This window comes from Marmota flaviventris, chromosome 4, assembly GCF_047511675.1.
Source record: "Marmota flaviventris isolate mMarFla1 chromosome 4, mMarFla1.hap1, whole genome shotgun sequence".
NCBI lineage: Eukaryota > Metazoa > Chordata > Mammalia > Rodentia > Sciuridae > Marmota > Marmota flaviventris.
In genome coordinates, this window is record NC_092501.1 from 102377844 (window position 1) to 102954559 (window position 576716).

At 36.0% G+C, this 576716-nt stretch overlaps 4 protein-coding genes and 5 pseudogenes across 8 annotated transcripts; 5 read left to right on the top strand and 4 right to left on the bottom strand.

Annotated features, from left to right (window-relative positions):
- Nucleotides 1–9672: 9672 nt before the first annotated feature.
- Pibf1 (progesterone immunomodulatory binding factor 1) lies at nucleotides 9673–245096 on the bottom strand. Of its 3 annotated transcripts, none has more exons than XM_071611456.1 (18): nucleotides 244897–245096; nucleotides 243522–243812; nucleotides 236753–236853; nucleotides 233690–233888; nucleotides 232000–232119; nucleotides 203717–203850; nucleotides 199588–199696; nucleotides 199120–199301; nucleotides 197577–197702; nucleotides 178240–178338; nucleotides 120469–120634; nucleotides 111854–112004; nucleotides 109706–109796; nucleotides 91852–91954; nucleotides 62363–62493; nucleotides 54133–54217; nucleotides 29834–30007; nucleotides 9673–9730 (listed from the first exon to the last, which is right to left on the bottom strand). In XM_071611456.1, exons 2-18 carry the CDS (start codon nucleotides 243771–243773, stop codon nucleotides 9728–9730), a joined length of 2226 nt encoding a protein of 741 aa, XP_071467557.1. In that variant the 5' UTR covers nucleotides 243774–243812; nucleotides 244897–245096; the 3' UTR covers nucleotides 9673–9727. The 3 variants fall into 3 exon arrangements, with proteins under 3 accessions (XP_071467557.1, XP_027793869.1, XP_071467556.1); XM_027938068.3 differs by lacking the exon at nucleotides 9673–9730 and adding an exon at nucleotides 14451–14828; XM_071611455.1 differs by lacking the exon at nucleotides 9673–9730 and adding an exon at nucleotides 28331–28964.
- LOC114094885 (26S proteasome regulatory subunit 4-like) lies at nucleotides 44245–46238 on the bottom strand (annotated as a pseudogene).
- Nucleotides 159770–160296, top strand: LOC114094886 (small ribosomal subunit protein uS13-like; annotated as a pseudogene).
- On the top strand, nucleotides 163358–168867 carry LOC114090595 (DENN domain-containing protein 1C-like; annotated as a pseudogene).
- LOC114094888 (protein crumbs homolog 3-like) lies at nucleotides 169175–169878 on the bottom strand (annotated as a pseudogene).
- Nucleotides 196121–196570, top strand: LOC114094887 (vesicle transport protein SFT2A pseudogene; annotated as a pseudogene).
- Nucleotides 245097–245307: 211 nt separating the features above from the next.
- Nucleotides 245308–269587, top strand: Dis3 (DIS3 homolog, exosome endoribonuclease and 3'-5' exoribonuclease). Its single transcript, XM_027938053.2, has 21 exons — nucleotides 245308–245667; nucleotides 246273–246430; nucleotides 248820–249013; nucleotides 249406–249479; nucleotides 251208–251375; nucleotides 252067–252231; nucleotides 253337–253450; nucleotides 253677–253814; nucleotides 254512–254658; nucleotides 255022–255138; nucleotides 255365–255466; nucleotides 256157–256221; nucleotides 256306–256390; nucleotides 257915–258042; nucleotides 260733–260819; nucleotides 262815–262971; nucleotides 264449–264663; nucleotides 265048–265216; nucleotides 265343–265501; nucleotides 266533–266655; nucleotides 267317–269587. The coding sequence occupies exons 1-21, from the start codon at nucleotides 245440–245442 to the stop codon at nucleotides 267398–267400; spliced, it is 2877 nt and encodes a 958-aa protein (XP_027793854.1). The 5' UTR covers nucleotides 245308–245439; the 3' UTR covers nucleotides 267401–269587.
- An 888-nt stretch (nucleotides 269588–270475) lies between these two features.
- On the bottom strand, nucleotides 270476–305291 carry Bora (BORA aurora kinase A activator). 3 transcript variants are annotated; one of them, XM_027938054.2, is made up of 12 exons: nucleotides 305207–305291; nucleotides 304225–304392; nucleotides 301393–301499; nucleotides 298385–298430; nucleotides 295301–295382; nucleotides 290009–290074; nucleotides 289352–289408; nucleotides 288773–288999; nucleotides 288024–288156; nucleotides 285553–286163; nucleotides 271823–271954; nucleotides 270476–270817 (listed from the first exon to the last, which is right to left on the bottom strand). In XM_027938054.2, exons 2-12 carry the CDS (start codon nucleotides 304375–304377, stop codon nucleotides 270791–270793), a joined length of 1641 nt encoding a protein of 546 aa, XP_027793855.1. In that variant the 5' UTR covers nucleotides 304378–304392; nucleotides 305207–305291; the 3' UTR covers nucleotides 270476–270790. The 3 variants fall into 3 exon arrangements, with proteins under 3 accessions (XP_027793855.1, XP_027793856.1, XP_071467558.1); XM_027938055.2 differs by lacking the exon at nucleotides 289352–289408; XM_071611457.1 differs by lacking the exons at nucleotides 301393–301499; nucleotides 305207–305291 and having other exon boundaries at nucleotides 304225–304371.
- Nucleotides 305292–305546: 255 nt separating this feature from the next.
- Mzt1 (mitotic spindle organizing protein 1) lies at nucleotides 305547–324418 on the top strand. Its single transcript, XM_027938071.2, has 3 exons — nucleotides 305547–305692; nucleotides 313359–313504; nucleotides 320200–324418. Exons 1-3 carry the CDS (start codon nucleotides 305617–305619, stop codon nucleotides 320221–320223), a joined length of 246 nt encoding a protein of 81 aa, XP_027793872.1. The 5' UTR covers nucleotides 305547–305616; the 3' UTR covers nucleotides 320224–324418.
- The last annotated feature ends 252298 nt before the right edge of the window (nucleotides 324419–576716 follow it).

The following is a 576716-nucleotide window of genomic DNA, read 5'->3' on the forward strand; positions in this document are numbered from 1 at the left end:
AGATATTTAGGTGTCTAGTAACAAGGAGATGGAAAGTGATCTTGCTTTTGGGGGCTAATGTAGGAGAAAATATTTTCTAGTTAGATATTGAAATTCATTTTCAATAAACATTTAATATGAAAAATACCAGAAAGCAAATGTCACGTTCCGTTATTTTGTTATTTTCTTTTTCTTCCTACAATTGAACAATTTTCCCCCCCAGGGAGAGGTAACTGGGCTGTGCCAGGTGCTGGTGTTATAGTAACATCATAGATAAAATTGTCTGCAGTTGTGAAACAAATATTCTATTTAGGAGGGACAGGTAATGGGCAAATCAAAAGTTTAAAATAGGATTTTCTATGTTGCTGTAAAGAAAATAAAACAAATAAAATATAGAGTGATGGGGCTGAGGCATAAGTTTCATAAATCTAACCAATTATGCATCTACAAATTGAAAAAATTACCAGGGTAAGCAGGAGTGCATGCTTGTAATACCACCTACTCAGGAAGCTGAGAAGGGGGTGGGATGGGGAGGGGGGAGGGGTATTGCAAGTTCAAGTAGCCTGGGCTACTTAGTTAGACACTGTGTCTCTAAATAAATAAATAAAAATTAAAAGGAGGGGCTGGGGTTGTAGCTCAGTGGCAGAGCGCTTGTCTAGCACGTGTGAGGCACTGGGTTCGATTCTCAGCAAAAAAAGTAAAAAATAAAATAAAGGTCCATTGACAATGAAAAAAAATTTTTTTTAAATCCCAACGGCTCTGATGTGAGACAGGAGGATCACGAGTTCAAAGCCAGCCTCAGCAACGTGAGGCGCTAAGAAACTCAGACCCTGTCTCTAAATAAAATACAAAATAGGACTGGGGATGTGGCTTAGTGGTCAGTGCCCCTGAGTTCAATCCCCGGAACCAAAAAAGGGGGAAAAAAATCAGGTATCTAAAAAATTAATTTAAGATTGTTTATCATGCCAGCTGATGCAGTGTAATCCAGCAATTTGAGAGTCTGAGGCTGGAAGATTGCAAATTCAAGGTCAGCCTCACCGATTTAGTGCAGCCCTAAGCAACATAGTGAGAACCTGTCTCAAAATAAAAAAAATAAATGAATAAAAATTGATTCAAATGTATGAATTGCCAAGATCATTGTAATGTCATATGTAGCTAATAAAAAAATAATAAAAAATAAATAAATTAAAAAAAAAAAAAGAGCTGGGGATGTAGCTCAGTGGCAAAGGGTCCCTGGGTTCAATCCATAGTACAAAAAAAGAAAAAAGAAAAAAAAATCAAAGTAACAACAAAAGATTTTTTATACCAAAAAAAATTCATACCAACATTTTCTATATACTTCTGCCAAAACCATTTACCTCAATCTTCTAAGACCAAAACAAAACCCATTAAAAAAAAAAAAAAAAAAAAAAAGTTCAGTCTACCTGTTTGCATGAATATTTGCCAAAATAATCACATACTAAATTTTATTTCACTTTTTTTTTTTTTTTGAAACAACAGGTATAAAAGAACCTGTGACTAAAGATCCCATATGAAAAATATTTTCTAGTCTATTTTGTAACTGGGTGGACACACCAATTCACTCCTCCATTTTTTTTTTTTAATTCTTTTTTTTTTTTTTTTGGCACACTGGGGATGCAACTTAGGACCTTGTGGCATGCTGAGCCATGATTACATCTGACTGCAGTTCCTGCTTATACTGATTCAATGATTCAGCCATCCTGCCTTGCATATTTGTTGTTCTAAGTGCCAAGGATACCAGCAGTGACTACTACAGACTACTAAAAATTCTCTTAGAATTTTATTTAATGGAAGCAGCCTTTTGTCGTTCTGACACCAAAGGTAATAGGAATTAAATAAATGTTTTCATCATTTGTTCTAGGTCCCTAGGATCAGAGCTTTGGTCTAACTTCTGATGAAAGCAGTTTGAATATATCTGTATATATAAACATTTTTTTTGGTGCCAGGGATTGAGAGCTCAGTGATACTCAACCTCTGAGCGCATCCCCAGCCTTTTTTTTTTTTTTTTTTTTTTTAAAGGCAGGGCCTGGCTAAATTGCTGGGGTTGGCTTTGAACTTGCCATCATCCTGCCTCCTTCCTGAGCCACTGGGATTACAGGCAGGCACCACTGCGCCCAACCAGTATACATATATATTTTTAAATATATACATCTAGCTGGTCATAGTTGTGCATACCCTTAATCCTAGTGACTCAGGAGGCTGAGGCAAGAGGATCCCAAATTCAAGGCCAGCCTGGGCAACTTGGAGAGATTCTTTATGAAAATTGAAAATATTTTTTTTAAAAAGCTGGAAATATGGTTCAATGGTGGAACACCTTGAGTGCAGTCCCTATTCCACCCCCCATACAAAAGAATAATAATATCTGTGTAGATATACATAGAGATATTATTATTATTACTATTTATCTGCTTTTGCAATTCTGAGGGTGAAAAACCAGCCTCTACCTCAGAGCAAAGCCTGTCCAAGGAAAGGACATCACCTTTGTCCTTGGAAAGACCCACAGAGCACTCCTAGGCACATTCCCACCCTGCTAAGTTGTTTATCTACAAATAACAGGAGAGATCTGCTGCGCCAGGTGTCCCTGACTCAGTCAGGCTAGGTAGGGATCCATAGCAGCCCCCTAGCAGCCACCAATCAACATGAGACAGGAAATACCTGGGATGCCAGATGACCCTCCCAGTAGTTTATGGTGGTTGATAACGTGTTGGGAACCATGTAGTTGTGCATGAACACCCCTCTTGGCTTAAACCAATCAGTTCAAACGAATCCCCCTCTTGTACCAACCAATCACCCTTACCCAACTTGTTCCCACCAGTGAATGTGCTAATCATGTTTTAGAGTTGTTGTTTGATTTTCCTGCGGTGTGTGATGATTTGCTAAGAGATGCTATGATGTATGTGGGGGTCCCTGCCTTCTCCAAAGAATTTATAAAACTGCTGCAAACCCTGGGCTCGGGGCCTCTCAGCGTCACCAGTTGCTGTGTGTGTGCACGCGGAGGACCGAGCTAGCTTGCAATAAATACCTCTTTGCTGTTTACGTAGATCTTGGTCTCTGGCGGTCTTTTGGAGGTCCCGAATTCGAGCATAACAAGGGTTGAACCCCAGGCCTTGGACATGCTAGGTAATCACTCTACCACTGAGATACATCTCCAGCCCTACAAAGATGTATTTTTAGAAAATGCTAGTCATAAGAAAAGAACTGGTAAGGCAACATTTTATAGAGTAATAGTACATTCCTGGAATTGTTTTAGTAATTGGCAATGATAATGATCCAATTCGACTAGTAATAGTGAATCAAGATGATCATACCAGAAATAAATGGAAGGAACTGAAAGTCAAAGAGAAGATTCATGATTGCAGATTTTTTTTTTTTCTCTTCGGACCGGGGATTAAACCCAGAGACACTTTACCACTGAGTCACATCCCCAGCCCCCCTCCCCTTTTAAATATATATATTTTTTAGTTGTAGTTGACACAATACCTTTATTTTATTTATTTATTTTTATGTGGTGCTGAGGATTGAACCTAACACCTTGCATGTGCTAGGTGAGCACTCTACTGCTGAGCCACAACCCCAGCCCTCCCCAGCCCTTTTTGATATTTTACTTAGAGACAGGGTCTTTCTGAGTTGCTTAAGTCCTTGCTAAGTTGCTGAGACTGGCTTTGAACTCCTAGTCCTCCTGCCTCAGTGGCCCAAGCTGCTGGGATTACAGGCCTGCATCACCAAGCCTGGCTTTTTCTTTTTGGTACCAGAAATGGAACCCAGTATGCTCTAACATTGAGCTACATCGCCAACTCTTTTTATTTTTTATTTTGAGACATTGTCTTACTAAATTGCCCAAGTGTCCTCAAATTTTCAATCCTCTTGGGGTTGTGGTTATGGCTCAGTGGTAGAGCACTTCCCTTGCACATGTGAGGCACTGGGTTTGATCCTCAGCACCACATAAAAATAAATAAAAGTATTGTGTCCATCTACAACTTAAAAAAAATTTTTTTAAACAATTTTTTTTTTCAATCCTCTTGCCTTAGCCTCCTGAGTAGCTGGGAACATAGACTATGCCCAGCTCTGATTAAAGTTTTAAATGGCAATATAAGAGAAGTCTTCAATAATTCAGAATGCCTACATATGGGATTTTAGAGTGCATGTTTTTGGTGTGTGTGTGTTTTAGATCAAACTCATAGCTTCTGCACCTGAAGTATGTGCTCTATCTACACCCCAACCCCAGTCCTAGTATAATTTTAAATGTTTAGTGACGTGTTTACTACATAACATTAACAACTTGCTTAATAAAGCACCAACATATGGCATTCAGAAAATTACATATACTTTGACTTTCAAAAGTTTAGGTGATAGGAGTTAATTTCAGATTCTCAGTAAATCTCAATTATTAAAGAGAGGATAAAGTGCTGAGCACTGTGTTGCATGCCTTTAATCCCAGTAACTCCAGAGTCAGAGGCAGGATGATCACAAGTTTGAGGCCAGCCTCAGCAATTTAATGAGATCCTGTCTCAAAAATAAAAAATAAAAAGGTCTGGGGATGTGGCTCAGTGGTTAAGCATGCCTGGGTTCAATCCCTAGTATCCTCCCCACTTAAAAAAGAATGAAGAATGATTAAAAATAGATAATATATATCCAATAGATAACCTGATACAAAATATCAAACATTAACCCACTGAGAAAAATAACAGACCCATTATTCATTCTTATTAAGGAATCTATTAAAGGAAATAGAAAAGTTTTGAAAATAAGAAAGGCAAAGATAGGGACAGGGACAGACACAGAGATGATAGAGGGAGAGAGGAGAGAGGGAAGAAAAGAAGACGGTAAGTTTTGGTCTTGGAGAATTTCATAGTGCTTTCCTGAAAATTATGTAAATGAAAATTAATATCAGTGGTATCAATAAATCCTGTTATTTAAAGACAATGCCAATAAGGTGATCAAAATGACTTTTGCACTGAAAATGTTTTCATTCCATTTATTTATTTATTTATTTTTGGTACTGGGGATTGAACCCAGGGGCACTTAACACTGAGCCACATCCCAGCCCTTTTTAATATTTAATAGAGACAGGATCTCTCTGAGTTGCTTAGATTCTCACTAAATTCCTGAGGCTGCCTTTGAACCCATTATCTTCCTGCTTCAGCCTTCCAAATTGCTGAGATTACAAGCATGCACCGCTGTGCTCAACCAAGTTCTTTCTTTTTAAAGAGATGTTAAAACATTAGAAATCTGACCAATGACTTCAAAATCACATTACACCCCGATGTGGTGGCATAGGCCTATACTCTCAGGGGTTTGAGGGCAGAGGCAGGAGGATCATGAGTTCAAAGCCAGCCTCAGTAATTTAGTGAGTCCCTAAGTAACTTAGTGAGATCCTGTCTTTAAATAAAAAATGAAAAGGGCTAGGATGTGGCTGTGTGGTTAAGTGCCCCTGGGTTTAATGCCTGGTGCCAAAAAATCAGTCAATCAATCAATCAATCACATCACAGTAGCAGCTATGGAAATAATAATAATAATAATATTAATAATAATAATAAGTATATAATTTGCGTAGCTGCTGTGAGGCTTGAAGCTACTGTTTGTGTGGAGGGGAAAGTAGTCCTCTGTGAGTGAAACTGTAAATTCATCATTTCCTGGATTAGAACAGAGATATGCCAAGTCACTTAGAAAGAAGGTTCCCAGACTCCCAGCCTAGGACGACCAAGTCACCTGATAAAAGAAAGAAACACAGGCAAGACAATGTGGTGATGGCAGGGTGGGTGGGGACTGTCAGCCTTAGCCCTATAAAATGAAAGTCGGCCTGCCGGCGCACATCCTAGTATTGTCTAAGGTAGTAGTTGTAAAAGCTTGTTTTTGACCATGAACTAAAATAAGAATACATCTTGAATCACTGTCCGTGTTCTTGCATTGTGTGTAGACTGGCAGCCTGAGACCTGGAGCAGCTGGAGGGAAGTGGGGAGGGAGGATGTGTCAGTCAGTCCTCCAGGCAGAGAAGGCAACCTGTGGAAGGATCCTGAAAGAACTGGGAGGGTAGAAAGAAGTTGAAAAGAGGCTGCTGAATAATGTCTTCTTCCCTTTTGCAGGGCTGAGGATCAAATCTAGGGCTTCCTGCAATGACTCCACCACTGAGCCACATTGGCAGCCCCTGAGAAAAGTCCAGTAGGTCAAGAGGAGTTTGGGTTTGAAAAGCGGGCAGGGTTGGGGGCCTGGGGGCTGCATAGAAACAGTAAAGTTGAGTGCGCTTTTGCTCCCAGCTCCATTTGGTAGCCCGATGCTGGCAGGAGTATTTCAGTAGGAGTATTTCTTGTGACTCATGATGAAAATCTGGGTCTCACTATGAAAATCAGGATTTTTTTGGGAGCTGGTTGTTAAACATTTAGGAGCACGGTGCTGGGTTTACTCTACTGCTTTTTATGTTGAATGCATTTTTTCTCTAAGGTTCAGCAGATAGGAAATGTCAACACAAACTAAATATCACTCAAAGAATGAATACTATGTTCCTTCTTTCCTTCTAAAAGTGTTCCAGTTCTCTCTCTTTTTCTATCCCTGGAAGCCAGGACCTCTTGCACAGTCACTAAGTGCTCAGTCACTAAGCTACATCCCCCTTATTTAAAAAATATTTTTAGAGATAGGGTTAAGATTGATCTCAAATTTGTGATCCTCCTGCCTCAGCCTCCCAGAGTAGTGGGGATTATAGATTTGTGCCCCTACTCCTAGCTCTAATATAGCTTCTGTAAAATGAAGATTGTACAATGATGTACCACCTTTTATTGGGAAGGATTAGAAAAGTTAGTTTTCCTTCCAATTCTGAATTCACAGTAGAATAATTTTTTGGTATTTAAGCATTTTTGATTGATTGATTGATTGTGTGTGTGTGTGTTTTACTGGGGAGTGAACTTGGGGCACTCTACCCCAGAGCTACATCCCCAGGCCATTTTTTATTTTGAGCCATGGTCTCATTAAGTTGGCCCGGCTGGCTTCAAACTTACAGGCCTCATGCCTTGGTGCCCTAAGTTGCTGGGATAACAGGTTTGTGCCACTATGCCATGCAAACATTTTATAATTTTAAAATATTTAGGCTGGGTATAGTGGCACACATCTATCATTCTAGCACTTAGGAGGCTGAGGCAGAAGGATCCTTGAATCCAGGAGTTGGAGACCAACCTGAGTAACACAGTGAGATCTGCCTCAAAATTAAAAAAAAGGGGGGGGGGGACTGGGGTTGTGGCTCAGTGGTAGAGTGCTCGCTTAGCACGTACGAGGCCCTGGGTTCAATCCTTACAACCACATAAAAGTAAATAAATAAAACAAAGGTATTGTGTCCAACTACAGTTAAAAAATAAATATTAAAAAAATTAAATAAGTAAAAATAAAAAAGTATTGAGATTTTTGTTCCTTTAGACCTTAAGAAATAGTATGGAGGGGGTAAGGAGGAGATGTATTTCATTTTAATATTTGTTTATATATGTTATAAAAGGGTTTCTATATGCCAAAGAAGGGTTGGAGTAGCTTAGTGGTAGAGTGCTTGCTTAGCATGAGTGAGGCCTTGGGTTTAATTCAAAAAGCCAAAACCTGGCCGGGGATGTGGCTCAAGCGGTAGCATGCTCACCTGGCATGCGTGCGGCCCGGGTTCGATCCTCAGCACCACATACAAACAAAGATGTTGTGTCTGCCGAAAACTAAAGAAAATAAAATATTTTAAAAAGCCTACCTTTATTAAAAAAAAAAAAAAGCCAAAACCAAAAATAGTGCCAAAGAGGAGCTGGGTAAGGTGGCACATGCCTGATCCCAGCTACTTGGGAGGCTGAGGCAGGAGGTTCTAAGTTAGAAGCCAGCCTGAGCAACTTAATAAGACCCTGTCTCAAAAAAAAAAAGGATGGTGGGGAGATGGAGATGTAGCTCAGGAATGGGGTACCCCTGGTTTCAATCCCCAGCACCACAAAGATAAATAAATAAGTAAATTTATTTTTGTATTATCTTTTTATCTAATTACTTTAGCATTCATTGGAGATTGCTGCCCAAATTATTTATTTTGTCAGGACTTGCCCTTTCCTAACTCCATTTCTTTCTTCCTCTTTTCAAAACATCATTGAAGTACAACTGATCTACAATTAACTGCTCATTTCAAAAAGTCACAGTGGGGCTGGGACTGTAGTTTGTTGTAGAGCACTTGCCTAGCACACACGAGGACCTGTGTTTGAGCCCTAGCAACACACACACACACATACACACACACACACACAGAGTTTTGTCAGCTTTTTTGCCCCTGTGATTAAAGGACTCAACCAGAACAATTGTAGAGGAGGAAAAGTTTATTTAAGGGCTCATGGTTTCAGAGTTCTCGATCCATGTACAGCCAGCTCCATTCCTTGGGGCTCCAGGTAAGGTTGAACATCATGGTGGAAGAGTGGCAGAGGGAAGCAGCTCACCTGATGATCAGAAAGCAGAGAGAGACTCCACTCACCAGATACAAATATATACCCCAAAACCAGGCTCCCAATGTCCCACCTCCTCCAGCCACACTCCACCTGCCTCCAGTTACCACTCAGTTAATCTCATCAGGAATTAATTCACTGATTAGTTTAAGGCTCTCACAACCTAATCATTTCTACTCCAAACACTCTTGCATTGTCTCACACATAAGTTTTTAGGGGGACACCTCACATTCAAACCATAACACACACACACACACACACACACACAAAAGGTACACTTTAATTAACATTGACATAATACACCTATGAAGCCATCACCACAATCAAAGTGCATGTATCTGTCATTCTAAGGTGTTTCCTCTACTCTTTTGTATATTTGGAGGTATTATCAAAAGCAAAATAATAAATAAGTAAATAAATGGGAATATTTGAAGCAGATCAAGAAGGCTTGGTGTTTAAATGTTGGGGGTTAATGAGAGAAGGGTCTGGAATGACCTAGGAGGTAATACCATTTGTTGAAAATGGGAACATGAGAGGAGAAACTTGGCAAGTTGCACTTTGTAAATGTTAAGTAGGTGATCACAATGGGACATGCATGTAGAAATGGCAAGTAGTAGCTGAAACCAGAGAGTAGAAATTATCTACAGAATAAGTGCAGAATGGAAAGAGAAGAGGGTTAAAGGGGGAAAAGTGCTGGCAAATTATAATTTTGTTAATATTTATTTTTTAGGTGTAGATGGACACAACACAATGCCTTTATTTATTTTTTTTCTGTGGTGCTGAGGATAAAATCCGGGTCCCGCCCGTGCTAGGTGAGTGCTCTACCGCTGAGCCACAATCCCACCTCCTCGAATTATAATTTTTATGGTCAGGTAGAAGAGGAAGGAGGGGTCTGAGTGTCGAGGGAAACAGAGAGAGAAGGGGCCAGGCGGGAACTCATTTTCTGTTAGTAGCTTAGGCTGGGGGTATGGCTCAGAGGAGAGCAGGAGCCTAGCATGTTCAAGACCCTGGGTTCAATCCCCAACATAAAATATATATATGTATATGGTAAATATATATATATATAGTAATATGTTAACATTATGATTTATACACTATATACCAGTAAATGTGGGCATAATCTTGACAGATGTCACATTTATTGCATTAATAAAATTGAACCTCTGAACCTGTGAAAGCTGAGGACTGGGTAAACAATATAAATGATATCACATGACCTTTCTAGTAGCTCGTCAGCTGGTGTTGCCTGATGACTTCTCTGCTTGAGGAAGTCTTTCTTCAAAGTGCTTACATTACTTAATAAAAAAATGAATAATATTAAAATAAACAACTTTTTTTTTTGTATATCATCAGCCTATTCAATATCAGTTAAAAGTGAGACCAACCCATTTTTTTTACCCTTTATTAGGCAAGGCAAAAGAAATTCAATTTCATGTGAAGGCATTATTAGATAGAAGCAACATTTTTTTCCCCTTTTTAAATTAATTTATTTTTTTTCTTGACAAGGTCTTGCTGTGTGGCCTGGGCTGGCTCTGCACTCCTGGGTTCAAGGGGTCTCCCTGCCTCACTCACTGCCTCACTCACTACCTCACTCAGCCACTTCCGGTGGCTGGAGTGTAACGCTACCCATTGAGCAGCACTTATTATTATTTTTTAAACATTTTTTTTTTTTTACAATAAATTTAACAAAAAAGTTTTACTAAGTTTAGTTTTTAAACAAAGGTGAAGTCAGGAATAGTGATTTGCACCTGTTAATCTCAGTGGCTTGAAAGGCTGAGGCAGGAGGATCACAAGTTTGAGGCCAGCCTGGGCAAGTTAGTGAGACATTCATTCAGCAACTTAGCAAGACACTGTCTCAAAATAAAACTTAAAAGGGGCTAGGGATGTCATTCAGTGGTAAAGTGCCCTGGGTTCAATCTTTAGTACCAAAAAAAAAAAAAAAAAAAAGGAAATATATTTTCCTAGACTTTGGTTACATCTAAGATACCCACAGGAGCCCTCGCCCATAAAGCTGTAAGCAAGGGCTAAATAGTAGCTTTTCTGTCCATCATAGGATGTTGGCATAAAAGGAAACCTGGTTCATTGAACATTTCAGGTCCAATGGACTGGGGATGTAGCTCAGTGGATAGTGTATGCTAAGGAGGCCTTGGGTTCCACCCTCAGCCTTGAAAAATAAATAAAAAGTTCATGTGGAAATACTGCTGTAAAATTCCTGATGGGTGACTATTCAACAACTGCTTGTTCAGTATAAAAAGTGAATTTGGAGTACCCTGGGTCACTAGATGATAGCTCTTTTTGAAATTTCTTTATTGAGAATAAACTACTTCCCTTGGGTTTTGAGATTTTAGAGTTCTTTTTTAGAGAGCTTTGAGGAAGGGATGAAGACAATTAAGTTTCAGTGTCATACAAATTTTATTTTTTTCATGTTAAAAGAATGGATGAATCAATAAAATTATTATCTGCTATTTAATTGATTTTGAAGGGTTGCCATATCCTATTAATCTATAAAAACTCTCTGTCTGTAACATTAAATCTTTAGGAATAGACTTGATATCCATGAATGTTTCTAATAAAACTGCAACTATGGGGCTGCGGGTATAGCTCAGTTGGTATAGAGCTTGTCTAGTATGCACAAGGCCCTGGTTCAGTCCCCAGCACCACAACTCACACACACAAAGTGCAACTATGCTGAGCCCCATTAGGTCACCCCCCAAACCCCCAAGAAGAGCTGATAGATTAAGATACCCCTACTCCATTCTTTCCATCTCACTGCAGGTAGGTAGGAGGCAGGGATAGGTAACCAAGCATGAGAGAGACACTGCATTATTGGGAAGAGCATGGGCATTGGAATTCGGCACACTCAGTTCAAATCCCCTTCTACTTATTATGTGTCTGATCTTGAGCCATTAAACTACTCTTGAGCCTCAGTTTTGTTTTTATTTAAAAAATGAAGATGAGGGGCTGGGGTTGTGGCTCAGCGGCAAAGTGCTTGCCTAGCATGTATGAGGCACTGGGTTCGATTCTCAGCACCGCATATAAATAAATGAACAAAATATAGGTTTAAAAGCATCTTAAAAAACATTTGAAAAAAAAAATGAAGATGAGGCTTACTTGGCAGAAGTACTATGAAAATTAAATAGAGTAAGTAGTAGAAAACATGAAACACAGCAACTGGATGTGGAATGAACTTTATAATAATGGTAGTTATTATTCTTATATTTAGGTGATATTTCATAAAACATTTACCTAGAAGAAAACCCCGTTAAGCTTAATTTTTTGAATTCTTTTATTTTTTGGTATTGGGGATTGAATCCACAGGCACTTTATGAATGAGTTACATTTCTAGCCTTTTTATTTTTTGTGACAGGGTCTTTTTGAATTATTGAGGTTGGTCTTGAACTTGTGATCCTCCTGCCTCAGTCTTCCAAATCACCGGGATTACAGGTTTTTGTCACTGCATTCAACGTTAATTTTATTTTTACATTTTTTTCTTTTTGTGTTAGAGGGGATTGAACCCAAGGACATTCTATCTTTGAGTTAGTTACTCCTCAGTTCCCCATCCCTTTTTAAACATTTTGATACAGGGTCTTGCTAAGACTCCGAGGTGGCCTCAAATTTGTATCAGCCTCCTGAGTAGTTTTTTTAATATTTATTTTTTAGTTTTAGGTGGACACAATATCTTTATTTTGTTTTTATGTGGTGCTGAGAATCGAACCCAGTGCCTCACGCATGTTAGGTGAGCACACTACCACTTGAGCCACATCCCCAGAGCCCTGAGTAGTTTTTATTTATTTTTAAATAAGAAAAAATGACACAGGCTGGGCATGGTGGTGCAGGCCTGTAATCCCAGCTGCTTGGGAGGCTGAGGCAGGAGGCTCATGAGTTCAAAGCCAGCTTCAGCAAACTTAGTGAGGCCTTAAGTAACTTAGCAAGACCCTGTTTCTAAATAAAAAAACCAAAAAAGTATTTGGCTCAGTGGTTGAGTGCTTCTGAATTCAATTCCCAGTCTCCCCCCAAAAAGATATGGCCAGGAGAGGATGAGGTAAGGACTAAGGAGAGGATGAGGTAAGGACTAAGAAGTAAGGAGATGCATAACTTCTGAGGTAGAAGCAATAAACATCAGTCAAGGACATTTATTAATTTATTTTTTTGTACCATGGATTGAAGCCAGGGGAGCTTAACCACTGAGCCACATTCCCCAGCCCCCCCCTTTTTAAATATATATATTTTTAGTTATAGTTGGACATTTTTAAAATTTTTATGTGGTTCTGAGGGTCGAACCCAAGGCTTCACATGTGCTAGGCAAATGCTCTACTGCTGAGCCATACACCCCCAGCCCTTTTTTATATTTTATTTAGAGACAGGATCTTGCTAAATTGCTTATGGCCTTGCTAGGTTGCTGAGGCTAGCTTTGAACTCAGGATCCTCTAGCCTTAGCCTCCTTAGTCTCTGGGATTACAGGTGTGCACCACTGTGCTCAACTCAAGGACATTTTTGATCTGTCAAAACTGGGGTTGTAGATTGGAGTGCTACTGGCTTCTATGGAGAAGGCCAGGGATGATGCTAAACATCCCACAGTTTGTAGGACTGCCTTCCACTCCCATCAGAGAAATAATAATCCAGTCCAAAATGTTAATAGTGTTTGAGAAAACCTGGTATGCATGTTAATATAAAGTACAGGAGGTCATGATTTTGGACTAAGCTAAGGCCCCAACAGAGGAGACTAAAGATCAAAATAGAGTCACACAAACTAAAGTTTCAGGTGATCAATCGAAACCAAGTTGTTATCTGCCCTTCCAAGAAATCAGATAAAAACAAAATTTCCCTAAGGGGTCAGTTTCAATGTCCATGATAATAAACTTCCCTCTGTGTTAATCCTTACAGGAAAAATAGTAACCTGATGTTAACCAACCAGTGATTGTTGTTATTATTATTAGGCACTTTGGATTAAACCCAGGGCCTTGTACGTGCTCAACAGGTTCTCCACCCTTGAGCTACACTCCTAGGCCAAAAAGTAATTTAAACGAAAGACCAATCCATTTTTTTTGTTCTTTGTTTCTGCTTTCTTCAGTCCTTTTCTAGCTATAAAACCAACGTTTTCTACTCTGCTTTTTGAAATACTAATTATATGGAATGGAGTGTTCTACAATAACAAAGGCAATTAAGGTCTTTAAATGAGGGCTGGAGATGGAGCTCAATGATAGAGTGATTACCTAATATGCACAGGCCCTGGGTCTAATACACAGCACCAAAAAAAAAAAAAAAAAAAAAAAAAAAAAACAAACCCAAAAAACAACATAAGATGTTTAAATTTGTTATCATTTTGTCTTTTAACAGATCTTTTTATCCATCTAAAATTACATTTTTTAGGTTGGGCATGTAGCTAAGTGATAAAACACTTGCCTAGTGTGCTTAAAGCCCTGGTTCAATCTCTAGCACTACAAAGAAAAAAAAATAATAACATTTTTGTTTTCTTTCTTTTGCCTCCCCCCTTTTATTTATTGGTTTATTTATTTTTTGTTGGTGCTCCCCTTCTTTTAAATTATAAGACATCAATGAGAAATGGAACATATTTTATGCAAGACAAAAAAATTGTATTGATTTCTTTTCTCAATGAACATTTAATTGGTCAATACTGCATCTGGAGCAGCAGTGTTATGATTGATGTTACAAAAGAGACTTTCTACTAGACTTTTACTTCACCAGTAGCAGAGTTTCTGCCACATTTTATTGGTTGATAATAAGAAATATGAAAAAAAAAACAAAAACAATACTAAGCCCAAAGGAGAATCAGCAATTCATATCCACCTACGTGGTATTTGGCCACCATTAAAAAAATCTGAAGTGCTTGTGAAGTAGACTTCTCAAATGATTCTTAGCTGTTAAAAATGTAAGGTGTCTCTATATTTGTGTTATGATATTTAAATGAGGAATTTATTTAGTCTGGAAAATTTATTCACCAAAATATTTATAAGCCACACACTTAAAATGAACATTTATGAAAGCTCCAAAATCTGAATCATAAGATGTTTATTTTGTAACAAAATAGATAAAATCAAATATAAAGCATATTATTGTTTGTACTTTATACATTTTGATTATGCTAAAATTTGTTAATTTAGCATTAGTTACAGTCAACATTAAATCACTTATTTAAAAAAATTCCAAGTACATTATTAAGATGAACTTCTTTCTCATCAGAAAAAGAACTTCAGGAGTAAATAATGATATATCCACATAGTCAATCCAAAACATCCTCAGGTTTTGGCTGTGGGTTTGGCTCAGTGGTAGAGCGCTTGCCTAGCAGGAAGCCTTGGGTTTGGTCCCCAGCAGCAGCAAACACTAGGTCTTCATCTTTTGTTTCTTAGACCATTCAGGTGCTTCCTTTTTAGTCTGAAAAGAAGAAAAAGAAAATGAAACAAAATGCTTACAAGTAGGACAAGGAAGGCAATTTAGAGAACTAGGTACCTATACCCATTGGGGCCCTTTTTATGTAAACCATAGAACTACTTTTCTTGGTGCAGAAGGACATTTAAGAGCAAAGGTTTTGCCCTTTGGCAGAAATAATCCTACCTGGTAGATAAGTAAGAAAACTAAACATTGGAGGCTGAGGTAGGCGGAATCTCAAGTTCAAAGCCAGCTTCAGCTACTTAGTGATTACCAAGATCCTGTCTCTAATTAAAAAAACAAAAAGGACTGGGGCTATAGCCCCAGTAGGAAGAACGTACACATTGAATTGAATTTGTTTTCATATATATATATATATTTGGTAGAGGGATTGAGATCAGGGCATTGAACCACTGAGTCACATTCCCAGCTCTATTTTGTATTTTATTTAGGGACAGGGTCTCACTGAGTTGCTTAACACCTCGCTTTTGCTGAGGCTGGCTTTGTACTTGCGATCCTCTGCCTCCTGAGCCTCTGGGATTATAGGCAAGGACCAGCACACTCGGATCACACTGAAGTGTTTTGGTTCAAACAATATTTTCTACAGGGCTGGGGACAAGGCTCAGTGGTAGAGTGCTTGCCCAGCATGCATGAGGCCTTGGGTTCAATCCCCAGCACTGCAAAAACCTAACATAAAACTTTCCATATCCTGCTGAGGTGGCTATTTATGAACTGATTCTACATTCAGAGTGACTTATAAAAAGAACAAAACCCAGGCTGGGGATGTAGGTCAGTGGTAGAGCACCTAGCACGAGGCCCAGGGTTCAATCCCCAACACTGAAAACAAAACAAAACAAAAAAACAACAACAAACAAACCTATTAAGGACACAACTCTCTGGCTCTCTCCTTTATACAGACATGACTATTCATTCAGTCAATATATATTTACTGAAGAATTGCTATATTCCAATTATCATATTTTAAATCTTTTCAGTTACTAAGCACTTACTAAAGTACTTCTCGGGTTTATTGCTTAATCATTTTAGTATAAAAACAACCAGGCTGTAAAGAAAGAAAAAAACAGTCCAGGTGCAGTGGCACATGCTAGTAATTGTAATGGCTCAGGGGGCAGAGGCAGAGGCAGGAGGATTGCAAGTTTAAAGCCAATTTCAAAAACTTATCCAGGCCCTAAGCAACTTACTGAGACCCTGTCTCAAAATAAAAAACAAAAAGTGGGCAGGGGATGTAGCTAAGGCATTAAGGGTACCTAGGTTCCATCCCTGGAAACAAACAGGAAACAAAGGAGAGGCTGTGGGTACAGCTCAGTTAGCAGAGTGCTTGCCTCACAGGCACAAGGCCCTGGGTTCCTCTGTGCTCCTCTCCCCTCATACCTTCAATTTAAGCCACAAATACATTGATGTGAATTAGAAATATCAGATCCCTCTGGTATCCTCTCTCTGTTTCTGTGCTGCCATAAGCTGAGGAGTTTTTGTCTACCAGGCCCTTCCACGAGGATGTTCTGTTTCACCTCAGGCCCAGAGTAATGGAGCTGGCTGATCGTGGACTGAACCTCTGAAACTGTGAGCCTGAAGTAAACTTTTCCTCTGCTCTTATCAGGTATTTTGGTCACAACTAACATAGACATATATACTTTATGGTATCACACAAAAAAATTTCACTAATTTTAAAAATCTCTCAGATTCTTAGATCTATGTTCATGAGAGGTATTGGTCTGTAGTTTTCTAGGCAAATTTCTTTTCTTTCTTTCTGTCTTTCTTTATGGTTTTGAGGATCAAACTCAGGCCCTCACCTATAGACCCTGGTCTGTAGTTTGTATAGTTTGCTTTTGTTTTTTCCTTTTGTGGCACTGGGAATTGAATGCAGGGCTTCAATACTAGGTAAGGGCTTTACCACTGAGCAACATCCCAGCCCTGGTCTATAGTTTTCCTTTTGCAGTAATATCTTTACCTGCTTTCTGTTATTAAGTTAAGGCTGGCCTTATAAAATAAGTTGTGAAGTATTCCCTTTGTTTTTATCACTTGAAAGAGACTGTAGAGAATTGGTATAATTTCTTCCATAAATTAATTCAATAGTGAACCCATTTGGGTTTGGGGTTGACTCAACTTCTTTAATAAAAATGAGATCATTTAGTTTGTCTGTTTCTTCCTGTGTGAGTTGTGGCAGATTGTGTCTTTGTAGGAATTGGTCCATTTCTTCTGGCTGTCAAATTTGTGGTCACAAACTTGGTGTGGTAGTACATGCCTATAATCCTAGTGACTCAGGAGGCTGAGGCAGGAGGATTCCAAGTTGGAGGCCAGTCTGAGCAACTTAGACCTGTTTCAAAATTAAAAAAATAAAAAGGGCGGGGCATGTAGTTCAGTGATAGAACACCCAGTTTAATCCCTAGTATTGAAAAACAATTGTGGGCAAAGAGTTGTGCATAATTATTCCTTTACTGTCTTTGAAAATGTCTATGTGATTGTATAGTAATACTCCCTTTTCATTTCTGATTGTAATTTGTGTCCCCTTTTTCTTAGTTAGCTTGTAGTATAGTTTGAATCTGGAATGTCCCTCAGATCCATGTATTAATAGCTTAGTCCCCAACTTGGCACTATTGGGAGTTGGAGTTTTTTTTTACAGTGTTAGGGAATGAATCTGGGGTCTTGCATGTGCTAGGCAAGTGCTCCACCACAGGGTTACATCCCAAACCTTAACTGTTTTAATTCTATTTTTTGTTGTGCTGGGGATCAAACTCAGGGCCTCATCTCTGAACTACTTCCTAGTCCTAGTTCCCTCTTCTTTATTTTTAGGTGGGGTTGAGTACCAGGGATTGAACCCAGGAACACTTAACCACTCAGCCACATACCCAGACAGGGTCTTGCTAAGTTGCTTAGTGCCACACTAAGTTGCTGAGCCTGGCTTTGAACTTGTGATCCTCCTGCCTCAGCCTCCTGAGTTGCTGGGATTATAGTCATGCACCACCACATTTAAAAACAGATGTTTTTTAGGAGAGCAATGGGCCCATCTAAAAATGACATATATTATTCTCCTTGCTGCTAGGAGGGGTCATGTGACTAAGTTCTGACCAATGGAATACAAACTGAGATGTTAGGCAGAATTTATGGGATGTTCAGTCTCTTTTCTTGCTTCCAGCTTAGACTGCAGATGTGATGCTTGAGGCTACAGCAAGTATACTGTGATTTAAAAAGTGGAAGCCACAAACCAAGGACTGCTGAAAAGAAAAGCAGAGACCTAGGTCTCTGATGACTTATAGGGCCAGAAACTAGTTTTGAAATGCTTATCCCAGGCCTTTGTTCAAGAGACTGAACACTTTGATAAAGCTGTTGAATATTCTATCTCTGAGTTATATCTCCAGCCCTTTTTATTTTGAGATGGGGTCATGACAAATTGCCCAGGCTGGCCACAAATTTATGATCCTCCTGTTTCAGCCTCCACAACACCTGGGATTATAGGTGTCTGCCACTGGCTCCAGCTAATTTTTTTTAATAGCAAAACAGGTTTTCAGTAGAATCTGTTTTTACTTATTACAATCTGCTATTTAAAGCTTCCTCAATATTATAAGATGATGATTGGATCTAGAAAAATGTAGCTGCTCAAAAACTTTGAGCTGTGCTCTTATTTCCTTTAGGTCTAGACTTAAGAATCACCTTCTCGGGCTGGGGATGTGGCTCAAGCGGTAGCGCGCTCGCCTGGCATGCGTTCGGCCCAGGTTTGATCCTCAGCACCACATACAAACAAAGATGTTGTGTCTGCCGAAAACTAAAGAATAAATATTAAAATTCTCTCTCTTTAAAAAAACAACAACAACAAAAAAAGAATCACCTTCTCAGGGAGGCCATACTCTACCTCTCTACTCCTTCCCCACTTCCTGTTTTATTTTTCTTCCTAGAATTTGTCATGTTTTTCTGTATAATTTATTATTATTATTTTTTTATTTTTAGCTACTGAGATTGACCTAGCATGCTTAACAGCACTGAGCCACATCCCCAGCCTTTTTATTTTTTATATTGAAACAGGGTCACGCTAAATTGTTTAGGGCCTCACTAAGTTGCTGAGTACTGGGGACTGAACTCAGGGGCACTTTACCCTCCTGTCTCAGCCTCCTAATAGCTGGGATTACAGATGTGAACCACCATGCCTGGCATCTGATTTGCTTTTTAAAGAAAGACTGCCAACTCTCAATAGATCACTGATAAAATGGGCATGATAAAATAATTCAGATATACAATTAATTTTTTCTTTTTGATAATTCCATTTTTTTCCCACTTTGGTACTAGTTGAACCCATGGATCCTTTATAACTGAGCTACATCCCAAGACCTTTTTATTTTTTAATTTTGATACAAGGTCTCACTAAGTTGCTTAAGACCTAACTAAATTGCTGAGGCTGGCCTCAAATTTGCAATTCTCCTATGTCAGTTTCCCAAATCTTTGGGAATACAGATGTGTATCACCATACCTGGTTAATTCCATTCTTTTAACACTTTGAACAGTAGTATTTCTTTTATTCCTCCACTTTAATATTAAAGTTACTTACCCTTCATAACCATAAATGGTGCCTTACAAGTAAAAAATCTGATATGCCATCTCAGTTATTAATAAGCTAATATTTTAAGTGAGGAGGGTCCTTATTTTAAATATAAGACTCTCATAGACTCTTTTAGATGAAGCTGTTTTCATATACATATTTTATTTTTTTCGAGAGAATTTTTTTTTATTATTTATTTTTTAGTTATTGGCAGACACAACATCTTTGTTGGCATGTGGTGCTGAGGATCGAACCCGGGCCGCACGCATGCCAGGCCAGCGCGCTACTGCTTGAGCCACATCCCCAGCCCTCATATACATATTTTAATATTTTATATTAGACATATAAATTACTTAAAGGTGATCTTATACTGAGAATGTTGCCTTTATTTTGATGTACTGGTTTAAGTTAATTATATTTTTATATTTAACTATATTTAAGTTAATTATATTTTATAGAGAAACCGAACAAATTAATAAAAACCTTGAATTGTTATGGTGTGTTAACAGGTCCCAAAGTTAACTATATTCCAGATTTAGCAAAGTGCTCAGAAAGCTGTTGTAGAAAACAAATGACAAGATTAACCAGATATCTATGAGAAGTAATTAACTATGTTACAAAGTGATTTTGGAGACAATAACTAATAAGATAGATACCTTGGTGTCATGCAGAGGTAGTCAACCAAAACATTAATATATAACTTGGGGTTATAACATATTGAGTAAGTTTGTTAAAATTAGAAAGAATGATCATTGATAAAAGGAGACAAAATAAGCCTGGTGGGCCAGGCATGATGGTGGACACCTTGTAATCCCAGAGGTTCTAGAGGATGAGGCAGGAGGATCATGAGTTCAAAGATAGCCTCAGCAACCTAGCGAGGGCCTAAGCAACTCAGTGAGACCCTGTCTCTAAATAAAATATAAGAAGGGTTGGGGATGTGGTTCAGTAGTTAAGTGCCCCTGGGTTCAATCCCTGGTATCAAAAAAGAAAGGAAAAAAAAAAAAAAAAAAGATGGGTGGACTACTCCTGGAATTAACATTTAACTGGTACACTTAGGAAAAGAAAGACTATGTTTGGTAAATATAATTACTTTGTCTTCCAAAAAAGTTATAGAGTAGTATTCAAATATATAAATATTTTCAAGTCCCCACATAGGGCTCAACTTCAATGAGTATAGGATGGCTGATCCAGCTTTACACCAACTACATGGAGACTATCAGATCATCTGACACTCATTGCCCTAATTTCATGCTCACTTAGAAATTCCTTATTGCCACACCTGTCATTCCAGTGGCTCAGGAGGCTGAGCCAGGAGGGTCACAAGTTCAAGACCAGCCTCAGAAACATAGCAAGGCCCTAAGCAACTTAGCAAGACCCTGTCTCAAAAACAAAAAACAAACAACAAGAACAACAACAAAAAACTGAGGATGTGGCTTAGTGGTTGAGTGCCCCTCGATTGAATTCCTGGTGCCAAAAAGAAATACAAATAAAAATAAAAAAATCCCTTATTCTAACAGTTTGCAAGCTAAATTACCTTAGGAAGGAGGTTAAAATTAGTATTCCTGATACTAAAAACTGAAAACAATATTTTAAAAATGTCAATGTACACAGAGGTATCTTGAGGTCTGGTTATAATTTTGGTGAGATAATTCTAGATTCCAAACAAATAGTCTAGATTCCATAGCTTCCAAACATGAATGTGACAAGAAAGTGTTATAGGTATGTTGAGCTATTGGTTCCCTCAGTCCCCAATGCCTGGGGTGGCTAGAGTACCTTTAATCTACTAGCAAAGGTAATTTATTCTGGTGTAAGAAACAATACTACCTCCATGCAGCACCCATGTCACTAATCTTAATACATCCAGTTGTACTCATTTATATTAGTATATTACAAATAATTAATAAATTCTTTTTTTTTTTTTTTTGGTACCAGGGATTGAACTCAGGAAAACTCGACCTCTGAGCTACATCCTCAGCCCTATTTTATATTTTATTGTAGAGACGGGGTCTCACTGAGTTGCTTAGCACCTCGCTGTTGCTGAGGTTGGCTTTGAACTTGGGATCCTCCCGAGCTGCTGGAATTACAGGTGTGTACCACTGTACCTGGCAAAAATCCTATTTTTGATGAAATTATAAACTTTTTATTTTTGGAGTACTGGGGATTGAACTCAGGGGCACTTTACCACTTTACCAGTCCTTTATATTTTTTATTTTGAGGCAGGGTCTCAGGTAAGTTGCCCAGGCTGGCTTTGAACTTGTGATCCTCTTGCCTCAGCCTCCTCAGTTGCTGGAATTACAGGTATGCACCACCACAGGCAGCATAAACTTTTCTTTACTAACAAATAATAAGCTGGGCATGGTGACACACTCCTGTAATCCCAGTAGCTTGAGAAGCTGAGGCAGGAGGATTGAAAGTTCAAAGCCAGCTTCAGCAACTTAGTGAAACCCTGTCTTAAGATAAAAAATAAAAAGGGCTGGGGATGTGGCTCAGTGGTTAGGCGCCCCTGGGTTCAATCCTCAATACCAAAAAAAAAAAAGAAAAAACAAAAAAACAAAACCTAAAACCAAACAAACAACCCGCCCCCCCCCCCCGCAAAAAAAAAAAAAAACCAAATAAAACTTTGTATAACCATTCAAAACTTTTTATAATCAAAAAACTCAAAAAACTTTTTATAATCATTCTACAGTACCTATCTTTTTTTTTTTTAGAGAGAGAATTTTAATATTTATTTTTTATTTTTTGGTGGACACAACATCTTTGTTTATATGTGGTGCTGAGGATTGAACCCGGGCCGCATGCATGCCAGGCGAGCGTGCTACCGCTTGAGCCACATCCCCAGCCCCAGTACCTAAAATTTTTCAAAAATTAAAATAAACATCCCATAAAATGCACAATCTCAACTGTATCCCTTCTACCTCCCAATCTAGGGATTGAATCCAGGACTTTCCCTTGCCAGGAAAACACTTTACTACTGAGCCACAGCCCCATCTTAATCATTTTTAAACGTATAAATTAGAGGCATTAAGTACATTTACACTATTACCCATCCACAGAACTCTTTCATCTTGCATACTGAAGCTCTTTCCCTTAAACAATATGTCCCCATTGCCCCCCAGTCCCTGGCAACCATCATTCCATCTTCAGTCTCTATTAATTTGACTATTTATAACCTATCTACTTTTATTTTCCTTTTGTCTTAAGGGAAAGTATTAATGAGTGGTGAAATGATTAAAGGCAGACATAAGAATGTAGTAAGAAACAAGAAAACTCTAGATATAGAAAACACACACTAGACATCCTGTTACTAAATAACAGGATCACAAGTTACAAAATATTTTGTAAAAGTTGTATTATCTTTGCCCTTGGAATTTCTAATTCTTATCTTAATCTGACAAAATACTATACATTCTTTAAAGCCTAGCTCAAATTCTTTCTTTCTGATAAGATAGCCTGAGTCTGCCAACACCATAGTATCTATTGTTTCTTTGAATTTTCATAAACAATTTATATTTCCTATAAAATAGGCCATCCAATTTAATTTAATACTATTGTATTTGTTTCCTGTTCTTGAATATAGAGGAATAGCATCCATTTTGTTGTTGTTGCTGTAGTAGGGATTGAACCCAGGTGCATTCTACCCCTGAGCTACATCTCTAGCCTTTTTATTTTTTGGTACTGGGATTGAACCCAGGGGTATTTAACCACTGAGCCACATCCCCAGACCTTTTTATATTTCATTTAGAAACAGGATCTTGTTGAGTTGCTTAGGGCCTCACTAAATTGCTGAGGCTACCTTTGAATTTGCGATCTTCCTGCCTCAGCCTCCAGAGCCCCTGGGATTATAGGCATGTACCACTGTGTCCAGCTCCCTACCCTTTTTATTTTATTTTGAGATGGAGTCTCACTTAGTTACTGAGGCTGGTCTCCAACTTGTGAATCCTGCTTTAGCCTCCTGAATCACTGGAGTTACAATCATGTGCCACCCTGTCCAGCAAGAAGCAGCATCATTAAAACAGACCCATCTAATGATCAAATATTCTGTCATACCTAGTGTAGATTCTTATATCAGTTAGTACACACCTGTTGAACTGAATTATACTTATCTGAATATTTTCTTTCTTCCAGATGACTACATACATCCTTCTAAAGCACCTCTAGAGAAACGTGTGGTTCATGTACTAGTTATGTATTAATTACATAAACTTAATTTACTCCAACAAGTAAACCAATCCAAGTCAAGATCTGCACTCCGTCACCAACTCACTGTAATTCACCTTTATACACTGGTGCTGCACTGTCATTCGTTCCCTATCTTACTTGTAGCCTAAGGCTCTTTTTTGTTTTCAACGCTTACAGTCTACTTGGAGAAAAGGCTAAGAATGATTGAGGAATTAATAAAACAGTGACAATGATGAGAATCCTAGGTATGATGACATTTTGGAATAAGAGGCAGCAGAAAACCAGTGAAAAATGCTTAGAAAGATGTTTACATGGTGTTTAGGAAGGAAAAGGGAAAGTTGCTCTACAGGGATTAGAACAGTTCCAGGTTTTTCTAGAAAAGAGAGGCTAGACAAAAAGCCTACTTCAGCTAAAAGCTATCTTGAGAGGAAAAAGCAGATGATTAGTGGGAATGAGAGCAACTGAAGTGGTTGTGCTGGTGGCAGAAGTAATCCTCACTATATCTTGGAGTTGCCGCTTTCACTTCCCTATGACCCAGTTTAACATCACACTCAGGATAGAGTTTGAGGAGCTAAGAAGATAGCCAAATGAGAGAGACAAGTAACTGCTTTTCTTCCTTCTCAGCAAATATTTATTGAGTATCTGCTTTGTTTATGTGCTGAACTTCTGTCCTGAAGGCACTTATATTCCGTGGTTTGATCTAGTCTTTGTTGGTGTCACCTATGATTTCACTGACCACAGGTTTTCTATAAAAGGCACCTTTTAGACTTGTCTTCATATATAAGTAAATATCACATGCACTCTACAAAGTATTCATAAGCATGTAAAAATGTCAAGCTCTTATTTCTCTCTCCTTTATGATAGGTCTGTTCCAATTCCACTGCCTGGTTAATAGTAGTTTTGTGTGTGCTTCCCTTATATTTTCTTTCTTTTTTTTTTTAAAAAAACTTATCTATCTATCTATCTATAATAGCTAAATGTATTACAATTCTTATTACATATATAGAGCTCAATTTTTCATATCTCTGGTTGTATACATAGTATATTCACACCAATTCATGTCTTCATACATGTACTTTGGATAATAATGATCATCACATTCAACCATCATTAATTACCCCATGCCCCCTCCCTTCCCCTCCCACCCCTCTACCCTATTTAGAGTTCGTATATTCCTCCTATGCTCCCTCTCCCTACCCCACTATAATCAGCTTCCTTATATCAAAGAAAACATTCAGCATTTGTTTTTTTGGGATTGGCTAACTTCAACACCCATAAATCAAAGGCATTTCTGAATATCAGTGACAAATCCTCAGAAAGGGAAATGAGGAAAACTACTCCATTCTCAATAGCCTCAAAACAAACAAACAAAAAACTTGGGAGTCCAACTTAAAGAAAGAGGTGAAAAATCTATATAATGAAAATTACAGAACCCTAAAGAAAGAAATCAAAGAAGACCTTGGAAGATGGAAAGATCTACTTTGCTTTTGGATAGGCAGAATTAATATTATCAAAATGACCAAACTTCCAAAAGCACTATACAGATTTAATGCAATTCTGATCAAAATTCCAATGAAATTCCTCATAGAAATAGAAAAAGCAATCATGAAATTCATCTGGAAAAATAAGAGACCCAGAATAGCTAAAGTAATCCTTAGCAAGAAGAGTGAAGCAGATGGCATCACTATACCAGACCTTAAACTATACTACAGAGTAACAAAACCAGCATGGTATTGGCACCAAAACAGACTGATAGACCAATGGTACAGAATAGAGGACACAGAGACTAACCCACAAAACTACAATCATCTTATATTAGACAAAGGTGCCAAGAACATGCACTGGAGAAAAGATAGCCTCTTCAACAATTGGTGCTGGGAAAACTGGAAATCCATATGCAACAAAGTGAAATTAAACCCCTATCTCTCACCATGCACAAAACTCAACTCAAAATGGATCAAGGACTTAGAAATACAACCAGAGACCCTCTGTCTAATAGAAAAAAAAGTAAGCCCTAATCTCCATCATGTGGGATTAGGCCCCAATTTCCTTTTTCTTTTTTTTTAAAGTAATGATTTTTTTTTGAAGAGAGAGAGAGAGAGAGAGAGAGAGAGAGAGAGAGAGAGAGAGAGAGAGAGAGAGAGAGAATTTTTTAATATTTATTTTTCAGTTTTCGGCGGACACAACATCTTTGTTTGTATGTGGTGCTGAGGATCGAACCTGGGCCGCACACATGCCAGGTGAGCGCGCTACCGCTTGAGCCACATCCCCAGCCCCCCCAATTTCCTTAATAAGACTCCTGTGGCACAAGAATTAAAATCAAGAATCAATAAATGGGATGAACTCAAACTAAAAAGTTTTTTTTTTTCCTCAGCAAAAGAAACAATCTGTGAGGTGAATAGAAAGCTTACATCTTGGGAGCAAATCTTTTCCCTCATATTTTCAATGGATAAATATGCATGCATTTGCTGGGCGCAGTGGTGCATGTCTATAATTCCAGTGACTTGGGAGGTTGAGGCAGGAGGATTGCAAGTTCAAAGACAGCCTCAGAAATTTAGCAATGCCTTTAGGAGCTTAGAAAGACCCTGTTTCAAAAATAAAGCATAAAAATGACTGGGGATGTAGCTTAGAGGTTAAGTGCCCCTGGATTCAATCCCTGGCACTCCCCACCCCCCAAACAAAATGCGTCCATTATTCCATCTTTTTTTTTTGTTTTTGGTACTGCCCAGGGGCACTTAACCACTGAGCCACATCCACATCCCTTTTTAATATTTTAATTAGAAACAGGATCTTACTGAGTTACTCAGGGCCTTGCTAACTTGCTGAGGCTGGCTTTGAACGCACCATCTTCCAACCTCAGCCTCCATGCCCAGATCATTCATCTATCTTTGAATTTAATATCAATTAAAATGCCAACAACACAGTGGAAAGAATCTGACATAATTCTCCTATGTACCAAATGAATACTTCACAGTGAATCTCAACATCATGAACATCCACAAGACTGGGATCCTAATTAGTATAAGATATATTCCATGTTTGTATAAATATGTCAAAATAGACTCTACTGTCATATATAACTAAAAAGAACAAATTAAAAAAAATACCAACAACAAATGTTAGCCAAAGGATCCGGAAGTAAATTAGAAATGTTTCCATTTTAGTCACAAAACCATAAGATTATGAAATGATTGTATCTTTTTTCAAGTACTTGCATCATAAATTCCTTGTTATTAACAATTTAGAAAATACAAGTATTGTCAGGGAAACTAGAGAATATTGAAAAGATAGTCAGGTGTGGTGGGGCATGCCAATAATCACAGCTACTCAGGAAACTGAGGCAGGAGGATTGCCAGTTCAAGGCCAGCCTGGGCAACTTAATTCTGTCTCAAAAAAAAAAAAAAAAATAGAGCTGGTGGTATAGTTAAGCAGTAGAGTATAAAAACTGATATATATATATATTCTAGTATATATGAGGTCTTGGGTTAAATCTCCAACACTGCAAATAAATAAATAAACAAACAAATAAATAAAATTGATGTCCAGGGCTGGGGATGTGGCTCAAGTGGTAGCGCGCTCGCCTGGCATGCGTGCGGCCTGGGTTCGATCCTCAGCACCACATACAAACAAAGATGTTGTGTCTGCCGAAAACTAAAAAATAAACATTAAAAAATTCTCTCTCTCTCCCCTCCCTCTCCTCTCTCTTTAAAAAAAAAAAAAAAAAATTGATGTCCAAAGTGAATCACAGAATGTTAGAACAGAAAGTCCAGAATGAATTTCATATAATTTCCTCCTAATTTATAGATTAAAAACAGGCTGAGAGTGTATTAATTACATAAACCTCATTACTAATTCTTTTGGGTCCTAGAGATAGAATCCAGAGTCTCTTTACCACTGATTCACATCCTTAGCCCCCCCACCCCCTTTAAAAAAATATTTTGGGACAGGGTCTCATTAAGTTGCTTAGGGTCTCACTAATTGCTGAGGCTGGCCTCAAACTCATGATCTTTCTGCCTCAGCCTCCTGAGGTGCTGGGATTATAGGTGTGTGCTACCACCTGGTCCACTTAATAACTTTGCATTAGTATATAATCTTGATTTGAAAGGTCTATAGTATCACCTCTCAGTTTTTTTGTTTGTTTGTTTGTTTTTTGGTGCTGGGGATTGAACCTAGGGCCTTGTGTATGTGAGGCAAACACTACGAACTGAGCTATATCCCCAGCCCACCTCTCAGTTTTAATAAGAGCAGATAAACTCATAAACCTCTTTGAAAATGTTCCCTTATTATAAAATAATAAACTTTATCAGAAAACAAAATAGAAAATACAGAGAAGCAAAAAGAAAACATGAAAACAACCTAATTAACACTTTATATAGTGACTCTTCTTAAGTTTTATCCTCACTGCTTAACCTGATCTTGAGATACTGGGAAATCTTACTCTTATTCATGTACTGGCTGCACGCGGGATTTCAGGAAATCACAATCAGGTTACCAAGTTAAAGTCAGAAATGTGGAAAAGCAGGTTCAAAAGGAGTAGGTTATTACTGCTTGGAAAGAGAAGGTTCAGAAAAGCAGATCAGGGAATTTTTTCCCTCTGGTACTAGGGACTGAACCCAGGGGTGCTTTAGCACTAAATTACCTCCCCAGCCTTCTAACTTTTTATTTTTATATTGTGTCTCCTTAAGTTGCCCAGACTGGCCTCAAAGTTGGAATCTTCCTGTCTCAGCCTCCAGAGTTGTTGGGATGGCAGGTGTGGACCACCACACTTGGCTGCGAGAGTTGTGATAAGTTTTAAATATTCGACTCTATCTTGTGGTTTTCATTGGAGCTTATTTTCTCATTGTTTATGCATTTGGTCTGCCTTCTTCCTGTAGATTACAATATAACAGTCACCATAATTCCAGCCCACTTTCTGAGGAAAACCTAGCCATAGTCCCCCTAAAAAAATAGCACTAAGTAGCTAAATTTGGTACCATGTGAACCTGTTCACCAGTAAGGGCAGTCATTCTGCTGGCTGACTAATGATTTTAGGAGGTCTTGCCCAAAAGAGAGTACCACCCAGTGAGGGGGAGCTGCGCCAGTGTGATTCTTCGTCCTGAAAAATGCAGCAAAAGCTAGGTTCCAAGATAGCAGATATGGAAAGGATGCACAGAAAGATGTCTCAAGACAAGGGCCATGAACAAGGCAATGAGGAAGTGGAAACTGTGAGTAAGCAGAAACCAGGAGAGAAACAAAGAGAAGCTGATGTACTGCAGAGGAAAAGATCCGGGACAGGGCTGCTGAATCCCTGGAGCTGCCTTGTGTCCAGGCTGGTCAGCAGAAGTTTCTTGCTTTCTCTTTCCTGTCAGCTTAGTCTCCATTACTGCCGAGTGGATCCGTACAGCTGTTCTTTATTTGATTGAGATCGCAACTTTCTCTCATTTATTAAAAAATGAGATTAAAAAAATAAAAAGGAGGTTGAATTACACAATCATGATCTTGAGTAGCATTACCTGCATGTATAATGAATGCGTTAGATCAGAAGTTCCTATACTTATTGTTATGCTCATCTAGGAAATTTTTTAAAAATTAAAATTCTGGAGACTCACTGAATCAGAATATCAGAGAAAATCTTTCTGCCTTTGATTCTCTATGTTTAGAAGGTAAAAATCACTGAGAAATGAAGGCATAACTGGGAAGCCATATAGAAGTAAAATATTTAATAATGTTACTATTTTGATTCTGTTGCTTTTTTATCTCCATTTATTATTTAAGTATATAATTTTTCTTAATTTCTCTTTTAATACAAAATTTACTTATTTCTTTTTCTTTGACTAATTTCTGTGCATATACATGTCTACCTAACAATGCATTTCAGTTTATGTTAATATGATTGGTTTTTATACTTCATGAGGGACTCAGAACAAAATATATTATTTTACAAATAAGAGGGAACAGGTGCTATTTTTCAGCCTTTTTACTCTTACATAAATGACTACATTATACACAATGCATTTCTGATTCCCCTATAATTAGTCCCTGGAGGCGGGGGAAAGAAAGTGTCACATTTAGGATAATTTCTGGGCGAGTCCAATATGTTAACTAGAAACATAAAATCCAAGTATCATCTGTAAGAGAGATAAGATACACACTGAAAAAAAGGATGAATTCAGATCTTTCAAGGCCCTTGCATAAAACTATTAAAATTAGTTTAAAGCCAACATGAATGAAAAGAAAAAATTTAACTACAATATATTTAGTGAAAATCAGAAATGAAATTATACATATTTTTAATTGTACTTACAAAGAGTGTTGGCTTGGGTATAAATATATTGTCTTCATGTTCTTTAGGCATTTTCAAAGTCTTTGATGTCTCATTTTCTGTCAGATTTTTTGATTCTGTTTTAGTAAGAAGTAAGTTGTTTTCAGATTGTTTACTACGCATACTAATGAGAATCTGTTTCATTGCTGCCAATTCCTGTTGATATACAAAAACAAGAAAATGACAAGTATGATTTTGGCAAAGAGACAAATGATGATTGATGTTAAAATATTTACTTACTTTTCTTTAAGTAGAAGAAATATTTGATGTAATTATACTACATAAATGAGGAAAGTTGTAAAGACAACAAAATATTAATGTACAATCATCACACACACGGATCTTACAATCACAAATTTGACATTACTTTTAGTATGACAACTATACTCTAATGGTTCTGCACATTGGAATCACCTGTGGAGCATCCGCCTGTGTGATACCTGTATCTCACACCCAGAGACTGTGAGGTAATTGGTGTGGTGTGTTTTCTACACATTTGTTGTTTAGATTATTTAGATGTTTAATATTTGTTTCTCTCTTTTAAACTATACCAAGTCCTTTATGAAATCTTATATGAAGATGGTAGAAAAAAAAAAGAACCCCAAATAATTTTTTCTTGGCTACTAATCACCAGTTCAAACAGTAAGTTTAATAACATACTTCAGGATTTGTTTACTTGTTTTATTCCTTTATCCTTTTACAAATGATAAATGGCTTCAGTTACTTTCTTTCTTGTGGTGCTGGGAAATGAACACAGATCTTTCCATATGCTAGGCAAGGACTATACTTCTGAGCCATCTCCTCAGCCCTTCAGTTGCCCATTGTTGCTAAACTTGTTGACGAATTCAGATCAGAATTTTCACCCATTCCTTCTTGCAAGTCTATTCTGTGCATTATTTCCCCTCTGAGACAAACATTAGCACAATACTTAATTACTAAACTGATTCATTAAACACAAATATATGGAGAGATGACAGACTAAACTCTCCTTTACCTTATTTATCTGCAGAGTAGTGATGGGCTATATACTAGGTAATTTTTTCCTATTATTTTATTTCATCTTCATGCCAAGACACAAACCTTATGGCAATAGAAAGATACTCTGTTCTCTGCTACTAATCTGTTTATAGACATTAGCTCTGTGTCAGAGCAAGTTCCTACAGGCCTTTCTTTTCTGGCTGTCATTAGTTCTATTTAGAACCATCTAGCTTGAGTGGGTATTTTAAAACAGAGCTGCTGAGTTTAAGCCACATAACCTTAATAGATTTTAGGGCCAGGAGAGGAGCTGGAAGAAGCAGTGCTGGGCTGGCTTGGTCCAAGCACATGAGAATATGCATAGTTTCAGAAATTACCAAACTCATATACTATTGTTTAGGCCTTTTGGGGACCCCCTTTTTTCCCTTCCAAGATTATATTAGTTATGTTTTCCTCTACAGTGAAGTTATATACTGAGTCACTGTTAATCATGTCTGGTGTTATGGTAGATTTTATTTTAGCTCCTGTTCTATTCACCAAAATAAGCAGAAAGGAAGGGTAGATGAGGTCCCAGCCTATCAAATGAAGAACTTTCTTTCCCCCCCTCTTTATCTCATCTTCTTCCTCCCCTTGGTTCCCCCCTTCTCTATTCCATTGGTTTCCCTTTTATTTTCATGAGACTCCCCTCCCCACTACCATCTTGCAAATGAACTTTCTATCGGAAATAACATCTTTTTACTAGCCATAACTTTTCTGTCTTGACATGAAATAATTGGAAAAAAATTACCTTGAACACAATGTACTGGCATTTTACAGATAAATACAGTAAAGGAGAGGTTAGTTAGAGGTTATATTTGTTAGGGGAGAGGGGATGGTGATGAGAAAAGAAAAAGGGAAGGAGTTGAGAGTGTGGGAGGCAGAGGGCTTTGGCCCCCAAGTGTCCTAGAGGAGGCTTTCTTCTGTGGCTGGCGTCAGAGCAGGTATAGGATGCAGATCACCCATTGTTTGGTACTAGGAATTTAACCCAGAAGCGCTTAACCACTGAGCCACATCCCCAGTCCTTTTTTTGAGACATTTTAATCTTTATTTTTATTACTAAGTTGCTGAGGCTGGTCTCGAATTTGTGATCCTCTTGCCTCAGCCTCCCAAGTCAATGAGATTATAGGTGTGTGCTACCATGTCCAGCCTGCAGATCACCCCTGATGCTAGTCAGGAGATTAGAAGGGAAATTCATGTTTTTGCCTTATTGAGAGTAGGATAACCCCAATTTGGGGTTTTAGGATCACAGCAGTATTTTTGTTCATCTGACAGTATTAGTACTATTAGCATGGTTTCTGAAATCCAGGTAAGGAACACTTTAAAAACAAGAAGATTCTGTAAAATCCCTATTAGGATCATATAGCTAGAGTGGATACCAAAATAACATTTAGAACACATTTTTAAGTTTTATTATGTTTGGATCCCTTTTATATCAATGGTAAATTTGAACAAAGAAAATGCCACTTTAACTAATACCTATAATGCCATCATATACTGAACACACAGAGTCAAGCACATGTAGTAGAATATTTCAGTATTAGGCTAGAAGTCAAAGACATCTATTATTATTTAAAAAAATTTTTTTAATTGTAAATGGACACAATACCTTTTATTTATTTATTTATTTATTTTTATGTGGTGCCGAGGATTGAACCCAGTGCCTCACATGTGTGAGGCAAGTGCTCTACCACTGAGCTACAGCCCCAGCCCTGACACATTTATTTTTTATGCTATTATTAACTGGGTAAACTTAGGCAGCCTCCTCTGGTTCAATAAGCTTCAGTTTGCTAATTGATAAAATGTATGCTTGTGTTACCTTTTTGGATTTCTGCCAGTATGACAAGTATTTAGGTATGTTTATTTTGCAGCTTTACATATATTTAAGGATATTTCCTTTTCTGTTGATCTCCTTGGCCTATTTTTCTACTGGGTGAATGGTCATTTTCTTATACATTTCAAGGAGCTGTTGCTGAGGCTGGCTTTGAACCTATGATTCTGCTCATTCAAGGGAAATTAGCCCTATATCATTGAGTGGCAATTTTTTTAGTTTATGTCTTTTTTTCGCTATGCAAAACTTCTGATTATAATGTAGCTTAACATGCCGATTTTCTTTTATGACATTCTGCATGTTTTCCTTAATTTTTATGTTTTCTTTTTTTTCTTCACTTTTATAAACATTTAGATCTTCAGTCTGTTTGAAATTTATCCTGGCTCATGGTGAAAGGTATGGATTCAACACATTTCCTCCCAAGATGACTATCCTGTAACAACATCGTGTACTGAGAGACTTTTTTTCTCTACTGATGCTATCTTTATCATGTGCTAAACTTCCATAAGTATATGATTTATTTCTGGACACTTTAAACTCTGTTCCAATGGTCTATTCATGCACCACGTCACACTGTTTTAGTGCTTAATGACTGAGGTATTTTTCTAGATTATTTCTGGAGATAGGTATTAGATTATGCCAAATTAAAAAAAAAAAAAAAAAACGAGGAAGAACTGGCTTCTTTGCAATGTTGGGTCATCTTAGCCATGGAAGTATTTAAATATGTTTTATCTATGTTTTGGGCATAAATTGTCTTTCCCTACTTAATGTTACTATTACAATGAAATCATCATTATTCACAAGATGCCAATCATAAACTGAGAAAACAAACAATAGTAAACAACACAATACGCCAGAATTAGAAAATGTATTTGTCCTATAAAACAGAATCTTTTGGTAAGATGAAGTCATCTTGACAGTTTTCTGGATTGTTCCTAACCTGCTTTGTTTTTATCCTTTGGTCTGTCTACTTGTTGCTGGCTCCCTCTTCTATTTATGATTCTGGTCTTACTGTTTAAACTTGAGTTTTGTATTGCATTTCCCTACCTTTTCTTGTCTTCTGTCTTACACACTCTCTCTTTTTTGGTACTGGGGATTGAATCCTGGGGAACTTAACCACTGAGCCACATCCCCTGACCTTTTTTATTTGAGACAGGGTCTTGCTAAGTTGCTTAGGGCCTTGCTGAGTTGCTGAGGCTGGCTTTGAACCTGTGATTCAAGCTGCTAGGATTACAGGAGTGAGCCACTGCACCTGGCCTCATTTCCCTTTGATTCTGCTTTTTCCCTTCTATGTCTGTTGTTTGCTGATTGGTCTGTATATGTATTTGTAGAAGTGTCTAATGATTTGTAAATACCATTTATTGCAGAGCAGTATGTGATTAGATGCAGAACCTATGATGTTCAAAGAAGAATGTCAAGTTCAACTGGATTCTTTTTCTTATATTCATCAATTGCTTAAAATCATGGCATTTATTTAGGTTCCTATTTACACCTTGACTTTATTATAGACATTTTCTTCTGCTTGGAGTTTCTGCCTTGTTCTTTTTTCATTGATAAAAACAATCATTTTTTTTTTTTTTTTTTTATTACCTAAGATCATTTAGCTGCTGCTGCTGCTGCTTCTTCTATTTTTTTTTTTGGTACCTGCCTAGCTTCTTAATCACACTGTTTAATGGGATCAATTTTCTACTGACTGTTTTAAAGATTAATGTGCAGTCATTATTCTGAAAAAAATAATTTTGTACATCTTGGAAAGTTCTATTATTTCTTACAAACTGTGTTATTGAATAACATACACTTTATGAATTTCTGAAAGTATTATGGAAAATATTGTGCTTTGACAGTATTACCTGTTTGTCTTCTAAAATAAATTTCTGAGAACTATGATGCATCTGAATCTTACTTCCTTGTACTTTCTTTTGTTTTGCTATCTTCTATTTAATTTACTTTTTCATATTTATTTCCATCTTTTTACACTTTTCTAAGTTTAGGAGGGTTCCCTGACTACTAGTCTTTCTTTCTTTTTTTGTAATGAGGATTGAACCTAGTGGTGATTTACCACTGTGCTCTATCACCATTCACTCCACTCCATCCCCCTTTAAAAAAAATTTTTTTTGAGACATGCTCTTGCTGAAGGCCTTGCTAATTTGCAGAGGTTGGCCTCAAACTTGAGATCCTTCTGTCTCAGTCTCCTAAGTCACTGGGATTTCAGGTATGCACAACTGAATTGGTGTGGATTCCTTGACTTTTATGATATCATTCTAATGGAGATACACACACACACACACACATGCTACTGAGGAGTAAACCCAGGGGAACCACTGAGTTACATCCCTAGCCCTCTTAATTTATTTATTTCTATTTTAAGACAGGGTCTTTCTAATTTGCTTAGGGCTCCCTGAGATACTAAGGTTGACTTTGAACTTGTGATTCTTCTGCCTCAGCCTCCCTAGTTGCTGGGGTTGTAGGTGTGCACCACCAAGCCGGCTCTAATGGAATTTTTACTTATAAAAACTTTGTGTCTTTGATTTTAGCTATTTAAAAAAATCATAAATGTTGTTCACCGATTCTTATAGAAATATTACTTTCTCAAATCTTTTTGAAGAAATTACAATAGTTTGTAAGATATTTTTTGCTCCAGACATTTTCGCCCTGTGGGTAAGGGGGGTCAGTTTCTATGTATTTTGATTTTCTTTTTCTTTTGTACTATCAATTTTCTTCTAGTATTTAGTTGTGTTCACTTTATGAATGAAGAATCTGATAACATGTTTTTTTTTTTTCTTCTGCCATAGGCCATTCATCTGAATGACACAGTTAAGTACAGTCTCTCTAAATATAGTGTACAAGACAATCTGTCTAGGGGCTTCACTCTAGGAACTTTAGGAAGAAAGCAGATTCTCTCCCTCAAATGACAAATGTGGAGGGTTCTAATCCACATGAGATTGGAACACCCCTATCTGGAGTCCCTTAATTCTGGCCCATCCTAGCCTATTCTGACAGATGCCTCACCATTTTAGAAAGTCATTTCCAAAAACATTTTTAAGAACTCAAATATTTTAAAATTGTAGAAGCACTACTTGTTCAGTGTAAAAATTCAAATATTGCAAATGTGCCTTGCTTCAGTCTTCTTTTCCTTTACCACTTGCTTGAGATCTTTAGATATTATTCTATAACACAGCCTGATTTATAATATCATTATAATAATCATTAGTTAACTCAGATATGCTTTTATACTATTTTTTTTTGTAGTTCTGAGGATTGAACCCAATTCCTTGCACATGCTAGGCAAATAAATACTCTACCAACCTATATACTAATTTTAAAAGATAATAGGGCTGGGCATTTAGCTCAGTAGTTCAGCATTTGCTTTGTATGTGCAAAGTTTTGGGTTTAATCCCCAGTTTTTTTTAAAAAAAGTTAATAATATATGTTGTAATTCTAGTATATCACACACACAAAATGATCATAACTATAAGAATGAATAAATCATGCATTAATATTAACAAATGAAGAAGTGTGTCTGATTGTACAATGGAAACCCAGAATAAAAGTAAAACAAAAGTACAGAAGTTATATTGCAGACATAATTCATTTTCAAAATGGAAGAGTTAAAGGAAAGGACATTCTTATGATGATGATGATGATGGTTACTGTACAGTCTCTGTGAGAGAGATAAACTGCTTTCTTGAATTCCAAAGCACATATCTTGGTCATTTAATATTAACTATTTGAAGAGAGTGGTGGCATATTAAAACAGCTCAACTGCAGAGCAGCTGTTTAACACTATTGCATAGTTGATGCCAATAAATTGCTCAAAGTTGTAAACTCTGCAAAGATGTTGGCAAGGGGACACATAGATAGCATTTCTTGATGAAAATAGCTCTGACAAGTATAATGCGAACTATGTGCTCCACTGGAGGTTAAATGGAAGTGCTTTTATATAGGGATAACAACGCATCATAACAAATAAGTCAGAAAATTCTAATATCTCTTGCTTACAGAAACACAAGGTAAAAACGAATCTTGTTTTAAGCCAAGTACACACATATTTTGGATAAACTTCATCTAAAAGGTTATCTTAAAAAAGTATTTCATTATGCAAATTTTCTTGTTTTTTTCCTTTTGGTATTGGGAATTAAACCCAAGGTGCCCTTCCACTGAATCACATCTCCAGTAATTTCTTTTTATTTTTTATTTTTAGTCAGAACCTTGCTAAATTGTCAAGACTTTGAACTTGTGATCCTCCTTTTTTTTTTTTTTTTTTGAGAGGCAAGCAATGTACCAACAGAGTATATCACCAGCCCATGATCCTCCTATTTCAGCCTTCTGAGACTGGGATTATAGGTGTGTGCCACCACGTCTGGTTTATTATGGAAATTTCAAAGACACGGAATGTGGAGAGCATAGCAATATTTTTTTTCCTTTCTTTTATTTATTTCTTACATACATGACAATAAGAGAGCATAACAATATTAAATGCCCAGTTTCTATCACTCACTCACTTCAACAATTATTATAATTTTATCAATTAAAATTTCAAAAATGCTTTATTGAGCTGGGAACCGTGGTGCATGCCTATGATCCCAGTCACTCAGGAGGCTGAGACAGGAAGATTGCAAGTACTAGGCCAGCCTCAATAACTCAGTGAAGCCCTTAGCAACTTAGTGAGACCCTGTTTGAAAATAAAAAATAAAAAGTGTTGGGGATGTAGCTCACTGGTAAAGTGACCCTGGGTTCAATCCTCAATAAAAAAAACAAAAACAAAAACCAAAAAACATTATTGAGACAGAATTCACATACCAGATAGTCCATCCATTTAAACTATCCAGTGGTCTTTCATTTACAGACAGCCCCGAATTTACAACAGGATTTTCTGACTTAATGGTAATGGAAGAGGTATGCATTCAGTAGAAACTGGACTTTGTATTTTTGAATTCTGAATTTTGATCTTTTCTTAGGCTAGTGATATATGGTCCAATACTCTTTTGTGATACTGGGCTATGGCAGTCAGCCCCAGGTGCCATTCAACCAGGAACTGCCATGACAATACATTCTTCAGGCCCAATGTATTAAAAAATGTGTCAGTGGTGAGTCCCCATACAACCATTCTGTTATTTTACTTTCAGTATGACATGCGATATTTGACACATTAATATATAACAGGCTTCCTGTTACATAATTTTACTCAAAGAGTATGCTGATATAAGCGTTCTAAACACATTTAAGGTAGATTAAGTTAAGCTATGATTTTTGGTAGGTTAAGTATATTAAATGGATTTTTCTTTTTAAAACCAGGGTTTGAACCCATGGGAGTTTAACCAGTGAGCCACACCCCTAGCCCTTTTTATTTTTTATTTTGAGACAGGGTCTTGCTACATTGCTGAGGGCTTTGCTAAATTTATGCAGAAGCTGGCTTTAAGGTTTTGAATCTCCTGCCTCATCCTCCTGAGTTGAGAGGACTATAGGCATGCACCACTGAGCAGGGCTCAGGAGGGATTCTGAACAGGTTAACATTACAAAAATGGGGTACATGCCTGTAATCTTAGCAACTGGGGAGGCTGAGACAGAAGGATCCCAAGTTCAAGGCCAGCCTTGGAAATTTAGCAAGGCCCTCAGTAAATTAGCTATCTCAAAATAAAAAGGACTGGGGATGTAGTTCTGTTATAAAGTGCCCCTGGGTTTAGTCCCAAGATCTAAAACCAAAACAACAGGGAAAAAAAAATCCCCCCAATTTTAAAAATAGGTAAGGGTTGGGAATGTAGCTCAGTGGTAGAGCTCTTACCTATCATGGGTGAGACACTGGGTTCAATCCCCAGCACAACAACAACAAAAAAGCTTATCTATTTATTTTTTTATTTTTATTTTTGTAGTACTGGGATTGAACCTCAGGGTGCCATATTCCCTGCCCATTTTTGAGAAAGGGTCTGGATAAATTGTCCAGGTTGGCCTTTAACTTGGTATCCTACTGCTTCAGCCTCTAGAGTAGCTGAAATTACAGGTGTGCTCCATGGTAAAACGTGTATTTTATTCAAAGCCATCCATCTCATAGTCTTAAATATATATATTTATCAAAGCAAACAACATTTTTTAAGGCAACACTCAGAGAATGGTATCAATATGTGCAAATGCAAACTGCTTTTTTCCACAGCTCCTCATCTAAATGCTGGATCTCATTTATGGGCTAATCTCACTTACTATTGTCTCTTCACTTCAGGGGAAGTGTATAATGATTTAGGTCTGGAGGGAGGAAGACAGGAGACAGGAATTAACACTCACTGAGTATTTACAATGTCTTCGTGTTAAGTATTTTATGAAATAACTTAATTTTAACTCAAATGCCAAGAGATGGATATTATTTCAATTTTGTAGATGAGGAAACAGTCTTAGAGGGCTCAGAAATTTAGCCAAGTTCATTTAGCTACTAAGAAGTGAAACTAGCATTCAAATGCAGGTCTTTCTGGGTTCAAAGCTATCATTTATACAATAATGCAGTTGCCTTCTATCAAAGCCTTCGATACACATAATTCAAGTCTGGAAGGGATCTTCAAGTCATTTAACCTAACTTCTATACACACCTTAAAAATCTTCTCTGTGCATATTGTATACATGTATTGAATTATACATACTATACCTCATAAATGTGTACACTATATGTCAATTTAAAAAAATAACACATCTCTTCAGACCATATAGCCACAGACCTCAGGTTTGAAAAATCAGCCAAATTAGCCATCAATGTAGCATTTCCTTACTAAATTACAAAAAAACGAATCAAGACCCAAACTGAAAACAAAGCAAAACAAAACAACACGAAAGGTGTCTCCTTCAGTTTTAATCCCAGTCTTTGGAGACATGTGTAACAAGTGCTGTTATTGCTTCTTTTGAATTTCTTATCTTTCTTTAAGCCTTATCTTCTCTAAACATCTCCAGTTCATTCATCTCTCTTATGACTGAAAAGAATTCTTTCATCATCCTGATTCTTCTCCTTAGATTGTTTCCTAGCATTAAAAGTTTGGGTCCAGAACAGAATAAAGAAAGAAGTCCTGGCGAAGGCAGAACAGGACAAGGTCTAGCTACTCGGTGTTCTAATGCATCTGAGATGAGATGACAACCACTTTGGGAACTATACCTTTCTGACTGAAGGCTTAGTGAGAGCTTCAGTGTTTACAAGTGATAGCAAACAGAGACAACAGTGCAGTCATAGCCTCGGGGACATAACTAACCACGTGAAACATTCTTTCCTGAGTCTGGATATGATCTTAAGGTCCACCTCAACAGTGATGCAGGTAGAGGAAACCAGTGTTAATAAACTGAAGTAGACTCCTGAACTGAAATCTACTCCCACTGTTGACTTAGAACAGAGTGTGGGAACTGGATTCTGTTCTGCTCTTTTGCCTAGACCCTTGACCTCATCTCATTACCAAATACCTTGGATTTCTGACTAGATGCCCATCTTTGCCTTCTGGCAATCATGTCCCCATAATGCCTGGCTTTTTGACCAAGTGTACTGTTTTTCATTCTAAAACAGTATTCATCTATAACAGTATTCATGCTATATAGTTTTAATATAATCTGATAGATTTTGATGCATATTTTGTTAATTTTTAGCATCAACTTCAGTCTCTAACCTCTGCCCTCCACTTTGAGTACTAGTCGGCAGAGTGTGGCTGGCCTATGCCGTATCCATGTTATATTCCTAGCATTTTCCTCTTAGTCATAGCTTCTTGATACAGGATCAATGACTGGTAAGTTTATACCAAAATACTGCCAATATGATCCCTGACAATTATGACCATGATTATCTCAGGTTGCTGGTGTTTTTTTCCTGACCACTACACATTTCCAGACACTTATCTCAGAGTTTTGAAGGTCTGTGTGCATGTGCATATGTTTGTGTGTCCTTATGCCCTAGAATTGTTTGGTTAGTTATAAGCTGCTACTATTCTAAGAGTCATAAAACAGGGTTAGCAAGAGGTCATTTACTTGTTCTTTACTGATAAAAAGCAGAAGTAATATCGCCCTCCCCCCGTTTTTTTTTTTTTTTAAATCGGGGATTAAACCCAGGGGTGCTTTACTACTGATCTACAACCCCAGTCCTTTTTTCAAAATTTTTATTTTGAGATAGGGCCTCATTAAGTTACTTAGGGCTTTGTTAAGCTGTTGAGGCTGGCCTCAAACTTGTGCTCCTCCTGCGTTAGCCTCCCAAATTGCTGGGATTAAAGGTGTGTGCCACTGTGCCTGGCTCTAGAGAAGTATACTTCAAGTTACAAGAAAATGTACTGCAAACTTCTAAAATGAAGTTGGAAAAATATACATTTCATTTTTTAAAAAACAACAACTAAAAATGACAGGTCTCTATGATCCATTATAGATGTGAAAATGTGATATAAAAATTAAAAGGGTATATATATGCAGAGAAAATATTTTTATGATGAGATATTATATTGCTTCATATAAGACAGACTTTTACTTACAAGATACAACAAAGGTATTTGTAATTTTATAAATGATGAAACAATTAAAGAAGAAGCCAAAATACTTATAGAAACCAAAACAATTTTGACCTAGTTCTACTAAGTTCTGTACAAGTTCCATGGTCTATGGAATACAATCTGAAAGTGTCTTCGGTGCAATTAAAATCTGAGGAGAGTTAACATATGACACAATGGACAATTGAGAGTGAGTTGCCACTTCTGTGAAATGCATACAAGACCATCACAGGATTTTTTTATTGCCCATGTTGGGAAAAAGGGGCCACCAGTCTTTGAGTGACAGCAATACAAGATGGCGGCCATCATGGGCTTGGACAGTGTATGAAAACCAAATATTAGGGCCTTAAATAGAATGTGGATCTAAATACCTAAAAGCGTCCCCTTTATAAGATTTGTAACAAAAATTAATATGAATGGAGTTAAGAGTTTTAATGAAGTAGGGACCCAAGAGCCACATCAGTGCTAGCAAAATGGTAGAATTCATATAGCAAGAGCTAGCTGTAGTGCTTAATGACATCTAAAGAAAGTATGAAACTCCTTCAGCTACCAGCAAGACAGTATTATAGCAATTAATCAAAAAGAAAAATCACCCCTGCCACCGCCATTTGATTTAAACAGTCTTCATTTTCCACAGTAGTAAATTTTTTTTTTTTTTTTTAAATCCAGAGATGTTTAACCACTGAGCCACATTTCTAGTTCTCTTTATTTTTTGAAAGGGTCTCACTAACTTGCTCAGGGCCTTGCTAAGTTGCTTAGACTGGCTTCAAACTTGCAATCCCCCTGTTCCCTAAGTAGGGTGCTATAACATAATTGATTTGAAAGCATTTTAAACCATTTGGGAGAAAGAAGTTATACAAATTTAAAATATTTTAATTCCCTAAATTTTCTCAGATGTGAATTCACATATTCTTATATGTAAAAACTAAGCATTCTAAAACTTCATAGGGAAAATATAACTTACACTATGTATGTGTGCTTTAGGTTTTCACAACTTTCTTTAAAATACTCATTTATAATGGGTGTGGTGACATATCCTGTAATCCCAGCAACTTGGGAGCCTGAGGCAGGAGGATCACTAGTTCAAGGACAGCCTTGGCAATTTAGCAAGACGCTGTCTCAAAATAAAAAATAAAAAGGAGTGGGGGATGTGTAGCTCAGTGGTGGAGTGAGTTCAATTGAACCCTGGGTTCGATCTTCAGTACTATAAGTAAATAAAAATAAAATATGAACTTATATCCATCAAGTTGAAAAAAATATTATTTATTTAAAATTTTTTTGGTACTTGGGATTAAACCCAGAGTCTCACATATACTAGGAATGTGCTCTACCACTGAGTTACACCCTCCAGCTTAAAAAAAAAAGAAAAAAAAAGGTTTAACTTAAAGAGCACCACTATTGATGAGAAATGTATGAACCTGAAAAGTAATTTTATTTTAAGGAAAAAAATAACAGACTTTCTGTTTCTTTTTCTTTCTTTTTTTTTTTTAAGTCTTGCTGACTATAAAATTTAACTACATAGGTGTATAAGAAAAACACGTAAAAAGGTATTCTTAAGAAAATTTCAAAACAGTTAAGTATGAACCAAAAAGAGTGACACACATATAAAAATATGCAATTTGTTGGAACTCTTTAAGAAGTAGATTGCCTAAGGGGCACTTGAGATGCTGAAATGTCCCTGAAATCTTCCGAGAAATCACAAAGAACATATGAGTTAGTATCCGGGAACATAAACATACCATAAAAGAATGATAATTATACTGTGACTTCACTTTTAAGAAACCTGGCTGACTGCAGGGTTTGTTTTCTTTTGTTGAGCCACATACACTGCCATAGAAGCAAGTTATCTAGGATAATGGGAGTCAGTCCAACATTCAGGCAAGTATGGGGCCTTGTACATTCTAGGAACTTAGTAAAGAGTGGTTGACTAATTCTGGTTAAATACTAACTGAAATGACTATGATCCCTGAGAGATGTTATTGGTAGAAACACTGAATAAGGGGACAGCAGATATAGATGTCTTTTCTTTCTCTTTCTCTCTCTCTCTCTCTTTCTTTCTTTCTTTGTGTGTAGTCCTGGGATTGAACTCAGGGCCTCATGCATGGAAGGCAAACTCTCTACCACTGAGCTACACCTTCAGCCTGAAACAAATGTCTTCTATTCTACAAATATATATTATTCCTTAGAGGCTTAATAAGCTAGAGGTTGCTGTGGCTATGACTACTATGTCCTGAGGTTTAGGAGCAGTTCTATTCTAGACAAACATTCCAGACATGACTTCCTATTGGCTACTTTCAGACAGTTCTTTGGAATTGTTCTTGGGTGTAGGAGAGCTATGTGCTTTGTCCAGCAAAAATGGTATTAGTTGGGGCTGGGGTTGTAGTTCAGTGGTAGAGTGCTTGCCTAGCCTGTGTGAGCCCTGGGTTTGATCCCTAGCACAATGTAAAACTAAATAAACAAAATAAAAGTATCGTGTCCATTTACAACTACCCCCCCCCCAAAAAAAAGTATTAGTTATCAGAGTGCAATATTTTTTTAAAGGGGAGGGAATGAAGATATATTAAATGTCAATTTTTAAAGCTTTCAATTTGACAGTTTGCAATTATTACTGATGACTAAAAAGGGCCATAATTTGTTTAATAAACATTTAAATGAGTATTTGGATGCTAAATGTTGCACTAAAGGCTAATATACAACGAGAAATTTGGCACTCTATTGGGCAAAACGGATGCATAATTGTGATGTACACTGTTATGCACACTAATAAAAATATTAATAGGCATTAGGTATGAGGTAGAAAATGATGATTTTCTCTCGCCCTCTTTTTTTTTGATACTGGGGATTGAACTCAGGGATGCTTTACTACTGAACCACATCTCTAGCCCTTTGTATTTTTTATTTTGAGACAGGGTCTTGCTAATTTTAGGCCCTACTAAATTGCTGAGACTGGCCTTGAACTTGTAATCCTTCTGCCTCAACCTCCCAAGTTGCTGGGATTATAGGCATGTGCCACCATGCCAGGCTTTCTTAATTTTGAAGAATTGATAACATTTTATTTATTTATTTTGTCTGTGAAAGAGCACGCTTTATTCGGAAGCAAGAGCAGCACAGTGACCAAGAGAAGGTGCCCAATGGGCATCCTATACGTCGTACTCCAGAAGATACACAGGATGTTTTGCTAATAAAAGTCAACAAGAACATGGATTCTTCTGGGCAACTTCCCCAAACTCAACCCTCTCAGGGGTCAAGAAAACTCCTGAAGGCAACTATGGTTCACTAGAGATAGAGGCCCTCAGGGGTGCCTTCTTATTTTTTATAAAGAACATTTTCTTTAGATTTTTTGAGTCTTCATTTGTTACTTTCATTCTACGTTCTCTCAAGGCCATCAGATCTGTACAGATTGCCTTGATGTCAGCACCAGAGAGGTCGTCCTTTGCCATAATTCAATTGTCCAGGGTTACGTCATCGGCCAGTGTCACGTCATCGGCCAGTGTCATCTGGCTTGTGTGAATCTGAAAGATGGGCTTCTTAGTCTTTTCATCAGGCAGGGGGAACTCAATCTTTCTGTCAATGCGACCTGGTCTGATAAGTGCTGGATCCAGAGTTTCTGTTTGGTTTGTGGCCATGATAACTTTCACGTCTCCTCTTGAATCAAATCCATCCAACTGGTTCAACAATTCCAACATTGTCCGCTGAATCTCTCTTTCACCTCCAGAATTTGAATCCTATCTTTTGGTCCCAATGGCATCGATTTCATCAATGAACACAATGGATGGTGCGTGTTCTTCAGCAACTCGAAACAATTCCCGCACGAGTTTGGGACTGTCACCTAGTTACTTCTGAATAAGTTCAGAGCTAACCACTCTTAAGAAAGTGGCCGAGATTTGGTTTGCTACGGCTTTGGCTAACAAGGTTTTACCTGTGCCAGGTGGACCATAGAGAATGACCCCCTTCGGGGGCTTTATACCCATCTCTTCATAATATTCAGGGTGGGTGAGAGGAAGCTCCACAGTGCTGGGAGCCATTAGCCAAGTAGGTATGACAATTTCCTTGCCAGCGTACCCCATGTTGCTTAGTGGAAGGACTCGTGGAAATAGGACATTTTGCAGTGACATTGAATCTAAGGTGACCTTGCTCAAGGACCAGGGCGGATCCGGGTTTAGGGTGTTCCCGGTTTAGGATAATCCGGGTTTAGGGTGTTCCAGGTTTAAGGTTATTCCTGCTGGGAATAGGGCGTATCCTGCTGCCTGAGTTCCCCTTGAGTTCTCACGGGATTCAGACAGTATTTTTTGGGAGACAGAAGCCCAGTGGGGGTGGATTTGGGCAGAGAACGTGGATTTCCCCAGAACATGATTGTAGACGGCTGGTGTGAGTTCGGGAATAAAGAGTTGCTGTTTGAATCTACAAGCTGTGTGGTGGCTCGTGATTTTGTGCCCAGCCAGACTGCGGCACCACAGATTCCTTAATTTCCTGGATTCGGTTGTCCAAACCCCTAATATCTTCATAGGTCTCCAGGAGGGCCTTTTCCACCTTCATCACTGTGACCAAGGGATCTGTGTCATCCATCAGCACTCCTATCATGGCATGCACTTTGTGGTTGAGCAGAACTGAGCAGCCTGGTTCCAACAGATCCTTGTCCACAAATGAAAGGATGCTGACATAGTGTTCTGAGCCCACAGATGTGGACACGATGGCGTGATTGTCATCAATGATCTCTTCCAAAGTTCCTACTGACATTGGGGTCCCCCTCAGATCATCCACCTTTGATCTTTCCTCCTCTTGCTTTTCTTCTAATGGTTTCATTTGTTCTTGATTTCTAATGAATTCTTCTTCCATGAGAAGATAATGTTTAATTCTTTCTAACTTCAGTAATTTCAAGCGACACTGAGTGTGAGGTGTCACCAGTGGGAGTTTGCTGGCAGCATCTGGTCCCTTTGTTTTCTTCTTCTTTTTCCGCACTCTGGTTGGTACAGGAGGTTCATATTTTTTTTTTCTTATCCTTGTCATCGTTCTTGCCACCTCCAGGACCATGACCACCACTCTGACTTTGACCCATCTTGCCGAAGAATTGATAACACTTAAAGTGACCTTTGAAATGGGTGTAAAAGAGGAAAGGGAATCTATTTTTTGAGTTACTGTTACATGCCAGGAGCTTAATTACATTATTTGATCCTTATACAACTCTTCAAAGTAGATATTACATTTATTTACAAATGTGGAAACAGTTTTTATTTTTATTTTATTTTATTTATTTATTTTAAAGAATATGTTTTTTTTTTTAAGAGAGAGAGAGAGAGAGAGAGAGAGAGAGAGAATTTCAATATTTATTTATTTTTTTCATTTTTTGGCGGACACAACATCTTTGTTTGTATGTGGTGCTGAGGATCGAACCCGGGCCACACGCATGCCAGGCAAGCTACCACATCCCCAGCCCTGAAAACAATTTTAAAGGGATAAAATTATTACCTCAAGAATCCAGAGCTATTAAGCAGCAGAGATGGGATATGAACCCAAGTCTTGTCTGTCTGATTGTTAGCTTTTCCTACAGTATTTAAAAATGCAGGTGACACAAGGAATATAAAGGTAATCCCAGCCTTACAATTTAAGAACAGAGCTGAACATGTACACAGAGTAGAAGGCAGAATGGGATCAATCCAGCTGTCCATCTTCTCCATGTTTATACACCCAGGGTGCCAAGTGGTGCTAAAGAGAAATTACACAGAATGGTACCACTATAAATATATGACTTCTGAATGTGGGAATTCTTTCACTCATTCATTTGAGAACTATTTCAAAATTCTTCCTTCCTCAAAACTCTGGCCCTGCTGGGGAGACAGCTCAGTGGTAGAACACTGGCCTAGCATGCATGAGGCCCCAAGTTTAATCCCTAGTGCCATAAGAAAAAAAACCCTGTGAAATAAAAAAGCACTACCACCACTACTACTACATAGCAAATAATAGTAATAAATAATCTTGTTCTGCTCTACATTAAAACAAAACAAAACAAAACTCTGACCCATTCATGCCTCTTTCCATTAGAAAACATCCATTAAATAGAAACTCCTTAAATTGTTACCACCAGTTAGAGTTTGGATGAGTGTCCTCCAAAAGTCCATGTGTTAAAGGCTTGGTCTCTAGCTTGGCACTATTGAGAGACGGTGAAGACAATTCAGATAGGGCTTAGTCCAGGTCTTTAGGTCACAGGGGGCATATCCTTTAAGAGAATAGTGGGATCCCAGCCTATTTCTCTTCCTCTTTTTCTTTCCAGCTATGAGGTGTGAAGTTTTGTTTTGCCATGTGTTCTCACCATGATATGATGTCTTGTGATGTAACCAGAAGCAAGAGGGCCAATCATGTACTGAAATTTCTAAACCATAGGTCAAAATAAACCTTTTCTCTTTATAACTTGATTATTTCAGATATTTGTTATAGTGTTGGAAAGCTGACTAACATTCCAACAAATCTCCAAACTTACTTTTATCCTCACACAATCTTTCTACTCTTCTAATTGAAGAAAGGTGATACTTTGGTCTAAAGCTAAATCCCATCCATTTGCTGTAGCTCTCCTCCTTTCCTTTCCCCTGGCTTTTGGAGCTCCATTAGGAGCCAGGTGTGGTGGCGCATGCCTGTAATCCCAGCAACTCAGAGAGCTGAAGCAGGACGATTGCAAGTTCGGCGCCAGCCTCAGCAGTTTAGTAAGACACTAAGCAACTTAGTGAGATCTTATCTCAAAATATAAAAAATGAAAAGGGGTATAGGTGTGGCTCAGTGGTTAAATGCCCCTGGGTTCAATCCCTGGTAACAAACAAACAAACAAGATACTTTTCCTAGTCTCAAAAATTTATTTCTGAGAAAATATGACCAAATACATATAAAGAAAAGCAGTATTAGGGACTAGGGAGTATAGCTCGGTACTGCTCGTGGTAGTACACCTGCCAAGCATGGGAGCACTGGTGAGGCCTGGGTTCCATCCCCAGCACCACAAACAACAAACCACCCCCGCCCCACCCAGAAAAAAGCAGAGTTAGAAGTTCACCGGTGATCAGGAACTCTTATATAATTTAAGGCAAATATGAGTGTATGAAAACTAAAGGTAATTAATTAAGATTCCTGAGAGATAATCTCAAGAAAAATTCCACTCCAAGAGAGTACATTTCTTATACTCAAAATCTTTTAAACTAAATGTCTTTAATTTTTACTGTTTACTAAGAGTGAGATCATGAGTTGATCGTTTTCCTTTTACCTCTTTTTTTTTTTTTAACCTGATTATTTAAGGCTAATATTTTATTTACACTAGGTCTTACTCTTAGTACCCTTGAAGACATTTAAGTTTAAAACAGATATGACCTACCTGAAGGAAACAGAAAAAAGTTATTCTAAGGAATCAAAAGTAAAACATGGGAAAAACAGATGATAACACCTGGATAAGGCATTCAGCTTTGAGTTTTCTGGCAACTAAGACAAAAAGGAAACATATTAAATTATAAAGTTTTCATTTTTTTTGACAAAAATAAAGATATAACTTCTTCTACAGAGGCAAAAACTTTCCTGGAACTCGTGCAAGCAATAACTCTTCTTGAAATCTGATGTTTAAACAGAACTAAGGAGAAAGACTTTTTTCTCCCCTGGGGAAAAAAATGGATTTACTTCTAATTTTGACAGTGTGTAATCATGGTTGAATCATTTAACTCTTATCAGCATCAGTTTCATCTGTAACCAGGGGGTGGAGGGGACAGTGGTATTTACCAGTGGACTGTAGTAAAGATTAAATTAGATAATATATGTGGAAGTATTTAGTAGACTGCCTTAAGTACTTTTACAAAACAAAGAGAAATCACACCAGACTTTGTTTTGATCTTCTTTCTGTAAAAGCTGAAGGCATGATAATAAATTGTGCATTAATGGAAGGAATTTTATGAAGAGAGCGATCTTGTCTTTTCTCCCCAGGCGGAATATCTGAGACAAAGAGAATTTCTTTTTTTATTGGTGGTGCTCACTCAGGACAGAACTTCTTGCATGCTAGGCAGGTGCTCTACCACAGAGTCACACCCCCAGCTTTCTCCACTCTGATTTATGGTTTCACTGAATAAGGGGACAAAATCTGGAGAATTTAAGCCAGACACAGTGGCTTAATACCTGTAGTCCCAACAACTCTGAGGCTGAGGTGGGAGGATCACCTGAATTTATGAATTTAAGACCAGTCTGGGCAATATAGACCTCAAAACAAAACAAAACCAAGGCAAACAACAAAAACCCAACCCTCTCTCCAAAAACCCTTGAATTTAGAAGAGAACTCAAATTCAATTTACGATAGAAAAATTTTTTAAAAAAATATTTTTTAGTTTTCAATAGACCTTTATTTTATTTATTTACATGTGGTGCTAAGAATTGAACCCACTGCCTCACACATGCTAGACAAGTGCTCTCCCACTGAGTCACAACCCCAGACCCTCAATTTATGATAGAAATTTTAAGTTAGCATTTTATAGTGCAAATCCTTTTTTTTTTTTGGTCCAGGGATTAAACCCAGAAACTCTTAATTATTGAGCCACATTCCCAGCCCTTTTAAATATTTTATTTATATTTTACTTTATGGCTTAGTTGCTGAGGGTCTTGCTAAATTGCTGAGGCTGGCTTTGAACTCATGATTCTTCAACCTCCCAAACTGCTGATATTATAGGCGTGCTCCATTGTCCGGTTTAAGCAAATTCTTTAACTTAACATGTTGAAGGCAGCTGAACTTTGTACTCCGAAAAGACAACCTAAAATGCTATTTTTTCATACCTACTTTCTCTTTGTATTTTTATATCATTTAAAAACTATTAAAAAACATAATATTAGACTATTATTTTTGTAAGAAAAGTTAAGGCTAAAAATCACCTAACACTTAACTCATAATTACAAATATATGGAACTATTTCCTGAATATATAAATACTAAAAACTTATAGCATTGGAAGCCAATATGCAGTTTTGAAAATCTTTAGAATACAACTTAACTCTCAGTATGGGAATAGATACTTTTAAGTCAATATTTTTGAGCTAATACTAATATAGAAAGTATAAACTCTTTGTGGGCAGGTTTCAAATGTTTTAGAATTTTTTGTTTAGAATTGTCCTACTTGGCCGGGCACAGTGGTACATGCCTGTAATCCTGACAGCTCGAGGCAGGAGGACAGCAAGTTCAAAGCCAGCCTTAGCAATTTAGTGAGGCCATAAGCAACTTAGCAAGACTCTGTCTCTAAAAAAATATTAAAAAGGGCTGGGATGTGGTTTAGTGGTTAATGCCCCTGGGTTCAATCCCCAGTACCCACCCCCCCCCCCCCCAAAAAAAAAAAAAGAAAAAAAAATTGTTCTACCTGTTTTCTTTTTTTCATTTAATTTCATTTTCACCAAGTGAGTTGGTGATCTCATTCACATTACAGGAACATGTACGGCCTCATCATAACTAAGTAACTGCTGAAAAGTCAAGCTAGAGCTCTTTAATAAAATGAGAAACTTTAAAATGTTTACTTGTTCTCTTTTTAAATTGCTCATTTGAATTGTTGAAATTTTATTGATTAAAACTATGACTTAAATTAGGTAATTTTTCCAGGCCCTTGATTAGTGTGATGTAAACTAGTAGCCTTGGGTACAAACTGTCAAGAGGCAGTGGCTCTTGGGTGTTGACCCTGAACCTGGCACTGCCCTGAGAATGGCGCCTCCTTAACATTTTGTGCTCCAGGTGCCTTACTTGCCTCACTCTAGTAATGGTTCTGATTTTCACTTTCAAAAATATTTATCAAACGTTAGAGGGAAGAGGGGTTAGGGCTTAGTTCAGTAATAGAGTATTTTCCCAGCATGCTCTAGACTCTGGGTTTGATCCCTAGCATAGAAAAAAAAAATCGGTTATTTATTTACTTATTTACTTGTGGTGCTGGGGAGCACCACACTGATCCATATTCCTAGTCCTTTTAAATTTTATTCTGAGTCAGGGCCTCAGTAATTGCTGAGGCTGGCCTTGAATTAGCAATCCTCTTTCTTCAGCCTCCAGAGTTACTAGAATTGCAAGTGTATGCCCTGCGCCCTCAATTATTTTTATCTGACCCTTATCTATTGGTTATTCTGAGCATGTGAACTTCAAAACCATAAATATTCATAAGTGAATAAATCAATATTCATGAAATGAATAAACCAATCCTATGTAGACCCTTTGTTTTGTTGGGCAAATGATCAAGTGAATGGCCGAGCGTTTCCTGGGGTCAACAGTGGTGATCTTTCTATATAACCAGCCTGCATAGACCTTTGCATCTTAACACACTATGCATGTTGGTATTTAATGGTTCTTAGAAAAAGATAACAAACTTGGGTCTGATTTTCTTTACTAAGCTTTAATTTTTACTTTGCTTCAAAAAAAAAAAAAAAAAAAAAAAACAAAAAAAAACACTGCTTTTCTTTAGATGGCTGGTATTATGAAGAGCCCAACATTAGATTATTAACTATAATTTCCAAGTGAAGATATACTGTCAAATACATAAAAACTACCTGATAATTATTTAATTAGATATGCACCCATACAAATTTCACTGATGCCTTGCAGTAGCAGGAAATGCATATAAGTAAAACTTTTCAGTTATTATTTGGACTCATTTCAAGTGATTGCAAATATGACATAAAATATATGAATTAAAATTGCTTATATGTAGTGTGTAGCATATTTCTTTAAAATAAAATGAGAACCTCCACTCTAAAGAAAGAAAGAAAGAGGAAGAAAGAAAGAAACTGTTATGCAGCTTTATGGAAAAAAATGTTGTTGATATGACTGACTAGACATCAGTAATTATTATACTCTGTTAAATATTCAACTTCAAAAGCATGTGAAAATTCCACATAATGAATGAATCAGGCTTTCACAGCAGAAAAACAATGATTTGAAGGCAGAATTCTAGGAATAATTGGGGGAAAAGAAAAGAAAAAGACTGGGGATGGGATGTAGTTCAGTGGCAAAGCACCCCAGGTTCAATCCCCAGTACGAAACAAACAAACAAATGAAGTCATTTCTAAGATTAAGACAATCCTTCAATTCCTCTGACACCATTTCTAAGATATGTACCTTAAAACTGCTTCCAGTAATAGTCCTTAATATATCTTTCTCAAAATATATTTATAGTAACTTCTTCCTAAATGGCTGGTATACCTTTTCCAGACTAGGAAACAATGTTTTTAGGATACTCTTGAGTCAGTGATCTGCTTTGAATGTATCTTTCTCTTTTAGGATACCAAAATGATAAAGATGGCTAAAATGAGGCATTAGATAGGCCAGTGGTAAAAAATGGTTGGATTATAAACTAGGCTTAACAATACCAAGTGTTGTCTAGGATGCATAGTTACTAGAACTCTCATTCATTGCCGGTAGAAATGCAAAAGTATACTCATTTTGCAGGGTGTGGTGGCACATTCCTGTAATCCCAGCAACCCAGGAGGCTGAGGCAGGAGGAAGATCACAAGCTCAAGGCCAGTCTTAGCCACTTAGCAAGGTCCTAAGCAACTCTGTGAGACCCTGTCTCTATATAAAAAATTAAAAGGGCGGGGGATGTGGTTCAGTGGTTAAGCATCTTTGGTTTCAATCCCCTATACCAAAAAAACAAAAAACCCCACTAATTTTGGAAAAGTCTAGCAGTTTCTTATAAACATTCACTTTAATTACCATTTACTCAGTTTGTGTCCCAGGGTATGTACCCAGAGAAATGAAAACTTAGGTTTACACAAAAATCTATATACAGCTATTTTATTCATAGATTAAATTAAAGCTGCTTTATTTATAATTTCATAATATATTACATCAAAATATTAATATAATAAATCAATAATTATAATATTAATATACCATATTATTTTATTTGTATACATCTGAAAATGGAAATGACTTAAATATCTATCAACTAGTGAACAGACCAACAAACTGTGGTAGGCCTATAAAACGAACTATCCCATTCAGTAACTGAAAAAAGCCAGACTCAAAAGGCTACATATTGGGGCTGGAGTTGTGGCTCAGTGGTAGAGCACTTGCCTAGCATGCGTGAGGTGCTGGGTTCAATCCCTGGCACCATATAAAAATAAAACAAATAAAATAAAGGTATTGTGTCCATCTACAAATAAAAAAATATTTTAAAAAAGCTACATATTGACAATTTTAATTTTTTATGACATCATGTGAAAGGTAAAACTGTAGAAAATAGATTAGTGGTTGTTAAGGCAGGGGATGATTAGGGAAAAGGGGCAACTACCAAGGGTGCATGGGAGACTTATTGGGGTGGTGAAATTATTCAGTATATTGACTGTGGTAGTAGTTACAGATTGTATGTTTGTCAGAAAAAACCAGAAATGTATGCCAAAATGAGTGACTCTTACTGTTTGTATATTGTACCTTAATAAATAAGACTGAAAAAACAAAACAAAACTGGGCATGTATCTTGGGTACTAACTAGCATTTGGTAAGCCACTTAAAACTCATTTTTCTTCCTACAAAATGGGGATAATTATTTTAAAAGATTTCTGTTAAGGAACAAATGAAATAAAATAAAAGAACTGCATGAACTTTAAAGCTCAATACAAGTATTGTATATTAGGAACTGGGAGTCCACTCATACATAGACAGAGGCACACTAAAGAAATTTATTGTCTCATGGCAGAAAGAGATAAAATAGATAATGAATAAATAATGTGGAAATTCAGTGATAGAAATGTGAACAAATCAATACTGGTCAACAAGAGAAAGGGCATTCCAGAAATAAGAATTGACTCCAAGAATAAAATATATCACAAGTTGAATGAAAAGGGCCGGATCACAGTGAGATGCAAACACGAGAAGTTGTTAATGAACAGAGTCAAATGGGATCCAATAATCCTAACCCAACATGGATTCTGAAAATGCTTAAAATGGTAAAAATTATTATAAGATGGAAAAAGTACCTCACGATGATTTAGAAGTTGTTCTAAATCTAGTGCCATTTGATTCTTCATCTGTAGTAAAGCTGACTTTTCTTTATTTAAGTTGCTAGAAAAAAGAAACAACCCAAAGTTTTAATAAGTGATCATGCTGGTGTAAATTTAGTTAACAAATATTAAATAGCAAAATAGTAAACATAAATCTTAAAGATAAATTAAATTTGATTTCAAGTTGGTTTGACTTAAAAGATAAATTCAATTTGTAGTTAATAAAGATATCAGACCTGTCATTTTAATGCTTAATTTAATGATTAGCCTAGTCATTTTGTCAAAAGACCTTTTTTTTTTTTTTGGTATCCAGATTGCATAGCCCTTTTTATTTTGAGACAGGGTCTTGCTAAGTTGCTTAGGGTCTTGCTAAGTTGCTGAAACTGGTTTTGAACATGTGATCCTCCTGCCTTGGCCTCCAAGTCTCTAGGATTACAGGTGTGCACCATGATACCAAGCAGAAGACTCTTTCAACAGTCATTTGACAATGAAAATGAGAGGCTTTCTACGAACACTTTCTTGCCTATCATAAGCATAAAATCAGTGTTTTAAATTTGACTATTTATTCATAAAATGTAAAAAGAAAGTAAGACTAAAGATAAAAAGAAATTACGTAAGTGTAAAACATTAAAACACAAAATATAGGAGGTCATATTAAAATATTTATACTTAAAAACTAAAAGTAGTATTTTTAAATTTACTGCACACTAAATTACCAGGTATAACTGAGTTAGGTAAATGAATTAGTTTGTGATACACTTGGGAAAATAATTTTTGTCTCTGAATTCTTAGTTCAATGTTAAGTTTCTAAGTCTGCACTGTGAATTTTCCCTTGATGTGACCAATTTTCTGACAGAAGAAGGGAGAAGGTATCTATGGGCCTAATTATAAGGACATATTAATATTTTAAAAGAGAAATATCTGGGACCTGCTTTCTATTGTCTGTAGTTTTACTATTCAACATACAGAAATTAGAACAATTAAGTGAAATATTCTTCTAATGCCATCAGAATAAATTTATTCAATCAGTACTCACAAGAATTAAGAAAAGCAATAATAAACCATAATTCCTCAAATGTTCAGACAAAATTTACAAGGGTAAAATTAATGAGAATTGTTTTGCTAAATATATAAAACATCTTTATGCTATACTTTAAGAAAATGGAAAGTTTTTTTTTTTTTTTTTTTTTGGTACTAGGGATTAAACTCAGGGGCACTAGACCACTGAACCACATCCCCAGCCCTATTTTGTATTTTATTTAGAGACAGGGTCTCCCTGAATTGCTTAGTTTCTTGCAGTTGCTGAGACTGGCTTTGAATTCACAATTTTCCTGTCTCAGCCTCCCAAGCCGCTGGGATTACAGGTGAGTGCCACTGCACCTGGCTATGCTGACAATTTTTAAAGTATTAGGCAGAAGTTTTTTTTTTTTTTTTAAATGTGGTACCAGGGATTGAACCCAGGGCCTCATGCATGCTAGGCAAGCACTCTACCACTGAGCTACATTCTCAACCTCCAAAGCTTTTTTAATACAAGGAGTACATATTCTAGAAGAACTGGTAATTCCAAGGATTTAAGAAGGAAAAGTACACATACTCCTCCTTCCTAGTAATTGAGAACTTTCCCCCAGGAAGCATCTTGGAGTATCCTCTAAAAGAAAGACTAGATGCAATTCTGACTTGTGTTTCCAACTAAGTCGCTGACTCAACTATGTAGTACAAAGCACAATATACACTGCTCCATTGAACCTCAGCTTTCACATCTGTAGTAATGGAAAATATTCAGATATGCCAGAGGGATATGTGAATTATCTAATGTATGATTATATAAAGTGTTGAACTCATAAAACTCAACATAAATGCTATACAGTATTACTAACTTAGATGAAAAACAGGCATCACAGGAAAACAGTAATTAAACGCCAATAAAGGTAAGCAGCTGAGCAGAAAAACAAACTGACTTTCGGAGTTAGGCGCCAGAGATCCTACTGGGCTGAGGAGTTGAAAGAACAAAATGGTATAAAGGAAACTGAGTGTCATGCTCTGCCACAGTCCCCCAAACAGGGTAAGGATCAGGTATTTCTTAAACTAAAATTCTCTCTCTCTAGCTGGAATCATTTTGAAAATAAAATATTCTTCAAAATTAAAGTAAACTCCAGTAAACAGGACTAGGAATTTTCAAGAAACAGATAAGTTTGTATGTTCATATGTAAGTATGCACAAATACACAATATATAAACATAGCCTATGTGCAGTGCGTACGAAACAGTCTCAAATGCCAACAGGCCCATTAAATAAAAAGTAGTGTAAAGGGAATGAACAGTTGCAGTAATTAAAGGATTTTGACTGGATAATTCTTTAGAAATATTTTATATATAGTGTTTAACTTTTTAAGAATAAAGTAAATATTCTATGATTAAATAGCAAACCAAGCACACAACATGAAATAAAAGGCAGGCAGATAAATGGTTTTACAGAGCAACGGTGTTGTATCTGAAAGACACTGGCTTATCACAAATAGTATGAACTCCATGGACAACATTTTTGTGATTAGAAGACCTGGATATACATTTTCAAAGTCTTTTCTTCATTATAATACACTCAAGTCATAAGAAACTACCTTCAACATGGGAGTCTCTAAAACTTTGACATGATCATATTCACTATTCTGCTAGTATATATGTAATTACTCAACAGAAGTTTAGTCTCTGTAAGACATATTTCATAACCGTGGAAACTTACCTTTAAGAATACAAAGCTTCTATGCGTGACTCATAAAGCAACTACAAATCTCCTTATAAGCACATCTATCTCGAATGGTATATTACAGCCATAATTGTTAAATTCACTGTTAATTATTACTTAGAAATTCATGTTTATGGCTGTTTTACCTGCTATATGAAAACATATTCCTGATATATTGTTCCTTAACTTCCTGGATCATTATACTCTGGCTTAGCCATGTAAGAGAAGTTGACAATGTAGTCTTTTCTTCTTTAGTTACTAGTTAAGAATAAACTGAGATCTGACACCAGGGAAAGAAAATTATGCTAATTATTCTCTTTGAATGCTTTCTTTGGTTCTTTAGTAGAGAAAAAACTATATTGCCCAGGCTGTCTCTTGCAGTTTGGTAGAGGAGAGTTAACAGTTCTACTTTTAGGTTGGTAAATACTTTAGTGATAGGGAACTTGAAGCAGTTAGCAGTGACATCTCAAATATAAGTTTTCAACACATTTTTAGTGATTTTGTTACACTGTATATTTGCTTTAACCTTTTTAGAAATTGAATATATATTGTATGAATAGCTAGATGTGCAAGGGGTGAGTGTGATATGGAGGTATCATTTAATTTTCTAAGGAAAGCACAAAATTATTTTGTTCTTTAAAACAATTCTTATTTATGCTGGCACATGCCTGTAATCCCAGTGGCTGGGGAGGCCGAGACAGGAGAATTATGAGTTCAAAGCCAGCCTCAGCAATTTAGCAAGGTCTTAAGCAACTCAGTGAGACCTGTCTCTAAATAAAATACAAAAAAGGGCTGGGGATGTGGCTCAGTGGTTGAGTTCGATCCCCGGTATCAAAAAAAAAAAAAAAAAAAAAAAAGAAAAGAAAATAAATCTTATTTATAAGCTAGAAAAGCATTTTTAATAATCATTTGATGTAAATACTCTTTACAACTAAAATCAACACCCACCAAAAAAGAACAGGCATTTTCAAAAACAACAATTTACTAATCTTTCTGGATGAACCATCTACTGCTTAAATTTTTGAATTAGTAAAGGAAAAAGGGAGTGGAAGTTACATTTACCGAATTTCTCACATGTGCCAGAAGGTTTTTTTTTTTTTTTTTTTTGATACTGGGAATTGAACCCAGGGTGCGATATCACTGAGCTATATCCTTAGTCCTTTTTATGTTGAGATAGGGCCTTGATAAATTGCTGAGACTGGCCTAAACCTTGCAATCCTCCTGCCTCAGCCTCCTAAATTGCTGAAATTACAAGTGTGCCACCTGGCAGGCCCTGGCTAGAAGCTTTACATGTGTTAGTGTGTTTAATTTTCTCAACCATGCCTTGATGTTCACATTATAATCTATCTATCTATATATTTATTATTATTTTTTTTAATTAGCTACACATGACATTACAATGATCTTGGCAATTTGAATCATTGGGGAATAATTTTATAGATACATTCACCATAAGAGAAGAAGCCAGGCTGATGTGTATTCAAAACCCAGGATAAATCTACTGTAGGACTTAAAATGCCATTGGCTCAAAGTAGGGTGAAAAATTGAGGGTTTACAGAATTGTAAGTACAGTGATCCAGCTTACTAGATTCAACTTGTTGACTGAGCTGTCACTTTTATGCCATCATCATATCACATCACTTCATTTATGTAACCAGGGTACAACTAGAGTTGCATCTCAAATGCTACAATTATATGACTGGAAGCACTTTGCTTTTTCAAATAAGAAGTTAGTTCTTCAATTGAGAGCAAGCTTTCATATCCTGTGAAATATCTATTCAGGATCTAAGAAATTATGATATGATAAATTTATAAAACAGTGTTAAAACACTTAGATGTTTAGCTAAAATTTTTTGCTATTTAATTCTATAATTGGCATAACTTTAATGATTACAGTTGCTATTAAAAGGAAGTCTTGATTTTTTTTTTAACCAATTTCAATATATTTTGAGAAATATAATTTCTCTTTTATGGTGCTGGGGATTAGATCCAGTGCCTTGCACATGCTAAAGAAGTGCTCTACCACTGACCTCTACATACCCAGTCTTTTTTTATTTTGAGACAGGGTCTATCTAAGTTGCCCAAGCTGACATTTGGGACCCTCTTGTCTCAGCCTCTGGAGAAGCTGGGATCACAGATGTGTACCACTGCATTTGGCTTAACATATACATATTTAAAAGGTAAGATAAATACTAATAAAAGCAAATGTTTACTGAATATTTATAATATTTAGGCATTAAACTACATCTATTATAAAAATAATAAACTATAAATCTCAGAACAACCATATGAATTAGGTGCTTTTATATCTTTTATTTTTATTTATTTTTTATGTGGTGCTGAGGATTGAACCCAGTGCCTCACGCATGCCAGGCAAGCGCTCAACCACTGAGCTACAACCCCAGCCCCAGAATTAGGTTCTTTTAACAATGGGTTCATTCACAGATGTGGAAACTGGATGGCTATGCTGTTCAATACCACAGCCATTAGCCACAGAAACAACTAAAATGAAAATTAATTTAATTAAAATAAAAAATTTAGTCCCTCAGTAATACTACCTTCATTTCAAATGAACATTGAATACATGTGACAAGTGCCTAACGTACTAGAGAGTGCAGATATGGAATATTTTTATTATTGCAGAAAGTTCTATATGACAATGGAGGTTTAGAGAGTTTCACTTACTTGCTTCAATTCAACGCTAAGTACTGGGCTAGATTTGAGTTCATGTAACCAGTCTATAAGGCCTGCCTTCCCTTTTGAAATTTTTTCTTTTGGATTTAACCCAAGGGCTACCAATTAGCTACATTGGTAGAGGGTCCCTTTTTATATTTTATTTTTGACAGGATCTCACTGAGTTGCTAGGGCCTCACTAAACTGCTGAGGCTGGACTCAGACTTGCAGAAATCTTTTCTTTTTTAAACAAAAACAAATTTTTTATAGAGTATTTTAAGAGAGAAAATAAAACAAACCCCCACATGTCTGTCAGTCATCTAACTTCAACAATTACCAGCACGAAGCCCTACTATTTTTTCAAAACCCAGTTTTATGCTATTTTTTTTTTTGCTTTTCTTCCTTAATTATATTAATTAATGAAAATTATCTATTATTCAGAATAGATCATAGGGAGGCAGTGTGACATAATGGTTCAGAATATAGAATTAGAAATCAGACAGACATGGATTTAAATTTTGGCTCTACCACAAAGCTATAGTTAGAGGGCAAATTGTCTAATTTCTCTAGGGTTGAATATGTTCCTCTTTCTAATTTTCTCTTTTAGTTATTTTTTTCCATATTAAACATTTTTAGCCATTTCATTCTTAATAAGTATTCAAGTACATTTATTTGAAAGTATCTGTAAAAGGGGTAATTTTCCAGCTCTTTATATATATCCTCTTAATGATTATAAAGGTAAAATAAAAATATTACAAATAATTTCAAATATAATAAATATACAACATAGGAAGAGGAAATTGTATTGGAGGAGCTGGGGTTGTGGCTCAGTGGTAAAGCACTCGCCTAACATGCAGCATACTTGAGGCACTGAGTTCGATCCTCAGCCATCACATAAATGTAAAAAGATATTGTGTTCATTTAAAACTAAAAAAAAAAGAACAATTAAAAAAAATTGTATTGGAGACTTCTTCCTCAGTTTCCCTAAGAAAACCAAGTGCTGAGTAGATGATGAAAAACAATTTCTGTAGTCCCCAATAGCTGCTAATAGCATAATTAATTAATTACTGTCATTTATTATTATCATCATTATTATTATACTGGGGATTGAACCCAGGGTCACTGTTCTACTAAGCTACATCCCTATGGCTTTATTTTTTTAAATTTTTTTTTTATTTTGAAAGAGGGTCTCTAAGTTGCTCAGTTTGGTCTCAGATTTGCAGCCCTCCTGCCTCAATCTCTTTGAGTAGCTGGGATTAGAGGTGTGAGTATTTTGATGTTTAAAGCATAAATGTGATTTTAAATTTTTTTATCACATTATCAAAAATTAAGAACAGGAGTATAGTTCTGGACTAATTAACTTGGTGGGGTAAAAAATCAGACAATAATCATTCTGATTCATCAAAAAGAACACATACTTTGGAGTTAATTATGAATTGTTTAATATTTTTGGTTGTATGCCTTAGGAAACATGGATTTAATAACTATTTTCTCCTTAATGTTTTCCAATTTTTAATTCAACAATTTCAATTCCTATTTAATGCTCTGTTTTCACACTTAGGATGGGTTAATAATTTATCCAGAAAAATTTAAATTATTGCACTAATCTTAAAATTTAATAACCAAGCCAACTAACTAACCATTCATGAGTTAAAACCTTTTTCTTTCTTTTTGGTACTGGAAATTGAACCCAAATTGAACCACTGAGCCACATTTCCAGCCCTTGGAATTTATTTAGAAATAGGGTCTCACCGAGTTGCTTAGGGCCTCACTAATTTCCTAAAGCTGGCTTTGAACTTGTGATCCTTCTGCCTCAGCTTCCTGAGCTGCAGGTGTGTGCAACTGTGCCAGGCTCTTAAAACCTCTTACTTAATACGCAGTATTATTCTTTTATTTCTGTTTTTGAAATTATCATATAGATGAAGGCAAAGAATTTGAATGGAGCAAATAGTTTGGATAAGGTCTCAATAGGCAAACAAATTTCAAACTAAGGTAGTGAAAGGAATTCATTTATGTACATGTAGCTAATTCATAGGTTATTCCATGTAAAGAGCCAGGGGAAGAAAAGCCTAAAAATTCCTTGGCAAAGTCAATATGAATTTAAGTAAATGTGTACACATTATTTATTTAAAAAGTCATTTTAACTCCATAAATGGCATCTGGTTATAGTCTTTTTGGCCAATCCACATCCCATTAGACAACTCTAAGAAAACAAGTACAGGGCAGCTTCTGTGTCCCTAGAAAGAATGGAATGTTTTTTTAAGTTTATTTTTATTTTTTGTAGATGGACACAATCTATCTATCCATCTATCCCTTTTTTAAAAAAAATATTTATTTTTTAGGTGTAGATGGACACAACACAATGCCTTTATTTTTATGAGGTGCTGAGGATCGAGTCTGGGTCCTGCCCGTGCTAGGTGAGCACTCTACTGTTGAGCCACAATCCGAGCCCCATCCATCATGAGCACCCCATGTGGTGCTCAGGATCCAACTTAGTGCCTCACATGTTCTAGGCAAGTGCTCTACCACTGAGCTACAATCCCAGCACAGGTGGAGTGTTTTGTTAGTAAGTGTAGCACTATTATTTCCTTGCTAAAATTTCTTATCATCAGGTAGAATATAAATACCTGATGTGATGTGACCAAGTTTTCTTAAGAGAAGAATTGAATTCTCATTTAAGACTACTTTCATCATATAAATTTATTTTCACAATTTACAATCCAAAATCATCTACAACAGTATTATGTTTATAATGTCATTATTCAAACAAAAAAAATTGTAGATGGTTTACCTGACATCTTTCTCAAGTTGTGCTATACACTTCATCAATGAATCAATCTTGGAATCTCTCTGACGTACTGATTCAATGAGGTATCTGTAAGGTTGTTGCGTCTGGTTTAACATCGAATTGGCTCTGTCAAGCTAAAGAAACACAAGTTTAATTAGACTTTAGAAAATCAGATAAACTAAATTCATTCAAAGTGTCCTTGTATAAATGTAGCATACTAAACCTTTTTTTTTTTTTTTTTTTTTTAACCACTCAGCCATATCCCCAGGATGTTTTATTTTGAGATAGGTTCTTGCCAAGTTGCTTAGGACCTCATCAAGCTGCTGAGATTGGCTTTGAACTTTCGATCTTCTTGCCTCAGCCTCCCGAGCTGCTGTGATTATGGGCATGTGCCACCATTCCTAGGAGTTTTTTATATATTCCAAATAATAAACTTATGAGATATGTAATTTTCAAATATTTTCTCCCATTTGTGCATTGTCTTTACACTTTCCTGATTATGCCTTTTGAAGCATAAGATTTAATGCAAGTCTAATTTGTTTCTATTTCTTTGGTCTGTCTTTTTGATGAAATGATCACTGAACACAAGCTCATATTTTCTCTGATGTTTTCTTCTATGAAAGTTTTATATCTTTGCTTTGAAATTTAGGTCTTTGATTTACTTTTAGTTTTTGTATATGGTATAAGGTCAGGGTCCAACTTCATTCTTTTTAATGTAGACACTCAGCTTTATCTGCTCCATTTGTTGAAAAAACTGTCTTTTCCATACTAAAGGGTCTTGGGAACTTTGTAAAAAACTACTGACCACATCACATGTATATGTCTTTATTTCTGGCTCTCATTTCTATTCCATTGGTTTATGTGTCTATCTTTATGCCAGCAGCACCCAATTTTGATTACTATAACTTTGCAGTAAGTTTTAATATCTGGAAATGAGCTCTCCATCTTTATTTTTCCTAATCAAGAGTGTTTTGGCTATTAGAGGTCCCTCCCTTAACGCTTCATAGGAATTTTAGGATGGGATAGGATCTCACTAAGTTGCTGTCTTGACTTTAAACTTGTGTTCCTCTTGCCTCAGCTTCCCAACTTGCTGGGATCATAGGTATATTTAATCTGTAGATTACTTTGGGTGGTATTTTTCTCTTAACAACAGGAAATCTTCTAGTCCATGAACATGAGATATCTTTTGCCTATTTGGTTAAATTTATTCCTAAGTATTTTATTCTCATTGATGTTATCTGTAAATGGAATTGTTTTCTTAGTTTATTTTTCCAAGTGTTCATTTCTAGTGTACTATGTACAATCTTATATTTTTTCATATTTTTTAGTTGTGTGACTTTTTTTTTAAAGAGAGAGAGAGAGAGACAGAATTTTTAATATTTATTTATTTTTTTAGTTTTCGGCGGACACAACATCTTTGTTTGTATGTGGTGCTGAGGATCGAACCCAGGCCGCAAGTATGCCAGGCAAGCGTGCTACCGCTTGAGCCACATCCCCAGTCCAAGTTGTGTGACTTTTTTAAAGTAATTTTTTTTGTGTGTGGGGGGATTCTGGGAATTGAGTCTGGGTGTACTTTACTATTGAGCAACATACCCCACCTTTAAAAAAAAATTTAAATTTTTTGGTACTGGGGATTGAACTCAAGGGTGCTTAACTACTAAGCTACATCCACAATTCTTTTTATTTTTTGGGGGGGTACCAGGGATTGTACTCAGAGGCATATAACCACTGAGCCACATTCCCTATTTTGTATTTTGAGTCAGGGGTCTCACTGAGTTGCTTAGGGCCTCACTAAATTATTGAAGCGGACCTCAAACTTGTGATCTTCCTATCTCACATCTCCTGAGCTGCTGACCTTTTTTATTATTTTTAATTTTTTGGTACTAAGGATTGACCCAAGGGTGCTTAACCACTGAGCCACATCCCGAACCCTTTTTATTTTGAGACAGGGTCTCCCTAAATTGCTTAGGGCCTCACTAGGTTGCTGAGGCTGGTTTCTAACTTTCGATTCTCCGGCTTCAGCCTTCTGAGCTGTTAGGATTACAGTTGTGTACCACCCTATGTGACTAAATTAATTTAATTGGTGCTTTATAACTGTATATAATAGTAGGATATACTGTGATGCATTCATACATACATATAACATAATTTCATTTCTTAAAATCATATAACCTTTATCAGAATAATTTTTCCAGGTTGGTGAAGAACTTGAATTTTTATTTTTAATGGTTACAAAACTGTCTAACAAGCCCATGTATCATAGTTTAATTATGCTGCTTACAGCAATGCATATATAACATATTATCAATGTCTGACTGGTTAAATAATGTTATAACAACTCTTTTTTTGTTTTGCTCATTTTTTGTTTTTCTTTTTTCCTCAAGCAAATGTAAAATGTATATCACTAAAGAGCTGAACAACACCAGGCTGGGGTTGTTGTTCCTCAGTGGTAGAGCACTTGCTTAGCATGCTTGAGGCTTGGGTTTGATCCCCAGCACCATGAAACAAACGAGACAAAATCACCCAAAACCCCACAACATGGTAAGCGTCTCAATGTGACTAGGCCCTTATTTTGGTACACAATGAGCCTCCCCCACAACCCTGAGACAGGATCTTCCTATGTTGCCCAGGTTGATTTCAGACTTCCAGGCTCAAGTGATCTTTCTGCCTCAGCCTCCCAAGTAGCTGGGATTATAGGCATGTACCACCATGCATAGCACCATTATAAGTCTTTGGAAAAAGTATTCTAAAGTTGAATATGAAAAACTGAACAATCATGACAAAACTGGTGGAAATTTATTATGAGAGTAAGGGGATAGAGTGGGGTGAATTTTATTATACACAGAATAATATTATAACATTCCTAACTATTCTGACTTTGACAATAAATTTTTAGTCTTTTATATGTTTTAAATCCCCCCTTTCCTTTCTAATCACCAACGAATTAACTAAGGTTGAAGATTTGCTGTTCTTCTGGGACAAGAAATGATCTTTATTTTCCCCTCAAATCAATTTATGAAATCTATATACTTCTAAAAAATTGAGTCCTAAACATTTATTTTAGCATTTCAACGTTCTTTACTCATTTTAATAAGACAATAAGTGATTAGCCCAGGAGATAATAAAGCAGGAAACAGGGAGATGGGTTGTGGAAGACACAGTGGGAGGTGGGAAGAATCACTAGCAGAAGTGAGAACATCCTTAAACTGAAAACCGTGAGGCCCAGGTGGGAAAGAAGGAAAGTGAGGCCAAGAAGGGACTGACTAAAGAATGTCTGCTTATAGTTAGTGGGCTATTTTATTAAAGAATTTAAATTATTTATCTAAATTATATTAAAAAATATTAGGAAATTTTCTTGTGGTTATGTTAACTATAGTCCAGGAAAGAATTCTTCAAAGAAAAGGAGATGAATAACATACAGAAGGATTTCTACTTTTGGACACTATTCATTATAGTTAAAGCAGACCCATAAAGAAAAAAAAAAAAAAAAAACACAAAGTATTTTCTATAACTTGGATTTTAGTGTACTTTTCCTTTGCTTTGGTAATCATTCTTTAAAATCTACTACAATGTCCCCTGGAATCTTATTATTCTACTAAGTTACTTTATGAACTTCAAATATGCAGTTGGACTAAGTTCTATTAACCTGTGTAACCAGTTTCTCTAGTCAATTAAATCAAACAATTGCCTTGACTTTGTTTTCACAGAACTGACCCTAACTGAATAAACTGAACTGACAAGTAGCTTTGTGTTTCAAAGTGCAGAATAGTCCATGTGTGCATGTGGGATGGAGTGGGGGTACGGGTGGCAGGGAAGGACTAAGAGCATTTACTAACTGTGGTTAACTGTGGCCTAGAAGGAGCTATTTAAAACATCCAATCTAACTTCAGATACACAAACAATATCTCATAAAAGCAGTCAGTCTTATATATCTTAATTCATTTTTTCATGACAGCAATTACATATATTTGGCTTTAATGTTACAAACAAACTTAAGGGCTTAAAGCCTTACTTCCAAGGTGTCTAATATACAAGCTAGGACTTCCTTGATCTTTGGATAACAAAAACTACAATGGTATTGTCACTCTTAAGGGTGTATTTCTTTATAAACCTGTTTGTAGGCTTTTAAAATCCCCTGGTATCTCTCTTTCTCCCTCCTTTCTCCATGGTTTTTATTACTCGGGAAAAAAGAACATGTCTCTCAATTAAAAGTGATAATTTTTATTTTTGAAATAAAAATAACACAATTTCATTAAGTTCCTCCAACATAATCTTACAAAGTCTTTTCTATAACAAGCCAGGTATGTGGCACATGCCTAGAATCCCAGCAACTCAGCAGACTGACATAGGAGGATTACAAGTTCAAAGCCAACTTTAGCAACTTAGTACAACTCTGTCTCAAAGTAAAAAATAAAATAAACTGGGGATATGGCTTGGCGGTAAAGCACCCCTGGATTTAATTTCTAGTACCAAAAAACAAAAACCAAATCAAAACCCCCAAAACTTCTAAAAATAAACAAAAAACAAGTTTTTCTGTAACTACAATAATTAGTATTCAAAAAGTTTCACAATCGCTCACTTTACCTGTTGTTAGTAATCTGTTCCTTATAGGAAAGCTTTTGTAATTAATGACTCAGGAATTATGTACGTAATAAATGACTCAGGATTAACCCATGACATAATATTTTAATATTTTATAGAATTGTTATTCCTCCTTTGTTTCAATAACTTATATGTATGATTCAGAGGAAAGTAGCACCTGATTAAAACATAACTATATATTTTTTGATACAAATACTAATTTAAATTATTCTTAGATAACAATCTGAAATTATTTTTCTCTTATAATTTAAAAATATCTAAAGTTGACAACTTTTTTTTTTTTTTACATTTTTCCTAAATGTGGAGTTTAGTTTCACAGAAACCCTTGGGAATGTGGTTCTTTCTTGCTGGGGATAAAGTGCATTCCTGTTGAAGGAACTTAACACTGAGTTGATTTCTGTGTATAAAACTTTATACAAATGATATGTTCTAGTAGTAGAGATAGATTATACAAAACCACCCACACACCCTTGCTTAATCTTGGTGATCATGCTATGAATGTAAAATACCTGCTTGGCATTCAATATGAGGAAACATGTTGGTACTACTTCTCTGTGTTCTCCATCACTTGGAAAAATGTTGAAGAATAATGATTTATGAGTCTCTACCTTAGTCCTACCTAAGTCAGAATTTCTCAGGATTGGATCTCTATTCTGATAATCAGCCCAATTTGGAGAATATAGCTCTACTGATCTTGTACTTGCTGTAGGCCATTCCACGCAACTATTTTTTGTAGATAAACCATTTTACATCCTGAAATTATCATCTTAACCATTAAAAACAGTTCCTTTTCCCATGTACCAATATGGCTAATGACACTATCACCTTTTATTTTGGTACCAAGGGATTGAACCCAGGGGTCTTTAACCACTAAGTCACATACCCAGCCTTTTTATATATTTTTTATTTCAACACAAGATCGAAAGTTGTTTAGGGCCTTGTTAAGTTGCTGAGGCTGGCTTTGAACTTGCAATCTTCCTGCCTCAGCCTCTGGAGCTGCTGGGATTACAGGTGTGCATCATTGTGCCCAGTCCGACACCATCATCTTTAATGAAAGTAAGATGTAGCTGATACAGTTCAAACTAATAAAGATCTAGGAGAGCCAGGCACACTGGCGCATCCCTGTAATCCCAGAAACTCAGGAGGCTGAGGCAGGAGGATTATAAATTTGACCCGCCAGCCTGAACAACTTAATGAGACTATGTTTCAAAATTAAAAAATAATAAGGGTTGAGGATCTGGCTCATTGTACACTGCCTCCTGGTTCAATCCTCAGTACCACACACACACATACACACAAACACAATCCTGGAGAAACTCCATTCTGCTAGGTATATCCTCCTGGTGGTTATACCTGTGATCTCAGGAAATAGGAAAGGGGCCAGTATAGACAGGATTGTGGTGATACAATGATACTCTGGCACTTAGGGCAGCAGCTGTTTATTGTTTTGCAAGTCTTTTATTATTTTAAAAACAAAAAGAAAGTGCATGCTAGTTGATTATCAGCCCTGCTTCTGGTCCTGGGATTCTCAAAGTATGAATAGGTTAGAAGGGGAAACTCACAGGAGGAGAATGCTAACATATTTGAGAGTAACCAGCATGGAAGAGATGATTGAAGTCATGGAAGTAGATGGTAATACAGAGTATAATTATTTCAAAGTGTACCCTTGCATCACTTTTACTTAGAGTTAATGGATGCAGATTCCTGGGCCAGCGATGTAGCTCAGTGGTAGAATGCTTGCCTAGCATGTGTGAGGCCCCCTGAGTTCGATCCTGCCTCCCTGCCCCGCCCCCAAACAGATTCCTGGGCTTCTTTCTATACCTATTAATTACAAATAGGTGCATCTAGAAACCTACTTTAATTTTTTTTCTTTTTTAAGTTTTTGCAGTAGTAGGGATTGACCCAGCATGCTCTACCACCAAGTTACATCCCCAGACCTTTTTATTTTTGAGACAGGGTCTCACTAAGTTGCTTTGAGCCTGTGATCTTCTTGCCACAGTTGGCCTTGAGCTTGTGATCTTCCTGCCACAGCCTCTGAAGTAACTGGGATTATACCACTGTGTCTGGCTAGAAACCTACATTTTAGATAAGAACCTTGGTAGATTTTTATGCTCATTAACATTTTAGAATCACTGCTGAGGTGCATGAATAGAGCACAGTGCAGGTGTGTGAGGACACCTATATTTAAGGTTTAGATGAACGTGAAGACAGCTAAAGCTAAGTAGACTAAAGAACCATCTGGGCTATAGGATGAAAGCCAGGGGAATAGGGTTGTAAAGCAAAAAGGATAACATTCCTAGAATGTATACAATGTTTATGTTATATGTAGATCAAACTGGATGAACATCAAGAACATTGGCAATTAGGAAGTTATTAGTGACCACAAGGAAGGGCACGGATGATTGCAGAAGAAATATTTAAAACACATACAAACACACAAGATACTTGATAAAGGGGATAAAAAGGGAAAAATAATAAGTGAAGATAACTAAAAAATCATTTGTAAAAGGGATTCAAACAAATCAGTTTAGATAACCCAAATGTGGTAAGGAAAGTAGGGAGATGACAAAATTGATGGTTTTGGGGAATAGATGAGATCTACAATGAAAATAATGGGAAATAGCATAGAAACAGAAAACTAAAAACACTGGGCAACAGTAGTGAGGGCCTGGTTGATGTTCAGCACCATGAGTTTGTAATGCTTCCAAGCAGCAAAAATAACAGATTTCCACAAGATTTTTTTTCAGGATATTATAGTAAAAACAAAAGACTTTTTCTTTCCCTCCTTCTATGAAATATTTATAGGGTACCTACTAGATTGTGAGATACTATGCTAAAGGTAAGGATTGTCAAAAATGCGTTGCCAGGTTTCTGTTCTGACGACTAAAAGGCTCAGGGGTCACTCCAGTTAAACTGGGCTAACTGGGCTGCATGAAATAACCACACAAGAGACACAAATACCTTTTTCTTTGGGGTAGCTGTGACGGCTCCTCTGACCTTAAGGGTCCGCAGAAAGAGAGAGAGAGAGAGCATGCGCTGACCCCTTTTATTGAGGAGAAGCTATTCAAATGAGGCAAGGGGTCAGGTTTCAGGGGGCTGAGTCTATCTTCATGATGTCCACTGACAGCAGGTTGACTGACACCGGGGTAGGCCACACCCAAGGGTAAGAGAAGGGGACACACACAGGCACTTCCACGGAAGATTCTATCCTAAACAGGGCAAGGGGTTATATTACAAAGGAACAGGTGAGCATAGCTTCACCCATGGGGCTGTAGCAAGACACAACCATGCACGAGACACTGAGTGCCTCAGCACCCAGCTGGGGAGTGTGACTCAGTCAGGTGTAAGGTTGGTCTCCCACAATGCCTGATGGATGAATTGGCAACAAGGCCATCTAGAGTGCTTGCAAATTGTAGTATTCAGATGGCTGATAAGGTCCAAGGGTGATAGGAAGAAGAGCGGAACAAGGACAGGCATGATAGACTAAAAAACACAAAGAGTTTATGAGACTGTGACTCACAATGAGTCCAAATGAAATACAGATTAATGAGAATGAAAGGCCTGGGAGGGCTGGAAAGACAGGAGATTGAGAACAGAATTTTTGAGTTCAAGTGTTAGAATTTCTATTTTTCTCTTACAAGGCTACTACTGAGAAATTAATTTTATTTTATTTTATGGTACTGGGGATTGAACCCAGGGGCACTTTACTATTGAGCCGCATCCCCAACCCTTTTTATTTTTTATTTTGAGACGGGGTCTTGCTAAGTTGCTTGCGGCCTTGCTAAGTTGCTGAGGTTGGCTTTGAATTTAGGATCCTTCTGCTCAGCCTCCCAAGTCACTGGAATTACAGGCAAGTGCCAGTGTGCTGGGTAAAAAATTCACTTTGAAGTTGTTCAACAGTATAAAAGCTGATTTTGGGGTATGAGTGTGAAGAATTTGAATAACTGCAAACAGCTCTTAATGAAAAAATTTATAATCACTTAGGAGTTATCAAGGCACAACCAGTTAAGTAAAAAGATTCAACAATTGCCTTATTTGATATGTAAACAGAAAATAATTTTAAATAAGTCACTGTTTTCTCCAATTCAGTGATGGTTGACATTTGATATCCCCCTCCCACCTGCCACAGAACCTAATATTTTAACCTTTTTATAAAAGCAAGGCTTAAAGAACAAATTCTAACCTATAATCCTAGATTCATGATAACTGAATTTTTCCCAGAATGAATCACAGCAAAGAATTCTTGGTTTTAGCATTGGTAAGGTTATACACAGACCTGTTACTATAAGGACAGTGAATATTCTGTAACAAGTTAGCCACTCATGTCGTAGATAAATACATGTTCATTATTATTAAAATAAAAGTTACTTTTTATATAATCCATATCAGCACAGCCTCAAAAAATAAGAGACAGTGACAACAGTTAATAATAATTTGAACTTAAATTCTTAAATATTGAAACAGGGCCTCCCTAGGTTGCCCAGGCTGACCTTGAACTTGTGATCCTGTCTCAGCTTCCCAAGTCACTGGGATTACAGGCATGAACCATCACACCCACCAATAATTTGTACTTGTTAAAAATACAAATAAATGGTACTATGTTCTGATTATGTTACACAATCCCCATGAATCTTGTTTGTTCCAACAACCTCTTCACTTTAAGTCTTCTTCATGAAACCTTGCCATATATCACCAATTTAATCAGCCACTTATATCTAGTTATATCTTGTACATCTACAGCATGAGAATGCTAAGCTTATGGGGAATGAAGTACCACATTAAACTTGCATTCAGACATACAGGTAAAACTATCTCCAAAATTCCTTAAAAGTACAAATTAGTAATTTATGTAAACTAAGTTAAAACATGAAGTTACGGGGCTGGGGTTGTGGCTCAGTGGCGGAGTACTTGCCTAGCATGTGTGAAGCACTGGGTTTGATCTCAGCACCGCATATAAATAAATAAAACGAAGGTCCATCAACAACTAAAAAAAAATTAGGTTACAATTTTTCTCTAGAAAAGGTACTTTCTAGAGGGTATTGGAGGAAACTAGCTGCAAGGATCGTCAAACTGCACAAGTGACAAAAGGTAGCCATGACTGCCTAAACTGAAAATGAATCACTGATATCCCCTTCCACCTTTCCTTTTCTTTCAGTTGTTTTCAATCCTTGGCCCTCAGATTCCATGTGCCATCTCATCCTTCTTTGTCTCTTTTTAAAAATGGATTTTACTTTATATATTTTCTTGCTAGATTGCCCTCAAGCTGGCCTTGAACTCCTGGGCTCAAGTGATCCTCTTACTTTAGCCTCTTGAGTAGCTGAAACTACAGGCACACATCACTGTGCCCAGATAGATTTTACTTTACAGGAGTGATTCTTAGCAAGACTGAGCAGAAAGTAAGCCTTTCTAAATTGACACATCATTATCAACTAAATTGCACTTTGAATTAGGGGTCACTCTTAGTTTTGTATATTCTTTGGGCTTAACATGAAAATATAATGACATGTATCACTATTATTACAACATACAGAATAGTTTTAGTGCCCTAAAAATCCCCTGTGCTCTACCTATTCACCATTCCTTTCCCCCTAACTTCTGGCAAGTTTTCACCATCTCCATAGTTTCACCTTTTCCATAACATCACAGAGTTGAGATCGTATAGTAAATGGCCTTTTCAGATTATCTTTGCCTGTTTTAAAAACTGCTTTTTCTCATCTGTCTTGCTTTTTCTATTTTTTCCCTTATTTAGAAGTAACAAATCAATCTGTATTAAAAAATAAAAGTACTTTATTCACTTGATCAGGAAATATCTTGGTAAAACTTGTCTTATTTGGAATTTAATAAATATTTTACAAAGAAGAACACTGAGGCATAAAGAAGCTAAGCAACTTATTCAAGTATTACTAGCTATCTGGTAATTGTTAGAACCAAGATATAAAACTAGTGAGTCTAGCTGTAGAATCATGTCAATATTTGTTACTGCCTCTCAATAACAGAAAAGAAAGCAGTATTAAGTAAGTACAAAATGTGAAGAGAAGGAATCCCTCTGCCCTACTGCCCCAAATTAAGAATATGGATTAAGGGCACATCCTTGTGTGTATATGTGAATATAATGAAGAAATGTGACAAATTATGCTTCGTAACCATAATTCCATGTTATAAGTATCTTGCTCTTTTTTTTTTAAAGAGAGAGAGTGAGAATTTTTTTTTTAATATTTATGTTTTAGCTTTCGGCGGACACAACATCTTTGTTTGTATGTGGTGCTGAGGATCGAACCCGGGCCACACGCATGGCAGGCGAGCGCGCTACCGCTTGAGCCACATCCCCAGCCCAGTATCTTGTTCTTTTTAGAGCTCCTTAAGTATTGTCTGGGCTGGGGTGTGGCTCTGTAGTAGAGGGCTTATCTAGCAATGCGTAAGGTGCTGGGTTCAATCCCCTGCAACACACACATACACAGACACAAACATAAAGAAAATAATATGTCTATATATAACTCAGTAATAAAAATATTAACAAATGGATATAAGACCTTCAAAAAACATCAAGCTTAATAAAATAAGATTTATTTTTAAAAAGGAATCAGTATGAAATTAGAGGGGTACCTTTTTGTGAAGATGAGAGTTAAACACTTCTCCAGATAAAGAATGAAATAGTGAGGTTCTCTGAGTCTTAAGTCTCTCTCTCTCTCTCTCTCTCTCTCTCTCTCTCTCACACACACACACACACACACACACAAATTTAGAGGATCTGAGTACAAAGATGATTCAAATTTGTAAATGGTACTAACTAATAAGCATTATTTTTTCCAGTTGTGAAACTATTTTCTTAATAAACTTCCAGGTTTATGAAGAAAATATTACACTTATTTTATCAATACTATGTCCAGCAACTGAAAAATAATAAAATATTGGACAAAGGTAAGTTAACAGTTTAGCTTAGTGGTAAAGGGCCCCTTAGTGGTAAAGGTTCAATCTCCGATACCACAAAAAAAAAAAAAAAAAAAAAAAAAAAAGGAATAGAGAGTAATGCCCACCAAGGAATTACGAAATTATCCAGGTGAAAGACAATGAGAGATTGTACCAAATCAGTACAAATAAAGGAGATGAATTACAAGCATGTTCGGAAGACCATATGGAAGACTTGATCTTTGCGGAATACTTCTTTCAGACTCTTTGATTACATATGTACTTACTACATACATATCTTACTATAAAAAAAGAAAAGCTATAACAAGGTATTTTTGTAGATGATAGCTGAATCCATGGAAGAAGGTGAAATATCATGCAGTTAAGAACACTACTAAGACTGAATTCTGGGGCAAGTCAAAATGTACAGAACAATTAAAGAACAAGAAGTGAAGCTGGATATGGTGGTGTATGTCTAAAATTCCAGCAATTTGGTAGGCTGAGGCAGGAGGACTACAAGTTTGAGACTAGTCTCAGCATCTTAGTGAGATGCTGTCTCAAAATAAAAAAAACTAAAAAGGCTGGGGATGTAGCTCAGTGGTAACACATCCCTGAGTTTAATTCCCAGTACCTTGGGGATGGGTATGAGGAAGAAATAAAGAAAAATAGTTAACACAGGAGATTGATAAGAACCAGGATAACTAAGTGGTACAGCAGGAGCAAAGGACACATTACTTGGGGTATAGGGGAATACAAGTGAAAACTTGGGGAAAGGGAAGGTGACAGAAGACAAGAATGAGAAGTAAGTAAGCATCAATCTGGCTTTCTACACCATGCAAATAATGTGGATAGGATCTGGTAGGTAATGGACCTTTAAAAATAATAAGTCATGACAGTACATTGGAGAGATGAGTAGGAGAAAGACTTTCTGGATTGATGAAGTAAACTTCACTTGCTAAATTAAAAAAAAAAATTCAGACAATGTAGTTCATCATCTAAATGTTCTTTTAAAACTCTTATATTCTACTGGTAAAATAAAAGCCAATGTTATTTATTTTAAATTATTTTTATTATAAACATTTTGGGAAGTAAAGGACACCATAAATGATACTATTTTCCTCTCTTCTATGAGGACAGGATGTGCTTTATAGTTGCTTTTGGTCAAGTCTACACATGAACAATTTTGGTCTCTATTTTTCATACAGTTACTTCAATTGAGTTTTTTTTTTTTTTTTAATTATTTATTTTTTAGTTGTAGATGGATACAACACAATGCCCTTTTACTTTTACGTGGTGCTGAGGATCGAACCTGGGTCCCGCCCGTGCTAGGCAAGTGCTCTACCGCTGAGCCACCATCTCAGCCCTCAATTGAGTTTTGAATAAGGCAAGTCCTTCATAGCTAGTCTACTTGTCCTTTAAAATGTATAAAAAAATTACAATGTGATTTGGAAACAGAAAGTTTGTGTTAGAAAAAAGTATAGAAAACAGTTGTTCAATATATGATAAAAATCACCACCTAAAGTCCAAGAAAAAAAGCTGTACAATTTTTTTTTTTTTTTAAAAGTGACAATAAAGCATTGTATCACAGTTCAGTTGTAGCATCCTGCAATTTTCCACTTGGTATATAAAATATTGCCCCTCCTCCACATCAACAGAATCTTGAAAACATTGTGGGAAGGCTGACTCTGATGTTTAATGAGATTAGTTCTTTTAGGGCTATGTGGTAGATAGGTCAACCTCCCCCTTTAAAGTGCCAAGGGGAGCCAGGCATAATGGTGAATGTAATTCCAGCAACTCACGAGAGTATGACAGGAGGATCACAAGTTTGAGGCCAGCTACAGCAACTTAGGAAGACCCTGTCTCAAAAGTAAAGAGTGAGGATGTGGTTCAGTGATGAAACACCCCTGCATTTAATCCCCAGTAAACTGCCTATATCCTGTGTCCCAAAATTTTGAAGTGAGGTGGGCATGCTGGTCCATTCCTACAATCCCAGCAACTTAGAAGGTCAAGGTGGCCCAGCTTACATAACATAGCAAAGCCTAGTCTAAACAAACAAACAAACAAATAAAAAAGCTGAGGTGGGGTTGTATAATGCTAGCAGAATACTCTTAGAGGTTGTTAGAGGCAGAAGAGTGGGTCAGGTAACTCAAAGGACAGAGAGGCAAATGTTTTATTTCTCCAGGTACTTACTTTGTAGAAATATATCCCAGTGTCACTGGTATTTACTAAAACCCAGTGGCAAATATTACAAAGACTCTACCAAGCAGAAATGCTCCTCTGTCACCAAGCATACATTAGATACCCTTCTGTTTATTTCTTAGTTATACATCTTAAGTGCATATTTTGTTTTTAGATGCTTCTGAATTTTTCCTATAGGAAATTCCTTTTCTGACAATCTGGAACACTTCTACATTCCTTTAATATGCTTTCTCTGGATAATGAAATGCACAAAAGGAGATGGGTCAGAAAGGGAGGGAAGGAGAGAAAGCTTCTTGTACACACTACACAGAGAGAATGTGAAGAGAAATTCATCTCATAAACATCCTTGAACTTAAGTGCCTTCTCCACAGTGATAATCAATATCTATGATATTTTTGGTCGTATATTATTTTAAATACTCCATACATGTATCATGAGCATATTTATGGATGTATATGTGGGTATCCATGTATACGCATACATATATTCCTTGGCATTGAAATTCTGGGCAATAAAGAATATTGCCAGAATGTTATTTTTGTTTTTAGGTATACTTTAAAATAGATTTTTGTTAATTATTTTCATAATCAGTTTTTTTTTTTTTGGTACTGGGGATTAAACTCAGGGCACTCAACCACTGAGTCACATCCCCAGCTCTACTTTGTATTTTATTCAGAGACAGAGTCTCAACGAGTTGCTTAGTGCCTCACTGTTGCTGAGGCTGGCTATGAACTCGCAATTGTCCTGTCTCAGCCTCCTGAGCTACTGGGATGACAGGCGAGCACCACTGTGCCAGGCTTATTTTCATAATTTTTATATCACTACCTAAGTTTGATGGATGGGATAGATCCACACCTGAAGAATCAATATTTAGTTTATACCTATTATGACTTAGTGTGTTGATCAGCAAATCTGTGCCTTTAAAAAGTCTTTATAGATTTTTATATTACTAAGTAATACATGAGAGCTGGAATAAATTAAAGACAATTAAAAAATGCCTAAGGTAAAAATCAGTTGGTTCCTTGCTACCCCACTCATGATCCTAGTAGTAACCACTGTTTGCTGTTAAGACAAATAAAGAGGTCTTGGGAACTGTTTCCTATTCCTTTAGACAGGCTGATCTGAGGTAGTCTCTTTTATTGTTACATAGTTACCCTGTATGTAACTATGTAACAATGGAATAGTTACATATTTAACTATATAATGCTCCCTGTCCTATTCCTGTTTAAATAAATAGGTAGAATGTTATGGGGTAGAGCCCCTCTATCAGAGCCCTTGTGGTGGTGCATATAAACCATTTATACCAGACTTAAGTTTACTTTTGTATGTGAAGAGAATTTGGGAGAATTTGGCATATACTCTTCTTTGCCTGTAAGTTTATTCTAATAAAACTTGTTTTGTATTTACAGTACATAACTAGTGATATTTGTGTCCCTTTGCCATGACATATTTTCAAGATTTTTCCTCCACTTGCTCTTAACTAAAAGTCTGACAAGCAATTAAAATTTTTTCTCTATGCTTAAAGAGACACGATCCCTTCCCTGTGCATAGACATGTGTACACACACATACATACACACACACAAATATATTAAACTGAAATAGAAAAACAATACATATTATTATTATTTTTTCTTGATAATAACATTGTATTTTTCCAAGATATTCTGTTCCACCAAGATAGTTTGGTCCGCCAACTGTGTTCTTTGTGTGTGAGGTATGTTTTATAGCCATTTCACTTTTTGCAAACAGATGATAGCAGGATAAATGTTTATGAAGACTGGCATAATAACAAGGATAAGCAGAAAATTATATGTTCATAATAAAACATGACTTAAAACTATAAATAAATGTTCAGAACTTTTTCCTTAGCTAGATTTATATCCAAGTCTTATTCTATAACTCATGTGTCAAATCCAACTTTTCATTATTTTTTGTCTATTAATTAACATCAGTTTATGTTAATCATTTATTTATTGACTCAGCAAATGTTTATGAGCACTTTTCATAGACCGATCTCTGTGTTAGTGCTAAAGCTATAACAATGTGAACACTTTTCCTGCAATCCACAATATACAGTAGAAGACTCTCAACTCTGTGATTGATATATACCATTAATAATGGAGCAACTTCCATTAACTGCCTTGACATTATCTGATACATTTTTTGCTAAAAATGGAATCCAACCAAGACTTTTAGATCAAGTATCACTTTACAAGAAATGCGAGGGATAGAACATATTAAATAATACCATAAGAATTTACTCCAACTATAGAACAAAAGGCCTAATGTCTTAAAAAAAATTTAATGTGAAGATTTTTAAAAATGAGGATATTCTAAATTAAGAGGAAAAAAATAACAAAATTAAAAATTTAAGTTTTGATTAGGTTGTGAGAAAAGAAGTTATGATTGATTATTGGGAATTTTTAAATACAGGTTGTATTTTAAGATGATGTTAAGGGCTTTTTGTTATTTGTGTTCTAAGATGTGTAATAATGTAATTTTGTAGGAATTTAAGTAGATTCATGTATGGAATATAATGAAGTTGACAACTTGCTTTCCAATGTTTCAGCAAAATAAGAAATATAAACACATGTAAGTGGATAAAGCAAATTTGACAAGATTTTAATTTCTGAGTTTGGGTAACAGTTATACAAGTAGTTGCTCTTTTAACTTTTATTCTTTGAAATTTTTCATAATATGATGTTGAAGAAGAAAAAGAACCTGTTATGAGGAGACTGTATTGGTTCTCTAATTATGCCCCAGAGGCATTTGGAAATGAGGATAGGGGTATTATTGGTTATCAAAATGATTGTGGACAGCTACTGTGAATTAGTAGGGAGGAGGGTGGCAAATAGCCAATAACCTGTGATGTGTGGGAATTCTCCAACTAACCATGAATTATATTTCTCAAAATGTCAAAAGCTCCCCCTTCAGAGATATAAACCAATAATTACCACATACCAAAAGTATGCCCTTGGTCCCTCATCCAAGTCTAGGGTCTGTTCTTTAAACCACACACACACACACACACACAAAAAGATCCTGATACAATACAGAAACAATACATATATGCAATGTTTTTTCCTTTGAAAATTTATCAATATAGTATGACTGTGTTTTAAGGTCAGTGTGTGGTTTGGATCTGTAATGTCCTCTAAAGTGTCATGTGTTGAAGGTTTGGTTCGTAATGCGTCAATGATCAGAGGTGGGGCTTTGGGGGAAGTGACTGGATCATTAAGGCTCTGACCTCATCAATAGACTGACCCACTGATGAGTTACAACTGAATGGGCTATTAGGTGGTAGGGCCCATATGGAGGAGGTTGGTCACTGGGGACATGCCTCAAAGGATATTTCTTGCCTCCAGCTATGTTCTCTCTGCTTTCTGGCTGCCATGAGATGAGCAGTTTTCTCTTGCCATAGAGCAGGCCTAAAGCAATGGAGCTAGGTGACCAAGGATCGAAACCATGAGCCAAAAATAAATCTTTCCTCCTTTAAGTAGTTCTCAGGTTTTTCATCACAGTGATGAAAAGACGACTAACAGTAAAAACATATACAACAACATATTCTATATATCTCCAAAACTCTTTAAAATAATTTCAAATCTAGCAATGTAAAGATTTTTTAGCAAATTATTACCTGGATCCTGCTAAATGCCTTCTAAATAATATTCCAGGCAATCAGATATTGCCATTTGGTCACTGAGGATTGTACATATCCCATTTTCTAGATATCTTTCCAAAAATAAATTACCTGAAACAGATAAATAACTAAGCATATACAGTAGGAGATAAGGCCTTTTGAACAAGGCTGTAACCAAGTCTATTTTGTCATTAGTGGTTGAATATACTGTGAGTTTGACATTTACTGTATAACTAGAAAGAGAAAGAACAAGCATCAAGGGCCAAGGAAGCTAAGGAAGGCCGATTCTTGTTGGTGGTAACATGGCACATTGTAGGATTTTGGGTTTTCTTCTGTTTAGCACATCACACACCAACACTCCATTCTTTACTAATGTAGTGGTTTCCTAATGTCAGTGGGCACACACACACTTTCATGAGACAATGGTGTAAAATTACTGGACATCAAGTAATGAAGGATATTGATTCCTGGGACACAAGAAATAAACCAGGTGAACTCTATGATTACCCCAGTTTATTTCCTGGAAAATTTCCAGGCTGTGGTGCAGGGAAGAGGAATTTAAGACAGGCTATGTCAAATTCCCTGAGTTAAGGAGCTACTACTAGAAGTAGAAACCAAGGTGGCTACAGTTCATGTGGCAGAGTATTTAAAACAAGAAAGCTGTATAGAAAAAGAGCTCTGAGAATCTACAGATAGTTCCTCTTAAGTATTTACCTGGCAGTGAACAGTGCATGGATATGAAGAAACTACCAGAGACTAGAGACTGAACCACGGACAAGATTAGGAAGAGCGGTCTCTGCATCAGCCAGGAATAATGTCTAGTCTCACCAACCAAAGAATTTACAGGACATGGGATTCTCACAAAAGTTTTGTCATATTAGTAGGAGAAAATTAGCCTGAGGACAACCCCTATCTATAAAAGTTTAAACTCGAGACCTGAGAGAACCAAATTATTTCCAAAAAACAACCATCTTCCATAAAAGTCAATAAAATCTTATAGAAATATTAAAATATTTAGCACCAAGATAAAATTTTCAATTTCTGGCATCCAGTAAAAATATTACTAGGCATGCAAAGAAGCTGGGCATTATGATCATAATGAGATAAAAAAAAAAAAAACTTAGTTGAAACCAACCAAGAGGTGACACAATAAAAAAATTAGTAAACAAGGATATCAAAAGTTATTAAATTGTATTTTTTATGTTCAAGAAAATAATGTTTGAGAATGTTAATTAGAGACCTAGAAAATACAAAAAAGATTCATATTGAACTTCCAGAAATGGAAACTACAATATCTGAGATTTAGAACATAGCAGATAGGATAAACTGAAGATTATTTAATGGAAAAGATCAGTGAACATGACATAATAAGAGAAATTATACAAAAGGAAGGGCAGGAAAAAGACTGAAAAAAACGAAAATCATTTAACTATGTTGTGGGACAGAAAAAGAGCCTATTATATGTCTAATTGGAGTCCCCAAAGGAAAGAAAAAATATAAAAATAATGAAGGAATAAATTTGATGAACTCACACACATTTAGCAAAACCCAAGCACATGAAACATGAGAAAACTTATAGAAAGCCACATTACAATTCCTTAAAGCTAATGACAAAAGGAAAATCCCTTGTTTCTGTACTGGGGATTGAACACAAGGCATTTTACCATTGAGTTACATTCCCAGTCCCTTTAAAATTTTGATATAGAGTCTCATTAGGTTTCTGAGGCTGTCCTTGAACTTGTGATCTTCCTGCCTCAACCTCTCAATCTTGTTGGGATTATAGGAATGTGCCACTGCACTTGGCTTAAAAGGAAAGTCTTAAGAATAGCTAAAGACATAATACATATTACCCAGAGAGGAACAAAGATGAGACTGATAGCAGTGTACAGATATTAGGAGAAATAATACAAATTGCAAGAAAATAAGAAACATCTTTCAAATAGAGAAATCAACCTCAGATTCCTTTATTTTGGGGGTGGGGGTGGTGGTGGTGGTGGTAAGTGTCAAACCCAGAGTCTCTCACATGCTAGGTTAGTGATCTACCATTGACTATATCCCCACCCCCAACCTTAAATTGTTTATAAAAGCATAGGTGAACCCAGCAATTCCATTCCTAACAATACATATAAAATAACTGAAAATAGGTACTCAAGCTCAAAAAATAAATGTTTGCATTAACATGTTCATAGCAGCACTACTCATAATAGTGAAAAGGTTGAAACAACCCAAATGTCTATCAATGAATGAATAAACAACTTTATAATAAATATATGCAATAAAATATTATTTATAGCCATAAAAAGGAATGAAGTAGCTGGACATGGTGGTACATGCCTGTAATCCCAGCGGCTAGGGAGGCTGAGACAGGAGGATAGCAAGTTCAAAGCCAGCCTCAACAACAGCTGAGACCCTGTAACTCAGTGAGACCCTGTCTCTAAATAAAATACAAAATAGGACTTGGTATGTGGCTCAGTGGCTGAGTGCCCCTGAGTTCCATTCCCGGTACTGGATACACATTACAATGTGGATGAATCTTGAAAACAGTATGCCTAGTGAAAGAGACGAGACTCAATTGGTCATATATTGTATGATTCCATTTAAACGAAAGATTCAGAATTGGTAAATCCATAGAAATTTGGATTTGGTGGTTGTCGGAGCCTGGGGGCATATGTGAGTGGGGATTAACTGCTATTCATGGCTAGAAGCTTTTATTCTGAGGTGATGAAAGTGTTTTTGAACTAGATGGAGGTGGTGGTTGTACAACATGGTGAATACTAAAATGGTTAGTTTTATGCTATGTGAACATCATCTCAGAAAATAATTTTATTTTTTTTGTAATACTGGGGATTGAATCCAAGGGTGTTCTACCTCAGCCCCTTTTATTTTTTATTATGAGAAAGGGTCTTGCTACGCTGTTGAGGCTAGCCTTGAACTTGCAATCTTCCTGCCTCAGCCTCCTGAGTAATTGGGATTATGAGCATGCAGTATTACAGAAAATAAATTTAAAAACCAAAGATAAAGCATAAGACATATAGAAAAAAAACCCAGATAAATTGGACTTTATTAAAATTAAAATAATTGTGCATTAAAGAAAATAATAAGCTGGGCACAGTTGTGCACACCTGTAATCCCAGTGGTTTGGGAGGCTGAGGTAGGAAGATTGTGAGTTCAAAGCCAGCCTCAGCAAAGGCAAGGTGCTAAGCAACTCAGTTAAACTCTGTCTTGAAATAAAATACAAAATAGGGTTGGGGATTTTGCTCAGTGGTCGGGTCCCCTTGAGTCCAATCCCTGATAACCGCCCCCATCCACCCCAAAAAAAGATAATAAGAAAGTGAAAGATAACCAATGGGGTGACAGAAGTATTTGTAAAACACACACATGATAAAGGTCTAGAACCAGAATACATACAACTAACAACAACAAAAACAAAACAATGCAATTAAGTAATGGTCAAAGACCTGAAGAGACACTGTTATGGATTACATGTCTCCTCCAAAACCCATGTTGAAATTTAACTGTCATTGATACCTCATTAACAGGCAAAGCCTTTAAGAGGTGATTAGGTCATGAAGGTACGTACCACCCTTCATAATCCCTTTTATATCTATCTAGTTTGGCCCCTTATCCTCTCTGCTTCTCTTGAAAGTTCTCTCACCAGGTGATGCCTTCTGCCACATCATGGTGCAGCAAGAAGACTGTCAACAGATGCCGCAACTTGCTCTTGAATTTCTTAGCCTCTAGAACGATTAGCAAAACAAACTTCTATAGTTTATAATTTATCCATTCTGTGGTACTCTGTTATAGTAGCAGAAAACAGACTAAGATATTTTTCTAAAGAAGATACACAAATGGCCAAGAAGTACTCAAGTGATGCTGAATATAATTAGCTATTAGAGAATGCATATCAAAATCACAATGAGTTACCATTTTACACTCAATAGGTTGGCTACAATTAAAAAAAAGAAAGAAAACTAATAAGCATTGGCAAGACTGAAGAAATGTGAAAACCTCAACATGACTGGTGGGAAAATAAAACAATGTACAACATAAATGAATACTGAAAACATTGTTAAGTGAAAGAAGCTACACATGAAAGGCTATATACTACACAATTTCTTTTATATATGAAAGATTCAGAATAATCCATAGAGAAAGATAGCCTATTAGATGCATGCCAGGGATTGGGGGAGGGGACAATAGAAATGAGGGGAGAAAAATGGGGAATGACAGCTTAATAGGTACAAATAAGGTTTCCTTCTGGGGTGATGAAAATGTTCTTTAACTAGATGATGGTGATAGATACACAAATTGTAAACATACTATAAAGCCACTGAATTGTACACTTCAGAATGATTGAAATGGTGAATTTTACATTATCTAAATTATCTCACTATAAGTAAGAATGAACTCTTAAATGCCTACTTCCAGTTAATTTGGCTTTAGTAACATAGATATGAGAATTGTATTTTTTTTTTTTAGAGAGAGAGAGAGAGAGAGAGAGAGAGAGAGAGAGAGAATTTTAATATTTATTTTTTAGTTTTCGGCAGACACAACATCTTTGTTTGTATGTGGTGCTGAGGATCGAACCTGGGCTGCACGCATGCCAGGGGAGTGCGCTACCACTTGAGCCACATCCCCAGCCCCAAGAATTGTATTTTAATCTTGACTTTTGTCAAGAAATGTAAAACCAAACCCTCCAACCCCAGAAAAAAACCAACTTTTTGCAATGTACAGAAGCAGAAAGAATTCATCAACAGCACACCTGCTTTTGTGAGAACTGTTGGAGGAAGTGCATCTAACAGAAGGAATATGATCTCAGACTGAAATAAGAATTTATATAAAGGAATAAAATGCCAGATATGGTAATTATTTTATTAAATATAAAACCTTTCTCATATTAATATTTTGATTACATTATATTTAGATTATTAATTATTTAGAATAATTGCCATGTACTATGGATTTTATAATATGCCTAAGTAAAATACATGACAATAAAAGCACAAAGGTCATGAGGCTGGCTACGTATATGTTGTTATCTAAAACAACCACTGTAATGACAAAACAGTCATAGCCAATAAGAAAAAAAAAAAAAAAAAATGAAGGCCAGGAGCAGTGTGGCACACGCCTCTAATCCTAGCAGCTTGGGAGGCTGAGGTACAAGGATTGTGAGTTCAAAGCCAGCTTCAGCAACAGCAAGGTGCTTAGCAACTCAGTCAGATCCTGTCTCTAAATCAAATACAAAATAGGACTGAGAATGTGGCTGAGTGGTTGAGTGCCCCTGAGTTCAATCCCTGGTATCAAAAGGAAAAAAAAAAAACATAAAATGAAATGATAAACAATATTCAATTAATACAAAAGAAGGCAGGAGAGAAAAAGAAAAAGGTAAAGAATAGATGGAATATATGAAAATAAGATGACAGTATATATAACTATATCAATAAACATATTAAGTATAAATGTTCTATAGAAATTCCTATTAAAAGTCATGTTGTTAGACTAGTCACAAGTAGGATAGAAAAGCATACACCCTACTACCATTAATCTAAAGATATGAATCATTTACACTGAAAACTGAAAACTTATAGTATTAACAGAAATAAAAGAAGACCTAAGTAAGTATAAAGAGACACTGAGTTCATACTTCAGAATGTTCAATATTAAGATGTCAATTTTTCTCATTTGATCTATAAATTCAATGCAATCACAAAATCACAATCAGGTATTTTTTTGGGGGGTTAGAAATCAACAATTATATAACTGATGCAAAAATACAAAGAACATAGAACAGCCAAAAATCTTTGAAAATGAACAGAGTTGTAAAACCAATACTATTTGGATTCAAGATATTATAAAGTTAGTAATCAAGATGGTGTGGTTTTGACATAAAGATAGATGACTAAATAACTGGAAGAAAAACAGAATGTAGAAATAGACTCACACATAAATGACTGAGGTTCAACAAATGCTAGAACAGTTTGGTTTCAATATACAAATATGTGAATTTCAATTTTACTCTACACAAAAATTAACTGAAAATGAATCACAGATCTGAAACTACAAAAAACATCTAGAAGAAAACACAGACAAAAACCCTTGTGACCCTGGGTTAGGAAAAGATTATATATATATATATATACACACACACACACACACACACACACACACACACACACACACACACATATATCATATATATAGGCACCAGGGATTGAATTAGGGACACTCGACTACTGAGCCATATTCCCAGCCTTATTTTATATTTTATTTAGAGACTATGTCTCACTGAGTTGCTTGGCACCTCACTTCTGCTGAGGCTGGCTTTGAACTCGAGATCTTCCTGCCTCAGCCTCCCGAGTCGCTGGGATTATAGGTGTGCACCACTGCGCCCAGCAGAAAAGATATTTTATATACAATACCAAAAACAAAATTCATAAAGTAATGAAGTGATAGACTGAACTTGATAAAAACATCTCTTCAAAAAGAATGTAATCCCAGCGGCTCTGGAGACTATGAGGCAGGAGGATTGAGAGTTCAAAGCCAGGCTCAGCAATTTAGCAAGGCCCTAAGCAACTCAGTGATACCCTGTCTCTAAATAAAATACAAAAAAGGGCTGGTGATGTGGCTCAGTGCTTAAGTGCCCCTGAGTTCAATCCCCAGTATCAAAAAACATTTTGGTGACATGACTTTTTTTTTTGTGTGTGTGTGTATCCCTGGCCTCATGCATGCCAGGCAAGCACTTTACCACTGAGCTTTAGCCCAGAATTTTTTTTTTTTTTTGGTTTGCTATCCTCTTGCTTCAGCTTCCTAAATCACTGAAATTACAGACATACACCACCATGCCTAGCCAAAAGAGATACACACACACACACACCACCATGCCTAACCAAAAGAGATACACATACACACACACATATACACCACCATGCCTAGCCAAAAAAGATACACACACACACACACACATATTTTTTTGGTACCAGGGATTGAACCTGGGGGTGCTTAACCACTAAGCCATATGCTGAGCCATTTTTTATTTTGAGACAGGGTCTCACTAAGTTGCTTAGGGCCTTGCTAAGTTGCTGAGGCTGGCTTTGAACTTGTGTTCCATCTGCCTCAGCTTCTCAAGTCACAGGGACTACAGGTGTGTGCCACTGCACAGGGACAGCCAAAAGACATTCTGAAGTGATTCAAAGACAAAGCTATAGAAGGCAAATTGTATATCTGATAAAGGACTAATATCTAAAATATGGTCAAAACTCAATTATAAGAGAGCAACAGAAAAAAGTGGACAAAAAATGTTAACAGATACTTCTCCTGAGAGGTAAATAAAGTGGAAAGAACCTCAAATGAAAAGATGTTCAATATATGGGGCTGGGGTTGTGGCTCAGTGATACAGTGCTCGCCCGGCATGTGTGAGGGACTAGGTTGATCCTCAGTACCATATAAAAATGAATAATAAAATAAAAATATTGTGTCCATTTATATCTAAAAAACTATTTTAAAAAATTAAAAAAAAAGATGCTCAATACATTAGTCACTGGTCAATGCAATTAAAAAGTACAATGAGGGGGCTGGGGGAATAAGTTAGTGGAAGAGCACTTGCCAAGCATGCGCCTAAGCCCTGGATTTGATCCTCAGCCCCAAACCAAGCAAATGCCATCAAAACAAACAAACAAATCAACCAACCTTGAAAAATGAAAAACTCACAACACAACAACATACCACTGTACACCATACTACTAGTGGAAATGTAAAATGGTACTAACATTTTAGAAAAAAACAAACGAAACAAAACAAAAGAAAAAGTCTGGCACTTTCTTCCTTCCTTTCTTCTTTTTTTGGTACTAGGATTGCCTAGCCCTTTTTATTTTTGAGACAGAGTTTTGCTAAGTTACCTAGGGCTTTGCTAAGGTCCTGAGGCTGGCTTTGAATTTCCAATCCTCCTGCCTCAGCCTCTTGAATTTCTGGGATTGCAGGTGTGCATCATTATGCCTAGCTTGGCAGCTCTTTAAGACCATAAATAGACATCAATCATATAATCTAGCTATTCCACTTGTAGTTATTTACCCAAGAAAATGCAAGTATACCTTCATTCAAAGACTTGACCATGAATGCTTATATCAGGTTTATTGGCTATAAATGACCCAAATGTCCAGGAATAAATACAAAATAAATAAACTGGTATATCCACACAATAGAAGGTTGTTCAGCAATGGAAAGCAATGACCTATGGATGAATCTTATTACCTACAGTGAAAGAAGACAGGTTAAAAAAAAGTCCATGCATACTATATGATTCCTTTTATATAATACTCTAGGAAATAACAAATTAATCTATAAGAAAACTAATCAGCAGTTGCTTGGGAACTAGGATGAAGAAAGTTGCGGGAGAAGGATTCTGAGGGACACTTGGTAGTGGAAATCTACGTATTTCTTATATTCACTTTAATGATAAGTTATATTGTATACTTCAAATATGTGCTGTTTAGTGTATGTCAAATTATACTTCAATCAAGGTGCTAAAAAAGAATGTTTTCTTTTTATTCCCCATTTGAGTATTACTTAGTGTTTTCATTTCTCAGAGAATCCTAATAGCAAATAAATCAGTGGTAATTCTAGCATTAGTTATGGGTTTTATCTTTGTATTAGTCTCAAAAACTCTAAGATGGCTTAAATATTTAACTTTAAATATTTAACCAAAGCATATAGATCCTGAGAATTTTCCTTCTCTATTTTTTTTATTATCTACCATGAAAAATCTATGATAATAAATTACCCAATACCATCATCTTTCGGCTAGTTTATGTAATTACTTTTAATTTAAGCAATATAATATATATATTTTTTTTTGGTGAGCCAGGAAAAAGAGTAAAATTCATGGAATATTCCAAATTAAACATTTTTGTTTTCAATATTAAGGGAAACATACATACTTCAGTCAGTACAGTTACCAATTCTCCAAATGTATAATAAAAAAATTTCAAAATTACACAAAAACACAGAAATAAATAATGAACCTATATGTGAAAGTCAGCCAGCTTCAAACATTAGCAACATTTTGTGATTTTTAAAAAAGTTTTAGTCTCTTTTTCTCATGGAATATTTTACGGTATCATACCATTCTACATCATTAATATTTAAATATTTAATCCTTTCTTTCAAAAAGTCACAGATTATTTTGAAATTGCTCATACAAACTGGGCATAGTGGTACATGCCTGTAATTCCAGCTACTCTGAGGGTGAGCTGGAGGATGACAAGTTTGAGGTCAGTCTGGACAATTTAGCAAGACCCTGTCTCAAAATTAAAAAAAGGAGAGGGGAGGGGAGGGGGGATAGTAGGGGATAGGAAAGGCAGCAGAATACAACAGTCACTAATATGGCATTATGTAAAAATTGTGAATGTGTAACTGATGTGATTCTGCAGTTTGTATTTGGGGTAAAAATGGGAGTTCATAACTCACTTGAATCAAATGTATGAAAGATGATATGTCATGAGCTTTGTAATGTTTTGAACAACCAATAAAAAAAAAAGAATTTGACCATTCTAACCTTAATAAAATATGTAATAAATCTGAAAAAAAAAATAAAAATAAAAAAAAAAATTAAAAAAAGGGCTGGTGACTTGGCTCAGTGGTACATTGCCCCTGGGTTCAATCCCTATTCTGGAAAAAAAAAAAAAAAAAAAAAAAAGAGTTGCTTCATAAAACGTTAATTGTACTTCATTACAAGAACACTTAATTTCTTGCATTTTTCTCCAGCAATTTATACACAAGTATATGCATGTTTAGAAATTCTCATTTTAATTTACTGTAGTATTTTAATATTTTATTTTGTAAAAGTAGGTTATATATGTAATATATAATACTTTTTCTAAAATTATTTTTTAAAAATATTTATTTTTTAGTTTTAGGTGGACACAGTGTCTTTATTTTATTTTTATGTGGTGCTGAGAATTGAACCCAGTGCCTCACACATGCTAGGCAAGCATGCTACCACTTAAGCCACATCCCCAGCCCTCTAAAATTATTTTGATAAGTTATCTATATTAACAAAGCAAGGTTCATTCCTCTGTGTCTTTTTCATTTCTTTTTTTAAGTACTGGGGATTGAACCTCAGGGCACTCTGTATTCATAGTCCTTTTATTTTTAGAGACAAGGTCTCACTAAATTGCCCAGGCTGGCCTTAAAACTTGTGATCTTCTTGCCTCAGCCTCTGAGTAGCCAGGATTACATCTATTTCTTTGTTTATTCATTTATTTATCCTTTCCTGCTTCTACCCACTGATGTGCTGGAGTTGGGCTGTAGCATCATATAAAAGATAACTAGTAAATTTTTAGGACTTTTGTGAGCTGGTTGTTAAATTCAACCATAATTAAAAATTAAGCAGTTTAAATTTATAATAGAATCAATTTTATTAAAAACAAAGGAAACAAGTACTTAAAACTCATCAATTTTTAAATTTTTTTCCCCTCATACTGGGGATTGACCACAGGGGTGCTTTACCACTGAGCTATATCAATTCTTTTTACTTTGAGATAGGGTCTTGCTAAGTTGCTGGGGCCAGCCTTGAATTTGTGATTTCCTACCTCAGCCTCCATGTTGCTGGGATTACAGTTGTATGCCACCACTCTAGACTACATTTTAATTATTTTAATATCATCTATGCTTGAGTTTACATATATTTGTTTTCGCTACATGGTGCAAACATTATCAAAGGGGTGCTGCTGAGAATTTTTGCTCTTATCTGTCTGTGTTCAGAAACATTATGTTGGCATTTTATAGCTAGTTATATGCCACAGAGATGAACATATGCTACAAATGACAGTCCTCCCTCACACCCCTCTTGGGGAAGCTGGTTGTTAGCATTTATCAGCACACTACTGCATCCACTCTGATCATTAATTCTTTGCCAGGCACTGGAGCAATATGAAATATTTCTATTTTGTTTTTGAAATTTTAGGACAGAGATTCTCTTAATGTTATAGTATTAAATGTACTTTAATAGAAGATACTATAAAGATAAATATGAACATGTCCTTAAGAAAACAAAGAATATGCCTGTAATCCCAGCAACTTGTGAGGTGGAGGCAGGAGGATCCCAAGTTCAAAGCCAGCCTCAGTAACTCAGTGAAGTCCTAAGCAACACAGTGAGACCTTGTCTCAAAATTAAAAATTAAAAAAAAAAGGTAAAAAAAAAAAAGAGCTGGGGCTAGGCGTAGTGGTGCACGCCTGTAATCATAGCAGCTTGGGAGGCTGAGGCAGGAGGATTGGGAGTTCAAAGTCAGCCTCAGCAACTGAAAGAGGCTGGAAGCTGGAGCAACTCAGCAAAACCCTGTCTCTAAACAAAATATAAAAAAGGGCTAGGGATGTGGCTCAGTGTACAACGTTCCTAGGTTCAATCCCTAGTACAAAAAAAAAAAAAAAAAGAAACAAAGACTACATAGTATATATTAGTAGTATTTAATGTTTTTTAAAAATCCCTTATAATATAAATAAATAAAGCTCTTAAAAGAGTTTTAAAATATTACCCTAAAAAAACTGGTTTAGTTGAGATCAGAAAATAAAAGGAACACTTGAGGGTGGCAACTTTGGTTTTGTTTTGACTTGAATTTCAAAAGCACAGAAAAAAAATAATTTGATGTTAACTAAAAATAATAATACATATATTAAAATGATATATAAATTGTATAAATATTCTTTAACAGAATGCTAAAGCAAATGGCAAACATGAATCTGACTTTAAGTGGAAACAAAGTTAAGTGTGTTCAATAATAGATAAATGATTTTTTTTTGAACACAGAAATAAAGAGTAAATCTTAAAAATAGTGGAAAACTTAAAATGTCATCAAAATTTGCTAAACTTGTTTTGCCAGTTGAAATTCTCAGAAATCAAAGCTTTTGTCTGTCTAGTCTGCATTTATACTTAGTCTGGGCACTTTAATCCCCTTTTTGTTCTTAGTTTTGCCATACACCATAAGTTATTTTATAGAGCCTTAACGTTCAGTTAGTTTCATAAATTGTGAAATAATTTTGTACTACCAGTTTATTTTCAAATTGCTCAGAAGATTAAACAAAGGAGTTATAAAGAATTAAAATGAACACTGGGTTTCTTTATACATACTTCTTTTGTTTAAGTTATTTACCTCTTGTGAAAGCTGTGTTACTTGGTCCTTTTGATGTCCAAGATCTTTTAAAATCAATGAGTTTTGTTTTTCTAACTGAAGAACTCTTCTTGCCAAGTGGACACTAGGTGAATGAAGTGAGAAAATTAATGCTTGCAACAATGCAAAAAAAAAAATGCTATCTAAAATATTCAAAATGGGCTTGTGAGCTAGAAAACTGATTATTTTTTATAATATTTAATTATTAACAGAAAAAATATGGGATCAAATAATAAATCATAGCAAGACCAAGACCCCAACAACTCAGAATTCTGAAAGTAAATAAAAATCCCCATAACTGTGATATATTGATTACGGCAGTAATGGTTTCTAGCTCTTGCTACAAAAGTGAATTACTTTAAGATACTTGCTTGAAAAGACCACAAGATAGCAATTTACAGCTTTTCCCCATTTTTATAAAAATTTCTCTGTTACAAACGGATCAGAAAATTAGTTGAAATATTATGAACAATAATATGCTGGCACTTTGAAAAGCATCAGTGTTTACCTCAGATAACATAATGCATTTTACAATTGAATAGGTTTTCTATTCAAAGTACGGATGGAAATGATGTATAAAGCTTGGAAAATGTCTATGGTAAAGGTAAGAAATCATCCCTCTGATACCTGCAATATCACAACTTATCATTCCGACTTTCAGTATTTAAAATTACATTAAATATAAAATGTTCTAAATCCACTATTAAGAAACAATCTTAAGGGAAAAAAAAAAGCTTCATTCCTTGTAACTACAGGGGGAAACACACATAATTCTTTAAAGAACTAGTACTAATATTAAGACATGTTAATACTAATTAATTAGTACTAATTAGTACAAATTAATATTACTAATATTAGTAATATTAGTACTAATATTAAGACATTGTTCCCACAGACCTCTCTGTATTTCCATATTTACCACATTTTCATGTTCTATGTTAGTGAATTTATTAATCTATGAATTGTAGAATCCATGGAATACAAGACGTTTTACAATGACAAGATATCATTTCTCTAAGTAAAATTATAGGATAAAAACAATTCTATCATATACTTGACATTTCCTCACATCAGACAAAGGAAAGCAGACAAACCTCTTCAAACCACACTAAATATCACTCTGCGTATCTATTTCTAAAAATGTGTTCCAAATAATAATGATGAATTCTGATAGAAGTTCATACTTTGTTTAGACCTAAGAAGATACTATCTATCTGTTCAACTGGCATATTTTGCCTTAACCATCAGCTGAAGTTAGAGATGGAAGAGACATATAGTTCCCATTTTTGGCTACCATTCTTTTTTAAAAACTGCTTTATTGATGCATAATTTTATTGCTATGCAACTAATATACAATAAAGCTTACCCATTTAAAATGTATAAATCAATAGTTTTAGTATATGTAGAGTTGTGCAACTATCACTATAATCTAATTTTAGAACATTTTCATTACCCTCCAAAGAAACTTTGTACCTATTAACAGTTAATCCCCCTTCTTCCTCACTAAATGCTTCCTGCTCTCAACCCCACCAGCCTTGGGGAGCCACTAAATTGATGTTTCCTTCTTTCTTTCTTTTTTTTTTTTTGAATATATTTTTAAAGACATTTATAGTTTATGGGTATCCTGTTTTTCATTCCCCAAGTAAATGTACCAAACAAGTTCTAATTTGACTATAAACTAAGAAGACCTCTACAAATAAGTCTTACTGCTAATTTTTTATTATATTTACATTTTAAATCTGTTGATTCTAATACATGTTTGCAAGCATCAGTATTTGATATCACTAACTATTTTTTTGTTGGGTTAATTTAAAAACCTTAGAGTTATCTAAATTCAAATTTTCATTGTCTCTATCTTTCTCATCCTTCAAATATGTTAGGTATAAATTCTGTCTTCCATAGAAAATAGCATCCAGGTCTTTTGTATAGTAATTTTTAACAAACATGTTGAAGGCACAGGCCAAATCTATGCAACATTCAGTATAGAGTAATGAACCCAATCAAATGCAATTACACAGAAATAGAGTTATGGATAAGATGGAGTTTTATGCAAATAAAAATTTGTCTGTAAAGAAATAAAGGAAATAATGAAATGCAAATGTCACTTGTTATAAGACATCAAATTTATTAATACAAAATTGTTCATTTGATTTAGGTGCTTTTAATCTTGCAATTGCATAATGTTTTTATGAAGATATGGTGATAACACTTACAAATGAAAAATATATAAAATACTGACTTAGGAAATTCTTTGTATGGTAGGTGTAAGCCATATCACCAGGAACACCTCCTTCTAATAAAAATTTCCCTTATTTTGGTTAGGGGACTCTTAAATGAGGAAAATCAATTTAAAGGAAGAAAGGTATCTTGTGATATCTTGAAGTTAGTTATAAACATGCTCTACTTGTTTTTTTTTTTTTTTTTTTTTTTTAGTATTCTATAGTACAATTCTAATGAGAAAAAATTTCTAGGAACTGATGCTAACAGAAAAGACTGTGACTATTATTTTAACATTGATGTCATTTACGAACATGGTTATCATGTGGAATGCACTGTGGCACCACTGGTCTCCAACATAAATGGACTATGTTTTAAAATTTACTTCTAAGTCACTTGTAAGAATAATAGGATATATTTCCTTGTGGATATATCAGAAATGGTATTAAGACCCATTCAGCCTATTAATGTGGCATGTCCCCTGAAGGAATAAAAAGAGAAAAAGGAATAAAAATAGCAAAATCTTTCATTAAAATATATGTAAGCACAACCAATTTAAATATAACTAATGTTATTTTTTTCCCTGCTAATTTCTTTAAATTTTCTGAGTATGTAAATAAAAAATGATAACATTGTTTTATGGGTTTCTAACAGTGTTGCAATACATTTGGAAACCATAAAAAAAAAAAAAAAAGCAGGGAGATGGTAAAAGCAGCTGTATGGTCACAAGGTTTCTATATTTTACACAAAGTAGTACAATATTAACTCTGGACTATGAAAAGCTAAAGATACATAGCGTATGTATGTATGTACCTACATATTTTTGCAGTACCGGGGATCAAGCCTGGGAGGTGCTCTACCACTGAATTTTATCTCAAGTCCCTGTTTCTTTTTTCTTTTAAGAGAAGATATTGCTTAAGTTTCCCAGGCTGGCCTTGAACTTGTGATTCTCCTGCCTCTGCCTCCTGAATTGCTGGGATTATAGGTGTGCGACACTGTGTCTGGCAGTAACTAATTACTGAGTAAATTAACTTTATAAGACTTTCTTTTTCTTCATACTCTAACCAATACTGGGTATTCATCATCTTAAAAGTTTTGCCAATCTTATGAATAAATAGGATAACCCCATTTAAAATTAATTTTCCTTATATACATTGGAATATTTCTTGATATTCTTTTATGTGTGTTAATATTTTCACCTTCTCATGTTTATTGGTCATTTATATTTTTTACTCAATGAATTGATATTTACATTCTTTTCCCATTCTAAATTTTACTTACATGGTTGATTCTAAACTATATCTAAATTAAAACATAAAAGTTCTCTATCACATCATCAGAACCAGTTTTATTTTCCATTAATGTCCACTCTATTTAAAAACATGAAAGTTCTCTATCACATCACCAGAACCAGTTTTATTTTCCATTAATGTCCACTCTATTTAATCTCCCATAAATGTTTTATATATTCCTTCTGCTGTAGGTCCTCCAATCTGAAGATAAGTTCTTCCACTATTTGTGAGCCCAACTTTTCCTGAAAGGCTCCCTTCAAGTTCCATTTCTAACCATGTTAGTCCTCATTCATCTCTATTCCCCTGGCACACAGAATAGACTTTAGCATAGAGTCCGACACAGACTCTAGCATGTGGAATCGCCAACTTACATACATTGGAATATTTCTTGATATTCTTTTATGTGTGTTAATATTTTCTCCATTAACAGAACTCATATAATGACAGGGGTCTTATTCATTGAAGTGCCTAACAACAGAGCTGAACAGAGTGGACACTCAATACTCCCTGATGGACTCTCCTGTAGGTGAATTTTGTCCCAATGAATATAGTGCTAGAAACCATATTCCAAGGTTGCAGAACCTTAATATTAAAGTATAACTAATGCTTAGCCTCTATGCATTGAATTAGCAATAAACAAAGTACATAAAGTTAATAAGGGAGAATACAAATGACAGACACCAATTGTCCTCTTGTATTCAACCTGTTAAATCTTTAAATGTGTCATACTGCTTTGGTGAGTGAATTGGCATAGGTGGATCCTGTAGAGAAATCTGGGATACTAAAAGTGAGAAATGGAAGATGGCGGCGAGGGGAGTGCATTGCCCCCGTGTGCTGCTTCACTGTGTGGGAGTATGACAAGTCAGGACGGCTAAAGGATATCTTGTTAGGAATTTCCAGCAATAGTGGGGTGCTCCGGAACCTGGAGGAAGGATTTCCATCGCACGAGGATCGGCTACGGGGACTCAAACGCGAGAGGTTTGTCGCACGGAGGGTAACACTGCTTATTCAGCAAATCGCCCCGCGGCTAGAGTCTGCAGCGCGCGCTGGGAAACCAGGAGATAGCGACGCAGGGATACAGCGCTGCAGTTTCTGCCAGCCGTGCAAGCACCGTACTCAGGGCTGAATTCTGAGTTCGAGACGGGGGAAGGAAGCGGTCCATCTCGGTTCTCCACACCGGTCAGACCACAGAGGAGGCCAGCAGCCACCATGTTGGAAAGCTGACGTCACCATCCCTGTTTTCGACTGACCGCAGCTCATTCAGCCATAGAACAGGTAATTTGAGGCTGCAATTCGCCTGCGGCTTGCAGACAGATTGCTAGGGTTCAGTGCCTGGGTGCTTCTTAGAACCTGATCTTATCGGAGCGAACACCGAGCGCGGGGCGGCCGAGTTCCGGCTCCCGGAACCGTCCCGGAACCGCCCTGGCCCAGGGCTGCGGAGCCTGCGGAGGCTGCTTCTTGGACCCTGCTCCTATCAGAGCATACACCAAGCACTAAGCAGCCGAATTCCGGCTCCCGGAACTGAGCCTGCGGGGACTGCTTCTTGGAGCCTACACTTATAGGAGCTTACACCGAGCACGGAGGGGCCGAGTTCCGGCTCCCGGAACTTCCCTGGCCCGGGGCTAGGAGCCCGCGGAAACTGCTTCTCGGTCCGGGTCCTGCTGAGGGCCGGTCAGGATTCACTCGTTGCTTTGGTTGCGCCATTCGCATAGGATACCAACATGGCAGAGATCTGATGTCATCAGAAAGCGGCGGAGGAGAGAACTTCATCAATACTATCGGCGACATAAACAGTTGGTCTCCTGGTAGGGGGGGTGAGGCACAGACACCCGAGTCTCCTCAATTTGTCGTCGAGCCAGAGGGGAGGAGCCAGGCCGCCGCCAGCGCCCGGAGCAGGCCCAGCGGCTCGCCAGCGTGGTGACCGCGTGACCACAATTGGAGAGGGGGCGGAGCGGAGCCGCCACCCGCACCTGCAAGGTGGGCAGACCCGCGACCCAGTGGTACATGGGCGTGGTAGGGGGGGCAGGGCAGAGCCGCCGTTCGCGCTTGCAAGGTAAACAGACCTGTGACAGCCTGGCGGGTCAGGCCCAGTGGCCTGCCAGTGTGGTACACACGTCACCCCAACTGGAGTAGGGGCAGAGCAGATCCTTCTCCCACGCCCGGATCAGGCCCTGCCCGTGTGGTGGTCACGTGACCCTAATTGGAGTGGGGGCGGAGCGGAACCGCCACCCGTGCCCGCAGGGTGAGCAGACCTGTGACCAACATGCAGATCAGGCCCAGGGGTCCGCAGGCGTGGTAGGAGGGGCAGGGCAGATCCGCCACCTGCGCCTCCAAGGTAGGCAGACCTGCAACAGACCGGCGGATCAGGCCCAGGAGCCTGCCGGCGTGGTACACACACCACCCTAATTGGAGTAGGGGCAGAGCAGAGTCGCCGCCCATGCCAGGAACAGGCCCAGCGTCCTGCAGGCGGGGTCGTCACGACACCCCAATTGGAGTAGGGGCAGAGCAGAGCCTCCACCCGTGCCCGAAAGGTGGGCAGATCTGCGACCGAGCAGTGGGACAGGCCCAGTGGCCTGCTGGTACGACAGACACGTCACCCCATTTGGAGTAGGGGCAGAGTAGAGCCGCCGCCTGCGCCTGCAGGGTAGGCAAACCTGCAACCGACCGGCGGATCAGGCCCGGTGGCCTGCCGGCGTGGTACACTCGTCACCCCAATTGGAGTAGGGGCAGAACAGAGCCGCCGCCAGCGCCCAGAACAGGCCCAGTGACCTGCTGGCGTGGTAGCCACGACACCCCAATTGAAATAAGGAGAGAGCAGAGCCGCCGCCCGCGCCTGCAGGAAAGATACGCAAGCAGTATGAAAAGACAAGGAAAGAAAGGACCACAAGCAATGCAGGTCAACGCAACTTTAGAAGAGGTAACAGCTGCAGCAGATGGAATATCAGATAAAGAATTCAGGATATACATGCTTCAGATGACCTGGAGTATCAAGGAAGACATTAGACAGCAAAATCAGACAATGAAAGATCACTTCGACAATGAATTACGCAAACAAATCCAGGAAGCAAAGGATCAACTATACAGGGAGATAGAGGTTATAAAAAACAAACAAACAGAAATCCTAGAAATGCAGGAAGCAATAAACCAACTTAAAAACTCAATGGAGAATACTACCAGCAGAGTAGAACACTTAGAAGATAGAACATCAGACAATGAAGACAAAGCATTTCAACTTGAAAAGAACATAGACAGCTCAGCAAGACTGTTAAGAAACCATGAGCAGAACATCCAAGAAATATGGGATAACATTAAGAGACCAAACTTAAGAGTCACTGGGATACAGGAAGGTACAGAGCTCCAAACCAAAGGAATGAGCAGTCTATTCAATGAAATAATACGAGAAAACTTCCCAGACTTGAAGAATGAGACAGAATCCCAAATCCTAGAAGCCTACAGGACGCCGAATGTGCAAAATCATAAGAGATCCACACCTAGACACATTATAATGAAGATGCCCAACATACAGAATAAGGAGAGAATTTTAAAAGCTACAAGAGAAAGGAAGCAGATTACATTTAGGGGTAAGCCAATCAGGATAACAGCTGATCTTTCAACACAGACTCTGAAAGCTAGAAGATCCTGGAATAACATATTTCAAACACTGAAAGAAAATGGGTTCCAACCAAGAATTGTGTATCCAGCGAAATTAAGCTTCAGGATGGAAGATGAAATTAAAACCTTCCACGATAAACAAAAGTTTAAAGAATTCGCAGCTAGAAAACCATCTCTTCAAAACATCCTCGCCAAAGCATTACAGGAAGAGGAAATGGAAAATAACAATGAAAACCAACAGTGGGAGGTAGGACAGTAAAGGGGAGGAAAATAATCAAAGAGGAAAACAAACCATGTTTAGTAACAGAAATAAACAAATATGGCTGGAAGAACAACCCATATCTCAATAATAACCCTAAATGTTAATGGCTTAAACTCACCAATTAAGAGACACAGGCTAGTAGAATGGATCACAAAACAAGACCCAACAATATGCTGCCTACAGGAGACACATTTGATAGGAAAAGACATACATAGGCTGAAGGTGAAAGGTTGGGAAAAATCATATCACTCATATGGACTTCGGAAACAAGCAGGAGTGTCCATACTCATATCAAATAAAATAGATTTCAAGCCAAAGTTAATCAAAAGGGATAAAGAGGGACACTACATACTGCTTAAGGGAACCACACACCAACAAGACATAACAATCATAAATATATATGCCCCAAACAATGGTGCAGCTATGTTCATCAAACAAACTCTTCTCAAGTTCAAGAGTCTAATAGACCACCATACCATAATCATGGGAGACTTCAACACACCTCTCTCGCGACTGGACAGATCTTCCAAACAAAAGTTGAATAAGGAAACTATAGAACTCAATAACACTATTAATAACCTAGACCTAATTGACATATATAGAGTATACCACCCAACATCAAGCAGTTACACTTTTTTCTCAGCAGCACATGGATCCTTCTCAAAAATAGATCATATATTATGTCACAGGGCAACTCTTAGACAATATAAAGGAGTAGAGATAATACCATGCATCTTATCTGATCATAATGGAATGAAACTGAAAATCAACGATAAAAGAAGGAAGGAAAAAGCATACATCACTTGGAGAATGAACAATAGGTTACTGAATGATCAATGGGTTATAGAAGACATCAAGGAGGAAATTAAAAAATTCTTAGAGATAAATGAAAACACAGACACAACATATCGGAATCTATGGGACACATTGAAAGCAGTTCTAAGAGGAAAATTCATTGCGTGGAGTTCATTCCTTAAAAAAAGAAAAAACCAACAAATAAATGATCTAATACTTCATCTCAAAATCCTAGAAAAAGAAGAGCAAAACAACAGCAAAAGAAGTAGAAGGCAAGAAATAATGAAAATCAGAGCTGAAATTAATGAAATCGAAACAAAAGAAACAATTGAAAAAATTGACAAAACTAAAAGTTGGTTCTTTGAAAAAATAAACAAAATCGACAGACCCTTAGCGATGCTAGCGAAGAGAAGAAGAGAGAGAACTCAAATTACTAGCATACGGGATGAAAAAGGCAATATCACAACAGACACTTCAGAAATACAGAAGATAATCAGAAATTATTTTGAATCCTTATACTCCAATAAATTAGAAGATAGTGAAGGCATAGATAAATTTCTTAAGTCATATGATCCGCCCAGATTGAGTCAGGAGGATATAGAAAACCTAAACAGACCAATATCAATTGAGGAAATAGAAGAAACCATAAAAAGACTACCAACTAAGAAAAGCCCAGGACCGGATAGGTATACAGCAGAATTTTACAAAACCTTTAAAGAAGAACTAATACCAATACTTTTCAAGCTACTTCAGGAAATAGAAAAGGAGGGAGAACTTCCAAATTCATTCTATGAGGCCAACATCACCCTGATACCTAAACCAGACAAAGACACTTCAAAGAAAGAAAACTACAGACCAATATCTCTAATGAACCTAGATGCAAAAATCCTCAATAAAATTCTGGCGAATCGGATACAAAAACATATCAAAAAAATTGTGCACCATGATCAAGTAGGATTCATCCCTGGGATGCAAGGCTGGTTCAATATACGGAAATCAATAAATGTTATTCACCACATCAATAGACTTAAAAATAAGAACCATATGATCATCTCGATAGATGCGGAAAAAGCATTCGACAAAGTACAGCATCCCTTTATGTTCAAAACTCTAGAAAAACTAGGGATAACAGGAACATACCTCAATATTGTAAAAGCAATCTATGCTAAGCCTCAGGCTAGCATCATTCTGAATGGAGAAAAACTGAAGGCATTCCCTCTAAAATCTGGAACAAGACAGGGATGCCCTCTCTCTCCACTTCTGTTCAACATAGTTCTCGAAACACTGGCCAGAGCAATTAGATAGACGAAAGAAATTAAAGGCATAAAAATAGGAAAAGAAGAACTTAAATTATCACTATTTGCAGATGATATGATTCTATACCTAGCAGACCCAAAAGGCTCTACAAAGAAACTTTTAGAGCTAATAAATGAATTCATCAAAGTGGCAGGATATAAAATCAACACGCATAAATCAAAGGCATTCCTGTATATCAGCGACAAATCCTCTGAAATGGAAATGAGGACAACCACTCCATTCAAAATATCTTCAAAAAAAATAAAATACTTGGGAATCAACCTAACAAAAGAGGTGAAAGACTTATACAATGAAAACTACAGAACCCTAAAGAGAGAAATAGAAGAAGATCTTAGAAGATGGAAAAATATACCCTGTTCATGGATAGGCAGAACTAACATCATCAAAATGGCGATATTACCAAAAGTTCTCTATAGGTTTAATGCAATGCCAATCAAAATCCCAACGGCATTTCTTGTAGAAATAGAGAAAGCAATCATGAAATTCATATGGGAAAATAAAAGACCCAGAATAGCAAAAACAATGCTAAGCAGGAAGTGTGAATCAGGCGGTATAGCGATACCAGACTTCAAACTATACTACAGAGCAATAGTAATAAAAACAGCATGGTACTGGTACCAAAACAGGCGGGTGGACCAATGGTACAGAATAGAGGACACAGAAACCAATCCACAAAACTACAACTATCTTATATTTGATAAAGGGGCTAAAAGCATGCAATGGAGGAAGGATAGCATCTTCAACAAATGGTGCTGGGAAAACTGGAAATCCATATGCAACAAAATGAAACTGAATCCCTTTCTCTCGCCATGCACAAAAGTTAATTCCAAATGGATCAAGGAGCTTGATATCAAATCAGAGACGCGCCGTCTGATAGAAGAAAAAGTTGGCTACGATCTACAATCGGTGGGGTCGGGCTCCAAATTCCTCAATAGGACACCCATAGCACAAAAGTTAATAACTAGAATCAACAAATGGGACTTACTCAAACTAAAAAGTTTTTTCTCAGCAAAAGAAACAATAAGAGAGGTAAATAGGGAGCCTACACCCTGGGAACAAATCTTTACTCCTCACACTTCAGATAGAGCCCTAATATCCAGAGTATACAAAGAACTCAAAAAATTAGACAATAAGAGAACAAACAACCCAATCAACAAATGGGCCAAGGACCTGAACAGACACTTCTCAGAGGAGGACATACAGTCAATCAACAAGTACATGAAAAAATGCTCAACATCTCTAGCTGTCAGAGAAATGCAAATCAAAACCACCCTAAGATACCATCTCACTCCAGTAAGATTGGCAGCCATTATGAAGTCAAACAACAAGTGCTGGCGAGGATGTGGGGAAAAGGGTACACTTGTACATTGCTGGTGGGACTGCAGATTAGTGCAGCCAATTTGGAAAGCAGTATGGAGATTTCTTGGAAAGCTGGGAATGGAGCCACCATTTGACCCAGCTATTCCCCTTCTTGGTCTATTCCCTAAAGACCTAAAAAGAGCATGCTACAGGGACACTGCTACATCGATGTTCATAGCAGCACAGTTCACAATAGCAAGACTGTGGAACCAACCTAGATGCCCTTCAATAGACGAATGGATAAAAAAAATGTGGCATTTATACACAATGGAGTATTACTCTGCATTAAAAAATGACAAAATCATAGAATTTACAGGGAAATGGATGGCATTAGAGCAGATTATGCTAAGTGAAGCTAGCCAATCCCTAAAAAACAAATGCCAAATGTCTTCTTTGATATAAGGAGAGTAACTAAGATCAGAGTAGGGACGAAGAACAGAAGAAGATTAACATTTAGCAGGGATGAGAGGTGGGAGGGAAAGGGAGAGAGAAGGGAAATTGCATGGTAATGGAAGGAGACCCTCAGGGTTATACAGTGGAGGGGGTAGAGAGAGAGGAGGGGAGGGGAGGGGAGAGGTGGGGAGGAGGGAGGGTGGAGGATGGGAAAGGCAGCGGAGCACAACAGACACTAGTATGGCAATATGTAAATCAATGGATGTGTAACTGATGTGATTCTGCAATCTGTGTATGGGGTGAAGGTGGGAGTTCATAACCCACTTGAATCAAAGTGTGGAATATGATACGTCAAGAAATTTGTAATGTTTTGAACAACCCACAATAAAAAAATTAAAAAAAAAATTAAAAAAAAATAAAAGTGAGAAATGAAATTCAAAGTGAGACAAATGAAGAACGTTCAACCACAATTAAGTTTATGTCTCCAAAACATAATATACACACAATGAAAACAAGAATAAGTCCTTTTCAAGTTCTATATAAAGAGTAACTAAAATAGCGTCAAGAAAATGACTCTTGCTACAGGTTATTTTTTGATATAGAATGCAATGAACTTCTTAAGAAAGCAATACTTTCAAAAGATTATTTACTGGGACACTAAAGTAGGTATAACAATACTTCTTTGTAATTATATTAAATGCTATTTTTACTTATTCCAAGATTAAGTTGGACATCAACTAGAAATTAACATCACAGGTATATAGTTTCATGTCTAAATATTAAACCAAAATTTTATTGGTTATTGGTAAAATTATTAAGGTAAGGGTTATCTCTAAGTTTCTTCAGCATTTCTTGACTTCCAAATAAATTATTTCTCTGTCAATGTCAGTCAGTACTTCCCATTACTGTATGAAGGTTTGTAAACAGTATCATCCAGCAATGCATATACATGAGAACTAAGAAGAGGAAAACACACTTCCAGTATGCATAAAAACTTGTCAGTTTCTCTGGCTTTCTTTTCCCCCCTTCATTATGAAGATCAGTATACTTGTTTCAACATAAAGCTCTTTATAAAACTAGGTAGAAACTAAAATGCAAGATCTATAGAATGCAGTATATCTGATAATGTGAATGGCTTAAAAACTTTGAGAAAAGTCTCTAAACATTTAATCAGCCACAACAAACAGAGAGAGGCACACACTAAGGCCACATTAGTGCCTAAAATAAAGGTATTGTGTCCAACTACAACCAAAAAAAAAAAATTAAAAAAAGAGAAGATATTGAGGGGGGGATAGTAGAGGATAGGAAAGGTAGTAGAATACAACAGTTACTAATATGGCATTATGTAAAAATGTGGATGTGTAACCGATGTGATTCTGCAATCTGTATTTGGGGTAAAAATGGGAGTTCATAACCCACTTGAATCTAATGTATGAAATATGATATGTCAAGAGTTTTGTAATGTTTTGAACAACCAATAAAAAAAAGAGAAGATATTACTTGATATAACCCATTAACAGGAAATTTAGTGTGACAACACAATCAAAACATACAACCAGAAAATCTTGTTTGCTATTTTCAAAACAGTCATTAATGAAACAAAAACATTATTTCAGATTTTCAAGTTCAATCAAGAAGAGTCCATTTTATTTTAATCTACTATAATTATATAAGACCTTTTAATTTTTCACAACTGTGTTGCAGAAAGAGTTTAACACAATATATACCTATTATTTGTATCCCTATGAAACTTCAAAACGTGAGTTATATTATGTAATCATTAAAATATGTTTAAGAAGAATTTTGGGGAGTTTGTTTTTTACTTATTTATTCTTTGTGTGTGTGTGTGTGTATTTTTTTTTTTTTTTTGAGACAAGGTCTCCGTAAATTGCCCAGACTGGTTTTGAATTTGTGATTCCACCTTAGTCTCCTGAGTAGCAGGGATTACAGGTGCATACCACAATCCCTGTGAGTTACTTTTTCAAATTAAAAAAAACCAATTATACTACTACTATATAGAAAATCCGCACTGTATCTTAAAAACTGATATTAAAGAATGTGAATATCAAAATAGTTTTGTGTCCATGTTTCATATTTAAAAGCCTCATTAAAATTTTTTAAAAATAGGAAGGAGATAGGAAAGGCAGCAGAATACAATAGACACTAGTATGGCAGTATGTATAAACATGGCTGTATAACCTATGTGATCCTGCAATCTGTTCACGTGGGAAAAATAAGAACTCATACCCCATTTGAATCAAATGTATGATAGATGATATGTCAAGATCATTGTAATGTTTTGAGCAACCAATAAAATTCAGCAGCTGTCATCACAACAATAAAAAAAATTTAAAAATCATTTTAAATAAATGCTTAAATTGTGTAACCATGTAAGGTACTTTAAGAAGATATTACTTAGGCTGAGGTTGTGGCTTAGCAGTAGAGCGCTCGTCTAGCACGTGCGAGGCCCTGGGTTTGATCCTCAGCACCACATAAAAATAAGTAAATAAAATAAAGGTATTGTGTCTAATTACAACCAAAAAAATATTTAAAAAAGAGAAGATATTACTTGATATAACCTATTAACATTTACTGAACTCTACTGTCAGGCACTGTGTGGCGAACTTCGTATCTATTTTCTCATTTTAATCTCATATTATTGTTGGGGTAGCAACAGGGAACTTATGAAAATGTTCACTGGCTGTCCAATTTTATGGCCTCAACCAGAAGTCTATTCAAAAACAGAAGTCCTAAAATTTAAAGTTTTGTATAAATATTGAAAATAATCTTTTTTTGAAGAATATTCATTGACAAGGGTGTGATGGCATAGACCTGTAATCTCAGTGACTTGGGAGGATGAGGCAGAAGGATCACCAGACTCTAAGCAATTTAGCAAGACCCTATCTCAAAAAAACAATAAACAAACAAACAAATAAACAAAAATATCTGGGAAAGCACCCCTAAGTTTAATCCCTGGTGCCCCCTACCCCCCCAAAAAAGGATATTTATTGACAAAAATATGTTCAGGATAAAATGCTAGAATTAGCTGGGCATGGTTGAGCATATCTGTAATCCTGGTTTCTCAAGAAGGTAAAGAGAAGGATTACAAATTGGAGGCCAGCCTAGGCAATTTAGCAAAGCCCTGTTTCATAAAAGTAAAAAAAAAAAAATAAGAAAAGAAAAAAAAATGGGCTATGGACATCAATAAGTGGTAGTTTGCCCCTGGTTTCAATCCCTAATACCCAAAAGAAAAAGGTTAAACTACTAAATAATACACACTATCCTACACATGTAAGAAAGTGTGTATGTGTGTGTGTGTGTGTGTGTGTGTGTGTGTATATATATATATATATATATTTTTTTTTTTTAATTTCTAAATGGTTATTTTGGATGGTGGAATCACCAACAATTCTCCTAATTTTAAAAACAAACATATTTAGAACCAGAAACCTCCCTCCTATTAAGTGTTACTCTAAACTACCTAATTCTGTCTAATGAAATAAAATTTTAAAATCAAATTTAGTATGGATGAAAAATATTATATAGTAGTTAGGATGTGGGTTCCATTGAAATTTTGATATATTTTGGTGTAGGCTGATATCTGATGAAAACTTTATTATGTAAGGATTTCAATTACTGATCTGAGTCATCCTAAATATAATTCACCTTCAATGTTTATTGCTTTAAATGTGAAGTATGGATCCATTCAAAGGCTATCTTGTTTTAGTCTTTAATAACTTAAAGAGAGCACAAAGCCTTCTTTACAGATATCCCTTAAGAAATCAAATATGTGCCTTGCAAACTTTGGAAATGCATCAGACTCTAAAGTGGGATCTTTTGTGCCTCTGGTCAACTTTGCGCATACAGTAGGCACTTAATAATGAACACAGGAATGTATAAATTCCCTCTTTAGATATCTTGACTTACTTTCCCTTCCCTCAGTTTAGATGACCTGAGAAACACTTCCTCAAAATAACCCTCTGGCTCACCATGAGAAGAATGCCTGGCACCAGCTGGCAGGACATATTAATAGCACACCCATTAGGCACTTGTTCAAGGCACATAGATAGCTCGGTGATAAAATCTTTAGAAATATTTGGACAGTTAAGATGATTTGGAATATGAATCAGTTGTGGTTCTTTAATTCTTTTAATATTAAGAAATCAACTACTGTTTTTGGAAATTCTTAAAAAAAATAGTAAGCTGTTGCAGCAATAATTGCTTTCAGTTTCAGAAAACTCAGTATTTGGGGCTAAGGAAAGCAAGCTTACAAAAGCAAAATCCTATTTTTCTTGTAACAAAGATTCTTTTGAAGAATTCAGATGTTAAAATAGAGAAGAAAATGTAAGTTTTCTATTAAACTTCAGTTTTCAGTATTTTACCTGTGATTTCCTGATGTTAGAGAAGTCTCTTACCCATGAAACTATGCTTCTATTCTTCTCTAGGCAACAGTGGACTTTAAAACAGAGTCATATTTATTTATTTATTTTTTATTTTTTTTTTTAATTTTTATTGTTGGTTGTTCAAAACATTACATAGTTCTTGATATATATTTCACACTTTGATTCAAGTGGGTTATGAACTCCCATTTTTACCCCGTATACGGATTGCAGAATCACATCAGTTACACATCCATTGATTTACATATTGCCATACTAGTGTCTGTTGTATTCTGCTGCCTTTCCTATCCTCTACTATCCCCCCTCCCTTCCCCTCCCCTCATATTTAAAATTAAAATATCCTAGTTCATTCATAGTGGCCACTGGAGGGATCAGAAAGCGATAGGACTACTACCAATTTCAAATTATACATAATTTAGAAATACCTGAATCTTCACCAGGAAGAATTAATCATTCTTTTGGTTTGTGTAGAGGGGAGTGAGGGGAGGAAAGGAATGGGGCTGTGGGGATGGGAAGACAGTAGAATGAGACAGACATAATTACCCTATATACATGATTACACTACTGGAGTGACTGTGTACCGAGTACAGCCAGAGGAATGAGAAGTTATGCTCCATTTGTGTATAATATGTCAAAAAGGAAGGAAGGAAGGGAGGGGGAGAGGGAGGGAGGGAGGGAGGGAGGGAGGGAGGAAGGAAGGGAGGGAGGGAGGGAGGGAGGGAGGAAGGAAGGAAGGAAGGAAGGAAGGAAGGAAGGAAGGAAGGAAGGAAGGACGGACCACCCTAGTTACAAATTATTCACCTAACCCTGAAGTAAATTTTTTAAATATTCAGTTTAACCAGTAAAAAACACAAGTTCTAAGTATCCTTTTGTTATTTCCTCTAAAGTGGTCTATATCCTATACAACTTTAGATAACCATAAAGATATTTCATTCTTTGGGTTATCATTCAAAGTTCCTACAGAAGTATCAGAAGTAAAATGGATTGTTTTTCTTAGTTATTTTGTAATGTCTCTAAATGTTTGAATTAATTTACATAAAAATAATAGATAACAAAAAGCTTTGAATCCTCAAAGATGAAAAAGATGAAGAAACAAGTACCTTACTAGGTACTCTGCATTGAACTAGGCAGCGACAGAGAATAAGAAAAAGATGTAGTTGCTGACCTTGAAGAACTTTTCATCTAGCTGGGGAAATTACATGGGAAATGATAGGTAATGAGATAAATGAAATGCTTTCCTAAGGTACAGAGAGAATAGATGTTTACAGGCAGAGATAGAGATCTACTCTCATTTTGGGTAGAGAGGCAAATAAGAATGATGAGGTGGGGCCACATTATGGAGGGGCTTTAGAAGTCTCACTGAAACATTCAGATTTGATGTGGCAGCAAAGTGAGCTATGAGATATTTTTGGAAAACAGGATGAATTTAGGGAAAGAGGAGTTAGGAAAAAATCAGACAGGCCAACTAGAAAATGATTATTAAAGGTATAATTTTCTGTTAGTGGACTTTTAAAAAAATTATATTTTTAAAATTGTAGATGGACACAATACCTTTATTTCATTTATTTATTTTTATGTTGTGCCAACGATCAAACCCAGTGTCTCACATGTTTGAGGCAAAGGCTCTACCACTGAGCCACAATCCCAATCCCTGTTAGGGTACTTTAAAGCAATATCTCACCACATAACTAGTAGATATTCTAAAAATTTTCTTGGTCTTCAAGAAGCCTTTTATTGTTTTATCACAATATATATGCTACCACTATATCACTCACTCTTTCTAAAGTATATGTCAAGGAATGTAGACATGTGAATAAAAAAGGAAACAAAAACCAAACAAAGCAAAAAGAGAAAAAAAAGGGAAGTATAACTAATTAGTTCTAATCTGAAAATTATTGCATTTGTATTATCTGAAATTAATGTGAAAATAAAATAAAAATGGTATTCTTATCACTGAATTTAATTCTATGAAAATTCTAATGTACACCTCTAGTCTACCAAACATTAAATTCACTTAAATATACATGAAATGCATGACAATTACTGTATTTTGTGAGCAATTTAATATTTATACATACTAAGAACAAAGTAACTTTACTTTGTCATTCAAGTGAGCACATTATCAAAATGTACAATGTAATTACATTTAGCTTGAGTAGATAAGTAAGATAAATATATATTGATTTTACCTTTGCTTTAGTCGTCTTTTGGCTGTTGTGGGAACATTAGCACCATAGCCATAGGAAAAAAGAATCCTCTCAGCCTCATCTTCATTTTCAACTGGAAAATATTGAAGTGTGTGATGTGAAAGAATTTCCCCCCCCCATAAAAAGCATGACAGAAGTGAAGATAAAAGAGTTAATAATGAATTAGGAAGCACAACAACATTAAAAAGGACTAATGTGCAATCTCAAAACAGCCCATTTGCAAGTAGAAGGATATTTCTAAAAGTATACCCTTGTTTGGATTTGTTTGATTTACTTTTTAGAAAGTATTAAGGGATTACCTCATATGACATGTTAAGTTTTCTTGTTATAATGCACAATGCAGATGCAGTATTCTGAAGGATTTAAAGGCTTTTTATGTGAAATATATGCTATAAAATGACAAATAATGATAATATCAATTCATTAATTCTCTTCTTGGTAAAAAATGATTAATTAGGAAATATATTCATTATTTTCTCAAAATAACAACTTAATTTCAACTTACAATAGCAAAGTTATACACTCAAGTAGGCTACTTGGAATAAAATGTGTAGTTCTAAGCATATACTGATAGACTAAAATTAGTAACTCAAAAAGTTCAGAGAAAATAATTTATTTCTAAATTCTGCCACTGTCACACCACATCCTAATTTTTTTTCAACTAACAGGTTAATATCTTGTGGGAAAAAATTTCAATTCAATAAATTTTACTACAAGTTAGGATTAAAAAAATTTCACTGATGATTACAAAAACTAAAGTTTTACTAGCTTGAATTAAGGCAAAGATTATAAAAACATTTATAACTATCTATCAACAGCAATCATTTTACTGTTTAAAAGGAGAACTCTAAATTCAGGAGTATTTCCAATTTAAAATAAAGCCAAGTACCATATCATAAATGAAGCTTGACTATTTGCACCATCACAATATGTTGTGCACATAATTGCTGACTGGTCTTTCTGTAGTACTGTAAAGATTTTAGAAATATTAATAACTGTTTTCCCTTAATTTTGTTCTTTCATGGTAAATCAGGATCAGCTTTCAGAGATAGAATTATTAAGTTAATTATTAGTTGAGAAGGATACATAGAAGAGATGATAAATGTCATTGCTAATATTGTTACCAGTTATCAGATATCTTCTAGATCCAAGATGATCTCCAGTTCAACTCTACAAGAACTAGACTAGAATTGAGATACATATCTGACTCTTATCTCTCTAAAATGGCTGCAAATTCATCTATTGAAGGGCACCTAGCTTGGTTCCATAGCTTAGCTATTGTGAATTGAGCTTCTATGAACATTTATATGGCTGTGTCACTACAGTATGCTGATTTTAAGTTCTTCGGATATATGCCGAAGAGTGGGATGACTGGGTCAAATGGTGGTTCCATTCCAAGTTTTCTGAGGAATCCCCATACTGCTTTTTAGAGTTGTTACACCAATTTGCAGTCCCATCAGCAATATATGAGTGTACCCTTTTCCCCACATCTTTGCCAATATTTGTTGTTATTTATATTCTTAATGATTGCCATTCCGACTGCATTAAGGTAAAATCTCAGTGTAGTTTTAATTTGCATTTTTCTAATTGCTGATGTTTCACATTTTTAAGTATATTTGCTGACCATTTGTATTTCTTCTTCTATGAAGTGTCAGTTTAGTTCCTTTGCCCATTTTTTGATCAGGTTATTTTTTGGTGTTAATTTTTTTAAGTACTTTATATATCTTAGAGATTAATCCTCTATCTGAGGTGCATGTGGGCAAAGATTTTCTCCTATTCAGTAGGTTCTCTCTTCATGTTCTTGATTTTTTCCTTTGCAGTGAAGAATCTTTTTCGTTTGATATAATCCTATTTATTGATTCCTGTATATCCTTATTTCTTGATAAATGAAAATACTTAATTGTTGACTAAAATGTATCACATTTAACCTATTTTTAATTTCATCTGTTCAAAGTTAACATGAAATAATACTTGAAATATGGAGTATTCTTTAAAATATGGTCACCAATTATATTTTAAAGAAATATATACCAAAGTAGTTCTAGAAATGATGTCAGGTTCCTCCTGTTGCCAGAAAAAAAGACTATATGTGTGTTGGGAGGGGGGGATGGGAGATGCAGGGAGACTTACTTTCTGCTGTTTGCATTATTATTTCATCTAGCTCTTTTTCCAATTTCTCATAAATGTCTAGCCTTGCCTGGTGCTCAGAATTCTGTGCTTGAAGTTCAGTAATGCGTTTTTCAGAAGAGGCTTGGAGACTATAAAATTCTTTAGTTAAAACCTAATAGTGGAAGAAAAGAATTACAAAGGTTCACAGAATTAAGAAATAGGTTCACAGTTAAGACAAAAACATGACACAAAGATATATTTTCTCTCTGTAATTATTTAAATATTAACAGAAAGTAGCTCAATTGAGATGCCTTATGAGGAAATAAAATACATTTGTTTCTAAAGTAAATCAGTTGTTTTAAACTGAAAATTATTAAATATTTTTTCTTATATAAGCTGAATAAAAATAAATTTAAAACTCACAAATAGTTATAGGCGCAATATTAGTATTTGCTTTTTTAGAATTAAAAACTATAACAACATCAAACTTACCTGCAGGTCATTTATCAGCAATCACAGGCATTTGAATAAGGCTTACAAAACTGTGTGTAAAAATAATATACTCATAATGAGTCCTACAGTTTTCCATCAGAGCTTATTTAATCTACTCTTTCCATGGTTTTAATAACATCTTGGGTTTCCTGAACAGTCATAAATTCAAAGCAACAAATCAAAAGGTAAATGTGAAGTACTGCTTGGAGCAGTATCAGAAAATGCCTTTGTAAAGAAAGAAAGAATTTAAAAAAGTTTAAAAAAAGATGCGAGGGAAAGGGAGAGAGAAGGGTAATTGCATGGAAATGGAAGGAGACCCTCAGGGTTATACAGTGGAGGGGGTAGAGAGAGAGGAGGGGAGGGGAGGGGAGAAGTGGGGAGGGGGGATGGTGGAGGATGGGAAAGGCAGCGGAGCACAACAGACACTAGTATGGCAATATGTAAATCAATGGATGTATAACTGATGTGATTCTGCAATCTGTGTATGGGGTGAAGGTGGGAGTTCATAACCCACTTGAATCAAAGTGTAGAATATGATATGTCAAGAAATTTGTAATGTTTTGAACAACCAACAATAAAAAATTAAAAAAAATAAAAATAAAAATAAAAAGATAAAAAAAAAAGATAAAAAAAATAATTAAACTATAAAAAAAAAAAGAGATGCAAAAGAATTGGAATTTTGTATAAGGTCAAAAGAATCCTACATTCTTCAATGGTTACTCACTGAAGAAATCGCTATGATCATAACAATGAATTAGCTAAAAAAAATAGATGCTTCCAGTGACGAAGCACTGTTTTAATGCTTAAAGTAAATTTCCATTATCTAGAAAATTTATATACTAGGAACTGACTAAATCATGGAGTGTTACTATCCCTAATACAGCATGAGTAATATACTGTTTCATGAGAGGTAAAAGAAGATTATGCTTAAGAGTATGGTTTGGAGCCAGAAAGACATGGATTTCAGTATCACTTTAACACCTAGTAGCTGTGATCGTAGGCAATTAGTTACTCTTTCTTTATACCACATAACATTGTTGGAAGATTAAATGAGATGCTAAATTTATAGTGCTTAGCAAAAATACTGCTATTACCATAAGAAATAGAATTATGAGAACTTTGTATTAAATAGCTCATGGAAATAGAACTCCAATGATTTAATTATCCTGAATTCTCTATAATTAATCCTTCTGAAGACAACTTACTTTCTTTAATGACATGAAGTTCACCTTAACGACTGTATATGATTATATGCTTTCTGTGATGTAGAAAAAGATGACACAGAAGATAAAGAAGATTTACAATTCTTAATGAGCAGAAACTACAATTTAATGTTCCTTTAACTCACTCCATGTCATCTCCTTCAATTTTCAACAAAATTTCTTCCAAAAGCAAATAAAACTTTGTCCTCCACCTTTCAAATACACTCCTTTGGAGGGTGGAGAAGGAATAACATGGGAATAATATTTTTAGGATAATTTTTAGTGTCTTTGGGTCAGAAAAACAAAAATTCACTGTTTTAGCATTATTTTTTCTTTCTTCTTGCTGGCTAGGAATGTGCTTTCTAGAAATTTTGTAATTTATTATAAAAAAAAGCATTGCTTAGTAGAACAATTTGGGACCTTCATGGATTTCATTACATTGGGGTGTAATTTATAAATAATCTAGTGGCTGATAATACTGATAAATTCTACTGTTAAAGACAGGGTGAATAAAGATAGTGTTAAATAACTATTCTCCTAATGTATATCTGATACTTTTTCATCTGTATCCCCCCCGCCCCCAAAGAAATCACACAAAGAGAAATTACACAAATAGACTATCTAAAGAGATAAAGAATCAAAATGTCAAAGATGGGCTATTTCATAAAGTATTATTTTAAGAAAACATTTAAAAAGTAATAAATTGAGAAATATAACCTATAATCTTCTTTTCCTAGCATGGAGGAGTGACTCCTAGGAATAAATTTATTATTGCTTCTGAAAAGCCAAAACAAAACAAAACAAAACAAAACAAAAAACCCCAAAAACTTGATTATTTGACCTATGGAGGGGTATTATATTAAAGATGCTTTAGAAGAAAAAACAACATATGAATTTAAACATGGAGATATAAAATAGGTAAATTACTTTGAGGAAATGATTAAATATCAAGCTCACACAGTGGGAGATTCCTTCCCTTACATAATAGATGTATTAACCGAATGATAATATATAATTATGTGTCAAAAACTGCTTCAAAAAGAGACTAGTATTTGGGAGCCTTTGCCAATAAATTAATGATTAAAGCAAAAATAAAATAAATCATTCCCAAGTTAAAAATCAATAAAAATATTGAGTAAAATTTCTATAAATCCATAATTTTTACCTTTCATGAAATTATTTCACTTCATTATAAATAAGATTGTCTCAGAAACAAATACTTTTCAGAGTTAAAAAGATTTAAAAAATGGAACTATATTAGCCTTAATCAAACCATTCTTTCATTCGTTAAATACTTAACAAGCATCTGCCATGGGGGAAGTACTGTGTTGGGCACTGGTGACACAATGGTAAATGAATAGTCCCTGACACTTCAAGACCTCAGGGTAACAAATGGAGAAAATGTAAAGAAATTGCCCCCAAACTGTGCTTCTCCATATAAGACCTTTAAATAAATGAATATAAAAATTACTAGTTACCTATATCCACAGACTAAGTGGACGGTGTTTTTCAAATTCTAGGTTGCAACCTTTAGGAGGTTTGGTTTAGAGAATTGTTTGGAAAACATCAGTTCTGTATGTCCTGAGCATTATTTGTGTGATAAAGTATTGGTTTGTGAGGCTTTTTTGTTTTCAGGAGTACCAAAAGAGCAGTGCTTCTGTGTTTTTAAATATAAATAGTTACCATCTATCACCTAACTCCAGCTCCAAGAAACATTCTTAAACACAGTGATTCAATGTGAAAAGGAAAAGAAAAGATGTTTTGCTAGGAACCATTAAAATTAAACTATGGAAAATGCAACTTGCAAAAGACAAATACCCAATAATAGCTAAATTGTGAGATTATCTGAAATTGTGTGGGAGAATCAGATTATGACTGCAGGAGTTTCCTGAAGAAGGTATATGAAAAAAGTTCTAAGTGCCGAACATTGATTTGCTTTAGAAGAAGATACCATCTATAACTTTTTCTTGTTATTTTCAATCATACATATATTCAATAACCATTTTTGTATTTTTCACTAAGGTTTTATTTTCTGAGACCCTTTATCCACCACCCCATCCCCACCCTACAGTACTGGGATTGAACCCAGGGCACTCTACCACTGAGCTACATCCCTAGCCCTTTATGTTTTTTATTTTGAGACAGGGTCTTGCTAAATTATTGAGCTGACCTCCAACTTTCAATCTTCCTGCCTCAGCCTCTCCAGTAGCTGGGATTATAGGCATGTACCTTCATGCCTAGCTGTGCCCAGCCACTCCCAGTCCTGAGATCCCTTATCTTGTTAAACTTAGTTTTACTAATCAGCGAACTTTCCAAAAGTGTAATCGTTCAGGGATTATTGCAATAAACACTTTTAATTATTTCTTGAATAATGTAGTGGTCAAAACTACGAGGTATGAGGTCAGTCTGATCAGATGTGAGCTCCCAATTACAATGACTCAGTTACTTGTCAATTTTGCAGTCCTTAAGTAATTCAACTTTTCATTTATTTATTTATTTATTTTTTGTGTCTTCGTATTTACACTTTGGATAATAATGATCATTACATTCCACCATCGTTTAGAACCCCATAACCCCTCTCTTCCCCTCCCACCCCTCTGCCCTATTCTAGAGTTCATCTATTCCTCCCATGCTCCCTTTCCCTATCCCACTATGAATCAGCCCCCTTATATCAAAGAAAACAATTGGCATTTGTTTTTTTTGGGATTGGCTAACTTCACTTAGCATCATCTTCTCTAACTCCACCCATTTACCTGCAAATGCCATAATTTTAATCCCCAACCCCCTAAGTAATTCAACTTTTCTATGAACAAAAAAGTAGAAATAAAGCATAAACCTACCCATGGTCTACTCATTTTATTTATTATTATTATTTGGCATGGAGAATTGAACCCAGGAGTGCTTAGATACTAAGCCATATCCCCAACCCTTTTCATTTTTTATTTTGAGATAGGGTCTCCCTAAGTTGCTCAAGCCAGCTTTGAACTTGAGATCCTCCTGCCTCAGCCTCCTGAGCTGCTGGGATTATAGACATGCCCCAACTCACCTGGTATGGGCTATTTATTAATCAATTACAGCTACTATTAAGTTTATGGTACATTTCTTCAAGATACCCTACAGACATTTTAAAAAATCTAATGTATACACTTGTGTAAAGGGCTGTTTTCACCTTATATTATTATAAAAGTGTATTTTACATGTTACTGTGTGGTCTTAAAATATCAATTGATCTTAAAATGTTAATTACACAAAAACATTTTTTAATGTTACCATTCTTCAATAATAGGATTTTATAGTTTTTTGTTCTCTGCTATTATAAATAATACCACAATGAATATCTGTGCATGAAGCTTTTTACATATTTAAGACATATCATTATAAATGCACAATGCCAAATTGTTTTACAAAAACAATAAAATCATTTCAGATCTTTAAAAGTAGTTTTGTGAGGACAGGTAAATAAAAATAGTTAAAAAGAATTATTTTGGGGGGCTGGGGTTGTGGCTCAGAGGTAGAGTGCTCGCTTAGCATGCACGAGCCACTGGGTTCGATCCTCAGCACCACGTAAATGTAAAATAAAGATATTATGTCCACCTAAAACTTAAGAATAAATACTTAAAAAAAGAATTATTTTGATATTTGAATATGTACGTATGCATGTGTGTAACACACACACACCACATATATTTGCAGATTTACAAATGGTTGTATATTGTGACATTTATCCTATTATGTGATACCTTATATATATATATTTAGGGATAATGCTTTAATATCTGATAAATTTTTAATTGAGAAAGGTTTTAAATTAATTTTCAGTTTCTTTGCCTCCAACTTCTGTTTGATCATCTAAAATTATATATTTTCATAACTAAAACAAGTTTTCATATGTAGAAAGGAAAATTGGAAGTGTAAATGCTTGGGTTTAGATAGCACATGATTGAGAAATCTGAAAAGTAAAAAAAAAATCCAATTATCCTTTTACAAATATTTATCTTTTGAGAAGGGATGCTTTCATTTACTTAACATTTCCTAACATTACCAAAGCCAAAATTTTATAGCATCAAAGGAGAATATTTTGAGAACTTCTAATACTTGTTAAGAATACACTAATGATTTATTTGTGCCCAAAATACTATTAGACCTATTTGCCTAATGAAAAAACTGAGGCTCAAACAAAATGAGTAATTTATTCAAAAAGGAGTCACTAATTTGGATTCAAATCTTAGTTCTGTTGACTTGAAAGCTCACAGGTCTAACTACTACCCAATGTTGCTATAAGAAATTCTATCAGGGCGGAAAAGAGTTTCCATTTTTCTTAAGTATAAAATTCAAGAGAAAAGTAGTCAAAACCTCACTGCTGTCCAATAGTAAGGGCATAAGTGATTATGTTAATTTTCTAGAGCATGTACTCTACTGTTAACGAGTCATTTGTGGATAAGCAAATTTAGATTTGATTTAATTAAGCTAAAAATCAATTTAGGTTGTCAGTAGCACTAGCCATATTTTAATTGCTGAATGCCCTCAGGTGACCAGTAGCTACTGAACTGGATAGCACAGATAGAGAACATTTCCAATATAAAGATTAAGTTCTATTCAAAGTCCTGTTCAAGGCTAGGTGTGGGTGGCTGTAATCCTAGCTATTCTGGAGGTTGAAGCAGGAGGATCACAAATTTGAGGCCAGCCTGGGTAGCTAAGTGAGATCCTGGCTTAAAATAAAAAATAAAAAGGGTTGGGGATATAGCTCAGTGATAGAATGTCTCTGGGTTCAACCCCAACTAAGAAAAAACAAACAACCCCCACAAACAACAACAAAAAAGCCCCATTTGAAACTATTCATTTTATGCAGAGAAATTAATTTCTCATTAAAAGTTGTGTGTATATCAATGCCTAGTACAGTGCCTATTGCCCAACAGACAACCAATTAGAAAGTACTGAACACTATCAATCCAATTAACTGTGTGCCAAGATTCTGGCTAGGACCTGGGAATATATTGATCACTTAAAAAAGATTCAGCCTCTCATCATGGAACTTACTAACTAGTGAGGAAAATGAAGAAAATATAACCATACCACTTTAATATTTTGGTATATTTTCCTTCAAATCTTTTTTTGTATGTTCATTAATGGTTGTTACTAAATATGCAACCTGCAGTCAAGATCAAGCTGATGACATAATTGCATCTCTCATTCAATGTTTTAATTTTTCCTCAAATCTAAAACAGTCAAGAACATGATTGTATACAATCATATAGTGAATAGACACAACAAAATATATAATTCAAAATGTGGTAACTAAAACTGTTTCATTATCTACTGTTGAATATTTATTTTTATTAAGTTATTTACAATTTTTATATGATAATATTGTGATGTACATCATTAATACAAATCTTTATAAGCATCTCATTATTTCCTTAGGTAAAATTCCCTTAATTGAAATTACTGTTCAATATTCTAAGATCATATACACAGATTACCATATTGTCCCCTAGAAGGGCTATTCCATTTTGTTATTATGTGAGACTTCCCACTTAAGGGCACTCTTGCCAGCACATTAAAAAATAACACATATATCTACATAAACGTAAAAAAAAATTAAATTTATATTTCTTGAATTTTCAATGAGAATGCATATATTTTCATCTATTTATTAACAATATGAGTTCAGGTTGAAAAAGGTGCATTTCTTTTTTTTTTACCTATATACCTAGAATAGGAAAACATATTCTCTTGATAAGAAATCTTTTAAAATGAAATAGGTCCTTTATCATAATACTACAAATAGTATTTTCCAGTTTCCATTTTGCCTATAATGCTATTCAGTTTCTTTAACCTACGAGTTCTATTTTTCTAATATTCATTTCTTTGCTTTAATCAACAGAATATCAGATTAATTCCCAAACTGATATAAAGCAAAATTTTATCTATAATTACTTAAACAGTTTAAAATTCCATATATATATTCAGCTCAGTAATTTATTTGGCTTTTATTTTGGTAATGGTATGAAGGACAGATACAATTGTTTTCCCTATATACTCAAATGATTACCACAGCACCATTTATTATTCAATCTATACTTCCCTCACTGATTCGATTCTTACTATAAAAATTATTAAACTTATGTAAATATATTTTGGGGGTTTTTATTTCATATCATTTATAGGTCTTTTATGTTTTAATTATTCTTTCTTCTGAATGTATTTTTAAATGTAAAGTGTATTTCCTTTGAAAAAAATCTTTTTTTTTTAATATTTATTTTTTAATAGTCGGACACAATACCTTTCTTTTTATTTATTTATTTATATGTGCCTGGCATGGTGGTGCACACTTGTAATCCCAGTGGCCTGGGAGGCTGAAACAGGAGTATTGCAAGCTCAAAGCCAGCCTCAGCACTGGTGAGGCACTAAGCAACTCAGTGAGACCTTATTTCTAAATAAAATACAAAATAGGGCTGGGGATGTAGCTCAGTAGTTGAGTACCACTGAGTTCAATCCCCAGTACCAAAAAAATAAAAAGTAATAAATATATAATATTATTTGATGAAAACTGAAAAATATATTAATACTGAATATTCCCTTATAGAAAATATTTCTTTTTACAAATGTCAGTGAAGCTCTATAGTTTTCTAGATATAGATTTCATTTTTCTTATTAAAAGTAGTTGTGTTTTGGGTTGCTATTGTGTATAAGATCTTTCCCCAACCTGTTTTCTAATACTTCCAGTACTTTCTGATGTATATTGTTCTGAAATATATGTGTGTGTGTGTGTGTGTGCACGCACATGCGCAAGTGCACACACATGAATACACATACACATACACACTTTTTGTTTTTTTTAAGGACAATGAGGTCCTCCAGGAAACATAAAACTCTATATAAACTTTGTACCTAGGGAGCTTGCATGCAATCTAATGTTGAAAGAAAACTGTATATAAATACCTCCAATTTTTTCTGATATTTTTCACATTCCAGCTGACACTGTGTAAGATTTCTTAGAGTTTCTTCTTGTAGAAGTTGAACACGCTCACTTTCAAAAGACTTTAATTTAGCTTGATGGAGAAATTCTGTTACTTTGCTTTCAGTACTAAGTTGTAGTTCTCTGTACCTGAAAGAAGTAGAATGGCTGTAAGTCTCTAAAATGAGCATTCCTGATGACTTATACAAACATAAACCTTACATCTACTTTTTCTATACCCTCATATTATGCAGTTCATAATTTATATTTATTCAGCAAAGCTTTATAAATAATTTAGATAGGTATATGTAAGTCCAGAGAACATAAGGATAAACTTCCTCATTTTACTCTTTTCATTTCTTTCATACAAAAAATTATTATCTATTATTAATATTATTTTATAAGGCATTAAGGACAAAAATAGAGCAAGTATCAGTTATGTTGCTTAAAATGATTTATTTCCTATGCTTTTCATAGGCTTTCTTAAGTCTAGAGCATTGTTTTTAAGCTTTCTATTTCACTCTAAGTCTAAATAGTGTCAGATGAAGAAAAATGGTATAAACATGCATATTAAAGTACAAATTTTTGAGACACTTGTTAAAACAAAATTTTAAATATACCCATTTGGATGTTACAAGACAGTAAATGTACAAACTGTGAAGATAAATATAGAACTACAAATTGTATACTGCAATACAGAAAACGAACATTCTCTTCATTCCATAGGTATAATTCGTAATAAAAACATTTCTACTTAACATATAAACCACCACATATTGTAAATTTGTATTGTAAACACTTCAGGTTGACTGTGTTCTAACAAAAAACAAAACAAAGATACATTATATCTTTTTTAGGGAGCTATTATGAACCCGGTATAATGGTGTATGTTATTGAAATTCATTTATTCAAATATTTATTGAGCTAGTCCTATATGAGGTAATGGGAATACATCAACTAACAGTTTCTCGAGGAAGACAAGCAAATAAACATTCAATAGAGTACATCAAGTGTTTCATTAGGGCAATCTCCAGGTTCAATGGGAATATACAAAAAAGAGACCAAATTTTGTGTTTGTATGTTTGTGTGTGTGTGTGTGTGTGTGTATGGCATAGGAGGTAAAGTCTGGGAGAGATAGAGTATGTGCAGGACAGGGAATCAAAGAACATAATCCATTTTATTCATGGTATCTCATTTAATCCACACTATAGCTCCATAAGGTATTTTGTATATGAGGAACCTGAGGCTCATAGACATCAAGTAATTTCTTTAAAAGGAATAAGCTGCTAGTAAGTCTCAGTCAAACATAAAACTAGCCAGTTTTATGTTTGACTCCATAATAATCTTTCCACTATTAAAAGGTTTTTGTAACTGATATTTCTAAGATAAACCTTAAAATACTTTTCACACGGGTCATTTCACTACTGTGACAGCAACAAAGTGTAACTGTAGAATATAAGTGCCAGATATCTGCTATCAGCCACTTCATTCTTGGCACTCTTACCATTGGTAAAGGTAACTCACGTTCAGATTGAGTAAGTCTCATACAATGCATATTACACTTTAATTAATATATAGCAAGGTTTTAAGGATAATGTCAGTGTTGGTATTTAATTTCTCTGGAAAGTCCTGGCATTAACTATAAAAAATAACTTCTTACAATTTCATTAAAAGAATACCTTTTAATTTGGGAAAGCAAACACTGATAAAAATTTTTTATTGACATAATTCATATACCATAAAATTCACCCTTCAATATGTACTATTCAGTAGTTTTTACTATATTCATAAAGTTATGAATTGTACCTGTCTAAATAAAAACATTTTTATCACCCCAAAACCACCTCATATCTATTAGCAGTCACTCCTTTTTCTCCTGTGCCCCTAGGCCTGGCAGCTAATTTACTACCTGTTTATACAGATTTGCTTACTGTGAATACTTCATAAAAATGAAATCACATGTGTCCTTATGATATTTTCAAGGTCTATTCATGCTGCAACATGAATCATTCCTTTTTGTGACTAAATAATATACCATTGCATAGATATACTCATTTTGTTTGTCCACTCAACTATGTGATGGACATCTGATTTGTTTCTACTGTTTAAGCTGTTATGAATAATGCTACTATGAACATTTTTGTTTAGATTTTGTGTAAATGTGCTTTCATTTCTCTTGGCTATATACCTAGGAAAAGAATTGCCATATCATATGAATCTTAAATTAGAACTGCTGTGTATATGAACCTTAAAATATTTTTTCATTGACTCACTATAAAGATACACAATTGTAGAATTCACTGTGATATATTTGTACATGTAGATTACATAATTTGCTCAGTCTAATTCTTGAGTATCTCCTCTCTCTTCCCTCATCCATCCCCATGATTCCATGCTTTAACTCCCTTCTATTTTCATGAGACTTGCCTTTTTTTCTCTCTAGCTTTCACATATGAGAGAAAACATATGACCCTTGGATTTCTGAGTCTGGCTCATATCATTTAACATGATGTCTCCAGTTCCATCCATTTTCCTTCAAATGACATAATTTCATTCTTCATGGCAAAGTAAAACTACATTGTGTGTATATACTATTTTCTTTTGATTTTTGCATCTATTAAGATGATCATGTGATTTCTGTCCCTAGTTCTACTTACATGGTGAATTACATTTATTGGTTTGCATATGTTGAATCATTCTTGCAACACTGGAATGAAAACAACTTGTTCATGATGTACAACTTTCTTAGTATGTTTTTAAATGTGATTTGCTAACATTTTATTAAGGACTTTTACACCTATGTTCATCAGGATTATTAGTGTACAGTTTTATTTACTTTATATATCCTTATCTGTTTTTGCTATCAGTGTGATACTGTCTTCATCAAATAAATTTTAAAGTGCTTCCCCCTTTCTATTTCAAGAAATAATTTGAGAAGTAATAGTATTAGCTCTCCTTTAAATGTTTGGCAGAATTTAGCAGAGAATAATTTTGTCCTGAGCTTTCTTTGCTGGAAGAATTTATTATGACTGCTTCAATCTCATTGCTTGCTATTGGTCTGTTTTTCTATGTTCTTTGGTTCAATTTTGGTAGGTTATACATGTCTAGAAATTTATCCGTTTCTAGACATGTATAACTTGGAAATGTAAATTTTCAAAAGTTCCCTGTAGTTCACCGATACCTGTGGTGATATCTCCTCTTTCATCTGTGATTTTATTACTTTGGGTCTTTCTTTTAGTCAGTTTGGCTAAGGATTAATCCATCTTTTTTATCTTTTCAAAGAATCCTCTTTGTTACATTGTTTCTTTGTAGTGTTTTTAACTCTATTAATTTCAGCTCTCAATTATTCCCTTCCTCTGATTCATTTTGTTGTTGGTTTGTTCTTGTTTTTCTTGTTATGTGATTTCATAACAAGAGATGAATCATTAAGTTTATTTGGAATCTTTCTTTCTTTTTTTTTTTTTTTTAATGTAGGTACTCGAAGCTATCGATTTTCTTCCTTAGAACCATCTTCATAGTGTCTCAGTTTCTGGTGCGTTATATCTCTATTCTCATTTGACGCTTAAGAATTTTAAAATTTCTCTCCTGATTTATTCTATGATTCATCATTCAAAAGTGTATGTTCAATCTACATGTGTTTCTGTAGTTTTGTTGATTTCTAGTTTAATTCCATTATAATCTGATATGCAAGTACATATATAAATTTTAGCAAATATATGTATTTGCTAACACTTATTTGGTGACTTAAATATGTTCTATTTTGGAGAAAGTCCCATGAGTAGCTTAGAAGCAACTGAATTCAGATGTTTTGGATGAAATATTCTATAGAGGTCTGTTAGGTCCATTTGATTTAGAGTACTTTTTAGATCTGAAGTGTCTTTAATTTTATGTCTGGGTCACCTCTCTATTGGTGAGAGAACTGAGTGTTGCAATCACCCAGTATTACTGTTTTGAGGGTCTACTTGAACCTTTGTATTGAGTAGTGTTTCTTTTGAGTAATTAGGTGCACTAAAGTTTGGGGCAAAAATATTTACTATCATTATATCTTCTCATTGAATTGCTCTCTTTACCAGTATGAAATGACCTTGCCTTTTCTGATTAATTTTGGCATGAAGTGTGCTTTGTCAGATATAAGGGTAGCTACTCCTGCTTCTTTCAGGCTCCATCTGCATGAAATATCGTTTTTCATCTTTTTGCTTTCAGACTGTGGAGGTCTATGAGTGGCATGTCTCTTGAGAACAGTTAGTTGGGTCTTATTTTTAATCCAATCTGTCAGTCCATGTCTTTTTTTTTTTTGTACCAGGGATTGAACTCAGGGGCATGCAATCACTGAGCCATATCCCCAGCCCCATTTTATATTTTATTTAGAGACAGGGTCTCACTGAGTTGCTTAGTTCCTCGATAAGCAGCTGAGGCTGCCTCTGAACTGACAATCCTCCTGTTTCAACCTCCCCAGCTGCTGGGTGTGCGCTACCACACCTGGCAGTCCATGTCTTAATTGAAGAGCTGAGACCATTTACATTGTGTTATTATAGAGATATGTTTATTATTCCCTGCCATTTTATTTCTAATATTTAATTCAGTCCTGTCATTTGCAGAACTACTCTTCTAATCAGATCATCATTTCCTGAGCCCTGGTGTTTTTTGTTTTTTAATTTCTTTGTTCTTTATCTTATGCTTATCTTGGAAAGGTTTTATTTCCTCTATGTTTCTGAGTGATAGCTGTGCTGTACATAGCAATCTTGGCTAGCAGTTTTTTTTTTTTCCCTTCTTCTAGGGCTTGAAATATGTTGTTCCAAGCCTTCCTGGACTTTAGACTTTTTCTTAAGAAATCAGATGCTATTCTGATTGATGTACATCTACTTGTGTCCTGATATTCTCCTGAAGGCTTTCCAAATTCTGTTCTTAATACTGAATAATTGAAATTTTAATTATAATGTGTCATGAAGAGGTTCTTTTTTGATTTTTATGTATTTGGGGTTCTAAACGCCCCGATTCTAGATGTTGATCTTGTTTCCAAGGTTTGGAAATATTTTCTGTTATTTCTATTCCTCCCACAATGCCAACTATTCTTAAGTTTGGTCTCTTTTTGTCTTATAGTTGTTATGTATTCTGATCATTGTTTCTTACTTTTTCTTTATTGCTGACTGAATGTTTAGGTTCATAACCTGTCTTCAAGGCCCAAAATTCGTCTATGTGATGTTATCTATTGGAGAGGTTTTTAATTGAAATTTTATTTGATTCACTGAGTTTTCCATTTCCAAGATTTCTGTTTGGTTCTTCTTTAAAATCTTTCTTTATTGAATGCTCTTTTACATCCTGTATTTTCTCTTAGTTCATTGATCATTTTAACAATCAGTTTTTAAAACTCTTTGTCCTAAATTTCATCCACTTTAAAATTTGTGGATTCAGTTATCTTTTTGGAGGGGTGGGCAGTTATAAATTAGAGATTATCTTCTTGGCCTATTTCTTGTTTTTCTGAAGTCCCAGAAAAATATTTTTTTTCCATATTTTTTAAATTTATGTATTATAGTTGTACATAATGGTGAAATTTGTTGTTACATATTCATACATGTACAACATAACAATACGGCCAGTATCATTCCCCAGTATTTCCCTTTTCCCTCCTATCCTCCTTCTCCCTAGTCCCTTTCCTTTACTCTACTAATCTTCCTTCAATTTTCACAAGATCTACCCCCCACCCCTCCTAAAACCTTCCTTTTCCTTTTTCCTCTCTAGCTTCCACATGAGAGAAAACATATGAACACTGACTCTCTTGAGTTTGGTTTATTTCGCTTAACATATGGTTTTAAGTTCCACCCATTTTCCTGCAAATGACATACTTTCTCTCTTCTTATGGCTGAATAAAACTGTATTGTGTATGTAAACCACATTTTCTTTATCCGTTCATCCATTGATGGTTCTACAGTTTGGCTATTGTGCATTGTTCTGCTATAAATCTGGGTATACATGTCCCTACAGTATGCTGAGTTTAATTCTTTAGGATAAAGAGCAAGGAGTGGTAAAGCTGGAACAGATGGTAGTTCCTAGTCTTTTGAGGAACCTTCATAAGGATTTCTACAGTGGTTGTACTAATTTACAATCCCACCAACTTTGCAAAAGAGTTCCATTTTCTCCGCATCCTCTTCAGCATTTATTATTATTTGTTACTGATGGTTGCTATTCTAACCGGAGTAAGATGAAATCTCAGGGTAGTTTTGATTTGCAATTTCCTAACTGCTAATGATTTTTGGCATTTTTTTCATATATTTGTTGGCCATTTGTTAAAGCATTATCTGTTTTTTGGTGTTAAGTTTTTTGAATTCTTTATATATCATGGCTATTAATTCTCTGACAGAAGAGTAGCTAGCAAAGATTTTTATCTCATTCTATAGGTTTTCTCTTCATATTCTTAATTGTCTTTGCTATGCAGAAGCTTTTCAATTTGATGTCATCCTATTTATCAACTCTTAGAATTATTTCCTGAGCTTTAGGATTCCTATTGAGAAAGCTATGGCCTGTACCTATATGTTGGAGTACTGACCCTACAGTTTCTTCTAGGAGTTGCATAGTTTCTGGTCTAATTCCTAGATCTTTGATCAATTTTGCAATTATTATTGGGCAGGGTGAGAGATAAGGGTCTAGTTTCATTCTTCTACATATGGTTAATCGGTTGTCCAAGGCCCTTTTTCATGAGATGGGTTCTTCTTCCTGTCCAATGTGGGGATCCTTTAGTGAGTAGTTTTCTTTCCATAATAAACACCTGGGTTAGAGGTATACCTTAGCTTCAAAATATACGATGAACACAATCAAAGTGTTAAGTTCAATCATCAATACCACTCTGAGAATAGATTAATCCCATCAAAATCATATGGTTTTACAGAAGCTTGACTATATTAAACAATATACTCAAATTTCCAGGAGATAATTATTGTCATCTCCTGGAAAAGTTAACTATTTAACTTTTGTTAAATTGTCTGTATTCTAAATATATAAATATTGTCTGCTGTTTATGTAATGAATGAGAAGAGAAAGCACTATAAGCTATCTTTACTTCTTTGGAGTTTGGGGTGGATATCAGAATTGCCTGCTGTGTTCTAAATCCACAAAAGGGCCAAATTTGTTGTTAATCTTTTCAAAACAAATTATCTTAAAGGTCAGCATCACATTCTAAATGACTGATCCAGAATGTTTTAAGGTGGTGTTTTTGTGTCCCATAGTTTAGCATGTAGAAAAGGTATTGATTTTACATGATTTTTGCATTTATCTTTATAAAAACCGTTTTCCCTGAGGAATAAAGGGACATTTTCATGTAAGTAAAATTTCAAATTAGTAATTTTTTAAATGAAACATTTTTTAACCACTTCATACCCTTTAGGTTGGCTATAATTTAAAAGGCAGGTGATGATAAGTATTGATATGGATGTAGATAAATTAGCACCCTTATTATTTCTGGTGACAGTGTGAAATAATGCAACAAAGGAATGTATAATAGTACAACAACATAGGAAAACAGTTTGGCAATTCCTCAAAAAGTTAACAGATTAGAGAAAAATGGCAGATTAAAGATACCCACAATATGATAGCAGCTTCCTAAGACTGTTAAAACAAGGCTGAGAGAAAAATGCCATTAGGCAATTCAGAAAGCTAGCAGCGAGGTGAAAACCAAAAATATTGGTTTCTAGAATAGAAAGATAATGAATAAAAGGAATAAATAGATAGTGTCAGTACTTGGCATGCAATGACTCAGTGAGTCAGGGGAAGCTCCCCTCCAACAAACCAGAAGAAAGTCTCCCATCAAGTTTAAGATAAATGAACACTGCTGTCCAATAAATTCACAATCTGAGTGCAAAATGAGTTCAGATACCAGAGAGTCTCAGAACTCTCCATCAGAGATTAAAAAAAAAAAAAAAAAAAAAAAAGCATGGAAGCAGTCTCCCGAGTGGGAGACTAGAAAACCCTGCAATTTACCTTTGTTTTTTTCATTCATTCTCATGTTCCGTCCCCGCCCCATCCCTCCTCCCAACTGTCTTGCTTTTTGAATACCCAAGGCCAAACAGCTACTTAGGCTTTATTTTCTTGTATTGGTGGGTGTCCATGCCATGAGTCAGTCCAGGCACAGAAGTGAGAAGCTCAGGACAGTGATAAAAACCATAGTTGCTGTTCTATCAGTCTGCAAAGTAAGAGAAGAGCAAGGGGCACTTTCATTTGAACTTGGTGGTCTGAACTGTGCCAGAGGTAAGGCTGAAGGGGAAGAACTGGGATAGATCCAGGGTCAGGAGGAAAGTGATGCAGATCTCTGTGAAGGGTTGGAGGATAGACTGATGCATGTCACCCACCTCCTCAGCACACAGACTGAGGCTCCCAGAAGGAGAGGTGCAGTATAGTCCCTATCATTCTACAGACAGCATGGGTGAGAGGGCTAGCCAACATCCCTGCCAGACTTACATTTCTATCCTGTCACAATAAGAAAGTAATTTTGAACTTTAACTTTCTGAATCAGAAAATGCCCCCAACCCCCGTAGTCTGCCAGTTAGGGAGGGGCCGACTTAGGCATATAGACTCCCTCAGTAAGTTTGGCCAGTTTGGATCAGAGCTGAAATCTAATTTTTATTGTTGGTTGTTCAAAACATTACATAGTTCTTGACAAATCATATTTCACACTTTGATTCAAGTGGGTTATGAACTCCCATTTTTACCCCATATACAGATTGCAGCATCACATTGGTTACACATCCACTGTTTTACATATTGCTATACTAGTGTCTGTTGTATCCTGCTGCCTTTCCTATCCTCTACTATCCCCCATCCCCTCCCCTCCCATCTTCTCTCTCTACCCCATCTACTGTAATTCATTTCTCCCCCTTGTTTTTTTTTCCCCTTTCCCCTCACTTCCTCTTGTATGTAATTTTGTATAACCATGAGGGTCTCCTTCCATTTCCATGCAATTTCCCTTCTCTTTCCTTTTCCCCCCCACCTCAAAAGAAGCAATCAAGGCTGGTGCACGAAACAGATGGGCTGAAATTTCCAGGCAGGAAGACTTTGGTGGATTTAGCTTCAATAAACTGGAGTTGACAAGAGCAGAAACTGACCTCTCTAAACTCAGAATTCAATCTTGCTCATAAAAATAATACGTTTATATTTTCACTTGTTTCCTTCTCTTTTTCTTTCAAGTTGTTTATTCAGTAAAGGAATCTGCCTCAAATTATTATGCCTTTGAAATAATTTCAATTACATTAATTTTATAAATTGAGCTGTGAAAATGTCTAATACTGCAGCTACAAACGTAGCTCTAGCAGTGAGGAACTGGTTGATGCGAATAGCTCTGCCCAACAGTTTCAGGAAACTCCCACCTAACCTGTTTTGCTAAGTTAACTTGTCACATTTTACTTTGTTGACTCAGACTTCTCAACTCATCCTCTCAATTTGAACCTTATTTGAACTAAGTCAATATTATTCACACATTAACAACTTTATGTCTGACATTCTAATTCAGCATAGTAACCTTAAGAGGTCAAATTTCCCATAAAGTTAAAATACAGTCAGAATCAGAATCTCCACTTATCCTCACAACCATTTCATCCAGATCCTGAAATGTGGCTACAGTTGTCTTTATTTTGTATTTGCAAATGGGTTTTTAGTTTATGTAAGATGCACCTGTATATCATACACTACATGTTAGATAGCAGAACTTCCTAGAATAAATTGTTTGCTGTAAATAAATATTCACTGCAAATGAAATTTGAGAGCTGAAAGTACAAGGAGGAAAAAGGGGAAAATCAACCATTACATAGGACCTATAAAGAAGTTAACCCATAAGAAATGCTCTTAGGTTATAAGAATTGAACTCCAAATAGTATGGCATGTCCTGTGATGCAGAGAAACAAACACAGGAGAGACATCAACATGACATTGGATCCTCAGTATTGGGAGTTTTTATTTGAATAAAGCATTGGACAAAAAATCAAATAACAGGTTTTCATAAGAATATTTATATGGGTAGTCTTTCCATATAGACCACAAGGAACTTTTACTCATTACACTCAGATGTATTAAACCATGTACATACATGGTTCATTCCTCATTCTACCAATCAGGTTAACATTGAGTACTAAGGTGAATGATCCATATTTTGTGCACTATTAACCTTTTATTTAATCTCAGTTTTTTTCCAATGAGAAACAACTGATCTTTGAATTTGTTCATGAAATATTCATGGCTTTCACTATGTTAAAACTGGAAATTTATTTTGAACCCAGTTATCTAATATCATTTGGTAGACAAGCAGTATAAGACAAAATACCCAAAAGAGTACTGTGTTCAGTGATGAGGTTCTTGTTATCCCCAGAACCAGGACTAGTAGTCCTTCTATTAAGAAGTTTAAGATCTGCTTCGGTTTGGAAGTAAGATCATGAAGCAGTTGAGGCAAGGACAACTGTGTGTAGATAAAGAATATGGGAATAAGATCTTGCCCCAAGATAGATTGGCAAAAGAAGCTAAACTAAGTGACTGGATCTCTTGCACTGGTAAAGGTTCAATGAAGGGTTTTAAGTAATCAGATATTAGGTAGATTAACTGGACAGAAAGTTTTGAAAGATACACTCAATACTTCATTGAATTACAGAGAAATGGATCAATAAAATATTGTGGCTTAGAATAATACATGGGAGCAGGTAGCCTTGGCTGGACCAATAAATCGTTTGTGTGAGCAGGATAATTTAATTCTAATTTCTAAGCAAGGGGATGCTGATAAACTTTATACACTTGAAAGGAGTGCACAAAACAGATGGGCTGAAATTTCCAGGCAGGAAGACTTTGGTGGATTTAGCTTCAATAAACTGGAGTTGACAAGAGCAGAAACTGACCTCTCTAAACTCAGAATTCAATCTTGCTCATAAAAATAATATGTTTATATTTTCACTTGTTTTTCCTTCTCTTTTTTCTTTGCACAAGTAAATATTTCCAAATTTATTTTCAATTCTCTAAGTAAATTGTTGAATCCATTCTTATGCAAAACCTTTGAACAATTACAAAGAATATAGACCTCTTTATCATTACTTTAAACTCCATTTCTTCTTTCAGAGATTACCACTGTTATCAGTTTTCTGTGTATCTTTCTAGTTCCCCCACCAAAATAACATGCATTTGTTCAGACATGAATGGATATCTCAATCTCCTTTTTCTTTTTTAAGCAGATAGTATCATATCACATATACTATTTTTCTGTAACTTCCTTTTTCCACTTAATGTTTTAGAATAATTTCATGTCTATACCTCATTCTTTTCATTTTAATTCTTATGACTACAATGTGGACATAGTGACATGATTAATTCCAATTCATTTAATTCTAAAATGATAAACATTTAGAGAGTCTCAAAATGCTTCAATGATTATATACAATGCTTTAAATATCATCCTGATAAATGCCTCCTGTGCACAAGCAAATGTTTTTCACTATGAAGCAGAACTATTGGGTCAAAAAGAATTTAAATTTTCATGCTGCCCAGTATTCCTACTGAATGGCTAAATCAATTTAAAATGTTACTAGAAGTGTATGAAATATTGTTTCTCTATATCCTCACCAATATTTTCATTGCAATCTACAAAAAATGTTTACTCTATGCACATTATATATATGAATAATACCATTATACAGAATTTGCTACCCTCTTTTCCCTCTGATATAATAACTTAAAATTTCTCTCTGGTTATTAAAATCTCTTCATAAATACCATTTTTTGGCTTCATAAATTTCTATTCTTAATAATTCCTCTATATTAGACATTTAGCCTTTCCCCAATTTCTTATCTTCATTTCCCTTCCAAATAGTACCACCCAGTTTATTTACTCACTCAATACAGTGGGGTTTACTGTGAACAAAGTTTGAATTTCTAAAAACAAAGTACATCTGTGAAGGAAGAAGGGTGTTACAATGAAAAGCTGCTCCAAGGACTGGGCTGTAAAGTAACTGTATTGAGCAATACCAACTATGCTGGAAAAAGTTTATGGGCCCCTAATGTGCTGTTGTGGGTGGAGAATATTCTCACTTGTTTCCATATATTTGTTTTTTTAATTTTTTAAGACAAGATCTCACTATGTTGTCCAGTCTGGCCTCAATCATGTGGGTTCAAGCTTCTACTTCAATGGTTGTGACTACAGGAGGATGCCATTGTGCCCAGCTTTTTTTCCATAAATCCTGATGTGTTTCTTTTCAAAACAGAAAACGGACTCATTATTTACATATATATGTAGATATGAATCATGGATACAGCTATAACCGCTTGAAGATATTAATGGTAATGTAAAATAAAAAGAAGTATACATGCTGAAGAAATGATATACTACTTCATAGGTAAAGCTATTTACAGAAGGGACGTGACAGGAAAAATCAGTTGTTTTTACATCACTTGATTTGACTTAAATTAATTCCACTAAAGGCAACTCAAAATGTTTTGATATAGATTTAAAAAATGAAAATTAAGTATTTTCCACTTAAATGACTTTGGTTGACATATAACTTACTTCTCAAGTCAAGTGTTATTAGCCAAATACAGCACAAATTACTTATCATTATTTCATCAGTATCAAGTATAAGTCTTTCACTGGTTAATTTTTAAAATAACCTATAAACATTTCAAAAGTTTCACATTCCAGAAGTAAGAACCCCTGCTCTGCAATATCTCATCTATAGTTTCTAATCTTTTAAAAAAGAAAAATATACACAATTTTATTTAGTTCTCTGTACTCTAAAGTTATATACATACTGCAATTTACAACAATTTTGAAAGGCAGATTTGTGATAATCTAGATATTTGAAAATAAGAGTTCATATCACCATGTCTTTACTATTTAAAATATGACAGTCTTTTCTTTAATTATATCAATTAATATACCAATTGGCAAGAACAGATCAGAATCTCCTGTTATTCATAGTACATACCAACTTGTTTTTTTTTTTCCTTTCTTTTTTTAGTGCTGGGAATCAAACCCAGGGCCTTGCTCATACAGGAAAAACACTCTAGGGCTGGGGCTGGGGCTGGGGCTCAGTGGTAGAGTGTGTGCCTAGCACGTGTGAGGCCCTGGGTTCAATCCTTAGCACCACATAAAAATAAATAAATAAAATAAAGGTATTGTGACCAACTACAACTAAAAAAAAAATATTAAAAAAAAGAAAGAAAAAAGAAAAGAAAATAGCTCACTCTCTAGCGCTGTCTCTCTTCTCCCTGCCCCCACCTATACATATATTTAATCCCCCCCCCACATATGTTTATTTTTATTTTTTTGGTACTGGGGATTGAAGTCAGGGCCTCCTGAATACTAAGCACACACTCTTACTATGGAACTATACCCCCTATGTCAAAGGGAAATTTCTTCCCCCAGTGCTAGGGATGGAACCCAGGACTTCATTAGGTGCTAGGTAAGCTCTACCACAGTGCTATAATTCTAGCCTTCTATGTGTATTAAATGCCCTGCTAGTGGGATATTTTTGTTCTCTAAGCAAAAACGACTCTGTGCAATGAGAAAAGTTACTCATAGAAGTATATCGCAAAATTTTCAAGACAAGTATATCTGAAATTTTCAAGACAGAAAATATGTTAAGCTCAATTATCATTTATTAGAGAATATATCTAAAATTGCTTCCTTTTCATATTGATATTAAAATAGAATGTTATCTAATAGTTTATTTTTGTGCATTAATGCTATCTATTATGGCACCAAGTTTCTGTTCACTGTTTAGTTATATCTATTAAACATTTTAAAATACATAACAAGATATTGAATAAAAATAATTTTCAATAAAAATTAGGGGAGTAATTACAGAAGTTTAAAAATATGCATATAAAATGAAAGAGAAACAGAATTCTAGTAACTCTAATCTTTCCTTTTTAGTTATAAAATTTTCCAAATTGAAAAGCAAGCACCGGAAAACTTATAAAACCACCATCAATGTTGCAACAATGATTACTGTAGGACATGAGGAAGGAATTTAAAAGGCATTTGGGTATTTGTCCAAATGTTTCTGCCATTTAGATGATTTCTTCAACCAGTTCACTTTTCAGCTGTAATACTACATCTGTCATTTTTGGCTTACAAACTAATTCTTAAATGAATGTGAGAGATCTTTTTTTTGCTGAGTTAAATACGCTGAGTATGTTTAACAACTGTACCATGGATTTATAAGAATTTCAAGCATGCATTTAAAGTAATTCAATGCATCTATCCTATTATGATCAAAATAAAACAAGTAAGAACATTAATAAAATAAACAATATGTAGTAATATTTGGCCATCTTATGAAGGGCAAAAGTAGGTTCTACAGGTATGTGGAGATAAAAGTACTTAAGTGAAACAAACATCATGAAAAGAATGTTGCCTTAAAATAAATCAAAGCATGCATGAGATAAAATTAGAGTAAAACATTTTGTAACAGTGTTTGAATGGTTTGCTGTTTTTCCTTTTGTGGCAACATGACAACAAACACTTAAAATTCAGCTTGAATCATCCTTTGAATCAAGAGTATTTATTACATCAGTGCTTCAGAACACTCAAAGCTATTTCATGCTGCTTTCAATATATATATGAGTGTTGAGCTATATTTAAGGAAAAAACTCAGAATATGTGCACAATCTAAAAAGTCATTAGAAAAAGCACTTTTTTGGAAGATGCTTTTATAAAAATTAGTAAAACGTATTAACAGTATCAAGATTAGGGAAAATCATTGGTTTTCGTATTTTTCCATAATATATAGCTCAAAGAAAGGATACCAATTATTATAGTTAACATAAAAAGCTCTGTAAAAGGAAAAAGGAATATAAAAATCATTGATTTATGTAACTTTCTGATAACAGGCAAGCCCTATTGATCTTAATTTATGCAAATCAGCGTTCTGAAAATGGGCTAAAGAATTCCATAAGACCTCTAGGAAACTTCTGAACAAGGATTTAGAAATCATTACTGGGTCTTCAAACCTAGGTGCTTTGGTAGTAGAGATGCCTCATTAACAAGACTTTTTTCTTTTGAAGGACAAAAATGACTCCAGAGCTTGATTTTATTCAGTCCAGCCAGGGAGAACCAGCAGAACCAGTTGTGGACTTCTAAGAACCCAAGATGCTATGGCTCTATATTAGAATTAATAAATCAATATCTCTGGGTAAAAAAAAATCATATTGAGTTTTGGGGGACTAACTGAGCTAATGCAAGTCAAATGCTTAAAACAGTGCATTGAACAATTACAATATAAGTTACTTGACTATGGAAATCTTGTCTAATCCATCTTTGAATCCATCTAGAATATTAGCTAGTACATTAGACATTTTTTTTTTTGGTACTGGGATTGAACTCAGGGGCACTCAACCACTAAACCACAACCCTAGCCCTATTTTGTATTTTCTTTAGAGACAGGGTCTCACTGAGTTGCTTAGCACCTTGCTGTTGCTGAGGCTGGCTTTGAACTCACAATCCTCCTGCTTCAGCTTCTGGAGCCACTGGTATTATAGGCATGTGCCACTGCGTGCAGCTACATGAGACATTCTTAATGGATCTTTATTAAATGAATGGAGTCCATATTAACCATGAGATTGTCAGGCATTATAAAATTTAAATGGCTAAAAAAATGTTCAAATCAAGACAGAAAACATTAAACTATCAAGAATTAATCTGATGAGGGGCAATCTCTTCTAAAGTATGACAAAGATTATTATTTCCAGGTTTAGGTGCCAGTATAAGATGAAAACAAATTATAGGTAAAAAAGAAAGGAGAAACCAAAATGATTATAGGTTAGGTATGACTGAGCTACAAGAAAGATTAAAGTTTCTAAAAATGTACAGTTTGGATAATGATTAAGGTGGTAGAAGGAGACATGACAACATTCTAAAAACATTTTAAAAACAAATGCAAAAGACAGAGCAAAGTTAGTAAGACAGGACCTATCTAAATTCTATAATGAGTTAAAATTATTGCAAAATGTACACACAATTTAGGAATCTAAGTGTGACTCACTAGCCTATCTGCAAGAATATAATAAAGTCTACCATGAGGACACACAAAAAACAAGTGAAGAAGAAAAGTACAACATGATGACATTATGTAATGAGAAGAACAAAATCACTTTGTTAGGTCTACTTTCCCATTTCTCTCATTAGACTTATTGGTAGATTTACTGGGCTAAATAATAATTACTTAGTAGTTTTTCTGTAAACTACCACCTTGATTTTCAAACATGTAGATTTAAATATGTTCAGTAAATTTATATTTTACTGAAATAAAATATAAATTTACTGAACATATTTAAATTATATTCAGTAAACACATTATATCATGACCATATTTTTATTTTCTACAGCTATTCAAAAAATGAGAAAGCTTATAAGGATCCAGAAAATTTCTATATCCCTAGGTGTCTATTTTAACCATCTCCTCAAGGCTATAAACACTTCAAAATAAAAAGGAAATAATAAAACACCTGATATAATCAGGGAAGCTAAAAAACAAATTGAATGAAAAAAATCCATATTTTAAAGTCTCTTTCATTATTTTGAAGAAATGACTTTTCTTAAATATCTTCCTGGGCCTGACTTTTTCTCCTATACTTTTCCCAACAGAAAGGGTTGCTCCTCCTCTTTAGGATAGTAAAAATTTGGCATATTAACTATTTCTCTGCCTTCTATTCTTGTTCTCACTTGCTATTACAATCATGGCCCAAGTGGGTTGTGAAAGACTTGGAAAAAAACCATTTATGAACTCTAAAGGCATTTACTATGGGGAAACTTGAATTGGCATGTCACCTGTCAGCATGCATAGAGAACTAATATAAAGGAAAAAGAGTTAACATCTGAGCGCCTATGTTTTAATTTTACACACACACACACACACACACACACATACACCCTCTCTCTCTCTCTCTCTCTCTCCCCTCTCCCTCCCTCTCTCTCTCCACTCAACTCCTAACACAAAAAATTTAAGGTTATTCTCTTTTTTTTAGAGATAAAGATACTGAAACTCAGAAAAATCAATAACGTGTTAAAATAAGTAGAAAAGTTGAAATTTGCACCCAAGTTTGCCTCAAATTTTTCTTATTGTATAATATCTTGTATCAAGAAAGAAAAAAGTTTTAAATAAAAATAAAATGTACCCCAAACACCCAATTTCCAGCAACACTGAGTGTGGACAGAGACAACAAAAGTGGGAAGATAGTAGTGACCTGTATTTGACTGAAAGGTGAACAAAGAAGAAAACAGGCCCAGGCACTCCACAAAACCAAAATACACAAAGGCTATCCAAGGGATGAGGAAAACCTTTGATTTGGGTTAAGGGGTCGGGGGTTCAGGACACTACAGAGTGGTACTGAAGTCTAGACTAGAGAACAGTTATTTTTCTTGCTTTGGACAAAGATGGCTTCATGCTTTACCAATATTTACCGTATATGCATGAATATACAGGTACACACACCAAAAAAAGGCCTTTCCCCCAATCATCTTTAGACAATAAACAATGCAAAATTTGCTTATGTTATTCATTTAAAGGAATCAGTAAAAATAGAAGCAAAGACAGTTAACAAAAATAAAATAATTATTTGGGGAGAAAGCCTCAAACTACACCGAAATTAGTTTTTAAAGATTATTTTATAAGGAAATGTAAGTAGTCATATTTTGGAGACCACAAACACACGAATGGAAAACAATTTTTTGGAATGGTTATGGTGGCTAAAGATGAAAATTCAGTGACATCATCATCAATGGATTAAAAAATAGTAAAAATAACAAAAAATCAGTGAGGATGAGTATTTTTAGAAAACAAGAGATGATTCAAAAAGTGCCTTAAACAAGTTTTAAAGTTCATGAGGTTGAAGTATTCTTTTATGTCTGATGGTTTTGAATATCTACATGTAACTATATTAAGGATTCTGAAACCATGTTGTGTTGGGTTCAAATTCAATATATGCCCCTTTTCTACCCGTATATCTCTGATTCTATCTTTGTAACATATGGTGATATTAGTGACAAGCTTATAAGGTTATTGGAGAAATTAAATGAGTTAATACTGGAAAATCTTAATAGCATGCTGGCATAGTAAGTACTATATAGAGGTTTATTAAATCAAATCAAATATCCAAGTTTGCCAAAGTCTTTTATTGGGAAAAAAAAAAAAAAGCCTGTCATGGGAAAAATTACAGGTGACTTTGTATGTTTCCCTGACCATACAATTCCAATGTTTAGTATGGCCATGATGTCTCATCACATTCCATCTTTACCTTCCTATGAGCCATGAGATGCTTTAATTATTTAAAATACAGACATCTGGAAGCACAGACCTTGATTTTTCTTTTAGTTAGTGGAGTATAACATGTTATCCTTACTAAGAAACAGAACTATAAGTTCAAAGTCATAACTTTCTATTCACTTAGCTAAAAAGATGCATTGGAAAGAAGCGTTGATGTCCAGGAAGTATTACAAACAGTAATCCACCTATTCAGACTTGTAAATGGTCTTAGAGGAGGAGATGAACAATGACCACTGCCACTTGACTGATGCTGCTGGAAAGCTGGCATAGATGCTTCAGATAAAAGATTGGCAAACTTCTCTTTAGGTTTTATGGGCTACAAAGCCTCAGCTGTGACATAATTAAACTGAGCAGTTGTAGCAGGAAAGCAGCCATGGACAATACATAAGCAAATGAGTGTAACTGTTTCAATAAAACTTTATGTACATTAACATTTGCATTTCACATAATTTTCATGTGTCATGAAATACTTTTTCTTTTCTTTTTTTTTCCCCCCAGTAATAAAAAATACAGAAGCCATTTTTAGCTTTCAGGCTATCCATAAAAAGATGGTGGACTGGATTTTGGTCAGGCCATAGTTTGTCAACCTGATTTGAATTAAGAAAAGCTCTGGGAAATCAGTAACAACATGCAGACCAAATCTATGACCTGGTTTGGAATAATTTTATTCAAATCTATTACACTATTTTATTCTCTATATGGTCATTCTAAAAACTGTCTTCTTTTATTAAGCTTTTCAAGTCATTCAGATCCCTTTTCATCTAATGAACCCATGCCATTTGATGGCTTCTTTTTTTACTAAGGTCAGGATCTAGCCAACAAGATTTCTTCCAATTCCTGCCTTTCCACCTCAAAACTTCTTGATACCCTAATTTTCTCTATTCTTACACTCCTCAGAGTTAAAAAGAGTTTGAAGTTCTCTGCTTTATTTCTTCATACCCAAATGCTTCTACTCCCTCAATTATCACCACTTGAATACATTCCCAAACTTTCCCCTTCAAAGCATCCCTTCTCTGCTCACCTATATGTTTAGCTTTCCTGGGTCCTTTACAAAAAAGAGAAAGAAAACAAGAAAAAAGAAGCTCAACCTAAAGTTAATGCTTTCTTCCTTTCTCATTTGTTTAGTTGCTGCCTCTGTATCTTCATAAATTTCAATCTTAGAAGCTTGTTTCTACTCCCACAAATCATCTTTAAATAGAGGCCTTATATTTTCAATTTCTTGGCTGATTCTTCTCCTTGCCATAAAAGCACAGAAACATATTTGAATATTGGCATGATTATTCATCAACTGGTCATATATATATTTTTTCCTCTTAATAAAAGCCCAATAGTGACTTCTAGTGTCTGATAAACCTTGTAAGAAGCTTGGAATTTACCACTTCAACCTAACAACGAGTACAAAACCAAACAAACTGAAAAATCCACAATTCTTTCTTAGATTCATAAGAGAAGTGAGCCCATAGGGCAAACTGCTCCCAAATTTAGAAAGACAGACATACACAGAGAATCTCAAATATGCCAGGGAAGAAACCAACATGGAGAAACCTCCATGGGAATCAGGGCTGAGATAAAGAAATCTGACTATAACTGATGAATGGCTGGAAGCTCAAGGTAGACAAGTGTTATGGTTTAGATTAGGTATTCCCCCAAAACTCATGTGTGAGATAATTCAAGAAAGTTTAGAGATGAAATGATTGTGTTATAAGAGGTTTAACCTAATCAGTACATTAATCCTCTAATAGGCATTAACTTGGTGGTAACTGTAGGCAGATAGGGTGTGGCTAAAGGAGATGTGTCCCTGGGGGACATGCCTTTGGGGTATATATTTTGTGAGCAGAGCTTTCTCCTTCCTGGTGATGTCTTGAGCCACTTTTCCTCCATAACACTCCTCTACCATGATGTTCTGCTTGCCTCAGTTCCCATGGAATGAAGTTGGCCATCTATGGACAGAGACCTCTGAAACCATGAGCCCCCAAACAAACTTTTTATCCTTAAAATTGTTCTTGTCAGTTCTTTTGGTTATAGCAAAAAAAGCTGACTAAAACAACAGGTATGAAAGATGAAAAATCCAGAGATACCCAGTCATTCCCTGTCCCCTTTTGTGAATGTTATTTCACGGAGCTTAACCAGGAGCTCTACCAGGTTCTCAGAGTACACAGCGGGATAGGGGGGATCCCCTCTGCTTTTAGCAAGTGGTGGAGGAAAGAGGGGAGGCACTTTGAAATACACTAGTGCCACTCTGTTTTTCTTAATGGGGTGTGTTAACTTGAGTCTAACCTTATTTAGGACTTTCTCAAAGCCCAACTGACCGGAGGGAAGGGAAATACCAAAGCCCACTCTAGCTATCCTGTCAAACCTAAGGAGGAAAAGACTGAGATGAATGGGTGAAATTCAAAGTCCAGCTCACTGAAGACTGAGACCTAATCATGGGACTACAGAATGATTTCCCTCCCCACTCACCTTACTATCATATTACTAATGGCCCATTTACCACAGTTGCTTTTTACCCACTGCATCATCTGGGTTATCATGGAAAACTTACAAGATATACTGAATGCCAAAAAACACAATTTAAAGAGAAAGAACGAGTATCAGAACCAGATTCAGATACAGCACGAAGGCAAAAACTGTCAGATCAAAATTTAAAAATAAGTATGGTTAATATTCTCAAAGCTCTAATATAAAGAATATACAGCATACAAGATAAAGTATACTGCATACAAGAATAGATAGGCAATATAAGTAGAAAGATAGAAATTCTAAGAACTGAAAAAAATGCTAGAGATCGGAAATAGTGTTTTAGATATAATATCTTCAATGGTGTTATTAGTACACTGGACATAAATGAGGAAAGAACCTCTGACTTTGGGGCTATTTTAATATAAATACCCATAGCTAAAAAAGCAAAGAGAAAAGACTGGAAAAACAAACAAGTAAACAAACAGAAGAGAATATCCAATAACTATGGGATAACTACAAAAAAATCATGTAATGGGACTAACAGAAGGAGAAAAAAGAGTAAAGAAGACAAGAAATACCAAACACACACACACACACACACACACACACACACAGACATCCCTAAACCTAGGCACAATAAACTATAGAAATTCAACGATACAATAGAAAAAAAATCAAAATAAGCCAAAAGGGGGAAAATATTACCATACAGTGGGGTAAAAATAAGAATTATAGCTGACTTCCCAGAAGCCATCCAAAGAAGACAACTCTGGAATAAAATACTTAAAGTGTTGAGAGAATCTGTGAAATCATCCTCCAAAAGTAAAACATTCAGAGGCAAATAAAAATTGAGAGAATTTGTTGTCTGTAGATTTGCCTTAAAGAAACGTTAAAATAAGTTCTATATAGGGAAAAAAATGATAGAGGTAGAAAACTCAAACCAACAGAATGAATAAAAAAGTTGTGCAAAGAAATGAACAAAGGAAAAGGAAAACTCTGTGTGTCTTATTCTTATCAGATGTAACAGATAAGAGTTTGTTCAAAATAATAATTGCAACAATGTACTTGATTATTGTTATGGTTTAGATGTGAGATGTCCCCCAAAAGCTCATGTTTGAGACAATACAAGAAGCTTTAGAGGTAAAATGATTGGGTTATGAGAGCCTTAACCCAAACAGTGAATCAGTCTCCTGACAGGGATTAACTGAGTGGTAACTGAAGGACAGTAGGGTGGGGATAGTGGAGGTTGGTCATTGAGGGCATGTCTTCAGGTTTTTTATTTTGTTGTGGTAAGGAAAGCCCCCCCCCCCCTCTTCTTAGCAGCCATGTCTAGACCTGCTTTTCCTCTGCCACATTTTTCCGCCATGATGTTCTGCCTCACCTGGAGCCCTGAGGATAGAGCTGACTATCTATGGACTTAGACCTCTGAACTCCATGAGCTCCAAAATAAATGTTTCCTCATAAACATTTTTTTTTGACAGGTCTTCTATCATAGCAGTGAAAAAGCTGACTAAAACAATTATGTATGCTTATGTATAAGTAAAATGAATGACAGCAATGATATAAGGAACTGGAGGGAAAAAGTAAGTTTATTCTGTTTTTGTAAGGTATTTGCACTACCAGTGAAGTGACAGAGCATTATCTGAAAGTGGACTGGGATTAGTTGTAAATGTCTACTACAAACTCTAAGGCAATCACTAAAAAAATTAAGTAAAATTAAAAAAAATTAAAGAAATATGACTGGTATACCTAGAAAGAAAAGAAAATGATACTACATAAAGTGCCAATTAAAACCACAAAAGAGGGGCTGGGATTGTGGCTCAGCGGTAGAGCGCTCGCCTAGCATGGTCGGGACCCAGGTTTGATCCTCAGCACCACATAAAAAAAAGGCATTGTGTTGTGTCCATCTACACCAAAAAATAAATATTAAAAACAAAAACAACCCCACAAAAGAGGGGCTAGGGATGTAACTCAGTGGTAGAGCTCATCTTAACTCTCAAGAGGCTCTGGGTTTAATGCCCAGCAAAAACAACAACAACAACAACAAAACAAAAAAGAAAAAAGCCCCTACAAAGAGCAGAAAAATAATGAAAGACAAAAATAGTAACTAAAAAAAAAAAGACAACATGAAAAACTAACAAATATGGTAGGTATTAATAACTATACCAAAAATCACTTTGAATATTAATGTTCTAAATAATGCAATTAAAAGACAGATTGTCAGAAAGGCCTGAAAAATAAGACCCAAGTATATGTTGTCCACAAGAAAATCACTTTAAACATAAAAGCATATATAGATTAATTAAAAAATATTTTTTTTTGGTCTTTTTGTGGTGCTGGAATGAAGCCAGGGCCCTATAAATGCTAAGCAAAGAGTACCACTGAGCTACCATCAGCCCAAGACACATGTAGATTAACAGTAAATGGATGGAGGAAAATATAGCATAACACCAATTTATGTGAGAATAGCTATATTAATTTCAAACAGAACATACTTCAAATCATAAAAAGTTATCAGATAAAGGACATTATATAATGATAAAGTAATCAATTCTCCAAGAAGACACAACAGTGTCTTAACATTCATATTCCCACCAACAGATCATCAAAATTTATGAGGCAACACTAATAAAACTGCAAGGAAGAGATGAATCCAATGCATATATAGAGAATTCAGTGCCAAAAATGGACATACTCAACAGGCAGAAGAATATCATTAAGGACATAGTTGAATTCAACACCACCATCGACAATCAGTTAGATAGAAATGTCATCTATCCAACACAAGTAAAATACACATTCTCCTAAAGCTCACATGAAACCTTTACAAAGACAGTCTGCATTTGGGGCCATAAAGCAAATGAATCAGAGGCACTTCTTTAAAGAAGAAATACAAATGACCAACAAATGTGAAAAAAAATGTTCAATATCACTAGCAATCAGGGAAATGCAAAACAAAACTACACTGGGATTTCACCTCATACCAGTCAGAATGGCAGTCATCAAGAATACAAATAATAATAAATGCTGGAGAGGATATGGAGAAAAAGGAACACTTTTACAATGTTGGTGGGATTGTAAATTAGTACAACCACTATGGAAATCAGTATGGAGTTTCTTCAAAAGACTAGGCATGGAACCATATGACTCGGCTATACCACTTCTTGGTATTTATCCTGAAGAATTAAAAGTATCATACTACAGTTATACATGCACGCATATCCATAATTATAGCAGCATGATTCAAAACAGCTAAACTATGGAACCTGTCTAGGTTTCTGTCAATGGATTAATGGATAAAGAAAATATGGAATATACACAAAGGAATTTTATTCAGCCTTAAAGAAAAATGAAATTATATCATTTACAAGAAAATGGATAGAACTAGAGACCATTATATTAAGAAAAATAAACCAAACTTAGAAGGTCAAAAGTCATATGTTTTCTCATAGATAGAAGCTAGAGAGGAAAAAGAAAGGAAAGGTGGGAGTGGATCTCATAAAAATCAAAGGGAGATCAGTAGAGGAAAGGGAACAAGGGGTTGGAGGCAGAGATGGAAAGGAAAAGTATTGGGAAGTGTTACTGGTCAGATTATATTGTAATTCATGTATGTATAAATATGTAACAACAAATTCCATCATTATGTACAATTATAATGCACCAATAAAAAAAGTGGGAAACATTTTAAAAAAAGAAAAAAGAAAAAGACAGCTGTGGGCACGGTGTTGCATGTCAGCAACTGGGAGGCTGAGGCAGAAGGATCACAGGTTCACAGCCAGCCTGAGCTCAAACAAACAAAAAGGGCTAGAAATGTAGCTCAGTGGTAAACCACCCATGGGGTCAGTCCCTACTACCTAAAAATGAATAAATAAATAAATGAAAGGGATAAAGAAAATCAATGAACCTTAAAGTAGAAGTGGTTCTTTGAAAAAAAAAAAATCAATAAAATCAGTAAGTCTTTAGTTGGGACAAAAAAAAAAAAAAAAAAAGGATAATAAAAGAAACTGCTAAACTGGGTGTAGTGGTGCATGCCTGTAATCCCAGAGACTTGGGAGGTTCAGGCAGGAGGATTACAAGTCTGAGGCCAGACTCAGCAATTTGGCAAGGCCCCGAGCAATTTAGTGAGACCATTAATCAAAATAAAAAATTAAAAGGACTTGGGGATGTAGCTCAGGGGTAAAGCACTCAGGTTTCAATTTCCAGTACTAACAACAACAATAACAAAAACCCTAAACACTCTTACAAAAGATCCAGCAATCATGCTTTTTGGTATTTACCCCAAAGAGATGAAAACTTAATACACACAAAAATATGCACACTGATGTCTAAGAGCAGCTTTATTCGTAACTGCTATAACTTGAAAGTAACCAAGGTTTCTTCAATAGGTGGATGGATAAATAAACCAAGGTACATTTGTACAATGGAATATTATTCAGCAGTAAAAAGATATATGCTATCAAGGCATAAAAATATGAAAGTGCCTATTGCTAAGCGAAAGAAGATAGTCTGAAAAGGCTATGTATTACACAATTCCAAATACATGATGTTCTAGAAAAGGTAAAAATATAAAGACTGTAAACAATATTCTGTATGAAACTATAATGGTGGATACATGTCCTTACGGACTTGCCTAGAGAATGTGCAATCCCAAGAGCAATAGTTGACCAAGGATGTAGTGAGGAAATTAAAAAGAGATTGGACCAACAGTGAACCCTAATGTAAACTATGAACTTTGGGTGATAATGCTATGTCAACCACGTTCATTGACTATAACAAACATACCATTTTGGTGAGGGATGCTGACAATGCTATATGTGTGGAGGCAGAGATTATGTAAAATGTCTGTACCTTCTTTTCAGTTTTGCTATAAACCTAAAACTGTTCTAAAAAATAAAGACTATAAAAAATTTAGCTTTACTGAGATATAATTTATACAAAAATTTATGATTTTTTAAGCATGTAAGTATATATTAGAGTTTTTTTTTTCCCCTTCCCACACTGGGGATTTAACCCAGGACATCATACATGCTAGGTAAATGTTCTACCACTGAGTTATATTCCCAGCTCTTTTTCATTTTATTTTGAGAGCAGTTCTCGCTAAATTTCCCAGGCTTGTCTTGAATTTGTGATCCTCCTGCCTTATCCTCCCCTGTAGCCAGTGATTACAGCTGTGCACAACCACACCTTCTATATGAGTTTTGACAGATGTTCATAGTCATATAATCATGACTACATCACAACATACAATATTTCCACCACCCCTAAAACTCTGTTGCTGCTTTGCAGTCAATTGCCTCCTTCTACTAAACTGTTTTCCAAAAAACTATTATAAGTCTGCACTTACTTTATCACGTTCCATTTAACCAACAATCTTACCACAGTTAGTAATATCACTTAAAATCTAGCCACTCTAGTGGTTGTAGTGGCATTTAATTGTAGCTATAATTTTCATGTTCAGAATCTTTTCTAATGCTTATTGATCTTTTGTATTTCTTTATTCGTGAGGTTCTATTCAAGTCTTTTGGTCATTTATAAACATTTTATTTTTGCATTATTGGTAATTGAACTCAGGGGGGCTTCACCACTGAACTACCTTCCCAGCTCTTTTTTATTTTTTTTACTTTGAGTCAGGGTCTTGCTAAGTTGCTGAGGCTGTCCTTTAACTTGAGATCCTTCTGCCTCAGTCTCCTGAGTCAATGGGATTGCAGGCATATGCCACCATATCCAGCTTGAACATATGAAGAAGCCTGTCTTTTTCTTAAGTTGCAAGAGTTCTAGACAGGTGTTTTTGCAAATATTTTCTCCAAGTCTGTGGCTTATCTTTTTTCTTTCTTATCAGAAGAGCAAAATTTTCTTATTTTGATGAAGTCCAGTTTAACAAGTTTTTCTTAGTAGTGCATACTCTTTATGTTCTAATTATGCAATCTTTGATTTATCCAAGGTTAATCTTACACCTTTTTTTTAAAACCTAGTTTTAGTCCTCATATTCAGATATATGAGTGGTTATAAATTAATTCTTGCATGTGTAAATTAAGGGCTGAATTAAATTTCTTACACATGGATATCAAAATCTTACATGTGGTTTGTTGAAAAGATTATCATTTCTTCATTGAATTATCCTGGCACCTCCATCCCTTTTCAAGATTGTTTTGGATATTCTGGTCCTGTGAATTTCTATGTAAATTTTAAGTTGGCCTGTCAATTTCTACAGAAAAAACATTGACTGTTTTTTCAAGTCAGGATTGCCTTGAATGTATAAATTAAGTGCCTCCAAGGAACATTTTTAGCAATATTAAGTGTTCAAATATATGAACATGATATATCTTTCTAATAAATCTTACATTTTCTTACAAATATTTATTAGCTTTCAGTATACAGGTCTTATACTTCATATTTTAAGTTTTACATCTGAATATTAAATGTTTTTTACTACTAGAAATAGTATTTTAAAAAATTTAATTTCCTTTTTTGTGTGTGTAGTGCTGGAGATTAAACCCAGGGCCTTATTCACGTTAGGTAAGTTCTCTACCAGAGGTACATCTACAGCCTAATTTCCAATTTGAAACACCTTAACGCTAATATACAAAAATACAATTACTTTTTTCATAATTACTTTGTATCTGCAATCTTGCTAAAGTCACTTATTAGTTTCAATAGCTTATTTGTAGACTACCACCACAGCATTTTAGGGAAACAACCTCCCTGAGAATCTTAATTTCCTCACATAAAAAAGGAAGAATATAAAAAACAAAAACTAAGACTAAAATTAAAAAATTAAACAAGCAAAAACCAAACCAAACCAAAACAAAACAAAACGCCTCTCCTAAAAAATTTAGCACAGCTGGGTCTGGTGGCACACACCTGTAATCCCAGCAGTTTGGGAAGCTGAGGATGGAGGATCACAAGTTCAAAGCTAGCCTCAGCAACTTAGTGAGGCCCTAAGCAACTTAGCAAGACCTTGTCTCAAAATGAAACACCAAAAGGGCTGGGGATGTGGCTCAGTGGTTAAGTGCCCCTGGGTTCAATCCCTGGTACCAAAATCATCATCATCATCATCATCATCATCACCATCATCATCATCATCATCATAATCATAATCATAACAGCACAGTACTGAACCATTACAAATTTTCAGTACTTATTAAATCTCTTCCCAAATTTCAGAGTTCTTACTACAGATTTCAGCACTGATACGTCCCAAATCTTTATCTCTAGGCCTGAGCCTTTTCCAAGGCATGAAAGCCCTATTCCCATGTGTCTACTGTATTTCCACACAAGAATAGTGATTCAGCATTCAAGAATAAGTCCTAAATTGAAACTATAGCTTTCATTTACCTATGAATCACTTCCATTTTTCTCAAAGTTCTATTTCTAATAATTAAATCATTGTCATCTCAACTACCTAGACAATCTTGTGCGAATAATCACTGATAACTCTATAAGCTAGTTTTACATCTAGTCACTTATTACTTCCTATAATAACCATAGAGCTAACAGTTAACAGTTATGTGACAAAAACTATAACATCAATCTAACCCTCACAAGAGTTAAGTTACTATTATCACACTTTATAAACAAAGAAACTAAGCCATAGAGGTTAAATGGGAGTCACGTACCCAGGAACAACAGAGCTAGTTATAATCCAGGCAGTACTTTTAACCACAAAATTAAATTGCCTCTAATGTTTGCAGGCTATAGAATTCACCTGTTAATCATGATAGTGGGACTGGGTGCTGATGATATTTGCAGGAATCCAATAAATGGTCCATCGAAATAAGTATTTCTCACCAGAGTTTTTTTGTTTTGTTTTGTTTTTGTTTTTCTTAAAAGAAAGAAAGAAAGAAAATAGCAGCAAAAATAAAATTACAACTGTTATCCCTTAGTCTTGTAGGAAATCCCAATTCAGAGTTTTCTGATAGGATGGGGCTGAAGAATGTGATATTCTTAATGTTTAAGAAAGGCTATTGTAAGGCCCTACACCCTGTCTTAAACAGTGTATATATTGAAAAAAAAAAAAAAAAAACAAAAAACTGAAAAGATATGTTAGTGAGCTCTAATTCTGTTTTTACCAGTCCTAGGAAAAGATGAAGAAGAAGGGGAAAGTGTACTCATGATTTGGTCTTTTAACTAGAAATGTGGCCCAAACATGACTGCAGAATATGGTCAAATATATTATAAATTTCTTTTCTTTTGGGAAGACAGGTATTGATAAATAGAAGATTGGAAAAATCTCTACCATTCACCAGCACCTCACCCCCAGTTGTATTTCTAAAATCAGTCTTTTCATTTCTATTCTCTATGACATCATCCCAATTCAGTCCATTGTTACCAATCACCTGGACTCTCAGTACTTTTATTTAGGTCATCTTGAAGTATCCATGTGCAAGAAATTTAACTCAGCCCTTAATTTACACATGCAACTACTGCCCAGCTAGTCCTGTAAAATGTGATTTTCTTCAGGTCATTCCTCACTGCTCACTGAAAGAATATAAATCATTTATTCACATATTCAGGACTATCACAAAATTAAACAGTCTATCCTTATCTGATATCTAGGACATACTATGAATCAGTTCTATGACTTACCTGCTGTTTTGGGATGATCCTTTAATTTTGTTCTCTTTCTATTTAGGCTTATGAAGTTTATCAAATGTCCTTCTCTCATATTTATAGATCAAAATTCACACTTCAAATGCTTGTTTCACATACCAACTTCCCTAAAAGACTGTCCTTAAATAATTCCTTAAAATAGATAGGGACACTCATAGATCACTATTGATTCTTTCAGGTTCATATCTTTAAAATATAAATATGTATATGCATTAGATTTCAGCTCTACAAAAGACAGAAACTATGACTTAATTTAAAAATTCTCTATAGTGTAAAATGCACAAAGATTCAATAAATATTGAGTTGAAAATTTCTCTCAACATAGGAAAAGTTCAGAGTGGTTTTAACTCTCTATTACTCTTTCCATAGCCCATACTACAACAAAGAGAAATCTGAGCATAACAAACATATTTTTCTCCAAATTCTCCCCTGAAACCATGGGGAGAAATCTGTTTCTCTTTTGCCTTTTGATGTACTCAGGAAAGTGCAGAGTTTATAATAATGTTGGCTCTCATTTAAAATAAAAGAAAACAATGTTAAACATTTAGAATTGAGAGGAAAGAAATCTTAGGATCATTACACATTAGTGCATTAAGGGAAGTAGAGAACTGCTAGGGGAGTTGGGCTATGATATGAACATTCAGTTTTCACAAGGAAAAGGCAATCATGGTGATTAATTTCCATTAGGTTCTGTTATAAAATGGTAACAGAAAATGAATTCAGTTATATGTAATTCTACTATGTCGAAAATTTAAGACACTAGATTAGATTTTAATATCATTAAAGATTTTAGACATGATAGTAGTATCTGCAATTAAAAATTCGTTAAAGTTTGTAAGCCAGGTGTGGTGGCACATAACTGTAATCCCAGCAACTTGGGAGGTTGAGGCAAGAGGATCACAAGTTCAAGGTCAGCTTCAGCAACGTAGTGAGGCCCCAACCAACTTAGTGAGACTCTCAACAACCTAATGAGACCCCATCTCATTTTATGAAAATAAAAAGGATTGGGGGTGTGGCTCAATGATAAAGCATCCTTAGTTTTAATACCCAGTACAAAAAAATTAATAAATTATAATTTTTATAAATAATATTCATAAAAGATAAATTTTTCATAATTCATAGTTTTCATAATACTGTGCAAGAATTACTATAGCTATTCTTTTCATTCAACACTACTCTAATGCTCTCTGTCACCAAAGATGTATGTATTGCTAAATGCACAATCTTCAGCTACACTTTAGTGTAAATTATATTTTGTAACAGTATGGTTTCAGATTTGTGGAAGGAAAACTAGTAGATAAGAATGTAGAAAGGCAATCAAAACTAATGAATTTCTTGTAAGTGGAATGCTTAAAATTTAAGTGGGTTATAGTGATGATAGAGAAATAGTTTCTATTACAAGAAGAAGAATTATTGGACAAACTTGAAGTACACAGTAGCTAGCAAATTGATTTCCTTTAAAAGCATTCAGTTCACAGTTTTACAAAATTAGAGATTAGTGCTTCTGTTAAACAATCCAATTGATGTTTGGTAAATGCTCTTTGGGATCAAAAATCCTGTTTACAATGTAAAAATGAATTTCACAACATACATTTTTCATTTCTAACAAAATCTGTTTACTTACTTCCAGTATCAAGTGCATACTTTAACAAATGACAAAAGATGATGAATAAGAATAAACAGGTTTTGTATCACCAATGTACAAAACATTCCATTCTGATAAAAAACAAGCTATTTACCATACCTTCACTTCCCTGCAAATTGCTTCTATAAACTATTTCAAAGCTAACATTTCATTGTAATTTACAAGTAGATGAGTTCTTTTACAGGTTTACATATGAACAGTCTACCTGATTAAAATGATCTGGGTGCACTCTTGCCTGGAGTCAACTAGATGACTTCATGATTTTTGAAAAAAAAAAAAATTGGACAAGATAGACATCATTATATTCAGAAAACTCTTACGAATAATCTAGCTAATAGAAACTCACATTTGAGTGAGTTAAGTGAATTAAAAGAAAAACATTTGAATTCTAATAAAAGACATGTCAATGTCATGAAAACTTTGATGTCTGAGGACATATGAACTCATTTTTTACTTTTTGTAAATAATACAGACACAGTTTCCATTTGTAAAATGAAAACACATTGCCTTGAAGTTTTGAAAAAACATATCAACTTAAAAAAGCATGGATGTGTTTTTTAAAACAAAGATGCAAGGAAAAGTCCAATTGTATGAATTGCTAATAGTTACAGCAAATTGAGGAAAGATGCCTCTTTCTTTAAATTTTATAACAGTGAAGGTTATATCCTTCCGCATGAAATAGTATGGCCAGTCAGAGACTATTGTATCTTTATGGTATTGAAAAGAGAACACAGACATATTTTACTTGAAAACTCACCTAATAGGATGATGACAGTAAATAGTAAAAGCTGCCGTTTACTGAGACTTTAAAATTGTATAATAAATCTCATTTAACTTAAAAATTTTACCAAATGCAAAATTACATAAATATTGGTTATGCTTCTTCTTTTATTTAGAGTAATATACTTTAAAAATTTTATTAGTGGCTGGGTGCAGTGGTGCACGCCTGTAATCCCAGCGGTTTGGGAGGCTGAGGCAGGAGGATTGCAAGTTCAAAGCCAGCCTCAGCAACAGTGAAACACTAAGCAACTCAGTGAGACCCTATCTCTAAATAAAATACAAAATAGGGCTAGGGATGTGGCTCAGTGGTCGAGTACCCCTGAGTTCAATCCCCAGTACCCCCACTAAAATTTTATTAATGTATTATAATTATACATAATATTTGGGTTCATTTTGACATAGTTATACAAGCATGGAATTTAATTTGCTACAAGTCAGTCTCTAGTACTTCCCCTTTCTCTCCTTTCCTCCCTCCCTCTGTTCCCTTTCTCTATTCTATGAGTCTTTCTTCTATTTATTTATAGTTTTTTAAAAATTAGTGTATTATAAATATATATAAAGGTGAAATTTACTGTGGTATATTCATAAAGTACATAGAATACTTTGGTCTATTCCATTCTATCATTCCTCCCTTGAATAATATACTTTTAATGGCTAAAAAGAATTAAGAATATCTTCACATGTAGTAATGATACGTAAGATTCCTTCATATGTAATATTAATGATTTCTACACAGGGAAAACTAAATGATTACATGTTTGGCCCATACCATAAAAATACTATTATACATAAACAGTAAAACCAGGGAGAATGAAATGTTTGTTGAATAAGATAAATAAGTGTAACAAAAATAAAACATGAAATAGCCATTAACTTATTAAAGCATTCAAAATGTTATCTAATGGATCTCAAACATAGTACAGCAAAATTTAATTGCTATATAGAAAACCACAATTAAATGGTCTAAATGAAGTTAATATAGCTTGCCTCAAAGCTAGATTTTTATACTGTATCTGTTAAAAAAAAAAAAAGTGCAATTCTGTTTCTTTAACCCAATGTCACTGTCACAATGCTCTTAAAGAATACTATTGTCATGCAGGATGATTTGTAATTCATAATAAATATATGCCATAAATTACATGGTACAGTCTAGAATTTCTAAGGTACTATATTATGCTCAAGAGCTAATAATTTTGCTAAATGACATTATATAATCATTTGCTAAATGGCTAAAAAGAAAATCTGTATTTTAATACAGAATTTTAATAATTCCTGAAGTTGATGACATCTTATAAAATTCTGGTTGAACAATTTAAAGATAAAATGTTACTCCTATTGAAGGACACAAATAAATATAACTCATGTGACTTAAATCGTATATGCAGTGAGGTGAATAGTGGACCCCCAAGGATCTGTCCATGTCCTAATTCCCAGAACATATGAACTGCCTTATTAGGAAAAAAAGTTTTTACAGATATGATTAAGTATCTCGTGACAAGGGTTTGTCCTAGATTATTTGGGTGGGTATAAATGTAACATATATATATTCTGAGGGACACAGAGAAGTCAATGTGAAGACAAAGGCAGAGACTAGAATGAAAAATGTAGCTACAAACCAAGGAACCCGAAGAAGATTTAGAGCCCCCAGAAGCTTGAGGAGTTAAGAAAAAGATTGCCCCTCCAGTCTCTGAAGGGATAGATAGGTCCATGCCAACACCTTGGTTTTGGACATCTGGCCTGCAGAACTATGATAGAACACATTTTTTTGCTGTTTTAAACCACAAAGCTCATGGTAATTTATTATGGCAACCATAGGGGATTAATACAACATAGTTTTGAATTTTCTTATTTTTAATATGTATGTTTCAGAGCAAAAATGTACCAATTATATTGTTCAACATGCATATTATGCTTCATATACTGTTTACACAAGTATGACATAATTATGTGGCAGAATCAGCAACTAGGATGGAAACAAAGACAACAGATGTCTAATTCCAGTTCTGCTTCTAATAACAGTATAACTGAAGACAAGTCATGTAATCTTTAGACTTGTTTCCTCATTTGCAAAATGAGTGGAATGCTTTCAGCGATCTTTAAGCTTTTGTCCAACTGTAAACTTGTGTGAACTTTTGAAGTGTTAAAAATAATAAGGCAACTCTACTCCATGTACTGCCAGAGCATCAAAAAATTCTGCTCCATTTGTGTAACTGATTAGAATTAATAAAAAAATAATAATAAGGCATAATGCAAAAGTCACAGTAACAAAAATAAAGAACAGTTAAAAAGTAGGATTAGATAGGCTGGCAAATGAAGCATGTCAGAAGATTCACAGGATTGCACAATTTATGAATGGTAATTATTAAATATGTGTTTAGTGTTGGAAATATATAAAATTCTCTATACATCCATTAGATTTTACAAATACTCAAGTGGCTCTATGTTCAGAATTGTCAGGCTCTATGATTTGTAACCAAAATGAAGACTGAATGGTTTATAGAAAATAAACTACTACCTACTATGCAGTGTTACTAAAATTAATACACATATAACACTCAAATGGTGTTAGGAATAGTTAAGAGATTAATAAATATTAACTTTATTATCCAAGATACAGTCTACCTTTTCTTCTTTCATTAAAAAGGACCTCACAACTACAACTTTTTTTCTTTTTTCTTAATGTTTTGCTCTTTTTAATGTTTTATTTTATTTATTTATTTATTTTTTTTGCAGGGCTAAGAATGAAGCCCAAGGCCTCAGGTATGCCAGGCAAGTGTTACATCCCCAGGACAAGTATGACTTTTTAGACAATATTAACAGGATTTATGTAGTAACAGAAATTTAAAATGGTAACTTTTTTTTCCTTCTCTAAAACATACACTTCCAATCAATCCTGTTTCCTTTTTACTGAAAGAACTTTTCATGATGACTACAAGACTGAAGTATAATTTAGAAGCAGCCTCTAAAACTGGAAGTAATGTTCATCTAAATATGCCTGCCAAGTTTAAAAATGTATTAGGAGTTAAATTGAAACATGTTGAAAATGACTCATTGTGGACCAGAATATACACTGTAGGAAATAAGAGCTCATTTACAAGTGGGAGAAATACACTCACACTTCATCTGTGGTAATTCTCTGGACTTTCCTTCCAGTAAATATCATATTTTAAAATAATCGTGGAAAATATCTTACTTTTAACTTTATTTTTTATGAGTTGATTTAGTTAGCTGGCATTCCAATTTTTTGTATACATCTTTTTTTGGACATGAGTATATTTACCAAATGTAAATCTATGAAAATTTCCCCCTAAAGCAACAGAACAGCAGCCTATAAAGAAAGCTATATAAACACACACACACACACACACACACACACACACACACACACACACACACTCCTCACACGTTTTCTCTCTCCCTCTCTGTCTGGTTCAGTTCACATGCATAATACACAGCTATGGCTCTATATTTCTAAGAAATATCCATAAAAATGTGTACATATAATCACATGTTTCCCTTTATTTTACAAACATGATGTTACTGATAAGTGATCAGAAAAGCATGTACTTGAGATTTTTTTTGTAGTACTTTCATATTTATATTGTTCAACCTACCCTTCTTGACTTGTGACTTAAGGCAGCTGGTTATACTTAGAAAAGTTTGGGGAATACCCCTTGCCCCTACAAAATGACTATCACATGAACAACCCGGAAACCATGGTCTTACTACCAACACATTTTTCTCATGCTAATTAGTAAGCCACACACTTAAATATATATGTATAATCACAATTTTAATGTGGCTTTAACCTGAATTTAATTAGTAAGTACTTATGAATTAACAGCATTAGCCCAGGTAGTTCAAATTTCCTGAGTTTTGTTTCCTTGCTTCATGAATTGTATACTGATAGTAAACAGTTCATGGAAGGCTCTGTTCAATACTCCCTTTGTCTAGGATGTTATCTAAATACTATCTCTACCCCCAAACCATGTTTTTATGCAACCATCAAAAGCACCTCTGGCACCAACAGAATTGTCTGGCTCTGTAACCCAAAGTGTGACAATAAGTACTTTTCTTCTTGGAATTTGACATAATACCATCTTTATTTTTGCGGGGGGAGGGGGGTTTCAGTCCTAGGATCAAACCCAAGGACTTATACTCATTGCAAGTACTCTCCTACTGGTAGCTACAGCTCACACATAATGCCTCTTAAGTATATCTTTATTTTGTATACATTGTCATTAGAGAAGGATTCTTGCTGGATGTGGTGTTATACACCTTGTAATACCAGAAGGAACTCAAGAGGTTGAAACAGATGATCACAAGTTCAAGGCCAGCCTCAGCAACTTATCAAGACCCTAAGCAACTAAGTGAGGCCCTGTTTAATAAAATAAAAAGGGCTGGGGATGTAGCTCAGTGGTAAAGCCCTTCTGGGTTCAATTTCTATTATTAAAAAAAAAAAAAAAAGGATTCTCAAGATTTGAATTCTTATTACTTGAGACAGGGTCTTCTTAATGCTGCCTCCCTAGCCTGGCCTTTAAGTCACTGTCTTCCTGCTGTGCCTCCAGAGTAGCTGGAATAACAGGTGTGTACTACTGTACCGGGTTCTGAATTATTATTACTTTTTGGTTTTGGGGATTGAACTCAGGGGTACTTGACCACTGAGCTACATCCCCAGCCCTATTTTATATTTTGTTTAGAAATGGGGTTTCACTGAGTTGTTTAGCGCCTTGATATTGCTGAGGCTGGCTCTGAACTCGTGATCCTCCTGCCTTAGCCTCCCAAGCCACTGGATTACAGGCGTGTGCCACCCCATCTGGCCTGAATTATTACTTTAAAATAATCCTTAACAAACAATTTTAGAATAATTTTATGTTATACTATTTTTGCCTTTTCAACTTTCTCATTTTTAAATATCATGAGTTGCACACTGATGTGGAAAGAATATAGTTTCATTTATTACTCAAATTTTATACGTAGTGAGTGTATCACATTTTCAGCATTAGAAAAGATGTTCAGTCCTCTTCTATCTTTGTTATTGCTTCTTTGCTGTTGCTTTGTAATACATCTTTTGTTATAAAGTTGGTGCTTCCTTTTTTCCTTCTGTTATAAGTGGTATGCTTAAACATGTATTTCTAGACAAAACTATTGATTCTCACAGGAAATCTAAAGTTATTATATACTGTAATTATAAGCACTATTTCCTTTTACTATTAATTCCCTAATTTTAGTTACAAATTGCTGCTATTTCACCTCTACTTCTGTTAAATTATTATTTTATGTTGCAATTTCCCTTTGAGAATTAGGATTATAATGATTATAATGTTTTGTGACCAAAATGAAACAATTAAGATTTACTTTCACACTAAATGTTCACTGCTATTTGTTTGATACCTTGATGTTTCAATTTATGAGTTCTTTGATTTTTTTCTTTGGTTAGTGATGTTAGAATTTCAAGTAAGTTTTTCAGGAAGGCCATGTGGGTTAAAAGCTTCATGAGTTCTCATATGATTGGTCTCTTCTTAGTATTTAGATGGCAAACTTTCTGAATCATGCTGTTTTATATCTTCAAATACTTATAATTAAAATATCTGTAAACTAAAAATAGCTCAATTTTTATTTGTATATTTTAAAATTTATATCATAAGAACCTAAGTTCTATTAAGACAGAGATCCTTTCATCTTGCTAAACCCTAAATTCTAGTATCTAGAAACAGTGCTTGGCAAGAAGCAGATGGTGAATAAAAATTGCTGAATGAATAAATAAAGTATAATTATGAAGGAAAAACTTGAGTTCAACTAGATTAATTATTCAGTAAGTGACTTACTTATACAGCTCAGATGCTTCTAATGCTCATATGACTTAACATTCCTATTGAATTTAAATTGGATTTACAATATTTCTGTTTCCCACCCTCTCCCTACCATCCAGAATGTGGGACTTCTAAATTGTAAGCTTCCTATTTCAGAAAAAGTTTTCTTCTACCATATCTGTAAATATACTTTTGTTCTTTCATTTTATTATTTTCTTCCCTTAGCACAGTAATTTTCTGAATATGAATGTTATCTAGTTTCCATGTTTGTGACCTGTAATATTTTCACTTTATTTTTTAAAATCTTTTTGTTTGTTTGTTTTTCTGCTTTATAAATTGCTACTCCTCCCCCACAGGTTATCTTTTTTTTCTTTTCTTTTTTTTTTTAACACTCCTACCCCAGTCCCACTATTACTCTTTCATTCCTTTAAGTCATACTATCATTTTTAAAGGTAATTTTTCTGAACATTATCAGTTTTCCACCATCTTATTTTATTGCCATATCATTGGTTTCACAGATGGTGTGCTTTAATTTTCTTTGGCACGAATAGGTTAAGACCTAAAAATCTTTTTAGACTCCTAGAATAAATCTTTCAAAATCCCTTATCTTTTCCATCTTGTATATTTTTTTGCTGTCTCCTTTCATTAAAAAAGTTTATTTAGCTCTCATACTTTTCTGATACCCCTCCTCCCCCACCAATTATTTACTAACTTTATTATTATTATTAACATGTTAGGCAGATGCTCTATCACTGAGCTATACCCTGTACCACTTACTAATCTTTGAAGGTGGCAGTTCTAGTCAGGCTTTCATTTTGCACCCAAATACCTGAGGGATAAGATGTGGCTCCATATGGGATAGGCCACCATACAACTGCAGAAAGATTCTATTAGAGAGCACTATCTTAGAGTACACAGGTAGAGCTCTTAAGAATTTCTTCTATACAGTATTTACCCCACTGTACTACTCACTTGAAATGCAGAACTCATATTCTCCATTCTCTTCATTTTGATCCTGGCTACATTGTATCATGACCAATATTCCTTGAAATTTATGATCTTATATTGGATATTTCCTGAATGTGTAATGGAGATAAAAGTTCCTTCCACATTTTATTACTTTTGTCCATATTATGTAGGCATGGAGAATGTCATAAAAATGATCTTACAGAATCTTCATTTCTATAAATCTTCCATTAGCTGAACTTGGCATTTTAGTATTTGTGTAAAAAAAGAAAAAAAAAATCTTTCACAAACCATAGATCAGAGTTTCCTAGCTTATGATATTATGCAAAAACCAGCTAACTTACAATTATTACTCTGTTAACTACTGAGAATGAGAAAAGGGAATCTCAAAATGAGGTATGTAACAGGCTTAAGGTGCTTAGTTTTTTTAATGAAAGTTTATTTAAAGTGCAAAAATTTGAAAAGAACTACCCTCATTATATGCTGGGATCACTGTGAAATTGAGATTTAACAAATCTGATTTAATTAATGAGTGATTAAAAAAAAAATCAAGTAAAAATCCTGAAAACATTTAACTAGTATTATCTTTAAAAGTTCATCTACTGTTTAATATTCTTTGGAAACTGATATTTAATTTGATTTAAATGTCATTTAATTATATTGTTACTTCACATTCTCCCATGTGTCAATAAAGATATTTTTAATCTTTAAAAAATCTTATTGAGCTCTTCCACAGGAGGCCTACACGCCGCCGCTCTGCTGCCGCCATGTCTCTAGTGATTCCTGAAAAGTTCCAGCACATTTTGTGAGTACTCAACACAAACATCGATGGGCGGCGGAAAATAGCCTTTGCCATCACTGCCATTAAGGGTGTGGGGCGAAGGTATGCTCATGTGGTGTTGAGGAAAGCAGACATTGACCTCACCAAGAGGGCTGGAGAACTCACTGAAGATGAGGTTGAACGTGTGATCACCATTATGCAGAATCCACGACAGTACAAGATCCCAGACTGGTTCTTGAACAGACAGAAGGATGTAAAGGATGGAAAATACAGCCAGGTTCTGGCCAATGGTCTAGACAATAAACTCCGGGAGGACCTAGAGCGACTGAAGAAGATTAGGGCCCATAGGGGTCTGCGCCACTTCTGGGGCCTTCGTGGAGGCCAGCACACTAAGACCACTGGGCGCCACGGCCGCACCGTGGGTGTATCTAAGAAGAAATGAGTCTGTAGGCCTTTTCTGTTAATAAATAGTTTATATACCAAAAAAAAAAAAAATCTTATTGATACATTATAATTATACATTATAGTGGGATTCATTATGCATATCCATACATGCATAAAACATAATCTAATCAATCTTATTCCCCAATATCTTCCCTTTCTTATTCTTCTTCTCTCCCCTTGATCCACTTGTTCAGCTTTCTAATGATATTATTTTTAAATTTTTAATCAGTGCATATATATAATATATAGAATATGTATACATATAGTACACACACACACACACACACACACACACACACACATATATATTAAGAATTTATTGTGGTTTACTCATACATGGGCATAGCATAATTTGGTAGATTTGGTTCCCCAGTATTTCCCCATGCCCTCTCTCCTCCCTCCCTCTCTATCCTGTTCTTCTACTCTATTAGTATCTCTTCTATTTTTGTGAGATTCCCTCTATCTCTTTTTAAAAATTTCTTTCGCTGTCTCTCTTCTGCAGATGAGAGAAAAATTTCAATCCTTGACTTTCTCAGTCTGGCTTATTTTACTTAGCAGGATGTTCTACAGTTCCATCCATTTGATAGCAAATGACATAATTTTATTCTTCTTTATGGCTAAGTAAAACTCCACTGTGGATATACAGTACATTTTCTTTCATTATAGTTCTTTAAACTCTAGACAGAGAAATCAGGTAAAAGAAAGAAATTAAAAGGATACAAATAGTAAAACAAGTCAAATTATCTATTTGTTGATAACATGGGTCTACATTCAAAAAAACTCAAGATATATAAGACTCAAAAAACCCCAACAGAAGACTGGGAGAGTTGATAACAAATTCAGCAAATTAGAAGGATTCAAGATTAACATGCAAAAATCAATTGCTTTCCTATACGCCAATAATGAATCTGCTGAGAAAAAAAAAATCAGGAAAACAATAGCCTCAAAAATCATAAATCTAAGAAGGGAAAAGACCTTTACAATGAAAATTATAAAACACTGAAGAAACAAATTTCAGAAGACCTCAGAAGATGGAAAGACCTCCTATGTTCTTGGATAAGCAGAATTAATATTGTTAAAATGGCCATAACTAAAAGTAATCTAGAGATTCAATATGATCCCCATCAAACTACCAATGACATTTCTCATACAACTTGAAAAAAACAGTACTAAAATTCATTTGGAAGAATAAAAGACCCAGTATAGCCAAAGAAATACTGAGCAATAAGAGCAATATTAGAGTTATCACAATATCTGATATCAAATTATACTACAGAGCCACAGTAACAAAAACAGCATGGTACTGGCATAAAAACAGACATGAAGACCAATGGAAAAGACTAGAAGACAAAGCGGCAAATTCATGTAGACACAGTCATTTGATATTGGTTACAAAGGTGCCAAAAGCATATGCTGGAGAAAAGATAGTCTTTTAACAATTGGTGCTAGGAAAGCTGGATATCCATATGTAGAACAATGAAACTAGATCCCTCTCACCCTGACAAAAATCAACTCTAAGTAGCTGAAAGACCTGGGAATTGACTAGAAACACTGCAACAGTCAGAAGAAAACATGAAATTAATACTCCAACATATTGACACAGGCACCAGCTTCTTTAATAAGACTCTTAAAATTCAAGAAATAAAATCAAGAATCAGTAAGTGAGATGGCATCAAACTAAAAAGATTCTGCATGGCAAAGGAAACAATTAAGAATAGGAACAGAGACTCTGCAGAATGGGAGAAAATTTTTGCCAGTTACTTTTCCAACAGGAGATTAATAGTCAGAATACACAAAGTACTCAGAAAACTTAATATCAAACAAACAAACTATTCAATAAATGGGCAAATAAACTAAACTTAAGACATTTCTCAAAAGAACAAATGCAAATGGCCAAAAAACATATGAAAAAATAATCAACATCCTTAGCAACTGGGGAAATGCAAATCAATACTATACTGAGATTTTTTTTTTGTGGGGGTGGGGGTATAACCAGGAATTAAACTCAGGGGCCCTTTACTACTGACCCACATCCCCAGTCTTATTTTGTATTTTATTTAGAGAAAGGGTCTCACTGAGTTGCTCAGTGCCTTGCCTCTGCTGATGCTGGCTTTGAACTTGAGATCCTCATGCCTCAGCCTCCTGAGTGGCTGGGATTACAGGTATGCGCCACTGTGCCCTGCTACACTGAGATTTCATCTCACTCTATTTAGAATGGCAATCATCAAGAATACAAATAAATGCTGGCAAGGATGTGAGGATAAAGGTACCTTATTGGTAGGACTGAAAATTGGCACAACCGCTTTGGATAGCAGCACAGAGGTTCCTCAAAAGAATAGGAATAGAAACACCATATGACCCAGCTATCCCACTTTTTGGTGGTATTTATACAAAAGAACTAAAATCAGCATACTGAAGAACTAAAAGCATGTATATCAATGTTTATAGCAGCACAATTCACAGTAGCCAAATATGGAAAAAATGTTTTTTTTTTCAATCTTAATAAAATGTTTTTCTTAAATTGGGATTTCTTCCATAATTTATACTTTCCTCTAGAGGTTCTAGTAAACACCTCAAAAAAGAGAAGTAAAATGTAGTTGGTTAAGATTTATAGTTAACTAATATGGATTTTTTCACCATTTCTTTTTATAAATGCTTATCTGTTTAACAGACAGAAGGTTGCATTCTTGGTAGGTTGCATTCAAGCTTTCTGATATTTAGTTTCTGGAATCATTCCTCTTCAACATTTCAGAGAATAAGGACATAATGTATGTTTCCAGATTTCTGGCCCTTTTTCTGATAAAAATGTTTGAACAAGATAACTGACATTTTTCCTGCTGTTACTTCCTAACGTTCTTTCAAACCTTAGGGTACCCAAGGCATTAGCCTTAGAGAAACAGTTTACTTCTTTGAGATTGCTGGTAGGGCATCAAGGAGACAAAGTGATAGATAAAAATAACCAGCATTACTTACAATTTACAAAGTGTTTTCAAAACTGTTGTTATACACTAATTCTGAAATGCATAATTGAGAAAAGGACACACAAGGAAAATTTGGACAGCAGCTTTGTAAAAAGTATAAATTCTGCTAGGCATGGCAGTAAGCTGCCCAGCAGCTCAGTAGGCTGAGGCAGGAGGATCTTGAGTTCACTTTCCTCGGAAAAGGTGAGGTACTATGCAATTCAGTGAAACCCTATCTCTAAATAAAATACAAGATAGGGCTGTGGTTGTGGCTCAGTGATTGAGTGCCCCTGGGTTCAATCCCCAGTACAAAAAAAAAAAAAAAAGTACAAATTTCAGTGGGCCTCTGCAGGTATCCTTATTTATTAGGAGTGGTAAGGTGTGGTAAGGGGATGTAACATGTCTTCTAAAACAAAACATCTCCAGGTGTCTAAAAATTCATCTAGATTTGGGAACTACTGGTGTAAAAAAATGAGGAAGAGTCTAACATTCTTGAGTACTCTTTTCAGCAAAGTGTCTTCACAATGGAAAAATTTTAAGTCAATATCAAAGCAAAAATTCCAGGGAAATAAAATTGATAAATATTTATTGAGAATTACCTATACCACAAAACACTGACTAGAAGGCTTACCAGATAAGCAAAGATAGGGAAGCAAAAGTTTCTGACTTCAAAGAGCTAACACATGAGAGGGGGAGACTTGTAAATAAGCACACGATTATAATATAATGTTAGAAAACAGAGAAGACCTTGAAGTATTTCTGAAGGGATGCTAAGGTCTCAGAAGTTGTATGTGATTACTGAGTTCAATCTTAAAATAAGAATGGGCATCTATAGAGTAGACCAATGGTCAGATATGTGGGCAAGGGAAACTGACATTCTTAGCAAAAAACAGAATTAAGGGTGTGAACACAAAGTACCAGACAATTATAGAATGGCAAGAGATAACTTGCATGGACTACATGGGAGACAGACAAAATAAAAATGAGACTGGAAAGATGCAAATGACTTTAAAAGCTAAGCTGGTTCTCACTCTGTTGAATGACATGATCAGAATTCTCAGTTACTTTTACAGAATGATGATGAAAATAGATGAAATTCTAATCGGGGAGTTTAGAGACTTTATAGTAGTTCAAGCAACTCAGTGAGACCCTGTCTCCAAATAAAATATGAAATAGGGCTGGGGATGTGGATCGATGTTTGAGTGCCCTGAGTTCAATCCCTGGTACTCTCCCATGCCTACCCCACAGAAAAGAATTAGGAATTTCTGTATTCAAAACAAATATGATGTAAATTACTTTACATAATCATGAAAACTAGCAATTTACGGATAAATTATCAGAATTTTTTTATTAAGTAAAACAAAGTTTGGATATGATGCTCTTATATCAAATCTTAATATCCTTCATTCCATTAAATTTATCTTGCAAATCACACAAACATTTCCTTGCTTGCTGAAGAAGGCAACAGATAAAAAGACAGATAAGCAAAGATGAACATATATAGAAATATGAAAAAAGGCAGAAAAATAGCACATTGAAATTGTTCTCTTGTAGGTAAAGCATTAAATGGAAATTTAGGACAGCTGGTTTCTATGCCAACTTTTACACTAGCTCATTGTGATATAAAAGTCACTTTACTCACCTACTCTCCTATGGTCTTTCACTTCTGTCTTCTACTAGCAAAAAATTAGGACAAAAATTCTACCACTGCCAGAGAAATTGGGGGTACTGAACACATAACTTTAATCAATATTCATTTTAAATCATTATGGACTAAAAATTATTTCAAAATACATGCCAAAATACAGGATACATATTTTAAAAAAATGTGTAACTAAAAAAATGACTATTAAAATTAATTGAGTTGCAAACTTATACTGTAGGTTCAAATATAAGCCTCTCATGTAGGTTCCCACAGATTTAACAGTGTATTCAACTTACTCTACTACTCACACTGACTGAATTTTAAAACTTCCTCTTTTTGGTAAAAAAGAATTCTCACAGCATTCAATTCAATAGAATTCAATAGGATTCGATTCAATAGAACAAAAGCTAGTAATGTTCAGTTCATGTTCAGGAAAGCTGGGTATTTGTTCTTAACAATAAAAAAAATTTTGAGTTAAGAATTGGAACATACATATGCCATTTATATGCCTAATGAAAGGCCTTTACTTTGTGGAAAATTAAAAATCCTTGAGTAAAAAGCCATTTCATTCATGTTTGAAAATGGCACACTGCTTCCTTACACTTCTCTTTATACTTATACAGCTAATTCTCACCCAAAAGAATTTCAATGAATTAAATATATACATACATATGTATATATAGCCACATACCATGTATAAACCCATTTATTATTTATTTTGCCATGCTGGGGGTTGAAACTAGGGCCTTGAACATGCTAAGCTGACTCTACCACTGAGCTACACTCTCTGCCCATATATATTTACATATAATGTCCTTTTCAAAAATCCCTTCTAGGTGTTTTTTTTTTTAAAAAAAAAAACAGGAAAAGTGAGATCTTTTTGAATACCTCAAAATTAGCTTAGGTTCATCATTCGTGTTATATGGTAATTTAACCAGTGTATCAGCTCTTCTAAGCTGTTGTCACAGATAGTATCCAGATCAAAAGGGTCTTCAAACTCGTCCAGCTCCCATTTGATGCTTCATTCCAAGCATGTTCCCACTGAATGCCTGGCCATCTTATACCTGAATACTTGTACTGATAGAGAATGTATTAGATGCTAGACAGTTTGAAAAATCCTACTGAAAAGTTTTTCTTTACTCTTTCTTGTACTGTGGTCCCAATTCTACTACTTTAGGTGTTGCCAAGTAAGAAATTATATTTAGCTCTTCTAAATATAATTTTTTTAGCGTTATAATCTAATTATAATCTAGCACTAACAGGACATCTTTAAATCTTCCCACAGTTTTGGTCAGTTTCCTCTCAAGATTTTCTAGTTTAAAGCTTGAGTGCCCAGATTTCAGCATAATATTGTAGATAAAGGTAGAACTTTTTTTTTTCTTTTCCCTTTTTTTACATGTTAATTGGATTAGATTAATTTAACCCCACAATAGTCCTCAATAGGGTCCGTGATTATGCTCATTTATAGAGGTGGGGGAATTGGCCAGCAGCACAGCTGGGGTGGGAGTGGGGCCTGGGGCCCAGCCCTAGTACAGAGGCCCCAAGATCCCAAGTCTCTCCTTTGACAAACGTCTTCCACAGAAAGGTGGTGGTGCTGTCCTGCATTTGGTCAAAGCCAAAACCCAACCAGCTGTTAGGATCATGTACCACTCGGTGAGCTGCGCAGGATTGGCCAGACTGCTGGGGTGACGAGGGGGAGGGGACAGAGGATGTTTTGAGGCTCCAAGGGCAATGGGTCACTTAACCCTGACAGGCATGTCCTGCAAAGGCCTTCATCAGAGCTGATGCAGCAGCCAAGCTAGGAACAGTCCTCCCGCTCTCATGTCCCCTCCAGCAGGCTCGGCTGGGTCAGAATCACTTCTTGCCCATTTAAAATTGACAGCCAAGGTGACTCTTGTCCTCAGAGGAAACATCCCAGCTTCTGCCCTTCTTTTTTTGTCCAAAGCCTGAAAGTTTCCTGGGGCTTAAAATTGTCCATCTAAGTTTATTCTTTGTTTGATGGAGACGGTGACACATTTTTACAAGGCAGTATGGCCACTCCGTTTTATGTGGGTTTAGGCCTCCAGAAATGCTTTTGTATTAGTCAAGGGGGCAAAAGTTTATGTTGACTTCAGAGGTGGTGCCCAGGGAGTAGTGAACGTATTTGGAAGACACAGAGACAGATCCTGTGGCAAGGCACAGCTTTCCTAGGGGTCAGAGGGCTGACTTCAGATGCCCAGTGTCCAGTCATCCATAGGTCTAATTCCCCTTGGCTTTTCCATAGGCCAAGAGTGGTCCGAAAGGAATGCAAAGCCTACTGTTGTACAAGGTAAGGCCATCAATGATGCACGGCCAATGCCCTGGGAGGGAAGAGGGAAGGAGCCTCCAGTTCTGCATTCTCTTCCTAGGATGGGGACTCTGGCCTACACAGGGGAGGCTCCCTAAGGATCATACCCTCACCAGCTGCTCAGATTGCCTGCAGCAGTGCCTGCCTATCACCCAGCACTTTGGACAGGTAAGGATGTGCTTCCCAGGTAAACACCTGGAATTATCATCATCAAATCCTCCACCCCCGTCCCCAGTCTCTGCCTGAACATCTTGCCTCACTCCTCACATACACCAAAATTTGGTGCTCACTTCAAACACACCCTCCTCCAGAAAGCCCCAGCACCCTGATTCTGCAGCTCCACATCACTGCCCTCTCCACATCTGTCCTTTGTAGAACAGACCCCTTCGCCCCAGCAGGAGACTTAAGCTGGAAGAGGGACTTTCTGAGCCCCTGGGGGAAAGGTAAGACTCAAAGGGGACCAAGGTTGGAAGTGGAAGACCAGGATAGATCAGAAGGCTCTCCAAACATTAGAGCAGACCAACCAGGGCTGAGGTCTCAGGAAACTTGGGGTGCCCTTTCTCAGCCAGGACACCTCCCCTGAGCCCTGAGGATGCCCAAGGTCCATGGGCAGAAGTAGTTCTGGACAGCAACTTTTTGGGGTCTGGAGAAGAACTGGATTTTCTGAGCAAGATTCTAGACAGTTTGAGTGTACAAACTAGGAGCATGGGCAGCCTGAGGCCAAGCCAGAGCTTAGACTGTCACGGAGGGGACCTGGCCAGCTGTTTCAGCCTGTTGAGAGAGCCCCCACCCCCCCACCTAATCTTTCCTCAACTGCCCATACAACCTGCCAGCTCTTTCTCATCAGAAGGTCAGCAACCTGCTCTCTCCTCCCATGCCCCACTCAGCCTGACCTACCAGGAAGAATAAGATGGCAACCAGATGAAGAGAAACTGCCAGAGCCCCAGCCCCTGTACCTGCCTGCAGACCTGTCATCCCTTCAAAACACACCATCTTTGGAAATCACATGCTCCTCAAAGAACCCCAATTCCCAGCTGCTCTCAGGCTCCAGCCAAGAAATCATCTCTCTATCCCAGCTTTCAACAGCTTCTACAGACACAAGCAGCCCAGGGGACCCTGAGTCCTCTCCTCTTACTGAGCCCTCAACCCTTCATCTCTCCCCTCTTCAAAAGGCAACTGAGCATCCTAGAGCCTGGGAGATCCCTTGCACCAGGCTCTCCCAGGCAAACACCTAGCCCAGCCCTCCAAAAAGTCCTCAACTTCTAGCCCCCATAGAGCCTAACTTTGATATTGTCAGGACATCCCAGTCCCTTGAGTCTTTCCCAGACCCCAGTTTTCCAAGAATCCCAGAACCCAGCCTCCCAAGGTCCTGCTAGAACATGCTCACTTCCAGTCCCCCGAGGACGCAGGAATCCCCAACACCCTTACCTCACCCACCAACGATTGGCAAGAGCCCCAGGCCAGGAAGAGGCTGCGAGTTGCTGATCTTAAGAAGTGTTTTGAGGGTAAAGGATCAGGGGTGTGGAGGAGACCCTGGATCCTCAATAAAGCCACGAAAGCCCAAAGCTGGTCTGTCCTGGTGAGTTTAGGGTGGGCCTACTCTCAGATCCAAAACCCACCTACCCCCACCCACCCTCCAAGGCTAGCCCTTCTGGCTCCTAGGTGCACCTAAAAGCCACTCTCTTCCAGGAAGCCCCCTCACACCCCTAGGATCCCCATAACCTTATAACTCACCACTACCTTCATCTCTCCATCTAGGCTAATGTTCCCACCAACCCAAAAAAGCTTTATTACATGTCACTACCAACTTTACATAAACGTATAAAACGTGAGCAGCCCTCCCCCTGCCCCAGGAACCAAGTCTCTGAAGCACCTTCTTCCCTTCTATTCTCAAGCACTGGGTGAGTCTGATTGCCTAGAGAAGACACCCCTTCCCCAAGGTCACACAGCAGGAAAGGGAGATGGAGGAAGGGAGGGACCTAGATGGGCAGGCAGCCCGGCACCTTCTCCTTGGAGTCCTGGGGGGGCTTGAGCATCCGCTGCGTGAGAGAACTGAAAGAAAGGATTGGGGGTTGTTGGGCCTGCTGCAGGGGACAGTACACAGTACAGTGAAACGAAGACGGTGCAGCAAGCGGGAGTGGCCCTGTCCCGGCCTCCCAGCTGCATGCAGAGTCCAGCAGAGGCAGCATGCTGCACAGCCATCAGGCCAGTGCACCCCAGTGCCCCTGAGTCATCAGAGCTGGTGTCTCAGTGGCGGCTGCTCTGTGCGCGGGGGTGTTGGGCAGTCCTGGGCAGAACGGGCAGCTGCAGCTGTCCACAGCCTTCAGATGAGCCACTCCTCCGGAGGCAACTTGAGATTGGGGGGCGGTGTGGCGCGGGCACCCACCTGCTCCTCGCTGCTGGGCCGGTAGGTGCCCTCTGTCTGCCGCTTCTCGCGAAGTTTCTGTACCAGTAGCGCCAGCCCCACGGCCAGGAGCAAGGCGGCCAGGACGGAGAAAACCACGATGATACAAGTAATGGCCTCCTGAGCCAGACCCTCACTGGGGCTGGGGACAGAGGGCATGATAGTGCCATTCTCCGAAGGGTTCAGTGCTGTGGTAGTGTGCCCCCAGGCTCAGCCCAAGAGGGCCGGCAGCAACGGCAGGCCGAGTGCCAAGAGCAGCTCCAGGGCTGGGGTCGCCATGGGCTGGGTGACGGATTGGCGGCACTGGGCCCCTGGCTTCACGCGCTCAACGCTTCTACCGCATCTTGGGCACAGGGTACCTGAGATCCAGCACCTGGCCAGAAGTCTCTGACCTCACACAGGTTCCCTGTCCCGGTCCCTCACCCGAACCCTGGGTCAGTCCGCTGTTCGCTTGCTCCGATCTCACCAGCCTAAAGGTAGAATTCTATTACTCCATGATAATACTTCCATACTGAAACCTTCCAAGTCATTTCCGCATTTCACTGCTGACTCTATAAAACTACTGTAGGTTTCTAGACCCAAGTGCATATTCTTACATTTTTTTGCATTAAAAGTCATTCAGCTCATTAATTCTGCCAGGAAAGATCCTTATTCTGTTATTCAATTTATTTGTTATTCTTCTCTGTTTTATATCAAATTTGTTAAATGTGTTTTTTTTTTTTTTTTGTTTTTTTGGGTTATTCTTTTTGTAGTCTGGGAATTGAACTCCGGGCCTCATGAATGCTAGGCAAGTTCTCTATCACTGAGCTACACCTGAGCACAAATTTTAGTTTTATGTGTTATTTAAATCACAAATTAGAAGCCAGATACAGTGGTATATGCCTTTAGTCCCAACTACTTGAGAAAATGAGGAAGGATTGCTTGAACCCAGGAGTTTGAGGCCAGCCTGGGCAACAGAGCAAGATTCTGTCTCAAAAAAGAAAAGGTCTTTTACTTATAAATTAAAAGAAACATTGAGCTTAAATTCAGAAGTTTATTAGTATGTGAAAGACATATAGAAACACCTGTATTATTTTAGCAACATTTATGTTTGAAATTATTTCAAAATAAAAAGGTTAGAAAAAGCACACACCTATAATCCCAGTGGCTTGGTAGGCTGAGATAGGACAATTGCAAGATTAAGGCCAGCCTCAACAACTTAGTGAGGCTCTAGGCAACTTAGTGAGACCCTGTCTCAAAATAAAAAATAAAAAGAACTGACTCAATGGTAAACTGACTCTGGGTTATAATCCCAGGACTCATCCCCTTTCCCCCCAAAAAAGTTAGAAAAACAAGCAGTCAAACCATGTGAGATAATGATATTTAGCTTAATGCTAATCAGTGATCTTCCTTTTTTTTTTGGTACTAGGGATTAAACCCAGGAGTGTTATAATACTGAGTTACATCCCATACCCAGTCATTTTGTTTGCTTGTTTTTGTCTTTTTGAGACAGGGTTTTGCTAAGCTGGTGAGGCTGGCCTCCACCTTGAGATCATTGTGTTTCAGTCTCCAGAGGTGATGGGATTATAAGCATGTGCTATGGCATCCAGCTTGCGATTTTCCTTTTAATAAAGCTATTAAAAATAAACATGCGGGTTCTGGGAAGACGGCAGCGAAGGGAGAGCATTACCCCCGTGTACCACGTCACTGTGCGGGAGAATGACGAGTTAGAACGACGGCTAAAAGCTATCTTGTTAGGAATTGCCAGCAAAATTGGGGTGCTCCAAAACCTAGAGGAAGGATTTCCATCGCACGAGGATCAGCTACGGCGTCTCAAACGCAAGAGATTTGTCCGCACAGAGGGTCACTCTGCTTATTCAGCAAATCGCCCTGCGGCTAGAATCTGCGGCGCGCGCTGGGAAACGAGGAGATAGCAACGCAAAGATACAGCGCTGCAGTTTCTGCGGGCTTCTGCCAGCTGTGCAATCACCGTACTCAGTGCTGAATTCTGGGTTTGAGACGGGGGAAGGAAGCGGTCCAATTCGGTTCTCCACACCGGTCAGACCACAGAGGAAGCCAGCGGCCACCATCTTGGAGAGCTGACGTCACCATCCCTGTTTTCGACTGATCGCAGCTCATTCAGCCATAGAACAGGTAATTTCAGGCTGCCATTCGCCTGTGGCTCGCAGACAAATTACTCAGGCTCAGTGCTAAATAACCCGTGGAAACTGCTTCTTGGAGCCTGCTCCTATCAGAACATACACCGAGCACGGAGCGGCCGAATTCCGGCTCCCGGAACTGCTCTGGCCCAGGGATAAAGAACCCGCGGAAACCGCTTCTCGGTTTGGGTCCTGCTGAATACTGTGGAGGTAAATACCAACCGAGCCTTCATAGGTAGTGGCAACAGGACTGAGACGGGGCTTGTGAGGGCCGGTCAGGACTCACCCGTTGCTTTGGTCACCCGGCAAAGGGAACGAAATGCTGCCATTCACATGGGATACCAACATGGCAGAGATCTGATGTCATCAGAAAGCGGCGGAGGAGAGAACTTCATCGATACCAGCGGCGACAGAAACAGTTGGTCTCCTGGTAAAGAAAGTGAGTCACAAACACCCGAGTCTCTCTCACTTTGTCATCAAGCCAGAGGGGCAGAGCAGAGCCGCCGCCCGCGCTCGGAACAGGCCCAGCGGCCCACCGGCGTGGTAGCCACGTAACCCCAATTGGAGTAGGGGCAGAGCAGAGCCGCCACCCGCGCCTGCAAGGTAGGCAGACCTGCGACAGACGGGCGGATCAGGCCCAGCGGCCTGCCGGCGTGGTACACACGTCACCCCAAAGGAAGTAAGGGCAGAGCAGAGCCGCCGCCCGTGCCCGGAACAGGCCCAGCGACCTGCCGGCGTGGTAGTCAGGACACCCCAATTGGAGTAGGGGCAGAGCAGAGCCGCCACCCGCGCCCGAAAGGTAGGCAGACCTGTGACCGACCAGCAGAACAGGCCCAGTGGCCTGCCGGCGCGACAGACACGCCACCCCATTTGGAGTAGGGGCAGAGCAGAGCCGCCGCACGTGCCCGCAAGGTAGGCAGACCTGAGACCGACCTGTGGAACAGGCCCAGCGGCCGGCCGGGGTGGTAGGCACGCCACCCCAATTGGAGTAGGAGCAGAGCAGAGCCTTCGCCCGCACCCGGAACAGGCCCAGCGGACCGCGGGTGTGGTAGACAAGTCACACCAATTGGAGGAGGGGCAGAGCAGAGACCCCGCCCGTGCCTGCAAGGTAGGCAGACCTGCAACCGACCGGCGGATGAGGCCCGGTGGCCTCTCGGCGTGGTACACACGTCACCCCAATTGGAGTAGGGGCAGAGCAAAGCTTTCGCCCGCACCCGGGACAGGCCCAGCGGCCCGCCGGCGTGGTAGACACGTCACCCCAATTGGAGTAAGGGCAGAGCAGAGTCGCCGCCTGCGCCTGCAAGGTAGGCAGACCTGCGACGGACTGGCAGAACAGGCCCAGGGGTCTGCGGGTGTGGTAGACACGTCACACCAATTGGAGGAGGGGCAGAGCAGAGCCGCCGCCCGCGCCTGCAAGGTAGGCAGACCGCCGCCCGACCCTGCAAGAGAGACTTTTCAACTATACAAGTGCAATATAAATATATAGGGGGAAAAAATTTTCAAAAACACAACAGTTTCACCAAGCAGAAAGAAACGCAAGCAGTATGAAAAGACAAGGAAAGAAAGGACCACAAGCAATGCAGGTCAACTCAACTTTAGAAGAGGTAACAGCTGCAGCAGATGGAATGTCAGATAAAGAATTCGGGATATACATGCTTCAGATAATCCGGAGTCTCAAGGAAGACATTAGACAGCAAAATCAAACAATGAAAGATCACTTTGACAATGAATTACACAAACAAATCCAGGAAGCAAACGATCAACTATACAGGGAGATAGAGGTTATAAAAAACAAACAAACAGAAATCCTAGAAATGCAGGAAGCAATAAACCAACTTAAAAACTCAATGGAGAATACTACCAACAGAGTAGAACACTTAGAAGATAGAACATCAGACAATGAAGACAAAGTATTTCAACTTGAAAAGAACATAGACAGCTCAGCAAGCCTGTTAAGAAACCATGAGCAGAACATCCAAGAAATATGGGATAACATAAAGAGACCAAACTTAAGAGTCATTGGGATACAGGAAGGTATAGAGGTCCAAACCAAAGGAATGAGCAATCTATTCAATGAAATAATACGAGAAAACTTCCCAGACTTGAAGAATGAGACAGAATCCCAAATCCTAGAAGCCTACAGGACGCCGAATGTGCAAAATCATAAGAGATCCACATCTAGACACATTATAATGAAGATGCCCAACATACAGAATAAGGAGAGAATTTTAAAAGCTACAAGAGAAAGGAAGCAGATTACATTTAGGGGTAAGCCAATCAGGATAACAGCTGATCTTTCAACACAAACTCTGAAAGCTAGAAGATCCTGGAATAAAATATTTCAAACACTGAAAGAAAATGGGTTCCAACCAAGAATTGTGTATCCAGCGAAATTAAGCTTCAGGATGGAAGATGAAATCAAAACCTTCCACGATAAACAAAAGTTTAAAGAATTCGCAGCTAGAAAACCATCTCTTCAAAACATCCTCGGCAAAACATTACAGGAAGAGGAAATGGAAAATAACAATGAAAACCAACAGTAGGAGGTAGGACAGTAAAGGGGGGAAAATAATCAAAGAGGAAAACAAACCATGTTTAGTAACAGAAATAAACAAATATGGCTGGAAGAACAACCCATATCTCAATAATAACCCTAAATGTTAATGGCTTAAACTCACCAATTAAGAGACACAGGCTAGTAGAATGGATCACAAAACAAGACCCAACAATATGCTGCCTACAGGAGACACATTTGATAGGAAAAGACATACATAGGCTGAAGGTGAAAGGTTGGGAAAAATCGTATCACTCATATGGACTTTGGAAACAAGCAGGAGTGTCCATACTCATATCAAATAAAATAGATTTCAAGCCAAAGTTAATCAAAAGGGATAAAGAGGGACACTACATACTGCTCAAGGGAACCATACACCAACAAGACATAACAATCATAAATATATATGCCCCAAACAATGGTGCAGCTATGTTCATCAAACAAACTCTTCTCAAGTTCAAGAGTCTAATAGACCACCATACAATAATCATGGGAGACTTCAACACACCTCTCTCACCACTGGACAGATCTTCCAAACAAAAGTTGAATAAGGAAACTATAGAACTCAATAACACAATTAATAACCTAGACTTAATTGACATATATAGAATATATCACCCAACATCAAGCAGTTACACTTTTTTTCTCAGCAGCACATGGATCCTTCTCAAAAATAGATCATATATTATGTCACAGGGCAACTCTTAGACAATATAAAGCAGTAGAGATAATACCATCCATCTTATCTGATCATAATGGAATGAAACTGAAAATCAACGATAAAAGAAGGAAGGAAAAATCATGCATCACCTGGAGAATGAACAATAGGTTACTGAATGATCAATGGGTTATAGAAGACATCAAGGAGGAAATTAAACAATTCTTAGAGATAAATGAAAACACAGACACAACATATTGGAATCTATGGGACACATTGAAAGCAGTTCTAAGAGGAAAATTAATTGCTTGGAGTTCATTCCTTAAAAAAAGAAAAAACCAACAAATAAATCATCTCATACTTCATCTCAAAATCCTAGAAAAAGAAGAGCAAAACAACAGCAAAAGAAGTAGAAGGCAAGAAATAATTAAAATCAGAGCTGAAATTAATGAAATCGAAACAAAAGAAACAATTGAAAAAATTGACAAAACTAAAAGTTGGTTCTTTGAAAAAATAAATAAGATCGACAGACCCTTAGCCGTGCTAACGAAGAGAAGAAGAGAGAGAACTCAAATTACTAGCATACGGGATGAAAAAGGCAATATCACAACAGACACTTCAGAAATACAGAAGATAATCAGAAATAATTTTGAATCCTTATACTCCAATAAATTAGAAGATAGTGAAGGCATAGATAAATTTCTTAAGTCATATGATCTGCCCAGATTGAGTCAGGAGGATATAGACAACCTAAACAGACCAATATCAATTGAGGAAATAGACGAAACCATCAAAAGACTACCAACTAAGAAAAGCCCAGGACCGGATGGGTATACAGCAGAGTTTTACAAAACCTTTAAAGAGGAACTAATACCAATACTTTTCAAGCTACTTCAGGAAATAGAAAAAGAGGGAGAACTTCCAAATTCATTCTACGAGGCCAACATCACCCTGATTCCTAAACCAGACAAAGACACTTCAAAGAAAGAAAACTACAGACCAATATCTCTAATGAACCTAGATGCAAAAATCCTCAATAAAATTCTGGCGAATCGGATACAAAAACATTTCAAAAAAATTGTGCACCATGATCAAGTAGGATTCATCCCTGGGATGCAAGGATGGTTCAATATACGGAAATCAATAAATGTTATTCACCACATCAAGAGACTTAAAAATAAGAACCATATGATCATCTCGATAGACGCAGAAAAAGCATTCGACAAAGTACAGCATCCCTTTATGTTCAAAACATTAGAAAAACTAGGGATAACAGGAACTTACCTCGACATAGTAAAAGCTATCTATGCTAAGCCTCAGGCTAGCATCATTCTGAAAGGAGAAAAATTGAAGGCATTCCCTCTAAAATCTGGAACAAGACAGGGATGCCCTCTATCACCACTTCTATTCAATATAGTTCTCGAAACACTGGCCAGAGCAATTAGACAGACGAAAGAAATTAACGGCATGAAAATAGGAAAAGAAGAACTTAAATTATCACTATTTGCTAGCCAATCCCTAAAAAACAAATGCCAAATGTCTTCTTTGATATAAGGAGAGCAACGAAATACAGAGCAGGGAGGAAGAGCATGAGAAAAAGAATAACATTAAACAGGGACGAGAGGTGGGAGGGAAAGGGAGAGAGAAGGGAAATTGCATGGAAATGGAAGGAGACCCTCAGGGTTATACAAAAGTACATATAAGAGGATGTGAGGGGAAAGGGAAAAAAAATCAAGGGAGAGAAATGAATTACAGTAGATGGGGTAGAGAGAGAAGATCGGAGGGGAGGGGAGGGGAGGGGGGATAGTAGAGGATAGGAAAGATAGCAGAATACAACAGTCACTAGTATGGCAATATGTAAAAACGTGGTTGTGTAACCGATATGATTCTGCAATCTGTATACGGGGTAAAAATGGGAGTTCATAACCCACTTGAATCAAAGTGTGAAATATGATATATCAAGAACTATGTAATGTTTTGAACAACCAACAATAAAAAATAAAAAAATAAAAATAAACATGCTTTGGGAGGGAGGGGGAAACGCTGGTGAATGATACTGGCCAAATTATTGTTAGACTGTGTTCATTTACAAATATGTAACAACAAATCCCATCATCATATATAACTATAATGCACCAATAAAAAAATGTGGAAAGAGAAAAACAAAACCCAAGAACAGTAAGTAAGTATTCTCTAGGATCCAAAATTCTACTATCCTAATAGAAAAAAGTAACCTACATTTTCACAAATACATTCATTTCTGAAAAAAATTCTTTTGTATTGCTAAAACAATATAATTCGCTGTTGCCCTCTTTATGACACACATATATTTTACATATGAATTTTGAAAAATGAACTGGAAGTGTATAATGATCCCACCACTTCAGAGTTAAAGTTTTATAGGTTCTTTTAAACTAAAACACTTACCTCACCTGTGAGTGGCAATTCCAATTCTAGGTATTTATACAAGAGAAATAAAAATATGCTCTCAAAAATGTTGTATGAGAATGCTCATAGCAGCTTTTCAATGGTAGCTACAAACAAGAAACAATTGTAGTGTTCGATGACAGGTAAAAACAATAAAACTGGTATGTTCACAATTAGCAATAATAACTACTGATACAGTAACAAAAAAAAAGAAAAACATAACGTTAAATCAAAGAAGCCAGACACAAAAGAGTATAATTTGCAAGGTTCTATTTACTTTTTGTCCAAGAACAAAACTGAGTTATAGTGATAGAAATTATAAAGTGGTTGCCTCTTGAGGGGTAGTGGATAAGTGCCGCAGTCTGGCTGGGCACAAATCACGAGTCACTGAAGCAGGAACAAACTTTATTTCTGAACTCTACCAGAACACTCCACACACGCTCCCAGGAAATCTCCCGAACACTACGCAGCTCGTCCAGGAACCAGCAACCAGAAATATCCCTCCTCCGGCACTTCTCCAACTAATGGGAACTCTCTGGGAATCCCAGTGAGAGCGCAACTGGAACTCAACGGGAACTCCGTGAGAACTCGCTGGCATCACCTCTCAACCACTACTTCTGGCAAAAATGCCATGCATCATCCCGACTCGGCTGTGGCCCTCAACAGATAAGGTGGGCTGAAAGGAATATAAGGAAACTCTCTGGAGTGACTAAACTGTTCTATTATCAAGTTTTCAATAAATGTAACAATTACATATTGTAGAAATAAAAATTATACTTCTATTAAAAAGATATTTTCAAAAAGAAAAAGTAACAGGAACAAAAATTGAAGAGCTTTAACATTTCTATTTTTAGGATGCTCACCTGTCTAAGAGCTGGTCATGTTTTTCTAAAGCATCCTTTTCGGCCATCACTGCTCGGTCCTTTTCAGCCATAGCATTATCCCTTGCTTCTCGAAGATTTCTAAAATTTAAAAATACATTTTGGTTATTTAAAATGAAAATATATCCTTCTTTTAAAGAGTCATAAATTTTTCTGCTCATAGTTGGACTAGCTCTCAATTTTAAGGACCATTACAGGTTAGTGACCCCAAGTGTATATTACATTAGTCTGCCTGGCTTGCTGAGTTTCTAGCAGCATTAAACCATGTAGTGTAAATATGGTCTGTGTCTAAATATTAGAACTAGATAATTAAAATTCAGTTTTTCATTATTCATAGAGAATATCAGTGGGGAATCCTGAAAGTCCACACAGTTTGAAAAGTTTCTTCACTACTGTTCTTTATATGGGTCGAGTATAGGTTGAACAGTTTATATAATACTGTACCTCACTTAATCCTTACCATAATCTAACGATGGGTGTAATTACTAATAAATTATCTACAAGAAAACTGAGGTTTTGTGAGGTTAATTAATTTTCTATTAATCATTTTTAATGAAAATATATTCATGAAGGACACAAGAATTAAAATGAGAATGAAGTTTTGTTGCATTGGCAAGAGAACAGATGAAACAATGGACCTTGGAATCTCAGGGAAGAAGGAAGGAGAAGGGAACACAGAAAAGCTGACGAGAAAAAAGTAGAAGGAACAAAGGACTGGAGGTCCTGTAAGATGACAAACAGATTAAGTGGAAGTAGTTGTACACGCAAGTTGAAAGATTAGAGATTGTTGTTGGAGAAAGGTGATTTAGAAACAGAATGGTACTTTCTATGGCAGAATTTCAGTTGATGACAAGAAAGGGTGTGACCACTGAAGTGGCTAAATGAAGTAGAGCTGGGATTCCTATTCACGTAGGAATCAAGAAATAGGAGTCCAGGTATTAGGTAAGTCATCTTATAGTGGTGATGACAGTAGGAACTGAAATTGTCAATAAGATTACATTTAGTGATAGTTAAGGAGTGTCCACAAGGTAGAACTTAACAACAGTGAGTAATTAGGAGATTATACAGTCAGGTATGAGCCTTCAAAGATGAAATTCTACTTGTGTTTTAATACAGATAAAATTTTGGATCAAGAAAAAACGCTAACAGTAAGCTTCTTCAAAGTCATGTACTAAAAAAACAAGTAAACAAAACCAAAAAACCTACTTTCATAACAGTTAAAATATGTAAAGTAACACAAATGATTTTGTTTACTTAATCCCTACAAATCTCCTATGTTGTCTTTTCTAACCTATTTTATAGTTTAGTAAACTGAAATTTAGAGAACTTACATGTTTAGCACCAAGTCACGCAGCGAAAATGTTAGAGGGCCTAGTCTACCCTGGTTGTTACTTACTCCAGAGCCATGATTTTTACACCCATCACCCTATCTATCTCCCATAAAGAACTGGATTACACAACTAGATCTTATTTTTTATTTTTCACAGAGAAGTTCAGTAGGGAGTAATAAGAACCCATATCTGAATAAATCTATCTGATAAATATTGGACAGAAATGCTTAGTGGTCATACTGGCTAAGCCAGTAGTCTTTTGCTTTGTGATGTTTTAACAACGAATTTAAAACATGTGAATCATTACAAATTCATCAGCAAAACAGTTTATGAGTGAGAAACAAAATAGTTTAAAAAAAAAACTAGAGTACAGGCAACTCTTATTAAAAAGAAAATAAACTTACTTTCATATGCTATTATGTAACTGGAAATATAAAGTAGCTTTTATAGTCAGACATGATGTTGCATGCCTATAATCCCAGTGACTTAGGAGGCTGAGGCAAGGAGGAATAAAAATTTGAGGCCACCGTCACCAAATCAAGGTGACCTTCAGCAATTTAGCAAGACTCTGTCTCAAAATAAAATATAAAAAGGACTGGAGATGTAGATCAGTGGTAAAGTACCCCTGGGCCCAATCCCCAGTACCAAAAGAGGAAAAAGAAAAAAAAAAAAAAAGATAATAAAAATTAAAAATGTAGCTGTTGGAAAATGGCACATTATTATTTTCTGATATTCTGATTACAGCAAACTTCAAAAATATTCTATTATCAAACCAAATGAAACATGAAAAATTAATTTTAGAGACTAAAATTCTCTAAGTATATTAAACATTTATGTCTTTTTTCATTCCTAGATGATCTAAATATTTTAGTAAGTCACCACAAATTGGTTATAATTTTCATTTTTCAAACAAGCCTCATTATTCTACGTTGTTTCAGCAATAGAATTCCAAGTAGGTCACATTTAGAGTACTAATTAAACAAGAATGCTTAGTTGGAAACTGGAGATGCTTCAGTTCCTAACTATATATATTTCCTTTCTTGTAACCATTGTCATTAGTAATAACACTAAGACACAGGGAAAGAAATAAAATATAGGAAAAGCTACCATTAAGGCTTATAGGAAGAGATATTAGAGGGTACTAATACGTTCACCATGCCACAATCTTTATTATTCAGCTAACTATAAATGCTGATGTTAAGGCATAAACAAAATTCTAAGGTCACAAAGAGGAGTTTTTTTTTTTTTTTTTTAAACTGGAGTAGGAAAGATAAGGGAATAAAGGGAAACATTTAAAAAAAAGTGGCATGTACAATTAAACCTTAGAGAATAAATAGGTAAGGCAATTAAGCAAGAGAAAACCAAAATAAATAGAGGAAAGTTTTAGAAGCAGAGGCTTCTATCAAGAGGTCCTCTAATAGGTGTATGTGGGTGATATTTCTGTGTAAATCCGTATATACTCCACAACCTGAATACTTTATTTTTCCTTTAATATCAACTGACATATTTCAAATTAAATCTGAGAGAGGTAAACTGAATGCATTCTTATACTGTCAATAATAGTAATAGTAAACACTAAAATAATAGTAATTGTTTACCATATGTCAGGAACTGTTTTAGGCATTTCACATTTTCATTTTCTGTTTTTGTTTAATTGTCATGACACTCCCACAAACTATATGTTATACCATTACTTCTATTATACAAATGAGAAGACTGAAACACCAAGGTTAAGCACTGGCTTAAGGTCACACAGTGAGGTATGCTATGGAGCCCAAATGTGAACCTAAAGAGTCTGGCTCAAGAGTCTGTGTGCCTCTCTTAAGAATTCCTTTGTATCAGAGATATTTTCTCCTTGGGAAATTCTGACATTATGAGATTTATTATTATAGGACCACCTCATAGCATAAATTGATGTCAAATAAAAATTGGCCTTAGAAGAATTTTGAATATATCATATACATTTGTTTTCATAGCCCATGGTACGTAACATGCTTTTTCAAAATTACATTGGTTTGATAAAACACCAGATGGATTATATGCTTGCCATAGATAAAACACTAAATAACTAATAAATAATCCATTTCTAAATGTTAAATGCATTATAAAATGTAACAGAAATATAATTACAGATGAAATAGCAGGAATCCAAATGTTCCTCAAAAGAGACACTTGAAAAATTGACAGAATCTATCTGTAGTATGCATAAACTAATGAAAGCTCAATTTTTAAAAGTCCAATCTGAGTGTATAACCAAATGTAATTATAATAACACAGAAAAAGATGTTGGTATTTGACCAACTGGCCAATATTATAACAAATGTCTAAAAATACAAAAATGCCAAGTCTCTCAGTACCTGCAGAAGATTGGCTCCTGGCCCTGTGGATACTAAAATCCAAGGATGCTCAAGTCCCTTGCATAATATGATATAGTATTTACATATAACCTATGCATATTATTCTATATACTTTAAGTTATCTCTAGGTTACTTAGAATACCTAATACAATGTAAATGCTATATAAATAAATGCTATACTATACTGATCAGGAATTAATGATAACAAGAAAAAGTCTGCACATGTTCAGTAAAGACACAATTTTGTTTCAAAATACTTCTGGATTTGGCTGAACCATTCATTAGATGTGGAACCTGCAAATACAGAGGTTTGGATATATGTAATCCCTAAAAATACTTTTATAAGTCTAATACCTGACTCCTCAAACTATATTTGTCACAATTCTTTCATATTGTTTCTTACTAACTCCATCTCCCATAACACATACGTATCTTTCCTATCTGCTATATGTTTCTGTGTAGAAAAAAAAAGAAGAAAAGGGAAACAAAATCTTAATTGTATGTAAAATGCAAAGGAAAAGTGAGCATCTTAGTACAATAACCATTGTCCAAATAATGTACTTTTTAACATGGGATAGTTTTTAAAGCAAAAGAGGGTGTTGTTAATTATGACAAAGAAACAAGCATAAACTACAACTTTCCTGGACAAACTAGGAGATACGACTAAATAATAACATTGAATGAGAAACTTAGATCTTAATCATTTCTCTGAATAAAGTTTTTAATATTATGATAAATAGACATATTTCATATGTAATATATGCCTAAGGTCATACAGTGAAGTAAGCTATGGCTCCAGAGTCTGTGCTGAATCATACTGTGTGCCTCTTTGAAGACCATTTACTATTTATTATGTAATATATTACTTAATATTTACTACTTAATATTATAATAAATAGACATATTTCATACGCAATATTTGCAATTTGTGCAGGTGATTTAATACACATAAGTTTACACAAAAACATCTCACATCTTAAACTAAAAACTCTGGTAGAAAACATAAATAGCAAACTAATGTATGGGATGGAATCTATTCTCATTTATACAAGATAAATTTCACAGTAACAATAAGCCAAATCTAAATTTTTATCTGAAAAATAGTAAGAAAAAAGTTAGAAGAAAAACTTTAGTAACTTCTGAAATTCCAATAAGAACAAATCAGAGTTTGGCAATGCCATGTGCAGGCTTTAGCCTAAATAAAATCACTAGTGTACACCTCAGAACTTGAAATTTTCAAAGAATAAATAGTGAAGAAAACATGGCTGTCAGAAGAGCGTGGCAGATAACAACAACTAAGAAATCCATTCAAAAAAAAAAAAAAAAAAAAGAAATCCATTCTACTTCTGCTTTCATGTAAGAATATTTTCAGTTAATAAAAGTGAATTTTTTTTCTAGTTGGAACATGAAGTGATTGAAACAGATTGTTTTCTATGACAAGTTTATTTATAGGGAAAGTGTTGAATTAATCTCTTCTATCTCCATATTCTTCTTCCTGGACAAAACATAAAATTTCTTTATTTTCACAGCTCGTGCCTTTGCTTCTAAGACAGTAGAAGTAGAAAACAGTTAGGTATAGAGGCATATGCCTGTAATCCCAGTAACTCAGGAGGCTGAGGCAGGAGGATCGTAAGTTCACAATCCAGCCTAAGGAACCCAGCAAGATCTCCAGCAACTTAGCAAGACACTGTCTCAAATTAAAAAATAATAAAGGTTGGGGATATAGCTCAGTGGAAGAGAGCACTACCTCCCCCTTGCCCCCACCACACCTAGGTTCAATCCCCAGTACAAAAAACAAAACAAAAAAGATAGCATAGTACAAAACTGCAAACGGACAATTTTAACACTGACAAATAATTTTACCTTTACCTTTAATTAACATAGGTGGTTGAAGAGTCAGTGAATATGACATAAAAACAACTTGAACAAAGTACAAACTTCATTTAATAAAATTTGGAGGAAGCTGTGCATTTCTCAACCTCCAGTACAGTGCCAATAAAGTCTTGTTCATTATCAATGATCCCATCTCAGATTTTCTGTTGTAGCAGCCCAAATGCACTGAGACAGTTGATATTCAAGCAAATCCTTTTCATTTTATACAGATAAGAATTTGGTTTAACGTAGATCATTCCATAATCCACATTAGGTTAAAGGGATGTGTCAGTATGTGTGAGAAAAATTTACATAACAAAATGTAAACCACTTATCTGAAAATCCATTAATGGGCTGAGGTTTCAAAAGTAGCTGATAGAATAATATATCAAAATGAAACAGTAAATTTGGTGGATGATTAATTGAGTAACTTCTATATGTTAGTCACTGCTCAGTCCTGATCAAAGCCATTACAAACCTTTTTTTTTCCGGGGATCAAACCTAGGACCTTGTGCATGTTAGGCAAGCACTTTATCATTGAGCTACATTCTCAGCTCTCATTAGAAATCTTTGTGTAGGTTTTCATCTAAACCAATACCCACCTGATTTCTAAAACAAAACAAAATAAAACAAACAAACAAACCCCACTACTGATTCATTCATATTGAGCACATACTATGTACTAGGCACTGGCACATGGCAACTTAGCACTCAGTAATAGATGAAAATTCCTACTCTGGTGGATGTGGCATTCTAGGAGGAAGAAAAGCAAAAGTAAATAAATATGTAGTATATGTTAGTTGGTAATAACTTTTCTGGAGAAAACTATAGCAAAGAAGGGGCTAGAGGGGAAAGAGGGATTTCCCAATTTTTAACAGGGTGGTAAGAAAAGGACTATATAGAACAGGTGACATTTGAATGTTAGGAAACAGGTTTTAAGGTTATCATTTATGAGTTGGATGGGTAAGCAGTAGAACTATGGAATAAAGGAACTGAAGTAGGTACATGCCTGTAGGTAAAGGAAAAGGAAGCCAATGTGACTAAGCAAGTGACAAGAACAGAGTAATAAAACAAGGAAGGGGTAATAGCACAGATCAGATAGTATTATGGACAATTATTATAATTGAAACTTACTGAGATGGGAGTTTTTTTTATTTGAGTAGAGGAGTGATTTAATTGAAACTGTGCTGAGAATAGACTAAACTGGGCAAGGAAGGAAGCTGGGGACCACTGGAGCTTATTGCAGTGATTTAGGCAAGAGATAGATAATGGCGGCTTGGACCAATGTAATACTATCTGTGAGATGGTAAGAGATCATAAATTTTGAAGACACAACAAAATAATTTGCTATTTAATAGAATACAGAATGTAAAAAATGAGGAATCTGAAGATGGCTTTGTGGTTTTGGTGTAAAAAAGTGAAGGATTATCTTTAATTGATCCCGGGTGAGACTAAAGGTAAAGGAGTAAAGGAGGTAGAGTGCAGAATAGGAAGTTTTCTTCTAGACATTAAATTTATGATGCCTATTAGATAATCAAGTGGAAATGCCATGGAGGTAGTGGCAAAAGATATGAAGGAGATGAGGAAGAACCAGCAAAGGGATCAAGTAGATGCAGACAAGGAAGAGGGGGAAAAACAATGGTGTGGTATCCTGGAAGCCAATTAAAGAAAAGAATGTGAGCCAGGTGTGGTGGCACCTGCCTGTAAACCTAGCTACTCAGGAGGCAGAGGCAGGACGATTGCGAGTTTGAGGCCAGCTTGGGCAACTTAGCAACCTGTCTTAAAATAAAATAAAATGGGCTTGGGATACAGCTCAAAGGTTCAAGTCCCAATATTGGGGGCAGGAGAAAAGAGAGAAAGAATATGTTCCTGGGAGCAAAAACTGATCAACTGTATTCACTGATGCTACTAGGTCAAGGGTGATGAGAAATGAGAATATGACAACTGGATTTTGGCAACCAACATGAAGGTCTTGGGATCTTTATCAGAAAGGTTTTTGTTAGCTTTGCTGGAGTGATGAGGGTGGCAAAAGCTTGGTAGAAAATGGGAATAAAGAATGAATATATGAAACTTTGCAACAAATAAATTGGTTATAAAGGGGACCCAAGAAATAGAAAAGTGTCTCAAGGAGGAACTGGAGATAAGAAATGCTTTTTAAAGATGAGAGAAAACACAGGTTTGTACATAGCTGTGAACTAGCTGGGAGGAAGAAAATTGACAGTACAGGAGGTAAGGGGAGGATTTCTGGAGTTAAGTGTTTCAGCAGAAGAGGGGAAATGAGGTCTAGTCAGAAGAATGTCAAGGGGTAGACCTTATTAAAACAACCATACCATTTTATGTTTAAAAAGTCCTCTTTACTAATTTTCACAATTATAAGTGTATAAAGTTTAATGACCTAGAACATCATGTCAACTGAAAAAAGCTTCAGAAAGTCAAGGGATGTATGTTTTCTTTTATTTGTGGATGCTAGAGAGAAAAACCAGAAAGGAGACCAGGAGAGTCAAGGAAGAAGGCCAGGGGGAGGGAGGAAGAGAGAGAAAGGGGAAGTACTGAGGAATGAAACTGATTGCAATGGAATGTTACTCAGCTATATAGAAAAATAAAATTATAGCATTTGCAGGTAAATGGATGGAACTAGAGAATATCATGCTAAGTGAAATAAGCCAGTCCCCCAAAACCAAAGATTGAATGCTCTCTCTGATATGTGGATGCTAACCCATAACAAGGGAGGGTAGTGAGGGAAAGTTTAGAAGTTCATTGGATTACAGTAAGGAGAATGAAGGGAAGGAAGGGGGGATGGGAATAGGAAAGACAGTAGAATGAATCAGACATAACTTTCCTATACTCATATACAAATACATGACCAGTGTAACTCCATATATGTTCAACCAGAAGAATGGGATCAAAATTGTAATGGGTTGCATCCCATGTATGCATAATATGTCAAAATATACCTCTAAAAGCAAAAACCATGTTATGTGCAGGTATAACTATAACACAAGGAATCCCACTAATATGTATCATTGTAATATACCAATTAAAATGTTTATATTAGAAGGAAAAAGAAGTACTAATGATTCATGCAAATTCTCTACTACTGAGCTACATCCCCAGCAAAATTTACAGTTTTGATAAAAAAGCCTTTGGTCAATTTTCATAGCCCTGACCAGTTAAATAGCAGTCTTCACCTAACTGTGGAGTCAGGCATCATCTACATTTATCAACAAAACACTTACATAGGTAAATTACATTTCATCTGTGTCTCAGTTTCCTCATTTGTAAAATGAGATACTAATCCCTACATCCTATAAAATTTGTTCTGTTTAATTCTCTTTACAATATATATAAAAAGTGTTGAGGACAATGCTTGATGAACAATAAGTACTCAATGAATAGGAGCTATTGTTAGCATATTATCTAAATATGAAAATCTAATTAGAGATATGAAGGTATTCATTTAGAGAATGATAATTGTAGAAGTGTTTCCTAAGATTTTCTACTGTATAAAAGGAAAATGACAATCTACTTAATAGCACCTGGGGAAATAGAGAAGACTGCCACAGGGTCTCATAGTCCTTTCAGGCACCCTGAGGACTGTAGGGAATTCTATCTGGGGCACAGAAGATAAACACCTTTAGTAATAAACTATGTGATCTTAGGAAAGCATTTTGGATTTGGTCAGAACTACCATATCAGTAAATGATCAATCAGGACTGAATCATTATCTTACTTTCTAAGTCTTGTCTGCAACCTGAAGTTAATGGCCATGATTTATCACCCATCATCACTCTGAGACTACGAAAGTAATAAAGCTGGATTCTCCTGATGGTCTGCATTAAATCTCACTGGGTCTTGCCAATTCTACCACTCAAATATTCTTTAAACTCAACTTTTACTCTTTTCCACTTTTCATCTTCACCTAAATTCTGCAATAGCTCCTTATACTTAACTTCCCTCCATAAGGCCCTCTAGTTCTAAAAAAAAAAAGGAGTGAATCATGTCACTCTCCTACTGTAAATCTCCGGGAATTCTCTACTGACAAAGGTATAATCTTACTTTCTCAGCCTCCCCCACTGCCCAGTGAACTATAAGCACAACCTGAACTTCCTGGCTTCATATCTGGAACACCCCATATTCCTTGAAATACTTATATATTTAGTAAAATAGTGGAACCCATGTAGTAATCACCTATAGGCATAAACAATATAGTTAACAATATAAGATGGCCAACAATAAAAATCAATTTACAATTATTTGAGATACTAAAAGAATTATCTGTAAAAAAATGTAATGGAAAATACAAAGTAGAAAATTCTTAAGTGTTTTCACAAAGAATTAAAAAACTATATAGCTATTTGGTGAAATATAAACAAAAAGCTTTGTTTATATGTTTGCTGAAGCATTAATGAGGATATATACTTTTAGAATGGTGAGTGGAACCTCTGTAAACTAGCTCCAGTTCACCTTCTATAATGCATTGCATATATTTAATCCTTCTAAACAAATCTAGATTCAAGATTCAAAGCTGTTCACCATTACTCCAAGATTCTACAGAAATTTCAAGTTCATGTCATAAAAATTACTTCTTGAGTACTTTTGGAAGATAATAAATTGTGGTCAAGATGTTTTTTACTGATAGGGTGGGAAATATAATCACTGAAGTAATGCAGTACTAATTGTTACACTTCAAAGCATTTTTTCGATCTCCTTTTCTCTGCTGCCTACTCTCTCTTTCAAACAATTGTAAAGCTATTTGAATTTCCAGATTCAGTATAGCATCAAAAGCATAATGAATGCCTCTAACAAATTCATCCTCCCTCCCCCCCTTTTTTTCTGGTAATAAGGATTAAATCCAGGGGTGTTTAATGACTGAGACAAATACTTAGCCCTTTCCATTTTGAGACAGGGTCTCTCTAACCTCAAACTTGCCATCCTCCTGCCTCAGACTTCCGAGTTGCTAGGATTACAGGCGTGTGCTACCACACCTGGCTTTCACCCTTATCCTTTTTATAGTATCACTCAGAATAATTCTTTCTGTGTTTATAATGAGACTACCTTTGATAAAGATAGTTTTACTTTCTGGAAAAACTTAATCAGCTGAATTTATTGTTCCTTATGTTATTATCTCATAGTATTAATTAGGGAACAAATAAGTTACCAATATGCAGAAATTTTGACACAAATGACATGTAGACCCTCAGGATGGTAATAATTCCATGTTACCAGTTAACTTTTACATAATCATCTTTGTATTTAAATTATCAACACAATGGATAAAATATTCTTTATCATACAAAGGCAAACAAAAATCAAAATACCTATATTTATATATAATTTCATAATTGATACTATACTTTCCACATGTATATCTAATTTAGATCTCACAGATCATCCTATGAAGTATTAATAATATTCACCTTCACCCTGTGAATTATTAATATTAATTTCCAAAAGAGGAAATTAAATTTTGGTGACATTAAATGGCTTATCCACTCAGTAAGTACTAGGGCCAGGATTTAAGTTTAGTCCTTTGTTGCAAATCTCTTTCATACTATATTGCCAATCATGGAATAATGTCTTATTTCCAAATATGAAGAGGGTACAAAACATTTCTGTCATGAAATACCTACTAAGCAAGAGGTTATTTATTTATATAATAAATCTCATCCTCAGAGTGAGTTCCACTCATCATTTCCCATAGCTCCAAACTGGCATTTTATTTATTTACTTTTACTTTTTGGTGGTACTGGGGATCAAACCCAGGTCTTTGAGAATGCTAGGCAAGCACTCCTCCTCTAAGCTACATCTTCAGCCCCAAACTGCCATTTAAAAATAACAAGAAACCACACACACACCAAAAAAAGATAAGAAGCCAAACTTACAGATTGAGCCACAATATACATAAACATTATAATTCCACCTATGGTGTTTTTGCTATATCCAAATACCCAAGTTTGTCTTTTTTTTTTTTTTTTTTTTTTAATTTTTATTGTGGGTTGTTCAAAACATTACAAATTTCTTGACATATCATATTCCACACTTTGATTCAAGTGGGTTATGAACTCCCACCTTCACCCCATACACAGATTGCAGAGTCACATCAGTTACACATCCATTGATTTACAAATTGCCATACTAGTGTCTGTTGTGCTCCGCTGCCTTTCCCATCCTCCACCCTCCCCCCTCCCCACCTCTCCCCTCCCCTCCCCTCCTCTCTCTCTACCTCCTCCACTGTATAACCCTGAGGGTCTCCTTCCATTACCATGCAATTTCCCTTCTCTCTCCCTTTCACTCCCACCTCTCATCCCTGTTAAATGTTAATCTTCTTCTCCTGTTCTTCGTCCCTACACTGTTCTTAGTTACTCTCCTTATATCAAAGAAGACATTTGTCTTTTTATCTCTTAAAGTCTGTATCTTCTACATACTTCCTCTTCTTTCAACCACTTAATTTCAAAAACTATTGGAATGACTATAAGGACAGATACTAAGATTAGATGTGACATGAGTTCCATCTGTCTTTTTCACATTCAAGAAGACAAAAGGCACGGAAAACAAACCAAGGTAAAACATATTTACCTAATCTTTTTATTTTACTTTCTTCTAAAAATATTTACTGAGGGAAAGGTAAGGAACTCAGTACAAATACCAAAGTGTAAGTACTTTCTCTATTTTAATTCATATTGAACCAGCATTCGATATATCTAAGTACAAAGCAAGAGATTAATTTACCTAGATACACACACACACAAAAAACTAAACATGTAAACTTGTTCTGAAATTTGTGCTTTCTAACAATGAATACCAAAACCTTTCCTCCATCTGGGCCTATAGCTCAGTGGAAGAGCACTTTGCTTAGCACATGCGAGTCCCTGGGTTCTATCCTCAGCACTACATACAAAAAAAATAAAGGCATGCTGTCCATACTCAACTACAAAACAAACAAACAGATAAAACAAAACAAAAATCATTTCTCAACCATTTTAAGTTCTAAGACATCAAAATAAATAATTACAATTTATTTCTACCATGTGGAAGGCCTACGGGGACACAGTAGTTATTCTACCTTTCAAATCTGCCATAATGAAGAAATTATGATCCAAATAGATTCTGCTACATAAAACACCAGGTTGGATTACTGAGATTAAAATGATAAAGTCAAGCTTGTACAACTGGCTGGATAAGTGTCCCTGTTGGCAAAAGGCTCAGATTGCAGTTTGGCACCACCTGGTGGCAACTGTCCATGTAAGCATCCATATCCATGGGATCAATTCTATGTCCTGTGGCAGGATGGGGAATCCAGGGCAGCCCCAATCTCAGGAATGTGCTGGTTAAATGGTATTCTGTTGTAGACAGGGGGCCAGACAAGGAAATTTGCTTCCAGAAATGGCTCTGCTGGTTGTTTTATCACACAGCTTTACCAAGCTACCTCTACTAACTATCTTGCAGAAAAGAGCTAATATATCTACATGTATGTTCTGATAAGATACATTAAAAAAAAAAAAAAAAAAACACTTTTTAAAAAGAACAATGACTAAAAAATTAGAAAATTCTCAAAATGATTACCCAGCTAAGTTTCTATGGCTAAATGGATTATTTAGGAATAATCATGAATTTTATCATAGAAATAATCCTATGAACTTTAAGGTTAGATTAGTCAACAAAAGCCTATAAAATCCATAACAGAACTGAACCACAGAACTAACAGTACTTATTTGTAAAAGAGAAATAATATTACTTATACTATTGGGTTTTCTTATACCCAGATCTTTCTCCTGATGAATTTGGGATCATTTTTTCTATATTTTTTAGTGGTGTATTATAATTATACATAATGGTGGGATTTGTTGTTAAACATTCATACATATGCACAATATAACAATTTGGCCAATATCATTCCCTAGTATGGCCCCTTACCCTTTCCTCATCCCTATCTCTTTCTTCTGCTCTACTAATATCCCAGTTTTCATGAGACTCTCCCCATCTTCCTTTTCCTTTTCCCCCTCTAGCTTCCACATATGAAAGAAAACATATGCCCCTTAACTTACGAGTTTGATTTATTTTGTTTAACATAATGTTCTCAAGTTTCATTCATTTTCCTGCAAATGACATAATTTTTTGTTCTTTATGGATGAATAAAACTCCATTGTGAATATATATCATATTTTCTTTATCCATTCATCCACTGATGGACACCTAGGTTGGTTCCATAGTTTGGCTATTATGAATCATGCTTCTAAAACATAGATATGCATGCATTGATATATATATATATATATATATATATATGTGTGTGTGTGTGTGTGTGTCTAAGTGTGTATACAGACACATATGTATTATAATGACTTTAATTCTTTAGGATAAATACAGAAAAGTGGTATAGATGGGTCATATGTTGGTTCCATTCCTAGTCTTTTGACGAAACTCTATAATGATTTATATAATGGTTGTACACTAAAAAGTATTCCTTTTTCTCCACACCTCTCCAGTACTTATAATTGGTTGCATTCTTGATGGCTGCCATTCTAACTGCAGTAAAATGAAATCTCAGTGTAGTTTTGATTTGCATTTCTCTAATTGTTAAATATGTAGAACATGAATTCACATCTTCCATCTCCATATCCTACAGACACTTCAAAGAAACTAAATTTATATATATCATACTTATATATATGATATATATATTTCTCTGTATTCCTACTAAAAACTTGTGTTTTCTAACATTTTAGAAACTATATTCACCATCCATGCAGGTATCCAATCCAGAAACATGGCATCCTTAACAATGTCTTATCCACCCAATCCAACCTAGTCCATAAGTCTTGTTGGGTCTATCTCCTAAACATTTTTCCAATATGGCCCATCTCTGCTACTACTAATTCAGTTCCATCATCACCTGTCATCCTGATAATAGAAACAACTTCTACAAGTAGCCTCTTTACCTACAGTCTCATGTCATTCCTATCTAATTCTCCACATAGCAGTGATCTTTTGATACAAAACAAGAATATATCTTGCCTTCTCTTAAAATCTTCCCTTTGTGGCTGGGGTTATGATTCAGTGGTGGAGTGCTTGCCAGTGAGGCACTGGGTTCGATCCCCAGCAACACATAAAACAAACAAACAAATAAATAAATAAAATCTTCCCATTTTTCGTCACAGGTCTTACACATGCATTATTTGGGTCTGTTTTTCCACTTCTGTTTCATCTCTTATAACTTCTTGCCTTTTAATCTATGCTTAAACCATAATATATTATTTTCAGCTTGTTAAAAAATTTTAATTTTGTTTTGCCTCAAGGTTTTGATATATGCTGGTTTTGCATTCCTTTTCCTTTCCTAACTTGTAGTCTTACTCTTGGTCATTACACAGGAATCATCATGGATACTTCTTCCTCTAAGAAGTCTTTCTTATTTCCTCCCAAGGCTTGGTTAGATGCACAGTGGATATCAACCTTTGTATCCAGTCATACTCTCCATTAGCAATCACACTTTATGATAATTTTTTCTCTGTATTTATCTTCCATTAGACTACTAGCTTTGTGAATGCAAAAGTTATAACTTTACCTATGGTATCTAGTATGTAACTGCATATGAAGGCCTTAATCAATGTTTGCTAACTAAGCAAATTTGTTGCTTTGACAATCCCATGAAGAGTTTAAACATAAACTCTTTTAAAGCTTAGCATAAAAGCTAAGCATTTGGTCTGTGTTTTGAACACTAAGAGAAAGTGACCACAAGGTATAGGATGCTTCTTTCCTAATATATGGCTGGGATCAAGCAAATTTTTGCAAAATATTAAGAACTGCTTTGGAATTATTTAATTGATCTGTGTGCATTTCTCTCCAATCTCTTGAAGATCCTCCTGCCTTAAACATGCACTCGCATTAAAATGTCATAGCTTTGTTTTGAACAAAGAAAACTAAGTACACTAGCAAATGAATCTTAAAATTATAAGGGTATGTGAATAAGCCACAAAAAATATATATAGCCAGCATGTTTCCATTTATATGATACTAATATAATGTGAAAAACTAAATGATATTGTATAGAAATATTTATTTACTGGTAACACAGATGATAAAAGTCTAAAGAAAAGCAAGGAAGTCATTAGCATAAAAGTCAAAACAGAGCTGGAAATGGTGGTGCATGCCTGTAATCCCAGCAACTTGAGAGGCTGAGGCAGGAGGATCACACATTTGAGGCCAGCCTCAGTAACTCAGTGAGGTCCTAAGCTACTTAGTGAGACCTTGTCTCAAAATAAAATATAAAAAGGGTTGGGGATATGGCTCAGTGATTAAGACCCCTGGGTTTAATCCGTAGTACAAAAAAAGTCAGAAATGTATTTGTTCTTTGGAAGGTAGGAGTGAAGCAAGAAGGAACTCAAGAACATTCCTATGGTACTGCATTTTCTACTTCCTGATTTGGATGTAGGTAAAGAGATTTAATTTATAATTATTAAATATTTACTTAATATTTTTTTCTGAACATCTATTATATTTTATTTATACATGTATATGCAAATGTATGCAAGGTAAAAGAACAAAATGATCATGACATAATAACTAAACAAAAAACTAATGTTATTTAAATAGTGAGCTACTTTGAAAAATATATTCTTCAGATTAAAAATATGAACGTTAGCTCAGAACTTCAGATGCCTTACAAAGGATTATAGTGCCCCGTCTAGTAATTAACAATTCAAATTCTAAAATATAAATTAAGTGTAAGGAAATCCAGAAGTGTCCCTATTTTTCACAAGATAAAAACATTACTTTAAAAAAATTAATATGTGTTTGTGTGCTATACACACACACACACATTTTTCCCGTCCCTGCTTTGCTGGTGGCCAAAGTATATATTTAATCTGATTACTGGTAATAAATGGTGATTCATAATTTTTATAGTAAAACATTCTTTGCTATTTTCATTGTAAATATAATCCTAGATTATGATTAGATTATGAGATTTCATCTCACTCCAGTCAGAATAGCAACAATAAACAATATAAGTAACCATGTTGGTGAGGATGGGGAGAAAAGGGTACACTCATACATTGTTGATGGGACTGCAAATTGATGCAACCATTCTGGAAAGCAGTACAAAGATTCCTCAGAAAACTTAGAATGGAACTACCATTTGATACAGTTATCTCATCCCTTGGTATATACCCAAAGGACTTAAAATCAGCATACTATAGTGATGCAGCCACACCAATGTTTATAGAAGCTCCATTCACAATAACTAAGCCATGGAACCAACCTAGGTGCCCTTCAACAAATGAATGAATAAAGAAAATGTGGTATATATACACAATGGAATATTACTCAGCCATAAAAAAGTATAACCTCATGACATTTGCTAATTAATGAAAATATATGGAAACTACTAGGCTAAGCGAAATAAGCCAATCCCAAAAAGCAAAGGCTGAATGTTCTCTCTGATATGTGGATGCTAACACACAACAAGAGATGGGAAGGGGAAGGATAAAAGTTCATTGGGTTAGACAAAGGGGAATGAAGGGATGGGGGGACAGAATAGGAAAGACAGTGTAATGAATCTGACTTAATTTTCCTACATACATATATAAATACACCCTATCAAATACATTCTACTGTCATGTATTTAGAAAAAGAGTAAAATAAATAAATAAATACATACATACATACATCATACATCTCCACATTATGTACAACCACAACTAGGATCCAAATTAGAATTAGATATACTCTATATTTGTATAAATGTGTCAAAATATACTGTATGTATAATTAAAAAGAATAATAATTAAAAAAAAAACTCTTCCACTGAAATAAATAGCATTTATTTTCCCCTAATGTTGTTAGTCACTAACTAGGAGAAACTTATATACACTGGTCCAAAATTAAGTGTATAAATAAAAATATTTCTTCAAGGTTATCTAACATTTTTCAGGACCAGCAGTTAAATTAGTTTTTTAGGAGAAATTATTGGCATGTTATAAGAACTACTGATATGTCTTAGTACCCTCTAATTTCTTTCTTTTTTTTTTTGGTTCCAGGGATTGAGCCCAGGGGCGCTTCACCACTGAGTCACAACCCCAGCCTGTTTTTATATTTTGAGAAAGGGACTCACTAAATTGCTGCTGGCTTTGAACTCATGATTCTCCTGCCTCAGCTTCCCAAACCTTTGGGATTATTAGCGTGTTCCTGGCTGTAATTTCTTTTTGATCCCTGTCCTCAGTCTGAATTGAGGAAAAGGCAAAAAGACAAGTTATCCAGTACAAAGAGATAATGGCGTGGCTGGTGCCGTGCTTTGCAGACTAGGTCATGGAGAAGCTGCAGCAGGTCCTGAGCTGCCACGACTATGAGGAGCAAGGCCTGCCCGTGCAGATCCTTATGCCCCCTCTCTTAGTTACAACACTAAAATAAAATGGTTTATCATATGCTTCATGGAAGCATTTTCTTTCTTTTATCCTTGGAACTGGATTGCTGTGGCTTCCTGGTGGCACAAAGCTTTTTGCAGTGTTTTACACCCTTGGAAATCTTGCAGCATTAGCCAATACACTCTTTTAAATGGAACCTGTGAAGCAGCTGAAGAAAATATCTGAAATAAGAAGACTACCTGCAACAGTCATTACGCTTCTGTACTTTGTACTTATCCTGTGTGCCATCTTTGGTGGCATAAGAAGGAACTGGCCTTACAATTCTGCATAACGTGGTTCTTGTAAACCCCATATGCAAGGGATGTTTAAATGCTGCTCTTCTCTCTTAAGCTGAAAACCATAAATTACTTGTGGAAAAGACTGTTGGGATGTCAATAGTCCACTGTTAGAGAATTAAGCTGTTCCTAGTAAAGTGATAACTGCAGCACTAGTACCATTCTGGGTACTGGTAAAACCACACACTTGATTAAACTGCTAAATGCACGTAGCTTTAAATTTACTGCATGTCATTGGCTTGTTTTTCTGAAGATAAGGAAATTTTAATCACTGCCAATATAAATAAGTTTAGCTAATTTTTTAAACCTTTTCAAACCAGTTTTTGAAATGTGAGTATTTAAGGAACAAATCTGTGCTATGAGAGACATTAAGTATATTTGACTTTTTAAAAATGTCTGTTTTTAGATATCTTTTTTTAACTTTAAAAATGTGAAACATTTGGGGGTGGGGTTGGGAAGCTCAGTGGTAGAGCACTCACCTAGCACATGTGAGGACCTGTGTTCGATCCTCAGCACCACATAAGAATAAACAAATAAAATAAAGGTATTGTGTTCAACTATAACTAAAGAATAAAATATTTTTAAAAATGTGGAACAGGGGCTGGGGATGTGGCTCAAGCGGTGGCGCGCTTGCCTGGCATGCGCAGGGTGCTGGGTTCGATCCTCAGCACCACATACAAATAAAATAAAGATTGTTGTGTCCACCGAAAACTAAAAAATAAATATTAAAAAAAAAAATGTGGAACATTTTACTATATGCTTAAAATTGCTTATTATGTATAAAAAATAAAATACATGTCTTTAGAATTTTGAAATAAACCCCACTCTTGGGGGGAAGAAAAGAGATTATACTAATATCAGAGTGAAAAGGTCTAAAGCCTGGTAAAGTCTATTCTAAGCTAGCTATCAAATATTTTTAGAATTTTAATATTCCCATTATATTGTATTTAGATTTATGACAAGTGCATTAAAAAAGATGCCAACTCACAAATAGTATTTAATTTCAATAACTTCTATAACCTTCAAAGATAAATAAAATATTACACAAGTTTTGTTTTTTTTTACCTGTTTTCTCGTTCATATATTTCCTTAGAGGCATTTCGAAGCTGTTCAATTTCCTGATGAGTTTTCAATCTGATTTGTTCTAGTTCATCCTGTAGTTTATTTTCATATTCTATTTTATAATGGTCTCTACAAGGAGTCAAAAGGAGTATCTGTGAATTTCTTTCATGGAACAAATAAGCTCTTGTCCAATATGTAAGATTTAAATCTCTTGATAAAAATCAAGATACGTATATGCTCTATATACCATGTTTGGATAATGTAACAATTTTAGACATAAAGTTTTATAATTCCCCAAAATGCTGTTCAAAACTACTTGCATATAAGCTCACAACCTGTCCAACATACTGCTCCAAAGCTATAATTACTATATAAGATGTTAGTAATTCCTGTTGGATACGTACTTGTCTTCAAAAATATTTTCCTAGTAGTTTTTAATGCACATGGCTGAAGTTTGAAAACTGAAGGCATACAGAATGACTCTTCATTTAAAAATAATAATCTAGTGTGGAACATATGGAGACAAAAATAATATTAACAAAAACACAAAATCAAAATAACTCTGACTTTATAAATTGTTTCCTTCCATGTAGGACAATCATACGCACGGTGGTTTTGAAACATTATGTTTCAAAACATTACGCAGAGTAATGTCCAGCAGAAAGTGATGAAAAAAATATTAATGCTAGGAAAAAATTATGAACATGTGAACTGTTAAAGGTAAAATTTTAACTTTGTTTTAGTGATTGATATGCTGATAAAAATAACTCAAGACTGATAGCTGGGTCAACTGGTGGGAAGGAAGAATGGAGGAATTTGGATTATGGGAAAGGGTGTGTGTGTGTGTGTGTGTGTGTGTGTGTGTGTATGTGTATGTGGTGGAATGAGATGGACATTATTACCCCTTTGTATGGGTATGATTGCATGAATGGTGTGACTCTGCATCATGTACAACAAGAGAAATGAAAAAGTTGTGCTCCGTTTTTGTAAAAAATAAAGTTAAATTAATTAAAAAAATAAAATGATTTGTCTTCTAAAAAAAAAAAAACCTCAAGAATTATAAGGGCTATTTGTATAAAGAATCTCTAGTAGCTTAAACACATCTATCAGAAGAGAGAAGGCAGGATTAAAATGCGGGGACTGATTCCAGGGCTTGGTATATAAAATAATATGCAACCACTGCCTGCTCATTCTTTTATGTTTCACAGTCAGGAAATCATGAGCAGACTTGGATTTTCTTCAAAATGATACAGCCAGAGATACACTGTATTTCAAAAAATACTTGTAGAAACATAGGGAATCAAAAAGATTATGCCATAAGAAAGACAGTTTTAGTATATATTTCTTTATCTAAAAGAAATAATTTTTTTGTTTTATGGGGAAAGTCAAAATGTCTTTTTAAAAAATCAACGAGAAAAGAATATAATAAAATGAAACATGATCTTGATATTGTCCTAAAGGTTTTTAAAAAAATTACACATCTTCCTCAAAACCAGAAGTTGCCCCCCACTGAAAAAGATGTTGCTAAAAAGAATGTATTTCTTGCCTGGATGTTACATATTTTTCATACATCTCTTCTCTAGCCTTTTTGGTTTCTTCAAGTTGAGCCTGAAGTCTTTCAAGGCGATCCTCTTCATGGGCACAGCGCACACTCAACTCCATGTTTTGGCGATTGAGATACTCTTTATCCTTTTGAAGTAAAGTAACTGTCTGCTGTAAGGTGGCCACCTATGGGTATAGAGGGACAATGTCCAGAGTAATACAGCCTTATTTTTCCAGGCTGACTGTATTCAATTCTTTCGTTATGTTTTCTCAACACATAAAAACTATCCCTTTAAAAAGGACTAATTCTTACCTTAAAATTGTCTATCCAAAAAAAGCTATTAAGTCTTTTTTTTTTTTTCCCCTGGCAACTACATCAAAAAGGAAAACTGTCCCTCCCATAATTTTGCCCTGGGCTATTTTCCACTAATATTATACTATAAAATGTAAATGATTCTACTTATAAGCTTACCTCTTTTGATAATTCATTTCTTTCTTTAGCTTGAGTTATGTGAGAGGCTTCAAGTATCTCATGTTTTCTCCTCAACTCGAATAATTCCTTTTCCAGTGCATCACGTTCACTATTAAAATCAAATGCAAATACACATGCAAATTATTTATTTATTTGTTTATTTATTTATTTTTATAGTGCTAAGGAACAAACCCAGGGTCCTGGGTACACTAGGAGTGCTCCACTGAGCAACACCCCCAGCTGCCCTCATATAGTGAGCATTTTCAGGAAACTGAACAGACACACTGAGCACTAGGGCTCTGGTGCTGCTTTATGAACTATAAACGATTTTTCAAATTTAGAAGGTCTGTGTTCAAAAACTTGTTCAGATAAATATAAATTTATTAAACTTAAAAATATATATATAAACTAGGCCAACAAGTAAATAATAAAACTTTCTGAGGTATACTTTGGTATTTTTTTTCACTAATCACCTTGAATCTTATCTTGAAGCCAAAACTTGTAAGAACTTACACATAGCTATAGGCTTTCGGTTCAATTGGGGTCAAAAAGCCCCTCATAATTTATCACTCAGATTGCACAGCAGCTATGTAAGCAGACATTCCTATAACCATTTCTTTTAGAAATTGCTTATGATTACCCAGATATTCTAACTCCTATTATTATATTATATTATATTATAATCTCTCTCCCCCAGAATACTAAATCTAAGAATTGGATCAAAATCACAATAGGCATCTTTAAAAATGAGCAGAAAAAGAGATTTGGTAACTTAATTACTCCTCTTCAGTCAGAAGCAGTGCCTTGTACTTTACTTCACTGACCTCCAGGTACTGCATGGAAAGAGCTGTTAAGAATTGTTTTCACGGGAGCTGGGGATATAGCTCAGTTGATAAAGTGCTTGCCTCCTCACATGCACAGGCCCTGGGTTCAATCCCCAGCACCACACACACACACACACACACACACACAAAAGAAGTGTTTTCACCAGCTCTTTAATAACTCATTTAGATCCTGTTCCCTAACATACATTTGTCCATTGGTTTTAGATTCCATTGATGACTCTCAATCAAATATTAAGGAGGCTACAAAATGGTCATCCTAACAGGCACATACACTTACTGGTCCGCATTTTACTCTGCAGATTCTCTTTCCTTCCTTACTTATTATTAGCATACCCTCACAAATTCCTATTCTATTAATAATTATAATTCATTATTGTCAATATTCACTTTTATATTTAGCCAGCTGGAATCTTTTTAAAACAGTTACTGTTTAAAAAGGTACTGAATTGAAACTAGAAGTATCAATATGATCTTACCCATGCCTATTAAGCTTCCTCCCTCTACTGCCTTAGCCTACTAACAGATAAGACACAATGACCAATGTAGTAATGACCACAACACCCAGATCTTAATTTCTAAATAGCATCTCCCACTGAAAGAAATTAGGACTCCTTAGAGAAAGAGCTGAGACAATGACAACATAAAACTAGGAACATTATGTTATGCTAGAAGGCAAGGAACTGCTAAAGTAAATAATATAAAAGATACATTCAGATGTAATTTATTGATTTTTAACTGCCACATAGAATTATCAAGGTCATATCCCTTTGTCCATTTTTTTTTAAACCATTCACTCTACCAAGTGAACCAAAAGGTCCAGTTTGAGACCCTCTTGTTTCTTTTTCTGTTCCATTTCCAGCACATGAGAATGCTTATTTCATGCTTTTTGATCAAGGCTATATTTTTCTTTCCTAGGTTTTTATTATAGAAAATGAAAAACATACATAAAAATAGATATGATATAATAAACACCCATATTCCCATCATTCAGCTTCAATAAGGATCAACTCATGACTCATCTTGTTTCATTTATCCTTCATTCATGGCCCCTCTGGAATATTCTGATGACTACACTTGTTAGTTTTGTCTTTTTATATTTTATCTATCATTGCTACAGATTTATAGTGGAAGCAGGGCATCAAATTACCAACTTAAAATATTATCTGACCATCACAATCTACTTCATTTTTAAAAATGTATCTCTTGATATTATTTATAGCATGATACACCAATTAAAAAAAATTGTAAAAAATAAAATATAATGATTCTTTTGTTAATCCAGCTTTATTCAGAAGGTCACCAAGTGTAGTTCTTACAGATTTCAAGTTCTAAAAGTTACCATATTAGCAAGACTAATAATAATAATAATAATAATAATAATAATAGATATCATATGTTTGTCACAGTGGATCTAAAAATGCCAATGTTAATGAGCTAAATTTTTGCAAAGTCACTTATGATGTTAAATAATTTATAATTTAAATAATACAGTTTAAAGCATTCGTTTATTCATTTAACAAAATATTAAGTGACTATTATAATTCTAGAATTAATTTTAGGGGCTGATGTTGTAGCTCAATGGTAGAGTGCTTGCCTAGTAATCTGAGGCACTGGTTCAATCCTCAGCACCATGTAAAAATAAGTAAATAAAATAAGGTATCATGTCCTTATTTACAACTAAAAAATATCTATAAAAAAAAGAAAGAAGGGCTGGGGCTGTAGTTTGTGGTAGAGCGCTTGCCTTGCAGTGTGAGGCACTGCGTACAACCCTCAGCACTACATAAATAAATAAATAAATCAAAAAAATTATTTTAGGTGCCAGGAGATATAACAGTGAACAATTAGGAAAAAGTCACTCCATCTGCATGTACATGGTATATATATTTTAAAACTTTCATGAGTATGCCTTTATTGATTTTGTTTATATAATGCAATTACATATATTAGCACCGGCGCATAGGTGACAAAACAGACTCAGAATGAAAAGAGATTTACCTAGAAATATATAGATAAAGAGTGCAAAAGGATATTCCAGTTAAAGGAAGATATTTGCTATTGTTACTTAGTAGCAACATATTTGGGAAACATGTTTTCAGAAAGTATTATTATTATTTTTTTATTGACAACAGGTTACTTTATCCAGCTATAAGACACCAAATGACATAAATAAATACCAACCAAATTTGTTATTTATACACAAATTTGAGACTTTTGCTACAGATAATTTCAGTTTGAAGAACACTAACTTGGCAAAATGCTCTCCTAAGCTTGACATTTAACAGTTTAACTTCTAAAGTACAAGTTAGAATCCAGAGTTTACAGTAACAATAATCACAAGTATACAAGAGTTAACAAAAATCGAAGGATAGCCTTGAATCTCTTATACATTTAGGAAACAGTGTTAGTAATCAGAATTGACTTAGTCAAAGCAAAGGGATATAAGATAGGTCTTTAAATGACAGTGTGGTCCTTCTATGTCAGATACGAATGTATAAAAGAGAGCACTTATTGGTTATCTTGCCTATAAACTTACGTAAACTTTCATTTTATAAACTTTTACATAACACTTAGACAAGGCTTAGACAGATATAGTTCTCAAGTGCATACATATACCTAGTCACATATATTCTGGGTATCAACTATATTGTTATAACCTAAACAACAGTTGTTTGTTTAACCAGTTACAAAGTAGTCATTTAAGACTTTAAAAACAGATACAAAAAACCATAATTCCTTTAAGACTTAGTTTCCCTATGTTAAAAAACCTGTCAGATGTAAGAAAATTATCTTGATAGATAAGAGATCAATGTTCTAGACTTTGTTTTATATCAGTACATTAAAATTTAAATAACTTTAATTGACTGTGCTAATTATAGCCAATTTAATTGAAAACACAAAGCTTTTAAGATTCATCTTCTGCAAACCTTTTGTGATTTACTTAAATATTCACAACTTCTTTATACACTCTTAGTTTTGTCCTCCAGAAAGTACTATTTTCTGAAAAAGTGCCATTTATTAAGAAAGAACAGCTCAACACCCTTCTGGGTAGGTAGGTGAGAAAAAACTGAAGAATTTAATTTTATTACATAAAAATGATTATTAAATAACATTTTAAAAATATTTACACATGTGGGATTTTATTGGGCTCCTATCTTCTTTTTCATTTTAAAAGACAGTAGCAACTTATAAAACAAAATACAATTAACAATGTTGATGGTGAGAATTCAAGTCTGTGATGTGTGTCAAAAATGAGCACAACTATTGGAGCCATCTTAATTACTTACCTCTTGACTTTATCATAATTCTCTTGACGGTAGTCACCTTGCTGAATTAATTGCTTCGTGTCTGCTAATTCTAAGGCCAAACGTTGACATCGAATTTGAAGTTCTGAGTAATTTCTTCGATCTTCTTCATATGTCTAAATGAAAGAAATATTCCCAGCTAAACACAGTTGACAAATTTTGTATTGAATCCTTCTGTTAAGCAGTGAATATCCTCATAATAAACTAAAAAATCCTGAAATTTTCTACACTATTTAGTAATTTTTCCCCACTCAAAGGTAATATTAAATTCACAAAGTTGTTTGTAAGTTCATTTGTTTAAATCTAAATTGTTTTCCAAATAACAAATACGACAATTACTATACTAGTGTTACTATACTAATGTCAAATGACACTTTTCAACATTTATTGAGTCACCATTGTATGTCAGTGATAAAGAAATGAATAAGACAAAATCCTTGCTCTCTAGGAGTATACAATTTCGAGATGAAGAACCATGACTATAAATATCTAGAATAAAAATTTTTAATGAAGAAATTAACCATGATTAATCTAACCATGATTAATCATGATTAATTAAGTTTTGGTATATAGGGAAAAAATTGTGTGGCCCTTGGAATACATCTGTATGTTCATATCCCCTGTACTATCACTATACTAGTAGCACATATTCACTGAGATATGAGGAGAGATGAAAGTAAAAACCTTAAAGTACATGGCAAAGTCTGGACAATCTTACTTGCTTTCTACAAGCCTCATTTCTTTTTTTTTTTTTTTTTAAGAGAGAGTGAGAGAGAAGGAGAGAGAGAGAGAGAATTTTAATATTTATTTTTTAGTATTTGGCAGACACAACATCTTTGTATGTGGTGCTGAGGATCAAACCTGGGCCGCTCGCATGCCAGGCGAGTGCACTACCGCTTGAGCCACATCCCCAGCCCAAGCCTCATTTCTTATCATTCCCCATAGTCACACTTCATCCTCCAACTCATATATGAGATTTAAACTTCTCTGAGTGTACTATGCTTCCTCTAATTTGTTGCTACTACCTGAATACCTACATATAATCTGAATATTTTCTTCCTTCAAGAACCATTCTTACTGTACCATCAAATTAGTTTTCTTTATATCTCACCAGAATGGAAACATCTTAAGGTCAGGGACTATCTCATGCTCCCCAGTGGATCTCCATCATTTGACATAGTACCTGACATATAAAGAATAAAATAACTCTTTGCAGTTGTTTGAGGAATAAATGAATATGGGAACTTGGAGGGAAAGCAGGACACAGGCACTCAATTTCTACCTATTTTCTCCCTTTGAAATCATCAGATCTTGCATTCAATCATCAGCTCCACCCCCAGAACCTGGAATGTTAAATACATCCTGTCCTAAGTCATTCCTTCTTAATAGCTGACCAGCTAAGTGTGGTCATATTTACTCCACAAATACCAACTGAATTATTGTTATATGACTGGTTCTGGGCTAGATACTGTAGACTTAAAGGTAAATAAGACAGGTTTTTCCCCCTTTCTCTCTCTTGAAACTATTAAATATAACTTTAAAATTTTAGCTTCCAAATTTCTAACAAGGTGCTGTTTGAGAGATGTAATTTAGAAATAACTGTATGTAGTGTGTTTTGCTCCGATTTAGTATTATGTTCTCCTACACTGAAGTTCTCTATGAGAATAGAAGAAATACTATGGTATTTATTATAGGATTACAACTAAGGATACTATACCACTTCCCAAGGGATCATCACATACTCATTTCAGACTTAAGTCCTAAAGAAGCTCTAGTTCTAAAGGATACTCTATAATTCTAAAGTCTACTAATCATGTACCCATTTTGAAAGACAGTATAGTGTTATGGCTAGGAAGGCAAGCTCCACAGTTCAAATGTTTAGAATTGAATTACCTGGATGACTTTGGGCAGGTTAGTTTACCTGTTTTAGTGTTTGCCTCACAGGGTTTCTCCCAAAGATTATATCAAGTAATACATGTAAAGTCCTCATAAAAATGCATAACAGAGTAAATGATCAGCTATAAGTTAATACGATTAATATGTTTTTTCCTTGCTTTGGCTTCCAGAGAGATCACAACTCAATTGATAGTTCAACTTTTTAGTAAGTGTACAAAGACCATGACAGAATCCAAAAGAATATAAACATAAGAAATATTAAACTCTTAAAGGATGGACAAAAAACAAAGAGCACAGGGAACCTACAGGGGCTTTCATAAAAGCAAAGGATAAGCCTGAAGTGTGTCAGGAACAATAGTAGAAAAGAGTCCTCTGAGGAGTTAAAGCAGTCAACGGTAGTGAGTACCACTGAGAAAACATCAAGGAGGAAGACGCCCGGTGCGCGCCAAGCCAGACGGGAGGAGGAAGACGCCCAGCGCGCGCCAAGCCAGACCGGAGGAGGAAGACGCCCGGTGCCAAGCCAGACCGGAGGAGGAAGTCCGGCCCCGCCCCGTGTGCTAGTCTGGAGGAATTCCATCAACCCTTAAAACCCATCAAAGGGGGTGTGGCTCCCAGCATAGTTCTGCGGCTGATCCAGATACCCGGTTTCCAACTCCCCCACCCTTAGCTGCGATAACTCAAAATATTTCCCACAAGCTTTTGGGGGTTGTAGCTATCAACGCAAAACAATAACTGTATAGGCACCTGGATTCTACCTCAGAGACAGAGTAGGGAAAATACAGGTGGAAGCCCATTTCCTTTCAAACTGGCTATACCCACCACCCTGAATACAGAGGCTCAAGCTAGGAATAGACAACACCACCTACTGGAAGCAAGGAAAACAGTGTTCTAAGAGCCTTTTTTTCTTTCTCTTTCTTTCACTCTTTCCTTCTCTCTCTTCCACAACTTCAACATATGTGAAACCAAGAACTGTGCATGAACAACCGAATTACCAAGTAATATAATATAGAGGAATTGCATATACCCCACTTTCCCCCATTTTTTTCTTTATTTCTATCTTACTTTCCTTTTCCTTCTCTTATTTCTCTTTTCTTCCTTGTTATTTTTTTTCTTTTTTTCATTCGTATTCTCTCTATCCCACTTTCAATCTCCTAGCTTTTGCTATCTATACATAGGGTAACTATCTAAATACAGATAGGCGGTTGAGTCTATACATTCTTCCATAAATAACCAGTCTACTGGTTAGAGTTCTCCAAAGGTGCTAAGTTAGTTTAACCTCATACCCTCACTCCTTTCCCTCTAAGTATAACATCCTTCGTCTGAAATTAAGTTTTCTATATGCCACCAGATATGGTATGCCTTTTATGAAACTAATGAATATATTCTTAAGTAATAATTAAAACCAATATCTATAGACTTAGAATCTAACTATAAATGTATTAATAATGAAAACTTGTGCTTAGATAATGTACTGTTGATATTGGGAACTGTTAACATTGTCTTTCTCCTCAAAAGAGGGATTTTGGAGCTATACAAGAACAATACAAATATATAAGGGGAAAAACATTAACACAACAGTTTCACAAAGCTAGAAAGAATCATGATCAGTATGAAAAGACAAGGAAGGAAAGGACCACAAACAATACAGGTCAATTCAACATTAGATGAGGTAATACCTGAAGCTGATGGAATGTCAGAAGAGTTCAGGATATACATGCTTCAGATGATCTGGAGTCTCAAGGAAGACATTATACAGCAAATTCAGACAATGAAAAATCAATTTGACAATGAATTACATAAACAAATCCAAGAAGCAAAAGATCAACTCTATAGGGAGATAGAGGATATAAAAAACGAACAGAAATCCTGGAAATGCAGGAAACAATAAACCAAATTAAAAAATCAAATGAGAGTATTACCAGCAGAGTAGAACACTTAGAAGATAGAACTTCAGACAACGAAGACAAAGTATTTCAACTTGAAAAGAACATAGACAGCTCAGTGAGAATGTTAAGAAATCATGAACAGAACATCCAAGAATTATGGGATAACATAAAGAAACCAAACCTAAGAGTTATTGGGATACAACAGGGTATAGAGGTCCAAACCAAGGGAATGAGCAATCTATTCAATGAAATAATACTAGAAAACTTCCCAGACTTAAAGAATGAAAAAGAAATCCAAATACTAGAAGCCTACAGGACACCGAATGTACAAAATCATAAGAGATCCACACCAAGAAACATAATAATGAAGATGCCCAACATACAGAATAAGGAGAGAATCTTAAAAGCCACAAGAGAGAGGAAGCAGATTACGTTTAGGGGTAAACCAATCAGGATAACTGCTGATCTTTCAACACAGACTCTGAAAGCTAGAAGATCCTGGAACAACATATTTCAAACGCTGAAAGAAAAAGGGTTCCAATCAAGAATCATGCATTCAGCGAAATTAAGCTTCAGGATTGAAGATGAAATAAAAATTTTCCACGATAAACAAAAGTTAAAAGAATTTGCAGCTAGAAAACTAGCTCTTCAAAACATCCTTGGCAAAACATTACAGCAAGAGGAAATGAAAAATAACAATGAAAACCAACAGCGGGAGGTAGTACAGTAAAGGAAAAACTAAGCATAGAGGAAAACAAATCATGTTAAGTAACATACATAATCAAATATGCCTGGAAATACAAACCATATTTCAACAGTAACCCTAAATGTTAATGGCTTAAATGCACCAATCAAAAGACATAGGCTAGTAGAATGGATTTTAAAAAAGATCCAACAATATGCTGCCTACAGGAGACTCATCTGATAGGAAAAGACATACAAAGACTGAAGGTGAAAGGTTGGGAAAAATCATATCACTCATACGGACCCCGAAAGCAAGCAGGGGTGTCCATACTTGTATCAAATAAAATAGACTTCAAGCCAAAGTTAATCAAAAGGGATAAACAAGGACACTACATACTGCTCAAGGGAACCATACACCAACAAGACTTGACGATCATTAATATATATGCCCCAAACAATGGTGCAGCTACGTTCATCAAACAAACTCTTCTCAAGTTCAAGAGTCAAATAGACCACAACACAATAATCATGGGAGATTTTAACACACCTCTCTCACCACTGGACAGATCTTCCAAACAAAAGTTGAATAAAGAAACCATAGAGCTCAATAATAAAATTAATAATTTAGACTTAATTGATATATACAGAATATACCACCCAACATCAAGCGGATACACTTTCTTCTCAGCAGCACATGGATCCTTCTCAAAAATAGACCATATATTATGTCACAGGGCAAATCTTAGCAACTACAAAGGAGTTGAGATACTACCATGCATTTTATCTGATCATAATGGAATGAAATTGGAAATCAATAATAAAATGAGAAAGGAAAAATCCTACATCACATGGAGATTAAACAATATGCTACTGAATGAACAAAGGGTTACAGAAGATATCAAAGAGGAAATTAAAAAATTCTTAGAGGTAAATGAAAACTCAGACACAACATATCGAAATCTCTGGGACACTATGAAAGCAGTACGAAGAGGAAAATTTATTTCATGGAGTTCATTCCTTAAAAGAAAGAAAAGCCAACAAATAAATGACCTCACACTACACCTCGAAGCCTTAGAAAAAGAAGAACAAATCAGCAGCAAATACAGTAGAAGGCAAGAAATAATTAAAATTAGAGCTGAAATCAATGAAATCGAAACAAAAGAAACAATCGAAAAAATTGACAAAACTAAAAGTTGGTTCTTTGAAAAAATAAATAAGATTGATAGACCACTAGCCACGCTAACAAAGAGAAGAAGAGAGAGAACCCAAATTACTAGCTTACGGGATGAAAAAGGCAACATCACAACAGACAATTCAGAAATACAGAAGATAATTAGAAATTATTTTGAAACCCTATACTCTAATAAAATAGAAGATAGTGAAGGCATTGATAAATTCCTTAAGACATATGAACTACCCAGATTGAGTCAGGAAGATATAAACAACCTAAACAGACCAATTTCAAGTGAGGAAATAGAAGAAGCCATCAAAAGACTACCAACAAAGAAAAGCCCAGGACAGGATGGATATACAGCAGAGTTTTACAAGAACTTTAAAGAAGAACTAACACCAATACTCCACAATCTATTTCAGGAGATAGAAAAAGAGGGAGAACTTCCAAATTCATTCTATGAAGCCAATATCACCCTGATTCCCAAACCAGATAAAGACACCTCAAAGAAAGAAAACTACAGACCAATATCCCTAATGAATTTAGATGCAAAAATCCTCAATAAAATTCTGGCAAATCGGATACAAAAACATATCAAAAAGATAGTGCACCATGATCAAGTAGGATTCATCCCTGGGATGCAAGGCTGGTTCAATATACGGAAATCAATAAACATTATTCACCACATCAAGAGACTTGAAGATAAGAACCATATGATCATCTCGATAGACGCAGAAAAAGCATTTGACAAAGTACAGCATCCCTTTATGTTCAAAACACTAGAAAAACTAGGGATAACAGGAACTTACCTCAACATTGTAAAAGCTATGTATGCTAAGGCTCAGGCTAGCATCATTCTAAATGGAGAAAAACTGAAGGCATTCCCTCTAAAATCTGGAACAAGACAGGGATGCCCTCTCTCACCACTTCTATTCAATATAGTTCTCGAAATACTGGCCAGAGCAATTAGACAGACAAAAGAAATTAAAGGCATTAAGATAGGAAAAGAAGAACTTAAATTATCACTATTTGCAGATGATATGATCCTTTATCTAGAAGACCCAAAAGGGTCTACAAAGAAACTACTAGAGCTAATAAATGAATTCAGCAAAGTGGCAGGATATAAAATCAACACGCATAAATCAAAGGCATTCCTGTATATCAGCGACAAATCTTCTGAACTGGAAATGAGGAAAACTACCCCATTCACAATATCCTAAAAAAAAAAAATAAAATACTTGGGAATCAACCTAACAAAAGAGGTGAAAGATTTATACAATGAAAACTACAGAACCCTAAAGAGAGAAATAGAAGAAGATCTTAGAAGATGGAAAAATATGCTCTGTTCATGGATAGGCAGAACTAACATCATCAAAATGGCAATTTTACCAAAAGTTCTCTATAGGTTCAATACAATGCCAATCAAAATCCCAACGGCATTTCTTGTAGAAATAGATAAAGCAATCATGAAATTCATATGGAAAAATAAAAGACCCAGAATAGCAAAAGCAATTCTAAGCAGGAAGTGTGAATCAAGAGGTATAGTGATACCAGATTTCAAACTGTACTACAGAGCAATAGTAACAAAAACAGCATGGTACTGGTACCAAAACAGGTGGGTGGACCAATGGTACAGAATAGAGGACACAGAAACCAATCCACAAAATTACAACTATCTTATATTTGATAAAGGGGCTAAAAGCATGCAATGGAGGAAGGATAGCATCTTCAACAAATGGTGCTGGGAAAACTGGAAATCCATATGCAACAAATTGAACTGAATCCCCTTCTCTCGCCATGCACAAAAGTTAACTTAAAATGGATCAAGGAGCTTGATATCAAATCAGAGACTCTGTGTCTGATAGAAGAAAAAGTTGGCTCCGATCTACATATTGTGGGGTCAGGCTCCAAATTCCTTAATAGGATACCCATAGCACAAGAGTTAAAAACAAGAATCAACAAATGGGACTTACTCAAACTAAAACGTTTTTTTCTCAGCAAGAGAAACAATAAGAGAGGTAAATAGGGAGCCTACATCCTGGGAACAAATCTTTACTCCTCACACTTCAGATAGAGCCCTAATATCCAGAGTATACAAAGAACTCAAAAAATTAAGCAATAAGAAAACAAATAACCCAATCAACAAATGGGCCAAGGACCTGAACAGACACTTCTCAGAGGAGGATATACAATCAATCAACAAGTATATGAAAAAATGCTCACCATCTCTAGCAGTCAGAGAAATGCAAATCAAAACCACCCTAAGATACCATTTCACTCCAATAAGATTGGCAGCCATTATGAAGTCAAACAACAACAAATGCTGGCGAGGATGTGGGGAAAAGGGTACACTTGTACATTGCTGGTGGGACTGCAAATTGGTGCGGTCAATTTGAAAAGCAGTATGGAGATTCCTGGGAAAGCTGGGAATGGAACCACCATTTGACCCAGCTATTGCCCTTCTCGGACTATTCCCTGAAGTCCTTAAAAGAGCGTACTGTAGGGATACTGCTACATCCATGTTCATGGTAGCACAATTCACAATAGCTAGACTGTGGAACCAACCCAGATGCCCTTCAGTAGATGAATGGATAAAAAAAAAAAGTGGCATTTATACACAATGGAGTATTACTCAGCACTAAAAAATGACAAAATCATGGAATTTGCAGGGAAATGGATGGCATTAGAGCAGATTATGCTAAGTGAAGCTAGCCAATCCCTAAAAAACAAATGCCAAATGTCTTCTTTGATATAAGGAGAGCAACGAAAAACAGAGCAGGGAGGAAGAGCATGAGAAAAAGAATAACATTAAACAGGGACGAGAGGTGGGAGGGAAAGGGAGAGAGAAGGGAAATTGCATGGAAATGGAAGGAGACCCTCAGGGTTATACAAAAGTACATATAAGAGGATGTGAGGGGAAAGGGAAAAAAAATCAAGGGAGAGAAATGAATTACAGTAGATGGGGTAGAGAGAGAAGATCGGAGGGGAGGGGAGAGGATAGGAAAGATAGCAGAATACAACAGTCACTAGTATGGCAATATGTAAAAACGTGGTTGTGTAACCGATATGATTCTGCAATCTGTATACGGGGTAAAAATGGGAGTTCATAACCCACTTGAATCAAATGTATGAAATATGATATGTCAAGAGCTTTGTAATGTTCTGAACAACCAATAAAAAAAAAAAGAATTCAAATTAAAAAAAAAAAGAGAGAGAACAAACCTTTAAGTATCAAGGTGGAAGGCTGAGTGGCAGAGACTGAAGCACATATACTGAATACTCAGTATATTCTTGTTTTGTGCTATATTCTATGCATTATCTCAATACTTTATGATGGTATATAAAGATTATCCTCATTTCTTTTTAAAATTTAAAAAAATTTTTTTTAGGTGTTGATGGACCTTTATTTTATTTATTTGTATGTGGTGCTAAGAACTGAACCCCAGTGTCTCACACATGCTAGGCAAGCACTCTGCCACTGAGCCACAACCCCAGCTCTATCCTCATTTCTATATATAGGTAAGGAAACTGAGGCTTAGAGAATCAAATCTCCAAGAGCTCCTAAATAGTGGAGTGAGTGCTCTAAGCTTATCAAACTCCAAGACTGTAAGAAACTTCTAGGGGCTAGGGATGTGGCTCAGTGGTAGAGCTCTCGCCTAGCATGAGCGGGACACTGGGTTCGATCTTCAGCACCACATAAATGTAAAATAACGATATTGTGTCCACCTAAAAGGTTTTCAAATATTGATGGGAAAGAACTAACATCAAAAGAGGTGCTTATTTTGGAGAAAAGAGGACTATTATAGACGGCTAATCCCCAGAGAGGACTTAGGGGTGGGATCAGCAGCTACCCTTGTCATAGAAGACAATTTTCCCACCCTAATACAGAGTATTAAAAACCTAATTTTTTTAATAGCTTTTATCAACTTTCCTCCGGTCACAGAATACTCCTTATTCTAATGCTTCACATATTTATAATATCCACCTAGTTTCCAAAGGCATATAAGATTTTTTTATTCATTGAGGACAAGAGTCATCCCACTATATGCAAGAAGAACAAACAAATTGGAATGAGTATATATGGAAGTAAGTGTGTAGGTTTGGTGGCATGAAATTGTGGAATTTCTCATCTGAGGACTTCCATTTTCTCTGTGAAATGAAAGACCAAGTCATCCGTTGACAGTGAGAAGGAAAAGTAAAAGCTGGAAATGTGAGCAGGGTGGCAAATGCCTAAATTAGTTTCTGAAGAAAATGAGAAAACTAGAAAAAACAGGACCACAGTATAATTGTGTGAGCCCACCTGAAGCTGGTAACAATTAACTTGTAGTGCTTGTTACTCCTTATGTGATTTTTCTCCAGGAGTACTCTGTTAAAAAAGGGAGAGTTAAGTTTTTCTCAGGCTGGTTTGAAAAAAGAAATTGGGGGAGAAATTAAAGAACAATGGTAGAAGAAAGGCTTAAGACTGCTAACATGCATCCTGAGGGAGGAAGACAGATTTAGGAAGAGACTGATAAATTATATGGATTGGAAATTTTGTTAAAGATGAGTTGAAAGCAGATGATTCAGAAACGTGGAAATACAGGAAGCAATATATTCAGTGGATCAAATTGAATTAATAACTTCAGAAGTAAATCAATTCTGGTAGCAAGTAACAGAATGTGGGCAATAAGACAGTGTTAAAGTAGAGAAGAGGCAATATCCAGAGATGAGAAGATCAATGAAATAAAAGTTCAGGGTTGTAGGTGAATCACAGAAGTAACACAGACAGCAGTTGAAGTGAAAAGGAGGACTAAATCTAGAGCAAGACTTTCACTATATTAAGAGAATGTTCCAGTGGTCTGCAAAGAGGAAGGGTATAAGGTAGAGTATCCAGATGACCTGAGTACACAAAGAAGCAGAGGTTTTGTGAAGGTGGTAGTACAAAGATCTAAAAGGGTAAACATCTAAGGAGGATATTGGCATCTGACTTTAAAATATATGGATATGAACTCCTGGTGGAGACAGCAATTCCACGGGAGAAAATATGGTATCTGTCTATGTGTAAAAAAATATGTCTGTATATATGTGTACATATATCATGTAATATATAAGCATGTATATGTACATAAAAACTTTCTTTAAACACCATATAAGAAAATACAGGCAGAAGTTCAGTATAGGAATGTATATTTCCTACTAATACTTTGCTTAGAACTTTTCAACTGAAAATAAAAATGATTACTTTTGTTTTGAAAAAAAATTTTGCTTCACTTATTACAAACTAAAATAGAAAAAGGTATAGCATTGAAAAATGTGTAAAATAACATCTTCCCTTAAATAAGAGACAAAACCTTAAGACTGTGTAGACTTTGTGGATGACACTAAAAACAAGAGAAAAGATTATTTTATATTACCATCAGCATTCTTCCCTGACCTGAGCTCAGCATCAACTTCTGTGGGAAGACTAAGCTGCAATTTTGAGTTAGATGTCCACATTATCTTTTCTTATAGCACCTGGTTCTTACTTCTGTCAGAAAATGTATTGCATGTGAGGAGAGCTGACATTACTTGCCTCCTACAACATATAGAAAACTTTTAGGAAGTTTTCTATAATCTAGTACTCTGCGTTTTAAATATAAGGTGTGTGATTAATGTCTGTTGAAAATGGGAAGCAAAAATAGGACATTACATAGACTAAAACAAGAGATGCAATAAATGTAATCTTTTCAAACATAAAGAATCAGACATAATTTCAATTCACCAAATCTTTCTAACCAAAAATTTCTGCGTAAGAGTAAGTGGGTTAACAGGCAAGTGTCATTTTTTTTAATTGTTGGCAGACCTTTATTTTATTCATTTATCTATATGCAGTGCTGAGAATCGAACCCAGTGCCTCACATATGTAAGGCAAATGCTCTGCCACTAAGCCATGATCCCAGGCCCTCAATTTTTTTTTTTTTTTAAATTACACAGGGAAAAAAAAGAATGATCCAAGCCATTGAGACGATTTAAACTGTTTGCTAATGCTAGCTTTCTACCTGTCAGAAACGTAACGGATTCTGAAGTGCTAGAGTTAATGTCACCTTTTCTGTCTTCTAAATGATTCATACAATGAAATAAGGCAAGCTACATCTAGCCTGAAAATAGTAAATCTATTACTATAATGGTAAGTTTCTTGTTTTGTCCATAAAATCCCCTTTCCATATATATATATATATATATATATATATATATATATATATATATATATCCACATATGATTCTGAGCTCCTTAAAGACCTCTCCTCCATACACCCAGTACCCTTAACAGTCATTACACTGGAAATGCTTGTAGAATGAATTAATGTTAAAAGCACTAACATTTAAAATAACTATACTCAAAGTATAGGAAATGTTTGTACTTAACAAATTATTTTCCAATTGAAATTAACCACAGCTGAAATAGCATTCTATGCATCATATATGTAAAATTTTTCTAAAGATTTTGAGAAAGACAGCACAAATGGGGCTTCTATTTCTTGATCTGAGTGGTTGTTAATTGGGTGTGTTTGCTCTGTAAAAATCCATCAAGCAGGGATGGGTTTGTAGCTCAGTGGTAGAGTGCTTGCCTAGCACATATGAGGCACTGGGTTTGATCCTCTGCACCACATAAAAATAAATAAATCAAATAAAGGAACGGTGTCCATCTACAACTAAAAATAAAATATATTAAAAAATAATTTGAAGAAGTAACATCAAATGTGTTTCTACAAGAAATAGTTAAGTATTCAAATATGGTATTAAATAAACACATTTTAAATAGCAACTGTGTAACCAAAAAGCAATTACTTTGGAGATGATGATTTTCTAAGCATCATTTAAATCTTTTGTCTTGTACTATGTAAAATCAGAAGAAAGTGGCAACTTACTTATCAAAATAAAACATTAATAAATGAAATTATCTCTGGACTATGAGGAGATAGGGAAACTAAGAAATGGAAACACAATATTATGACATTTACCTCAGTATCAGTGATTCAAATCAGAAGCAGCCTACATTGGAGAGCAACTCAGTGAATGATAAAAAGCGGCTTGGTTAGCTGTTTTGGGTAATCGAGAACTCATTCTTCAGAATTCCCACAGTTTCACATTATCAATAATCTAATCCAAGCAACCAACACTTAACAAGGAACCTAATTAACCTTTGATTGTTACAGACTTCCATTTACATAACAACAGAGTCTGTTCTGCCAGAGTGTACTCTTTGCCTTTAAGCTTTTTAAGAAATGTATTACTATTTTTGAAAATTTTTGACTTCTGAAGATAGACAAAACTGAAGTATTAAAAGTCTGCTACAGGTTAAAAAGAAAATTTAATAAATTACATGGTAATTTTTCAATTATATCTGTTTGAATAATTGTGAATTTGAACTTAAAAGTTTAAGCCTTTTAAAGGGAAAAAATCATATAATTTATATGGAAAAGGGAACTTTCATCAAGTGTGGTAGACTGTAGATTGGAACAAGACACACATGAATTCTAATTCTGACTGCTACTTACTACTGTAGCAAATCAAGTTTTCTGGACTTAACTGCTGTTTCTGCAAAGTAAGTAAACTGATTAATTCATTGGCTCATTTATTATTTATTATGAGCCTGTTATTCTGTTAACCCATTGTTGTTGGTATTAAGACATAACCCCTAGCTCATGGATCTAGCGGATTAGACCGTTACAAAACACTATGATGATGTGATGGGAGACAATTTATATACCTAATATTTTATTTAGGAAATTATTGAAACAAATTTGAAGAATCAATTTTCAATAGATACTTAATATGATTGAACTAAATAAATTAAGTCTTAATGTTTGAGATTTAATAAATTATCTTTAAAATATCACCTGTTAACCAAAGACTTTAAATGTAAAAAAAGAATAGCTTTCCGTACCTTTTTAGTGGTTGAGATTAAAGTATTAACAAACAAGCACAGAAAGGATAAAAGGATTAAGTTGATTCACCCATAAGAGTCAAGTTAAAATAAATTTTCTTTTGTTCTTGAAGCAAGTGGGGATGTATGGCAAAAAAAGATTATTCTTTTATGGCAAGAACGTTGTTTTACTTGTAAATTGCCGTAATTTTATATTTTAACTATTTTAACAAATATGAATAATTACATAAACAAATGAAATGCATATTGGAATTATCATATGCACTGAGTTTCAGAGTAGAACTTTAAAAGAATCTCCTTTCTCTCTCTCCTCCTATTTATCCTCATCCCTAGGTAGGTCATGTAAAGTAAGAAATTTTTCCCTATTCTTCTCCATGTCCATATTCTCACATACACACACATACACTCACACATATAGACAGAGTGGTCATTTCTCCCTCAACAACAAAATGGAATACTTGGATTTTTGATTTCTGCAGTCAGGTTTTCTCACTTAACACTGTCTTATGAAAAACCTAAATAAATTGATATTTTCTAATTTATTCAGGTTAATGGCTGCACAATATTCCATGATGCAGACTGTATCATGGTTTATGCAACCATTTCCTTGTTGTAGTGATGGGCATTTGTTTCTAGTCCTTTCCCCTCCCTTCCACTACCTGCCTTTCCACAGTTGGCTGCCAGAAACAATGCTATAGTAAACATAGCCTAGTACTTTATGAAACACAGTCACAATAGTGGGGTATCTGTTGAAGGACGCTTATTTTTCATTTCAATCAATGTTGCAAGACATCTGTCCAAAAGGCTGCAACAATTCATATTTCCTCCAGTAACATGTATATTTTTAAAATTATGCCTGCATACATATTAGAGTTTTTTCTTTTTGCAACCTCAGCTCTCATTGTTACTAAAATTTTATTTCCCCAAATGTTAGCAAGTTTGAACATCTGGCCATTTGGATTTGTACTTCTTATGAAATGTCTATTTATAGTCTTTACCCATAAGAACAGTTTGCTGTCCTCTAAAACTTTCCATAATGATGAAAATGTTCTATATCTGCATCATCTAATATGGTAGCCATTTACCACTAGTAGCTAGGGAGACTGAAAAACTGAATCTAAATGAATATAAATTCAAATAATAACATGTAGTTGTGACTACTAGAATGGACAGTTCAGTTCCAGAACTTGGGTACTCAGTGTGGTCCATGGACTGGCCTAGGCTGGGAGCACTATCCCACCTGGGAGTCTTATTAAAAATGAATGATCTTGGGTTGCCATCCCAGAACAAATGCATCAGACTTCAGTTTAACAAGATCCCAAGAAGATTCATATTACAGTTGAGAAGCACTGTTAATAATCATCTAAATTAAGGATATTTTAAAGTTCTTTTGTCATGGGCCGCACTAGCAATTTGATGATGCTGGTGAAACCAGAGATTGTTTCTAAAATTTTAAGTTAAAATACGTGAAATTATAAACAAAATAAATTATACTGAATTAAAACTATCAAAATATTTTGAAAATGTATGTCCTTCTTTACAAATGCATTAAAGACAATACTTAGTAAAGGGTCTAAAGTCTAATAACTACAATAATGCTGAAGTACCACAAGCATAAACTCTAAAGATATCTGCAATAACTACACTGTGATATTAAAATATCAGGTTTCATATGTTGCCATTCACAGAAATTGGTAATCTTGCTGTATTTTCTGTCTGTATTTGTAATTGAAGGAAATGCCACATTTTAGTTAGAAGTGGCAATAATTTCTTTCTGCTACCCCCTGAAGATTTGTGGACCATATGTTAAAAACCTCTGGGATTATTCCAGTAATTGTCTAATTTTTTTTTTCTAAATTTTAAACTCACAAGGAATTAATTTGTATAGCATATAAACTATGAGGGTAAACTTTAACAGATTAGGATCCACTTGTACTAAGGCCCCATAATTCTTTTCAACTAAACTGAACTACCACTCTTGTAGTATATAATTATATCTATTTCTTTATCCTGTTCCACGGCTGTTTGTCTGATTCTATGCCAATACCACTTTTAAATAACCAAGTAAGTTTTGAAGTTTATATTGAGCTTTTGGTTGGTACAGCACTTCTCACCTTAACCCACCTGCATCTTCTTTTCCATGGCATTCTGGGGCATTTATTTTTCATATAGACTAAAATAATTTATCAACATCCAAACCTGCACTGTACTTCTTCACTCCAACTTCCCCTTCCCAAATAATCAAAAATACTGGAATAAAATTTAATTGTATTTGATTAAAATATTAATAGTGGAAAATATGCTATTTTATAGCCTGAATCCCTTCCAAGTATTTCCATGTTCAACACTAAGAGTTTATAGTTTTCATATAAGTCTATTACCTTCCTTGCTAGAAATGGCCATGGGAGAAATATTTTTTTTGCAAGGGAGACAATGGGCTTACATAAGAAAATTATAAAAGCTTAGTGTAGAATACTGTTGCATTTACTGACATGTTCACAAGGCTATTCTGTAACTTCCTGATGTAATGGCCTATTGTTTCTGTCCTGAAATATACTTTGTATCATCTTAGTCTTTTTTTTTTTGGATGGAGGAGCCGGGTACCACTGGCTATTGAACTCAGGGGCACTCAACCACTGAGCCACATCCCCAGCCCTATTTTGTATTTTATTTAGAGACAGGGTCTCGCTGAGTTACTTAGCACCTCGCTATTGCTGAGGCTGGCTTTGAACTCCCGATCCTCCTGCCTAAGTCTCCTGAGGCCCTGGGATTACAGGCGTGGCCACTGAACCTGACCTAAGTATTAGTCTTTTGATACAATATTTGTCAATGTTTTGATTATTTGCATCAGTAGTAGTAAGTAAAACTGGCTTATACTTTTTTTCCCCTTTGCTTTTGTATTATTTCTTAGAATTTTCCACCTTTTTTCAATTGTCTGGTAGAGTATAATATACTGGAATCACATGACTTTCTGGAAATACCTAGGAAAATCTATCAATGAATCTAGTGGTAACCTTATCATTGTACACCTTCATTCACCTTTGTAATATTTCTATGGTAACCATTCTATTCAAGTTCTTCACTTTTGTCAATTTAATAAGTTACATTTTGTTGCCTCACTTTACTTTTGGTTTTCAAGTTGTTATATAGATGCAAATTCTCTTCATTAATTCCAAACAACCTACTTTTATTCATTTTTTTCTGCTTTAAAAAAATTTGTAAGTGGACAAAGTATCTTTTCATGTATTTATTTTTATGTGGTGCTGAGGATAGAACCCAGTGCCTCATGTGAGACAAGTATTCTACCTCAGACCTACAGCCCCAACCCATTTTTCTGCCTTTTTTTTTTTAATGGTTGAACCCAGGGGGTACGCAACCACTGAGCCACATCCCCACACCTTTTTATATTTAGAGACAGCGTCTTGCTAAGTTGCTTAGAGCCTTGTTAAATTGCTCAGGCTGGCTTTGAACTCGTATCCTCCTACCTTAGCCTCCCAAGCTGCTGGGATTACAGGTATGTCACCATACCCGACAATTTTTCTGCTTTCTTAAGATGAGTAATACATTAATTTATTTTGCCTCTCTATTTAATAATAGTAAAGGCATTTTAAGGCTAAAGATTTTCCTTTGGCACAGCTTTCAGAATTTTGATATAAAATATTTTCATTGCTTTCTTGTTTCAGTTTTTATTAACTATTTGATCCAAAAGATATGCTCCTTAACTACCAATTTTAATTCCCTTCACCTTTTATTTTTTCCTCTGGTTTTACTATATTATAACAAAAATAAACTATAAAACCTGTACCTAAAAAACTTACTACTTTATCATATGACTGAGAACAAACATGATAGTTTTGTAAATTCTTCATTGACATTTAAAAAGCTTATTCTCTGATCAAGAAAGTTAGGCTTTCTGTATAGCAGGTGCATCAAAATTATGATAGAATTAGATCTTCTAATATTTATTTTTTGTCCATTACATCTATCCCATTCTCAAAAAAGATATCAAGTTTCCTAAACACTATAGCATTTCATCACATTCCCATTTTTCCAAAATTTTTATTCTACAATTACTGTCATTTGCTATGTAAAATTGTATGACTACAAAATCACCTTTTATTACTCATGTACTTTGTCAGCCTGTTTGGGGGTTTTTGTCTTAGATCCACCTTATCTGACATTAATATTACCTTCCTGCTCTTTTTTCCTATAACTTTTAGTCCATCATTTTTTCAATATTTCCTTATTAATTTGCATTAAGCATATTTCTTATAGACAGAGGTAGGTTTGCTTGAAGATCAATATGAAAAACTTTTTTTAACTTCCCCTTTTCCTTTTTAAAAAAATTTTTATTCTAATTTGTTATATATGACTGCAGAATGCATTACAATTCATATTATACATATAGAGCACAATTTTTTCATATCTCTGGTTGTAGACAAAGTATATTAACAAAAAACTCTTTCTTTAAATGGAAAACTTTGATGTGTTCCTCAGCTTTCTGGAGGCAAAGAAAACAATCCATACTGGGAGAGAGATCCATACATTTCTATAGGCCAAGCTCTGCCAATAATCTGTTCTGCTTCTGCACAGCATTATCTTATACTGTCTCCAGGGTCTTTCTCTGGTCTGGGGAGAAAATCCCAAATGCTGGGATTTTCTATCCCCTATATGGCTTCTAAGAATTTCTTCCTTTTGTATGTAAGCTTTCCCTGACTGAGAAGTAGAAAATATTTCACTAAATGATTTGCTTAGCCAACAGAATGTGGCAGATATAGGGTACTGGGATTTTGAAGTTAGGTCTTTAACACCCTTGAGTTTAGTCTGAGTTTCCTGAAAGCATGCTTTGTTAAAAGGTCCTTTAGAGACCCAAATGGGGAATGATTTGCCTGCCATTCTATCCTCTCTCCAAATAAAAGAAGACTTCAGATGACAAATGACTCAAAAGTCAATCAGGTGAGAAATACTCCGCTGAACCTATCAACCTTTAGAGATGTGATAAATAATAAATTATTTTAAGATACTAAGGGTGAACAACTTTCTTAATAAGACTCCTATAGTGCAAGAATTAAAATCAAGAATCAATAAATGGGATGAATTCAAACTCAAAAGCTTCTTCTCAGCAAAAGAAATAATCAATGAGGTGAATAGAGAGCCTACAGAATGGGAGCAAATTTTTATCACATGCACATCAGATAGAGCACTAATCTCTAGAATAAAGTACTCAAAAATCCTAACACCCCAAAAACAATAATCCAATCAACAAATGGGCCAAAGACTTGAGCAGTCATTTATCAGAAGAAAATATATAATCAATCAATAAATATATAAAATCAGATAACTGGAATTCCAGGGGTGGGTGAGGGGGATCCATTAATATTGTCATCTTCTAGAATCCCCGTTCCCCCCCACTTCTTTCAACTAAATCTAAAACAGTAAGGCTTATTCTATTCAGTAGTCTGAACTGACTATAAAATTCAAAATGTTATTCTATTGAGTAGTCCATATGGGATATATAATTAGATGTTAAAATGTTAAAACAAATTGAGTTATTTCATTTTGAGTCCAAGTTTGGCAAGGCTATACCTAGTAGTATCAGGACTCAATATGGGCACATTTTTTCTCTATTTGAGCTATGAAATCTTTATACATACAGTGATCCAGTACAGCACTAAGCCCTTGTTTGGCTGAAATGCTCATTTTACATATTAATTCCTACTTTTTAAATTATTATTTGTGGTGTGATGCCATCACAAAATTAAATGCAAATATGGACAGTGACATAATATTAACAGCAATCTCTTATAAATGATTAATCCCAAACATGTAGTATATACATTTATTAATTCTTGCACTTGCACATTATATGTACTTTTATTAATTAAATCACAATAAAGAAATTAAATCATAAAACTAAAAATGACCCAAAAGAAATCTCACTTAAAAATATGTCTGCAGATTTTGGATTGAGACATACTACATAGATTGAGACAATAAAGTGGTCATTATATCTCTGGATTTAATCCAAGGTATTTGGAAAGGTCCCTTGTGAGTTGATTTCTCCCTCCATAATACGAAACACCCTCTTGGTTACTTGGTTCAAAATTTTATCTTGATAAATATCTAATAAATCCCTCAAAACCTATCCATGAAATTAAAAATCTTACTAATAACTTAAGATAATAAATAAATGTAGTAGAAAATGAAGTCATATTCTTTGAAATGTTGTTTCCTCATTTAATGAATATGAAATAATCAGCTAAAAGAAGCTTCTTTCTGATGCCGTAATTAAAATTATTTTCATAACTTTTCCATGAACTTTTTTCCCCCCTCATTTCGTTTACTTATAAGTCACATTACTTATAAAAATCCAATAGTTTTGTAAGAGCGCAATAGGTAGGTTTTAGACATGTAAGTAAGAAATGTAACAACATGCTATAATGCTTCAGGTAGTGTGATTTCAATATATTCTTAAATTTGTTCAATACATTAAAATATATTACTTTTATGCCAAAGACAAAGAGTAGCATTAAAACACAATGCTAAAAACCATGAAATTTAATTCAGAAGTCAAAGATTATTTTTCACTGTAATTAATAGGTAAATAAAACTTTTTCATTTTTAAATTGTGTTCATGGTCCATAAATCTGCCCCATTAAAATCCTGGATTGTTTATTAAAAACTGAGATTCTTAATTCCAGCTAAGCCCCAAATTAGAACCCTTGAGGTATGTTATGATTTGGATATGAGGTGTCACCCTAGAGCTCCTGTGTTCATGCGGGGATGTTCAGAGGTGAAATAACTGAATTACAAGTGGATCAACCCATTTCATTGATTAATAATTGAAAAGAACTAATATAAGCAGGTAGGGTGTGATTGGAGAAGGTAGGTCACTAGGGCTATATCCTTGGGGATTGATTATATGTTCTCTCCCTAACTTCTTTTCTCTCTCTCCTCTCTTCTTTCTGGCTACCATGAACTAAAACAGCTTTCCTCCCCCAGGCCCTTCTGCCATGATGCTCCCTGCCTCCCCTCAGATTCAGTGCAACAGAGTTGCACCTCCAAAACTGTGAGCCCACAATAAACTTTTCCTCCTCTAGGTTGTTTTTGTTGGGTATTTTGGTTACTGTGATGAAAAGCTGACTAATACAAGGTGTCCATGAATTTAAATTTTAAGCATGCTTATTTACTTTAAGAGACAAGCATATCTATTATTGTTTTCTAACAAGTATGTTCAACATTCTAGGATAATTATAATTGAAGGGTAACATTATAAACCTGTATCTTATAAAGGAATTTTATGCTCATCAGCTTAGCAGCATAAAAAGAAATTTCAGAAAACAGTTCATACTTCCCGAAACACAAGAACCTGAATAACAAGTATTTATCATTAATGAAAAATCTAATTTTCATACAAACACAGTTAACTGGATTATTTACATATGAATACTTATGCTGAGCCTCCAGGTAATCTTGCAGAATTTTTCTCCAGAAATATAACTGTGTTTCTAAACAAGGAAGTTTTGTTGACCAAAACACTTTTTGCTTCCTAGTTACCAAAGTTCTCATAAGAGAGAAACATTTCACCATTTCCTCATGAAACTTAATAGCTTTCTTAAGACTCAATACCTCACATAGTATTATTAACATTGCTTTCTTTGTAATGAAAGAAGCACACTGAATTAACTCTACAATAACAAAACAGCTTCCCACAACTTAGATGCATGAGATGCACAAAAATTTCAAAGAGAATAAGAAATAAAAATATCTGTTAAGTACATACACATTAAGTATTACACATAATTCACATACATAATACAGATCAAAATGTGCTATAATTATATATCACTGACACTTATAAATTCCAGGCTTAAGTAAAAGGTAAGCTCTATTTGCTGGTGTTAGTATCACATATCATTTGCAAACAACTAAAAATCTAGAAAAAAATATGAAAGAAAATTATAGAAATCTGATAAAATTGCCACATCATGCTATTTCTTTTTAAAGGTCAAGAATTATATTCTATTAAATTTCTACAACAATTTTCACCTCATACTTGCCATGAAGTAGCGGATTATATGATCAAAGTCTAGTCAAATTAATTGTGTACCTGTGTGACTTTAACATCTCTGAGTGCTTTTGGAAGACATAATTTTGAAATCAGTGTAATAATTGAGGCACCTTTGATCTGACCACATATTATGGAAAAAAAGCTTTGGTTTTTATAATGCTTCTTCTCAGTAGATCTACTGAATTTTACTAGGGAATAAATAGTATTTGATTAGTTGTAGGAAGCTGATATGAAACAAACACAAATGAAAATAAGGTTAATATAATGCTTTGACTTCTAGGTTAAAAACAAGATTTCCCAGGTATCCCCAAAATGGGTTTTTAAAAAGTAGATGGAGGTATACTGCCACCATGTGGTAAAAACTTTAAGACCATTTCGGATAAGGTAAGCTAAATTATTTTAAATTAAAATGGAAAGTGTGTTTTCATAATTGCCATTCTCAAAACCATTTCTTTTAGTAAATCACTGTGAAGTTGTCATTATTATTGCAATGTCTGAGACATCTACATTTGTTGGTTGTTTCCTTCTAAGTTTCCATTTGTTTACTACCTGCTCTATGAATAGTAGTATCCTCTTATACTGTCCTTAATTTGTCTTCTTTTGAGAGTACTCCCCTTACTGTACCATAATTTTATAATATTCAATCCCATTTTTTTTAGCTATTGGTATCCATCCTAATCTTTATGTATTTTCAAATAGTAAACTCAACTCTCCAACTACCAGATTTTAGTTTTATCAAAATTAACTATTATTGATTGCTAAAAAGTATAAACAATCAAAGTTACAAACAGTATTATAAAAACTGCAAATTTTGTTCAAGGTCTGATGATGTTTTTAATTTTACTTCTAATTATTTTCTATATTATCTAACATGTTCTCATTCATGTCAGTAAAAACCTAACATGTTAAGAAAGATAGTCTCCAAAGAGCTAAGATTCTTTTTAGGGAAATGGCATTCATAGACTGGATTTTCTTTTTTCACTTGCATGTAAATGGTGAATCTGCTTCAGGTAATGGTCACATAAGCTCCCATCTGACCACTCCTGCCACAAAATCACCTATAAATTCTGGACAAAATATCAAACATCCAAGGGCTCAATCTCCCTGATCAAAATTAGGCAGACTATAGGAATCCATATAAAAGTAGAAGAGAACAATCCCTGGTGAGTTTCCTAGTTGTTTTGTTTGTTTTCTAATGGTGTGTAGTCTGTAAGGGGAGGCCCATTCTGTGCCCTGTTGGATGGACAAAGGTGCAACTGAATGTCCTTGGTCTTTTTAAAATGGAGAACCAAAAGACAGTTTGGGACAACAGCAGCTGCTCTAAAGTGAAGAAGGAATTCTAGAGATAGCCACAGAGGGGAAAATCTGAATTTTGTTGATAATTTCTGCCCAAATCTCTGGCTGCTCTCTGAAGAACACATGTATAGGACAAACTCCACATAGCCCTATTGAAACCAAAAAATTTGAACTTAAAATTGCATGGGTGCCCAGGAAACAAAATGTACTGTTGGAGTATAATCAAGCTAATTTGTTTCTAAAATAAAAACATCAGAACTGTCTAGAGGAATACAAAATTCAGAGTCTCCACAGGATAATAGTCACAATGATATCATTCAAATTTATTCTATGATTTAAATAAAAATGTTTAAGGTTACTTGACACATGAAGAAACAGGAACACGTGACATATTTTTAAAAGAAAAGACAAACATCATAGGCAACCCAGATGTTAGAATTAACAGTCAGAATTTTAAAGCAGCTATGTGAACTATTCTCAATGGTATAAAAGAAAATATGAAGTAGCCAAGAAATGAAAATTATAATAAACAACCATATTGAAATTCTAAAAGCAAAAAATTCCACGCTTAAGTATTTAGCCATACTCTATCAAAAAAAAAAAAATTATACACTCTGAGGCAGGTAATCCATTTTTTCCAACATGCCAATTTGGGGGAGGATAAACTGACACATTAAAGAAAATCAAATGAATAAGTTAAAATCTATCTACTTCTGCAATCTTTTCTAATTTTCCCTACTGGTGTGATATTTCACTGCTCATAAAATGTGTCATCTGCAAACAAAGAGTTTACTTAGTTCTTCCTTACCAATGTAATGTCTAAAATGTTAAATACTGATTAAGATTGGACTAAACAATTATTCCTAGAGAACATTTCTGTCTTCACTGAGCTCCTTTCTATTTATACTTTTTGACTCTCATTCTTCAGTTACAAAAGAGAAATCAATTCCCTGAGAACTCAGGATAACAATTTAAAAAAAAAGCCAATTTTTTTCAAGAGGTATAATAAACCCAGATATGACTGATGAAGAGATAAAGAAAATGTGGTATATACATAAAATGCAGTATTACACAGCTTAAAAAAGCAGAATGCTAAGTGAAATAAGCCAGTCACAACATACGTATCAAAACTGTATGATTCTAATTATAAGTGCCACTTACATTAAATTCCACTTACATTAAATATCTGAAGTAGTTGAAATCATAGAACCAGAAAGCAGAATTGCTTACCAAGGGCTGAGGGGGTGGGGGTGGGGGGCAGATTAGTGTCTAATAATGGGTATGCAATTTCAGGGTTGCAAGATGAAAAAGTTCCAGAGATCTGTTGCCTAAAAATGTGAATATACCTAATATTACTGCACTGTACATTTCAAAATAGCTAAAATAGTAAACTTTAATGTTGTGTCTTTAACCATAATAAAAAAAGAGTCTGTCAACTTTTTTACACTAAAATTTAGAACCTTCTTGATGGCTTTTTGTTTACATATTTCATTCCTCATTTCTTTTTTGTTCACATGTATAGTTCTCACTCAAGTGAAATATTATAACATGTTCATTTACAGAATTCTTTGTTGACTCTCTCCCATGGTTTTATACTTATCTAAATATTCACTGATCTCAATCCTCATACATTATGTAAATTCTATAAAGACAGAGGTTTGGTTCAGTTTGTAGTTCTTGAGGTCCTTAATTTCTATGGTCGGGCAGGTAATTTATCAGTTCTCAAGCAGTTAGACCTATTCTAAGTACTCTATTTGATAACAAAATTATCATATATGTGCTGCAGTTTCAGGTTCACTCTTGAGGCCCCTTAAAATTATTGTGTGAATACCATATAGTTATTTTTTTTCAAAATTTTCATTTTATTGAACCTTAAAATCACATAAAGTCATCTGTAAGACCCACACCATTCCTTTAAAAATTAGAAACTTAGCTGGGCACGGTGGCACATGCGTATAATCCCAAAAGCTTGTGAGCCTGAGGCAGGAGGATCATGAGTTCAAAGACAGCTTCAGCAAAAAAGCAAGCTAAGCAACTCATCAAAACCTTGTCCCTAAACAAATTACAAAAATAGGCTGGGACTGTGGCTTCATGGTCGAGTGCCTCAGAGTTCAATCCCCGGCAGTCGCCCCCGCCGACAAGAAAAATTAAAAACTTAAACAAATGTAAGATTTAGGCTAAAGTATTTGCTGAATTACTGTATGAAGAGATCATTCAAATAATGTAATATAAAAATTTTGGATGAAGTCTTACTAAAAATCAGTAACTTTATAGTCTCTATAGCCATTAACTGCATGGCAATGTATCTTATTATCTGCTGAACAATGTAATACTTGTTTTTTCATTTTCTTGTCAAATTCAAAAGCACTTAGAAATCAATGAGTACTCTCTTTCACTAGATTATGCTTCAGTTTGCTCACTACAAAATATTTATTCCCATCAGAGCTCAGAACATGATACCCCCAAATATGTTACCCTACCATACTGAGTAGTTTAATTTGAAGGAAATTGAGAAAAATGCAGAAGCAAGGTTTTCCTGACTTTCTCCTGCCCTCTCTCTCAAAGCAGGTCATAGAAACTGCAAGTCCCCTCATTCCTTTTCCCCTGAAGCAGGCCATGAAGCCTAGGAAGGTCACTCTCTGACCACCTCTTTTGCTCTTCCCTTGAAGATCCTCATGTGACAAGTGTCCTGCCCTATAAAAGAAGGAATGTCACACAGAAAGGTCAAGAAGAATCTGAACAAACCTTGTTAAGTTCCTCCCTAGTTATTACCATTAGATCATACCTTTTGTCCTCTTGTCATACTTCTGCATGACTGTCCACAGAAATAGACTTCCCTAAGTCTTTGTATCTTTACTTGAAGGCTTTCAATGTTACATCAAACTTATGAGAAAAGGATATTACTTTTTCTCTCATACATCATTTAGGGAAGAAATCTGAATTTTCTCTCATAAAAGGAAAACTTACTTTTGGGGGGTTAAGAAACTTGAAATTTAATGGCACTACTAAAAAAATTCAAAAATTTTTTTGCTACTCCATTTGGATTTGATGGGCATTATTTATGTTTTCATTGCTTGCCTCTGGCCACCAAATTAAATATCGTATACAATGCCCACGTACTAAACAGGAGAAAAACATGAAATACCATCAAAGAACCCAAATGAGAACATTTAAAATTAACAGGAGAAAAAATGATGCTTCCAACTGAAAAACCCCGATTTCATTTCATATTTTCAATAAACAAGGAGCTTGTGACTAGTTGGTAATTTAATGACCACCTCAAAAATAAACCCCAACAATATGTAGCAAAATTTCTTTTAATATTAAATACAATGTTATTTACTATTCTTATTTAAAAGGTCTTTTTTTTTTTAAAAAAATAAGCTGCTTAATGATCTGGTTCTATTTCTCATCTTAAATTATTCAATTTATTATTTCTTAGTGTTTGGTAAGTTGACTTGTATTAGGCTCTTAACAGAGTAGAAGAACCAAATTCTAAGGGTAGCCTCAACATAAAAATAATGTTGTATCTATATCATATTCTATTGTATCTATATCACATTCTCTGAATTGCTAATTCCTTTTATTGAATATGTAAGACATTAGTTTTTTCCCTATTGTGATTTAACTCTGTTTATAATACTGTTAAATTTAGGATTATGCTTTCAGCTGAGAGGTGATAAATCTGAAAGAAATAAACTTATACATGAGGGTTAATTTCATGAGTTCTCTTGGCTAAGCCACAATACATTAGTCACATTATTCTAGATGCTCCTGAGAAGTTATTTACTTATTTATTTATTTTAGTTGAGATTAACATTTAATTAGTAAACTTTGAGTATATAGATTACTAACCATAATGTGGGTGAACCTCATTTAATTAGTTGAAGGCTTTAACAGACGGACTTCCAAAGGAAGGAATTCAGCCAGCAGATTACTTATAGATTTGAATTACAACTATTCCCTAGGTATCCAGCCTGCCAGTCCAACCTCGAGATTTTGGACTTGCCAAATTTCCACAATTATATGAGTGGGTAGGGGGATAGAGGGGATTGAACTCAGGGGTACTCAACCAATGAATCACATCCCCAGGCGCTGCCCCCCACTCCCCACCCGTTTTTTTTTTTTTGTATTTAGAGACAAGGTCTTGAGTTGCTTAGCACCTCGCTTTTGCTGAGCCTGCCTCTGAAATCACGATATTCTTGCCTCAGCCTCCGGATTGGCTGGGATACAGGTGTGCACCACAATGCTCAACTAGCCAATTTCTTAAAACTTTTCTTCATCTCTCCCACCCCTCAATCTCAGTATCTCTCTCTCCCTACACACACACACACACACACACACACACACACACACACACACCCCGTTTCTGTTTCTATGGAAACAGTGACTAACAGACTCATAAATAAAACCATTCCTATGTTCAAAAGTTATTAATGCATTAAAACACCTAAGAACCTTATGAGTTAAAGCACATTAATTATCTATGCTTTCTTATCAACAATCTAAAGGTGTTAGCAAGGGTAAATCAAACTAAATTCTGAGACATAAAGGCATTACTGATATTTGAGTCTGAAAAGTACAGAAACTTATTGTACTATGGAGTTAAAAATATATCATATTAATAATAAGTCTAGAGTTGCAAGTTTTCTTCTTCTCAGCAAACTATATTAACATGATAGTATTCTGAGACATTTGACCAATGTTATAATCAAGCTAATGATTAGTCCACTCTCCTATAAATAAAGAGTTATAAATATGATGACCTTATAATTAATTTATCAATTAGATTGGGAGGCCTTTGAAAATGAATTGGGTGCTATTAATACTATATATCAGGAACAATGAGGACAGTCCTAGGAAAATCAGAGCTTATAAGTCACCCTAATAAAAAGGCGAAACATCCTTTTTCTTACTTATGGAACCAAAAAAGATTCCCCATATACCTTCACCTATCTTTCTTGTTTCTTGCTAAAACTTCTGGACAGAGTACTATCAGAAATAAACTTAAATTATTAAGCAAACTCTTGTGTGCATATATCTCATTTGAGTAATCACATAGCAATTTTCAGATATGGGCCATATTTAGGATTTCAAAGGTATTTGATTATGAAAACCAGTTACAACAAAATGCTAAACTGTGGATTACCTATCAATATCATAGACTTATTTTCTCAATTTGTAAGGTGACTGCTTCCAATTTAACCTAGTTCTTACTACTTATGAAGAATCACAGAAGTCAGCACTCCATAGTGCCATTTTTCAATGACCAACTTTTATATTACCACAAATCTTGAGAAACTCCTGATAGAAAAAGTTCTCACTTCTTCCACAAATAATCAAAACCATACAAACCTCTGTCAATTGCTTCAATTGGCCTTTATTTGTACTTAATTCTTCTGATAGGTCATTCTTTTTCACATGTAGTTCATAAATTTCCTTTCTTAATGGATTTACTAGTTCATAGAAACGAATCTTAAAAAAAAGAAAAACCCAAAATTAATAAGAAGTCTTTCCAAATTACAATTAAAATTTGCTAATTTACAATACAGTAGTCGACCTTTATCTATATTTTAACTTTACATAGTTCCCTTTACCTACCATTAACTGTTGTCTGAAAATATTCCAGAAACAATCATAAATTTTAATAATTTCTATAAAAATAAATACTACCAGGCTGGGGTTATGGCTCAGTGGTAGAGCACTTGCCTAGCATGTGTGAGGCACTGGGTTCGATTCTCAGCACCGCATACAAATAAATAAAAATGAAGGTCCATTGACAACAACAAAAATTTAAAATAAATAAATTAATTTTTAAAATTAATAATTAATTTTAAATTAATAATTGTTCAATTTTACCACAGGTATGCATTTATAGAAAAAAACTGCATACTTGATAAAACACTTAATACTATTCAAGGTTTCAGACATTCACTCGGGTTCTTGCAATGTCTAAATATATGATAAACAATAAATAACTGATGAAGAGATAGTCTCTATTCTTTTCGTATGTGTGTGGTGCTGGGAATTGAACCCAAGGCCTCACACATGCTAAAAAACACTTTACCACTAAACCACACCCCCAGTGCTATCCTTTGCTCTTCCAGGTCCTTGGCAAAGCTCTGTTTACTGCTGCCACTACAGTGCAAGGGATAAGCAGGATGAATCAGGAGGTATTTTTGATACGATTACTTCCACTCCTAACTTTCTCAGGGGAATTGGCCTGCCCTAACTCAGCAAAGTGTTTTATCGTAAAGGTCCTATAAGACTCAGAAGCCAATGAGTAAGTTAGGAGAGAGTAATTAGTGATGATTTATTATACAAGTATATAAACTGAAACTTCTCAATAAATGACATCGCAGCTTGTATAGTTAATGGATTGTGTGCACACACGTAAACACACACACACACACATTTTTTTGGAGACAGGATTCCATTATGTTGCCCAGGCTGGCCTTAAACTCTGGGAGTTAAGCAATCTTTCTGCCTTAGTCTCCCAAGAAGCTGGGAATACAGGCTTGTGTCATCACACCTGGTTCTACATTCTTGTATATAAAAAAATTTGTCAGGTTTAATTTCTAATATGGCAAATACTGATAAAGAGATGTTGACACCAAACAATTTTAGATCACTGTCTCAGACTAATTCTAATCATAGGGTTATATAAAACCACAAGAAAGATTTTGAATTATTCTTGTTACCAGAGTTCTTATCCTTCACCTTATAACCACACCAACTCCATTCTCCCCCACTATCCCTAATAAACCCTGGGCAACAACTAATCTGTGGCTCACCTCCATAATTTTCCATTTGAGAACATTATAAACCATCACTTATGATAAAATAATTCATTTCTGTGGACTAAGTAGCCCATAACTTCAGAGCCCTATTTATTGCTAGCCTTTAAAGACCAATGGTCAAAGACCTTTAAAATTTGACGATCTGAACACCACTCACTATTTTCAGATCAGGACCCTAATATAATTTATCAGCTCTGTACTTCAACATTAATGACTACTACATAAACAGCAAACTTAACACTTACAGATACATATTCAGGAATGGAAAGCTGATCTTCAGGAAAAGTTTTTAGCTTTGTGTATTGCTCTTCTGTCAACTCAAAATCACGTAGGTTTCGACGAATATCTCCAGCTTTCTCTCTTAGCTGATGATTTGTCTCTTCTAGTTGCTTCTGCCTCAATAAAATGGTTTCCATTTCTTGTTTCATTAGTTCTTGGTATTTTCTACATTAGGAGAGAATTTACGGCAAGCTTTAAAAAATCTTTGCAATTTGACTTTCTCAAAGTTCTCTCTAATAACATAAAATTAGGAAATGAGAAGTCCAATAATATTCTCTCTTTTTTTTTTGCGCTGGGGGATACTAGGGATTGATCCACTGGCTCTCTCTTTACCACTGAGCTTCAATCCTATCCCTACCCCTTCTTCTTCTTCTTCTTCTTTTTTTTTTTTTTTTAATTTTGAAACAGGGTCTTGCTAAGTTGCTGAACTTATGATTCTTCTGACTTGGCTTCCCAGTCTTCAGGATTATAAGCATGCAACACTGTACACAGCTGCCCAATATGTTCTTGTCTACAACCTGAAGTGTATTTACTTAACCAGTTATACATAAAATTGACTTCCATACTAATTAACAAATGTCTAGCCACATAAGCTATTAGGGAATTGATATTGTTAAAGAATAATTCTAAAAATTCAAATCATAAAATTATACATTTCCTCTGCTTAAGTTTTAAATCTTTTACACCTGCTTTGGATTCTCCTTATTAAGTTCATTTTCATTTCTCTTTTATCCTGGAACTTCAAGGAATATCTCTTTTAAGATGGCAACAATGAACCACCATAAAGTAGTCATTCAACCAATGAGACTAATGTGCAGATACTCTCCATTCTCAAAGAACATGCATAGAAAATGGATGGCATTAGAGCAGATTATGCTAAGTGAAGTTAGCCAATCCCTAAAAAACAAATACCGAATGTCTTCTCTGATATAAGGGGGGGTGACTCAAAATGAGATAGGGAGGAACAGAATGAAAAGAAGACTACCATTAAATAGGGAAAAAAGGTGGGAGGGAAAAAGAGAGAGAAGGGGAGTTGCACAGAAGATGGAAGGAGAACCTCATTGTTATACAAAATACATATATGATGTTGTAATGAGAAAAAGAAAAAAAAAGTGTGTAACATTAGATTGGATAGAGAGAAAGGATGGGAAAGGAGAGAGGAGTAGGGAGGATAGGAAGGGCAGCAGAAGAGAATAGACAATATGATTGATGTATGTACATTCTATGTATGTATTATATGTCAAAATACATTCTGCTTTCATGTATGACTAAAAAAATATAAAATAAAAAAAGAACATGCATAGAAGCCATTATTATTCTCGTCTACCCAAAGATTTTAAAGCAAGAAAAAACAATCTGATTTCACCTCCCATTAACAAACATGCTATTATTTTTCTCATCTTAAAACAAATGAACAAATTAAAAAAAGACACCATTTCACTTTTCCTTTTATTTGTTCCCTCCTGCTCAAAAGTTATTTTTGTTGTCTAAGTTCTCAATTCTTTACCTCTTAAACCCATGCCAATTGGGTTTTTACCCTTTACTTAAATCTCGATGATAGACTGCCAATGATCAATTCTTAGTTCTTTTTATCCATGATCTAACAATAGCAGTTAACACATGTGATCTTTCTTGATAAACTTTCTTTCCCTGGCCTTATAGACACAACACGTTCTTTGTGTTTCTCTCCTTTTACTATGGCATCTTCTCAATTTCCTTTGTCTTACTGTTGGAGCACTTAGACCTCTGTCTATAATCTCCCTTTGGGAATTCATGTAGCCTAATGACTCAAATATGGGCTATATCCTAATGACTCCTAGATTTGTTCTTACAGACCAGATTTTTTATATACCTCCACACGGATTTCTAACAATTCAACTTTAACTCAACATGTACCTAACTGAACTTCGACTCTACTCACAAACCCATCCACTATGACTTCTTCCATCAGAGCTGACAGCAACTTCATCTTTTCATTTATACAGACTAAAAATGTTGGTGTAATCCCTGACTCTTCAGGACATTTTATCAGCTCTACCTTCAAAATATATTCAGAATCCAACTACTTATTAACACCACAGAAATAGTTTCCCAACTGCCCTTTCAGGATCATTTAATCTGAAAAAAGTCTAACAAAGTTTTGTCCCAATAGCACCAGAATCACCTGGGAAACTGTCAGAAATGCACATTCCCAGACCCAATCCAAATCAGAATCTCTGAGGACTAAACCCAGTAATCTTTTTAAATAAGCCTTCCAGGTATTTCTGATGTATAATGAGGTTTTAGATCTAATGTATTAGTAGCTAATAATTGCCACACTGCTTTTTAGGAAATAGATTAAATAGTGAATTTTTTAACAGAAAGATATCTACTTTACACACTTCTAATTAAAACATAGAAAAAAACATTCATTTGCCACAATTTTTACAGAGGTCCAGATGTTTTGAATACAAAGGTATACTTTCATTTCTATATAAAAAAAACATTCAGAGAAATCTGAGCAGATACTTTTCATAGATTTGTTTTATTTTTTTGCCCCTAATCTTTAAACCTGTTTTACTGATACTTAATTTGATGATTTTGTCACTTTTTCACATTCATATTCAATTGTTTATATAACTTTGAATCAATTACATGAGCATAATTGGTATAGACATATTTGAGAGCAAACAGTGGGATCTTGATAAGAACACAATTGAACTGGAGAAAGTACGCAGAAAGCTCCAACAAGCCATGAAGAAAATTTAATCTAGACAGCTAGTCAAGAGGTGGTCCTTTTAAATAGCCTCCTTTGTCTTTTAATGGTTCACTTACACTGCTCAATGTTAGTTGAATGAAACGTTGAATTTTGACTTTTTATATTTTTTTATATTGCTATATCAAATAACCTATTTTTTGGTGTTGATGTGAAAATTATTACCATCGCTTACTTAAAATTTCTCTATATTAGCTTATAACATGTGCATACAGGAAATAAGATTACTTTTAGTTACTAAACAGATATTGTTGCTTTTAAAACTTTTTTTTACCTGGCATCCTTCTGTTGAAAAGTCAATTGGCTGTCTAATCTCAAAGTAAGTAGCTGCTTCTGGTGAAGTGCATCATTCAGTTTCTCCTCTAATTCTTCCATCTTAAAAAGAGAATAAGGTGTTCAATTTTCAAATTTATCATACAGAAAAAACCTTTAATTTGAAAAAAAAATTAAAAACTTTTAAAAGAAACATAATAAAAATGAATAGAGGGTTTCTTTTATAATGGTTTGTATCTACAGACTGCAAAGTCTGCTCATACTATGGTTTGAAATGGTTGAGTGGCATATGGCTTTCTGCCAGACTATCATAAGACTATTGTTTTCATCTTAACCCAAGCTTCCCAACTGAGCAGCTCATTGACAACTGGGAATTCATGCTGATGTCTTGCCTAGTTATTATTTCTAGGCCAGATCCAACATTTGTATTTCAGATCCATTAATCTGGCTACTATACATCTTCAATTGACTAGGACATGGGTGAGGCAATGAATATTCAAAACAAAATGGACAGCTGACCTTACCTAATTCTATATTTGCTGAATCTCCCTAGCGTCCAAAGTAAAAATAATAAATACATAAATAAATAAATAAATAATATACATTCTGTTTGATATGCTTGCCTAGGTTACTGTAATTCTTCATTGGCTTCCCTGCCTACGGTTTTACCAACTTTCCCATCTATCTTCCTTTATATTACCTTTTTAAAATGATGTCAAAATTTTACTTTCCCTGAATCTAACCAACATGTCATGTGTGTATATAAATGCAACAAAGGAATTATCTCTTTCATGCATATGTAGAAAGTACCAACAAAAAACAAATAAATAAAGGTGTGAAAGGAAGAACAATAGAATAGACAGAAAAAAGGAGGGAGAAAGGAGGGGAGGAATGGGGATTGAAATCAGATTCCTTTTATGTAAAATATATCAAAAGGAACCCAAATATCATGTATAAATATAATGCTCTAATAAAATAATTTAAAATTTACTTTCCCATTTTTAAATTCTTCAGAAGAGCCTATCTTAATAAAAAATTCTAAATTTTGGAGCTGGGGTTGTGGCTCAGTGTTAGAGTGTTTGCCTAGCACATGCAAGGCTCTGAGTTCGATCTTCAGCACCACATAAAAATAAATAAATAAAAATAAACGTATTGTGTCCAACTACAATTAAAAAAATATATTAAAAAAATTCTAAATTCTGTGGTTAATACAGTAGTCTTTCTTGATCTGACCCTTCTCAACCACTTCCTTTGTCACTAGCTTAAAGGAACGCTGTTACAGCCAAAATAAATGCTTGCCATTTATATTGTGTTTCCCTTAAACTTCCATTCCCTAGGATTTTATTCTTAGTCTATTTATAAAACTCTTTATTCTTCCCTTTCAACGCAGGCAATTCTTTTTTGCCCTTTAAAATAGATGAATTTGTGGACTGGGATTGTGGCTCAGTGGTACAGCGCTCGCCTAGCACAGCAGGACCTGGGTTCAATACTCAGCACCACATAAAAATAAAGGCATTGTGTTGTGTCCATCTACACCTAAAAAATAAATATTAAAAATAAAATAGATGAATTTGACAGTCCCTAGTATATTCAAGTAAATCCCTCTTGCAACATCAAATTCCTCTTCTCTACTGGATCATTCTTATTATTAAGCAAATACCAACAAAACAACAAATAATGCTCTCTTCATCACACCACACCTTCACTCCAGTATCATTTTTCTGCTCCCCTTCAGTGTAAAACTTCCATACAATTTTTGTCCCATCCTATTCCAGTGACACTAAATTCTTTTGTTTGTTTGCTTTGTGGTACTACAGATTGAACCCAGGGACACTCTACATCTATGTGCCACATCTCCCACACTTTTTAGTTTTTATTTTGCGAGAGGGTCTCGCTGACAACGCTGACCTTAAACTTGTGATCTTCCTGCTTCAGCCTCCCAAGTAGCTGGGATTACAGGTGTGCACCACTGTATCTAGCCACAGTAAAACTATGCTTATCAAAGTCCAAAATACTAAGCTCAATGGCATGTTTATCTCACTTGACAGAATGACCATACAAAGCTGACCTCTCTTGTTTAGCTTCCAAGACACTTCTTCTTCTGGTTGTCTTCTAATTATACTGGATACTCTTATGCTCCTCAAGCTCCTTTGCTGGATTCTCTTCTCTACCTCATTTCTAAATGTAGGACAGCCCCTTGACTTGGCCCTCTGCTTTCTTTAGGTAATGACATTCAATTCCATGGCTTTACATGCCATCTGTATGCTGAGGTATATTTCATAAGTAGATAAATAGTCATGGACCCTCCCCTAGACTCTAATAGCCAATTCCATTTAGGTATCTAATGAGAAGCTAAAATTTAATGTGTTCTAAAGAGAACTTACATTTAATTCCCATATCAGTTTCTTCCCACCTCTTCCATTTCTCAATAAATGGTTCTAGTTGAAGCAGAAACTCACCAGCCTTACGACAATTCCCTGTCATCTCCTTCTGCCTTATCTGTTCTATTACTTTTGTGCCATTCTGAATAAAAAAATCAGGACATGTAATACCACCTGCCTAAAATCTGCCAATAACTTTTCTGACTACATAACCTAAACAAACAATGGCCATGGGTCAAATCCAGCTCTTGTCTTATTTCTGTGTGTCCTGTGAACTAAGAATAGGATTTATAGTTTAAAAGGTCTAGAAAAAAAAAAAAAATGAAAAACAAAAGGCAAGAACAAAGAAGAAAATGTGACAGACCTTATATAGCGCAAAAAGCAGAAAATTCTTACTGTCTAGCAGTTACAGAGTAAGTTTGCAGATGCAATCTCCAAAAAAAAGAACCGTCATTGCTACATTCCCAGCATCCTGTCTCAAGACTGCATTAAAAAAATACAAAATAACCATATTCCTCATAATTACTATGTTGCAAATCAAGGATATACATTACCACTAGGAAAGAATTCTATTTTTTCAGAATTACAACTTTTACAATTTTAACTAACTTCTAAATTAAATTCCTTAACTCAGTGACAAACTGCATCCTTTCATTTTCTAAGTAATAAGGAACCCACAAACTTCTAACAAGATATAAACAAAACCAGTTTCTGCATTTGAAAACTGATAGGCAAGAAGAATAAAGAAATAAAGAAGTGGATGTAGGTGTCAACGAATGGGGATAAAGTGAAAAGCTAACAATTTTCGACTATCAGTTTAGCCTGGGCAGCTAGCTACCTTTCTAAGTTCTCTCTGACCTCATTCTCACTGATCTAGGCATAGATGCTTTTAAGTTTTTCTTAGATCCTTTGTTTCTATTTTTAGACAGAGAAAGCAAATCAGAATAAGTAACAAGATCAAAAGAACTATAAGTAACAAGCTGTAATAAAGTCAAACATTTGTAATGCTGTGGCAGATGTTAAGATTCACATATTTTCTAAGTCAAAATAAAAGACCTTCATGAGTAGAAGAAAAAAATCATGACTTGCCTTCCAATATTATCTTCCTTCTTTCTGACTTAACTATGGATTTTTATTAGTTAATACAATAAGTCCAGTTAAAAACTCACACTTCCTAGCTTCCAATCCTTTGCAGGCAAGGGTGGTCAATGCTATACAGTTCTAGTCAACTGAGATAATTGGCTTGAACTTCTACTTCTAGGAATGCTCTTTAGAGAGGACTGATCCATTGGCACATTCCCCCTTTTCCCATCACCATTTTCCTCATTACTACCTGTAGCTGTATACAACACTGGAGGCAGATCAACCATCTTAAGATTTTGAGGTGGAATATCATATGCTAAAAAATAGCTGAGCAGAAGATTAAAAGGCACTTGGATTCCTAATAATGTCAAAGAATAATCATACCAGGCTTAAATTACTTATTTTCAGATCCTATAAAGAAAGAAAATCATGCACTGAGGTAGCAAAAAGTTGGAGGCAATCTGTGTGCCTCATACTGTGGGTGAATGGACTGGTAGATACAGAGAATTATGGAGTTAGAAGCTAAGTAGCAGATGGGTGTATAGTAATTCAGATGATTTTTAAAATAGCTAAATAAGGCTGGGGTGTGGCTCAGAGGGGGAGTGCTTGTCTAGCATGTGCAAGGCATTGGGCTTGATTTGCAAAAATAAATAGATAGATAGACAGATATTGAAACAAAAGTAAATATATTTTAAAAATAATGAATTGTTATGATTAATGACTATTATGTGTCATACATTTAGGAATATAACTAACTTAGTCTTGTACATTTGTAGTCCAACTAGAAAACTACCACCAAAAACTATATCAAGAACTGTGGAGGCACAAGAATATTAATATAGTGCCAGCTACAGATAATTACATTATTTACAATCATAATGTGTTTTTATCATATACCAGGTGCCTAAGAGCTAACATACATTGATTAATTTAATCCTCAAGACAATTCTGTGATATAAATACTATTATAATTTTACAGAACATCAAGGAATGAAAAAGTTAAGGAATTTGCCCCAGGAAACTGGTAACGATGGAACTGAATCCCTAACTATGTATACTTAAAATTTTGGCTGTTAACTAGACAGTCTCTCATGAATCAGTCACCATTTCTATAGTGTAACACATTAAAAAAAAAATAAGAGCAGTGCCCACACCTGCAATCCCAGGAGTATGGAAGACTGACGCAGGAGGATCACAAGTTCAAAGATAGTCTCAGCACGTTAGCAATACCCTGTCTCAAAATTAAACAAACAAACAAAACCCAAACCCCACAAACAACGCCCCCCAACAAAAAACCCCAAAACAAGAAAAGCTATTTAAAACCAAGTACAATATAAATTGAAAACAAATAAAAGAATTAACCAAATAAAATGTAATTGTGGATATGGTATATAATTGTCACTTAATGAAATATTTGTTGATTGAGTGGATGGATTAATAAATGGGATATTAACTCAGGCTTTTTCAATGAGGTGTACTAAAGGAAATCTTGAGAGAGAGGAATATATGAGCCAATAGCACTGTGGGAGTGTATATGAAGTAAAAGCAATAGGAGTAAACTATTAAGGACAGGAAACCACTGGATGCACTGATAACGTACCAAGCGACCTAGAGTAGGGTAGGCGACTGTGTAAATAAAAGGAAGTGTTTGGAAATTCACTTTATTGGAGTATGGGCTTTAGACTTCCTAGGATTTGAATCCTGTCTAGTTCTACCACTTTTATCTGAATGGCCTTGGGTATGTATTAACCACTCTGTGGCTTTGTTTCATCAAGAGAAAAATGGGGTTCAGTTATATATATTACATAGAGGGGGTAAAAAAATGAGAATACTATTTTAGTGGATAACAACAACCAATACTGTGTGCTTAGTAGGTGTTAGAGTCTGCACCCCAAATTCAGATATTGAAACGTAATCACTATTGTGATATTATTAAGAAGTGGAGTTTTTGTAGGGGGGGTGATTAGGTTGTATGGGTGGAGCTCCATGAGTGATGAGTGCCCTTGTAAGATACCTCTGAAAGCTAGCTTACCCTTTTGCCACGTGAGGACACTGCAATAAGTATGCAACCCAGAAAAGGGACAGAACTGGACTACACTGGACACCCTAATTTTGGACTTTTCAGCTTCCCAAATTATGCAAAATATATTACTGTTGTTTATAAACTACCTATCCTCTGGTATTTTGTTATAGCAGCTCAAATGTTATAAGGCACTAAGTAACAGTACTAGTCTAACTTATTTTATTGACTCATTAATAAGATGGGTTATAGAAGACCCTATCCCCTCAAAAGAATCTATATTTCAAAGGATTTATGAGGCATAAATAAAACCACAAATAAAAAGCTCTTAGAAGAGTGTCTATGCACAAAATAAACTCAATAAGTGTTAAATATTAAATTTAAAATATTAATTTTAGAAAAAGCTTACCTAAATTACTTCTCTACTTTTTCGAGATTTTAAGGTTTGAGACAACTTATTTTACTACAGACATATGGTCAAGAAGTATTTCTACAGGACACTAAAGTATGTTAGTGTAGCTAGACAAGAACTAAAAATGAAAGACTGAATTAACAAGGAAAGGTATAAATGAAACAACAAAATGGAGGAGTAGAAAGAGCTGGGACCAGGAGCAAAGGTGAAGGGTTTACCATTGTAAACAAAAGATTTTCTTGGAAACAGAAATAGTAACAGTAAAGAACTGTCTCTTATCTTTCTGAAATCAATGTATATTTCCTAGGGCTAGTGAAAACTTTACCAGGTCTTACAAAAACAACTTTGAACTTGTAAATAAGCAGAAAGGGCCAAAAACCAAGGACTAGAATATTCTTATTTGCATGGCAAACAACACTTACTAAAGACTATGGTACATGAGTTTATGACTCCTTGTATGACATAGTAACTATCAAACAGAAAGTCTCAGTAACTACCAAAAGAAAGAGAACAAAGAATTCAATTTCTAGGACAAGGACAATACAGATTCAATAATATAATCATGCTCTTGACTCTTCCTATCCAACTAGTCACGTCATGGTCAATGAAGCAGAAAAAACTTAGGTAGAAATTATACCTAAGAAAATAAAACTTACACTGCTAGATTTTAAAAATGGAGCCTACAGAAGTAAATTCATCTCTGTTCACATTTAAATCACTCCATCATTCAAAACTCAAAGTATTAAAAGGCTGTCCAGGACAAGGAATATAAGTGTATCATTTTAAGTTCAGATAACATACATAAATTTTTTTATTTTTCTGCAGTTTAAAGATGATAAAGAATGTAAATAACAAAATGTACACCCGGTCTTACCTTTGTAAGATAATCCACTTTCAAATTGTCAATCATCATATTTTTCTGGGATAGTTCTATTTTCAGTAATTGAATATTATGAAGCAGTTCTTTGCGTTGAATTAGCTGCCTGGTTATTTTCATTTTACCCTCTCGCTCTTCTGACGAGGAAATATCATCTGTAGGAATTGTTGTTTCTAAGCTAATATCTTCAGATTCCAGAGAACTGGAGATATTTATTTTTTTGAGCTCCGTAGGAAGTTTTCGAGACATCTTTTATTATGGGCCAGTTTTCTTTCCCAATTTAATCTTCTGTAGATTAAAAACAAACAAAAATTTAAATATACCAAAACATTAATAGAAAGTAGAGAGCATTAATGAGGTACTAAGAATTCCTCAAATAATTAAGCAATTTGGAAGACCCCAAATTTAAGACAGAGCACTACAGTAAATTACTGCTAAATCAAACACAGAGTAAATCCTACTGTGAATTCAGCTCTTTGAATGAAAAAAAAAAAAATCCTGTGGCAAGAATCCTATTCTGAGGAAACAAAGAGATGTACAAAATGAAGTCCATTAGTACCCCAATATGCACCCATTAAAAGCAACACAATCTCAAAGAGAAGAAGAACTGTCCCTCTAACAGAATCACTTCTGAGTTGGTCAGGTAAGATTATACAGATATAGGACTTAAAATTTTGAAGAATTTGGACAGGAGTAGTATAAAAGGGAAATCATGCAGGCATTAGGTGGGACTAGAGGTGGAAGAAGTGTGAACAGCAGCAGAAGACAGTGGTAGTGCAGCTCTAGCAAATCCATGAATTTGAACAGTGATTCACCCCGACTCCATGCACCCTAAAAAATCAAGACTGCTGACTTAAATGTCATATTGCGTTCGGATTTTATTCTACAGGCAACGAAGCAAGACTGAAGAGTTTCTAAACGGGGAAACAATGAGAAAAAACATTTTAGATAGACAAGCTAGATCCCAGAATGAAAACAAGAGTAGAAGAGAAAAATTCGTAGAACTAATAGAAGAGAAAATTCTAAGTAGAACGTCTTACCTTTTTGCAAGAATTTTTAGCCACTTTCATCTTTAAATACTACAGGATAAAATAAATTATTTATGATATTGTATATTTCAGGTTTTCTAAGCCGGATTAGGAAAGAGGTGTGTGGAGGGGAAACACTAAGATCGGCCTCCTTCCTCCTCTTTAAAGAGAAGGGAGATAAAGAAAGGTAAAAATCAAAGGCAAATCTTTTTCTGAATTACGAAGGTTCAGAGCCCAAGACTGCCCTGACCATTTGGTGTGACGAGTAAGCCCCAAACTTGGCAACCTCGGAGAATTCCTTGCCCCACGCAGGGAAGAAAGGGAAACTGGTAATTGCAAGATACCTCAAAAGCGTCAATTACTCCACATCCACGGGTGGACCTGCCACCACCCCGACTCTTCCAGGAACCGAAGGCTTCTTCAGTCAGCAGCTCAGGGTGCAACCCCTCAAAAAGGAATCGCCGGGGACCGTTAAGCGCCGTAACCAAGACAACCACCACCGCGAGCAAAGGAGGACGGAAGAAGAGGCGGTGTGCAAGGGCCCACGCCACCGGAACCCGACCAGCCAGGTACCTTAGGCGCGGGAAGCGAGGCAGTCTGGGAGCTGGAGTCCTGCGGCAAGCCCCGCCCAGGCCACGGGCGGAAGCGGTCTCTGCCGGAGCCGCGAGCTCTCGTCCAATCCTCGAAGCCGTCAGAGAGCCGACTAGCGTCTGTCTCGGAGTTTTTCCGCGAGAGATGTGCACTGATATCCCGGAGCGGGAAGCGGCGAACCTCTGGGTGAGGTATAGTCGTGCGACCGGGCTCGTGGTTTGAAGCTTCTTTCTCCGGAAGAGTGTTGTGGGAGCTGGGATTCTGCGTGGGGTCGGGATTCTACTTCGCGAGGCAAGATGCTCAAATCCAAGACGTTCTTGAAAAAGACCCGGGCGGGCGGCGTCATGAAGATCGTACGCGAGCACTACCTGAGGGATGACATAGGCTGCGGAGCGCCTGGGTGCGCGGCGTGCGGCGGGGCGCACGGTGGACCGGCTTTGGAGCCTCTGCCCCAGGACCCCGCGAGCAGTCTCTGGCCGCGGCCGCACTACTTGCTGCCCGACACCAACGTTTTACTGCATCAGGTGCGTCGGCTGGAGCACGAAGGGCGTATCGCTCGCCTTCCCAGGACGAGGGGGCGTGGCAGATAGGGAAACTGAGGCTCAGGGAGGAGGGTCTTTGGCAGTACCTCGTACTTTGGAGAGCCAAGCCCCTTAGGGACCCTCACTTCCGTTTTCCCAGGCTGAAGTTCTTTTCCTTATGCCTTTTTCTTTATTTTTCCCTTTTTTTCGGTTTTGGAGTCTTATTTTAGACACGTTAATTTTCTAACTCCTGGTGTCTCTTCTACCTTCCTTAGATTATAAGTGCCTGGAAGCCGGGGACCTGGGCTTCTGAGGCTTCCAGCTTGCGACCCCCAGGCAGCTTGTAAGTGCCTACGAACAAAAACTATGTGGGCCAACATATTTCTTTATTAATAGCCTTAATTCTACGAAGTTTTGTGAATGGTCTGTTTACGTGTGCTCTTCTCAATTAGGCCTGAAGGGTTGAGAGTTGCTTGTCACTTTTTTTTAAAAGCAAAATAATTCCTTGGCTTAATGTCAAGTCAGTATTTTTAAACCGACAAGGTGTTGTTTGACCGAAACAGTTTATAAATGAATATAGGAAGAATTAACACTTTTATTTTTCAAAGATTGATGTTCTTGAGGACCCAGCCATCAGGAATGTAATTGTACTACAAACGGTTCTCCAAGAAGTGAGAAATAGGAGTGCTCCTGTATATAAAAGAATCCGGGATGTGACTAATAACCAGGAAAAGCATTTTTATACATTCACTAATGAGCACCATAGGTAAGAGAAAAATTATGTTAAATTTCACAAAATTAGCTAAATGTGATAGAAAATTCATGTTAGTAATTTGTGACATTGTCAAAGGTTTATGATGGTTTTATGTGCTATTTGGGTCTTACACAGCTGTGTGGAAAATAATGCTAAGTGGATCTCACTAAGGTCACATTAGCATTGGTGAGGTCAAGCCTAAAACTAGAATATACTGGCGTTTAGCCTGTAATAGTTACTTTTACTTCCAAAATGTATTTATTTCAATTTGGTTTTAGCCTGAGTTGAACAGTGAGTGGACTCTTGGAAGATGAGATTTGCATAGGTTCCTGGAATACCATAATATGTGAATAACCAACATAGCATGATAAAATATAATTTTGTAAAGGAGATACTTTTACTGGGTTCATCATAGTTTCTTAGCCTCAATACTATTGACATTTTGAACTTAATAATATTTTATTGTGGTATGGCTGTCTTATACATTATAGGATGCAGCTCCTTTGCTTCTATTTGATTGTTGCTAATAGCAATTCCCCTACCACCACCACCATGTTGTAACAACTCAGAATGTCTCCAAATATTGCCCAATGCCCCCTAGGGACAAATTCAACCCCTGATTGAGAACCACTGCATTAGAATATAGAGTCTAGTAACAAAATCCATCAAATTATGCAAAATTTTGAAAAAATCTAATTTCTCAAATTTCTCTTATCCCCAAATTAAATATTGCTCTCCTAAAGGTTATCACTAAAGCACTATAGACTTCGTGATCCTTGCACTTCTTTGAAATCCAGAAACAGAAACATAATTTGTTTTTAGTACTAAAAGACCAAGTATTTGTGGGACATATTCATCTGGTTTCTAACCAGTGGTTAGCAATTTTGTTAGCTCAAGTGCTGTGAATAGGACTTAACAATGCTAGAATTGATGGGAAGACTCTTAGGACACTAGGCAAATTACACCTGAGATTTTATTACTCAAGTCTTAGTAAAACCAAATTCAAATTTATGACCATGTTGCTCATTGATTAGATTAAAGCACTAGCAAGTATATGGTGGGGAATAAAATAATTCTATTATCAATATAAATAAGTCTAAAATTCTAAAACTGAATTTATTATCTTTAAACACTAGAGAGTAGTGTACTGAATTTTGTTGTTATGCTTCAGTCTGACTTTGAAGAACAGATTTAAAGAAGTAGATAAGTGTGTTCATATACTTGGGAGCTCAGAGTGGAAGACTTAGAAGAGAAATACAATCATCTCTGTCTGCTCTTTTAGTCTTTAGAGAGCCTTGACCATTTATTAAGTGTTTACATGGATAATTTACACAGAGTATATATTTAATGACTGGAATCACATGACCATAAATCATCTAATCAAATTATTTGTAGTATAGTTTGAATAACATCTCATCAGATCTGCAAAGTTTTATTAGTTTATTGTAGTGAACTATTATTCACTGTCCCAACTTAAGATTATTAATTCTGGCCTTGAATTTTTCTTTTTGTAAAATAAAATTTTCTGAGCCTTTTTATTGTCCCATTAATAGTATAATTTTCTTCTATTACAAGCAAATTGTTGTCTTAAAATCATGGGGCTGGGGTTGTGGCTCAGTGGTAGAACGCTTGCCTACCATGTGTGAGGCCCTGGGTTCGATTCTCAGCACCACATACAAATAAGTAAATAGATAGATAAATAGATAAATAAGTAAAGGTCCATCACCAACTAGTAAAAAATATTTTAAAGAATTATACCAGTGTGGGCTGGGGTTGTTTTCTCTGATATAAGGAGGCTGATGCATAGTGGGATAGGGAAGGGGAGCATGGGAGGAATAGAGGAACTCTAGATAGGGCAGAGGGGTGGGAAGGGAAGAGAGGGGGCATGAGGTTAGAAATGATGGTGGAATGTGATGGACATTATTATCCAAAGTACATGTATGAAGACACGAATATACTTTGTGAATATATTTTGTATACAACCAGAGATATGAAAAATTGTGCTCTAAATGTATAATAAGAAATATAATGCATTCCATTGTCATATATAAATAAAACAATTAATTAAAAAATTATAACAGCGTGGGCTGGGATTGTGGCTCAGTGGTTGAGTGCCTGCATAGCACATATGGGGCCCTGGGTTCAATCCTCAGCACCACATAAAAATAAATAAAATAAAGGTGTTGTATCCAACTACAACTAGAAGGTAGGTATTAAAAAAAGAAAAATCATACCAGTAAGGATCCTGTTGATTTTCTGAAGCCTAAGTTTATACATCCAAGTGAAATAGATGCACTATTGACTTTTCAGTTTAGTGGTTGAACATTTGTGTCCTCGTAGTTTTTACATCTTTGTTTCTATTCGTTTCCTTCATTTCATTTTCCCTTTTCTTTACATTTAGAGAAACCTATGTAGAACAAGAACAGGGAGAAAATGCTAATGACAGAAATGATAGAGCCATTCGAGTAGCAGCAAAATGGTACAATGAACATTTGAAGAAAATGTCAGCAGAAAATCAGCTACAAGTTATCTTTATAACCAATGACAGGAAAAACAAAGAGAAAGCTGTTGAAGAAGGAATACCAGCTTTCACCTGTAAGTCTAAAAGTAGAAGCCATTACTGCATGCTTATAATTAATTGTATGTAAAAATTATGATCAGGCCTATGGTCAGATGTTCACTTGACTATATAATATTTTCATTTTCCCATATAATTGCATGTGATTTTTTTTTTCATTTTTTAATTTCTCAGAGTTTTTTTAAGTCAAGTCAGTTGTTGTGTTCATTAACTGTTAATTTTTCCCTTACTATTTGCAGTCGACTTGCAATATACTGGACCTACTGATGCTTCTGAGACAGGACCATATCAAAAGATTCATTTTTAATTTCAGATTGACAGTGTCAGAAATAAGATTTTTCATGATCTTTCATAGCTAAGGGAAAAAGACATTTGAATTAATTAAGAACAATGTCAACTTAATTTTCAGGTGAAGAATATGTAAAGAGCCTCACTGCTAACCCTGAACTCATAGATCGTCTTGCTTGTTTATCTGAAGAAGGGGTATGTTTCAATTTTGTTTGTTTGGTTTGTTTGTTGGGTATTAGATATTGAACTCAGGAGCACTCAACCACTGAGCCACATCCCCAGCCCTGTCTTGTATTTTATTTAGAGACAGGGTCTCATTGAGTTGCTTAGTGCCCTCACTTTTGCTGAAACTGGCTTTATAATCCCAAGCCACTGGGATTATAGGCATACATCATTGCACCTGGCCAATTTCTTTTGTTTTTGAAAAGTGAAAATATTAAAATAGCCTCCTTGAGATATGAGACTTACAGTTACCAAATTTAAAAATTGGAATATGAGTCAGTAAGCTAGAATTTGAATAAAATTGTTTATTGTGTTATATATAACAAGAGTGATTGTAATAGGCTTATTGGAATGCAATTCCTAAATGTAAACTTTTTAAAATAGGGCCTGGCACATGGTGGCTCTATTTTTTTTAATTTTTCTTTTAGTTGTAGATGGATACAGTATATTTTGTTTATTTATTTTTTTGTGGTACTGAGGATCGAACCCAGCACCTCACATATGGGAGGTAAGCGCTCTGCCACTGAGCCACATCCCCAGCCCTTTCTTTTTTTTTGAAATGAAAAAATGAATGATGCCCATGGCTGATTTGTGTATACATAGTGGTTATTTATAAAGAAGTGGTAGACAAAGCAGACAGTAAAGATCTCAGAAGAAGAGGGAGGGATATCATAAGAAGAAATAAAACAAAAGGAGAGGGGACCAGATAATGAGGACCTACAATTTATTCTGGAGGTCAGTAATTTTTGAAATGTCTTCTATGGGAATTATATGAGTGTATCACTGTGCTTGGCTGATACATCCCATCTTTACAACTATTTTTCCATTCCTGCTTGTCTTTAACCAGCTGCTTTATGAAACTAAAAGGAAGAGAAAAGATAAAAGCTAGTCTTGATTGTTGGAATATAGATTTAGGATTGCCCTGTCTAATATGTAGCCATTAGTTGCATGTGGGTGTTTAAATTTAATTCAGCTTTAAAAATTCAGTTTCTCAGTTGTACTATCCATCTTTCAGTCGTTCAAAAGAAACTTGTGCCTAGTGGCTACTATATTAAACATAACGAAAAGAATATTTCCTTTATCACAAAAAGTTGTCTTGGGTAGCAGTGGTCTGAAATACTGTGCTATAGTCTCAAATTCATGGAGTTGTGTGTTAGTCATCTTTTTGTCTCTGTGAACAAGATACACAGTAAGAACAACTTAGAGGAGGAAAAGTTTATTTGGGGCTCATGGTTTCAGAGGTCTCAGTTCATAGACTCCCAACTCCATTGCTCTGGGCCCATGGTGAGGCAGGATGTCACAGCTAAAGGGGCACAGTAGAGTAAGTCTCCTCATTTTGTAGCAGCCAGGAAGCAGAAAGGGGTAAAGAGAAAAGGGAAGACATCCTGCAGGACAGACAACCCTGTTAGGGCAACCCCCATTTACCCACCTCGCTAGCCATGCCCACCTGCCCACAGGTACCACCAATCAGTCTATTCAAACTAGTTTGGACTGGTTAGGTTATAGCTCTTATAGTTGAATTACTTTACCTCTGAACATTCCTGCATTAACAAAAGGCGTTTGCGGGGATATCTCATCCAAACCCTAATAAGTTGTATATACCACAATGTGAATTTTCCTTTAATTACCTGATATTAATGACAGTTGTTTACTGAACAAGCAGAAAACTTAACTGCAATTTTTGGTTTGCTTATTTCACAGAAAGAAATAGAAAGTGGGAAAATTATATTTTCAGAGCATCTTCCCCTAAGTAAGCTACAACAAGGCATAAAATCTGGTATATACCTTCAAGGAACATTTAGAGCTAGCAGGGAAAATTATTTAGAAGCTACTGTATGGATTCATGGAGACACTGAAGAAAATAAAGAGGCGAGTATAAATTCCATATACATGGAGATATTTTTTGATCATTCTCTTATTGAATAAGTATTTAAAATTTTGTATGAGAGTTCAAATTTGCCTTCCCGGTTTATCAGCTAAAGAAAGTCATAAATACAACTAGTACAATTAGTCATTTCTTTAGGAAATTGATTATTGAAAACTATTAATCCAGTTTTAAGAGAATAATAAGCTAATCCATCAAATAACAAAAATGAGATACTTCCATATTTATTATGACCAGTTATGATAAATACTATTTGCATAACATAGAGTGCTTTCCACACTTATGCAAATATCAGCCATTTATTAGAGTACTCACAGTTTGTCAGATACTCTTCTTACTCTTTGCATGTAATATTTTATTTAATATTCAGCCAAATAGATGACAAGTTATTCTTTTTTCATTTTGCTGGTAAGAACCCTGAGATTTAGAGTTTAAGAAATAGTCCCAAGTCTCTTGGTACTGTTGTAAGTTATTTTGGAGTCATGAACACAACCCTTATTTTCTGACCTGTGTTTTTTCTACTTAATATTTAAAAATTAAAGGTATGGGACAAAGGAACATTATAAGAAATAGAGATTACCTAGAGATGTTTAGAATATATATAAACATATTAAACAGCCTTTCTGTTTTTTCCATTAAGATATCTGGGCATTTGCCGTTTGTTGTCTTAAACAGATAATCTTACAAGGACTTAAACATTTAAATCGAGCTGTTCATGAAGATATTGTAGCTGTTGAGCTTTTTCCTAAGAGTCAGTGGGTGGCACCATCTTCTGTGGTTTTACAAGATGAAGGGCAAAATGAAGACAATGTGGAAAAAGAAGAGGAGAGAGAACGAATGGTATGAAATCAAGAATTTTTTTTTTTTCCTGTATAACTTTGTAGTATTATTTCACATGTCACCTTTGGACAATTTCGTTGTTTTCAGAATTATTAAATGAAATTATAGTTGTGAAAGTTTAGTAAATGTCATATTGTTAATTTTTTTTTTGAATCATATAATTTGTTTTAATGTCTTAATTTACTCAAATGGGCTTAAATACAAAAAGACTATCAATTTGGAATAAAACTGGGAATCTTTGACATTCAAGTATGCAATCTAAAGGTTTAAATAATGATGTTTAAGTAAATATAAATTTAAAATTTTCTGAAATGTTTTATGTAATGTTCAAATTCCATCAGCATAATGTGCTTCTGAGCCTTGTGTTCTTGCCTATTTAATTATTTCATCTTTAGTACCCTACCATATTTATTAGGAAGAGAATGTGTTCAACTGTTTCTTAGGAGCTAAGTCTACTTGATATGACCTATTTATTTTCCATTTTATAATTATAAGAATAATATAATTGGAAAAACATACAACATTTGTAGTTCTTCTATTCTCATCAGTTATATTTAGTTCTTTGGAGTCTTACTATAATATTGTCATTGGTAAATTCAGGCCTTTGGAGTGTGTTAGAGGTGAAATTCCAGAAGAAGACCTATTTAAAATCATAGACATTACTTACTTGAGTTTTTATTTTGAATATGGAAGACCATTTGAAGATGTATCTTTTTTAGTGAATTAATGAGTTCAATGTGAACTAGTCATCATAACCATATACCTTAGCTAATTAGTGTGAACTAGATCTAAAATCCTAGTGTATACTTCCTAGACTTGTTTTGGTCACTAAATTCTCATATTAAAACCTAAAAAGAATAAGTTTTGATATATCTATTTTTTAAAAAATTCATTTCTGTATGTCTTCTTATCATGGAACAGTTTTTGTAGTTTGTTTTGGCATACTCCACCTAGAATTTTGAAGCATAAAGATTCTGTAGTTTAATGTCATAATTTACTTACTACCTGAATGAATTAGCATCCATGTACATATGCTAATTTTGAAGAGAATACCTCATTATGCCTAGAGGAAAAATAACTGAAGGTTTTCTTTTTTATATCTCAGCTTAAGACTGCTGTAAATGAAAAAATGTTAAAGCCTACAGGTAGAGTTGTAGGAATAATAAAAAGGAATTGGAGACCATATTGTGGCATGCTTTCCAAGTCTGATATTAAGGAGGTAAGTAAAGAGCATGTTAACTATTAAAAAGTTATAGACATTTAGTAGGATTTAGAGACTTCACTTTGTCCCTATTCCCAGAGTATGGGTGTGTATATAAAATCTTTTTCTGGGACTTGGGGTGTAGCTCAGTGGAGAGAGTGCTTCCTTATCATGCAGCACATTTCTGGGGTTAATGTTTGGCACTACAAACAAACGAACAAACTTTTTCCATAATTTTCTCTAGTCTAGAAGACATCTCTTTACACCAGCTGATAAGAGAATCCCTCGAATTCGGATAGAAACAAGACAGGCTTCTACATTAGAAGGACGGAGAATTATTGTTGCTATTGATGGATGGCCCAGAAATTCCAGATATCCAAATGTAAGCTTAAAGTATTAATTTTATCTTATGGTATTTAATCAACAATTTGTGAGTAATATTGTTTCTTTTCATGAAAATAGAATCTATATAGGATAGAAATTTAGGGGCTTGGGCTGTAGCTCAGTGGCAGAGCACTTGCCTAGCATGCGTGATGCACTGGGTTCAATCCTCAGCACCACATAAAAATTTAAAAAGTAATAAAATAAAGGCATTCTATCCATTTACAACTACAAAAAAATTAAAAAAAAAAAAATTAGGAATATTTCAACAAGTTACCTGGTAAGTAGCATTTCTGATTTCAAGATCAATTTTATGAAATTCCAGTGGAAATCATGTAGTTACTTTTATCCAAATTACCAAATAACTTTTAGTGATTGTGTACATGAAAAAAGTGTTTTAGTCTGAATAGATTTTAATCAAATTTAGAAACTTGCTTTTGAAGCACATTTTAAACTTATAAATTAATAGGAAACATGTTCTATGATATAAAAAGTGGGCCCTCATGAAGTTTCCATCATAAATCAGTTGAGAAGTCTTGTCATGTTCAGTTTTAATTTACCAGAGTTTCATTTTTAAGAAGTTACTATAGGAAAATTAAGAATACTGAGGTGATATGTAAAATACTGAAGAATTTAACATCATAAAAATGCAAGATAGCAGTAAAATAGGCCTTTCTAATAACACCTTTTGGTTTTAGGGACACTTTGTAAGAAATTTAGGTGATGTTGGAGAGAAGGAGACGGAAACAGAAGTTTTATTACTTGAGCATGATGTTCCTCATCAGCCCTTTTCCCAGGCTGTTCTTAGCTTTCTGCCAAAGATGCCCTGGAGCATTACTGAAAAAGTAAGTTGAAAGAATTCATAGTGACTTTATATATTATCCTAACTATTTTTAATTTCTACATGTGTATTTAAATATGTAAAAACTGTGGTCCCTTCTCTACCATATTTAGTTGCAGCACAATCATTTGCATTTTAACTGAAAATGAACTTTTCTAGGAGGCCGACACTAGTGTATTTAAAATTTTTCAAAAGCAGAGAAACACTTGGTTAGAAGTCATGCATGATTGTCATCACTAAATTAAAGCCAAGTTATTTTGAATGGAGATACTGATTTTACAAGGGTTGTTTTGCATTTATACTATGGAATTTATTTATTTATTTACTTATTTACTTACTTACTCATTTATAATATTGTATGATCTAGGACATGAAAAACCGGGAAGACCTGAGGCATCTGTGTGTGTGTAGTGTGGACCCACCAGGATGTACTGATATAGATGATGCTCTACATTGTAGAGAACTCAAAAATGGAAACTTGGAGGTATTCATGTTGTACTAGTAGTAACATTCTTAACTAAATATAATTCTTTGGACTCAGGATAGAATTTATGAATTATTCTTATGAAGTTATAGTTACAGAAACTAATAGGCATGTGTCAGGAGGTTGAAATGGTAGAGGTGACTGAGTTCTTATTCAATTTAAGTTTCTTCTCATTCAATCTCTACCCTATTAATAATGCATATTGGCATCTTTTTATCTTTTGAAGGTTGGTGTTCATATTGCTGATGTTAGCCATTTTATTAGGCCAGGAAATGCCTTAGATCAAGAATCAGCCAGGAGAGGAACAACGGTTTATCTTTGTGAAAAGGTAAATGTATTGAATTTAAAGTCTCTGAACACTCAGTGGCACTTTCAGATTCCTGAAAAATCAGTTTGAAATAGTATATAACTTAGCTATAGGAAATGGAATAAGGGGGCCTAAATTACTGAAAATATTCCAATTTTTTGTTATTTGGTAACCCAAATAACAAGTAGATGTAGTTGATATAAATTGTTGTGTAGCATTTATTCTTCTTCAAGTATGGTTCCTGTAAATTTATAGAACGATTGTGAAAGGGAGGGCAAGATTACACTTAGTCTAGATTCATGGTCAAAGACCTCCCCGTATCTTTTTTCCATAAAAATTTAATCTATCTCTGTGTGTGTGTGTTTGTAAAACACAATGTAGTTTGTTGTCAAGCATTGCCAGTCATAGAGTTGGTAGCTTGTGTCTACTCCATATAAATACCAACTTATAAAGACCAAAGACTTGAAACTTTCACAGGTCAGCTATGTGGCTAGTGGCAGCATTTAGATCTACAGACTTGAGGTCCAGTTTTCTTTCATTACAATTTTGTATAGATCCTTTTCTACAAATAGACTTTCCATTTGACATTTCTTAATTCTAGAAAAAAGACCAGAGGTCTCCTTTTCTCCTCATGGTGTCTTAATGCTGATTGATAATAGAGCTCTAAATAAAAAGCTGTGTAACCTGAGAATCTACTTATATCTTTTACAGAGGATTGACATGGTTCCAGAGTTGCTTAGCTCTAACTTATGTTCCTTAAGGTGTAATGTTGACAGGTATTTATGCATTTTTTTCATCAAAAATGTATATACTATTTTAACTGACTCCCATTAACAGTCATTGTCTATTTCACTCCATAGGCTGGCATTTTCATGTATTTGGGAAATGAATCGCAATGCTGAAATTTTAAAAACGAGATTTACCAAAAGTGTAATTAATTCAAAGGTTAGTTTCACTGCTCACATCTAATGTTTAAAATCTTGGATACTTTTACAAGTTTCCTAGATTGTTTTGAAAGGTTTTAAAGTTAAATTTTTTTCAGTGTTTTAACAAAATCTTGTTTTTCATTTATTTGCTGCTGCTTTTTTTTGTTTTTCCTTTTTTTTTTTTTTTTGTGGGGTTTGAACCAAGGGATTTGTAGATGCAAGCACTCTACCAACTGAGCTATATTCCCAGCCCTATTTGCTTAATTCTTGATGTTATTAAAAAAATAGTTTTTGTGGAAGTTGTTTTACATTCAGAAACATACAAAGCCTATATACTTAAGAACACTAAATATATTATCTTACGCCCTAAATCAGGGACTCCAGTAATTAAAGTTGTTCCTATTAAAAATAGTGTTTTGAGAAATAGCAGGGACATCATCATCTTGTACACATTTTCTCATAGAAGTGATGTTATATATTATAGTTGTATTCCAATAGAACTAGCCTGAGATCGTGTTCAGACAGATGGAGCCAGATTGTCCTCATTCCTTACCTTTTTTTTTTTTTTTTTTTAAACTTCCCAGGTTCCATTATATTCTCCCTCATTTTGTCCCCAATGTCCCCCCAATGTTTGCCAAACTTGTTTCCTTCTAGTGACATGTTTTCCAAAATTACCTTTTTTTTCTTTCCATTTAGTATCATTCTTTTTTGTTCTGGAAATTAGTGGTTGGAAAAAAGGCAGTGTTAAACTGACAGATAGAATTGTGTAAACTATTTAAGCTTTCCCAACATTTTATTTTTTATATTATAATAAATTAATAATTCTCCTAAATTTGATCAGTGTGACAAAATTATATTATGAATTTAGAGAACATAAAAAACATTTTTTAGAAGGAGAACTCAGCCCTTACACAATAAACTGGTTTTCACTTTCTTATGTGGTTTCTCATTTTTACTTATGAAGCGAATTTTTTTGATAAGCTAAAGAAAGATTAGCTTTCCATCAGGAGGGAAATAGAAACAGAAGTAGCTATTTGTACATTTGTATTATCTATCATTAGAGATAAAAATTTTTCCTACTATGATTTGTCCCATTTTTAGGCACTTAATTTTAGCATTTTAGATTGCCTATAAAATATGAGGTCTAGACTCTTTCAGCATTGTTAATTATTTGCCATGAGTCAGGGAATAATGAACATCTGGAAAGGATTTCAGTGAATAGATCTAACCTGCCTTTGTTTTATTGTAGCATTACCTAAATATGTACCAACTTAATTATGAAGTAAAGTTTAAATAATTTATTAACAATGTTGCCATGTTTACTTTGTTTTAATAAAAGTTTGCTTATGTTGTATAATAATTGAAATAAGACTTAATTAACTAGAAATCATAGATGTGAAGCATAAATATTAGCTGTGATTATTTTCTTGTTATTGATTTAGGTTTTTTTGAGTCATGGATCTTAAATATGAGACAAAATAATATAGTTTAAATAGTAAACTAGTTTTTATCATTTTTAAGAATTATAAGGTTTCTTTTTTAGGCTTCTCTTACTTACGCTGAAGCTCAAATGAGAATTGATTCAGCAACCGTGAATGATGATATTACCATTAGTCTCCGTGGACTAAATAAACTAGCTAAAATTCTGAAAAAAGGAAGAATTGAAAAGGGGTATGTTTGAAAAATATCAAGCTATTTCTTAATTTATTTTTAATAGTATTAAGATAATGTTTGGTCTCTTTAAAGTTTTTTATGATGGTCACTTATGAACTATTTAATAGGCTTAATAGAGATTTGGTAGAGACATCCCATTTCTTTTAGTTACTTCTTAAATATTAGCTTGATTCTAGACTGATGTTTGGGAGTTTAAGATTGTGAAGAAATTCCATGAAGACAAGAACTTCTTAAGACTTCTACAGATTATTTCAGTTTTAATGAGAAATAATTTTCAGATTGAAAATTGATTTTCAGATGTTTAAATATAGGTAAAGTACTCATTGTATTTTTTTTAATATATATATATTTTTTAATATTTATTTTTTATTTATCGTTGGACACAACATCTTTGTTCGTATGTGGTGCTGAGGATAGAACCCGGGCCGCAAGCATGCCAGGCGAGCGCGCTACCGCTTGAGCCACATCCCCAGCCCCAAATGTATTTTTGAGTTATACTCACACATTGTACGTTTTCTGATTTGGAAGTTGAATCGTTTAATTCAACTCCTTTATTTTTTAAATGATTAAAATTTACATGGTAAATCTTCTCAAAGATCTGATAGCTAGTGGCATAGTAGGGTCTTTTAGCCCAATATCATGACATTTCTTTAACTACAAAAGGTTTAAGATAAGGACTATCAACCCAAGCTTGTTGAAGGAAAGCGGTTAAAAAAAGTTTGATTCTTGAAGGACAGCTGTCAGTGGAAACCAAATACATGAGATTTTCAGATATTGATCTTTCATACCATTTAAGATAATGTCAAAAGCAGTTACTAAAACTGTTTTTGTTGGTGATGCAAATCTGCATCTCCTCTGTTTCATAAAAATGTGCCTAAGTTCAGCCGAGCACAGTGGCACACACTGAGGAAGGAGAATCACAAGTTCAAAGCCAGCCTCAAAAATTTAATGAGGCTCTAAGTGAGACCCTGTCTAAAAAAGTAAAAAGGGTCAAGGATGTATCTCAGTGGTAAACTTCCCTTGGTTTTAATCCCCGGTACCTGCCCTCCTCCAATTTTTTTAAGTTCATTAAAATCAAATAAATTTCGTAAAATTTCTTAGTCTTACCATCCACATTTACACTGTTCAGTTGCCACATGTGACTTGTGACTATCTTTTTTAGATAAAGAACATCTTCATCAATGAAGAAAGTTCAACTAGACTGTTTTGTTCTAGAGGATTATGCTGAGCCATTCTTATTTTTCCTTATTTCTCAGTTTTCTGGGGAGTTTACATGACCCACCTGTATTCCTATGCCTGACTCGGGAACAATATTTTTTTAACTTCAAAAACAGCTTTTATTTTTTTCTGAGTTGACAGTCATTTACTGGTAAAAGATAGTATAACGTCTTCTCAATCTTAGGGAGAATTGAAAATACAATAGTAAAAAAAATCATAATAATAATAGGACATCTTTTGCTGCCTAAAGTATTAATACTCTTGGGTAGAAATTAACATTTCTATGAAGAAATGTTGTATGAAGAAAAAATTCAAAATGTGATTGGTATTCCTTGCTTTTTAGGTCAAGATGTATTAATAAACATGTATTAGATTTGATGTAGAACCTCATTAAGTACTGCTTGCACAAAAGAAAATGGGAAACAATATTTGTTAAGTTTCCCTTTCTGGTATTTCTTCTGAGCTCCTAATAAAGATGAGGGGAGTCAAGAAGAGTAGGACTTAAGAATTTCACTTAACCCCATCTCATCTTATGTTTTTTTTCTTCCTTTTCCTTGGACATCCAAGATTGCTTGGCCTTATTAAAATTTTTAGTTTTAGGTAGATTTGGAGCTGACTTGATGAAAATAGCTTCAGTTATAAAGAAACATCAGACTCTCATATGTAGCCTTGAGAATTTACTTCTCAAAAGAGAATGTGCCAACTTATTAAATGAACCATGCATATAAAGCTCTTAACATAGTACATTATCTGACACCTAACACTCAAATGTCTATAGCCATCATTCTTTGTAATATCAGTGGTTTATCAGTCTCTTCTCTGTTGGCTAATCTATGTGGAATATACTTTTGATTGTGCATCTTCTGATGTTACTAGCCTATGATGGCAGTGTCCTTTTTGCCCCTCTTCATTGTCCCCCACTTTAATACATTGTTTTCTGTAGTAAATAAAATACTGCTAGTCACTTTCTATATTTGTAAGTAATGGCAAATTTACTTAGCCCAGTAAAAACTGTAGAGTTTGGATACAGAAGATATTTATATCCTTCATCTGGGCATGGTAGTACACTCTAGCCACTCTAAGAAGCTGAGACAGTAGAATTGAAAGTTTGAAACTAGCCTGGACAACTTAACAAGACCCTGTCTCAGAAAAGCTGGAGATGTTGCTCTGTGGTTGAGAGTCCCTGAGTTCAATCCCTAGTACTACAAAGCAGACAAACAAACTCTCAGAAGCACAGGACTCAGATTTTGCTGTTTTGGTATTCTCTCTTGTTAAATTCATTTTATAGCTATAAAATACGAAGCTATTTATGAAAATAGAACATAAAACTCATAGAATGGTTATAAAGTCCTCAGAAGAACAATTCTTCCTCACATGATATAGTCATTTTCTGTTTTAAAGGAGTCACTTTCTGAATTTTGCTCCATTATTGGCTCATTTGATTAATTTACCTCTTAATTTTCATTTAGGGCTTTGACTCTTTCTTCCCCAGAAATTCGATTCCACATGGACAGTGAAACTCATGATCCTATAGACTTACAAACCAAGGAACTTAGGTAAGTGATTTTTTTTGATGGGCGATTTATAAAATTTTTATCTTAAAAATTAAGATAAAATATCTAATGATATATACTAATATATCTAATATCTAAAACATATCCAAAATATGTACTTCTATTAGAATTTTATTTTTCTTGGCCTATGGAGTCTTTAGAAAAGTGTTATAGTTCTTTTTGGTTTTTCTGATATAAAACTGAAATATTGGAATAGAAATATTTCTAATTTGACTCAGTTTGCTTTTGGTATATGATATAATAGAACTTGACTCATAATAGTTATAGCAAATAAAAGAAGATTTGCCATGATTAATTACTTAAGTATTTAATGTAAAATATACAAAGGTACGACAGGATAGTAATCAAGACCAAGGGCTTTGAAGCCTAACTTATCTAGGTTTGGATCCCACTTCTGCTACCATACGTGTATCTTGCAACAAGTAATTTGTCCTCTGTCTGCCTTAATTTCTGTCTATAAAATATGATTAATAATGGGACTTCCTCATAGGACATTAATTATTGATGTTGTGTTACTGTTTTAGTTAAGATTTAGGAAGCAATAATATATTTGGTTAAGTCAGAATTTATGCTTCTTTCCATGTCTTACATGAGGTAATTCTGAAATTAAACATACGTGTACGCATGCACACACACACACACTTTTCTAATAGGTAACCCAAGGGTTAAACATTGAAATATATTCAGAATTTTTACTTAGGAACAGAATGTGCTATAGAGCAATAGAGTTAGAATTTAAAAATTCCTAGGGGGAAATGTCTGCAGGAATATTTCCAATGTTAGTACCAACAATGAGCCCAATACTAAAGCTTTCTTGAGGAAAAGGTTGCCAAAAGTGGAACCAGAGTAGAATATCAATCATTTCTTCCTACTAAGAAGGAAAATCTCATGTCTAAGAGATTGTCCCCTTATGATTGGAGATCTTTCTAAATTTAAAAAATTAATCAAATTTAGACATTTCATCAAGAAATTAGATGTAATACGGGAAACATGAATGAAAGAATACTGCATGTTCAGTGACTTGCATATAAAATAATGCAGATCATTTATTAAAGCTAGCTAAGAACATAGAAAAACTGTAGCATGAAAGCAATATCACCTTGGTCAAGAGTTTTGAAGTTGGATTGTGTAGATTCAGATTTTCATACTGATAACACTGACTTTTCACAAGAGAATGCTGCATATCTTGTATTTTCTAATCTGCAAAGCAGGTGTGTGTGTGTGTGTGTGTGTGTGTGTGTACGTATTTATAAATATCTATGTACCACAATGTCTGATACATAATAAGAACCCAGATTAGTTATTATAAATATGTTCTTTTCAATTTAGTAATTTATTGATAGGTTCTTTGGACCAAGTAAAAGGTAGTAAATTTCAGAGTTTATATATATTAATAAAGTCTATAATGTTTCAGTTTTCTTGAATGCCATCTGTAAAATCTCTGGCAAGTTAGATTTACTCTGTAGACGCATAATAAAATTTTGTTAGCATAGTAGCTGAGAAATGAAAGAGCCATAGGTATTAAAAATATACATGTGCGGGGGCTGGGGATGTGGCTCAAGCGGTAGCGCACTCACCTGGCATGCGTGCGGCCCAGGTTCAATCCTCAGCACCACATACAAACAAAGATGTTGTGTCCACTGAAAACTAGAAAAAATAAATAAATATTAAGAAGAAAAAAAAGGGCTGGGGATGTGGCTCAAGCGGTAGCGCGCTCGCCTGGCATGCGTGCGGCCCGGGTTTGATCCTCAGCACCACATACAAACAAAGATGTTGTGTCCGCCAACTAAAAAATAAATATTAAAAATCTCTCTCTCTCTCTTTCTCTCTCTCTCAAAAAAAAAATACATGTGCACATGTGTGAATGTTTACATAGGAAATGCTTCCTATATCTTGTTGGTAGAAAAGGTAACTTGTGAATAAGTATGATATATTTAAGTATCAGATTCTCTTGTTTAATGCTTTTTCCATTGGCAGGGAAACAAATTCCATGGTGGAAGAATTCATGTTACTGGCTAATATCTCTGTTGCAAAAAAAATTCATGAAGAATTTTCTGAACATGCTTTGCTTCGAAAACATCCTGCTCCACCTCCATCAAATTATGAAATTCTTGTTAAGGCAGCTAAGTCCAAAGTAAGGTTCCGTAGTTTGAAAAATTATTTGTATTTTGGTTGTTATCTATCCATTGCACAAAAGAATTTATATTCAGGCTGGAAATATAGCTCAGTGATAGAGCACTTGCCTAGCATGCACAAGACCCTGGGTTTAATCTCCAGCACCACAAAATAAATAAGTAAATAAGTAAGTAAACAAATAAATAAATAAAAAAATATACACACATATTCACATTTCCATAAAATTTTGTTATTTCTTGATGTGAAAATATACCAGTAGTTCTTATGATAGGGAAGAAAAAAAAGAAAGCTCGCTCACTCTTAGATTTGCTCATATTTTCCTATACTGACCTTCATATCTGCTTAATAAAATCTTTTAGTGTCTTAAGAAGCATTCAATTCTCCTTAACCCAATGTCAGAAGTTCTAGACCAAGTTATTTGCAGTGTTCTGGACATATAGAGCTTTCCCACATACATGGTTATACATGTCCATTATACATGGTTTCTATGAACTGCCTAACTTTAGAGATTTACACATAATTTGTTTTACCTTCAAAAAGCACTCTTTTTATCATGTCCCTAATAGAAGGCTATGTGTTTCATATATGGAAAAGAGGAAAATATAGAAAGGGCATCATTTTTTCAGCCCTGCATACACCCTGTCTCTAGTTAGTAGGCTTTCCTTTACCCTTGGGTTAATTCTACCTTACATTGGTTTTCCTTGAATCATTATTAGGTCCTGTTTTTCCTGTGTAGAAGAGAGGTTGGAAGGAATGGCTTTAGATAACAGACATTATTTTTAATAGCATGGTATAGGATTCTCATTTTGGTTCAGTCCTTTAAAAAGTACCTATCCTTACCATGTCCCACAAAACAAATCAACTTTTCTGCTCCAAGGATTACTGTATTTGTTAGAAGATTTCCTCTCATTATTTGTTTATTCCTAAGATTTGGGTAGAGGAAGGAAGTTTTAATATGTTTTTTTCAGCTCCCCAAAATATGAGTAAAGCAGCTAAATGCCTCAGATCACAACATTGTACTAACTGGGCTTTACTGACAAGTTCAGTGTTTTGACCTTTACCTCTACTCTGAATGGAAGAAAAATATCTGCAGAGAAAAATCCAAACATACTGAAATGTATCAGATCTGCTTTGATTTTCTTCACTCCTACAGAGATTCATAAATACAAACTAGACTTTGAGAAATAATAGAACTACTGCTATCACCATCTTTTTTTTCCCCATTGTAGTTTCGTCATAGTCTTGGTACTTTTGTATTTTTAAATGCATTCAGGAAATTTTAAACTTTGGTTTTGTACAAAACAATCACCACTTACACAGATATTTTAAGTACTTCCAACTAAGGGATAAAAGGTTAAAACCTGGATTATCTTATTAATAAAAAAAAAAGTTTGTTCTGTTTATATTTTGAAGACATAGTACTACTGATTAAGAAATGTTTCATGTTGTGCTTTCCCCCTTCCTTCTATTCATAGAATTTGGAAATTAAAACTGATACAGCCAAGTCTTTGGCTCAGTCTTTGGACCAGGCTGAATCTCCTGCTTTCCCATATCTAAATACTCTGTTGAGAATATTAGCCACTCGCTGTATGATGCAAGCTGTATACTTCTGTTCTGGAATGGATAATGATTTTCATCACTATGGTTTAGCATCCCCAATATACACACATTTTACTTCTCCCATCAGAAGGTATTTTTTTCCTTATAGAATTATGTTGTCCTGGATTTATTTATTTTATAGCATGTAAAGTTTTACCCTAGGTGGATAGGTAAAGATATAAATGGCTGCTTATAACTCAGGGAAGGAAATTTTTCTTTTCTTATAGTATCTCTTATCTGGAACACTCTCTACTACTCTAAACTTAATGTAATTGCAACTCTGAGAATATTTAGACAATAATCTGTGCTGACTTTGTCTTCCTCTATTAGAACAGCACTTTTGCTAATAACTAGCAAGGTGAGAATCCTGAGATTAATGAATATATGTTGAATGTGTAATATATGGTTAATTTTGAATTTTAAAAAGACATTTTAATGATAATTTGCCATGGTGCTTACTTCTTTATACATCTAGGTATGCAGACATCATTGTTCATCGACTGTTGGCTGTGGCTATTGGGGCTGACTGTACTTATCCAGAGTTGACAGATAAACACAAGCTTGCTGATATATGTAAAAATCTTAATTTCCGGCACAAGATGGCTCAGTATGCTCAACGTGCATCAGTGGCTTTTCATACCCAGGTACGTGCCTTCTGTTACTGATGCTAGGAGAAAATTTGTACATTTTTTACTTAATTTCAAAATTATTTTTGTAAATTTCAAAATATCTTAAGAATTTTTTTAATAAAGTTGTATGTTATTTTACAGTTATTTTTCAAAAGCAAAGGAATAGTAAGTGAAGAGGCCTATATTCTATTTGTAAGAAAGAATGCTATTGTGGTATTAATTCCAAAGTACGGTTTAGAAGGTACAGTTTTTTTTGAAGAAAAGGACAAACCAAAGCCACATCTTATTTATGACGATGAGGTACAGTAATTTTAATATTTTGTTTTCTTGGAGAGGGAGGCATTTTTTCTTTTGACAGTTCACAATTGGTAGCTGTAAAGTATGAAATTATTTTCTGTATCCTATAGAATTTATTGTGTATCTAAATATGTGCCAGGAAATCTACATTTTATTATAGTGACTAAAGTATGATTTTACTCACAACTCTTCCCGCATAGGAATGTTGTCATTGACTTCTTTCTTCTATAGTAAGTAAAGTTTTACCCTTCGTGTACACATAAAGAAATAAATGGCAATGGCTGCTTATACCTTATGGAAAGCTTTTGTCTTTTGGATACTGGGGATTGAATTCAGGGGCTCTTTACCACTGAGCTGTGTTTCCAGTCCTGCTTAATTGTTTAAAAAATGTTTTTAGTTGTAGATGGATTCAATATCTTTATTTTTGTGTGGTCCTGAGGATCGAACTCAGTTCCTCCTGTGTGCAAGGCATGCACTCTACCACTGAGCTACAGCCCCAGCCCCCTTTTTAGTTTTTATATTGAGAGAGTATCTCACTAAGTTGCTGAAGTTGACCTTGAATTTACTATCCCCCTGTATGTCTTAGCCTCCCACAGGCAAATGCCACCATGCCCAGGGGAAAAATTGTTTCTAACTTCTCCCAGTGTCTCTCATATCACACACTTTTGTCTCCCTAAACTAAATACAACTACAACTCTTTGAGAGAAGATTTAAATAATAATTTGTGTCCAAGAACTTTGGTTTCCTTTACTAGAACTACAACTTGCTAATTAGTAGCGTGATAATCCTGAAATTGATGAATATATTTTGGGACCACCTTAGTGAAAGAATAACGTATGCATATAAATAGGTCATATTTATTTGAGATTACTAGATTTGTAACTTTTATCATATTGAACACTTAGATGCTTATTAATATTGAAGTACTTTTTAAACTTTCAAGTTATTAGGAAAGATAAACTATAAAGAATTAGAACGGAGCCTCAAGTGTAAGAAATAAGGTAGTATGATAAAATGTGTTTTATTTTTTTAAGATACCATCACTTAAAATAGAAGGCATAGTGTTCCACGTGTTTGATAAAGTGAAAGTGAAAATCATGTTAGACTCATCTAATCTTCAGCATCAAAAAATCCGAATGGCCCTGGTAGAACCACAGGTGAGACCAAATTTACTAATTTCTGCATTATGATGGAACAATAGTACAAAGTTTATAAAAGAGAGGGAAATAGTTATTTCTGTTTAATTTAAAGAGAATCCTGTAAACAGTGTGGAATACAAATATATGCTGATTTCCCTCATTCATCTTGAGATTCTCCTAAGGTTCTTGTTGCCAAAATCAAAGATCTTTTCAGTTCTCCTGCCTAATCCTTTTCTGCAGGGGTTTTAGAAACTGCACTTTTGAAGATCAAATGTATGTTTCACTTGATATTCTTTCTTGACGCTTCTTAAAATCTTTGTAAGATATTATTCTTTCATCCAGCCACAACACACCTGAAACCTCTGATGCTCTCTATCAATCATAGTGGCTCCACTAGGGTGAATTGGACATGAGGAAGCCATACATTCATTCAAACATACTGCCCAAATGACTAGCTTTTTTAGCTAGTGAAACCATGTTTACCATTTTCATTTCTAAACCACTATTATTTTGTGTGTAAAGTATATATACCTTTAGTGTAAAAATCGTTATAGCTCCTTCTTCCCAATCGCATAGCATTTTAAAATTCATAGTAGTAATGGGAGAAGGGGTCAGATGATGGTAAGATTTATTTCTTATTTCATGCTTCTAATCATCTTTTCTCTTTGCATTATTTTAGATACCAGGAATAAGCATTCCTACTGATTCTTCAAATGCCGACCTTAATGAACCAGAGAAAAAGAAGAAGAAACTTGAAAAATAACTAGTCATTCAACAAAAAAAAAATCAAACACAAGTTTCCTTCAAAAAAAAAATTGAGAATACTTCTAAGCCTAAGTGTGTGATAGTTTGTTACCAAACGTACATTTTAATACTTTTAGAAATTTGCATATTTATTGAACTGTTGACTGTATCTGTCTTATACTACTTCATTTCTAGATTGAACAGAACTATTTATGCAGAAAAATTCAATTGAATATCCATCACTGAAATAGTGACAGGATAGCAACTTCAGAGATCTGTAAAGATCATTTAAATTGAGCAGTCATCTGCTCATTGAAAAGCAGATTAATTTTGCATAAGTACTTTGATTATTTAATATTGGTAGGGAAAAAATCTATCATTTTCCTACAGAGGAAAATAGAACATTTTTAGAAGCAAATAACAATCCTTTCTAAGTCTTGAAAGCTGTCAGTGTTTGATATACAATACCTTTGCCATTTTAATTTACCTAATTTAGGTTAAGTGTGTAGTAAATAAAGTCTCCTGCATTTCATCCATCCTTGAACAGCCGTGAATATTTGGAAACTGGTAAAAAGACAAGAAACAGAATGTGACTAGGAAAATAGTTTTTTGTTGCCAAGTAATATGTGATCATTATCCTTGACCTTCAATGTCTCGCCAGAATAAGGCATTTGAGGTTAGGGGTGGTACTTTAGATGTCTATGTCTGCTTATAAAAAAGACAATAGTTTTTAAATTACATTTGTATCAGATGATATAGGAGGGGGGCTTTTATGAAGGACGTTAAAAGGAATAAAAATAAGTTGTATTACTTGGTGTCCCATTTACTATTCCCCATGCTAATCACAGACTGTTAATGACTAAAATGGTGTTTTTAGTAATATTTTGGGAAAGGGTTGCCTTAAATAATTTTACTTTGCTTATGCAATTAAGTACTTTGCTTGACTGGTGATAAACCTGGTACAGCATAACTCTTCCTACCTTCAAGGAATTTGCACTTCATTGAAAAGACTGGCAAATAAACTAGCAGATCAATCAATTGGGTATAATACAGTATTTACAATCATATAGGCACTCAGTAACGGTTGAATGATCTTTTCAGTTTCCTGTTACTGAGGAAATTATCTATTCATTGGGGCAGAATTTGTTTCATTTAGTTGAAAGAAGTCAGCTTTGAAGTTTTGCTCAAGTAAATGGATCATTTACATCCTGACGTTAGGGCAGGAGTCAGTAAGCCTTTTCTGAAAGGGCCAGAACATTTTAGACTTTGTTGGCTTATAACTACAACTGTGACACTCAACTTGAGTACTATTACAGTGCATAAGCAACCATAGACAATAGGTGAACAAATAAGCACAGCTGTTTTCCAACAAAGCTTTGCTTATTGGACATGGAAAGTTTCATAAAATTTCATGTGTCACAAAGCATATTCATTGATTTCCCTCCTCCAACCATTTAAAACTTGCCTGTAAGCCACAGTTTATCTTCAGTCGAGAAAATGGGGTCCTTCTTGATAAAATAGACTATATTTGTTCTTTCCAAGTTTGTTTTCTTATGCCTACTTTAGGCTCAACTGAGTAAAGACAACCAGAAACCTTGTTATTTTCTCCTAAAGCCTCTTTAGTGGCACTTATTATGCAAAGGAGATTAGGTGAAATACAGTTAGCATTTATCTGGGTTCCACATCAACAGATTGAATATTTATGGGAAAAAAATATCTATTGAACATGTAGAGACTTTTTTTCTTGTCATTATTCCCAAAATGATAACAATATAACAACTGTTTACACTGTATTAGATAAAGTAACCTAGAGATGATTTGAAATATATAGAAGGTACATAAATTATATGCAGACTGCCATTTTATGAGAGAGATTTGAGCATACATGAAATTTCATATCCACAGAGGGTCCTTGAACTAGTGCTGCACTGATAACTGAGGCATGACTGTATTTCACTTAAAATTGAAAAAGCTCTGTGAGACAGGACTAACTACTGTCCCCATTTAACAGATGAAAAAGTTAAGCTTATGATCTACCTATATCAGTTAATGACAAAAGGGATTTGAATCTAGGTTATAATCACTACTTTGTTCTTTATTTCTTGACCTGTGCTATTAAAAAACAGTCGCCAGGGAGGCTCCTACTAAAGGCCCAGAACTCTTATGTATAGCAGTTGTTTTTAAATAAATTTATATTGAATCTAAAGCCTGTGTGATTAGACTTCCCAACATGGTATCTTTCTTTTAACTGTGGGTCTCATGGCTTAATGGGCATTCATGGTTAGTATGTTGATGAAGACCATGAACCAGGACATAAGGCACTTTTTCTTTGTGAGTTAGCAATAAACTGATACCTTATGGAGTACTTTTGAAGAATAAGGAAGAAAATGATGCAATAATATGTCTTTATTTCTTAGGGCTACTTAAGAATAATTATTCTCTTTTGAATGAGACAGCTTTTTAATGATTGGTAATATAAATCTCAAAATATATTTATAAACATATGCCCATCTACTCCCAAAATGAGTATATTTTTTAAATAGCTATAGTTAACTTACATTCTTAACCAACCATTAAATTTATAATTTATGCCAAACAGAATTCTACTGTCCCCCAATTCTAATGTTTCTCTGATTCTCCCATGTTTTAGTCCTCTTCTTAACCAAGCTGGAACTGGAAAGAGTGTTCTTGCCCTAAGAATGGTGGTATATTTTATTCTAACATCTCACATTTACCCCCAAGAGTGCAATACATGTTGTGATGCTGTTAGTACTACCTTCCCAATTGTTACATTTTTTAAAAGGTATTAAGAGTGATTTTCATGGGAATTAAGAATTTTCCCCACAGAAATGAACAAATAATTCAAGAATAAAAATTTTAGGAAAACTCATTTAACTTGCTTTCTACTTCAATAAATTTTATATCTAAAGATTTCATTCACATAGATCATAACTGAAATTCATTTGTGTGTTCACAAGTTTTTGCATAAAAATATAAAGTACCTTCAATTTAAAAATGTGTCCCATGATCTGTTGCTACATTTAGTGCTGTCCATGAGGCACTGACCCTTACAGGATAGGAGCAAGTCGTCAGCTCTGTCACAATTTTTTATTGTTAAACACATCACTCAAGGTAAGTACAAAAATATTTATTGACCAAAAATAAACTGTAATTCAGCAACTTGAAGTTCTAGGAGCTTTTCTGTTGTTCCTGTGTCACTAAATTAAGCCCTTGATTTTTCACATTATGGAGGAAAGGAAAAAAGCAATGTTTCTTGAGGTTTTCTCCCAATCACTATCAACTTATTGATCCCGTGCATAAAAATACACAAGGAACCATTCAGCAATAATCTCTGGTTCTGACAGGTGTTTTATGTAGTGCTGTACTGAGATGGAGTTGCTGTTTTCATCTAATACCTCTGTAATGTGTGGTCTTCCTGTGAAAAAGAAGAAAATACCTGTTTTCAGTTTAAATAGGACCATTCAAGGATGCAACTATTAAGTGAACTGTTCTTAAAAACCAAACACAAATTTCCTTAGAAAGGGACAGTAAACATATGTGTTTCAATAAATCAACATTCTGTATCAAAAATTGAGTCCCTTCTGTATTGGAATGCCTGCTTACATTTAGATGGATAACTACAATTATGCCTCCTGAAATTGGAAGGATTTATCATAATCAACTTTGTTCAAGTGAATCTTGAACAAGAGACTTGTTCTGACACTACATATACCAGAATGACAAAATGAAGAGGAAAAGGTGGCCTTCCAGTTAAACTGCACTTGAAGAGTTAGGCATAGTTGTTCACTGCTAATGTTAATACTGTATTGTAATAAGCTGACATATAAAAATAAAAGACTGTCCTATCAAGTGCCTAAAATTATGATTGGTTTCAAGTATGAATATATAATTAAAACTATCATATCAAGAAAGTTAAAGTATACCACCTTCATATAAACACTTTATCTCATATAAAATAAAAAATGTGTTATTTTACTCAGAACAACCAAATCTTTAAAGGCTAGTCAATTTCTTTAAAGAAAATCGCCCTTAGGTGTTTTAAACCTGATATACAACCTCTCAATTGTACTATCTTCCCCTCTGTTTAGTGTGAGAGGTCTCTGAAATACTTCAAAGACAGCAAAATCAACATTGGAAGCAAAAATTTATGCCTCTTCTACTTCCCTTTAATTTTAAGGAGCTGACTTCACTTGCTGGTAAGTAGAGCTAGTTCTGCCTATCCTACATACTGTCATACTCTCCATAATGGGGAAAGTTAAGAAACTGAAATGTTTGGATTTAAAAACCACCTTCTGCCACTTAATGAATGGACAGTATGGGGACACAGATGATAATTAACTTTGAACAAAATATGGGAAAATAGATTTGAAAAGTCACAGCAAATACTTCCAGCCTATAACCATATGTATTTTCTCCATACCTTTGTATTAAAAACTTTGAGATTATTCTCAACTTCAAAGCTTTGAGCATCACTTTCTTTGCAGTAACTTTCTGTCCCAATGGTATCCATAATGTTGCTTCCACAGGTCTGCGTATTATAACCACTATCCATCTGACAGGAATGAGGAGGAAAAAAAAAATACACCTAAGAATAAATATGCAAACTCTAATTCACTTATCTAATTTACGTAAAACTTAATGTGAAGAACTTAAAAGCTAAATAAGTGAGTTACTGTACACTATCATTACTACATGTGAATAATTATATTTACTGTTGATCAATGAACAAAACTTAAAATACATAAACACCAAAGATAAGTCTATACAGAAGTGATAGTTTTTCAGTGTAGTACTTTACTTCCAGTGAAATATATCTGGTAATTTCCTTGAGAGTCTGTGAATAAGTCACCAAGAACATGCTTTACTTTTACTTTGTGATCAAACCCAGTAAATAAAAATGAGGATTACAATCAACATCACTTTCCAAGCTTGTCTTTAAATGGTTTAGGTGCCTAAAAGGAATACGTAAAAGGAATGTCACTTTTACAAGTATTCAAAATAATGCACATTTCTTTTAAAAAGTGGGTTACATTTTACTCATGCAATTTTTCATCATAATATCACATGTGTAATGGCTCTACGTGTTCAATTTTTCATGTTAATAAAAACTGTTGCATGATGAGATTCACTGTTCTGGCCCAGAAGAGCAAAAGAAAAAGATGCTAGCAGACTTCTAATTTGGTACCTACAGTAATCCCCTCTTACCTGGGGGATATCCAAGTTCCCCAGTGAATGCCTAAAACTAGACAGTACCAAATCCCATATGTTTATACAATATTTTTTGTACTACAACTACATAACATTTTAAATTTATTAATTAGGCACAATAAAGAATTAGTAAAATAGAACAATTTTAACTTATTAAAAGTTAAGTGAATGTGATCTCAAAATATAAACAATAAAACTCTTACTATACTGTCACCTTTTCACTTCAAGGAAGTACTTTATGGCTTTTCTTGGGCATATCTAAATTGCCATCATCACTATTCTCACACTTTGGGGCCATAATTAACTAAAATAAGAGTAGGACATGCACTTCATTATCTTGAGGATCAGTCTGATAACCAAGATGACTACTAAGTGATAATGGGTATTTTATAGTGTGGACATGCTAGACAAAAGGATGACTGACACCCTGGGCAGGATGAAGAGGGATAATGTGATGTTTGTTTCATCATGCTATTCAGAATGCATACAACTTAAAACATGAATTGTTAAATTTCCACTTAAGATTTCTGGACCATGGGTAAACAAAACCATGGAAAGGAAAACTGCTGATAAAAGGGACTACTTTTTGTGAAACACATTTACTAAAAAAAATGCCAGGTCATATATAGCACTCTATGTAATTCTATTTTTATTCCTTTTCAACATTCCTTTACAGGTGAGTAAGCTAAGGTTGAATGCCCCTGAGTTCAATCCCCAGTGCAAAAGAAAAAAAAAAAAAAGGAAAACTAGGTTAATTTTCTCAATGTCATAAGGTAATGAGGTAGTAAGTTTTGAGACTCCAAAGCTCAGGTTCTATTCACAATACAATACTCCATTTACTTGTTTAATGCTGAGTACCAAACAACACAAAAAGTATCCCCAAAAAGGGATTCCTAATACTTTACCCCTTTTCACAAATTAGGGGCAGAAAGGAGACTGTACTTTTGCTCCCCTTCTGAACATCTATAATAGCCTAGAAAATACTTTCTATGACTTATAATCCGAAGAAAAATGTCCCTAGTTTTCAGGGATGGATGCATATTTACTCACTACTGGGAGTCATATTTTATTAGAACAAAAGGCTTATGAAATGTAAAACAGAATCTAACGTTACATCTCAAGGGAAACACCTCTTTCTGCTAACATTCCATAGATGTTTGATAAAAAACGTAAATATCAGATTGCTTCCAGAGAATTTGCCAATTACTCTTTGTTCTAATATTCATCACTTCTAAATAACTGGCTCATAACTCAATACTAATACATAAATGAATCAGTCAAGGGAAAAGTTACTCAATAGTGCATGAAGGAGTAAGGTACGGGGATCCAACATGGCTGCGGGCGCGGAGAGATCAAGTCTCTGACCGTTCCAGCTGCGCGGGCATAGGGAGTCGTAAATTGTCTAAATGCTGTTTGCTCAGGATCACTAGGCAATGCTGAGCTGACGTGGATCTGGGGCGAACAGTTTAGGCCCCTCAGAACACACACACGGAGCCCGGATCGGCTGCATTCAAGTTCGCCTGCTTCTCGTGACTCAGCACTAACGATCCCGCTGAAATAACTGGTCGGCCCGTCTGAACATACAGAGGTAAAAGCCAACCGAGCCTTCATAGGCAGTGGCCACAGGACTGAAACGGGGCTTGGGAAAGTCAGTCAGGACTCACCCGTTGCATTGGTCACCCGGCAAAGGGAACGAACAGTCACCATTTGCATGGGATACCACCTTGGCAGAGAACTGACGTCACGGGCGGAGGAGATAACTTCATTGAAACCAGCGCGACAGGTGTGTAATCCCCTAGCCATCTCTCTCCACACAGCGGGGAAACCTTAAGAGCCCCTCCTAGCTCTCCTGTGAGCTCCATAGCCAGACTGAGGGAATCAGGAGTGGCGCGGGACTCACGGCGCGGAACTCCCGACTACCGCTTCCCACCAGTGCTGACAACTGAGGTCTCTTGCACCAGCTACCAGGGGCGTGGCTACTGGAGGGCAAGCAAATTCGCTAGGGGTTCTCAGCCCCAAGCTCTACAAACTTAGGGTCTGAGGGAAGCAAACAGGGAGAGTGTGCCCAAGCGTTCATGAAAACAGGGCTCCCAGGAGCAGCAGACCTGGCGTGTAACCAGTATTCTGGTAAGCGTCACAGGTGAGCGGGGCCTGGCTTGAGGAAACACAAGAGAAAGCCCTAGGCACTCAGGATTGGAGACCCGCCCAGTCTGGGACTAAGAGCTGCTGCACAGTGAATGGTTCCCACCTATTGAGAGGAGAAGCTTGGCCCAGTGGGCACAGCTCCACCTACTGGAAGTGAAGTTAATCAAACTCTATGACTGCATTTATTATTATTATTTTTTTCTTTTTCTTTCATTTTCATTTTTTTGTTGGTGTTGTTCTTTAACTTTTTTTAAATGTTTTTAATTTTTTTATTTTATTATTATTAGTATTATTTCTTTAAATCTTCATTATCATTTTTTTATTATTATTTAAAAAAAAATTTTTTTTCTTTCTTTATTTTCTATTTTTTTCTTTTGTCTTTTCATTTTTCTCATTCCCCCTTCCTTGAATTCTACCTGCCTACTCTCATTCTCTTTAGTGACTTCTTCCCTTCCCTTCTAATATACTTCCTCCCAAGCATCAAATAAATTTATAAGAATAAACAGTAACTCAGCAGTCAAATAGAACAAGCAGTAACATGAGCAGCATAAAAAAGCAAGGAAGAAAAGGAGTACAAACAATGAAGGACAGCCTAAATATTCAGGAGGATCTAGAGTCATTAGAAAAATGGTCATATAAAGATCTCAAGGAATACCTTAGACAGATGGAATGGAACCTTAAAGAGAATACGAGACAGCAAATCCAAACAGTGAAAGAACACATTGAAAGTGAATTACATAAACAGATAAAAGAAGAAGTTAAGCATCTCTTTCAAGAGATAGAGATTATTTTAAAAAATCAAACAATAATTCTAGAAATGAAGGAAACGATAAACCAAATTAAAAAATCAATTGAGAGTATCACTAACAGAATGGAGCAAGTAGAAGCCAGAACGTCAGATAATGAAGACAAAATATATCATCTTGAAAAGAGTCTAGCAAACTCAGAAAGGCTGGTAAAAAATCACGAGAAAAACATCCAAGAGATATGGGATAATATAAAAAAACCAAACTTACGAGTCATCGGGATAGAGGAAGGTACAGAGATTCAAACCAAGGAAATGAGTAACCTGCTGAATGAAATAATTACAGAAAACTTTCCAGAAATAAAAAAGGAAATGGATATACAAATTGTAGATGCATACAGGACACCGAGCACACAAAATCACAGCAGACCAACGCCAAGACACATTGTTATGAAGATATCCAATATACAGAACAAAGAGAAAATATTAAAAGCTACAAGAGAAAGGAGGCAGATTACATTCAGGGATAAACCAATAAGGTTAACAACGGATTTTTCATCACAGACGCTGAAAGCGAGAAGATCCTGAAACAACGTATTTCAAACACTGAAAGACAATGGATGCCAACCAAGAATTCTATATCCAGCAAAATTAAGCTTCAGGTACGACAACAAAATAAAAATCTTTCATGATAAACAAAAGCTAAAAGAATTTGCAGCCAGAAAACCAGCATTGCAAAGCATCTTGAGCAGAACACTACACAAGGAAGAAATGAAAAACAATAACCAAAACCATCAGTGGGAAGTGCCTCTGTAAAGACAGAGGGCGGGGGGAAAGCTAATCATGGAGAAACAAACTAATTAAAAAAAAAAAAAAAAAAGAAGATAAATAATCAAACATGGCTGGAAGTACAAACCATATATCAATAGTAACTCTAAACGTTAATGGCTTAAACTCTCCAATAAAGCGACATAGGCTGGTAACATGGATTAAAAAACAAATCCAACAATATGCTGCCTCCAGGAGACACATCTGATTGCAAAAGACATACACAGGCTGAAGATGAAAGGTTGGGAAAAAATATACCACGCACACGGTCCTCGTAAGCAAGCAGGGGTGGCCATCCTCATATCGAATAAAATCGACTTCAAGACTAAGTTAATCAAAAGGGATAAGGAAGGATATTATATACTGTTAAAAGGAACCATTCACCAACAAGACATAACAATTATCAATATTTATGCACCAAATAATGGTGCTGCGACGTTCATAAAACAAATTCTCCTCAAGTTCAAGAATCAAATAGACCACAACACAATAATTATGGGTGACTTCAACACACCTCTCTCACCATTGGACAGATCCTCCAAACAAAAATTGAATAAAGAAACTATAGAACTCAATATCACAATCAACAACCTAGACTTAACTGACATATATAGAATATATCAACCATCATCAAGTGGATATACTTTTTTATCAGCAGCACATGGATCCTTCTCAAAAATAGACCATATATTATGCCATAGGGCAACCCTCAGTAAATATACAGGGGTGGAGATAATACCATGCATTTTATCTGATCATAATGGAATGAAACTGGAAATAAATGATAAAAGAAGGAAGGAAAAATCCTACATCACATGGAAAATGAACAATATGTTACTGAATGATCAATGGGTTACAGAAGACATAAAGGAGGAAATCAAAAAATTCTTAGAGATAAATGAAAATACAGACACAACATATCGGAATCTATGGGACACAATGAAAGCAGTTTTAAGAGGGAAATTCATCACCTGGAGGTCATTCCTCAAAAAAAGGAAAAACCACCAAATAAATGAGCTCACACTTCATCTCAAAGCCCAAGAAAAGGAAGAGCAAAACAACAGCAAATGTAGCAGAAGGCAAGAAATAATTAAAATCAGAGCGGAAATCAACGAAATTGAAACAAAAGAAACTATTGAAAAAATTAACAAAACTAAAAGTTGGTTCTTTGAAAAAATAAATAAGATCGACAGACCCTTAGCCATGCTAACGAAGAGAAGAAGAGCGAGAACTCAAATTACTAACATACGGGATGAAAAAGGCAATATCACAACAGACGCTACAGAAATACAGAAGACAATTAGAAATTATTTTGAAAACCTATATTCCAATAAAATAGAAGATAGTGAAGACATTGATAAATTCCTTAAGTCATATGATTTGCCCAGACTGAGTCAGGAGGATACTCACAACTTAAACAGACCAATATCAATAGATGAAATAGAAGAAGCAATCGAAAGACTTCCAACCAAGAAAAGCCCAGGACCGGATGGGTATACAGCGGAGTTTTACAAAACCTTTAAGGAAGAATTAATACCAATACTTTTCAAGTTATTTCAGGAAATAGAAAAAGAGGGAGCTCTGCCAAATTCATTCTATGAGGCCAACATCACCCTGATTCCGAAACCAGACAAAGACACCTCAAAGAAAGAAAACTACAGACCAATATCTCTGATGAACCTAGATGAAAAAATCCTCAATAAAATTCTGGCGAATCGGATACAAAGGCACATCAAAAAAATTGTGCACCATGATCAAGTAGGATTCATCCCTGGGATGCAAGGATGGTTCAATATACGGAAATCAATAAATGTTATTTACCACATCAATAGACTTAAAGATAAGAACCATATGATCATCTCAATAGATGCAGAAAAAGCATTCGACAAAGTACAGCATCCCTTTATGTTCAAAACATTAGAAAAACTAGGGATAACAGGAACTTACCTCAATACTGTAAAAGCTATCTATGCTAAGCCTCAGGCTAGCATCATTCTCAATGGAGAAAAATTGAAGGCATTCCCCCTAAAATCTGGAACAAGACAGGGATGCCCTCTATCACCACTTCTATTCAATATAGTTCTCGAAACACTGGCCAGAGCAATTAGACAGACGAAAGAAATTAAAGGCATAAAAATAGGAAAGGAAGAACTTAAATTATCACTATTTGCGGTTGACATGATTCTATACCTAGAAGACCCAAAAGGGTCTACAAAAAAGCTACTAGAACTAATAAATGAATTCAGCAAAGTGGCAGGATATAAAATCAACACGCATAAATCAAAGGCATTTCTGTATATCAGCAACAAAACTTCTGAAATGGAAATGAGGAAAAACACTCCATTCACACACAATATCCTCAAAAAAAATAAAATACTTGGGAATCAACCTAACAAAAGAGGTGAAAGATCTATACAATGAAAACTACAGAACCCTAAAAAGAGAAGTAGAAGAAGATCTTAGAAGATGGAAAAATATACCCTGTTCATGGATAGGCAGAACTAACATCATCAAAATGACGATATTACCAAAAGTTCTCTATAGGTTTAATGCAATGCCAATCAAAATCCCAATGGCATTTCTTGTAGAAATAGATAAAGCAATCATGAAATTCATATGGAAAAATAAAAGACCCAGAATAGCAAAAGCAATTCTAAGCAGGAAGTGTGAATCAGGCAGTATAGCGATACCAGATTTAAAACTATATTACAGAGCAATAGTAACAAAAACAGCATGGTACTGGTACCAAAACAGGCGGGTGGACCAATGGTACAGAATAGAGGACACAGAGACTAATCCACAAAGCTACAACTATCTCATATTTGATAAAGGAGCTAAAAGCATGCAATGGAGGAAGGATAGCATCTTCAACAAATGGTGCTGGGAAAACTGGAAAACATATGCAACAAAATGAAACTGAATCCCCTCCTCTCGCCATGCACAAAAGTTAACTCAAAGTGGATCAAGGAGCTAGATATCAAATCAGAGACTCTGCGTCTGATAGAAGAAAAAGTTGGCTCCGATCTACATATTGTGGGGTCGGGCTCCAAATTCCTTAATAGGACACCCATAGCACAAGAGTTAATAACAAGAATCAACAAATGGGACTTACTTAAACTGAAAAGTTTTTTCTCAGCAAGAGAAACAATAAGAGAGGTAAATAGGGAGCCTACATCATGGGAACAAATTTTTACTCCTCACACTTCAGATAGAGCCCTAATATCCAGAGTATACAAAGAACTCAAAAAATTAGACAATAAGATAACAAATAACCCAATCAACAAATGGGCCAAGGACCTGAACAGACACTTCTCAGAGGACGACATACAATCAATCAACAAGTACATGAAAAAATGCTCACCATCTCTAGCAGTCAGAGAAATGCAAACCAAAACCACCCTAAGATACCATCCCACTCCAGTAAGATTGGCAGCCATTATGAAGTCAAACAACAACAAGTGCTGGCGAGGATGTGGCGAAAAGGGTACTCTTGTACATTGCTGGTGGGACTGCAAACTGGTGCGGTCAATTTGGAAAGCAGTATGGAGATTTCTGGGAAAGCTGGGAATGGAACCACCATTTGACCCAGCTATTGCCCTTCTCGGACTATTCCCTGAAGACCTTAAAAGAGCGTACTACAGGGACCACATCGATGTTCATAGCAGTACAATTCACAATTGCTAGACTGTGGAACCAACCCAGATGCCCTTCAATAGATGAATGGATAAAAAAAATGTGGCATTTATACACCATGGAGCATTACACAGCACTAAAAAATGACAAAATCATGGAATTTGCAGGGAAATGGATGGCACTAGAGCAGATTATGCTTAGTGAAGCTAGCCAATCCCTAAAAAACAAATACCAAATGTCTTCTTTGATATAATGAGAGCAACTAAGAACAGAGCAGGGAGGAAGAGCAGGAAGAAAAGATTAACATTAAACAGAGACATGAGGTGGGAGGGAAAGGGAGAGAAAAGGGAAATTGCATGGTAATGGAGGGAGACCCTCATTGTTATACAAAATTACATATAAGAGGTTGTGAGGGGAATGGGAAAATAAACAAGGAGAGAAATGAATTACAGTAGATGGGGTAGAGAGAGAAGATGGGAGGGGAGGGGAGGGGGGATAGTTGAGGATAGGAAAGGTAGCAGAATACAACAGTTACTAATAGGGCATTATGTAAAAATGTGGATGTGGAACCGATGTGATTCTGCAATCTGTATTTGGGGTAAAATTGGGAGTTCATAACCAACTTGAATCTAATGCATGAAACATGATATGTCAAGAGCTTTGTAATGTTTTGAACAACCAATAAAAAAAAAAAAATGAGTAAGGTACACTAGAAGTCTGTCACATTCTATAGGAAGAGTAGGATCAATGAGAGCCCACTGAGACAGTGGCTGACTTCAGACTCTCATCTAAACCACTACCAATGTCAATGCCTACTGTGTACCAACCAGACCACACAGGTCATCCTGTTATTCCCACAGGCATCAAGGTGGGCATCAGTACCACTTTATAGCAGAGGAGAATGAAGTACTACTAAAAAGGTGAAACACTTCATGGTGTATTCACTGTCAAATGGATCTTGCCTTAAGATCCCAAAGCCTGGAAATAAGAAAGCACTAATTCAAATTTAGTTCTGAGCATAAAGTGCATATTCTTAGGATACTTTTAAATGTCCTGTTGTCAATCATTCTACATTCACTTTGTTCCTAAATTTATTTTTCCATCACACACAGATGTCATGGTCTTTAAAAACCCTTTACTGCTTCACAGTTGTCAACAGTTGTGGTTTATTTACACTCACATTCCTTGAAATGCGGCCTTGGCACTTCAGCCCTGACTCATCACTCAGGGCTCCTCTGGCTTGCCACCATTCAGAGAATCTTGTCTCCCATTACTTCCTACCAGGCACTGTTTAGTCACAGTATGTAACCACAAATCACATTATTATAATCCTATTCTTTATTTTAAAGAAGAGGTAATAAGTTAAAAATGTTGTCTCTTTCTGAAGTTCATAAAGCTAACAGAGCAGGGCACTATAACTGAAATCCAAGCCCACATCTTTAATGTTATGCTAGCCCCCCAAACTACAAAACAATGACACTCATGCCCAACTTGGCCTCTGCCCTCCAATATAAGTGGAAGGATTACCTCTGCCAATCCTACCAGGGTTCTAGATTCTATTCCATCTTGAATGCCCCAGTTCCCTCATCTATAAAATGGATCACCATTTTACATATTAGGATATTGTTGCATGTGTAAAGTATCATGAGGTTTGAATTCTGACTGTAAAATGCTGGGTACAGTCTCTGGAACTCGAAAAGAACACACAGCCGATACCTATTATTAATAATTCTTGCCATATTCCTAGTCTTAAAACATCTCTTTTTCTTACATTTAAATATGCTGCTTTTCAAGCTGAGTGCAGTGGCACATGCCTTAATCCCTGTAGCTCAGGAGGCTGAGGCAGGAGGACTGCAAGTTCAAAGCCAGCCTCAGCAACTTAGTGAGGTACTTAGCAACTCAGTGAGACCCTGTTTCTAAATTAAATACAAAATAGGACTGGGGATGTGGCTCAGTGGTCAAGTGCCCCCGAATTCAAACACTGGTACCAAAATTAAGTAAATAAATAAGCTGCTTCTTCCCTCTAAAACATGAAAAACCAAACTACAAAAAGATGTTGGACTATTTTGGGGGGCGAACAGTACTCGGGATTGAACTCAGGGGCATTTTACCATTAAAGTACACGCCCAGAAGCCCCCACCCCCATTTGAATTTTATTGTGAGATGGAGTCTCGTTAAGTTACCCTGGCTGCCCTCCTAGTTTGTGATCCTTCAGTCTGAGCCACCCCAATCACTGGATTACAGGTGTGTACTGTGCCCAGAGCCAAAATCTTGGAATTTGATGTTCATTGCTATCATTTCTTTCCCTTCCCAAGAAAGTCTCTTAATAGAGTTATCTAAGCTCATGATGGCATTTCCTCACCTTCTTGAACTTTCCTTCTAGTCACTTTTCACCTCCCCACTTTGAGGCTATTTAGTTATTAGTTACTTTTTGTTATTACCCCAGCAGCCACTTTCCAAAGCCTATATTCCTTGCTCTTGTTTTGACATTCTTTCCTATTCACGATGTTCCATTACATTATACTTTAATAATGTCTCTTTCTCTCTTATGCTGGTCTTTGTCAGTCTCCTTCAGGGGCTTTGTTTCCTTTATCTAACTGCTCAATTTTTCTTCAGGGTTCCAAATCTTAGCCCACTGCTCTTCTCACTTAATATAGCCCCTCTGGTTGAACTTGTCTATGCATTCATCCTACTTTCATTACACAAATATTTAACATGTATGTGCCAAGTTTTTAAAATATATTTTATTAGTTGTTGATTATTTATTTATATGCGGTGCTGAGAATTGAACCTAGTGCCTCACACATGCTAGGCAAGTGCTCTACCACTGAGCTACAACTCCAGCCCCTCTGTGACAAGTTTTTGTATAAGCACTGGGGATAAAAATATATACAATTTTTAGATTAATGGTTTAATTGGGAAGAATGTAAAACTGGACATGAAATTACAAAAGCATATAATGAGGATCAACATGGCCACTGTGATTAAGGAAGGTTTTTCTGAGGATGTGACTAAGACATTGTAAACTAAAACAATAAAAAGTTAACTAGGTAAAGGTAAATGGGATAGGAAAAAAAATTCTTCATGAGATGCATAAAATCCCTTTTAAAGAACTACTCACAATTCTGAAAAGCCAGTGGGACTGTACAAAGAAAGCAAGGGGAAACAAAGGTAGAAAATAAGACAAACATCAAATGCCTTGCAATGCCTTGGCTGCCATATCACAGATTCCAAAAGAAAAAAAAGTTTATAAATTAAAGATGTACAAATTAGAATTAAAAGGAGATAAAAAAATATAGTGAAAAGACTCTTTGACACTGGAAAATCAACAGGAGTTCCAGAGAGAACAGTGAAAATCATAGAAAAAGCTAAGCTATTTCTCAAGAACAGATCATAAGTTCACAGTCCATAAGGGCTTTCTGAGTGTTAGCAGCGTGGATGAAAAGAAACCCACACTAAAGAACATCACTGAAATTTTAGAACACTGTTTACCTACACAGGTCCAGACAGGGAAAAAGATGATCTCAAGAAGATTAAGCACTGAATAGATCTCTCACTAGCAATAGTGAAATATTCAGTAAAACAATGCTTTCAAACTCTAAAGGGCAATTATTTCTAAACTCAAATGCAAGGGAAGAAGGAACACATCAGCAGACAGGCAATGTCTTAAAAATGTCCTCTTCCTTAGATAGCTACCAGAAAATGTGTTCCAGTAAAATGAGAAGTAAATTAGGAAAAAGAAGGATGGTCTGCACAAAACAGGAAGATATAGAATACGGGGAGGTTAAGGAAATTCCCAGGATAATGACAAAGAGATACTCTAGGATGACAGCTGATAGACGCACAGAAGCCAGTTAATCCAAAGGGAAGTAGATCAAAAGGCTCTGGGAAAATATGATTTGTTTTGTTTTTTGTCTTGAAAGCTACCTCTGCGGTAGAAAAATAACAATACATGAAAACAATTTTAATTATAAACATCTCCACAAAAGGTAGGTGTTATGATAGGACCAAAAGGGTAAAACTGAGACTACTTGGTTGATATCACAGAACATTTTAGTTCAATGTAAGGAATAGGTTTACAGGTGAGAGGAGTTTGGAAATGAAATGGAATACCCTGTAGGTACTTCAGCATAAATCAGGCGATCATTTGGTAGTGACTACAATTATAGGAGAGTATAAGCTTTCAAATGGTAATTCAATTAGATGCTTATCTTATTAAGGTATATTTCAACACAGGTATTTTGTAATTCCTCTATAAATGCTCTGCCAACAAAGAAAGGGGAACAAAACAGAAGAGAGAACTATTAGTAAACAATACCTTTAAGGCTAAGTTTGACTATCTTTTTCTACTCATAAAACCAACTTTAGAATCTAAAATATGTAAAAGTGATTCTAATGTAATCATTTTTGAGCATGGAACCTGGAAGTCAGGAGAGATAAGATAGGCATAAAAATATGAGCAAAAGATTATATTTAACTTTTAATTATTTAGAATAAATCCATGTATTTTCAACTTCAGTGTGCCAAAACTGACAACACTAAAACATTATGGAGTTCTTGTGTCAACTATATGAATTAATATATGCAAAGGAGTTAGAAAGTGCCTGCACATTGAAATACTATATAAAACTATCTATTATTGTGAATCAGTATCTACTTGGATTAAAGTACATGGATTCTAAAGCCAGTCTGTTAGGACCAACACTTACTAATTATAAAAGTTTTAGGAAATTTACTTAACTTCTTTGACCTTCGGTTTTCTCATCTGTAAAAACAGGGATATTAATACATCTACTTCAAAGGATTACAGTGAAGATTAACTGTATTAACACACATAACAGACTCACAAGAAGTGTTGGGCACATACCAAGTGCTATGTGTTATATGTTGTTACCAAGAAACATCAATCAAGAATTTGCCCTTGTGACTATTATGAAATTCATTCAATATTCTCTATAAAATTACAGAATAGTGCAATTAATGGAACAAATGTCTTTCAAAAAATACGTATACTTCAGATGAAATATACTTCAAGAAAAGATCATAAGTTCACAGATGAAATATATACATCTGTCAAATAAATAAGGATTACTGGTTGCCAGACACTGGAAAATTGGAGGTGTGCAATTAAATGAAAAATGTGGCTACAAATCACATTTTCAAAAAATACAAAAAGTTACACATAAAAATGCTCAAAATTGTTTTCTCCCATAGTCACTTAAAGAAAAAAAACACTATTGTATTTTTAGAACATGAATATAATACCAGATGAATCCTGAGAGGTTACCTTACTCTAGCAGTCTACAAACACAAAGCAGCTTGATTTTTTTTCTGCTCTCATCTTTTCTTACTCCAATAGGAAATATGCATAATAATGCATACTGTAATATGCACTAAGATATGCAATAATTAGCTCTGGTAAAAAGTAACTAATCCTGCTGATATCACTTGGCATTAATTTTTTTTAAGTATAAAATGCTACAGTCCTTACATTTAACCCTTTAGCTTTCTCACACTATAATCTTAGAAAAAAAAGGATAAAGAACATCAAGGGAGTAAATAAAGGACAACAGGATATTAAAATACCTTACCTGAATGTTACTGTTTTCACAAGGGAGAACACTGCTTTCTGCAAGAGGTGACATGCACATTTGAGAGCTTTCAATACTGAAGGCAATTCCACTCACAAAATCAGTCGTGGGCAAACTCCCATTATCAACTGGCTCCTTTATCCAAGTGTTCTCATCCACTGTCTCTATAGGATCAACCATATCCACGGTATCATTCTCCTTCTCACTTTCAATGTCCTGCAACAGGGCTAGTTCCTTCTCAGAAACACTGGACTGATTTTGTGTAATAGACACGGCAGTCACAACTAAATGTGTGCCAGGTGTAGAAGTGTCACTATTCAGTTGCTGAAGGTGTTTTCCTGCAGCATCCATGACAGGAGATGAGACTTCTGTGGAAGAAGCATTCTCTTTATCTTCTTCATCTTCACTGTGAGTCTCAAGAGTAAAAGGTATCCTCATCAGTGAGGTTCGATACTGAGAACTGCCTCTATACATCTCGAGTCTCATAGGAGACCAATTTTTAATTGGTGAGCAGCCATCTATATAAGGACTTCCAATACATGAATTAGTAATTCCATTAGAATTTGTTCCAGATGAAGCATCAGGAGAATGAAAAGTAAACTTCCTTTGTTCTAAAAGATTAGAAGGAAAAATCACATCATGAAAACTTTTTGAAAAGCCATGACTAAATGGTAATTATTATGTTTCATGGCAGAAAAATTGGATTTTTCTAAGAGTTCAATTGTACTAAAGTGAAATTTTAATGTTAAAACTAATAACACAAGTAAACGTGTCTCAATAAGCAAGATGAGACTCAAAAATAATTTCTCTGGCTTCTCCTCTATCTTACAATATTTTACTCCTTGAAAATTATTTTCTCATAAATATATCACTATTATACCAAAATTATTCATAATAATACTACCTGTATACATCTCAAGTAGATCCCTAGCAAATATATTGAAAGCTACAATGTAACAGCTACATCTGGTAAATTAAATATATAAAAGTGTATTTGCTTTTATGCAAAATACTGCAAGCAACATCAAAAGGCAAAAAAGAAAATAATATTTGTAACAATAAAGAGCCTAATGATAATCACAATAATAAAAATGCTTTAAGGGTCCGTATGTTTTATAACTCATAAGCTTAATAAAAATCAAAGATTAAAAAATAGATAAAAACACATAAACAATCTTCCCAAGAGAAAATAAACATAAAAAGTTTTCAACCACACAAATAATAAGTATGAAAGCTTACACAATGAAAAAATACTCAACAATAACTTCAGTCTGAACCTAATACTTTCTCAAAATACAAACGGTCAGTAAATATTTGGGAAGAGTTCAACATTTTTAATGAACAAAGATACAAAAATTAAAGCATTAAGATATCTTTTTGTAATTATCAAAATAATGAAAATCAAAAGTAATAACACCAACATTTCTGGATGGAGAGAAACAACTTTCCTAGACATGTTTTCATGAAAAACTTAATTGGTACAATCTTTTATAAAGAAAATGAACAAAATTCATCAAGAGTCTTAAAATATCCACCCCTCTATTTGATTAAATAATTTCACTTCTGAGAATTTAAGCTAACAATATAAATATATCCAACATAATACATACACAAGGATAATCATTAGTTGTATAAAAAAGAAAAATTAGAAACAATTTAAATAGCTATCAATGGTTAAAAACAAATGATGGGCTAGGGTTGTGGCTCAGTGGCAGAGCCACATGAATGAGGCCTTCAGTTCAAACCCCAGCACCACACACACACTCATACACACACACACCAAAACCAATAAAAACAACAATAAATGATACACAAATGAAATGTTTCAAAATCATGCTTTTGAAACAAAAAATAAATGACTTGCCTGGACTATGAAAAATATTCATAATAAAATGCTTTGTGAAAAAAGAATATTCAAACATGTATAAGTATATACAGATCTACATACTCACGCTTCCATATATAGATATACACACATATATTTATACACACACACACATCTGTGCACATAACTAAAGAAAATACTAACAAAAGTTTTCAATTTTCCAATTTTATTTACTATGAAAAAGTTTTCTAAAAATGTGACGTTTTCAAAATGTGGTATAATTTTTTTCAAAGAGAAATACGTAAATTTTTGTATATTTATTTTAAAAACCTCATCCAAATATACCTTTTTACAAAATATGAATATGTGGTTATCAAATCTAAAACTATAGATCAGAAGGTATGTAAAAACCAACTGTCTCTCAAATTACTGTTTTTCTTTACAGAGTGATATAAATATTGTTAATCAAATAGCTATTTAACACTAGAGTAGAACATTGAGATTTCTAATCTTTCAAAATAAATTGTTCCTTTTGTAAACAAAGCTTCTAGACATTAGAATGATCATTTATAGCTCTGCTAAAGGAGTCTCTTTAATAAAAAATACTCATAGTATAAAAATTTTAACTAGATATTTTGAGACATACCTGAGAGTGGTGTCTTTCCTATCTGAAGTCCAATTGGTGAGAATGTGGGTGAAGAAATAGGTGAAGGGCTAGTTATGCTTCCCAAACTGTATCTTTTTGCATTAGCCTGAATAGGACTAGAAGAAAACTGCCCCTATAATAAAAACAAATACGTAATAAAAATGAATACATTTATATGGTTCTCTTTCTCAACTCTGTTATACTGCATGCTATTTGTCTTCATCTTCAGAACACATGTATAAACTAGGAATCATTCACAAGAACCAACAAAAGGCATCTTGTTACAAAGATAACTTAAAAAGACTGCTAGAAAAAATTTGAAATAGAATGTTAGTCAAAATAATTAAGTTGCAGAAATTATGTTAGTCAAAATAATTAAGTTGCAAAATAATTATGTTGCAGACACACCTTTCACATCAAGCAATTATGAAAACTTTTAAAATAATTTATTTCATTAATGCCAATCCAAATGATTGTGTTACACAGTAAATCTTTCATAATTCACTAAATAGCCTATGTTGAGATTCCCTGAAACTCATGATAAATTTGATCATCCCATACACCTCTAAATACAAAATTGGAAAGTCTGACTAAAAACACTACTATGACTAATGACAACACATGAATTGGGTTTATATTTTTATAAAGCATAATACCCCAAAGACAAATTTGCCTTTTGAGTATAATCTGAGCATCTAGATCCAAGTACATCTATAAGTCAACAAGCCACTTATTAGTATATTTCTTACCGAACCTGGTGTCTGCATAGGAGTCTTATGCTGTACAGGAGATAAATCTATTGAATAAAGCACCTCAAGTGAGGCTTGAGAGCTGCTATGAGGACTTCCGGGAGAAGCTGAAGGTAAGGAGTCAGAGATACTTCCATTCCCATCTAAAAAAAGCTTTCTTCTGAGAGACGAAGAACTGAGGTTTCCAGGAGACTGATCTGCAAATTCATCAGCTCTAAAATAGTCACCTGTATTTAACAATAGCAGAATAAAAGATAAAACTAATCATTTTGAAGAACAACTGTATTTCTGTTACCTGATTTTTTAAAAACCAGCAAGAAGCACATGTTTGAATTTATTTTTTTTCTAAAAGAGGGCAAAGTTTAATTGTATATGTGATACTTAAAGTCTTAAATTATTGTAAAGTTTGTTATGATATAAAAGCTAATTCAGGCCATGTTCAAGACAAAAAGAAATTCAGGATACTTTCCCCACTTCTTTAGAAAGAGTCATTGGCACACATTACCATTTACTAAACTACTACTAAACAAAACCTTGATTGGTTTAAGTTATTAAAAGTTTAAACAATACAGTATTTACCTAATATATTTTCTAAATTAAAATCCGCAGGAAGAGACAGCAATGTCTGACAAGCAGCTGGAAGCAAGCAAATAAATAATAAGTACAAACATGGATAAATCAATGAAAGCATATGACATGCAATTTAGCATGAACTTCCCAATCAACCATCTCCCCATGCTGTTCTAGCCAAATTGAATCAATCCATTTATGCATTCTATTACATAACATGCAACCTTACTTTGAGAGATTCCCCACACTTTCTACCAGTGATGAAAATGCGTTAATGGTAGAAGTTAACTCCTGGCTACAGTGCTGGCACTTTGAATTCAAAGGGAAGCCAAAGCCAGCCCATACTTGGAGAGATTTCCTAAAACAAATTTTCAAAGGCATGCTTTCCAAAACCAGAAATCAAATCAATGCTTTGAACAACAACAGTAAAAATACACTATTACTATTTTAAAACATGGCTGGATGCAAATGTTTGAAAACATTTAACATTTAACATTGCTGGATGCAAATGTTTGAAAACATCTTTAAAAGTTAGCTCTCTAGACTTTATAGCTCTTTCACAAAACCAAACAATTTAAATTCCAGAGTAACTACATGAACTGGGTTTAAAATCAAATGCAGCCATAATATGGAACATATTTCTTTTCATATTGTGTTCACACTCACCATTGCTTTTCTCAGAATGAATACTCAGCTTTCTTCCAACTGGAGAGTCACTATTTATGTTAATGCCTGTAAAACATTTTAAATGGAAAACCATACATCTACATTCAATTATTTTAGTGTTACTTTTTCCAGAGTAAAAAAAATTACATATTGGAAGTTTTTATAATGTTTTAAGAATAAATATCTGTATTTATAAGTATATATTTTGTCATGCTTCTGTTAAGTTACTTCTTTTAACATTGAGGAGGTAAAAGGATAAAATGAAAGGATTACCATAGTAACTAAGAAGGAATGAAGTAAGACTTTTTTTCATTAAAAAAAAAAAGACAAATAAGAATTATGTATATTTAAGGCACAGTATAATATTTGATATGTGTATACATTGTGGAAAGAATAAATTCGGCTAAGTTACACACCTACCACTTTACATACATCTTCCTTTGTGGTGAGAATATTTAAAATCCACTTTCAGCTTTTTAAAGCATATACAATAACTAACTATAGTCGCCTTGCTGTGCAATAGCTTACTATAACTTAGCCCTTCTAACTGAAAGTTTGTGCCCTTTGATCACTATCTCCCCAATATCCTCACTTTCCCACACACCATTTCTATTTTCTAGAGAGTTTTATGTTTATAGATTCCACATATAAGTGAAATCTGGTTTTTTATGCCTGGCTTATTTTACTTAGTATAATGTCCTGTAGATTCATTTCATGTTATAGATGACATAAGTTCCTTCATTTTTTAGGAGTAAATAAATAGTATTCCATTATATATATGTGTGTGTGTGTGTGTGTGTGTGTGTGTACACACACACATACATACACTATGCTCAGTTTCTTTCACAGTAGGAGTAAAAAATATTAGTGCAAACATATTTTTAGCCAGGTGCAGTGGTACACACCTATAATCCCGGCAGTTTGGGAGAATGAGGCAGGAGGATTTCGAGTTCAAAGCCAGCCTCAGCAAAAGCAAGGTACTAAGCAACTCAATGAGATCCTGTCTCTAAATAAATACAAAATAGGGCTGGGGATGTGGCTCAGTGGTTGAGTACTGCTGAGTTCAATCCCAGTACCAAAAAAAAAAAAAAAGACAGTAGATTCTAGTTTAGGATTATTAGATTTAACAATTATAAATACATGAATGAGGAATAGATGAGTGGGCCAATGACTTAAATTCCTCTATTAAACACTATCACAATGAGCAAAAAGATAAAATAAAAACTAAAATTATGAATTCTGATGCCATCTTCATTAAGGCAGTGTGACCTTCTCTAAATAACCAAGGTTCTTCTCTGGGACTGGGATGTAATTCAATGGTAGAGCATTTGCCTCGCATGATCAAGAAAAAAGGAAAAAAGACTCTCTTCTGTCTAAAATCCTGTAATGGTTTCAGGATGAAGTCCAAACATCTGCATGGTTTGCAAAGCCCTTCAAAACTTTATTTATCTAACATGCCTGAAATCCAATCAAAATTGGGAAATTTATTTATACTCAAGTAAAAAAAAATTTACTTGAGTACCTTAAAAAAATATCTCTCTCTCTCACCTTTAGGTGTTGCCTCATAAGTCTTTCCCCTCTACCTTTTCTCCACTATTCCCTAACTCTGGTCTCAGCTTCAACTGCATCTTTTACCAACAAGCCTCCTCTGCCCTTCTCAAACCAGATACCCACAGAAACATTATCACAACACTTTTCACTCTACTGCATGTACTTTCTTAGTCGTTTCCCTCAGAAGCACTTAAACCAGTTTAAGACCACAATCAAATGGAAAAAAAAAATATATATATATATATATTTTAGTATGATCATATATATATATATATATATATATATGATCATACTAAAATAAAACTTCTATGCAACCAAGCAATCAAGAAAAAACCCAGTGGCTCAGCAGGCAGAGGCAGGAGGACTGTGAGTTCAGAGACAGCCTCAGTAAAAGCAAGGTGCTAAACAACTCAGTGAGACCCTATCTCTAAATAAAATACAAAATAGGATCGGGGATGTGGCTCAGTGGTCGAGTACCCTTGAGAGTTCAATCCCTGGTACTGGGAAAAAAAGAAAAAGAAAAAAACATACCTATGATAGAATGGTATTTGAAATGTTTAAAACCAATATGACTATAATATACAAAGTATCTTAAAAACTAATGGGGGAAAAAGGATAGCAACTCTAATAGGAATATGATTGAAGAATTACAAAAAGGTATTTTCCAGGAGAAACAATTAAAAAGGCAGATTAATTTATAAAGATGAAATTAAAATTACAACAATCATTTAGACTGTCTTAACCTATAAGGCAAAATTCAAAAACTGGGTAATGCCAAATATTGACAGAGAAGTCAGAACATAGGAAACCTAGGTAGTACTGACCATGCAGATCTTGTAGACATTCTGAGAGCAATCAAGCATTATGCAGTCAAATCTAGGTAACTATATATCCTGTAACTCTGAAATTCCCTGCCTGTGTAACATAGTTCTCACAAGCCCTTTAGTAAAAACATCAAAGCATCCTGACATAAATATATTGTAAAAGATAACAAGCCTTACAGGTATCAACAAAATTACTTTCTTTCCATTCACTCTTTTATCAATCATTAAATAAATAAGCATTTATAGGTACATTTATAGGTACTGAACATTTATAGGTACATAAGCTTAGAAGTATTATTATATTATAAATAAAGAAACTAAAGTACAGAAAAGCTTCGTAACTTTCCTAAAGTCACATAGCTAGTGTAGAGACAATTCAAATCCACAAAACATTAGTCTAAAGGAAGAGTCAACAAATTATGGTCTATGGCACAATTTGTTCTGTCACCTATTTTACAAATATAGACTCATTGGAACAGACCCACACTCCTTCATTTATATATGATAAAAGGTACAGAACTAGAGGTGAGTGCTTGCAACAGAGAATGTGTGCTTTGCAAAGCTTAAAATATTTAACAGTGGATCCTTAACAGATAAAGGTTTTCAACCTCTGCCCTAAAGTATTATCTAACAGAACTTTTTGTGATAATGGGAATGTTTTATATTTGCACTTCCCAATAGTCACTAATAGCCAAGTGCAGCTACGAGCACTTACAATGTGAATAGTATTGATTGGGAAATTTATTCAAATTTAAACAGTCACAAGTGGCCAGTGGCTACCTTTATGTCAACAGTAGTAAATAATCTTAAGATTCTACCATACTTGCAAGCTAACAAGTTAGTATGCCGAAGTTCCATGGATGCTGGCTGAAGACATAAGGCTTCTGAGTCAAGGACAAAGGACTTTATTCTCAGCCAAGCAGGCAGCATGAGCTTAATATTCACATCTGTTTCCTTTGAACCTCAAGTCCAAAGGGATGATATGGAGTAGCTCAGGTGGATTTTGTACATAGAGTAAATACTATAGTTTGGATCTGGAATGTTGTCCAAAGTCCCTGTGTGTTAAAGGCTAGGTCCCCAGCTTGGCATGCTAGGAGGCAGTAGGAACTTTTAAGAGGTGGGACCTTATTTGAAAGGTCTTCCAGTCAGTAGGAGTATGTCTTTGAAGGGGATAGAAGAACCTTTTCTTCTTCCCTTTCATACCTGGCCATGAGGTGAACAGATCTCCTTAATCCTGTGCTCCAATCATGACACATACTATGCCACAGCAAACCCAAAACAACAGGACCAATCAATCATGGACTTAAATCTTCAAAACTGTGAACCAAAGTACATCTTTCCTCTTTAAAAGCTGATTATCTCAGGTATTTTGTTAAAGAAACAGAAAGTTAACAGTAAGTTTTTATCACAGCTGAGTAATCTTGAACTTAAGAAATCCCATTCTTTTATAATGGGCTATAAGCAAATCTGTTCCAGAAGGAAACATCCTCAACATTATACTAGACAGCAAAATAAAGGGACACACTGTCTCCCAAAGCTGATCACACTAAAACATCTTTGAAAAGATAATTTGGAACAATATCTGCCCTAACTCTCCTTGCAAGATGCATGGAAACGTGAGACCCTTGGAGAATTGTTTCATAACCTATATTAAATAGCACAACTCAGGAGCCTATTCTGTTAACTACTGCACTGTGCAATCATGATCAAAGACTATAGTATCTTTGTATCTTCCTATCACTTTAAAACACAATCCTCAAGAATATGAAATGATATTACAAAAAAAAATCCATCATTACATTTGGGAGAAAAAACTAGTGTCTTTAAAAATGTCACCTTAGAAATAGAATTTTAAGGTTGGGAGGGATGATATCAGACAACTCTCTGATGTGACCTTTTCACTCTGTAAATAAAAAATTGAAGTCCAAAGAAAATGAATAATTTGATCAAGACTACCCCTCTGGTTTTTAGTACTGGGTTTATAATCAGCTCTTCAGTATTACATACTACCTTTAGTGTGTAATAGCTGAGAATACAGAATCTGATCTGAGATGCCTGGCTCTGAATCCAGGTTCTGTCACATTTATCATCTCTGTGACACAGGACAGGTGCTCTAACCATTCAAAAATGAGGCTCTCTCACCTATAAAGTGGAGCCAACAATTCTACCTACTTCATATGAATTGTAAGAAATTACTGACAGCTGTCACTAGACTGACAAAGAAAGTGCTCAATCCACTTTACTTATTACTGTTATGTTTTTGATAAAGAATGTAAAATATTCTCTGTTACAAGATACCCTACATAGGAGGGTGGGTAATTCCACAGAAATGAAGGGTGCATATATATCAGTGATATCTGAATATTGGTCAAAACCCAAAGGACAATGAGTGCACATATAAGGTAACCACTGGCAGGAGAAAGAGATGTTTGAACAATCACTGGTTTGTCCTTTAATTTCCTTTATAATTTTACAAATAATTAGCTGTAATAAGCTGTCTCACAGGTTATTTCAGACTTCATCCTTCCTCTACATTTATAAGAAATCAGCAAATTGGCAAAATATAAAGCAATTTAAGAATTGTATTAAAAATATTAACCTTTAATATCACTGCTATTAACAATTCAACTATGTTCAAAATCAACTATCTCTATGTATGAATCCTTTATAACATATTCACAATGGTCATAAAAAAATTAAATTAGAATAGAAGAACCAAAAATAAACAAAAAAAGGAGTTAAGCTTTGACCCTTATCCTCAAAATATTTAAATCATGTTATCTGTAAATTTAATTTTAAGCAAGTTCCTTGCCAAAGCAGATATACTGATACTGCACTATGTTGTTTTATATTCAATGATATTTAATATTTTTTAAAATTTTATAATGTTTATTCATATGATTTTTAGTACACTCACATTTATTGGAATGATACTCTGAAAGCTGTTTCCCTTCATGATCAGTCCAAGGAGAGGGTACGATGACATCTTTAGTGAAAAACTAGGAAAATTAAAGTGATACAATTAGACATCAATTCTCTCCAAAATGAGAAAAGGTATCTGTGTCATTTTTAAATAACCATCAATCATGTTATATACTGAATCTATAGTAATTTAAACTTTTTAATACTTAAAAACACACAAATGATCAAAAGTAAAATGTAACAAATTTACTATAAAGAGAAATCTTAATATTTCAAACCAACCACTTAAATTTAAAACATGTAAATTAAGCTAAGGAAATTAGGCATAGAGAAATATTTTAAATTTCTACTCCAATTTTTAGGGGGATGGGGTTTAAAAGGGAGAATTAAAAGGGAAGACAAATGGACATAGAGGTACACAAGCCAGTAAGAATGGAATGCCGGAGCTAGTGTGTACTGGTTCTCAAGATCCGATTATTAAATTTTTAGGAATTTTGTATACCAATCATTAAAGTCAACATTTAAAAATAAAACCATGTAAATTTACAATTAAATAAATTATATTAAAAATATTCAAATGCCATCACTGGCTAATTGTTTTACTTCATTTACCAATATCTATGCTCTTGAGGTTAATTACAACTTTGTATCTATATGGTGGAATTCCTATATACAATGGCGTGCTGCTGCACTTTTCCCACTCAGTTATGTCACATCTGTAGCTTCACATTAGCTATGGTTATAGTTTTTACACTATGAATAGCAGCAATCATTAGAAACTGTACTCCTTCCATGACTAGAAGGTCAGTTGTTAACATTTAACATCATGGTAGTATACTCAAATTGAGAAAAAAACATTTGGACATACTTTTTTTCATTCCTAATGCAATATTTTCCCCTTCCCTATGCTTTGGGGAGAAAACATTTTGTTTTTAATTTTACTATATATATGAAAAGAGTTAATTTTCTTAATCAACTATAATTATATGAGGAAAAGATGTAAAAACAAAGGGAATGGGAACAGAGATTATGATATAGACAATTCACAAAAAAAAAAAAAAAGAAATACAAAGGACCTAAAACTTATGAAGTGATACATAAGTTTGCTGAAAACTAAAAAAAAAATCAAATCCAAATAACAAGATGTCACTTTAAAAATAAAAATAGTAGCAAATTTTTTAAAAGTTTAATCAGTACTGCAGACTAGAAAACAAGCTATATCATACTGCATCATAATGTGCCAGGTTTTTAAATTGGTACAACCTTTTAGGAGGTTAATGTGGCAAAATTTAACAAAACTGCAAATTCACAAAGCCTCTGGTTACCAAGTCATTTCAAGTAAACAAAATACAGGGATAAATCATGTTGTGCAAATTATACTGCACAAGACTGCAATACAAAGACAATGAACACATCTTAAATATCTATCAATAATAGCTACGTTATTAAGTTGTTACTAAAAGAATATAAAAATCTATATGTGCTAATTATAAAAAATATTTTAAAAGATTATTAAGCAAAAAGAGCAAGATGCAAAACAGTATGCAAAGGATGAACCAATTTGTCTAAAACATTTAAATTACATATGTTAAAATATATATAAAATTAATCTCAAATCATACACATGAAATGTTAATAGCAGTTGCCTTCAGAGGTGATGGGGGAACAAGAGGTTTTTATTTTCATTTTATATTTTTCTTTGCTTTTGAAATTTTTTTAACCATGTACATATAAGTAACTGTTTTTAAAAATGTTAAAAATAAAAAATTAATTTGTTTCTGATATACTAACCCCAATCTTTACTCTAAATACATTTCCTTAAGTTTTGTCTGATAATTTTCTCTTTAAAAGAACTGCAAGTTTTCTAAAAAGAAAATGTATTTTCCAAAATATTGGAAAATTAGGAAGAGTCTAAGAATATTAAGCTGGGGGTGAATTAAGTGATTTTTCACACTGAAAATATTAGAATTTTAGGTAAGGATGTTTGGCAGGAGTTAATATTAAATTGTTTTCTAAAAAATAGTTAATAATCTGAAATAAAAGGGATAGTACCTATACTAGAAAAAATTAGTGCCAGAGAGGCCAGTTCACCACGTGACCTATGAACATGCCATAGCAGGTCTTCTGGGGTGTAGAAGAGCCAAGTATAGCTAAGAAGTAGAGGAGCAGGGAGGAGGCTACAGAGAGAAAAAGGGGATAAAAGAAAAAACCAGAAATACTGCCACAATACAAAGACTTTCTGAGGAAAGAACTAGATAGATAACCCTTACTTACACCTTAAGAGAAGTAATTCAGCAAACAAAAAAGCAAAAGATGAAAAACTTAGTTCATCATTTTTACTAAACAAACAAACAAACAAAAACCCTTTCATTTATATTTAGCAGTCACTTTATTTCATGGAATATATTCTATGTCTTAAAAGTATTAATATTAACAACAACAAAAGATAAAACATAGATGGGCACAGTGGCGCACTCCTGTAATCTCAATGGTTTGGGAGGATGAGCCAAGATGATTGTGAGTTCAAAGCCAGCCTCAGCAAAAGGGAGGTACTAAGCAACTCATTGAGACTTTGTCTCTAAATAAATAAATAAATAGGGCTGGGGATGTGGGTCAGTGGTTGAGTGCCCTTGAGTTCAATCCCTAGTACCCACACTCCACCAAAAAGGATAAAACTACCTAATCCAATCTAGATTTTGAAGGACTAAATACACTCAACTTCCTTTAAATAAATTCCAACTTGAAACAGAACTTTGTGCTAATCAATATTCTGAAGGCACAAGAAAGACAAATTGTGCTAGGTTCTGAGAATGAAAAGATGATAAAGCACAATATTTGCCTAAAAAAAAAAAAATAGGGAGAGAAGCAGTAGGCTGTCACTGCAATTGTATTTGAGTCTTAAGAGTTACGGAGATAGCTGAAAATCGCTGGTCTTATAAGAGCATAGAAGGATGCTCAACACAGTTGAGGTCAGGGAATGGGAGGTTTGGCAGGGAGCAAGAGGGGACAGTGAAGGATTTGAAGACACACATGCAGAACTCATCCTTAACTGGCTTAATCAGTAGCAATTGTAAATTACCTCTTCAATGGCTTTTTGTCTTTTGTCTTCCACATCTTTATCTATTCTATACAGAGATAAGGAAGAAAAATAACCAGGCCATTACTTAAGCTTAGTGAACATTTAAAATAATAACCTTTCAAAGAAATAATTTCCCTCCATTGAAAATGGGCAAATAAATGTTAGGCTCATTTTAAAAGAAAAATTGATATCTTATAGCATTTAGTTAATGGAAGTATTCTGACATCCAGCATTTAGCCATTAGGCTTACCTTCCTCTTTTTCATTCAAAGTTTGAACGGAATTATAGTTTCTTTGAAAAGATTTACATTAATACATTTAAATCACTATCAACAACAAAGTAATTTGAAGAAAGTCTGCCTTTTAATCAACACAAATCAATAAGCATTTCATTTGACAGAAATCTAAAAATTGTTCAAATTCCTTTTATAGGCAGTTTATCATATTTTTATATTTAGTTATTTTAAGATAAACTTTTACTCTGAAATAGAAGAAACTATCATCCTAAGAATTCTAAATAAACAGGCAAAAATATTAATTTTGAAATAAGACAGCAACAATGTAAAATTTTGTTCAAATCAATTATTTTGTTTAACTTTGACACAATATGGAATTATAGCAACACAAACTTCTCAGCTACATGACTTAATATAAAATGTTGGGTCTCAAGCATAAGGCATATACTTGCCAAGCAATAGGCAGTTAGCCTCATGGGACCACTTCTTTATTATGTTCCAGGAAAGAATGCTTGCATTCCATCCATAAATTGGTACAGCATTTTTTTTACAACAATTTCAAATTATTTTCTCTAAGAAACTATTTATGTATGTATTAGTTATCAGTTTAACAAAGCTGTACAAGAATATACACATTGCAGAAATTTAAATCAAATGGATTTTTCAAGTAAGAGAATTCTGAGAATATAAATTACGGTGAAAATCTACATATCCCAGTTTGAACAACAGCCATTTTGAGGATAATGACTCAGTTTTCTTCATCTGATCATGGTCACAACAGGTCAAAATGACAGTGCATAATATTCTTAGCATCCAGGAAGCCCTAATCTAGCTTTACCTCATTCAGAAACTTTTTGCTGTTTCATCAGAGGGATTTCAAGAACTTAAAATATTCAGCTGATTGCTAAAAGTAGTAAAATATTGTAGTGCCAGGTGATGGCAGGCCCTAAGAAGTCATATAGGGCAAAGTATCCTAACCAGCAAACAATGAATACTGGTATGATGTATGAAGGTAGCATGTGTACTCTGAATGTTGATCCTTGCAATAGGGAAAAGAGAGGAGACCTTCAGGACTGGTCACCTTCTATCTGGACAAGACTTATTTGATTGTACCAGTAAGCCTTATAATTATCATTTTCTGTATGTGCTATGGGATGAAAAGGAAGGGAAGAACTGAAAAAGATATTTTGGTTAGTTAAGAAAAGGTAGCAGAAGTCATTGCTTGCTTCTAATAATGAATCAGCTTGCTGTGTTAAGACTATTTTCACTATCCTTGGTAAAAGTCATAAGTATTCATTGAATTACATTAATAAATTAATATTATGATATTTCCCCCTACCTATATCACAAAACTGAAATATAACAAGATTCTTTTTATAAACATACCCAACCAATACATAATTTATAAATAATAGTAGAAATGATGTTCTGCAACCTTGGTTAAATTGTATTGTTAGTGTTCAGGGGCAGGAATAATATTCTATAATATCTTAATATATTTTTTCAGTATTTCTTAGAGAGCCTAAGAGTGTTCAATAAATCAATCACTCTTGATTGAAAGATGTAAAGTTGTCATGATTCATTATATTAAAGAGATGAGGTGAATAATAAAATATATAGTTCATGTGAGACAAATTATTAATTGTGATTTATTTGCTTTTAGATATTCTTTTCACCTTCTCTTTCAAAAGTATTAAATTTAACTTAAAATCCTTTTTAAATTTATGTCCCTTCTAAGGACACCCTCATCATTATACAAAATACATGTATGAAGATGTGAATTTGGTGTCAACATACCTTATATATAATCAGAGATATGATAAATTATTGTATAATGGTGTGTTAAGAATTGTAATGCAAAAATAAATAAATAAAAAAAATTTATCTCCCTTCTATATATAGTCTTCCTATAAAAAATGGGCATTAATTAATTTTGAATGAACAGTTAGTTATCAATTTACCAAGCAGAAAGCATTAGGTAGAAAAGCCAAACAAGTATTTGTAAGAATATCTCAACATGTGTGACTCTTGGTGTGAATGAATCCTAGAGTCAAAAGGAAAAGAATCCCATTGTTTTGGATGAACAACACATCTATCGTATAAAAGAAAATTAAAAGGTGGTCATACCATGTATCTGGTTTTTCAAATACAAAAAACCAAACAAACTATAAAACAAGAGGTCTTCACACTCTAAATACCTATTTGTAATAAAAACTAGCTGTTTCCCTAAAGAAGCACAAGTCTGAAGCCTTGAAACCTTTACAACACATCCACAAAGAAGTTAAGACTGCTCCAGTATTACGAAGAAGCCAAGGAAATGTAATTCAGATCCCCACAGTGAACGATTAAGTCAGAAAGCTCTCTGTTGCTAATGCATACTCTTCCATTCAAAGTGTCTTAACCTGTTAAGGAGGTTTTAGGCTTCACCAAACATATATCACAACTAAACAGAATTTTGCTTTATCACAGCATTAAAAAACAAGTCAGAAGTAAAAATCATGGAGAAAATTACAAATTTGAAAAATTCCCTCCTCTCTATCAAGTCCCCTAAGTAGCAGAGCCAGAAGTTTATCTCTAAAAAAATTCCTATCCAGGGAATCCTTTGAGATACAGTTCTTCAAACTCACTCATTTTTAGATAGGAAAAAAATCCCCATCAGTATGTTTTCTTCCTGGATATCTTTACATACACAAATACTCAGCCTCTAAAATTTCCTCTCTCTCTTCACTTAACATTATGCTATTACACTTAAGTACAAAAACGGAAAACTTACCGAGAATGACTTAAGTATGAAGCTTGGCGATCAATCTCTTCTGCATCTATTTCTACAGGATTTATTACAGCTAGTTGATCAATAGACCACCTAAATTTCCCTGGAGTCTTAACAGAAGAAAGTGAGCTCATGAGTAATAGAAAACTAAAATAGTTTATCAAAATGCTAACCAATGTCACCTTCAAAATTAATGTGAATGCTATAAAGAGCTTCTATTTAAAATTTTGACTTTAGGGCTAGGGCTATAGCTCAGTGGCAGAGCACTTGTCTAGCATGTGAGAGTCACTGGGTTTGATCCTTAGCACCACAAAAAATTAAAAACAAACAAAATAAAGGCATGTTATCTACCTACAACTATAAAAAAATTTAAAAAGAAATTTTGACTTTACCACTAAATGGCAAATGATAATCAACTCATATTAAATCAACTGGCTTGGCAATATCTCTTAAAATATCAAAATTTTCCATGGAGTGATTTAAAAAATTACATAAAACTAGAAGAATCACAATTGTGTAGCAAAGATATAGCAACTCCACAATTAATACTCAACAGTGGTACACCATGCCCATATAAATATTAAAATCTCTCAGAGTTATCAAAGATCTTTATTTTCACTAAGAATGAACTGAAACAGGAGCAGCTACAAAAGCTCACAAAATAGTTGATCCTTCGAATTATATTAGTTGCAACTAGTGCTTCTCTGTATTCAACTATCCAACTGATTCAAAAGCTTATCCAAATCCTAATTTTGGAACTAATAATTCTAGATGAACTCAGGTCTAAAAACTCAAGATACTATACATTCTAGCTTTGAGAATTAAATTAGTCATTCCATTACTTACTTTAATTAAGATCAAAAGATGACTAAGTTTTAACATGATTCAATTAAAAATCACAAGGTCAAATTAATGAGATGATTCCATCTGAACTGTAACATGGCCTGACTTTCCTCAAGTACACACCTGTTCACTGCCCAAGCTGATATGAAAGTACAATAGAAACAATCACTTGGTTTGCAGTTTTTCTAGGTAACTAACTAGGATAACAGACTTCAAAAAAACTTTTCCAGTGTAGCAAATAACCATAAAAACAAACTAAAGGAATGAAGTCTTCTCTAATCTAAGTAGCATTTTCCCTTTCACATCTCCTTCATGCTAACTGCTAATCATGGCACATATCACACTGCTTTGAAACTGCTCATTCAGTTGAATCTATTCAATTAGCATAGGAGTTGGTTTCTTTTTATCACAGCATAGAAGCTAAGAACATTTTTAAATGGTTAAACTCAAAACAATATTAAACATCACAACATAAAAATTAAATGAAATTCAAATTTCAGTCTACAAATAAAGCTTTATTAGAACACAGCTAGCATTCATTTATTTCACACATTGCCCATGGCTGCTTTTTTGATTCAAGGCAGAGGTGAGTAGTTTGACAATGACCAGATGATCTGCAAAGCCTAAATATTTCCTGTCCAACCCTTTACAGAAAGTTTGCTGTTTGCTGTATTGGAGGAGGAGGAGCTCACCAGGGGTTTATACCTAATGATTCTAACTTATACACTGTGTAACACCTATGCTAAGCAATGGATCTGATACAAAGCAGCACTCAAATCTTGTTTCTTTAACAATTTAGATAGGTAATTAGAAAATTTTAATTAGAAAATTAAAAAACTAATATTGTATTCTCTAATACAATATTAGTAGATATATCATCAGCCACAGTATCTAGTTACGCATACAATGACAGAATGCTAAAGTTATTTCTTGAATTATTGAAAAAAAAAACAAATGCTAGTTAGATAGGAGTAAGAAATTCTGATGTGCTATTGCCCAATAGTGTGACTATAGACAACAATTATGTACTTTATTTCAAAAAGCTAAGATTTTATGTTTTTGCCATAGACATAACGTTTGAGATGGATGTTTATTCTGATTGAAACATTACACAACATATGCATGTACCCAAATTTCACTTGTGTACAATTTTTAGGTATCAATTAAAAATTAATTTAAACCAGGCACGGTGGCACATGCCTATAATCCCAGTGACTTGGGAGGCTGAAGCAGAAGAATCACAAATTCAAAGCCAGCCTCAGCAACTTAGTGAAGGCCTAAGCAAGTAGCCAGGCCCCTATCTCAAAATAAAAAATTAAAAGGGCTAGGGATGTGGCTCAGTGGTTAAGTACCCCTGGGTTCAAGCCCAGATACCAAAACAAAACAAAACAAAACAAATTTAAGTAAATTTAATTTTTTTCTTTATTCCCTATTTTTATTGGTGAATATATAATGGTGGGATTCATTGTTCTATATCTGTACATGCACACAATAAAATACAGTATAATTTGGCCAATATCATTCCCTAGTATTTCCCCTTTCTTTCCCCCTGGTCCCTTTCCTCTACTATAATGATCTCCCTTCAATTTTTATAAGAAACTTACCACCTTTCTTTTCCTTTTTAGTTTCTACATATGAGAGAAAACCTAGGACCCTTGACTTTGTGAGTTTGGCTAATTTCACTTAACAAAATGTTCTGAAGTTTTATCCATTTCCCTGCAAATGACATAATCCCATGCTTCTTTATGGCTGAATAAAACTTCATTGTGTATATATACCACATTAATTTTAAAAATTAATTTTTAAAAAGCAAGTGCTAACTGCAAATTTGTCTACCTAACTTATTATTAGCCTAACCACTAGATTATAGTGAACACTACAATTTAAAAAGCACACTGCAGCTATATATGTTCCATAATGTACTTTCTCCTTACTTTGTAGAAGATATTTACATTTAAATATAATTGTAAATTCTAGTTAAGAATAACTTACTGGTAATTTTGTGGATTTAAAAACAGAAGGACTGGCAAGAGTTTGTTCATGGAGATTAGAGTAATCACCAGGACTTTCAAAAGGATTTAAAACAGGGATCCTTCCTGGAGTTTCGGGTGTTATTTGCATTTTTAATTCTTTGACATCTCCCATAGCACAGAAAACAAACTACAAAGAAACCAGAAGTATACGTATTAAAATCACAAAGTATCATACATGTTAATTCTGACAATTAAAATGTGGTCAGCGCACACACATTTCACAAAAAGAATTAGCTTCAAACCTAACACTCATAGTTTGTACAAGAAACATCACACTTTCTCGAGTGATCCTTGACATAATCTTGTTACAAGTAAAATATCAGTGCTATCATTTTGTTGTACAGTAAGGCAAATACGAGTCCAGAATCGACTTTGAGGCAACTAAATATTACAATAGGCACAAATACTTTTCGACTAACGGGCTTCCATCGGTAGTTTTTTATTAATTACCTCATGCAATCCCCTATCAAACTGCAGTTATTATTAAACAATTCCTAGTAGCAAGCAAATAAGAAATGAGGAAGCTGGCGCATGGGTGCCCTTCTTGCACATTAGCCTGTGAAAAGAGAAGTATGACTGATAGGATCCAGGGAATTAACTGCCTCTGGTTGCCATTCCCCAAACATCTCCTTTTACCACCACCCCCCACCCCCCACCTCGAGAGAGTAAGCGCGACTGCATTACTTCCAGTCATAGGGTGCGAGCACCAGAGAAAAAGAAGAATCTAGTTCTTAAAGACTGAAATAACGCTGGCTTCCTTGGGTGAAGAGCAGTGGAGTGTCACCCTAGTCCTAGATTACTCAGAGCGCCCCTCTCTTCGACACGTACTCCCCCACTGCTCCCATTCCTCCACGGGGTGGGTGGAGGGCCAGGTCTGGAGCTGGGAAACTGAGCTCTCCAATTCGAGACAGGAGGAAAGGCTGGGAGTCACAAGAACGTACCTAAAGGTGTGTACAAAAAGGAAGCCCCAAATATCCACTCCAGGGGGCTCCCAGGGGGCCCAGCCAGCTCCCACGACAGTCAGACTCTTTAACTCCCCGCTTCCGCGCTGTCTTAGGCCAACCAGGGCACGGGGCTGGGGGCCCACTGGCCAATGGCGTAGCACCGCTGTCCGCGAACCAGCCAATCGTACCGAGGCGCCGGAGTAAATTCGAAAGGCAACTCCTCGCTCTTCATTCCGCGCTAAGTAACGAGGCTCCAAATTCAAATCAACGCAACCTCACGTTGGCGACGAGCACGAGGGGCGGAGCCTTTCCAGCGTGTGCCCCGACGCGCGCTGTGATTGCCCAGGAGAAAGGAAGGCGCTCCAGTTCCGGGTCAGGCCCTTCTCCCGCCTCCCTCAGCCTCCGCCATGGCGAGTGGCAGCGGCGCCGGGTCGTCGGCGACCGCGGCGGCGAATCTGAATGCGGTGAGGGAGACCATGGATGGTGAGTGCCCGTTGCGCTCCCTCTTCCTTGCTTCCACTTCCCGCAGCCAAGGCCCCCAGGATTGGGGAGCACGAAGAGGGCGTGCGGTCTTCTTCCAGCCCAAAACGGCATCTTTGAAGGTCCACGAAGGGACCCGCTAGCACCGCATAGCTGATGGCCCATCCCTTGAGAGTTGTCTCTCGGCTCCGGTGTAGTTTGTCGCGCGCACGGCGTTCTGGCCCTCGCGTCTGCCGGTTGCGCTCCTGAGACCTCGAGGACCGCGCCTTTGCGTCCCACGTCTCGCGCGACCCGCTTCTGTCCTCCCGCGCCCGCCCGCGCCCGGCACCTTTACATCGCGCAGTCGGAGCGCTCTGGAAGCCGGCGGAACTGGAAACCCCCAGGATAGGAGTAGGGGGTGTGCAGTCACTGCTCTGTTTCATGCCCGTGGCACTTCAGTAGGCGCTGTTTAAGTATCCGGCGAATGAACAAGGCGCCCCTTCATGGTAATTTCTCCAGTTAATTTTGGAGCAGATGACGCCGGTGCCGGGTGCTGTGGCTATCGTTTCCCGTTATCGCGCCCCGCCTGAGGCATGTGGGCATAGAGCCTGCACACATGTATAGACGAAAAAGGTGTCTTCGAGTTAACCTTCTCTACCACTAGTATTTCTGGAGTGAACTTGGTTAGGCTACTTTGTTTTCACCCAGTAAAATAAAACCCTACCTCCCAAGGATGATTGTGAATATTAAATAAGACAACTAGGTAAAGGCATATCAAAGGCAATTAGCTTTATCTGTTTTTACTCCAAACCTTCTAAATGTGTTTTGAGGAATGTTAAATATTGCGAATTATAGTTCGTCTTGACATTTTCCAGGAGCTACCCATAACAGTCTCCTACTCTGTTAGAATATAATTCTGTAGAATTCTCACTAGGTTTGTCAGCCATTCTGCCCTGTCTCCTTCACTGAAGTTCTTATATAGCCCCTCCAAATGGGAGCTTCTGATAAAAGCTTCTGGATTTTTCTTCAGTGACTGCTGCTTTCCTTTTCAAATAATTGTTTATACTAATAGAGCATTTGCATCTAATTTTTTTTTTTTTTTTTTTGCCTAACCACTCCTTTGCTGTTTTAATGAGACTCTCATTCTTAACATCCTATCAGCTTATTTTTTCATCCTTCTTGTGCCTCACAGATTATTAGTTTTATTTTGGAAGTGACTTTATGTACATAAGGGATTGGTATGTATATAACATTACCACATTGTATCTTTCCTTGGGAGCTAGTGTATTTTTGGAATAGGGCAAGAAGTATGAGGCCTTGCTTCTAGCCAATTTTCTCACATTACCTATGTTTAGGGTCCTTATTTATATAGCTGTAGGATCCCATATGAATGAAGAACTGCTATTTTATGTCTGGTGGAAATGTGGATGCACAAATGAGAACTAATAGTTTGCATCATCAAGGTCTTTCCTAAGAGAATTAATGTAAAATGAAGATAATAAAGAGTGAAAGAACATATAAAAGAAAAGACCAGAGTTTTTTTGATTGCTGTTTCCCTCAATAGCAGCTACTGTATCTTCCCTCAAGACCTAGTACATTTCTCTTCACCTTCTTCCTCCTTTTCATACATTAATCAGTTTACAGTGATTTAAACCTTTAATAGATGTCAGTGATTGGCAAGGGTTGCAGAACCCAGCAGTAAAAATTTTCATTTTAATCATGAAATGAAAGGATTTTGTTAAGGATACTTCAAACTTGGGAGGAAGCAGGTAGTCCTTATAATTTTTCTGCACATATTATATCTTCCAATACCTTCCTAAAGTTCTAAAATCTTTAATAGGTTCTTAGTGGATTTGCATATCTCCCTTATCTCCTATTTTACACCCATTTAGTCTGTTAATAACATTTGACTTCACACTAGCTATTCAGGTATGTGAATTTATAAGCTGTGTTCTTTGATATCATTTTCAAATTTATTATTATTATTATTATTAGTTTTAGGTGGACACAATATCTTTATTTTATTTTTATGTGGTGCTGAGGATTGAATCCAGTGCCTCATGAGTGCTAGGTGAGCACTTTACCACTGAGCTACAACATCAGCCCTGCTATCAGTTTTTATTCTTCTGCCTGCCTCTGGTTGATTTCTGTTCATTTCTGGAATCTTAAGATTATTACTTCTTTAGACCAGTCTTTCTGAAACACTGTCCTTCCAAACTTGGCAAGATGCTCTTGTAATTCATTACAGGATTATGTTGTTTTCTATTATTTTACTTAGAACTGGAATCTTAGTCTGTCTTGAGATACTATACCAGAATATCTGAGACTGGGTAATTTGTAAACAGCAGAGATTTATTTCTTGCAGTTTCAGAGGCTGGAAAGTCCAAAGTTGAGGGGCTTGCAACTGTCAAGGGCCTTCTTGCTGCATCATCTCATGTGGAAGGTGAAAGAACAAGAGTACACTGTACAAGGGGTTGGGGGTGATTCATCCTTTAACAGGAACCCTCTCCCAAGGGATAACTAAACCACTCCTGGAGTGATGACATTAATCCATTCCTGAGGACAGAGCCCTCATGGTTTAGTCACCTCTTAAATGTCCTACCTCTCAATGCTGTTGCATTGGGGATCAAGTGCCTTACCTATGAATTTTGGGAAACACATTCAAACTCTAGCAGTCAGTTATTTTAATACCTATCTCTCCTAGACCATAATGTCTGTGAGGATTAGAATCTCTGTCTGCACAATTATCTTTCAAGCAGTAGCATAATAGGGTGATGTGCATGTGGTACTAATTACACAGTAGGCTATTTCCTTAAGGAAATAATTAATGTTTACAAACAGCTTGTGTCAATACAAAGTAAAGATCAATGTCAATTTAAAAACAGACCAAAGCTTAAAGAAAGAAATAATTAAAACTGAGATGAATTCAAAAGACAATATAGAATTATATGAAAGAATGAGTAAAGGCAGAAGAGGAAAACATCAACAAAGTTATAAAGTCAAAAATAAGTATAGCATTTATAGGTAGGGAGTCACAAAGTTATAAAGTCAAAAATAAGTATAGCATTTATATGTAGGGAGTCTACCATAAAGAAAACAAACGGGAAAGAGGAAAATTTGTCAGGAACAGTTAATTATGATGATGATGGTGATGATACAGTTGGAGTAGGATCTGAGTATCTGTTCTAGTTATCTGTTGCTGCAAAACACACCACCCCATAAAACAGATTTCTCTCTCACAGTTTTAGGTGTTGACCAGATTAATCATGATAGTTATGATTGAGGGTCTCATGGATTTCATTTAGACAGAAGCTAAGTCAACAGTCATCCCAAAACCTCCTCGTTAATTTACCTTCTAAGTGATGCTGAATATCATGCTGACCCTCAGCAGGGGCTGTGGTCTAAACATGAGGTTCCCTCATACTTGGTGGATGGTTTCAAGGGAAAGTGACTCAAAGAGCCAGGAGGAAGCTAAATTGCCTTTTTAAACCTTGCCTTGAAAGTCAGTACAGTGTCATTTTTGGAAAATACAGTTTACTGGGGGCCCTAAGCATATCTGCACATTCTTGATCTGTAAACCAAGAATGCAAGGCCATAAATACAGTACTCTTTTCCTTGGGTACTTCTCAAGTGTGTTTATAGCAAACAACAATGAGAAATGGGGCAGCGTGTACCCCTAGATAAAATGCAGGCTTGCTTAATACAAAAAAATCCTAACAAGAAAATGTTACATTTTTAATATGGTTAATTACAGATAACTATAAAAAACCAACTCCATCCTTAATGCTATTGTTACATGCATTTCAAATAAAATTGGAAACACTTGCTTTCATTGTTTTGTAAAAATATACTAATTTTAAGAATTTGACAAATAGCATGAAAAATGATGATTAAAAAGAAGATGAAACTTATTTGTAGGTGAAGTGATCTGACTAGAAAATATAAGAATTGAAAATTTGTTAGAAACTTCAGTAGACTTTGTTACAGTAACTGGCTATAAAATAAAAATTGTAATATCCCCATATATCCAGAGGGAATAAACAAGGTTCATAAAATAAACAAAAAAACAAAAATGGAAGTAGAATCCATTTGTGAGAACAGTCAAAAATAAAACTTACAGAAAGTGAAGATTCAGTATGTCAGTTGAACACTTGCGGAAATTTTCTACATCAAGTGTATGAAAATGATAGAAAATAATAAGGTAATATAATTATCAGTATAGCCATATTCAAAAACAAGAAAAGGAAGTCTCCATTGATTAGAGAGGTTTTCCCAAAAGAAAGGAGCAGATGGGAACCACAGCAGGGTATTCGGAATAGAACCTGAGAAAGCATGCGGGCTTGCCTGAGCAAACCTGGAATCAGAAATGTACCATCTGCCATGGCCAGTGACTGAGAAGCACCACCCATTTGTTTTCTGGGTCTAGAGCCAAGATTCTTCTACAAGGCCTAATCCAGAGGGCTGACACAGGGTGAGACTATCTGAGAACATATCAGCAACCCAGGATGTACAAGAGAAATTCCCTATAAAAAAATGAATTTTTACAGTCAAGAATGATAGAACCTAAGAGGTGGAAAACAACTAAAATGGAAAATTAAAATGATAGTGTGCTAGTAATAGCTAGCCCTTTTTTGAGCACTACCATATGCCTAGCTGCATCCTAAAGTGTATCCGTTAATCCTAACCCTAATTCTATAAAGTCTTATTACCTGCATTTAATGCAGTGGTAAAATAAATACACTTTCCTAGTAATAAATTACTTATCTAGTAATAAAGCTAGGTAGTCTGTCTACCTAGAACCCAAGTAGTCTGTCTCTAGAAATTACATTTCTAACCACTCTTAGGGAAGCAGATTATGGCTCAGTCTCAAAAACACATTAAGAATATAGCCTTAAATAAAGACAAGAACACCAGCAATAAGATAATAAATGGTTAAAGTATTAGTAAATAGGACAATCAAAGCTGAAGAAATGAAAATAGGAACGGCCATCAGTTTTCACCACAGAGTAACAATTTACTTTCCTTGAACAAAACACAGGTAAAACATACAGGACAAAGGTTTTCAAGACACTGGACCTTAGGCATCAAAGGACAGTAGTCCCTGAAGGACAGCACACAAATGAAGTAAGCTGTCCATTGCAGATTACCTTCAGAGAGTTTTCCAGGCCTCTCTGCAGCCTGGTACACAGCTTATCTCCCTGATTGCAAGCTGAACACAGGCATCTACTGGGGTTTACCTGGATTTCCCATGCTGCAGAACAGAGTACCTGAAAAGGAAGAACCCAAAGAGAATTCTGAGATCTGGAGAAGAATACCCTTTTATATTCAACAGAGCATTGAGTAGTACTTGGTGGGGTGGGGTGGGGGCACACAGAAAGTTAGGGAAAGAACTATCCAAAAGGTTTGAGAGAACAGTATACCATGCTCACACAGGGTGTAGGCATAGTGCCATTCTGTCAGTCAGAATGAAAACCGTTTGTGAAACACCGGGTAGAGTTCTTGGGAAAGTCTTGTCCCAGTAGTGGGGAATAATTGGCTCTACACTAAATAGGGCTCTGGTTCTGCCTAACAGATCTGAAAAGTACGGCCTGAAAGGATCAGATTGTTTCTGGATAACTTTCATTACAAAATTCAAGGATATATATGGAAATCAAAAAATACCTAGCACCCAAGAAAATTCTCAACTTGTGATATCTAATTGAAGATTGCCACATAAGCAAAGTAGTATGGCTCATTGGGGAAAAAAAATCAGTTAACACAGATAGAAATGACACAGATGTTAAAATACAAAAGTATTAGAACTGTCCTTGTTCAAAAAGTGTAATAGAGACATGGAAGACATACAGATATGCAGATGTTTTGAATTAGTGGGGACTGAACTCAGGACCTCATGCATGCTAGGCAAGTGGGCTTTACCACTGAGCTACTTCCCTAGTCCTTGTTAAAAATTGTTGTTGGTACTGGAGATTGAACCCATGAGTGATCTACCACTGAGCTCCATCACTAGTCCTTTTCAGTTTGAAACAGGGTCTTGCTAAGTTTGTAAAACTGGTCTTGAACTTGTGATCTTCCTGCTTCAGCCTCCTGAGTCACTTGGATCACAGGCATTTACCACTATACCCGACTTAAAATTTCATTTTCAGACAGGTTTTCACTGAATTTCCCAGGATAGGCTTGCACTTGTGGTCTTACCTCAGCCTTTGAGTAATTGGGATTATAGATGTGTACCACCTCACTCAGCTAACAGTATTTTTAAGACTCTGGCTTCTAGAGATGAAAATGAATGTCTGATATGAAAAAGTGGGAAGGATCCATTACCATGAACATTATGAATACTCGAAACATTTTCAGTACTTAGACTTAAATTAGTAGGTGAACAAATATTGTTAATTTGTTCTTATAATTAGTAGTTTTCATGGAATTCAGATAACTATTTAAATGGAATTTGTTTTTGAAATGGATGAAAAATTCTAGAGAATAAGAGGGCTTATTTTAAGCACCTGAAAGGTGACAGGAATCTTTAACCTACTACATGCAATATCAAATTAGTAATCAAAATTGTGTCTCTGGGATAAGCCAAACATGTATCAGATATGTAGGATATTTACTGTGTGATAAAGGTGGCATCTCAGTTGAGTGATAAAATGAAAGATCATTTAATAAATGGTATTGTGGCAGTTGGCTTATTTCTGGAAGCAAAGTTAGGTCCTATCTTCTACCCAAACTCCAGGGAATTAAATATTTAAATGTTTATGGAATGGAAGAAAATACTGGTGAATACAATTGTTTCATGGGGAATAACTTTCTAAGCATGATGCAAAGGGAAATGATAAACAATAGATTATGTTAATAGTTGACTTCCATTCTAAACACACTGGGAAACAACATTAAATAGTTCAATGGAATCATTATTATGTATACATCATGTAATAGAAGGAATTCCTGGAAAATCATTTTGGTAACCTGGGTTCTCTGTGGTAGTACTTCTCGAATGAAAGAGAGATGCTTTTGTAAACTGCAGTACTGGAAGAACAAAGCTAGAAAAAAAAAATTCCAAGCTTTTATTTTTATTGTTAAGTGTCAACAGATATGATTACTCTGTCCAATTGTTATAAAACTTTCCAAGCTCTCTTAAATCCTTAAATATATACATTACTGACTGAGCAGTTCTTATTGTAATAAAGTTAGTGTGTACAGATATTATTTTGTTGGGGGAGATAGGAGAGTCGCCTAACTCTTTTTTTCTTGGTATGGGGAATTGAACTCAGGCACTTGACCATTGAGCCACATGCCCGGCCCTGTTTTGTATTTTATCTAGAGAAAGGATCTCATTGAGTTTCTTAGTGCCTCACTGTTGTTGGGGCTGGCTTTGAACTTGCAATCCTGCTGCTTCACCCTCCCAAGCCGCTGGGATTACAGTCATGCGCCATCACACTAACTCTTAAAATGGAATGAATTGAATATTTATAGTGTTCCCATGGAATAAATGTTGTGTGACTAATTAAATCCTATTATAAAAGAGTATTTAAAAATAGGAAAGCATCTTTAATCAGTATTAAGAATGGATTTCCAAATCCTGTTTGCAAATTCTTTGATATTATATAAGAATATATGAATTAAAAGTACTATGTACATATTTTTAAATGCTTTAAGTTTTTTTTTTTTAAGTTTTCTTTATGTGTTTTTGTAGTTCTGCTTGAGATTTCAAGAATTTTGAATACTGGCTTAGATATGGAAACACTGTCTATTTGTGTACGGCTTTGTGAACAAGGAATTAACCCAGAAGCTTTATCATCTGTTATTAAGGAACTCCGCAAGGCTACTGAAGCACTAAAGGTTAGAGATTCATGTGTTTGTTCATTCTAAATAAAGATGCTTTTGTTTGGAAAATGATTAATTATGAAGTTATGTAAAAAAATCCTAGTTAGGCAAGGTTAGATTAACTTCTAACAACAATAGGAGGAATTCTAAAGACCAGGGACTTTATAGCATATGTTCAGATCACTAAATTATTGTTATTATTTCCTCAAAAGTCTCTATATAGAGTTTTTCTATGTGGTGAGTTAAATCTGCCTCCAAAAAGATATGCTCAAGTCCTATCCTCTGGTACCCATGAATATGACCTTATTTAGAAATAATGTCTTTGTAGATGTCTGTAAGATGAGGTCATGATTAGGGTAGCCCCTAACTCCAGTGGATGATATCATTACTAAATAAGGGAAATTTGGACACAGACAATAGAATGGTGAAGACACAGTAAGTAGGGAGAAGGACATGTGTTGATGGTGGCTGGTATTGTAGAGTGATGCATCTATATATAAGTCAAGAAAAGACGCAGGTTATCAGCAGCTATTAGAAACTGGAAAGAGGCAAGGAAGGATCCTCCCCTAGATCCTTTGGAGAGAGTGTAGCCCAACTGACATCTTGATTTTGGACTTCTGAACCTCCAAAATTGTAAAAACTATACATATTCCTATGTTCTTAAGGCCACCCAGTTTGTGGTATATTATTTTGCAGCCCTAGAAGCCTAATACAGATTTTAAGACCGGGAAGTAGGACAAAACAAACACTGGAACAAATACTTCAGAATGTTTAAGTGGCTTTGGAATTGGGAAATGGAGAGAGACAAAAGTTTAAGGTGCTTAATAGAAAAAGCTTAGATTGCCTTGAAGAAACTTTATAGAACTGTAAACACTGAAGGTGCTTCTAGTGAATGCTCAGAAGAGAGGAGAGTTATAGAGGAAGATTCATTCCATAAAACATGTCAATTATTAGGAAGAGAATGTTGCTGAAAGTATGAACATTAAAAGCACTCTGGTGCAGCCCCAGTCACACAGAGGAACATTTATTGGACACTAAGGGACAGGTGACCTTTGTTATAAAAGTGACAGAACTTGACTGAATTATGTTCTATATTAGAAGGAGAATTGACTATGTAAGTGATGAACTTGGATATTTAGCTGAGGAAATTTCCAAGCAGAAGTGTGAAAGATGCAGCCTGATTTTGTTGCTTATGATGTAATGTGAGAGGAATGAGAAATTGAAGAAGGAACTGCTAAAGAACCCAGCACTTGATTTGGAAAATTCTTAGCCTATCTGGATAGCATGCTCTGCAGACAGGGCCAATTTTGTGGCTAGCAAACCTGTTTGTGAAAAGATTACGTGTGATACAGACCCAGTCAGCCACCTTGGCACAGACATAGTTGGTTTAGACTGAAAGGGAAAAAATGAAGTGAAGAAATGCTTTCTGATTACTGGAATTCTGTAGGCTGGAAATTGACCTAGAGAGCTACTTAGCTGTGAACATGTATTATTCTTCAAGGAAAGAGGGGCATGGACTCAACTGTGAGCATGCGTTATCCTTCAAGAAAAGGGGGTGAGTGGCTCAGAGACTGAGGGACACTGCCATTGCCAACCTGAACCCACAAAGCTTTATTTTTCCCAGATTCAACATGTTTCCAATCTTAGCAATTAAAGGTATTTAGTATCGTGTTCCCTCTCTTGCTTGCACACAGTCTCTGCTTTAAAATCTGTGGTCAGTTTATTTCCATGTTTATATGGCACTAACTACAAATAGTGAAACAAAGTTATTCCATTAAAACTTGTCCAACAACAAAGTGATTTCTCTTTTACCTGTGAGAGAATGGAATTTGAAACATGTAACTAACCCATCTTTCAAATTAAATTATTTTCCAAAGAGTTCCAAAGTTTTGGGTATTTGCTTTTTAATAACTTTTGATTATTAAATCTAACAGAAATGTAACGAAATTGCATTTATACAAGATTTATCTTAAAATGTCCACATTGTCACTGCCTGCACCCTAGAAATTACCTTTTATCCTCTCCCTAATTGCTAACCTTTCCCTCTACTCCCTTCTGCCAGTAACTGCTATCCTGACATTTATTCTTTAAACAGTTTATTTACTAAACTTGGATATCTAAACACTAGTTTATTTTTGTAAAATTTTTGAGCTCCACAATAAATGAAATCTTACCAAAATCTTTTTACTGGGTTCTTTCATTTAACATTATGTCTGTGAGGTTCATCTATGTTGCCTATAGCTATAACACATCCTTTTTCCCTGAAATGTTTATTTGACAAATATACCAGTTTATTCTTTCTATTGTTAATAGATATTATATTAACAATATAATATATTAAGTGTTTCCAGTGTGGGGCTCTTCCCACTCAAAGCTGCTTTGAGCATTTGTAGTCCACGTTTCCTTTTTTTTTTTCTTTTTAGGTATACATGACAGTAGAGTATATTTTGACACATTATACATACATGGAGTATAACTTTTTCTAATTAAGATCCCATTCTTGTGTACACAGAGTCCATGTCTCTTAATGCATGTATATATACATTTCTGTTAGGTGTTTGTCTAGAAGTAAAATTGCTGAGTCTTAGATTATGTTTTTCCTCTACTTGAATAAATAGTTATAGTGCCAAACATTTCAAAAATATATTTCCACCAGCTGCATGACTTTCTTTTTGCTTCATGTCTTTTCATTGTTTATTCTGAGTCTTTAAAATTTTAGTCATTCTGGGGTATATATGAGTTTTTCATTCTGTTTGATTTGCATTTCTGAGTACCAAGGAGGTTGAATGCAATTTTACATGTTTTTTTGTTTTTTGGGTTTTTTTGTAGATATCTTTCCAAGTCACTTGCCCATCTTTCTAGGTTGTCTTTTTTAACTCATATTTATAACTTTCATAACAAAGAAAAATAACTGGATAATGTCATAAGAATAGCTAGTATTTTTATACAAGTACTTTCCTTGTGGTAGATCCAATGCTATCTTGGCATTATTTCCTCTATAGTCACATAGTAATATGTGCTGCTAAGGAAACTGAAGCAAAAATGATTGATTTAACCTAAGTACTTATAATTAAGTGGTTGAGCTAGAATTTTAAGTTAGGCTGACCTCAGAGCTATTTTCTTGACTACCGAGTTTCTCCCTACAATAGTATCTAAAGAGTATGTGAGCCAGCTATTTAGGGAAAGGTGAAATGGTTCTTGGAAGCCAAATAGTCATTAGGCTGTGATGTGGGAACATTTCATCATTCAGTATTCTTTAATAATTCTGTAGATAAAAATTAAAACTATTAATAGTCTTTCATCAAAATGTTTCTGAAATATTATTTGTTTGATAAACATCTTCCAGAACTAGAAGATGAATTTTTCTTGAATTATGTTCCAGTTTGAAAGAGAATAATCAGAATAAGAAGTAATTTTTATATTATACCACAGTTTGGAGCTACAAGGGAACCCAAGGCAAATAAACCAACTAAGACAGGTGACACACATAAGTGTTTGGTGTAGCAATTTCTTAGGTAACATACAACCCATGGTATTAAGATAGGAGGTTCAGAAATAACCTATTTGACATAGCTTTTCAATTCTAAGCGTTCTCATATGGACCATAGTGAGATGTGGGTGGCAGAATCCAGAAGTAAGATTTACAAAATCAGAAACTGTTGGCCATTTGAATAGAAGATTAATCTGCCTCACACACAAATCCTCTATAATGCATTCTCCTGTGATGTAAAGCGAATAAACCAGCATCTCATTAAACTAGAAAGGATAAGATGCTGAAACATTTCTAGCTAGGAAGAAATGCTAATTTAAATTTTTTTTTCTTTAATTTATGTAAACATAAAAATCATACATGGTCATAATTTAAAATTCCTTAAATTGGAAAACTTCAAAGAATGAAACAAAAAGGTTATCTAAGAAATAACTAGCAATGATATTTGCTGATATCATTCCAGAAAGTATAATGTGTTTTTAAAAATAAAGTATACTTAATTTCACTGAATTATAAAAGAAGAATAGCTTGTTCATTTGCTTCTCCCAGGATTAGACTCTGTTTCTTAACTGCTATATTGGGGTGGACTAGGTTGCTGTTTGGTTTAGAGCTGCCTTGAGCCCCACCTGACTTCTTGACAGACATAAGTGTCAGATTGGTTTGTTTTGTTTTGTTTTGTTTTTGTATCATTGCTGCTAATTTTTTTTTCTTCTTTTCGCTTTAAAATTAGGGTAAAGAAAAACTGTTCCTGTTCCATTGTACTATTTTTATCTAGAATTGAATTGCATGGTACTTACCGTCTCTGTTTTAAAATGCATAAAATGTAAATCAGGGACATCTTGAAATGTTGCAAGGAACTCTTAACTACGTAGAAAATGTTAACAATTTTTATGAATTTTTTTTTTTTTACCTTTCAGAGATTTGTGTATTGATAGCATCTAGGTAGCTAGCTCCTGTCTCCAGTTAGATAAATTCTTTAGCAATAATAGATAGGCTATTATATGTGTAAAATAAGGCAAAACAGCAAAATAGGATTGCTAATTAAGTATATTTTATAAATGATTCCTTATTGGTACTGAATTTTTATATTATCTTCCCAGTAGTAGTATTTATGTGTCAGCAATACTATTTGAGAAATTCTGGACAAAACCCACTTGGCATCGTCTTTTGTTTTAGTGTGGTGTTCTTTGAATTATACCATTATTGACACACCTGTAGACACTCTGTCTCTGTCTGTCTCTCTTTCTCCCCCTTTTCTTCTCTTCCCCCTCTCCCCCCACCCTTCCTTTCCTCCTGTCTCCCCTTCTCTCTCTTTCCCCTCCTTTCCATCTCTCTCTCTCTGTGATACTGAGGGTTGAACCCAGGGCCATTGTACCACTGAGCTACATCCCCAAAGCTCTTTTTATTTTTTATTTTGAAGCATGGTCTTGCTAAGTTGCTGAGGCTGATCTGGAACTTTGGATCCTCTTGCCTCAACAGTTTATAGGCGAGGGCTATCACACCTGGCTGCTTTGCCCTTTCTCTTGATGCCGTGTACTATTACTAATACCTTTGTGTACATCTGTGTTGTCTTTTCACTGGTAGGAAGGTCTCCCATATGAGGATATTGGAGCTGTAGAATTTGGAGTGGAGAGAAATTAAAGATTAAATAATTCTCATGCCCCCGAGGTAGGGAAGGAATAAACCCTTACACAGAAAAGGGATGTTTGGAATAGAGGACTATTGAATTTTGACTTTTCCCAGGACTGATCCTTGGTAAATTTTGGGAGTGTTTAGTGGCGATCTGGTAACTATATGGATCTCTTGGGTGCTATTGTTATTTTTTCAGATAGAAAGCTCTGCATTTATATAAGAAAAATGCTACAGTATTACTTTCCTACAGTAAAAATACTTGTTTTGATGTCTGTATATTGGAGGGGAATTTCTATAATTAATACGAAAAAGGAACAAGACAAATTATATTTGAATTAAAGCAAAAATTGTATATATAATTTCAAGTCTTTATTAATAGATAATACTGAATATAGGTGATACTGAGAATGCAGCTAGGGAGATAACAGATAACAGATAAAGGTATGTAGCTAAAGCTATTATAGGAAACTATAAGAATAGAAATTATTTTAAAATGTGGAATTATTTTAAACTAGGTTCTAATTCTCTTGAGTAGTAATACAGAGGAGGGAAATTCTATTGTAAGTGAGGGTTTGGGAGCTGCCTAAACTATAGAAAAAAAAGTCTGTTCTGCTGGTTGTAAAGAAAAGGTTTCAGCCTTATTTCAGATTGCATTATTTACCATTCATAAGTATTTTATAATTAAAAGAATTTATAATTCTTTTCATGAAAGAATTCTGAACTTAATCTACACTAAAAGCAAGTTTTAATTAGGAAGTAGAAATAAAATATATTAAAAGCCTCACATGTTTCAAAGATCAAATTTGTCATTTTCATATTGGCATTAAGAAATTACTTTTTTAGCTAGGCATGGTGGCACATGCCTGTAATCCCCAGTGGCTTGGGAGGCTAAAGCAGGAGGATCTCAAGTTCAAAGCCAGCCTCAGCAACTTAGTGAGACCCTGTCTTGAAATAAAATATAAAAAGAGCTGGGGGTGTGACTAAGTGGTTAATCACCCCTGGTAGGAATAAATAAATAAATTACTTTTTTAGATCTGTTAATAGTACATGTTTTTTTGTTGTTGTTGTTTTTATACATGCCAAACCATTTATTGATGAATGATAGAGTACATAGGAGTTTCCTTAGAGACAAGTGGGAAAGTATAGTTTTGGAGGGGAATAGGTAAGACAAGATTAGCCAAATGTTCATTATTCCTTTTTGTTCTTGTAGCATTAAAAGTTTTTTTTTTTTTCATTCTTAATTTCCTTTTTGCATTACAATAAAACATAGAAAAAAGATTAATGAAGATTAAGGTATGTCATAGGTTAATTTTTCAAGTAGCAGAACATTTTTACACATACTCTTATTAACTTCTATTGAAGATAATATAACTGTTTTCTACTCTTAACCTAGCAGTAAATTTTAAAAGTAGTTCTGATTTAGAACAAAAACAATGAAAACCACTGTATTCTGATAAAAGTGGTTTGGTTGCATGAGAAAATAGTTGTTTGCTAAATAAGGTGTAGTGTAGTATTAACAAATTTATTTATCTCCATGGTGTCTCTTTTCCATGGTTTTTAAATAATGAATGTTATTTTCTTGTTCTAGGCTGCTGAAAATATGACAAGCTGACTTTCTGGAGAGATTCTGATGAGATATGTCAAATTCCTCAAGAGGATTTGAAGATTGCATTTTAGTCAAGAATGTGCAGTGAAATTACTGCATGCAGCAGTGTAGAAAAATTTTCCTTTTAAAAAGAATTATAAAACCATAGCTTTATAAATCAGTGGAAAGTGGCTTACAGAGAGAGAACTATCAAATATGTTTGCATCGCATCTTTTTTTTTTAATGGCCCTAATGTTTTAGCATTGCTATGTTTATATTTATGTATTCCTTATTTATAGCTCTGATAGCTTTAATTTTCTAAGCAGTCTGTCTATCAGATGTGCACATCTGCTGTGCCTGGTGGAAGTATAGTGGAACCCATCAGTATTGATGTGTCGTAGTTATGACTTGTTGACATTTCCATTATAAACTTTAATTTTGAATTGTTTATGCATAATAACTGTTGATTTATGTTGTATCAGGCTGAAAGTTGACAAGATTTTAGCCACCATGTAAGAATTTGTATTTAAATTCCCCATGTATACCAGAATCTTGTTTTTTAAAATGAGAACATAGAAAACATTTCTTGTAATCTTCTCTTTAACAAAGAATATTTAGTTTTTTAAACAGGTTTTGGGCAGTTAATAGTGTGAATTAGATCATTTTGTATTTACTGAAAAATAAAACTTCTAGAAACTTAGATTTTAAAAGTAATAACAGTGCTTAGCTTAGTATTGTTTGTAGTTTGAGTCATTTACATCAAATAAGAATATTAGTTGAATGTTTTTCTAAGTTTTATATCCTATAAAGGCCTAAAAATAATGTATAAAGTGAAACATAGCCAACATGCAAAATTCCTTTTTACTTTTATTACATAAAAGTAATTGGAATTCTTATCTAATAAATATGATGTAGATATATAATAAATCACTAGATAAGTGGTGTGTTTCAATGAATATGTAATATTTTCTGAAGAAATAAGGATTTCTAGTCATTAAACAAAAACTAATGAAATGTGTATCAGGAATTATAAGTTTGCCTTTCTAAAATCATTTTGTGTGTCATTATTTACCCTTAAAGTTTTAACTCATCAAAATGATAATTCAAAAATAAATTTTAGAAAATTTAGGATGTTATTGGTTCTGTTTCTGTAACAGAATCTCAGTGGAATTTTTTTGCAAGGCTAATATGGATTTAATTTCATTGTTGACTAAATTTTAGATTTTTGTTAGATACCTTTTAAATGAATGGTATTCATTCTTCACTAACGTTTTTTATTGTTCATACAAGCTGAAGTGGTTTTTATAAGATTTAGTGATATTTAGGTAGCCACTTTCTCTGCTTTTTTTTTATATATATATATATTTATTTGACCATTATGACTTTTAATTCATGGCATCTTTACCAGTAAACTGAAAAGGTCTATTAGCAGAACAAGTTGGGAGACAATAAGAATTTGTGATAAGCATTTGAATGAAACTAAACACTACAAATACTGCATGTTATTTATAAATCAAAGAGAACATTTATTCTCAACTCCAAAATGTGTATGCAGTTCTAGGCCATAAGAGTTGATAATATAGATTCAGTTATTTACGTATGAAGCAAAATAGGAAAAAATATTGAGAAAGGATTATGTTTACAGAGGCCTTCTTATGTGTCATATTTCTTAAATGTTTTTTGGTGATACTGGGGATTGAACCCTGATGCATTCCACTAAATCATATCCCCAACCCTTTTTATTTATATATATTTATTTGAGACTGGGTCTGGTGATATTGTTCAGGCTGACCTTGAACTTGTGATCTTCTTGCCTCAGCCTCCCAGATAGTTGGGATTAGGTGTGTGTCACTGCTGCTGGCTTTAAATGTATTAGTATCTTTTTAATGCATACTTCAGTAATATTTAAGAAATAAAATAAAATGATACAATTCCAATGCTGTACATGTTGACAATGACAAAAATAAAACCATATTGGTAGTATTGGCATGTACTTTTGATTTAATACATCTTTTTATGAATTCAATTGTATTTCTTTAGGTGGTCATTTTATAGATGTTAAGATGCTTATCATGTGTGATTGAAGGCTACTTAAAGACAGGTTATGTAATTTACAGCTTAAATTAGGCTTGAAGTATAAATGGAATACTCTTCCCCTGGTAGTGAGAGGAGATAGTTGGCAATTCAAATAAGTGAGAAATGATATTTTTCTATACTCAAATAATAACATTTTTACAAAGTGGATCATTATCATTGTGAAATGTATAGACATGTTCCAAATATGCATGTTTTACAGTAATTGAGTCAAATACCAGTTTTTAAATATTTAATTAAAATTAAAAATTCAGTTTCTCAGTCTCAATCACTTTATTCTACTAAAAGATAACAAAATTTACCATCTTAATTTTAAGTTGTGCAGTTTAGTTATGTTAAGAATGTTCAAGTTGTTTTGCAACTCAACATCTCTAAAACTTTATAATGCAGTAATTCCCATTCCTTTCTACCTATATAGCCTCTGGCAAACATTTTTCTGCTTTCTGTCTCTCAACATTTTACTATTCTAATCTCCTTCTATAAATCACATCAGTATATCTGCCCTTTGTTGTGTTGTATTTTACACAACATATTTTGTTTTCAAGATTCCTCCATGTTCTATCAGAATTTTCTTTTAAAGCTGAATAATATACCCATTGTATGGATATGCCATGTTTTGCTTATTCATCCTTCAGTGGACATTTAGGTTATTTTTAACCTGTAAGATATTGTGAATGATGCTGTGTGAAAATAAGCGTTCAAATATCTGTTCAGCTCCTTGCTTTCAGTTCTTTGGTGCATATTCCCAGAAGTGGAAGGATGACTTGGAGCAAGGAAAGAGTAAAAACAGACTAGCTAGGAAGCCACAACAGTAACCCAGGCCTGACTGCTCATATTATGGTAGATCCCAGAGACATTACAAAAGAAAAACACAGTATTTAATGGTTTGGCTATAGGGGAAACAAGAAACTAAGGTGACTGAGTTTCTAATCATTTTATAACAAGTGAATGATTAACAGAAAATGGACATTAATTTTCCTGGAAAGATGATTTTTATTTTAACAAATACATTAAATCTCATATTTGCCAACATTCCAACGACCTCCCTGTTTTTCATCTACCCAAAAATACCCCACAAAGGCAGGGACCTTTGGTTTTGTTCATTAATGTATCTCAAGTGTCTTGAACAGAGATTAGCACATGGTGTTTATTAAATGCATGACTGAATGATTGGATAAGACTGGGATCTACCAAGTGATTGAAAAAGCAGCAACTACATGAGGTAGCATCAGCCCATGGCAGATGAGTCTGAGGCACAAAGTTGTAAATGGCTAGCTTAATCACGGAAGTGGTAGAGCTAGCACTGGAACCCAGGTAAGCTGATGCTGGAGCCTGCCCACCCTTGTGCTCTCACCACATATCGTGGTGAAGAAGTGAAATGAAAAAACAAGAGGAATAAGATTGGAAATCAGATGCCCAAAATGGTAGCTCTGGAAGTAGATGTTGAGAATAAGAATCCTAATGATAAACTGAAGACAGCTTATCTTTCCCAGGGTTATCCCTCCTTGATGAGTATGCTGTTGCGGCTAAAGGGTTTTTGTAGCATCTTGGCAAATCTTTTATCATTGCTATTTAATTAGGACAATACAAGGAAATAACAGGTTATTCATTGTCCAGATGTGTTGTACATAGGAAACCCAGTTCTAACAAGATGTCTCACTTTTTATGAAATTCAGCCTTGGAGTATTGAAAGTATTGTTAAAGAAAAGAAAGTTGTTGTGTCTTATAGCCCTAAACAGCAGCCTCAGGATGTCTCTTGAATGACTATGTCTATTAGAATAGAACAGAATTTTGAGATATCTTGTGGATCCCCGGTAGCTGAGTGGAAAAGCATGCATGTTATATCTGAAGTGGTCCACATTATCATCTGCCTACTGAAAGCAATAAATTGCCAGATATGTATTTGGGGAGTTACATCAAATGCCTTTAAAAAGGTTGTTCTGATAATTATACTTTCAAGAGATAATACTGGAAAACTGTTGCACCTGTTATATGTTTTATAGGCACATCTACTTACTCCTCTACCAGCAAGTGGCCTTTTTATTGTAATAGTTATGGCTTATACTTGAATTTGCTGACTGCTAACCATTGAAATATCTCAATAAACTAGTTTTATAAAAACAAACAACATCTATCTCTGATTTAATCTAAATACTAAGTTTGTCAGACTAAAATACTATTCACCTTAATGTCACACCGTTCAGCAAGAAGAAAATGAACTGTGAATGCTCTAGAAAGAAACAAAATTTCTAGTTTCTTTAATTTGTATTTGTTAGTTAAAAGATAAATAAATAAATAAATAAAAGTCTGATGAACCTCCAGGAAAAACAAGGACAACAGTAGGAATTGACTTGTACATGGACATTTAATTGCCCCTTCAGATCCTGATTTCTTCATTTGTGTCAAGTGAGTATTCACCAATTAAGCCACTATTTATAAACACTTTTCTTTTTCTTTTTTAAAATTTTTTGCATACATGACAATAGTGGAATGCATTACATTCATTATTACCCATTTACAGCACAATTTTTCATAACTATAAAATATGTTCACACCAAATTATGCCATTATACATGTACTCTTTTTGCATTACAATTCTTAATACACATATATACCACAGTTTATCATATCTCTGTTTGTATATAAGGTATGTTGACACCAAATTCAAATCTTCATACATGTATTTTGTGTAACAACCATCACCTTCCACTAAGTGAAGTTAGCCAATCCCAAAAAAACAAATGCCAAATGTTTTCCCTGATATAAGGGGGCGGGGGCGGGGGGTGACTCCAAAGTAGATAGAGTAGGGAGGGAGAGCATGGGAGGAAGATTATTTCTAGAGGGAAGAAAGGTGGGAGGAAAAGGGAGGGGGAAGGGGAATGACATTTTTCTTTAAAAAAAAAAAAATGTTTTTAGTTGTAGTTAAACACAGTATCTTTATTTTATTTATTTTTATGTGGTGCTGAGGATCGAATCCAATGTCTCACTCGTGCTTGGAGCCACAACCCCAGCCCCAACATTTTTCTTCAAATAGGCTCACTTTTTAGAAAAATCTAATACATTTATTTTGAAAATTTAAGATTTACATGACAACTAACATGGAAAACCATCATTTGCCATAGCTATAAAAGCAATTACAATGAAAATTAAATATAGAATAATATTTTTCCGAGTACTACTTTAAAAACTGATTCTAAGGCCTGCATTTTCTTTGATAGAAACGCAGATGAGCAAGGGTTAGAGGCATTGAACAAAGAACCAACTTTCCTGTTGAAGTTGTCAAAAGGATTAGAAGAGTATTGAAAAGAAATTAATTTCTTCAATGTGGCACTTATTTGCAACATCCCATATACCACCGATTTTATTTATTTTTTAAATATTTATTCTTAAGTTTTAGGTAGACACAATATTTTACATTTATGTGGTGCTGAGGATCAAACCCAGTGCTTCGTGCATCCTAGGCGAGCACTCTACCACTCAGCCCCAGCCCCAGCCCCTACCACCTATTTTGGTACCCATCCTATAGTTAGAAAATATTCTCAGGGTTCCTTTTGGCCCTAATAACATAATTTATAGATAGCTCTGGCTTTGGGGTCACATAGACTTGGATTCTTGGTTCTCTCTTCCAAGTCTGATTCCTCATCATTAGGATGAAGACAGCTCACAGTGTTATGAAGATCAGGCAGACTTGCTTTTCCCCAGAGAGGAGGAATATATTAGTCTGATATGCTTTTATGAGGTAAATGGGAAGGCCTGGCACATAATGCTGTTGCTTTTCAGGAAAGTTCATATTTTGTGTAAATTGAACTTATCTAGCAACTTAACTTCAGGAGTGGCCAAGTGATTATGAGGTGACATATTCGAAACACACATTTTTTCCCTCACGAGTGGAATCAGAGCTCTTATTTTTATATACTTTTTTTTTTTTTTGGAAACAAATGATGTGTTCAAATATAAACATATTGTGTTTGTATAAGGAAGAAGAACAAGACACTACACTAATGAAAATGAAACTAAAATGTAGCTAAATTTTAATGTCAGGACTTGCATGGCTAATTAGAGAAAGGAGCCCACAGGGATGAGAATGTGTTGGGAGAAAAAGTAAAGATTATGAATAAATTTTAAATCTCTATTTTCAACATAAAAAGAGCTCATTGTTCTCAGTTGCTTCTGATAAACCCAATGGGAATATCAGTGATCTTTGTTCCTGCTGAACACTGAGAACCATCATGTAAAATAGAGCAAACAGCTGGCTAAATGAAAGCTTCCTTTGCAAGTCTACTGATAGAAAGTTGTGGAGGAGGAGGGGCAGCCTGGGAGAGAGTACTCCATAGGTTTAATTTAAGCCCTGGATAAACACTATTCCTGCTTTCACCAGCTTTGCCTAATCGAAATGGAAAGGATTTTATCAATCAAGGTAAAGTTCAGAAAGAGAGATTTCGTGTGGAATAAAGATAAAAGTGTTTGACTTCACAAAAATGACAGTCTCTCTAATGAGCTGCCCATACATTGAAGCACCCTCTTGCAAGGACCTTGGGGGCCTTTCAGAAAGGTGGTGGGAACCTGACCTGTTGAGGTAGCAGCCACTAGCATGACTGAGGCGAAAAGGGTTGCATTGGATTATTATGACCCCTGCCCTGTTATTTTTATCATTTCAGAAAGGTTTGGGAAACTGTGTAGGGTTTTAGCACTTAATCTGGTTAATTAGGGAGCTCCTAGGGAGACAACCCATAGAAGAGAGAAGATGACATCTCACCTGGGTATTTCAAGTCCTCTTTAACTTTCTGCATTTTTTTTTTTTTTTTTTTTTTTGCACTGAGAATTGAACCCAGGGTTGCTTAACCACTGAGCCACATCCACGGCCCTTTTTAAAAATATTTTATTTAGAGACAGGGTTTTGCCGAGTTGCTGAAGCAGGCTTTGAACTCTCGATCCTCCTGCCTTAGCCTCCTGAGCCGCTGGGATTACAGGCATGCACCAGCTCACTTTCAGCATTTTGTGCAAAGTTTCTTGTTTTGTTTCACAAAAGCAGATCAGAAGAAGCAATCTATACTAAGGTGTCTCTAAGGATGCATTTCCCCTTTCTGGAGAAAAGCAGGACCTGTAGAGACCATTTGATTGGAAGGAATATAACCAGCTAGGTAGGCAGCCTGGACTAGCTGGCGGGGGTGGGAATGATAGTGGTGGGCCGAGATCCTTTCTAGGTTTCTCACATCATCATTTGACTGCTGGACCCAACCCTCCCTTAAGCCATTCAAGATAAGGCCAGCTCTTAGCACCAGTTAAAGCCCATCCCCTGATCCATGAATAGTAGAAACTGTAGCAGGAGGCTCTTCTTCCTTGGGCTCAACTTATATATTTTTGTCTTCTTTTCCATTTCAAATGTAATTCACTTACCATCCTGGTTAGCCCCCTTACAGCTCTAATAGCCTGTGCCATTCCTAATAAATCAGCCTAGTAGATAGGTTCTAGAAAAATCTATTTCCTTGAACTGGAAACAAAGTAGGAACAAAGTGCTTCTACCATAATTCTTCCAGAAAAACTAACTGGAGTTGCCTTTTTGTATCCCATACTAGTGCTTCTAATTTACCACAGTAGTTAAATTCTCAAGTCCCATTACCAAAGTTGAGATGGTCTTTACAACTCTTTTGTCAGAAAAAAATATTATTTTATTACTACAAAATATTTCAGGCACAAACGAAGCCCTATATAAAAGCAAATAATTTTATATCTCTTTCACATATTTTTGTTTTCAAGGCCTAATTTAGGATTGTCCCAAAAATCAATATTCAATTCATCTTTATATCAAACACCCACTCTCTCACTTCTCTCCAACCATGTGCAGATGAACGCTGACCACAACAACTTGTGAAAAATCAGGCCCTGGTCCCTTGGAGCCAATTTGCCTTCAAGAGAATTTCTGCTCTTGATCTTCAAAATTCTAGCCACCCACCTATCATACACGTATCATGAATTGAATTCTCAATAAATATTTATCAAATGATTGGTTGAACAGTCATAAATAGGTGAGAAAGTATAGAACACAATTATTAACATGAAATTCTACCACAATTGCTATCCTTTCTTCAATACGATTTGGAAAAGCAAGTTGTTGGCTGGCATATATTTTTTCTGTTTTTAGATTTAAGTCTCTTTATATCTCTGTAATTTCATAGCTTCCTAGTCACATGGAATTATCATAAAACTTTAAAGGTAGATCCTCTACAAATGTACATGGTGGGTGGAAGACAATTCTACTCTCTTCTATTTCCCCATGAAGCAGAGTAGTAGCCTGGTGCTTGGCACATAGTAGATGCTTGATAAAATAGCCTATAAATTAACTAAATGACTATTGTGTTCTGCTTTTTTAAGATAAGGATGTGTCTATGAAGTCACATTCTATATGTGCAGGAGGAACTAGAAAAAAGCTAACAGCATCTCCAACAGCCTGGTGCAAGGTTGGATGCCATGCATATATTACCTCATCATTTTTGTAGCAACCTTATGAAGTAGTTATTAATATTTCAGCTTTACAGATAAAAATTGAAACCCAGAGAGATAGGACATGAAATAAACATGAGCATGTAAAGTTCTTTCTTTTTGGAATATCCTTTCTCTTCCTGTTGTTTGACCAAAGCAGCCTTTAAGAATTAAGTTTGGATGGTTGGGGGGAAGTTCTCCATGGATCTCTCATATTTCTGTCCATCTGAGGAAGGGTGTTGTGGTTTAGATGTGGTGTCCCCCAAAAGCTCATATGTGAGACAATGCAAGATTTGGTGGAAAATCATTGTGTTATATACTTCACCTAATCAGTGAATTAATCCCTGTTGGGATTAACTGAGTGGTGACTGGAGGAAGGGGTTCATTGGGGGTGGGGCTATCGGGTATATAGTTTATATCTGGAGAGTGAAGAATCTCTGCTTTCTGATCATTGTGTGAACTGTTTCCCTCTGCCATGATGTTCAGCCTCAACTCAAGCCCTGAGGAATGGAGCTGGCCTTCTATGGACTAAGACCTCTGAAACCGTGGGCCCTCAAATAAATTTTGCTTCTCTACGATTGTTCCTATCAGATCTTTTCATCACAGCAGCGAAAAAGCTGACTAAAACAAAGGGGAATGACAATTTTTGTTCTGGGCTACCATTCTAATGTAGCAAGCCCCCTTGAAATAGAATGAGTCTCATATAAAAGCATAGGGTAGGTTTGTTTTCTAACCAGGATAATAAGAAAAGTATCTTCCTCGAGACAAAGACTGAACAGTTTTCCTAGCAGCTTCTTTTAGAGAATTGGGGTTTCTTACCTTGGGTTCCCATGGTCTGTACAAAACCTCAGGGGCTGCTTTTTATCACTTCTGTGAGACTTCAAAGACAAAGACAAAAAAATGTTAACAGGAAGCTTCTGGTGCTGGCTGTCAAGATTCTCTGACCCAAGAGTCTTGCGTTCTCTGTCAGCATCTATGAAAATGTGGCCATTAACTTTTTTTTTAAATATTTTTTTTTTAGGTTGTCAGTGGACCTTTATTTATTGATTGATACATGGTGCTGAGAATCTAATCCAGTGCCTCACACATGCTAGGCAAGCGCTCTGCCTCTGAGCCACAACCCCAGCCCAGCCATTAACTTTTCAGTTTACAAATAGGGTAAAATCGCAGACATTTCACAGTATTTGACAAAGACCTTCCTCCTTTGGGAAGCCTTTTCTGACCACACCACCTTACAGTGGTATGTCTAAGACATTTGGCAGGAAACAGAACCCACTGAGTAATGTATCTGTGAACATTTTTATTGCTTCACACTTAATTATACTTCCCTAAGGGAAAGAGACAGTTATTTGTATTTCTTCACGTGTTTAGCATTTTTTCTGGAAATAGAAATTGGCTTATTTCATTAACTCAACAAAAATGAATTGTCTCTTCAGAATGAGATATTATAGTCAGAATATTTAGGAAGTTATTTCCCTAAATGGCACATAAACTCTTCGAAGATGGACATGATATCTAATACTTCTTTTTTATACTTTAAGATTCTGTGTATCTTTCATGACTTTTTAAATATAATAAAGGTTTATTGAGCATCTGGTATGTTTAGATAGTATGTTAATTGCTGACTATACAAATGAATAAGACTCTTTTGCTTGAGGGGCTCATGAGATAGATGCATGCAATGGGAAGAAGAAGTATAGTGGTAGAAGAAAGCACAGATCATTATGGTAATATGGAAGAGGGTCATCAAGGAGCATCAGTGCACCAGGTTTTCCCCTTCCTGGTATTTTTATAGCAGCATGTAGTGCTCAGTAGATACTGAGAAAGAGTATTAATGGGGTGGATTGATAATTCAAACTAGAAATCTTAGTCAAATCCCAGTTCTGAAACTTATGTGTATCCTCCAAAATGCTGGTCTATATTAGAAATGATTGTTGGGGGCTGGGGATGTGGCTCAAGTGGTAGTGCGCTCGCCTGACATGCGCGCTGGGCGCTGGGTTCGATCCTCAGCACCACATAAAATAAAGATGTCGTGTCCACTGAAAACTAAAAAAAAAATTGAATATTAAAAAATTCTCTCTCTCTCTCTAAAAAAAAAAAAAGAAGAAGAAAGAAAGAAACGATTGTTGGAAGGTTCTATTTCTATTGACTTAAAAAGATACACAACAAGTGTGCTCAAATAAGTGAACCTATCTCTGACTCCTGGAATAGGACCACAGGCTAGAAAGATGTACACTGCATGTTCCCAAAATTCCTTATGTTCCCAGTCAAATGACACAGATTCACTGAAATATAATCTTAGACTAGATAGGATGGTCTACCATTGAATAGGAACTGGAGTTAGAGTTACAAGCTCGGAGAATTCCTTTCATGGGGACCAAAAAACTTCTTGCATGAGAATTGCGTTGAAGCTGGAATTCAAAGGGTGAGAAGAGAAAGAATGAAACAGTCCAGGAAAAACATTAAATCATCAATACATAGTATTTATTTATCTGATACTGGGAATTGAACCCAGGGGCTCTGAACAATTGATCCACATCCCCAGCCCTATTTTGTATTTTATTTAGAGAAAAGGTTTCATTGAATTGCTTAGCACCTTGCTTTTGCTGAGGGTGGCTTTGAACTCACCATCCTCCTGCCTCAGCCTCCCAATCTGCTGGGATTACAGGTGTGTGCCACTATGCCTGGCTATGAATATTCTTTGAAGATAAAAACTTAATCTATTAATAAAGGAGAGTTCAGGGAATGGTTAATAGAGTGGCAACTGGAATATAAGACACAGAACTATACAGAAGGCTGAAAGGAAGTTACATTCAATGCCTTACACAAATATAAGACAACTGCTGGGGCAAGTACAGTACAATTAAAAAGATACAAAGACATAGTCCTTGCTCACAGCCTAATGGAGATTGATCATCATTTTGTGTGTGTGTGTGTGTGTGTGTGTATGTGTGTATGTTTGCGCATGCGTTACTGGTGATTGAACCCAGGGCCTGGCACATGCTAGGCAAGCACTCCTACTACTGAGCTGCATCCCCAGCCCCTTTTAAAATTTTGTTTTGAGACTAAGTTGCTGAGGCTGCCCTTGAACTTGTGATTCTTCTGCCTCAGATTCCTGAGTTGCTGAAATCACAGGCATGCACCACCACACCTGGCACTATCATATATTTTTTAAGTAGAAGAGGGAAGAAGCACTTAAGGCTTCTCAGGAAACACTCTTAACAGTGTTTTTCAAAGTTGAAGTCAATTTAAAATGTAAACACCAAAGAAATGTAACAGAATTAAAAAGAATAGAATGTAAAAATTATCATGGTAGAGCCAGGCACAGTTGGCATACAGTTGTAAACCCAGCAACTATGGAGACTGAGGCAGAAGGATCCCAACTTTGAGGCCAGCCTCAGCAACTTAGTGAGACCTTGTCTCAAATTAAAAAATAAAAAGGGTTAAGAATATAGGTCAGTGGTAACATGCCCTCGGTTCAATTCCCAGTACCTAAATAAATAGAATACCATAGTAATTGCTCATATAAAGATTGTTGCTTTCTAGAACTTTGTTTGGACACACAATGTGTGTACACTGAATCACAACTCCAATGCATGCCTTAGTGTGAGCTGAAGTTTTAAATTTTGAAAGCCATGGATCTAGACATAATCCAAGAACTCACCTTGGCTAACCCTCATGTAGTCTACCTCTTCATCCTCCAAATTATGGGGTTAGAGTGTTGACAGGAACAGAAGGGATGCAGGGAACTGAGGCATTTTCATCTCTTTGACAGTGAACAAAAGTCCAATTATGTAAAAGAATGGGTGTTAATATCTTGGTGGTCTTTTTGTAGAAGACCAGAAACACCCTCTACATTTTCTCTATGCAATCAATCCCTTTGGCAACATGGCCATGCATAGGACAACCCATATCTGTTCTACCAGCAGATAAAATTAGAAGCCAATGGAGAATATATCATTTTGGTTTCTCAAGATTTCAAGTAAGCCTTTGGGAAATATTTTAAAAGACAATAGAATTTAAAAATGTAAATTATGAATCCTCATAGCTTTCATTTTTCCACTAGATGGCAGAAAAAGCACTTGGAATGGAAATTACATTGTCATCTATTTAATCAATTCTGCAGACTTTTTTAATAAAGGGAGGTATATTTCATTTCAGTTTGAACAGTAGAATATGATTATAAGACAACTGATTATTCTATAACCAATTTAATCACATTAAGTCTAAAAATTAAAGAGAAAAACTTTAAATTGGTTTGTGTTTATATAAGCACATATATGTCCACACATCTCAATTAAGATATAAAGGGTAGAATTGGCTTTAGAATACTGCCACGTTCTCGTTTAATGCAGATCTTTAAATATGAGGTAGTACTTAAATACATTTTTATATTAATGCAAAAACATGTTACACATGATATAATTAGGTGTACAATTGAGATATTCTTAATTATGATATGTTGTAGGTGATGACAATATGTAAATTAAAAGAATGATGATACAACCCTGGTTATAAAGTCAAAATGAACTTTTTAAAAAGAGAATAAAAACCATGTGTACTAGGTCAATAAAACACAAAAGTTAAAAGTTAAAAAAGTATTTTTTCTTACCATGCTAATAATTCTAATTTGCTTATTTCTACATTTTTGTATTATGGTATCATTTATCAACAGTAAATCTTTAGGAACATCTGTAATTAGAATTCTCGACTCAGTGCAATTCTTTTGCATTGAGTTGTATAGACAATTTTACCATTGCTCTGATTTATTTATAACCAAAAAAGAAAATTATTTTATGGACCTACAAAGAGCAAAATGACTAATTAGTGACTTATAAAAAAATGTGTTAGGGAACACCTGTATAATTTGATAACATGGTATCAAATAATAAAATAAAAACTCATTAAAATGTTCTTATTTCAGCAATTGTTTTTGCCTCTGTTTATCTTAGAGTTCTAACATTTTCAAAAATCTAACATTTTCAAAAAGTTAAAGAGTGAGCCATTTGCAAAAGAGAAGAGAAAAGAAAGGATGGAAAATGAGGCAAAGAGCTGGAGTAAAATCGAATCATTCATGCAATTCACGAAAATTTGTTGAGTTTTTGAGGTTTTGCTCCAGGTCAGGTGCTGGTGGTGGGAATGCACACATGGCTTCTTTTCTTGAAATGAGCACATAAAAGACTAGGAAAATTTAGGAACAAATGGTAAGAAGTAAAAGAATTGATAAAATTATGTAATGGTTGCCACGGTGACATTCTTACCTGAGCCCTCTCCTCTCCCAGCCTTGGCTGACTGCCTCCTCCCTGACAAAACAAAAACAAAAGCAAAATTCTGGAGCATGCTGTAATGCCCACAATCCTCAGGAACACAGGGAGGCTATTTGGTGGTATGACAGCGGTAGAAATGGAAATGACATTCCATTCCTGCAGTGACCTCCAGGTGGTTTGCTGTCTCTGTGAAGTTATACTGGGTCCCAGGATCTCTGGCTTAGAAAGCTCTGTTGTGTGTGCAACAAAGATATCTGATCTTGTTTAAAGTCAGGGTGAGTCATCAACTTGTGGGGAATAATCCACTCACATGGTATAGTAAATTAGTTTCCTGGACATGTAATTTCTGGGTAAATTCTCTTCCCTGGTATATTGACAGAAGACTATTTTATGTCTGTTTCTTTGCAAAGGGAACCGGGTTAAAAACAAAATACATTTTAAAATAAAAGGGAATCTGACCTGGGGTATTTGTATCAAGAAATATTACACTGGATTTGCAGGAGCATTCTCTTGCAGAGCCACATTTTAGAAAGTTCCCCTGGCCCTACTCCAGGCACCTCAAGTCCTGCTGCCTGCAAAATGTGGGACCCTGGTCAGCCACTTTCCATCTCTGTGCCCCAGTTTCCGAAATCATGCATCACCAAGGAGTTAGATTCCCAGCATTAATAAATATTCTCTGCATACTCAGTACAGAGCCTATAGCAGCTATTAGACTGAAATAGCTGGTCCAGAGTCCCACCCAACTCTTTTAGGTCTACCTTTCTTCTTTAATTGAAGAAATGAAAGTCTGGACTTCCTGTATCAACACTTTCTTGTGTTCAGCCCTTGCTATTGGTGTCACTGTAAGCGTCATTATAAATATAACTGCAACCCAAGTAACTTCTTTAAAGCTGCTCTCTTGCTGCTCCAGCTCTGTGTAGACTCTATCCCCAGCATGTTGAATGGTGTCTCTCTTTCTGCTTACACCCAGAATGTGTGACGGGCTCCTCAGAGCACACAAGCCTGCGGATCTGCACTCAGCACACCTTTAATGGGTTCAGCTCAGTGACAGCTGTGACGAATACCATGGCAATTTCCCAGATAAGATTGTATCCGAGTAGGAGTTACATTTTTTCAGAGTTGCAGAGGCCATTATTATTCTTTGGAGAGGAATTCTGAGGAGGAAATAGCTGATTTAAATGCCTGCTGTCAGTTGCCAAAGAAATTGCTACAAAATACTGCTATAATGATGTGGAAAACTGCCCATCGCTTTTGGATTCCACTTATTTTGTGCTCTCTCCCATTGATCATCTGAGATTTCCCTCTCAGGCCACCAGGTGCGTGAGGACTGGTATATCCTAGGAGCCTAATAACTAACTTGGAGTCTTGGTTTGAGTTCTTTTGCATTCCACATTATGGTTACCCTGGCCTTCCTTGTGACCTCTTAAACTCTCAGGTAGTCTTCTAAGAAAGTGTGTGCAGCTCTGAAATCACAGTTCAGTTTGCCTGTATATTAATTTCACTTATTCAACAAGGACTTGTTGAATATTTCTTGTTTATCTACCCATGAGGGAGCAGCATGGCGTAGTGGTTTAGAGCTAGCTTTCTGGAATCAAACTGTATAGATTTTCATCCTGGCTCTCCCAGTTTTACTAGTTGTTTTTCACATCTTTATAAGGGATCTAAGTAGTACCTACCTCGTAGGGATAAAACTAGGATTGAATGAATTAATATTCATAAGTTGCTCCCAATAATAATAGTTTATAATAGGTGTTTATTAATGTGTTAATTATTTATTACATCCGTGAAGAAGATAACATCATTAAGGAATATAAACTCTAAAGTCTAAGAAAAGACAAGGTAGAGTACCTGAGGTTGATCCACAGAAACCTTAAGCAAGCAAACAAACAAAAAGCTGAAAGAAAGAAAGAAAGAAAGGAAAGGAAGGAAGGAGAGAGAAAGGGAGGGAGGGAAGGGGAAGAAAGGAAAGAAAAAAGGAAAAATTAAAAGTGGGAAAATTTAACAATAGTTTCAAACTTTTGGACACACATAAAAATACTCTAAAAATCTGTAGGCATCAAAACAGAAAAAAAAAAATTCCCACCCATGGTTGACAAAGTGTCAACCTTTGGGACATTAGGGAAGAGGATAAGTAGCTGTGATAAGAGAGAAACTTGGGTCTTGGAGGAGGATGCTGATGGCCAGCTGAGGTGTTTGAATGAAATTTGATGACAAACAGTCATCAAAATTTTCCAGAATCATAACTGCTCCTAAGAAAGATGAATCTGGCAGCATGTGTTGGGTTGGCTGGAGAGTAAAACCTAATAAAGACTAGTTATGATGCTGGGAAGATCAGTGAAATAGGGTTGGGGATATAGCTCAGTTGGTAGAGTGCTTGCCTTGCATGCACAAGGCCCTGGTTTCAATCCCCAGCACCACAAAAACAAAAAAGGTCAGGTGAAAGATACATTTAACTCCCCTACCACCTCCCCCTCAGTAGACTCAAAAGAGAACAGTCATGAATATTTACTTGGGTCAATAAACACTTGGTGATTGAGGTTCTCTACATCATTGGGAAAAAATGTGATTATTAAAGACAGGAGTAGACACCTGTTTGGGGGGAAGCGAATGGGTTTGTCTTTGAAATCACATGATTGTGCTATGTTAGCTCTAAAAATTGGAACAGAAGGGTTTAACAATTGATTACAGCGTAGGTCTAGGGTTTGGGGTTGTAGCTCAATGGTAGAGTGGACCTAGCATGTGTGAGGTTCTGGGTTCCATCCTCAGCACATAAAAATAAATAACATAAAAATAAATAAATAAAATAAAGGTCTTGTGTCCATCTATAACTAAAAAAAAAAAAAGTAGGTCTAGAGCTTTAATGTAAAGTAAACCAAGAGACATAGAACTTGGTAGAAGTTGAGGCTGGGAACATACATGAAATCACAGCCATCTGGGTGGAAGTCTAGGTCTGAGGACCACAGAGGAGAGGGCTTGTTAAAAATAGTCTCCTAAATCCTACTCATACCTATGTAATCAGAATTTTGGGGTAAAATTAAGGACTTTGTATTTTTAGCAAGCTGCCAATATTTTTCCTACAATCATTAAAATTGGAGACTGTCTGCCTGTTAATGGGTGTCCCCCAGAGCTCATGTGTGAGACATTGCAAGAAGGTTTAGAGGTGAATTGATTGGATTATGAGAGCCTTAACCCCATCTGTGAATTAACCCCTCTGATCGGGATTAACTGAGTGGTAACTGTAGGCAGGTAGGATGTGGCTAAAGGAGGTGGGTCCTTGAGGGCATGCCTTTGAGTTATATATTTTGTCCTGGTAAGGACTGCGCTCGCTCTCTCTCTCTCTCTCTCTCTCTCTCTCTCTCTCTCTCTCTCTCCTTCCTAATCCATATGTCCTGAGTTGCTTTTCTCCACCATACTCTTCTGCTAGAGCTACCTCATCTGGAGCTCTGAAGAATGTAGATTGGCCATCTATAGACTAAGAGTTCTGAAACTATGAGCCCTCAATAAAAATTTCCTCCTTTAATTGTTCTTGTTGGGTCTTTTTTGTTGTAGCAGTGAAAAAGGTGACTCAAACACTGCCTCAGGACATGAAGGATGCTGAGGAAGATGAATTGGTTAAAGGTAGCAGGTGAAGGTGGGAGGATTAAGGACACAGAAAACTCCAGAGAATGACAGTGGATATCTACTCTGTCATTGGGTCAGGGAAGAAGTGAGAAGATGCTTTTGATGTGAACATGAAAAAAAAAAAATCTTTCTTTTCTGTCATCCATTTGGGCTGCTATGACAAAATGCCACAAATTGGCTGGTTTATAAACAACAGAAATTTATTTCTCACAGTTCTGGAGGCAGGAAATCCAAGATCTAGGTGGTAGCAGGTTGTAGTGTCTACTGAGAGCTAACTTCTCGCTATGTTGCCACATGGTGGTGGACACGGTGAATGAGCCCCAAGGCAACCGATATCCTTTATAAGGGTGGAGCCCTCATGACCTAATCTCTCCCCAAAGACAGTCTTTTAAAACCTCAGGGTTTAGAATTTGAAGAGAATTTGAAGCTGGGGCTGAAGTTGAACATATTCAGACCATAGTAACAATTAACAGAAATCCTGAATCAGAGAGAAGATAATAATTATAGATATGTATATAGTTGGGGCGGCTAAGGATGTTGGTCTACTTTCTTCTCTTTTCTGTTTTTCAGATTACCTTGGTATAATCATAATCTGCCCATTCTCCATAGATATCCACAGCCATAGGCTGGACCACTGCCACCAAGGATCAGTAATCTGCAGGTTAAATTGATATAATGTGCAGACTGTCCAGTTGCCCTTGGGCATTCACTCCTCATTATTTCTGCTTCTCATTTTCAAGGCCGTCAACTCTCTGATGAAACTGCCTTCCCTCAATGCTTTCCTGACCAAAGGAGCTGCCAGCTGGGGCACCATCAAACTAGTACTATCAGCAGTACTTTCTTTTGTGGTGTCTTGGACTCTCATGTGAATGAATATGAAACATTATTTTTTGAAATAGTAACTTACCCTTTTGCAATTAAATAATTTGAAAATATGATTCTAAGGGTTTTTTAGATGCGTGTTTTTTAAAATGGCTGTCATGAGTGAAATAACTCACAAAGACATTAGTCTGTAATTGCTGACATAAGTGCTTATTTAAAATCATGATATACACTTTTAAATCCCATTCAAAAATAATGCAGAGGTGTCATTGAAATTTATTAAGAATTTCCCCCCTTTTCTGTTTTTGCAAACTTAGGTCTCACTGGGCTAAAATCAAGGTGATGGTGAGCTGCCTACTTCTGGAAATTCTGGAAGAGAATGTTTCCATGCCTTTTTTAGCTGCTTGGGCCACCTATATTGCATGGCTTTTGGCCTCTTCCATCCTCAAAGAACTTTATTCCAATTTCTGCTTCATTGGGTTCACCTGGATAATCCAAGATGATCCCTCCCTATCTCAAGATCCTTAACTTGATCACATCTGTAAATTTCCTTTTGCCATATGTGTGATGGTTAATCACATGAGCTGATTCCTCGTATTAAATCCATTGAGATCCATACCCATATCTATAACCTTTGGTTCTGTTTCTCTGGAGAGCTCCAAATGATGTACCATATAAGGTAATGCATTCAGAGATTCTAGGAATCTCTGAATGGTTATCTTTGTGGTGGTTATTCAATGTACCACAGCAGCAGCCCAAGTACACTTGAGAATGTAACCTCTGCTGGGAGAGATCCCCTGGGCCCTGAACAATTTCTCTTCCTCCTTTTTCCTCCTTCTCCTCCTCTTCCTTATTATTCTTTTTGGAAGTGAGGATTGAACCAGGGGTGCTTTATCACTGAGTTTCAACCCTAACCCTTTCCATTTTGTATTTTGAGAGAGGTACTTGATAAGTTGATGAGAACCTTGTTAAGTTGCTGAGTCTGGTCTTGAACTTGTGATCCTTCTGTTTCTACCTCCTGATTCACTGGGACCTCCTCCTCTTCTTTTAGAACACCTTAAATACTGGTCATAGCACGTGACATCTCATATGTGGACTGAGTAGAGTATTGGTATCATTCTGTGCATTAAATATTGATGAAGATAATTTTTGGATAAAAATAAATTTTTAAAAAGCTCTATTTTTTTAAAATGTCATTTGATTGCCTGGTGCATCTCTTGGAACACATTCATCTTATTTTGATGACTAATGAGAGTGATGGTTAATTTTATGATGTAACTTGCCTAGGATATAGTACCCAGTTATCTTGTTAAACACAATTCTAGATGTTGATATGAGGTTTTTAAAATATATATGATTGATATTTAAGTCAGTAGACTTTGAGTAAGCAAATTACCCTCCCTAATGTATGTGGGCCTCATCCAATCAATTGAAGGATTTAAAAGAAAAGACTGACATCCTCGCAAAAGAAAAGAATTCTACCTTTAGACTGTCATCAAACTGAAGACTCCAATACTAACTAGAATGTCCAGCCTCCCAATCTGACCTGAGTATAACAGATTCCAAATCCCTAAAATTATTTGAGCTAATTTCTTAAAATCTGGCCCTCACACTTACCTTACCCCACCCCCACATACCTTTCGGGACATTGTTTATCTAAAGAATCCTGGCTAAAACAATGAATTAGAGAAGCATTTTCAACCTGAAGGAAGACATGATTTGAGGTGTTCAAATAAATCATAGTTTGAAGGGTGACGTTAGTAAATTTAGAATGCCAAAGTAAAATAAAATCTGAGCTCACTCATTCTTGCTCTAAAGTGGTTCTACCTTTTATCAAGTGAATCTGAAATATGGATTTAGCAATAAGTGTTGCTTAGAGAGAGGGACCTCAATTCCAGCAAAAACTATGTAAAATCATATATATTGTGATTGGAAAGGAGCTATGAAGTTTTTGAATTTATCTGTCTTAGGGATGGGACTGACTTTAAGAATTATAAAATCAGTTAATATCAATGTTATAAATACCATATTTCCTTTCATACAATTGCTTTATAATGATTAGTTAATTAAATCTCTAAAAGCTCTGGTATTAAGAAAAGAGAAACCATGGCTCACTGACTTCTGGAATTGAATTAGGCATTCATAGTAACACTGCATTGTTTCAAGGAAGAAAGCAAAAAGAATGACATTTGAAATCATGGGAGGAGCATGAACAGGTATGATATAATTGCTTGGCTTGGAATTTTGCCAAGAGACAAGTGCTAATAACTTTTTGCCATAAAAAAGTGCCAAGGATGCTCTTTAATGAAAACCACTATGTGCATTCCTGCATCCTTATCCCATCAGAAAGTGCTATTGCTACCAAAAGAACCCACTTATATTTGAGCATTTGTTAAACACTGTCTCTTAAGTGTTTTTTTTTTCTTTTGGTTGCTTGCAACCAATGGACATATGTGCAAAATTATTCTATAATCTTTTAAATAAAAGATGAGAAAAATATAATTAAAAGAGGTAACTCAGGATTTTTCTAGAGCAGTTTGTTTTCCTTGGATCAGCACATGTATTGGTTCGATCTTCTCTGATTTTCAAAGGTGAAAGGTCAAAGGAAGGGAAAAAGAGATGTGGGTGTTGGTGGAGTGTGAGAAAGAAGAGGCTTCAATCTACATGGAATTTCTAAGGCCCAGAGCTTCCCCATTTGTTGTTGTGGCTTTCCTTCCCTTTGCGTTCTAAAATCAGACTGTAATCCTCAATTTTAGAGGTATCATCTTGTGCTCAATTCCCTATTGAATTCCCTATTGTGATCATTTTACAGACAGGCAGTAGTAGGCAGTGAACACTGTTTCTCATGGCATCTCATAGAGGTTCAAATCCCACATCTACAGCTTACTATCTATATTGTCTCAATAAAACTGCATAACAAATGCTCAAGTCAACTTAGGCTGCTATAATAAACTAATGGCTTAAACAGAATTTTTTTGGTAGGCGGGGAGTACCGGGGATTGAACTCAGGGGCACTCAACTACTGAGCCACATCCCCAGCCCTATTTTGTATTTTACTTAGAGACAGGGTCTCACTGAGTTGCTTAGCACCTTGCTTTTGCTGAGGCTGGCTCTGAATTCGAGATCCTCCCGTCTCAGCCTCCCAAGTCGCTGGGATTACAGGCGTGTGCCACCATAAACAGAATTTTATTTCTCACAATTCTGAAGGCTTGGGAAGAACAAAGTCAAAATGCAAGCCAATTTGGTTCTTTTTAGGAGTTCTCTTCCTGGTTAGCAGATGGATGTCTTCTTGCTGTATCTTCACATGGTGGAGAGAGAGATCATCTGTCTTGTGTGGCTTCTTGTAAGTTCACTGATTCCATTCATGAGGGCTCCACCCTCATGACCTAGTTATTTCCCAAAGGCCTGCTCTTCAAATCCCATCATACTGGGGATTAAGGCACCAATATATAAATTCGGCATGTGGGAGGAACACAAATCCACAGCAACAATGTACCCCCAAACTTAGCTGCTTAAAGCAGTAATGTGTGATTTTCTGCTTGCAGGTCTGCAAGTCATTGTCAACTTGGCTTGGGTAGCCTCCAAGTTCTGAGCTATAGGTTTAACCACAGTTTATGCTGGGTCTTAATACTTCTGAGATCAATGGCTTCTAGGTTCTGCCCTGTGTCTTTCATTATGTGGCTCAGTGTGGCAGAACAGCATCCATCTGAAGCATGTCTTTTTCATGGCCAATCACCAGAATGTAAGGGAGAAGCCAAATTTGTGAGATACATTTGAAGTCTCTGCTCAAGTTTTTATTGACATTCTGTGAACCCAAGCAGATCGGATGACCAACTTCAATATCAAGAACTCAGAGAAGGGCTGGGGATGTGGCTCAAGCAGTAGCGTGCTCGCCTGGTATGCGTGCGGCCCGGGTTCGATCCTCAGCACCACATACAGACAAAGATGTTGTGTCCGCCAAATACTAAAAAATAAATATTAAAAATTATCTCTCTCTCCCTCTCTCCTCTCTCTCACTCTTTCTTTAAAAAAAAAAAAAAAAAGAACTCAGAGAAGTCTACTCTACACAGTGGAAAAGGAAGAAAGTATTTGCTGAACAATCATCTAAGCACTCCTACCTGTATGAACTTGAATAAATATTTGAATGTCAGCCTATTTCAGTGTTCTCATGTCTTCCGTGGGGATGATTACAATAGTAGTTACCTTGAGGGTTACTGGAAAAAAGATATGGTCTATAAAAGAAATGGCACACTTCCTAGAATGCAAGGGACACTTGACATTCCTAGAATGCAAAGGACACTCTTAGTATGAATTTCCTTTACATGAATGTATGGAAGTGAGAAAATGAGGTAAGCAAGATGAGGAGGATTAGGAGAAGACATTAAGAATTGACATCAAAAGTAGTAAGATTAATTTGCACTCCAAATTCACAAAGGGTACAGAAGAAGGGATAGTCTGTGTTTAAGTGGTCAATTCATAATTATGGTGGCACATATTATTTTTGGACATTTACTCCTACTGTTATGCTATGTGTGAGAACCGTATGCACATTATACTATAAAAAAGACAGAGAAAATGTAGCCAAAATCCAACATCTTGCTTATCAGGCAATTTAGCAAGGATGATAAAACTATATACTTTTTTAAAAAAATATTTTTTTAGTTGTTGATGGACTTTATTGTCTTTATTTTTATGTGGTGCTAAGGATCAAACCCAGTGCCTCATGCATGCTAGGCGAGCACGCTACCACTGAGCCACAACCCCAGCCCCCAAATTGTATAATTAAAGAAAAATACCATAACATGGAAAACATCAGTAATTAAAGCAAAAGTGTATACCATAATGAATATATTTAAGTAAGGAGTCATTTACTTGAAAGCATCTGTAGTATGTAGTAATCCTATTTTTTAAATAATCTTTAACTCTCCAGAGAAGATTTGGCCATTTTAATTGAACTCTTAAAATGAATTGTTAGTTTCCTCAAGGAAATTTTTTGGAGGGGTACTGGGGATTAAACTTAGGGGCACTTGGCCACTGAGCCACATTCCCAGCCCTATTTGTATTTTATTTAGAGATGGAGTCTCACTGAGTTTCTTAGTGCTTTGCTAAGTTGCTGAGGCTGGCTTTGAACTTGCAATCCTCCTGCCTCAGGCTCCCGAGCCTTTGGGATTACAGATGTGCACCACTGTGCCCAGATCCTTATTGAGTTTTAAAGGAAGACCAAAAACAATTCATTTATGATAATATCAAAAGTTACTGGATCACTGCAGAGCTGTTAGGATTGTTTCTGAAACTTGAGTTAGAACACACCCAGTTACATGGGTGATCCCTGCTCAGCTTCATCATGGTAGCCAAAAAGTACACACGGCTCACTCCACTTTGCCTGTTTGCTTGCTCTTAGTAGACATGGCTTTAGTCTTAACATTCAATCTCCCCATTCTCCAATATTACTTCCTTCCATCTGATAAAAAACAAGTTTAAAAGCTAAGAATTCCTTAGTTCTACTTAGCTAGAAAATCATCTCTTTCAGTGGCATTTAACTGCTGAGCTCTGATTTCCATAAATGGAATATAGTGGTATTTACTTATCTCTAATCTGAGACCAACTCCTTCCATAAATACGCCGGTTGACCTAAAGCTATTTTTAACAGCAATAACAATGACAACAAGGGATGGACAGCTTTTCTGTCATTTCTTGTGCATGTTTCCACAGACGGGTCTCACAGATGGCCAGCTTAGCAGGCGAGGAGAGGACTCAACCCAGAGCGCCCGGCTTTCTTTCGGCTGTTAAGTTCTCTCCTTCCTTATTCCCAATTCACACCTAGTCAGTTTGGCAGGAGAGGACATATCTGCCACCTCTGTCAAAGCAAGATTTAATTGAGTGTCCGCTGTTGGGGTTTTCATTCCTTTATTTGATCTGCTGTCAGTCTGTTCATGCTGCTGTGATGGAATACCAGAGACCGAGTTGCTTACAAACAACAGAAATTTATTTCTCACCGTTGAAGGTCTGACATCAGGGTGCCAGCATGGCTGAGTTCTGGTAAGGGTCGTCTTCGGGCTTGCAGACTGCTAGCTTAATTTTTTACTCACCTATCTGAAGGGGAGAGAGCTGTTTGGGGTCTTTTACAAGGGTGATAATCCTATTCACAAAGGTTCCACTCTCATGACCTAATCATATCCCAAAGGACCCACTTCCAAATGCTATCATGGGTAAGAGTCCAACATATAAATTAAGGGACACAAACATTCATTCCATAACATCTGCCTAGCTCAAAATGCAGAAGTTACTTTAACTGGCTACCATCTCTCTTCCCGGTTCAGGATTTTTGCTCTGCTACTTTTGATTTTCTGATTCTGTCAACTTGTCTGTGTAACTAGAAAGCTCCAGTCTTTCTTTAAAAGCCTGGACCAGAACTGACTTTCAGTAGCCAGCTTCTTGTATGATTTTTCCCTGGCCTTCACAATAGTTCTCCTCCCCAACCCCTCCCTTTTGACAATGCTGGGGATCAAACGCAGGGCCTCATGCATGCTAGGTAATCATTGTACCACTGAGCTTTATCCCTGACTCATGTTTCATTTTATTCAAAAAGGGCAAAGGATCTGAGTTGTAATCAGTTTTAAGTCAAAGCAAAACAAGAAGGAGAAGAAAGGACTGAAGAATCACCTTTCCATCTCCCTGAAGTCGATGCTTTAGTTCATTCATTCATTCAGTGTTTATGGAGCACCTCCTATACCCAAAGCATGGCATGTGGCACTGCAGATGAGTAGGATGAGAAGGATGTTTTCTCTATCCCCGGGGAGCCCAAAACTAGTAAAGTCTAACAAGTCATTCCAATTCCATGTGTAACTTCCATAAAGGAGATGGATACATTCCTAGTTTGGAAGGATCTAGAAAGTTGTTTTTTGTAACCAGTGATTTTTCTTAATAATATCTGGAGATCAAGTTGGCTGTATTTATAGAAGTTTGGTTAGAAAAAGAGTCTAGGCAGAGAACACTGCAAAAGCAGTTCATAACATTGTTTTGAGATTTTTGTTGCCATCAGACAAAACATGCTTCTTACACCATTATTTATGGGTCTATCTATCCATATCCACAAGAAAATAATTTTCAGGGGGTCATTGGTACTTACTTTTCTTACCTGGAAAACTATAAGGCTGACACAGTTTAGTACATTATACTTAAAAGTCATTAAGTATGCTATAATAATTGCCACCTGGAATCTTTCCTTGCATTTGACATCCTTGGAGTCTCGGACCTTAAACCATTGGTAAGCAACAGGCTCCCCTTTGTTGGAGCCAGGTCACCTCTGTAGTTCCCACTTAAATCTTCTTCATAACTTCTTAGTATTCCCTAGCACAGCTGGTGACACTCATAATTCTTACCATACTTTATGACCTGCTCCTCAGAACTTAGAGAAACCCAGAAAGCTACATGGGTTGGAAGTTTAATCAGTATTATCTCAGCCACATAATGGACAAAAGTGAGATTTGTGGGCTTCCCTGGGTTCCTACCCACCACTGGCATTACTCTTTCTTTGGAATGATGCATACTAATTTGCCAACAATCTGCTCTCAGGTTAAATCTGCTTATGCTAACATTACTCATAAGTTACACATAAAGAATAAGTAATAATGTCTGACAACAGTTGAGTGATTATTATGTGCAAGGTTTTAGAGGTTGTTAAATTACTTAATTCTTATGAAAATCTTATGAGAATATATACTATTATCAAATAATTCCCATGTTATGAAAGAGAAAACTGACACAGAAAGGTGAAGTAACTTACCTAAGGTAAATGACTGGGCTGGAACTTGAACCCAGGCAATCCACCTCCAGAGTAGTTTATGCTCTTAAGCGCCACATTGAATAATCTCTCGACAAAGAAATATAGTGGGCATTTTGAAAGAATAGAACCTTCATAAAATATTACATTGATTAAAAACCCCAGATAAAAAAGTAACCTCCAGTAGACACAAGGAGGATTAGATGCTAATATTTCTAAATTCTTGGATGAAAATTTCTTAGTGTGTTGTTATATCCTTAGTAATAATCACTAATAATATCATAATATTCTTACAATAGTTTAAATGATTATAAAGTTTCTCCTAAACTGATTTATGCATATATTTCACTCATTGCTTCCTACATGTTCATTCATCTCTACTTGCTCTGGAATAACTCAAACTGCTTACTAAAGATATTATCATTCTGTTTGGGAATTATGCAAAATAATTGCATAAGGTACATTTCAATTAATGTCAAATATTTTTAAAATCCCTCGTAAGTATATAAGACTAGATGACCACATAAATGCAATGTGTACAAACCATTTGGAAGGCAGTCTGGCGGTTACTTGCAAAAGTAAACACACTGTATGTATTATATGTATGTATACAGGAGTCTTGCTCCTTTGTATCTATCTACCCAAAAGAGCTGAAAAACATATGTCTACACAAAAACTTAGACATGGATATTTGTATAGCAGCTTTATTCAAAATCACCCAAACTTAGAAGCAATCAAAATGTCCTTCAGTGGGTGAATGGATAAAGAGGTGGTGAAACATTGTTTAGCACTAAAAGGAAATGAGCTATCAAGCCATAAAAAGAAATGGAGACACCGGCGCCATGGCAAATGCCTGTAATCCCAGCAGCTCAGGAGGCTGAGGCAGGAGAAACAAGAGTTCAAAGCCAACTTCAGCAATTTATTGACGCCCTAAGCAACTCAGTGAGACTCTGTCTCTAAATAAAAAATAAAATAAAATAGAGGGTTGTGACTGTGGCTCAGTGGTTAAGCACCCCTGGGTTCAATCCCTGGTACATAAACAAAAACAAAAAAAACAACAACAACCAACCAACAACCAACAAAAAGAGATGTCCTGGAAGAAGAAAGAATGTGTGGAAAAGAACTGAGGCAACCCTGTGGAGTGGAGTGCATGAGCTTCTGTGGAGGAGGGTGATAGATATTATAATTACCCTGATTTGATCATTACACAGTGTATAAATGTATAGTAACATTACAGGATTCCCCATGAGTTTGTATAGTAATTATTCAATTAAAAAAAATTAAACAAAAAAGGAAGCTGATCTTGTAAAGCTGGTTCTTTCCCATCTTAATTTTGAGGTGACCCAGCCACCACCTCAGTTGCTCTCTCTGAGAAACTGAGTAGAGTCATCCCACTAGGCTGTGCCCTGGATTCTGATTCACAGAAACTGAGATAATAAATGTTTGTTCTTTCCAGTCTTGGTGTTTGGAGTAATTTGTTTACAGCCGTAGATGGCTAATGTACTCTCTGATTTCAATCCCCAGAGATAATCAATGTGAACAACTAACTAGGTACTTATTGTTCTACCTTTTTAATCTATTTTATATCACAATTAAATATATCTCTGTGTATATATAGGTACACACAAATTTTTTCTTACAAAAATAGGATCATATCATACACATCATTAAGAAAGTTGTGTTTAGTTATGTAATAAGCCATGGGAATCTGTCCATGTCATTAAGTATATATCTAACTTATTATTCCTCAGTTGCCAAACAGCATTCTGTACACTTTAATGGACATTGAGGTGGCTTCCAATTTTTCTAGATTATAAACAATGCTGCATTAAATGTTGTAGTGAACACCATCTCTATGCACTTTCTGATTCTGGTTTGTACATTATTGGACCTTGATTTTTCTCTAATGTACACTGGTTGTTAGTCCTCCATTAATTTTTTTTTCCTGAAGAAAATACAAACCAAAAACTAAGTTTAAAGAGTAAAGAAGTTAGAATGCATTGTACTGCTTATTTAATTCACTGCCGCTGATACTCATATCTGTGACATTGTTGTCTGGTTAAGTTTGGGGGTGATTCTTTCAGCTGTAGATTCTGGTCTTATAGGCATTCTGACATGGAGTCTCGGAAGTCACTAGATGAATCAGTCAATCTTCCATATTTACAAATCTTCTTAGAGCTCTTTTAGCATTTCATTCCTTTTCACTGTATGACTGCTTCCTCTTTCTTTATGTTATTTCACATTTTTCCTTCTTGTTTGTAATATTAAAATATTGTTAAAGTTCTTATAAAAATGATATAACTTAGAGCCAGGCATGGTGGAGCATGCCCATAAATCCCAGAGACTGGAGAGGCTGAGTCAGGAGGATCTCAAGTTCAAGGACAGCCTCAGCAATTTAGCAATATCCTATTACAACATAACAGTAAAAAAGGGCTCATGGTATAGCTTTAGTGTTAGAGTGCCCCTGGGTTAAATGCCCAGCACACTCCTCCCACACACAAAATTATATAACTTCAAAGAAAGCAAATATTACTAAATGGATGGTATGGAAGGTTTGGGTATGATCAATGTGATCAAAGGAAAATCAAACATCTTTTAATAGGAAAGTGGTATTTCCTAGGAACAAAAAGTTTAATGTAGAGTTTGGTAACTATGCAAATAAATAAAAATCTTCAAGTCTTGGTCTGCACATGCTTCAGACTCAGTTTGAATGTGGAGCATGAAGCTAATGTTTAAATCATGGCAACAAGCTGTGTTAATACGATTTGTTTTGTTCAGGAAATCCTTGTGCTGCAGAGTTTGAGACCCCTTTAGGACAATTAAATTTGTCCAGATCATTAACCTATACTTCACCTGCAGTCTAAAAATGAGGATACAAATGGTGGATGGTAGAATTGGTCTTATTTTAAAAGGCCCTAAAGGTTTGCTGGGACCCCCTGGGCCACTATTTATCCTCTAGCTCTGAGTCTTTGCATCTTCCCCTCCGATCCCTTGGAGGAGAACATGAAGGCAATCACTCTGAGACAGTCAGCCAAGACCTTGCCTCCATGGATTTTTTTCTTAACTTTTTATTTTGAAATAATCACAGATTCACATGAAGTTACAAAGTAACGTAGAATTGCTGTAGTCGGAACGTTTGTTTCTCTTCAAAATTCAAGTTGTGATCTTAATCCCTAAAATTAAGTACTAAGAGGTGGGGCTGCTAGAAAGTGGTTAAATCATGAGGGCAAAGGCTGGTGGTGGGACCAGTGCCTTGATGAAAGGCCTGAGACAGACCCCTTGTCCTTTCACCATGTGAGGACACAGTGAGAAGTTGCCATTTACGAACCAGAAAGAGGGCTCTCACTAGACACCAGATCTACTAGTGCCTTGATTTTTCACTTTCCAACCTCTAGAATGAAGACGAAAAACATTGAGGTCGTTTATTAGCTGTTCACTATGTGGTATTTTGTTGCAGCAATTTGAATGAATTATGACAAAAGTGTTCCCAGGTATCTTTCGTCCAGTTTTCCCCAATATTTACATCTTATATAACCATGGTACAATATCAAAACCAAAATATTACAGGGTTTTGTATTTCGTTGTTCTGTTTTGTTTTTGCAGTACTGGGGATCAAACCCAAGGGTGCTGGGGTAGATGTAAAACACTGTCCCCAGCCTTTTGTATTTTTTTATTTTGAGACAAAGTCTTGCTAAGTTGTCAAATTTGGCCTTGAAGTAGGATCCTCCCATCTCAGCCTCCCCAGTTGCTGGTATTACAGGGACGAGTCACTGAACCCAGCTCATTTTAAACATTTAGTGGTATTAGTTACAATCACAATGTTGTATAATCATTCCACTATTTCCAAAACTTCTCCATCATCCCAAACAGAATTTACATAGTGACTTCTTATTCTTTCCTGATCCTGGTCCCTCATAATTTCTAATCTATTTCTGTTTCTCTGAAATTTTGCCTATTGTAGATATCTCACATAAGTGGAATCAAACAATAATTTGTCCTTTGTGTTTGGCTTATTTTGCTTAGCATAAAGTTTTCAAGTTTCATCTATGTTGTAGCAAAACTTCATTCCTCTTTATGTTCAGGCATTTTTACTCCAAATGTAAGTATCAGTTGTGCAGAGTCATTGAGAGTGACTTTGGTGTGTGCAACTTCTTGTTGCACAGGAAGTACAAGGGAAAGAGGAACCAACAAACTGAGGACTTTCTGTATATAGTTAAAGCTTCGTAGTAGGAGTTTCTTTTTTTCTCTTAGGAGTTTTTATATCCATTTTATAATTTTATCCCTGGGCAAAATGGTGGCAAAAGAGAGCCAGCAATAAATGATTGGCTTACTTCATTATTGCATTTAGGAGAGAAAAGATACCCTCAAAAGTAGAGATTGCATTTTTGATTTCTTGGGGTTTGGTGAAACAAATTTTAACCACTGAATATGTAAAATTTTATTTAAGTATATTGATAAAATTGACCTGTACTCTTAAGAATATCTTCTCTGGGGCTGGAGGTGTAGCTTGGTGGTACAGTACTAGCCTAGCATGTATGAGACCCTGGGTTTGCCGCCCAGCTGAAAAGAAAAAAGAATTTCTCCTCTGATTACCTAAAAAACACTCATACTTCAGTTCACATAGAACTGCTCAGTTAAGCAAGTCTAAAGAAGCTATAGGAAGAAACAGAAAGGTATAAAAGTCTCTGAAGCTTATGTTCACATGATTGGTTGATATCATCAACCCTATTTAACCTAGACTATTTTTAATTAGGCAAAATTCTATGACTTTTTCCTTACCAATTAGAATTTGTTTTGAAGATTTTTTTCCCAGTTAAACTTGTACTACTGTTAGAAGTAGGAAAGATGAAAGAAAAGGAAAAAAACCCCAGATTTATGCATTAATTCTAAGACTTCACAACTCCAAATTAAATTAAACAAAACAAAACAGGATCGACTTGCAATGACTGGTTCCTTACATGAAATAATTTTGGGGCCAAGAACTGCTTAAGTTGGTTAGAATGATTTGAATACTTCTGCTTGACATAGATGTTTATGAAGAATTTCTTTAGAAAACTATAAAATTAAGGATAAAAAGATCAAATTTATAACTCGACATACTTTTCTGTATTGATTTACATACTTCCAGTGCCCTTTATACTAATAAGCACCATATTCATGTTCATTTTTTACTATTTAGCACATAATTTTATATCTTAAATTATTATAGCAGGTCATGGCTGTTGCTATGATTTTAATGAAATTTGGTCATAGTTATGATTTGTTTGCAACAGTTCTGTGGAACAAACATATTTCCCTGTCTGCTGCCCTCAAACTCAATTTATAATGAAAACTGCAAAATATTGCCTACTAATGAGGACACATTTTCTAGGAATACATGGCTGTGAAAAATTAGCATCGCTCATATTGAACATAATTTGGTATTTTCTTGGAGAACCAGACCACTACTTCTTAAATTACTTTTTTTGAGTTTTTGTATACACTTTTATACTGTTATTTCTTTCTCTTCAATGTAAGAAGTTACCATTTTCAACATCTATTCATCAGTATCATGACATAACCCCAAATTTCACCCTTTTAAACAAATGCATCATATGTTCATGAGAAAAATTTAAAAATTAAACTAAAGCAAAAATGAGATAGTATAGAAAATTAGTAATCCCACCCTCAAAGGGAACTTTTGTTAACATTTTTCATCTTTCTTGATAAATATCTATATGGATGTATGTGTGCACATACATATACATACATACATGAAAAAGGCTTCTTTAATAAAAAGATTTTATGTATTTGAAATTTGATTTTTTCCTTAAATATGTGATTGTCTTACCACTAAATTTCTCTTGTATCACTACAAATGTCTAGTTTTTAAAAAATTGCACTTCAAGCCGAGAGTTCTCTGCTCCAGGGACTCAGGTGACTCTGCGCTGCCTGTGTCCCCCCACCCCCATCTCGGGTGCCTGGAGGTTCCTCGAGAGGATGCCGGGTCACCAGAGAACACAAAAATGCATCAAATAAATTTATGAGAGTAAACAGTAACTCAGCAGTCAAACAGAACAAGAAGTAACATGAGCAGCATAAAAAAGCAAGGAAGAAAAGGAGTACAAACAATGAAGGACAGCCTAAATATTCAGGAGGACCTAAAGTCAGCAGAAAAATGGTCATATAAAGAACTCAAGGAATACCTTAGACAGATGGAATGGAACCTTAAAGAGGATACGAGACAGCAAATCCAAACAGTGAAAGAACACTTTGAAAATGAATTACATAAACAGATAAAAGAAGAAGTTAAGCATCTTTATCAGGAGATAGAGATTATAAAAAAAATCAAACAATAATTCTAGAAATGAAGGAAACGATAAACCAAATTAAAAACTCAATTGAGAGTATCACTAACAGAGTGGAGCAAGTAGAAGCCAGAACGTCAGATAATGACGACAAAATATACCATCTTGAAAAGAGCCTAGCCACCTCAGAAAGGCTGGTTAAAAATCACGAGAAAAACATCCAAGAGATATGGGATAACATAAAAAAAACAAACCTATGAGTCATCGGGATAGAAGAAGGTACAGAGATTCAAACCAAGGGAATGAGTAACCTGCTGAATGAAATAATTACAGAAAACTTTCCAGAAATAAAAAAGGAAATGGATATACAAATTGTAGATGCATACAGGACACTGAGCACACAAAATCACAGCAGACCAACGCCAAGACACATTGTTATGAAGATATCCGATATACAGAACAAAGAGAAAATATTAAAAGCTACAAGAGAAAGGAGGCAGATTACATTCAGGGGTAAACCAATAAGGTTAACAACGGATTTTTCATCACAGACGCTGAAAGCGAGAAGATCCTGGAACAACGTATTTCAAACACTGAAAGACAATGGATGCCAACCAAGAATTCTGTATCCAGCAAAATTAAGCTTCAGGTACGACAACGAAATAAAAATCTTTCATGATAAACAAAAGCTAAAAGAATTTGCAGCCAGAAACCCAGCATTGCAAAGCATCTTGAGCAAAACACTACACGAGGAAGAAATGAAAAACAATAACCAAAACCATCAGTGGGAAGTGCCTCTATAAAGACAGAGGGCGGGGGAAAGGTAACCATGGAGAAACAAACTAAATTAAAAAAAAAAAGAAGATAAATAATCAAACATGGCTGGAAGTACAAACCATATATCAATAGTAACTCTAAACATTAATGGCTTAAACTCTCCGATAAAGCGACATAGGCTGGTAACATGGATTAAAAAAACAAATCCAACAATATGCTGCCTCCAGGAGACACATCTGATTGCAAAAGACATACACAGGCTGAAGGTGAAAGGTTGGGAAAAAATATACCATGCACACCGTCCTCGTAAGCAAGCAGGGGTGGCCATCCTCATATCGAATAAAACCGATTTCAAGACTAAGTTAATCAAAAGGGATAAGGAAGGACATTATATACTGTTAAAAGGAACCATTCACCAACAAGACATAACAATTATCAATATTTATGCACCAAATAATGGTGCTGCGACGTTCATAAAACAAATTCTCCTCAAGTTCAAGAATCAAATAGACCACAACACAATAATTATGGGTGACTTCAACACACCTCTCTCACCATTGGACAGATCCTCCAAACAAAAGTTGAATAAAGAAACTATAGAAATCAATATCACAATCAACAACCTAGACTTAACTGACATATATAGAATATATCAACCATCATCAAGTGGATATACTTTTTTATCAGCAGCACATGGATCCTTCTCAAAAATAGACCATATATTATGCCATAGGGCAACCCTCAGTAAATATACAGGGGTGGAGATAATACCATGCATTTTATCTGATCATAATGGAATGAAACTGGAAATAAATGATAAAGAAGGAAGGAAAAATCCTACATCACATGGAAAATGAACAATATGTTACTGAATGATCAATGGGTTACAGAAGACATAAAGGAGGAAATCAAAAAATTCTTAGAGATAAATGAAAATACAGACACAACATATCGGAATCTATGGGACACAATGAAAGCAGTTTTAAGAGGGAAATTCATCACCTGGAGGTCATTCCTCAAAAAAAGGAAAAACCACCAAATAAATGAGCTCACACTTCATCTCAAAGCCCTAGAAAAGGAAGAGCAAAACAACAGCAAATGTAGCAGAAGGCAAGAAATAATTAAAATCAGAGCAGAAATCAACGAAATTGAAACAAAAGAAACTATTGAAAAAATTAACAAAACTAAAAGTTGGTTCTTTGAAAAAATAAATAAGATCGACAGACCCTTAGCCATGCTAACGAAGAGAAGAAGAGCGAGAACTCAAATTACTAACATACGGGATGAAAAAGGCAATATCACAACAGACGCTACAGAAATACAGAAGACAATTAGAAATTATTTTGAAAACCTATATTCCAATAAAATAGAAGATAGTGAAGACATTGATAAATTCCTTAAGTCATATGATTTGCCCAGACTGAGTCAGGAGGATACTCACAACTTAAACAGACCAATATCAATAGATGAAATAGAAGAAGCAATCGAAAGACTTCCAACCAAGAAAAGCCCAGGACCGGATGGGTATACAGCGGAGTTTTACAAAACCTTTAAGGAAGAATTAATACCAATACTTTTCAAGTTATTTCAGGAAATAGAAAAAGAGGGAGCTCTGCCAAATTCATTCTATGAGGCCAACATCACCCTGATTCCGAAACCAGACAAAGACACCTCAAAGAAAGAAAACTACAGACCAATATCTCTGATGAACCTAGATGAAAAAATCCTCAATAAAATTCTGGCGAATCGGATACAAAGGCACATCAAAAAAATTGTGCACCATGATCAAGTAGGATTCATCCCTGGGATGCAAGGATGGTTCAATATATGGAAATCAATAAATGTTATTCACCACATCAATAGACTTAAAGATAAGAACCATATGATCATCTCAATAGATGCAGAAAAAGCATTCGACAAAGTACAGCATCCCTTTATGTTCAAAACATTAGAAAAACTAGGGATAACAGGAACTTACCTCAATACTGTAAAAGCTATCTATGCTAAGCCTCAGGCTAGCATCATTCTCAATGGAGAAAAATTGAAGGCATTCCCCCTAAAATCTGGAACAAGACAGGGATGCCCTCTATCACCACTTCTATTCAATATAGTTCTCGAAACACTGGCCAGAGCAATTAGACAGACGAAAGAAATTAAAGGCATAAAAATAGGAAAGGAAGAACTTAAATTATCACTATTTTGCGGTTGACATGATTCTATACCTAGAAGACCCAAAAGGGTCTACAAAAAAGCTACTAGAACTAATAAATGAATTCAGCAAAGTGGCAGGATATAAAATCAACACGCATAAATCAAAGGCATTTCTGTATATCAGCGACAAAACTTCTGAAACGGAAATGAGGAAAAACACTCCATTCACAATATCCTAAAAAAAAATAAAATACTTGGGAATCAACCTAACAAAAGAGGTGAACGATTTATACAATGAAAACTACAAAACCCTAAAAAGAGAAGTAGAAAAAGATCTTAGAAGATGGAAAAATATACCCTGTTCATGGATAGGCAGAACTAACATCATCAAAATGGCGATATTACCAAAAGTTCTCTATAGGTTTAATGCAATGCCAATCAAAATCCCAACGGCATTTCTTGTAGAAATAGATAAAGCAATCATTAAATTCATATGGAAAAATAAAAGACCCAGAATTGCAAAAGCAATTCTAAGCAGGAAGTGTGAATCAGGCGGTATAGCGATACCAGATTTAAAACTATATTACAGAGCAATAGTAACAAAAACAGCATGGTACTGGTACCAAAACAGGCGGATGGACCAATGGTACAGAATAGAGGACACAGAGACTAATCCACAAAGCTACAACTATCTTATATTTGATAAAGGAGCTAAAAGCATGCAATGGAGGAAGGATAGCATCTTCAACAAATGGTGTTGGGAAAACTGGAAATCCATATGCAACAAAATGAAACTGAATCCCCTCCTCTCACCATGCACAAAAGTTAACTCAAAGTGGATCAAGGAGCTAGATATCAAATCAGAGACTCTGCGTCTGATAGAAGAAAAAGTTGGCTCCGATCTACATATTGTGGGGTTGGGCTCCAAATTCCTTAATAGGACACCCATAGCACAAAAGTTAATAACAAAAATCAACAAATGGGACTTACTTAAACTGAAAAGTTTTTTCTCAGCAAGAGAAACAATAAGAGAGGTAAATAGGGAGCCTACATCATGGGAACAAATTTTTACTCCTCACACTTCAGATAGAGCCCTAATATCCAGAGTATACAAAGAACTAAAAAAATTAGACAATAAGAAAACAAATAACCCAATCAACAAATGGGCCAAAGACCTGAACAGACACTTCTCAGAGGAGGACATACAATCAATCAACAAGTACATGAAAAAATGCTCACCATCTCTAGCAGTCAGAGAAATGCAAATCAAAACCACCCTAAGATACCATCTCACTCCAGTAAGATTGGCAGCCATTATGAAGTCAAACAACAACAAGTGCTGGCGAGGATGTGGGGAAAAGGGTACTCTTGTACATTGCTGGTGGGATTGCAAACTGGTGCGGCCAATTTGGAAAGCAGTATGGAGATTCCTGGGAAAGCTGGGAATGGAACCACCATTTGACCCAGCTATTGCCCTTCTCGGACTATTCCCTGAAGACCTTAAAAGAGCGTACTACAGGGATACTGCTACATCGATGTTCATAGCAGCACAATTCACAATTGCTAGACTGTGCAACCAACCCAGACGCCCTTCAATAGATGAATGGATAAAAAAAGTGGCATTTATACACCATGGAGTATTATGCAGCACTAAAAAATGACAAAATCATGGAATTTGCAGGGAAATGGATGGCACTAGAGCAGATTATGCTTAGTGAAGCTAGCCAATCCCTAAAAAACAAATACCAAATGTCTTCTTTGATATAATGAGAGCAACTAAGAACAGAGCAGGGAGGAAGAGCAGGAAGAAAAGATTAACATTAAACAGATACATGAGGTGGGAGGGAAAGGGAAAGAAAAGGGAAATTGCATGGTAATGGAGGGAGACCCTCATTGTTATACAAAATTACATATAAGAGTTTGTGAGAGGAATGGGAAAATAAACAAGGAGAGAAATGAATTACAGTAGATGGGGTAGAGAGAGAAGATGGGAGGGGAGGGGAGGGGGGATAGTAGAGGATAGGAAAGGTAGCAGAATACAACAGTTACTAATAGGGCATTATGTAAAAATGTGGATGTGTAACCGATGTGATTCTGCAATCTGTATTTGGGGTAAAATTGGGAGTTCATAACCAACTTGAATCTAATGTATGAAATATGTCAAGAGCTTTGTAATGTTTTGAACAACCAATAAAAAAAAATAAAAATAAAAAATTGCACATAAACTTGTTTATGACAAAAACCCAAATAATATTGATTATGTATTACAGAAAGTTAAATATCTTCTTACCTTAACCTTAATCTTATTCCTCAGATAAAACTGCTTACATCTTACCAAATACCAAGATGTTCCTTGGCTGAATATCTAATCAAGATTTCAGACTATATTTCCAGTTATAAAAAACATGGGAATAGAGAAATTAGTTATACAGCACTATTAGTTAAATGACCCAAAGGTGGGACATTCTATAGAGAGGTGGCATGAGTTTCCTCAGCCAGTGTCATCAAAGGTAGAAAGAAAGAAAATAGAGAAGGTGGATGGGGGGTAGGGAAGGAAAGAGGGAGGAAGGAAAGAAGGAAAACTGCTCTGGATGGAGAGACACTGAAGCAGTGTGAGCATGACCCCAATTCCCAGATGACCATTGTTCCTAGATTGGTGGCCATTTGTTTAAATGTGACTTTCCCTCATTTCACGTTTCTACAACACTAATTTTGACCATGACCTACATACTCTATAAGTGCTTCCCCCTTATCTTCTCATTGAACAAATAATCTTTGAATACAGCTCTTGTAATTACTGTGTATTGTCACATTTGTACTGAGATTTTTTTCCACCAATGAACTTCTCATTATTCTATATTGTAAATTAACATCTGATGGTATTTTTTTAAAATTATATAATGAATTACTAAAACCAGAATTGTTGGGTCAAAGAGATACTTTTGTTTATTATTTTGTTTATTCATTATTTATTTATTTTTGGTACTGGGATTGAAGCTAGGGTAGCTTTATAATGAGCTATATCCCCTTTTCATTTTTTATTTTGAAACAGTCTTGAGATAGCATATTTTTAAAGCTGTGTAAACATATATATTTATTTTGAGATTTGTTTACTTTTGTTTTACTTATTTTGTCTTTCATTTGTATTATAAATATTTTCCCAGATCATGATTTATCTTCTAAATTTGTTGAGAATATCTTTGCCAGCAAAAGTTTTATGTTTTAATATAGTAAAATCAATAATTCTCTTTTTTTGGCTCCTGGGTTTTGTGTTTATAGTATTTTCTTTCAATTTGAAAATTTAACCTCTGTCTATAGAATCTTTCTCATTTTTTAGCATTGCATTTGACTCCTCTGCCCACTCTTTTTCTTAAATAAATCTACCAAGGGATTGTCTATTTTGTTGACCTTTTCCAAGTATCAGTTTAAGGGTCAAATTGTTTGAAAGGATTTTTGGTTGTTGTTTTTATTAATTTCTGAACTTATGTTCATTAAGCCTTTTATATTTTTTGTTTTTCTTTGACTTCTTCAGCTGAGTGCTTATTTAATGTGTATCCTTTTTCTTTTCTTTTTTTTTTTTCAAGGGGTTAAGAGTACTTAATGGTATATTTAATAACATTTTAACCTTGTGAATTAATCAGATGTCTAACAAACACATTTATGAATAATCCCATGTCAAATATATTTTACCAAGATATCAAACAAGTGTATTTAACAGTATTAGTCATTTCTTCCATGTTGAAGAAAAGTGCTAGAAACAATGGATATTAGACATTCTATAGATATCAACATTTTATTAGTTCTTTGACCACCTACAGAGACTTGTGAGTTAAGTTTAATTTTAAAAGTTAAATCATCTTTACTTTCATCTGTTCACCCAATTTAAATTGAACCATTTTAAATCACATGAATTAAAGGTATTTGGATTCATTTTTTAAATTTATGAGCACTCATTTTCAATCTGCCAATTCTGATATCATGTACCTGACATATGGGCACACACACATATGGACAGATAACACAACACACAGTGTGCACACATAAAAAAGTAAAGGCCTTGTAGCTTTTCGCAGGTGAATCTCTATTGCAATGTTACAGATGTTTAAACTCCATAGTTGAATAAAAATAAAAAACAGGACTGATCAGAAAAACATTAATCTATGTGCATAGGACCAAAATTATGAGCTCAAAAAATATGGAATTTAAGAAAAAAAAAAAGAGTCCTAGAAAAAATGACTGGCTGGTAATTAGTAAAGTAGCATACAATCTACTTTTTGGTTTAGTATACTAAGAGGCCTCTTCCGTTTGCATTTCAATGTAAGTCCTGACACAGGTCTGGAAGGAGCTGGGGAAAACTGCTGTTCCCTAACCATGCTCCCACACTCACCTGCGTTCCCCAGGTAGGAGAGTGTTGGACAGGATCATGGAAAGTTAAATTGTATTATTGGGTTAGGTATTGGAGTTCCCTAATGTACCCTGAAGGATTGCAGGTGAAGCCTCCTTTCCATTGGAAGAGGTCACTATGGGAGAAGGTGACTTGTACCTGGACAACCCCTCTGACCCTGCCACTTCACAGAAGGGAAGCAGAGGTGCAGGCTGGGTAGAGAGGGCCATGTGAGAGCAAAAGCGAGTAGCAGGTGGATTGAAAGTAGGTGAGGGGGTCCCAGAAGAGTCGGAGCAGAGGTGGAGAACAGTAGGAAGGGGGTTCATCAACGGGGTTGAAGTGTGGGGTTTCAGGAGGGTCCTGAGGTCCAGAAGAGAGGGCCTGAGGATAGGGGGATCTCTTTCCATTTTTCAGAACACTCACAATAGTTGAAAAGATCCCTGTTAATATTGGGATGTAGAGTGCCGTTAAGCGGCCATTTAGTGTTGTTATCCAAAGGATATTGAGGCCAGATCTGATTGCACAAGTGGATAAGTTTTGTGGGGTTTAGATCCGGGGTGAGAGAGAGAGACCCTAGGTTAGCCAGGAGTCAGCCTAGGGGACTATGGGAGGGAATGGATGAGGAGCAGCCCATGGTAAGACATAGGAGGTGAGTTTAGAGGTGGGGCATCCCCCAGTCTCTAGTATCACCCATTTGAGAGGATGGTTATGCTCAGGGGGTTGTCACCACCGCTGGGTAAGCATGGGAGGCAGGAGCCCATAGAGGCTTTTGGGCACCCAGCTAGGGCTATGTAGGGGCAGAAGCTGTAGAGATGAACCCAAGGCCGAGAGGTCTCACCAGGAACAACTCTCAATCACACTCAGTGGTTTTTCTCAAAACCCAGGACCCAAATAAAAGACCACCTATAGACCCAATCCACAGCAGGGATCAGCCGTAGTTGTGAAAGCTGTGGCTAGGCATGCTCCTAACCACACGGTAACCCTGGGAGTGCCAGAGGAGCGACAGTCACTTCCTGGGACCCATAGGTTGTTTAGGTCGACCAGAGACAGGAGTCTTACTGAAATGTCCACTGGTGGGTGCAGAGAGAGCAGAATGGAGGGCCTGGTCCCATGATGGAATCTGGATCCAGGCCTGTGGACGCTCAGTGACGCTCAAAGAGGGGACCGGGCACACTGGGCAACGATCAAGGGTTTTTGTACCAATAAAAGGAAAGCGAGGAACCAAGAGAAAGGTCAGTGAGAAATGAAAGATGGAGACCAGGTAGAGATACACATGAGAGTTTATTTGTCAGAGCTGACAGATAAAGGCACACCTCGCCACAGAGAGAGGCCTACCCTTTTTCTTTCCTTCCTTCCTTCCTTCCTTCCTTCCTTCCTTCCTTCCTTCCTTCCTTCCTTCCTTCCTTCCTTCCTTCCTTCCTTCCTTCCTTCCTTCCTTCCTTCCTTCCTTCCTTCCTTCCTTCCTTCCTTCCTTCCTTCCTTCCTTCCTTCCTTCCTTCCTTCCTTCCTTCCTTCCTTCCTTCCTTCCTTCCTTCCTTCCTTCCTTCCTTCCTTCCTTCCTCTTTCTTTCCTCTATTTGGAAGACATGGATACCTAGGACTACCATTTTGTTTTAAAAGCTCTCCTTTGGAGCTATCTCGTTTGTTTGCATAGATCATGCTCTCTTACATGAAACAAGATTTACTGAGGGATAGTTTGGGAATTTTCTGCTAACTGATCATTTGTGTAAATTTGTTATTTTGTTTCTAACTTCATTACCTTTTTACTAGGTAATATATACTAATTCATGAATAATTTTGTAAATATAGTCTGTTTCCTGATTTCTAGTTAATTCTAGCATCATAACTCAAAGTTTATCTTTTGTTATATTTGTGTACAACCCTGGTGGTTGTCAGTTGTTTATCTTATCCTTCATACATGATACTCAACTTGTTCTGGATACTTACCAGTTAAAGAAAGAACTAAGCAAATTTGTAAAGCATAAGCATGGATGTGCTTATGTACTTATAGAGGAATGCTCTAAGAAAATATGTTGACTTGGTCCCCCTTTTTTTAATGATTTTTTTTCCTGCCACTAAATATCTCAAATGAAATTGGATTAAAAGCATTTTGTAATTTAAAATGTTCGTGGATGTCACTGAGTGGTGAATCTATAAAAAGCTGTCACCTTTCATGAAAAATTAAAATGGAAAACTTCATTTTGAAGATACATTGTTAAGAACCGTGTTTATTTCAAAATGGTCATTACTTAATAGTTCTGAAAGTTATGTCAATTGAAATTCAAGTAAAAAATATAAACTGATAAGTTTACAAGGGGTAATAGCATCTGAAAGCCTATCTTTTGTAACTATTATGATAGACTGAAGTTTTTTAAATGTTTCTGAGTAGTTGGCTTTGAATCTTAAATGAAAAGGAAACCACTAATCTAGCTAATAATTTAGAACTGGAACTATGTAGACCTTGTAATGGAAACAGCATTAAAACTCAATTTGCTTTTGCTGGATTTTTTCCCAGTTTTATTTTGTTTGAGAGGAAATAGCATTTTTCTTAATACTAACAAAACCATTTTTTTTTTTTACTAACAAAGATAATAAATAAATGTTGGAACAGTTTGTTGATCTAAAAATATCATGGATGGGAAACATGTGGATTCCTTTAAATATTAGTTTCTATCCTAGATAGATTTAGATACTTTTTAGATAACGTCTCTGTTAGTAGACTTCTGAGAGAGTTCAAATACCAGAATATGTTTTAAAAATAATTTCAGTTTTGTTCAATTGTATTCAATTTTTATTTTAAATTTTTTTATTGTATTTTTGAAGTTGGGAAAAAGACCCTGTGTTTTTCTCTGAAATAAATTCTATAAACTATAGAATTATTTTAATCTCTTTTGAGATTTTCTTCCTAAAATGTCTCATTTAGAAATAGAGAAAATATTGAAATTAGTGCTGGGAATAGTGGCTCATACCTGTAACCCCAGAAGCTCCGGAGGCTGAGGCAGAAGGATCACAAATTCAAAGCTAGCTTCAGCAACTTAGCGAGACCCTGTCTCAAAATAAAAAAAGAAATAACAGGCTGAGGGTGTGGCTCAGTGGTTAAGTGCCCATGGGTTCAATCCCTGGTACAAATAAGAAAAAAAGAAAAGAAAAATTGAAATTGAAACAATTGAAAATCCTCCTTGCCCAGAGAAAGAAAACCAAAGTAAAAACTCTCAAACTATGGGGCTGGGGTTGTGGCTCAGAGAAAAAGCGCTCACCTAGCATGCGTGAGTCACTATATAAAAATTAAATAAAAGTATTGTGTTCACCTACAACTAAAGAATAAATATTTAAAAAACCCTCTCAAACTATCTCACCATTAAGTCAGAGTTTCAAGTTGAATTAAATATGTAACGTGAAAAAGAATATGGAGCATTGTACCTCGAAAAATGAAAGAAATAATATTTAAAAAGTTTAAAGATGAAGTAAAAATAAAACCTATTCCTCACTTGTGATTTCTGAGTGTGGCAAATACGTTAGAAACCTACGCTTTCCTAGCCCTCTCTCCCTTCCTCTGATCTTTGAAGTATGTCACTCTTTCATTTTGCCATTCAACAGTTTGACATGCAAAAGCTTTGTTCAGACAGTTTAATTTAATCACTGCCACTGGTTCAACAAGATGATAAAATCCTCTGTGCTGTACAACATCCAACATCCAGCTCACCGTTATCTGATACTGTTTGAAGCTTCTCTCATGAATGCGTGCTGATAACACAAGAACTCCAAACATGTCATAAACAATATATTAATGCCCCAGTTGGAATTCCATTAGAATAAGAAGTAGATGAAGTTTAGGCCATTCAAGTAGGCCAAGGTAATAAAATGTAATTTGGACTAATCTTCCCAAAGAATGTCCTGTGTTTGAAGCTGACAGCCTCCTATCACATGTGAAAGTAATTGCTTGTTGACTGAATTTCAGAGTTTTGAATCATGGCCTTTTGTACTTCCCTCCCTTTCCAGGTGTCTCAACTAGAAGACAATCTGCCTCTTTGTTCGAATGGAGAGACATCTAAACTATAAATATAAAACAAGCAGTGGGTGCTTTAATGAATATTGCTCATCTAGATTGGAATTTGTGGAAATCTGAGACAGAAGTAGTTGAAAGGCAAAATACAACAGAACCCATTCTTTGAAGTGTTCATTCATTTCAGTGATAATGTCTTTAAGTTTTGCTAATTTAAAATATATGAAATTATCACAGATATTTATTTAGTGTAAAAGGCTTAGCCATTTAGAAAGTTCAAAACTACTGGAGAATGGATGAAATTATAGTTTTACACTTTAATAAAATATCTTTAAAAATTTTCTTTTTTTTTTTTTACTGTTAAAATACCTATAATCTGTGAGAGAATTGTAGACCTGATCAACTTAAATGTTACTTTTGAAGAAACTATTGAGAAAATGAAAGCTTTGCTCATGATTACCACACAAGAAGTAGCACTATAAAAATTTTATAAAGTACCTACTATGTCCAGGCATTTTCTAGCTGTTTAACTCATTTAGATGCTTTAATCCTCAGAACAACCCTTTTAACTACAGATAAGGCAAATAGAGGCTGAGCAATTTGCTGTCCTTCAGCTGTTGGTGGAAATGGGCTTAAACTCAAAGCAGTCTTTTCCAGATACATCACTATTGCACTGAGGAGGGATCAAGTTCATGAAAACATAAAAATTACCTTTTAAAATTTTATTTTGAGGAACACCGAAATTTGGGATGGCTGATTCACATCCTCAATTGAGTGATGTAATTTGCTAATATGCCATGCTTATTCCATGTGTAAATTATACTGATGGTAAGTTACCTTTTTCTTTTTTTTTTTTTTAATCACTGTAACCAAAATACATGATGTGAACAGCTTAGAAGAGGAAAGGTTTATTTTAGGCTCATAGTTGTAGAAGTTCAATACATGGTTGACTAGCTCTTCTGCTTTGGACCTGAGATCAGGCAAAAGATCATGGCAGAATGATGTGGCTGAAGAAAGCCTCTTAGCTCATGGAAACCAGGAAGCAAAAAGAGACAGGGAACAAGGAGCCAGGGACAAGATAAAGTCCGCAGAGCATACTCCTAGTGACTTACTTCTTCCAGCCACACCCCACCTGCCTATAGTTACTATCCAGTAATCTATTCAAATTATTAATCTATCCACTGACATGTTATGGCTCTCATATTATCTCACCTCCAAAGAGCTCTGTGTTGGATAACGCATGAGGTTTTGGGGGGACACCTCATATGCAAACCATAACAGATGGTTTCTTGCTTGCTGGCACTCATTTGCAGAGCATGGAAAGACCACTTACAAACCTAATTTTACCTTATGAATTTATGACACATATCCCTAATGTTCCAGTGACAACTATTTGCAGCCTAAGGAATTCCTTTTCTCTCACTTCAATGCACTTTTCATTCATTAAAGGGAAAACAAAAGTGAACATTTATTAGGTAATAGTCACTGCATGTAGGGATAGGTCAGTGAAGAGCTCTATGCTCTTGGAGCTTACATTTTACCGGAGGAAGACTAACTAGCAAGGAGCATCATCAATAAATAATTTAGGATAGTCAGAAGATGAAAAATGCTATGAGGAAAAGGTTAGAGAAAGGTAAAGAGAATTGAGTATTTGAGGTGGCGTTTTAGGAGAAGGTGAGATACAATTCCGTATAGAGTCTTTAGAGTCACTATTGTGACTTAAAGAAGATGAGGAAGTCAGCCATGTACATATTTGGAGGAAAAAGTTCAGCAGAAGGAACAGCCAGTGGTGAGACCTATTATGGGCGTATTTCTGTCCTAGTCTAGGAACAGCAGGAAGACCAGTGTGATTGGAAGTGATCTAGCAATAAGGTGCTATGGGAGGGAGTGTGGAAGGTTGGGGCTCAATCTTTGCAGCTCTTTAGACGTTTATCAGGACTTTGGCTTTTAGTCTGAGTGAAGTGGGGAGCCATCACAGGGGACTGCCATGATCTGATTTCCATTTTCAAATGATACTGATGAATGCTGTGTTGAGGATGGACTACAGAGCATAGGAAAACCAGAAGTGGCTGGACCAGGTAGGAGTCAGTTGCAGGTGACAGATGGTGGTAGCTTGGATCCAGTGGTGATGGAAAGCTGCCAGATGTGAGAGAGAGTGAGGCCTCAAAAATGACTTAAGTTTTCTTCTTAGAGCAAAACATGGAGTTGCTGTCAGGTGCTGTGGCACATTCCTGTAGTCTCAGTGGCTTGGAAGGCTGAGACAGGAGGATCAGGAGTTCAAAGCCAGCCTCAGCAACTTAGTGAGGCTTTAAGCAACTCAGCAAGACCCTGTCTCTAATAAAATATGGACAGGGCTGGGGATGTGGTTCAGTGGTTAAGTGTGCCTGTGTTTAATCCCCAGTTCAAAAAAAAAAAAAAGTTGCTGTCTACTGGGCAAAAATACAGGTGGAGCTGGGTTGAGGGAGAGAATAGACATTCAGCTTGGGGCATGTTCACTTTGCATATTTGGAAATCTCTTTTCAAATTTGTTGCCTGACAAGTTTCTCTTGGTCTTTAAACAATGATTCCTTGATCACCACTCCCTTTCCTAAGTACTTTGCTTCTTTCTGGAGTGTGTTGGCTTTTTCTTGCTGTGACTAAAATACCCGACAAGAACAACTTGGAGGAGAAAAAGTTTATTTTGGCTCATGGTTCCAGAGGTTTAGTCCATGACAGGCCAAGTTCATTGCTGTGGACCAGGAAGAATATTGTGATGGAAGGGTGTGATGGAGGAAAGCTACTCCATTTATGGTATCCAGGAAGCAGGCAGGGGGTGTCTGGGGGGTGGGGAAGGGATAGCAGGGAAATGCACCCTGTCAGGGCATATTCCCAAACCTACCTCCTCCAGCCATACCCCACTGCTTTCAGTTGCCACATAGTTAGTCCATTCAAAATAGGATAGACTGAGTAGGTTACAGCTCTTATAATCTAATTATTTTACCACTGAATATTCCTGCACTAATATAGAACTTTTTGAGGACACCTTATATCTAAACCATAACATGGAGCCAATAGCATTCTGTGCCAATCTCTGTTAAGGCCCTTCACACTATTGCTCTGGCTGGACTTTGCCTTTCTCTGAACTGTGATAATTCAAATCTACCCCCAATGGCCAACACCATTCCTGTTTACAATAAAGGGCTCAATTAGTATTTATAGAATGAAAAAAGAATGATGTCACTACATGTTCAATTAGTGATCTTATAATATGTGAAAATTAGAAAAATTGTACAGAAAACTAGGGTTTTGATTTAAATGAGAAAATGTGCATATGATGCAAAATTTTCCTAAGAATTCTCAGGCAGCTGATTGATTGCATGCTCATTCTTATGGTTTCATGGATTCACGATAAATTTTTCCCAGCAATTAAGATCAGGAATTTATTCATGTTCTAGAAGGAAATCTTAGTTTTCCCACATCCCTTAACTCTTGCCATCTGTTATTTCTGGTTATCAGTTGGGTTATGATCCTCCAAATAAAAATGTTGAAGCCCAGTAGCTAAGATGTGACCTTTTTTGGAAATATGGTGTTTGCAGAGATAATCAAGTTGAAATGAGGTCATCGTGAGGGTGAGCCCATTATATCTATAAAAAGGGAAATTTGGACAGGGAAAGAGACATTACATAAAAGCAAGGTGATGAGAAGAAACACACGGAGAAGATGACTGTGTGGCTTGAATGATAAACCTACCAGTGGTGTGACACCAAGGACTGCCAGTAAATAGCTGAAAATAGAATAAGGAAGGCTACTCCCATTAGCCATCAGAGCAGCGTGGCTCTGCAGCACCTTAGTTTGGGACTTCCAACCTCCAGAAGTGTGACACATTAAATTTTAATTGTATTTAGCTACCCAGTTTTGACACTATGTTATGGCAGCCTTAGGAACTATTATTCCTCTTCTCTACCTTTTCACAGTGAAAATAAATGATTACATGACCACACATTTTTGTATCACATTGAAGCAATGGGGACATAGCATCAGGGCAAGTGTGCTTTAGTCTCTGAGTTCAAATCCCAACACTAGGACTTCCTTGCTGAGTGACCTTGAGCCAAACTTAATCCCTAGGGATCCCCGTTTCCTCTATTGTAATAGCGATGCCTGCCTCAAGGCATTATCATGACAATTAAATGAAACAGTTCATATCATGCTTTAGAGTGTCTTGGCATATAGTTCAGATACAATAAAGATTAGTTTTTAAGAGCCTGTTAAGATTCCTAGATGCACAAACATGAACTGTAAAGTCCTCTTGGAAGAGTGTGATCAGTAATGGGAGTGCCATACCCACAGAGATGTTTGAAAGTAATATGTTATAAACTCAGATTCCACTAACAGACCGAACTCAATTGTTGGTATTTTCCTTTTTCTAGAAGATTCCAGTATAGCAAAAAAGGGTTCAACCTTCATCTTTTTCTTTTCTTAAAATTTTTTTTTTTTGTATTTGTTTTAATTAGTTATGCTGGACAGTAGAATGCACTTTGATACATCTTATATAATGGAGTGTAATTTCTCATTCTTCTGGTTGTATATGATATAGAATCACACCAGTTCTTTTTTTAAATATTTATTCTCAAGCTTTAGGTGGACACAATATATTTATTTTAGATTTATGTGGTGCTGAGGGTCGAACCCAGTGTCTCGTGCATACTAGTTGAGCACTCTACCACTGAACCACAACTCTAGCCCCACAGACCAGTTCATTTTTAAAACATTAATTTATTGACGTATACTTCATATCTTGACATAAAATAAACTACATATATTTAAAGTATACTATTTAGAAGGTGTAACCTGTGAAGCCATCATCAAAATAAAGATTCTGAATGTTAATTTTGCCTAAACATTTCCCTTTATAATTTCTTCTATCCTCTCTCAAATTCTTCCTATTGTTTATCTCCCACTATATATCACCATCAGGCAATCATTGTTCTGTTTTCTATCTCTCTAGATTGATTTGTTTGCATTTTCTAGGGTTACCTAAATGGTACCATATAACACGCACTTTTTGCGGGGGAAGATCTGGTTTCTTTTAGTAAGCATAATTATTTTGAGATGTATCTTTGGTGTTCTGTTTACCAGAAGTATATCCTCTTGTTGCTAATTCTATTGTATGGATTTACTACAATTTCTTGAAGGACACTTGGTTTGAATTTTGGCTGTTACAAATAGTGCTACTATGGATTCCCATGTACAAGTGTTTGTATGGACACATGCTTTCATTTCAAACGGGAAAATATCTAGAAATACTGGATCATGTGGTAGGTGTCATTTAACATTTTCAGAAACTGTAATTTCTGAAAGAGATTGTACCATTTTACATGCTCACCACAGTGTTTGATAGTTCCAGTTACTCCACAGGCCTGTCAACATTTGATACAATCAAAAGTCATTGTGATTTTAGTTGTGTCTCCCTGATTGCTAATAGTGTTTAGCACATTTTCATGTGCTTATTTGTGATCAATATATCTCTTCTAGTGAATCTGTTCAAATCTTTTGCTCATTTAAAAAATTTGGTTGTTGGGGCTGGGGTTGTGACTCAGCAGTAGAGAGCTCACCTAGCGTGTGCAAGGCCCTGGGTTCGATCCTCAGCACCACATAAAAAATAAATAAATAAAGATATTAAAAAAAATTTGATTGTTTTCTTTTTATCATTTTAAGAGCATCTTATCATTTTAATATATATAAAGATATACCTAGACTAATATCAAATATATACTTTGAAAATATCTTTTTCAGATCTGTGATTTGTCTTGCCCTTCTCTTATTATCTTTCAAAAAATGAAAAATTTTAATTTAGATGAAATCCAATTTATCAATTTTTTTTTTCCTGATGACACTTTCCTGTTAAATCTAGGAAATCTTTGCCTGATCTGGAGTCACAAAGATTTTTTCCCTAAATTTTCTTTTGCAAGTCTTATAGTTTACTAAAATGGTTTCACATTTGGGTCTATGGCCCACTTAGAGTTAATTTTTTAATATGGTGATGAAAAGGTTTACTGGTTTGGATAACTAACTTGCTAACCTGGATAGTCCTTTGTCTCTGGGAGACCCCAGTGAATGAAGCAAGAAGGGACTAGACCTTCTCTTTGTTTCTTTCAGTCCCTTTGTTATATAGGAGATAAACCAATGATGTTTGTTTTGACAACTGACTTTTCATCCTAGTTACCATTGTGTTTAACACTTCAGCTCTGTGCACATCATGGCCAAACTCACAGGGTGGTCAGATCATATTTTCTCCAGAGAATGTGTACCTCGGAGGAATTCATTGTTCAAGACACCCTTGGGCTGTGAGTTTGGGGGTTTCTGGGACACCTTATTCTAATGTTTCTACTTAAATGGATTAGTGTCTTGAAAGAGTTAATGTGCCTAAGAATCTGAATGATGATTAGGAAATAAAAGACACCAAAGAGAATCAGGTTCAGATTTATTTTCTTAAGATACATTGCTGTATTTTGTCCTGCAAACCAGTTCCTGCAAATCTCCTTGTTGTACTGAGCCAACTTAAGTTCTTAATTCATTGCATTCTCTTAATGAATGAACAGCAAAATTGGATTAGGTGGAAAATAGTTCTTATTTGCTCTGTATTTTTCCTTGAATCTAAGACTTTGCTTGGCTATCTCACTGTTCAGTTATTTTCCTCCTTATTAGCATCCCTTGAGTACATGAAAACAGCTTTAGTGTTACTAATTTCAGCAATTTTGAGCAAATAGAATTAGTTGAGTTACAAATAAAGTCATTATAATGGCACTGTTTTGCATATTTTTAGCTTCCTTGGACTTTATTTGCAACACCATTACTCTATTATATCTTAGGGAACAAAACAAAGTACCTGATATATGTGGCTACGGTCCTCTGAAATTCATAACATATATCAACAGCTATAAAAACACTTTTCTGGAAAGAATTCCAAGAGATTGATTGTTTTACTTTCTCTCTTAGGAAAGTGACCAAAAAAAATCAATCACAATTGTTTTATAAATATGCCTACTATGCACCAAGTTTTTGCTTCCTCTTTTAACAAAATTTATCCATCCATTAAGTCAGAGACAAGTAAACAAAAATGAATAGTCATTTGCGTTATTTTATTAGTGTCATATGAAATTATGGCATGTTATTGACTTCTTCAAGAATATTTTACTTGAGGAGGCATAGTTTAACATGCACAAATCAAGATCAATATTGAATATGCATTAATTTTTTTCAAAAATGCTGCAAGGCATTTTTTCTCTACAAATCCCCTGTTGGTATTTATAGTTCTATAAAAAATTATCATTGTGACCAAATGATAGTTTAGCTAAGCTTTAATTATAAAAAATGGATTGTTATTTGCATTGCTGCTTTGCATCCCAGATGCATTTACTGACCATTTAATTTATTTGTTCACCCTTTGCCAAAATAAGTCGGGAAAGTTTGAAGCATTTTTTGCTGACTCGATTTATTTTAATATCACTGTTTTTTTTTTTTTTTCCCCATTAGAGATCCCTATTACTTTAGGGGTTATTATTTCCTACCTCTAGTGGATATGTGAGACTCATTGATACATTCTAAAACCTGGTCAATTCTGTGATATGAACAGTCACCCCTAGCCTTATAGACTATTTAAATACATTGTAGAGTCTGGACACTTCCAAATCTTTCTCTGTGGTTTATGGTTCTAATGCAACCTAATGTTCAATTAATTAATTTGTTCCTAAGTCACAGATATCAAGTGCTCTCATGACACGTAGGTGCTTATGCTATTGTTTTAGCTGCTAATGATGAAAATACAAGGACATGTTACTTCAAGCTAATGTAGCACATACATTCTTTAAAATTCCTTTGTGTCTCATCTCTCTGGCTCAAGTTACCCTTTATTCATTTAAAAGGACATACTGTTGACTTCCTTTCAAGTGTATTATTTAATTCTGCTTGAATTAAAAAAATTATCTTTGATTCATTTTTCTATTAATCCAGTTTCTGAAATTGATTTTAAATCCTCCATTTCTAACTATAAACACATTCTCTTTATTTTTTTTTTTTTGGGAGGGGTGCTGGGGATTGAACCTAAGGTATCATGTATGCTAAGCCACCATCTGATGCGGAGCAGCATCCCATGTCCTACAAAAACATATTTTACCTAATTACATATTGAGGTCTCCAAGGACAGAGACCACCTTCTATTCTATAACCTTCTACTTTAACCTCCAGCTCAAATTCTATTTTTTTCATGAAGTAGAAATTTCTCTTCCATCTTTCTCCTCTGGTTCCTCTTACCTGTCATCTGTACCTCTCTCTGTGGCATGTGCTGTTTTCTGTCTTACATTCTAGTTTTTTCCTCTAGACTATCATCTATAGTCTTATGTATAATAATCACTCATTAAATTCCTGCTGAGATGAAAGTAATTTTAAATTTTCTTTTTGTTTTTAATAATTTATATCAATTTTCTAGAACTTATGTAATTTTTTTTCCTGTTTCCATATCTCTGTCTCCTTTCAGGGACATGGACTGGGATAGGCACTGTAGGAGAGTAGGGATGACTGGCTGAGCATACAATGTCACACTCACCTAGATTTTGCTGAGTTGCAAATTTCTTGAAACTCACCCATCACTTGTTCCTTTGTATGAAAGTTGACCATGTGGTCTGGTTTTTGCATAGCCATCGTAGTTTATGCTCAGTCCTTGTGTCCGATCTGGCCAGTACCTCACTTCCCTCTGATCTCCATTATAATTCTCCCAGATGTGTCTGTAAAATTTGACACTCCTGTGTAAACTTTCATTTTCTTTGTTTTCTATAACCCCACATTTTTCAGTGTGGTCTGATTCTCCTTGCCTGCTTTTCTCTTGAAAGCTTCTTTGCTGCTCTCTTAATATCCACATTCCACTTGTCCTCCTTTTTTCTATTGGACATCATTCAACTCTTGTGGTTTCAACCGACTCCCTCTTTCTGAGTGACTTAGAAATGCGTTATTTCCAGCATGGCTGTCATGGTTTAGATGTGGTGTCCCCCAAAAGCTCATTTGTGAGACAGTGCAAGAAGGTTTAGAGGAGAAATGATTGGGCCATAGGCTTAACCTAATCAGTGAATTAATTCCTGATGGGATTAACTAGGCGTTAACTGGAGGCAGGTGGGGTGTGGCTGGAGGAAGTGGTTTATTGGAGAGGTGGCTTTGGGGTATATATTTGAATCTGGTGAGTGGAGTTTCTCCCTCTCTGCTTTCTGATCATCATCTGAGCTGCTTCCCTCAGCCACAATCTTCTGCCATGATATCTACCTCGCCTTGAGCCCCGAGGAATGGAGTCTGTGGTCTATGGATTGAGACCTCTGAAACCATCAGCCTCCAAATAAACTTTTTCCTCCTTTATAATTGTTCCAGTTGGGTCCTTTTAGTCACAACAGCAAAAAGATCTGACTGAAACAATGGCCTCTCTTCTGAGGCCCAGTCCTGCCCATTCGCCTCTCCATGAGGCAGCCCTTGCTCCACAGAATGTAGAATGCTCAAATGTCAAGGTCATCCTTCATTTTCAGTTTTATTCTGCTGTTGTCTTTTCCATTTTGGATAAAGCCATCATCAATAGTCCCAGGATGAAGAAGAGTTGAAACCTTGGGGGTCCTCTCATGGCAAATAATTTGTTACAAGTCCTAGAGCTTCTGATTCCACCTATCATCTTCTGAATTTGTCCCATTCCTCATTCCCTTTAAGTCCTTATTTATTTATCAATTTGATATATTGCAATAGCCCCATAATTTTTAGTCTCTTGCTTCTGTCTTCTCCCTTGTGTTAGATTTTTTTCCCCCAAAGGTCTTCCTGAAACCTAAAGAATTTCATTAAACTTTTTTTTTTTTAATTATTTTGGTTGTAGTTGGACATAATACCTTATTTTATTTATTTATTTTTATGTGGTGCTGAGGATTGAACTCAGGGCCTCGTATGTGCTAGGCAAGCGCTCTACCACTGAGCCACAACCCCAGCCCCTCCATTTAACTTTTAAGTTTGCTCTTAAAGCCTTTATGTAAGGGTCTCAAGGGAGATTTCTTGCTTTCCAGTCCTCCCTCCCTCACAATCCATTTATCAGCCCATCTGTTCTCTGGGTCTGCCCAGTGTCTCTCTAGCCTCTCCTCTTTTGTCCCTGGCCAGATTTACACTTTCCTTGCCAACACTTGAAATTTCCCTTCTACTTTAAACTCCAGCTCAAGTTCTATTTTTTTTTCATAAAGTAGAAATTTCTCTTCCATCTTTCTCCTCTGGTTCCTCTTACCGGTCATCTGTACCTCTCTCTGTGGCATGTGCTGTTTTCGGTCTTACATTCTAGTTTTTTCCTCTAGTAGATTATAAGGTCTTTAAAGGCAGGATTAGAAGCAGTATCTGTATATAAGGTGTGACCAACAAATCACCATAATTTTAAATGATCAACAAGATAACAAAATTAATTTTAATTCTTCATCCTTTTGAACCTCTCTATGTGAGCTTCAGGGGATCAGTGGCATGAGTCATAGGAGTCAAATAGGAATCATGTTACAAATCTGTGTTTTCACACACATGCTGGAGGAACAGGTAGTTCAGCAAGCCATCATAAGGATGCGCAGTTAAGATCAAATGCAAGGGGCTGGGGTTGTAGCTCGGTGGTAAAGCACTTGCCTCGTACCTGTGAGGAACTGGGTTGGATCCTCAGCAGCACATAAAAATAAATAAAATAAAGGTACTGTGTCTATCCCCCCCCCCCCGACACACACACAAAAAAATCAAATGCAACATGGGAGAACCACTTATCTCCCCACAGTTCTGTCATCATCAAAATGTGGGCTGCTTCCATTTATCTCATTCTTATTAGTTTGTTTGGAAGTATATATACCAACCTGTAAAACATTGTCTTCCTTTAACATACTCTATGTGAGATGACTTTGACCTTGAAAGCAGTCTTCATGTCCTGTTTTCACTGTGTGACCTTAAGTGAGCTGCTTAATCTCAAAGTGCCTCAGTCTCCTCATCTGTCAAATGGGGATAATAATAATACCAATTTCACAGAAGTGTTTTGAGGAACACATGAACTACTTAAGGTAAGACATGAAGACAGATATTGTCACATATAATGAGCTCAGTACTTTTTAATCATTATTATTGTTTTCTCAAGTGACTATTGAACACTTTGGGAAACTAAAGAGAAATGGGAGATTGGAAATGTATTTTAAGATTAAGTTTCAAATAAAAAGGTTAGGAGAAAATGTCACTTTAATTTTACTTTGGGGCTTTAATTTTCTGTAATATATATCTTCTCATTCATATATGAGTGAAATAAATAATGAACTAAGAAATATAATATTGAATGGGATTGTATAACTCACAAATTGAATCTTTCATTAGGAAGTTGTTAAGAAGGGACAAAAATGTCCTTTATTCAAAAGTAAGAAGCTAACAATTTGGAAGACCAACTTTTTAGTAATGATAAAATGTGGATAACAAAAATCTATGTCATTCATTTATTCATTCATTCACTCAGACACATTTGTTGACCACTTGCTACAAAGCGAGACACGTAGGTGACATAGACAGACACTTAGATTATGTTGGCTCTCAAGTAGCTCTTTAGTGATAAGAGAGAAAGAGAAAAGCTCACCGATGGTTAGGGCACAGGGCAGTCTGTGCTACAGTAGAGATGCAGGTAGGAAGCTGAGAGGGAGGACTTCATTCAGTATGGCGGATTGAGAAGAGGGGATGTTAGGGCTGACATATGAAGCACAAGAGAAAGTGACATGGACAAATAAAATGAGGAAGAACCTTTCAAGATGAGGGAATAGCATGCCAAGCACGCGTGTGCCTAATATGGCTCAGAGTACAGAGGAGAAAAGATAGGGGAAGAGGCTAGAGCGCAAGGAAGTGGGCTGGACCAAGAAATTTTTAATCTGAATGGAGATGAAGAAGCACTGTGGCTAAATGTGGAATCCAATCATCCAACTTTAATAATTTATTATTATTTTATTGGTTTTGGGGATTTAATCCAGGGGGTGCTTAACCCCTGAGTTACATGCCTAGCCCTTTTTATTTTATTATTATTTTTTTTTATTTTGAGACAGGGTCTTGCTAAGTTGCTTAGGGCCTTGCTAAGTTGCTGAGGCTGGCTTTGAACTTGTGATCCTCCTGTCACTTCCCAAGATACTGGTATTATAGGCATGGGAAACCTTGCCCAGCCATGAGTTCTTATGCTGGCTCTGTTACATACTAGCTAGGTAGAAACCGGGTCTGCTTGCTCAGCCTCAGCCTTAGTTTCCTCAGTTATAAAATGGGAATCATAATAGTAGGCACCTTGTAGGCTTTTTGTGAAAGTTAAATGGAGCAATCTAGATAGGAAGTACTTAAGTGCCTGACAAAAAAATAAGCCCTCAATAAATATTAGTTATTGCTGTTATTATAGCAGAAAGACTTAGAGAGCATGAGCAGAAGGTGTGATTCATCCCACCAGGTATGTGCCAGGAAGTGCTTTATCAGAGGGGTTTGCCAAGCCAAGAAAGGCAAGGTGAGGTGGGCCATTAAGTCAGAGGCAACAGCAGATGCTGATGGAAGAGGGTGAAACCTCTGGGGTGTTCAAGAAATGGTGATGAGTTTTTTTTTTTTTAGGTAAGTACCCAAGGAAGTGTTGGGAAAAGTGAGAGAGAAAGGGAAGTTGTGAAAGGCTTTTGAGCAGGTGAATGACCCAGTTTGTTTTGAGCTTTAGAAGGACAACCTAATTGGCATTTGGGGGAACTGATGTGGAGGACAGTGGAGGACAGCAGAAGTCTGAAAGCAGGGACACAAATTTGGAGGTGATTTCAATAGTTCTTTGTATTATAATAGCAACCTAGTAGATGAACTTAGAACAGTAGTTAGAGAAGGCTAAATATACAGCTGGACTGAACTGATTTTCTGGGCTGAATGAATAAGAGGGAGCGATTGAGGGTGTCACTAAAAGCTTACACCGAGTATCATCAAGATAAGCAAACTTTTTGTTTGAACTGATCTGAAAAATCAGCATTTTAATATCACAATATTTATTTTTTTTCCTCATGTACATTCCAAAACAGTTTAGGCAAATTTTCTGAGCAGCTCTTCCCCATCCAGGAAACCAGGTCTTTCTATTTTGTGGCTCTACTGTCTCAGCTCTGGCTGCTGATGGGGAATGACAGAATGGAGAGCTCACATCTCCCTCCTGCCTGCAGCAGGAGGTAACCCTCGTCTTAGGACTGTCCTATTCCTAGTGTCCTACTCCGTGACAGAGCAAGCAGTAGACACATAAAAAGATCCTAAAAGAAGAGAAAGATTAAAATACAATTTTCAGAAAATATCAACTATTTAAAGAGTTTGTTTTCCAGAAATTTAGATTTTTTTTCCCAATTCCTTACCTTATTCTTTTTCTTTTTGAAATTAGCAAAGTTTGGAGGTTCTGAAAATGTATTTAATATTACTAAAACTTGTAATGGCTCTCCTCCACCCCCCTGGATTGCTTAGATTTCTACCCACAAACCTCAGAATCTTCTCTCCCTCTGAATAACTTGCTCAAGGCTTCCTGAGTGTCAGGGATGATTTTTTGCTTGTTAGCTCTTGGCTTTAGTAGACTAAGTATTTTGATTTTTGTGTTCTTCATCTCTTGGGTAATAGGGAAGTAATACTCAAAGATCATATAGTGTAGAAATCATTCCACAATTTAGTAAAAGTTTATTAATTTAGAATACATAAGAGGACAGCAAATCTGTCTTAATGAAGTCTTAACAGAATATTCTAGCTGAAGTGCAATTTTAATGTCTTACAGACAGTGCATGTAATAAACTAAGGTACAAATGGATAATACATAAAATCATGTAAGTTAATGAAAATATAAGCCTTTAATGTACTATATAGTAATGTATCAAAAATATGTCTTCCAATAATTTCTGAAGTACACTAAAGGTATTGTAAAATTTGTGAGCTTTTAGTTTAAAATATCTAGTGCTAAGGTATCTAGAGGAATTATTTTATAACGTTTGCTAAATTAGAATCACATGCTTTGTATTAGAAACTCAAAGATTACAAGGAAGCAGAAATTTTTACTATATTCAAGAAGTAAAAATTTGTACTATATTTAATCATTTTTTGATTGTGTGCATGATATAATATTATGACTCACTCTGAGAAATCCAGTGGCTAGCCCTTTTCATATTAAAATAATTTTGAAATAAGAAAGGGATTCTTTATTAAAACAAACAGATGGTTTTGAATATTATATATTGCACTGATATTTTGTTTCAGTCTTTTGGAGTGTACCACTGATGATTAATGTGGGGGAGGGTACATAGATTGCTACCAGTATATATGAAGAGTGAAGGATTACTAGTCCTTAATCCTTGTTTCTTTAATGTTGTACCCAATGTATTGCTATAACTGCAGTGTTGTCCTGGTGAACCGTAGAGCCAGTATTTCTTCTAGAATTGGTGTAGTAGATACAATTTAAACATTATACTTTTTTTCATTCTGTCCTACAAACTCAATCTCTTTTCAAAGTGATTTTCGTGGCACAATATCAACAAATGGAATCTGGGTTTTGTGTGATTCCTTTTAGGAAAATAACCAGCAAGAGCAGTGTCTATACCTGGAAACTGATGTGTAGCGTTGAAGCACTGCTCAACATAACCTAAGCTCAGTAAATAATTCTGAAGTCTAACCCAAATTACCCCAATTGCCTTCTTATATTGATCTGATTCATTACATATTACTCCATTTTCCTCTTAACACAAACCACTGAAGCTTTGAAACACGAATTTTTAGACAAATCTTGGAAAATCAAAGTGAGCCATAAGAAACTGAAGATTTCAACTGCCTTTTTTCTTACAGAAATGTCAACTTCATTTGGCTTAATCCAATACTTTAACAAAAAATAATGAAATTGTCTTCTGTGTTGGATTCAGGTCAACATGTTAACTAAAAATTCCCAAAGGTGGAGCCAACATGAGTTTCTATCCATTATTTTAATGGGACAGACAGCAATATTGGTTCTGTAGTTCACCAAGACATTGCAATTATAGCAGTAAATGGTGTACAGTATTAAAGCAACGAGGATGAAGGCATAGTAATCCTTCACAGTTCATATTCGCTAATAGTAATCTATTGCCATCCCCAGCATTAGTACTGAGTTTAAGTAGGAGGGACTCTGTCAGGCAAGCTCACTCCTCTGTTTCCCGAAAGCAAGTGAGTGTTAATCAGCTGTGGGCGGGGTGGGTACCGGGGCAAACCTCTCATGGCCAGTCAGAGCTCATCTAGAAAGTGAGCCCAGGCAGTTCCAGCCTGATTCCTTTTAATGTCACAGTTCATTTGCAGAACCATAACTGGAATCAAGAATTAAAAAGCCTTGTATAAAAGTCAGTAACATTAAACCTTTAAGACTCATGTTTCATGTGTCATAAAAAGTCTATGAAAGGATTTTATATTCTGTACAGTGTTTTAGCACTTTCAATCACTTTTTTTTTCAACATAACTTTTGTGAACACTTTTATAGCCTCTAAATGAAAAACTAAACTATGTGTCATTCAAAAAAACGTTTTATGGATCACAGAATTTAATAAAAGTTCTGCACCATAACAAGCGCCTGATAAACCTTTATTAAAATTCATTAAAAATATTGAAAAATATTTTAACAGAAATTAGACCTCCCATTTTGGTAAACATGACAAATCACTCTTCAAAGAGTCTACTTGTTTATCACATATGCAGATTCTTTAGTGGTGAAATAATGGAATGTGGGAATAAATAATCTGCTATTCAATGTTAGTAAAATATTTCTTTATATTTGGTAGGACTAATCCTCTTAGTTTCTTGAATGTAAAAATCTTCAATCATTATGCAATATGTAGTAGAGCTTACTGTATACACATAAAAAGAATATAATGGAAAATATTTTTGAAAAAATATATGACTCAAAGTTTTCTTATATTAGAACAGTTGTCCTATTGCCATTCTTAGAGTCCAGAGAGCAGAGAAGACTCTAATACATTTGGGAATTCACGCTCTTGGGTACTTTCTCTGTATGCTATTTTTTTTGTTTTTTGAATCATGTATATGCAAAGTCTGCAGAGCACTGGTGAGTCAGTGTGCAGTCTTATTTTGTATATTTATGTATCTAGAATCTAGAGAAAATAGACATATTTGTTTATACATGTGTCTACATTCACCTAGATGTAGATATGTAGATACAAATACATATATACATACACAAGAACAAACACTGAAGTTCTTTGGAGGGATTTTTTTTTTGAATATCAGTATTTTCAGGTGTGTGTGCATATGTGCATGCATTTTATAGATTTGAAAACCACTAAGTGGTAGGTAGTCTTAGAGCTCATCTATTCTAGCCCCTGGAATTAATTATGGATTTCTATTGCAACACTGCAATGTAGTGGCCAAGCATAGCCCTCTGCTGTGGATCTGTTTATGGGACTCATTAGTTCAGGCAGAAACATATCTGGTAAAGATTTCTAGGACTAAAATTATATTCAGTAAAGGAACTGATATGGCTGTGATTTTACTTAGTATATAATAGTTGCACCATCATCTGTTTTAGATGCCAGGTAAGCTTCCTTGGCTCTGTATAAGATTAAAGATTTCTGTTAGTGCATATATCCATAATTTTTTTGTTTTTTAATACCATCTAGTACATACTGAATCTCTTTCAGTGGCCTTTAATACATTCTCATAACACCTTTTAATATCAGTGTGGCATGTATCAGGAGAAGAAAAGACCCAGAAAAGAGGCAATATGGGGTGATTCATCTAGTTTCTTTGCTTAAAAAGATAAAATAAATTTTGGGTGGATTATTTGTAGAGAAAACACTCAAGGTTCACAATGATTTCAGGTAGCATAAACCTAACCTGTTCCTACATTATGTTCTAAGTTTCAGTGTTAATGTCTGTTGTCTTGACAGCATCCACAATTTATGCTTTTAATTATACCTTTTTTTTTCAGCTGTAAACTCATATTGTTTCTTTACAGTAATGAAGTCACTATGTAGCAGTGTCATTGTCATAAAGTGATGGTACATAATGAGAATATGATTGGAAGAAAATCACAGGCAGAGAATGATAGTATATTTAAAGGTGAATAGGAAAAAGTCTTTAATAAAAACAATAAAAGAAGATGGAAAAACAAAATGTGTATATGATTAAAACCTTATAAATATATTATTTATATGTTCTGTTGTGTTTACTTTTTGTGTATGTGGAAATCATGGCATCAAAAGAGTAGATTAACTTTGGATCAAGCCCAAGCTCTCAGCTAACAAACAAAGATGGTGCCTTCTCATTCCTGAAGACACCCAGAAAAGGAGATTGCAGGAGCTTTCCTGGTAAACCATTTAAAAACTTGATAAGAATTTTTCTGGTAAGCCCAAGTACTCATGCTGCACTTTCTTTTATTTAGCTTTTTTTTTTTTCTTGAATTAACTTCTTCTGGCAATTTTACCAAATATCTTTCTAATATGCTACCACCTTTCTATCATTCTGACTTGTCAAAATTCCACTCCAATCTGTTCTTCACACTTTTACAGAAAGAGTCTCTTAAAAGTAACATAAACCATTTACTTCTTTGCTTAAAATTCTCTGCAAGTTTCCTCTTGTGTTATGGTTTTGATGTGAGGTGTCCCCCCAAAGCTCACACGTGAGACAATGCAAGAAGGCTTGGAGAAGAAAAGATTGGGTTATAGCCTTAACCTAACTGGTGAATTAATCCCTGATGGGATTAACTGAGTGGTAACTGGAGGCAGGTGGGGTGTGGCTGGAGGAATTGTTTTATAGGGGGCGTGGCTATGGGGTTAGTATCTGGAGAGTGGAGACTCACTCTCTATTTCTACTTTCTGATCATCATGTGAACTGCTTCCCTCTGCCACACTCTTTCACCATGATGTCCTGCCTCACCTTGAGCCCGGAGAATGGAGCCTATTGTCTGGGGATTAAGACCTCTGAATCTGTGAGTCTCCAAATTCTTCCCTAGAATTATTCTGGTTGGTCTTTTAGTCATAGCGGTAAAAAGGCTTAATTAAAAAAACAAAACAAAACAAAACAAAAAAACCACCTTGACTTCAGATCAAATTTAAACATCTCAATATGGCACAGGCCCTTTGTAGTCTGACCCCTAATTACCTAGCTACTTGATATTTCATATTCTAGAAAAATAATTTTAGTTCCTTTTACTTTTCTACAAATAAATAATAACAACTGGCGTTTGCTGACCATGTGCCAGGATAAACAATTTTACATCTTCCTGGGCTTCCCTATGGTCTTACAAGTAGATATTGATTTTCAAAAGAAAAGGAGACTGAGTTGATTTTCATTTTCATTTTTCTTAGCAATGTATCTTGTCTGCCTACAAACTGCCAAGAACCAGGGATGAAAGAGTGAACAAACAGAAACCAAAATTCTTCTCTTGATGGAGCTTACATTCTACTATTTTTTTCTCAAAGAAAGTTGGGCCAGGCATGGTCGCTCACGCCTATAATCCCAGCTGTTTGGGAGGATAGCAGGGGGATAGAAAGTTCAAAGCCAGTCTCAGCAATTTAGCAGGCACCTAAGCAACTTAGTGAGTCCCTGTCTCAAAATTAAAAAAAAAATCAAAAAAGGGCTGGGGATGTGGCTCAGTAGTTAAGTGCCCTTGAGTTCAATCCCTGGTGCGGGGGACTGGGGGTGGGTAGGTGGGTGGGGGGAAGGAACAGGAGACAGTGGATAGAGAGAGGTGAAATGAAGAAGCTCTCGATTCATTGAATCAATCTGAAAAAGATTCAATCTAAAAAGGCTGATAATTCCCACTTGGCCTTCATCCCATACGTATTCGTGTTCAAATTGCATAGAATTGCATGCAGATACCCAAAGGCCAGAGGTCTCTCAGGGCACCCTATCTCTGCTCCACATTGTGCTTCTGACCGTCAAAACAGGCTTCCCAGAGTGTTATGTCACCAAAGTTTCCTCAGTGTGCTAATGGGGTGCTAGCAGCATTAATCCAATCCTGGATCCCTAAAAAGTCAGACAAGAACTCACCAGTTATTCTGAAGATTCCCTAGGTTTGTCTGATACCTGCTTTTGTTCAATTACTTCCTTCCGGTCCCATTGCTTATTTGACACTCATTTGGGGTCCTACTGCCACCATAGCAAGAATGCTTTGAGGACTGTTGCCTGGACCTACCAGAAGAGGAGACCAAGCTGTACATGCTGGAATCCTCACCACGGAAGCTGAGGTCAGGTACCCGACTCCAACACTGCATCACATGCCTTCTGTTCACCAAAGCAGCATGAATATTGCTGCTGAGGTTCGCAGAATGCCTTATGAAGATGCTTCCTTCCACTTTGGCCTGCAACACAGGATCAGAAATTAGATATTAGGCTCCTTGCTCTTTTCCAACTCTTCCTCATCCTCCCCTTGCCTCCAAGCTAATTCAGAGCAGTTCCTCCCTTGGCTTATCCACTCACTGGTCCCCTGTGCTTAGCTGTATCCAAATACCAGGCTTGGATTTTGAATTCTGGCTTCTGTGTATGAGCATGTGACCTGGGGTAAATTCCTTAACTCCTTTGTTTTTTAGTTTCCTTATCTGTGAAAGGGAATAAGAATCCTTCTTGTCTCATAGAACAATTATGAGGATTGGATGAGTTTATAATTTTAAGGTACTTAGAGCACTGCCTGAAAAGTAGTAAGTACTAACTACAAATGTTTATGACATAGAAAGTAACTTTATAAGCCCTATTATATTTTTTTTTTTGCAACAGGGATTGAACTGCTTAACCTCTGAGCCACAACCCCAACATCACCACTGACCCCACTAACTTGCTGGGGCTGGTTTGAACTCACAATCCTCCTGTCTCAGCCTCCACAGCTGCTGGGATTACAGGTGTGCGCCACCACACCCAGCTCTATTATAAGATATTTAACCATAGTTGAGGACCAAACTGGATTTGATAGTAGTTATTCATCATCATATAGTATATTCCCAGAACAATGGAAAATAATAAAATTTATTTATGTTTTTTCTGAGTAGAACTATCTTATCATTTTATCTGCTGAGAAGATAGAAAATGCAGAGATATAATGAGGAAATTAAATTTCTGTAATCCAGGAGCTGGTGATGTAGCTCAGTAGTACAGCATTTACTAAGCATGAGGACTTATGCTTGACCACCAACACTGGCAACAAACAAGCAAATGAACAACCCCACAAAACATTTGTGATCCAAATATACAGACAAGCAATATGCCAACATTTTCTGTCAAGGACCAGAAGTTGCTATTTTAGACTTGTAGGCCATGCAATCATTGTTGCAACTACCCAGCTCTGTTGTAATGTAAAAACAGCTACATGAATGGAAATGGCTGTCTTTGGATAAAACTGTATGTACAAAAATAGATCTTAAGTCAGATTTGGTTTCTTGGGCTATAGTTGGCTGATCCCTGCTCCATAACTGTTACTGACACATTAGTGTAATTATGTTCTTTTTTCTACATACATACTGTATGTACATATATGTAAATTGTAAATACAAATTGCAATCCTGCTTTTTCATTGAGTATTGCTATTATAACATTAATAACCTTATTTATATGTATATTTTAGTTTTACTGTTTTTCATTGGCACATGCTAATTATGCATATTTATGGAGTACAGTATGATGTTTTGATACATGTATACATTGTATAATAATCGAATCAGGGTATCTATGACCTCAGTTTTTTATTCTTTTATTTTTTTTGTGAGGAGAATAATACAAATTCTCTCTTCTAGTTACTTTGAAATATGTAATATATGATATATGATATAATATTGTTAACTACAGTCACCCTCTGGGCAACAGAACACTAGAACTTACTCCTCCTTTTAACTGTAGTTTTGCATTTGTTGACCAGTCTCCCTCATTCTCTCCTGCCCATTACACTTTCCAGCCTTCAGTGACCACTATTCTTATCTCAACTTCTGTGATGTCAGCTTCTTTAGTTTCCACAAACTAGTGAGGTCATGCTGAATTTCTTTCTCCCTGCCTGGCTGGCTTCCTCCCTCCCTCCCTTCTTCCCTCCCTCCCTCCCTCTTTCTCTTTCTTTCGATTGAATCCAGGGGTGCTCAACCACTGAGTTACACCCCCAGCACTTTTTATATTTTATTTTGAGACAGGATCCCACTAAGTTGCTCAGGGCCTTACTAAATTGCTGAAGCTGGCTTTGAACTCATGATTCTCCTGCCTTGGCCTCCTGAGCTGCTGGGATTACAGGCACTAGCCAGCATGAGCAGCTAGGCTTGTTTAATTTTACATAATGACTTTCAGGTTCTTTCTTTGTGTCACAAATGATAGAATTTTATCCTTTTTATAGTTGAATAGTATTCCATTGTGTGCATGCACGCATCACATTTTCTTTATTCATTCATCTGTTCATGGATATTTCATATTGGTCTATTATGAATAGTGTTGCAATGAACATGGACGTGTAGATATCTCTTTGACTTGCTGACTTCGTTTCCTTTTGATATATACTCAGTAGTGGAATTGCTGGATCATATGGGAATTCGTTTTCAATTACTTAAGGAACTGTTTTCTGTAATGTCTGTACTAGTTTACATTCCCACCAACAGTGTAGAAGTGTTCTCTTTTCTCCAAATCCTTGCCAGCATTTACTTTATCTTTTTGATAATAATCATTATAAATTGAATGAGGTAATAGCTTATTGTGGTTTTGATTTGCATTTCTTTAATGGGGGATGTTGAACAATTTTCCCATATACCTGTGGGACATTTGTATGGTTTATTGATGATGCATGATAACTTTTTTTTTTTTTTTTTAGGTACTAAGGATTGAACCCAGTGGCACTTTACCACTGAGCTACATCCTTAGCCATTTTTATTTATTTTTAATTTTGAGATAGGGTCTGGTTAAGTTGCTGAGGCTGGCCTTGAACTTGCATATCTCCTGCCTGAGCCTCATACGCAGCTGAAATTACAGGTGTGTGCCCCTGCATCAGGCTATGAATAACTTTAATATTTATTTTGTTTTGATTTCTGCTTGATTAATTGTCTAATCCGAGTTCTCTCAGAGAATGCTCAGAGATGGAATAAGAAGGGGAAAGGCAGACCAAGGTCTCATTGGGGTGCCATGTTGTGCTCAGCTCGGTCTGCCCAGAGGGAAGCACAAATCAAGCACTGGATAAACCTGTGTTGAATGAAAGAATGAAGGGGTCATACTGCCAGATCATTTGCCAGACTCCTCCTACCAAATTGTTTTCCAGGCAGGCCAATAAATTTGCACTTTGACCAGTGGCATGTGAGCATGTTCATCTTACCACACCTTCATGCCTTTGTGTGTTATGGTCTCAAATAGTTTTTGGGTCAATTTACTTTAAATTTCTTTCCTCTGATTATTATATATTTTCTTTCTTTAAATTGTTTCTCTGTTTTTAGGTGGTGCTGAGAATCAAACCCAGTGCCTCATGCATGCTAGGCTAAAGATATTGTGTCCACCTAAAACTAAAAAATAAATATTTTTAAAAAAATGGTTTCTCTGTCCTTTGGCCATTTTGAGCAAGTTAATTAAAACACTGGAAAGTCCATTCTCCATCTCTGCTTTCTGCAGTTTGTGTAATGAGCTCTACAGTGGATTTGCTGGGTGCCAGAGCCCAGGTGTTCAACTGCTTGTTGCAGCGGGATTTCATGCCACTGCTCATCGGAGGAAGTCCATTTGAGGTTTAGCTGTAAAGGTTATGAATACATTGGCCAGCTTTTCCTATATGTGTTAGTTGCTGAGCAGGTTGAACACATGTTAAGTGCAGGGTGGGCTGAACACTCGACCCCCATCTGTCTGGTTCTCTATCACTTATTTGCCTCAAGTCTGAACACTCAACCCCACTCAAGGCTGAACACTTGACCCCCACCTGTCTGGTGCAACAGAAACCCATGGCAGATCCCTGCCAGGTCTGCCTGAGGGCAGATGACACCCTTAGCAACTACTGTATGATCCAATCACTGTACGCCCACAAGGCAGCTTGCAGACCCAGAGACCCCATTAGATTTTGGCTATAAAAACTCTCCCCTGTTCTCTCTCTCTCCCCGCTCTCTTGCTTTTCTCTCTCCTTCCCTCTCTCTCTTTCCCTGCTCTCTTTCTCTCTCTCTCTTTTTCTCTTCCTTCCCTGTTAATCAGACATTACCCCAATAAAGATCTCTTAGTCGCTCTGAGTGCCGTGGTCACTTTCCTTTCAATATGTACTAAAGAGGGTGGGATTTTGGTGATTTTCCAGAACTTTCAAATATTAGAACTCTACTGGCTTCAATTGCTTTACTCATGGGGAACTTCCTAATGATCTGGACAATAATCCCACTTCACTTTGTGACTTCTAACTGATGCCGCATGTACATGCTAACAAAACCGTTATGGCATATGTTGGAAAAAAATGAAATTGGTGTTTAAGTAATCACAGACCTTCCCTAAACACTTTCAAATTTAAAACACAAATAATATTTAAATTCATAAACACAATTCAGTTGTTTCTCAAATATAGTTCCAATTCCTACCTGAAAATTCATTGCCAAACCAAAAGCTGGATATAAAATAACCACTTACAATGTGTATTTTAAAGGCAAATGTTTGATAGCTTGACAAATACCTTAAGAGACCCACACGAATCCACACTGGAAATTCTAAAAATGGACATTTCTACATTTCTGCTTGCACGCCTATTTCACATGTGACTTAAGTTAACAAAATATATTATTAGAAAAATAGGAATAAGTGGTAGCGGTAATAAGAGCTCATATTGATGGGTTTGCATTTTTTAAAAAAATCTGCTTATTTGTAGGTAAATCTCTTTTTCTTTTGCTAATAGGTATACTTGTACAATAGTGACTTACAATAGAAGCTTAGAAACAGCATTATAAAGGAAATAAATATCTTTAATAGCAACTATCAAATTTCTATAATGTAGGTAGCTATACATTTTTATAATATACCATTCACTCATCCATGCTAAGTTGAATTTTCATGCCTGTTGAACTTTTCCCGAAAGAAAATCAAATAAAACTTTTTGCTTATAAATTATACATTGTCCTGTAACTAATTAAAAACCATTTTACGATATATCTTAGAATATTAGTTCTTTCTACCCGTTTATTTTTAACACATCAGGAGATGATTTCAGTTAAGCACTAATGTGTTTTTCTGTTGTTTTTGTTTAACCACAAAATATCATTTGGAAAGCTATTTCTAATCTGAGCATTACTTTTAAAGTGACTTGTACACATGCCAGTTTTTCTGCATGTTTTGACAAATGACACATTTCCTTTGGTGCTTCCTTGTGGGTAACAGTGTGTGAGGATGTGGTGTTGGAAAAATTTATTACAGTTATTTTGTAGTTGATATTAAAAAATGTGATGTATTATACCAGGTGTCTGACCTTTAAAGATCTTAGGACCTAATTCATTACAACATAAAATTTACATATTATTCAACTTTGCTGCAGAGCTTTTATGAACAAGTCACAGGCTGTATGTATATCAGGATGGAGAAGAAAAAGCTAAAGCTCAGGCAAGGAACTGAGGTTTGAACCCCAGGCGTGGATCTGCCTGTGGAGCTTCTGAGCATTCATAGGAGAGCCTTGGAGATACTTAATTGTCCAAGTGAAATCTTGGGGAGGAGAAGGCATTTAGGAGGGTAAAAATTTTGTGAATTAGTGAAGCACATCTTTTGTGTAGTCCTGATCTGGTGTGCCCTGATCTATGTGCTGTAAAAACCACACTTTTAAAGAAAAAAAAAATTTAGTTGTAGATGGACACAATACCTTTATTTATTTTATTTTTTATGTGGTCCTAAGGATCGAACCCAGTGCCTCACACATGTGAGGTGGGTACTCTACCAGTGAGCTACAACCCCAGCCCTAAAAAACACATTTAAGAGAGCCTGAAGGAAGATAAGAACCCACAAAATATCTTTAAATAATTAAGCCTGGATAGGGCCAACAAAATTATACTTACGGGATGATTTTTCATGTCTGATTTAAAAATACATGAGACATTACAATAAAAAACTTGCTATTAAATGCCTTAGAAAAAATAAAATAAATGAGCCTGAAAAAATATAAATACAGCTTTTAAAAGAACAAAAAATTGCCTTAAGTTATAGCAAATTCGATCTGAATGATAAAAAGATTATGTGCTGCTGGGAATCAGATAATACTAATTTAATTCTTTAAAATATAGTTAATATTTCCTTTTCAATAACAGAATACATTTTTTCTCATAATTTGCATTCATCTTATTTATGTTTTGGGTCAAATAAGTGTCTGTTAAGTCAGAAAGCCCTACTTACAAATTGCATATATTCTATAGGATAGTAGCAGGAATGTCATCTCTAAGGTCCTGGTCCGCAGTGGCTTCATATCTCTCAAGGATCCACAAAGCCTTGATTGATAGTAACATCTTTCCCTGAGGAGACCCCAGCACTATGGCAGAAAAATAGGTTCCAAATCCTTTTTTCTATACAGACTATAAAATAATTTGTGTTAATGCAGATGGGTTATTCATAGCAATATAATCCAAACACTGTTTAAAGATTCAGTTTGCTATCGAAGATAATGTTTCCTTATTCTGCAGTTTAATTAACAAGGAGGAAGCATTTTATCTCGAATACCGATTTGCTAAATTAGTTTGCTGGAAGGTATAGAAATATGCTTGAAGTTTCGTTTTTGGGTTTTTACTAATTTTTAATAAGTATGTGGAGGCAATTGAAACAGGACAAAATTTAAAAAGCCATAATTATCATAAGGGTGAGCTGCTTTTGGCAAACGCAAAGCAATCGCTCGGGCTAATGGCACACTAGGAGGAATGCTGTGTGTTCGCAGTAGAGGGTGCTGTCTTCTAGTTCTCTCACAAGCTAAAATAGAAGGTCACTCAGTCTATTGATAAATCACACTGCCGTGATTCCTAACTGACAGCTCAAACTAACATCAAGCTGGATGAGGGAGAACAAAAGGCCATCAAGCAGCCATTTTCTTGACACTTTTATTCAATCACCAGCAGATTGCTTACGACAGCAATAGCAGCTGTTTTGTCTTCATCTTTCCACATTTGATAAAAGGTGTCAACTCAAATTTTTGTAAATAATTCACTTACCCCTACTGCACACACCAGCACTGCTCAGCATATGTATTCTGTGTGAGCAGATCACTGAGGCAGGTCAGAGCTCAATGATATCAGCTGAAGGTCATCTGTGATCTAAAAGGAAGCCTCGATAAAGCTATACAGTCCCTCAAGGTCAGAGATAAAACTATGCGTAGATATTTGTGATGAGAACAAAAGGTTATACAGTAAGGAGAAAAAAGTACCAGAATGTTTCCTTTAATATTGGAAAGCTTTCTTTTGTTTAAGAAACCTCATTCATATCTCCTTGGCCAATTATCGACTTAAGGTATTTGTAAACCCACCTAAGAGATTAAAAATCTAAATTGTTCTCTCAAAAGTTTGAAAAAAAATATTATTTGTAGCAGGCTATTCATCACGACTGCACGGGCAGCCAGGGCCGCAATTCGTTTCTATGTTCTTTTTTAAAGAATCATAAAAAGAGTGTCAAAAATTAATACAGTTAGATAGAATTTCATTTATCTAGTTCATTTAAAATTCTACCCTGAAATGCATTTAGGCTTGAGAGCTGAGAAAAAAAAAATAGAGAAAGAGGTGTTTTATATCATAAGAGCTTCATTTGCTTTAAGGGCTTAGAGAAACTAATAGAGAAATCCTTGAATTATTGCAATAAGATACTCTATCTGGAGTTGGCAGTAGCTAAAAGTGCTGAGATTAAAAATGATACATCCTTCAATGCTAGGTTGTTTTTTCAGTTACATTACTCACAAAATAAATCTAAACAACAAATCGTCACTATTTGGTTTATATTTTCTAATAGGAAAAGTCCATGTGCTTTTGAGATTCTGTCTTAACTCCAACCGTGGGGGGATTTATTACCTGTAATTGATGCACACGGAGATCAAAGAGCAGCTTCCTTACATTTTCTCCTATTCTTTCTACCTCAGAAGTCGGGGCAATAACTCTTGCAATTCCATTGGAACAGGTGTAGGAGAATGAAATGAAAGGGGTAAAGTATTGCCACGGTAACACAGGCCATTAGGAACATTTTTTAACTCAAATTAGGTAATCCAATTTCTGGTTGACAATTAATTCCTACAAGAAGAGTTAGTATTTTCACAATTTAAACATTTATCAAATAGGTGACAAACTAAGATTTGGAATAAAGTCTTAATCTTCTGAATTTGAAAGCACATTGTTAACTTTCTATGTTTTCTCTCTGTATATATTTGCACCTTCTGCCATTTAGCACATACCATTTTATATTATCAATTGTCTTGTTATCTATCTTTCTTTTATTCCCAACTGGATTGTAGGACAAGGACAGGAACCATGTCTTAATAACTGTACAACATTGATGCTTATATTTTCATAAAGCATATGGAATACTTGTATATCTTAATTTTTTTTTTGATACTGGGGATTGAATCCAGGGATACTCTATCATTGAGCTACATCCCCAGCCCTTTTTTATTTTGAGACACAGTCTCACTATGTTGCTGAGGCTGGACTCAAACTTACAATCCTCCTGCCTCAGCCTCTGGGGCCTTTGAGATCACAGGTTTGTGCCACCACACAGCTTATATTTGATCTTCAAAAGTAATCTTGTGAGATGATCAGATCGGAGATTATAATTTCATATAGGAGATAAGGAAACTGAGGTCTAGAAACACACAAGATGACTCTATACATATGTTAGCAGAAACAGTACTTATATCTTGGTCTTCTGGTATATAATCCAGTGCTCTTTTACAGAACCCACATTTAGGTAAACACACACATACACACACAGGCAGCCCCAGAAGGAGCGCAGTGCTTGGCACAGAGCAAAAACTCAAATTATATATATTTTTAATTTTCTTTTTTTTTAGTTGTAGATGGACACAATACCTTTATTTTATTTATTTATTTTTATGTGGTGCTGAGGATCAAACCCAGTGCCTCACATGTGCTAGGCAAGCACTCTACTACTGAGCTACAACCCAGCCCTTCATATATTGTTAAATAAATAAATAACAACCACATGTTCAGCTAACAGATATGTAGACTATACTCAAAAGTTTGCTGTTTTTATTCATAACAGTAATTTGGATAGTAATCAATACTGGAATAAATACATCTTTTTTTTTTTTAAACCAGGGATTGAACCCAGGGGTGCTTAACCACTAAGCTACATCCCCAGCTCTTTTTATTTTTTATTTAGAGACAGGGTCTCTTTAAGTTACTCAGGGCCTTGCTAATTTGCTGAGGCTGGCTTTGAATTTGTGATCCTCCCTACCCCAGGCTCCCAAGTCGCTGGGTTTACAGGCATGCATCATGGTTCCCAGTTTAATAAATTTATCTTATGATGAAGAAAAGGAAAAGAAGCATAATTTTTTGGGGTCTGTAGGGGCTTTCATTTTAGGCAGGGTCAGGATATATTTTCATGGCAAAGTTGTTTTTTTTTCCTATGGCAAAATGAGGATAGTACTTACAGCTTTATTTATCTCACCAGATTATTGTGCAGATCAAAAGAGACCCTACATGTGAAAGTGCTTTGTAAGTTGTGAAATGCTGTGTGTGTGTGTGTGTACACCTGCTTGCTTGCTTCATTACTATTAAGGTAGTACATATGATTGCCCACAGGAGGGCGATAACGAGTTCAGAGGGGAGAGAAACTACCTGGAAAGATCTAGGAAATTCTGAAAGCAAGATAGAAAAGGGCATTTCAAGGAGGCAGGGAGATAGATGTAAGCCAAAACCAGAGGTAGGGGAAAAAAAGTGTATTTAAAGGAGAGTGAATAGCTTGATTCAGGACTGTTTACAGAAGGCAGCAAAAGGATTTATGCTGGACAGACAGGATAAAGATAGAGAGGGGTGTTCTGCAGTTTTGGTACTAGGTGATCTCAAATGAAAAGGATTGCTTCCCTTTTAGCTAATTGCTATGAGGAAATGAGAGAAGACTTTAAGGGAGCTAACCAATTTTCTAAAGGAAAAAAATGATTCCCATGCATATAGAAAAAGTTTAATTATTGAGAGAGAAAAGGTTCTCCAGATATCATATAATACTGGACAATATTTACCTATTGGATGTATAGTATATTTCTCACATTATTCTAAGTAAATTGTTTATGTTAACTCACTGAATCTTCATAATGGGGAAAGCTATATCTGTTTAACAAATGAGTTAACTTGAGACCGAGAAAGGTTAAACTGTGACCAAGTCACATCACTAGGAAACTACCGGGCAGTCTGGTTGCCGTCTGGCCTCAACTCAGCCACACTGTCCTGGTCCCCATGCATTATTAATCCCCAAAGCACATCAAAAGTATTGATGCTGGGTATGTTCACTTTGTGAAAATTCATTGATTTACACAGTTTTGTTTCATATGTATGTTCCATTTTTAATAATATAACATATGTACAAAAGTAAATTAGTGATCTGATAAAAAAAATAGCTAAGTACTATATGTACCTGGAGAAGATTGGAAAGATACACATAAACTGTTACCTTGACTATCTTTGGTTATTAGAAATGTATAATTTAAACTTTCTTCATTTACTTTTTATTTTCTAGATTTTTGTCAATTATTCTACAAAATTTCTGTACAAAGGAATATTATTTTAAGCAAAAAAGAAAGTTTGTGGTGAGGAAAAATAAAGGAGAGAATTCAAGAATGGAGAATGAGACCTAGAAGGATTGTCCTAACTTGGTGTAGTAATAGAATTAAAAATCAGAGGCAAGCCTTTTGAAAATGGCCAAACAGAAAGAAAATAAAACCTAAGACTTTCTATTGCACAAAGGCCAGTGCAATATAGTTTGAGGCATGGTCAGTAGCCTATGCATTCTTTAATGCAGCTTATTTAGAAGAGGTTATAACTCAAATTTTTTTTGACATAACTGGAAGTCTTCTCCAAACAAGGCTAAATAAATGATCAATTCTGTGTATGACCCTGGGAAGTCTGATTCAAACATCCTGTTTATTCTGTGTAAAGTTTGCTCTTTTGTTTTTGTTTTTTCTTTTCTTTCTTCTTCTTTTTTTTTTTTTTGTACCAAGAATTGAACACAGGGATGCTTTGCCACTGAACCATATACCCAGCTCTTTTTAAATTTTTTTATTTTGAGACAGGGTCTCACTAAGTTGCATAGGGCCTTGATAAATTGCTGAGGCTGGCCTTCAACTGGGCGATCCTCCTGCCTCAGTCTTCCAAGTCACTGGAATTACAGGCATGTGCCACCATGCCAGGCAAAGTTTGTTTTAACTAGTATCTTCACAACATTCCTTTTTCCCCGCCAAACAACGGTGTCTCATTTTTCTGGACATTTTACATCGCCTAATTATATTGGATGTCAAGCAATTTGTGCAACTGCCAAATATGAGGAAGGAAAATGACCAAAATAGTTAAAGCAATTAAAATTTTCAAATTTTTTTTTTCCTTCTCCAACTAAACTGGGCAGAGAAATGAAGATTCCGGTGAGTATAATAAGAAGGGAAACCATTAAGTTCTCGAGTTTTAAAAGAGACAAAACCAGAAACTCCTGGCATGTGACCTTGGCCAAATTACTTGAACTCATTGTTCCTGTGTGAATCAAGCCATAAAACAGCATAAAAAGATATCCCCCGGACAAGGCAGACACTATTTCTGACTTGAGGTGCTCTGGATAAATAAATTATGTCTCTACTAGTTCAGGCTGGGACGAAAAGGTGAATACAGTTCTCTGCAAAAGATGTTTTAAAGGTTCATCCTGTTTTTTCTCTCCCATAATTTTTCTTTTCTATCCATGTGGCTATTTCACATTTTATTGCTAAGTTCTTAGTAGATTGTGAAGCTGGCTATAATAATAATAATAAACACTGATATTTTTCTTTCAAGTAGATAAGGGGCACAGAAGGGCAAAACAAATTTTCTAAATAGTAATTTCCATGGTATTTTTCCAAGTCAGGGAAACAAACAGTTCTGCAGATGTGACACTACAATTTCTACCTACCTTTGTGTATACCTACCTTGTTATGTATCTAGTTGTTTTCTTGTTGGTATCTCTGAAATTACTAATTCTGAGATTACAAAAGGCAAATTCAGGAAAGGCCAAACTTATAAGTTTGATGTTAACTTCTAGAAAACTCTGGAATGTATGGGTGAAATTTTTCTTTTCTTTTTTTTTTTTTTTTTTAGCAATCTAAAAGCAATTTTTTTAATGATCCTTAGAAATCAACAAAGACTAGGATGTTAAAATTGGGAGGCAAATGTTTGATATTTCTGCAAAATTCCTAAAAGTCTTCCAAGATGTAAAAATATCAAAGATGTAAAAATATCCCTCTGACCTTTTTTTTTTTTTTTTCCATACAGTTACCGGGGATTGAAATCAGGATCATTGAGCCACATCCCTAACCCTTTTTTTTTTTTTCTATTTTTTACTTAGAGACAGGGTCTCACTGAGTTGCTGAGGGCCTAAATTGCTAAATTGCTGAGGCTGGCGTTGAACTCACCATCCACCTGTGTCAGCTTCTGGAGCTGTGGAGATTACAGTGTGTGCCACAGCACCCTGCTAAAATGTTACCTTCTTAATGACCTATCTTGACTAACCTAATTAAAATTGTCTTCCCCTGAACTCTGCATTTCCACCCTGCTTTATTTTTTCCCTTAGCATCTGCAGTAATATGCCATGTTATTACTTACTTTATGTTGACTATTTCTCTAGAATGTAAGCTCCCCAAGGACAGGCTCCTTCCTTTTCCTTACCCTCTTCTCCTAACTGTGTTGTGTTGTGAACTGATAAATACAATCAATAAGAGTGTAAGTTATAGGTTATAGATTAGTAAAAAAATATATAGATTATAGATATAAGATTTTGATAAGTGAGATAATTATAAAGCAAGAACTGTCATAGACAGGCTAAGACTCCATTTTGCTGCCTTCTGTATACAAAAAAACTGTTATAAGAGCTGTTTCTGAGAAACTGAAATGAAAGGTGTTTTCTTATATTATTTTCTGTACTTTGTACCCCACAAAATGTACTCAACCCAGGATATGGTGGTCTTGGTGACCCAAGACTTTGAAGTAGATTCTCGCCCCTGTTAACCACCTGCTTGAACTCTGGGATACGGTTGTCTAACACCTGCTTGGACCCAAGATGGAGTTAACTGAGTTGCAAGCTGATTGCTTTTTTCTAGCTTCTGTCTTTGCTTGCTTGCTAACTGGAAAATTCCAGGCCTGCTTAGGGACTCACAGGTCCCTGCTTACTATTGGTTTGACCACTGTGATTGGCTTGCTTGCATGACACTAAGGAAAGCCCCTGAGTTGTGGTTTTCGTCTTTAAGTTCCCAGGATGCAGGCCAGAAAATTGCTGTTCTCCCATAGAACTTCAGTCTCTACGGATGGGTGACAGTCCCTGGCCAGGTAAATAAAGCTATCATTGATTTGAATTCAGACTTAGGGTGTTTTATGAAGCGGCTTCCCATAACAACTGCTGTATCCTCAGCGTGTGGCACATATTAGAGGCTGAAGGAAGAAATGTCTCTATGAAGATATTGAAATATAGATGTAATGATAACTGTTTTGGGGATCTAAACTTTAGAACCAATGTCTTGATAATAACCTCAAGAAAGGTCTTAGGTGGACTAATTTCTTTAGGGTCCTGACTATCCTCAACAAAGTCACTCTCAGAAATGTAAAAGTCACTCTCAGGATTTCTTTTTTTTTTTTTTTGGGTAAACCTAAGCTAGGCAGAATGGTTATTCAATGAAAAAAAGCAAGTTTTGACATGGTTTTGAGTGGCTCGAATGATGGAGTCAAGCAAGAAATCTACATAATAGAAAAGTATAATTGTATTTATTTAATTGGAAGAGCTGTAGAGCAGTGGATAATTGATTTAACTTTCCCAGACCTGGGTTTTTTCTCTTCTGTATTAGATGGACCTGATTAGGTAATGAGATTACTTGATCTTCTGAAGCTAAGTAACTACATAGTCAAATTGGCTGTCAAAAAGTCGAAGTCATGACAGTTGAAAAGTGAAGGAAAAAGGGGAACAGGTGGCAGTTATGGGAACAGAAGGGACAGGGGGCCATACAAGCATTCAGCAGAGGCAAAAGATTCAATAGTGGTTGAAGAGATGGTTGTAGCCACAGGCAGAGAAGGAAGACAAGGAGAGGAAGAAATGGAAATGGGATGCCACTTGTACTGGTGTTTGTGCTCTTGGGACCTTCCTCCTCTTGGATTATTTATTCCTGCATTCATATCAATATCATTGGGGAATAAAAACAAAACACTATAAATCTTGAATAAAGATAAAAACCGGCTTCCACTAACAAATTGAAACAATTGCTGTTAAGGAAATTTTTTTTTTTAATCAGTGCTCAAAATTCAGATATACTTGCAAGCCCCTAGAATTTCTATGTATAATAAAACCACTTGGACTTGGGACCCCCTTGGAATCTATTAAAGTAGCAGGTGTATTGGTTGTCTAGATCAATGGTTCTTAAACTTTCGTGTGCATCAGAATCACCTGAAGGGCTTTTAAACCACAGTGTTTGGGATCCTACTCTCAGAATTTCTCACTGGGTGTGTCTGGGGTAGGACCCAAGATGTGCATTTCTAACAATGTTTCAGATGATGCTGATTTTGCTGGTCTCAGGACCACACCTTGAGGCTCATTGTGCAGTCTATGTTCTATGCTAGGGTGCCTGGCCGTGGGAGAGAAGAGATTGACATCCATATGTTGTTTTCCCCAGAGCCCTGCAACCTGATTTTCTTTTGGTGGAAGGATTACTAGGAATTGAACCCAGGAGTGCTTAACCACTCAGCAACACTCCCAGCACATTTTTAATATTTTATTTTGAGATAGGATCTTGCTAATTGCTTAGCACCTCACTAACTTGCAATCCTCCTGCCTCAGCCTCCCTAGCTGCTGGGATTACAGGCTGCAGCTTGCTTTTGGGGTTGAAGGATCTCTTGTGTTTGTTTGGAAATAGATACTATGATATATCCACTCTACTGTTTTTGCAGTGGAGAAATGGGTTCCATGTGGTGAAGATGTGAGGCTTTTGTGAAATTTCTCTTTGGTAATTCTGCCATTATTTTTCAGGGAAGAGAAAGGGAAAAATATTGTTCACCTTCAAGTTGAGAAACTTAGATTCTAGACCCTTCCTTGACTCTCACAAGTCTCATGGTCTTAGACAAGTCACTTAATCCTGGATTCTGTCTTTTCATCTGTAAAATGAGAATGTCAACCTAGATGATGTTTAAGATCTTTTCCTGCTCTAAAATTCATTTTGTATGATTCTAAGTCAGAGGAGGAATTTATCTCACAATGGCAAATTGACCAGTTTATCTTTGTGACAATTGGATTGCTTTAGAGAGTTGCTCTTTATTGGTGATGGAAGGTCTTAGTGATCTAAATTTTCTCTTAAATTGAATTCAAAGTCCCCACTAGTACCTAGCTAGCACACAGTGTTCAGAAATATTCTATCCTTTCAGTTTCTTTCTTTATTTCTTTTTCTGGTACTGGGAATTGAACCCAGGGGTGCTTAACCAGTGAGCCACATTCCCACTCTTTTTAAAAATATATATTTTATTTAGAGACAGAGCCTTGTTAAGTTGCTTAGGGCCTCACTAAATTGCTAAGTCTGGCTTTGAACTTGTGATCCTCCTGCTCAGCCTCTTGAGCTGCTGGGGATTACTGGCATGCACCACCATGCCTGGCTTCAGTTTCTTTTCTTTATCCTTAATGTTGATGATTTTTTTTAAACAAAATATATTTATTCTTAAATCAGATTAGAATGGCAGACATTTTCAAGAAATGTAATACAAATTAAGACCCCTTCTTCAACTCTCAACCCCATCCTCTGCTCCTGTTGTTTATGTGAGTTGCCACCAGATAGCAGAATTACTCTTGATATAATATTTTTATGACTTAGATGGGTTCACTTTTTGGAAGCTCTTACATACAGAAATGTGGGAGAGGAAGTCCTCTTTACCCTCATTATCTGAGAATAACTGATTCTGGAGGGGAAAAAAAAGGCTCTGTAGGGTGAATCCATTTAAAAATGCTGGCCAAAATGTGATCAGGAAAAAATACAATGGCTTGAGTGGGGCTTTATTTTGAAAAATAGAATTATGAAAATATTTCTGATTGGTCTTATATTTAGTCAAGTCAAATCGAGAGTTTGTTTTCAAATCTGTACCAAGAAATGAATCAAGATTTCTCCCTCCCTTTGGGTAGAGTGCGGTTGGTGCCCTCGCAGCTCAGCTCTGCCCCCTGAAAGAGGAGTTGTTTTCTTGCTTATTTGCATGGTACCATCCCTAAATTATTCATGGACTTCGTCAAATTTTGCAGAGGCATCTTTGGAGACACTTGTGTCACCATACTTGTTGACCGATTTAACTGTTTTGATGACTGCTTTCGCATGCAACGCGGACAGTCTTATGACAAAACTTTCTTTGACTTCATGGAACTCTGGATATTTGGGACAGTTTGCTAGTTCATTTTGTTATGGATTATAAAAACATATTAATCTGAAATATGGAAATAGACATTAAGTATTAAAGGGAAAAGGACTTTTTAGAAGAAAATGTATTTATAATACATTTAAACAAACAGCCTAAATTAGTGTGTGGTGTGTGTGTGTGTGTGTGTGTGCGCGCGTATTCAAAGAAAATGTTCAGGCTTGCAACAATTCTTTGTTTCATAAATTTTTTGGGGGTACTGGGGATTGAACTCAGGGGCACTCAACCACTGTGCCACATCCCCAGCCCTGTTTTGTATTTTATTTAGAGATAGGGTCTCACTGAGTTGCTAAGTGCCTTGTTTTGCTGAGGCTGGCTTTGAACTTGCAATCCTCCTGCCTCAGCCTCCCAGGCGGCTGGGATTACAGGCAGGTACCTGCATGCCCGGCTCTTTGTTTCATAATTTAAAAACATTTTCAAATTTGGTTTTGTTTTTATTTATCAAAAGCATATAAAAAGCCTTTGCTAGTGAGCTTTTTTGCTATAAGCTTGCTATATAAAAGAAAACACCCCCAAACTCAGTAGCTTAAAACAACAATCATTCATTCACATGGATGTGAGGTTAGTCTGCTCATGAGCTTGCATACAGTGTGCTTGTCTGTTGTAGGAGGGATTTTTGAATGACATTTTTTTTTTAAAAAGATAAGTTCATTAGGGGATATTTTTTGTAGAATGACATTTTTTTCTCCATGAAACAAATCTCAACACTGTCTGAGTTCAAATCTTGGTTCTGGTCCATAATCATAATGTTAACTTGGACAATTTACTTAATCTTTCAATGCCTTCATTTCTTCATCTATCAAATGGGGATAATAATAGCACTCAGTTCACTGGATTTTATGAGAATGGAATGAGATAATTAACAGATAATTGCCTGGCACATACACAGTGTTTACTAAATGTTAGCTTTTCTTTTTTATTAAGAAAAAAATACCTCTGTTTGTGATTAGAAAGCTGATGTGTTGGGGAGGGAGGAGAAATCATAGAGTTGGAGAAAGAAGTAGGTTTAAATTTATCTCCAGGTCTCTGATCATGTAAATCAAGGAAGCTGGCAAACCCACCATTTTACTTTTTTTTTTTAAACAAATATCTACACAGTGCCAATTATCATGTGTCAGACTCTGTCCAAGAACTTAGCCATTGCTGACTAATTTAATGCTCACCTCAATCCTAGGAGGGAGATATGATCATCAGCTCCATTCTTTAGATGAGGGAATCCAGGCACAGAGAGGTTATGAAACTTCCTCTAGGTCACCCAGCCTCTAAGTGGCAGAGCTGGGTTTCAAATGCACAGAACGTAGTTGGTCCTCAGTCAGGGGCTTTTTTTGTCATTACAGAGAGCAGCACAAAGGCCTCTAGGTGACCACAGTGCTGTACTGTCTTAATACAGTTTCTTTGATACATACACTTTCATTTTGAGGATTTGACCTTATTCTTTACCTTCTGAACCTGAAGGCTTGAAGTAATCTTCTTTACTGTGCCCATCTAGTCCTATGTTCTGTCCTCTCTCCAGCTTATTCTAGAATGGGGAAGAGATTCCAGGAGACTTACCTGCAGGCTCCTGGAGAATTAGTTCATAAAGATGGGGAGAATCATCCTTCCTCAGCTAACAGATTTTCCATACTCAAAATACATTACCCCAAGACAGGTGCAGTGGCACATGCCTATAATCCCAGCAAATTGGGAAGCCAAGGCAGGAGGATTGCAAGTTTGTGGCCAGCCTCAGCAATTTAGGGAGGCCCTAAGCAACTTAGCAAGACCCTGTCTCAAAATATTAAAAAGGCTGAGGTTGTGGCTTAGTGGTAGAGCATCCCTGGGTTCAATCCCCAGTACCCCAAAACAAAACAAACAAAAATCATCTATCCAAGGCAAAGGGTGATGTTTTAAATCCAATTGAACTGAATTTCACTTTTGTGCATTTTGAGGGGCATAGTTCAGGCATGAGGGGTATGCAGTTCTGAAATGCTATATCCCGTGGGTCAGTGTTACACTCCAGGTAATTGCACGTTTTAGCTCTAAGATTATGGCTCATAATAAATTTAGTTGAGACTCTGAAATGCACAGCCATATAAAACTGCAATTGTCGTGAACAGGCTGGTCAACCTGAGTGGTGATGTTCAGTATTTGGAATTATGTATTTTTATTTGGTTTTGTTTGTATCTCAGCTGAAGCAGCTCTTTTTGATCCAACCAAGATAGGGTGGTTTTTATTAAAAATTTAACACGTATCTCATGGCAATATTTACTTTAATGTGGTAAATCAAGAAATTCTTCTTTTTCTGAATGAGATATGTTGGCAAGATAAACTCAATGCTGTAAGATAAATATTAACTTTATAATGAAAACTACAGAATGCCTTATCTGGTCCAATGTATCTGTATTTCTCTAAGGAGATGAGAAGCCATCCATGCTTCTTGTTCTACCTGGCATGAGAGGTAATGATTTAGATTTTAATCCTTAATTATATGCCCCTGCTCACTTTATAGTGACATCTCATCCTGTGTATTCTTCAACTTCTAATTTTAAAAATATTGAATATGTTTGCTCATGCAAGAGACTAGCTGATGTGAGAGCAAGGAGGTGCAGCCACTTTTACATGCAATAGTCCACAGAGAAAATGCTAACTTTAGTAGGCAAAATCTGTTAGTGAAAAGGAGATTTTGGAAGTTTCCAAAGAGAGAGAGAAAAAAAAAAAAGTCATCTTGGAGGAACTCTGGTGAACACAACGTAAAATTCAATTAGAAAATATTAGAGTGGAGTTCAAAGGACACTTGTGATAGTTTTGATAAAGTTACTGCCCTGGAAAGAACAGAGATATACTACTTTTCGCTACGGTGATTGTCCATGTGTGGGTACCTTCATACAGTGGCACCAGTTATGAATCCTGTAAGTGACCTATTAATAACTGCAATATGAATGAAATGTGCTGCCTAGAAAATGAGGTTGCCTGGCTCTCATAAAATACCATTTTCTTTTCATAATTTACGGGATATGTTGTCCAAGGAGATGAAGTATTTCATGTTGGTCAGTTTGGGCCCTGCCTGGGACTAATACAATGTGGAATATTTTTAACGGTTGACTGACAAAACATTGTTTCCTGCAACTCAGCCCTTTTTTGATTACAAACATCAAGGCTACAGATAAAATTTCTTTCTGGGTTTATCTCTCTTGTAGTTACAAATACCATTAGTGACTTAAATAAACCAACCAAGCCACCCCATTTTTATTGTGTATCATTAATGTAATGAAAAATTCAGAATCAAAAAACAAGGTCCTGACGGTCTTGGAAGCAAAAGGTTAATTCTCTGTATTAATTATGTTCATCAACGGAGTCTATCAATTTTTACATACTTAATGTATGTAGAGAATCCTACAGATGAATCTGTTTCTGATCTTCCCTCCAGGCTTATGGGTGTTGGGTTATTAGCAGGACACAGAGAGAAGAGGTGAGGAAGTGCTTTCAGAATTTAGACATCATCAAATGTCCAATAGAAGATAAAAAGTTCTGTCACACACACACACAAAAAAAACAAAAACAAAAAAAATCTTGTGTATTTTCAAAGCATATGTGTGCCCAAATTATTTTCATTCCTTAAGATTTGCAAGGTGTTTTACAAAATATTAGTCTTATGATCATGCTTGTAAGTAGTTTGTGTAAAAGCACTGCAAAAATTTTATTGGGTATCTTCTATGTGTTTGACCTTGGTCTCTTTTTTGGAGGGTACTGGGGATTGAACTCAGGGGCATTCAACCACTGAGCCGCATCCCAAGCCCTATTTTGTATTTTGTTTAGAGACAGGGTCTCACTGAATTGCTTAGCGCCTCACTTGCTGAGGCTGTCTTTGAACTCACGATCCTCCTGCCTCAGCCTCTCAAGCGCTGGGATTACAGGCGTGTGCCACCGCCTCTGGTACCTTGGTCTCTTTTGATACATACCTTGTCTTTTCTTGTCTTGGCTGTTCATATCTCCTGTGGCAAAGCAAAGACTGCCAAATCTCCCTCCTGCCACATACCATGCCTATGAGAGTTATGACAAGGGTAAGATATGGAGTCTTAGAATAAGAAAGAGGACACAACTGGCCCTGTTATCTGCTTGGTTATTAATGTATCTGTGGCTGGATTTTAGGTGGAGTTAGAAGATGAAGAAATTTGGGCTTAGAGACAAGGCCTCAGAATTGTGGCTGAGAGTGTTGGAAGGGGGCTGGGCACCTCACATGGTGATATGGAGCATCACTGAGAGCAAGTTGCCCTTTATACCTTTGTGTCTTCTTTAATATACCCAAACTCTTCTGGGGGTGGGGCACAGGGGTGTAGTTGTCATCTTGCAGGTCAAAATATGATTGAATATCAGCAATTGCAAATGGCTCCAATTGAACATAATATACTAATTGAGATGGAGACATTGAATTTTTTTCATCATCTTTTCTCCTTTTCCCTAAGGTTATGGTTAGGGTTAGGGTTAGGGTAACTCCTCTCTGGCAGTTATGACCTTGGGTAAGTCTCTCAATCTGTATGAGCCTTACTCACTGTGTTTGTAAAATGGGGTAAAACATACACATCCTCATAGGGCTGCTGGGAATATTAAATGATTCATAAGTAATGTGTGTGTGTGTATATAATATATATATATATCTAGCACATAGTGATGAACCTGTGGACATTTCTTATTTTTTGCTTCAGTTTCTGAGCCTAGCTCCATAACCTGCTTTGTATTAGGTGCTCAGTAAATGTTGAATTAAAAACTAGCCAGGTTGAAGCCTATGGTTATGGTAAATGCCTGGCAAATACTTCCTGCACGAATGAGTGGTTCTTGTCCCAGATCAAATGGCCCAGAGAACCACCTGGGAGTTACTCATCTTAGAGTTAGCTCTGAGAATTCTAGCCTGCGGGAGCTCCACTTCAAACAGGATTCTCATGAAAAGCAAATCAAAAGTGAATTTGAAGGAGAGGCGAAATACATTGTTTCTTATTAGGCTTGATGTTTGATTTTCATTAGGCATTCTGCCTGATTCTTATTAGGATTGCCCTGATTTCCTTTCGGTCCTGGTCATTTAGGGTCAGTGCTCATATGCTATGTAATGATGTCATTATTTGATTTTATTTCTTATATGATGTAGGTAATGATTCAGAGTTTATTCCAGAAAATAATCCTAAGCACCTAATGCTGATTGGTTTAATGATACAAAAACTAATTTGGAAAGAATGGAAGGTTTCCTGGGGCACAGCTGATGATGTGAATGTGAAAAGGCTTCATTTCCCACATTTCAAGAATGGAAACAGCCTGTAATTACGTGTTCTTCGATGAGGTGTTTTCTTTGAAATGGTGGAACTTGGAAACTATCCATATGAGAAAGGTGGAAAAATTTAAGTAACTGTGCCAAGGTTAGTTTTCCCTTTTTATTTCCTTTATTATTGTTATATTTATTCTTGGCTGTAAGCATCCGCTTTCACATTTTTCCCCCCTCTTTCTTTTAATATGAAAACCTAATGGGGAGACTGATGAGATGGGCCAAGTCTGTGAAATTAAAATGAACTTTGTAATTTTGTTTATCAGCTTGGGGTCAATGACATAGAAATTCTGTAAGTTATAAATGTAAATATGAACATGAACTCCATGTGCTGAATTCATTCATGCAAAAGGCAGGCCCATTCCCACTCCCTGCCATCACCCACCTCCTACCAGTTAACAATTAGCTAGTTAAATAAGCCACCTTGGGGTTCTTCATGTCTGTTTTACTCGACACCCCGTGGTGCTTATCCAAGCTCTTTAAGAGAGATTTGTGCTTGGATCTGATTCGTGTGATACATTGAGAGAGATGAGAAACTGGTCATTGCTTTCTTTTGATGTGTTTTCTTTAGGATGAGTTGCAGAAGCCTGGCAGAGAAAGACCCCAGCCAGTCACCACAGATGGAACTTCAAATACCAGCGTCACTGATGAGCTTCACTGGCCTTCACTTGGTGAGTAAATTGCCCACTTTTTCTCTTACTTTGATTTTCTGAATCTCTCAGTCTCTCTCATCCCACAATGCCTAGAGATTCCACCCAGTCCTACCTACTCTTTGTCTGTTGCTTACAGTTACCAATTTTTTTTTTTAACTATCTTACTGGAAAAAGTGAATTTTTTTGACCTTAGTCTCATCTCTTCTTTCAATGATGAGAATAAATGGTAAGAATTTTATTTCTTACCAATTCTTGAATTTTTCCCATTAAAAAAAAATATATGGAAGGGGAGATTGTAAATATGATCATTGAAAATGAGGACATGAGATTAGTTTCTTCTTTTCCTCCTCTAAGGAGGCAATAGCTACATCTTCCCTCTCCTGATACAAGCATGACTTGTTGCCCAAATTTGTCCATTTTCTCCCTACTGATTAAAACTTGGCATTGTTACCTCTATTTCTGATCATCAAGAAGTAGTTTTTTGGGCTGAGGTTGTGGCTCAGCAGTAGAGTGCTTGTCTAGCATGTGTGAGGCCCTGGGTTCGATCCTCAGCACCACATAATGATAAATAAAGGTACTGTGTCCATCTACAACTAAAAAATATTAAAAAAAAAGAAGTAGTTTTTCCTGGATGGGTTTGTAGCTCAGTGGTGGATAGCTTGCCTCGCATGTGGGAGGCGCTGGGTTCGATCCTCAGCACCACATAAAAATAAATAAATAAAATAAAGACATTGGGTTCATCTACAACTAAAAAAATATTTCTATAAAAGTAGTTTTTCCCAATTCTATATACATAAGTGCCATGGGACAGAAAGCCAAGGGCCAAAGTGAGTAGAAGGGTGAGAAAAGAGAACAGAGTCCAGGGAGCTGAGTTCAAGCCCTGATGGTGCTACTAGTTTGCTGATGTGGTCAGCCCTGGACACTCAGGACTCCTGGTCCTCACGTGTGAAATGAGGGACTCAAAATGAAGCATCTGGGGTTATTTCCATTAATATTGCATAGTTGTCTTGTCTAATAGGGCCTTCCTTGTAGAGTATAGGTTTCAAACTAAATTAAATGTGTGTGTATGTGTGTGTCTGTGTGTGTGTGTGTGTGTGTGTGTGTGTTTACCATGGTGCTTCTTAGAGAGTAAGGGAGCACAATTATAGCAAAACTCTGTGATACAGCTACTTAGATATGTTCCCGTCTCCAAATAAAACTCTTTTTCTCAAATAAAACTCTTTTTCTCAAATAAAGTTCATTGGTAGACTGCTTACTTAGCATGCACAAGGTCCTAGGTTTGATCCCCAGCACAGCAAAAAATTAAAAATAAAATAATTTTCTTCTATGGGACAGAATGGGAAGGACTTGGGTGGGAAGAAGAGTTCTCAGGAAAGTTCCTGAGAGGGTAGGTCCCCCAACCCTAGTATTCTTCTAGCTCGATTGCCTTGGATCACATTAATAAAAGTTTGCAACTGAGCAACAGAGTCTTCAACCACTGCCACCTGTCCGGGGAGTTGCAATCAGCTACAGGGCCTGGAATCATCCCCACCAGTATGTAAGGCACAGTGAACCGCTCTCACCAGGCCACAGCAAACCGGAGTGGGAACAAGGCAGGGGATTTTGATTATGCAGTTAAACCTTGGAACCCAGCTGGTTGTGTGGTCCCCCTCTAGTCACTAGGTTCATGATAACACCACTTTGTATCTTACAAGTGGCAAGTTTTAGACCCCATCATATATAGTTTATTTCTAGGTGAAATATATATATTCACAGAGAAAGTTGTTACATTTTCCCAAATATATGGCTGCAAATGTGGACATCCTCTTTCTTATTGCTCTCATAACTGGTTTCACAGATACAGAATTCAAGACTCTTTTGGTTCCAAGTTATAGAAGTCTAACTCAAATTGGCTCAACCTCAAAGGGAATTTATTGGCTCAAATATTGTCAGGCACCACTGCATCCAGAAACTAAGAGAGAGAGAGAGAGAGAGAGAGAGAGAGAGAGAGAGAGAGAGAGAGAGAGAGAGAGAGAGAAGAAAAGGCCAGTATGGCTTACTCTTTTTCTTGTCTTTTCCCGTACCCTTTTGCTCTTCTCTATTGATTAAAGTCCAGACAAGCTCTTGCCTCAGTGGCCCTGTGTAAATTCAGACCTATATTCTCCCTCACATCTAGGACATGTAAAACCTTTCTTTCAAAAACTGTGCTTATAATCCTAGTGGCTTGGAGGCTGAGGCAGGAGGATCTCAAGGTGAAAGCCAGCCTTAGCAACTTAGTGAGGCCCTAAGCAACTTACAGAGACGCTATCTCAAAATAAAAGATAAAAGGACTGGGGATGTGGCTTTGTAGTTAAGTGCCCCTGGGTTCAATCCCTGGTATCATAAAAAAAAAAAAAAAAGATTGTGACTCATGAAACTGGGTAGGGCTACCACCCAGCTCTCCAGTCAGTTCATCTAATCCGCACTACCCAACTCCTGTGCTGGGGTCCATCCCACCTGAACCAAATGGTCAAATGGTTTAAGTAGAGGTTGGTTGGTATTCTCAAAGGACAGAGGATTGTTTTACCCCGGTTTACTGTGCAAGAGGGAATAATGCCAGGCAGGCCAAATTCACTCAGGGCCACCACAGATCTCTTTACTAGAATTCAGAGTTTAAAAAAAAAAGGCTTTATATATTGTTCAGCATGTATTTAGAATAAATCCTAATTTCTAGTTTGAAAGTGTGATAGAATTTAAAGTGATAATTACAAACATGGAACAGGTTAATGGCATAAGAATAAGTTGTAAAATGTAGAATAAGAATTTTATGTTCACATGGTTGTAATTACAGAGATGAGATCTGAAAAATATGAAAATAGTTTTTTTTTTAGTCCAGATTAGAGTTTATGGATACTTTCCATTTTAAAAACATGTCTAACTTATCCATATGGTAGGAAAAAAAAAAAAAAAGAAGAGAAAGTTCATGAATGAAGCTCAGTGAATGAAGGTTGACCTCATTAGATAGGAATAGGTGTGTGCGCAGCTCGTCCTGACATTGTGACAACTGCTCTGAGAGTCCTGTGTCCTTCATAACATAGCGCCCGGGTCAAATGTCCCAGTTTCTCTGTAGCTCAAGACTGGCCCCACATTTCACTGACTTTAGACATCACCAAGATATTACACTTTTATTAAATCTTACTAGAAATTTGTCCTTCATATTATCGAACCTTGATATTCCTCTTTTAAATTCTGCTTTCTCTGATAGCATGGGAAAAAGTTACCCAATCCTTTCCTTCTCTCCCTGCTCCAAAGTTGCACTGCCCACTTATGAGTCCTGTATTAGGAGTTGTCAGGGGATAGTAACACAGGATCAGAATGGTACTTTGTCACTGCTGTTTTGTTCCCAGGCTCCCTATGTTTGCCCAATCTGCCATCTTAATTTACCAATTGTGCTGGAAAGTCAACCTATTAAGATTGTTTTGATCATTTGATTACTTATGTTTTTTAAATGGTATATTTATTTATTCATTTCCCATGTTTTTATTGTGCTTTATAGTTGTACATAATGGTGGTTTTCATTGTTATGTATTCATTTGGGCACACAGTAAACAACATGATTTGGTCCATATCATTCCTCAGTATTTCCCCTTTCTCTTCCCTCTTCCCTCCCCCTGATCCCTTTACTCTACTCTCCTGATCTCCCTTTGATTTTCATGAGATCCCACCAACAACTTTCTTTTCCTTTTTCCTTTCTGGCTTCCACATATGAGAAAACATATCACCCTTGACTTTCTGAGTTTGACTTATTTCGCTTAACATGATTGTCTCAAGTTCCATCCATTTTTTCTAAAATGACATATTTTCATTCTTCTTTATGATTGAATAAAACTCTTTTGAGTATATATACCACATTTTCTTTATCCATTCATCCTTTGACAGACACATAGGCTAGTTCCATAGTTTGGCTAATGATGCTGCTGTAAACATGGGTAAGCAAGTACTGTTATAGGATGCTGACTTTAGTTCTTTAGGATAAATTTGGATACTTCTTTTTATTTAGGGTTCCTGATATTACCTATTTTAAAGAAAAAAAGAAGACAAGTGAACTTGTTTATGAAAAAGCTATTTCTATATTTAAAAATTAAGTTGTTAAGATATTTCTATTTTCAAGCTAGTTTTATGGTGTAAGACACCTTTTTTCTTTCTGTCGTGTCTTTATGATAGAGAGGAAGGAGAGTCTATTGTCATTTGTAGAAGTTCTTAAATTTTTTATTACTTATTATCTCTATATTATCGTCTTCATATTGAATCTTAGTCAATATTCTTTTTTTTTTTTTGTACCAGGGATTGAAACCAGGGGTGCTTAACCACTGAGCCACATCCTCAGCCCTTTTTATATTTTAATTTGAGACAGGGTCTCACTAAGTTACTTCAGGCCTCACCAAGTTGCTGAATCTGGCTTTGAACTCATGATCCTCCTGTCTTGGCCCCCAGAGTCGCTGTGATTACAGATGTGTGCTGCTATGCCTGGCTCTTAGTCAATATTCTTTATCTGTAGTAACTCTTGTGAATGCTTCTTCATCCTCATCTACACTTGAAATTCCTTGCGAGTGTGGAAATGATGAAGGCACTTGGGTAGTTTTTTTTAAACTGGACTCCATCACTTGGCCAGATGTCTGACTGTGGCCTAGTTGCTTATCAGTCTGAGTTTTAGTCTTCTCAGATCTAAAATGGGGATGATTGTGTCTACTTTTTAAGGTTGTTGAGAATTTCGAATGTAAAACATTAGATTGGTCATAAGGAATTGCCTGTATTTGACTGACAGATGGTAATTTCTTTTTTTTTTTTTTGAATTTTAATATTTATTTTGTAGTTATCAGCGGACACAACATATCTTTGTTTGTATGTGGTGCTGAGGATCGAACCTGGGCCGCACGCATGCCAGGCGAGCGCGCTACCACTTGAGCCACATCCCCAGCCCGACAGATGGTAATTTCATGTGCTTTAATCTAATATTTATAAAATCTATGCATTGTGCCATATGTGGTGGCTCCATAAAGAGTATTTGATATAGTGATAGTGAGAGGGGTCATGTACAGTTGAGTGAAGTAAGAGGTTTGCTTCACAATTCTAGTATACAAAGCCTCTATGTGGTTCAATCCACATTCAATGGGAGACAGTTCACCTTGGTTCTGGGCCAGGTTGAAGCAACATTTGGGGATAAGCAGCTCTGAGTGAATAGGAAGAGGCAGTGGGATCGTATAAAGAGAGAGGATGCACTTAATCTTGGATGGAAAACTTGAATGGTAGATGAGAGCCTCTGATCCTTATCATACCTAGAGCTATAGAGTTCTCCAAACCTTTCTTGCCTGGGCAACATCAAGATTTTAGGGATTGTGTATGTGCATTTACACTGAAGGAATCACAGTGTGAGGAGAAAACTTACAGTTCTTATACTGCACAGATTCATTAGATTGAATTGAAACCAAAGTATCAGTGAATTACAATTAGTAACTGTATGATCAGAGAGAACAATTGCACTTCGGTGTTGAGCAATTGCAGATAGAAAGCTTGAGTCTTCTTCAAGGTTACCTTGTCAGCATCAAAATAAAAGCGACTTGAACTGATATACAGAAGGGAACTGTACCATAAAAGGAAGTAAAAGCAGAACGTAGAAAAAGGGGACCAGATCCAAGGACAAAATAGAACCTAAGCCTCTGCTGGCTAATGCTTCACTAGTTTCCAGGAATGGAAGGTTGTTCATTGACTTGAAACCCATGGTGTAATAATGCTTGAGTTAACTCGAAGTAATATAGACATTTAAAATTAACTGGTAGGTAAGCTCTTTGTAGGCTTTGTTTTAAATGACTTTATAGATTTTCTCTTAGGATTCTGTTTTGAAGTAAGTAGATTCAGCAGGTAACCTCAATTTACATTTACTGTTAATATCCTGTTATATGCCCAACCTACACTCTTCTTCTGCCTCTTTAAAGGACTTCTCAATTCATTGATGAGATTCAATGGTTGATGAGTTTCAATGATTCAAAGTCAAGCATTCTAACATTGATTGAGTAAAACCATATGAATAGCAAGCTGATATCTTAGTGGCAGAGATGCATCTGGATGTAGACTCATAGAACACAAGAGGGAAACGTGTATTGGACATTGATGGGGACCACAGGATCCCCCAGGTAATGGAAACTAAAAGGTTCCCTTTCCCTCCCATCCCGCTTTCTCCTTAAAGTCTTCTTGAAGAAAGATTTTGAATATGAGAAAAGCAGGACCCAGGGAAAGATATCCTCTCTCCCCCTCTCTTCTTTGATTTGCATTCTGTTATTATATAGAATTAAAACAACTTTTCTGCCAATACCTCCTTTGACTCATACCACAACCCAAAAGGTAGAGGGTGAGAATGGTTAATTCCATGAGACAGATGGAAGTTTCAGCCTCCAAAAAAATCTAGCAATTTTACCTAGGTTGAGAGCTTAGTCTGTGACTTGGGTCTTCCATTCCCCCAATATATTTCAGTTTCCGCTAAGGCATTTTATTCTTGTGCATTATTTGACATTGAAGTACTCTTTTTGTTGCTTTGTGCTATTAATGTCTATTAAAGGGAAAATTGGAATCTGGGCAGTGGAGCAGTATAGGATTAGAAATCAAACAATATATGTCTAATTAATTCAATGAATACTTGATTAATATTTGGCAGTTGCATTTTCATTACAATATAATTAATTAGAATTTCTAGATAAACAACTTCACGCAGTTGCTGTGAGAATTAAATGTGATAATGTATGTGGAAGTATCTACCACAGTGGCTGGCAATTAGAAGGGACTCAATTAGTTGAATATGAATCTTATCAAGACTAATTTCAGGAGGATTTCTTTGGGATGAAACTTTACTTTTTGGTAGAGAACCAAAATTGGAGAAGTACCATGTAATTCTATCATGAGTTAATAACCAACTTCAGGAAAGCAAGCCTCAGGATTTCAGTTTGAAGTCTCTACTTTCATATTTCACTGTTTTCTCAAAATCAGCATCTCCCACATGGAGATGCTATTCCTCTCATACAGTTTTATTTTTCTTGCTCCTTCCTTTGCTATGATAACATTTCCCTATATTTTTGTGATAATCTAAACCAGTCCTAAAGATCAAGTAGTAGGTGAATAGGTATTTATTGAAATAAATTGAAGTGGACTTAATTCTAATAGGGTTTTATTTAGGGGTATTTATTTGGGGTACATTTTCACAAAGCTGTCATCATGTGGTGGCAAACATAGAAAAGCCACCTAATTGGTTGATGACCAATTTTTTTATTGACCTGTTTAATAAAAAAATTGCTCTCTATATAATTTGCATGTAATTTAATTTATGACTTTACTCCTTTCTTAATTTTTTTTACACTTTCCCAGGGCTTTTTGTCTTCCTAAAATTTTTTTTATTTGATCTTTTTTAGTTATACTCCATGTATACATTCTACTGTCACTATATACATGGAGTATAACTTCCCATTTTTGTGGTTGTACATGATGTGGAGTTACACTAGTTATGTATTCATATATGAACATAGGAAAGTTATGTCTAATTCATTCTACTAAGGGCTTTTTCTTTTCTTTCTTTTTCTATTTTTAGTTGAACTACATTCTGAAAAACGCCAATGCATTAAAAATGGTGTGGTTTTATAGTTGTGGAAGGAATTATACAATTTTTGGAGAATAATTTTAAATAAATGTATTTTGGGCTTAAAATTTTTAAAAAAGCGTGTCACTCTTCCTTGGTGTCTTAAAAGTGGGAGCACAGCAAAAAAAAAAAAAAAAAAAAAAAATACTCCAAACTCCCGTGAAATTGGAAGCCAAATCTTTGGTTAAACTGGGTAGAAACCTTACTCTGGTGTGATTTTTGGTGGAATTTCTGTCATTGGTCTTTTTCATGAATATTTATTTAAATCCCAATGGAAATCATTGCTCATCTGAAAGGGAGTTAACAATCCTTAATAGCCTCTTCTGATTTGATTGATGTTTTTGTCACTTTCTTGAAGTAAATAGGTTCCATTAGCATACCAAATATGCTATCTGTCCTATTACCTCTACAGGCACTTAACTGACCACTCACTTAAGATTTAAATATCCCACCTAGGGTTTTGTTGTCAGTTCAGGGTCAATCTTTCCAGAGAGGAAAAGGAAAGAGCTTTAGCTGTTTAGCTGGTGAGAAGTTCCTAATCAGAGGAAAAATCTTTTTTTTTTTTTGGTAATAAAATCTTCTCCATTGAGGTTAATTATTTATTCTGTCCCCACAGGGTGTAAAGTGCCAATGTGGTTAATTTTATTGAAATCAGTGTATACTGAGCACAAAGAAAAAAAAAATATTTGGAATTATTGGGAAGTGGTAATTTCTCAAGAAAAAAAATCTTGAATCAAAGAGATAAAAATAATTATTGAAACAAAGTCATGCATATGGAAATCAATAAGTCTGGGTAAAAGACCTAGTCATACATTTTCTTCTGCTGTGTGGAAGAATCCCAGAGAGACATGTATGCAACTGTGGTTATATTTTCAGTGTGCTAGAATTCATTGTTAACTAAAGGGTGTGCAGTAGATGAGATCACGCTAGGGACAATTTCTGTTCTTCCAAGGAACCAGGGTTTCATTCAGATGTGTTCAGGATCAGAAAGAAATCAAAAGAGTTCCACACCCTTAATTTAATATATTTATTTTTCTTGTAAGTTCCTTTTTGATTATATTTCATGGAGAATCTGGGCACTGTCTACTTGCTATGAGCACATTTTTATGATTACAGTTCATGGTATAGCGATTGGGAAGGAAATGTGAAGAAGTGTGAGGAGAAATCAATGGTAAAGCAGATGTGCCCACAAGGTGCTAGTAGTTCTAGAACAGAGATTCTAAGAGTTGCTCTTGCTAAATGTACTGACTCTGCATTTGAGCCTGCAAATGCCTAATGGGTAACTGAAAGCAAAATAAAGCTTACCATCTCTGTCTTCATTTTGTGTCCATCTCCTTTATTACCTTAAAACTTGGGTCAAACTTTTGCTAACTCTGCACATAGGCATGTTAATCACTGAAGGAGTGTAATACAAGGCTTGTATTTGCTAAATTTACCTAAATGTATATGCTACCTTCAAAACTGAGGGCACCAAGATAAGAGTAACTTAGGGATATTCAACTGCCAGCTTTTGCAACATTCTGTTCCAGACCCCTGGAGGGGTGCTTGGAGGTCTTCTGTGATTGACTTACAATTTCCAGGAATAGTGGAGATGATCCTATCATGACACTGTCCCCTGGACAGGAGCAATCATCTCATGGGGTCCAAATAACCCCCTTCTAGGATCACAGGTTGGATAAACAAACACCCTGAGCAACAAATGGAGATTGACAGACCCCCCTCCCCCATCACCAGTTATTAGAAGTTCTCCAGAGCCATCTGGAAGAACCAAAAACGAGACCACAGTTTGACAGAAATTGTTTAATTAATTATGCATATCTCTTGCCCTGAGTCCAGTTCTTCCTCTATTTAAACCTAAAGATCCTGATAGGGCACAGAAGACAGGGTTGAGACATTTGATCTTCCTTTGCCTTTGCCAATAAGGCCATTATTTTTTTTTTAATTTTTTTTAGTTTTAGGTGGACACAATACCTTCACTTTATTTATTTTACCTATGTGGTACTGAGGATCAAATCCAGTGCCTCACACATGCTAGGCAAGTGCTCTACCACTGAGCTGTAACCCTAGCCCCCAATAGGGCCATATTGACTAAAGTTCCTTTCCAGTTTTTCACCATTACCTTTTGCCCCCGCCCCCAAGTTGGGCCTCTAGGACTCACTTATCCATAGTCTTTTGATACATTTTAATTTTTAATGCTTTTGCATGTAGAGAAAGAAGGCTAGGTTCATTTATTTGAACAATTATTTCTGAAAATATTCCTTCACGACGCAAAACCTTTAAAATGCGTCAAGGCAATTGACTTGAATAATTTTTAACAATAGAACTCCAGAATGACATATAGAACCACATATCTTAAGTTAGAAGCCTTTCTCACTTCTGATATTATCTGAGTCTGTTTCCATTTTTAGTAAAAAAGAAAAAAAAGTTATTGACGTGCATGAAAACATTTTATAAATGATAAATTACCAATGAAATGAAAACTATTTTTAACAGAGCTTCCAATCACTCCTGCAAGGTAGGCGGGCCTGCGACCCACCTGCAGAAGAGGAGCAGCCACCTGCTGAGAGGCTGAGCCGCCCCCTCCCCCTGCGCCGGCATAGTAGAGGGAACTGGGACCAAACACAGAGCAGGCCCAGCGGCCTGCTGAGGGGCAGAGCCGCCCCCCACCCCCCTCGCCTGCCAGGTAGGGGAAGGGTGACCACCGACAGAAAAGGCCCAGTGGCCCGCGGCGGGACAGAGCTTCCAATCACTCCTGCAAGGTAGGCGGGCCTGCGACCCACCTGCAGAAGAGGAGCAGCCGCCTGCTGAGAGGCTGAGCCGCCCCCTCCCCCTGCGCCGGCATAGTAGAGGGAACTGGGACCAAACACAGAGCAGGCCCAGCGGCCTGCTGAGGGGCAGAGCCGCCCCCCACCCCACGCGCCTGCCAGGTAGGGGAACTGTGACCACCGACAGAAAAGGCCCAGTGGCCCGCGGCGGGACAGAGCTTCCAATCACTCCTGCAAGGTAGGCGGGCCTGCGACCCACCGGCAGAAGAGGAGCAGCCGCCTGCTGAGAGGCAGAGCCGCCCCCTCCCCCCCGCGCCTGCAAGGTAGTCGGAACTGAGACCACCATCAGAACAGGTCAGACCTGCAACCGAGAGACAGAACAGGCCCAGTGGCCTGAGGAAGGGTAGAGCCGCCCCCCCCCCACGCCTGCAAAGTAGGCGGACCTGCGACCCACTGGTAGTACAGCCCCAGAGGCCTGCAGAGGGGCAGTGCCGCTGCCTGCGCCTGCAAAGTAGGCAAAACTGCGACCACCAACAGAACAAGCCTAGCGGCCCGCAGAGGGACAGAGCCGCCGCCCGCGCCTGCAAGGTCGGCGGACCTGCTTCCGACTGGCAGAGCAGGCCCAGCGGCCTGCCGGCGTGGTAGGCACATTGCCCCAATTGGAGGAGGGGCAGAGTCGCCGCCCGCGCCTGCGAGGGAGACTTTGCAACTATACAAGACCAATATAAACATATAGGGGGAAAATTCAATAGCACAACAGTTTCACCAAGAAGAAAGGAAAGCGAACAGTATGAAGAGACAAGGAAAGAAAGGACCACAAGCATTGCAGGTCAACTCAACGTTAGAAGAGGTAATAGCTGCAGCTGATGGAATGTCAGATAAAGAATTCAGGATATACATGCTTCAGATGATCTGGAGTCTCAAGGAAGACATCAGACAGCAAAATCAGACAATGAAAGATCACTTCAACAATGAATTACATAAACAAATCCAAGAAGCAAAAGATCAACTATACAGGGAAATAGAGGTTATAAAAAACAAACAAACAGAAATCCTAGAAATGCAGGAAGCAATAAGCCAACTTAAAAACTCAATTGAGAATACTACCAGCAGAGTAGAACACTTAGAAGACAGAACATCAGACAATGAAGATAAAGTATTTCAACTTGAAAAGAACATAGACAGCTCAGCAAGACTGTTAAGAAACCATGAGCAGAACATCCAAGAAATATTGGATAACATCAAGAGACCAAATTTAAGAGTCATTGGGATACAGGAAGGAACAGAGTTTCAAACCAAAGGAATGAGCAATCTATTCAATGAAATAATTCGAGAAAACTTCCCAGACTTGAAGAATGAGACAGAACCCCAAATCCTAGAAGCCTACAGGACGCCGAATGTGCAAAATCATAAGAGACCCACACCTAGACACATTATAATGAAGATGCCCAACATACAGAATAAGGAGAGAATTTTAAAAGCTACAAGAGAAAGGAAGCAGATCACATTTAGGGGTAAGCCAATCAGGATAACAGCTGATCTTTCAACACAGACTCTGAAAGCTAGAAGATCCTGGAATAACATATTTCAAACACTGAAAGAAAATGGGTTCCAACCAAGAATTGTGTTTCCAGCGAAATTAAGCTTCAGGATGGAAGATGAAATTAAAACCTTCCACGATAAACAAAAGTTAAAAGAATTTGCAGCTAGAAAACCATCTCTTCAAAACATCCTTGGCAAAACATTACAGGAAGAGGAAATGGAAAATAACAATGAAAACCAACAGTGGGAGGTAGGACACTAAAGGGGGGAAAATAATCAAAGTGGAAAACAAACCATGTTTAGTAACATAAATAAACAAATATGGCTGGAAGAACAACCCATATCTCAATAATAACCCTAAATGTTAATGGCTTAAACTCACCAATCAAGAGACACAGGCTAGTAGAATGGATCACAAAACAAGACCCAACAATATGCTGCCTACAGGAGACGCATTTGATAGGAAAAGACATACATAGGCTGAAGGTGAAAGGTTGGGAAAAATCATATCACTCATATGGACTTCGGAAACAAGCAGGAGTATCCATACTCATATCAAATAAAATAGATTTTAAGCCAAAGTTAATCAAAAGGGATAAAGAGGGACACTACATACTGCTCAAGGGAACCATACACCAACAAGACATAACAATCATAAATATATATGCCCCAAACAATGGTGCAGCTATGTTCATCAAACAAACTCTTCTCAAGTTCAAGAGTCTAATAGACCACCATACAATAATCATGGGAGACTTCAACACACCTCTATCACCACTGGACAGATCTTCCAAACAAAAGTTGAATAAGGAAGCTATAGAACTCAATAACACAATTAATAACCTAGACTTAATTGACATATATAGAATATACCACCCAACATCAAGCAGTTACACTTTTTTCTCAGCAGCACATGGATCCTTCTCAAAAATAGATCATATATTATGTCACAGGGCAACTCTTAGACAATATAAAGGAGTAGAGATAATACCATGCATCCTATCTGATCATAATGGAATGGAACTGAAAATCAACGATAAAAGAAGGAAGGAAAAAGAATACATCACTTGGAGAATGAACAATAGGTTACTGAATGATCAATGGGTTATAGAAGACATCAAGGAGGAAATTAAAAAATTCTTAGAGATTAATGAAAACACAGACACAACATATGGGAATCTATGGGACACATTGAAAGCAGTTCTAAGAGGAAAATTCATTGCTTGGAGTTCATTCCTTAAAAAAAGAAAAAACCAACAAATAAATGATCTCATACTTCATCTCAAAATCCTAGAAAAAGAAGAGCAAAACAACAGCAAAAGAAGTAGAAGGCAAGAAATAATTAAAATCAGAGCTGAAATTAATGAAATCAAAACAAAAGAAACAATTGAAAAAATTGACAAAACTAAAAGTTGGTTCTTTGAAAAAATAAACAAAATCGACAGACCCTTAGCCATGCTAGCGAAGAGAAGAAGAGAGAGAACTCAAATCACTAACATACGGGATGAAAGAGGCAATATCACAACAGACACTTCAGAAATACAGAAGATAATCAAAAATTATTTTGAATCCTTATACTCCAATAAATTAGAAGATAGTGAAGGCATAGATAAATTTCTTAAGTCATATGATCTGCCCAGATTGAGTCAGGAGGATATAGACAACCTAAACAGACCAATATCAATTGAGGAAATAGAAGAAACCATCAAAAGACTACCAACTAAGAAAAGCCCAGGACCGGATGGGTATACAGCAGAGTTTTACAAAACCTTTAAAGAGGAACTAATACCAATACTTTTCAAGCTACTTCGGGAAATAGAAAAAGAGGGAGAACTTCCAAATTCATTCTACGAGGCCAACATCACCCTGATACCTAAACCAGACAAAGACACTTCAAAGAAAGAAAACTACAGACCAATATCTCTAATGAACCTAGATGCAAAAATCCTCAATAAAATTCTGGCGAATCGGATACAAAAACATATCAAAAAAATTGTGCACCATGATCAAGTAGGATTCATCCCTGGGATGCAAGGCTGGTTCAATATACGGAAATCAATAAATGTTATTCACCACATCAATAGACTTAAAAATAAGAACCATATGATCATCTTGATAGATGCGGAAAAAGCATTCGACAAAGTACAGCATCCCTTTATGTTCAAAACTCTAGAAAAACTAGGGATAACAGGAACATACCTCAATATTGTAAAAGCAATCTATGCTAAGCCTCAGGCTAGCATCATTCTGAATGGAGAAAAACTGAAGGCATTCCCTCTAAAATCTGGAACAAGACAGGGATGCCCTCTCTCACCACTTCTGTTCAACATAGTTCTCGAAACACTGGCCAGAGCAATTAGACAGACGAAAGAAATTAAAGGCATCAAAATAGGAAAAGAAGAACTTAAATTATCACTATTTGCAGATGACATGATTCTATACCTAGCAGACCCAAAAGGGTCTACAAAGAAACTATTAGAGCTAATAAATGAATTCAGCAAAGTGGCAGGATATAAAATCAACACGCATAAATCAAAGGCATTCCTGTATATCAGCGACAAATCCTCTGAAATGGAAATGAGGACAACCACTCCATTCACAATATCTTAAAAAAAAAATAAAATACTTGGGAATCAACCTAACAAAAGAGGTGAAAGACTTATACAATGAAAACTACAGAACCCTAAAGAGAGAAATAGAAGAAGATCTTAGAAGATGGAAAAATATACCCTGTTCATGGATAGGCAGAACTAACATCATCAAAATGGCGATATTACCAAAAGTTCTCTATAGGTTTAATGCAATGCCAATCAAAATCCCAACGGCATTTCTTGTAGAAATAGAGAAAGCAATCATGAAATTCATATGGAAAAATAAAAGACCCAGAATAGCAAAAACAATGCTAAGCAGGAAATGTGAATCAGGCGGTATAGCGATACCAGACTTCAAACTATATTACAGAGCAATAGTAACAAAAACAGCATGGTACTGGTACCAAAACAGGCGGGTGGACCAATGGTACAGAATAGAGGACACAGAAACCAATCCACAAAACTACAACTATCTTATATTTGATAAAGGGTCTAAAAGCATGCAATGGAGGAAGGATAGCATCTTCAACAAATGGTGCTGGGAAAACTGGAAATCCATATGCAACAAAATGAAACTGAATCCCTTTCTCTCGCCATGCACAAAAGTTAATTCAAAATGGATCAAGGAGCTTGATATCAAATCAGAGACACGCCGTCTGATAGAAGAAAAAGTTGGCTACGATCTACATACTGTGGGGTCGGGCTCCAAATTCCTCAATAGGACACCCATAGCACAAAAGTTAATAACTAGAATCAACAAATGGGACTTACTCAAACTAAAAAGTTTTTTCTCAGCAAAAGATACAATAAGAGAGGTAAATAGAGAGCCTACATCCTGGGAACAAATCTTTACTCCTCACACTTCAGATAGAGCCCTAATATCCAGAGTATACAAAGAACTCAAAAAATTAGACAATAAGAGAACAAACAACCCAATCAACAAATGGGCCAAGGACCTGAACAGACACTTCTCAGAGGAGGACATACAATCAATCAACAAGTACATGAAAAAATGCTCACCATCTCTAGCAGTCAGAGAAATGCAAATCAAAACCACCCTAAGATACCATCTCACTCCAGTTAGATTGGCAGCCATTATGAAGTCAAACAACAACAAGTTCTGGCGAGGATGTGGGGAAAAGGGTACACTTGTACATTGCTGGTGGGACTGCAAATTGGTGCAGCCAATTTGGAAAGCAGTATGGAGATTTCTTGGAAAGCTGGGAATGGAGCCACCATTTGACCCAGCTATTCCCCTTCTCGGTCTATTCCCTAAAGACCTAAAAAGAGCATGCTACAGGGACACTGCTACATCGATGTTCATAGCAGCACAATTCACAATAGCTAGGCTGTGGAACCAACCTAGATGCCCTTCAATGGATGAATGGATAAAAAAAATGTGGCATTTATACACAATGGAGTATTACTCTGCATTAAAAAATGACAAAATCATAGAATTTACAGGGAAATGGATGGCATTAGAGCAGATTATGCTAAGTGAAGCTAGCCAATCCCTAAAAAACAAATGCCAAATGTCTTCTTTGATATAAGGAGAGTAACTAAGAACAGAGTAGGGTCGAAGAGCATGAGAAGAAGATTAACATTAAACAGGGATGAGAGGTGGGAGGGAAAGGGAGAGAGAAGGGAAAATGCATGGAAACGGAAGGAGACCCTCAGAGTTATACAAAAGTACATACAAGAGGAAGTGAGGGGAAGGGGAAAAATAATACAAGGGGGACAAACGAATGTCAGTAGAGGGGGCAGAGAGAGAAGAGGGGAGGGGAGGGGAGGGGAGGGGTGATAGTAGAGGATAGGAAAGGCAGCAGAATACAACAGACACTAGTATGGCAATATGTAAATCAATGGATGTGTAACTGATGTGATTCTGCAATCTGTATATGGGGTAAAAATGGGAGCTCATAACCCACTTGAATCAAATTGTGAAATATGATATATCAAGAACTATGTAATGTTTTGAACAGCCAACAATAAAAAATTAAAAAAAAAATAAATAAATCCTTGATAAATGTTAAAGGAAAAAAAAGAAAAAAAAAAAAAAGAAAAAAAAAAAAAAAGAAAACTATTTTTAAAACTTTTTATTTTGAAACAATAATAGTCTCACATTTGCAGAAAAGTTGCATAAACCAGTATAAAAATTCTCATATGCTCTCCTCCATATTCCCTAAATGTTAACATTTTACTACATTTGCTTAATCATTCCCTCTTTCCTGCCCTTCTCTGTGTCTCTCTTAGTCTCTGTGTCTATTGTATTTGGAACTATAAGTCAATAAATTGTATGCATAATACCTCTTTATTTTTAAATACTTCATTATGCATTTCTTGAAAACAACATTATATTATATACATAATCACAGTATACTACAATAAGAATAGTCTGATATTAGATATGGTATATTTTACATAGTCAAGATAGTGCCATTATTTAATTTGCAGACCTTACCAAAATTTCACCCATTGCCTTCCTGATGCCTGAAATTCAGGGTTATCAAATGGTCAGCAATTTGAGAAATGTACATTAAAATACATGAGGATCCTAGGGGTAAGAGAAAATAGAAAGGAAAAATAATAAAAGAAAGCATGGTAGTTTTTCTTCCTGAATAAAGGCCACTTTTGTTTAAAAATGCCTTCTGAAAATATTTTCTTTAGCTTTGCAGAGAATCTTAACACTGGCATTAGATTCAGATTTATTTTTTTGAAACGTGGGTCAATGTTATTATTTTCCCCATGATAGTAAATAACATAACAGAGAATATATTAATTATGGTAGAAAAAAATATGAAAGGAAAAACATGAAATAATTTTGAGCATATATGCATTTCTACCAGGTGATATATACTTTGGGAAATATAATATTCCAGTTCAATCCATTTTTGCAAAGGCCAAGAAGAAAAATATGATGCCAAAATGAAGATTGAAGTGAAACAAAACAAAAATTCAACTAACTTACTTTATTAATGTGGTTGATTATTTTAGAGTCATTATAAGAGTTGACAAGTGTTATATGGAAATGGATTTCTTTTCTTTATCAAACTTGGCAGCTTTATGATGATCTTTAAGACATGAAGAATATTTGTGCCTGACCAAGTGTCTATAGGGGCAATGGTATATAGTAAATCACACACATGGACAGTATGCTAAATAAGTAAAAAGGAAATACCAGGTACAATCTAAGCCTAGAACACTGTGTTAGACTTTAGGGACCTCAGAACCAATAATTTGAAGAAAAATTGGAATGAGGCCAGGAGAAAGCAATTGCAATGATTAAGAGGAGAAAAGGATTAATTTATAAGTAAAGCTTTAAGTAGATAAATATATAGCTAGGGAAGTAATGACTATGGACTATATTATAAGATTCTACAAATATTTGAAAGTTAAAAAGGTGGTAGAGGAATTATTTAAAATGATATAAAAGAGTAAGTCACCAGGAGTAATTTAAGCAGAAGAACTCTTTGACATTGAAAATCATTAGTTTTTTTGAAAACTCTTCTTATAGGAAGTTGAAAGTACTGATTCTTTCTGAAGATTTGAAACTATAAAGAAAATGATTCTTGATTATGACTAGTTGTTTTCTGGCAGGTGGAAAGATTGATCAAGTTATTTGACTCTTCATTCTTTTCCATGAACAAAAAAAAGCCAAAGATATTAAATCTAAGATTGGTTAATATAGTGTCTTCCAATTACTCAAGAGCTCATATTAATTGCTTGTGCTCTAATAATATTTTCTACAGCATACTAAGCTCTGTGTACTATAATGATTTCAGCAGTTTCTTATCTTTTATTTTGGGCAGAATAATTGGCTTGAGGCTTTATATTTTCATCCCAACCAAGCCTATCAATATTGGGAACTCCAAACAGAGTCTACCAATATTGGGAACCCATTATCATCTCAATATATACTTTATTAAGTAGAAAGTTACATTTACTTTGCAAGCAGATTCTTTTCATTTGTTCCAGAAAATATTTGGGGTGTTTATTTGTCCCACTTCTGTTTTGAAAGATTTAAAAAAAAGTTGTATAAAAAGACTTCCAGGGCTGGGGATGTGGCTCAAGTGGTAGCCCGCTTGCCTGGCATGCGTGCGGCACGGGTTAGATATTCGGCATCACAAACAAAGATGTTGTGTCCGCCTAAAACTGAAAAATAAATATTAAAATTCTCTCTCTATATATATAAAAAAAAAAGACTTCCATTTCCCCATGATCCTCACCAATTGGTTTACAGATTATAAAAAGTGAATCTAAGTTATTCCATACTTTCAATTCCCATTTCCATTTTCTCAGTTTGGACACTTTTCTTTTCTCCTGAGACTAATGCAAGAGCTGACACTCTTTTTGCTTCCCTGTTTTCCTTTTTCGATTGTTCTTCTTTCTTGATGCTAGAGACCTTTTTTTCTAATCCATATGAATTACTTTCTTTTGTTGTCTTGAAAAATATTCAGTGGATCACAGTTATCAATAGAATACAATTAAAATCTTTTCATTCAAGTTCCATCCAGGATCTGTCCTCAGAGTATTTTCAGCCTCATCTATAGCTGGTCCTGTGCTTCTGGTTCCACGGAGGACCCCCAGCTGTTCTCGGATCCAGCACTGCTCATGATGTTCTGTTGGCCTAAATCTCTCTCATCACCCATGGTCCCGCTCAGGTACCACTTTCTCAATGAAGCTTCTCTTGAATCTTTAGATGAGATCAAGTACTTAATTCTTTACATTTTTCTTGTAGCATTAGTCACCTATATAGCTCAAATTTGTCTTGTGTCTTTCTCATATACACACAATTTCCCTGAAGATGAAATCTGGATTTTCTCCTGAGCGTGTGTGTGGCCTTGTACATCTTAGGTTCTTGGTACACTTTTTAGAATGAAGGAAAGGATACATGTTCATCATTTGCATATGAAATAAGTCTCAGGAACTAACAATATGGCAGGACACTTGTGTTTTTTTTAAACTGTATTGCATTTTCCCGAAGTCTCTGATAGGGTCAGCTATAATACAAAAGTTTTTTTTTGGTACTAGGGATTGAACTCAGGGGCACTCAACCATTGAGCCACATCCCTAGTCCCCTAGCACTATTTTGCATTTTATTTAGAGACAGGGTCTCACTGAATTGCTTAGTGCCTCGACATTGCTGAGGCTGGCTTTGAACTCACGATCTTCCTGTCTTTCAGCCTCCTGAGCGGCTGGGCCAAAAGTTTTTTTGTTTTTTTTTTTTAAATTTCCTTAGGTTGTTTCAAAATTTGACTTAATTTAAGCAACCTAGGATATAATATTCACTACCTGTTTATAGTCTCTATTATACTCTGATTCCTTAGCAGTTTGCTATCTTAGCCATTATCCCCAGCAGACATATATATTATGTATTGTAATCATTGAATTCATTTTTAATTGTTTTCTATCTTCTGCTTCTGGAGTGTGTGCACCGAGTGGTGACTGTTTTTGTTCATTGCTATAGCTCTCAACAATGCTTGATACATATCACGTATTTTACAAGTATATTGGAAAAAATGAGTGAATTTAAATGGCAATTTGTGTTATTCAAAGACCTACCTCTCCTTTGTTAGTATCAACTTTGAGACTATTGAGTTTGGTATTTTAGAAAACCCAAAGCATATCATAATAATTTGAGTCATTCAGAAAACTCACATATTGATACTTTATTTATTTATTTATTGGTACCAGAGATTGAACTCAGTGGCTCTTAACTACTGAGCCACATCCCCAGACCTTCTTTATCCTTTATTTAGAGACAGGGTCTTACTGAATTGCTCAGGGCCTTGATAAGTTGCTGAGGCTGGTATGAACTTGCAGTCTTCCTGCCTCAGCCTCCAGAGCTGCTGGAATTACAGGCATGTGCTACTGCATCCAGCATGTTTTTATTTTAATTAGAAAATGGTTGACTATTGTCTATGAATATTGCCCACAGATATTATTGGCAGCCCTATGATATAGGAAAACATAAGGCTTTTATCTAGAGGACACTATCCTTATTATAGTAAACAATATAAAGATGAAAAATGACTTAGCTCCCCATATAATTCTTTGACTTTGGGGATAATGATGAATCTGATTTGGTATAGTTTTGGCCACATGGCTATATACCATTTGTTTTTCGTCATCTTTGTTCTTTTCTTCAATGTTGTTGAGAAAGCTTTTCCAGTTCATTTTTGAACTATAATATCCTGCCAGCCTGTGGCAGAATTTCTAAAAGGCTTTACACATTTTAAGTGCCAAGCTGGTGCAACTTAGAGAGAAAAAGTCACATACATAGGTGCTTTACATTGTATCAGCCAGTGGTTGGGCCTTTGATCTGCCCTGCTAATGTTGGTCATTTGGGACCATATACTGTGCTTACCACCCAGTGTACCTAGCTAGTTAGGGTTCTGTGAAAGGACTGAAAGTCAATACACTCATTTTTTTTTTTTAGGACCTGAACAATTAAGTATGTGATTATCAACTAATTTTACTTTGCATTTGTAATGAGGTCAATCAAAAAATGCAATGGAAATCTTAGTTCATCTAGAACAGTGTTATAATTTTTTTTTTTTTTTTGTTCTGGCGTTTGAACTCAGGGGCACTCTAGCACTAAGCCACATCCCCAGTCCTATTTTGTATTTTATTTAGAGACAACTCAGTCTTACTGAGTTGCTTAGTGTCTCACAGTTCCTGAGGTTGCCTTTGAACTCACAATCTTCCTGCCTCAGTCTCCAGAGTTGCTGGAGTTACACAGGTATCATAATTTTTAAGCTAACAAGAAGGACTTAGATTTAAGGACTTTTTTGGTTGGTCATCTTGTTAACAAGAGAAAATACTTTCCTTCAAAGAGACTACTTGGTTTCTTGTTGTGTATATATATCATCTAACCTTTTATCATCATTTATTGATAATTTGGGGCTTCTACATGGTAAAGTTTTTCTAAACAAAAGACAGCATTTTGCCAAGACCCTCAGAGCTTATGTATGTAGCAAAATTTCTGAATGGTTAAAACTGAGTGTAGTAAATGCCTAATCCAGGAGGAAAGTTGCTTTTTTTTTTTTTTTTTTAAGAATGAAGCATTGATTTTTACCATTTTATAGACTTACCCAGGAATTACAAAATTCATCATGCATACTTCTCAGGCAATAACAGATTATAACTTGATTCTAAACTTGCTAATATATCGATCAAGTAATGCCAACAAGTTTAGACAACTTTGAACATGTCATTGAGAAGAGATTGGAAGAGATAATTTTCCATTTCAAATCCACCAGTTCTGTACTGAGTCTTGCTCCAGGGTTTTCTGTGATCTTGGCAAGTCACCGGCTCCATTTGTCTTAGTGTTCCCATCTGTAAAATTGTGGTCATTAGATTTGACACTTCCTTTCCTAAAAGGGGATGTTATGAGGATGAATAAGGTAATGGGTTGTGGTAAAATGCTTTGAGCCCTTAGAAGAAAGGTGTTACATAAATACAGAGTATTATCTCACATGAAAAATAGCTCCAGTACGTTAAATAGAGCAACTAAGAAGCATAATCAACTCCTAATCTATTTTTTTCCCTCAATGTGGAAAATTTCTTACATTAAAAGAAATGATGTTCATGTATTGATTGGCAAATACATCATCACCTTTCTCTATTATTGTGTCACTAATACATTTTTAAAACTTACATAGTTACCAAACATACCATCAATCTTTCCTGTTCCTTACACTGAAAACTTTGGAGTCATCTTCAGTGCCTATCTCTTATTTGACCTCTAAATCCTTACAGTTCCTGTTTGGGAATATATATTAGCTTGCCTTTATTTCTCTTTATATCCCTAGGAACTCCCAATGAGCTACAATAGCTAAAAGACCAGATTGAAAAGCCAGAGTGTTTGGGTTCAAATCTCAGTTCCCTGTTTACATAGTATTTACTCTGTAAACTTTGGTGTGTGGTTTAACTTCCTCATCTATAAAATGGGTATAATAATAATGATACCTATGTAAGCAGGCTGTAAAGGGAATTAAGTTCATGCATGTAAAGTCTGTGCCTAGCTTGCAATATGCTTTCAGTAAATGCTGGCTATTAGTATTATATGAACAATTGCAATAATCTTGGGCTTATTTATTATTCATCAAACTTATTTGAGGAGATTGCCTTTTCCTCAAGTCTACCTTTACAACACAATTCAACTTTCTTTTTTAAATTAAACTTATTTTTTCAATTTTGAACTGAATTTTTCCCAGCTCCCAAAATAATCATCATCCATTTCCCAATCATGTGCTTAAAATTATACCTTTAATGTTCCTCTTGAGCCACTTGTATCTATTCAAACTATCAACTTCATTGTCAATAACATCGGTGGGCATGCTGCTTCAGTAAGGTTAATATCCCAAGAATTCCTCACTAATGCTTCCTCCACTTCCACTCTTCATCTCCCTTTCTCTTTAAAAATATGTGCCCATCCTTGCTTCATATCTCTGATCCTCTGAGCAGCTCTTCATAAGGATTCCCTCTTTCTTCTGATCTGTCTAATCACTTGGAGAATAATAACACATCAGCGCATTGTATAGATCACTGATGTATAACTGAATTTGATTATGTAGTTGATGTGTTTATATTTTTATGTACAGAATAACTTTATATTGCTTTTTGAATCAGAGCAAAGTATTTTCCACATCACAGATTGGAGTCTGGAGACCTTTTCTCCCATGCCATGGGTACTGTAAATTAGCGTGAAATGGGCATTGCATGTATAGAGTTCTCTGACAAGCTTCTGAAATTATCCTTTGTTGATTTAGCAGTTCCATAGCATACGGCTCCTCTGACTTCCTGTTTAGTCTCTCAGGTCCCAAAATTTTAAATGAATTGCTTACTACTGCAAGTTTTGAGCTGAGCTCATATCATATGTAAATACATTGTTTTAGGGAGCCTTAGAGAAAAGTTCTAAGCAAACAGTAATAACTACCCATATAATCATAGCATCAGATGGATAGAAAGGTCCTAAAATGTCATACATTCTTCAAGACCAAGAAATCACAGTCGTCTCTATTTCTATTAACTTAATATGGGATAATTTCAGAGAATGAATGGATATTTAAACATTTCCATAAAATGCTGATTGTATTATTTATTTCCACTTTTTATATATATTGTATTACATAATTCTAGCAAAGCTTAGAGCTAGTGAAATTTCTGATTTGTTGGTGAGAGTAGGGCATGCAATACCCAATGCTGAATTTAAAGTTAATACTATTTTTATAGTGTCTGCTTTTCTTTGTTTGAATTCTTCTCCCCAGAACTTTAGTACAATCTATTCTATTTATTATCACTAAGTGTGTGTGTGTGCATGAGTTTGGGGGTGTATAGGACAACGTGGTAAAGGAGACTCACATCTTTGTAAAAACTGTTCAGAAAAGAAATAGTTTTCATAAAGGCAGGGGTTTGAGGGGCAGAATTGAGTGTTAAGACTGAAAATTTACTACCTTAGAATTCACAGAAATCTTTAAGAGGGTTTTAGATTTCCATAGGACCAGTTTTCAAATTTGACCCAGTTTTACCCAGATCTCAAGGGATTGGGTGTCTCCACTAGATATCTGGGTTAGACATATAAAGCTTTAAATTATTAGGTTTAATTTGCATTGGGTCAATTTGAAAGTTAGTCCCATCATTTAGAGCCACAGGCCATCTTCATTAGAATCATAAGAAATTTTGTTAAAATACTAGGCCTCATTCCAGATCTACCAAAAAAATCTCTGGGGTTGGATGCAGAGATTTTTTTTTTTTTAAGTACATTCAAGTTTAAGAACGATTGCCATTGAAACAAAATCTTCTATTTTGTGTATATTTCCCCTTTAGACTATAGGTATCTTGAGAGCCATAGCATTTTATATTTTTGCAAAATATATGGGATTTCTATTTAATTTATAGATCCCCTGGAAATCATCCCATCATAACTGCTCAAAAAATATTGTTAAAATAGAATGGAATTAGTACAAATGTATTTGCCATTTTATATACTTCCAGAAAAAATCCCACAAGATGTCAGAAAGAATATAACCGTATAAAAATGCCTGCTCTCATTGTATTCTTGTATGTTGTTTCTAAGGCAAAGGATATTAAGGGTTCCTTACCACAAAAAATGATAAATGGATTAGGTAATGCATATGTTAAGTATCTTGATTTAGCTGTTTAATACTACATACATATTTAAAACAACATGTACATAATAAAACATAAATTTTAAAAATTGTTACTTATAAATAAAACAAGTAAGTAAATACTACTCTATTTGCTCATCTGAGTTTCCTGATCACGAAGCCATTAGGTGACAGTTGTGAAGTATGACTCGAGTTGACAGAATCATTATAATTTAGGTAAATATAGGATCCTTTCAAATGTCCAATTTCAACCAATTGTAAGTGTCCTGGGTGTATTGGATGACCTTTTCCCCAGGCATGTTGGTAAAGTTTTGAGGATGGAGATATTTCATAGATGGATTGTATTTAACAGTTTTCACAGTCACTGGTGGCTCCCTGGACTCCACACCCATATGTCTAAGTGCCTTCTCAGTCTATTTGCACCTAAGAAACATCTCAGTTCCAGCCTTCCCATGTGTTCAACATTCTTGGAGTCATTCTCCCTGATCAAATGTTTTAGTGCTACCTTCAATGGATAGAATCTGCTTTTTGAAAAATAGACTTAACAATTTTAAGTTCACAGCAGTACTGAATGGGAGGTACAAGGTACAGGGATTTCCCATACACCTTCTGTTTCTATACATCCATAATCTCCCCATTATAAACATTCCCTATGAGAGTAATGGGACATTTGTTAAAATTGGTAAATCTACATTGATATGTCTTTATCACCCAAACTTCATTTACTTTAAGGTACACTCTTTGTTTGGTACTGAATATTGAACCCAGGGGCCCTTAACCACTGAGCTACACTCCCAGCCTTTTTATTTTATTAATTTTTAAAAATTTTGAAATAGAGTCTCATTAAGTTGATTAGGGCCTTGCAAAATTGCTGATGCTGGCCTTGAACTTGCAATCCTCCTGCCTCAGCCTTCTGAGTGGCTGGCATTACAGGTGCATACCACCATGCCCTGCTAAGTTTCACTCTTGATTAAACCCCTTTTTAATTACTTCTATCCATCCCTAGTCCAAGTTACCATCATCTTTTGTCCACATTATTGCAACTGCCACTTACCTGGTCTTTCTCTTTTCAGGTTTGCCTCTTAATGTTGATTCTCAGCAGTAGCTGCAGTGAAAAACATTTATCAACTTTTGTCATCACTTGGCTTGAAACATTCCATTTCATTCAGAATAGAAGCCAAAGTCCTTACTGAAAAAAATATTATCTTAGCAAACAACTAGTTTTATTTTTAACTAACATAGTATTAGAAGAAAGGAAATGCTGAATGTAGGCAACTATTATTTGTTAACCCTTTAAATGAGCTTTTTACTGTGTGTATTTAAAAAACAATTTCTTGCGACATAAAAAATTTCATGGACCTCTATCCATCAATTTTACTTATTAAGTACAATATTTATTTCTTAGTCATCAAGCACATTCTCAGTACTGGATCACACCCTGAGTATTCAAGAGGCTGTAGAAAATGTGGAGTTACTGCAGCCCTGTGGAAACTTGGGAAGCTAAACAGCGCATTCACAGAGATCTTTATGCCCTTTACTGTAATTACTGCCAGATTTTGCAGTCTTTGTTGCAATATCTGGAAAGGAAAATTTTATTACTCTCTTAATACTGCTTTAAATATTCTTTCTTTACATAATTAGTGACTTTCTAACTTGCTACAATTTTAGTGGTAGATTACGGAGAAGACTAGAGAAGGGTCTAGATTTGGCCTTTGTCTTTATTACTTTTAAATCAGATTTTAATTTCAGTCACCTTCCCCACAGAAAAAAGAGAATCCGAATCCTGAATTAAAATAAAATGGACGAATTTTGACACATTGGTTATTTGAAACCTAAAAGACTAAAACTATGTTTTACTTATTGAGAGAAAAGTCTCTTTCAGTTGACCCAGTGTTATGAAGATAGCACCGAAATTTCTGTCTTATAAAATTCATAGCCTACTTAGAGTCATTTATGTGAAATTTGGCAGACTTACATATTTTAATAGGCTATAACATGAAATAATGTTAAATGACTAATTATCAAAGTACTGACTTAAATAAATCTTTGCAAAATTTTCTTTGTTTAGTAATAAAGAAATCCTCAATTTCCTTATTAGAGAACACTAATAACAACAAAAATGTTAGAGTTGTGAGAAATAAAAACTTCTACATATTTTTAAGTCAAAAAAATCTCTATGTGTTCTGATGGCCTGTAGATATTTAGTACACCTTTGAATGACCTCAAGTCCTGTAGCTGGACAGGAAAACTCTATCGTATTAGTGCTGTAGATGTGCAGTAATATTTTTCAGTATATTATTTCCTTTTCAAGGGAGAAATTGGAAAGTGGTACTTAGAGTAAAATATAATCCTATCAATTTTACATAAAATATTGATAGGAAATAAAAATTTAGCATCCCTGGTGTGTGAATTCACTAGACTGCACAAAATACAAATATATAGATTAAGGAAAGTTAACATAATCTTTTTATGGGAACTAAAATCAATTACATGTCAGCTTTGTAGTATTATAAATGTATTTAGTCAGCATAGAATTTTTCCAGCAGTGTTTCCTGCAGATTGAAATTGACTAACCAGATGTTAAATATTAAATAGAACTAATCAAAGCATGGTTCAAGAGACTTTAAAAACAATGATCAAAGGGAGCTATTTATTACCTTATGCATGTTACTGTTGAAATATTGGCTCTGTGATATTATATTTAAACTTAGTTTTTTCAAGATCACATTTTCTACTTTTATATGAATAGTAATTAATGTTAATAAATTAACCCTGTAAGTATGTAACTGAAACAGTATATGTAATCATGGAGACTTGACCAAGAAATGTAAAGCTCAATGCAAAGATAGAAAAACTTAGTGAAATGTTTAGTACATATATATATACACACACACACATATATACATATATATATATATATATATGTAAAAAATATAAGCACAGTCACATGTTGCTTAATGATAAGGATATGAGGATATATTCTGAGAAAAGAAAAAGAAAACTAAAGCAATTAAATCATTGATTGACAAACCTAGGTGGATGGTATAGCTGATGATGTACCTAGGCTACCTATATATGGTAGTATATGCCTGTATACATATGAAATAGCTTATGGCTCCTAGGGGCCAAGACGGGCAAAACAACATTATGAGATTAAATCAAACACAAGAGAAAAACGATACAATCATGAGACATGGCAGTCTCCAGATATTGGTGGCTACTGCTGGCATAGCACAGCAGACTGCTCCGTAAACTCATTTTTGGGGGTTTACTGGAGATGGAACCCAGGAGTGCCCTACCAAGGAGCCACATCCCCACCAGCCCTTTTGATCTTTTTTTTTTTTTTGAGACCAGGGTTCCACTAAGTTGCTGAGGCTATCTTCTTCAAACTTTTGATTCTTCTGTCTCAGAATTGTGAATAGCTAGGATTACAGCTACCGTGGCTGGCCAAACTATTATTTTGTAAGTAGAAGGGGAGTACACTCTAAAATAAGGATCAAAAGAATCATATAGTGAATACATAACCCAGTAACATGGTCATTTATTATCATCATCAAGTATTATGTACTGGACATGAGTTTATGTGCCATCCTTTCATATGACTAGCAGTGCAGTAGGTTTGTTTATGCCAGCATCAACACAAACACCTGAGTAATACATTGCACTGTTGTTTTATTGGCTACACTGTCACTTGGCCATTGGACCTTTTCAGCCCCATTATAATCTCATGGGACTCTGTTGTAAATGTTGTCTGCTTTTGACTGACACATGGTTGTGTGGTACATGACAGATGACTATAGTGAAAAATGCTGAAGTTCATTTGTCTACACACACACACACACAAAAGTGCAATATTAGAACTACTTCTGAGGGTGGGATCTTGGAGGCTGGACATTTGGTCAGGGCTTTTACTTTCAGAAAATTGATTTTTCTATTTCCAAAAATGAATAAAAAATGATTTTGGGGAAAGATTGCCAGGAAAAGGCATTTGATAGCCTTTGATAAGATCAATCCAACCCATTATTTAGAGAGAGTCAACAATTTTTTGCTTATATTCAACAGGTTTTCTTTAGCTCTTTTTTTTTGTACCTGGGATTAAACCCAGGGGTGTTTAACCACTGAGCCACATCCCTGGCCCTTTATAATTTTTTATTTTGAGACAGCTCTTGCTAAGTTGCTGAGGCTGGCTTTAAACTTGTGATCCTCTTCCCTCAGCCTCCTGAGCCATGCCTGGCTTCACGAGCCCTTATTTTAGCTCATTTTCTCTTGAAATACATTTGGGAAAACAGAGTTGATAGATTTTTTGGTACCATTTACCATTGTCATTATTTTTTTATAAATTAAGAAAACATCTCATGAAGTATAAAGGCTTCAATAAACAATGGAATTGACAACTATTTATATACCAATAAATGTTTTCTACCAATATACAAAGGTTTCTGATTTATTTATTTATTAATTTTTTGGTATATGTGTGTTCATGTTAGAGGGGTAAAAAAAGAAAATGAGTTCAAAGTATAAAATTGTATTCAGAATGTTTTATCTTATTCTGAAATTTCCTTGCTTCTAGTAAGGTATTTTTGGACAGAATTTTAAGTTAATTTCTGCTATTTTTAGTTGGTTGTTTTCTATTAGTAATAACTTTAAATCAATCAGCATAACATATTTAAAAAAAACCATTTGTTTTAATATAGATGGTATTGATTCTTCTACAGAAGTTTTACTGTATGCCAGGAATGCTGTCTGTTGAGTATATTAAGTTCCATTATACTTTTAAAAGCAAATCAGGAACCCTATATCAGGCTGGGGACGTAGCTCAGTGGTAGAGTACTTGCTCAGTGTTTTTGTAGTCCCTGAGTTCTAGCCCTAGCACCAACACCCCAAAACAATAACCAATAAATAAATATAAGAAAGGAAAAAGTAAGGAAGAAAGTATGTAAGTTGGAAAGAATGGTGTATATTCACACACTCCCACCATACAGGTCTATCTTTGAATTTCACTTACACTGTTCTACAAATGGCTCTTTCCAGCTGATTCAGGACCTACCTTCTTTCAAATTTCTCCTCACAGGTAGAATAGAAATCATTGCTTAAATAAAACAAGATACAATGTTTAGCATTTGGCATTTGTAAGCTTAGCTTACATGATATTGGGTACAAAAAGGTAAAATCGGAGCATACCCCAAATGAGTACAGCAGAGGCCAGGACAGAGTATGGGATGGGAAGGTGTTTTATAGTATATTGGAATTAGATTTCAAATAGAAAACAATATATTGAAATTAGGTTTCAAATGGAAAAAAAGTCAAAGTTCTTGCTATTGGTATTTCTCCCCATTGTGGGTACCCAGCGTGTCCCCCTCCCCTTTGCTGTTTGGACTTGACTTCAGAAGCCTGCTAAAAGGATATTAAAACTGGCTCTTGGACATGAAGCAAAGACTGCAGAAAAAGCCTCGGTGGGAAAGGAGGGCTCAGATAGTCCCAGGAAAGCAGAGGTGGCGAGTAGAAGGGATTTAACAAAGTCAGCTGGAGGGATCTGTTTATTCAAAGCTTGAACTTCGAGGAAAGAAGAAAAGATCACGTAGCAAGTGTTCTGACACAGTGATGCCATGACCTTGCTGGCAGCATGAGGGGTCATGTGCAAGGGACCTTGGACAGGAGACCATCAACAGATATAAAATAACATAAGATGTCAAATTCAGACCAGACTGGAAAAAAGTATATTTTATCATCTATGTTGGGTTAAGAGGTTTCTACCAGGTCTCTAGTGGGGATAAACTATAAATCTAATTAGAACCTCACTTTATATCTTTTATACCTTTGTTAAATATATTTAAGTTTAAATTAACTGTATGATAATTTGTAGGTAGTTCTCATTTTAATTGTCACTAGTATTTCAGTAAACCCTTTTTCTGTTTCATGAAATTAGGTTTCAAATTGAAAAAAAAGTCATTCAAACTCTACATAAGATTTATTTTCAAATTGGGAACACTACTTTTTCAGGGGTAGCACCGAAAGAGTTTTTTTTTTTTTTTTTTTAAAGAATAGCGATGACATTAGATGAACATTCTCTGTTGTAGTGAAGATTCTCATGCCCAAAGCAGGGAAAATTGGGTAAACAGCACCATTTACAGAACGTTGCTTTAGAAAGGCTCATTTCTCACTGGGTAGGCTACAAATTACAGGCAGAATGGAGGCTTTTTGAGTGGCAGTTTTCTATAAAGTAGGCTTTGTGTGCTTAACAGATTAACTGCTTTTTATGTTATTCTTTTCCCCAGGATTCAGGAAAGAAAATGACATAATAGATTTTTTTTTCTCCCTAGGATCATAGTAAACCTCCTTAGTCAAACCCAGTTGCTCTTTGGGAGGTAAAGAGCGAACTAACCTGTGTTTCTACAAGTTACAAAATCATTTACATTTATTACCCTTGCACAGTGAGGCCCCAGAGCCTCAGAGCTATGATTCTCCAAATCACTGCATTCTAAGCTTGACTGATTGGTTTAAAAGCTTGTGAGAGATTTATAATGATTCACTGTGTAAGCCAATGATTTTACATTTAAGGCAGGAGACTGCTTATAAATGACGGAAAACTTTAGACTCTCCTTGGACTCACCAGGTGACCAACTGTTTCCATAGGCTGAGATAAAAACAGTATTGCTTTTGCACGGTTTGAACCTATAATTTGTAAAATACACACACATTATAATGTATATTAGCATGATAATTTTAGTTCTCCATTTATATGGCTACTTTGAATTATTTGGCTACATTGATATCTGCGTGTATTAACCACAGAAACTTAAAAGGCTCCATTGCTTTTGAACCTTGCTTGTTTACTCTTGTAAATTTTAATTGCTTCCTCAAATTCCAGATTTGGCATTTAAATAGCACATATTGCTGTACATTGACTTTGGAAAAATTACTCTGCTTAGTTACTGTAATGTTTGACAACAACATATAACATCAGCTTCATTTGCTGTTTAAAAGTTTACACAAATTGTTGATGTTTAAATGTGGTATGGGTATAAATGAAAGAAATAAGATTCATGGCGTATTATAGGAAAATATTAAACTTTGTATGACATTTTCCCCTGTTTGATCAGTAAAGAAAATTTGAGAAGTATGAGGAAAACCAAATATTTTAACTAGGAAATTAAATTATTAAGAGAAATAAAGTTATTAGGAATAATTAAAGGACAGTGTTGGAGAAATATCTCTTACGTAAGCCCTATAAGAATTTCTACCAATAAATCTATTTCTACCAGCAGTGCTGAGGGTGCCAACTGGAGTGGGCATGACATTCCAAGCAGGTACAGTTTTTAACATGTTTGCTAGAAGAAAGTTGTTGCACCATCTTTTAAGCCATTTCATTAATCGCAATTCAAGCCACACTGCCCTTCTGTCCCCATCTCTAGAAACAAAAAGTCCCTACAACTTCTGGCCTGTTGCTCGTGCAGTTCTGCCATCCACCCTTCTTCCTAATACCCACCAGACTTTCTACTTCTACCTTATTCTTTAGACTCCTTCCTATTCAGATCAGGTCAACATTGCTAATGTCTGATGCTTAGCACAACAACTGGAGTTTAGTAAGTATTTAGTGGCATTAATAATGTTATTAACCTTATCCCAGTAGTGATTACACTATTTCTTACCTTAATTGAGTAGCCTTTTTCTATACAAGGTCACTTTCTGGGAGTCTCTTTAGAATAGGGACCACTCTTTCTTTCAAACTCTGGAAATCCCTATTTCTCAAAGGTGTCATTCTCCACATTCTCGTTCCCATAGCTCCGTCCTATTTATATGCATGTTGTGAAAGACTTTGTCATGATTTTAATTTAGAAAACTTTTAATTTGTTATTTTTAGATATACATGACAGTAGGGTGTATTTTGACATACTTGGGGTATAACTTATTCTAATTAGGATCCCATTCTTGTGGTTGAACAGGATGTGGAGTTTCACTGGTTGTGTATTCATATGTAAGCATAGGAGAGTCATGTCTGATCCATTCGATGGTCTTTTATTTATCTTTGATTAGTTCTTTGTAATTTTACATAAAGGTGAGATTCCCTGTGGTATATTTATATATGCACATAGCATGATTTTAAAATATTCATTTCACATTTCCTCCCCTTTCCATCCTTCTTCTCTCCCTCTCAATCTCCTTTTTCTTCTCCTCTAATGGTCTTCCCTATATCTTTATATATCCAATCCTCCCCACCTTCTTTGCTTTATTTTGCTTTAGCTTCCACATGTGAAAGAAAACATTTGACCCTTGATTTTCTGAGACAGGCTTATTTCACTTAGCATGGTATCCTCCATTTCTATCAGTTATCAGCAAATCTGTGGCACTCTCTTCTCAGCTCTGGTGGGCTCTGTCTTCTCACTCAGAATCCAGGTGAGGGGCAGCCACAGTCTGAGATGTGGCAGGTGGAGAGGAGAAGGAATCTGTGATGGATGTTGGCTGTTGTGATGGCTGTTTAAGTATGTGCACAGGCCCCACCCACTCACATTCCACGGTCCACTGAGGTCCTCGGCAGGATATGTATTCCTGTTACAGGAGGCACAGGCAAGTCACACTCCAAGGGCAGGCAGATTAATCCTCTTACAGGAACTGGGTAGTGAGAATAAGTAGTGATGAACTGAATATAGTCCTCGTAATTTGTTTTCTCAAATTGTCTTTCTTGCAATATTTGAATTCTATTAGTTGAAGAATTATGTTGCGGAAATATTTTTCTTTCAGAAATTATTACAAACAAGAAAACATGCCATTTTATAATGAACCATTTTATATAACATAAGAGGAGGATAGAAGCTCAGCAGCATGTCAGAGCTGTGGCTACTTTCTCGTGAACTCTGATCTTCTCCCTCCATCTCAAGTTAGTTGGCTTTTTTCTCATCTTGGTTTCCCTCATGGTTGCAAGATGGCTGCTGGTGGAAAGTATTGCTCCATGTTGCTTTGGGCATTCCTAGAAAATCTGCTTATTTAGAAATATAGGTTCTTCCCTTCAATATGATTAAGTCAGTGGAAAATGTGTGTCCCCTAGATCAATATTATTCCACAGGAGAACTAATCTAGGTCTACACTCATCATCTGGGACAGACAGGACATTGAAGAGTCAACCACAACAGTTTTGTCAATTAGAGCTACCACAATCCATAATCTTGCATCTCGTTCTGTAACATCTTCGTAGGGTTCTCTCTTTTCTTCTCTTCCCTCTTTGTGGCTCTCTGCCTTCCTCCATATGCATATGCATGCATATATATTATATGTATATGTAGATCCATATTATTCATAGTCTTCTATTCTTCAAATTCACTTTCTTGATGATTTTATCTACTTAGAAGACTTTTCTTTGGAAGACCCCTTGCCTCTTTTCTTGAGCTGAAGGTTGAGATTCTAGTTACCAACAGCAGCTCAGAGAACACATAGAAAACACATGAGACATTTTTGGGTTGTTCTAGAAACACTCCACTGTAAACTGCAAGCTTAATATCCAGCAGAGGAAGGCAAGAGTCAGTGCTATTTGCTACTGATGAAATCACATCCTTTATTCCACAGGCCAGGGAAATCTGGGAAAACCCATGGTTACATGTGTGTGCTCACTTCTGGTAAAATTAAGCCACTTATCATCAGACACAGCAAACACACTCTTGTCTCTGACCTTCACTTAACACAGTCTATCAGTCAGTACTGGCTTCCTCTCTCTCCACCTACCTGATGACTTAGTGCACATGTCTGCTTTTCCATGAAGCCATCTCTAAGGCATTATGAAAAGTTTGAATATAGATTTGAGTTTGATTTTTAGTTTTGGTAGATTATCTTCTCAAGACTTTAGTTTCTCCATTTGAAAAAAAGGGCATAATATGTAGACAATGTGGCCACCAACTTCATGGCTCTAAACAACTAACTAATCTCTCAGTGTCCATGGGCCAGGGTCCAGGCATGGCTTTGCTGAGAGTTCTGTGCCTCAGGATCTCTTTTGAAGGCTGTAATTAAGTTAGGATGGCAGTCTTGTCTCTAGTTTCTAAGTTTACCAGACTGTGGGCAGAATTCAGTGTCTTCCAGCATGTTGGAGGAAGGGCCTCCCTTTCTGTCTGGTCTGAGGTTGAAATCCACCCTCGGCATCTTCCCATGTGGCTTCTGGTTTGTTCTAAGCCAGCCAGGTGGAAAGTCTCTCTTGCAAGAATGGACAATACCATCCTGTGCATCACAAGCAAGGAAATGACATCTCATTAACCCCCCCCCCCCGCCCTTTTTTTTGACAAGAAGAAAGTTTCAGATACTGCCCACACTTAAGAGAAAGAGAATCACACAAAAATGTGTTGGAGGCCACTTTGGAATTTGCTACAATTCTCAACCAACAAATTTGAACAACATGCAGATAAAAATTTCAGCAAGGTGCTTGACTTTTGAAATGTATTCTGCAGAGGAGAGTATTATTATCCCTCTTATACAGATGTGAGGGCAAACCTAGGAACCTATATTTTGATTTCACTCTTATGGTGTTTATAACTATCACCTGGAAGTATTCATATTATTTGTGTATAAGTTTTATTTGATTTCAGAGTTATAAGTTTTGGAAGGAAGGGACACATTCTTGTTTTTTGGAACCAGGGACTAAACTCAGGCTTAGGAGGCCACTGATCCACTTACCCCTATTTTGTATTTTATTTAGAGACAGGGTCTCACTGAGTTACTTAGTACTTTGTTTTTGCTGATGCTGGCTTTGAACTCTCGATCCTCCTGCTTCAGCCTCCTGAGCAACTGGGATTATAGGCGTGTGACACCATGCTAACTGGGACATATTTTTTTTTTATAATTTTGAAACTCCTGGTATCTGGTATTATTCCTTACTCCCATAGTCCCTTACACATCTATATTCCAGTTCACATAATGCTGCATTATAACTAGAAATATGCACCTATCTCTCCTACTAGATTGGGTATTCCTTGAGGTAGTGTGTGTGTGGGGAGAACCCTGGGCTTTTTTCTTTTCTATTTATTTCCATTACATCCCCCCTCCCTCAACTCCCTCTTACAAAGTATCAAATACAGAGCTTGGCACATAGTAGATACTCAAGAAATGATGCTCATTGAATACATAATAATTACTCAGAAACAATTTACTCAATAAATAAGCAAAGTTTAAGGGTAGTGTTTATTACCTCAAGGAAAGGTACAAACATGTGATGCAAGTAAAAAAAAAAGTTTTTTTTTTTTTTTTAATTCCCTTGCTTTTTTTTCCCTGAAAGGAAAAATTTAAAGAAAAATCAAATAATTGATTTTTGGAAATGAGGTGGCATAGAAAAACCACACAGCTCAGATTATGATTCCTTTCCAGTCCATGAAATTGTTGAAGCCTCTTTAAAGAAAATTTGTTTTAGCAGATGCCTGCCATTTATTATTGTGTTGAATTTGATGTTTAGATTTGTGATATCTACCTCATAGGATGGTTGTGGGAATCAAAGGAGTTATGATATAGAAAATATCGAGCATAGTTAATTTCTCGATCCTCCTGCCTCAGCTTCCTGAGCTGAGCTGTGCTCAGCATATGCCACCCTGCCCAGCTCACTAATCTTATTCTAATGAGGATTCGGCCCTTGTGACTTAATCACTTCCTAAAGACCCACCTCTTAACATTCTTACATTGGCAATTCAGTTTCTGTATACGAATTTTGAGGGGACACATTCAGACCACAGCATTTGTGTAAGGAAGAGAGAATCTTGCCATGCTCTTGAACTGCTGCCTTGTTGATAGCTATCTGCTTTATTTCTAATGACTATCTCTGGGCTTGATATACAGTAAGTGTTCAATAAATGACAATTGACTGGATGCATAAATAAAATTGGCCTCAGGATTAGAATTCTCCAAAAAACAATAGACTCTTAAATGCAGAGCTCACAAATTATTAACTCTGTCTGTATAGGTCCAGGGAGACAAGCTCATTGCCTGTTTACAAAGTTTATTATTTGTATTTTGCTTTTCTTGATGGCATGGTCCCTGCTGGTGAATATACCTATCTCTCAAGTGAGGGTCATTGTGACATACAGTTTTCCCTCTACACCTCCCTCATGATCCCTGTAGTCTGAGTTCTCATTTCACAGCTTTGTTATCTATTCTTCTTCCACACTTCCACAACTCCTTTGGCATTAAGCATGTTCACAGTGTTGTGCTATCACCACTGTTTCCAGAATTTTCTATGAATTTCTAGAAATTTCTACCATTAAAAAGTCAACCCTCTTCTTCCCTCCTCCAACCCCTGTCAACCTCTATTCTGCTTTCTGTCTCTATGAATTTGCTTATTCTAGGTAGTTCTCCTAAGGGGACTTATGTGCTATTTGTCCTTTTGAGTCTGGATCATTTATTTAGCATGATATCCTCAAGGTTTATCCATGTAGCAGCGTGGGTCAGAATGTCATGCCTTTTTGACGGCTGTGTGTATGCACCAGCATTGTGGGTATGCATTCATTTATCAGTGGACATTTGTGTTGTTTCCACCTGTGGCTCTTGTGAATGCAGCTGCTAGGACCATTGGTGTATAGTACCCTCCTTTCAGTTATTTGCAGTATATATACATATATGGTACTAGAACCACTGCATCATATTATAATTGTATATTTAAATTTTTGAGGACCCCCCCAGTGTTTCTCACAATAGCTATACCATTTTACATTCCCTCATCCTTCCTGAGACTTGTTATTTCTGTTGCTTAAAAAATATGTGTGTGTGTGTGTGTGTACACACACCCACACACAAATGATAGCCATCCTAATGGGTATGAAATGGTATCTTAGTGTGGTTTTAATTTACATTTTCCCTATGATTACTGATGTTAGGCATCTTTCCGTGTGCATATTGGATATTTGTGTATTGTACTGGATAATATATTCCTAAAACCACTGTTGTTGTCTTTCCAGTTAGATTTGGCGGTTGTGTCTTAGCTGCAAGTACTCCTGGTGCTTTCTTTCTCACTGTGTATTGTAAGACAATATTTTATAGGGAAATGTAAATTAAAACCACTCTGAGATGCTACTTCATGCCCATTAGGATCACTGGGATGGCTACTTTATATAAACATATACACACATGCAATTTTTAAACAACAGAAAATAACAAGAATAATGTCTTAATTTTGGTCACATACCCTCAGCTGCCTATAATACATTGGTCCTTGATATCTGGCTTTTACTTCAAGCTCACCACATGTGATGCTTAAATTTTCATTCTGGTCTCACAAATCTTCCAATTCCCATCACTGTTTCACTTTCTACCTGTAATTTATTTTTGGTTTTATTTTTGTTTTCTCCATCTTCATCCTCCACATTCAAATAGTCACCAGTTCTGGTTTATTTCTCCCTCACAGTTTTTAACTTTAACTCAAACAGATGCAAACTAAGACAGTTTCATGATTAGTGGGTATACTTTCCATTTAATGTTTGAGTCTTTTGTGAGAGAAGTGGTTCAACTGTTTGTATTTTAACAAGATAAACTATTGTAGTGTTTAGCACCACACCTGGCATAAAGAAGCATTCAATAAATATTTGCTGAATCATTTGAATTTGTTTCAAATATTAAATGTTAGCATCCAAATCTGTAGTAGTTTATTGCTTTTAATGGCATGCTAACATACTTTAGGCTTAAGAGGAGAAAACTGGATTTTAAAAAAATACAAGAGGATGTGCAATTAACTTTTTCTAGGATGTGCCATATACTGATGTCTCAGAGAATTAAATTACATTCTGTGCTTCCTTTTTCAATATTATATTTAAGAGGTTTTTAAAATGTAAAATGTGTCTAGTAGTGCTTACATTTGGTATCAAATATAAGTGATTAATAATTCCATGTTCTTTGAATTCTTGATTTGTTTCCTGTGTCAGAGATTGGAGACTATTAAGAGGCGATTAGGGAGGATATCCTTGAAGTCTCCTTCACACCAAGAATCTCCCTTTTTTTTTTTTTTTGGTTCACTTCACTTAATGTGGGAGTTGCTTGTGATATTTTCTACATTTCACCTTCCGAGGTTATGGGCCCCATTCATATGCCATATCTCCCTCTCAGATGAGTAAGTATGACTTTTATGAATTTTCTTCACTTGTAGAATTTAATTTACATGAATAATTAGGAAAGGACCAAGTGAAATTTCTCTCTCCCTAGGCAAACAATCTTGTTAAGAAAATCAACTGCAAACTTTGCCTTCAATTTTTTTTTCTTTGCACCTTTAAATTTATTGCTTGCTACAAAGACGCAAAATAAAAAGAAATATAGGGTACTACAACATACTGCTATTTTGCATATTGATATCTGAATAATTACCTTAGGGCATATTGAGTTATAATATGAAATACTATTCCCTCAGGACATTATCTTAAAATATTTTACTTATTTAGCATACAGCTCAATATTTTAGAGTTATGTAAAGTGTATAGTTGGGAACTGACATTGGATTGTGCTGGCAGAAACAAGAAAAAAGAGGGATCTAATAAGAAAAGGGAATTATTCCTAGAATGTTACAGTATTTAAATACTGTTGCCATATAGCTGGTTAATTCTGATAGCCAACATAATCAAAGAGAAGATGGCTGTAATTCTGTACAGATGATTAATATGTGTGTACTTCCTGTTTAAAGTGTATTTCGCGTGGAATTCTGTTTGATATGCATAGCTGTAATCTTGTCTTTTTAAGTTCCATTTGCACAGTCAGGAGTTCTCCTTTGACAATGCAAAGGCCTGAAATAGATACCCAAAGAATAGTATTTGAAAGGAAGAAACATGGTTGCTGGAGTACAGTGCTCATGAAGTGCCTCAGTAATCAGCCCAGGAATCAAACACACAAAAATATGGTGAGCACTGAAGGCTGATGTGGTATTATACACCGGCAGCCTGCTTCTTAGATGTTGCGCCAAGTTCTGTGGAGATGCGCATTCCCTAACAACCCTAGATCCAAAGGAAAGTCCTTCAGCGCCAGAGACCCTGTGGCCAAGCTGAACATCCCCAGGTGTTAGATGTGGGTTTGAGTTTTGTGTTTCTCTTGATTGTGTGACTGTGATCAAGTTATGTATTTGAATTCTTTAACTCCCCATTTTCCTCCCTGTGACATTAATTGTGTGAATTAAATGAGATCATGCAAGCAAAGCACAGATTTTGTTTCCTGATGCGATTACTATTGTTGTTGTGGCTATAATGAGATCAGATTCTTACATTCATAGAAAGAAATTTACCTCTGGTTAAAACCGTAAATTGCAGCATGGATTCCAGAAGAAAGGGCAAAATGAAAACAAATCTTGATTTTTATATCTTAGGACATGAATATATTTGCTTTTAAAACAGTTTTTGAAAATTTTTTTTAGGACATTAAAGATGATTATACATATTTATTTATAAAATAATTTTCATCATGAGTCCATTTTGTGACCAAGGATCTATCTTCTTCATCTTGCTTCTCATAGAATTGGTCAATTTTTATTGTTTTTATGCACCAAACTATTAATTCCACATTTTTTTTGCTATCTGAGGGGGAGCAGGATTAATTATTCTAATTTTGCCCATAAAAAACCCTATTTGCAGATTAAACAATGCAATTGAAATTATGTACCAGGTTATATATATTTTTATTGGATTCTATTTTTGGTACTGAGGATTTAAGCCAGGGATGCTTCACCACTGAGCTAAATCCCCAGCCCTTTTTATTTTTTAGTTTGAGATAGGATCTTGCTAAGTTCTCAGGGCCCCACTAAATTGCTGAGGATGGCCTCCAACTTGCAGTACTCTTGTCTCAGCCTCCAGAGCCACTGGGATTATAGGCATGTGCTATATATATATATTAACAGGCTTAAGCTGCCTTTTGTCCTTGGTCTTACAGGCCTCATTCCTTCCATGTTGCTGCTATGAAAAAATTCAGCAGTTTGTACCCTGAAGAGTGTATGTGATATGCATTTAGCTTCTCTTGTGCTAACTGACCAGAGACAGAATTGACTTCTACTACATTATCAAATCATTTTTACAAAATAGCTACATTGAACTTTCTCATTTATTAATGCTATAGCCAGGCCCTTCTCAATGGCATTAGCAACCTGGCAAAAGGAAATGTGAATTTTCATGTATTAAAAATCAATTGAAATAACATTTCAACCTTTAGTTTCAGCAACCTCTTTGAGAGAATGAAATGGAATCCCGGTGACACCAGTGATAGTGATGTCTATTGCTGCTTTTCTAATCAATTAAATGCACGATTCCTTAGCCCTGCCAAGTGTCTATTTGCTGTGCAGCTGTCCCCTTCCTCTGACCTTTCCTCTCTTTGGTGCACCTCAGATCTTTTGCACCTGCTTCTTGCATGGCTTAGTTCCGCTTCTCACAGAAGAACTGTATTCCACATCAATTTACATTTAGGTTATAGAAACATTTTCATATTCATAGAAGACCAAGGAATGCTAGATCTCAAATAGTACATCCCCCAGAGGGTGATTTTGGGCTCCATGCTACTTGGATGGGAAAAGCCACACTTTGAATTATAGCCACTTTCTGTCTAGGCCTGTCTGTGCTCTAACCTGCTTTCTGGGTAGATGTGATGCTGTAGAAATGCTACTTTGGCCACATCTCACAATCTAATGGGAAAATCCCCCGTAAACTAGTAGCTAACCAGTGGTTAGCAACTTATGGTTAGCTGTTAGCTTATAGAGAGGACTGAAGAGCAAAGTCAGGCAGAGGAGGGAGTGAAGAAATCTGCCTGTGTAGAGCTGGACAAGGCTTGATGGACACAAGAGGTTAAAGGCCACGCTCATGCAGAGCAGTGGGAAGCACAATCATAGTGGCAAACTTAGGGACTATCAAAGTCTGATGTGATGACTGAAACTAGACTCTGGAGGGTTTTCAAGAGTTTGGACTTAGACTTTAGGCAATGGGGTCCTGCAAGATCCTCCTCTGTGTTCCCATGGCCACCTGTCCTCCTCATGGGAGCTATGCATGACTCGAGCATGGTGGAGAAAGCATAGTATTTAAAATCAGAAAAGTGTGTTCAAAACCTCTTAAAAAAACTGTATGATCTTGGGTAAGTAACTGAAACTCAGAGCTAGAGATTTACGTTCTCTTGCTTGAAATGCTTTGACACCATTCATACTGGAGTTGAAGCTGGTATGGTCCACTTAATAGATTTTGACAGGTGTTTCATGTTTAAAGAAAAGGAGGATAGTAAAAAAAAAAATCCTATGCCCTGAATGTCCCCTTTCTGTTCCTAAAAGCCTAGCTAAGTTAAGGGAACAATGAGAGCAAGCCTGGGCTGAAAATTCTAGATACGTATTATCTTGAAGGATGCTGGCCTTCTTTTTGTGCATCCTGGTGATAGGGGACAGACAGACATGAGTGGTGGAAACATGAGGTTAAGGGAATAAGTCTATGAAATGGGCCCACTGTACTGACTCCCACATGCTTTCTTTTCCAAGAAGCAATTTATCTACAGCCCTGCCTAGCTTAATTGAACAAGATACGTTACATTCCTCAGCAAACTACCTGTTATCTGCAAGAGAAATGCAGACCTGAAATGCCAAAATGCTGATGATGAGAGAACACAAATTATTTTGAAGGGGAGGACACTTGTGACCCTTTCACAGACAAGATCTCAGAACTCAGGGATATAAGGACAATTCCCCCTAATCATAAAATCTGCAAGAACAGGTTCCAATTAGAACCAGTCAGCATGGACCAAAGTGATCTAGAGTGATCATGGCAGTTGGGACTTGAAAGTCTGATGTCATCCTGCTGTCAATCAAAAGTCAGGAGGTGGACCTGTGAGGAACTCTCTGGAAGCTTCCCTGGAACCCCAATAAAATTGGAGGGCAGAAGAGGCATGCTGTCCCTTTCCTCTCTGAGAGGACTCATTTTCTCCCTTGAGAGTGTCCCCCTTTTTCCTTTTCTATCCCTTCTCATAAACTCATGCCTGATACTCTGAGTGACATGTCTGAAACCTTTCTGACTTGATTCCCAGAATCAAGGTTTAAAAGGGACCTTTGCACTGCTTTAGTTTCCTGGAAGTTACCATCCCTGAATCTCTGGGAACTAGTGAAAGTTAGTGTTATCTGCAGATAGCTACTTTCTTGCATGTTCACTGGGACAGTTGCTCTTGAGATGTCGTTCATATAAGCAAACTAAGAAAGCTAGTACTGATGATGCTTCTGCAGACTGACACATAAAAACTCTGAGTGGGACTTGGTGTGGAGCTCTGGGCGCTGTGGAATATGATACATGTCATTCATCTAGCCAGCTGCCACTAGACAAAACTCCATGAGGGAGAGGATGCAGTGCTTGGCCAAGCACCAATGATTAGTCCAATGAATGGACTGACTGGATGGTAACTGTAGGAAGATGGGGTGTGGCTGGAGGAGATAGGTCATGGGGGATGTGCCCTGGAAGGGTGCATCTTCCCGATGGCCCCCTTCCCTCCTCTCTCCCTCCCTCTCTCACTCTGCTTCCTGACTCCACCATGAGCAGAGCAGCTCTCCTCAGCTGGGCCCTTCCTCATGATAGGCTACCTCACCTTGGGCCCAGAGCAATGGAGTCTGCTGCCATTTATGGCCTGAGACCTGTGAAATAAGGAGTCTTAAATAAACTTTCCCTCTTGTAAGTTATGCTTGTAGGGTATTTTGGTCACAGTGATGCAAAAACTGACTAAAACAATGTGACAAATGATAGCAACCCAAACCCTATCCCTTTTGTTAAGCAGTCGTTTACAACCTCAGTGCTTTGCAGCCACACCTGGGCTTCCAAAATGTGTTCTTTATGGTTTTATTATGTGTGAATGCTAACACACAATAAAGTTGGGGGAGGGAAGAATAGAAGTTCGGTGGAATAGACAAAAAGGAATGAAGGGAAGGGAGGAAGGATGGGAATAGGAAAGACAGTAGCATGAATTGGACATAACTTTCCTGTGTTCATATATGGAAACATGACCAGGGTAACTCCACATCATGTACAACCACAAGAATGGGATCCTAATTAGAATAAATTATAATCTATGTCTGTATAATATATCAAAATGCACTCTACTGTCATGTGTAGCTAAAGGGAATAAATGAAAAAACATAGTCATTGTGTTATATTGGTACCAATTGCATGAATATTGTATTTTAAAATTTTCTTCTGCTTGGAGGTAACAAAAACCGTGGTGGGTACAGTTAGGAAAAAGAGACACTATTTTAAGTCTATTAGGGTGGAGAGAGAAGGGAATTGGAAATGTACCCAAGCTCAGACAGAGGCTTAAAATAAGTAATAAAAAGTCATCAGAAATCCTGCTCTCTTTTTTTCCCTGACAGATTCATTCTTCTTATTCTGCAGCTCAGCTTCTTGGCTTCCCTATTCCTATGGAGACACACAATAACTCAAAATTTACATGAGTTGCAGTTCCATCCATTGACAGAGACTAACTGGCTGTCTCTGAATCTCAGGCTCAATATCTCTGGTGAAAGCACGTCTGGTGGGTCCATCTTATTTCAGATGTTTGTCCCTGTCCCGTCTACTTTGTCCAGGGGCACAGGGTCATACCACCACTACTGGTCCCCACAGGCCCACTTGGTGAATGGGAAATAGCTCTTAGGACAGGGAGAATTCGTATGAAGGCTGGACCTATAACACAGAGGATTTCCAGGGTATAGATTTTGTGCTCCTTCAAGGCTAGAGACCATGTTTCATTGATATTTTGGTGCTTAGCATTTTTCACAGACCTAATAAGCCTTGATATATTTTTGTTGAATAAGTAAACTGTTTCTGGCTAAAGACAAAATTCCTTCTAACAATAATTTCTGTTTTCAGTAAAATTTCTTTTTTATAAGGTACTTTCACAATCAACTCATTCTTTCATCCCAATGATTTTGTGAGTGGCTATATGAAAATAGATTATAAAATATAAAAATATGATCTATTATATTATAAATATAATTATAATATAATATTATATTATAAAAATATAATCTATTTTGGAGAGGAGTAAACTGAAACTCAGACTGTGAAACAAGTGACAGTGTGGAAGAGACTAGAGAGGAGCCAAACTGGGGTTTGGAGAGCCAGTTACAAGTCTGCTGGAAAGTGTAGGTGACAGATGTGTGGACCTGGCTCAGAGCAGTCCTAGAGGGAGTGGAAAGTGAAGTAATGATTCTAGACACATTGCTAAATTCATAGAAGTTGGTGTGACCAATCTGTTGTAAAGAGAAAGATTAGTATATTTCTTCCATCAAAACAATTTATGTACATTAAAAAATAGTACATTAATATGGAGATAATATTTATTTAGCCAAAGAACAATATCATGGGGTGGGTGTGTGGAATGTCAGCTGTTTTGTCACATCTAAATAACATGTCAGAGATTGACAGCACTGAGATGGAGAACCAATGAAGCAGGTATTAAGGCTTCTCACAGATCACAAAGGAACGTTTTGTTTATATTAGTTGGCTTTTTGTTGCTGTGACCAAACTACTAGACAAGAACAACTTAGAGGAGGAAAGTCTTATTTTGGCTCACAGTTTCAGAGATCCCAGGCATGGTTGGTTGACTTGACTCCACTGCAGAAACATCATGGTGGAAGGACATGGGAAAGCTGCTCAGTCCATGGCAGCTGGGAAACGAGGTGGGGTTGGGGTCGGCAGGGGAACGATAAACCCTTCCAGGACATGTTCCCAGTGACCTACTTCTTACCGTTAGATACCACTATCATCATGGTCCAATCAGTGTCTAAAAGCTTCACCTCAGCCCTTTGTTACATTGGACACCATGCTTTCAACACATGAGCTTTTGAAGGGACATTCTAGATCCAAACCATAACAAGGTTGATCAAGGCTGTTATGGTTTGGATGCGAGGTGTCCCCCAAAAGCTCACATGTGAGACAATGCAAAAAGGTTTAGAGGAGAAATGAATGGGATGTAGCCTTAGCCTAATTAGTGAGTTAATCCTTGATGGGAGTAACCGAATTGGTAGGTATGGCTGGAGGAGGTGGGAATTGGGATGTGGCTTTGGAAATATATTTGTATCTGGAGAGGAGAGTCTCTCTCTAGCTTCCTCATCATGTGAGGTGAGCTGCTTCCCTCTGCCACCTTCTCCCGCCATGATGTTCGGCCTCACCTTGAGCCCTGAGGAATGGAGCCCAGCCTTCTATGGACTAAGATCTCTAAAACCATGAACCCTCAAATAAACTCTTCCTCATCTATAATTGTGCTGGACGGGTTCTTTAGTCCTAGCGGCAAAAGAGCTGACTAAAACATAGGCAAAATGGCCAAACAACAAATTTTAAAATAAAAGGACAGCCAGCCTGGTAGTGCACACCTGTAATCCCATCTACTCTGGAGGTTAAGGCAGGAGAATTGCAAGTTCTGGACTGGCCTGGGCAACTGAGTGAGACCCTGTCTCAAAAGTAAATAATGCATAGATAGACGACAGACTGAGGGTGCAGCTCAGTGGTAGTGTTTGCCTAGTATGACCAGTACTGGGGGGCAGGGAGGAGGAAAAGGATAAATGGCAACTGATGATAGGATCAGGTCAGGATCCGACTGAGGGTCAGCAAAAGAATATGAAAGTTTTGGCTCAAATTCTTGAGTAACATTAAAGTTATGAGTCATCCTGTAAGAGCCACTAATTCAGATTTTTTTTCCTGTGGGTTTTCCAATTAACTAGCATTTTAACTATAGTTTCACTAAGATTAGGAAAATTTTGCAGTTTCTAACTCTGGTTTAGAATCCTCAGTGTGCATGCATGGTTGTATTTTTAGGAAAAATGACAATACTGATACATATTGAAGTTTTCATAAGCTCAATTCCTGGCCTAACTACTTACACATCTTATTTCCTTTAATATTCTCAACACATCTATGAGACTAGTGCTCTTGCTGTTCCCACTGTATAGACTAAAAAATTGAGGCACAAAAAGGTCAAGTGACTCAATTAATGCACATAGCTAACAACTGGCACGGCTATGATTCAAGCCTAAATTTTCTGAGAGCAGAACTCAAACTTTACAATGCCATATCATGTTAAGCAGTGTTACAAACACTATTTAATAAGTCTCATTAGTTCCAGTGTGATCAAAGTTGAACTAGCTAGAGAAGCGTCTGTGTGTATCTCAATGTTTTTTTTTAATCCGATAAGTATTGTAGAAAATATGACAGTGTTTAAGATTATGGAAATATTAAATTCTATAAAAAGAAGACTAAATATTATAATCAAATACTAAAAATATTGTGGCTTTTAGCTGGGCATGGTGGCACATGCTTGTAATTCCAGTGACTCAGGAGGCTGAGGTAGGAGGATTGAAAGTTCAAAGCCAGCCTCAGCAATTTATCAAGGCCCTAAGCCACTCAGTGAGATCCTGTCTCTAAATTAAAAATAAATAAGGACTGGGATGTGGCTCAGTGGTTAAGCACCCCTAAGTTCAAGCCATGGTACCAAATAAATAAATAAATACATTCTGATTTTTATTTGAAAGTAGATTGATAACCTCCTCTTTCTAGTCAGGTGAACTCCAGATAGATGGATTTAGTTTTTGCTCATGAAAAAATGGGCATAATTTGGACCATGCGTTAATGTAAAAGAAAGGATTTAAACAGAGGTAGCTATCTAGATAGCTGCAACTAATAGAGTAATGCACTTTTAAAAATTTTTATTTTTCATTTTTATTTTGAGACAAATATCCATAGTTTCTTAGGGCCTTGCTAAGTTGCTGAGGTGGGCTTTGAACTTAGGATCCTCCTGCCTTAGCTTCCTGAGCCCCTAGAGGTGTATGCTTTAACCCCGACCCCTGACCCCCGACCCCCGACCCCCGCATGTGCTTCGGTTTCATTTTGTTTTCTTCAGAGGTGATGAGAACAATGGAACTCTCTGGGAATTTGTTGAACTGTTTCATTTCATTTATAGAACACCGACTAAAGTAATAAAATAAATAATAAAGCACATCTTGATTTTTAGACATATTTTTGGAACAGAAGATATTTTTAAGAGCACGGGCATCTATGTGTGTTTTACATTTCAAAAATAATTTAAAATCAAGCTGTTACATCCTAAAAGTAGGCAAAGCATTGTACTGAAAGGCAAGTATTAATATATTTGTCAGTGGACGACTTACTGCTTCTGAAGAAGAGGAAAAGAAAAGGTTAAATGGCCATCTCCCAAGGACAATTAAACAAAGGCGGCTGAAATTCAGTCTTCAAGAGCTCCATGAGTCCAGATTGTAAAGGTTAAAATTAAATGCAAATACTTAAAAGGTATTTTGATCATTTTTCTCCAGGAAATAGATAATAAATATAAAGTAGAAGACATACAAACAATGATAAAATAATGATTTGCTTGTCCTGATCACTTGTTTGCTTTTAGTAATTTTTAAAAGATTTATGAGTCTGTGTCTTTGTACTTCAGCGACAAGTAGATTCATTATAATCATTAGTTTCCTGTGGTGTTGTTATATCAGGTACATTTTCATCAGGACTGCTGGTGAAATTATCAACCATAATATTAAGATTAGAATAAACAAGAGATTCTTTCCTTATACAATCAATTCAAATTTTCATTTCATTAAAGTGTACGATGGCAGTGCCACTAAATTGCTGTTTAGACTATTACCGGTTGGTGTTAATAGTCTTAATTTATCAACATTTATTTTAACCTTTGCTATAAAGCCTTGCAAATAAAGCTGATCGTTATTAATTTTTAGGTAAAAACAAAACTAATATTTTATGCCTAAGTTTTAAAAACCATTGTCTGTTCTTAGCAGAAGATTAAGTTCTTGAAATGCTTTTTTTTTTCTGTGTTCCTTCTTTCCAAGTCCAATGTGTTTCTTACATATATGTATACAACTCTTAAACAAAAACTCTGATGAAGCATTGTGCTATGTAACATCGTGTAATTTTGGAAGGAGCCTCGGCTTTGTTTGTAGAAGAGCTGGATTTGAATATTGGCTCTGTCCATTGCAAGTCAACTTTGGTCACTTAACTTCTCTTAGCCTAGCCTCCCTTTTCTTATTTCTACAATGGGGTACTTGTGCCTGTGTTGTCCCATAAGAAATGGCAACACTTGCTATGAAGTTTGTAATTTAAATATGGAGACCAATGGAAACATGTACTACAAAGATTTTTATTTTCCATATGGTTTTGAGGTTAAGCAGATATGTTATTTTCTCGAAATGAAAACAAAGCAGTGCAAAATAGGCCCTGAATTTTTGCAGAATTAGCGTGCCACTGTCATTGTGCCATTCTGCAGCATTTAGTCAGAAAGACCACAACTGAAATCTTAAGTTTGAATCGCTCTGCATTGCTTGATATTTAATGACATAATTTTAATGATGAACCATCCATTTTAGCTGACACTCAGCTATGACAAATTGAAGGTGAATTGTCCCACAACATGTTCTTCAGCCTATTGTTAGGACAGACTTGACTACCTCAACACACTATCAGATAGATATTTTATGGAGAAATAAATGAATACATAAGGGTGTGGGTGGCGGAGTCTTAATGTAGGTACTTGATCCATCTGGTGAAATATTTCATCCAAACCTTCTTTGGAAGCCATTATACTTCATGGGGAGAGGGGCTTTCTAGCCAAAATGATTAATTAGTGTCCCGTGAAGCCTAAAGCTGTTTTACTGTTTCTCTGGGCTTCCTCCCACAAGTTTACCCATGTCTTCTGATTGGTCAGTGGTTACAGTGAGTCTTACTTTATGATAGTTAGGTAACCATGCTCATGATGTATGTATAACAGATAAAATCCCTAAATGCCTTCAGAAGAAGGCCCTTTCTGCAGTAGGATCCTGGCTCTCTGTGCCTTTTTTGGGACAGGGTGCGATTTTAAAGCAGATCCTACAACCTGCTACTGTGTGTAAGTCAGGAAATCAGTCATAATAGTAGAGGAAAAAGATTATATTAATTTCTAATCAGATTTCTTCCCCTTCAGAACGATTTTACATATAAATAATGTCGAAGACATGAAAGAGGTATTTGAAGGCATGCATGCATTCATTAAAAAAGTTACTGAGAGCCTGATACATGCCAGATCTCAGGCTGGGGACCCTGTGAATGACATCAATTTTGTTCTCAAAGCTGATAAAATGTATGTATGTATACGAGGCATAGAGTTTTAAATACCATGAGAGAGAAGCAGATGAAGTTCTCATCTAAGTACCTCGTGAGATAGCCAATAAAATTTATTTCCTTTCCCTTTCTTTTACTTGTGGGAAGGATTGCTTTGTGTGTTTATAATGTGTGTGTGTGTGTGTGTGTGTGTGTGCGCGCGCGCATGTAAAGGAGTGCATAGAAAAAAAAGTGGTCTTCTGGGATATTAGACAATGACTGGGAAAATATGTTCCAGGGAAAGAAAATAGTATACGTTATCAAATAAAGGCAGGGATTGCATGAAGGACAAGACAATTCCGTAGTTTCCAAAGCGTGAGATTTGCGATGGGACCTGTGAGGAATGAGGTTAGAGGGAATGATAAGGACTGTGGTGGTGGTTGAGTGTTCTCTGGATGTCTTACAGGAGTGTCAATTCTGTCCATATTTAAAAGCTTACATGTCTGAAAATAAGTAAGCCTCTATATGAATTAAATGAGAATTTATGAACTGAAAAAATACTAGTTTCCAATTTTTGTTTGCCAGAAACTCAGTGTACCGTAGGACTGGTGAAAACCCATACAGCATTTAACAGGCTGAATGCCAACAGTACTGGGCAAAACACTTCTGTGACTTGGCTGTTGCTCCAGAGTATCAGTCAGGATGTCAGGTTGCAATAACAAACTCTAAATCTCTGTAGCTCAATCTATGATCAGTTCTTTCTCACCTAAGTGGAGCAACCTATTGGTGTTGGTCTGACATGCCAGGCTGCCATGCTATTATGACTCTTCCATGTTTAAATGTTCTCCTGTGATTTCTATGGCAAGGAAAATGTAGGCTGGACAGCATGACACCCAGAGTTAAATGCTTCCATGTGGGCACATATCAGATGTCACTTCCACTTACATTTGATTGGCCAAAGCAAGACATTTGTAGTAACATCTTTCTTTCATGTTGTTTATTTCTGAGAGGTAGAGATTTTGTTTTGTGTATGTTTCCCCCAATCCTTTACAAATGTTAGGCATTTGATAAATCCTTTAATTTTTTATTTTTATTTTAACTACTTTATTATGTAATACTGCACGATCAAGGTAATCATTAAAACAATGCAAAGTCTAATAAAATGGAACATGAACGTACCCCTTCTTAAAATGTTTCAAGAATAAATGAATAGGAGATCAGTTTCAAACTCTTTAGAAGAACATTCAAGATTTTTATTATCCGGTCTCAGTTTATCTTTTCTTTCCATATTTAAGCATATTCCCGTACAGATTATTTTCTTCTAAATATATTGTCCAAGCTTGTATTCTTTCACATCTACTGGGCCCTTTGCTTGCTATTTTCTTTGCTTGAAATTTTCATTCACTTTTTCTCTATTGGTCAGACTTACTTAGATTTTTAGATTATTAGATTTTTCTTGACAGTCCTAATGCCCTCTATGTTCCTGGAACACCTTGCACACACTTGTGTAACGTGTCTTCACTCTCAACCTCTGTGCTCCTCAAAGCAGCTAGCATCTTATTCACTGTAGATAGCCAGTACCCTTCCCAGGGTGCAGAGGAAGCGTTCCATCAACTGACCCACCACTCTCCTTGATATTACTATATTATTTCACTTTTTCCCCTTAACTTATGCACACACTCAGTGCTTTCCCATTCTGCAAGAAGTGCCCACCTGCCCTCATCAGTTGTAACTCTCTTCTCTACTTTGACCCAAATGCCTTGAAAGAAGTGTCCACAAAAGCTGTCCCTTTCACCTCTCATTCAACTTTGACACACTGCTCCTTGTTTTACACTTATCCAACTTCACAGAAATGACCTAGAAAATCTAGCAAATGATCTAAATGCCAAATCCAATTAGAATGTTTCAGTTCTCATTTTCAATGATCCCTCTGATGTATTTTTAAAAATCGAATTAAAGTAATATTTGCACATGGTAATATAGTTATATACCCCATTCCTCTCCTCTCCAACCCTGTTCTTTCATCAATTTTTGAGATTCAATGTAATTTCCTTTAACTTTTTAACACTCAGTACTTATTAAATGCTGGTTGAGGATGGTCCAACCTGAGGAAAACCTTACTGATAAGTTATAGGACAAGAAGAAATAACATCCACACATAATGTGTTGGATTTGCAGAAAAAAAAATCTAAACAAATAAACAAAAACCTAGTCTATGAAGAAGAAGAAAAGATGAACAAATATGAATTGTTGGTTGGCTTGCCTAATATTTAGAGGACTTAACCGAGTTAAATAATTGCTTATTAGGTTAAGCAGACTTGATTTCAAACAATTCTTTTGGAGTGTGGAGTTTTGTGGTGAGAAAAGGGGATATTTATGGTATAGAGAATGGATTATTTGCACAGTAGCCAGGAATCTTCTAGACAGCATGCACAGCAGAGCCAAAGGCATTTGCCCTTCAAATACTCAGGGGAACCATAATTCTTCCAGGTACCATAACATGGTTGTGTGAATTTACTACTGGTACTACCGATAATGGCAATGGTGAAGGAATTGAAGTTGATAAGCAACACACAATGGAGACAAAGAAAAATCTATACTTTAAAAAATGAATTTAGAGCAGCTAAAGACAGAAAGACAGAACTGTCATACTGTTGTCACAGACTAAAGTGGACCTCAGTAGGACTGTGGAGCATGGTGATAAAAAAAAAAAAGTCAGTTAAACAAGAAACAAGAGGATTCAAACTGACATTTCCAAACACCTCCTGGAAATCAGTAGAACTTTCTAGAGTTACCTCCCATTGCTGCTGTGCACCATTGCTTTAGTCTAAATGGTCACGTTTGTAGCTTCACTACTGATGTGAAGTTCTGGAAATTGTGGATACCTCTTTCTGCTAAATTTCCTACCCCATCAGTGTTTTCATATCTTTAGAAACTTGGAGAGAATGTAAAAGTAATCCTGGTTTCATGCCTTTGTCATTTATACGTGTGATATTTTGTCTTTGTTTGCTAACTCTTCCTGTTGAATTTCTAGAATCAGTTACTTATTCATTATTATCATTGACATTTCCTGTGCTTTCATTTGTTTCTCTACCACTGACTGTTTCCTCAATTTCATTATTATCAAACAGCCCTTCTGTGATAGACTGCTGTTCCCCATCTTCATATTGATTAATTTCATTTTCACATGCATCCTTCTGATTTCCAACATCTTCAGAACAGTCTTCAGAAGATGAGTCATTTGCAAAGACAGATTTTCATTAGTGGAGTCATCCTTAGAGTCAGAATGTGATGGTCTGTTCGGTCTGCTCGCAGGAATATTGTTTGCTCCTCTGTGTCTTTCATTATCTCTTGGAAGGGATGTGCCTGATGTACTTGCTTGGTCATTATCCAAGTAATTAAAATCAAATGTACTTATTTTGTAGATTAAACAAGAACATTCTTTATTATGATTGTTTGCAATTGAAGCTTCAGGGACACTTTAGGCTAGATATTACATTAAATATTATTTTCCATTTAAATTAAAACATTTAATCAGAAATTCTGAAAAGCAAGATATGTAAGCTAATGCCTCATATGTTAAAATCATGAAGATGCAGTTTCACTGTAATGTTCTTTTGTGAAGTTAATGTACAACAAATGAAGAGTTTAAGAGATTATCAGCCCTGATTATAAATTCCAGTCACTACCACTGTTACCATTCCCTGTGTGTGTGTAAATTTCCAAAGAAGGCAGAAACTGTTTAATGTTGGGATCCTTTAAATTTTTTAATAATTTTTTCCCCCACAGTAGGGGCAATTTTTTTGTAAGAAAGAACATTTGCATGACTAGTTGATTGAAATTCCTATGTAAAACATGCAATCTAATAGCTTATTAGTGGGAGGAAATAAAAGGAAGAATTGCTTTGTGTACCCCAGACTTATGAAGGCTACAGTGTGTGTCTACCTTTGAGGATTAGATGATGAGGGAAGTTGATCATGGAATGTCCTTAGGATAATATGAAAATGTATTTTAGAAGCAAGCAAAGTTTAGGGTACAGGAGGGGAGAACCTAAGAGATGTGGCACTCTATAGATAGCATGGAGAAGTGCTTGTCCTTACTTTAGGTGGTTAACAAAAAATGTAAGAGCCAGAAGAAGTAAGATGGTCAAAGTTGTGTACACAGGTCTGGCTCAGATGTTCTCTTGCTACTGTCTCTGAGGCATGAACCCCCTTGGTGGGGCCAGTATGGAGTTTGGCTTTGGTAGGTGAGTCAGGACAACAGGGGACAGAGAGGGAGCAGAAAAGGCATGTGATTACACTGGGATCAGTGCAAAAAGTCATCAGCGTAAAAAGCCAAGGGCACTGACATATACCCACCCACTTACATGGCAAGGGTGATGCCAAGAACCTTTTAGATCTGCCAGCTATGTAAGCAGAGAGGCAGAGCTGTGTCAGAGGAATTGCTGGAATGTGTAATAGTCTCTCCTTATCTACAATTTTATTTTCCATGGTGTCACTTATCTGTAGTCTAAAATTATTAAATGGAAAATCTCAGAAACATACAATCTGTATGTTTTCGATTGAGCACCATTTTGAGCAGCATGATGAAATCTCATGTGGTCCCATCTAGGACAGGAATCATCTCTTTGTCCAGGGTATCCATGCTGTATAGACTTCCTTCCTGTTAGTCATTTAGTAGGAAAAAAAAAACATAGTATATGTGGGACTTGCTGCTGTGAGGAGGGAAGTTTCATCTAGTATTTGAAAAAGTGTTGGGGAGTTACTGTAGGTATGTGAAAAATTAGCTCATGACTGGTTTGTCAAATCAGGTGTGTTAGTTTGGGCTACTATATCAAGAATATTGTGGGGCTGGGCATGGTGGTATATACCTGTAATCCTAGTAATTTGGGAGGTTGAGGCAGGGGGATCACAAGTTTGAGGCCATCCCAGGCAACTTAGTGAGGCACTAAGCAACTTAGTGAGACTTTGTCTCAAAAAGGACTGGGGATGTTGCTCAGCAGTAGAGCACCCCTGGGTTCAATCCCTAGTACTGGGGGCAGGTGGAGGTGGAAAGAATACTATAGACTGGTGGCTCTAGCAACTCACCTTTACTTCTTACAGTTCTAGAGGTTGGAACAGAAACAAAGGTGCCAACAGAATTTGGTTCAGGTGAGGGGCCTCTTCCTGGCTCACAGACAATTGGACAACTGTCTTCTTGCTGGGATCTCTCAAGAAGGGATGGAGAATATGAGACAAGGTCTCTTCCGTTTCTTCATATAAGGGCACTAATTCCATTTTAAGGGCTTTACCTGTAGGATCTAATGACCTCCAAAGGCTCCACCTCCAAATACCATCACACTAGGGATTAGGGTTTTATCATATAAATTTGGGAGGACACATTCAGTCCTCAACACCAGATAATATCCATCCTGATTGGTGGTTTGGGAACAAAAGAGTTTTTGTAGCCAAAGGGGGAAATAAATGTGGTCTTTTTTCCATCCTGGGTCAGTGGACCCTATTTTTAGAGCTTGACTTGGGTGAATTGCCTCTGAAGGATTGGTCCTGGGCCTCATATCACTGCAGGGTGGGTGGAGGGCTCATGGCACTACAAAGGTCTGGTGGTAATTCAAGTAACAAGAAATGTGTAACAACCTCACACTAATGGGACTTTGGGGTTGTGTTTGGTATTTATGCTTCATTTTTTTTTTTTTAATTTACATCTATTGTTGGGGTACTTTAGAATTTCTTTCTTTTTTGACTATTTTACTTTTCCCATTAATTTCTTCTTGTAGTATTTAGTAGGTTTATACCAAGTCTGTGAGTGTATGTACATGTGTACATGTGTGGTGCAATATAATGTATACTTTAAAATAAATTGTTAGGAAAATGTGATTTATTTTTTTAGAACTGTTTTAGTCAGCCCCCTCCCCCCTCCCCACACTGCTGTGACTAAAAGACCCAACCAGAACAACTGTAGAGGAGGAAAAGTTTACTTAAGGACTCACGGTTTTAGAGGTCACAATCTATAGACAGCCAGCTCTATTCCTCAGGGTTTGAGGTGAGGCAGGAACAACACGGCAGAAGAGTGTGGCACAGGGAAGTAGCTCACATGGTGATCAGGAAGCAGAGAGAGCCTCCCCTGGCCAGAAACAAAATATATATACCCCAGAGCAATGCCCCTAGTGAACCTTCCTCCAGCCACTCTCCACCTGCCTCCAGTTACCACTTAGTTAACCCCACCAGGGATTAATTCACTGATTAGGTTAAGGCTATAACCCAATCATTTCTCCTCCAAACCTTCTTGCATTGTCTCACACATGAGCTTCTGAGGGACACCACATCTAAACCATAATAAGAACTAAGAACAAATTCTAGGGTTTTATATTTAGATTTCAAGGAAACCTCTTTCAACTATAATTCTACAGTGAATAATTAATTTTATGTACGCTACATCATTCAAAACATTTATGAGTTTATTTAGTCATTTCCTCTAATAAAAGACAAAAATGAAGCAAATATTTTTAACTGTTACTTTTATCAAGCATGATATTCTTGATATAGGTATTCTTTCCCTTCTCCAAATGAGGTGATTTTATTGAAAAATATTTTACAAGTAACTGTTATAAGGAAGTGTGTTACTTTAGTGTAATCCCATTGTTCATGAGAAAAATGAAGTTGACAAAACAAAAGAGAGTATCTGAAATCAACTGAAATAGGTGGAGAAAGTATAGAAATATCTCAAAGAAAACCTTCTTCATAGCCTAGACATCTGTTAAAACACACACACACACACACACACAACAAAACCAGTAGCTGATTTGTTTCAGATTTTAATAATTTAGGGAAACAGAAAGAAAAATGCAAAGAACATTGCAAAATGAAAATCTGTCACTGCTACAAATATTATTTCCTTCCCTTATTCCCATTTTACGTTTACGATCAAATTTAGAATATATATGTTGGTGAAAACCACCTTAGAAATCACACAGAACCGATAGTAAAGCAGTTGTTTAATAACCCATCCCTCCTCACCATCTATTTAAGGCTGTGTTCTTTGTTTCAAGGTCCTGTTGAAATAAAACAGAATGAAATTAGTGACCTTCATACCGACTTCCTAACCAGTTTCTGGCAACCGACCCAGCCATCAGTCTGTCAATAGCCTGTGCAGTTTCAGATTTCATTCGCAAAATAAATAAATAAATAAATAAATAAATAAATAAAAAATGAAAAAATATCCAGTTCCTTTCTATAAACATCATATTTCAGTTGTTTCTTTTAAAAAAGCTAATTACATTTACACATGTTACATACAAATAAAGATGGATTTTGTTGGTAAGCTTTTTGCAGAAGTGGAGCTTGATTGGAAATGTTTTATTTGAGGCATATGGAGAAAGCTGCAATAGTGAAGCAAAATATTTATAATTCTTCCCTGTTTGGTTTAGATTTGTCAATCTTTCCCCTTCTTTACACAAAACAACATCTTGCATACAAACTGTTTGAAAGTTGAAATAGTAGCATTCCAAATGTAGTCAGAGAAAGGAAAATACCCGTCAAATCTAGAAAGAAAAATGTAAGCACAGGAGAAAAAAGCTTTCAGAGAAGATTAGTTAAGTAGGGGAAGGGCTTTAACCTTTTAAAAGAAGATGAATTGCTAGCTTTAATATGAGAATCAGGACAGAGAAGACGTATGCATACGACTCTGTCTTCACACTTTAATTTTTGTCCTACATTTAGTTTGTTTCACATCTTTATTTAGTGTTCTTTTTCATTCTCGATGTTTTCATCAGTTCCTACTGTTCTTTGAAATGCCCACCCTGATGCTTTGTTTCTTTCTTGTCTTGCATATTTACCTGTCTGGCTTTAAGAATGGAACATTTTTACATTTTTGTCCTTTTTAAAGATATCCTCAGTCATTTCTGTAGAGAAATTGTCAGAAATTGTTGAAATTGCAATCCAAGTCTTCCCTGGACTCAGAAACTATTCGGTTTCAGCTGTTCCATCAAATAATACCTACTTTTCAGTAGTGCATTTTCAATTAGTGAATTTCTCTGAATGTGGCACATTTCTTCCAAGTCAGATTTCCTGAAATCACTAACTTTTAAAATTTCCTTTAATCCTTTGGGAATTTGCATTCAACCCCTGAACAATTTTATTATCTATTATTCTAAACAATTCCTTACTATGATCTTAAAATTGCTTAACTTCCAGGATACTTTCCTTGCATTTGGTCCCAAATGGCTTCGTATTGGGATGGTGCCATGCCCTTTGAAGATTTGTCTCATCCAAGATTAGAGTTTCAGTCTTAGGACAAGTTTATCCCCAGAATTATTTCTAATAGTTCAGATCTATTTCATATAGTACTCGGAGGAATTCTTGAGTCTTAATGCTTCATGTAAAGGAAACACTATACCTAAGCCTATCTACTAGGGCAGAAGGGACAGTTCAACATGTATTTTTCAAAACCCAGGGACTATTATGTCTTTGAGGGAATTTCTTCTGTAGTTGATGGAGAAACTCTTTTGAACAGCAGATTTTTATTTATTTATTTTTCTAGACTTGAGTCATCTGTTCACTGTGTCCTCCGCCCCCCAATCTTCTTCTTAAATGTAGGAAAGGTTTAGGACACTTGAAATAGGCCATTGAAGTGAAGAGGCATTTCAGCATATTTTTAATATTTTCTCTTAAGGCTGATGCTTTAAAACTATTTTTCCACACCCTCTTCTACCTGTTATTCCCTTGAGTCAAGGATGAACTCCTTCGTGTATTTAGGAAACACCTTCCCCAAACAAATATAGAAAGAAAGGTATGGGAATAAAGATCTTATTGAGGAACAGGGTTTCTGGCTTTCGAGTTTGAGATCATGGGTCCAGATCCCAGCTGAAACTTGGCATATTTGGGCAACTTGCTGAATTTTGTTGAGCCTCAGTTTATTCATCCACTAAATGGAATACTAATACCCACTGTGGAGATGAAATAGCATTTAATGTAAGTAAAACTCTCAGTTGACTTCAGTGAATGGCCACTGATAAAATTAATAATCTCATTGTGTTTTATTTATATTCTTAGATGGCAGCCTTAGGGATTCATGTACTAGGAATGTTCAAGAAAAAGTGTGTCCTGTGTTTGTTACCTCCCAGTCTCCTTTCTTTATGGATCAGCATTATTGAGCAAGAATGGAAAGCAGAGTGTTTTCTGTCACCTCTATTTAGTATTGGATGTGGCCTGTCCCATTTTACTCTACGGTAACTTGGCATGACTTGACATCTCTGAAGATTCATGGACTACTGAGGATTTTGTACAGCAGTTTTGAGGGGTTTAGTCCATTTACCTCCTAAATACTTCTACCCCCAAGTTAGAAATAATACAAATTTGAAACAAATTCTAGGGACCACTGTTGGTTATTGGGTATCCTGAGAATTAAATGACTCCAGTCTCAGGGACTTCCAAATTCCAAAATATAATAGTGCCCCATCAGCAGGCAGTGACCAATCATTTCAGACTTCACATCCCAGATTGGGTTCAGATGATTTTCAAGGAAAGAAAGGTTTAAGGTATATGTTTACAAAAGGAACTTGACATGTTTCTATCATTTGGAGTGTTTGTTGTGTATGAGTTGCTCTCCTTTTTTGAAACCAAAAGGTGCACTTTCGGATTAATTTGCAGCGTATTTAATTGTAAGGGGGAGTTTCTGACTCATGAGGCTATAGGAAATAATAAGCAGATAAGAAAGGACTACTGGCAGCATCTTTATAGACGTCCATGACACATTTATCTGCATAAAAATGCTCTCCTTATTTCTTAGGAGTAGTAAAGACAAATAGAAAATGCACCCGATTACATGACAAAAGAAATAATAGTGCCCCCTGAAGGTCTGAACTGGACCTCTCTGGCCTGAAGGCTGTGACAGGGATTGCTAAATGGCAGACAGGAGCTGCACTTCTGCTGTCACAGTTTCAGCAACTGTCACTGTCAAAATGTAGCACATTCATTATTCAGGTACAAAACTATAATTAAGAACATTGGCCAAGAAAGGGGGAGGGGAATTGGACGGTTCAGGGAGTTGGAAGTAGGATAAAGAGCAGTTCTCCTCTAGGTCACTAGTTCAAACTTGGCCCATATTGGTAATGACTGACAGTCATTAATATATGATGGCTGTTTGATGGCCTATATGAGTAGGTACCCATATCAGAAAAGTCACCATTGTAATTGGCATTAATTGGCACTTCTGTTGGCAGCGTCAGCCGAGAGGCTGAAGATTGAATGGGCTATAGCGAGTGAATTATCCTCTCATCCTGAGAAGTGGGCCTCCCAGGGCCGAGATGAAGCACTGTCGCAGTGCACCGTGGGAAAGTGGCTGCTGTCCCAGCTCCTGGTGCTCTGCAGAGGACGGCAGTGTGCAGCGCTCTCTGTTTGGCACTTTGCTTGATGGGCAACTGAATCTACTTAAATCCAACCGACCAAAGGGAACAATGGGACCACTAAAAGCCAGAGGACCCAGAGCGTGAGATAATGAGGGGTACCTGAGGGCATCATCCTTTCCTGGTCCACTTCTGGCTAACCCACGATTGGCCAGAGAGCTTGAGCAGCCTCCTCTGTGATCTGCAGCATGGATGGATTGTGGCCGATGTTAACAAAACACCAAGAAAAACCTGTACTGCTTTTGGAAATGAAAAAGTCAAGGGCTCTGTTAACGGCCTGCAGTAAAACACTGTTAAACATGCTACCATGTTGACTTTTTAGAGTTGAAAATTAAAGGTCCATTGTAATCACTTTTTGCTCTCCATTGATTTAAGGACCTAGTCGAATAATAATTTAGACTCCACTTTTCATCTCTGCGTAGACTCATGATTTGTAAGCTGTTTCTGGCAACTATCTCTGCCATACCAATGAACTTTCTTTTTATTCATCTCACTTTTTGGCTCAACTCCCTCATAATTAGCTTTTAGGTCAAAGTACCAAGTATTTAAGACTAAATTTCTGTGGACATCAACTCCTAAAGGACATTTCACAGGAGTAGTACTAGTCACCATTTTCTTGGCATTCTTTATTGAATTTATATTTGTGCTGAAGTAAATTATTTGGGAGATGCATCTTCTAAAAACAATAAATAGAAAGAAGTTTATGTATTTGTACACTAAATGGCTCTTGCTTTCAGGTTTTAAAGAAAGAAGATTGCTAAGAGCACAGTTAACATACAGAAAAACAAAGACTGGTATAAGAATGGCAAACACTGTAACAATTTTGCCAGTTATTTATTTAACATTTTTTTTAAATGAGAAATGTTATTCCTGTGGTTTCAAATTGTCTGCAAAATGAGAGCTTTTCCCCCCTTTGCCAGAAAAATCTTCGAATATTTATTTTTTATTACAATGAATTTTGTAAAATTTTTTAGATGATTTGGGCTTATCAATTAAACCAGGCATCTCATTTCTTGGATATTTTTCTTATAAGTTTTCTGCTTTAAAATATCGGGGTTTTTAGCATTGTAAAATAAATGTGGAAGTTTTACTATAGGTGGCGCTCTTGCATACGTCTTGTTCTTCGAAATGTCCCTCCGTATAGAATGAGTTTGGCAGGCAAGTTTAATGGAAGCTGCTTAATAGTATACATTATATATCATAAATTCTACTTAATGATTCTGCCCAGATAAAGAGCCATGAGCCCATTCCTCAATGATTGATATGCTTGTTTCATCCAAATTACCACCATTTGGTATATTATGACTTTTATTAGCAATCCAAGAATTTTAACAAGTAGATCATGGCTCACCCACATTAAAGAGTGAGAGAAATTTGGATCTTTTCGTTTTCTCCCCAACTGCAGAGATGGCACCATTTATGTTTCCTATTATAGAAATAAAAAAAAATTGAAGATATGATTAAAGGAAGGTGGACAGAGAGAGGGACTTCATGCTGACCCCTAAGTAGAGGAATGTTTGTCATCAAAATGTTGCCCAATGACTTGACAAATTCAGTGTGGTGGGGGGGTAGAGGGGTACATTTCATATTATACATATTAACATTTATTTTAGAGTCAGGAAGGACCCCATGGAAATTTAAATTTTAGACAAAGAGATTAGATTAAGAAAGGTAAACACACAAGGGTCCACATGTGTACTTGAGAGAAAAGACAAGAGGAAAATGCAAAGAAAGGTGGGAAAGAAGGGAATAGAGGAAAAAGAGTGGGTTCACTAGGCCCGTGGAGTCCTTCCTCTGGCTGGTGTTCGAGCTCCTCTCTGGAACCTCAGGGACTGGTGTTCTTCCCAGAGGGGCTTGTTAGCAAATTCACATCTAGTTTCAGTAAGGATGTTTTGTTAAATGGTCAAATCTGCACTGTGGGTTAGCCACACAAAATATTCCACCTACAAAGCATCTCAAAGATGTTTAGGAAAATGCGTCATTCATTCCCATTCTGTAAATCTTTTCATATTCTTTTGGAAAATTGTAGGATAAATTAATTCTCTCTGTTCCATCCATATATCACCTTCGTACACCCAGACTGTACAAAAACTTCTTTCTGTTTGACATTTCATACTCAGAGAGAGCTCCTTGATTTTTTTTTCTAAAACCTTTACATAACAAGTTAAAAATAATCTTCCTTGATGATTTAGTGGCATGAACTGAGATTAGAACTTCAAAGACAGTTGCACACGAGATGCACTTATCGTTCTTGCAGTCCCTTTAAATATTTTAAAATGTCATTTTAAAAATGTCATTGCCATTTATTTACTTCTTGTTGTTCTATATATGTTTGTATGGAACTCTTCGTTGTACCACTTTGAAAGACCTTCATATGTCCACTTAAGATAACAATTTGTATTTCCGTGAAACCAAACTTTCTCTGTACAGAGGGAAGGTCACAGCTGACCAATCTTAATCTCATAATCTTTTTAAGAAACAAAATTAGCAATTTTATGTTAAATCTTGAGCATGGGAGAAAAAATGCTTATTGAATAATTGATGAGATACATCTGATATGTCAAACAGTTCTGCAGTCGTTTTCTTTTTTAATGTGAGAGCTAGATCAAATCCCCCTCTCCCCCCGCATACCCTGCCCCATTGGTAAAAGCAAACTATAGGCAGGTTCCAAAAAAAATGTGTGCTGTTCGTTATCTACCTGTTTCTCTTAATGTCATCTGTTTTAGCAATAGCACTACTAACTTGGGTCACAATTAAGTAAGGTATTCTGTAGTCTGTTTGTTGATAAACAAACTTTCCCATATTAGCTGGAGAAATTTCCTTTATCAGATGTCTATGTGCCAGGCCCTGTTTTAAGTGCTTTCTATATATGAATTATTTTAATCCTCTCCCGACTCTGTGATAGTGTTATCACCTTTATTTTAACAGATGAGAAAGCTGAGCCACAAGGAACACCAACAGACCAAGCCCAGGTCCCCTATAGAGCACGGAGCAATTCCAGGACTTTACTTGCTCACAAGACTATGCAGTGCACATGTTCCCTGGCATGTGTGTGGCTTCCATTTTCACAAGCGGAGGGGAGTGAAAGGAAGACAGCTAGGTGTGAACCAAAAAGTTAGTGTATCTGCTTGAAATTCACTGAAATTTTAGGATGGAGACAGAAACCAGACATATCCAGCAAGAGTGCAGGCTGGTTTTCATCAGTATTTTTACATTATTCACTGTGAGCACTGCTATGGTTTGAATGTGTGTGTCCCTCAAGAATTCACAAGTTGGAGGGTTGGTTGTTCTCCTTCTTGGTGATGTGAGGGGTGATGGCACCTTTAAGAGGCAAGGCCTAATCGGAGATTAGGGGTGGTGTTTCCCTTGGAAGTGATTAAGGTAGCTTTTGTGGGATCCTGGAGCTTTTGTAAAAGCTAGATCCTGACCCCTTAGTTTCTCTCTGGTTTCCTCTTGATGATATGATCTTCTGCTCCCACATGTGCTACTGCCATGATGCCATGAGGTCCTCACCAGAGACTGAATTGATGAGGCTGCTCCATCTTGGACTATCAACCTTCAAAACTATGAGCTAAATAAAACTCTTTATGAAGTTAGTTTGCCTCAGGTATTTTGTTATAGTAATGAAAAACAGCCTACTATAAGGACATAAGAATCTTTAGTACAACAGATACATAGACAGTCAAATAAAAATTGGAAAATATTGTCAGGAATTTTTCTCCATGAGTCTTTTGTGTTTCTCCACTTTTGGAGAAACACAAACTGTCTCCACTGAGGCATTCATTGATTTTATCCTGGGCTATCTTTTCAGGCATGTTGATATAGTCAACTGCCTTAGATGACAGAGATAGTGTCTCCCTCAGGAGAAAAAGGCAGAATGCTTACTTTCCATTACAATAAATGATTCAAGATCTCTAAGCTCAACATCCTATGTATGCAGTGGTCACCTGCCTTTTTTTTTTTTTTTTTTTTTTTTAGCATCACCCTGTGGAAACTAGGGCTTGAGAAACCAAAGCAAAAATAACGTTACTCTGGCTATTGCTATAACTTATAGTAATAACATCCTTTAATTCTGACTTGAGCATCAGATTTTCTATGAGCATTCATGAAACTATGGCAGGCTAACGGGTTACGTTGCCATAAGTAGGGTAAAATCTTACACTCTTTATCAGTCTTGATGTATATATACTATTACTGAAAATTGAATTATTTCTTAGATGATAATCTCATTACATTGATAGAGATGCTTGAATGTTAGCTCTAATTTCTGTATATTAATCTGAATTATATAGTTTATTATCTGAAGACTTTCCATTGCAAATTTAATGATTACTACTTCAGACATTCTTTTTTTTTCCTGTACACATTTTAATACTCTCCCACTTTAGTATATTCACATTTTGATATTTTATCAGAAAAGAGAAAATATGCATAGGAATATGTCAATGAGAACTGAACAAACCACCTGGAATAGTGTATGGGCTATCATTTGGAGATCATTGTTTTAAACCATTACATCTCTGCAAGATGATCAAACTATATTTTTGCCCCCATGAGCACAAAATATTTTATTCATCTGAGACTTTCCATTTAGTTTAGTAGCAAAGTGGTTTAACAGAGTTCTTGATAAGTATCAGGACACCCAACTTCTAGTCCTTACTTGGTCAAGAGTGCTATGTCAGCAAAGTGTCTCATTGTGTCTTTTATTAAAAAATGGGGATAATAAACCTTGCCACATACCTGCCTCACAGCAATATTGAGAATACTAATGAGAGTCTCTTGAGAGATCTTTAAATCTACAGAAGGAATGTACTATATAAATATGCAGCACCAAATCATATTTTAGAACTGGAAAAGCCCATAGCAAACTCTTGGGTGAATTCTCTAATTTTATAGGTAAAGAAAGTGAAGTCTAGAAAGGTTCAATGGCTAGTCCAAGGTCACATGATTGGTTAGGGCCTAAGAAAGAATAAGAAGCTTAGTCACCCAGTTTTTCTTTTTTAAAAAAGTTGCCTAGTTAAAAAAAAATTAACAATCATATATTTCAAAAAGTTGGAAGAAAGAATTTTGAATATTTTTACCACCAAGAAATAAATCTTTGAGGAGATACATGTTTAACCTGATTTAAGCATTACACAATATATGCCTGTATTGAAATATCACACAGTACCCCATAAATGTGAACAATTTTTCTGTATCGGTTACATTTAATTAAAAAAAATGAACAATCTCAGATCTATTTGCAAGTATCATACAGATATTATTCCCTCAGTGTTTGGGCATAAGGCAGATTGCTCCCCAGGGGCAAGTCAATTTGATAATTGCGATTCATTGAGGATTTTGCTTGCATTAAATGAATATTTGGTTTTTGGCAGTAGAACTGATTCTACCTGGGCAAACAATATTCTTAAAGATACTCTTGGAATAGCTGACTCCTTGGTTCAGTATGGAAGAAGTTTGTTAACCCTTTCAAGTGTCTGGAAGAATGACTAGGTTCAGTAGGAAGCACATATATGTGGGTATGTGGGTTTGCTGCTGTACCCAGACTCCCATATTTTCTCTTCAGGGGTTCCCTTGGTGTGATTGGTCTTCTCCAACTGCTTTGAATGTTTGCTTGTGTGCACTTGCCAAGCAGCATCAGCACCTCCCTGGACTCTATAGTGCCAATGACAGCTGAGAGCTGTCAGACGGCCAAGACTCACTAGAATTGTTTACCCACATCCAGGTACAAACACTGGGGCCAGAACCTGCATCACTTGTCGTGTTGATGCTCTTAATTAGGTACTAATTAAATAGTGTGGCTGGGAACTTCCTCTTTCTGTAGTACACAGAAATAGTTTGAAGCAAATGTTATATGACCAAAACCAGACCATTCTGTTTAAGTCATCAGGAGCTTCCAGATGTCTTACATTAAGAGACCCTTATCTAATATTAGCGTACCCAAGTCACAGTATGTTTGTTAACATACCATTTGGAAGTACATTTTTTTAAAAAAATTTTGTCCTTTCAAGGTACCAGAGGTTTGATTTGTATTTGTTCCTTAATTCAGGAATTTCTGAAAAAGATCACAGGATTTATTGATTTGTTTTTACTGAACATAGGAGAGCAGGTGATGACCTTTAACCCTTTGTTGGCATGGCAAGACAGGGGAAGACTCTCAGTTATGGTCCAGCATGAAGTTTCTTCAGAAAGCCCAATACGGCTCTTACCTCCTAATGTGGGCCTTAGGTCCCCAAGTCTTGTCTTACTTGCATGAAGTTCCCTCTAAATAGCATCTTTCTCAGTTGATCTCAAAATGCCAGCTTCTGTGTTATCAGTTGCTGGATGGTTGGGGCCATGTGGCTTCTATGACTTGCGTGCCTATGTCCTTGTGCTCCTCCTCTGCCATGACCAGCCATGCACTGTAGTGTGAGAGGAACAATTCACATGCTTTGAAAAGAGCACCAATGGGCCACCTCCCTCTGTGCCCCCTGACCCCCAGAAACTCCTTTACACAGTGCCTTGATATTATTAACGAGACATCATTAATCATCACCTGGCACCTGCATTTCAGGGCCATTATTTGTTTCTCACTTTAGTGCCAATATCATGGAGATATATATGATATATATATATATATATATCAATAGTATATATATATATATATATATATATATATATATATATATATACACTATTTATTTAATAGGTCATAGGTAATGGTTTCCTGCCTCAAAGGTGCTCTTGCCTTAATTTGGACCAAATAATAATTACTAATGATGATATTAATAATATATATTTAAATAGATATTATGCATATGACATATCAAATGTTTAAACTTGCCAGTGTAAATGCGATTTTTTATTTTTAAAAATACTTTCTTTATCCACTTTTTAATTAGAGGGAGAAGATAATATCCTGCAAAAAGCAATTGCATTAAAATATTTTAATTGTTCATCAGTGATGGAGTAAGTAAGGTTTGCTAATATGTACTAACGAATACAATATGGCAGTGAAAATGATGATTTATGTTCACATTTACTGAGCTAAAAAAGAGTACTACAACATATTTTTGAGAGAAAAACATGTTAAGGAATTCCACATACTGTGATATAACTCATGTAAAACCATATTCACTTTACTACTGAGTTACATTCCGAGACCTTTTTTATTTTTTATTTTGAAAAGAGTCTTGCTAATTTGTCCAGGCTGGCTTTGAGTTTAAGATAGTCCTGCATCAACCTCCCAAGTGGCTAGGATTTCAGGCATGTGCTGCCATGCCCAACTGGATATATGGATTTGAAGAGAGAACTACTTTTTGATACTTTCCAAAGTATTACTGGTTTATTTCTAAGTGTCTAGTTTTGGGATAATTTTTATGTTCTTTTGTACATTATTTAATTTTAAAATAGTATTTTGCCAAAATGGTAATGCAACAAAATGCAAGCAGATAACATTGGAACTTTCATGAGGTTCTAATGAACTTAAATAAAAGTACACCCTTATCATATTTTTTCCTTCTAAAATAATTCTTATTGATTTGATATACTGTTTATAGGTGGCCTTAAAAACAGTTTAAAAATTTACTTGTCTACTAAAATACAGCCAAATTGCAAAATAGTTAGTAATTCTATTTAAGCTGCAGCAGCCACACTGATAATGACACCAAAAGAAATGAAGTCCTGTCTGGACAGGACTTGGTCTAGATTCTACTGCTGAGCAGCCATACCTCCTTGAGTTATTAATATTGCTCTGCTTCTCTCTAATGTAAAACAAAATCACCTAAATCACTTCATGTTTTATTGGCTATTTAAAAATTTCATTTGAAAACTTTTTAAGTTGTGGGTATTTAAATAAAGCATTTAAAAGTGAAAGAGATAAGTTGTGATGGCACATTATTTTTTTCAACTTTTTTGTTACATTTATAAAGTTTAAATGTGGTAAGCCTCACAACTAAAAAGAGGAATTAAATTGAGACAAGCCTCATACCTTTCATTTAATATAACCTTTGTGTTTATAATGATTTTTATGAATTGATAGAAGAGTTAGTGATCAAATTACTAGATTTCCCCATAAACATCATGGTCATTATTATTTTTTTATCACTGCTAGAACATTAGTTACTACATTGTTACTATGTGCCAAGTCTTATGCTTTATGTGAATGAATACTCATTTCTAAATATTCAGGAAGTATGCATTGATATGGAAATGGTGAAGCTCAGAGAGTCTAAGTTAATGGTCACACAGGTTAGAAAGAAGCTGGATTTGATAAGATCAAACCACCTCCAAAGTTCAAACTTCAAAGCATTATGGTTCCATAATTCAATCTTCCAAAAATTTATTTCCAAGGACTTTATCTTGATTTTTCCTCGACTTTACTTCTCTTTTCCCACTGTATCATACAGTTTTCTCTTCTAATAATTCCCACAATAGGTTATTTGAAATCTACATGTTGGGAGCAAAATTTGTCCAGCTATTCAGAAAAAAAAATGTTATTTGACAGTTTGGAAAATTTGACTCATCAGGATTTAAGCTGGCAGAGTTTACAGGTTGTGCAATCACTTCATATGACAAAGAATGTTACCTAGGTCCAGACAAGTTAAGTGACTTGTCTGAAACTCACACAGCTTGCTTCAGAAAGCATTCATCCAACATTTACTTTGTGCCAAACATTGTTTCGCTTTATAAATATTTACTTAATCCTAGTAAGAACTCTATGACGTAGGTCCAACAATTAATATCTTTACTTAACAGATGGGAAAACTGAGGCATAAAGAGAAGTTCAGTAGCAAGGCTACTGTCACATAGCTAGTAAGTTGTAGAGCTAGACTTGGCAGCTGAGTCAATCTTTGCTCTTAATCATTCTGCTTTGTTACCTGGAGTAAGAAGCCAGGGCTCCTGGCTTCCAGCCATTTTTTCTTTCTACCATATTGGTAAATTGCTTTGGTTTGGGAATAGGAAGAACATGTCTGGAATCTGGAGTCAAATAATTTTCTACATTTTAGAAAGTAAACTCAAGGAATACTGTTATAAAACAGCGGCAGTCTGAAGGAGGACCGTGTATGTCTTGGGAAGCGTGTGTCTCTGAAGCTATGTGCATTGTCAGGTGGCACTGTCTTATTGAAGATGGCCTTTCTCCCTACACCTGCTGATCTTCCATAATGCTAATACACCCCTGGTGTTGACACTTGCTAGACTGCCCTTGCAAGCATAAATATTGGACAGACCGAAATTTGATTTTGGCTCATCTTTTACTTTGAATAAAGAGATCTAAAAATCAATCCTTAGAGTTGTGTTTCATTTTCTATGGATGGAGGTCAAATATATCAGGGCAAGGACAGTATTAAAGGTAATCTATGATGTCAAGGTAAGTGTATTAGGTCAGCAGTTTTTAAAATTCTGATTTGAATAGGATACACAAAGCTTGTATACTTTGTTTATTTTTTACATTCTGTAACAGACCTTTGTTAAATTTAGCATAAATTCATAAAAATAGCCCTAATGGTGTGTGTGTGTGTGTATAAAATTTCATTTTTCTTATAACTGGTAACATTAGGGAAAATAACTTGGAGTTCCAAGTCTGATTCAAGTTTAACATTTACTAACTATATGAGTTTTGGACAAGTTACTTTTTTTTCTATAAAGTTTTGTTTCCTCATCTGTATGGAGGGAATAGAGTTGTGAGGATTGAATAAGATGGTAGTTAATCTATTTTTGTTAATAGAAAAAGCAATTATTTTCAAAATGTTATCAAATTAATATTAGCACTGATTTAACATCCAGTGGTGAGGCAGGATGTGGCAGCAAGTCATCTGCTGGGTTAGGGTTTTTTTCTTTTGGATTCTAATCCAGGTTCTGTCACTATTCTCATTGTGTGAGCCAGGATAAATGTCTTCAATTCAATGTATTATACAATCAAAGAGTTGGAACCAGGAGAAATTGACATAAAATCCATAAAACAACTCTACCAAATATGTCAAATATATAGAAATGCAGATTTTTCCTTAAAAATGAAGTCTCAGCTCCTAAGCTGATTATCTTCTCTCTAAATACACCCGACTTTATTCTTTATCACCAGTTCTTTTAAAATTGAATACTCATGAATTATCTTGAACTTTCTTTCATGATTACTTGATAGGACAGTGATCATCAAGGTAACTTTACCTTCTGAATAATTCTTGATTTTTTTATTCCCTCTCTGTCTACACTGCTACTACCTTACGATATGCAAACTTGATGTGCCCATTTCTCCTTCTATCTCTCAGCTGAAACATCCCCTAAAGTGCTCTGTGGCAATACAAAGACACTGATGAAAACATTTTAAAAAAACTTTTAAGAGCAACATCATCTGCATACACTGTCTTTTGTTTTCATTTTTATTTTTTTATTTGTTTTAATTTGTTACACATGACAGTACAATGACCTTGACATATCATACATTTGCATCAGATGGGATATAATATCTCATTTTTCTGAGTATACAGATTGCAGAATCACATTGGTCATGCATTCACATATATACACACAGTAATAATAATGTCTGTTTCTTGGGTCTTGAAGTGAAACAACAACAAAACAACATCAGAATTTTCCCAGACCAAATTTCTAACATGGAAGCAGCCCAATTGATAGCATTCCCTTCTTTAGATAAATTCTAGTTTTCTCCCCATGCTTTTGAAAATGCAGTCTAATTTGGCCAGAAGTTTGTTAAATTGTGTCATGATGTTTAATTGTAGTCCGTGAAACTCACAGAATTATTCCAGTTTTACAAAAATATGCTTAAGATTTGCCAGGGCAAATCCCCACACAATTTTTCTATCTGAAAATGTCCTTGTTATACTGGCAATTTTTTCTTCCAAATGAACTTTAGATTAATTTTATCAAGAAACTTGATTGGCATTTTCAATGGGAAAATCTTAAATTTTTAGATTAGGAAAGAATTGATAATGTTGTAGTACTGAATCACTTCATTGACTTGGTGTACTTTTTTTAAAAAAAAATATATATATTTTTAGTTGTAGTTGGACACAATACCTTTATTTTATTTATTTATTTTTATGTGGTGCTGAGGATTGGATCATGTGCTAGGTGAGTGTTCTACCTCCGAGCCACAATCCCAGCTCTTTGTGTACTTCTTTACTGCTGGGAAATGTTTTGTAGTTTTCTGCATTTATTTTCTGATTATATTTTTTTATGCTTAAGTTTGTTCCTAGGTTTATCTTATATTTTGATGCAATTGAGAGAGAGATTTAAAAATTACATAATTTGAATTGAATATGGGCTGATATTTAGGGAACATGCTGTATTCTATTCCTTTATCTGGCTATGTTTAGAACTCTGTTATTAGTTCAAATATATGAGTCCTTGGTTTTATATCAAAGGCTTATTGATTTACAATTTTTTTCTTCTTCTTCAGGATGAATTATAGTTGTTGGACAGAAAAATAAATTTTGATGTTTAGGTTTGTCTATAACTATTTTTCCACCTAGAATATAAACCTATGTGATCCTAGCTGCCACAGTCCGGCTGCAGCAAAATAACCGGGGGGTGACAAACAACTTGTGTAGATTGATACAGCAGGAGTGGAAGCCGTTTATTGCAGGACAGGAGCGGTATTTATACATTCCGCACAGCTTATCTTAATTAGCATAAACTAGATACATCAGTCAACCAATAAGGAATCTCCACACTTAATGGCTTGTTTTTGTTACTTCTCAAACCACTCCCTCTGGCATTTTGCCAGGCACCATCCAGACTTGTTTACGAACTCTAACATTCCCCTGGCAAAATGCCAGGTGTTATTTTTGACTTGTTTACAGACTCTAACACCTAGCTACATTTTCCCTGAAATTTCTGAATGGAGGACTTTAGCCATCTTAATTTTCTCTTTTTCAAATCTAGTGTACTCAGAGGATATATTAGATGCCTTTTTCTTAGAGCTAAAATGCCAAATACCATGATTGTTACTATAACAGTGAATTTGATCTTTTCCTCTAGTTTATCAGACTCCCAGTAGATGTGACTTATACAGCATATCTAAGCTCTTAAAAGTTTTTCTTGGACATTAGTTTAGTCTTTTTTTCTTTTCCCATCCTCATAGAAATACTTGTTCTCACATTAAATGAGCTGAACTTGTTCATTTGTATATGTTCAGTTAAATCACTTCTATAAACAACATAATCTCATTTGTTTATCACCATTAGGAAATTAGTTATTTGAGTAAGTACATTTTCTGAGTACATTTTCTTTTCACGGGTCAGAACTTTAGATTTACTTTAGATTGACATCTTTCCAAAATATATGCAATACTACTATATGTAGCATTTATATCTTAACCATGGCAGCTAGCTCACTTAAAAATATTGGGTTTAAGTAATTTATGTTGAAGTAATACTAGTAATACTAGTGTTGGAGTAATTTTATTATATATATATATATATATTAAATAAAATTAAATAAAATAAAATTTTATTATATATATATATATATATATATATATATAGAGAGAGAGAGAGAGAGAGAGAGAGAGAGAGAGAGAGAGAAGTGATATTGGAGGCAAAATATCTTCTAAATATTTTTATGATAAAACTCTTTTTTAAAAGTTTTAATAAATATACTCATTAAACTAACAGCAATCATATTAAGAGAATATCAGCAACATTATAGAAATATTAAATAATAATACTTTAATTTGCTATATCTTTGTTACTGGGATCCTCCCCCTTCAATGAAACATTAAATGATAATTAATTTTGTTGCAGATAATAAGCATTCTAGGTGGATCTTGGCTTTCCTAACCGATTGCTATGGGTTGAATCTTGTTGTCCCCATTCATCTATTGGAATCTTAAACCCCCAGTGCCTCAGATAGAGTTTTTACAGACATAATCAAGATACAATGAGGTCACTGAGGGTGGGTTTTAGTCAGATTTGACTGGTATCCTTATGAAGAAGGGGAAAACACACACACACACACACGCACTGTATGAACGCAAGTCAGAAATCAGAATTCTTGACTACAAGCCAAGAAATACCAAAGATGACCAGCAAATTACCGGAAGAGGAGAGATAATTTATTTTTCCTCACATTCCTGAGAAGGAACTTAGTCTGCTGACAACTTGCTCTTGGCTTCTCTTGTCTAGAACTTTGAGACAATAAATTTCTGTTGTTTACGCAATGCAGTTTATAGCACTTTGAATCCTGGTGGCCCTAGTAAACAAACAATGGTTACAAACAAAATGTTAATGGTCTTCCATTAACATTTAATGCCTTGCTGATTTTATGAAGAAAATAACTTTTTAAATTTGTTCTTTTTAGATATACATGACCATAGAGTGGATTTTAACATATTATACATACATGGAGTATAATTTATTCTAATGAGGATCCCATTCTTGTGATTGTACATGATGTGGAGATTCATTGGTTGTGTGTTCATATATGAATTTATAAGAAAGCTATGTCCATACTGTCTTTTCTATTCCCACCCCTTCTCCCTTCTCTTTATTCCCCTTTGTCTGATCCAATAAACTTCTATTCTTCCCCTCCACACCCTCCCCTCTTGTGTGTTAGCATCCACATATCAGAGACAACATTCAGCCTTCGGTTTTGGGGGAATGGCTTATTTCACTTAGCATGATAATCTCCAGTTCCATCCATTTACTGGCAAATTCCATAATTTCATTTTTCTCTATGGGTGAGTAATATTCCATTGTGTATATATACCACATTTTCTTTATCCATTCATCTGTTAAAAGAGACCTACCCCTTAGGTTTTTTCCATAGCTTATTTCTTGTGAATTGAGCTGCTATAAACATTTGTGTGGCTGCATCACTGTCCTTTGGGGATATGCTGAGCAATGGGATAATTGTGTTAAATGGTGGTTCCATTCCAAGTTTTCTGAGGAATCTCCATACTGCTTTCCAGAGTGGTTGCACCAATTTGCAGTCCTACCAGCAATGTATGAGTGCATCTTTTCTCCCGCATCCTTGCCATCAAAAATTACTGACTTACTTCTACCTGGTTGGTTCCTTGTGAATCTCACCAAGGATTCAGAGACAGAATGATTTGTCTCATGGAGATGGAAAAAGTTTAAGATATTCTTATATGTGTCTTTGTCTATCCCTTGGATATTCAGGATCATCATCCATCCTTCCAGTGTGTCCTGTCAACAATGTGCCATGATGATGTTGACTTTGATCTTTTGAAACTTACATTCAGCAACTGTACAGTGTTATGGAATTTACAGTGCTGGTTTATATGAGTTTAGTTCTCAAAAACATAAAACTAAGAGACAAATCCCTCTTAAGCACTTTCACTGGCTTCACATTTACCTCCTTCCCCTAAACAGAGACTAGGCTACAGTTAACGATGATTGAGTTTACTTCCTCTTATTATGTTTTATTTTCCTCAGGGCTTTTAGCATCTGTGCTTGCAAAAATCCTGTATCTTCCTATTCCACCATTGGTTCCATTTTCTCTCCTAACATCCACAGTGATGTAGTTTATAGTATACATGTTTGAGAAAGAAAAGATATTGATTCCAAGAAAGGACTATCAAAATAATTTTCTCATACCAGCGCTAATGGTTGAAGAAAGAACTCTCCATTTATTCATTCAGCAAATATTTACATTTGAACCTTTTCTAATCCATGGCAGATATGGCAAAAAATGCCCACATAAGTGATATGGAACACAGAAATGGCTGGATACTGATGGGGTGCTGAAATTGAGTTTCTGGCAAAAGAAAAGCCCCACATCGGTCTGCCCTTAGGTCATTTGTTTCTTTCTCATAAAAAAAGTGGAGTGAAGCATGTGCAGCTGCAGGACCTCTTGGGCAGCTGGCTTTCTGCAAATCTAATTAATGAATCAAAGGTGAGAGCTGTATCTGCCAGGTGTTTTCTGCCCTCAATATCACCTCCCTCACTGTACTCATCAGTGTCCTCTGACTTACCAGCAATAAACAAAGCATCCTGTATATGCATCCAACCGAGCAGACCCGTGTCCTCGCCCTCTCCTTTCTGGTTCGATCCAGGGTTATTTGTGGTGGGAAGAGGGAGATTCTAGCCCTCTCCAGAGACTAGGCCACTGCTTCCCAGGCTTGCCCTGGTGATGGATACAGAATGAGAGGATCCAGGCAGAAGTTTAGGAAAATTTATTTTTCATAAATATTCCAAGTGATTCCAAAATTAGGCCCATTTGGAAAGCTCTGTGCTATGGCATTTTGAAGTAAGTTGATATAGGCTTAAATTTTTTAAACATTATAAACAAAGCAAGCAAAAACAAACTAAAACCAGACACGGTTGCAATGTGACATAGGGGAAATCTAGAGATTGTGAGTTTTTGTTTCTGTTTGCTAAAAATTCCAGGACAAATTGCTTAGCTTCTGTGTATCTTATGAGTAAAATGAAGAGGGTAAAATAGATTGATTCATTTGTTCATCTATTTATTCATTTATCAAATATGTACTGAAAGCCCACTATGTATTAGATATTATTCTGGTCACTGGGAAGCAGCAGAGAATGAGTCACTCATTAACTGGTTGCAAACCCAACCCATTTTTCAGGTTACCACGAGTCTATCCATGGACGTCCAGGAGATAGTGGCAGAGCAGAACTTACTGCCATGTCATATCGTTATTATTGTTCCTTTTTTCCCCTCAAGAGGGATCTTCAAATTCCACTTATACTCTAAATAAGATTAAATAAAGTTCTGAAATCTGTTTTCCTGATGGAACTGGGACCACCTTCATCCTATAGACTCAGGAGGAACTATCCCACTTCCAGCCAACTTCTACTTGACTTTCAGAATGAAATGATTTGAGAAGACCTTCAGATTTGTTCTGAAATTAATTAGTTTTCTTCTGCCTAATTTCATAAGATGAAATTTCCAAATAGTTGAAGAGTCTGTACTTTTCAGGTGAGGCAAGAAAGCGCCCCAAGGGTTATATGTGCCAGGTCTTCATTTTCATCCTTGGAGCTGGGTATTAGTGTCATCTCACTCACCTCAGTATCTGGTTTCTCTCAACCAACTTTCTACATTGAATCCCATCAAATGCTTTAATCACTTTGAGATATAAAACTGCCACAAGATCACGCACGCCATGGAGCTCCTCATTCTGAGCTTCCCTGGATGTCTTCTGAGGTTATAATACACAGTTTTTGAGACATTTGGTGAATTTCGGAGAGTCCTATGAAGTCAAGACTCTAGATTATACACAATTAAATACTTTAAGGCTGAGAAGTTCTTGAGATGAGAAAGCTATACTTTTCCTATAGCTTTCCTAAACTGTCTTTGGGTCTGGATTTATTGCTATTTTGTGGGAAAGTTTAAATTCATAACTCAACCGAGTTGTGAAGAGCAGTGGTTGTAGGTGTCTCACTCCCATAGAGCATTGTCTTTAAGGTCAAGAAGATAATTTAAGATTGGAATGGAGATGTGCCAGGAGGGGTTAGAATCTACTTTGGGGTTCATTGTCCTTTTTGAGGGGTTCCAGCTTACTCTTTGACCTTCAACCACATGTTATTATTTCATTTGCTAAAAGACTAAGAAAAGAAAGCCTGGAAACCTTGTAAAATATAGCAAAAGATACAATTGGGAAATAATCACGTTTTATGGTGCCTTTTAAAAGGACAAATCTACTGTCTGAAATAAAATGAGAAAAGTACTGCCATAAGCTGACAGTCTTGGATCAGAACTTCCTGGGTGTGAGGTCTTTATGTTATGCAGAGTCTAGGAGGGGAAAGAAATACTGTGCTCTGGGGACTCTGAGCTCGGGTGGGAAGGTAGGCATATTCTAGAGCTATTCTATTCTTCAATGTGGCATGGGTAACAAGACCTTATGGGGGGGCATTTTCCTAAAATATATCACCTTGAGCAAGTTACTTGCTGTCTCTGATTATTAATTTCTCACCAACTAAATGAGGATAATAATCCCTATAGCAGAGGACGGCTGTTAGGATTAAATGGGAAACTACAGAATTATCTTGCACAAGGCTGGTATAGAGTAAATGACCAAATACTGTTTCTTGGATCTATGGATGTGTACAATAGAACCTGTAAGGACATATATCTTAAACATAGAAAATAAGGTTTGAATTTACAGGTTATTTAGACTTAAAATGTATCTTGTTAGAACCAAAGAAATATAGCTGAAAATATGTTGGATCTATCTCTGACGATCAGGAGTATATCAACTGATCCTTGGCAGGCTTGGATTAGAGGGACTCAGAGGCTAGCCCATGGATGATTTGAGGTTCCCACCTGTAGAAATGAAAATGCATAAATGTCGTAACTCTTCTTGTGTGTTACTGAGCAGGCAACTCCTGTTCCATACCTCACTCTGCCACCCGCGATCTGATGTGTTGTCACCTCCTCAATTATCTAATCCTTTGCTTTGATTCATTCCCTAACAGTGTGTTTGTCCCCGTGTAAAAGCTACCCATCTTGCACAGGGTTGGTTATAGACTTCATATCAGATTTCGAGGACTGCAAGATTTGATTCCTCCCTTCTCCTCCGTATTTTATGATCATTTGACATTGGTGAAAAAACAGGCATCTGTCGTTTGATTACAGATGTTACTGTGCTGTGATAGCTCTTTGAAGTTAAAACAGCAAACAATTATCCTTTTGTCTCAGTGGTGTTTCCATCTTTGATAGATGTTTTTAGTACCTAAGATCAGGGGAAAAAATCAGAAAAATGTACGAAACTGAGGATAATATGGCTAAATTGAAGAATAAAAGCCAGAAGTTGGAATAAGTATTTTTCTTTGAATATCAAATTGAGAGTTTTTATCTTTGCAGTCCTTGATAATTTATAATTCTATCATATTTACTTGTACTCTGATCCTTTCATCTGTGATAATAGTGAAAATTATATTTTTCAGATTTTGTTTGAATTGTAATTCATGTATTCTATTTTACATGTTCCTATTATATACACATTGAGAGTAAATATTCTTTATTGAGTAAGTAATCTTTATTGAGAATATTTCTATCATTGAGGATGGAAAATACTATTTATTAAATACCTACTGTTTTCCAGGTAATTTATGTAAATTATTGTGATTGATTTTTATTACAACCTTATGCCCATTTCACAGCTGAGAAAACAGTGGCTCAAAGAAGTTTGAGGCCATTTCCAGTATTAAATAGCTCAGAAGTAGCAAAGCCAGGGGTTGGACTCAGCTCTGTGGAAGCATAGCCTGTGCTCTTCCAAGCATGTCACATGGTCTGTGATTCAAAGCTAAGCTGGTGCTGAGTGGAATGTTTGCAGGAAGCCACTTCAGCAAACTTTCCATTGCCTCCTCTTTGTTAAAGCAATCTCAGAAAAAATGTAGTGTCTCATGTTTTCATGTTGAATATTGGAGAATGTGTTTCTAAGGGGGTAACCTCTAATTCTCTCTCTTGATATATATATATATATATATATATATATATATATATATATATATATATATATATAGCAATTTTGCTGTCCAGTGTGGAGTCTTGTCATACATAGTGACTGGGGCAAAGAGAGCTCAGGGATTCTTGCATTTGTAGAGAACAGAACAGATCTTGCTATTAATTGGCCATGGTTAACTCACAAAAAAGAAAACATGAATTGTGGGTCCCTGTGGGGACAAGTGGGTGGAGTACTGCATACATGGCATATGTTAAGGGTATCTGAGTGGCAAACCACTCCCCTGTGCTAGGTGTGTGAGTGGCAAACCGCTTACCCCATAGGCACAGCCCTGGGCATGTGGCCACATGTTGCAGTCCCTGTACTTGTATCATGGCCCACTCCTCGATTGGTCGCTGCAGGGACATTTGCCAGCAATTGCATTGGTGGCTGCTTGTAATCTGCTTAGCTACTGCCTGAGTATATACACATGGTAACTGAGCGATAAAATCAGACCTGCTTCCTGCTTGGTCTCCGGAGGTCTTGATTAGTGACTCCACAACCACACTCTCCTCTACTCTGTTCTGTGGACCTCCTCGCTGGACAAGAGAGAGCCCACACAGGTCCCTTCTTATGCACCTCTTTAGAAAAGCACTGATAGTGTTGACTTAGCTTTACAAAACAACCAAGGAAGCATTAATCACCTTACAGTGGTAAAGGAGGACTCATAGAAACAGCTTGGAAATCCATCTAGACCCAAGCTCAAAGTACAGCTCCACTACTCAATGGCTGTCTGAACTTGAGAATGTTTCCTGTCTGCTTTGAATCTTAGCTTTATCACTGTAAAAGCAGGTTGATAACACCTTTCTGGACTGTTGAGATACTGTGCTTAAGAGTACTCAGTGGAGACCTTGTACACGATGAGTGCTTGGTCAATGCTGTCTTCTATCTTTCATTTTCTAGCAAATTTGTGGGTGATGGAACAATCAGAGACAATTTTATGAAGCTTCTGAAACTACAGAAATCTTTCTTTATCTATAGTTTTGTTTTTTCAAGGTTTCAGTAGCCCACTGTCAACCATGGTCAGAAAATACTAATATTTATCTTAACTCTTTGGAGAGAGAAAGAGACCACATTCATATAACTTTTAATATAGCATATTGTTACAGTTGTTCTATTTAATTATTAATTGTTATTGTTAATCTCTGACTGTGCCCAATTTATAAATTAACCCTTATTAGAGTGTGTCCCTTACAGGGAAAAAAAAAACGTAGTATGTATAGGGTTGGGTGCTAGCCATAGTTTCAGGCACCCAACGAGGGTCTTGGAATGTACCCTCCTGGATAAGGTTAGACTACTGTTTTAGAAGAGTTTTGTTTCTATTCTTATGAGTTTTTGAAATGCTTTAATTTGCAGTAATATCCCACATCCTGTACAAATTATCTTATTTCTCACCATCTTTATTTTATTTTATTACTCTTGATTGTTCATCTGATTAACCATTCAAATATGCATTTATTAATAACATAATATATAGGCATCCATGAAGTTTTGGAAAAAAAGAGACACATAAGATACCTCTCTGTCTTCATAGTAATTGTATTATAATGGGGAAACATTGAATACATGAAAATCACTCAAGAGTAAGGAGCTATAAGTGATAATATTTATTTTAACTACAAAAGAAAATATCATAATATTTATTGTAACTACATAGTCAAGGATATGAGTTTGGCTTCAAGGATATGAATTGAGCTTCAAGGAAGGAAAGGATTTATTCAGGGAAGATGGTTAAATGCACTTGAGGCAGACTGGGAATAAGCTGCTCAAAGGATTGGAGGTGAGAAATGAGTATTGATTGTAGGAGATGGTGAACAAGTTTTCTTCCCTGGAGTTGGGATTGGATGGAGGGCAACAGAGAGGGAATATTGGGTTGAACCCTAAGGAAGATTGAACTTAACATATATATATATATATATATATATATATATATATATATATATATATATATATATATATTATTATCCCTACAGATTCTCTCTTTTTGTTGCCTCTTAATTATGTGAAATCTTAGGCATCTTGTGGATTGAACTGAATCTAGACAAACTTGAGCAAATTACTTATTATCTCTTTTCCCATTTCCTCAAAAATTGATGTGACAACAGTGCCTACCTCATTAGGTTATTCTGAAGCTTAGATAAGTAAATACATAGAGAACGCTTAGAATCCACCCCAGAAAATATTAATAGATGACACGAGGCATTGCTACTTTTTAAAAAAGGAGATAAATAGGTGTGTTTGTGTGTGTGTGTGTGTGTGTGTGTTTCAAATATCTCTATTTCACCAACAGGACCAGTTGAAAGACCAGAGAGAAAGTCGACAAGTATCTTAAACATTTTGGAATTGGGACCAAATACCCATGGGCTTGTCAATTTTGGTTTGACTCTATAACTTAGTTTCTGGAACTCAGAGTATATTCTAAAATAAAAAAAAGGACGATTTTTTTTTTTTTTTTTTTTTTTGTAGAAGGGTAGAAGTCTTCTTAAGGTTTTGAATCTGGATATTTTTAAAAAATTCTTGAAATAAAAGGTAGCTATGAAAATAATCTGGGAGTAAAAGATTACTCCCTAGCCCCTGGAATGAACCCACAATCTTGACTTTATAGGAACTGTGCTTTAATTTCATTGCTCTCTAAACCTTTTTGATCCTGCACTCTAATCAGTAAAATTATTATTTTTGTCAGTGTTGTATATATGTATGTAATGTATATACATGTATATTCATGCATACTTATTTATTAGGTTCCTATACTAATATACTCTTTCCCCTTCATCTTAATTGGATCTTCTTGTGTAACTCTGGGGTGTTTTCCTGACAGATTGGATTAATCTGGATGAAGCACATATTGTCCACTTTTTAAAAGTTGTGTGTTCTCTTCCTTCCCTTTAAAGATACTATGTTGTAGCCCACTGATAGATGTTCTATAAATAGAGACAACCTAGTGAGCTGTTCTGCAGGAAGTTGGATATAATGGTTCTGACTTCAGGAGAGATTTATAGAGTAGAGACTAATGGGAGAGGGTATAAGCACTGTTTACAGCCATGGGAACAATGTCCCCATTCCCCAAAGGACGATGCACAATGAGGAAGGGTTCTCTAGGAATTAAGTCTTCAAAGACAGGTTAAAAAAAAAAAAAAGCAGAGTCTACAAGACAGCCTGAAAGACAGGAGAAAATTTACAAGAAAGTCCAAGTTTGTGTCAAAACTGAGGAAGTAAGAGTTTTTAAAATGAGGGCATACACAAATGTTTTGTGTGTGAGAGGCATCCAGTAAGATAAGGATGGATTTGGCATCCAGGAGGTCACCTATCCTGTAAGAGGAGGAAAGAGTGTCATTGAAGCAGTAGGCTGAAAACTTAGTGTGAAGGCAAAAAGGGTAGTCATTCAAGAAATTTGCAGAATAAAAGGAATAAAATGGAGGAGGGAGGGAATCAGGAAGAACTTTTATCTACCTATCTATCCATCCATCCATTCATCCAACTTTCCATTGACTATTTTGCTTGCTCTGTCTGGATATCCCCAATTGGCTTGCTGGTAAGATCTGGCAGGTCTCAGCCCTGACATCTCCTCCTTAGGAGGCATTAATAGTAACTTTGGCCAGGTACCTACTGCACTTTGTGAGCACATACTTACAGAGCTATTAATAGCACTTACCACTCTGCTAGTTATTTATGTGTCTGTCTCTGATAGATTTCAAGCCATTTAAATGAAGATGCCATGTCTTTGTATTTAAACCCCCAGACTCCCTCATAGTCCTTAGCTCCTGTTAATTGCCCAGACTTGCTCCTTCAACGTGTGAATGAGCAAAGGAGGCCAGTGAGCCAGTAGCAACTGAACATGCATGGGAGGGTGTTCAGAGCTGGGCTGGAGGCATAAGGCCCACTTGTGAGCTGCTGAGATGTTGGTTAGAAGGCCTTGGTGCCCTGACTCAGGGCATAAAGAAGAAGCATCTGTTTTAGGAAAAAAAACTTTAATGGGAAATAGGCCAAGTTTGGATTAAAAAAAAAAAAAAAAGAACAAAGAGTTAAAGATAACAGCAGACGTCTAATCTGTAAAGCAAGGAGAGTAATGAGGAAAGCAAATCTTGATCAGGGACTGGGACAGGGAAAGAGTGCAGGGGTGGGAGGTGAGCTTGCCTTTGGATTATTGGGTGGTCTCCTGAGAAATCTTTTATTTTTGTGTCTCTGTCCTATTCTTGGATCTTCCCCAGAAGCAGCCTCTTTGTGTGTGTGTGTGTGTGTGTGTGCCTGAGTCAAGCAGTCTCTCCTGCTTTTGTCATTTTCTTCGAGAATCTTCCTTAGATTTTCATCAAGGATCCTCCACTGAATGTGAGAAACACATCAGAGTAAAGCACAACCTCTAGCTACCAAGATTTTAACAAGCATGAACAGAACCTGGGAACACCTGCTTTTAGAAATTCTTAGCATTTTCTAAAAACCTCCTGTTTGTTGGTCAGAGATGAGAAGTTATGTAGAACATCAGATTTATCTGTATTTATACATTTCTTTTTAAATGCACGTCCACACTTGAATCTTTACCACCATCCCTCAGGGGCAGCAGAAGACAATCAATCCCTTCTTTTTAGATTAGATTAACTTCACTGTTTTTTGTTAGTTATTAAATTTGTAGAAATTAAAAATTGGGAAGAGAAAAGAAGGACCTTAGGAAGAGGAGGGCAGCAGATCACTGGGAAGGAGTATGAGCAGTTACTCTGCATTCGTCGCCATCGCTTCCTGAACCTGTTGGAGTCCTTTGAAGGCCACCTTCCCATCTCTTTTTTTCTTTTCTCTCGACACCAATAAAATCAGTCATCCCCTTAGCAATAAGCGTGCAAAACGACTTCTTTTGTAGAACAAACCCTTTGTGTGTACATAATTTGTTAGCCCCCTCCTCCCTTCAAGCATTGTGTTGGAAAAAAAAATATCCAACATAAATTGATTGTATAGATAGCCTGATTGTAAAGCAAGATTAATACGAAAACACAAGGAGTCTGCAATAAAACTGGCTAACTTAAATCATTCACATTTGTGTACAAGCATTCATATTTAGCAACAGTCCCAAGGCTGAGATTAAAGCTGTTTGGTAGGTTACTTCAAGGCCTTTTTATTGCTAAATCTTATTATGTCTCTAAAATGTAGAAATTAATCACCTGTCATCAAAGCTGCAGTGGATTATTGACTTCTAAATGTCTCTACAAATTGATTCATGACAGAATGAAACAGGAGACTGAACTAGCATTGAAATTCTTTTGCATGTGATAAAAAAGGTCTATTAAAAGCGTTTCAACAAATGCTGCCTATTAGGTAATCATCACAAAGTACTTTCCTATCAAAATGAGGTGCTTCTGGAATAGTTTTGATGAGATATATTTTTTTTCCAGCACTGATATGGTAACATAAAATTATTCCGAAACCCCAGGAAGCTGATTTGGAAATCCATTTAATTCTTATATTATAGAGCACACATTTATTTATTTTTTAAAAGAATTAACATAATATAAAGGTTAGGAAAAAATATACACTTCATGTGTATGTGTGTGTATGAAATAGACTCTAAAATTATCAGGTGAAATATTTTGGAGAGCACTTATCATCCACAATAGTGAATTACACTAATTTTTACAATAAATGTCCTTTCCATTGCCTCACTAAATTCTTTTGACTCTGTTCTGCTTCCTCATCTCTATAAGTTTAAATAAGTGGTTTCTCAATTTTGCCCCCACACCCCCAGTGGGATATTAGGCAATATTTGGAGGTAGTTTTGTCTTGTCAAAATTTGTGTCTGTGGCATCCATTGAAGAGAGGTCAAGGATGATTTTAAATACCTTCCAATGCAAAGGACAGCCCCCCAAAGGCAAAGAGTTATGCAATCTACAATGTCAAAAGGGCCAAGGTTGAGAAAACTTCCTTTAAATTAAGAGGCTCTCAAGAAAACATTCCTTGAATTAGGGCAGGCAGAAGTTTAAGTAGAATCCAGAACTCTCAGCTTAAATCAAAATTGCTCTCTTATTTTAGTCCTTGAGTCCTTTCTTTTTGCTAAGCACTTAACTGTCAGTGAAGGTTTTATTGTTTTTCAGGATGTTCTTAACAGTGAGCTTCTTACAATCCCATTTTTTGCCACATCCACTCCTTGCACATCACATTCTCCATCCACCCCTAGAACCCAGTTCAACTCCATCTTTTTTTGTTCTGGAGAGCCTTTCGAAGGTCAATATAAGGCACAGTCATAGAGCTAATTGCTCATCGAAATACATTTTGATTTTCAATTAACACTCAAAGACAGGAATTGCTACTTTTGATTAAGAGCGGAGAAAACATTTGCAAAGCAGGAAAACCCTATTTGGGTTTCTGCCTTAGAAAGACCGTCTACACAACCTAATGACTCAAAACAATTTAAAACCTTTCACAAAACTAAATAATCAGTGATATTATTTGATAATATTTCTTCTGACAACATGCAAGTTTAAAAACATATTGTCTGCACCCAACTGTGGGTTACACAAAGTCAAGAACAATATATTCTTTGTATCTCAGTGATTAGATCTCTCAGCATGTGAGTGAATTTTATTTTAGTCCTTAATATTCAAGTGTAACTTCAATATAGACACACAATTTAATATGTAAAATGTTTTGTGTAGACTGTAACATCATATACATGTCATATATGCAGAAATACATTCTTTTTTTTTTCTTATGGTGCTGGGGATTGAACCCATGGCCTTGTGCATATGAGACAAGTACTCTACCAACTGAGTATATCCCCAGCCCCAGAAACACATTCTTAAGGTAATAAACACTTGTTCCTGTCCTCTCTGTCCTATGCTCTTTGTCCAGGACCTCTTTGTTCAAGTCCTGGGATATATTACACTCTCTCCTTCTGGTTTATAAAGAGCTGTTCTCTTGGTTTGGAAGGCGTGCTGTTCTGACCTGTTTTTATGCTTACTGTTTAGTTCACCCATCTATGGACTCAGTTCCTCTAGGTCTGTGCATGACAGAGTTGGAGCCTTATATATGAGCTCTTGTGGACCTCAACCTTAAGTACCACACCTGCCTGCCAACTCATCTAGATTTTGCTCAGGGTTTGGAGGAGGAGGGTTGTGTCTCATGGTTAAACTCCTCTGAACTCCATGGAACAGAACTGGCCTATCATTGGCTCCTACCATCTGTATGTGGAGTGAATAGAGCAGGAACAGAACACATCCTTTGTCCCCGCTTTTGTCCTCATTTCTAGCTGAGAATCTGGTACGACGTGTGAGAGCAGAGGAAGGAGTAAGGACACAAATGCGCTACCTTTATGAATGATTCCAATAGGAGTGATATCAACTGAGGGTTTAAATTGAATCCTTGGAGATTACCGTAACATATAAAAAGAGTTTTAGATTTTGGTCCTACTTTCTAAAAGAGGCTGGGATAAGCCTTGTTTCAGGTAGAGATTTACATGGACTAGTATAAGGGCTGAGCGCTTATAATTGCTTCATGCATGATTACCTATTACAGCCCCCTCCAAGTCTTCTGAGAAGTCCCTCTGGAGATAATCTTGGCAAAGTGGTGCCAGGAATCTTGAACTCTCCTCCCCTTGCAGCCGGTCACCAGCCATTCCAGAGCGCATTTTATCTGTGTATTTATGCCATGAGGTTTTCTCTGCTTTTCTTTTTTCTTTCAACACTCCAAGGCCATTTCTGGCACCCTCATAACATTTACAGGGAACTAGTTAAAATTTAACTGATATTTGGGGAAAACTCTTGTTAGCAAAGATTGTTTATGCAAAACTACATCTCATAAAGAATCTCCAGTCTTTTTGAAGACAGAGAACTTAAAAGCCAGCTTTGGGGCTGAATTCATATGTCTTTGTCTCTCTTTCAGTTGATTTTGGCAGCACCTCACATATAACCCAAGACCAAAATAAAGTTACATTCGGAAGGCAGTCACAATCCAGTGATCTTATCCTGAGAACGCCTTCTCTTGGCATTTACATCATATAATTTGGGAAGCAGTTTACACATTGACTCCTGTGATTTTCAAGGGGCTTTTATGATCTGCCAAGTGGACAAATGTCAACAGGCTTTAAGGATTGATTTACCAGGATTTCTGTCTCTTGTGAACAGATTACTGTAGCTCTGAATAAAACACATGTAAACAGGCCCAGCAATCTTAGTGGAAAATGCTGTTCCCACCAGACATGGGGGCTTGATCAGGAATCCTAGCAGAGTTGGAACTATGAACTCCTGGAGGGGTAAGAGCTTTCCCTCTCTTTCAACTGTCCTGGAAAGGTTCTCCAAGCCTGCTTTGCCTGTGTGCAGGTAGGAAATGAAAGCGAGGAGGTATTGGTATAAGAGCCGCGTGGCTCTCATGCTACAGGTCTTGCTGAATGCTTCTCTTCTGTTTTCTGGTGGAACTTGCAAATGGCCCTGACCCTGGAAACCTTAAATCTGTTAGTCTAGTCTAATCAGAGGCAATGCCCTTCTGTGGGCCAGAAGACAGTACCAGGCAGCAGATGCAGTTTTCAACTCTAAGTAGGCACTGAATTGAACACGTCTGCAAAGCTGTGGGAATTTCCAATTTATTATTCTTTGTAACAGGAAAAAAAAATACGGCATTTGTGTCTTTTCATTTCTGTTATTAAAATCTTTGAGCCTTGATTGTTGTCCTGTTTGGACTTTACTCATGGTTGAGACAAGATGGAAGACAAGGGTCCTTGTTTCTCCAGCCTTGTCTTACCAAGCTCCTCAACACTTGGTCACTAGAGCTAGGACCATGTCCCATGTCCTGTGACCCTTTCTGGAGAACTGGAGTGGGGGAAATGAAAGAGGAAACTCACGTCCACCCTGCCTCTGCACATGGATTCCCTTAGAACCAGCATTGGGGTTGTTTTCACTTCTCCCTGGTCACCCCAGGAATATGTGAAGGACCAGGCCAGTCTAATTACTCCCTTCTATGAAGCCCTGTGTCTCAACTTAAAAAAGGCCAAGAATCTACCCGTGGTTCTCAAGGGTGACTTGAATATAGATTCACCCTAACACATCTATGTACTGCAAGTTTGCATATATCTATCTTATACTTCCTGGCTTCTGTTCTTAAGGAAATAACTTAATATCTGTTTAAAGGAGATACTAATATAAAAATCTGCCTTCCATGCTTGTCATGAAGGTGAATTAAGAAACATATGTAAATGCCTCACACGGAGCCTGGCACACAGAGGCTTGCAAAAAAAAGCCATCCTGCTCAATTTCTGTTCAAGCAAACCCAAGATATCAGTTCCTGCCTGTGTGGGCCACTGAGAACTCACATTGGTTCTTTCAAATCACATTCTAAGCCCTGTTGGACTGGTCCCAGACATGTGACATGGGCTGATTGGATTGAATTGGAACTTTCAGTTCTGCCTTGAATTGGTTCCCCTGTGTAGACAATCTGCGTGATATCAACCCTCTACTTGAGGGAGAAAGAGGCTGTTTGGGCATGGGTATTATTTTTCTTAAATGCAGAATAAAACGGGACCAGCAGGATATTTCAGTGAAATATCTCCTTTGAACTTTCCTATTCATTTGCTCTTTTATGCATTCACAGCTAGGGGTTTCCAGCTGATCCATTTGATTGCTCTCATGTACAGAGTGTAGAGACAGCAAAGAGGGGATTCCTGTAGATTCTTAACTTGTTAACAAAGGCTGCTATGACTGTGGCAAGCCCCAGAGCTGACAGCCAGTTTCAGTCCTTTGTGGGGGTTAAGAGAGGGAGACAAGGCCGGAAAAGAGGAGTAGGAAGTTTTAATAGAGTTACTGAATGTGCAGAGTGCCTGGGTATAGAGAAGGCTCGGGAAGCAGGGACGCTGTGAGTCCTTGAAGCACCTCCACCACTCAGGACTTGGAGTCCCCCAGCTCATTCCTACTTCATCTCCTGTCAGAGCAGATATTCTGTGAAATGGCTGCTCCTCTTGTGAATGGAGTACTGGCTCAAGTCTCAGGGGACTTGCAGGTAGCTGAGCACTATCAGCTGTATGGCCCCTGGGTGTACCTTATAACTTTTTCTTTAGCTATTTTAATGTGCAAAATCACACACATAGAAATAAATAGGATTGTTTTAAGGTTCAATTGCAAGAAGATAGAGTGCTGTAAAATAAACAATACCACGGGTCAATAATTTTCCTCCTTCTATTTCTGTAACGTGAAAACTCTTATTCTTAGTTTTTCATGGGGGAACATTCTATTTAGCCTGGGGTAACGGTAGGGGACATGGTGGAGATATAAATGGAAACATATCTATGCTCATTGTATAGGCACAATTAATTTACACTTAGGCACAAAACCTACAGTGTCACTGTCGTGTGCTAAATATGGAAGACATCTGTAAGAAGGATGCAGCTGAGTGTGTCCCAGCCCAGGTTTCCTTTATAAGGGCTGGTCTCTGGGATGTAACTGGGCCACAGAGCTAGCAAGATGGAAACCTGGCTCTTCTGGGCTTCCTTAGTCTCTCCGCTTGCCTTCTACAGCAGCACAGAGCTGTTTTCCAGGTCTTTGTTTCTGAGTTTGAAAGGTTTTCACTCAGGCTGGCATATGGGCTTTTGACAGATTGAACCCACACTTGTGGAAACCACCAGCAGCCTCTGGGTCTTACTGTGACTCTTGGAACCTGCTTAAGGTGTCTGATGTCTGCTTTTCTCTTTATTTACCCTGAAGCCATTTCCTATTAGTAATACCCTCCCCACTCCCCAAAACAAAGAGTCAAGTCTTTGACATATGTAGATGAATGCAAAAGTGAGAAGAAACCTTTGGTAAAATGAGTTGATTTTTAAAATGCATCTTTTTGGTATACTCGCAGGACTTCCAGTGGCAATCACAGTGCTGTTTTAGCGTTTGCTTTAATTTATCTAACTAATGACATGAAAGATATAAAATTGGTAAAACTATAGTGTTTGGCTTGTTTAAATTAAGTTTATGAGTTTTGCTTAAGCCTGCCAAACAAGTTAAATATTTCATGGCTTTCACAGGCTACAGTTCTAATATTTATAACTCTTGTGTACAGATTTCAAAAAATTATAATTACAACTCCCAGGATCCCAGATATAGCAGATGTTCAATATTTTCTACAATGTTGGCAGAAATGCTTCTCATGCTCTTTTTGATCCCCTACCCATGTATTGTATCTGTTGGAACAAGCTGTTGATAAGAAAGTCTACTGTCATTCTTACATTTTAACGACCTTGGAAAAAACTCTAATGTGAAATAGGAAGAGAGGCAAAAAAGGTGATTTTTACCCTCCTAGAAATATATTACTGCATGGAAATAATGTATTATATAGGAGAATGACATAAAAATGCATTTTGCCATGAGCCACATTTTTATCGACTTTATGACCTCAATGTTTTCATGTATAATTTCCATCTTTCTTTAATTAAAAATGCAAATTTCCTTTTTGTCTTGACTGACTTTCCTTGGCACCTTTAACAAAACTGCTACATCATTTGCTCTCCAGAAATTTTTAGAAACCCTCTATCAAACCCTCTTACTCAAGACTGAAGGTTTCTGCTAAAAGAAATCATGCTATCAGTTCTGGTCATTATTAAGCCACCTTATACAAATGGATTAATTCCATTTTTTTTTTGGTGTTATAGGCAGAATCAGAGAGAATGGGCACAGGAGGAATTAATGTTACAAAGTTTCTGGCTCATGGGTCCTAGAATGCCTTGTGGTGGGATGCCAGTCTGGAGAGCTCTGAAATATTCAAATTCCTCTACTTCCCAATTTGCCTAAAGCGCTCCTTGGCTTGAAGGAAGACATGCAAATTTTAAAATGAAACAGTTTACACATGCAACAGATAGTAAAGAGAGGCATAATAATATGACATAGATGTCAGTTAGTTTTCTTAGAGTTTTTGTTTAAATATTTGAAGGACTTTAAAAGGATTACTGTTTTGGAAACATTATCTGTACAAATAATCTATAAAAATATATCTAAAAATGGAAAGAAAACTTTTCCAGGAATATCAATGAACTTCAAATTCATGGTTTCAGGATTCCTCTTTCCACAGCACAGGTGACTTCTCTGTCTTCTTTCTTAGATTTAAATTTTAAAAGCACTCTGTGATAAAATAAAATGTGCCTCCTGGAAGAGCTTCTAGCCCGAGGAGATGCTAGAGGAGTGTGTGTGAAAGAGGCATCAGCATCATAAAAAGATGAATAAGAAACTGCACTTTTAAGAAACCAGAAATTGTGAAATGTACCCACCATGACTCTCGCTGATGTTTGAGACTGTGAGCTGGCTCCTGGTGCAGAGCCCCAGGTAGGGAGCAGTTGTCCTGTGTGTGGTATGACATCCTGTCTTGCTGCTCATCCTGCAAAGGGGCAGAAGGCAGAATTATAGGCATGATCAGGCATGTGGAGGCTCTTCCTCCTGTTTGTTGAGTGCTTGAGGGAACATTTGAGGCAAGAGAACTAAGCCCAGTTCAAGGGTACAGGTTCGGAGAGTTTCATCAGCTTTCCCCAACTCTTCCCGCTCTGCAAGGGTGGGCTCTCTAGGGTTCTTAACTCATTCCTCCATGTACCTGTCTATGTGATATTGCAGGATGTTATGGTTTAGATATGGTATCCCCCAAAAGCTCACGTGTGACACAATGCAAGAAGGTTCAGAGGAGAAAAGATTGGATTGTAAGAGTCTTAATTCAATCAGTGATTGAATCCTCTGATGGGGATTAACTGAGTGGTAACTGAAGTGGTGTGGTGTGGCTGGAGGAGGTGGGAATTGGGGGGTGGCTTTGAGTGTATATTTGTATCTGGTAAGTGGAGTCTCTCTCTGCTTTCTGATCGTGATATAAGCTGCTTCCCTCTGCCACACTTTTCCACCATGATGTTCCGTCTCACTTCAGCCCCAAGGAATGGAGCTGGCCTTCTATGGACTAAGGCCTCTGAAACTGTGAACCCTCAAATAAACTCTTCCTCTTCTACAGTTGTGCTGGTTGGGTCATTTAGTCGCAGCAGCGAAAAAGCCAACTAAAACACAGGCACAACATGAGATAGTCATCAGCTCTGTCTCTGTTACTGTTGACAATGGAGAAGCTCTTTCCAGATGCTGTGAACTGACCTTGGGGCTGCCCTGAGGAGTACTTGGAGGCAAGCTGAGAGTGTATGTGAACACTTTGGTATGGAAATGTAGGGAAAGAGCATGGACTGCAGGCCCAGAGATAGGTGTTCTAACTCTATCAATAATAAGTCTATAGAGTCATAGGATTCCATTGAGTATATAAAGTGCCAGGTAACTAGCAGATGCCTAATACCTATTTTCCAGAATTCCTTTCTCTGCATCGTGGGCCATGAAGAACATTTTGCATGGGATATGTGAGTCCCAAGTGAAACTGCTGCTATGTTCTTCTGAGCTGGAGAGCTGTGTAGGGCATGAGCAGCTGTGGCAGGTCACATGCATTGTTGCTGACACTCCGGCTTACTCTGTTGGTGTCAGACAGTGTTTGTACCCAGTGTACTTTGCTTCTCCACTCTCCCTACCCAGGTGTGTGTTTAGCTTTCTGATGAGCATAAGCTTCACTTGCAGGACAACCTCATTATCATAGTTGTAATCTTGGTAGTGGTAAAACACGAATGTGGGGGTTCTGATCCATATTTGCAGACTTCAGTCATCCTTACAGGTTTGATTGTTTTCTGTGTTTCCTCTTCCTCACTATCTGTCCTGCTGATTCAGATCAGCCCAAACACAAGAGCAGCAGACTCCATATAGTGAGTGTTTAACCAGCTCCTGCAATTGAGCAGAGTCAAGGCCCCATAATAAATCCCTTAGTATGTATGTATTCCCTTGTGATTCTGCTTCTCTGTTTGAACTCTGACTCGTATATCTGTCAAAATCCCTAACATAGTCCTCTGCTTGTAGCAGACATCTCATTCATTTCAGTTCATTCACAGTCACTTGGCAAGGGTTACCTCTGCTGGATGCTGGGGATACAGAGATGAACAAAGTAGGATATGAACACACGAGTTGCACACAATCTGGTGGAAGAGAGTAAAGCTTCTATGTTAATGTGATTAGCTTCTGGCAGCTCTGCTCTTTGGCCTTCTTAGCAACGAAGTTGGATTGGCTGGTTTCCCTGGGCTAGTAAAAGAGTTTGCCCAGACACATCCTGGCCATGAGGCAATTTTCCCCTGCCTAGAGTTAAAAAAAAACCAAAAACTAATTAAAAAAATAATTGACAAAGAAGAATCATATATATTCATCATGCATAACATATTGCTTTTAAATATGTATACATTGCGGAATGGCCAAATCAGATGCAATAGTTAATTCATGTATTACCTCATATAATTATCCTTTATTTGTGGTGAGATCACTTAAAATCCACCCTCTTGGCAATTTTCAAGAATACATTGTTATTAATTATAGCCACCATGTTGTATAATAGATCTCTTGAATTTATACTTGCTGTGTAAATGAAATTTGTCTTTTCACCAACATATCCCCAATCTTTCCTCCCTACTACTACCATTCTCTCTATGAACTAGAACTCAACTCTCTGAGTTCATTTATTTTAGATTCCAATATCATTACAGAATTTGTCCTTCTGAGTCTGGCTGATTTCATTTAAAATAACATCCTCTAGGTTTATCCATATGATTGCAAATGATAGGATTTTCTTCCTTTTTTAAGGCTAAATATTCATTGTGTATATGCCACGTTTTCTTTGTCCATTCACAGGATGATGTACATTAGGTGGATTCCATGTCTTGGCTATTGTGAATCATGCTGGAGTGGCCAAGGGAGGCAGACTCTTCTTTAACATATTGATTTCACACCCAAGAGTAGGATATGTAAGAATTGTATTTGTATTTTTTTTTTTGAGCAAACTTCACACTGTTTTTCATAATGGCTGCACGAATTGACATTCCCACCAGCAGTGTGCAAGTATCTCCTTTTCTCTATATCCTCACCAGCACTTGTTACCTCGTGTCTTTTTGAAAACAGCCATTCTAACACGTGTGAGGTTCTATCCCATTGTATTTTTAATGAGCATTTCTCGGATGATGAATGATGTTGAGCATTTTTTCCATACCTGTTGGCTATTTGTATGTCTTCTTTTGAGAAATGCCTACTCAAATCCTCTGCTATATATTTTCTTTTCAAGCTATATGTTTTCTTGTCATTGAGTTATTTGAGTTCTTCATTTATTTTGGATATTAATTTCTTATTGGGTGTATGGTTTGTAAGTATTTTCTCCTGTCATATGGGCAGTTTCTCTACTTGTTGATTATTTCCTTGGTTTTACAGAGCTGACTAGCTTGATATAATCCCATGTGCCTCTGTTGCCTGTGCTTTTGGGATCATATCCAAAATATCATTGCCCAGACCAATGGCATGAAACTTTTTTCTATGTTTTCCTTAAGCAGTTTTATAGTTTTGGGGCTTACACTTAAGACTCTCATCCATTTTACTTGATTTTTTGTTTATGGTGTGAGATGAGGTTCTCATTTCATTCTTTTGCTTTTATATATCCACTTTTTCAGCACCATTTATTGAAGAGACTGTTCTTTCTGCAATGTGTGTTCTTGTCATCTTCATTAGAAATTAACTGACCATAAATGCAGGAATTTATATTTAGCCTTTCTGCTTAAATGATTTATGTGTCTGTTAATATGTCGGTATCATGCTGCTTTGGTTTCTATAGCTTTGTATTCTATTTTGGATCAGGTTGTGCGATGACTTTGACTTTTTATTTTTGCTTAAAACATCTTTGTCTATTTGGAGTCTTTTGTGGTTCCTGAAATATTTTAGGATTTCCTGAACAGTCACAGTGATTTCTCAGGTATTAATAACATTAACATTTTATCTGTTTTAAACCCTCACACTTCAACATCTTTTTCCAATCCATTGTCTTATTAAATCTCACAAGGTCATTGTAAGTTATAGAAAGCAAGTATTATATCTAGTTTATAGATAAAGAAACAGTGGGCCTCATACCAAGATTTGGATCCAAAAGTTTTTGACTCCTAGGATAGAGCTTTCTTCACTATAGCGCAGATTTTCTCCTTGACAATCCTGAATTAGGATTGTGTTTGGTAAAATGAAAAGCCCAGCGGCTTTAAAGACTTATGGATTGTTGTAGAAAACATATGGTTATCTGAAGGATCACATACATACCTTGTTGTCTCTTGTTTTCTGTCTTGAGTAATGCTTTCAGCAAAGTCCAAGCCCTGGAGAGATCAGTGTTTAAATCCTTAAATGCATTTCTTTTGGATTTCACCTAGTATTTGTAAATAATAGCCCATTCTTCAAAACTCAGCCCCCTACATTCTCATTAGGCATGCCTATGAGTGCTCTCCATAACAAAATTCACTTAATAGCCCACAGAGATTTGTCACATTGGATTTATTTTGCTGCCGGCTTCTAGAAATGCGTAAATGCTACTATCTTCCTTTTTCCTTTTTGGATTTAATCTGATTCACTTTCTCAAAGTTGAAATAATTCATAAAACATTTTTTAAGCTGAAGAACCTGTAGCAAAAGACCATGGCTATTGGAATGAAAGAGGAAGAAGGGAGATATCCCCAGGGGAACATCAAAGTCTCTGTCTTACCTTCTAATATGCAGTATGCATTATCACGCATTTTGGAAAAAATCTGTGTTAGGCATGTGCATGCAAGTTTTAGTAGGTGATTGCTCATATTATGTAGCACTTTACACCAACTGCTCAGAGAAGAAAATAGCACCCTGAGTTGTGGAATTGATTTGCAAACTCATAATGCCTGAGATGATCTCCTTGTGGTATTCTCTTATTTAATTTAGCATGAAGTATTACCTAAGAAATCTCAGGTCCTCAAATATTGTCCAAAGACAATTTAATGCTCATCTAGAGCCTAAAAAATAGTCATTTTTGTTCAAGGCCAGTGTTATGAGGTGGTGTGAAACAGGCAGGCATGGTAGGAAATGTTTCATAAATCTTCATATAGGATGCATTTGTCATTGTCTCCAAAAATGTTTTTTTTATGTTAGCTTCTTCTCTTCCTGTTTTCATTCCTTAAAATTATTTTAAAATAAAGGTTGCTGAAGAAATTCTATAGCATTTCTCTGTAGTTCCTGAAGCTCAATGTAAATCCCTAAATAGTATTGGTAATGCTACTGTTTCCTATAGGGTCAAGACACAATTTTTGGTGTCTATGTTTATTTGTTTATTTAGCACACAAGAACCTAAGATTTCCTTCTGCACTTTGGTGAAATTTCTGTGCTCCTATATATATAGATGAACAGTCTATGTAATCCAATTCAACAAAGCAAAACAAACCAAACAAAAAACAGAAGTAACAGATTTGAAACATCCAGAAAAGCTGCTAATGTGTAAGTCTGTTGTCAATTTTAACCCTCTATTTTTACTCTTAGTCCAAGTGGATTTTCTATCCACTAGATTAAAAAGCAGCAAACCACTTATTGCTTTCTTAAGCTACTACTTAAGAAAAGGTCCTTGAGCTCGGCACAGTGGTGCACTCCTGCAATCCCAGTGAGTCGGGGGGAGGCTGAGGCAGAAGGATCTCAAGTTCAAAACCAGCCTCAGCAATTTAGCAAGACCCTGTCTCAAAATTAAAAATAACAAAGTGCTGGGGTTGTGGCTGAGTGGTTAAGCACACCTGCCTGGATTTAATCCCTGGTACCAAAACAAAACAAAAAACAAAAAAGGGTCCTGGTCTGCCTAGATGCTCTATTGGAGAAATAACCTCAGAAACAGAAAACTTTCTTGCAAACCTATATCACAGCTCTTTCACAAACAGTAGTTAGAGGGAGACTGGCTCTCAGTGGTACTGGTAGCAGTGCTATTTTGTGGCTAGCTGAGGAGAAAGCATCACAGGGCCATTTAATCTCAGGTGGAGGATGGCTTTTAGACTGGTTTTGCCAGTCTTATTGTTTGTAGATCTCAGTTGGTGTGCTGAGTTGTGTTTATCTTACAAGAGAAATTACTATATTTTACAGACCTAAAATGACTAAGAAAAAGTTGAGGATAAAAGTGCCAAAAGAAAAAAAAAATCATTTTCCACTGCACTTAAAACAACAATAAAACACATTTCCTTTTATAAAAGGTAGGTTTTCAGGTTTTTTTTTTTTTTTCTCCTAGCATCTGTTCTGGGTACCTAGAATCAATGTAATGGAGTCTTATTCTTTATTGTATTCCTTTCTATATCTTTCAATTTTTTAAGCACATATTACCTAATCAAAAAATTAATATAAACTGTGAAAATAGTTTTTAGAACACAGTAACTCCAAGGAGTAAGATTTGTAATAATGTATTTATATGTCTTATTTTGTTGATACTAGGTAGCTTTTACTGAGCCAATTCATTTCAATAAAAATCTGTTCTGCGAAGCTTGGGTCAGGCTCAGTGAGGTTACAAAGAACCTGTCCAGGTTAACAGAGGCTACTGCATAATTCAAAGCCTCTTTTGGTTTGCAAGAGGGTCTTGCCTAGTGTTCACTCTTCAACACTGTTGGCAGGAAGCAGTTCTTCTCTTTGACTCCGTTCTCTCTTTCATACATCAACTCAGCAAGCAGAGTGTTTGCCCTGTGTAGGACTCTTTGCAAGTGACTGATGACAAAAAAGATGAATTCCTGTCCTCAAAAGGTTAGCATCTAGATTGGGTATAGATTCAGTGTGGAACTTCCTGTGTCTCCTGATGTCTGAGAAAAAATTTAAGTCTATGTGTTAAAAAGATATTATGACCTAGGAAATATTGTTTGTTAGGTCAACACTAATTCAATAGTAATTAATATTCCTAAAAGCTTAATATAATGCATAAATAGGACTATTTCAAATATATGCGGTACCTTTTAAGGAAATCATTCCTTGATGTAAAGATGGATCATTTATGAGACAAATATATTGAACAAAAATAGGAATAATGGAGCTGATCAAAGTTCTACACATAGCTCAATTGGTGTGATCAGACTTCTGCTATAGGCAAATAGTGGGTTATGTGATGTGGTTTGTTAAGAAACTTTGTTGCCTGAAAGTGGGTAACAGGAAGATTTCCATCACTTGCAATGAAGAAAGATGAAGTCATTTTTTTCCTATGAAGTTAGGAGAAATTTTACATGCCACAGCATTATGAAAAATGGGAAAATAACTATATAGAGAAAGATTTGGTTAGAAAGGCAGAGCTATTGGAAGCAGATATCATGTTTCCTACAAGGAAGACAGTGCTTAGAGTTCTGATTTATTTGTGAAGGGTAATATCTTTTTTTTTCAAATGTTGGTTTATATATAGAGAGAGAGATATAAAAAAATTAGGCTGAAAAATAATTCAGTCCTAAAATATCTCTTAGGCTCTAATGGTTTATTTATTTTTTTTCCCCACTAGTTCTTCACCTTCAGGAAAGAAACCACAGTCATGAAAATAAAAAAAATAAGAATCCAAATGTTTATATCTTACATTGTTAATGTGATATGTATACATATATACATATATAAATACACATATACATACATTATTGTCATAATGCATTATTAATATCACTTATTGAGGTAGTACTGAAATATTTCTCATTGATTTTACTGTAAAACTTACCATTGAAATGATATCTGCTGCCTTGCTTAGTTTTGGACTGAAATAAGTCATAATTCTATGTCTGAAGCAAGGTTAGGCATTATATGGAAAGAGAGAAAAATTAAATCTTAAAAGGTTTAATCTTCACTTCTCGTAGCTGTCCTTTTCAAAAAGTTAATATAAAGCTTTTGGAGCTTGGATTATTTTATGTTATATATTTGTCTTTGTTTTTATAAATTTAACAGTCAGTAAGCTCATCCTCTTCCACTAAACCACTACACGGTAGAGATGAACCTGATTTGAGCCATTCAGCTTTGTATTACTGGTGATGGTATCAGAGGAGCTGCAAGAGGAATTTCTCTAAATGGTCATATAAATCTCACAAATGTGAAGTTGGGGCTCCAATTTGTATTCCAAGTAATGGGAGCCTTGTTTGAAGGAAGAGGTGGTTGTGATGGTAGGTTGATATTAGATCATTGACACTCAACCCAGTGAATCTTTTAAGCATGTATAGACTTCCTGATGGGCACACACTTGATATTTTCAGCTTACTTTGCTTTTAACCAAAATTTATATCACCAAGTCCATAATTATATATCAAATAAGTATGTAAGCCAGAAATAACAGGAAGGTTTCTAAGGAAGTATTAAAAAAAAAAAAGAACAAGGTAGTATTGACAAGATTATTTTCTAAGAAACTAAAATTCATTTCAGTAGTAAAAAGATTCTATGATAATAGTTGAACCTGGCCTCGCTGCTCAGATGGGCACCTGGCAATCTGGCATCTACCACAGTAGGTGTAAGCCCTTTGCATAACAAGAATAACTGTTTCCAATTTGTGTGCATTTTCAGATTCACAAACAGGACTTCCTGGAAGTCAACGCCAATGCCAAAGACCTGGATTTTTGTTGCTCAGACTGGGGGAAATTTTTTTCTTATAAGAATTCATAGCAGACTGTCACACTCTTTCATTGGTTCCACTCTCTTCTAGACCAGTTCCTCTCAAAGTTTAATGTGCATATGAATCACCTGAAAATCTTGTTAAATGCTAATTTCAGTTTGGCACAATGGGAACGTTTTCAACAAGGTCTGATAGGTCAGATCCCAAGTGATCCTGATTGGGCTGATCTGTAGACCACAATAAAATTGCAAGACTTGACCAGAAGTTCTCAAAGCTCTGTCCTTGACAGGAGCAATAAAATCACCTGGGTACTTGTCTGAAATTCAAATTCTCATACTCATTTGAGACCTACTAAATCAGTAGCTCTAAGGACAAGGCTCCAGAGTCTTTTGTCCCCTCCCTGCCATTTTGGGAATCCAACCCAGGGCCTTGCAAATACTAGATGGAGCTCTCTGCCCCTGAGCTTCACCCCCAGCCCTGCAATCTCTGAACAAAAATTTTCAGGTGATTCAGACACACTGTGAGGTTGGAGAACCAGTGCTCTAAAGCAGTAATTCTGAACTGGGCCTGCTTAGTCCAATAAGTTAGTCCAACTTGGGCCTTATGCCCAGGTAGGAAGGGAAGATAGCCTTGTTATTGATTGCTATCTCCATCTTAAAAATGAGGAATAGAAAGGTAGGTAACTCTTCACATTTGTGCAGTTCATGAATGTTGGAGTTAGAACTGAAATCTAGGACTTGGTGGACAAGTTCTTAGTCTTTCCCCTCCCTAGTCTGTCTGCTGGGATCCTTCTGAAAGTGGAGACTGATAGTGTTTGTACTGCTCTGCCTGCAGTCTGGACCAAAAAGCCCATCAATCTGGCTTCTTTCAAGAGAACTCTTTCCTATGAGGTCCTTCACATCACTTGGCATCTCTCCCAACCAGTCACCAAGTATACACTTAATTTCTTTTTAAAAGCCACCTGGTTTTGTTTTTTTGTTGGTGCGTATGCCTTTTTGTTAAGTGGGTAAGCGATGTGTAATCTATCTCATGCATAATTTGTTTAAGACAAGTCATTAAAAATGCACTAAAGTTTAATACGCTGTGTATGTTCCTGCTAGAGTTCGTTTCCCCATGTAAATGATTTTGAAAGTTTTAAAAATAGTATTTAAGGTTTTATTGCTTGCCATTGTTTGTAATCCCTTGTTTTAAAGCTCTAAAATTAACATTTCTTTCCTATCAATTTTATCTTCTGTTTGCTTGTTATCGATTTTCTTTTCTTTTTTTTTACCCTCCGCGTGTCTAATGGAAACAGAGCTAATGGGTCTTTGCTTTGTTTATTCCCTTGCTTATACAGCAGCATTGTTTTGATGCGGTCAGCACAGCTTTAGGAACGGAGCTTTGAGCCGGTGGCAGTGGAGGGAATTCACCGACACACTCCATTTTATTTTTGTACATTCTGAAACAATTTTCTCTGTTGCTCCCTTACATTGTCACTGCTCCTTTTCAATTGTTTCATTTAGTTGTGTTTCGGTGAGGCAGCCTCGTTTTCCTTCAAGGATATCCTTGTGAGTGATAATCACAAGAGATATATATCCTCCTTGAGTGACTAGGAAGATCAAACCACCTGCCACCTGTGAGAAGCTTTGCCCTGATTCATGGAGCAATCACAACTTTGTACTAATCCACCTCAGCCAGTTGCTAGCTCTTTAACGCGGGAAAATCCTTGAGGGGTGGGGGACGGATGGCAGGAGGCTGATTGCTGTATTTCATCCACGAACCCACAAATAATTCCGAAAAAGCATACCTTTCATTTATTCCTTAATAAATGCAAGACATATTTATTGAGGTTCCTAGGGGTGGGAGATGCAGAATTTAAAAACGTGAATATTGTCAAAATCCATTAGACAGATGATTATGTCTTTTGTCAGATTTCAATGCTCTGTGATACTCAATATCCAGTATAGGATTGGAAAATAAAAAATAGATATGCTGAGTAAAAGGCAAAGATGAGTGGACCCTCCCCAAACAAACTACATCATGTTTACTGACTTTAAGAGTGGAGGGACTCAACCTCAAAATAACCACTAAACTTCACACATTCAGTGGTTTCTGTCTCTGCCTACCACATCTTTTTACCAGAGCCACCAACAAAGCAGCAGAACTGGCCTCTAATGCAAATATTAATGAGCAGTGAAATGGCCCAAAGGCAGGAAGCAGAAGAGAAGGAAGGGGACTTGATAAGCCACAAATGGATAATTATTCTCTAAATAATTAAAAGCTGATGCTATCTATGCAAGCAAGGGACACAGCTGAAAATACTGACATGACAGAAAATGTTTGTTTCACTTGTGGAATTCTCTTCCAAACTCTCCAGAAAAGTGATTCACAAGCCTGAAGCATCAGATCTTGCTGCTGGTGTGAGCTGGTGCCCGCAGAGTGCCTTATGGCTGGGAGTAGGGGTGAGAACCTCAGCTCCGGCTCCATCCTTGATTTGTTGTGCAGCTTTAAACAAGTCACCTTATCACTAGCTCTCTATTTTCTTATCTGTTTAGCCAGGATTATGTTGGCTGCTCACCCAGCAAATATATTTTAAAGATTAATGGAAGGGTGCTTGCGTAGTAACTTTGAACTCTTTATGTCAAAATGATACACCATGCTTGTTACACCATTAAAATTAATAAAGAAATATTGAACTCACTTTTATCTAAACACCCAAAGGCGGTATCTAGAAGACCTAAGCATTTGGTTTCAATAGTTGCTAGAGGTAAGGAAACAGGAAAGGTTAAGCCCAGCTTCGGGCTAGCATTTTCTCAGAAGTCTGTGGCACGAATCACACACATCTTGAAGATTTTCTCCTAATCAGTTGATTGCACTTTTCAAATGTTTCTCTCTATTCAGTCTTTACTCCCTTCTCACAGAACCTACCCCTTGTTCCCAGCTGATCAGAATGAAGAGGAGGTATCTTTATCTGTCAGTCAGCTGTCTTGGGCCACAGAGACTGCTTTTTTTGGTAATGTTCAGCAATCTGTGATGGACGAGGACACTCACTTTGTTTCACTCCCTGAAGGTGTTTGAGGAATTAACTCAAAACAGGAAATGAACGGCTAAGAGAAAAAAGATTAAATGGTTGGATCGTGGATGACTAATGTTGTTTTTTAGGACTCAAAACTAATTTGACTTTGCAGGTGGCTTTTCAAAATTCTTCAAACACAAAAATATATAGCTGCTCATCTTATTATAAGTTAATAAATATCTACTGGAGACTCACAGTGTAAGCTGACTGGCCTGTGGATGAACAGCATACTTTCAGAATGAGTGTTATCTAACTGAAAAGAAGAAAGTGCCCCCAATTTAGAAAGCTCTAAAATTAATGGACTGATCTCTTCAGTAATTAATATCTCAACTAAGAACCACAGCAAGAGGAGATTTAAAGTCAACATATATAACGTGTAACTCATTGCTAATGAATGCTTGCCTTCTTATATTTAAAGTATTTTTCAGCCTGATTTATTCCAAATGTTGTATAAACCTCACTAATTATATGTACATACTGAATAAGAAACCATATTAAAAGTTAGCACTAAGGTGTAGCTACTTCAGAGAGAGAATGAGACAAGTATTTAAAAGTTCTCCATAATTTGAAAGAGCCTTTTAGGCCAGGAAATGAGGACTGTAACATCTGGTTAAAACTAAAAGAGAATTTTAACTAATTGTTCAAGTTGGACAATAGCCAAAACCCTGGAGTTAGCACACCTGGATAATATCTACATAATGTTTCTAGAGAAATAGATTCTGGTAAGGAAGCAAATAATGAAACTTTTAAAGACTAATGAGGGGAATGGGTAAATTTCAGGAAACAAATTTATAGAATGAGGTTGTATATAATCCTGCTTCAAGCTTCAGAAGACAAACCAGATTATATACAGAAATAAAGCACAAAGGAAACATCATGAAATCTGAGTTTTTAAAAAAATCTTTGAAAGTCCTGTTTACACAAACCGGCCCAGGAGGTTGAATACTTTTTCTTCAAATGTGATACATAGTTACCATTCAGTGAGATGGATATAGATTCACCTTTCATTTCAACTTTGATAAATACTTCAATTCTCCTAAAAACCAAAGAGAGTGCATTCCCTTTGAGATAAGGCATCGTTAGTGAAGACAAAGGAGAAACAGAGATTTGAGCTTGTAGATCAGAAGTAAGAAAAACAGAAATCCTTAGAAAATGTGCTTAGTATCCTGTCAGCATTCATGTTGCTCAGTTAAAAAAAAAAAAAAAAGAAAGAAAGAAAGAAAGAAAAAGAAGCCTGCTAAGGTATTTAAAAAATAGTCAACCAAGAGATAAAGTTTAAAAATTCTACTTTTGCAGGGCAATGACTGCACAAATGGATTCAATACTCTTCTATGGAGACAAGACATAGAAGTCCTTTTAAGAATCACGCATTCTTGATAAGACCATCTCTGGTTCTTTTGCTTCATTCTTACATTGTATACAATGATTTGCTCAAACGCCATACCTTAGCTTCATATTGAAAATCTGGGGACAGAACCAGAATTTTGGTGTATCACTGCAAATTAGAAAGGAGGACTAATTCTACGAAAAGGACACCAGGACAAGGTTGCCACTGCCAAAATTATAATATTAATGAAATTATAGTATTAATAAGATATACATAGTTTAATTATAAGTACTATCTCATCAATCTGTATAAGATGGTCAAGCCGCAGAATAATTGACCAATAGTGATTGGATTTAAAAAAACAGTATGAAACTTTAGGCACCTAAAAATAAATTAAAAGCAATATCTTACAGATTTAAAGACGAAGATTCAGGTAATTTTAGATACTAGGTATAATTAGTTTAATCTGAACTAAAACATTGAAATAAATATCAAAAGGGAGAAATTTACTAATCAATCTCTACAGAATCATGGAAGGATGAGCCATAAGTATTTTAAAAAGAATAAATAATGATAAGAAAATCTAATTACTTTCTTGATGGAATTCTGCAAGATTAAGTCAATGAAATCGCTATATTATACTTTGATTTTGGTTTTACAGATCATGAAATTATATTTGCAAATTTTATGCAAATTTACTAAGAGATTAATGTTGTCATGTTCTATAGACCTAGGACAAAGAAAATGCTGTTAACATCATTGGTTAAAAAAATGTACAAAGAGATTCCAAGGTCATGGATTCTGCATCTAGAAGAGCTTGATGGTTTCATTCTCTCTCTTTTAACAAGTCCTGAAGCAGATTATTACAAGCTCCAGGTGAGAGGATCCCCCTAGAGAGGAGGAGAATGTGATCTTGAGAGGTGTGACCACCTCAGAAGGGACAGCTCTCCTGCTGCTGGGGAGTTCAGGCCCAAAGGAGTAGGCAGCTCTGGCCCTCCCCATCAAGCCTCTTTCCACACTCCCTGGCTCTGTGTAGCCACATTTCTTACTGTTTGCTGGATGCACATATCCTGTAAGTGCTTACAGTTTGTGACAAGAAGGAGCCAGAGAAGTAAGTCAGCACACCTCCAGACAAAGGTGCATGTGGTATCATTATATCATTTATTCCTTCTAGAAATAATTTTTCTTAATACGTTATAGTTATTCATATTAGTTAGTTTCATTTTGACACAATAATGTGGGCATGGAATTCAATTTGTTCCATTTCGGTCCCTGGTGGCTCCTCTTTCCCTCGCCACGTCCCTCCCCCTTCCCTTCTTTTATTCTATTCATCTTCATTTTATTTATGTATTTGTCTATTTTCGTATCAGGGATTGAACTCGGGGAGACTCGAGCATTCAGCCACTTCCCCCGCCCTATTTTGTATTTTCTTTAGAGGCACCTCGCCATTGCTGAGGCTGTCCTAGAACTTGTGATCCTCCTACCTCAGCCTCCTGAGCCAGTGGGATTACAGGTGTGCACCACTGTGCCTGGCTGTTTATTTATTTATTTATTTTTAATTGGTACTTCATAAATTTAGACAAAGGTGAAATTACTGTGGTGTATTTAAACCTGTACATGGTGTAATTCTGTCAAATTAATTCTAGGACTGATTTTTGCCTGTGTGATCCAGGCATTGTTTGAAGTAGTTGGGATATGTCAGTGAACAAATCTGATGAAATCTTTTCTCTGGTGGAATTTACATTATAGGGGGTGGAGGCAAATAATAAACATAATAAATATATAATTTTGTATATTAGAAGGTGATAGGTACTATGGAACAAAGAACTATTAGAGCCAAGAACATTTATTGGGAATGTGGAGGAACTGTGCAATTTAGTAGAGTGCTCAAGGAAGGTCCAGTTGAGAAGATGACATTTGAACAAATGCCTGGATAGCATGAGGAAGTTAACCATATCTGGAAAAACAGAGTTCCAGGTGGAGGAAACTGACAGCACGAAGAACTAAGGAGGGAGTGTGGATCTGGGAGCTCAATCGAGATGAGGTCAGGGAGTTAACAGGTGAGCCATTGTAAGCACTTTAGTTATTACTGTGTATCAGGGAGAGTCATTGGATAGTTTTGAATAGAGAAGTGAAATGATATGTCTTGTTTAAAAGGATCATTCTAGCCACTGTTGAAAATAGTCTATGAGGTCAAGACTAGATGCAGCATGCCCCTTTAGGAGATTCTTCTAATAGAAGAGGTAAACTTTATAGAATGTAATTATTTTAGGAACCATAACCTTGAATTTTATAGCGTAAATTTCATGAATGCAAATATTTTTATTTCAATATATCTTTAAAGTGAAATTATTTCCAAGAGTCATTTATGGAAACACTATTTGATCCTTGAATTTTTAAAACCATAAATCAAATACATGATTTAATTAGTGTGATGATTTATGTGTGCAATGCTTTATAGCTTTCTATGTGTCTTCACAGGAAGAACTTATTTCACCATGCAAAGACCTTGTGAGGTTGGAAAGCTGACTGTCATCTTCTCTTGTAAAGGAAAAGACAGTTTATCCAACCAGATAGTGGAGGAACCAGGTTGGGACTTCAAACATTCTTACATTAAGCTTGAAGCATTCTCCACTCTATCACTTTGCTTGAGACAAATCTTTGGAATCTGTTATAATAGGACATGACCTACATTAAAATTACTGTTAATGACCTACAAATGAAGGAAATTTTCAGAAGATATTAAATCGAAGGGGAAGGGGTAGTTCACAGGCAATTAATGAGAGAGAAATAATAAAAATCAATCCTGATAACTTTGGTACTTTATCACCTGACCCCTTACTTTCACCTAAAAGTCACTTATTCAAATACTGCTAGAAATTGGAGCTCATTCAAGGTCAAAATTATGGTTGTGTGGCTACTAGCCAAAGCTAACTTTCTGTCAAAATTATCTTTAAAAGAGGCTAGGCTGAGGGGTCTTCTAGGTCAGATACAAAAGTATTTCAAAATCTTGGGTCAAACACGCCTCTTAAAAAATTAAATGATGTGAGATTTGTCAAAAATTAGTAAGGTCTGTGAAACTCCATTTAAAAAGTTAAACTGCCATAGATCATAATACTTGCCAGCTTGAAAACTTTAAAATTCTTTTTCCAGAGCAGGTTGAAAAACAGTCAAATTGTTACTTTAAATTTCACTGCCAATTACTGTCCTTTTCCTACTTATTTCCATCTCAAAGCCTCTGAGCAACCCTTCTACTCCTTGCTGAATATGAGCTATTTCATGGTGTATGATTTCAAATTCTCTAATAAGGCTGACCTTGAGTGAGGATTTGGACTTTGCTCTGTAACTCTGGGATTTCACTGCCATTATGGAACAGTGACCAGTCTTGGCCCCTATACTTCCTAGGTTGACCAGTAGGCTCACTTGGTTAGGCCAAGCTGTGGCTCCAGAGAGCTTATAATTTCTTTATATTTCCTTTGTTTGAGAGGCAAGAGCAGAGTGAAAAATAAAAAAAAGGGGATGTCAGGATACTAGAATAGCAGAATTTTCCCATGAATGAAGTGACCTAATCAACCTAGACTGAGTATAAAAGGATATTTATTGAATTCCTGTGATATTTCAGGCATTGGGTTGGATCCTTTCACATTAATTATTTTATTTCCTCTCAGTCATGTGAGGGGAATGTAAAATATACTTACTTTTTGTTAATATATAAATTTGTCTCAGACACTTTAAATAACTTGTCTGAGATAGAAGATTCCAACGAAAGATAGGTTGACTCCAAATACTACCCAATGTCTCCCACATCTTCACACTTCCTTGAAAATTAATCTAACCTTGGACCCTATGCAGAATCCTCTTAGTCCTGTTGGGACAGCCTCCTTTTCATTGTAATAGGGATCTGAATGTCTGTGGGTGTCGGAACATGCCATATCCATACATATCACGGCTAGGGATGATATTCATTTATTCTCTGGGAAAGCATATATTGGATTGAGGATAGTTAGTAAATATAAATTGTCATGAATGCTAAAGTTAATTAGCTGAGATAGATACACATCCTAGGGCCAAATATGATTCAAGGACATTTAGTCTACTTCAGTACTCTTTGTACCAAAGTGAAGACTCCCAGACTGTCAAGTGTGATGACATAGCTAAAAGTCAGAATCCAAATTTGGAGAACTTTTTTCAGTTTCTAATTTGGTTAAATATAATTGCTAAAATGCAATATTATTTAAAACAGGCAAAAGCCAGAAAATAAAGTAAAAAGATTATGTATCAAAGTGAAATATTGATGATTATTTCTCAAAGGAATGCTGACAGACCATAGCTAAAATCTGATTAGAAGATGAATGTCAGCTATATTAGTTAGAGATGATCTCTCTGTATCAATTTAAATCACATCACTCAACCCTCCAAAGTCTGGGTGTTCTTTCAGCTATAATGACCTAGATTCAGAGCAGTACCTGACACTCCACTCCATCCTCCTCTGTATTGTCCTCAGGATTATATCCTGGACCCTATTTGTCATTCCATCCTTAAAGTAAAAAATGTTCTTTTAGGGTTGTTATGCTTTCTTCAAATTGCAAAAAAAAAAAAAAAAAAAAAAAAAAAAAGTTGTGTCCTGATATGTTTCACTTGCATTATTTTGGAAATGCACTATCTTTAGATTAGTTAATAAGCTCAATAAGACTCTACAGCTTACAAGTTCACAAAGTGAATTTATGCAGATGATTGTAATATAAAACCTTTCCAATTTACTTCCCCCTGTTTCTTTAATATATGAGATCAATTTCTTAAAGGGAAGAAATTGCACTTGCCTACAAATTGTCACATGGAGACAATGTTTCCTGGGGGGATGAGACCAAATAATCTTTTGCTTCTCTTCTTCCCTTCTCTTTCTTTTCTCTCCCTTTTCCCCCCTCCACAGCCCTCCTGTTTATTCTTCTATTAACCAATCTATGGACACTTGATGTCTATACCTGCTGCTTTTTATATATCACAAATACACTTTTCAATTCACATAAGTATTACACTTACTTCCAAACTTCACAGTTTTCAAACTTGTTTCCTTGGCAGTGACATGGTATGAAATGTCAGTTTTAGATCTTGCAGTTTCTGAGTAGATATAGAAAGTGCTTAATTTCTGGTAGACTTTTAATAATGATATCGATGAACAATAATAAGCTTGAAATTCAACACTGGAGAAACAGTGCCACATTTTCTCAACTGGAGATCATTCACAGAGAAATATGAATTTGGCTTAATAATAGGGCAACTTCATCAGATTTTAGATCTAGGATGGTTTAAAGCCATGAACAAGGAAAAAGCACCCCAACAAGGAACTGTGAAATGAAATTGACAAAATTATGCTCTTTACATATATGAATATACTATAGTGGATTCAACCTCTGTGTATATCTATATAATGTTGAATAAAAACAATAAATAGAAGGAATACCAGGAAAATAGAGGCGGAGGAAGGAGGGAACGAAAAAGGGAGGGAGAGAGAAAGCATTGGGGACTGAATGGAGAAAATTATATTTCATGCATGTATGATTATGTCAAAATGAGCCCCACTATTATGTATAACTATAATGCACTAATAAAACATTAAAAAAGGAAAGTAAAAGCCTCCCAACAGAAGAGGGGAGCACTGCCACAAAAAAGACAATTTTGTTAGTTTTCCTTCTCTTACATACTGTGTTTATGAATTCTCCTAAGCTTCTAAGCAAATAACCCTGATAATAGAACCTAACCTTGCCTGTTTTATCAAAAGACTCAAGACTCAAGACACTTTACAATAAAGTTTCAAATACAGCAAACCAAAAGACAGTGCATTAAGCATCTCCTTTCTAATTGTTAAGCACACATATCCATGGAATTATATTTATTTTTTGTTCACTTAGGCTAGCTCATGAAAATTTACCTAACTGGATTCCTTTAAAATCTAAGAATTCTTTTGTGCTCATTTTACCAATACAAATAAAACATTTTTGCTTAGAAAACCAAACACAACATTTTTCTAAGAAATTAATTCTGCATTTAGAAGGTTCCACGGAAAACAACTATGGTTTTAATAAAGGTCCTGAAATTCAATGACATGTAAATGTTCCCATATAAGAGTACAGCTTACATTCATTAGGTGTATGACTGAATTTCCTATATAATTTTAGGTTAATGAAATAAATACTTCAATATAGCTCTCTACTTTTAAAAAGTCATAATATTGTATGAATGGACAGGGCAACAATCCAAACTCTGGGTTCAGTTTCTGAGTCTAATGCAGGGTCAGAAGGTTAGAATTAACTGACTTTCTGTCCCACTCTGAGGACAAAAGAAGTTGTAAGAAGTCTTTTTGGTTATCACAGAGATGTGCTGCGGAACTCCTGGAGAATGAATGCAGTGTTTTCTCTGGTGATGGGACACTTCACCATAAAACATAAGAAGGGGCTACACAATGGGTGCAGTGATCTCTTTTGGGAACCGGGGATTAAGTGGCCTCACTAAGCTACAAGGGCAAAATGAAACGACACCTCTGCAGTTTCCAACATCTCAGAAAACTCCACTCTGACATTTCATTTTACCTCGGCAAACAACTGCAATGAAAAATAGCCCAGGCACATTATAGGATATGCCCTTATGCATGATATTTTGTATCAGATATATCAGTCACATTGCAAAGGACTTAGATCAACTTAAAAAAATAAAACCCAATAGAATGATTACAGCCGCTGCCTAGAATGACAAGTATTATCAACAAAAATTAATCAGGCGCATCTTTTAGTGAACTCAATTAATAATGTGCAACAACAGGGTCTCTTTTCTTAAGATGAAAATTAATTAGTGGAGGGAAGGTCACTTGGAGATGCTGACATCACTCATCAGAATGCTCTGGCAGCTCTAATTATTTGTCTTCCAGGCTTGGGTGATCAGAAATTATTGCAATACCTGAGCAACATTTTGAAAAAGCTTTGTGCATGGCTCTTTTAATTAGACCTGGTATTTGATTAATGCAGTGGAAGAGTTTAGATCAGCCTCTTATCATTGAGTGACTTAGAACTTTTAGGGAATTATACTGTGTAAGACAGGGTCACTGAAGAGGTTTTTAAATCTATATATTTTTATTATTAAAAGAGTTATAATGTTAACTTTGATTTATCTTTCTCTTATAAGCACTTTGTTCTTTGCCAAGCATGATAATGTGTGGGACAAAATTTTATTAATTCATTCATACCTTAAGCATTTTTTTCCTCTTAACTGTAAGAAATTGCTTTAAGTTTGGAATCAAACATGTAATTTGAAAATCTTTTAGGACTTAGTGTAGGGCAACATCTGAAAAAATGAATATGATCATTATGTCTACATTCAATATTAAAAAATCCACCAGGCTCTTTTATATACAGATGTTGTGGACACATAATGTGAATATAGGCATACTATCTTGGGACTATAGACCTGAAAAATTTTGCAATATTGACAAGGTTGATGTAAATATGCTTATTTCATGATTAAATTTCCAAATTTTGAGGATCAAAAAGTTAGTTATCTGATAAAATGTGTGTGTATGAAAGGTGTAATAGTTTAAATGTATTTTTTTTTTCAAAATGCAATTGTACATGGTATTTGTAGCAACAGTACATTTTTAGATGATGTTCACAGACTACATTAAATGTTAGCTATTTCTTCAAAGACTACAAGATAAAGTGGCACAAGGGTGACTTTCATAATAACATTTTTATCTACAGGGGGACATATTTGAATCTTTACAACTATGATCTATAAAACACATCTAACATTGTAACTGGCTTTCTGGGGTTGAGAATTCATTTACCTGAACTTATTAATCTAACTCTCTCCTTCTATCACAGGATGGGGCATTTAGGTTTGGCTGGGTCCACTGTTCTGTGGGGACAGTGTGGGAGAATCCCATGCAGATGAACCTCCTCTGCCTGGGGATCCCAGCTCTAGAGGGAGAAGGTGCAGTGTTCTCTCCTCTACTCATCCCTGTGAGCTGAGTCTACAAAGGGAAAATGCACTAAAATATGTTTACAGGACATTTACAATGGAAAGTGATACTTTGTCCTTCAGGAGAAAAAAACCCTTCAGTGTTTTATATCTTATTTTTGTTCCCTCTGTTATCTTCAACACTGTGCAAGTTCTTTGGATGTTTGCAATTCCGTCTTTTTTTTTTTTTTTTTTTTGGTGGGGGTGGGGGTACTAGGGATTGAACACAGGGGTGCTTAGCTAACAAGACACATCCCCAGCCCTTTAAATTTTTTTCTTTTTGAGACAGAGTCTTGCTAAGTTGCTTAGGGCCTTGCTAATTTGCTGAGGCTGGCTTTGAACTTGTGATTCTCCTGCTTCAGCCTCCAGAGCTGCTGGGATTACAGATGTCTTTTGAAGTCTGATTGCAACAGAAAATCTAAGACAAGATTATCTAGAAAGGAAAGTACCTCTTCCCCACCATCTCATTTATTCCCCCAAAGTCAAAAACCCTTTCTTCTGGAGGGAAGAAGTGTAAAGTAGCAAATGTTCATAAGGGAATGGGTGGGCAATACTGGCTTTGCAATTAAGGAACACATAGCTCATGGAACCTGAATTCGGCTTTGCAGTTTTGCCTCTCAGTTACTCACCTATTTTAAAAAATACAGCTATTTTGTATGCAATTGTTGACCCAATTAAAGAAACAGTGGAGGGTAGTAAAATAAGCTTGGTTTTAGGTCAAAGACACAGAAATGTGGGGTCAAATCTTGATTCTGCTGTTTGATACATGTGTGACCATGGGTAAGTCACTCAGTCTCTCTGATCCTTCACCTGTAAACAGAGATAATAGCTCCAATCTAATTGAAGGGTGTGGTTAAATGAGATCATGTATATAAAAATGCTTAGTACAGTGATCGAAAAATTATGGGAGCTCAGCAAATGTTAATTCCATTCACAATTTTAGACACTGATGTTTGGATAATCTTTCAGCTCTTTGTAAAACAATCTAGTTACTTTTCATTAAAAAATTTAGTTTTATAGACCATCTTTTAATCTGGTTGAGCTACATTTTACAAAATAAATATATCTTCAAAATCAACAAATTGATATTTACCTATCTTAAATGGCTAGCACACAGAGTTCAAATTATCTATTGTGGAATTGTATGGGAAATAGTTATGATTTAGATATTAATGAAAAATAAAGTTACTTATCCTACACTCACTGGCAAAATATTTTACATACTTATTTCTACTGATGAATTATGCATGCAAAGGCCGAATGGGGCTCATTGATTTATTTTCCCTCTTTTATGCCTTGATTTTCAGGCTGTGTGCAAAGCAGTGTATATTTTTTCTGTCCTGCACTCCCACTGACTATATTATGCTCATGGGGCTCTTCAAGTGGAGGAGACACGCAGCTATGCTCACGAATGGCAGGTCGGCCTATAAAGCCAAGGTAGTGAGCGGGCATTTGGGAGAAAGGATTTTAAAATTAGTGTCAGATGTGGAACTGTTATGCTGAAGTACATCTCCACTTAGATGTCAATTCCATTCACACTTCTATTACACCTCTCAAAACCCCATCATTTAAAAATCTTAAAATCTTAAAAATTATGACCACAGGGTAGACATGCAAAATAACGTAACTTGATAATTTTTCAAATTTAGTGAATATTTTTATAGCACCAACTATGTATCAGACACTATTCTAAAGTCCTTGTGAGTGTTAGAAAGAGAACCCCAAACTGGGATCAGCTTGCAGATTCCCAAAGACATCAGATACCAAAGAGCAACAAATCAGAAGAGATGCCTCACAAGCATGTATTTAACACCTTTTTATATCAGCAGGTATTGCATGCTGTGTCTTACCTGACCCGAATAACATACACCTAGTCATTAGTTGCTGGTGTGAGGAAGGTTTTCCACTGTCGCCCTGTTTCAGGTTTTCGGGTTAGGGGACCTGAATTCCCTGTGAAGGTGTGATTGTGTTATTGGCCGACTTCAGGCAGTGCTGATGCTCCTATAGTTTGTTGGAGTCCCTAAGTATACTGGAATCCTTTCTTGCACTATTTCCAGTCATTGCAGGCCTGCAGATGGGATGGACTACCTTCTGCTGCACAGTTTACCTGGAACATTGTGGTGGAGAACCCCGGGCCATGGATCAGGAGTCTGGGGTCATGGTTTCGAGTCCTACTCCTGCATAAATCACCAAGAGCTAGAAGCTCTTTAATGGAACATCTGATCTGTGACTCTAGGTGTTTGTCCCTGTTAGCTTGTGAATTTACCACACTAATAACTGGGTCTAATTCATGTCTGTGAACACAGTGGTAAAGCAAGATAATGCAGAAGATAAAATTTGCTTTAGATGCTAAAGATTCCTCTTTCTATTCACTTACCTTGCTTACTTGATGTAGAACCAATTTCCTCTTTAGAGGATAGCAATTCACTGCCTTTTGAGAACTAATTCACTTTTGTGTTAAGGAAATTAATGCAAAGTGGTCATCTGCTGATGATCCCATGACCAATACCTCATTTAAGTATAGTGATGGAAACTTTCTCAATATTTTTTTTTTGGTCATTTTCCTAGGATCACCTCCATTTCTTAAAAGTGGTCAGCATATTTTGTCAGCCAGCATTTTGGCCACATCATTGTAGAAATGGCTGCTAAGGCTCCTTTGATTGTATGAAAGCCTAGACAGTAGTGCTCCTTTACCTAGTAGCAATTGATCGGCTACTGAGAGTATGAGTTGAAGTTGCCAAATATAGAAAACTTATAAAAATACATGTGGAAGGGGCAAGTATCTTCTAAACAATAATTAACTATTCATGTAAGACTCTGAAATCAGAATTTTCAGGGTAATGTTTTAGAGACACCCATGTTGATTAGTTTTCATTAAATAGTATGACCCCTGGCTGATGGTGGGGATCTCAATGTTGCTCTCCCCTGAGCCTCAGCTATCTCATTTGTAAACTGAATTTGAGCTGAGAAGGCTGCCTGGGCTCTGCAACTTGCCAGCATCAACATCCTAAAAATGACACTCGGATAACCTGAAGGATTGCTAACATCACAAATGTTCCCCCAAGAGGAAGAACCTAATATATCTAGACTGAAAAAAAAAATTTCAGGTATTCTATAGCATTTATTTTTCTTCTTTAGGTAAAACACAAGCCCACCCCAAATTCTGAAGAATGGTCTACTTCATTTATAAGTGAGTAACACTTTCCTCTCTATAAGAACCACAATTAGAAAGAAATTTCCCCTAGGACTATTCCAGAAACAGACCTACATATACCTAACCTGCCCACCAAGTTTGAGGCACATTATTGAAAGTTGGGTTGATTTGAGGTATTCTCAGATTCTAAGTAAAATATGATACATTTGGAAAGATTTCTATTATCAGTTGCCCTGCTGGAATTTCTATTAATTTATAGCATTTGAAGCAAATTATAATAAATAAGTCCCGTACTTCTTAGCATCATATATCTTATTGTCTACATGATCTGATGAGGAACTGATTAAATTTGTACAGCCTTTCTCTGCATTGAGACACAGGGCTTTATTGGCAATAGAATATATCATTTTTTATCAAATTCCTCTGTGATTTTTCTTAAGCCTGTTCGTTTGATTCTATTCAATCAATAGAAAATGTTCCTAAATCAAATACTGCTAGTAAATTCTTATTCTTTCTCCAGGACAAGTCATAGTTTAACTTGTCAGAAATATTTCCATGTATACACCATAAAATCTTTCTCTGTTTGTCAGATTCAAGGCTGCTGCTAAAGATCTCTTTGAATTCATTAGCTATACAGCTAGCGATATGCATTTGCTCACCTTGCCAACTGTTTTATATCTGAGAAACAAAGGAAACTACACATGTATATTAAAACTGATTAGCATTGTACCCTAAAGCAATTAAATAAATATTAGAAGAAACTCCCACAGCCCTTTGTTTTGCTATAAGGGGCTCAGCTGTGCTCCTTCTAACCCTAACTACATCACTTCAAATTACCAGTAAATTAACAGAGGAACACTTTCAACCTCAGAGCAGATTTGATCCAAATAGTCTTTAAATGCCATTTCTGTTCCTATTAACCTAAAGATCGGCATAGCAGATATTTTCTCGAGGCTGCCCAGCAGTCCAGGGCATTAACGGTGAAGTTGTGACAGCACTTTTCATGATGATTTATGATTCCGTGTTTAACTTGATTACGCCAATGCTGACTCTGAATACTATTTCAATTAGTGCACAGAAGGTCACATCACAAATATTCCTCTATAATCTATTCCTATTAACACTAATACACAGAGTAACCAAATCTTTTCACCCTTGTTGATTCACATCATCCATAGCCCTAACTGCAGGCTTGTTTACCAGTTTACTGCCTCGGACACTTCCGAAATGGTAATTTTCACTCCTTTGAGTATCATTAATAGCCGTGCCATGACGTGGGGAATAAAGCATATCTCTGCTGGCATCTGTGTATTAATAATTATCAAAGTCTCAGATTTATTAAACAGGAGGTATGCTTTTTAAAATGCCTGTCTAAAGCATTATTTCACGACCAATTACTAAATAAATATACAAAAGATTTTTTTAGGGAAATGAAACTGGCTTCCGCCTAAAATCAATTTTAGCAACAACTCTTCTCTCATTATTGCTCCCTTAACGACTTCAGGGAATTGCTCCTATTTATATGTAACCAATCATAATCCTGTTTTTTTTCTTTTGACTAATTTCTACGTCTAATCATTGGGGAAAACCGAGAATATTGGGTCATCAGGTCTTTCCTTTTTACCTGTAAACTGCTTATTAAACAGTCCCTGTGGTACAAAATTAAGACTACAAAGAGAAATAGAGTTTTATTGAAAAAAAAAAAAACAACAACTTTTCAATTTGTCCAAAGGTTAAAATGAAACCAACTGCTAGAGACAAAATCCACACATCATTTAAACAATTAGCGAGGAATGTTCAAAGACTTTCTGTTCAAAGGGCACACAATTTGTATTTTAAGTTGTATGTGGAGGGAATCTAGACAGAAAGTTAATTAACAATAAACCAAGAAGGCTTCATCACAGAAGTTTAACTGTGCTCAGAGAGGCTGGCGTCCAGTGGAGAAGGTGGTAGGACCAAGGAGTGGGAAGTTGGAATGTCACTGTGCTCAGTGGGCCCCTAATAAATGCTTTATTAACAGCAATGATGTCAGCCTTGCAAAAATATTAAAGGGGTCTTGTCTCTGTGGCTTGCCTGTTTTTTAGTGATCTGAAAAAAATATATATGTATATGTGTGTGTGTGTGTGTGTGTATATTTATATATATTATAACAATGTATATACTGAAGGGGAAAAAAAGTAAGAACCAAACCAACCAACATTAGGGTATTTTTTCACAACTCACTCTCACCAACTCCTTGACAATCTTACTTTTAGGGATTCACCAGCACTCAAAAACCATATTTATATTCCTCTCATAGCCAGTTTAACTGATCGTTTGTAAGATACTCAATGTAAGCTAAGTGCCTATTTGGAGCAAGAAACAGTTTTCTTTCCTTTTTTTCTTTTTGTTGGAGGGAGAAGCTGAATTTGCATGATAATCAGACTTTTTAAAAGTCAGAACAGCTAATAGAATTTATAAAAATATCATTTGACACAGACTTCTTTCTTTTCTGTGTTTTTATGCAACCATTCCATACTCCCCTTTATCAAGGTTGAGAAAGCTAGTAGGTACTGACCATATGTCCATCGATCCCCACACACCAACATATTTATTTCTCTTCAGAATTCCCTCCTTCCCATTTAGCCTTTTCTCTAGATTTTGATTCCTAGGTCATTTTAGACCCATGTCTCATGTTCCAAAGGACATTATTGTGTTCTACTAATCCTCGCTAGACCATTGACTGCCAAGTCAGATTGTACCTAATGCTGACTATAGATGGAACCCTGTCTGTTGGCCTAAAAAACAAAAAACCCAATGACTTTGAGAACATGAAAACAAAACTACACTGGTAAAGTGACATGTGGTGGGTTACAATTTGCGGATGAAGATGCTGTTAGTTAAATATTTCTTTGAACATAGCACAGAAGTTATTTATTCAATCGGCACAGCTTTCCCTGTTTGTCTGAAGGCTGAAGAACTCAGAGGCTTGACTTTGGCTCCCCTGCAGGAGCTACACAGAAGGTCCAGAAAGTTGCAGTCCTTTGTTTCTGAGATGTGCATGTCTGATTTCAGATATTGAAGATCTCTACAGCTGGAGTGAATTTGGACTCCAAATGTATACCTTTACAACTGTCTGTTATTTTCATGGCATAAACTTCAAACCCAAGAAATGGAAACAATCTTTGCTCATCTCCTTCAATGATATGCATGAGTGGACCGTGTACAGTGCCTGGCCCATCATAGGTGCTCAAGGAAAAGAATTTTCTTCCTCCCATCCTCTCTGTCCTTTCTATTCTAGTTCTCTCATATCACCTGCCCTTAACCCAACTTTTTGCAGGTGAATTGGCCAGATGTTGGAAGCCAGGGATTCTGTAGTGTACATTCTGTAACTTGCCTCCCAGCACCTGCATTCACCGAGGTTGATGTCCAAGTGGAACTGAACAAACTGTGTGCAAAGTTTTTTTCAGTTTCCTAAATAAAGGATAAACTTCCCCCTCCAACACTAGAATCCTGATTGAAAACTTAGTTGGAAGTAGGAGGAAAATACAATAGGGAGGTGGAGGAAAGAATTTCATGCCAGAATAGCAAAGTGGGAGAGAGAATCATCTAATTTCTCTTAGTGCCTGTAGACACACTTAAGGGGGCTTAAGTATGGACTGACAAAGACGAATGAACCTCCTTATTGTTGCATTAATAGGATAGTTAGAGTTAAGGATCAGTGAGCATTTATTCTTATAATAAAAGCTTTCTTTAGTTTTCCATATAAATGTACTTCTTTGTATAATAGTATCTTTGTGGTAATCATAAGTGATGCTTAGCCTACACGTCTGAGTGATTAGGGAATAGTTATAAATTTTTATATGCATATATCTATATCTCCACGTGGATATAGCCTTCCTTTCACAGGTGGTTCATAAAAGGGTTGTAATAGAAAAGATCCACTTCAAATGAAAGGTTGAGCTGTTACGTCTAGATTGAGAGCGATCACAGAGATTAGCCCCTTGCCCTCAGTAATTTATAAAAAGCAAATGAGGGGCTGGTGGCCATGAAAATAAATATAATTAACCCACTTAGAAAAACCTTCACCCCTTGTTACAGAGAGTTTCTGCTTGATCAGGCTGACTAGTGCAATGCACAAATAAATTAAGGAAAAGATTCTAAGATTTTAAAGTTTCTTTCTAATTTCTCCATAAATAATTGGGCTGCAGAAGAATAGGCCCATTTTTCAAACTCTGAATAAGCACCTCCTGCATATGAGTCAGTTCATAATTTTTGCACAGATGTCACACTCCACAGGATATAAAAACAAACTAAAGATAGCCGGCCATATAATGTGTAGATATATCATCGTTACAGATGCTCAGTAGAGCTTGTGCATTTTTTTCCCCAAAACAAATCTCAAATCTACATATTTTGAAGATATAAATTTCTCATTTGTTATTCTTGGACATGCTCTTTATTTTATTATTATTTTTTTCCATAAGTGAATTTTTAAAAAGTTCCAGGCACACAAAGCTGGCATGCAATTGACATGGCTGGAAAAGCATCCCTACACAAAGAAGATGCAACAAAGCCGCCAGTGTGTTTCTCTGACAGCCTGCGAGAGCCTCCAATTAATTCAGGCTTTGGCTCAGCCATTTGGAGTCCTGTACCCTGACAAAGAACCTGCAAATGATATTGACACATGTGATTGACTGCAGCTCTTACATTTGGACCTGGGACATGCAATGATGCATCCCTGAGAACTGGTGGCAAGAGCCATCAGTAGAAGACTAGAGAGGCCTTTGTGCTCTCTTGGTGGGCTGATGAAATCCTCTGGTTGCTTCTCCATTGTATTTCTCCTATGCCCTAAATAGAGTTGAACAAGCCTTGGGAGGTTCTCTGGGGGTTCTAGTCTGGCTGGTTTATTAAAAGGAGAATGTCCAATCATAGTATTTTCCTCAGGAAGCATTCTAAAAGGGATATGTCTAAGTAGAGGTTTCATATTGATGGTGGGATGTTGTTCTCAAGGGGAGTCTCTTATGAGTTTTGACTCTTGATTCTGTTGCCTCTCAGTGAATGACTTTGAGTTATTTAACTTTCTAGGTCTCAGTGTTCACATCTGTAAAATTGAGATGATAATAGCATTTAGCTTTAAGTCATTCTAAGGATTAAATACCTAATGCATATAAACTGCCTAGCACATAGATTTAACCCTAGTTTTTATTGTTGCCATTCTGTGTATTACATGGAAGGGATCTTTTTTTCTGCAAGGTCTATGGGAAATACAATGGCCTTTTCGTCAATGGTGCCTGAGAAACACTGTGGACTTTCAGAACAGACCCTTTCCCACATGTTGTCTTTGTCAGGTAAGGTGTACTGATAGCTTCTGTGGTGCAGGATTTTCTTTTCTTTCCTTCTGTCTGTGGGAAATACAACAGACAGATAAAGAAAACCACTATTTTAAATGACAGGAAGTAAACCAAATTGCTCATACTTCAGGAGGTGAGGTAGGTTAAAAAATACTTTGTAAATTCTTTGCCAGTGCATTAATAATAATAATAACTATATAATAATGATAATAATAGTAGCTAACATTTATTTTATATCATTTGTTTATTAAACTAATATTTATGAAATCATTCCATATTGAAATGCAAAATGAATTCCTTATCTACTAAAGATATTCTTATTTATTTATTTATTTTTTGGTACCAGGGATTGAACCCCGGCACATTTAACCACTGAGCAACATCCTCAGTGCTTTTTTGTATTTTATTTAGACACAGGGTCTTGCTGAATTGTTTAGGGCCTCGCTAAGTTGCTTAGGCTAGCTTTGAACTTGAGATCCCACCTCAGCCTTCCAAGCTGCTGAGATTACAGGTGAAAAAAAAATCTTACTTTTAATGAGAACATCTTGTTGACATTAAAAATGATATACCAGACAGGGGCAGAGAGAAATATAGAAGTAACAATTTCAATTGACTTCCATCTTCTGGACAATTCTCTTGTGAGAGTTGAATACAGTCTAGGAGGAGGGTGTAGGAGGAGGAGGAAGAGCAGAAGAGGGAAGAGAATAAATATTTCTTAAGTACCTATTATGCCAAGGGTGATACAGTGTATATTATATATATTATTACAAGTAATAAAGAAAGGCTTTTGGAGTCTAGTTTGAAACATGAAAATAATACACAAATATTGAAAATAATCAGAATGAACATTTCCTCATACAAGTCCTCAACTATCTCTGTAAGTTAGTATTGGCCTGGGTAGACTATAGATGCAACCCATTGTGAAAATTCTTTTGTACTTTTTTTCTTGTTCTGAAATTTTCACAGATGTCGGTGAGTAGCTGAATCTCTTTTACTATTTGGGTTTCAGAACATACTTTCTTTGATACTAACAGGTGAATTAAGGTTTATTGTATTTTTACAAATAATATACCAGGAGTAATGTGGATGTGTTAAAAATTTCTTTTATTTGCTTTTCTCTATTTCCTTTCTGTTTCTCTCCCTCCCTTCTTCCCTTTCTCTGTTATGAGTAATTTAAAATTAAACAAAACACTTTGCCGGTCATCTTGTTTACTCTGATCATCACATTGATTATTTGATCTTTTCAAACTATTGAGCCATTATTTCTTGTTATTATTATTTAAATATGCTTTCCTAATCGGAATTAATTCAAAGACACCTAAACTACAATGGGAAGAATTAGGATTAAGAATATAATGCGCACATATATAGTTCTCTATGTATGTTCATTCTGCCAAGATTTTGGAACACACACACACACACACACACACACACACACACACATCCCTGCAGAAGGATTCTAATTTTGAGGCAAAATTAAATTAAATAGACATATTCTACAAGATATAGATTCTTATTTCAAATTAAAAATTCTCCAACTATGAACTGACCATTGCCTCAAAACAAGCTTTGTTCACTATATTGTTGGTGGACTTAGGTTGCCCATATTTCCTGTAAATATTATAAATTTCTTGGAGTCATATGAATTCAACTTGATAATGGTTAGCTATTACTGTTAAACCTTGAATTTAGAAGAGCGAGGCTAGATTTCCTTTGCCTATGCTGACTTTGCCCTCATTGAATACTTCCTGTAAAAAGTGACAATGCTTACGGTGTCGACAGCTCGAGAGCCTCTTGGGGCTGCACCAGTCTGCAATAAATGAAAAGCTCTTTTCAGACTGAATTTTAGTTGTGTATTGTTATTTGTCTTATAATCCATTTATTAGTCCAGAGATAATGTGACAGTTGACTCTTACAGTAACACAGCACTCATTAGCTAGCTTGACAGGGAGGTGCCACCGTGCACTGGAGATTGTATTTTATTAATCTTCATGGCTCATTTGGAAGCTGGGCTGGCTATCTTGTAATGTGCCCTCGTGCTGACTGGGACAGGGATGTGTAGCCATGCTTATAAAGGAAGAATATAAACTTGTATGATAAGATCTTTCCCTTTCCTTGACCCGGAATGCAGAAATCTAGGAAAGCCCAAAGGGAATGATGTAACATCCCGTGAAAATTTCCTTCCTAAAATCTGTAGCATTCCTCTAGATGCTAAGGACAATTTGAGTTTAAAACTGTGTTTGATTTAACGTCTGAGCTAGAAATCTTAGGAAGATCTAAGGTGAATTGGAATGACTTGGAAAAGTCTAATTTGCTATCATATCTGTTTCTCAATTTTTTTTTTGTGCTGATAAAAATAGACTTACGAGTTGATCCAGATTTTCTCCAGACTTATTTAATTTGCATAAATCATAGACTTTTTGTCTCTGAAAAATTTTTAGCATATGTTTGAACATGTGAAATGAGACATTGTGACTCACTGTCCCAGGGCACTTATTCAGTTGTCATTTTGTTTTTAGTCGGGTTTCTGTTGAGTGTACATTTGTTTGGGGTTTTATTGGGTCCTCCACCAGTCACACAGGAATCTCTTATAAGGCACTTGATTGTTTTCAAAAGTGATTGTTTGTAAAAGTTTTGGAAGAAGTTTGAACAATCTTGAAATTCTTACACTTTGGTGACATTCTGAGCACACAGCTATCACTTGGTTGCTAAACCTTAAGGTATAGTGTCCTGAGTCTGTATTTTGAATGGAGTTTTCACTATTTCTTACCATTACTAAAGTGTTTTACTCCATATTAACTGAAAATAGATTCGATTTGGATGTTTTCTTTGGCACTACACTAATAAGGCTAATCAAGATGAGATTCCAAGGCTTAAAAAAATGAAATCAACATGTGGTTTAATTCTCACTACTAATACTACCCTGAAAGACTGTTAAGCTTCTGATAGAAAACAATAAAAAACAAGGAAATTCACTGTTAAAACGGCAGCATACCATATGTCCTTTAATACCTAATTACAACAGGGGCACAATAAGAAAGTCATTAAACCTGCACCCTATTGTGCATAGGTATCAGAGCACATATGGCACATTTCAACCATTAGTATAAATTTGATTGCATCTGTGATTTTCTGTTACAACTTTGACTATATTTTGAAGACGAAAATGTTAGTAGACATATTGGTCATTGTGAAGAATTGCCAACAATGAGAAATGGGACCATTTTTACCCCTCTAGAGATAGGTTATTATAAATTGCATAAAGGCCCACTAATAACCTTGTTTTCCCTTCTGACTTTCAATGTCTTTTGGTGCAATTTTTTCCTCATTGAAAATTTCCTACTCAAATTATTTTTCCTTGCCAGATAAGGGAATTTGCTCTGAGTACTAGAAAAAATATGCATTTCTCATTAAATATTGCCTATGAGATTGAAAAATTTACATGCCTACACATAAAATTATAAGTAATGAAAGGAGTACTATGTCTGTACTTTTTTCTTATGAAGATGGAACTAATAGTGCTGTATAAATGAGATATTCAAATTGAAACATTTTTTATGGCTCAGCTTCAAAGCCTTTCTTTTTCTATTTACCTACCAACCTACCTGCTCACCTACCTACCTATCATCTTTTTAAGGCCTATGTCAGGTTTGAAGGATCAATGAAGGTCCCTTCAGCCTTTGTCGAATGAAGGCACCAGAACTCATTCATCTCCATACCTTCTAATGCCTGACTCATAGTGTGGTCATGCAGGCATCTGACACATTTAGATGCATGATAAACACAACTCGATTTGAATCAGAATCATATGATCTATTTTCATCTCATTCTTTCTTGCACTTAGTTTTGCATTACAGAGCACCTCCCATTTGTTGTGAGCTGTTTTCAGTGGTTGGAAGGCAACAGTGTGGCAGGAGGTCAACCATACCTCCTACTGCAGGGAATCAACAAGACAAAAATAAATGCAGTTTTTCAACTAATGATAAATTCAATAAAGAAAAATAAAGCAATGAAAGGTTATAAAGTATACCTGGAGGTGCAAGTAGTAGTTTTGCTGCTTCTTTGCTCCTGAGCCATGTGACAATTAATGTGCAGCAGGTGAGGGATAGCTAGGGGTCCTAGACTTGCTGTGACCTATGTAAACAGGGATAAGGGGCATGGGAGGCTCATTCTCCTGGTCTCAAGGCAGATAACATGTGGGCAGGTGGTGGGTTTTAGTGGACAGAAGGTAGTATCTTGCTGTGGGTTCTTGGTGTTTTGGGTCCCCTTTTAACTCCTGAAGGAGTGATGTTGAGGTGGGAAAGAGGTGACCTAAGCTGGAGCTCCTGGGGTCCTTGGGCTTCACCCCCCTCCTCACAGCTGCTGGAGATGGGTCTAGCCTAGGGGCTTTTCTGCTTGGCACCTATTACTTAGCTCTGTTATTGACCCAGAACTAGGTTGAGGACTAACCAAGATGACAAAAATTCTGAGGCACTTTCCTACTGTTCAGATTTGTTGCTAAGAATATTTTTCTTATAGCTGGTAAATTTTCATTTATTTAGAAAGTTTGAAAAAATTTTTAAAAACTATTTTCATGAAATCTGTGACTGAGGATATTGTCATGTGTTAAAAATTTATCCTAGAACACTGCGATGAATTGTTTAGGCTGCAAATGTTGCATATATTCTTTGCTATAAAATACTAATTTTATCACTATTTATATTTATACATGATGGCCTAGTTAGGATACTTTTTTCCTTTCAAAGTTCTACCATTTTGGTTTAAGGAACTTCACCCCTGCAGCTCACTGCAGGCTCAGGACAGAACTCAGATGAGTGAGCCTCTGGTCCTAAACCCAGAATAACTAGAATCGAACTCCTTGAGTTTAGGAATTTCCTCAGTAAATGCTACACAAAGAAGTAGAACTGATGTCACACACTTGAAGGTGGGGATCTTACTATTCCACAATTAGCAAGAACTTTTGTATCCTAAGTTTATGTGTGTTTATGGAATTTTTCAAAACTTAGAATTTTTGGTGGAGAGTGAGAAGAGAGAGAATTTGCCTAAAAACCATCTTTCTTTGTGGTGAGAGCATTCAAAAACCTTTCTTCTAGCTATTTTGGAACATGCAATACACTGTTGTTAACTGTGGTTACACTACCTTGTGACAGAACAATGAAACTTGTTCCCTCATCTTCTGGTAACTTTGTACCTGTTGACAAATGTGTTCTCCCTAGTCTCTGGAAACCACTTTTTTAGGCGGTCAACTTTCTTAGATTCCACATATGAATGAGATCATATGGTATTTATCTTTCTATGTCTGTCTTATCTCACCACAAAGGAATGATAAATGGATGAAAGGGTGGGTATGCTAATTACCCTGATTTGGTCATCACGTAAGGTCTACATGTATTGAATCATCACATTGTACCCCATAAATATGTATGGATAATATGTGTCAATTAAAAAAATCGGATTTCAGGGGGTTAAAAAAGAGAGGACTGTTCAGCAAGGAGGGTCCACCATACATCCTAATTGATTCTTAACTCAGCAGCTTCATTAGTGATGTTTAAATATCATTAAACATTTAAATATCATTTTACTTCCCTTGATCCTCATTTCACTAAAAGTATTAAAGACCAACCCAATGGGATATAATTGCATGTTTAAAATATTTGAAGCCAAATACTCATCCAGTCACTAAAATATAATTAAATTACTGTTTGGGATTTTTTTTTAAGGTATCAACTTTTTGACAAGCTAAAAAAGGGATAGCTTTTACAAATTTTTGCTTTGATTCAGAAGTTTTCTTGTTTGTCCCACTAAACACATGTCCTCCTTTCTTATGTTTGTTTAAATTTTGGATGTATTTCCCAATCTGGCAATTATGATAAGGGCCAGTCACATAAAGATCATAAAGATGTCATTGAGGCTTATGAAAATGGACTCAATCTAATTTTTTTTTAGATCTAAATATTTCCACAGAGTAGAACTTAATAAATCAAGAGTCAATATTTTACACCAGAGGCTTAAGTTTGCAACTAAATAGTTGGAGGCCCTACCCTGACCACTTTTTCCCTCTGGGATAATTCTCCCTCTACAGCATTGCAAATATAATTTTGCTGCCTACTTCCCAGGGCAATCATCAATGAGTTGTAGAAAGCACTATGTAATCTAGGATGTAAATGCAAAAATATTAACATAACCCAATGGAGGCATTTATATTTAATCTACCTTACACCAAGCGCTTAACCACCCACTGTAATTTCTTGGTCCTTATGGACTAACCCTATGCCATTTAAACTAAGATAGGTAATGTTAGTCCCTGACCCAGTGTCCCTCTGTCTTAGAAACACAGTGCTGTGATTTGACTGTGAGTCCCTCAGTCACAAGATTGTTGTAACATAGTAAGTGCTCAATAAATGCTTGATTGTTATTAAACACTCAGTTAATGCTGTTGTGATTGATCTGTTTGGTAGGGTAATTATTTGTTGAGAAATTAAAATTTAAATCTTTCTCCTCTTCTATGCCAAGAAAGTAGCCAGATTGTTCCTTTCCTTCAAGGTCATTTTTTTTTTTTTTTGCAGAGCAGAAAACAGAATTTTGTTGAATATGCTGCTAAACCTTTATCCTGCATCCAACTTACCTTTCCTATTGGTTTTTGTTTTTGAACACCAAAGTTCTTTGAGGGCATTGTAAAAACTTACTTCACAGGGGACAGAAGAGGCATACAAGCTTAGAAAAAGGAAGATGGAAGCTATTGCATTTGGGTAGGGTGTGAGTCCTGAGACTAGACAGAAATGTGCCATACTTTTTGGGACTTTGGCAAGATCCATGTCTTGGTAGAAAAGGTCATACATAGTGCCCCTTGGAGACTGGGCCCTTGCCACTAAGGCTCCAGTGCTATAGGAATTCCTGTGATCTGGCATGGAGCATGCGTGCCTCTCACTTCCCATCAGAGAACATTCAGGTTGCGATAATAGCAAAGAAGGATCACTTGGTCACTCGACCAGAAAAATACCTTTCACAATAACTCTGCTTGCTGAAGATCCCCGGAATGTCCAGAATAGGTGGATGACCATGCAAATCCCATCCAAAAACAAGGATAATGTTTTGAAGAGGCACCAAGACTGAAGCAGAACCAACCAAGTGAAGTAGGAAGAAGACGTGATAGGGAAGTGTGATTGAAATAGATGTCCCTTTGGGGAGATTTAAGGATTAAGTACAAATCCCTTTACAGATCTCCTCCATTTTTTTTTCCCCCTGAAACAGTCACACAATTTCTTTTTGGAGCATTGTTTGGCTTCCCTGAGCCTACTCTGCTTCTCCAGCTTATCTCCAGTTACACTCTTCCCCTGTCCATCCGCATTCATGTCCAACATCTTCCCAGCTAAGTTAGGATCCTGGAGAGAACACATTGGAATCGTGTTGTTTTAAGGGACTTTGTACCTTGATGTTTTTGTACCATGGAGTTGGCAAATTTGAATCAAGAGTCTTGACTAATTCATTGTTTTATTTCTTATTTGAAAAGGAATAACTACAGGTGTTAGGCAGGAGGTCAATCTGTGTATTTTATTTTTGAGATAATTATTAATTCTGAAAAAGGAAATATTATTCATATAAAATTGTGGTATTTGACTTAAGGTGAGGAAGGGAGGAAATACTGAGACGTTGTGCTAGAGGTGCCTTGGGCTGGCCTGCCAGACCCTGTTCCACCCGACCCTCCCTTCCTTCTTGTTTTTATCCACACACTTTCTCACACTCAAGTATACCTCTTCCAAGGTGGGATTTGAAGCCCGAACAAGATGAAAAACAACGACAGAGCTTAGGAAAAGATGACTCCAATCACCTGAACTGTCAGGGTTCCCACAACAGGTGACAGCCACTGCGTAAGTGGGGCTCTGTGCACTGGGGACATTTCAAAAGTCAGTGTCTATCATGACTTTTGTGACTTCATTTACCTGAGGAGAGCACTTGAAGACCTCTCTTCCTACTCTCAACCCTCACAGAACAAGACACACCATGATTCCTGAGTCACAGAAGTAAGTCTTGAAGTGGCCATGTTTTGTTTTCTGTTTCAGTCCTTAGTGGACTCAGGTCTCCGTGTATATTTTAGGGACATGGACCCCATGGTTCTTTGTGACTTTAAAACACAATATGGTTCATTGCTGCTATTGGAAACATGCATCTGTTTAAATAAGGTTCTTGATTTCTCTTCAGTCTTTTTGTAATTTCAAAAAATTGTATTATTCAGAAGGAGCAAGGAAAAAAATTCTACATTGTCTAGGGTTTAGCCCTCTGAATTACATTTGTTTAGGTCAAGGAACTAGCTTTAAAAATTATGCTTTACTGCCCATGTGGACTGTAAACAATTCAGTGTCAAGGAACCTTAGGAACTTACTGGTATTGCCACCACGTGTTAGAACTCAGTTATTAAAACCATCATTTAATACAAGGTGAAGCAGGTCGCTATGCAGATATGCTTTTCAATGATGCAGAGGAAACTAAAATATATAATATGAATCAGAAATTTATTTTGTGAATATAACATGAATATATTGTTATGTTAGCCTTTAAGTTTAAAATGAATCTGGGGAAAAACAGTTGAAGTTTAGGAACCTGGTTGTGTTCTTGACATTGCGTAATAGCTGCACATTCTTGGTCAGGATATTTAACCTTTCTTTGTTTCAATTTCTTTTTCTGATAAATAAAAAATTATCACTAATCAGTCAATCAACTCTTAACTATTTATGAAACCAATTTTTAGTCGTAGGGCTTGTTGCCAAATCATTATATTTGTTGAGGTCAAAGTGTTATTTTAAGGGAAATTTTTAACTAATTGTTTGATACAGTCTAACTGAACTATAGTTGGCATTTTAATTTAATATTATTTAGAATGTTAAACTGTATTTTCTCCAAAGAAAAAGCATGATGATTGAAGGCTATGGACTTTATCAAGTGGAAGAGGCACTAGAGACATACTGTAATCATTGTTTCTTTTCTGCATTTGTAATCTGTCCTGGTAATGCAAGGTTATAAAGCCATCTAGTTTGTAAATGGTCAAAGGAATATATGTATTAAAGATATTAAAACCACATCAAAGTTTGCAATTATTTCCGAAATCTCTGAGTTGAGCAAATTTGACAGTGAAAGAGTTTAAGGTGTTATAAGGTGTTGCTGGTCACTTTCATTCTTTAGATCATTTAAATTATTATGCTAATAGAAATAGAGTGAAATATTATTCTGTTAATGAACTTAACACTAGAATCCAATAGAAATATGTGATAAATAAATACAATGTCAAGTTAGAAAAAATGTTGTAGTTTCATGTTGTTGGTTTGCAAATTGAATTTTTACATAAAATTTACACTAAATGGAACCTCATTATATAGTGATGAGGTCCAGTATGATCCAAATCATTAAAATCACTGTACTGCTTAATGATTCACTAAGTGGTACTGCAGTGCCATAAATTTAGCACTAGTTTCATGATTCAAAACACCAGACTGAGACACCAGCAAATCGTATGTGGATCATTAAATTTACAATGAATGTCAGAGATGAAATAAGGGGGAAAAAACACTTTGAGAGATAGGGATAATATGTGCTCTAAGGTGACATACATCAAGATAAATGATCTTATACCACTTGTGCTTGGATAATAATGGGGGGTAGTTTTTTTTTTGTTATTCTTCATTTCATAATTTCCAGAGGGGCTGGAAGTCTAAACTCCTACGAATTAAAGCAGCTGTCACTTTTTGACTACCCTGTGATCTGTTTCATTTATATTTATAATATATACATTTATATATGCCATTACATTTTAAACTTAGCTGATTTTGCCTAGACACTATGGCTCATCTCATTTTCTATCATATTAGTTCAAAATGATTTTTATGGTTGAATGAAATTTGGACTGGTATTACATGAAACCTACCATGAATATAAGGTTTAATTCGGAAATCCTGAACGATGTTGTTGTAAAATCATACTCTGAATGAAATCTAAGTATTTAATCTTAGTATTATCTTAGTATTTATTCTTTAGGATTTGCTCATGTGGCAATCTGTGTACTGCTATTTATAAAATAGAAATATAAATATGTTAAATATATACCAAATCCTTATGATCCATAAGTTTTACTGTTTAGAGAAATGAGGGATTCACATTTGAGAGCATATTGCTTGCATATATGACTTGGGATATGGAAGACAAACATTTCTTTGGGCCACAGGCAAATGTCCCACAGCCCTTTTACATGGAGTCAGGTATGTAAAATATTATTATTATTTTTTTCTAGTCTGTTTAACCCTGGAAAGAACAACAAATTGACGCCATTGTATCTCATACACATTAGCCAACAGTGTTAACCAACAGCACCATTCCCTTGTCAGGAAAACCCTAACACTTCCCACATGATGGACTTCAGGAGGTAGTGCCTCAGATGGGTTATATAACTTCTGGTTCTAGGGAATTTGTCATCTTGGGTGTCCCATAGCTTTTAGTCAATGATTCCTGAGAATCCCTGTGGACTTTCAGAACAGACCCGTTCCCACATGTTGCCTCTGTCAGGTGTATAGATAGCTTCTGTGGCACAGGATTTTCTTTTCTTTCCCTTTGTTTATTTTTTGTCCTGTGTTTGACTTGGATAGTCCGAGACCTTCATAAATGTTGGAATAGGGGGAGAGGCTGTACAAATTCATTTTTATGGTTACTAATTCTCCCAGAAGAATGGCATAAAGAACAACAACCCTAAGACAGTGAAAACAGAACAGAACAGACCTGCAAAATGGACGTTCCATTTTTCAATGAATTGTATGTTGACAAGTTCTATGAAAGTTAAGGCCAAGTGCTGGTGAAGGGATTGTATGAACATCATACCAAAAGCACATCTTATCCTTCTTGCTGGGGGTAGGAACACTATCCTCAAGATACAAGGATAGTTTGATTCTAGGTACTGGGCCCTGAAGCATAACATGAAGAAGGAGTTCAGGTATTTCTTGTAAAAATAGAAATACTTTTATGTTATGTTTTTGTTTATCTATCTGAATGATAAGAAAAGAAGAAAGTCATTCAATGAAAGCATTTAAGATACTTTGTCTCCTAACCTTTTGAATTTTCTCTACTTACCTTAGGTATATGGCGTTAGACTCAAGTTGGTTTAATATTTAAGACAATTTCTTCCTTCAGCAAGAGTATTATTAGTAACCATAAAAATGAATTTGTACAGCCTCTCCCCCTATCCCAACATTTATGAAGGTCTCGGACTATCCAAGTCAAACACAGGACAACAAACAAATCAAACACCAAAAGACCAAAGGGAACCATAAAAAAGAAACGTATTCATTTTGTCCTTGAAACTATGAAAACAATTTCTAAAATAAACAGGTTATGAGAACAGGGTAGGATATTCTGTCAGCATATGCAGTGCCTGGTATCTAGAAATTGCTGATAGCAGAGGGGTATGGATAGTTAGAAGAGAAGATAAAAAGTGCTATTGTAGTCTTCCATAATAAGCCTTAGGACAAGACTGTAAAATGTGGCTGCATAGCGAGGTTCTGAAACAAAACAAATGGTAGATAGCATTTCCCTGCTGATGCTGAAAGCTACCTCTGCTCAAGTGCTGGGCTCTGAAAGAATTGTTCCTTTTTCTTCTCAGCCTCTGAAATGTCTCCTAAATACATGCAAGAAGTAGGATATTTTTACAAAATCTCCTAATTTAGGTGTCCTTAATAACAAACTAATTTCCCTTTATCAGTGTTGTATCCAGGTAAGGGGAAAAGAGGAAATAATTTTGCAATGAAGAGAATTATCACATAAGGGAAAGTTCTACTCAGGTAGAAACAGTGAACACCCCAAAGTCCCCTCTCCTTTATATTTGGGGGTTATTGGGGAAAAGATGAATGGGATAGAGGAGGAAAGTTATCAAAATATGTCTCAACATTCTCTTTTCGGGGTTTCAAGTATCTGAGCTGAGAGATTAGTTAGCCAGGTTGAGATGCAGACAGAGGTAGAGGGGCTTTGTTCCACTCTTTTATTTTCTCATTCTGCTGAGAAACTAAGAAGGGTGTCCCTGTATAATATGGGGCAGCCCATGTATCAACACAGAGCAGAGGTTCGGAGAGTTAGAGGTTTTAGTTTATACCCCAGAACATCCATTGGTTACAATGTAGTATAAACAATGAAATGGGACCCACTGGGCTGTCCTGGAGTGTGACATGTCAGGGACTGATAAGGACAATGGAGGACAGGAATTGTACAGAGAATGTGATAGAGTCTCAGCAGGGTTTATAACACCAATGACAGTAAAGAAGTAGGGCAGAGATCAAGTCCATCACATGGACCACCCGGCAATGACCAGCCTAGGAAAGAATCAAGCACGGGTTCCTCAACTACAGTTACTAACTGTGGAGTATAACAGTATAATTCTATGTGAGAATGAGCTGGCCATTACACAGAAGATTCCAGAAAGCCAATGCATATCCAAGAGCCAGTGCAAGTCCAAGGAATCCCATCAATCCCAGCTCCATGAAATTTTATAAGTTGCTCTCAAATACCAAGACACTGTTTTGTACTGCAGAAAGGGAGCATGCAAACAGCTTATGGTTGAATAGCTTCCAAAACCTGACTTAAACTAAGAGAGGGATTTTCAATTATTTGCTCAGGTTCCATTTAAATTTAGATTGGACTAAATTTAATTTTCCCTCCATTACTTAATTGGTTGGAGCCTTCATGAGGAGTATCAAATCAGCTATAAAGGAACCATGTTTTCCTTGAATATTTGAGTTGTAATGTGATAACCATATGTAATAGAACGGAAATGTAATCGCCTCTATGGCTGTTGGTTCTCTATGGGTCGAAACCAGAAGTTGCTGTACTTCCTTGAGCCCAAACGCAGCTGGAGAGACCAGTGAGATGGAGCATCTACGACTAGGTCATTAGGCTGGAGGCCAGCTGAATGTGTTCTCAGACAAGGCCTCGAGGTCTCATAAAGGAACACATATGTCTAGCTTGCAGAGTATATTCAACAGCGTAATTATTGAGCCACTGGTGGAAAATTTCAATGTGAAAATAAGAGCATCTGGGATGAACAACTTCTCTGTAAATGTCTGGCTTGTGTCTGAACGATCTGTTTCCCCAACACTGTGAGCATTGACTATCCATAAAAAGCTCATCATTGTCAGAAACAATGTTCATTCAGCTGTTGGTCAACAATATAAACAGCCTTGTTTGGATCAGGTCTTTCATCTCTTTAATGTGATTCCAGTACTTAATATATTTTGCATACTAATGCCCTTTTGACTAGGGAAATATCTTGCTTGTGATCTCTCTTTTGAATTGTGAGTTGTTTCCTTTGCTTAGCAGAGACACTTGCTGTTTCTTCAGTGTAGGAATGAGAGGTTGTACTTCAATCATTTTCTAAAGAATCTTAATCTATTCTGCGTGAGTTGGCTTCCTCTCTTCTCTGAGTAATAAAGGCAAGGACCAAATAAGAGAATAAGGTAGAAGGGAGAAAGAAGGCAAAGAAATGTGTAATTATTTTTCCTTTTAGTATTGCATATTTGTTTATGCATATTACTGTGTCTCTGAAGTTTATAGACAAGTTGAAATCTTGTCTAAAACTAGGACATAGAAGCAGTTTCCTTCAGGATAGTATCTAAATAGAGGATTTCAATTTAATTTCCCATTAATATGAATGCTCTGCAAATATCTGTTTTTTTAAAGGTTCCTTTTCAGGTAATCCCTATTATGAACCATCATATAGTGTGTTCTAAGTATCTATGATGAACTCACTTTATTCAGAAAATTCATCTCCTACCTCATGAGAGCTTCAGACAATGAATAGATAATTATAAAAATCTCTTTTTTGGGGGGAGGGGTTTTGCAGGACAGGGTTGCTGGGGGGGAGTGTGGGGAATGAAGAAGGAATCAAACAGAGAACATTCCTTTCTATGGATCAGAGAGAGCTTGAACAAGCAGCTGGGAGTCCTGGGTTCTATTCCTTCTCTGCCTCTACCACCTGGGTGACTTGGGTCATCCAACTTCCCACATCTCTAAAACAATACATTTCATAGAGTTGGGGTGAGCATCAAAAGAGCCAAAATCTATATAAATACTTAAATCATTATGAAAGTCCACAATCATAAAATATGAACTGTTATAATTACTGAAATTAACACTTTTGCATTTCATTCTCTGGTGAGTTGCATAGCGTGGCCCTCTTCTTACCAGCATTTCCCATTTAAACTCACAGAGCTGCTTTTTCTCACCAGGTTAGGGTGTCTATACCAGGGGTGGGTGAGAACTTTCAGTTTCTCCATCATTCATAAGTGCAAGGAAACCCAACATCCCCATCTGTGCCCAGACCATGACAGCTTACTGACTGTTAATAACCTTGACAGTGTTATTTTTCTTAGAGGAAAAAAAAAAGACCTGATGACTTCTTTGTTCAATTTCACCTGAAGAGTAGTCTTGCCCGGTGCACACAGTAAGTGTCATTGGTAGGGAATTGTCCAGGAGGCATTCAGTATGTAAATGTTCTAATTAGATCAATGTAAAAGAGCAGTCGTACATTCTGTTATAGCGGTCTGTCTGGTTCCATTAATAAAACCTCCTGAAGGCATGCACTACTAGTTTTCTCAATTAGTTTGTCCTGGATCATTTCATCTTAGGGGAGGGAGGGGAGGACAGGTAGAATGAGAGGGTGAAAGGAGGTGGCAAATTTACAGGTATTTTCTCCAGTGTAGAGATCTGTCCAAATTTGTCCCTTACTCACTATATCAGTCACTATATTGGCCTTTAGAAAATCATAGTATTTGGGGTAATGAAGAACTGGAACTTTCTCCTTTCCCCTTTCTCTGATGAAGCAAATACAATCACCAGGAGTACTATCTTTTTCCTCCTTCCTTTCCTCTTTCTTCTCCTACATCTCCTTATTTTCACTTTCCAGAGAAAGTAGGTTCTGGGATATTCCTAGTACAGTGCCTGACACTTAAGAGCTGTTTAATTAAATGTTTATTCCATTCCCTTTCTTAAAGACATAGCATGCTCCAGACCTCTGGAAATGCAGGTCAAGCATGAACGGCTGTAGAACACATAAGCAATTTATAAAGATGGAAAAGATGTCATCTTTTCCTTTTACATGTGACTTTGAGATTATCAGGTTGCAAAGCTGTTTGTTGAAAAAGGATGTGGAAGTTTTAAAAGAGAAATATGTGCAAGAGATATTTTGAACTTCTGGGACTTCAGAGGATTAGGGGGAGATAAGGGTGACTGAAATCACCCTTATTTTATAAGCAGAGAGCACCAGCACCATGCGTGTGATAGGCAGTTACACTGTGCCCTTCACCTTCCCTTCACACCGTTCTCTCTCCAAATCATCTCCTTCCTTATTTGGAGATAAGCCTTGGGTCAGCATTATTTTGCAATTCCTCCCTTCCACCCACTCCCTCGTGTTAAGAAGCCACTGAGAACATGGGGAGCAGCAAGAGGTGGGTGATGGGTAGGGGGCGGGGGCAAGGTAATGACATTAGGAAGCCTAGCAACTGGCAGACAAGTGTACATGCCCAGGGGCTGCGAGCAGTCCTGGTTTACCTAATTCTACCCCAGATTACATAACCTGGGCAAGAAACCCAGAGAATTCACTTTAATAAGGGACTGCCTTTTTCCATTATTCCTCCCAAGCCTTCCAAAAGACGTAATCATAAGAGAGATTAGTTGGCACAGGAAGATCATAGAAGTCGAACCAGAAGTAGCACTAGTCTGACTTTATCACTTCCTGCTGCCAATGATAATTACTTCTCATCTCTGAGACTCAGACTCAGTTTTCACATCTGTAAAGTGGAGATGACATTACCTGCCTTAGGTAATTTACAGGATTGTGACTCAAGTGCAATAAAGTATACACAAATCTTATGTATAGTGTTGTATATTGAATAATATGAAGTTTTCATTTTTGTAGATAAGGAGTTGACTATTTTGCCACTGTGACAAAAAGATCCAGCTATTACAATTGTATACTGCTTTGCTTATTATTTATTCTTTTGCAGAAGTTTTAGGTGGTATACAAGTGGAGTTATCCTATTCTGTCCTTAGAAAGAATGACAGAGAAAAATGAATAAATAATAGTTTGTCATTGTCTGCAGAGCTATTCTATATAAGAGTAGCAAAGAGCTTTTTCTTTTATTTGTTTACTTGTTTTTGAGGAGAATAGAAGAGGTTGAGATAGTGATTAAAAAAAAATCCTGGTTATGAAGTAGTGGTAAGAGGGACTATTTTTGAAGACAAAATGTTTTCCCTGGAAACTTTAGTGACCAAGATGGGTAGGTACTAACTGTAGGGTTACAATAAAAAATTAAAGGGCAAATACTCTAGCTAGAAGTGATTTAAATGATGGCCAGCTAACTTTTGAATTTATCAATAACAATAGTTGAAACCACACAGAGCATCTATATTATGTTTGAATGTGAGGTGTCCCTCCAAAACTCACATGTGAGAATGCAAAAAAAGTTCAGAGAAGAAATGACTGGGTTATGAGTCTTAACCCAATCAATGATTAATCCTCTGAGAAGGATTAACTGAGTGTTAACTGAAGTGGTAGGGTGTGGCTGAAGGAGGTGGGAATTGGGTATAACTTTGGGTATATATTTGTATCTGGAGAGTGGAGTCTCTCTCTCTCTACTTCCTGATCATCACGTGAGCTGTTTCCCTCTGCCACACTCTTCCTTCATGATGTCCTGCCTCACCTTAAGCCCTGAGGAATGGAGCCTGCTGTCTACATATTGACACCTCTGAAACCGTGAGCCCTCAAATAAAGTTTTCCTCCTCTACAATTGTGCTGCTTGCGTCTTTAGTCACAGTGGCGAAAGAATTGACTAAAGCAGTCTTTGGCAACTGTTTACCTAAAAAAAAATGACAATTTCACATTATTTGGCTACTCTCAGAGCAAGAGGTAACAGTGAATTGTGGTGGTAACCTACAATGTATGATTGAGAAGGAGAAGGGGGTTTGGAAAATGGTAAGAAAATCTAGTTTGTTTTAAAAGGCACATTAAAATATCTAGCAAAGGATACAGGATGGAGAAAATCCAGAGTAATCATAGGACATGAGATATTGGAAAAATTGGGGTAGATTAAGTGCTTGGGTCAAAATGCTTTTCTCCTACATTTCTGTCTTGCTTTCTACCATTGGAAGACATCTTTCAGGTTATCTCTCATGGAAACCTTTCCTGTCCTACTCAAAGAAGCTTTCTCTCTTGTGTGATTTCGTAGTGCTCTGTGATTTTTTTCAAAATACTTAAGCACATTGTTGTTGTGTGGGCATGTGTGTGCGTGTGTTTAAATTTTTGTCACCTCCACTAAATTGTGGTGTTCCCTAAGGGTGGAGCTATGTTAGTCCTTCTTACTACACCATATTTGGTGTTTGGCACAGTGTCTGGAGTCAGAAGTTTCACAATGTCAATGAGTCTGAAGGGTAACCACTGGAGAGGTTGGTTTGTTAACTCTAAAACTGAATGTAGAGTAAAAGGAAGACCACGAATCAGAGGAAGTAGATCTGGTATTGTGGATGGAGGAGGAAGAGGCTACCAAGAGCCAGAGTCATCTGAAGCATTTGAAGCAGTTACTTTGACTTTAAACCACTAGATCTGCAAAAAGTGGGACGTTGCACGATATAGTTGTGGAAATGCCCTTAATAAATAAGAAAGCTGCCCCCCACCCCTACTGCCCTACTCTGTATGCTGGCAGGATATTGGAAGATGAATGGTTTTCATCAGAGAAGCCATTGGAAAAACTGTGACTTCAAAGAGTCCAGTGCTTGAAGGAATGAAAAGTGTGGAGCAAGATTGAGAAGTCAGGTTAAATGAAAGACAGTGAACCCACAAGTGAGCTGTGGTCCCCAAGGATAGGAGGCAAGTGCTGAAGGCAATTCGGGGGTGAGACAGAAAGAATGAAGAGGAGGTGGGACAGAAGAATGAATGAGTTTTCAGGGGAGAGTTCAATGAGAATGAGAAACTTGGGGACAGATGAACGAGAAGGTTGGACCACATGTGGCAGATGTGGGTGGCATGAAATAGGAAGTCCCTACGGGAAGCAGTGGAATGGAGTAGGGGAGAGAAACGTCCTGTGAGGAGAGAGTACATGCTAACTGCCACAGAATGAGCGTCAGTGTCCCCCTAAAATTCATATGCTGAAATCTAATCCTGGGGTGGTGTTATTTAGAGATGGGCTTTTGGGAGGTAATTGGGTCATGAGGGCAGAGCCCTAGAGAATGTGATTAGTACACTGACAAGAAGAGGCCAGATTGCTCTGTTTCCGCATGTGAGGGGACAAAGAGAAGTTGGCAGTTTGCAACCTGGAAGAGGGCCATGAACTAGACCATGAACCCAACCACGCGGGTGCCAGATTCTGGACTTCCGGCCTCCAGTCCTGTCAGAAATAAATGTTTGTTGTTTAAGTTACCCAGTCTGTGGTGATTCAACAGCAGCCTCAACTGAGACAGTGGATGCATTGTTGCTTGAAGTCTCGGCTCTTTAGAAGACCCAGATTTCTGACAAGATGGCTAGTCTGCAGCGTTCCCACACCCCTTTTTCTCCAGCTAATCTGAAAATATACAAAAGGTAGGGGGCGAGGTCCCTGCCCTAAAGCTTAGGCTTGAACTAGGAGGACAAGCAAATCTCTCTCTAATTATTCAAGTAGTTTAATGATATGCTTTAACAGTTATTTTGCTGCATGGCAATTAGATTCAAATGGTAAGTCAGTCACATAAATGAATATAATTAGTAGTGTTTTTGCATAGTTAAATCAAGCATTTAGAGGCCTGTTAGGTGAATGGGGGCCAGGAAGAATCAGAATTTGTGGCACTTCCCCTGCTACTGGGAAGGTTTATGGATTGCTCCAAAATTCCTCATTGGTGTGGTCCTTAGGAAGGGGGCTGCCTGCCTCCCACTGAGATCAGGTGATTCTAGTTATGGCTTATCCCTATCCTTCTTTTTAAGACCTGGGGACACAGGAAGAGGGAGGGATGGTAAATTGAATGGCGAGTGGGTAAATGTCTGTCTGCCATGGGAATATATAAAGTCCCTGACTTTGGAAAAATATCTGTCATCTCTTGCCTTGGTCATATTTAAAATCTTACCTTCTATCATCTTGAAATATTCAAACAGAGGAAAAAAAAGGATAAACAAATTAAAATGCCCCAATCATTATGAACTCAAGCAGATTTTTAACATATGTTGTATTTACTTCTGGAGTTAAAAAAATGAAATAAATGCTATATTATAGGTACAGATGAAGTCTCTTTTTGTATCACAAATGAATCTAATTTCCCTCCACTTAGAGGGGACATATACCTAAGAAGGTATATATCCCTTTCATGTGTATTTTTATACTTTTACCATATGTGTGTGTGTGTGTGTGTGTGTGTGTGTGTGTATGTGTGTGTGTGTGTATCTCCACATTCTGGTCAACACTGGTTACCTTTAGTCATTTTGATAATATTCATTCTGATAGATGTAAGGTGATATCTGATTGTGATTTTAATTAACATTTCTCTAACAAGGTAGAGAATATCCCAATCATCAGTTTTAAAATATAATTTAAGCCCTAAGCACATGAAATTAACTTACATATGAAGAATTCAGGAGGTAGATGGTTCCAGGTCAGATGTAGCAGTTCAGTGCTATCCTTGGAACCCCAGGTGCTTCATATCCTTCTGCCCTGTCATGTGCAGGAAGGTGCATTACTTTCTTTGGGCTTGTTGTCTCACAGTAACAGTCTGCCTGCAACCAGGATTCATGGTCTCAGAGAACCAGGTTCAAGGCAAGAAAAAAACAAAACAAAAAAAAAACAGTAAAGAGGAAAAGAATTGCCGTATTAATTTCCTTTGCTTCATGTGAACACTCTGTATAGTACTGCAACAATGACAGATTTATTCATTACTTTATATTTTAGAATTATTAATTCATTTCCTCCTTTTCAAATATTTATTTTTTAGTAAACAAATAAAAATTATATATACTTACAGTGTATGTTATATATGCCAAATCTTATGTGAGACAATGCAGGAATTTCAGAAGTGAAATAATTTCATTATGAGAGCTGTGACCTAATCAATGAATTAATCCATTTGGTGGACTAATATTTTTTCTTTCCATATTTTTTATTGGTGAATTATAGTGGTCATAATGATGAGACTTGTTGTTACATATCTGTACATGTACACAATATATAATTTGGCCGATATTGCTCCCTAGCACTTCCCCACTACCTCCCCTCCTTCCAAACCCTGGACCCTTTCCTCTACTGATCTCCTTTTATTTTCACAAGATCCCTGCCCCCTCACCTTTATCTGCCTTTTTCCTTTCTAGGGTCCACATGTGAGAGAAAAACATGACTGTTGACCTTCTGAGTCTGGCTTATTTTGCTTAACATAATAATCTTGAGTTCCATCCATTTCCCTGCAAATGACAGAATTTCATTTTTCTTTATGACTTTATGAATAAAACTTGTGTATATTTTCCTTATTTACTTTATGATGGATAATGATTTTAAGGGACTACTGTTCTGGCTGGGAACTATAGCAGGTGTTAAATGGCTGGAGGGAGTAGGTCACTGGGGATTATATCACGTCCCCTGGCTCCTTCCTCTCTCTCTTGCTGTTTCTTGGCTGCCATGAGCTGACAGCTCTCCTCTACCACACCTTTCGCCATGATATTTTGCCTCACCTCCAGCCCAGAACAGTGGTCTCCCTTGTCCTATCATGGACTGAGACTTTTGAAACCATGAGTCAAAATAATCTTTTCCTCCTCTAAATTGTTCTTGTTTAGTAGTTTGGTCACAGTGACATAAAACTAACACAATGCACAATATGATGTTTTGAAATATGTGACCTTGTGGAATGGCTAACTCAAGCTAATAGACATATGTACTATAGAGGTATCCCACATTTTATTTATGATGAGAATACTTAAAATCTGCTTTCTTAGCATTTTTCAAGTATACAATATGTATGATTTCTAGTTAATATATATCACTTTGTCAGCATTATCAAGTGGAAAAATTATTAAGTGGAACCAAGGACTGTTATTAATTATAGTCACCATGTTGTACAATAAATTTCTTGGACTTATTCCTCTTGTCTAACTGAATTTTATATCCTTTGACCAACTTCACCCACAAGCTCCGCCATCTTCTACCCCTGCAAACCACCAGTGTATTCTCTGCTTCTATGAGTCAGATGTTTTTAGATTCTCTGCATAAGTGAGAGTATATGATATTTGTCATTTTGTGCCCAGCTTATTTCACTTAACATGATGTTCTCCAGGTTTGTCCATAATGTCACAAATGACAGAATTTCCTTTTTATTTATCCATTCATCCATTGATGAACAGTTGGTTGATTCCATATTTTGGTCACTGTGAATAGTTCTGTGGTAGACATGAGTGCAGATATCCCATTGACATCCAGATTTCATTTCTTTTGTTTATATACTCAGTAACTAGACTTCTGGATCTTATGGTAGTTTTATTTTTAAAAACTTGAGGAAAGTGGCTGTACTTATTTAAATCCCTAACGACTATATACAAGTGTTCCCTTTTCCCAGATTCAGATCAACACTGGTTATCTTTTAGTTATTTTGATAACATTCATTCTGATACATTTAAGGTAATATCTTATTGTGATTTTAATTAGCATTTCTCTGATGATAAGTGATGATGAACATTTTTTAAATACACCCATTAGTCACTTAAATGTACTGCTTTGATAAATGTCTTTTCAGGTTCTTTGCTCATTGTTTCACCAGGTTGTTTTCTTGTTATTGAATTATTTGAATTCCTTATATATTTTAGATTTTGACCAATTACAATTTATATGCTTCTAAATATTTTCTTCCATTTTGTAGTCTTTATCTTTACTCTGTTGCTTGTTTCCTTAGCTGTACAAAAGATTTTTAGTTTGATTTATTCCTATTTTTCTGTTTTTGCTTGTGGTGTTTATATGTGTTTGGAGTCATATCTAAAAAAATCATTACCCAAATATCATAGAGCTATTTATTCTCTTGTCTTTTCTATGGCAGTTTTGTAGGTTCAGGTCTTATATTTAAACCTCTTATCCATTTCAAGTTGAATTTTGGATCTGGTATGTGACAAGAGACTAATTTCATTTTTTGTTTGTTTGAATGTGGATATCTAGTTTTCATGGCACCATTTATCACAGAGACTGTTCTTTTTCTCAATGTGTGTTCTTGGTATCTATGTTGAAAATAAATTGACCATAAATATGTGGATTTGTTTTTGGCTTTCTATTCTGTCCCAGTGGATTATGTGTTTGCTTTTATGCTATTGCCATGCTGCTTGATTATTAGAACTTTGTAGTAGAGTTTGAAATCAGGTAATACAATTCCTCTGCTTTGTTCTTTTTGTTTATCACTTTGGCTATTTGGAGTCTTTTGTGCTCCATTCAAACCTTAGGATTTTTTTTTTCTATTTCAATAAAAAATGTCATTGGAATTTTCATAGGGATTATATAAATCTATATAGATCCCTTGGGGTACTATTCACATTTTAAACAATACTCATTCTTATAAGTCACGAACATGGATATCTTTTCATTTATTTGTGTCTTCTTCAAATTTTTTTTACCAATATTTTATAGTTTTTGTATATGCATCTTTTACTTCCTTAGTTACATTTATTCATGATTATTTCAGCTTTTGGAGTTATTTTGAATGTGATTACTTCTTTGATTTCTTTTTTCAGATAGTTCATTGCCTGTGTGTAGAAACTATTAATATTTGTATGTTGATTTTGTATCCTGCCAACTTTACTGAATTTATTCTGGTTTTTGTGTTTTTAATTTTAGTGGAGTCTTTAGAGTTTTGAAACTTCTGATTTGGATACCTTCTATTTCTTTCTCTTGCATAATTGCTCTGGCTAGGAGTTTCAATACAATGTGGGATTGAAGCATTGAGAGTGGACTTCTTTTCCTTGTTTCTAATCTTAAAAAAAAGAAAGCTTCACACGTGTTCCACTGTTGAGCATTATGTTAGCTATAGGCTTGTCACATAGATATAGAGGTATATGCCTTCTGTACCTCACTTGTTGAAAGCTTCTTGAATTTTGTCAAATGTCCAATTATGGTTTTGTTTGTTTGTTTGTTTTTCTTCATTTTATTCATATTGTATAGCGCCTTGATTTACATTGTCAAATAATCCTTTCATCCAAGGAACAAATCCCACTTGATTGTGGTGAATGATCCTTTTAATATTTTCAATATTTTAATATCATTTTAATATTTTATTGAGGATTTTTCAAACTATATCTTTCAGGAATACAGGCCTATAATTTTTCTCTTCTTGTAGCATTGTTTTCTATCTTTGGTATCATAAAATTAGTTTGGAAGTGTGTTCTTCTCCTCAATTACAACAGTTTGAGAAGGATTAAAATTTTGTTAAAATTTAGCAGTGAAGCCCTTAGGTCATGAAATTTTCTTTGATGAGAGATTTGTATTACTGATTTAATATCCTTACTCATTATTGGTCTGTTCAAATTACCTATTTCTTTATTGTTTGGTCATGGCAGGTTGTATGTATCTAGAAATTTACCCATTTCTTCTAGGGCTATTGGGTTTGTTGGCATATAACTATTCATGGCAGTCCCTTATGATCCTTTGTGTTTCTGTGGTATCAGTCTTAATGTCTCTCCTTTAATTTCTGATTTTCTTAATTTGAATTTTAGTTTATTGCTTACTCTAACTAGATATTTTGTTGATTTTGTCTACATTTTTTAAAAACTATCAGTTTTGTTGATATTTTCTAATCTCTACTTCATTTTTCCTGTTCTTATCTTTATTATTTCCTCCCTTCTACTAACTTTGGGCTTAGTTTATTCCTCTTTATTCTAGTTGTCTGAGGTGGAACAATAGGCTACTTATTTGATGTCTTTCTTCTTTTTTGATGTAGTTGCTTGTAGCCTATAAACTTTCCTGTTAGAACTTCTTTTACCATGTCTCATAAGTTTGGGTATGCTGTGTTTCCACTTTTATCTGTCTTAAGATACTTTTAAAATTTCTCATTCAGTTCCTTCTTTTTGTCTATTGACTATTCAGAAAATGCTGTTAATTTCCACATATTTGTGAATTTTCCAAAATTCCAAAATCATCATTGATTTTTAATTTCCTACTATTGTGTTCAGAAGAGATACACGATATGATTTCAAACCTAAATTTTTAAAGACTAGCTTTGTGGCTTAACATATGCTCTGTGCTGGAGAACATTCTATGTGCACTTGAAAAGAATGTATATTCTGCTGATTGATGGGATGTCTTGCTTATGTATATTAGATTCATATGGTCTAAAATATTGTTCAAGTTCAGTGTTTCATTTATTGATTTTCTGTCTGGATGATCTCTTCTTTGTCGAGAGCTGTGTGTGGAAGTCCCTTAATATTATTGTATCACTGTCCATCTCTCTCTACTAATGTTTGCCTTATGTATTTAGCTGCTCCAGTATTAGGTGCATATGTCTTTATAATTTTTATATCCTCTTGTTGAATTCATCATTATATAATGACCTTCTTTGTCTTGTTTTACAGTTTTTGACTTAAAGTCTTATTTGTAGTAAGTATAGTGATTACTACTTTGTTTTGCTTTCTACTTACATGGTGTACATTTTGCATCCTTTGATTTCCATCTGTGTGTGTCATTAAAGGTGAACTAAATTTCTCATAGGCAGCATATAGTTTTTTTTTTAAATCCATTCAGCTACTCTATGTCTTTTGGGGAATTTACTACATGAACATTCAAGGTAATTATTGATACTTAAGAATTTATTACTGCTATTTATGTTTCTTGGACATATAAATCATATAGACACTTTGTTCCTTTCTTCCTTGCTTGCTGTTTTCCTTTGTGGTTAGGTGATTTTTCTCTATTTGTATGCTTTGATTTTTAAATTTTTATATTTTGTGTACATACTGTAGGCTTTTACTTTGTGGTTAACAAAACATACCTAAAATTGTGGTTTACATAAAACATGCCTTAATTATAATAATTTATTTTAAGCTTATAACAACTTAACTTTGATCACATTAAAAATCTACATATTTATTTTACATATATATGTAAAAATATATGTATGTGTGTGTATACACACACACACACACATACTTCTCTTTGGTACTGGGGGTTGAAATCAGGGGCACTCAACCACAGCCACATCCCCAGTCCTTTTTTGTATTTTACTTAAAGACAGTCCTTATAAGTTGCTTAGGGCCTTGCTAAATTGCTGAGGCTGTCTTTGAACTTGTGATCCTCTTGTCTCTGCCTCCTAAGCCACTGGGATGACAGGTAGGCTCCACTGCACCTGGCCATATATTTTATATTTTTTGATGTCATAATTTACATCTTTTTATATTGTGCATCCCTTAACAAATTTATTATAGCTTATTTAATAGTTTTGTTAAACGTTTTTGTCTTTTAACTTTTATACTAAATATATAAATTATTTATATGCTATCATTAAAGCACTCTGAATGTGACTATCTATTTATTTTTACTATTAAATTTTATACATCTGTATGTTTTGAATTGTTATTTAGTATCCTTTTCTTTATTTGAAGAACTCCTTTTAGCACTTTTTGTAAGACAGATGATAATGAACTTCCTTAACTTTTGGGGGAATGTATCTTCTCTTCCTTTCTTAAAGACAACTTTGCTGAATAAAATATTCTTGGTTGGCAGTGGTTCAGTTGTTTCTAGTTGTTGTTTCGTTTTTCCTTCAGCACTTTGTACTCTCCTGGTCTATAAAGTTTCTGCTGAGAACTCCACTGCCAGCCTCACTGACACTCCCTTATATGAGATAGTTCCTTTAGAACATCAGGACCCATGTGGTCAGTGTAAAAAGCATGCTTTGAAATGAACAGCATCTGTACCAGGGTGACATTTAGTTTGAGGTGGGAGTGATGCAGAATGAAGAGAGCAGAGGGAAGTGTCCTGAAGGGATGGAGATGTATAAGAAGCTTAACTTTGGTCTCTTGCAGGGAGATCAGACATTGAGCATCAGCAAAAGCTAGGCTGACCTTGCTGAGAGGGCCTACATCCTCCCCATCACCATGGCTACTCTGTCTATGAACTTGTGTAAACATCAGACTGACTAAAGGAGTTAGGCTGATATTAACCACTGAGACTTAATCTGTCCAGTTGATTATTTAGTTCCTTCTACAGTACTTTCTCTCTGGTATGCAATGTTTTTCACATTTTGTGCCTCTTTTCATTGGTTCAAAAACATAGCTCTTCTCTAAACCTCCTTGTCCTAAAAATTTCATCTTGCTCCTTCCAAGTGTACACAATCAGCCACGCCATTTACCATTGCTCTTGAGTCTATTGTCTTTATGTTGCGCCAATTTCTTTTCACACAAAGCAAAAGATCAGATGCACACTAGATGCACACTTGAATTTCCATCCACTAGGGGGATCTCACTTCACTAGTATCTTTCAGAGACATGTTGTAGCCATACACTGGGATTGCACCCATATACTGTGCTGATTCATCTGTAAATTTGGGTTATTCACAGATGGGTTATTTCTTTTTTTGTTAGTTATTACAGGGAACATTTTCCCACCTCCACCATGTGACCATAGCTATGAACAAGTGACAATGTTACAGTGCTAGGTGAAATGAGCATCTGTGTGTCTCCTTGTATATCTTAACTATGCCCTGGGTACCTGCCTGAGCCTGCTTCTGACACTTTTCAGCCCACCTAAGCATATGACTTGGTGTTTTTGACATGTCCAGATTATTTTGGGTAGTTATAGCTACATGGTCATTTATATATTATGGTCAGCGATATAGTTATTAATGTCTTATGGGCAGGTGCTCCAGAGCCCCAATAATCCTCATGTGAACTTACTTCTGGGGTTTGCAGGGACACCACATTGCACCTTTTCATGGCATGAATTCCTCCAGTTCCATAGCATTTACTGGATTGTGTGACCCAAATAGTAAGTCAGCTTGTACCTCAGCCTGGATTGGCTTTATAACTCTTCTTGATTTGAGTTCCATTCAAACAGTAGCAGCCTTCTGCGTCAACCTATAATTGATTCAGAACATTAATCTCAAATGTGGATATGCTATCCCTCCAAAGTCTAATGAAACCTACCAAGTGCTGGGTGTCTTTATTCAAGTATGAGGTGTGAGATGCAAAGTACAATAGCTTGGCCCTTTACTTTGGTAGGAAATATCCTAGAATGCCTCAGACCACTGAACCCCTGAAAACGTCATCAACAAGCTGGGCTTCTGAGCACATAGTTTATCTCCTACTATCTAGAGTGCATGTTTCACCAAAGTCACTCTGAATACTTGCCATGTTTTGTTCATGGCTGTCTTATTAATATAGTGGACTGGGGTAATATTGCCTAGATGGTTTAGGAAACATCAGACAATATCTTAACAGTGAGTAGATTTAACATAAGATTGGGGCATCTTTCTATAAAAAATGAATGTTTCTTTAAATGTTGCTAAAGTGGTCATCTGGTCTTTTTTTATGATCTTTTTAAAAATTTTTTATTGTTGGTTGTTCAAAACATTACAAATTTCTTGACATATCATATTCCACACTTTGATTCAAGTGGGTTATGAACTCCCACCTTCACCCCATACATCTGGTCTTACATATTCTTTTTTGTTGGTGGTTGAGTGTCCTAATCTGACTCTTCTTACTTCAAAGATACTATGGCAATAGCCTGCTAATTCTGCAGCCCTTACAATTATTCTTTCCCTTGTTTTCTCTCAAATGCCAACAATATTGCATGAGCCAGGGTTTCTACTTTTGCTTATATCCTGTCCCAGTTAATTATAGGTATAATTTCTTAACATGCCAGAGACTATCAGTACTATGTCTATCACCAAGAATGGGGCCATCATCCAGCTCAATGGAAAATAATTCAATTCTAAAACCTTAACCTTAGTGTATGCTTCTTTGGACTTCTCCTTGTATCAACTGTTCTAGCTCATATATCCTAGAAGCAGGGCCTGAGAGAGAGATGCAGGTGGATATTATTCATTTTCTTAGGAGAAAATAATAGATACAGGGTAGTCAGTAGAAGGCAGTTAAACTGGGATGATGTTCCAGATGGAGTCTGGCTTTAGCCTGTTTTCTGGGGAACTATATAGGGTATGAATTACAACATCTGGTTTCTCCTTGAAGTAAGCCCAACCCTGTCCCCAAGTCCTCACTTACTGTTATCTGTTCCTGGGAGTGGGATGTGGTACAAACTCCCAGGTTAAGCAGCTTTTCCTTGACTGAGAGCAGTTACCTGGAAAAGGTCTCAACTCCATGCCATTTGCAGCCATCAACACCACCACCTATGAGGTGGGGACACCAGTCCTGGTCAAGGGAATCTGGCCAGGACACCAGTAGAATTCACTACAGCAAGAAATATGCTTTCTGAGAACGAAAGATTCACATATGTCAAGGGGTTTGACCAAATGGATTGAAATATTAGTTAAGTTACGTTTCCAGGAGTACTTTATTTTCTTAGGTGGGCACAATCCATACCATCTTTTTCTCTTAATAGAACAGATTTTTACTAGCTCAAACACATCTGGATATCACTTGTAAATGCAGCCACAGACATTAGCATGAATTGTTCATTAAACTGTATGAGTCCCTTCTAAAGTTACGTTCCTGATTATTTCCATCAATTAATTCTGTAGTTCTTCAAAATTTTTGAATATATTGAGCTCTGAATGTTCAGAAATGGGAAGTGAGTGCCATCCCCAGCTGCCATCTGCACAGTCCACATGTCTGCATGGAGTCTGCAGACTCATACTTTGAACAAGTCAATACTGCTCCTTGTTCCCCTGCAGTCTCTGGTTCAGGGTGTTGAGATGTCTTGTCAAAGATATACCGTCTTCCGAGCCACTGGGGATCTGACAAGTTGGGTCTCTCAGAGTTTATTAATTCCAAAACTTCCTTCATCTGAAGAAGCAGCTCAAGAAATATCTTCAACAAATTCCTATGACTCGGTAATCTGAATGCCTTAAAAGAAATTTTCATGCTCTTTTTATTCCAGATTCCTCTTTTAAAAGTGTGCAAGCTCTTTATGATTGGGGACAGACAGCGAAGAAAATTCGGTTGGATCATTCTACATCACTCCATCAGCCTGAATTGCACAGTTCATGGCACAGTGGTGTTCTGCAAGCAGAATAGCACCATGATTTTTTAAATAAATTAGTGAAATCTTTTTTTTTTCTTTTTGTTTTAGGTGCCCAACGATGGCAAATGAACTTAGCTTTTTCTGTTCAAATCTTGTTTCTCAAATTCTTTACTGACAAGCCATTATAACTTATTAATTTTTATGTTAGCTAACTAATTTCCTTCTTTTCCTTTTCTGTTCTTTCCTTTCTCTCTTTCTTCTTTCCTCCTTCTCTTCCTTCTACCTTTCCCTCTTGTTAGCAAAAGAGAAACTTTTTCTCAGATAACAATAGCATGAATTGCTAATGAATTAGCATGAAAATTGACAGAGCCATGGTAGGTTTATGCAAAATATAGTAATTTTACTAATCTTTAGTGTCTAATAACCTTTCCTCTCAGGATTGAACAAGTTCATGTGCAGAATCTTTCTTGGTGTTCTAGTAGCCAAATATTCCATCAAGCCTCGGAGCTTCCTCTAAGTGTTCTGCTTGTTACCATTCATAATTCCCCTTTAACATCTACATCCTTCTCAGAAATTCTGCCAGATGATCTATATGGCTTCCAGAAGTTCAACCTTTCGACCTCTGTGCTTTTACACCTTTCCTAGAGGCTTAACAACTGATCCATTAACACAGCTCCCAGCCTTGACCCTCCATAACAGGTTAGAAAAGGCAGTTTTTTACTTCTCTCCAAGCTTACTGGATATGGAAAAAACATTCTGCTCAGTCTATCTACATTTTTTTTCAACATTTAATTTCCTTTGGACCCAGGGGTAAAGAAATAAATAGATACTAACTCTAATAACTCTAAAATAAATGAGATGTTCCAGAAATGATTAAGCCCAGAAAACATTCCTTATAATTTCTAAGGTGAGAACAATAGACATTAAAGAAAAGGAAAATTAGATCAGTGTTACTACTAGTGAGCAATTTGTAAATTCTGACATCACTTTAGTGGTAAGCATTAGGCATTATTAAAAATGCAATTATTTAAGGGTGGTTTTTCTTCATCTTCGAAAAGATGTTGCAAGCTCTTCACACCTCAGAGAGTACAACAGATAGTGATAACTGATAATGGAGAAAGACGAGGGCAGAGTGGAATTGATATGGCACTTTACTGCATTATCTGCTCTTCTCAACTCCATTTGTTTTTCTTGTTTCTTCCCTAAGACAAGTGAGTGTACAGTGAAAATTAAATCTTCCCAAATATCTATACTAGCTCTCCTTTTTTATACCTGCTAATAATCATACTATAAAAGGAAGATTTCAGGGTCAAGAATTTTAAAGTGTGAATAAAACTTTAGCCAAAATGTGACAAATGGTAGTTTCATGCACTTGACTTTAAGGTCAAGGAGGGAAATTCTAGGACCAAGCTATCATGTGAAACTTTGATGGGGGAAAAAAAAGAAAAAGAAAAAAAGCTTAAACATACTTTTTTAGGCTCTTGGTTCTTCTTCTTCTTCTTCTTCTTCTTTTTCTTAAATAAACTCACAATTAAGTGTCTTCCTGGCCTATCTCCTTCAGAACAGAAAAGTTTTTCTCCAGCCCATGCAGATCGATTGCATCTCTGAGTTCTGGAACTACTTTTTAATGCTATTTCAGTATGCTTAGTGACTATATTTTTCAAAGGCCACATATATTGGTTCAGTATCCCCTATTTGAAACACTCAGGATCAGAAGTGTTTCGAATTTCAAATTTTTAAAAATATTTGCATATACATAATGAAATATTTTGAGATTGGGACCCTAGTCTACATACAAGATTTATTTGTTTCATACACACCTTATACACATAGCCCAGGTAACTCCAAGAGGTAACTCCACACAGTATTTTTAGTGTGCCTGCATTTTTTGGGAGAGGGCACCAGAGATTGAATTCAGGGACACTCAACCACTGAGCCACATCCCAAGCCCTTTTTTATATTTTATTTAGAGACAGGATCTCACAGAGTTGCTTAGCACCTTGCTATTGCTGAGGCTGGCTTTTGAACTCCTGATCCTCCTGCCTTAACTTCCTGAGTGTCCCTTTTGACTGTGACCCATCACATGAGGTCAAGTGAGGGGTTTTCTGTTTGTAGTGTAATATCATCACTTAAAAATTTTCAGATTTTGGAGCATTTTGGATTGAAGATTTTCAGTAGGAATGTTCAGCCTATGTGTGTGTTTGTGTGTGTGTGTGTATGTAAGTGTGCGCATGTATGTGTGCGCACTACAAATCATTGTACTCTTATAAAATGATATTGATGTGCTTCCATTAAAAGATGGGGTTTACACCCCCTCCTATTTAATCTGGGTGGTCCTGTGAATACGGTAGAAGTAACATTATAACTCAATACCAAGGCTGGGTTATAAAAGTTTGTATTCAGCAAAACTGGTTTCTTCTCGAGATGTTTGTCCCTTAAGTCATCAACCATTCTATGGAGAAGCCCATACTAACCCATACAGAGAGGTCACAAGGAGATGACCATATGGAGAAGAACTGAGACCATCAGGCAAAATCTGGCATCAACTGCTAGACATGGCAGAGAACATTGAGCCTTCAGTTGAGTTGAGTCCCTATCTTTTGAGCCCTTCTAGCTGACTTTAAGTGGGTTAGGGAAGAGTTACCCAGACAAACCCTGGACAATTGATGATCTGTGAATAAGATAAATGTTGACACTAAGTAAGTTACTAGATTTTGTAAAAATTGAGTATTTAGCACTCAATTTTTACAAAATCTGGACCACCTTTCCACAAAAATATCCTTTCTCTTTTTTATATGTTCACTTATATACTTTTCCTCTGTCGCGTCCGGCTAACGGAGCCGAGTCCGGCGAGGGACGGCGGGGTTAAAAAATACACAGGACACCAAGGTTCTTCATCCAGGAGGGAGCATGTGCGCACTTTATTGCCAAATTTGTTCCCCTTATATATCTTTTTAACAGCTGCGGGAAATCACTCAAAAGTGAGGAGGGAAGAGTAATAACTGCGTCCTTGGGTTACCGTCACGTCACCGTCCCCTATCAGGAGGCTGGAACAGGTCAAGATGTTCCCGAGAGACACATATGCTCGAGGCAGATAAACAGGAGACCACAAGCCCGCATCACGGCCTTGTGAGCTGGCCACATTGACATGCATAACAAAGAACTGGGGGTTGAGTCCCCAGGGGCCAGGGCGGGCCTGCTACCAGCATTCCTCCACCTATGAATTTATTCAAGTTTCACATTTGGAAAAAAATAAATCCAAACCTTCTTTGATCCTATACCTACTTTCCACATATAATCCTAGAAATCTCTTCTTGAGCATTCTGTACTGGAATATGGCCATACAAAATAAAAAATCAGTTAATCAAAAAGTCAATTTGCTAGAAATAAAATTTATAATTATCTTATTTATCAAATAGTCTATTGTCCCCAAAATTGTTTCTATCAACTGTTTGGTATAGGCAGGTGCTGGGGATGGGGTAGTGTGGCCCTCAGACCTTCCCCACCCTTCCCCTTTCTCCTCTGCTCTTTCTTTCCTTTGCTGATTCCAGTCTTGTCCTCTGACCTGGTTTTTATCTAATTTCTTCTCCCCAGTGTCCCTTCTTGGTTCCACAGGCATGTCTCTCCACCTCCTCATCTGTCTTTGTGGTTGCTTCAAGACCACACTCCCCCTTTTCCCTCCTCATGAAACTCCTTCTCCAAGTCGGCACGCTGGGCTGGGCTGTGCACCCACTTTCTTTCTGGCAAAGGTCTATTCTCGATCCCAGTTCCTAATTTGTCTGTATCACAGCAGCAGCTGCAAACCAAACATTCTATAAAATGCAGCTATAAAGTTGCATGAATACAAGCCATAAATCTCAGCAAACTTTGTGAACAGATAAAAGGAAAACCATATGAAAAAATTAGCAAAATCAGAAAACTTAGCAAATTTGTTATTTGGCAAACTGGTCAATCCAGTGAGTTGACAAAATGTCTGGGGTCCTCATTCCTATCCTCATCAGATCCTATCCATTCCTTGCTCAGTAGACACCAGTGTCTTTCCTTGGAGGGCACACGTTACATTCTTTACAAGGCATCAACAGCCCCAGCTGACTACTGTGTGTGGCTCAACCTCTCTGCCACTATTCCTCCTGTGTCTTATTAAAGCTCCAGGATCACAGAGCTGGATGGCTTTGGGAAGGCCTTGCATTCCCTTGTATCTCTGCCTTCCTGCCACTGCACCATTCTGTTTGCAAGACCCACTCTGCTCTTGTTCACTTGGGAAAAGTCTTCTGCAGTTTCATGTTCCCGACACCCTGAGGCTGTCTTGCGCAGGTAGCTGCTCTGTCATTCATTATAGCTGCTGCTTTTGAACAGAACCTCCATCACCAGGAGGATATTTCATTACCATTGAATTTCTCCACTGGACTCTTAGAACTCTGAGGACAGGAATCAGAGCTTTCATTTCTGCCTACTCACTACCTCGCATAGATATTGGCACATAGTAGGCTCTCAATAAATCTTTCTTAAAAGAATACCATTTACTTAGAAAGCATTCCTCCAAACATCTGCTGTTTAAAAATAATTCCTTCAGAGAACCAATTTAAAATGACTCCCTCTGGCTATATAATAAAGAGTCATATAAAGAACATGCCTGTACTTTGTTTAAAACTTCTACTCAAATCACAGTTCATTTTTGTGGTTCAAAGTCCCTTGAATGATATTCATATTACTAATTACTCTTGTTTTAGTGGAAATTAGAAGCTCTACTGGCCCAAGGCATGCTTCCTTTTATTAGATATTTTAGCAGATAACAACAGCCATGGCTCCTGCCACCACCCCACACCCAACCCCCCGCCGCCGCCCCCTGCACATTTTTGACTTTACTTGCAGGGAGCTCAGAACTAAGTAAATTTTTGTATGTGCTTTATACCAAAATTGGATTCAAGTCTAAGTTCTGTTTCTTCTTAGCTGTGTGTCTTTTCTGGGCCTTAATGTCCTCATATGCAAAAGCAGGTATCATAACTGTTCAACAGAATCACAAGATTTTTGTGAGAAACAAATGCAACTTGGCAGGAAGAAATCGTTTAGAAGTTACTATTCAAATATATTATCATTTTATTGTTATTTCTGAATAACTACCTTAAAATATGACTTGCATAGCTTAATATTTTCAGTTCCTTCCCTTGAAGCCAAGGAACACAAAAAAAATTCAAAATAGTAATCATATTCACTTTGGTTTCCTACATTGTAGGTGAAATTTTCCTATTTTTATTTTTCCAACGATACTAAGTGCATATCTTTAATTGTGATCTCCCTCACATCTTTTTTTATGGAAGCAGATGGGGTGTGTTAAGCCAAGTAAAACTAAATAAGAAAGAGCAAATTTGCTACTGGAAGGTAATGTCATAGTAAATTAGAGATATCTTTCTCTCTACATAATAATAAAGGTAAAATGTATTGAATCCTTATAGTGGGCCCAATTCTATGCTAAGTTTGTGTGCATACTATCTTTTAAAATCCTTATAAGAAACCCATGGGATAGATATTCTTTATCTACATTTTCTGAGGAGAAAGCATTGGGGTTTAAGGAAGTTAGAAAGTCACATGGCTAGTTAGTACCTGGGTGAGATCCTAACTTAAGAAGCCTGACTACTAAACCTTTGTATTTAACCACCCTCCTATCTGCAAAACCCTCAGGCAGAAATTTAGCACATTGAATTATAAGAAACACAGTTACCTTAGTCACAGTGATGCAAGCCTGTAATCCCAGTGACTCAGGAGGCAGAGGCAAGAGGATGGCAAATCTGAGGCCAGGCTCAGCAACTTATTGAGACCCTGTCTAAAAATAAATAAAGAAAGGAAGGAAGGAAGGAAGGAAGGAAGGAAGGAAGGAAGGAAGGAGGGAAGGAAGGAGTGGCTATAACTCAGTGGTAAAGTGCCCCTGGGTTCGATCTCCCTCTTCTAAACAAAAACAAACAAACAAACAAAAAATCAAAAATAAAACTCACCAAACAGTATACAATTAGGCTGAAGAAAATGGATGTTTGAATTTTCATTGCACTAAGAATTTTTTCCTAGGATTTTCCCTTTCCCTTGATATTCCATCAGCAATGATACATTCTCTGTTTATGACATTCCATATTCCCTTGGTAAGATGTCATTGCCCATTTTCACTATTTAAGTCCACTGCATGAGACAGTGTGCCCAGTTTGGGTGTTTCTTAGTTCACTTCCCTCTCAGAGCATAAATTAAAATTTATTTTTACTTGGCTTAACACACCCCATCTGCTTCCTTAAAAGGATTTGAAGGAGATTACAATTAAAGGTATGCACTTAGTACTGATGGAAAAAAACAAACAAAAAATTTTGTATCATTTTTCATAATTAAATTAAAAAATTAAATCCAGGGATTATTTCATTTACTTAAAAATTTAAAGTTTGAGCTGGGGTTGTGGCTCAGCGGTAGAGGGTTCGCTTAGCACGTGCGAGGCCCTGGGTTTGATCCTCAGCACCACATAAAAACAAATAAACAAAATAAAGGTATTGTGTACAACTAAAAAGTAAATATTAAAAAAATTTAAAGTTCATTGTGGTTTTAAATGTATCTTATGATATTTAACTATAAATTAAAAGCAACCCTTGCCTTTAGACAAAGGCACTGTTTCTACCTATCTGGGTCCATTAAACAAACCAGGCTCCACTTGCCCACATTTCTTTCTTTCTTTCTTTTTTTCCTTTTGGATTCTGAGTTATTCAACTTTTTGTGCAAAAGAACTTATGCGATTCTACAGATGCAGTGAAGATATAAGTAAAGTTTTAATTTCTGAAAATAAATACAGTCATATCACCAAAGGGTCTTTCAGTTTACAGAGTAATTTACAACAGAATCTCTTAAAAGCCAGTTTCCTTAGATCATTAAAATGTCATGTGACTTATAAATAATTAAAGAACATACATATTAGTGAAGCGTGAGACACCTGAACTAAAGTGGCTGATGTTGAGAAATATGTCAGAAGACAACATTTGATCTTTTTTGAAAAACATTTTTAGTTGTAGGTGGACACAATACCTTTATTTTTTTATTTTTGTGTGGTTCTGAGGATGGAACCCAGCCTCTCACATGTGTGAAGCAAGTCTTCCAACACTGAGCCACAAACCCAGCCCAACATTTAATTTTTTTAAAGAACTTTTGTAAGCTTTTTCATGGGGCAAAATTATACATTTATATGACAGAAAATTGAATGTGACCTGAATTTGTAACAGAATCTCTAAGTGAATGTGGGATTTATCTGGATAAATGTTCTATTATTCTTCAAAGATACTCCTCTTGTATGCAGAATATGTTATTGCTCATAAAGGGACCCTAGACTTCATCCTTCCTATTACCTTTTGTCAGTCTGAAATCCCTCCTTTCATACTCCTGTGTTTTATAGTGTTTGGCAGTGTGTCTGACATTTAGTAAACACTTGATAAACTAGCTATTCATCTCTTCCTTCTTATTTGCATGGCATACCTCCATTCTAAATCATTGTCATTTAAAATCTATTATAACATTCTAAAGTGTCCCTTTTGCTAGAATCTCTTCCTTTCTCCATCCTATACATCGACACCTGAGTAATAGTTTTGAAAATACAACTTCATATATTACGCCCTTCTAGAAAAGCTTTCAGGGGCTCTGCATAATCTCCCAAACTCTGTAACTCCTTCTTCATTTAGTTCTGACCTAGTTTTGTCCTACATGAATCTCCTGCAGAAACTTTGTCCTGTCTGGATCCCTTACAGAAACCTAACTGGTCTATTTATAGCTTGCCACACCCAACCTACACAACTCCCTGGACGCATTCCATTTCCTACCATCCCCTCCCTTTTATCCACTTTCCTCTGTACTGTTCCAGAGGCTTGCATTTCAAATTCCTCCAGCAGTTATTGATAGTCTGGGGCACATTCATTTACTTCACATTTGCTCTTGGGCATTGTAACTTCATCTTTTCCATATATGTCCCAACTTCCCAAAGATGAATGTCTCTTGAAGGCAGGGACCACTTCTAAGTTTTGCAGTCTACTTAGTAGGTCATCCAAAATGTGAGTAATGTTCTCTATTCTCACTAGAGTCAGAACTATCTGGACTTGCAGAGCTGTTATGGATGACCATTTGGCTTTGGCTTTCTTTCTCTTTCAGCTGTATATGGAAACACCTTGGCTTTATGGCACTGGGTCAGGGCACCCTGAGGTCTTCACTTCCCTCTCAGAGTAGAAGAGATGGGGTTGGACTCTGCTCCCTTTATATTCCTGATAAAGTTAACCAGGCCATTAGCCATAGCCCTTTTCTGCCTGCTGTGAAACGTTGGGTCAAGTATTACTTCTTACCTATTTTGGTTGTCTTTCTTGAAGGCTTTTGCTTTCCTCTTAACTCCTAATTTAAGTTTTACTAAACATTTAAAATTAAGTTCTGAAAGGAACAGGAAAATGAAAAGGCAAAAATTATTTGGGGGGACTTTTGAACAATTTCATTTATAATTATTCCGGAAAATATATAACCAAATATAAAATGCTGCAAAGTGTAAATTGGAATAGTTCCCCACACCCCAGTCTGTTTGATGAAACCAAACACTTTGTTCATTATATCCTGTTAGTTACCTGGGAGAAACATCCAATTTAGAAACATTTGGCTTTCTGAAAAAAACAAAATACAATGAAAAAGGAAAACCGTTTTGATATACTCATGGACTTTTATTGCTTCAGTGAGCAGGTGAGGAAGAGAAGCAATTCTTTATTTCCAAATTATAAAGTACGATCAAATTTGAAGCTGTGAAAATATTGAACTTTTGCTAGAAAAAAAAATAAATGATTTGAAGCCCTGGTGATCACACAGAGAATCTAGACAATTTGACAGCTATGAATTTATCTCACTTGTGAATGAATAACCTTTGTAACTCACTTGGGACTTAAATATGCTAAACACATTTCCCTGGAAACACTTCAAAAGGCATAGTTCATTTCTCTCTTTACCAAACAGCCCATTTGGTTTACCTTTAGTTTGCTGGCTTTGTGGTTTGAGAAGAGACTTGAGAGCTTGAAAATTAACATACTTACAGCTTGCCATTGGGTTTTACTACTATAAGATCGAACAAGATTAACTCTTTGATTATTTTATGGTTTAAACAAGTTCTTTTACTTTGGAAATATGGGAACTTCATTAATATTATTTACAAAATTTCAATTCTGTCCCTGAGCTAAAGTTCAATATATTTGTTAAAGGAGGACATATTTCCCCTGAAGTACATGGAACAGACCAGAATTATATCCAATTTAGTTGAGTTCCATGCAGTTCTGAAGAGACTTCGTAAATACACATTATTTAAAAAAAAATTTAGTGCATTATAGTTATACATAATAGTGGGGTTTGAAAGAAAACTGTTTTAAGATAGATCCAGAAATTTAGTTCTAGTAGTTTTAGAGAATTTTGTGGATATATTCTTTCAGGATCAAAAAGCATGGACATATTTTCAGTGCTGTGGTAGGGTCTGAATATCAGGAGTTGAGAAATTTTTGCTTCTTGGCACTTAGACATGATTTTTTTTTCCCCTTGCTCCATTGTATATAACATGTACACTCTGAGTATTATGGATGGAGTGACATTCATGTTGATCAACATGTGTTTTAGTTAGCTTTGTGTTACTGTGAACAAAACACCCAACAAGATCAACTAAGATGAGGTCAAGTTTACTTGGGGCATGCAAGTATCAGTCCATAGATGGTCAATTCCACCTATTGTTCTGGGCCTAAGGTGATGGAACACAGTATGCAAAGACCCGGGAATGGGGAACACACTCAGCTTATGGTGGGGTCAGTAAACAGACAGTGGGAGAGAGGAAAAGGGACACAGTAAAGATGTATCCTTCCAGAGCATGTCATCAGTGACCCACCTCTTCCAGCCATTTGCCCCACCTGCCTACAGTTACCACCTAGCCAGTTCATTAAAACAAAGATAAACTGATTAGATTACAGGTAAGAATATTATAATCATTTCACCTGTGAATATTCCTGCATTAATAGTAGCTCTTTGTGTGTGTGTGTGTGTCGGGGGGGCATATATAAACTATAATAATTTGTCAAGCTTGTTCCTACCTATCAGATCATAATACTTTAAAATTCTGCATGAAAGCATTCTTAAGACATTAGCATTAAATTTGATATTTGTTTGAGATATTCTTGAAAATTTTTTCATGTTTAAGACCTCACTACTTTACTGATGTTTTTTCAAGTTTCAGATTCTCTGCTCCATGAGTAGTTAATGCCTGGGAAGGATTCACTGAGAAAGAACTTCAGCTTATCTGAGAAAAAGTGATTGGTTCATTTGAGGTTTGAAGATCTTTATAAATAGAGACATAGAAAGGTAATACTTAAAATAAAAATTTAAGTTTTGACTCTAAGCTGCTATATTGAACCCACATTTACATTTTCTGCTCTCATTATAAAGCCACTCTCTTCTTGCATAAACTTTGTTTTATAAGTCCATTTTATTTCAAAGAAGCATTTTTCGTGTCTTTAACAAAGGGCAAAAGAAATAGCTGTGGATGGCTCCTCCTCTACCTCTAGCTCATTTCAAAGGATCTTCACTGGCAAACTTCACTGGTAAACTCTTGGATCATTTCTATCACATTTTCTTCCCCTTTCTGTCAATGTTGTCATGTCCACGGTCCAGTTGTGCAAGGGATATGGGTGGGGCAGGTTCTGGGAAAGCAAAGGAGTCATGAATTATTGGGGAAAGCGTACAAGTGTCTGCTCCCAGAGAGTTTAGTGGCAACAAGCTGAACATGAAAACTTCTGTCCTTAAGCTGCTTCACCAAGCAGTGACTCCTCTCCCTCTCAGTATTTTGGCCAGTGATAGCCAGTGGATGAGTGACATGGAGCCTTTCCACAGTATCTTGGTTCCATGTCGGTCCTCTCTCAGAGGGCTTTTTTGTGTTAGACTGCAGAAATAGTGACATTATCAGCATTACTTGTCTGACCAGCATCCCAAGGAGCAACTGTCCTTGTGTACATGCAAGAAAGCAGCTTTCTACAAATAACACTAACTGGCCCTAGTGCCCAGTGTACACAAGACAAAGCCAGGGTCCCTCAAGATAATACACACCTGGACTCTGCACCCCAGGCTTGCTCTCATTGTTCCCTTAACTTGGCTAGGTTTCTCAGGGGACATTCATGTTGATCCACGTGTGTTTTAGTTAGCTTTTTGTTGCTATGAACAGAACACCCAACAAGAACAACTAAGAGGAGGACAAGTTTACTTGGGGCACACAGCTTCCAAGTCTCAGTCTTTAGATGGCCAGAAAGAGGGTATTCGGGAACATGGTGTTTTGCCAAGGTGTCTCCCTTTTCTTTAGGAATAATACAAAGGTTCTCTGTCTTGTTACACAAACTCACAGGTGAATTTCAACCATCATCTGTAATTACTGACAACTAATCAACCTGACACCTGCCCTGTATTTCCAGTAGTGTGTTAGATGCATAAACATGTTGGAGACTGTCCTTCTTCTCCCTCTGTTATTGACTCCTAAAATCAGCTTTTCCTGTTGGCTGTTCTATTTCAGTTCAGGACATCCTGAGGTGATAGGATGAAGATTTCTTTGCCAGGGATAATTTTGTTGTAGGGCATATCGGAATCTATGGGACACAATGAAAGCAGTTTTAAGAGGGAAATTCATTGCTTGGAGTTCATTCCTCAAAAAAAGAAAAAAACCAACAAATAAATGGACTCAAACTTCATCTCAAAACCCTAGAAAAGGAAGAGCAAAACAACAGCAAATGTAGCAGAAGGCAAGAAATAATTAAAATCAGAGCAGAAATCAACGAAATTGAAACAAAAGAAACCATTGAAAAAATTGACAAAACTAAAAGTTGGTTCTTTGAAAAAAATAAATAAGATCGACAGACCCTTAGCCATGCTAACGAAGAGAAGAAGAGAGAGAACTCAAATTACTAACATACGGGATGAAAAAGGCAATATCACAACAGACACTTCAGAAATACAGAAGATAATCAAAAATTATTTTGAATCCTTATACTCCAATAAATTAGAAGATAGTGAAGGCATAGATAAATTTCTTAAGTCATATGATCTGCCCAGATTGAGTCAGGAGGATATAGACAACCTAAACAGACCAATATCAATTGAGGAAATAGAAGAAACCATCAAAAGACTACCAACTAAGAAAAGCCCAGGACCGGATGGGTATACAGCAGAGTTTTACAAAACCTTTAAAGAGGAACTAATACCAATACTTTTCAAGCTACTTCAGGAAATAGAAAAAGAGGGAGAACTTCCAAATTCATTCTATGAGGCCAACATCACCCTGATACCTAAACCAGATAAAGACACTTCAAAGAAAGAAAACTACAGACCAATATCTCTAATGAACCTAGATGCAAAAATCCTCAATAAAATTCTGGCAAATCGGATACAAAAACATATCAAAAAAATTGTGCACCATGATCAAGTAGGATTCATCCCTGGGATGCAAGGCTGGTTCAATATACGGAAATCAATAAATGTTATTCACCACATCAATAGACTTAAAAATAAGAACCATATGATCATCTCGATAGATGCGGAAAAAGCATTCGACAGAGTACAGCATCCCTTTATGTTCAAAACTCTAGAAAAACTAGGGATAACAGGAACATACCTCAATACTGTAAAAGCAATCTATGCTAAGCCTCAGGCTAGCATCATTCTGAAAGGAGAAAAATTGAAGGCATTCCCTCTAAAATCTGGAACAAGACAGGGATGCCCTCTCTCTCCACTTCTGTTCAACATAGTTCTCGAAACACTGGCCAGAGCAATTAGACAGACGAAAGAAATTAAAGGCATAAAAATAGGAAAAGAAGAACTTAAATTATCACTATTTGCACATGACATGATTCTATACCTAGTAGACCCAAAAGGGTCTACAAAGAAACTATTAGAGCTAATAAATGAATTCAGCAAAGTGGCAGGATATAAAATCAACACGCATAAATCAAAGGCATTCCTGTATATCAGCGACAAATCCTCTGAAATGGAAATGAGGACAACCACTCCATTCACAATATCTTCAAAAAAAATAAAATACTTGGGAATCAACCTAACAAAAGAGGTGAAAGACTTATACAATGAAAACTACAGAACCCTAAAGAGAGAAATAGAAGAAGATCTTAGAAGATGGAAAAATATACCCTGTTCATGGATAGGCAGAACTAACATCATCAAAATGGTGATATTACCAAAAGTTCTCTATAGATTTAATGCAATGCCAATCAAAATCCCAACAGCATTTCTTGTAGAAATAGATAAAGCAATCATTAAATTCATATGGAAAAATAAAAGAACCAAAATAGCAAAAGCAATTCTAAGCAGGAAGAGTGAATCAGGCAGTATAGCGATACCAGACTTCAAACTATACTACAGAGCAATAGTAACAAAAACAGCATGGTACTGGTACCAAAACAGGCAGGTGGACCAATGGTACAGAATAGAGGACCAATCCACAAAATTACAACTATCTTATATTTGACAAAGGGGCTAAAAGCATGCAATGGAGGAAGGATAGCATCTTCAACAAATGGTGCTGGGAAAACTGGAAATCCATATGCAACAAAATGAATCTGAATCCCTTTCTCTCACCATGCACAAAAGTTAACTCAAAATGGATCAAGGAGCTTGATATCAAAACAGAGACTCTGCATCTGATAGAAGAAAAAGTTGGCTCCGATCTACATACTGTGGGGTCGGGCTCCAAATTCCTCAATAGGACACCCATAGCACAAGAGTTAAAAACAAGAATCAACAAATGGGATTCACTCAAACTAAAAAGTTTTTTTTCTCAGCAAGAGAAACAATAAAAGAAGTAAATAGGGAGCCTACATCCTGGGAACAAATTTTTACTCCTCACACTTCAGATAGAGCCCTAATATCCAGAGTATACAAAGAACTCAAAAATTAAACAATAAGAAAACAAATAACCCAATCAATAAATGGGCCAAGGACCTGAACAGACACTTCTCAGAGGAGGACATACAAACAATCAACAAATACATGAAAAAATACTCACCATCTCTAGCAGTCAGAGAAATGCAAATCAAAACCACCCTAAGATACCATCTCACTCCAGTAAGATTGGCAGCCATTTTGAAGTCAAACAACAACAAGTGCTGGCGAGGATGTGGGGAAAAGAGTACACTTGTACACTGCTGGTGGGACTGCAAATTGGTGCAGCCAATTTGGAAAGCAGTATGGAGATTCCTGGGAAAGCTGGGAATGGAACCACCACTTGACCCAGCTATTCCCCTTCTCGGTCTATTCCCTAAAGACCTTAAAAGAGCATACTATAGGGATACTGCTACATTGATATTCATAGCAGCACAATTCACAATAGCTAGACTGTGGAACCAACCTAGATGCCCTTCAATACATGAATGGATAAAAAAAATGTGGCATTTATACACAATGGAGTATTACTCAGCACTAAAAAATGACAAAATCATGGCATTTGCAGGGAAATGGATGGCATTAGAGCAGATTATGCTAAGTGAAGGTAGCCAATCCCTAAAAAATAATAAGGGAGAGAAATGAATTACAGTAGATGGGGTAGAGAGAGAAGATGGGAGGGGAGGAGAGGGGAGGGAGGATAGTAGAGGATAGGAAGGGCAGCAGAATACAACAGACACTTGTATGGCAGTATGTAAAAACGTGGATGTGTAACCGATGTGATTCTGCAATCTGTATACGGGGGAAAAAATGAGAGTTCATAACCCACTTGAATCAAATGTATGAAATATGATATGTCAAGAGCTATGTAATGTTTTGAACAACTAATAATAAAAAAACAAAGATGTTGTGTCGGCCAAAAAACAAAAGTAATAAAATTCTCTCTCTCTCTCTCTCTCTCTCTCTCTCACTCACTCTCTTTAAAAAAAAAGACTATTGGTTAAAAAAAAATTTAAAACAGTAAATGATAAAACAAAATAAACATTTCATTTCAATTTATGCAAAAAAAATTTGTTGTAGGGGGTAGCCCTTAGGTCGAACTAGCTTAAGCAAAAGGGGACTTTTGCAGTAGGACATGAGTATCTGACTGAACTACAGTTAAGAAGTGCTGTAGGGTATAACTAGGGAACCAGAAACAGGTCAGTCTCCTTCTCTTCCTCTCCTCCATTCCTCTTTCTTCCTTTCTCTTCCTCTTTCTCTCCTCCCCCTCCACGTCCTCGTCCTCTTCCTCCTCTTCCTCCTCTTCCTCCTCCTTCTCCTCTTCCTCCTCTTCCTCCTCCTCCTCCTCCTCCTCCCCTCCTCCTCCTCCCCTCCTCCTCCTTCTCCTCTTCCTCCTCCTCATTCTCCTTCTCTTCCTCCTCCTCCTTCTCTTCTTCCTCCTCCTCCTCCTCCCCTCCTCCTCCTCCTCCTCTTCTTCCTCTTTTTTACTATATTGGCACATTTTCCTTCATAGAGTCCCTAAAATGTCCCTCTCAGCTGAGATTTCTAGGACTTGCAGCTGAGCTGGCAATCTTCTAGATTTTAATTCCAGATTTCTGGGTTTGGGTGATCCAGAATGATCCCATGCAGTCTTTGTCACCTACCTAGCCTTCCATGCTTGATTAATAGGAGTAAAAATGATTCACTGTAAGTATGCTAAGCTGCAGAGAGCCATGTTCTATATCTGTACAGGGAGACACGAGCCTAGCAGCATCCTTGAAATGTCTGGTAGGTAGTTGAAAAAACATTGGGTTCCATCCTACAAATGAAACAAGAGGCTTCATTTCTTTAATTGCAGTATGAACATGTTTTGCAAATTAATAGTAAATGTGCTGCACAAATGTGAGGCACTGTCTTCATACCTTTCACTTCTATTCAGTCTCTTATGTTTGATGTCATGGATATTGTCCTTTGTCTCCCAGATCTTATCAGTCACCAATGTTTGCCAACCCTTTTGCAAAATATCTCTATTCCATTTATTTTCCCCATTCTCCCTTCTACGGGTGCCACCATTCTTGTTGAGTTTCTCATCATCTTTTCCTATTTCTCCAACTATGGAAGCTTTTTAATTTTAATTACTTACCCTACCTAAGCTTCTCTTATTGCCGATTCATCATTCATATTGCCGACAAGTTGATCATAAAACACTTCATTCTCCCTTCAAAGACCTCAGTGACTCCCCGCAGCCTAGCAGAAGTCCACATGGCTTCTTCTGACCATGTAAGACCTTGACCGTCACAGCAACCTTTGAAAACAGCTCTAACTCCTCATTTCATCGGCACTGTACAGCAACTAAACTCTTCCCTAATCTGCCTTGAACTTCTCCGATTTTATGTTTTGTTTAAACCAATTCTGCTGGTCTGAAATGTACCACTTTCTTTCTGCCTCTGGGAATCCCATCTGTCATTCAAGTCATAACACAAGTCCCTTCTTCTTTGTGAAATCTTCTAAATTCAGTCCAGCCCAAGTGATATTTTACTTCTCCAAACTAGTATACTTTTCCCTAACCCATTCATTTATTTAGTTCTCTAATTCTATGAATATAATTCCGCTTGTTATACAATTTTTAAAACTTTCAACAGTTTTGTTTCTCCAATCAGATGAGATATTTCATGGGGCAGAGATCATGACTTCTATTACCATCCTCAGGACACGGAGAACTCCTAAAATACTAAACATTAGGATGAAAATCTCTTAAGACAGTTTGTTATAACACTGAATATATGTTAACCTGCTAAAACATTGTTGATTTTTCTATTTTAATTTGTTCTTTTCATTATAAATAAGCCCAATGTCAAAAATGTCAATTTATAGACTTTGACATAGGGATGATTTTCTTTGATATTGACATTGAAGTTGCAGTTCTCAGGTTGCAGTGCATGTTAGGTGGCAGTATGGAAGTAGCAGTGTGAGGTTGTTGACTAATTCCTAGATTCTTACTATCTGTGTAAAGGGAAAGGAAGAGAACAGAATTGATTTTCAGGCACAGGAAAATGTCCTGTGACTTATGGGGCTAGGCAAAAGGGAACAAGGATGTCAAATGTTAAAATGAAGTGGCTTGTTGCCAAAAGAAATGCAGAACAGCATTAAGAAGGCCCTGGTTGACCTGAAGAGTGAACTGCTTGTTGTACAAGTTCCTAATGGCTCAGGGCAGGGCTTTTGTCAGTGAAGGAGCTGTCCTTTAACTTCTCCCTCATCAGAAGTTTCCACTGAGTTCTCTGGGCACTTTTTCCTTTTTTTCCCCCCTCCTATGAGAAAAGATCTTTGATATATTTGGAATAAAAGGAAAAATAAAATTTATTTTAAGAATGCTTAACATTCAATTTGCTTGTTTATTCAGTAAATTGAAGACTTGGTGGACTAAATACCAATGATAAAATACCACTATAAATATAGCCTTTTAAATCTCATGGGGAGAAAAGCATAATGCAAAATATAAACATAAAACTATTAGAAACTGGATATGGGAATCAGATATTTCTGCATGTGGTTGGAAGCAGGTGGGGTTATTTGAATTATTTCTGTGCCTATTTGCTCAAAATTATACATGTGGATATACGGTTGCTTGGAAAGAATCTTCTGAAGTCAAAATTCCATTTCCCCTACTAATTAGAATTCTTCCTTTCTTCTTTGAACGTGTCACTTCTTTGAGATGTTGGTTCTAAGGTCTCTTTGGTTTCCTAAACTTTAATCGCATTTGAGATCTTCTTAATGAACTGATTTAACGTTTCCTCAAATTTGTGTCTTTTTACAGCAATGTAGTTCTGGAAATGTTAATCCTGGTCACTGGTTCAATGCTGTCCATTCTAATGAGGGTCTGCTCTGGGGCAGTCACTGTGTGCGATGGGATAGAAATCATAGCACCACACAACTATAGTGTCAGGAGCAGTGATTTCAATGTAGAGATTCTTTTCTCACAATGATAGTATGTGGAAAACTGAGAGTGCCACATACCAAGGTCATAAATGGTGGACTTCCACTTCCTAGATCACCATGAACCTATGAAAGCCTTGTGAACACTTTCTTTGTCCTTTGTCAGCCTCGTCTGTTTGTCCTTTTCTAGTGTGTATGCCCTTTTAGAATCAGGGCTTCTCCGAAAGCTCCCTCCCCATTCATTCAGATTTCTTTATATAACTGCCCTTTATAATTTTCATACAATGGTCACTAGAGCTTCAATTATAACAGGAATAATATGTATGGCATGTAACTGTCACACAAAATGAAAGGTGCCATCACAAAGAGAGGAAATAAAACTAACAAATACCAAACAAAAAAAAGAGGATGTAGCGTCTGTATCTTTTGTATGACTGGGAAAAATAATGTCATGGATTCTATTAAAAAAAGCAATACTATTAATCAGAGAAGAATATAGTATTCAAAGATTAATTTTTTAAAAAAGCATAAGTTCTGTTGACAAGTGGCCCATATGCTTAAAAGAGGACCAAGAGGACAGAAGGCCTAGAAGACTGACCCTCACAGATAACCATGTACCGAAAGGGGAGCTCACAGGAGTCATGGAGGGGTACAGGCTGGGCAGGTCTTCTTATGTTGATTGGGTTTAACTCTACTTTTCTAAGAAAAGGAGAAAAGGGAGCTAACATTTTCTTTTGACAGAAATAGTGTTTCTTTTACTTTATGGAAAAAGAAAAATAACTTCTGATAAATTAAAATGTTAAAAAAGATTAAAACTGGTGGACAGGGAATGTGGGGTTAGGATTTGGTTCCAGGTTTTCCTAGAAATAAATTCCATGCCATTCCCATTGTTCCCATTCCTCCCAGGTAGTTGCATTTGGAGAATTTACCTGTCAGGATTACCTAGGTCCTATTTTCTGTTTCAAAGTCACAAACTTGTAATCTTCAGACTCATGGGTCCTTCAGAATTCTACTAGGGGATCAAATATGATGGCAGATGTTCAAAATGCTTAGAAGAAGATTGTTTAGACATAGAATCAAGCCTGATGTGTGGTAGTTAAAATGTAACAGGTGTATCTGAAAAAGAAAAGGAAAGGGAAGAGAAAGGACAGAATCTTCCTTTTAAAAACAAAACCAAAAATCCTCAAAAGTCTAAGTCTACTTAGATCTATGGGAGATGATTCATATATTCACTTAACTGATTATAGAAAATATAGCTTCATTCCTATAGCACATAAATGGTTGAGACAGTTTGGCATGAAAATCATTGCTAAAATTTCTGCAAAAATATACAGCATTTGTTACACTACCTTTAATTAATTATTATTATTTTTTACACTTGGAAGGTGAACATTTTTAATGAAAAGTCAATGGAAAAGAGAACATTTGGCATCGTTACAAGATTTGAAGAAGCAAGCTCCTGTTCTTCCTGCCAAAAAGTATTTAGGACTGATTCCAGCTTTTTCTTTCAGCCAAACACCTATATTTTAAATGTTCCAATATTTTCAATGTTTCAGAGCAAGTATGAAATTACCACCTTGATAACCTGTTACATTTTACTGAAAAATTTTTATATTACTCAAAAAGATTCCTGAGACAGAATGTAATTTTTTTTTTTTTCTGTTATTTGCCTACCTTCTCCTTCACAATTTGGATGGGAGAGAACATTTTGATCACAGTCTGAACTGTTACGGAAAGTTCCTTGGTTCATAACTGAATTAAAAAGAGACTACAAGTGATAGACCAATGTTTAGAGAAGGAAAATAAATTAAGTCTCTAGTAAAATCCCTATAGCACATAGATTGATAAAATAATTTTATTATGTTATAATTTGTGAAGCTAAAAATCTTTTATTTTTATTCTTCTAAGTGTTTGGGTATATTTTTCTCTTATATAAACCACAAGGATACACCAGCTTCCCTGACCATAACACAAACAATTTGGAGACTGTTAAGAGTAAATCAGTAAAATATCCAATAGATTTTTTGAAAAGATGACTCAGAAGGCTTAGAACATTGCTGTCTGCTTTCACTGCCCATTCCAATTGGGCAAGAATATTCAACATTTATTTTCAGGTCTAATTAATTCTTCTCTGTTTGAGTATTGTGAAAAGAATTTCTTCCTTTCTGGTGATGTTGGTTAATCTTAATTGTTGTAACTCACAGGGTTCATAGGCCCAGTGATAACCGATATTGTTAGGCTACACTACTGGACATTTTAATTCAAATGAAATTTTAATTCAAATGAAATTTTAATTCAAATGAAATTTCATAAGGGAACTCTAAAAACCATCCAGTTTCTAAATGAAAAGGGTAAAGAAATACTTTCTCAGTTATATTTTTATTTAAATATACTTTTCTATTATTTTATTAACAGTTTGGATGATATGTAATTAAATGGCTTCCAATTTACCCCTTTAAAAGTGTACATTTATGGGTTTTCTGCTTATTCTCAGAGTTGTACAAGGATCATTATTGTCTAAATTCAGAACATCTTAATCGTCTCCCAAAAGAAATCTTGTACCCTTTCCTCTCCCAGGTCCTGTCAACCATGAATCTACTCTGTCTCTATGGGTTTATCTATTTTGGATGTTTCATACAAACACAATCACAGAATATGTGGTCTTTGGTATCTGGCTGGTGTATTTAGCACAGTGTTTTCAAGGCTCATCCATGTTGCAGCATTTCTCAATATTTCATTCCTTTTTATGGCTGAATGCTATTTCATGGCATGGATATGTGGCACTTTGTTCTTTCATCAGTTGCTTGACATGTGGGTTTATTGTATTTTTTGGCTAGTGTAAATAATAATGGTAAAAACACTTATGTACACGTTTTCTTTTCTCTCTTTTCTTTTCCTCCTCCTCCTCTTTTCCCCTCTCCTCCTTCTTTCCCCTCCTCCTCCTCCTCCTCCTTTTCCTCCTCTTCTTCTTCTATGAAAACATAGACATATGCTTTCAATTCACTTGGCTATACACCAAAGAGTAGAGTTTCCAGGTCATTTGCTAACTCTATGTCGAACAGTTTGAGAAACTGCCAATTCTTTTTCCAAAGTGGCTGCACCATTTTACAATCCCACTAGAACGTAGGAGACTTCTAGTTTTTCCATGTCCTCAACAATGCTTGAGATTGTCTCTATCTATACTGATGTATCTTAGGGAAAGTAGCCCCACATTATGGTCGTTATATATTCAGAAACTCTGGATTTTCACATCTCTGTTTCTATGAGTTTCGTTCATTCTAATCTCATCTTTGGAAAACTGCAGCAATCTTTTATTTACTCCTCTCATTGTATCCTCCTTGTGTATGTAGTAGTCACAGTAGGGTTTCAAATATATATATAAAATATAAATGTTATTTCAGAAAGCATACGTGATAGACTTTTTGCTTTGTTCATTTCCACATCTACAAAAAAACCTATTGATAAAATTTAAGTTCTTTTCAAGCCCTTCGAATTTGGATTTACGTTTCTTTTCATAACATCTCTGTGTTTTGATTTGTATTTTTATTGGTAAAAGATGTTTCTTTGGGGTTACATCTTTTGGACATTTAGATTAGAACATCAATGAAAGTCAAGCAGCCCTAAGAGGTTACTCAGAGCTAACTCATTGAGTGCCTACTGTGTACAAGAGGTTTTCTAAGTACTTCCCATATGCTCATTCATTTATTCCTCATAAAAACTCTTATGAGGTAGATATTATTACAGACAGTTCATACCCTAGAAGCAAAAAGTGCACAGAGAAGTAACTTGCCTAAGGTCACATAGCTAGTAAGTCATAGAACCAGAATTCCAACCAAAGTATCTGCCCTACATGTACAGCCACCAAACTATCCTGTTTCTCTCTTTTACTTATTGCCTGAAACATAAAATTTAAAATAAAAGTTAACTACTTTCTGGTGTTCAATATGGCTTAGGGTAGGTTTAAGATATTCATGCTTTTATTAATTATTATATAATATCATTATATACAATAAGAATGCATATTTAAAACCCTATGTTCTTAATTACTAGGGGTTTACAAAGTTAGTTATTCAAAATATAAAAACAGTAGCTTGAGAAAAAAGTACTGGGATTCTTAAGAATAACTTCAAAAAGATTGCTGGGAGCCATTAGCCAAGTAGGTATGACAATTTCCTTGCCAGCGTACCCCATGTTGCTTAGTGGAAGGACTCGTGGAAATAGGACATTTTGCAGTGACATTGCATGTAGTGACCTTGCTCAAGGACCAGGGCGGATTAGGGTGTTCCCGGTTTAGGATAATCGGGTTTAGGGCGTTCCCAGTTTAGGGCGTTCCAGGTTTAAGATTATTCCTGCTGGGAATAGGGCGTATCCTGCTGCCTGAGTTCCCCTTGAGTGCTCACGGGATTCAGACACTATTTTTTGGGAGATAGAAGCCCAGTGGAGGTGGATTTGGGCAGAGAATGTGGATTTCCCCAGAACGTGATTGTAGACGGCTGGTGTGAGTTCGGGAATAAAGAGTTGC

Excerpts from the sequence above, each read along its gene's own strand:
- Pibf1 (XM_027938068.3), bottom strand. The coding sequence starts at position 243,773 with ATGTCTCGAAAACTTCCTACGGAGCTCAAAAAAATAAATATCTCCAGT. Across the intron at positions 236,854-243,521 it reads AAGTGGATTATCTTACAAAG|ATGGAAGAATTAGAGGAGAA; the intron begins GTAAGACCGGGT and ends TCTCTTTTTAAG. Across the intron at positions 30,008-54,132 it reads AACTTCTAAATCATCGTGAG|GAATTGGCAGCAATGAAACA; the intron begins GTACTTTTTCCA and ends GTATATCAACAG.
- Dis3 (XM_027938053.2), top strand. The coding sequence starts at position 245,440 with ATGCTCAAATCCAAGACGTTCTTGAAAAAGACCCGGGCGGGCGGCGTC. Across the intron at positions 253,815-254,511 it reads GAAATTCCAGATATCCAAAT|GGACACTTTGTAAGAAATTT; the intron begins GTAAGCTTAAAG and ends TTTTGGTTTTAG. Across the intron at positions 254,659-255,021 it reads CCTGGAGCATTACTGAAAAA|GACATGAAAAACCGGGAAGA; the intron begins GTAAGTTGAAAG and ends TGTATGATCTAG.
- Bora (XM_027938054.2), bottom strand. The coding sequence starts at position 304,377 with ATGGGAGATGTCAAAGAATTAAAAATGCAAATAACACCCGAAACTCCA. Across the intron at positions 301,500-304,224 it reads TTAAATCCACAAAATTACCA|ACTCCAGGGAAATTTAGGTG; the intron begins GTAAGTTATTCT and ends TCTTCTGTTAAG. Across the intron at positions 286,164-288,023 it reads AGGAAAGACACCACTCTCAG|AACAAAGGAAGTTTACTTTT; the intron begins GTATGTCTCAAA and ends CTAATCTTTTAG.
- Mzt1 (XM_027938071.2), top strand. The coding sequence starts at position 305,617 with ATGGCGAGTGGCAGCGGCGCCGGGTCGTCGGCGACCGCGGCGGCGAAT. Across the intron at positions 305,693-313,358 it reads GGTGAGGGAGACCATGGATG|TTCTGCTTGAGATTTCAAGA; the intron begins GTGAGTGCCCGT and ends GTGTTTTTGTAG. Across the intron at positions 313,505-320,199 it reads AGGCTACTGAAGCACTAAAG|GCTGCTGAAAATATGACAAG; the intron begins GTTAGAGATTCA and ends TTCTTGTTCTAG.